At 38.9% G+C, this 576716-nt stretch overlaps 2 protein-coding genes and 1 long non-coding RNA gene across 17 annotated transcripts; 1 reads left to right on the plus strand and 2 right to left on the minus strand.

Moving 5' to 3' along the window:
- Nucleotides 1-1440: 1440 nt before the first annotated feature.
- On the minus strand, nucleotides 1441-88316 carry BOLL (boule homolog, RNA binding protein). Of its 11 annotated transcripts, none has more exons than XR_009729631.1 (12): nucleotides 88186-88302; nucleotides 83739-83882; nucleotides 80938-81029; nucleotides 78139-78193; nucleotides 76438-76513; nucleotides 72605-72732; nucleotides 62391-62462; nucleotides 51732-51779; nucleotides 49397-49525; nucleotides 42012-42110; nucleotides 28851-28987; nucleotides 1441-1668 (listed from the first exon to the last, which is right to left on the minus strand). XR_009729631.1 is itself a non-coding variant. In XM_061380762.1 (11 exons), the coding sequence occupies exons 1-11, from the start codon at nucleotides 88204-88206 to the stop codon at nucleotides 28964-28966; spliced, it is 888 nt and encodes a 295-aa protein (XP_061236746.1). In that variant the 5' UTR covers nucleotides 88207-88314; the 3' UTR covers nucleotides 28166-28963. The 11 variants fall into 11 exon arrangements, 7 of the variants coding, with proteins under 7 accessions (XP_061236746.1, XP_061236781.1, XP_061236799.1 ...); XR_009729635.1 differs by lacking the exon at nucleotides 1441-1668 and adding an exon at nucleotides 31422-31514 and having other exon boundaries at nucleotides 28166-28987; nucleotides 88186-88304; XR_009729637.1 differs by lacking the exon at nucleotides 1441-1668 and adding an exon at nucleotides 31422-31514 and having other exon boundaries at nucleotides 28166-29025; nucleotides 88186-88304.
- A 24248-nt stretch (nucleotides 88317-112564) lies between these two features.
- On the plus strand, nucleotides 112565-479194 carry PLCL1 (phospholipase C like 1 (inactive)). Of its 5 annotated transcripts, XM_061380893.1 has the most exons (7): nucleotides 354876-355630; nucleotides 387412-387457; nucleotides 401678-404152; nucleotides 409903-410106; nucleotides 428662-428737; nucleotides 431143-431252; nucleotides 477537-479194. In XM_061380893.1, coding segments are annotated over exons 1-7 (3096 nt in total). In that variant the 5' UTR covers nucleotides 354876-355628; the 3' UTR covers nucleotides 477720-479194. The 5 variants fall into 5 exon arrangements, with proteins under 5 accessions (XP_061236859.1, XP_061236877.1, XP_061236882.1 ...); XM_061380875.1 differs by lacking the exons at nucleotides 354876-355630; nucleotides 387412-387457 and adding an exon at nucleotides 112565-113074; XM_061380898.1 differs by lacking the exon at nucleotides 387412-387457 and having other exon boundaries at nucleotides 354878-355630.
- Nucleotides 367903-411281, minus strand: LOC133226879 (uncharacterized). Its single transcript, XR_009729654.1, has 3 exons — nucleotides 411141-411281; nucleotides 397148-397207; nucleotides 367903-368258 (listed from the first exon to the last, which is right to left on the minus strand). It is a non-coding gene; the product is annotated as an uncharacterized LOC133226879 (long non-coding RNA).
- Nucleotides 479195-576716: the final 97522 nt, after the last annotated feature.

A 576716-nucleotide genomic window follows, 5' to 3' on the forward strand; every position in this document is an offset into this window, starting at 1 on the left:
TATATTTTATTCCTAAACATAAATATTTTAGCATAGAAACATTTTGGTGAAATACTCCAAAAATACATACTTCAATGGTAGTTCATTATTCTTTATGAGACAGGGTTAAAAAAAGTTAACTCGTTATAACTGGGTTTTCTTTCTAATGTTGTAAGAAAGTTTTAATATATAATTTTAAAAATATGTAATTCTTACTCTTTCCTAATAGAGGTGCAAACCAACTCTAGTTATTTGAGTGGACATGAAATTAAAATAGTGAAAAAAATAAGACTCCTAGCATTGTGCAATCAAATGTAAATAAATGCTATAATAAATTTCCATGTAGTCAGTTTAAATATTGCTTATTTATGTAATGATTTCTATTTTTTATTATTAAAAAGAATATAATGTTTTTGCAGAAGAAAATTGGTATATATATTAAACAGGCAGCATTTAAAGAGAAGTTGGCACGCATGGCCATTTTATATTTTAAAAAGTTCTACTTAGTGTGTGGTGTTTTTTTAATAATAAACTTTTCTAATCTGTAAAAGCAGACAATCAAGCTTTGTATTTAAAAGGTGAAAAATAATGTTATGGTTAAGTTTTACTTAGTCCAAGTTAATGTTTTGAAAGTCCAGAAATCTTACAAACTAAGACCTGAATGAAAGACACATAGGAATATTGACAGTGTCACTGTGTTAAAAGAAGGTATTGAATTGTACATGATATATGCAGTGAATGTTTATACTTGCTAAGATGCTATAAGAACCCCTATACTTCTCATATGAATAACAAAAGAGGGCAAGAAGTAGATATGGAGATACCTTTAAGTATATTTAAGAATAGTGTCAACTTTGGCCATAGTAATTCACATAAAATACATGGTCATATGACAGACTTCCAGATATTATATATACAAATTGTCTATATATTAGTATCTGGCAAAATTCCTAATGTAAACCTAGAATTTGAAATGTTTTACCAAAAATATTTAATATAAGTAGAATATAAACAAACCTAAGTATAATGAAAACAAATATCTATAGATATTATCTCCCTAATAAGATAGTTTTTTTGAACTTATCTTATTGTAACAAATGACTTGTTCCTATGTATATTCTATATTTATGCCATGCTGTGTCTAAAAAATAGAAAACATCTGGAATAAAACTGTAAAATCCAAACACCAAAGATGTTTTTAAGTGGTTGTATATGACATCATGTGGATAAGAGCCAGATGATGATCAAACTTTTCACACTTTATCAAGATACTTGTTCTATATATATAACCTTTGTTCTGCTTGTTACAGATTATAAGTCTGTGTTATTTAAGTATGTGTGAATTAATAAAGGAAACCATGATTTTATCCTGTACTTCCAATGTTCTGGCTACTAAGATTTTTTTTACCTCCCTTAAAAAAGCAAAAACATTTAACCTTAGGCACATCAAACCCCCTCATATTTGTTACCAGACCATACATGGCTCTAGTTGTTTTCTACTATTGGATAAAATAGTTATCTGAGACTCTACTTAACAGAATCAGTGGAAGAAGGTGGAGTAAGAATTGAATCCTCTGCTCTGATATCTTTTCTAGGATGAAAGTGTGGGCTTCGAGAATATCGATCGAAGTTTCAAACCTACAGATGAAGGTTGAGAAAGCTTCTTCTCACAGAATGTAACCTTGGTTCCTATTAAGAGATTTAAAGAAAATTAGGGTTTTATGCACAGTAAATGGCTCTTATTTTATTATTACCAAAGGGAAAGATTTTAAAAATATTAACGGGGCCTGGATTCTGAGGAGAGAAAGGTGTACTTTAGGAAATTCCCACTAGAGAGAGTAGGCTACTTTATAACCTGCTTAATTGGAAGGCATCCTAGGGCTATAAAAAACTGCAAAGGACTGGAGAATAGCCATATCTAGTGACATTTCTAAATTATTATGTTATACTTTCTTCTTTGTGCCAGCCCTGAACTTTGGTAAAGATTCGTTTAAAAAAAAAAGACACTGATATACACAGTTAGAAGGCAGATCCTATGATTTAGAAAGTGACTATTAGAGAAAACCAGATATTAGTAAACTTTGGTATTAATGGAGTAACATCCTACTGTTAAGTAAAATATTCATGACTAGACTGAGTTCCAACAAATGATTTTTATTTGATCCACTGCTGAACATAGGACTACTGGAGATACTGCTTTACTCAATACACTTGAAAATATAAAAACTTTAGCTAAGGCATCTCAATGACTAAATGCCTACTTCAGAGCATTAGTGTTTAGCCCAATCCTTTTGTCTAAAAAAGCTCTTCTTTGCTTTGTATTTAGATATTGTTGTTCAGTTGCTAAGCCATGTCTGACTCTTTGTGATCCAGTGAACTGCAACACTCCAGGCTTCCCCGTCCTTCACTATCTCCTGGAGTTTGCTCAAACTCCTGTCCATTGAGTCAGTGATGTCATCCAAACATCTCATCTTCTATCTCTCCCTTCTCCTGCCCTCAATCATCTTTCCCAGCTTTAGGGTCTTTTCCAATGAGTCAGCTCTTTGCATCAGTGGCCAAGGGACTGGAGCTTCATCTTCAGCATCAGTCCTTCCAATGAATAGTCAGGGTTGATTTCCTTTAAGAATGACTGATTTGATCTTTTTGCTATCCAAGGGACTCAAAAGAGTCTTCTCCAGCACCACAATTCAAAAGTATCAATTCTTCGGCGCTCAGCCTTCGTGGTCCAATTCTCACATCTGTACATGACTACTGGAAAAACCATAGCTTTGACTATACAGTCCTTTGCCTTTAGATGATTTGAATTTAAATGTTGTGATTCAGGGCTTCCCAGGTGGCGCTAGTGGTAAAGAACCCCCCTGCCAATGCAGGAGACACGAGACACTGTTCATCCCTGGATCGGATCTCTTGGAGGAGGGCATGGCAACCTGCTCCAGTATTCTTGCTTGGAGAAATCCGATGAAAAGAGGAGCCTGATGGGTCGCAGAGTCATACATGACTTGAAGAGACTTAGCACGCATGCACATTGTGATTCAAGAAGAATGGAAGCACCAAGAGCCTAAGTTTATCTCATAAAACTGAATAAAACATTGGAAGTAGCATGTAGGCTAAATCAATTGCCCAGCTTGAATGTGACCACAGAAATTGTACAGGTGTTCTAGTAGCTCTTCTAAAAGCTCTTAATTTATCTATAGGTAGTACTCTTGCCTAGAAAACCCCATGGATGGAGGAGCCTGGTACAGGCTACAGGGTCGCAGAGTCGGACATGACTGAGTGACTTCACTTTCACTTTCAAGGGAAATTAAAGCTTCTAAGATAAAAAGCCTCATTTCTCTAAAGAGGCATGGTTGATTATTGTAATTTCCAGGATTTGGACATACATGCCATTCTATTGACTTAAGACTGAACACATCTACTGACAATGAAACAACCTGCCAATGCTAGAATAGTTAACCATCAGGAGTAAGTCATAAAAACAATGGGTATTCTATAGCATATCAGATCTAGATGCTTCTAGGGTCAAAAAATGTTTTCAATTGTGCAGTTACATAGAGAGTTTACTCATACCACTTAAGGATACTTTGTGAAGGTATAAAAGTCTTCTAATCAGAAAAGTATAAAGTATTGTAAAATAAATGAAAAGATATTCAGTTCAGTTCAGTTCAGTCAGTCGTGTCCGACTCTTTGCGACCCCGTGAATCGCAGCACCAGGCCTCCCTGTCCATCACCAACTCCCGGAGTTCACTCAGACTCACGTCCATCGAGTCAGTGATGCCATCCAGCCATCTCATCCTCTGTCGTCCCCTTCTCCTTCTGCCCCCAGTCCCTCCCAGCATCAGAGTCTTTTCCAATGAGTCAACTCTTTGCATGAGGTGGCCAAAGTACTGGAGTTTCAGCTTTAGCATCATTCCTTCCAAAGAAATCCCAGGGCTGATCTCCTTCAGAATGGACTGGTTGGATCTCCTTGCAGTCCAAGGGATTCTCAAGAGTCTTCTCCAGCACCACAGTTCAAAAGCATCAGTTCTTCGGCGTTCAGCCTTCTTCACAGTCCAACTCTCACATCCATACATGACCACAGGAAAAACCATAGCCTCGACTAGACGAACCTTTGTTGGCAAAGTAATGTCTCTGCTTTTGAACAAGCTATCTAGGTTGGTCATAACTTTCCTTCCAAGGAGTAAGCGTCTTTTAATTTCATGGTTGCAGTCACCTTCTGCAGTGATTTTTAGAGCCCCCCCCAAAAGATATTAGGTTGGTGCAAAAATAATTGCAGTTTTAGATTTGTTTAACTTTGTCATTTGATATTGTGATATATACTTAAATAAATGTGATTATGTTATACATCATTTTAATGCACATTTCTCCCTTTAGTTTTTTGCTAATGACTTATTACTTGCTGTTTATATTTATTTTAGAGTATAGAAAGGATGTTAGACAAAAAGCAAATTTGAGCGATTTTTCACTCGAGTTCAAAATGGGTGGAGACAACTCTCAACATCAACACATTTGTCCCTGGAATTGCTAACAAATGTACAGTGCAGTGGTGTTTCAAGAAGTTTTGCAAAGGAGATGAGAGCTTTGAAGATGAGGAGCATAGTGGCCTGCCATCAGAATTTGGCAATGACCAACTGAGAGGATTATTCAAGCCGATCCTCTTAACAACTACACTAGAAGTTGCTGAAGAACTCACTGTTGATCATTCCACAGTCATTTGGCATTTGAAGCAAACTAGAAAGGTGAAACACTCCGTAAGTAGGTGTCTCATGAGCTGACCAAAAATAAAAAAATCATCATATCAAAGTGTCATCTTCTCTTATTCTACACGACCAACAACAATTTCTTAATCAGATTATAACGTGTGATGGAAAGTGGATTTTATATGGCAACCTGTGATGACCAGCTTAATAGTTGGACTGAGTAGAAGCTCTACAGCACTTCCCAAAACTAAACTTGCACCAAAAAAAGGCCACGGTCACTGTTTGGTGCCAGTCTGATCCACTACAGCTTTTTTTTTAATTCTTAAATTTTTTTTTTTTATTTTTATTATTACTTTTTTTAGTTTTTTTTAAATTTTATTTTTAAACTTTACATAATTGTATTAGTTTTGCCAAATATCAAAATGAATCTGTCACAGTCAAATTTTTTTTTTTAATTGGAGGATAATTACAATATTGCAGTACAGATTTCTGAATCCTGGCAAAACCATTACATCTGAGATGTACGCTCAACAAATTGATGAGATGCACTGAAAAACCACAATGCCTGCAGTTGGCATTGGTCAACAGAATGGGCAATTCTTCTCCATGACAATGCCTGAAGACATGTTGCACAACTAACGCTTAAAAAGTTGAACAAATTGGGCTATGAAGTTTTGCCTCATCTACTATATTCACCTGACCTCTTGCCACTAGTCACCTGACTTCTTCAAGCATCTCGACAATTTTTTGGAGATATCAAAAGCACTTCTGATACCAGCTTCCAAACCAGCAAGAGTTTTGCTGTTTCCAAACCAGCTTCCAAAACCAGCAGGAGGCAGAAATGCTTTCCAAGTTTGTCAAATCCTGAAGCACAGATTTTTACACTACAGAAATAAGCAAACTTATTTCTTGTTGGCAAAAATGTGTTGATTCTAATGGTTCCTATTTTGATTAATAAAGATGTGTTTGAGTCTAGTTATAATGATTTAAAATTCATGGTCCAAAACTGCAATTATGTTTGTACTAATAGTTATCAAAATAAGTGTTGTGATTTCAGTGATATTAAGCTGTATTTAACTGTGGGCACTGTTAGAATTTTTGAGCTAAGGAGACTTCAGTAGGCAATTATGATAGTGATCCATTTATCTTGAAATAACACATTCTATCAGTATAAAAATTGGGCTTCCCTGGTGGCTCAGTGGTACAGGGTTTGCATGCTAATGCAGGAGTGGTGGGTTCAGCCTCTGGTCCAGAGGAAGGAAGGAAAGTGGAGAAGGTCCCTGGAGAAGGAAATGGCAACTCACTCCAGCAGTCTTGCCTGGAGAATCCCATGGACAGAGGAGCCTGGTGGGCTAGAGTCCATGGAATCACAAAGAGTTGGACATGACTTAGCAACTGAAAAACAACATCAGTATCAACAGTAGCATGAGTTTGGTACTTGTCATTAGGATATAAACAATGATAACTAGGAAACTGGAGCCTATTATACAGAGTGAAGTGAGTCAGAAAGAAAAACACTAATACAGTACATTAACGCATATATATGGCATTTAGAAAGATGGTAATGATGACCCTATATGCGAGACAATAAAAGAGACACAGATGTAAACAACAGACTGTTGGACTCTGTGGGAGAAGGCCAGGGTGGGATTATTTGAAAGAACAGCATTGAAACATGTATATTATCATATGTGAAATAGATCACCAGTCCAGGTTCGATGCATAAGGCAGGGTGCTCAGGTCTGGTGCACTGGGATGACCCTGAGGGATGGAATGGGGAGGGAGGATCAGGATGAGAAACACATGTACACCCATGGCTGATCCATGTGAATGTATGGCAAAAACCACCACAATACTGTAAAGTAATTAGCCTCCAATTAAAAAAAAAAAAAAGATAACTAGAATAGCTCTTATCCCCAACAGCAAACACTACATGGAGGGTCTATGCAAAGACTAGCAATTGCCTTGCTCAGCTGCTAAGTTGTGACTGACTCTGTGACCCCATGAACTGCAGCACTCCAAGGTTCCCTATCTCCTGGAGTTCACACAAACTCATGTCCATTGAGTCAGTGATGCCATCCAGCCATCTCATCCTCTGTCGTCCCCTTCTCCTCCTGCCCCCAATCTCTCCCAGCATCAGAGTCTTTTCCAATGAGTCAGCTCTTTGCATGAGGTGGCCAAAGTTTTGGAGTTTCAGCTTCAACATCAGTCCTTCCAATGAATACCCAGAACTGATCTCCTTTAGAATGGACTGGTTGGATCTCCTTGCAGTCCAAGGGACTCTCAAGAGTCTTCTCCAACACCACAATTCAAAAGCATCAATTCTTCAGCACTCAGGTTTCTTTATAGTCCAACTCTCACATCCATATATGACCACTGGAAAAATCATAACCTTGACTAGACGGACCTTTGTTGGCAAAGTAATGTCTCTGCTTTTTACTATGTTGTCCAGGTTTGTCATAGTTTTTCTTCCAAGGAGCAAGCGTCTTTTAATTTCATGGTTGCAGTCACAATCTGCAGTGATTTTGGAGCCCAAGAAAATAAAATCTGGCACTGTTTCCACTTTTCCCACATTTATTTGCCATGAAGTGATGGGAGCAGATGCCATGATGTTAGTGTTTTGAATGTTGAGTTTAAGCCAGCTTATTCTTTTTTAAAATTTTATTTTTCTTAATATATATATTTTATTGAAGTATTGTTGATGTACAATGTTTCAGGTGCACAGCAAAGTGATTCAGTTATACATACATATTATTTTTGAAATTACTTTTCATTATAGGTTATTACAAGATAGTGACTACAGTTCCCTGTGCTATAGAGTAAACCTTTGTTGCTTGTTGCACATCTATTTTTTAAAATTAGGAATCCTACATTCTATTCATAGTAAGTCAAACAAGTGGAATCAAAATGTCATAAATTTTTTAGTTAGGCAAAAATACGTAAGTTTTCTTATATATTAACATTATTTATATATATGTATATGAAAGCTTTTCTACTACACTTGATAAAGGCTTGAGAAAGAACATTAAAAAAAAAGAGATGGAGAAATTGGAAAATATAAACTAAATGAAATGGGAGCAGTGAATATGAAATAGAAAAAGTGAAACTAGATAAAAGTAAAATATCATCATATAGTCCAGTTGTTTTTAAACATGGTTGCTCATTAGAAAGATATCTGGAGTCCTGGCAAAAGAAAAAGCAATACCCGGGCATTTGTATTTTCCAAAAATTTCCAGGATAATCCTGATATGCATCTGAATTTTAAAAAGTGATTACAAGTTTTATTATTACATGGTAGTTTTGGTGATATAGAGTTCTATTACTTTTCTGTTGACCAATCATGTTACAATGGTACTGAGTAATAGTTACATAATCACAATCGTAAAAAATATCTTATCAGTTTTCACAATAGCCAGACAAAAAATTAGATAATTAGTTAATCATGGGAACATGATTAATCTAACAATATAAAATAATTACATAAACAATTTGAGGGGGTCAAGCAGACTGATGTGGTAAGTGGAAATGCATACATGCACATGTTTTCATCTGTCCAGCCTGTCTATATCTTTTGGTTAGTGCATTAAATCCATTTACATTTAAGGTAATTATCAATATATATGATCCTATTATTATTAATTGTTTTGGGTTTATTTTCTGTAGGTCTTTTCCTTCTCTTGTGTTTCCTGCCCTGGAGAAGTTCCTTTAGCATTTGTTGTAAAGCTGGCTTGGTGGGTGCTGAATTCTCCCAACTTTTGCTTGCCTGGAAAGCTTTTGATCTCCATCAAATATGAAAGAGAGTCTTGCTGGGTAGAGTATTCTTGGTTATAGGTTCTTCCCTTTCATCACTTTAAATGTATAGATATGCCATTCCCTTCTGGCTTGTAGTTTCTTTGAGAAATCAGCTATAGCCTGATGGGAGTTCACTTGTGTGTTGTCATTTTTGCCTTGTTGCTTTTAATATTTTACCTTTAATTTTTGTCAGTTTGATTATTATGTGTCTTGATGTGTTCCTCGTTGGGTTTACACTGACTGGGACTTTGTGCTTCCTGGACTTGGTTGACTATTTCCTTTCCCATGTTGGGGAAGTTTTCTGCTATTATCAATTCAAATATTTTCTCATTGTCCCTTCTCTCTCTCTTCTCCTTCTGGGACCCCAATAATGTGAATGTTGGTGCATTTAATGCTGTCACAGAGGTCTCTTAGGCTATCTTCATTTCTTTTCATTCTTTTTTCTATATTCTGTTCTGCAGCAGTGATTTCCACCATTCTGTTTTCCAGGTCATTTATCCATTCTTCTGCCTCAGTTATTCTGCTACTGACTCCTTCTAGTATATTATTCAGCTCTGTTTGTTCTTTAGTTCTTGTAGGTCTTCATCTTCTTCATTGTTTTCCTGAGATCCTAGATCATGTTCCCTATCATTATTTTGAATTCTTTTTCTGGAAGGTTGCTTATCTCCATTTCTTCGTTGTTTTTCTGGGGTTTTTATCTTCCTCTGTGATATTCTGCTTTTTCATTGTGGGTAACTTCCTTTAAGGTGGTTTTCGTTTTAGCCACTGTGAGACTGTGCTTATTCGTGCTTCTTCTGTCTGCCCTCTGATGGAGGAGGCTGAGAGGCTTGTGTAAGCTTCCCGATGGGGATTGGTGGTGGGAAAAACTGGGTCTTGCTCTGGTGGGCAGGGCCTTGATCAGTAAAGCTTTAATCTAATTATTTGCTGATAGCTGATTATCTACTATCTCTGGTACTTGATTATCTACTATCTCTGAAATCAGATTGATTATATTCTTTGCAGCCAAAGATGGAGAAGCTCTATACAGTCAGCAAAAACAAGACAGCTGACTGGCTCAGATCATGAACTCCTTATTGCCAAATTCAGACTGAAACTGAAGAAAGTACGGAAAACCACTAGACCATTCAGGTATGACCTAAATCAAATCCCTTACAATTATACAGTGGAAGTGATAAATATATTCAAGGGATTAGATCTGATAGACAGAGTGCCTGAAGAACTATGGATGGGGGTTCATGACATTGTACAGGAGGCAGGGATCAAGACCATCCCCAAGACAAAGAAATGCAAAAAGGCAAAATGGTTGTCTGAGGAGGCCTTACAAAGAGCTGTGAAAAGGAGTGAAAGGCAGAGGAAAAAAGGAAAGATATATATTTGAATGCAGAGTTCCAAAGACTATCAAGGAGAGATAGGAAAGCTTTCCTCAGTGATCAATGCAAAGACATAGAGGAAAACAATAGAATGGGAAAGATTAGAGATCTCTTCAAGGAAATTAGAGATACCAAGGGAACATTTCATGCAAAGTTGGGCTCAATAAAGGACAGAAAAGGTATGGACCTAACAGAAGTAGAAGATATTAAGAAGAGTGGCAAGAATACACAGAAGAACTCTACAAAAAAAGATCTTCATGACCCAGATAATCACGATGGTGTGATCACTCATCTAGAGACAGACATCCTGGAATGTGAAGTCAAGTGGGCCTTACAAACAAAGCTAGTGGAGGTGATGGAATTCCAGTTGAGCTATTTCAAATCCTAAAAGATGATGCTGTGAAAGTGCTGCACTCAATATGCCAGCAAACTTGGAAAACTCAGCAGTGGCCACAGGACTGGAAACGGTCAATTTTCATTCCAATCCCAAAGACAGGCAATGCCAAAGAATGCTCAAACTACCACACAATTGCACTCATCTCACACGTTAGCAAAGAAATGCTCAAAATTCTCCAAGCCAGGCTTCAACAGTACATGAACTGTGAACTTCCAGATGTTCAAGTTGGATTTAGAAAAGGCAGAGGAACTAGAAATCAAATTGCCAACATCTGTTGGGTCATCAAAAAAGCAAGAGAGTTGCAGAAAAACATCTACTTCTGCTTTATTGACTATGCCAAAGCCTTTGACTGTGTGGATCACAACAAACTGTGGAAAATTCTTCAAGAGATGGGACTACCAGACCACCTGATGTGCCTCCTGAGAAATCCATATGCAGGCCAGGAAGCAACAGTTAGAACTGGACCTGGAACAACAGACTGGTTCCAAATAGGAAAAGGAGTACGTCAAGGCTGTATATTGTCACCCTGCTTATTTAACTTAAATGCAGAATACATCATGAGAAACGCTGGGCTGGATAAAGCACAAGCTGGAATCAAGATTGCTGGGAGAAATATCAATAACCTCAGATATGCAGATGACACCACCTTTATGGCAGAAAGTGAAGAAGAACTAAAGAGCCTCTTGATGAAAGTGAAAGAGGAGAGTGAAAAAGTTGGCTTAAAGCTCAACATTCAGAAAACTAAGATCATGGCATCTGGTCCCATCACTTCATGGCAAACAGATGGGGAAACCATGGAAACAGTGACAGACTTTACTTTTTTGGGCTCCAAAATCACTGCAGATGGTGACTGAAGCCATGAAAGTAAGATGCTTGCTCCTTGAAGGAAAAATTATGACCAACCTAGACAGCATATTAAAAAGCAGAGACATTACTTTCTCAACAAAGGTCTGTCTAGTCAAAGCTATGGTTTTCCCAGTAGTCATGTATGGATGTGACAGTTGGACTATAAAGAAAGCTAAGCGCCAAAGAATTGATGCTTTTGAACTGTGGTGTTGGAGAAGACTCTTGAAGAGTCCCTTGGATTGAAAAGAGATTCAACCAGTCCATCCTAAAGGAAATCAGTCCTGAATATCCATTGGAAGGACTGATGTTGAAGCTGAAACTCCAATACTTTGGCCACCTGATACGAAGAGCTGACTCAGTTGGAAAGACCCTGATGCTGGAAAAGATTGAAGGTGGGAGCATACGGGGATGACAGAGGATGAGACGGTTGGATGGCATCACAGATTCAATGGACAGGAGTTTGAGTAAACTAAGGGAGTTGGTGATGGACAGGGGGGCCTGACATGCTGTAGTCCACACGACTGAGCAACTGTACTGAACTGGTAGTTGTTTGGCTTGAGGCGACCCAGCCCTCGTATCTCATGTTAATGGCAACATAAAAGAGGGCTTATGACAAGGGAGCCCTTCCTTGACTGCTGCTGCCAGTGCCCTTATCGCTGAGGTGAGCCCCTGCTGACCCATTTCTCCACAGGAGACCCTCTAACACTTGTAGGTAGTTTTGGTTCAGTCTCCTGTGGGGTCACTGCTCCTTTCCTCTGGGTCTTGGTGTATGCAAGATTTTGTGTGTGCACTCGAAGACTGGAGTCCTTGTTTTCCCCAGTCCTGTGGAAGTCCTATAATCAAATCCCATTGGCCTTCAAGGTCAGATTCCCTGGGGAGTCGCAGTCCCTTTGTCAGATATCCAGCTTGGCAAGCATGCCCCGACAGAACCTTCACAACAGTGCGAAAACTTCTTTGCTATTACTGTTCTCCAGTTTGTGGGTCACCCACTCAGCAGGTATGGGATTTGATTTTATTGTGATTGCACCCCTCCTACCTTCTTGTGGCTTCTTCTTTGTCTTTGGACATGGGGTATCTTTTTTTGGTGGGTTCCAGCATCCTCCTGTTGAACCAGCTGTTCAACAGCTAGTTGCGATTTTGGTGCTCTTACAGAAGGAGATAAGCACACATCCTTCTACTCTACCATCTTGAACCAGAAGCCTCTAAGCAAGCTTTTTCACTCTCTTCTTTCAGCCTCATCAAGAGGCTCTTTAGCGCCTCTTCAATTTCTGCTATTAGAGTGGTATCATCTGCATGTCTGAAGTTGTTGATATTTCTCAGTTATCTTGATTCCAGGTTGTGATTCACTCAGCTTAGCATTTCACATGTACTCTGCATATAAGTTAAATAAGCAAGGTAACAATATGTACAGCCTTAATGCACTCCCTTCTGTTGATTGTTGACCTGCATACATGTTTCTCAGGGCAGGTAAGGTGGTTTGGTACTCCCATCTTTTTAAGAATTTTCCAGTTTGTTGTGATCCACACAAAGGCTTTAGCATAATCAGTGAGGCAGAAGTAGATTTTCCTGAAACCTCCTTGCTTTCTTCATGATCCAACAAATGTTAGCAACTTGGTTTCTGGTTCCTCTGCCTTTTCTAAACACAGCTTGTACACCTGAAAGTTCTCAGTTCACATACTGCTGCTGAAGCCTAGCTTGAAGGATTTTGAGCCTTACCAGCATGCAAAACGAGCACAACTGTATGGCAGTTTGAACATTCTTTGGTATTGCCCTTCTTTGGGACTGGAATGAAAACTGACCTTTTCCAGTACTGTGGTCACTGCTGAGTTTTTCGAATTTGTTGGCATATTGAGTGCAGTACTTTAACAGCATCATCCTTTAGGATTTGAAGTGCCTCAGCTAGAATTTCAACACCTCCACTAGCTTTGTTTGTAGTGATGCTTCCTATGACCTACTTGACTTCACACTCCAAGATGTCTGGCTCTAGGTAACCACACCTTTGTGGTCATCCAGGTCATGAAGACCTTTTTTGAACAGTTCTTCTGTGTATTCTTGCCACCTCTTCTTAACATCTTCTGCTTCTGTTAGGTCCTTAATATTTCAGTCCTTTATTGTGCCCATTCTTGTATGAAACCTTCCCTTGGTATCTCTAATTTTCTTGAAGAGCTCTCTAGTCTTTCCCATTCTATTGTTTTCCTCTATTTCTTTGCTGCTGCTCCTAAGTCGCCTTAGTCGTGTCTGACTCTTCACGACCGCATGGACTGCAGCCTACCAGGCTCCTCCGTCCATGCGACTTCCCAGGCGAGAGTACTATTTCTTTGTGTTCACTTAATAAGGCTTTCTCACCTCTCCTTGATGTTTTTTTGGAACTCTGCATTTAGATTGGTATATCTTTCCCTTTCTCCTTGGCTTCTCTTCTTTTCTCAGCTATTTGTAAACCCTTCTCAGACAACCATTTTGCCTTGTTGCATTTCTTTCTCTTTGGTAGGGTTTTGGTCACCATCTCCTGTACAATGTTAGGAACCTGTGTCCATAGTTCTTCAGGCACTCTGTGAGATCTAATCCCTTGAATCTATTTGTCACTTCCACTTAAAGTCATAAGGGATTTGATTTAGATTATACCTGATGGCCTAGTGGTTTTCCCTACTTTCTTCAATTTAAGCCTGGATTTTGCGATAAGGAGCTGATGATTTGAGCCATAGTCAGCTCCATGTCTTTTCTTTGCTGACTGTACAGAGCTTCTCCATCTTTGGCTGCAAAGAATATAATCAATCTGATTTCGGTATTGACTATTTGATGATGTCCATCCCTTGTGTTGTTGGAAAAGGGTGTTTGTTATGACCTGTGCATTCTCTTGTCAAAACTCTGTTAGCCTTTGCCCTGCTTCATTTTGTACTCCAAGGCCAAACTTGCCTGTTATGTTATGTATCTCTTGACTCCTTAGTTTGCATTTCAAGCCCCTGTGATGAAAAGGCCATCTCTTCTTTTTTTGGCTATTAATTCTAGATCTTGGAGGTCTTCAAATATGAACTGTTTCAGCTTCTTTGGTGTTAGTGGTTGGGGCATAGACTTGGATTACTGTGTTGAATGGTTTGCCTTGGAAATGAACCGAGATCATTTCGTCATTTTTTGAGACTGCATCCCAGTACTGCATTTTGTACTCTTTTGTTCACTATGAGGGCTACTCCATTTCTTTTATGGGATTCTTGCCCACAGTAGTAATCTAGTGGTCATCTGAATTAAATTTGGCTATTCCCATCCATTTTAGTTCAGTGATTACTAAAATGTTGATGTTCACTTTTACCATCTCTGGCTTGACTATGTCCAACTTACCTTGATTCATGCACCTAACATTCCAGGTTCCTATGCAATACTGTTCTATACAGCATTGGACTTTACTTTCACCACCAGACCCATCTACAGCTGGGCATTATTTCCACTTTGGTCCAGCCTCTTCACTTTCTGGAGCTCTCTCTCCATTCTTCTGCAGTAGCATATTGGACACTTACTGACCTGGGGCTCATTTTCCAGTGTCATATATTTTTGTCTTTTCATACTGTTCAGGGGGTTCTCAAGGCAAGAATACTGAAATGGTTTGCCATTCACTAATTCAGTGGACCATGTTTTGTCAGAACTCTCCACCATGACCCATCCACCTTGGATGGCTGTGCATTGCAGTTATCACCAAGAATGGAAAGGAAGAAGAAAAGCAACCGAACATTTATTTTATTGGTAGCCTTTATGTTTTCAAAAACATGTAGAAATGTGTCATGTTCTCAAAATATAAAGTAGATGGCACTGCCTATAAGTATCTTTTGCTACCCCAGTGATTAAAGTTTTTCTGGGATAATTTAAAAGGCCCTTCTCTCACTTTGAGTTCCTTATATTTCCCAGTGTGCTGAACTGCAGTTTTTAAAAAAGTAATTTTAATTGGAGGATAATTACAATACTGTGATGGTTTTTCCCATACATTGACATGAATCAGCCACGGGTGCACATGTGTTGCCCACCATCCTGAACCCCCGTCCCACCTTCCTCCCCATCCCATCCCTCTGTGTTGTCCCAGAGCACCGGCTTTGAGTGCTCTTCTTCATGCATGGAACTTGCACTGGTCATCTATTTTGCATATGGTAATATACATGTATCAATGCTATTCTCTCAAATCACCCCACCCTCACTTGCTCCCAGAGCCAAAAGTCTGTTCTTTATATCTGTCTCTTCTGGTGCCTTGCATGTAAGATTGTTGTTATTGTCTTTCTAAATTCCATAGAAAGAGAAATACTGAGAATGTTTCTCTTTCTGACTTCATGCTGTATAATAGGCTCATTTCATCCACCTCATTAGAACTGACTCAAATGTGTTCCTTTTTATAGCTAAGTATTCCATTGTGTGTATATGTACCACAACTCCCTTATCCATTCATCTGCCAATGGACATCTACATTGCTTCCATGTCCTAGCAATGAACACTGGAATACATGTGTCTCTTTCAATTCTGGTTTCCCTGGTGTGTATGCCCAGCAGTGGGATTGCTGGGTTGTACGGCAGTTCTATTTCCAGTTTTAAAAGGAATCTCCACACTGTTCTCCATAATGGCTGTACCAGTTTTCATTTCCACCAACAGTGTAAGAGTGTTCCCTTTTCTCCACACCCTCTCCAGCATTTACTGTTTGTAGCTTTTTGATGGTGGCCATTCTGACCGGTGTGAGATGATACCTCACTGTGGTTTTGATTCCCATTTTTCTAATAATGAGTGATTATTTTCTTTTCTTGTGTTTATTAGCTATCTGTATGTCTTCTTTGGAGAAATGTCTGTTTAGTTCTTTGGCCCATGTTTTGATTGGGTTGTTTGTTTTTCTGTTATTGAGCTGCATGAGCTGCTTGTGTATTTTGAAGATTGTAAGTTGTTTCATTTGCTTTTATTTTCTTGTATTCTGAAGGCTGCCTTTCATCTGCTTATTGTTTCCTTCCTTGTGTAAAAGCTTTTACATTTAATCAGGTCCCATTTGTTTTTATTTCCATTACTCTGGAGGTGGGTCATGGAGGATCTTGCTGTGATTTATATCAGAGAGTGTTCTGCCTAGGTTTTCCTCTAAGAGTTTTAAAGTCTCTGGTCTTACACTTAGATCTTTAATCCATTTTGAGTTTATTTTTGCATATGGTGTTAGAACATGTTCTAGTTTCATTCTTTTATACATGGTTGACCAGTTTCCCCAGCACTAGTGAAAGTCACTCAGTCATGTCTGATTCTTTGCAACCCCATGGACTATACAGTCCATGGAATTCTCCAGGCCAGAATACTGGAGTGTATTCTGTTTACTGGAGTATTCTGTATACTCCACTGGAGTGGGTAGCCTTTCCCTTCTCTGGGGGATCTTCCCAATCCAGGGATCAAACCCAGGTCTACTGCATTGCAGGCAGATTCTTTACCACCTGTGCCACCAGGGAAGTTCCTACTTGTTAAAAAGACTGTCTTCTCTCCATTGTATATTTTTGCTTCCTTTGTCAAAGGTGTTCATAGATGCTTTATTTCTGGGCTTTCTATTTTGTTCCATTGACCTATATTTCTGTCTTTGTGCCACTACCAAATTGTCTTGATGACTGCAGCTTTGGAATATAGTTTGAAGTCAGGAAGGTTGTTTCCTCTAGTTTCATTTTTCTTTCTCAAGATTGCTTTGGATATTGCAAGTTTTTTGGTGTTTCCATACAAATTGTGAAATTGTTCTAGTTCTGTGAAAAATACCATGGGTAGCTTGATAGGGATTGCATTGAATCTATAGATTACTTTGGGCAATATACTCATTTTCACTATATTGATTCTTCCAATCCACAAACATGGTATACTTCTCCATCTATTTGTGTCATCTTTGATTTCTTTCATCAGTGTTTTATAGTTTTCTATATATAGGCCTTCTGTTTCTTTGGGTAAATTTATTCCTAAGTATTTTACTCTTTTTATTGCAATGGTGAATAGAATTGTTTCCTTGTTTCTTTCATTGTCAGTGTATAGGAATGCAAGGGATTTCTGTGTATCCTATGTATTTTATACATAGGATCCTGTGTATTTTATATCCTGAAAATTCACTATATTCATTGATTACCTCCAGTAATTTTCTGGTGGTATCTTTAGGATTTTCTATGTAGAGGATCATGTCATCTGCAGAGTTTTACTTCTTCTTTTCCAATCTGGATTCCTTTTATTTCTTTTGTCTTCTCTGATTGCTGTGGCTAGGACTTCCAAAACTATGTTGAATAGTACTGGTGACAATGGGCACCCTTGTTCCTGATTTTAGAGGATTTTTTTTTTTTTTGCCATTGAGGATAATGTTTGCTGTAGGCTTGTCATATATGGCTTTTATTATGTTGAGGGATGTTCCTTCTATGCCTGCTTTCTGGAGTTTTTTTTTTTTTTTAAATCATTAATGGGTATTGAATTTTGTCAACAGCTTTCTCTGCATCTATTGAGATAATCATATTGTTTTAATCTTTCAATTTGTTAATATGGTGTATCACACTGATTGATTTGTGAATACTGAAGAATCCTTGCATCCCAGGAATAAAGCCCACTTGGTCAGCACAACACTTTTTAGGACAAATTTTGATTAACAATCTAAAAATTAAATTCTAAGATGATTCTATTACCCCTGTTTTGGTTGGGGAACTCTTCAGACTTAGGTTACTTGACAAAAGCATGATTAAACAGTTTCAAGTTTATCAGAGTTTTTCATTTTTATTTCTGTTGTTTTTAACAACACAATCCAGAGCCAGAATCCAGAGCCCTTTGGAGCTTCCCCTCTTCCCTCCCCAACCCCAGTCAGTGGCAAAAATCCCCATCATAGTAGTAGTATTTTACCAGAGGCCTGTAAGGCCAGTGGGCCCCACCCCTGTTCCCTCATGGGGACAGGGGTGGGGGAGAAAGGAGGGCGAGGGGCCTCAGAGGGCCTCCCACTTATTCTACATGTCTCAGGTCTCTTCACCATGCCAGACTAGAGTCAAGCTCAATAGGCTCTTCTTTCCCTGCTGATTCTGTCATACCTGTTCCCTTGGCTGTGCTTTTGCTGGATAATAGGTAGGGACAATGGGAGTCTCCATCCATTCATGGATGTCACTAACTAGATGATGAGGCATCTGGCTACCTTAAGAGATATAAGTTTACTTCAGTATTGAAATATTTTTTGATTCCGACTCCCAGGTGCTTAAGGGATTAGAATAGACATTTTATTTGTATCTAAGATTTAATTTTAGTGATTCGACAACTGATGTTCTATAAACTCTTGAATAAGACAACCACTATTTCTGCAAAGTAATGTGTTCTCTAAGGATACTCCCCTCCCATTTCCCCACACAACCACTTCCCACTTGCCTCCTTACAGGTGACTATTTATTAGTAATCAGAAGTTCGAGTTTCTATCACTTAATAGTAATGTCATCTTTGGCAACTCTTTTTACCTTTCTAAGCTTCACTTCTCTTAAAGAAAGTTGCCTATGCCACAAAAATATTGAGTGGATAAAATGAGTTAATGCATGTGAAGTACTCATAAATTTTAAAGTGCTATATAAATAAGGTGTTATTTTGTCTTAGAAAAATATAGTAAGCAAAAACATATTTTAAGCATCATTTTATAGCAGATTATCATCCATCAACAAAGTTAATGCAGTTTTTATTCGCTCAGTTGTGTCTGACTCTTTGAGATCCCATGGACTGCAGTCCACCAGACTCCTTTGTCCATGGGATTCTTTAGGCAAGAATACTGGAGTGAATTGCCATTTCCTTCTTTTTTTTTTTTTTTTTTATTCTTCCAATTTTATTTTATTTTTAAACTTTACATAATTGTATTAGTTTTGCCAAATATCAAAATGAATCCGCCACAGGTATACATGTGTTCCCCATCCCGAACCCTCCTCCCTCCTCCCTCCCCATACCATCCCTCTGGGCCGTCCCAGTGCACCAGCCCCAAGCATCCAGCATCATGCATCGAACCTGGACTGGCAACTCGTTTCCTACATGATATTTTACATGTTTCATTGCCATTCTCCCACATCTTCCCACCCTCTCCCTCTCCCACAGAGTCCATAAGACTGTTCTATACATCAGTGTCTCTTTTGCTGTCTCGTACACCGGGTTATTGTTACCATCTTTCTAAATTCCATATATATGCGTTAGTATACTGTATTTATGTTTTTCCTTCTGGCTTACTTCACTCTGTATAATAGGCTCCAGTTTCATCCACCTCATTAGAACTGACTCAAATGTATTCTTTTTAATGGCTGAGTAATACTCCATTGTGTATATGTACCACAGCTTTCTTATCCATTCATCTGCTGATGGACATCTAGGTTGCTTCCACGTCTTGGCTATTATAAACAGTGCTGCGATGAACATTGGAGTACACGTGTCTCTTTCCCTTCTGGTTTCCTCAGTGTGTATGCCCAGCAGTGGGATTGCTGGGTCATAAGGCAGTTCTATTTCCAGTTTTTTAAGGAATCTCCACACTGTTCTCCATAGTGGCTGTACTAGTTTGCATTCCCACCAACAGTGTAAGAGGGTTCCCTTTTCTCCACACCCTCTCCAGCATTTATTATTTGTAGACTTTTGGATCGCAGCCATTCTGACTGGTGTGAAATGGTACCTCATAGTGGTTTTGATTTGCATTTCTCTGATAATGAGTGATGTTGAGCATCTTTTCATGTGTTTGTTAGCCATCTGTATGTCTTTTTTGGAGAAATGTCTATTTAGTTCTTTGGCCCATTTTTTGATTGGGTCGTTTATTTTTCTGGAGTTGAGCTGTAGGAGTTGCTTGTATATTTTTGAGATTAGTTGTTTGTCGGTTGCTTCATTTGCTATTATTTTCTCCCATTCTGAAGGCTGTCTTTTCACCTTGCTAATAGTTTCCTTTGATGTGCAGAAGCTTTTAAGGTTAATTAGGTCCCATTTGTTTATTTTTGCTTTAATTTCCAATATTCTGGGAGGTGGGTCATAGAGGATCCTGCTGTGATGTATGTCGGAGAGTGTTTTGCCTATGTTCTCCTCTAGGAGTTTTATAGTTTCTGGTCTTACGTTTAGATCTTTAATCCATTTTGAGTTTATTTTTGTGTATGGTGTTAGAAAGTGGTCCAGTTTCATTCTTTTACAAGTGGTTGACCAGATTTCCCAGCACCACTTGTTAAAGAGATTGTCTTTAATCCATTGTATATTCTTGCCTCCTTTGTCGAAGATAAGGTGTCCATATGTGCGTGGATTTATCTCTGGGCTTTCTATTTTATTCCATTGATCAATATTTCTGTCTTTGTGCCAGTACCATACTGTCTTGATAACTGTGGCTTTGTAGTAGAGCCTGAAGTCAGGTAAGTTGATTCCTCCAGTTCCATTCTTCTTTCTCAAGATCGCTTTGGCTATTCGAGGTTTTTTGTATTTCCATACAAATTGTGAAATTATTTGTTCTAGCTCTGTGAAGAATACTGTTGGTAGCTTGATAGGGATTGCGTTGAATCTATAAATTGCTTTGGGTAGTATACTCATTTTCACTATATTGATTCTTCCAATCCATGAACATGGTATATTTCTCCATCTATTAGTGTCCTCTTTGATTTCTTTCACCAGTGTTTTATAGTTTTCTATATATAGGTCTTTAGTTTCTTTAGGTAGGTATATTCCTAAGTATTTTATTCTTTCCGTTGCAATGGTGAATGGAATTGTTTCCTTAATTTCTCTTTCTGTTTTCTCATTATTAGTGTATAGGAATGCAAGGGATTTCTGTGTGTTGATTTTATATCCTGCAACTTTACTGTAGTCATTGATTATTTCTAGTAATTTTCTGGTGGACTCTTTAGGGTTTTCTATGTAGAGGATCATGTCATCTGCAAATAGTGAGAGTTTTACTTCTTCTTTTCCAATTTGGATTCCTTTTATTTCTTTTTCTGCTCTGATTGCTGTGGCCAAAACTTCCAAAACTATGTTGAATAGTAATGGTGAAAGTGGGCACCCTTGTCTTGTTCCTGACTTTAGAGGAAATGCTTTCAATTTTTCACCATTGAGGATAATGTTTGCAGTGGGTTTGTCATATATAGCTTTTATTATGTTGAGGTATGTTCCTTCTATTCCTGCTTTCTGGAGAGTTTTTATCATAAATGGATGTTGAATTTTGTCAAAGGCTTTCTCTGCATCTATTGAGATAATCATATGGTTTTTATTTTTCAATTTGTTAATGTGGTGTATTACATTGATTGATTTGCGGATATTGAAGAATCCTTGCATCCCTGGGATAAAGCCCACTTGATCATGGTGTATGATCTTTTTAATGTGTTGTTGGATTCTGATTGCTAGAATTTTGTTAAGGATTTTTGCATCTATGTTCATCAGTGATATTGGCCTGTAGTTTTCTTTTTTTGTGGGATCTTTGTCAGGTTTTGGTATTAGGGTGATGGTGGCCTCATAGAATGAGTTTGGAAGTTTACCTTCCTCTGCAATTTTCTGGAAGAGTTTGAGCAGGATAGGTGTTAGCTCTTCTCTAAATTTTTGGTAGAATTCAGCTGTGAAGCCGTCTGGACCGGGGCTTTTGTTTGCTGGAAGATTTTTGATTACAGTTTCAATTTCCATGCTTGTGATGGGTCTGTTAAGATTTTCTATTTCTTCCTGGTCCAGTTTTGGAAAGTTGTACTTTTCTAAGAATTTGTCCATTTCTTCCACGTTGTCCATTTTATTGGCATATAATTGTTGATAGTAGTCTCTTATGATCCTTTGTATTTCTGTGTTGTCTGTTGTGATCTCTCCATTTTCGTTTCTAATTTTGTTGATTTGATTTTTCTCCCTTTGTTTCTTGATGAGTCTGGCTAATGGTTTGTCAATTTTATTTATCCTTTCAAAGAACCAGCTTTTGGTTTTGTTGATTTTTGCTATTTCCTTCTGAAGGGGATCTTTCCGAACGAGGGCTCAAACCTGAGTCTCCTGCATTGCAGGCAGATTCTTTATCATCTGAGCCATGAGGGAATTCCCAAGGAATGTTATCATAGACTTGAAACAATCTTCAATGACTAAACGAAAGCTCTTCTTTAGAACTACCTAGAAATTATATAGCAAAGTGAGTTACCTGGGTTAAGTTACTACATTTTAAGACTAATATCAAAAGACTATTCCACAGTTGTAGACCCTATGCTGCTAAGTCGCTTCAGTCGTGTCCGACTCTGTGCGACCCCATAGACGGCAGCCCACCAGGCTTCCCCGTCGCTGGGATTCTCCTGGCAAGAACACTGGAGTAGGTTGCCATTTCCTTCTCCAATGCATGAAAGTGAAAAGTGAAAGTGAAGTCGCTGAGTCATGTCTGACTCCTAGCGACCCCATGGACTGCAGCCTACCAGGCTCCTCTGTCCATGGGATTTTCCAGGCAAGAGTACTGGAGTGGGATGTCATTGCCTTCTTCAACCCTACAGTCCCTCAGTTATGAGATTCTGCAATTTCATGTTTATAACACAGGGAAACAGGCTTATTCTACCTGAACAAAATTCAGTTTACTTATACAGCTGTATCAATGGCTGAGGCAGAAACCATAAAGCTTCAAGGGTTAAAGTAAGAGGAATTCACACCTATTTTTTATGGCTTAATGTCTTTCAGACTATACTTTTTGATCCTAATATTGCATTCATTTTTTAAAATGTATCAGTAGGATCACTTACATTTCGATTTCCCTGAGACAATCTATGTTTATGCCTTCTGTAATATCAAAATTTTATTTCTGAAAAAGTCTTTGAATAGAATTATTTTAATAGGTTTATTAATAGGATAATCTACTTTGTTGGGCCACCTGATGCAAAGAGCTGACTCATGTGAAAAGACCCTGATGCTGGGAAAGATTGAGGGCAGGAGGAGAAGGGGATGACAGAGGATGAGATGGTTGGATGGTATCACTGACTCAATGGACATGGGTTTGGGTGGACTCCGGGAATTGGTGATGGACAGGGAGGCCTGGCATACTGCCGTTCACGGGGTCACAAAGAGTCGGACACAACTGAGTAACTGAACTGAAGTACATATTTCAAAAATTATATAATAAATTACTTTTAGTGTCCACTTTCAAGTGTCCTGATTTGAATAATAAATATATAATTCCCACATATAAGAACTAGGAGCAGAGGTCAGCAAAATCAAGATCTTTCTGACTACCAGAAGGAGAGAAGTGAAAACAGAACTTAATATGATTGATAAAACATCAGAGGATCTCGTCTATAGGTAAATAGCTTTGATTTCTATAAGATAATCAAATTGTCTGTCTGCTGCTCATCAACGAAGGTGACGCTGAGATTCAAGAGGAAATAAGTACTAGAAAACAAGGACTCGTAATTCTGAACCCATACAATCATTTCGGAGAAGATTAAGCTAATGTTCATTTTGGAACATGACAAGTCTCTGATGAAACTCTGAGAAAAGATCTGAGAAAACTCTCAGAAAAGATATAGTGTCATTCTTTCACATGACCCTACTCAGACAGACCCTAATGATAAGCTTGTCTTATTAGAACTCTATTTATTATCAATAAAGATAAGAGTCTTTTGAAACTGTATGACCTGAGATTAAAATGTTAGTGCATACTATATGGTTGGCAACCTTTACCTAGGGCTTCCCTGGTGGCTCAGATGGTAAAGCACCCGCCTCCAACGTGGGAGACCCTGGTTCACTCCCTGGGTTGGGAAGATCCCCTGGAGAAGGGAATGGCAACTCACTCCAGTATTCTTGCCTGGAGAATTCCATGGATAGAGGAGCCTGGCGGACTATGGTCCATGGGGTCACAAAGAGTCAGACACAGCTGAGCGACTAATACTTTCTACCTAGAGTGTATCGAGAAGTTTGGTTTGAAAGATGTTTAATAAATAAAGTAGATCAACAGGACAACTTACATGAAGAAATGATCTTTAGAATTAATTTTGGATATTTTCCCTAACAGTCCATTTTTGAAGAAAATCAGGGAACTTGAATTCTCTGTAATGGGTACACAAAATTTAAGCAAAGGTGATGATGAGTTAGAAAGTAATTTTCAAGAAGCAGGTCAATGGATTAAAATGGTTTTAACTTCAAAAGTACAAATCTGTTAAAGTGTAACCCAAAATGTCTGTATTTCATTATCTAGAGTTATACTTATGAGATTCTTTGAGGAAACAAGATAACCTTTTTGAAATCTAGTAAGATACAGATTTACAAAAAGATGACTATTAACTAACATCCTTTCTAATTTAATCTGATCTTTAATTAGATACAAAGATAACTGTGCCTGACCATCATCTTTTAAAGTCTCCTTTTATAATATTTATAATACATTAAGCAAAAGAAAGAAAAGGATAAAACATTCCATGGTCAAGCAAAAGCTATCTGAGTTCTCTTTTTTCATACCTAGAAAATGATCACTCTGTTATAATTAGGAACCACTGTGAAAAACATGAAGCTTCAAGAGTACTAATGGGTTCAGAAATGGAAGAAGGAAAGCAGCTGTGAAAATGAAGAATGATACTCTGAAGTATCAATTAATTATGTGAGCTGGATTCCTTTAGTCAAAACATTGTTCCCCATATTGCTTGAATTTTTTCAAGTTACATTATCCTGTTGGAAATCCTCCATTGGTTGAATTTACAGGTAAGGAACCAGGGGAGAATCATGGATAAAAAATGTTGCAGATGAAGGGCTGATTAATGCATTATACGCAGGTAGGGTGTGTGTGTCAGTGTGTGTGTCAGTCAGTGCCCTTAATACCCAAGTTGTTTAAGGGTTAACTGTATTTTGAATTTTTCACTCGTAATTTTAGGGAAAATGAAAAAAGCACCAAAACATATTAAAGACAGAAATCTAGTAAGAATGTCATAAAACTTGATACTAAGTAATGGGAGGAAAATAAATGCTAAAAACTTTGAGACATTTACTTTGAAGCCTTTATACTTTACTTTCCTTAAATTTAACAAAATAAAACAAAAAAACTTACCATTTCCTGAAAAGTGTTCATTTTCCCTAGGAAAGAAAAACTCTCAGATATGTATTTCACCCTCTCTAGTCCACAGAGAAATAAACGCAGAAAAAAGTAAGAGTCTAATAAAAAAAATCTTTTTGGAAATCCTCTCTTTAAGCCTAAGAGCATAGTGGAATGTTACAGGTACATACATCTCAGGAGTGTGAAGGTCCCCCCAGTTTTTTCTGCTTAGGAACAAAAACCAACAAGTAAAAGGGCTGAAGTGAGGAAAAGACTTAGCAGGGGAGGGAGGGAAGGACTTTAGTCCCTACATATACAGAGGCAGCTTCTTATACCCCTTCTTTTCAAAGTGGGGAAAGTGCACTGAGATATTTATGACCTAGATCACTTTTAGAGAAATACTGAATGACCATTACTCACGGGTACACACTTTGACAGGAATGCAAAACTAAGGTTACCATACTAGCTTCCTTCAGAAAATTATGCGCTAAAATATTTGTAAATAATCAAGTATTAGCTTCTTTAACTAAAAAAATACATATCAAATGGGGAAAACTGACAAACCAGTAAATGGAAAATTTTAAAATTAAGCCAGAAGTCAGTATGGCTATCAGTCACCAGCCTAAGTAGAATGTCTTAATGACTTACTGTGTATCTTTACTTTGATAAATTCAGGCTTGTCATTATATTGATACTATTTTAAGCATTATGCCTAAAAAGAATGATAATATGGGAAATCCTCAATCTGTTATTTCACTAGTTTGAAATCTACACCTTCTATGTTATATTTGCTGATCCTGACAGGTCAGAAAGCAGGTAACATCAAGATAACCATGAATCTAGTATATATAATAGAGAACTAAAGAAGTTATGCCACATGGAAAGGAGAAAATAATGACAATAAAACAAGTGATCTTGAATGGCATTTGATTTCTGAGAGGAAGCAGGAGAATGCAGAAAGTAACTAGCAAATTTATGCAATACATAAAAGCAGAGACAGAAACACACATAGCAGGTCCAACGAAAGCAATAACTTTAGCTGTTAACCAGAGAGTAGTACTCAGCCTGCAAGTACAGAAGCTGACAGCCAAGTATATTTTTAGGAATTTATGTACAGGAATGAAAACACTGAATACAGTTGAAAGAAACAGTACCAATTATGAATATTACATCCATTCTTAGGGTATAATTTGGCCCCTTCCCCTTGAAGTCTACAGGGATTTCAGAGTACATTTTAGTCAAAGTGTAGGTTCACAGTCGAGCAATTTACTATTTATGACAATAAGGCATGTTGAGGCATGATATCAAAGTTGAACTGGATGTTTTCTGAAAATTTTTTCTAGTCCTTTGATTCTATATTTTAATATTATTGAAGCACTACTTCTGGGAAAAATACATATAATTTTAGTGTGACCCAAATTCATTATTCTATAGTAAAACATAGCATAAATACAGGAAACACTCCTAACATATGGGAGTTATCATCTATAAATGTGTTTGAAAATAATGTACTGCCATTATTGGCAGAAATTTATAAAACAATGTTATAAACTAAATCATATGTCTTTTTCTAAGCTATTGTGAAATCAGTTGATAGGAAATTACAAGTCTTAATTTCCCAAGATGCTTTACCTTTTGCCATGCTACCATCTTTCTATCTCTGATTGTATTAGAGATTTTCAGAAAATAGGTTGTAAAGTTATTACCTTGTGATTCTGATACAGGGACTGATATACGTATTATCCGTTTCACTCTAAAACAGAGTGAATTGCAGCTGTCTTAAGGCTGATCTTTCATAATGGTTACTAAGTAAGTAAAAACTTCAAATTTATCTATAGAAGATATACTATAGGCAATGCTGCCAGGGAATTAGGATTTGGTGCCTTCACTGTTGTGACCTGGGTTTGACACATGATCAGGGAAATAAGATCCCGCAAGCTGCACAGCACAACCAAAAAAAAAACCTACAGAAAGGAAAAAAATAAGATGAGCTTTCCTTAGTACATGTAGGGAGAAGTTTCATCCTTCCAATCTGTCTGTTTTTAGAAAAACACATTTGGGCTACCAAGCTAGGCCATGAAGAAGGTTGATGATACCCTCCATATATTTAGGTTTCAGTAATTTCCACAGTTCTGATTAGCTTCTCAAAATGAAGCTAAATTCTAAGAAAATCTATATGTGTGAATTATATGCATGTATATATATATAGAAAACGTATGTGTATATGCTTTTTATGTATATACGTGTGTGCATACATACAACCTACATTGCTCTGAAAAAACACATCTAGGTATGCATAATTATAAAAATTCCTTATCCAATAATGCATCATTAATTTTTATTAACAATCCAGGATTTGTTTAGCATCATGTTTAACATTTTGAAAGTCAAAACATTAACTTTTTTTGTTCTCAAGGACAGTACTATTAAAAGAAGACCTCTAATACCAGTAGTTAGTACTTTTTACTTACAGAACGAAAAACTTTGAAATTTCATTGTGGGACTTAAGTCTTTTTACATTTCTAAAACCTGACAGAAATTAATGTACATGGAATTCTCATATGCTAGTATATATTTCATATGGTCATGCTGTCTTCATGAAACCATTTGACTGGCAAGCATATTAATTATGGTTTCAAAAGAAACTCCCTATTTGACTCACCAGGAGAAACTTTAAGGTCCTTGTCTTATTATTTCTGCTGCTGAGCACGGAATATATTTGTAGATGGAATAAGAAAGGAAAACAGATTTATTTGGGTAATGCCAATATTTATGGCTTTACCTTCTTGTCTAAAATTAGGAGGTCAGGGAAAGAATTACAAATGGATTGAAGGTGGTTGTCTTCATACTAAAAATAAATTTTTTTCATACTAAAAATAAAAAAAAATAAAAATAAAAGCACGATTTATTCTATAACTTTTGAATAACAGCTTTTTCTCCTCACTTATTTTCCAATTATATAATAAGAATTGGCTTTATAATTATAATTTAATGTTTTTCTTTGGAGTAGGAAATAGATTTGCTTTTTATGGAAATAATTGTCCTTTTAAGAACACATATATAATTGAAAATATTGGTAAAATGTAAGAAGAGGTCAAAAGATTAAAGCATTAAAAGAGCACCAAAATACAGAAGAATATCAATGTAATAAGATGTCAGAGGTAAGCCCTTCTTTTAATCAAAACAATTCTACTAAGTGATCCATATTATATAAAGTTTGGTACCAAATGGCTTATGTTATAGGGATACTGGAGCACTATCTCAAATGTTAGGAGAAAAAATTTAATATAGTCAAATTAATCACATGAAAAGGCAAAAATACTGATCATGTTGATGGTATTTCTAACGTTTGGAAATGTTTTTAAAAATGCATATAAATACTATTAAAATTCTGAAAACCATGGTAGAAGCAAAATTAAAGAGCAGTAGTAACAAGAAATTAGACAAAAATGACAAAATTGCCAAGCAGTAGAACTGATTCATTAACTATATGATAAAAGGCATTAGAATTAGAAATGACTCTTATCCTAAATATTAAAATAAATACCAAAGAACATGAAACATAAACTTCTAAAAGATTGAGAGGAAAAGAAATAACACAAAGCAGAGAAAATGAAAGACACCTCACTATTCCCAATGTGGTTATTATTTATGGAATGGATAAAACACGTTGTAGAAAATGTCACTACAGTTAGATAAACACATTAAAAAATCAACATGCCACATTTACCTAAATAATTTTGTAGAACAGCTGAAAAAGCAAATTTCATCAAATTTAGACAGCTTATAGTGGAATAAATAAGTATGGTGAGGTATTAACTAACCCTAAGTTTCACAATGGGCAGCTTCTAGCCGGTTCATTGAAGCTGGATCTTGGCTACACAAGGATCACTGGATAAGAAATCAGTTGAGCTGGACTAGAGCTGCCCAAATTGTCTTAATAATGAATGCTCCACACTGTCTGTTAAGTAAAGAGAAGGAGAATATAGATCAGAAACCCTGAATGAGGAAAAAAAAAAAAGATAAGTTAGAACAGATACGTGTAGAACATCCATGAACATTTAATAAATACTCACAGAACATGTGGTACTAATTATACAATAGTGTTTAAGTAGAGATTAGGAGGGGTCAGAACTCAGGAAAGGCCTGCTTCCTGCTCTCTGAGAGCTTACAATCTACTTCACACAATCTTTAGTCTAGCATTATATTAATAGTATAAATGTTTCATATATGAAATGAGAAAGAGGTCAACAGAGAAACAAATGAATTACATTCCTTCTATTTTGAAAATATTATTAGGTAGTTTTAAAAACATATTTTTAAAAAAGGAAGTAGAGGTTGCCAGAAGTCTATTTAGAAAGTTGTCTAAAACCTCCAAAGTACTGTTCAAGTTAGCACTGGTAGAACAGGCACTTAAGATATCTAAGTCATATAACACAGAGTAATTCTGTGTATCTGTGTTATCCTGAGAATGTTTTTGTGTTAATATCAATTTGGGCCAAAGAAACAACCTAGTTCCTACTACCATTTTTTTTTGGCACTTTGAGCAAAAGTCTTTTCTTAATTTAGGGAACCAAGCTGTCCTATGACATATTTCTACATTGTGGATAGGCTCAAGTTTCCATATTCCAATTTCTTTAGAGCAGTACTACCTGACTGAAATTTCTATGTTGATGGAAACATTCTGTATCTACACTGTCAAATATGGTAGTCACTAACCATGTGGGGCTATTTAGCACTTTAAATGTGGTTTCAGCAAGTGGTGCTAGGAAAACTGGACAGGCACATGTAAAACAGTGAGATTAGAACATTACATCACATCACATACAAAAATAAACTCAAAATGGTTTAAAGATCTAAATGTAAAATATGAAACCCTAAAACTTCTGTTAAGAGAACACAGGTGAAACACTCTTTGACATAAATCACAGCAATATTTTCTTGGATCAGTCTTCTAAAGCAAAATCAAAGAAAAAATAAACAAATAAGGTCTAATTAAAGACTTCTGCATAGCAAAGGAAACCATAAACAAAACGAAAAGACAACCTACAGGATGGGAAGAATATATGGGAAGGATATATTTGTAAACACACAGCAGATAAGGGGTTAATATCCAAAATATACAAACAGCTCATATAATTCAACATCAAAAACAATCTAATAAAAACAAGTAGAAGACTTGAACAGACATTTTTACAAAGAAGGCATACAGATGGCTAATATGTACACGAAAAGATGCTCAGCATCACTAATTATTAGAGAAATGCAAATCAAAACCACAATGAGATATCAACTAACACTTGTCAGTGAATGGTCATTATCAACAAGTCTACAAATAAATGTTGGCAAGGGTGTGCAGAAAAGGGAACCTTCCTACACTGCTGGTGGGTTGTAAACTGGTGCAGCCACTATTGAAAACAGTATGGAAGTTCCTTAGGAAACTAAGACTAGAACTACTACATGATCCAGCAATTCTACTCCTGGGTATGTATCTGGAAAAAAAAAAAGAAGATGCTAATTTGAAAAGATAAATGTACCCCAATGTTCGTAGCAGCACTATTTACAACAGCCGAAAAACAATCCAAATGCCATTCAATAGAAAACCAGATTAATACACACAATGGAATATTATTCAGCCACAAAAAGAATGAAATATTGCCAGTTGCAGCAACATAGATTGACCTAGAGAATATTATTATGCTTAATGAGATGAGTCAAGACAGAAAAAAGACAAACACAATATAATACCTCTTATATGTGGAATCTAAAAAAAATACAAATGTATATATACAAAACAGAAACAGACCCACAGACATAGAAAACAAACTTGTGGTTACCCAAGGGGTGAGGGAAGGAATGACAAATCAGGGGTATGGAATTAACAGATATGAACTACTATATATAAAATAGATATGCAATAAGGATTTATTGTACAGCACAAGGAATTATAGCTATTATAATAAGCTATAATGGAAAATCTGCAAAAGTACTGAATCAGTACGCTGTATAACCTGAAACTAACACAATACTATAAATTAACTATACCTCAATTAAAAATAGAAATGTGGCTAGTTGCAACTGAGGAACTGAATTTTAAACTTAGTTTTAATTATTTAAGATTGAAATTAGAATCTTGTGGCTAGTGGTGACCAGGTTGGGAACAGCATGATTCTAGGGGTTCAAACCTGTCTGGTTTGCTAAACTATAGACAGGCCAGGTTTTCTCTGGCCTGTTCAATAGTGTCTAATACCACTTAATATCATTCACTGCTATATTATCAGTGTCTAGAATATTGGTTAGCACATGAAAGATGCTCAACAAATATTTGGTAAATGAATGAAATATACTGTGGTAATATATAGCTATTCATACCTAAGCTACTACTCATAGCTTACTGGTAATATGTCCTGGTTCTTTCATAAAAAATAGAGAAGTGAAGTTAAACTGTTCTCTGTATATGGAATTGCTTGATTGAAGGCTCAATATGCCTAGAGAGAACAAGAGTGGTGCTAATTCATTACAGCTCAAAGAAAAAATATAAGTAGTTATATATGAATAACATGTTGATTATTATGGGAATATTGAAGGAAGACTGCAATGGCAGGAATTTGGTAAGGATACAGATAAGAGTTGATGAGAATAAAAACAGGGAAAAAACCCACCTCAGATTAAAAAAACTAAATTCAGATTTTATGCATGCCTAAAGGATGGAAACTGAAGATAGAGAAGCCTTGAATAAATATACAGTAATCTGGTTAGGCAATAATAGAGCTTAGAAAAGGGATGTGGCAGTGGAAAGAGAAATGAGTATATCATTTTTAGCAAGTTAGTGAACTGAAAAAGGGATACATAACAGTATAAATAGATTGTGTGGCTTAAAACAGGTCAGAAAAATAACAGGTATTGTTTTGATTTCAGGGGATAAGTAAGATGGGCAAGCTAACACAAAAGAGGTGAGGATCCTGAAAATAAAATGTACGAAATTATATATTCATGATTTTCAGTTTGAGGAGGTAGTGAACATTCATCCAGGTGGTGGTGTTTTAGAGTTAAAATAGGAAAAGAATCAAAGGACTAGGATCAGAGTCACTTAAAAACTACCAAAATGCAGAATATAATTGAAAACTCCCTTAGAAGACAACTTAGAGGGCAAAGAGAATCATGCCATGATTAGTTGGTAAAAGAGGAATATATTTTTTTTTGAAAGAGACACTGAAATATCAAATACAGTGGAAAGAAAGAGAGCCACATATAAGAATGAGTAAAATCTGAGCACAGGCTAGTTGACAGTACTGAATTAGAATATAAGAGGACAAGAACTACGACAAAATCCTTGAGGTTTGGCTGCTGCTGCTGCTAAGGTGCTTCAGTCGTGTCCGACTCTGTGCATCCCCAGAGACGGCAGCCCACCAGGCTCCTCCATCCCTGGGATTCTCCAGGCAAGAACACTGGAGTGGGTTCAGCAAATCTTGACAGTATATCTTAGATGAAGTACTTTGGCTAGATCTCAGTAATGAAGGAACAGTAATCTCATGAGTGAAAAAGATACCCCTATATTCCTCCTTCATGCCTTTCCAAAACAGACACATTTAAAATATTGTTAGTGAAGTGTGGAATACAAAATCTATTGCTCATTATCCTGTGTCCTCAAAGTAGGGAAAGATGTCATCAAAAAAAGCTCAGGAAACAATTCTGTACAGTATTAAGGTTTGATAAGTTGAATCTTATGTTATGAAAAGTAAGATGCCCATGTTTTGTGCTTTTGATGCCATGTTTTACATCTTCATGTTTATCCTTTCACTGTTTAATGTAATTATAAGTTGACTTTTACAATTTTTTGTCTTTTACTCTTAGTACTAGCTTATTTAAGTGGTTACTCCACCGTGTTTAACACATATTTGCCTTTACTGGTGGACTTTTTCTTTCCGATAGATTCTTACTTCTTGTGACCCTTCCCACTTAAAAAAGACCCTTTAACATTCCTTCAAGGTTAGGTTTGCTATTGCTGAATTCTTTTAGTTTTTGGTTGTCTGGAAAATTACATATCTCTTGGCTCAGTTGGTAAAGACTCTGCCTGCAGTGCAGGAAACCTGGGTTTGATCCCTGGGTCAGGAAGATCCCCTGGAAAAGGAAATGGCAATCCACTCCAGTATTCTTGCCTGGAGAATCCCATAGACAGAGGAGCCTGGCAGGCTACAGTCCAAGGGGTCACAAGAGTGGACATGACTTAGCAACTAATCCCTCCTGCAATCCTGCTCCCCTTCTATTCTAAATGATAATCTTGCTTGGTTGAGTGTCCTAGGTTGCAGGTTTTCCCCCTTCAGTACTTTGAATGTATTATGCCACTCCCTCTGGCCTGCAAAATTTCTGCAGAGAAATCAGCTGATAGCCTTATGGGGGTTCCCTTGAACTGAATGTTTTATTACTTCCTTTGGAATCATCTCAGTATCTTTGACTTTTGCCATTTTAATTATGATATACCTTGGTGTGGGTCTGTTTAGGTTCATTTTATTTGGGATCCTCTGTGGTTCCTGTACCTGGACATCTGTTTCCTTCTTTAGATTTGTTAAGTTTCCAGCCATAATTTCATGTACTATGTTTTCAACTCCTCTCTCTCATCTCCCTATAATGTGCCCTATAATGTGAATGTTTTCATACTTGATGTTATCCTAGAAGTCCCTTAAACTGTTCTCATTTTTAAAATTTGTGTTTCTTTTTGCTGTTAAGATTGAAGGATTTCCATTATTCTACCTTCTAGATCACTTAGGCATCACCTAGTCTGCTGTTAATTCCCTCTAGTTGTTTTTCATTTGTCATATTCAGTTCTGATTCTTTTTTATATTTTCTAGTTCTTTGTTAAAACTGGCACTGTGCTAATCAACTCTTTCCTCTAATGCAGTTAGCATTCTTATTACTAATGCTCAAACTCGAATTCTGAGTTTGTCTTCTTAGTGCCAGACTCCAGGCGTGGGGAAACCCAAAATGGGGACTGAACCTCACTCTCCAGGGAGTAAGTCTGTATACTTCCTCTGAGCCTGTGTAATCCCTCTCCTTTTCCATCTTCCCCTCCCAGGTGTGCAGGTCCTGACCTGATCATTTCTCTTCTCTTCCTACCTGATTTCATCTGGATCTTGGATTTTTCTTACAAACTTAGTTGTATTAATATAGCTGTCTTTCTGCCAGATGACTTACAGTTTGTTTTCAGTGAGAACTGCTCCACACGTAGATGTATCTTTGAGGTGTTTGTGGCGGGAGGTGAGCTCCACATTTTCCTACTCCACCATTTTGATCTCTCTTTGGGCTCTTTTAATCCAGATACTCCTGTCATTAATTTCCTAGGGAATTTTCTTCTATTAATTTTTTTGCTAATTTTCTCCAAGCCATTTTCTCTTTTTCCAGAATTAATATTTGACTTCTTGAATTATCTTCTGACTTTATTCTTTTCCTATTGTTACTCGCCTCTGTCTTTAGAAAAATTTATTTACAACTTTTCTATAAATCTGAAATTATCAATATTTCAAAATACAAATCTAAAAAATTAAAAAGACTAAGAGGTTTAGAAAAAAAAAGTATTTTCTGGGATGACTATGCATGGACCACATGTCATAAATTTTTCCTTATCTCTGAGAGGATATTATTATGCTTCTTTGATTTTTTTTTTTGCTCCCTGAATTATATGTTTCTTCTGAATTCCTTTTTTCCCCCTGTCTGTTTTGGTCTCTCATTCTGAAGGCTTTCTTCTTCATTTATTTATTTTTGGCTGTGCTGGGTCTTTGTTGTTGTGTGTGGGCTTTCATAGTTGTGGCTCACCGGCTTAAGATCTGCATGTGGAATCTTTGCTGACCAGGGACTAAACTGGTATCCCCTGCATTAGCAGGCAGATTCTTATCCATTGTACTACCAGGGAAGTCCCTGAATGCTTCCTTCTAATGTGACTGCACACCCATATTTAATAAGGCAGACTAAAATCCTAATGGGAAGTTCTTTGTGAATGATGGGTTTGTCATTGAGCTTCACAGTAGGTATTTCAGAGGGCCAGTCAACTATTTCTCAGTGGTAACAAGCATGCAGTAACAAACAACTTCTAATTCTTTCCACTGTATTAACAGCTTCATATAGTGTTTATTTTTACACTGGCTAGCAGCTACTTCATTATTCCTGTTTTTTAGCTTGTAATTATTGGGAACACGGGATATATTTTTAAAAACTTAATTTCCTCTTATATAATATCCTTTATACATAATACATGTATATACTATTTATCCTTATCTTTTATTGCAGTGTCATATTCAAATAGTTTTTCAGTGTGTACTTCACTGTTTCAGTTCAGTTCAGTTCAGTCCCTCAATCATGTCCAACTCTTTGCGACCCCATGAATTGCAGCACGGCAGGCCTCCCTGTCTATCACCAACTGCCGGAGTCCACCCAAACCCATGTCCATTGAGTGGGTGATGCCATCCAACCATCTTATTCTCTGTTGTCCCCTTCTCCTCCTGCCCTCTATCGTTCCCAGCATCAGGGTCTTTTCAAAAGAGTCAGCTCTTCATATCAGGTGGCCAAATCACTGGAGTTTCAGCTTCAACATCAGTCCTTCCAATGAATACCCAGAACTGATCTCCTTTAGGATGGACTGGTTGGATCTCCTTGCAGTCCAAGGGACTCACGAGAGTCTTCTCCAGCACCACAGTTCAAAAGAATCAATTCTTTGGCGCTCAGCTTTCTTTATAGTCTAACTCACATCCATACATAACCACTGGAAAAACCATAGCCTTGACTAGATGGACCTTTGTTGACAAAATAATGTCTCTGCTTTTGAATATGCTGTCTAGGTTGGTGATAACTTTCCTTCCAAGGAGTTAAGCGTCTTTTAATTTCATGGCTGCAATCACCATCCGCAGTGATTCTGGAGCCCCCAAAAATTAAGTCTGACACTGTTTTTCCATCTATTTCCCATGAAGTGATGGGACCAGATGCCATGATCTTAGTTTCCTGAATGTTGAGCTTTAAGCCAACTTTTTCACTCTCCTCTTTCACTTTCATCAAGAGGCTCTTTAGTTCTTCACTTTCTGCCATAAGGGTGGTGTCATCTGCACATCTGAGGTTATTGATATTTCTCCTTGCAATCCTGATTCCAGCTTGTGCTTCCTCCAGCCCAGCATTTCTCAGGATGTACTCTGCATATAAGTTAAATAAGCAGGGTGACAATATACAGCCTTGACATACTCCTTTCCCTATTTGGAACCAGTCTGTTGTTCCATGTCCAGTTCTAACTGTTGCTTCCTGACCTGTGATCTCTCCATGACAATTCTAAAAATTGGCTTCATGAGTCTTTGATTCCCTTTATTGTTCTCTGTCTCCTTTGAGGCTATCTATAGTTAGACCTATGCACAGTAAACGAAAATTTTTACCCTCCTGTATGTTTGGAGGTGCAAAGCACAGGTTTTTTTATGTTTCTGTCCTCAGAATGCAATACCCCTTTACGACTGTCCTCTTCTACCCTTAGGACCAGCTGAACACGAGGGAATTTCAATCTCTAATTGCTTTATAAAATGTGTTAATGATACTGACATGAGGAAATGGTTAGGAAGAAGATAGCAGTGGAATTTTTCTATAAAGTAAAGACAGTTGTTAATGTTTAGGTGAGTGCACATTATGGGTCTCTGAGCTAGAAACAGGCAGTGGTAGTAAGTAAAATCTCTTTCCAATTTACTTTTGAATCATTTGGTCTTATCAATGGGTAAGGTGAAAGAGGTGTTTTTCATTCAAGCCCAATCAGTGCTTTAATTAGAAGAACTTCCTCATAGCCTGGCAACTGGTTAAATATCATCCTTAATATGAAATGTTTTCATGAATAGGTAGTATACTTCAGAGTTAAATGGAAAAACGTCATAAGGAAATAGAGATACTTTATAATTCTCTACTTATACCCTTATTACCAAGGGATTTGATATTCATATTAAAAGTTTTGAATGCCCAAATAGACAAAGATTTTCTTTTTGTTCCTTTTAAATTTTATTTTTAATTGAAGGATAATTACTTTACAATACTGTGATGGTTTTTGCCATACATCAACATAAATCAATCATAGATATACATATGTTCCCCTCCCTCTTGAAACTTCCTCCCACTTCACTCCCCATCCCACCCTTCTTAAGTTGTCACAGAGCACTGGCTTTGGGTTCCCTGCATCATATAGCAAATTCCCACTACGTTACCTATGGTAATGTGTATGTTTCAGTGCTACTCTCTCAAAACATTCCACCCTATCCTTCCCTCACTGTGTGCACAAGTCTGTCCTTTTGTTTGTGTCTCCTTTGCTGCCCCGAAAATAGGTTCATCAGTACCATCTCTAAATTACATATATATGCATTAATATACGGTATCTGTCTTTCTCTGACTTACTTCACTCAGTATAATAGGCTCTAGGTTCATCCACCTCACTAGAACTGATTCAAATGTGTTCTTTTTATAGCTGAGTAATATTCCGTTGTGTATATGTACCACAACTTTATCTATTCATCTGCTGATGGACATCTACATTGCTTCCATGTCCTAGCTATTGTAAATAGTGCTGCAAAGAACACTGGAGTACACTGTCTTTTTTGATTATGATTTCCTCAGGGTATGTGCCCAGTAGCAGGACTGCAGGGTCATATGGTAGTTTTATCCCTAGTTTTTAAAGGAATTTCCATACTGTTCTCCATAGTAGCTGTATCAGTTTGCATTCCTATTAACAGTGCAAGAGGGTTCCCTTTTCTCCACACCCTTTCTAGTATTTACTGTCTGTTGAGTTTTTGATGATGGCCATTCTGCCTTTTTTTCTTTTATTTTTTTCTAAATTCTGCCTTTTGTTCCTTACTATAGTCTAGTTCAGCGGGATAATTTTGACATTATATGATTTTGTTTTACTGATTTAAACAATTAATTCTGTATAAAAGATGTGACTCTGTTGAATCAGGGAATGATACCCTAATTAATGGGATTCCATGGTTGCTCAGCGGAGAAGGCAATGGCACCCCACTCCAGTACTCTTGCCTGGAAAATCCCATGGACGGAGAAGCCTGGTAGGCTGCAGTCCATGGGGTTGCTAAGAGTCGGGCACAACTGAGCGACTTCACTTTCACTGTTCACTTTCATGCATTGGAGAAGGAAATGGCAACCCACTCCAGTGTTCTTGCCTGGAGAATCCCAGGGACAGAGGAGCCTAGTGGGCTGCCGTCTATGGGGTCACACAGAGTTGGACATGACTGAAGCGATTTAGCAGTAGCAGCATGGTTGCTCAGACAGTAAACAATCTGCCGGCAATGCAGGAGACCCAGGTACAATCCCTAGGTCAGGAAGACCTCATCCCCTGCAGAAGGGAATGGCTACACACTTCAGTACTCCTGCCTGGAGAATTCCAAGGACAGAGGAGCCTGGTGGCTATAGTACTTGGGGTTGCAAAAGAGTTGGACATGACTCGGTGACCAAATAACAACAATTCTAATTAGTACCATATTAAACAACTAGTTTCTATATTGATCTGCTTTAAAATATTTTATTTAATTTGATAGAGTACAGTAACCTGTGGCTTACAGTCAATGAGTAGTTTCTGACAGTCATTTATAATGGTTAGACTTGTGCTCTGAATAAGGTCTGTATTTTATTGATTAGATTTGTTGTTTTAAGACAGCTTTGACATATGAAATTTTATTTTTGTATGTATACAATTAACATCATTAAAATTATAATAATAATTAAGAGTTTTAAAAATGACTTACACTTTTAAAAACAATACATTTAAATTCTTTCAAGGAGTATTTCTGCTTTTCTATATTTTAAGTCAACAAGATTTTTGGTACACCAGGGAAAATTTACATAGGAAGAATAAAGGTTAATCTTGCAGATATCACTATTTTAATATTAGTCTACTTTAATAAATTTTAGGATAAGACTGTCTATTGATTTAACACTTGTGGATTAATATTTCTATAATACAAGTACATTATAAAAAAATAGATAATTTTCCACACAAGTTTCCAGTAAAATTTGTACAGTGAAGTATTTCTACAAAGTTGTATAGTTTTAGAAAACTATAGAACTGGACTTTCTGTTCCTGAATGGGGCACCATTTTCTATTGAGTGCCATCAAATCACCTAAAGAAGAATACTGAGTATAAGATACATAGAACATTCAACCATGAAAGATAAAACAGGATGTACAAAACTATACAAAACCCCCTGTGTTCCAGTTTTGATTCTGAAGTTTATTTAACTGAATTTTCTCTTTTTTTTCCCTTTATCTCTAACAAAAGAGAAATTGTGAGTTTTTTTCTGCCCCTCAACTCAGGCTTCCTATGATCCTGCAGCTCTAAATGAAAAATAAAACTTGCCAGGGACTTTCCTGGTGGTCTAGTGGTTAAGATTCTGTGCTTCCAATGCGGGGGTATGAGTTTGATCCTGGTCAGGGAACTAAGATCCTATGTGTGGCACAGCGAAAGAATAAAAGTAAATAAGTAAATAAAAATAAAACATGCCAAACCTCATTGATTCTGAGATAAACATCTTTTCATATTTCAAAAACCCTGCATCAGGATACAGGGCTTTCTTCTTTCATAGTGATATATAAAATGATAATCCATGATATCTCAGATTTGAGGACATCTAATTACAATTGTGTGAGATGTGGGCTTTGGAGTAAGCTAGTTAACTATAACAGTTCGTAGCTCTTCAATTCTTACCAAGTCCTGAAATCTTAACTTTGCAGTACCAAAATCTTCCCTAGGCTGTATCCCATGTGATAACCAGAATTACTATAAGCCTTAACAAGATGGATTAAGTAAAAATAGAAACAAGTCAGTGATTTTGTTCCCCTTTAGCCTGTGATATAGTAGAGCAAAGATCTATGTCAAAATAGAAAGGGTAAAGTTCCTCTTAGCAGCATTTCTCTAGTCATGCAACAGGCAGGTTTCTGAATCCAGTTTTATGCTTATATGTAGAAAGTAAGGTATTTATTTATACCTCTGTTCTGATTTATATTCAACATTTATATAATTTTATATAATAAAGAATAAGATAACATTTTCTCTGCACAGTTTCTGCATTTCTTAGTCACACATTTAAGAAAATATAGAAAAGGATACACTCTTCAACTAGAAGAATAAAACTTTAAATCAAGAATATTTAACATTTATATTCTTTAGAAATTTCTTCTTTCTGAATACCATTCTATCCTCTATTGGAATTATTCAACAAGTACAACTTCAATCATTTGTATGTGTATATATATACACCCCCCCACATATATATATAATGTGTATGTATGTAATATATAATCTGCAACTGATTATCTAGTATGGCATAGCTATTTTAAGAGAGGTATATCTGGAGAAAGCATCAACACTGTAAGTTTGTTTTAGATAATTTTGATCCTATGATGAACTTCCTATAAATAACATTTACCAACACTTTAGGCTTTGGCATTAGGTCAAAATTATGGTTTTAATTCATGTTTGCAGTGCAGTAGCAATAGCAATCGGAGAAGGCAATGGCACCCCATTCCAGTATTCTTGCCAGGAAAATCCCATGGATGGAGGAGCCTGGAAGGCTGCAGTCCACGGGGTCGCTGAGGGTCGGACACGACTGAGTGACTTCACTTTCACTTTTTACTTTCATGCACTGGAGAAGGAAATGGCAACCCACTCCAGTGTTCTTGCCTGGAGAATCCCAGGGACGGGGGAGCCTGGTGGGCTGCCGTCTATGGGGTCCCACAGAGTCGGACATGACTGAAGTGACTTAGCAGCAACAGTAATGAAGAAATGCAGTAAAGGCGAGAGGGGATATGAAAGACTCCTTAAAGTAGACTGAGTTCCAACATATGGGATGGGTCAGAAGCAAAAATATGAGTGTGAAATAGCTAACCTCCATCATTTTATTGTAAAGAATATACTGCAAGCAAGAGTCATATTTCCATCATAACAGTTCAACAGTTCATCTCTTCTTTACTAGAGATATAGTCACATTTCCCGAAAGTGAAGATGCAAGAGTTTCACTAAGAACCTAGGTCACATGGGAAGAAGCAGGATAAGGCAGTTGAAATATACTAAATATATAATGGGATCTAACTACATTACCACTCTTGGCCTGGACTAATTTAAGATGCATGAGCACAATTCCCAAACTGGAAGAGTAGATCATTAAAATTATTTTCATTTCCCCGTAAATGTTACATGTCACTAACGTAATAAAACTCTGAATATATGGAATATCTAGGTGAATTACAGACAGTAGATTTGAAGTTAACAGGGACTGGGGAGAGAGAACACAAAGTTATTGCTTAATGGGTACAGAGTTTCTATTTGGGGTAATGACAAAGTTTGGAACTAGATATTGGTGACAATGGTTGCATAGCAATGTGGATATAATTAATACCACTTAATTGTATATTTAAAAATGGAAGATCTTAAGTCATATATATTTTACTCTACAGTAAATGAAAACTTTTGACCATGTGTGGTTTATAACTTCTTCAAAACTAACAGAAGTGAAGCGAAGTGAAAGTTGCTCAGTTATGTCCAACTCTTTGTGACCCCCATGGACTGTAGCCTGCCAGGCTCTTTTGTTCATGGAATTCTCTAGGCAAGAATACTAGAGTGGGTAGCTAGTTCCTTCTCTAGGGGATCTTCCCAACCCAGGGATTAAACTCAGACCTGTATTGCAGGTGGATTCTTTATCATCTGAGCCATCAGGGAAGCCCTCTTCATCATCCTAAATAGAAACTCTGTACTGATTAAGCATTAACTTTCTATTCTTCTCTATCCCCAAAACTAATAGAAATTATAGCCAATTTAGAACTGTATTTCCTTCATATGAAAGAATTCATTAATCCTGTACTTCAGATCACAAATGAGATATAAATATCCAAAGCTGTTTCTTTCCAGAAGAGAATTTGGAAACTGTGAAATATGACTTAAGAACAACAAAAAAAATCAAAACAAGCTTCTTACTTTAATTGGTTCAGGTTGCATCACTGGTGCAGGCATAGCAATGGCACTTGAAGCATAAACCTGGTGATATGTTGCTTGAACTCCATGATCAGAATAAGGCTAAAAGTAAAAAAAATTTAAAAATATTGCTTTTCATTAATTAAAAATATTTATTCAGTATTACAATTTTCTAGGCATTTTGCTACATAATGGAGAAACACAGATGAGAAACACATTCTCTATCTTTAATTGTAGACTAGTCTGAGACAGACTAGTCAAAATGTATGACATTTTGCATAGAGATGTATGGGGGAAAACAAAGTCCTATGACACATGAATAGGGATGCATGGGGAAAAGAAAACAATTAACATAGCTTTAGAAAGTTGGGGAGGTGGTCAGGGGACATTTTCTAGTGGAGTTTATGCTAGAATTTGAAAAATTAGGGAATGAGGTAGGAGTAGTATATGAAAAGGTAGAGGCAACTAAGAATATCTATCTGTGTATGTTGTTTGGTATGGCTGGAAGGAAGAATATACACTGACTGATAGCTGAAAGGTGAGGCAATAGAGTAATAGACAGGAAAGAGATCATGTAAAAGCAGATTAATGGCTTGTCCAACCGATGGTGGCACCATTCACTGATATATGGAATAAAAGAAAAGCAAGTTTCATGTTGATGTAATTGTGTGGCGGTTAGAAAGAAGTTAAGTTTGTAACACATAAAATCTGAGGTATTTGTAGGACTTCTATTACGGGTATATAGTCAATCAAAAGCTGATGGCTCTAAAGAAGCACTAACAAAAATGTGAACTAAATGTTAATTAAATGTTAATGTTAATTAAAATTGTTAATTAAATTTAAGTTAATTAAAATGTTAATTAAATGTTAATTAATGTTAATTAAAATTGTTAATTAAATGTTAATTAAAATTAAGATAGACAGTATAAACTTCCAGTTATAGCTAAGTAAGTACTAGGGCTGTAATGTACAACACAATAAATATAATTAACATTGCTGGATGTTATACAGGAAAGTTGTCAAGACAGTAAATCCTAAGACTTCTCATCACATACAAATTTTTTCCTATTTCTTTAATTTTGTATGTGATGATGGATATTCACAAAGCTTGTTGTGATAATCATTTAATGATATGTATGAATCAAATCATTATGCTGTACATCTTAAGCTTACACACTGCTGTATGCCAATTATATCTCAATAAAACTGAAAGAAAAGTTTCCAGTAGCCATGTTAGAAAAGTAAAAAAAAAAAAAAGTAAAACTAATTTCCAGTAATAGATTTTATTTGAACATATGAAAATATATCAGTGTACTCAACATAAAGTTAGTGATAAATTTTACACTCATTTTTCACACTATGTCATTAAAACTTGGTGTGTATTTTGCACTTAAAACACACCTCAATTCTGACTAGCCACATTTCAATAGCTGCATGTGGTAATGGCTATTGTTGTACTGAACAGTGCAGGTCTAAAATTCAGAAGTGAGGATGGGGCCAGAGACATGAGTATGGATGATAACATCAGAGTGAGTATGTAGGGTGAAAGAATGAAGAATCAAAAAAGAAATCATGGGGAGAAAAAGATCAGCTTACACAGGAAAATAAGAGGAGGTAAAAGGATTGCCAGAAGAGAGCAGGATCATGGAAGCCAAAGGTATGAAGAATTTCAAGGAGTATATCCAATGTCTCTGAGAGGTCAAGTAAGACTGAAAAGAAAAGGAAAATATTTGGCAATTAGGGAGTCACTAAGGACCTTTATCCAAGGTAGCTTCAGCAGAAAGGTAATGAAGCAGACTTTAGCAGGTAAGGGGAGAACAGGTAGTGAGGCAGTGGAAATGTTAAATGTAGACTACTTTTTTCAAGGGCTCCCCAGGTGGCTCAGTGGTAAAGAGTCTGCCTGTCAATGCAGACAACACAGAAGACCTGGGTTCAATCCCTGGGTCAGGATGATCCCTTGGAGGAGGAAATAGAAACCCACTCCAGTATTCTTGCCTAGAAAATCCCATGGACAGAGGAGCCTGGCAGGCTACAGTTCACAGGGTTGCAAAGAGTTGGACACAACTGAGCACACATTTTTCAAGCTTGGCTTTGAAAGGCAGAAGAGGATAAGGGCATTGGTGGGGGCGCGTCACAGGATAGTAACTGTCTCCTACCAGGTGTTGGGTACTACAGAAAGAACCTTGTATACAACAATTCTCATCTTTGCATGAATCCTGCAAAATAGATTTTCCTAATGTCTTTATTAATGTAGATATTATGAAAACAACACTGTGAAACAACACTGTGAAGAGTTAATTACTCAAAGTAACATACTAGTAAATACTAGGTAAAGCTCTGGACCAATGGAGAGAAAATGTCTTAAAATACATGAGAAAAGAAGAAATGAGGTGGAATGAGGAATGAGGTCCCTGAGGAAAAGGGAAGTTAAGAGTATCAAGAGTAAAGAGTAGGAATAACCTTGAACAAGACAGGTTACTAAACAAATATAAGAAGCTAAGGATGAGTTACAAGTCAGCTAAGTTTGTATGTTGGGGACTGGAAGCTGAGTTGGTTTCCACAAAATGGTTTCTACTTATTCTGTGAAGTAGAAGGCACTATATTCTAAGAGTGAAGGGGGAAATAGTCATTGAAATAAGTGAGAAATAATTTTAATTTATTTTTATATTTTAGGAGAGCTAACTATCAAACTCATAAGAACAAGTCCTGTGTTTTTTAATTTTAGAGGAAAAAAAACTTAAAATATAAACAAACCCCATTCAATTAATTTATATATTAGACATGTAGCTTTTGCCAGAAACAATATTAAAATTAAAATATGCTTAAAACATTCTGTACTGAAATATCGTAAAAATTAATGGCACAAGTTATAAGTTAACATGTAATATTTCCAGAAAAATCTTATTTGATTTCACTAAACAGTGAAACATAACTTGGTAAGTTATCTGATGTTGACATTAAGACTATGGTTCACCTCCAATTAAAATAAATAAATTTAAATTAGAAAAAAAATTTTTTAATAAATAAAAAATAAAAAATGTGGTAAAAAAAAAAAAGACTATGGTTCAGTGCCAAAAATAGATAAGTTAAAAACATAATATAAAAGCATTCTTAACTCACAGCCACCCTCCTTGAAAATCAGAAAAAAACAAAAAGAATAAAAGAATTTAAAATGTCATCATCAAGTAAACATGGATGTGCTCATGAATCCCAAATGACAAGGTGGTTTAGTTCAGTCGCTCAGTTGTGTCCGACTCTTTGCAACCCCATGAATCGCAGCATGCCAGGCCTCCTTGTCTATCACCAACTGCCGGAGGCTACCCAAACCCATGTCCATTGAGTGGGTGATGCCATCCAACCATCTCATCCTCTGTCGTTCCCTTCTCCTGCCCTCAATCTTTCCCAGCATCTGGGTCTTTTCAAATGAGTCAGCTCTTCTCATCAGGTGGCCAAAGGACTGGAGTTTCAGCTTCAACATCAGTCCTTCCAATGAATACCCAGAACTGATCTCCTTTAGGATGGACTGGTTGGATCTCCTTGCAGTCCAAGGGATTCTCAGCAGTCTTCTCCAACATCACGGTTCAAAAGCATCATTCTTCGGTGCTCAGCTTTCTTTATAGTCCATCTCTCACATCCACACATGACTACTGGAAAAACCATAGCCTTGACTAGATGGACCTCTGTTGACTAAGTAATGTCTCTGCTTTTGAATATGCTATCTAGGTTGGTCATAACTTTCCTTCCAAGGAGTAAGTGTCTTTTAATTTCATGGCTGCAGTCACCATCTGCAGTAATTTTGGAGCCCCCCAAAATTAAGTCAGCCACTGTTTTTCCATCTATTTCTCATGAAGTGATGGGACCAGATGCCATGATCTTCGTTTTCTGAATGTTGAGATTTAAGCCAACATTTTCACTCTCCTCTTTCACTTTCATCAAGAGGCTCTTTAGTTCTTCTTCCCTTTCTGCCATAAGGGTGGTGTCATCTCCATATCTGAGGTTATTGATATTTCTCCTGGCAATCCTGATTCCAGCTTGTGCTTCCTCCAGCACACTGTTTCTCATGATGTACTCTGAATATGTTAAATAAGCAGGGTGACAATATACAACCTTGATATACTCTTTTTCCTATTTGGAACCAGTCTGTTGTTCCATGTCCAGTTCTAACTTGCTTCCTGACCTGCATACAGATTTCTCAAGAGGCAGGTCAGGTGGTCTGGTATTTTCATACAGTTTATTGTGATCCACACAGTCAAAGGCTTTGGCATAGTCAGTAAAGCAGAAACAGTTTTTCTGGAACTCTCTTGCTTTTTTGATGATCCAGCAGATGTTGGCAATTTGATCTCTGGTTCCTCTGCCTTTTCTAAAACCAGCTTGAACATCTGGAAGTTCACGGTTCACGTATTGCTGAAGCCTGGCTTGGAGAATTTTGAGCATTACTTTACTAGCATGTGAGATGAGTGCTATTGTGCGGTAGTTTGAGCATTCTTTGGCATTGCCTTTCTTTGGGAAAGAAAACTGACCTTTTCCAGTCTTGTAGCCACTGCTGAGTTTTGCAAATTTGCTGACATATTGAGTTCAGCACTTTCACAGCATCATCTTTCAGGATTTGAAATAGCTCAACTGGAATTTGATCACCTCCATTAGCTTTGTTCGTAGTGCAGAATGCCTGCCAAATGCTATGCAATTTGCACCAATATAAGGGTGGATTCTGAAGCCTGAGGAAGGTTTCCCTGAAAGGCCTATTTAAAGACTCTTTAGAGTCTCAAGAGTAGGGGTGTGTCAGACCAAGGCAGAAGCAGGAAAGATCTCCTACAGAGAAGGAGAAATTATATTTTCACTATTTTGTGGTCTACTATTTTGCATTATAGCTGAGGAACATTGCTGGAGATGAAGCAGGGTGAGAGTGGAAAGTGAAGTAACACTTACTACACCTTCATACAGAAAATCTCTGAAAAAAAGAGACTTTGCCAGGAGCTAAATGAACTCCAGAATGCTAAAAACTCAGGGAAGAACATCTCAAGCAGGCAACAAAACAGACTTGGTGGTAGGATGTTTGAGTCAACAGAATGCTTCTCCCGCCTTAAATTTCAGCAAAAAGCTGGTCTCATTTAAAGATAAGATGGGAAGGAAAAGGAAGCAACCTTAGGACTCTTTTCATCCTCTCCAACTCTATCAAGGGAAAAGCAAAAAGGGGGAAAAAAGAAAAATGAGAAATCATCCCAGAAAACAGTAGAAAAGTTCAGATAAATAAAATTCCTTTGATCTTAAAGAAATTATAATAACATGATCACTAAAAAAGAGCTTCAAAAAAACATTTTAAGCCAACAGACAACATTTACAGGCAATGATGTAAGCAAAGTGGCAGTTTGGGATAAAAAGAAGATAAAAATAAAACAGCAATGAAAGCTTCATTATTATAAGAAAAAATAGACTAAAAACAATGAAAAATATTCATGATTGTCTCAAAAAAGCATATAAAACATTAAGAATTACTATGATAAAAGAAATTATCTCAGAGATGATGGATATGAAAGATAAAAAGAGATCTCAACATATGCATAAATGGTATTCCTGAAGAAGAAGTAAAAGAACTGGAATACAAGTTTTTTTTTCAAAGTTCTAACAGGAAAAAAGAAGCCCTGAAATAAAAACTAGTCTGAGAATCAAAGGAGCAAACTGTATCCCAGGAAGAATATTATAAAGACCGACAAATTTCAAGATATATCCTGGTAAAGTGAGTTCAAGTTAAGACAGATTTTTCAGACATGCAGGAAGAAAAAGCAAATTACGTATAAGAGAGAAAGTCAGGCTGGCTTCAAACTTTTTTACAACTATACTCAACACCAGAAAAGAGTAGGTTAGAAGTTATAAGAGGAAAAAGCATTGTTATGGGTTGAATTGTGTTCTCTGAAGACTTATGTATTGAAGTCCTAACCACTATGTCAGAGACTGACCTTATTTGGAGAGAGCGTCTTTACAGACGTGAGCAAATTGAAGTATGGTCATTAGGGTGGAACCTAATCCAAAATGACTGCTTTCTTTATAAAATTGGGAAACTTGGACACAGAGACAGGAAAGACAATGTGAAGACACAAGGAAAGGATGGTCATCTATAAGCCAAGAAGAAAGGCCTGGATTAGAGCCTTCCCTCAAAGGCCTCAAATGAAACCAACACTCCCAACACCTTGATTTTGGACTTCTAGACTTCAGATGGCACCCTACTCCAGTACTCTTGCTTGGAAAATCCCATGGACAGAGGAGCCTGTTAGGCTGCAATCCATGGGGTCTCTAAGAGTCGGACATGACTGAGTGACTTCACTTTCAGTTTTCACTTTCACGAATTGGAGAAGGAAATGGCAACCCACTCCAGTATTCTTGCCTGGAGAATCCCAGGGATGGGGAAGCCTGGTGGGCTGGCGTCTATGGGGTCGCACAGAGTCGGACACGACTGAAGTGACTTAGCATAGACTCCAGAACCATGAGACAATAAATTTCTCTTTTTAAGCCATCCAGTTCATTTTACTTTGTTCAGGCAGCCTTAGCAAAGTTATACAAGTATGATGCAACTGTTTTATAGTCTTAATTTCTTCCAGATTTATAGACAACAAATACGTTGAACACACAAGCATGTAAGAACTCAAAAGAGTACAGCACGTGTAAGCCTTCTTTAACAGAGTGCTTGCAGATTTAGTCAACAAAATGATAAATGAAGGGTGAGATGAAGAATGGAGAAATCATAGTAAAAGTATTGATAGTAAACATTTAAGATTCAAAATTGTGGAAGCTGCTATTTCAGAAAAATTATGTTATAAACTTTAGTAATAATAAAAATAATAATAAATATACTCAAATTGGGAGGTCGTTATTTATTTCCCAGTCTTTCACAACATATTTAAAACATACAATGTACAGTTCCTGGTACATAGATGATAAGGTTATTAGTAATGTTTTGCAAATATAAACACATGGAAGGTAATACTTACAGTTTTTAGTTATAAATTTGATTTATATCTTTGAAGGAAGAATTTTAATTCAAAGATTTTTTTCTTCTTTAATTTTTATATGCTTTTAACTGACAATGTTAGTAATAAGACAGGTAAACCAGAAGAAAGAAAAGCACTTATCTTACTCTTTCAAGGGGATTGAGTCAGGGATAGTTTAGTAAACAGCTGAGTTGAGGAATGATTCAGAAATAGTGAAGAAGTCTAAGATAAAGCATTCTTAGATATAAAAAAGGGGAAGAGATGTGAATAAATCAAAGGAAACATAAGATGTTCAACTTAAATGAGGATCTTGAACAAATATTTTTAGAAAAGGAAAAGAAATAAAATATATTACTTTGTAATATAAAATAAAATAAAATATATTACTTTGAGACTAACACATACCTCTGGAACTGAAGCTTCCATCAGAGACAGCGGAGGAGGAACACATCCACCATCTTGTGCAATTTCCACTGGTTGATAAATGACCTCAGAAGGTTGTAGGTATAAGAATGGAGCAGAAGAGGCAGGAGACTAAAACACAAAATCATGTTTCTAATTAAAATCGGATTAGTTATTTCAATTAAACCAAATGACTTAACCAACACATGAGAGAAATACTGGTTTCACATTTTCACATTTTCCTAAAGTTGTTTTTAGGGACAACACAGAAGTATCTTAACAACAAACTAGGAACTCTAGGATGCTATAAACTCCAATTATGTAGATATTATTAAATCACTTATCACTTGTGAAGTTGCTTCAGTCGTGTCCAACTCTATGCGACCCCATAGACAGCAGCCCACCAGGCTCCCCCGTCCCTGGGATTCTCCAGGCAAGAACACTGGAGTGGGTTGCCATTTCCTTCTCCAATGCATGAAAGTGAAAACTGAAAGTGAAGTCACTCAGTCATGTCCGACTCTTAGCATCACTTATAAGTACTAAAAAGTTCTTAGCACTTTAGAAGCTCATAAATAAAGATGATCATGAAGATAACTATTAACGGTTGTAACAATATAATCTATGGTATTTAAATTGGCATTAATCTCACATGCTAGCAAAGCAATACTCAAAATTCTCCAAGAAGGATCAACAGTACGTGAACCGAGAACTTCCAGATGTTTAAGTTGGATTTAGAAAAGGCAGAGGAACCAGAGATCAAATTGCTAGCATCTGTTGGATCATCGAAAAAGCAAGAGAGTTTCAGAAAAACTGTTTTGGCTTTATTGACTATGCCAAGCCTTTGACTGTGTGGATCACAATAAACTGGAAAATTCTGAAGGAGATGGGAATACCAGACCACCTGACCTGCCTCCTGTGAAATCTGTATGCAGGTCAAGAAGCAACAGTTAGAACTGTACATGGAACAACAGACTGGTTCAAAATTGGGAAAGGAGTACATCAAGGTTGTATATTGTCACCCTGCTTATGTAACATATGCAGAGAAAATCATGCAAAATGTTGGGCTGGACAAAGCACAAGCTGGAATCAAGATTGCCAATAACCTCAGATATGCAGATGACACCACCCTTATGGCAGAAAGCGAAGAGGAATGAAAGAGCCTCTTGATGAAGGTAAAAGAGAAGGGTGGAAAAGTTGGCTTAAAACTCAATATTCAGAAAACAAAGATCATGGCATCTGGTCCCATTACTTCATGGCAAATAGATGGGGAAACAATGGAAACAGTATCAGACTTTATTTTCTTGGGCTACAAAATCACTGTGAATGGTGACTGTAGCCATGAAATTAAGACACTTGCTCCTTGGAAGAAAAGCTATGACCAACCTAGATAGCATATTAAAAAGCAGAGACTTTACTTTGCCAACAGAGGTCCATCTAGTCAAATCTATGGTTTTTCTAGTAGTCATGTACGGATGAGAGTTGGACCATAAAGAAGGTTGAGCACCGAAGAATTGATGCTTTTGAACTGTGGTGCTGGAGAAGACTCTTGAGAGTCCCCTGGACTGCAAGGAGATCAAATCAGTCAATCATAAAGGAAATCAATCCTTAATATTCACTGGAGGGACTGATGCTGTAGCTGAAGCTCTACTCCTTTGGCCATCTGATGGGAAGAGCTGACTCACTGGAAAAGACCTTGATGCCAGGAAAGATTGAAGGCAGGAGGAGAACGGAATGACAGAAGATGAGATGGTTCGATGGTATCACCAACTCAATGGGCATGAGTCTAAGCAAGCTCTGGGAAATGGTGAAGGACAGGGAAGCCTGGTGTGCTGCAGTCCACAGAGTTTCAAAGACTAGGACATGACTGAGAGACTGAACAACAACAAATGTCTCTTTTCAGCTTTCTGACTTCCCATGAAGTGGGACTTGTCAAACCAACTTTATGGTGGTATACCATTTGTTATCAAAAGTTGAGAGATGGAATATTCATTTAGAAACATAAATAAAACTGAAGCAAAATCTGAAGTGAAGCTAGAAAATGCTCAGTTTTCTAATATTAATAACATATCACTTATTTATAAAATATTTTTACTTACATGGTCTCATTGTATCTTTATAAAAGTCATGTGAGAAAACTATCCAAGGTATGGTATCATTAATTCCATTTGCAAATGAAAAAGCTGAGAAATATAGTGATTAAATGAACTGCCAAATCAGTTAATAAATCAGTATCACAGTTAATAAATACTAGAGGAAGGTCTCAAATCTAGTCTTCCTGACTTAAATATTCATGTAGTCTTCACAAAAACAGTGAAAAAAGTTAAAAGTTAGTATTTACCTGAGGAACATTCCACTGCCATTGACCTGGTAGACACTGTGCAGGGGCCTAAAATGAAAAAAACAAAAAACAAAAAAAGCCCACCAGATTGTAAACAAGCATTAAAACTGAATATCTACCTGTAAAAGTATGAAGTTGAATCCCTATACTTCAAACCATATACAAAAATTAACCCAACATGGATAAAAGATAGACATGTAAGAGCTGAAACTACAAAACTCTTAGAAGAAAACATAGATGTAAATCTTAGTGACTTTGAACCAGGCAATTAAAAAAATATGACATCAAAAGCACAGGAAACAATAAAGAGAAAAAAGATAAACTGGATTTCACTAACATGAAAAACTTTTGTGGGGCAAAAGATACCATTAAGGAGGTAAAAATAAACCATAAGACTGGAAAAATATTTATAAATTATATATCTGATAAGGAACTTGTATCTAAACAAAGAACCCATATAGCTCAATAATAAAAGGCAAGTAGCCCAATATAAGGGCTTCCCTCGTGGCTTAGCTGGTAAAGAATCTGAGTGCAATGCAGGGGACCTGGGTTCGATCCCTCGGTTGGAAAGATCCCCTGGAGAAGGGAAAGGCTACCCACTCCAGTATTCTGGCCTGGAGAATTCCATGGGGGTTGCGAAGAGTCCGATACGACTGAGTGACTTTCACTTAAGAATCACTTAACCCAATATAAAAATTGGTTAAAGATATGAACAGACATTATTGCAAAGAAAATACAAAAAAACCATCAATAAGCATCTAAAAGATATTCAACATCATTTGCCTTGTAATCCTCTTCATAGATCAAAGCCTTGTTGTAGTGAAGGGGCTTGACTAATTCAATCAAACTATGAGCCATGCCGGGCAGGGCCACCCAAGACGGATGGGTCACAGCGAAGAGTTCTGACAAAATGGGATCCACTGGAGGAGGGACGGACAAACCACTCTAGTATTCTTGCTGTAAGAACCCCATGAGCAGTATGAAAAGGCAAAAAGATGTACCACCGGAAAATGAGTCCCCCATGTCTGTAGGTGTCCAATGTGCTACTAGGGAAGAGCAGGGAGATAGTTCCAGAAGAATGAAAAGGTTGGGCCAAAGCAGAAATGACGCCCAGTTGTGGATGTGTCTGGTGGTGAAAAGAAAGTCTAATGCTGTAAAAACAATATCACATAGAAACCTCTGGAATGTTAGATCCATGAATCAAGGTAAACTAGACATGGTCAAGTAGGAGATGGTAAAAGTTAACATTGACATTTTAGGTATCAGTGAACTAAAATAGATGGGAATGGGCGAATTTGATTGAGATGACTGTTGTATCTACTGCTGTGGGCAAGAATCCCTTAGAAGAAATGGAATAGCCCTCATAGCCAACAAGAGAGTCTGAAATGCACTGCTACTGCTGCTGCCAAGTCGCTTCAGTAGTGTCTGACTCTGTGCGACCCCATGGACGGCAGTCCACCAGGCTCCCCCATCCCTGGGATTCTCCAGGCAAGAACACTGGAGTGGGTTGCCATTTCCTTCTGCAATGCATGAAAGTGAAAAGTCAAAGTGAAGTCGCTCAGTCGTGTCCGACTCTTTGCGACCCCATGGACTGCAGCCCACTAGGCTCCTCCATCCATGGGGTTTTCCAGGCAAGAGTACTGGAGTGGGGTGCACACTGGGCATAGCAAATACCCCTTTCCAACAAAACAAGAGACAACTTTACATATGGGCACTGCCAGATGATCACCGAAATCAGACTGCTTGTACTCTTCGCAGCCAAAGATGGAGAAGCTCTATACAGTCAGCAAAAAAACAAGACCAGCAACAGACTATGGTTCAGATTATCAGCTCCTTACTGCAAAATTCAGGCTTAAATTGAAACAAGTAGGGAAAACCACTAGGCCATTCAGGTATGACCTAAATCCAATCTTTTATGATTATACAGTGGAGGTGATGAATAGATGAAAAGGATCAGATATGGCAGATAAGAGTGCCTGAAGAACTATGGTCAAGGTTTCTAACACTGTACAGGAGGTGGTGACCAAAACTATCCCAAAGAAAAAGAAATGCAAGAAGGCAAAGTGGTGGTCTGATCAGGCTTTTCAAATAGCTGAGGAAAGAAGAGAAGCAAAAAGCAAGAAAGGAAGAAAGGGAAAGATAAACCAAACTGAATGCAGAGTTCCAGAGAATAACAAGGAGAGATAAGAAGATAAGATGGTGATGCCATCCAGCCATCTCATCCTCTGTCATACCCTTCTCCTTCTGCCCCCAATCCCTCCCAGCATCAGAGTCTTTTCCAATGAGTCAACTCTTCGCATGAGGTGGTCAAAGTACTGGAGTTTCAGCTTTAGCATCAGTCCTTCCAATGAACACCCAGGACTGATGATCTTCAGAATGGACTGGTTGGATCTCCTTGTAGTCCAAGGGACTCTCAAGAGTCTTCTCCAACACCACAGTTCAGAAGCATCAATTCTTCGGTGCTCAGCTTTCTTCACAGTCCAATTCTCACATCCATACATGACCACAGGAAAAACCATAGCCTTGACTAGATGGACCTTTGTTGGCAAAGTACTGTCTCTGCTTTTTAATAAGCTATCTAGGTTGGTCATAACTTTCTTTCTAAGGAGTAGCGTCTTTTTAATTTCATGGCTGCAATCACCATCTGCAGTGATTTTCGAGCCCAGAAAAATAAAGTCTGACACTGTTTCCACTGTTTCCCCATCTATTTCCCATGAAGTGATGGGACCAGATGCCATGATCTTCGTTTTCTGAATTGTGAACTTTAACCCAACTTTTTCACTCTCCTCTTTCACTTTCATCAAGAGGCTTTTTAGTTCCTCTTCACTTTCTGCCATAAGGGTGGTGTCATCTGCATATCTGAGGTTATTGATATTTCTCCTGGCAATCTTGATTCCAGCTTGTGCTTCTTCCAGTCCAGTGTTTCTCATGATGTACTCTGCATAAAAGTGAAATAAACAGGGTGACAATATACAGCCTTGATGTGCTCCTTTTCCTATTTGGAACCAGTCCGTTGTTCCATGTCCAGTTCTAACTGTTGCTTCCTGACCTGCATGTAGGTTTCTCAAGAGGCAGGTCAGGTAGTCTGGTATTCCCATCTCTTTCAGAATTTTCCAGTTTATTGTGATCCACACAGTCAAAGGCTTTGGCATTGTCAATAAAGCAGAAATAGATGTTTTTCTGGAACTCTCTTGCTTTTTCTATGATCCATTGGATGTTGGCAATTTGATCTCTGGTTCCTCTGCCTTTTCTAAAACCAGCTTGAACATCTGAAAGTTCACGGTTCACGTATTGCTGAAGCTACTTCATGGCTAATAGAAGGGGGAAAAAGTGGAAGCACTAACAGATTTTACTTTCTTGGGCTTCAAAATCACTGTGAATGGTGACTGTAGCCATGAAATTAAGACGCTTGCCCCTTGGAAGAAAAGCTATGACAAACCTAGAGAGCATATGAAAAAGTAAAGACATCACTTTGCCGATAAAGTTCTGTACAGTCAAAGCTATAGTTTTTCCAATAACTGTGTATGGATGTGAGAATTGGGACATAAAGAACACTGAGCACCAAAGAATTGATGCTTTCGGATTGTGGTGCTGGGGAAGACAATTCAGAGTCCCTTGGACAGCAAGGAGATCAAACCAGCCAATCCTAAAGGAAATCAACCTTAAATATTCGTTGGAAGGACTGATTCTGAAGCTGAAGGTGCAATACTTTGGCCACCTGATGCAAAGAGCTGACTCACTAGAAAAGACCCTGACGCTGGGAAAGATTGAAGGCAAAAGGAGATGAGTGGCAGAGGATGAGATAGATAGCATCACTGACTCAATGGACACATGTTTTTGAGCAAACTCTGGGAGATGGTGAAGGACAGGGAAGCATGGAATGCTGCAGTTCATGGGGAAGCAGAGAGTTAGACATTCCTTAGTGACTGAACAGCAACAACAATGGAAATCAAAACTACACTGTGGTATCACTTCACATACACTAGTATGGCTATAGTAAAAAATGTAGATAATAAGTGTGTGCAAAGATGTGGAGAAACCCTCATAAACTGCTGGTGGGACTGTAAAATGGTGTAGCCTTTTGGAAAGTATGACACATCCTTAAAAGGTTAAATATAGAGATACCATTTGATTTAGCAATTCCATTCCTAGATACAAGACCTAAAAGAAACGAAAACATAAGTCCACAAAAAATCTGTACACAAATGTTCATAACAGCATTATCTGTAAGACAGTAAAGGTGGAAACAACCCAAAAGTCATCAACAAATGAACAGATATAAAAAATGTGGTATAGGCATATAATGTCCATAATAGGCAAATCTATAAAGAAAGAAAGTATTGATATATTACTGGTTCTTAGGACAGGGAGGAGGGGGTAAGAGGAATGACTACTAATGGGTAAAGCTCCCCCGCACCCCATGGTACGGTAGCAACTGTAAATTTAGTAAAAACTACTGTGTTGTAAACTACTCCCCTGGTGGCTCAGACGGTAGAGCGTCTGCCTACAATGCGGGAGACCCGGGTTCAATCCCTGGGTCAGGAAGATCTCCTGGAGAAGGAAATGGCAACCCACTCCAGTATTCTTGCCTGGAAAATCCCAAGGGTGGAGAAGCCTAGGAGGCTACAGTCCATGGCGTTCTCAAAGAGTCAAACACGACTGAGCGACTTTACTTTTCACTCTGTTGTACAGCTTCCCAGGTGGCGCTAGAGGTAAAGAACCCACCTGCCAATGCAGGAGACACAAGAGATGTGGGTTTGATCTCTGAGTCAGGAAGATCCCCTGGAGAAGGGCATGGAAATGCACTCCAGTATTCTTGCCTGGAGAATCCCATGGACAGAGGAACCTGGTGGGCTAGCTACAGTCCATAGGGTTGCAAAGAGTCAGACACGGCTGAAGCAACTTAGCACACATTCTGTTGTACTCTCTGAAAAGGTGAATTGTATATGGTATATGAATATCTAAATAAAGCTGTTATATAAATAAAAAAGAGAGTCAAGACTTAAGGTACTTATTGTAAGATGACAATAGTAAAGACAGTCTTTTTATTTCTTAAATCATTTGTATTATTCTTTAATAATAAATGTTTTAGCTTATTTTCCACCTTTAATAAAATTTTTTTTAATTGTTAAAGTAAAAAAGACAGTAGATAAGATTCCATGAATCTACTATTGAAATGGTTAATTTCGGGCAGACCACATCAACTGCTAGTGGATGACATCAATATGATAACCAAGTGAGGTGTGTTCTTTATACCATGTTTAAAAAGGCAAGATAATCTCTTAAGAAAATATTTTAATAAAAATCTGAAATAACATGATTAATGTACAGATTTGTTAGATAAATAAAATCACTATCTACTTCTGAAGTGAAATATACAAAAGAAATAAATACTGACTGAACCAGTCATTATCTGATTTGACTAACAGAAACTGATAAAGCTATCAATCTCAGAATTTGTAAAAAGAGCAAGGAAAGAGATTATCAAAGTGGCAGTTTTAAGGGCAGAATGATGATGAATAAATAAATAACTGGAAAGATATGCAAAGTTAAATTATTTTTTACATTGCAAAATATGTTACAAATTGGTACAAAAATCTTTCCCAAGTGTATTTAGGTAATATACTTCCAGTTTTGTAATCTGTGTCAAGTGGAAAATCAGAGCCAAAGTATAAAACTAAACTGTATTAGAAACTTTACAGAATACATCTATGTCATGCATGTACATATGTAATCAATTAATGGAGGAGCTGGACTCCACAAAGTGCAAGCAGAAAGCAACTTCAATCTTTCTCACCCCTGGCACTTTAAAAGCACTTTGTTAAAACTAGTGTTTACCAGTGGTGAGAGGGAAGGGGAGGGAAAAAAAGGGTGGGAGTTAAAAGGTACAAACTATTATGTATAAAATAAATAAGCTGTAAGGATATAATGGCAACCTAGTCCAGTATTCTTGCCTGGAAAATCCCATGGACAGAGGAGCCTGCAGGGCCGCAGTCTGTGGGGTCAGACAGAACTGAGCAACAAGGATACACAGGGTCTGCATGCAGGTTAAGTTGCTTTAGTTGTGTCCAACTCTATGACCCTATGGACTGTAGCCCGCCAAGCTCCTCTGTTCATGGGGTTCTCCAGGCAAGAATACTGGAGTGGGTTGCCATTTCCTCCTCCAAGGGATCTTCTCGAGCCAAGGATCAAACGCACATCTCTTAGCTCTCTTGCACTGGCAGTCAGATTCCTTACCACCAGTGCCACCTGAGAAGCCCACACAGGAATACAGACATTTAAAAAACAATTTTATTTATTTTTGGCTGTGCTGGGTCTTTGTTGCTATGCTCGGACTTTCTCTAGTTGAGGTGAGTGGGGGCTACTCTCTAGTTGGGGTGTGTGGGCTTCTCACTGAGGTGGCTCCTTCTGATCCTGAGCAAAGGTTCTGAGTGTCTGGGCTTCAGTAGTTGTGGCATGTGGGCTCAGCAGTTGCGGCTTCTTGGCTCTAGAGCACAGACTCAATAGTTGTAGTGCATAGGCTTAGTTGCTCCATGGCATGTGAGAACTTCCCACATGAGGGACTGAACCCGTGTCTCTTGCACTGACAGGTGAATTCTCCACCACTGAGCCACCAGGGAAGTCCTGGCCAATATTTTATAATAACTATAAAGGGAGTAAAATCAATAAAAATTTTGAATCACTATGATGTACACTGAAGCTAATGTACATCAACTATACTTTACTAAAAAACAAATTTTTCAAAGGGTAAACAGACAAATAAAAATCATTGTGTTGAGCTGGTTTTCCTAGCCTCCAGATAAAAATCAGGAAAAATTATTTTTTGGCATGTTAACAGATTTCACAGTTTATTGTGATCCACACAGTCAAAGGTTTTGGCATAGTCAATAAAGCAGAAATAGATGTTTTTCTGGAACGCTCTTGCTTTTTCGATGATTCAACAGATGTTGGCAATTTGATCTCTGGTTCCTTTGCATTTTCTAAAACCAGCTTGAACATCTGGAAGTTCACGGTTCACGTATGGCTGAAGCCTGGCTTGGAGAATTTTGAGCATTACAGGTCAGGAAGCAACAGTTAGACCTGGACATGGAACAACAGACTGGTTCCAAATAGGAAAAGGAGTACGTCAAGGCTGTATATTGTCACCCTGCTTATTTAACTTATATTCAGAGTACATCATGAGAAATGCTAGACTGGAAGAAGCACAAGCTGGAATCAAGATTGCTGGGAGAAATATCAATAACCTCAGATATGCAGATAACACCACCCTTATGGCAGAAAGTGAAGAGGAACACAAAAGCCTCTTGATGAAAGTGAAAGAGGAGAGTGAAAAAGTTGGCTTAAAGCTCAACATTCAGAAAATGAAGATCATGGCATCTGGTCCCATCACTTCATGGGAAACAGATGGAGAAACAGTGGAAACAGTGTCAGACTTTATCTTTTTGGGCTCCAAAATCACTGCACATGGTGACTGCAGCCATGAAATTAAAAGACGCTTACTCCTTGGAAGGAAAGTTATAACCAACCTAGACAGCATATTCAAAATCAGAGACATTCATTACTTGCCAACAAAGGTCCGTTTAGTCAAGGCTATGGTTTTTCCAGTGGTCATGTATGGGTGCGAGAGTTGGACTGTGAAGAAAGCTGAGCGCCAAAGAATTGATGCTTTTGAACTGTGGTGTTGGAGAAGACTCTTGAGAGTCCCTTGGACTGCAAGAAGACCCAACCAGTCCATTCTGAAGGAGATCAGCCCTGGGTGTTCTTTGGAAGGACTGATGCTAAAGCTGAAACTCCAGTACTTTGGCCACCTCATGCAAAGAGTTGACTCATTGGAAAAGACTCTGATGCTGGGAGGGATTGGGGGCAGGAGGAGAAGGGGACGACAGAGGATGAGATGGCTGGATGGCATCACTGACTCGATGGACGTGAGTCTGAGTGAACTCCGGGAGATGGTGATGGACAGGGAGGCTTGGTGTGCTGAGATTCATGGGGTCGCGAAGAGTCAGACATGACTGAGCAACTGAACTGAACTGAACAGATTCCAAATGCTGACTCTCTTGTCAGGTACTTTTTTCTTTGGTGATGTCCTTGCTGAGAACTCCTGACTACAATTTTAGACCTAGATTCTAGGGGTCTACTTCACATAGATTTTTTTCTCTCCTGGGGTCACTTTATACTTTTTTGGAAAGATTTTCTTCTATGAAGTTCTTATCTTGCTCTTGGGAAAAAAACTTTGCTTGCTGTGAGATGTTCAGCATGTTCCCCCTGTAGCCTTCTTTTCTAGCTCTGCTTCCATAGTCCACATCACCTAGAGGAAGGCATGGCAACCCATTCCAGTATTCTTGCCCGGAGAACCCCATGGATAGAGGAGCCTGGCGGGCTATAGTCCATAGCGTCACAAAGAGTTGGACGTGACTGAAGTGACTTAGCAAGCATGCATGCACAAGTCTAAAAGATTCTATCTCACAAATTCCAGGAGACAAATATTAAACTCTCTTCAGTTCAGTTCAGTTGCTCAGTCGTGTCTGACTCTTCGCAACCCCATTAATTGCAGCACGCCAGGCCTCCCTGTCCATCACCAACTCCCGGAGTTCACTCAGACTCACGTCCATCCAGTCAGTGATGCCATCCAGCCATCTCATCCTCTGTCATCCCCTTCTCCTCCTGCCCCCCAATCCCTCCAAGCATCAGGGTCTTTTCCAATGAATCAACTCTTTGCATGAGGTGGCCAAAGTACTGGAGTTTCAGTTTTAGCATCATTCCTAACAAAGAAATCCCAGGGCTGATCTCTTTCACAATGGACTGGTTGGATCTCCTTGCAGTCCAAGGGACTCTCAAGAGTGTTCTCCAACACCACAGTTCAAAGGCATCAATTCTTCGGCATTCAGCCTTCTTCACAGTCCAACTCTCACATCCATACATGACCACAGGAAAAACCATATCCTTGACTAGACAGACATTTGTTGGCAAAGTAATGTCTCTGCTTTCGAATATGCTATCTAGGTCGGTTATAACTTTCCTTCCAAGGAGTAAGAGTCTAAACTCTCTTAGTCATTCTCTAAAGTCCTCTTCACTTGGTTGAGAATGGGAAATGCCATAGCATTCTAAAACTCTCTTGTTAAAAAAGCCTCATTCGGGGATGATATGGGAGAATGGCATTAAAACATGTATAATATAAGAAAAAAAAAAGCCTCATTACCAGTCTTCTTTATTAACCTCATCCTCAAGATGTGGTTAATAATGAGCACTCCTCATGTGCTCAAAATGGGCAATAAGCTAAGGGTCCTAAAACTGGTTTCATGACTATTGGTTTGTCTTGTTAAACAGCCTATTATCTAATGTTGTCTTTGGGACCTCTCAAAATTTTGAATTAGCAATAGTCACGCTACACATGTACTTTAAATAAATGCCATCAAGTTACTTTCATTTTTACTAAGTGAATAAAATACTTTTATACTTAGCATAGTAACAGAATTAAAGAACAACTCCCCCAAACCTAGTCTAATACTAAAATAATTTCAGTAACCATAATATTTCATATGGGTCTAATAAAGTTCAAAAAGAAAAAAAACCCAGAAACAAAGTCTTCTACTATTTCAAAGGTATAAAAGAATGTGATTTTATTTGTGAATGCTATAGACCAGAAGTGAAAGTGAAGTTGCTCAGCGTGTCTGACTCTTTGTAACCCCATGGACTGTAGTCTACCAGGTTTCTCAGGCCATGGAATTTTCCAGGCAAGAGTACTGGAGTGGGTTGCCATTTCCTTCTCCAGAAGTAGGAAACCATTTTCTGTAAAGGGCTAATGGGTAAATATTTTAAGCTTGCAGGTCATATATCTCTCTTGCAACCACTCAACTCTTCTACTACAGCACAAAAGCAGCCACAAACAATTATGTAAACAAATATGGCTGTTTTCCAATTACATTTTATTTACAAGACACCAAAATGGTCTGGCATTAGAGTTTACTTACCCTCAACCTCCCATAAGAATTAATGAAAAGAAGAATGTTGATTAACTAAAAGAGGCTGTCATAAATCACATTATTTTATTATGATATGTTTATTAAATATAATAACTAGAAACTGACATAACAACAATAACATAAAAAAAATCAGCCTGTGGTCCAGTATTTTCATAATACCTTGGAAATTATTTCTATGTTAGCCATGGGAGCAAAACTGACCCTATTACATTTGATAAAAATAAGTCCTTTATTGGACAGACTGATGCTGAAGTTCCAATACTTTGGCCACCTGATGCAAAGAGCCAACTAACTGGAAAAGACCCGGATGCTGGGTAAGATTAAAGGCAAAAGAAGGAGAGGGTGGCAGAGGACAAGATGGTTAAATAGCATCACCAACTCAATGGACATGAATTTGAGCAAACTCCAGGAGATAGTGAAGGACAGGGAAGCCTGGCATGCTGCAGTCCATGGGGTGGCAAAGAGTCGGACATGACAACAGCGTAAGTAAACAATCTATCTTCTTATATGACATGTAGATCCCTCATTAAAAAAAAAAGAAAATACCACTGCTATCAAGGCTTAACTACCTCTTTTAAATTACGAGAGTATTTATTTGCAAGAGAAAGACTAAAATGAAAGATATTCAAAAAAGGACTGAAACTATCAAAGATTTGCATTGTAATTTAATGTTTACCTGGTAGTGATATGCAGGTTGTTGATAAACAGGCTGAGCTACCATCACAGGGGAACTAGATATAGAACGTGACTGTTAAGAGCAAAGAAAAGTAGCAAAAATTATTTTAGGCAAAATTCTTTAAAATTGTTTATGACAAAGTTTATCTTACACTGTTACCTAAACCCAGTCAACTTACAGTTTACGACTGGAAATATAATTTTCCCACCTCTTATTGATATTATTGCAACTCCACTTCAAGTTTATTAAAATTATCACAATATTTCTACTTCCATGTGGTTTCATTTCCACAGTAATGTTAAAACCACCCCCAGAAAAGTTGCTTTTATGAATAAATACATTTTCTAAGAGAATATTTCCCTGATGCTGGGAAATATTCTTTCCCTGATGCTGGGAAAGATTGAAGGCAGGAGGAGAAGGGGATGACAGAAAATGAGGCCGTTAGATGGCATCACCGACTCGATGGACATGAGTTTGAGCAAGCTCCAGGAGTTGGTGATAGACAGAGAAGCCTGGCATGCCGCAGTCCACTGGGTTACAAAGAGTCGGACACGACTGAGCGACTGAACTGAAGAGAATATTAGATGAAAACTAGCAGCTGGAGTTAAGGTGACATAGCTTATTTCCATTGCAGAGACAAGCAGTAGATGTTTACACAGCATTTAGAACTGAATGAATAATCATACCTTATTTGCCACTAATTTCCCACTACTTACAAATAATCAACATCCTATTCCTTTGTTATATATTTAATTAAAGCAAGTGCATTATTTATTGAAGAATATTAAACTCTATTTTAAATAAGTCATCTAATAAATTTACAAGTGATTTGTTCGATAAAAGTACATATAACACTTGATTATTCAGAGTAATAGAATAAACCTCAAAATAGATTATTTAAAGCCAGATCATTATAAAACAGGCAAACTGTATTACAAAATAGGTAAAATAGACTGTAACGACAGCAATTAAAATTCAATTTGTATCAATGTATGGCAAAACCAATATTGAAAGTAAAAAAAAAAAATTCAATTTGTAACATGGGATCTAATTTGCACATTCACCCATCCACCCAAATTGAAGAAAAGTATCATCGTTTTGCATAATTTTCAGACAATTGTGTACTAATAAAATTGTACTACAGATTAACATTTGAAAATAATAATGTAATTTATTATATTAACACATTAAAGGAGAAAAAATGATATTCTCAGCAGACACAGAAACTACACTGTTAAAATTCAATACCCTTTCAGGATAAAAAGTTAGTAAACAGAGTAAAAAAATAACTTTCTTAATTGATTTAGGTCAGTAATTCTCAACCAGGTGGGACACTGCACTCCCAGGAAATATTTGGTAGTATTTTGGTTTTCATAAATGTAGGGAGGCTAGGAATCCACTAAAAATCCTGCAATGTACAGGACAGTTTCTGCAAAAAAGAAACAACCATCTGACCCCAAATGTCAACAGTGCTAAGATGGAGAAAACTTGGTTAAAGTTTAGAGTATCTTAACATATCTATATCTATGTAGGTTTTGAAAGATACTCATATAAACCTTAATGATTAATTACTGAACTTTCATTTTTTTAAGAACAAGATTATGGTGTTAAAACATAAATAATGTGGGAGAGACATTGCCAGTTCGTTTATTCTTATAGCATAAAAATTGGTGCTTCAGGAATTGACACTCTTGGAAAGCATTTTCTGCCTCCTGCTAGTTGTGGAAGTGTTTTTCTACAATAACTTGTCAAGATGCTTGAAGAAGTGGTAGTCCACTGGGGAGAGGTAAGGTGAATATGGTGGATGAGGCAAAACTTTGTAGCCCAATTTGATCAACTTTTGAAGCATTAGTTGTGCAACATGTGGTCAGGTGATGTCATGGAGAACTGGGCTCATTCTGTTGACTACAGGCATTGCAGTTTTTGGTGCATCTCATTGATTTGTTGAGCATACTTGTCAGATGTAATGGTTTTATCAGGATTCAAAAGCTGTACTGGATCACATGAGCAGCAGACCACCAAACAGCGACCATGACCTTTTTTCATTAGATGTGTGGCTTTGGGAAGTGCTCTGGAGCTTCTTCTTAGTCCAGCCACTGAACTGGTGGTCACTGGTTGTCATATAAAATCCACTTTTCGTTGCAGGTCACAATCCGATAAAGAAATGGTTCACTGCTGTTGTGTAGAATAAGAGAAGATGACACTTAAAAACAATTTTTTTTTTAAAATTTTTGGTCAGCTCATGAGGCACCCAATTTTTTTCACCTTTCTAGTTTGCGTCAAATGCCAAATGGCCATAGAATGGTCAAAACTGAGTTCTTTAGCAACTTGTGTAGTTTAAGATGATCAGGTTCGATTTTGGCTTTCTGTTGGTCACTGTCAACTTCCAATGGCCGGCCACTACACTCATCTTCAAGGCTCTCATCTCCTCTGCAAAACTTCTTGAAACAGGACCGCACTGTATGTTCATTAGTAGTTCCTGGGACAAATGTGTTATTGATGTTGCAAGCTGTCTCTACTGCTTTAAGATGTATTTTGAACTCAAATAAGAAAACTGCTCAAATTTGTTTTTTCTCTAACATCATTTCCCTAGTCTAAGATAAACAGAAAGTAGTTAAGTCATTAGCAAAAAAACACAAAGCAAGAAATGTCATTAACATTATGTGTAACATAACCACATTTATTTAAAAATGTATTCCAATATCAAACAGCAAAGTTCAACAATGCAAGACCACAATTACTTTTCCAACAACCCAATATGTCTAAACTATTTAAAATTCGGTAAATTTCAGATTTCAGCTTAAATGAGTGAGAGTATTCCTAATTTTTCAAAAAACCTTTAGAGGATATATAAGCAAAAAATTTTGAAGACTACTGTCCTAAACTCTCACACAATATATACAAAACCTAAGTGGTTAATACAGTCCTTTAAAAAAATTTTTATACTCTATTATTTATTTACCATTATATAACTTTTCTAAATAGGGTAATGCATTATAATAAATAATTGCATTTATTGTATATTACTGTATGTGTGTGTATGCACGCTCATTCTCTTTGTGACTCCATGGACTGGAGCCCAGCAGGCTCCTAAGTCCATGGAATTTTCCAGTCAAGAGTACTGGAGTGAGTTGACATTTACTACACCAGGGGATCTTCCCAACCTAGGGATCAAATTCACATCTTCTCCATTGGCAGGTGGATTCTTTACCACTGTGCCACCTGGGAAGCCCTCCATATATTATAATCATGAGCAATATATTCATTATATTTATAGAACTTTATTCATTTATATATATTTCAATCTCAGATCTGCTAAATGTAGATTTCCAGGTACTATTTCTGTTCAGGAAAAAAAAAAAAATCCTCCACATGTGATTCTCTGAATTTGTGGAATATGATCACAAAACATACCCCAAGAAAGCTCCAAATGTATTACAGAGTTGAATATAAAGTAAAATGAAATCATGGAATAACTAGTAGAAAGTAAATCTGAGTAGTTTTCAGATCCCTAGCGGGGCAACATTGTGTAAGTGATGAAGTAAAATTAAAAAAATCAATTCATTTAGTCATAAAACTTTTAAACTTACAAAGAGTGAAAAAGATGAAAATACCATGTAAAATTTATATATAAAATAATAAAGTTTCATTCCATATTAAAGTCTTACAAATTGATTAGAATAAAAATAGGACCTTAATGGCTAAATTAAAAAAAATCACAAGCAGTTTATAAGTAGTATATGTAATTTAAAAATTGCATTGAAAATATTTCATGTAATTAAATTTTTTGTTGTTGATGTATAGTTGATTTACAATGTTGTGTTAATTTCAGGTGCATAGCAAACTGATTTAGTTACACACACGTGTGTATGCACACACACACGCATTTTTTTCAGATTCATTTCCTTATTCATTTCCTTTACAGGTTAGTACAATATATTGAGTACAGTTCCCCCAGTGTAGTCTTGATTGTAGAAAAAACTTAAAATGTCCATTGTGGGGAGCGAGCTCTGCCCCTGGCAAAGGTCATGAGGAAGGAGGCTTGGCATACGCAAAGGCGGGATCAAGCCTCAGGAGTCTCCCTGGAAATTCTCGAGCAATCTACCCCCAAAACCAGAGTCTGCCTACTTTCTGCTTTGTGCTTTCACCTACACCTCTGACTTTACGGGGGGCTGTCCCCCACTACCTCTCTGAAAAAAAAAAGTTAGCTTACAGCTCCAGTTAATAATTCCTGGGTGTGACAGTGTTTAACCTACAAACTCCTTTGGAAATCCTCTAGCCTGCCTGAATAGGTTTTTCCGGCCACATGTGATTGTTCAGAGCCTCCCAACTGTGAGAGGCAGGAGATGTTCTAAACTGTCTAAATACAGATTCCTTTGAGCAGTTAAAAGATTGATTAGAAATTGTATTGGTGAAGGAATTTTTACTTGTTGGGCCAATGTTTGCTGCTAAGTCTCCATATCCCTTACCTGCTGTGTCCCTGGCAGTGTATTGATTAATATAATTGGTGTAAGTAGTAGCTTTAATGTTTGTAACCTGGGACCCTTGAGTTAATTCTTTTTCTTGTTATAGCCCACCACACCTTTGCTCTGTAGGAATGCAACTTTATCTAATGCTTTTGGAGGGTGGCTCCTGACCAATCACCTTTAGAGAAAAATAAGTTTTCTGAAGAAAGGGTCTTAAATTGTTAACAGGCCTCCGGGCCAGAAGATGATGCAAATCACCTAACTTTTGCATATGCTAAGTTTGCAGGAAGAAAGCCTGGCTTGCTGCCTGACTACCCCTTCCCCCATTATCCTCTATGCATAACTTAAGGTATAAAAACTACTTTGGAAAATAAAGTACGGGCCTTGTTCACCGAAACTTGGTCTCACCATGTCGTTCTTTCTCTTACCTTCAGGCTGAATTATTCAGCCTCTTTTCTCCACTGAATTTTCCTACTGAGCTATCCTCATTCTATTACTCTTTATATCCTTAATTAACATTTAATTAAGCAATTGTTTCCTGATCTTCGCCGACGCCGTCCCCGCTTCGAATTCCCTGGATCAGCCGGGGCTGGTCCCCGGCAGTCCATCAATACAGAATATACACTCATACAATGGAAATTAAATAAAAAATTTAAATCAATCAACTAGATGTGCTAGGATCAACATGGTTTAATCTTAAAAAACAATACTGAATAGAAAAACCAGATTATTTATATAGCATTTAAAAGCTGCCTAAAGCAACACAATATATCTATTTCTTAAGAATACCTACATTTGTAGTATAAACATATAAAATGGATAGGAAAGATACTCTGGTTAACCTTTGAGGAGGAAAAGAGGACAAGATAGTCAAGGCAAGGAGACTTTATTTGAATTTGTCATATTTTATTTTCCCCACTACCTGCCTCCTGAGAAACCTGTATGCAGGTCAAGAAGCAAGAGCTAGAATCAGATATGGAACACCAGACTAGTTCCAAATAGGGAAAGGAGTACGTCAAAGCTGTATATTGTCACCCTGCTTATATAACTTATATGCAGAGTACATCATGTGAAATGCTGGGCTGGATGAATCACAAGCTGGAATCAAGACTGCCGGGAGAGATACCAATAACCTCAGATATGCAGATAACCAGCTGCTAAAGAATCAGACTGCAATGCAGGAGACTCAGGTTTGATTCCTGGGTCAGGAAGATCCCCTGGAGAAGCAATAGGCTACCTATTCCAGTATTCGTAGGCTTCACTGGTGGCTCAGTCAGTAAAGAATCCACCTGCAAATGGGGCAGACCTGGGTTCGATCCCTGGGCTGGGAAGATTCCATGGAGGAGGGCTTGGCAAACCAATTCAGTATTCTTGCTTGGAGAATACCCATGGACAGAGGAGCTTGGCAGGCTACAGTCCATAGGGTCACAAAGAGCTGGACATGGCTGAGAGACTAAACACAACACAGCACATGCAGATGACACCACCCTATGAGCCCCAAGAAAAAGAAATACAAAAAGGCAAAATGGTTGTCTGAGGAGATCTTACAAATAGCTGAGAAAAAAGAAAAGCGAAGGAGAAAAGGAAAGATATATTCATCTTAATGGAGAGCTCCAAAGAACAGCAAGGAAAGATAAGAAAGCCTTCCTAAGTGAACAATGCAAACAAATAGAAGAAAATAACAGAACAGGAAAGACTAGAGATCTCTTCAAGAAAATTAGAGATACCAAGGGAACATTTTATGCAAAAATAAAGGACAGAAATGGTATGGACCTAACAGAAGCAGAGGAGATTAAGAAAAGGTGGTAAGAAAACACAGAACTATACACAAAAAGATCTTAATGACCCAGATAACCACAATGGTGTGATCACTCACCTAGAGCCATACATCCTGGAGTGCGAAATCAAGTGGGCCTTAGGAAGTATCACTACAAACAAAGCTAGTGGAGGTGATCAAATTCCAGCTGAGGCACTTCAAATCCTAAAAGATGATGGTGTTAAAGTGTTGCACTGAATATGCCAGCCAATTTGGAAAACTCAGCAGTGGCCAAAGGACTGGAAAAGGTCAGTTCTCATTCCAATCACAATGAATGGCAATGCCAAAGAATGTTCAAACTACCGCACAACTGCACTCATTTCACAAGCTAGCAAGGTAATGGTCAAAATCCTTCAAGCTAGGCTTCAACAGGATGTGAACTGAGAACTTCCAGATGTACAAGCTGGATTTAGAAAATGCAGAGGAATCAGAGACCAAACTGCCAACATCCACTGAAACATAAAAAAAGCGAGAATTCCAGAAAAACATCTAATTCTGCTTCACTGACTATGCTAAAGCCTTTGACTGTGTAGATCATAAATGTGGAAAATTCTTAAAGAAATGGGAATACCAGACCACCTTATTTGCCTCCTGAGAAACCTATATGTAGGACAAGAAGCAACAGTTAGAACTGGACATGGAACAGACTGGTTCCAAATTGGGAAAGGAGTACGTCAAGGCTGTATATTGTCACTCTTCTTATCTAACATATGCAGTACATCACGCGAAATGCTGGGCTGGATGATGCACAAACTGGAATCAAGATTGCTAGGGAAAATATCAATAACCTCAGATATGCAGATGATACCACTCTTATGGCAGAAAGCAAAGAGGAACCAAAGAGTCTCTTGATGAAAGTGGATGAGGAGTCTGAAATCCTGGCTTAAAACTCAACATTCAAAAAACTATGATCATGGCATCCAGTCTCATTCAGTTCAGTTCAGTCGCTCAGTCATGTCCGACTCTTTGCAACCCCATGAATCACAGCACGCCAGGCCTCCCTGTCCATCACCATCTCCCGGAGTTCACTCAGACTCACGTCCATCGAGTCAGTGATGCCATCCAGCCATCTCATCCTGTCGTCCCTTTCTCCTCCTGCCCCCAATCCCTCCCAGCATCAGAGTCTTTTCCAATGTGTCAACTCTTTGCATGAGGTGGCCAAAGTACTGGAGTTTCAGCTTTAGCATCATTCCTTCCAAAGAAATCCCAGGGCTGATCTCCTTCAGAATGGACTGGTTGGATCTCCTTGCAGTCCAAGGGACTCTCAAAGAGTCTTCTCCAACACCACAGTTCAAAAGCATCAATTCTCCGGCGCTCAGCCTTCTTCACAGTCCAACTCTCACATCCATACATGACCACAGGAAAAACCATAGCCTTGACTAGACAGACCTTTGTTGGCAAAGTAATGTCTCTGCTTTTGAATATGCTATCTAGGTTGGTCATAACTTTCCTTCCAAGGAGTAAGCGTCTTTTAATTTCATGGCTGCAGTGGCCATCTGCAGTGATTTTGGAGCCCCAAAAATAAAGTCTGACACTGTTTCCACTGTTTCTCCATCTATTTCCCATGAAGTGATGGGACCGGATGCCATGATCTTTGTTTTCTGAATGTTGAGAGCTTTAAGCCAACCTTTTTACTCTCCACTTTCACTTTCATCAAGAGGCTTTTTAGTTCCTTTCAAGGCAAATAGATGGGAAACAATGGAAACTGGGCCAGACTTGATTTTCTTGGGCTCCAAAATCACTGTGGATGATGACTTCAGCCATTAATTTAAAAAATGCCTGATCCTTGGAAGAAAAGCTATGACAAACCTAGACAGCATATTTATCATCTGGTGACCAAAACCATCCCAAAGAAACAGAAATGCAAGAAGGCAAAATGGTTGTCTGAAGAGGCCTTACAAATAGCTGAGAAAAGAAAAAAAGAGAAAGGCAAAGGAGAAAGTGAAAGATATTTTCCAGTGAATGCAGATTTCCAGAGAGTAACAAGGAGAGATAAAAGGCCTTCTTCAATGAACAATGCAAAGAAGTAGAGAGAAACAATAGAATGGGAAAGACTAGAGATCTCTTCAAGAAATCTGGAGATATCAAAGGAACATTTCATCCAAGTATGGGCATGATAAAGGACAGAAATGATGAGGACCTAATACAAGCAGAAGGGATTAAGAAGAGATTGCAAGAATACACAGAAGAACTATATGAAAAAGGTCTTCATGATCAGGGTAACCATGGTGCTGTGGTCACTCACCTAGAGCCAGACATCCTGGAGTGCGAAATCAAGTGTGCCTTAGGAAGTATCACTGCAAACAAAGCTAGTGGAGGTGATGGAATTCCAGCTGAGCTACTTCAAATCCTAAAAGATGACGGTGTTAAAGTGCTGCACTGAATATGCCAGCAAATTTGGAAAACTCAGCAGTGGCCACAGGGTTGGAAAATGTCTGTTTTCATTCCAATCCCAAAGAAGGGCAGTGCTGAAGAATGTTCAAACTACCATACAATTATACTCATTTCACATGCTAGTAAGGATATGTTCAAAATCCTTCAAGTTAGGCCTCAACACTATGTGAATCGAGAATTTCCAGATGTACACGATGGGTTTAGAAAAGGCAGGGTAAACAGAGGTCAAATTGCCAACATTTGCTGGATCATGGAGAAAGGAAGGGAATTTCAGAAAAACATGTACTTCTGTGGATGTTTGTTTCCACAATAAACTGTAGAAAATTCTTAAAGAGATGAGAATATCAGACCACCTTACCTGTCTCCTAAGAAACATGTATGGGGGTCAAGAAACAACAGTTAGAACCGGACATGGAAATATGGACTGGTTCAAAATTGGGAAAGGAGTATGTCAAGGCTGTATATTGTCACCCTGCTTATTTAACTTATATGCAGAGTATACCATGCGAAAGCCTTGCTGGATGAATCACAAGTTGGAATCAGGACTGCTGGAAGAAATATCAACAACCTCAGATATGCAGATGATACCACTCTAATGGTAGAAAGCAAAGAGGAACTAAAGAACCTCTTGATGAGGGTGAAAGAAGAGAGTGAAAAAGTTGGTTTAAAACTCAACCTTCAAAAAACTAATTTCATGGCATCCAGTTCCATCACATCAAGGCTAACAGAAGGGGGAAAAAGTGGAAGCACTGACACATTTTACTTTCTTGGGCTCCAAAATCACTGTGAATGGTGATTGCAGTCATGAAATTTAAAGGCACTTGCTCCTTGGAAGGAAGGCTATGATAAATCTAGATAGCAAGGCTATGACAAACTTAGACAGCATATTAAAAGAGAGACATCACTTTGCCAGCTAAGGTCTGTTTGTCAAAGCTATGGTTTTTCCAGTAATGTAAGGATGTGCGAGCTGGAGTATAAAGAAGGCTGAGCACTGAAGAATTGATGCTTTTGAATTGCAGTGTTGGAGAAGACTCTTGAGAGTCCCTTGGACAAGAAGGAGATCAAACCAGTCAATCCTAAAGGAAATCAACCTTCAATATTCATTGGAAGGACTGATGCTGAAACTCCAATCCTCTGACCACCTGATGGGAAGAGCCAACTTACTGGAAAAGACCCTGGCGCTTGGAAAAATTGAGGGCAGGAAGAGAATGGGGCAACAGAAAATGATATGGTTGAATGGCACTACAGATTCAATGGACATGAGTTTGAGCAAACTCTGGGAGACAGTGAAAGACAGGGACCTGCTGCAGTTCATGGGGTGGCAAAGAGTCAGACATGACTGAACGACTGAACAACAACAAAATCTTGCCAACTAAAGAACAGAGTACGGAAAACCATCCTTAAATAGAGACTAATGAAAAAAAATGAGCGGTAGTTACATGGCTGTCACTTTATTACATTTGTCTGTGGCTGAAATATTTCAGAAATAAAAATTTAATAGCAACAGATGAAAACCCTTTTAAAATGAAATTACTTACAGGCCAAGGTGGTGGGACAGAAGTAACCTCTGGAGTATGAAAATAAGCAACACCATTATGATAAGTATAAGGATATCCAGTTGAAGTTGTTAGATACATTGTTCCAGCTGCTGGCATTATACTGGAACCTAAAACAAAAAGGAAATAGTAATAATTGAAACGTTCAGTTTAACATTTAAAAATGTAATTTCTGAACACTGAAAAATGTTTCTCTTTACACAAATATAGCTATAGTAAAAACTGAGTATTAAAAATTCTTTAAACATCCCATATATTAAAGTATCTTTGAAGCATTTATTTTCAAACTTACTACCCTTAGAGCTTTTGTAGCTTATGGTAAATAAAAAGAAACAAGTTTAATCAGATCAGGTCAGATCAGTCGCTCAGTCGTGTCCGACTCTTTGTGACCCCATGAATCGCAGCACGCCAGGCCTCCCTGTTCAACACCAACTTAATTCTGGTTTTAAAGTAGTATAATGAAATAGAGAACTTTACAATTGAGATTATTATCAGCAAAGTACTTATTTTTACAAATATAAACTACATATAATTTAGAGTTACCTGAAGACTACTGACACTGTAGCAAAGTCCCTAAGATCTCAGTAAGACCATCTATTTGTAAAAGCCCAAAGAAGATGGAGGCAGTGAAACTGGACAAAATACTTGTTCTACCTTAAAAATTCTTAGGATCTACTATCAGCAAGTACTCACTTATGCTATGACTGTATTTTACTCTCTAGTCTACCTTTGCTACAATTGCTGTTGTTGCAAACATGACCACAGACCTTCGTGTTGCTAATTCTGGGTCCTCATTTCTTTTCCCAGGTCAAGTTACATATACTCTTCCCCACAAAATAAAAAAAAAGTCCTTTTTGTCAGGAGAAGACTTTAAAAATTTTATGTGCCAAGTCAGATTTAAGTCCTTGACTAATAGGTTACATAAATCACTGAGGTGGCAATCCTCCTTCCACTATACTGCTGCTGCTGCTGCTAAGTTGCTTTAGTCGTGTCCAGCTCTGTGCGATCCCATAGACGGCAGCCCACCAGGCTCCCCCGTCCCTGGGATTCTCCAGGCAAGAACACTGGAGTGGGTTGCCATTTCCTTCTCCAATGCATGAAAGTGAAAAGTGAAAGTGAAGTCGCTCAGTCGTGTCCGACTCTTAGCGATCCCATGGACTGCAGCCTACCAGGCCCCTCCGTGCATGGGATTTTCCAGGCAAGAGTACTGGAGTGGGGTGCCATTGCCTTCTCCGTCCTAGTGTGTCTCAAAATTTTAAATTCATTATAACAAGCTAGACAGCTTGTTAAAATACAAACTTCAGGTGCCCATTTCAAGAGATTTTTGATTCAAGAGACCTGGGATGGGGCCTGAGAAACTATATTTTGACAGAGCCCAAGTTAACTATTGGTGGCTGCAAACCACACTGACAACAGCACTAGCCTTCTACTCTAAGTAGCACTACTACTCAACTCATATTTTCACGACATTTCATCCAGTATTATTACAGCATATTTTAGTGGTTCTTATTCTCTTGAGAATCTGATAAAAGCCAAAGACCCTTTTCACAAATGTATATATATATATTCAAACAAAATTTTGCATGCAATTTGGAAGGTCCGTGGAATTCCCTCCAAAGATCACCTTTTAGGTACCACAATTAAATAAAGAAATTTTTATTCTTAATTTAGGTACCACAGTTAAATAAAGAAATTTTGAGTGATTATTATTACAATGCATTGGACTAGGCCTTAGTGATACAGCCAAAAAGAAACAAGAAAAAAATTGAGCATGCTATGGTCTCTATCTTCACAGAGGTTAGGGTCTGGTAAGGAAGACAGTCATTAGCTAATTACACAACTAATTATAATTTTGATAAATACAAGAGGCAGTATAGGTAGTACAGGTTATTATATTGGGTAGTATAGGGTACTGGAGAAGGCAATGGCACCCCACTCCAGTACTCTTGGCTGGAAAATCCCATGGACGGAGGAACCTGGTAGACTACAGTCCGTGGGGTTGCGAAGAGTCGGACACGACTGAGCGACTTCACTTTCACTTTTCACTTTCATGCATTGGAGAAGGAAATGGCAACCCACTCCAGTGTTCTTGCCTGGAGAATCCCAGGGATGGGGGAGCCTGGTGGGCTGCCGTCTATGCGGTCGCACAGAGTTGGACACAACTGAAGCAACTTGGCAGCAGCAGCAGTACAGGGTACATCACCGAACATTATCTATTGTATGTCTAGTAATTGTGAGGAAATTGATATTTGGGCTGAGTTTTAAAGAATGAATGGGATGGCAAAGTCACTGTAGGTGAAGAAAACAGTGCATCAGAAATATGGTTATGTTCTGGAATGAAGGATGGCTAAATGATTAAAGCATGGAAAAGATAAGAACAGCTCAAAATAAGCAGAGAATAACATGATAAGATGGGCATGTTTGAAAGATCACTCTGGCTGCCTTATGTGTGATGGGTGGTAAAGTACTGATAGCAAAACTGGATTCAGAAAGATCAGTTAGGAGGCTTTTCAAGTAATTAAGGCAAGCAGAGTGGGTAGCTGGGACTAGAATGTTGGTAACGGAGATGGAAAATAGGTGACAGATTTGAAAAAAAAGGTAATAATCCGTGTACACGCCTAGTTTCTAAAACAATGACTTTGCCTTTATAAGCTGTATTTTCTATTTACAAAATAGAACAATACCTCACAGGTTGCTGTAAAGATTAAATGAAATAATTAAAACCCATAATGTTGACCTTTATGCTAAAGAGTTCTTAAGTAACTATTTGTTTGTTTGAAAGCATTCAGGATAGTACTGATTTATGTTCTGTTTTTAGCAACCTGTGGGTTGCATAAAACAGGTTTTTATGAACACTCCCAGTTGTTTTTACTGATAGTGATAATGGATTAAGAATTGTTATTACATGCTATAGCTTAACTCTTACAACTAACAGCAGTAGTCTGAAAATATTCAGCATTCTGACATATTTAGTGCATTTCATTTTGGAGTATCAACTTACTAAGGACACGTCAGTTATCTTATAAATTAACAAATACTAGGTCAAAATTAAATTTGATCTCTGTTAACTTCTAAGTCAAAAGCAGAACAGTCCAAATGAGCACAATCTATTAATTTGTTAACAGATGTATAATAACTACATAATGTTTTGAACATCCAAATGGACACATGGACACTAGTTACAAATTTTATGCAAAGTTTCTCCTTCTAGCCAAAGATTCTGTTAGAAATTTTAATACTATAGGTTAAAAGGTAACCATAAAGATGCCTAATTTAATAAACGGGAAGAGTGAGAAAAAAGAATAAGAGTTGAAAGTATTCTGGAAATTTGAGGAAGGCACTTAGCCAATTCCTAAAGCTTTAGGGGTTGTTTCTTCTGATAATTATGATACATATGGTTGGGTTACAGTATATACCATACAACCAGAGTTTCTGATATTTTACATTTTTACTTTTAGTAATTTTATTCTAATTTTAAATTACTGTATTAGAAAAACTTTAAAATAGTAATTACTTCTAATTTCTTTCATAATTTTAAACTATATTTTAACTATACAATTTTTCCTTTAAAGATGTAACTATTTGGAATATAGTTAAACATTATTATTTATATACATTTTCCCTAGCCTCCTCCATCCCACAAGTTAATGTATTTAATTTGTGGAAAGAAATATTCATTTGCCTACCACCTTTGCTAAAATAACTTTATTAAATCAAAGAAACGTGATACTTTAATGAAGTTCTATTAATAGTCTTACATTTTGAAAAAGAACCATGCAAAAATATTGAAAAATATATTAGTTCTCAATACATACGAGGGATCCCTACTTGTTGCTTTCTTATTGCCGGGCCAATGTTCAGTTTCTTATCCTTGTAATTAAGTTTTTCAGCCTAAAATAAGAAAAAGTACATTACTTTATTATCACACCTTGAAAACAGCAAGGCATAGTAGAAAGTGCAAAGCCTTTGGATTAAAATAGATTTGGGTGTGAATCCTGGTTCCAATGTACTGACCCTAATTCCTCATTTGGCAATTTGAGTTGTTACACATGTGGTCCCAGCTGAGGTTAAACACGGAGACATTTTGTTTTCTTTTTTCAGCTTTTATACTGTAAACAAATGTCCTTTTCATGTTCTATTTACTGTCATGTTTTTCACATTTTTGTGCCTTATGTTAGTATTTTTGCTACTTAAGATGGCTCTCAAGTGTAGTGTTGAAGTGCTGGCTAGTGTTCCCAAGTGCAAAAAGACTGTCATGTGTTTTAGCAGAGAAAGTACGTGTTAGCTGGGTTAATTCACACATGGGTTTAGTGCTGTTGATCATGAGTTCAATGTTAATGAATCAAAAATGTTACATGTAATCTTTAAACAGAAGCACACATAAAACAAAGTTATATATTGATTGGCTGATGAAAATATTGTAAACAGAAGTTCGTGAGAAACTAACCCTGTATTTTCTAGGTGCAGCACACTTCAGTATTTGCTAATTCAGTGTTTATGATGATTTTATAGAACACAACCACTATAAATAATGAGAACTGACTGCATATGACTTAATAAAATGTAATTAAAATAAAATTTTTTCCTAAAAAATTAAATGCTACACTTGCCAAACTTAAGAGTTATTATATACTGAACTGCTGGGTTTAGATTTTTTTTCTATGAATGTTCTTTGTTTATAAGTTTTTCATAGGAGGGAAGTAATCTCAGATAAGGCACCCCACTCCAGTACTCTTGCCTGGAAAATCCCATGGATGGAGGAGCCTGGTGGGCTACAGTCCATGGGGTCGCTGAGAGTCGGACATGACTGAGCGACTTCACTTTCACTTTTCACTCTTATGCATTGGAGAAGGAAATGGCAACCCACTCCAGTGTTCTTGCCTGGAGAATCCCAGGGACAGGGGAGCCTGGTGGGCTTCAGTCTATGGGGCTGCACAGAGTCGGACACGACTGAAGCGACTTAGCAGCAGCAGCAGCAATCTCATTTTAGGAATCTACATTCATAGCATTTTTTAGGAATTCAAAGTGCTATTAACACATCAGAAAAGACACATCCCTAAATTCTCAGTTTAAGAAAATAAAGTGAAAAGTTATAATTTCACAGCCAAACTTATGCAATTATTTGGCATTTGTTTTTCTGCAGATAAATTTATCTTTAATTTTTAATTCTTTTTGGAGACCAATGTTAATCTCAAGATACAAAGAAAATAAATTTTTTTAGCAATCAATTATTGTACTAGAACCCCACTATTAAATTAATACCTTAAAGCAGGGGTCCCCAACTTCTGGGATCTAATGCCTGATGATCTGGGGTGGAGCTGATGTAATAATAATAAAGTGCACAATAAATGTAACATACTTGAATCATCCCCAAACTATATGCCCCAGGTCTGTGGAACAACTGTTGCCACCAAACTAGTTTCTGGTGCCAAAAAGGTTGGGGACCACTGCCTTAAAGGATTAGTTTCAAAGAAAGAAGTTTCAAAAATGAAGTTAAATACACCAAAATATCTTACCTCTTGTAAAATTTTTTGTGCATCTTCTTGTGTTTCAAAAGTGACGAAGCCATACCTAAATAAATCCATTAATTATTATAGTAGAACATTACATTGATATTATACTAAGATTAAATATATATATTTTTAGAATGGGCCACAGTAGGAATGAACATTTTTCTATGGTGTACCAGTATGCAAAACTTAGAGGAGAATTGTTCACAGCTTAACATGGTTATCCTCTTAAAGGGAGAGGCCTAAAAAAAAAATAACAACCCAGGGATCTTAAAACAGTATCAGACCAGAGCTGTATGCAAGGCAGGAAAACATGAGAGATTTGTGTTCTGGTTTACAAATTAGGGTGCAATAAATTTCAGCCCAGAGCAGTAACCTCCTTTTAAAATGACATAAGTTTGCTTTCAATAGAAATCAAAGTATAAAAAGAATCTTTAAAAAATTAAAAATTGAACATGATAAAATATTTTATCTTGGTAAATGAGTACACATATTATTTACTATTGTTAGCATATATAAACTGAGAATGTAACTATTAGTATATTTCCCAAATAAAATAAGTTAAAAATATTATACAACCCAGGTTTTATATCTGCTTTTCATATATAATTGTTATCTTCAGAGTATAAATCATATGATCAAGATACAAATACACAGTATAAGTGAAGTGAAAGTTGCTCAGCTGTTTCCGACTCTTTGAGGCACCCACAGACTTTACAGTCCATGGAATTCTCTGGGCCAGAATATTGGAGTGGGTAGCCATTGCCTTCTCCAGGGGATCTTCCCAATCCAGGAATCGAACCCAGGTCTCCCGAAATGCAGGTGGATTCTTCACCAACTGAGTCACCAGGGAAGCCCAAGAATACTGAAGTGGGTGATCTATCCCTTCTCCAGGGTATCATCCCCACCCAGGAATCGAACCAGAGTCTCCTGCATTGCACATGGATTCTTTAACAGCTGAATTACACAATATATGCCTTGTCCAAAAAGACAAAATAGGTAGATAAAAAGGGATGAAAGAAAAAAAAAGTACATCCCCCTCCCCCAATTTAATCTCTATTTGGATAATTTTAGGAAACTGTCTTGAGTAATGCTCAACTTTATTTTCCTCAAATTGTGTATGTACGTTAAGTTCCTCAGTCGTGTCCGACTCTTTGCGACCCCATGGACTGTAGCCTGCCAGCTCTTTTGTCCATGGAATTCTCCAGGTAAGATTATTGGAGTGGGTAGCTGTTCCCTTCTCCAAGGGATTGTTTCAACTTAGGGATCGTACCCAGGTCTTCTGAATTGCAAGCAGATTCTTTACTGTCTAAACCACCAGGGAAGTGCCAATTCATAATTACTAATAAGTAATTATGTATCATGTAATTAATAAACATTTACTATTTTATTCAATTCATAATTACTGTATTGTATATGAATTTCCTTTTTCAACAAAGGAATTTCTTTATTTGCTCAAGTATTAAACAAGGGCTAAAGAAGTATTTTTACACTTTTTAGTAGAACACATATACCACCCAGTGGAAAAGGCATAAAATACAGTCTACACTGTTTGTGTTATTTTCAATGATTTAAAAATGGATATTACAAATTCCATTAAGCCAAATATAAGTGGTACAATTTCACTTCATCATATTATTTTTTGTGGGGCTCAGAAGTCTGTTTATATGCAGGATTTGTTTATATTATATGTTTATATCTGTTAATCATCTCTGCAGGATCTCATCTTTTTAGAAGTGTCCACCTATCATATTTACATGTAGTTTCCCACTAATATTTTACCCATCTTATTGGTCCTTTCTTTTATGCCTATGAATATGTATATATTGCCTCTTTTTCAAGAAAATAATCATTCATTGATTTCTTTAACTTTGCAATCAAACTTCTCAAGTGAGTACACTATGTAAACTACCTTTTTCTTCTCTGATATTTGGCTTTTGTAAATACCAATTCACTAAAACAGCTCTAATGTCACCAGACATTACTAGCCAAATCCTAGTGCTTTATTCTTTAATTTTCATTCTCCTTGATTTGGCAATTAAAAATCATTCTCGCTAAGATTATATTTCTTAGATTAGTCCCCTGGTTAGGTCTCTGAGGCACAAGCTACAGACATTCTTTTGTGTCAGCCTTTTCCAAATTAAGTTCTCTCTAGTCTAAAGCAGGTATACAATTCCAAAAGTATCAGATTCCTTTAGTTTCTGGTTCCTTGGCTACTGGACACCAGCTACTCAACATTAAGTGCTTACTACCTAACAATCAATGGTCCCTCAGCCTTTGCAAGAATAACTTTACAACAAATTAAGGAATATTAAAGCATCCTCTTTCCTCTAAAATACCCACGCCCCACTCCCCAACACATGGAGATCAAAAGGAAGGAGAAAGCAGCCATGAAACTCTCTTTTTAAAAATGGAATCAGGACTTCCCTGGTGGTCCAATGGTAAAGAATCCTCCTGCCAATTCAGGGGACATGGGTTCCATCCCTGGTCTGGGAAGATTCCACATGTGGTCAAGCAATTAAGCCTATGCACCACAACTACTGAAGCCTGTGCACCCTAGAGCCCCTGCTTGCTGCAACTAGAGAAAGCCTAGGCACAAAAATGAAGAACCAGTGCAGCCAAAAAAACCCAAAACACAACCAACGCCCCACCTCCCCACCAAAAAAACAACAAAACAGCCAAACTTCACTACAACTTCCTTCTTAAAAAAAAAAAAAAGGAACCAAAGTAAGGCAGAATACAAAATGTAGCAATCCAATAAAAACACAATTGTTAATTCTGTGTACTACCTATAGTGATACTAACCCTTTGGAAACTCCAGCTCTGTCATTTACAATCTTCACTTCTTTTACAGATCCATACTGGGAAAAAAATTTTCTTAAATCATTTTCATTTGTCTAATGGTATAAAAATAAAACACAAAAAACCCCATTTTAATTGATAAAAGATGAAATAACTTCTGCTTGTTTTGGAGACAGAAAAGGCAACACAAATTAATAGTATGGATATAAGGATGCCTGTCATCATAAAAACTGCATGAAATCACTAGGTTATTAAAATTAATACTTTGCTTTATGCAGAGTTGTTAATACTATGTTGTTAAATTATTATATAGCAATAAAATATTTTAAGCTGAGTTTTCTAGAACTACAAATAAAGCTTGTTCTCTAGTTAGCTATTTTTTGATAAAACTGTACTAGGTATGCCTATAACTATACTAAGGGCATATTATTATTGGTTCTTGTGATTCAGAGAGGCCTACAGTCATGGCAATGGAACTAGGTTATGCTGGCCTCCACCAGTCACTCTATTTTTATTTTAAAATTTATTTTTAAGGATAATTGCTTTAAAGAATTTTGCTGTTTTATGTCATACAATCACTCTATGTTAATGAGCATAGTCATCAGGAAAGTTAAGGTCTTAGAAAGGAAATATATTTACAAAAGTACCTGAACTCAATTTGTGGTAACAACAGAGAGGCTACAAAACTTTAAGTTTTTAGACATTTTATCTGTAGTCAAAATACATACAGACATTATGATGATAAACAAAAAATATTGAGTCATAACTAGACTATCATGTATAAGATGTCTACAAAGATGGTCTGGCATATCTGGCAATTAAAATAATCTCATAACAGACCCACATCACCTTTCCCTAGAGCATTCACTCTAAATTCATTGCAATTTCATTTTCTGGTTCAACTGTGTTTGCCCACAAGAAAAACTTTAAATATTCATAGAAAAAATTTTTCTTTACATATATATCTAGGAAAAGACATGCCTAATGGTAGAGCAATACCTCTTGAGTTCCACAGGTACCTCACTGCGTTTAGAAAAAAAATAAATTTTTAGTTGGTAACCTAAAGCTTGCTAAATTGGATGATGGCAAATACTGAGTTAATCTAGGTACAACAGTCTCATTTCAATAAACACAAAATGGAATCAACATCAAAGATTTCTATTAGAGACTTGAAAACAAATTAATTAAACCATTCTCTGATAGAAGAATCACTAGCTCAATTTTACATCTCCATCTCTGTTAAAAACGAGACAGAAAGTCAAGATTGTCAAATATTAAAAGGGATGGGCTCTAGGGGTCTAAAAAGAAGAATTTTATGAAGTTTGAGACTGCTTGCTACTGTGTTAAACTACTTCCTTGATGGAAATTATCTATGGTTTTGGGTAAGGTGTAACTCTAAGGGAGAACCTTACCAATTAACTTAAAGCTAAGATTGTATTGTAATGGCCCCCAAAGTTTATATTGTAGCTGACAGGCTTCAATAAAAACCGACACTAAACTAATGAGAACCCACTGTATAGCACAGGGAACTCTACTCAATGCTGTGGTGACCTAAATGGGAAAGAAATCTAAAAAACAGGGGATATATGTATATCTATAGCTGGATCACTGTGCTGTATAGTGGAAACTAAAACAACATTGTTAAGCAACTATACATCGAAAAAGATAAAAAAAAAAAACCTACACTTAACCTAGCCATACAAACTATTATATTGATGGTTTATTTAAAAATATGCTAAGCTAATATAATATAAATTCTGAATAAGAATATTTAACTTGAATATTTATGGTCAGTTATTAATATTTTCCATGGAAACAGGAAATCTTTTTAAAAGTAAGCATTTCATAAGAAATTATTTCCCTTAATTTATTATTAGTGAACCAATCACACACTTGCTTAAGACTCATAATTCTGATAAACACACTGTGACATTCATCTTGAGCAGCAAAGAAGCAATTCCATCCAAATTGTGAGACCCTGATTGTTGGAAAACAGTGAGTGATAAATACTATACCCTAATTGCACAAGCATTTTTTTTTAAGACAACTCTCCCTGAAATTTCCAATATGTAATATGGAAGCCTGGAAATCCTTCTATATATTCCCTTGGAATAAAGAATGTTCCACTTAAATTATCGATGCCTGCCTTTCCCGTAGGTGTTTACAACTGCCTCCCACATGGGGGTGCTGCAAAACATCTCACAAAACTACGCCTCTCTGAAAGAGTGAAATGGCTGATTATTTAAACATATTACTGTTAAGATGCTTTATTCTGACTAGGACACATGCCTTTTTTGGTAATCAAGTTGTAAATTCGGTTACAGAAGCAATTTGCAAAATAAAAGTCTAAGAAGTTACTCAGGAACTGAAAATAAAGTTGGGATAAAGAAACAGGACTTCATAAAACTGTTGTGTTTATTTTCTTTTTCCTTAATTGAGTCATCTTTTGAAAATTTTAATCACTCATTGTTTGGGCTATTGGATTATTATGTAAAAAAAAGTATAATTAGTGTGATATGGTGAAATAATGTGGAGCTATCAGTCAGAAAACTAGGATTCCAGTTTTCACTTTGTCTCTAAGTAGTTAGGTGACTATAGATAGGTCAATGAGCCTCAATTTCCTTGTATGTGAAATTAGACAATTATACATACTCTACTATAATAAGACAATTTGAACCCTACTAATCATTACGAAAATATTAAATAATTATTTTTATAGTTGCACAAATAAACCATTTCTGAGAAATATAATAAAATACTTCTAACAAAAAAAAATTCACTATATTGCATGCATTATTAGGTACCTTAAAGTCAATTCCTCCTACAAAGATGCGATTAGGGATCACTGTTCCATATCTTGGGGCACTCGTTGGGTTATTCAAAGGCACAGGTGACACAGGATTAGGGGATGGAGATAATGAATCTGTTTGCGTCTGATTTGATGTTTGCTGTAAAATAAAATTCTTTTAAACTCAGTACTGGGTATAAGTTTTAATGCAAGATAAAAGCATTTATCCTTCAAAAAGGTAAGTATACTGACAAAATGTAGTATTTTAGACTTTAATTTTATGCTATTATGAAGATTATAGAGCTAATAACTTTTGAAGGCAAGAAAAATACAATAAATACAGAATCTACTCCTCTACAGAGATCTTAAATCTTAAATGTATCATTTAAACATACATATATTAATTACTATTAAATGTACAATTTAAATATTTTAAGTATTAAGAAGGAATATTAAACTCAAAAAGAAGTTTAGGAAAGAGAAAAGTAGGACAGTTAGGACAGTTAGGAGCTGGCCTGGTACAACAACTAGGCCCTGGTGTTGTAAGAGGTGTCCGGGATCTCACAGGTAGGCTGTGGTGTTCTCTTGTTAACACCAACATTGAGCAAGGCTACTATTATTGTGATGAAAGAAAGTGAAAATCGCTCAGTTGTGTCTGACTCTCTGTGACCCTATGGACTATACAGTCCATGGAATTCTCCAGGCCAGAATACTGGAGTGAGTAGCCTTTCCCTTCTCCAGGGGATCTTTCCAATCCAGGGATCGAACCCAGGTCTCCCACATTGCAGGCAGATTCTTTACCAGCTGAGCCACAAGGGAAGCCCAAGAATACTGGAGTGAGTAGCCTATCCCTTCTCCAGGGGATCTTTCCAACCCAGGAACGGAACCAGGGTCTCCTGCATTGCAGGCGGATTCTTTACTAACTGAGCTATCAGGGTAGTGTTATTGTGATGGGTGAAGATAAAAACAAGACCACTCCATATCATACCTACACACTGACAGAAACAAAAGCACTGCCCAAACCATAAGAATGACCAAACATCCTTTTATCCTGCCTGACAAGACTGACTACTCCTTCTTTATCAATCACAAAACTTTAGCTTCAATCTCTTTCTTGTCTTCTAGTTAAGAATTAATGTAGCACTGGTGGTAAAGAACCTGCCTGCCAATGCAGGAGACTTAAGAGACGCTGGTTCGATCCCTGGGTGGGAAAGATCCCCTGGAGAAGGAAATGGCAAACCACTCCAGTATTCTTGCCAGGAGAAACCCATGGACAGAGAAGCCTGGCAGGCTACAGTCCATAGGGTTGCAAAGAGTCGGACATGACTAAAGCGACTTAGCACTTAGCACAATCATAGAATTACTCCCACTTTCTGACAACATGCATTTCAGAGTAAAACTTTCTTTAAACCCACTCTAAAAAGTGCTAATACAAGCCTAAATCCTATAATAAGTTCTAACATCCTCTAGTTCAGAAGGCCCCATGTTCTTCCTTGCTGTAATTCAGAAGAGCCAACTTTATTAAACTATAGGTATATTTGTGGTGGTCTTTGGCTAAAGGGCATTGACAAGTAAATACATTCTGACATTTAAGTTCACTGCTTTTCAACTCTAAAGTCAAATTTTTAAATGCACTTGGCAATTTGAAAAGTAGTCTGATTTTGAAAAAAAATTTTTTATACCCGTAACTCATAGGTATAAATTTTTATACTAAAGTTTTTAATAATATTAATTTTTACTTTATACTAAAGAACTGAGCTCATATTCATATATTCAGTGTCAGTGTATAATTCTAAGTCAGTGGATCTAATTCAGATTTTAATAAATACATATTAACAAGTAATGGAGAAGAAAATGGCAACCCATGCCAGTATTCTTGCCTGGAAAATACCACAGACAGGGGAGCTTGGTGGTTCATAGTCCATGAGGTTGCAAACCGTTGGACATGACTTAACGACTATAAAAACAATAACAACTAACATATAAGCCTTTGCACAATAGCAAAACAGTAGATAGACTCTTAAGGTACACTGGGAAAAAAACAAGACTTGGGAATAGAATTTTAAAGAGAAACAAATATAAGAACTTGCTATTTTCCTTGTAAGAACACTAAAGAGACTTCTGAGACACTAAAAGAGTTCTTCAAAAAGCTTGAAGTTCACGACTTAAATTCTCTGAAAAACAAACTCATGAAAATTAATTTCCCACTTAGATAACGGAGTTGTTCTTTTTCACACTGCTCTCCTTTCACTTCACTGGCCAATAAACCGTAATCCCTAAAAATTAATCTCTGCAAGATGTACAGAGAAATATCTAGGCCAGTGGTGACTACCGGGCCATAGGCTGGAACTTTTGGGGTCTATTGTCCATCTAGTCTTAAGAGGGAAAAACGCTCCCTAGTAAGGGAGTTTATAAAAATATCTCTTAAACCACAAACTCATCATATTTAATAATTGCTATGTTGTAGCTGCCAGTTAAAACTGGGAACCCAATCTTAACAACATCCTCTCAGGGCATTTAAAAGTTAATTTATAACTTCAGTCACCTGTAAGACATAGTGCCAGACTGGATGATTCTGGGATGTTTCGTTTTACTTTTCAACTGTGGATTTGTATTGCTATAGATAACTGAACAGCTCTGGCAGATACAATCTACTCTACCTGCCTATTTGTTTAGAGAATGCAGAAATTACTTACCTGCAAAATTAAAAAAAAAATTCATGAAATTCTCTTCTTTAAAGCAAAATGAATTCAATGGATGAACTCTTTTGCTTTCAAATTTAGTTAAATAAAACTCCACTGGTTTTTATTTTTATGAGAGAAAAATGACATGAATGGAAGAGAGCAAAGTGCTTTACTTCCAATCTTAAGAAATCCTCAACACGGAGGAAGGAAAAACACGAACTTTGTACATTCCATTCACATCATTCTTCTATTTTTAAGGTTCCTATTCTATTGTGGGTTCCAACTGTTTTTTCTCCTTACCACTAATCACTTTCCAACACACTATGTAATTTATATTACGTTTGTCATCTCTTTCCACTATATTGTAATGTTCAAGAAAAGGGCTTTGCTTGTTTTGTTCACCGCAGTATCTGAGACCATATATAGCAGGTGTTCAATAAACGTTTGTTGAATAAAGAATAAATAATTTCTTCCTGCTCATGATACACCAACCTTTAGGTTGTGGGCTGAAGAATACAACATGAATAAAACCCTAGAAAATATTTTAATCTTGGCAGTAACAAGGCTCAAGTAGAGGCAATCTTTTAAGTTCCTTAGAGACAGCGATTTATTGAGTTAATTCAGAATGCCTCAAATTCCGCCAGCAAAATTTTGCAAATGTATGAAAAGCACCTAGCTAGGTGCTGTTTGGGGCAAGCAGTAAGTAAGGGTCCTTAGCTTAGTAAAACTTCTAGTACTAAAAAGTTTATTTAAAATTTCCTCCAAAGCAATGTGCCCCCACTGCCTCCTCCCCTGGAGAATTAACCTCGAAATTTATCTACTCTGCCAATGAAGAGAAGAGGAAAGAGACGGGCTAACCGTCGCAGTGAAGGACTCGGCGCTCCTTCCCCTCCGAGGCCAGCAAGCCGAGGTGCTGGAGGAAATGGCCGCAGCAACAACTTCCTCAGGGTCTCTCAAGTCATCGTGAACTGGAGCACCGATTCGAGGATCCACCCCCTCCCCACCAAAGTGCGGGAGGGAAAAGAAGGCTAGCCAGCGAGAAATTTTGTCCCGCAAACCCGCCAGAAGCAGTGGCGGGAATCCTCAACGGCACAGACCCAGACGCTGGCCTCGTGCGTAGCAGGGCCCCGCGGGCATCTCGTGGCACTCGCTGATTGGCTGCCGGCGGGCACGGGGTGAGGCGCGACGGCACGTTGCCGCAGCCCCTCGGGCCTACTCGGTCTCCCACCCCTCCCCCACCCGGCCCAGACTGGCTTGGGCGCGAGTGTCAAGGTCCGACCTGTGCCCAGGTGCCCCATATAACCTACACTCGCCCTCCCCCAACCCCCACCCCCAGCCAGGTCTCTCAGGACTTCTGGTTTCCACTGACCGGTCGGGAAGAGGAGGGGATGGCCACCTGGTCAACTCCTCATATGGGTGGCTAGGTTGAGTCTGGCTGGAGTGAGCGTCAAAGACGCAGCCGAACCTACTTTCGGCGGGAAAGCTGGTTCTCTAGCCCGAACCCAGCCTGGTGCACAGGACCCGGTCACCCACGCTTCCCGGAACCTCCCAGCCAGTCTACACCAGTCCAGGTCAGGCGTCGCACCTGCCCGACCCCACTACACAACCCGACGGGGCCTATCTTCATGGCGGTCGATGAGGCGCCCTGTCCACGCTTCTTGCTGACCATATAGCGAGCTCTAGACTCGTCCTTCCAGCCCCTCACAGACGGCGCCCACGTTGCTCCTTCTCCCCGCTATCCCGGGGCCCAGGACTCTGGGCCCTGACCGCCGTACTCACCGCCCCGGACTCGGTCTCCATCTTCCTCTCTGCTCTTCAAAAGCTAGGGGGAAAGGCACAGAAACCTACAGTTCGTAAGCACCTTCACACCCAGGAAGCAACACCACGCTTCCCGACGGAGACTTTCTCCCCCTGGCGGCTACGGCGGCGGTGGCAGCTGCAAGGGCGCAGACTCGAACCCAGGGCCTGAACCTACCACCCGCGGGGATAGGGAGGGGCAGACGACGTAGCCTCGGGAGGCGGGTGGCGGTGCGGGCGGGCGCCGCAAGCCCGGGAGGGGCGCGGGCGGGCAGGTTTCGGTCGTGGCCCGTGGTCGCCGAGCTGGGCCGTCTCAGGGGTAGAGCGTGCAGCAGGTCGGGGCGGGCGTGAGGTGAGCGGATCGAGTGCTCTATTCTCAAGCCACTCTCGTCTGCTTTCGGACGGCTGGGGAAGAGACAGCGAACGGCTATGCAGAACTCCATGCACCACACGCCTTTCCCTCTCCTCCCCTTTGGGGAAAGTTGGCTTCTAGGACTGGTGGGTTTTCGAGAGGTGGCGGTGCGTTTAGAGGCTTTACTAAGGTGCAAGAAGCCGGTTGACGGGCGACTTCGTAAGGCTGGTGCGGGGAGAGGAGGCCAGTTTGCAGAGTTAAAGCCTGACCCCCGGGGCCTGACGCGCCAAACTCGGGGGCTCCGGAGAAGCCGCAGACGCCTCGGCGCACCTGTTGTCGCCGTCACTCATCCCCGCCGAGCGGGCGGGGCGGCGCGGGCCGCTTGGCCGGGAACCGCCGCGCCGCCCCGTCCGAGCTCCGGCGTCAACCTTAGGCCCGCGCCCGCTGAGCACAGCCCGGCCGTCGCACAGCCGGCCAGCGATGGGTCTACCTGCGCGCTTCCAGGGGTGAGGACTGTGCCACTTGGCTGGAGCGGCTCTATTTCCTTTGAAAGAAGTCTGCTTTGTAAAAAGTCTTTCTGAAAAGTAGCTGCGATTTATGCATCAATACATATGTCATCAACTTCACATACTTTACTTATGTATATAAATATATATAATCAATTTTAAACAATCACAACTCGGTAAACTTCTGTAATGATCATGGTGATTATGGCACTATGATTATGGTTAAGCAATTTGGTCAAGATCTAAAGCGATAGATTTCAGTCTCTGATCGCAGATCATGATTTAATCACATTGCCATATTTTAAAGAATGAGCAAAAACTGTTAAAAATTACATCAGTAATGACTTTTGTACTATTATAAAAGTTTGACTTTAGTTTACTTTCAAGATAAAGTGTTAAAATTATTATGTATTTAAGTTTTAATCTTTGGTGCAGCAGGAGAGCATTCTTGCCTGGAGAATCCTCATGGACAGAGGAGCTTGGTGGGCTATAGTCCATGGGGTCTCAAAGAGTGGAACACTAGTGAAGCGACTTAGCATGCACTTTGATGCCAGGCCCAGTGCTTTACAATCAGTATCATTTAATCATTTCATTCTCCAGCAGCCCTTCAGTTGGATTCACCTGTTATTTTCGTGTGTGTGTGTGTAAAGTCACTCAGTCCTGTCTGACTCTTTGTGACCCTATGGACTGTAGCTTGCTAGGCTCCTCAGTCCATGAGATTCTCCAGGCAAGAATACTGGAGTAGATTGCCATGCCCTCCTCTATCTTCATATTACTGGTGAGCAAATGGAGATTTGGAGGTTAAGCAATTTGGTCAATATCTAAAGCAATGGATTTAACTAGGGGTGTCTCTGATAGCAGGTCATAATTTAACCATATTGACATACTTTAAAGAATTAGCAAAAACTGTTAAAAATTACATCAGTAATGGCTTTTGTCGGAGAAGGCAGTGGCACCCCACTCCAGTACTCTTGCCTGGAAAATCCCATGGACAGAGGAGCCTGGTAGGCTGCAGTTCATGGGGTCGCTAAGAGTCAGACACGACTGAGTGACTTCCCTTTCACTTTTCACTTTCATGCATTGGAGAAGGAAATGGCAACCCACTCCCGTGTTCTTGCCTTGAGAATCCCAGGGACGGGGGAGCCTGGTGGGCTGCCGTCTATGGGGTCGCACAGAGTCAGACATGACTGAAGCGACTTAGCAGCAGCAATGGCTTTTGTATTGTATATGTATGAAAGCTTGACTTTTGTTTTATTTACTACAAGATAAAGTGTTAAATTATTATGGATTTAAGTTTTAATCTGTTCAGATGTTTAGCTTTTCATATTATTTACCACAAATAAGGCTTCACTGGTGGCTCAGAGGATAAAGCGTCTGCCTGCAATGCAGGAGACCCGGGTTTGATCCCTGGGTTGGGAAGATCCCCTGGAGAAGGAAATTGCAACCCACTCCAGTGTTCTTGCCTGGAGAATACCATGGACAGAGGATCCTGGTGGGCTACAGTCCATGGGGTTGCAAAGAGTCGGACACGACTGAGCGACTTCACACACACCACAAATAAAATGGGAAACAATTTTTTTTCATTGACTACAGTTCAGCTACAGCATCCTAAAAGTCATTATATGTTTGTGCATACAATTTAAGCTCATTTTTGCAGGTTTTAGTTTCTGTAGAAACAGAGATTGTAAACCTATTAAAAAGTAAAACTCATTCCAGAGCAGAATAATTTTGCTGTTCAATACTGTTAGAACTGATCTTTGGGCATTTTTTCATGGTAGTAATGATGAGTTTAAGTAGATATTACTGCCATCTCTTTTGCCCAAGTCTCTTTTGACCAACAACACATTTTTGAAGACTGTATTCACCGTAATAGGTGTTCAGTCTGTGACATACATTAGGGAACACTGTATTTCAATACCCATGTCAGGTTCTAGGAGAATATACTGAATTTGCAGTATAGTAATTCTTTGTTCTGCTTCTAAGTCGTTTAGTCCTTAGAGCAAAAAGAATATTTTAAAACTTGAATAAAACATACACAATTATACAGGTCAACTTAGTACATATTTATAGAGTTCCTGTATGTTCAAGAACATAAATGACTTAGAAGAACAACAAGATCAAACCTCTGTCCTTGACGTACTTTCAATCTAGAAAGAGAGAAAAGACTATTACTATAATTGCAAAAAATTATATCTAATACACTTATAATAAATAGGATACATACAGAATAGGATAAGTGGTATATGAATTATGATCCAAGGCCTGTGGAAACACAGAGCACAGTGTCCAGAGCTGGGAAGGGGCACCAACAAAGCTGAAATGATGGTCTGAATGGGAAGGTGAAGAAAGCCCCTGTCATGTGTGCAGCACCAGGCAAGGCACGTTATTTTTAAATCTTCTCAGTTACCATGCTTTATCTGGCAGTCTGAGCCTTAGAGAGACTCTACATTGCCAGAAAGTGGTGGATGTGGTTTTCAATTTGACTTCATTGCCCATGCACAGTGCACTTTGCCATATTTATACCATGGTATCAGGGACTTGGGCTTCCCAGGTAGCTCAGTGGTAAAGAATCTGCCTGCCAAGCAGGAGACTCAGGTTCAGTCCCTGGGTCAGAAGATCCCCCAGAGCAGGAAATGGCAACCCACTTTAGTGTTCATGCCTGGAAAATCCTGTGGACAGAGGAACCTGGTGGGCTATAGTCCATGGGTCACAAAAGAGTCAGATATGACTTAAGTGACTAAACAATAATATTGGAGGATAATTGTTTTATACTGTTGTGTTGGTTTCTGCCATACATCAACATGAATCAGCCATAGGTATACATGTGTCTCCTCCTTCTTGAACCTCCCTCCCATCTCCACCCCATCCCACCCCTCTAGATTTTCACAGAGCACTCGGTTGAGCTCCCTGTGTCACATAGCAAATTCCCACTGGCTATCTGTTTAACATATGGTGATTTATTTATTTATTTTAATTTAAAATTTATTTATTTTAATTAGAGGCTAATTACTTTACAATATTGTATTGGTTTTGCCATACATCAACATGAATCTGCCACGGGTGTACACGTGTTCCCAATCCTGAACCCCCTCCCACCTCCCACCCCATACCATCCCTCTGGGTCGTCCCAGTGCACCAGCCCCAAGCATCCTGTATCCTGCATTGAACCTGGACTGGTGATTCATTTCTTATATGATATTATGCATGTTTCAATGCCATTCTCCCCAATCATCCCCCCCCTTCTCCTACAGAGTCCAAAAGACTGTTCTATACATCTGTGTTCTATACATCTGCTGTCTCTCATACAGGGTTATTTTTACCATCTTTCTAAATTCCATATATATGTGTCAGTATACTGTATTGGTGTTTTTCTTTCTGGCTTACTTCACTCTGTATAATACGCTCCAGTTTCATCGACCTCATTAGAACTGATTCAAATGTATTCTTTTTAATGGCTGAGTAATACTCCATTGTGTATATGTACCACAGCTTTCTTATCCATTCATCTGCTGATGGACATCTAGGTTGCTTCCATGTCCTGGCTATTATAAACAGTGCTGTGATGAACATTGGGGTACACGTGTCTCTTTCAATTCTGGTTTCCTTGGTGTGTATGCTCAGCAGTGGGATTGCTGGGTCGTATGGCAGTTCTATTTCCAGTTTTTTAAGGAATCTCCACACTGTTCTCCATAGTGGCTGTACTAGTTTGCATTCCCACCAACAGTGTAAGAGGGTTCCCTTTTCTCCATATCCTCTCCAGCATTTATTGCTTGTAGACTTTTGGATAGCAGCCATTCTGACTGGCATGAAATGGTACCTCATTGTGGTTTTGATTTGCATTTCTCTGATAATGAGTGATGTTGAGCATCTTTTCATGTGTTTGTTAGCCATCTGTATGTCTTCTTTGGAGAAATATCTATTTAGTTCTTTGGCCCATTTTTTGATTGGGTCGTTTATTTTTCTGGAATTGAGCTGCAGGAGTTGCTTGTATATTTTTGAGATTAGTTGTTTGTCAGTTGCTTCATTTGCTATTATTTTCTCCCATTCTGAAGGCTGTCTTTTCATCTTGCTTATAGTTTCCTTTGTTGTGCAGAAGCTTTTAAGTTTAATTAGATCCCATTTATTTTTGCTTTTATTTCCAATATTCTAGGAGGTGGGTCATAGAGGATCCTGCTGTGATTTATGTTGGAGAGTGTTTTGCCTATGTTCTCCTCTAAGAGTTTTATAGTTTCTGGTCTTATGTTTAGATCTTTAATCCATTTTGAGTTTATTTTGGTGTATGGTGTTAGAAAGTGTTCTAGTTTCATTCTTTTACAAGTGGTTGACCAGTTTTCCCAGCACCACTTAACATATGGTGATTTAAATGTTTCAATGCTATTTTTTTGGTTCGTCCCACCCTTTCCTTCTCCCACTGTGTCGGCAAGACTGTTTTCTATGTCTGCGTCTCCACTGCTGCTCTGCAAATAGGTTAAGCAGTACCATCTTTCTAGATTCCATATATATGAGTTAATTACAATATTTATCTTTCTCTTTCTGACTTACTTCACTCTGTATAATAGGCTCTAGGGTCATCTACCTCATTAGAACTGAGTGAAATGTGTTCCTTTTTATGGCTGAGTAATATTCCTTTATGTGTATATACCACTATTTCTTTATCCATTCATCTTTCTATGGACATCTAGATTACTACCATGTGCTAGCTATTGTAAATAGTGCTGTAATGAATATTGGGATACATGTATCTTTTTCAATTATGATTTTCTCAGGGTATATGCCCAGTAGTGGGATTGTTGGTCATTTTAGTCCTAGTTTTTAAATAAATCTCCATACTATTCTCCATAGTGGGCTGTATCCAATTTACCTTCCCACCAACAGTGCAAGAGGGTTCCTTTTTCTCCACACCCTCTCCAATATTTGTTGTTGTTTTGTTGTTTAGTTGCTCAGTCGTGTCTGACTCTTTGTAATCCCATGGACTACAGCACGCCAGCCTTCCTGTCCTTCACCATCCCCCAGAGCTTGCTGAAACTCATGTCCATTGAGTTGGTGATGCCATCCAACCATCTCATCCTCTGTCGTCCCCTTCTTCTCCTGTCTTCAGTCTTTCCCAGCATGAGGGTCTTCTCCAGTGAGTCGGTTCTTTGCATCAGGTGGCCAAAGTATTGGAGCTTCAGCTTCAGCATCAGTCTTTCCAGTGAATATTCAGAGTTGATTTTCTTTAGGATTGACTAGTTTTGTCTCCCTTCAGTCCAAGGGACTCTCAAGAATCTTCTCAAATGCCACAGTCCTCCAATATTTAATTGGAAGATAATTGCTTTACAATATTGTCCCTTTATTTTACCCCCAACCTGCTCTCACTTCCTGACCAGTAACTTTGCTGGTTTTTATCCTCTTTCCATTTTTATGTTATTCTTGGATTTGAACTGTAGGGGAGGAGAAAGTTTTCCTTGACCTTCTTTAGGGTCTTTGGTTGGGTCTGAAAATTAAACTGACAAAGACAAGTTAACAGAAGAAAAACATACACATTTTATTGAATTTTCACATGTACATAGGAACCTTCAGAAGAGAATGAAGACTAGGAAGTAATGAGAACAGGAAACTTGCATACCTTTTAGACAAACAATAAATTTGTGAGGAATTTACAAGACAAAAGGGTTTGGGCTAGGGAGAGTAAATGGTGAAGAAGAAACTAGGAAGATTAGTTTAACAAAATTTGTTTGCAGATTCTTCTGGGCTGATAGGGGATTTATTTTCTTTCTTTAGGCTTTTTCTACATTTACTGGTTCTTAATTGCTTCCAAATAAAAATTGTATGTCAAAGAGACATATTTTGGGGTGATGTGTTCTGGTTTCCTTCAAATGCATGCAATATTTTCACAACTACAATAATGACACCTCTTAATGCATTTTTCTTACATCGTAAGCATCTTGGCAATATGTCATGTCATATCCCTAGTGTCCTTCTCTCCTTGACATTTCAAACATCTCTGTATTACATTGTTGAATTGTCACTGTTCTACTCTCCTTCAGCAACTACATTGGTTTGAGTAACAGGCAGCTGTTGCCTTGGTGCATACCTAAGGCAGACCACCACATACTATTGTGTAGATTCTTCAGTGCATAAGAATTCTGGCCAGAAATGTGAAGAGGCTTGATATACAGCCCTTGCTACTCCTTTAACATCATCAGTTAGCCATAGTGCCCCATCCATTCAATGGGAGAGCTTTTTCCTAATTCATAAAAAGGTGCTGAGTGGGCCAGTTGCAGCCATGCCTAAACAGAGCTCCTGTATTATAAGATAGTATCAGGAAATGCTGGTTTACGTTCATCATGTTTTACTATCACATTCTCAGACATAAGTAACTGCTTGACATTTGGTAAAATTTTCAGCTAGGTAAGTGATTCAAGTTGAGTTCCTCAGGAAACAGATTCTGAGATTTGCATGCAGATTTTTGGGGACCTGTGCTTGGGAACAGCACCTGAGAAGAGTGAAAGAAACAGAACTGGGCAAAGAAGTTGAATTGTGATGTTGAAACAGAGTCCTCAGCAATCCTAGGATGACTTTCTAAGTTGTCCCCAATGACCAGAATTCCCTCTTAACCCTGTACTCTATTGTCTATAGTCGCTGGATGCAGGCTGCTCCCAGAGTGGACCTGACTGGACATGATGGTTCTCTTCAGCTGAGAGCAGTTTCTGGACAGGGGCATAGTTGAGAACAACCCACACGCACAACACCTGGTGGAACAAAGGGCTCAGTACTGAAGTGGATTTGGCACACCACAGCATATGCTAAAGTAGCTTCATAACCACTGAGTGACTTTTTCTCCACAATGGGATTAATCAGGTTACCACTATTTGCTTTTGGTTGCAGGAACACCTGATAGAAACAGAATGCTGCTGCTGCTGCTGCTAAGTCGCTTCAGTCGTGTCCGACTCTGTGCGACCCCATAGACGGCAGCCCACCAGGCTCCTCTGTCCCTGGGATTCTCCAGGCAAGAACACTGGAGTGGGTTGCCATTTCCTTCTCCATTGGATGAAAGTGAAAAGTGAAAGTGAAGTTGCTCAGTCATGTCCGACTCTTCTCGACCCCATGGACTGTAGCCTACCAGGCTCCTCCGTCCATGGGATTTTCCAGGCAAGAGTACTGGAGTGGGTTGCCATTTCCTTCTCCAGATAGAAACAGAATAATCCCAGGAAAAATTCAAGCTTTTTTCTTAGCGCACCTCAGAGATTGCAGTGAATACCAGGAACATAGATCCAGTAAACGAAAATTGTCTGAAAATACAGGTTGCAAGTTGTATTTAATGACTGTAGGCTTGAAAATATGTTTGTCCTCTGTTGGTTCCATGTTCAAGAAAATATCTGTCTTGGTTATGATGGGGCAACATAATTAAAAAGCAAAACCTTCTTGCAACCCAGAAAACGTTTCCTCAAAGGTGAAATTTACTGAATAAGCGTGAAACTTGTGGTACCACATTGGTACCAATGTGTACCAATGGACAGACAATCCACCCATGAGAGACTGCAAAGACAGAAAGTAATCTTACCCCCTTATATAGTCAACAGGTACAACCTGTTACATCACACACAGTTCATCACAGCTTTACCCAATAATTGGAGTGACTATCTTATTGGCTTTATCCAGAAGAAAAAGAAACTGCTTATATCTTTGTAACAGGAGGTACTTTTGCAAACTACAGCAAAGCAACCATCAAACTTGGGCTCTTACCTTACTGAAACTGGGAGATAGTGGAGCTGTAACCCTTGAAATTTGAATTTCCAATTCACAGCTCAGAAATGTACTTGAGGAAACATTTCTGAGTTGTGAGACTGGCAAGAGACTTATTTAGCTATGAAACAGATTTACATATGTTTGGAAAGCATGGAGAAAGAAATTCTGAAAGAAAAAAGGAAAAAGGGAGAAGTCTCTTCCCTAATTTTCAATAAGGAGAGTTAAGCCTCATTTTTATTTTGTAATTGCTATCTCACTGTATATGTGGATGTGTTTAAGGCCGGGTCTCCTTAAAATGCTGAAAATGTTTAGAGACAACAAGAATTCAAAGCCATCTGCATATCAAAATGTCAAAAAGTTTTTTGGGCTGACTTCTTGTCAGATATATGGTCATTGTTTTTAACCTCTTACTATGAGCAATGATGTCCTTGTATTGAACAGGAGAAGGGTGTTCACCAGAATTATCTTTAAGATGCGTTCCAGGAATGTTTTAAGCCACCCATCCATTTTGGGTTAGTTGAACTTAAAACTAAACAATATTATTTTAAAATTTATTTAACTGGATTTATGTACCAGGCAATGAGTTGGCACCGTCAACGTCTCCAAGTTCTGGAACTCCCAGTCATCAGATGTCTTTCACCCACATAAGGATCAAATGATGGTGCCAGTGCAATCTGCACATTAATGTTGGCAAGGCTTGATTTACTTTGTATTTAATTTAGATAAGTATAAGTCCTAGTATTTTCTTCCTACATCCTCAGAGGACCATTGCTCTAATTCAGTAGTTTAAGAAAAATGTATTGAATGCTTGTTTTGTATCATCATAGGGTTAAGTTTGAAACATACAAAAATGAATAAGATGAATTTTGCAGTCTAAAGTAGAAGGCATACACACTTAAAGACATGTATCAATGTAGGATAGTAGGTGCCAAACATATTAATGGAGGATAAAGTGTAAGTTGTAGGTTTTGGAAAGGCTTCTTGGAAAGGATAAAGTCTGAACTGAATTTTTCAGAAAGAATAATGGTTAGTTTAGTGAAGAGAGATGGAAAAGACTTTTCATGTAACCAAAATGTGACAGTATGAAACACCATGTGGTATCTGGTGGATTTCAAGTAGTCTGATAGTCCTAGAGTATCAACAAAGAGAAGTGGAGTAGGCAGAAAGGAAGCCAGCGATATAGATAGTAGCCATGGCCACACATGCCAAAGAGCCTGGACCCTATTCAGATGGCACTGGAAAGCCAATAAAGCTTCATAGTGGGTAGTCAGGTTTGTACTTTGGGTAATTCCTTCTAGCTACAATATGGAGGGAGTATGGACATGAAAACATACCACAAAGTCATGATAATCAATTTAAACATGGTATTGGATGGCAATCAGAACAGACAACCCAGAAGTAGACTGAAGTACATGTAAGAATTTTATAAATGACAAGAAGGATAATTCAATTCAGTAAGAAAAGGATAGTTAATGAAGAAAATAAAAAGTAGACCATGTTTTATTTTTAAAACCTCATTTAGCTTTGTACACACTTATATACACATATAAACTAAATTAAAAAATACAGAAAGACTGAATACTTAAACATTAAAGAAAAGCAATAAAAATCTTAACCAAAAAATTAGGAGATTACATGTACAATCTAGGTGTTGGAAAGGTCTTCTTAACCAATGCTGAGAAGACACACATTGGTTAAATGAAAATAGCATAATGTATAAGCAAAACTACCATAAACAAAGTCAATAAATAGATAATGTAATAAGGGTAACATCTGTAATACGCTGGTTGGGTTTTCTGAGAAGCATGATGAGTTTGAGGTGCAAGAGGTTTATTGGAAAATAACACAGTAGAAGAAAAAAGGAGGATCAGGAGGTAGGTCTACCTCCTATCTGGCAGGAGGAGACCAGATATAGACCTAAAAAAATCTCAACCAGCCATGGGGCAGCTCTGGAGCAATGACTGCCTGTTGGAAGAGTTCTGTCATGGTGAAAATGTCCAGGGCCATCGGCTGGAGATGGCCCAAAGAAAAGAAGCACTTGTCCTCAGCTATCAATGCCTCACTCAGTCATTGGCAAGGGGCTTCCTCAAGAACAAGACCATGGATCAGAAGTTGGTGGACCCTGAGTAACTGGACATCTGAAGGCTATCAGTGAACCACACATTTTGTAGCTGGAAAGTGAGTCCTTTATTGAAGAAGAATCTGAGTGTGGCATCTCTGTTTGACATCTAACTTACACACTGAGAAGAAAAAGGCATTCAATCCAATAGAAAATTAGGCAAAGCACATGTATAGACAGTTCACTAAAGATTAAGTCCACATGGCCAAGAAACATTGAAATGATGTTTAAATATGAAAAGTGCAAATTAAGATAACAATGGAATATAATTTTGTACCATAAGAGGCAGAAATTAATGAGAGCTACAATACCCATTGGAATGGAATATAAAGTGCTGTTATTCTTTGGAAAATCTATCTGACATTATCTATTAACATAATAAAATACATATACCCTTAGACTCAAAATTCTACTCCTGGGAATCTATCTTATGGAAATGAAATGATTAATTCATAAAGACATGGGTACAAAAATGATTGTTACAATGTTGTTTATAGTGATGAAGAATTAGAAACAAATACCCACAAAAGGGCAATGCCTGAATTAATTATGATATATACATACCATGGACAATCTTGCATCTATTTAACAGAATGAATTTGTAGATACTGAGGAAGCAGTGGTAGGATCCTTACAAGGTATTATTGAGTGGGAAAAGGAAATTTCAAATGAGTATGTATAAAAATATCTCCCCTTGCTTTTTTGTGATCCAAAAAATGATAAAATTTATATGTGTATATCTACAAATATGAATGTAAATCCAAGCTGGAAAGATGCATACTAGATTGCCAATTTATCTTGCAAGGAGTGGGAGGATTGGGTAGGTGGAGGAGAAGAGAAATGTGCAAGACAGGTAAAAGAAGATTAAAAAATTGTACCAAAACATTCATAAGATCACATTTATGCTATTATTTCTAAATTTCTTAAGAAAGGCAAAATACAGCTTGCAGGAAAGAAATAAGAATATGTCACAGAAATGGAAATAACAATACAAATTTTATTGAAATATACAACATTTTTTAGTTTTGCAGATTTAATAGATGCCAAGAATGTTTATTTGTTACATAGATCAAACAGTATCGGCCAAATGAGCCAACAGCATGAAAAGAATAGGGCTTTGATAAACTTATGTGTCTGTATCACTCAGGAGTTTAGATTCTACTGTAGTAACAAATGGCCTCCAAATCTGAGGGACTTATGACAAAGACTGCTTTCTTGCTCATGTTTCATGTTCATTGCAGATTGACTTCAGCTCCTGCTCCATGCCAGTTTCAAGATTCAGCCTTTACTGCTGAACCGCTGGGGAACCTGTGGTAAGTACATACTAGCTATAAAACTTCTATACACAAAGTGTTCTTCTACTCGTCTTTCACTGACCTAAGCAAGTCACATGGCTGAGCCTCCTGTGAATGGGATGAGGCTGTATTAATGCTCCCACAGGGAAGGATCAGTGACCATCTCCCGAAATAGGATGATCTGCTCTATGACAAAGAGTATTAATGAAGTATTTGTATGTGATCATACTAATGAATGTTATTAATGATTGGCGAGTTAAGGGAATTAATGATGAGAAAAAAGAGAAAATATTTTTTATAATTCAGTAGGTGCTTGTTTCTCATCCACAGGTAAGAAACACATCTTTTTATTTTCATTTAGTTTCAATCACAGATCACAGACTATTTTTTATATTTTCAAAACACAAACTAAAATTCTTTTAATTTGTATTGTGCATATAGGAAGAATTAAGGTAGATGGAATGGTAAAATGCTATTTTATACACATATTTTATTTTTCTGAAGTTTAGAATTCACAGCAGTATGTTTATCAAACATTAGAAAAGTATTCCTTTCTTTAGAAACGAGAGTCTGAAAGTAATAGTGTTTCGTACTTTTTGTTCAGAGTTTAAGTATGTACTCATAAAGAATCTTCCAAATAAATTCTCTCTGCAGCTATGAATTTAGTTATTGAAAAATCATTTTGGCTAGGAGATACTTTAAAGAAAACTCTGTAACCTCTTACTACAGTAATTATAGTATTATACTATGTTTGTTGCTTGTTATCTCATTTTACAGTTTAAATTATAGTCCTTTGCTATTGCTCAATATTTCAGGTGATTCTTTTAACATGTTTTCCCCTCTAATCTTTTGAAAACAGTTGTGACATTATCTGAACAGTTTCACCAGTACATTTTATATAGAAGAGAGAATGGCAAAATTCCCAAGTGCAGTGCAACAGCTGTTGCTCCTCCACTGTGGGTTAAGGGTAGAGGTGTTGTATCCATGGTGACCTATGTGAGTCAAAGAGGGTGGGAACTATGAGATTCTCACAGGGGATAATGACAGAGCAAATGCTAGCAATTGAGCTTTCACTAGACATTTGGCTTCAAGCAAATTTTTTTCTTTATTTTTAATTGAAGGTTAATTGCAATGTTGTGTTTGATTCTGGCATATATCAACATGGATCAGCCATAGGTGTACATATATTCTCTCTTTCTCAAGTGGATTTTTAAAAAGCAATGTATTCACATTCTAAGTTCCTCATTTTTATAAAGCACATAAGCTTGTGCTAAACCAAAGAGCTATACACCTGAAAACTTAATTGAAATGAAAGTGTTTACAAAAGACAGCATACTTTTACTCTTGTTTTATATTTTAATTTAGAACATGCATTATAACTTTCTGCTTATTTAAATATTGTACTCTGCTTCTTCCTCCCAAAAGATTTGAGGTAGGATATAACAAAGACATAATAAGATTAATAAAATAAGTATAACAGTAATATATCATCAGTTCAGTTCAGTCACTCAGCGGTGTCCAACTCTTTTTGACCCATGGACTGCAGCACACCAGGCTTCCCTGTCCATCACCAACTCCTGGAGTTTACTCAAATTCATGTCCATTGAGTCTGTGATGCCATCCAACCATCTCACCCTCTGTTTTCCCCTTCTCTTCCTGCATTCAATCTTTCCCAGCATCAGGGTCTTTTCAGATGAGTCAGTTGTTCGCATCAGGTGGCTAAAGTATTGAAGCTTCAGCTTCAGCATTAGTCCTTCCAATGAATATTCAGGATTGACTTCATTTAGGACTGACTGGTTTGATTTCTTTGCAGTCCAAGGAACTGTCAAGAGTCTTCTCCAAAACCACAGTTCAAAAGCATTAATTCTTTCGCCCTCAGCTTTCTTTATGGTCCAGCTGTTACATCCATACATGACTACTGGAAAAACCATAGCTTTGGCTAAACGGACCTTTGTCGGGAAACTAATGTCTCTGATTTTAATATGGTGTCTATGTTTGTCATAGCTTTTCTTCCAAGGAGCAAATGTTTTTTAATTTCATGGCTACAGTCACCATTCACAGTGATTTTGGAGCCCAAGAAAATAAATTCTTTCACTGTTTCCATTGTTTCCCCATCTATTTGCTGTGAAGTGATGGGACCAGATGCCATGATGATCTTAGTTTTTTGAATGTTGAGTTTTAAGCCAACTTTTTCACTTTCCCCTTTCACTTTCATCAAGAGGGTCTTTAGTTCCTCTTGCTCTCTGTCATAAGGGTGGTATCATCTGCATATCTGAGGTTATTGATATTTCTCCCTGCAATCTTGATGTCAGCTTGTGCTTCATCCATCCTGGCATTTCGCACGATCTATTCTGCATATAAGTTAAATAAGCAAGGTGACAATATACAGCCTTGATGTACTCCTTTCCCAATTTGGAACCAGTCCATTGTTCCACGTTCGGTTCTAACTGTTGCTTCTTGACCTGCATGTAGATTTCTCAGGAGGCAGGTAAGGTGGTCTGGTATTCCCTTCTCTAAGAATTTTCCACAGTTTGTTGTGATTCACACAGTCAAAGGTTTTGGCATAGTCAATAAAACAGAAGTAGCTGTTTTTCTGGAACACTCTTGCTTTTTCTGTGATCCAGTGGATGTTGGCAATTTGATCTCCGCCTTTTCTAAATCCAGCTTGAACATCTGGAAATTCTCGGTTCACATACTATAGAAAATTAGCTTGGAGAATTTTGAGTGTTACTTTGCTAAGGTGTGTGAGATGAGTGCACTTGCGTGGTAGTTTGAACATTCTTTGGCATTGCCTTTCTTTGGGATTGGAATGAAAACTGACTTTTTCCAGTCCGGTGCCCACTGCTGAGTTTTCCAAATTTGCTGGCATATTGAGTGCAGCACTTTCACAGCATCATCTTTTAGGATTTGAAATAGCTCAACTGGAATTCCATCACCTCCACTAGCTTTGTTCATAGTGATTTTTCCTAAGATCCACTTGACTTCACATTCCAGGATGTCTGGCTCTAGGTGAGTGATCACACCATTGTGGTTATCTGGGTCATGATAATCTTTTTTTGTATCGTTCTTCTGTGTATTCTTGCCACCTCTTCTTAATATCTTCTGCTTCTGTTAGGTCCATACCATTTCTGTCCTTTATTGTGTCCAAAGGAAAAGAGTATAAAGAAATACGACTCTATATTTTCTTCCAGTGAGTCCTATGATACTAACAAGCTTAAATAAAGTTCACATCTTGGTGAAATTGGAGGAAGAACCCCTACCACATGCAAATAAATTAGATTTAGGTGGGAGAGAGAAGAAGCCTACCCTTTGTTCATTCCTACATGGCAAGTGTCAGACATCAGGAGTGTGTTTGATTTGAAGAGGCCTATATTATACAATCATACATAGAAAAGTCTCAAGTTGTTAAATAAAATAGATAAAAGAAGAGATACAAGTTTTCCCAGGGGCATCATTGGTGCCATTCTGGTGATAATTTCTGTAAATGCCTTTGTGGCTTCTGTATCAGTAGGGAACATAACTACAACCTGAGCTCCAACTCTAGGATCCATGTCAAAGTAAGTTAATACATAGGAAATAAATCAACACTGTCTATTTTTAAATGACCTCTGCCCTGATCATAGAGGCTGTTCCCAGATGATTGGCCTGTGGCTCCTGATAGTGTACTTTAGCCTCAGAATCTACATGGAGTGATTCCTGAGGGGGTGTGCTATTGGACAAACACCTGGGCATTCTGTTCTCCTGCAGGTAAAAAAGGTTTTCCAACACCTGGATGAAATAGCAGCCATCAGACCCTGAAGAATATTGGCTGTAATTAGTGATGTCTTAAATATTGATATTTATTGCCTTTCAGTACCTGGAAGATTTATTAAACTGGCGAATTTAGACCTATCATAAACAATTTGCAACTGATTTTTTTTTTTCCTGCTGTGAGGCTTGCAGGATCTCAGTTCTGCAACCAGGGATTGTACCGAGGACCAAGGCAGTGAAAGTGTAGAATACTAACCACTAGGCCACTAGGGAGCTCTCATTTTTGTAGTACTGTTATTATGAAATGGAGTATCCTTGTACTTAGAAATAAAATTAGTTGATTTTTATGTTTTAATTACTAAAATATAAGGGATGAAGGAATGCCTGTCAAGAAAAGGAAAATCTTGAATTTTAAGAGGTTATATTAAGTTTTGATTATCTTTTATTGACTTAGCATGTATTTTGCTGCTGTTATTTAGTTGCTCAGTCATGTCCGACTCTGTGACCCCATGCTGCTGCCGCCGCTGCTGCTGCTAAGTTGATTCAGTCGTGTCCGACTCTGTGCGACCCCATAAATGCAGCCCACCAGGCTCCCCTGTCCCTGGGATGCTCCAGGCAAGAACACGGGAGTGGGTTGCCATTTCCTTCTCCAATGCTTGAAAGTGAAAAGTGAAAGTGAAGTCGCTCAGTTGTGTCCGACTCTTAGTGACTCCATGGACTGTAGCTTACCAGGCTCCTCTGTCTATGTTACCTTCAGGCAAGAATACTGGAGTGGGTTGTCATCTCCTTCTCCAGGGGATCTTCCCAAACCAGAGATTGAACCCATATCTCCTGCATTGGCAGGCAGATTCTTTATCACTGAGCCATCTGGAAAACTAACATCTATTTGCTCTACCATAATATTTTCCCTACAAATTACCCTACAAATCGCTTTTTTTCTAACAAATCTAAATGATTAACATGTATTGGGGAATTCTGTAACTGAATATAAAGATATATGTGGCTTATTTGAAAATGTTGTACTTGTATTTCAGTGCATCTTTGTTGTTCAGTCGCTAAGTTGTGCTCGACTCTGCGACCCCATGGACTGCAACATGCCAGGCTTCCCTGTCTTTCACTATCTCCTTGACTTTGCTAAAATTCATTTTCGTTGAATCAGTGATGTCATCCAACCATCTCATCCTCTGTCATCCCCTTCTCCTTTTGCCCTCAATCTTTCCTAGCATCAGGGTCTTTTCCAATGAGTCGACTCTGGAGAAAGGAAAAGATATACCGAACTGAGTGCACTGTTCCAGAGAATAGCAAGGAGAGATAAGAAAGCTTCTTATGTGAACAAGGCAAAGAAATAGAGGAAAATAATAGAATGGGAAAGATTAGAGATTTTTCCAATAAAATTGGAGATACCAAGGGAACATTTCATGCAAAGATGGGCACAATAAAGGACAGAAACAGTAAGGACCTAACAGAAGCAGAAGAGATTAAGAAGAGGAGGCAAGAATACACAGGGGAACTGTACAAAAAAGGTCTTAATGACCCGGGTAACCATGATGCTGTGGTCACTCACCTAGAGCCAGACATCCTGGAGTGTGAAGTCAAATGGGTCTTAGGAAGCATTACTATGAACAAAGTTAGTAAAGGTGATGAAATTCTAGTTCAGCTATTTAAAATCCTAAAATGCTGATATTAAGAGAAGAGGTAATTGTGCCTAATGTGAGTGGTTCCAGATTTGAAGGAGTGGTTCTTCAGAATAGGTAAAGTCTCTAGGACCATCACGAGACTTGTATGCTAGGAGACCCTTGTGTAGTAGGAAGAACCACAAGCTTTAAAGTTGTCTGGGACTCCTATCCTGGTTCTGTCACTCTGAGCAAGTGAATTGACTCTTTTGACCCTTAGTTTCCTTATCTGTAGAGTGGAGAGAAGATTTCTTCATTGAGGATTATCTGGTCCATATTAACAGAAAGAAATTATAAGTTCTCCTTCCAAATGTGATTTCTTGGTAATGTATGGAAAGTCTTACTATTCTCACTGGATTTTTCTTAGGCCCACAGTTCTGGAGTGGCTAACCTGAACTAGAAGGACTAACTTGACATATCTGGTCTTTGATTCTGGGCTTGGTATTTTCAGGTTTGCTGGATCTGGCTAGGTTCCCATCAGTTTTTCAGTCCAATTCTCGATTTCATGTTACTCCAGTTTATTCTAATTTTGCCACTGCTTGTTTCGGATCTGCTCTGATTTTTGCCCTAGAATGGAATTCTAGGATCCTTAATGATAAGAAGTTCTTAGTGACAGAGCCATTTTTCTTTATCAGAAGCAGTTGTTTTATTCAGTGAGAGGACTGCAAAGGTGAAGATTCTGTCCACAAGTATTTACTAAACACTTTGTACCAGGCATGGTTCTGGGAGCTAGAAATACAGCGATGAGTAAAATAGGTCTTAATGCACATGAAGATTGTATTGTGGGGCAGAGACAGGAGGGCAGCGTCATAGAGAAACAATTCCCTGGACAGGACTGTTTATTTACAGTAATAAAATCTTATGAGAAAACAAAACTGAGTAATATGCATAACATAGTATGTGTGTGAGATTGAAGGGGCAACTTGAAATTTGTGGTTAGAGAAGGCTTCTCAGAGGTGGTGATGTTTGAATTGACAATTTATGATTCTTATTCACATCCCTTCCGCCATTCCCTCCCACTCAGCTTCCAATTTGCCCATCAAGTGATTGTCACATTACTTGGTGAAAGATTGGATGGCAGGAGTTGTGAGTGATAGTAAAAGTGAGTGATAGTGCAGAGTTTTCTTTTTTTAATGAAGGTGTAGGAATGTGGCTATGGTTGCTGACCTAAACGAACCTGGTTAACCTTTCTCTCAGTCTTGCCAGTGGGGCCACAGAGTAGAATCTGTGCCTGGGTAGGAGCAGGTTCAATGGAGAGTTCTTTTTAGTTTTTAACTGAAAATATGAATATCAGGAGAAGCCTTCTGAGCTTATGCTAGAGGACCACAGAGTGAAATCTGCTAGATCAAGGTCCAACTGTATTCTCACAGCATAATATATAGACAACAGTCTTTATGAACAGATGCTCAGAGCAGAGATTCAGAAGTGTGTGTATGTGCATGTTTGCCTTCACATGAGGCTAAGACAGAATGCTGTTAAGGGAGAAAAGAGATGAGAATAACTGGACATTATCTAGTTGAAACAAGAAAAATTTTGTACACTGCTTGCTGTACTTTCTAGTTTATTTTTTTTTGAAGATCACTGACTATAAAAATTAGTAGAGTGACACTAATTTTGATATCAAAAATATTATTAAGGTCATATACACAAATGATTTACATCAGAAATCCCTGGAAATATATTAATATTGTAGAACAAGATAGAGATAACCACAGTTTTACATTTCTCAGGACAACCCCAAAATGGAATTTTTATTAGGGAAACAGAAAGATGAAGCTCTGAAAGCAACTGTAAAAGACTCAAATGAAACATAATAATACTTGAATATCAAAGAAAAACAGTGATAGCTTAAAATAGGGTATATTTGTGAGTATGTCAGTGAAGTTGCTCAGTCGTGTCTGACTCTTTGCAATCCCATGGATTGTAGCCTACCAGGCTCCTCCATCCATGGAATTTTCCAGGTAAGAGTACTGGAGTGGGTTGCCATTTCCTTATTCAATTTGTGAGTATAGCAAGTAACAATATTTCTTATGAAGGCAAAGGACATGTATGGTCATTTTATGAGCTTTCCTGGTAGCTCAGTTGGTAAACAATACTGCCTGCAGTGCAGGAGACTCCGGTTCGATTTTTGGGTCAGGAAGATCCCCTGGAGAAGGAAATGGCAACTCTAGTGTTCTTGCCTGGAAAATCTTATGGCTCGAGGAGCCTGGAGGGCTATAGTCCATGGGGTCACAAGAGTTGGCTACAGCTTAGTGACTAAACCACCACCACCATGATCGTTTTAAATGTGGGTGGCCCTTTTACGTCCTTCCTTTAGTCTGTGGATTATAAGGGCAGTTCAGTTCAGTTGCTCAGTCGTGTCTGACTCTTTGCGACCCCATGGACTGCAGGACACCAGGCTTCCTTGTCCATCACCAACTCCGAGAGCTTACTCAAACTCATGTCTGTCGAGTGAGTGATGCCATCCAACCATCTCATCCTCTTTTGTTCCCTTCTCCTCCTGCCCTCAATCTTTCCCAGCATCAGGGTCTTTTCAAATGAGTCAGTTCTTCGCATCAGGTGGCCAAAGGATTGGAGTTTCAGCTTCAGCATCAGTCCTTCCAATGAATATTCAGGACTGATCTCCTTTAGGATGGACTGGTTTGATTTCCTTGCAGTCCAAGGGACTCTCAAGAGTCTTCTCCAACACCACAGTTCAAAAGCATCAATTCTTTGGTGCTCAGCTTTCTTTATAGTTCAACTCTCACATCCATACATGGGTTATAAGGGCAGATCGGTTGAAAGGAAACATTGAATTTTCTCTCCTGTATTTTTCATCTGAGAAAAAAAGGAAAAATCCATTGCTTTTATGATGCAGTTCTCAGAATCTCACTAGAGGGTGGTGTTGATCTATAACCAGAGGTTGCTAATCTGGTACATTCATTAGTAGGCTGCATTTATATTTAAAGAAAAGGTAAAATGAAGCCTTCTCAGTCTTCCCTAAAAGTTGGTAAATGTCAAGTCTGAAAACTCCCAAGGGCCTCATCCAGTTCTGGCTTCTTGCAGCCCCAGAGGAGCCAGATAAAGTAGTGAAGAGATTACTGGAGGAGTTAAGTGGCAGATTCTAATTTCAGCTCCTGCTAACTAGTAGACAAGAAATTAAAGCTTTCTGGGCCTTCTTCTCATTTGGGGGAAAAAAAAAAAAAGGCCTATGCTAGATGATCTCTACATCTCCTTGTATCTCTGAAATTCTGATATTCTAACACATTCTGAGTCTAAAGGCTGCAGAATTTCTCCTGTTCTTGGTCAAAGGAACAAGTAACATCGCAAATTATAAAATTATTAATAATTAAAAATAACAATGTTATAAATGAGATTTAACATAGATTCTAATATTCAGTTCAGTTTAGTTCAGTTGCTCAGTCGTGTCTGACTCTTTGTGACCCCATGAATTGCAGCACGCCAGGCCTCTCTGTCTAACACCAACTGCTGGAGTCCACCCAAACCCATGTCCATCGAGTCAGTGATGCCATACAGCCATCTCATCCTCTGTCATCCCCTTCTCCTCCTGCCCCCAATCTTTCCCAGCATCAGGGTCTTTTCCAGTGAGTCAGCTCTTCTCATCAGGTGGCCAAAGGATTGGAGTTTCAGCTTCAACATCAGTCCTTCCAATGAACACACAGGACTGATTTCCTTTAGGATGGACTGGTTGGATCCCCTTGCAGTCCAAGGGACTCGAAGAGTCTTCTCCAACACCACAGTGCAAAAGCATCAATTCTTCGGTGCTCAGCTTTCTTTATAGTCTAACTCTCACATCCATACATGACCACAGGAAAAACCATAGCCTTGACTAGATGGACCTTTGTTGGCAAAGTAATGTCTCTGCTTTTTAATATGCTGTCTAGGTTGGTCATAACTTTTCTTCCAAGGAGTAAGCATCTTTTAATTTCATGGCTGCAGTCACCATCTGCAGTGATCTTGGAGCCCAGAAAAATAAAGTCAGCCACTGTTTCCACTGTTTCCCCATCTATTTACCATGAAGTGATGAGACCAGATGCCATGATCTTAGTTTTCTGAGTGTTGAGTTTAAGCCAACTTTTTCACTCTCCTCTTTCACTTTCATCAAGAGGCTCTTTAGTTCTTCACTTTCTGCCATAAGGGTGGTGTCATCTTCATATCTGAGGTTATTGATATTTCTCCCGGCAATCTTGATTCCAGCTTGTGCTTCTTCCAGCCCAGTGTTTCTCCTGATGTACTCTGCATATAAGTTAAATAAGCAGGGTGACAATATATAGCCTTGACGTACTCTTTTTCCTATTTGGAACGAGTCTGTTGTTCCATGTCCAGTTCTAACTGTTGCTTCCTGACCTGCATACAGGTTCCTTAGGAGGCAGGTCAGGTGGTCTGGTATTCCCATCTCTTTCAGAATTTTCCACAGTTAATTGTGATTCACACAGTCAAAAGCTTTGGCATTGTCAATAAAGCAGAAATAGATGTTTTTCTGGAACTCTCTTGCTTTTTTGATGATCCAGCAGATGTTGGCAATTTGATCTCTGGTTCCTCTGCCTTTTCTAAAACCAGCTTGAACACCTGGAAGTTCATGGGTCACATATTGCTGAAGCCTGGCTTGGAGAATTTTGAGCATTACTTTACTAGTGTGTGAGATGAGTGCAACTGTGTGGTAGTTTGAGCATTCTTTGGCATTGTCTTTCTTTGGGATTGGAATGAAAACTGACCTTTTCCAGTCCTGTGGCCACTGCTGAGTTTTCCAAATTTGCTGGCATATTGAATGCAGCACTTCCACAGCATCATCTTTCAGGATTTGAAATAGCTCAACTGGAATTCCGTCACCTCCACTAGCTTTGTTTGTAGTGATGCAGAAAGGCTTTTTTTTTTTTTTTTAAACTTTACAATATTGTATTAGTTTTGCCAAATATTGAAATGAATCCGCCACAGGTATACCTGTGTTCCCCATCCTGAACCCTCCTCCCTCCTCCCTCCCCATACCCTCCCTCTGGGTCGTCCCAGTGTACCAGCCCCAAGCAGCCAGTATCGTGCATTGAACCTGGACTGGCGACTCGTTTCATACATGATATTATACATGTTTCAATGCCATTCTCCCAAATCTCCCCACCCTCTCCCTCTCCCACAGAGTCCATAAGACTGATCTATACATCAGTGTCTCTTTTGCTGTCTCGTACACAGGGTTATTGTTACCATCTTTCTAAATTCCATATATATGCGTTAGTATACTGTATTGGTGTTTTTCTTTCTGGCTTACTTCACTCTGTATAATACGCTCCAGTTTCATCCATCTCATTAGAACTGATTCAAATGTATTCTTTTTAATGGCTGAGTAATACTCCATTGTGTATATGTGCCACAGCTTTCTTATCCATTCATCTGCTGATGGGCATCTAGGTTGCTTCCATGTCCTGGCTATTATAAACAGTGCTGCGATGAACATTGGGGTACACGTGTCTCTTTCCCTTCTGGTTTCCTCAGTGTGTATGCCCAGCAGTGGGATTGCTGGATCATAAGGCAGTTCTATTTCCAGTTTTTTAAGGAATCTCCACACTGTTCTCCATAGTGGCTGTACTAGTTTGCATTCCCACCAACAGTGTAAGAGAGTTCCCTTTTCTCCACACCCTCTCCAGCATTTATTGCTTGTAGACTTATACCAAATCTTACTAGGGAATCTCAGAGCCATCCTTTTTTTCATCTATCGGAGAATTCTGTGGATAATTTCTGTGCCTTAATGAATCATTCAAGGATATCTCTTGCTTGCTAACTTGCTGGAAATGAGCAAAATATGTTTACATAGGATTATCTAGAGAGAGGAAGTTGAACCATTCATTATCAAGTGTTTTGGGATAGAAATTAAATCCCTTACCTCACCTTGCACTTAGCGAACATGCATCCTATATGTCTTTTCATACTGCTCATGGGGACGACAGAGGACGAGATGGTTGGGTGGCATCACTGACTCAATGGATATGAATTTGAGCAAGCTCCTGGAAAGGGTGAAGGGCAGTGAAGCTTGGTGTGCTGGAGTCCGTGGGGCCGCAAAGAGTCGGACACCTTTGAGTGACTGAACAATAACAAATCCTGTATTTGGTTTGTGAGGAGTCATTCTTTACATGGATTTAGTTGGTTCTGTTTCCTATTACCCTCATGTTATCTAATTCCCTTTCCTTTTCATTTATTAACAGTGCAGAGTGAACTGAAGATTTTTACATGGAACCTGAAGCAAATTATCCAACAACAGGGTTCCAGTAAACCCTGGTTTATCTCTGCATGGACTTAACTTCTAAAGGTGAGAGTCTGCAGTTAACCCCTGATGGTTTGAACTCACCCCCAAAGGCACTGACAGTAACACTCAATACCCCATTTCTTCCAAATTGCTTTGTTTGCAAATGAAGGTTTCTTTTCCCCTCCCCTCTCCCCCACCCCCCGATTTTGTTGCATCTCCAGGGTCGTGTCGAACATCTAAACTTCTCAAAATGTATGCACACGCGAGCGTGCTCTCACACCCCACTCGAGTACACGAGCCCGGCTGGGCCGGCTCCCAGTTAGAGAACACATTCCATTCTTCGCGCTCGGGCACACCCCTCCGCAGTGGGGATTGGTCGGGCCGACCCCCTGTCGGCGAGGCGAGGCTCCTAAGAGGCCCAGACGCCTGCCAATCCCCACGGGCTGTCAAAACAAGTCTTCCCTCCCTGTCACAACAGAGCGGAGTGGAGGTCGCCGCCGCCGCCGCCGCCGCACTTCCTGGGGCCACTGCATCGCGGTCCCTGGGCAGGTGGCGGGTGCCCCGGGCAGCGGTCGCCGGGCTCCAGCCCTTCTCAGGCCGCACGCGTCCCGGCCTCTGCGGCCGCCCGGCCAGGCGACCGGTGCCTTTTGTCTGGCGCAGAGCGGGCGTGTGCATCACATTTCGGACACCTCCCTCTCCTTGTCGTCTCTCCTCCCTCCTGCTCACATCTTCTCCGCCGTCCTCCCCTCGCCGGACTGCCGGCCTCCTGGACCAAAGCCCGCGGACGTCTCTACTCGAGAGATGCCTCCTCTCCAGAAAGTTACCGCCGCCGCCGCCGCCGCCGCAGCAACCGGGCGGTGAAACAAAGTCTGGCCGGGCCGCCTCCCGGTGCAGGAGCGCACCCGTGCCCAGCGGCTGCACTTCGCTGCCGGGCGTGCCGCCTCCCCGCGGGGAGCCCGAACCGCGCTCGGCCATGGCCGAGGGCGCAGCCAGCAGGGAGGGTTCAGCGCCGCCTGACGCGGCCGGGAGCGAAGACGACCCCCGAGTGGGCCCGGATGCCACCTCCGGGGACTGCGTGGCGGCGGCCCCTGGGGGCCGGTGGAGGGACCGTCGCAGTGGGGTCGCCCTGCCCGGAGCTGCGGGGCCCCCGGCGGACAGTGAGGCCGCCCTCCTGGAGGCTGCGCGGGCGACCCCTCGGCGCAGCAGCATCATCAAGGTAAGCGAGGCCGCGCGGCCCCGGGAGCTTGGCTGTGGGTGGGCGGTGGGTGGGTCGTGGGGCTGGGGCAGGATGTACGGTGTCCGGAGGCATCGCAGACTTAGCATTGTTTTCTCCAGTGTCCTTCATTACCAAACCTTCCTTCCTTGTCCGGAGGTTCCCAGACTCAGCTCTTGGCTGTGAGAAGCAGAAGTGACTTTTTTTTTTTTTTTTTTCTCACCGCAGAGGAAAAGTTCCATTCTGCGCCTTTGCGTTTTGATGGATGCTTTCCCTCATTTTCTATGAAAGTTTCTCTAAACCATTGATGTAAGGAGGAAGGCAGAACTCAATATAAATGCAGACCTGCGGGAAGGTCGTGCACTGCTCTCCAACGAAAAGTTAGCTTTCTCCGCACAGTTTACCCTCAAGTGGGAAAAAACCCAAAAAACAAAACATACAAATCTTCGAGGCTCAAACTGTCTTGAGATCTCACGAAGCGTGAACCTTCCTCGTAGGCAGGCTTTTTTCAGTGGACCTTGCGGCAAAGTAGGCAAAGTAAAGAGCGAAGGTGGAGCCTAGAGTTGTGCAGATAGTGTAACCGGAAAGCAGTAAATCCACCAAGCATCACCACTGGTCCTCGTGGTTACCACCACAGCCAGGAGAACGCTTCCCGACCCTTCAACTACCAGTCACGGTTTCTATTTATCCGTTTGGCTAGCCTCATCCCTCCTCTTGTCTCTTTCTGTCTTCCTTCCACTTGGGGCTTGCTTCCTGTTTGAGATTTCATCTTGGGTTCATGACATCGGTATAAGGTCTCCTGGAATTCAGAACCTTTCCACAGGCTTTGGAAGAGGGCCTTTTAGCATAAATGCGTGAGTACATAATCTTGAGTACATGACATTAAAATTGATCTTGGAAGAACATTCAGTATGAAACTGCTTCCATATAAAAATAAGCCAAAGATGAAAATGAAGGATGGACTTGGAACTATCCATACTTACTATTCAATGTGCTTGTATTAATACCTTCAAAACCCTTGTTCAGGTTGAAGCTGTGTATACATCACACAATACGTTTCTCTTTTTCAAGCTCTAAATTGGAACTCCTAGTGCCAGTGTGGGTAGACTGTTCCCACAGTCCATCCAGCTAGCTCCAAGTATGGTCTAGGCTTTTCCCCAATACTGACACATGGAAGTTTAGAGCCAAACAGGGAAATTTCTATATTAAAAGAAGAGTGGGTGGTAGTTGCAAATGACTTGTAGTAGTTTCTATTATTTTGTGACTTTTAGATTATGTGAAGAGGAGTGTTCTCTTCTGGGTATGAATTTGGAGAAAAAGGAAATGATCCCTGCCCCTGCCCCCTTTAACCCATAGATCAGAAAGCATGTTATTTTGAAACTTAAAAAAGCCCACTGTAGACAGTATACATTTTGAAGCCTAAGATGTAGACACTACATGTGTTGTGTGAAAACAATAGCCACAAGATAGTTTAAAATATACCATCATAAAAAGCATTGGGCTTTTTTTTGTTGTAAAAGAAATGAAAGTAACAGAGTGTAAGGAGTATACAAATTCTTGCAGCTAAATTGGTAAGTTTAAAATTTTTGTATGTGCTGGTTGATATTCTTGGAAGGGTCCTTGCTGAGTAATGGTGCCAGTTTAGTTTTGAAATTTCTTTTTGTGACAAAAAAGGAAGGAGGCAACGGAATAGCAACTTAATCCTTTCCCTATTTAATAGTAAAATAAACATTTAATAATTGCCATTTAAAATTAAAGATACCAGAATATGAAGTGAATTCTTATTATCAGTTAGCTTTATTGAAAAATTATTAATATATGCATATGATAAAAACAAATGTTGCAAAGGAGTTTGAAGGGAAAACTCCCAGCCACTCCCCATTCCCACTTACAAAGTCCACCGCAGTAGCTGTTAACATGTTCTTGTGTACCCTTCCAGAAATATTCCATATATAAGCATGTGTATCTGTATATATCTGTGGTGAGCTACAGATGCTACTGATTTATGTAATAAAATTTGGCTAGAGTTTTTACAGGGTTTATATATTCAGACTTGCGCCAAACATTTTGATGTCTGGAGAGTTGTCTAAGGTCATTGTGATGCATCTGTTAATCTTCAAGGATAACCTGTAGGTCATTGGTCCTTGGGGTCTATTCCCAGAGGCCTTCATTATCTTCCAGTGGGGAAAGGGACAGGTGATGGGTTCTGTTTCACTCCTCCTCTGAGATCAAGGACATCTCAGAATCTGTCATTCCATGGTTTGTGCACTTTAGCACAATAAAAACGAGAGTTTCTGAAAAAGGTCTAGATCATAAGAAGTAAGTAGTACATGCTTCTCTGTTGAGAAAAAATTGCTTTCTTTGTTGTTTTTCCAAGAGTTATTTTTATTTGGCATTGAAACATACACAAAAAGAAAGCTTTAGTACATTTTATATTAATCTAACTATTAAATGCTGTTCCAGATAGCCTTAGTACAGTGATAATTGATATTCATGGTCATAACTCTGAGCCACTGAAAGATTGTGAATCATCAAATATCAAATTCTTTTCAGCTCAGTTGAGGGTATTGTTTCTATTCTAATTTGACTGCTAATTTTCTGTAAACTTGAATAGTAGATAAATCAGAATACTGCATTCCTCTAGCATGCCAGAAAACAGACTGTCTTGTATATTAATAGAAGGAATGTTTTCAGTAAATTTGCCCTCCCTAATTTGTGAAAACATGTGTTTAGTTGAGAAAACAATTTCCTTCTGAGCTGATGAAAACAATAGTATTTATCTTTACACATTTTTTGAAAGTCTTTCTACTGAATTATGTTTCTTCCCTTATATGCCCAGTTCTAAATTTTGAAAAATTTAATGTGAGAGTTAAACTATGTTCTCTTTAACCTGTCCATTTTCCCCTGTGTTTTTCTATGTAATTTTTTGTACAGCATTGACATTTATAAATGTTGTATGTTTTTTGGTAAGTGTATTGTTGTATACCACAATATTATATAAACTCCATCTTAATTGCTTCTTTATGACATTTGGTTTAAAATGACAAGTTTAGTTAATTGCAGGGTTGAGAATATCTAGTAATTAGGTACTGTTGTACTTTCAAATATACTTCTACCTAAGAAATTAGACCAATAACTATCTGGTATTGATATAAAATTTATGTATTTAAAATATTTAGCATTCTAGATTGTAGTTTATCAGTATTACTCTATAATAGAAATTGTTTGCTCCCTATACTATTGGGTTTGCCAAAAAGTTCATTTGGGTTTGTCCATAAGCTGTAACAAAAAATCTGAACAAACTTCTGGCCACCAAATAGATGATGGGAATTGAGGTACATACATGTTTTAAAAATAGCATATTTTTAAAGCAAGACTTTTAAAATAAGTCTCTCAATAGTTGAGAGACTTCCCTGGTGGTCTAGTGGTGAAGACTCCACATTTCCAGTTCAGGGGGCTTGTATTGGATCCCTGGTCAGGGAACTAAGATCTCACAGACTGCAAAGCCAAGGAAAAAAAAAAGCAAATGATTTATCTCCCGTTATATGCAATGTATTGAAGAGTCCTACTTTTTCCCATTTCCTTCTGCTTCTACTTCAGTATGAACTCTTGAGAAGAAATTATCACTTGGATCCCATGGGCATAAGTGTGTGGGTTGAAGACAGAAGTTGGAAATGAGGTGCTGAGATGTTCACTGAAGCAGCTAAAGTAGTGACTTCCATGTTGTCCATGTTTCTTATATCATGGCTGGTCTCATTCTGTCATGTTCATTGTGATTGTGGGGCTGATGTAGTGGGTTTCTGAGCTGCAGCCTCAAAGATGCTCCTTGGGTACCTGCTGACCCATATCAAAATTATGGCTCTCCTCAGAGGAGCAAGGGAAATTTTATTCACTTTTATGAAGTACTGCCTAATGTGAGTCAGGTACTAAACTAGGAGCTTTCATACATTATAATCACTTAATCCTCACAGCAAACTCTCTGAAGTAGAGAAAGGAGGCATGGAGAGCTCCTGATACAATGTGGAGTCAGGATTCATACCCATGTCTGAAAACTTGTGGTCTCATGCTGATTCTCAGATGCAGAAAGAGCCACGATCCATGAACACATTTTAGGTTAGAAGTAACGTGAACATCTAAGAAAGTGGCAAATTCTTGGGCTCCAAGGTTTGTGGGTAAACTCTCTTTTCTCTGCTTCACCTCTCCAATTCAGAACAACTCGAAATGGATGACTCTAGAAAGCTTCCTTTGTGGCTCAGCTAGTAAAGAGTCTGCCTGCAATACAGGAGCCCTAGGTTCGATCCCTGCGTTGGGAAGATCCCCTGGAGAAGGGAAAGGCTACCTACTCCAGTATTCTGGCCTAGAGAATTCCATGGACAGTCCATGGCATCGCAAAGAGTTGGATATGACTGAGCAACTTTCAGTTGAGTTCAGTCAGAAAGAGATTGCAGACGCTCTTGTCTTTGGTCATTTTGTTAGGCCTGCACTGTGCTTTGAAAGGCAGAGAAGCTTGGCAGATGTTCTACTTGTTGTCAATATATGAAGGTCACACCTGTTCTTTTATGCCTGACCCACTTCTCCCCTTCTCACGCAGCAGTTTGTAAAGGATTGTATTCTCTTTTAGACTCATTATGGGGCATAGTAAAAGTGAAAGTGAAAGTCACTCAGTTGTGTCAGACTCTTTGCGACCCCATGGACTGTACAGTCCATGGAATTCTCCAGGCCAGAATACTGGAGTGGGTAGCTGTTCCCTTCTGCAGGGGATCTTCCCAACCCAGGGATCAAACCTAGATCTCCCGCATTGCAGGCAGATTCTTTACCAGTTGAGCCACAAGGTAAGCCCAACAATACTGGAGTGGGTAACCTATCTCTTCTCCAGAGAATCTTCCTGACCCAGGAATTGAACCAGAGTCTCCTGCATTGCATGTGGATTCTTTACCAACTGAGCTATGAGGGAAGCCTATGCTATATGGTGCATAGGAGTATGTATTACTCTAGAGGAATAATGAAATAAGGGATCTTGTGTGGGAGCTCTGAAAATATTTTTTTATAGGGACAATTATGAAGGGAATGAAGTATAATTGAGAAATAACTCAAAAATTTTAGACACACTATAAGTTAAATAGGCTTCTGTAACTTGGCATGGGAATTAATCAGCATTTATAGACTCTTTTGCCTGTAGAAATATGTTAAAAGTTCTGAAAAATCAACTTATGGGTAAATGTTAGATAAACAACCTGGCCATAAGTGTGTCCTGGTGGTTTCCATTGTGGATGCCCCTCCTGAGGTATGATTCATAAATGGCATTGAACTTCTTGCATGGATTTGTTTTGTTGTGCCAGTAACTTCAGTTAGAGTATTAATTTTCCTGAAATTTCCATAGAAATGTGGTCACATTTCACCTTAGAAGTGGTTGTTTCTCATAGTAGTGCCTTTCTGATGTGATTTCTTACAGCATCTCTCAAGAGAATTCAGAATAAAATTTAGATAAAGAACCCTGTATTGTTTTGATGAGAGACTTTTAGAAGTACCTGTTGATTAGTGCTTCCTATTATTATCAGAATTTATAAGAATTTTTTTCCTTCTTGAAAAATGTATTAAGGTTTAAAAAGTAGAAGTTAATTGCATAGCCAGTGAGAGGCTAAACATACATTGCAATTAAGACTGAAGAATTGTTTTCTCAGCCTTTCCCCCTTTACAGTAGAGTAAACAGGTAATTAAATTTTGTACAGTAAAATGTCAATTGAACATATATTTCCAAATAAGACCTTAGGTACCACAGGCTATTATGAGATGACATTGGGGACAGCTGATTTTACCTTTGGTACCACAGAACAAACACTCCATTAATGCTTCTAGGTAATGTTGGAGCAACTGGTTGGGCAGTAGGCTGGGGAGTAATTCAAAGAAAGAATTACGGCAGTAATTCCTGCTCCCCCAGTGACTGTTCAGTTTTAATAATGGTGAATGTTAAACATAATTCCATTTTCAGGATCAATATCTAAAATGAGACCTGTATAAAATTGTACATTAAAAAAATTATCAACTTAAAATGACTAAGAGGCAGGAGTAAAATTCCTTTTTGAGTTTTCCATTGGGATCTCACCACTAGTAAATGAACCATTGATTACTAGATGGAGAGAATAATTTGATTGCACTTCCAATCTAGGGTAATAATAAATCAGTAAACCTGTTGCAATGGAACCTGTCAGTTCTACATAATTTCATATTTTGATGTTTTCTAATGATGTAAAAAAAGATATATTTGTAGCTTTTTCAAATCTTATTTATCTTTGCAGGGCTTCCCAGGTGGCACTAGTGGTATAGAACCTGCCTGCCAGTACAGGAGACATAAGAGATTAGGGTTTGATCCCTGGGTCGTGAAGATCCCATGGAGGAGGGTATGACAATCCACTCCAGTATTCTTGCCTGGAGAATCCCATGGACAGAGGAGACTAGCAGATTACAGTCCATAGGGTTGCAAAGAGTCAGACATGACTGAAGCAACTTAGTATGTATGCATGCACGTTTATCTTTGCATCCCAGTTCATCTCGGTATCCTACTTACTATGAAGGTTATGATAGACAGAATTTATTGTAATTAATAAATTATAATATACAATAAAAACAATTAGAACTGAATGGTCAAGTTCTATAATGACAACATTCTGTCTTAAGTCTTGGCCAATGTATTGTGTATTTCAGCTAACATTTGATGGCAACAAAATAATAATGTGACAAAATATTGGAATAGTCCCTTGGATTTAAATTAGAATTTGATTTGTAGTTTAATCTGTAGCATTTTATGTGGATGTGTAAGAGAGATATAATCTAGTTTATTTTCCACAGTACCATTATAACTAACCTCACTAATAATTAATCTAGCATTATTTTGGAGAAGGAAATGGCAACCCACTCCAGTGTTCTTGCCTGGAGAATCCCAGGGACGGGGGAGCCTGGTGGGCTGCCGTCTATGGGGTCGCATAGAGTTGGACACGACTGAAGTGACTTAGCAGCATTATTTTGAGACAAGTAGGATTGTATGTGATGAGTAGAAAGTAATCATTATTTATATTATCATTATCACTCCGGAAAGAAAGGCAAGTTAATTTTGAAAACAATACAGTCCATCCAAAATGAAACAATATATCAACGAAACTATTTTAATAAGTGCACTTAGTTCCCCAAAATTTCTTAATTTGTGAATTTGTGAAAGTGTATGCCTTTTACTGGAGAAGGCAATGGCAACCCACTCCAGTGTTCTTGCCTGGAGAATCCCAGGGATGGGGAAGCCTGGTGGGCTGCCGTCTATGGGGTCGCACAGAGTCGGACACAACTGAAGCGACTTAGCAGCAGCGGCAGCAGCAGCATGCCTTTTACTGGCAAGGATATTATGTTTTTCCTTAACCATACAACTTTGTATTCAAAATACCTTTGAAAGATAATATCTGCTTTCTTAATTCTTTCACACTGACTTGTTCAAAAGTCTTTTAAAATGTGCTAAATCTGTACTAGACTAAGCGTGAAAAGTGAAAGTGTTAGTTGCTCAGTTGTGTCCTACTCTTTATAACTCCATGGACTGTAGCCTGCTAGGCTCCTCTGTCCCTGGAATTCTCTAGGCAAGAATACTGGAGTGGGTTGCCATTCCCTTTCCCAGGGGATCTTCCCGACCCAGGGATCGAAGCTGGGTCTCTGAGCCACCAGAGAAGCCCAGACTAAGCACCAGTGGCATATTTAATTAGGCACACTTGTATCATTGTATGGTACTATGTAATGGGTAGAAACGATGGTGGGATTATATCTCAGAGCACCTTCTCTGTGAGATGTTGAGGAAGGTAAATGCACAAGGAGGGCAAAAAGAGACCGAAAACAAACCTCCTTTACTGTTAGCTGGGACCAAGATTACAAGGCAGAACTCTAGAAAAACTGGACTTGATCATGTTATAGGTACTTCCTTTAAGGCTCAAGTGATTTCAAACCAAAGCAGGCCAAATAGCCTGTGTCCTTAAAATCCACATCTCCCATCTCAGATCTGACATGTGAGAATGAGGGTGGGCTGCCCAGAAGAGCACCCCATTGGGCGAGAGAATAAGTAGTCAGCAGGAGCAGAATGTGTTTACCCTCTATGCCTCTCTAGGCTTAGGCTGGGTTGGGATCTGAGCTCAGGAAAAGGGCAACTATGTGAGAAGAGACCGTGTAAACTGCCTTGCTCTGTTCCCTTCAGGTCAGCCTGTTGTTGGGTGAGGTGATATAGAGGAGACCACGCTGTGTGCACTCTGACCTTTATCTTTGAAAACTTCACCTCCATAAAACAGAGTCTATCAGCCCTTGAACTTGCAGTCTTGTAATCATTTACTAGTTTTTGGAGGAGATAGTAGGGGCAGAAGTGGCAGAGTGGGGTGGGGTGGGGAATGAAGGTTGGTAGTCTGTGCTCCCCCTGGAGACTGACATACACGCTTCAAAGACACCTTCAGCATTTGGTGAACTCCTTTTTTGAAATACTTTGGAATTATTGATTCCATGCTGTAATTAAATAGTATATATTTAAATATGTTATTAATAATTAAATGCTTTATTTTTATGTTTAATAGATAAAACACCCAGTACATCTTGCAGAGATTTTCCTATTGAGAAATTTTCTTATAATGACAGCAAATGCTTATTTAAGTTATGAGTCTGGCATTGTTCAGTCAATGTATATTCATTCATTAAATCCTCACAATAACCTTATGTACTTAGTGTTTTTACTTGTTATTTCCCTTTTCACAGTTGGAGAGATACTAAATGACTTGCCCAGGGTTACTTAGCTAGTAAATGGCAGAGCGAATAAATGGACTCAAATGGTTTAGCTCCATAGGTTGCTTTTAATCTTTATACTATACATCCTGCTAAATAATATTGATTTAAACCTTAGCTAGTAGTCATGAAATAGGAGACATTATATAGCTACCTTAAAAAATAAGTTTAGCTGACAAGTCAAAAAGAAGAAATTCTGAAAACAACTTTGGGAAACTCTATTAAGGACTCTTTGCGTATGATTTTTTTTAGCTTCTTAACCTTTCATGTAAAATGCCCATGACTTTACAGTAATATTGTACTCTGTTCCACTTTTGCTTGAGAGAATGGAATTTCTCTTAGTATATTTTTACTCTTTTTCAGAATAAACATGTTTACCATGAAGCAACAATTTATGATCCAACTTTGCTATAAATTATACAGGCTAAGGATGGACTGTTAATTAATGCAAACTGATATGATTTATTTTATAGTTTGATAGTTTTGTCTTCCAGCATCAATAAATCAAAAAGATGTGCCTGAGTTTTTAATCCAGGGAAGTTGCAATTTTGATAAGTGATAGTGGATATGATGCTGTATGATTCAGATTTCTCCCCAATTACATTTGAGGTAGGTGAGTTCATCACACATATGAGGAATATTTGAGGAATTCCATTAAACTGAAAGTCTGTTTAATCATTTAATTCCTTTTTGAGGGGTGGAAATTTCAAAGTCAATATGTGGGAAATTTAAATATGTGAGTATGTTGTAAAATGACTGTGCTCGTGGCTACTTTATTGTGTTGATGGTAACGAGTCCATTCTGCTATGCAGAGATACAGTACTATGGCCAAATGGTACCCAGAGGTTTATCCCCATCACTTGGAGACTGGCCAGGGTTATAGGCACAGGCTGCTCTTTGTTGAAACACTCCTCATATGTCAGCTTTAATTATCTATCTGTGGTTATGTTAAATTATTGAAAGGGCATAGGACTTTGGCTTTTTCTTTCTCTTCTCTCTCTCTCTCTCCCTCTCTCCCTGTCTTTTCTCTGTTGCAGCATTTGCACAATAAGACATTTGGTCACATTCTCTTAAAGCATTTTTTTTTTTTAAACAATGAGGCTTTCCCCAGACACCTGAAAGTTACAAGAGTTATTTTTCCTAATACCCTCTTATGTTTAATTAGTGTGGAATCAACCTCGTTTTGTGATAAATGCAGTGGTGTGTGTGTACACATTTATGCCAGACACATTGGAAGTCAGAAACCTCAACGGCAGGTGACCTTTTGATCCCCAGCTTTCTGTCCTATGGCTGAGGTGATGGTATTTATCCAATGACACATTTATTATGAAAGTAATTGCATCGGCTATGAGAAGTCAAAAGTATTAGCAGTTAAGTTACACCAGAAGTTGAGATTTCTATGGTTTGGGGAGAAGAGAAAGAGGATCAATGTATGCTAAAGAGAAAGGAATCAGAGAGGACCATGTTTATAAATGGGCACAGTAATGTTTCAATAAATAGTTCTTTACCTGGATCATTCTGCCAGAAGTTGTACATTTGGAAATACAAAGTTTGGGGATTTTGTTGGCATTTTGGTTCTGGAGAGTCTTTTAACTAACACCTCACTTCATAACAACTAATGGTGAATACTCAGCACAGGGCCCTTGAACCTAGAGATTTCTGGAAAGGATCTAGAAAGAACTGGTCTCGGTTGTTGGGAATGGTTAGCATTAAAGACAAGTTATGTCTGTTTTTTTTTTTTTTTTTTCTGTTTTCCTAGCCCTAGCCCTAGGAAGAATTCGTCAGAGTTCCTCCATCAGCATGACAGGGTCACCAATACAGAGAAATGGCTTCTGGGAAACAAGACATCGTAGAAATTGGTATAACAGAATGGAAATAGTTGTGAGCGCTGGTATTAGCTGTCACAGCTTAAAACAAAAGACTCTATGATTCACAGACGCAGGGGGACTGTGAACTGTTGTGTTCCGACACTCCTAATGGTCTTGCAGAGAGGCAGCCTTCACTGCTGCTCTTGCCCACCCCACTTTCCCAGACTGAACAAGGGGAGGACTTCCAGGGAGGAGGTGACCTTGGAAGGGAGCCTGTTCCTTCTACTTTCCTAATTTTGGGTGGAAGAGCTCATGACCCTTTTGAAGCTGAGAGAGAAAGGACTCAAGAGAATCATTAGTAAAGATTGGGCAGGTAATGGTGGTAGCATCCAACAATTCCCCTCTCCACCAAGTCTCCCTGTAAGCTGGGACTGATGCTCATCTCTTCTCTGGAATGTGCTGAATTGCCAGACCAGCAGAGCTCTTATGCTGTCCGAGTTCCTGAGTGTGGACAAAGGTGACACTGTCAAAGATGGCCAGGATGTTGCTAGTGCCCCACCCAAAGAAGGCATTTGAACAGAGGGACTCTAGTAACAAAAGACTGGGGCAGGGGCTGGGTAAGTGGTGGGAGAAAGAGGTCATGTCCAAGCCAGATCTCTAAAACCAGTATGATGAATGTATAGGAAGAAGAGCACTGTAGAGAACCAACATCTCCACACAGAGTCAGCATTTGGATGCCTGCCTTACAGAGAGAATCAATAGTTCAGTGTTAACCCGGGGAGCAGAGAAACCCAAACCAGTGGGGCCTGCAGCATCCCTATGATGCCATCTTTAGAGAGACCATGGCCTGTCCTATCCATCCTCCAGCCCAACCCTAGAAGGGAAGTATAGGGAGGAAGAGAAAGAGAGAAGTGGGTAGACTAGACCTACCCCCTACTGCAGCAACTACCACCACTGTTTTCGCTTGCTTTGGGGGTATGGAATGGAAAGAAGACCTTGAAATGAACTTGAGATTGAAGTTTTAAATGAATAGGAATGAGTTTTTTAAGGACTTAAAAAAGTGAAAGTCTCTCAGTGATGTCCAACTCTGCGACCCCATGGACTATTCAGTCAATGGAATTCTCCAGGCCAGAATACTGGAGTAGTTAGCCTTTCCCTTTCCCAGGGGATCTTCCCAACCCAGGGATTGAACCCAGGTCTCCCTCATTGCAGGCAGATTCTTTACCAGTTGAGCCACAAGGGAAGCCCAAGAATACTGGAGTGGGTAGCCTATTCCTTCTCCAGGGGATCTTCCTCACCCAGGAATCCAACCGAGGCCTCCTGCATTGTAGGTGGATTCTTTACCAACTGAGCTATATTGTGAAATCTGAGTGAGGTCAGTTATTAGTAATAACTGGAGTACCCAGGGGCAAGGGGATATGAGATGGCATAGTTGGGAGGGAGCTGTTGTGGGAAAAATAAAGCTCACTGGACTTCCTTGGCTGTCCAGTGCTTCCAATGCAGGGGGCATGGATTCGATCCCTGGTCTGGGAACTAAGACCCTACATGTTACGTGGTGCAGCAAAAACCAAACCAAACCAAACAAACTCATTTGTTTGTACTGCAGAAACTTAAGACTGCTTAATTATCCAATTACATTATTATAGAATTGGAGAGCTTGAGATCATTCTCTAATTCTACCCCTTCATTTATTAAGCATGGCTGTCCACCATCTCTCTCCTTCTTCCAGGGAGCCATTAGAGGTATTGTTTATGGCACCATGGATGGGTTATGGAGGGTTATGGAGGGTTCTTTTACAATTTCATGGTGTAGAAGCCCCAAAATTGTCAAGATCTTACATTATTTTTTTAATTCTTATAGCAGTTGGAAAAACATGGCTGTGGTTATCATTTCAACCTTACAGATAAGGAAGCCAAAGCTCTGAGAGGTAGAGAAACATGTTCCAGGTCTCCCAGATATTAAGTATGTCTGTGTTTGGTAGGGTAGAGGTGGGGGAAGGCAGAATTTTTTCCTCCCTATTTTCTTTATTCCTCAAATTTGCAACCACCAGTAACCCAGGTTTCCAAAAAACAATGATTTAAGGATATGTTAATCTGGTTGCATGGGGCCAGAATTAAAGCAAAGTTAAGGTGGTTCAACCTTTCACTATTCTGTGATTAAAGCAACCATCATCAACTGAGCTAGGGACACATATTTAAGTTGAAAGTCAGAAGGATCTAACACACAATGATAGATTTGAGGGGATTGCTTTGGCATACTTTGGAGGTTTGGGTTTCTTACTCTTCAAAAGCTACATTTTAGAAACCCTAAATATTAGTTTTCTATTGTTGCTTTAGCAAATTATCACAGTGTCTTTAAACAGTATATATTTGTTATCTTATAGTTCTAGAAGTCTGCAGCCTGAAATGTGTCTCACTGTGCTAAAATTAAGGTATTGGCAGGGCTGTGTTCCTTTTGGGGTGTCCCTGGTGGCTCAGTGGTAAAGAATCTGCCTGCAGTGCAGGAGACCTGGGTTCCGTTCCTGGTTTGGAGAGACCCCTGGAGAAGGGAATGGCAATCAACTCCAGTATTCTTGCCTGGAGAATTCCATGGACAGAGGAGTCTGGTGGGCTAGGGGAAAATCCATTTTCTTGCCCCTTTCAGCTTCTAGAGTCTGCTACATTCTTTGGATCCTGGCCCCTTCCGTTTTCAAAGACAGCAACAGCCAGTGAAGTCTTTCTCACATCATACTACCTTACCCTGCCCCATGCTAACTCTTCTCTCTCTTCCATCTTTAAGTATCTTTGTGATTACATTGGGCTCACCTGCATAATCCAAGATGATCTTCCTATTTTAAAGTCAGTTGATTAGTAATCTTAATTCCATCTGTAATCTTCTTTGTCATGGAACCTAATATGGAACCAAATGGAACCTAATGTGGAACCTGTCATGGAACCAAACCATGAAACCAAATTCTAAGGAATAGTACATAAAAATCTTTGGGGACCATTATTCTATCATATCCTGGTTTCAGAACTAGGTCATTGTTGTTGTGATGATTTTTTCCCATTCTAAATGAACTTTATTAAGATTCTTTAAATATAAATATAGTTTGTTACAATATAACAGTCTACTGGATTAAGATTTAGGATTTTAATAGTAGTTTTAATAAAATAGTTTATGGATCTTAGGAGCATTTAATTTCTAACTAAATCTGCATTTTTACTTTAATATGATATACTTTTTATACTTTAAAATATAGAGCTTTAGTAGACAATTAACTAAAAGAATCCTTACAGTTTACCTCATAATAGTTGAATCTACCTCTTAACAGGTCTGAAAATGGACTTAGAGGGATTATTGATTTCCTCAAATCATAAAGCAAATTGATGGAGAACCAACGTCTTCCAACTTCTTATGACCTGAACTTCATAAGATTTAAAAAGAAGGGGATCCAGATATCTGGATTTTATTCTTAATATATTCTTCATAAGAACTGAAGAATGACTTTCAGGTTCTCACAACATCCTTGTGCCCTTGACTTGACTCTGAGTAGAATGTACTTCTGAAAACTCTCCGGGAAAATTGATTCAACTGATCTGTCTTTGGGGCAGATGTCCTCTATTATCTTCACTGTTAAAAGTTTAAAACTTTATATAAATTATAATGAGGAAGAAGAGGTGATGTTCCAGACTGAGGAAGATTTTTTTTTGTGGTTAAAAATGTAGGTTTTTTTTTTTTTCTTTAAGAAGTTTTTTGATGAGTCCTCATGGCTAGTGTGTAAAATTAGTTATTTAATTTACCTCCTTTTAACTTAACTGAATAAGTTTCAATAAAGAAATTATATTGTAGAAGCTACTCATAAATAGCCATACATAAAACACACCCTTACCTGGGTCAGAGAAAGGGAGTTTCCAGCCTGTATGGCAATGCAAACTGTTAAAATAAGAATAAACCCAGTTTTCTCAGTGGTGCATATATTAAAGAGTAATTTCCAGGCAAGCTCACATCATAGAGAACCAATTGCTATCTGGTTTCATGGACAGTAATATCAGCTTATGCAATGTTTTCCATTGTATAAAGCCTATTAAAAAAGCCATAAGAGAAAAATAGCATTCACCACTGACATTAGGATTAACTGAGAATGGGGTGGCATTAAATAAAATGTAAAAAGATGGAATCATAATTTAAAAAATCCTGGATCTAGATATTGGATATTTATTTGAACAACATAAAAACTTTGTACTGGATATTTTTGTTGTTCTGTACTCTTTCAAGAAAAGTCTGGAGAAAACCAAACAGTGATTTAAGTCCTTTAACAACCATGTGTAATATGTCATTATCTTTTAAAAATCTGTTTTCTTATGAGGAACGAAACATTGTTCTGAGGCTTCTTATGAACATAAAAGCTCAGCTTTGTGTTTATCTGATTATGTCTTAAATCCTTCTGAACTCTTATTCATGGTTTCAGTTTTGATTTTTAGATTTTACAGTTGAAAATGACTTGAACATTTTAAAGGACAAGTGGATGACTAAGGGAGATTATTTGTCTTATTCCTATAAGGATCTTAGTGCTATGACCCTCAAGGGACTGTCTTTGTAGTTTTCTTCAAATACTCTTCTTTTGTCATTTGGATGTTTTCCTTCATTCTGTTTCATCTTCTAGAAAGTGTCATTGGTAGTACAAACAAAAGCATTGTTTGCTTTAGTGGCTGGCTTGATCTACATCAGAATTTTAAATTTCACTATTAAAAGTCTTTATTGAAAGAGGAATTTAAGTGAGAATATTTATACATGAATCTTTGAGCCTTTGTAATGAGGGAGTTCACGCTCCATATTTATAAACACTTGCATTTATTGGGAAGCTAAGTTGCTCTAGCAAACATATGTTGACTGGAACAATATTAGAAGCTATCTCTAATGAGTAACGTTCTGTAACTAGGCTGGTTCTTCTCAATTAAGTAAGTAACTCTGATCCATAAAGAAGTTCAGGGATCCAGTTTCCTTTTGTCTCCCTTTTGGTCATTCTCTAGGATGGTTTTCTCCCTTTGATTAAACCGGCCCCCCATCACATCCCCCTTCTGTACCATACGAAGAGGGAAAAAGAAAGGAGGGAAACAACTTTATTTTAAGGAAGTTATCAGTAAGTTGCACGTATCACTTCTACTTTTATTCCATTGGTGTATTGGTGATATGGCTACAACCAGCTGGGAAATGTAATCTCTACCTAGGTAGTTATGTGCTCAGCTTAAAGTTTAGGAGATTCTTATTAGTAAAATGAAGAAAAAGAGACTGTTAGTTTTGTTAAAATAATTAGTCATGAAATATATTCTTAATTGAAGAAGGAATCAAAGTGTTTTGTGATATGAGGGAATTAAACATTACTCTGATCTATTTTGGAGTTCCTATTGTTTGATCTGGTTAGGGCAACTGATAAGAACATGGCTCGTGTACTACTAGGTCTTATTCCAATACCTGTAATGAACCAGTTAACTTCACAATTATTTTTCATACACATGAACTGCACTTTGCATCCTGACTCAAAATTCATACCACATGTGAAATACAGAGAAACCCCAAACAAGATCCTGAGTAACAACTGTGTTTGTGGGAAAGAGTCTGATGGTCTGTCTCAGGTGAGCCTTTGCTGGGTGTCAGGTGCCGTAAAAGCACCAGAATAAGAACCCCTGTGGATGAGGGGATACTGGCCTCCACTCAGCAAGGGGCTCCTTCTCTTACAAAGGAGCCAATTTCATTTTCAGGTTGCTTCTGTTGTTTGAAAAACTTATGTTGAGCCCAAATCAAATTCTTCCATGATGCATTTCTTAGTCCGATTTCTGTCTCAGGAACTGGAAAGAGTAAGTTTAAGTTCTCATGTGACAACTCTTGACATACTTGAAGGGAGTTATATGGAAGTCTCCTCCCACACTCCACTGCGGTAATGACCCCTGATATTTAAGTGCTCACCAGTTTCCAGACACAGTCCTAAGCACTTGATATGTTTTAACTCATGAAATTCTCACTAGGCTTATGAAATGGGTGACGTCTAACCTATTTTCATAGATGAGATTGAGGGACAGATGGGTTAAATCATGTGCTCATATTCACACAGCAAATAAGTGGCATGTTCTGATTTGGCAGTGTTTAATTTAAAATGCCCTTTGACTACAACATTGGTTACTATACTAGGGGCACTGTGGTCCACTATAGTAGAGTGTTTTAGCTCCATTTTTCTGGAGATTATATTTCTATGACTATAATCATCACAGGAATTTTCCTTCTGGAGGTTAAAAAAAAAATAACTCAACATGTTTCATTGACAGCAGTTTAGCAAATTGTCCTTGTATTCCACACGCTATGCTTCTGAATTTGGGAGGATCTGATGGGTTGATTGAAGGCAGGCTTGCTGTGGCAGCTGCGTTAAATTTTAAATGATATATAAAGTCATTGTACTTTTCTTAAATAGGGTGATTTTAGTTGATTTAGTCAGTAGTTATTAAAAGAAACCTTCCTCTCTCTACCAGAAAAGTTCTGTAAACCAACCAGCAGAGTTTGTAATCGTTACCATTTTTGCTCCTTCTTCTCAAGACAGTTGTACAGTTTTTTTGCTAGAGGGTCAAGTGTGTGCAAAGATGGATTTCAACTTCCTCAAATTCTAGAATAAAAGAATGAGCTATTCATGAATTTAATGTAGCTCCACTTAGTTTACCAAATGATTTTTACATACTTACTCTGTTATGGTGTAGTGCTATGTGCTCGGCCTCTGCTCTAAAAATCTCATATTAATGAACTTTTTTCTTGCTTCAAGTTGATTACATTTTAGGAAAAGCTTCCATAGCCCCCACCTTGGCACTTAGCCTGAAGGGACACCTAAAACTTGGTAAAGGCATCTGTTAGAAATAGCTTCCTCATTAATTTAGCTAAATCTTTCACATTTCATTTTCACCTTACAATTCAATGAAATCTTTGCTTTTATTAAACAAAGATCTCTTACAGCTAATTCTGACTTTTTTTTCTCCTGGAATTAGGCTCATTTTGGGAAATTCTGTGAATATAAACAAAATGTGAATAAAAACTTGACTAAAAGTATTTAAAAAATCATGTCTGACTCAGACTCAGGTTTTCTGTATGTTTAAGTTTCTGTTTTCCTTGTTAGATTGTAAATTCCTTAAAAGCAAGAACTCATTCAAACTGTTCAGTTTGTGGTCTCTAAAAGAGAGGGTGTAATGCTCTGTAAAAATGCAGGCCTAAATAAATAATGACCACTCTTATAATAAATCCTTAAAATTTAGAAAAGAAGTTAACCATGAAATTGGCAGCTATTAATTTGTTGTAATAGTATAGTTAAGGGGCAGTGCTATCTATTTCTTTCTTCAGGCTTACAGTCAAGGCTGCTGACACTCTGAGGAGCTTCTTCCTGATCTTCTTTCTTAGGTGTTGTCACCTACCAGGTTCTTATGAGTGAGACGCAGGTCAGTGGGTGGAAGAGGATATAAAGGATATAACATTTTCCACCTCTCTTAATACTCCTTAGATTTAAATCTGTTATTATAATTTTTGGTATCATGTTGTTATGTTTGTTTTTTAAATTGAGATATAATTGACACATAACACTCTTCTTGTTTCAGGCTTCCTAGATGGTGCTATTGGTAAAAAATCTGCTTGCCAATGCAGGAGATGCAGGAGACGCGGGTTCTATCCCTGGGTCTCCAGGGAAGATGCCCTGGAGAAGGAATGGCAACCCACTCCAGTATTCTTGCCTGGAAAATTCCACAGACAGAAGACCTTGGTGGGCTATAGCCCATGGGGCCGCAAAGAATAGGATACGACTGAAGAGATTGAGTACACGCTCATTCTTGTTTCAGGTGTATGACATAATTCAATATGTCTGTATACTGTGAAATAATCACCACAAGAAGTTTAGTTAACATCACCATATATAGTTGCATTGTAAGAACTTCAAAGATTTATTCTCTTCAGTTCAGTTCAGTTCAGTCGCTCAGGCACGTCCGACTCTTTGCAACCCCATGAATCGCAGCACTCCAGGCCTCCCTGTCCATCACCAACTCCCGGAGTTCATTCAAACTCAAGTCCATTGAGTCGGTGATGCCATCCAGCCATCTCATCCTCTGTCATCCCCTTCTCCTCCTGCCCCCAATCCCTCCCAGCATCAGGGTCTTTTCCAGTGAGTCAACTCTTCGTATGAGGTGTCCAAAGTACTGGAGTTTATTCTCTTAGCAACTTTCAAATATACAGTGTTATTAACTATAGTTACCGTTACATCCCCTGGCTTATTTATTTTATAACTTAAAGTTTGTGCCTTTGACTACCTTCATCCATTCCCCTCATTTCACATCTTCACCCTACCCCCACCCCCATCTCTGGCAACCACCAGTCAAACCTGTTCTCTGCATCTGTGAGTTCAGGTTTTTTGTTTGTTTGTTTTATTCCACATATATGTGTGCATGCTCAGTCACTCAGTTGTGTTGGAGATTTTGCAACCCTATGGACTGTAGTCCACCAGGCTCCTCTGGCCACTGGATTCTCCAGGCAAGAATACTGGTTGCCATGTCCTCCTCCAAGGGATCTTCCTGGAGGAAGATTGAATCCAGGGTCTGCCGCATGGCAGATGGATTCTTTACTGTCTGAGCCACTAGGGAAGCCCAAGAATATTGGAATGGGTAGCCTATTCCTTCTCCAGGGGACTTTCCCAACCCAGGGATCAAAGCCTGGTGTCCTATGTCTTCTGCATTGGCAGGTGATTCTTTACCACTGAACCACCTGGGAAGCCCACATATAAATGATATCATATGGTATTTGTCTTTCTCTAACTTATTTCACTTAGCATAATACCCTCTAGGTCCATTCATGTTGTCATAAATGGCAGGAATGCCTTTTTTATGGCCAGATAGTATTCTGTGGTATATATACCACAAATTCTCTATCTGTTCCATCGATGGACACTTAGGTTGTTTCTGTATCTTAGCTACTGTAAATAATGCTGCAATGAACATGGGAGTATAGATATCTTTTTGAGATATTTTTGTTTCCTTCAGATAAAAATACCCAGATGTGGAATTGTTGGATCTGCAGCTTCCTTTATTAAGCACTCTGAAAGAATTGGAAGTTTGCCTGGAATTCTTGTGTAGACCAATCATGGATTTAATCTGAATTAAAGATAATGTATTGCTGCTGAATGACATTGGGTCCAATCCAAGCCGCCACCCCCAGTAAACTTAATTGAGTAGTCCTGTGTTGTTGGATGATGCTGTAAACCTTTTCTGTAGAACATAAAGGAAGTATTCTGCTATGTGTTATATTCTACAAGATTATATCAGCTATAACCTTGATTTCAACAAGAAGGAACTAAATTAGAAAATATGCTGGGAAATGCATCATCCTTTGTTTATTCTTTGTTAGTCTCATCTCACCAACTCTGAGAGAGAGACACCACGTATTAGACTTTACTTGTGTTCCTACTAACACTTAGTAGGAACACATAATTTGATTTATTTCTCTCCTAAAATTGAGTCAAGATGACTTTTTGTCTTACATAGTCTTGGAAGAAGCCTTTATCTGAGTTAATGCAGTCTGCCGTTGCTAGGTTTACTTTCCTTAGTAGGAACTTAAATCTTTGGGTGACAGCTTGGGCAGAGAAGGAAATGCAAACTTGAGAATTTGATCTGGGATCCTGGCATCTCATCTTTGCTGCTTACTAACTGTGTGATCATGAGCAAGTTTTAAAACTTTTCTAAGCCTCAGCTTCTTTGTTGATAAAATGGGATTTAATGGCTGTTTTGCAAATTTGCTATAAGGACTGGTGGTGAGGAATGTAATAACTATATCTATGGATATATTTGAGATATATTTCAAGATATACCTGAAAAAGAGAGGATTTGGCAATCCATTTAACTAGCAGCTCCTCTATTAAAAATTCTGACTATTGGTCAGCGGTGGAAAGTCTGTAACTACAAAAAATTTAAATACATGGTTTATATGCATTCCTGGTAGCTGTGGTCAGTATTTCCTTCTGAGTGGTTTTTCACCCAGCCTTCCAAGAGCAGTGTACTAGTGTTATAAGAAGCAGTCCTACTGGCTGCCACCATTTCTTCAGCAAACTGTGTATGACATTCATTCAGTCACATTATCTCCTTCTGTTATCTGAGAATACCTTGCCCACAGTTGTGTAGGTTAATGTGTGTGGATGTGGACCATGTGTGGCATCTGAGCTCTGACATCTATGTACAGCCTTATTCTGTGAGCTACAACTAAAATAAAAACAGTGTTAAATCTTTAGGTAATTATATATAAAGAAATTTCTTAGTTATTATAGATTTTGACTTTTTCATTCAAATGAAAACTTGAGTTGATACATAATAATACCACATATGCCAGAGCCGGGAAGGAGGTGGACATGGTATCTCATTATTCAATGTTTTTATATTATTAAATCTTTAGATATATGTTGAATGTCTCTGTTGGAGCCAAGGCCATTGAAATTTGACTCTGCTAATAGCCTTTTTGGCAATACTGATAAATTTTTTTCATGCCATGATATACTTGGCAAACTTATTTTTAATGATTGATTCATTCATCTGCTCATTGATGCTTCTGTTATTTGTGACAAGATTATATTTTGTAATACAGAAATTCAGAAGTGGCACAGACATACTTTATACCCAATGTACTAAAATTATTCCTATTTGGAACAACAGACTAGTTCCAAATAGGAAAAGGAGTACGTCAAGGCTGTATATTGTCACCCTGCTTATTTAACTTATATGCAGAGTACATCATGAGAAACGCTGGGCTGGAAGAAGCACAAGCTGGAATCAAGATTGCTGAGAGAAATATCAATAACCTCAGATATGCAGATGACACCACCCTTATGGCAGAAAGTGAAGAGGAACTAAAAAGCCTCTTGATGAAAGTGAAAGAAGAGAGTGAAAAGTTGGCTTAAAGCTCAACATTCAGAAAACGAAGATCATGGCATCTAGTCCCATCACTTCATGGCAAATAGATGGGGAAGCAGTGGAAACAGTCTCAGACTTTATTTTGGGGAGCTCCAAAATCACTGCAGATGGTGACTGCAGTCACGAAATTAAAAGACGCTTACTCCTTGGAAGGAAAGTTACGACCAACCTAGACAGCATATTCAAAAGCAGAGACATTACTTTGCCAACAAAGCTCCGTCTAGTCAAGGCTATGGTTTTTCCTATGGTCATGTATGGATGTGAGAGTTGGACTGTGAAGAAGGCTGAGCGCTGAAGAATTGATGCTTTTGAACTGTGGTGTTGGAGAAGACTCTTTGAGAGTCCCTTGGACTGCAAGGAGATCCAACCAGTCCATTCTGAAGGAGATCAGCCCTGGGATTTCTTTGGAAGGAATGATGCTAAAGCTGAAACTCCAGTACTTTGGCCACCTCATGCAAAGAGTTGACTCATTGGAAAAGACTCTGATGCTGGGAGGGATTGGGGGCAGGAGGAGAAGGGGATGACAGAGGATGAGATGGCTGGATGGCATCACCGACTCAATGGACATGAGTTTGAGTAGACTCTGGGAGTTGGTGATGGACAGGGAGGCCTGGCGTGTTGCAATTCATGGGGTCGCAAAGAGTCGGACATGACTGAGTGACTGAACTGAATTGAAATAAAATAATAATCCCCAATAGAAAGTGGTTGTTATAAGAGGGTTTAGATCTGAGCTAGATGATTAAAAATGCTTATTGGATAAATGAATGCATCCATGTCTGTATATGTGTTTGCTGAACACTGCCATACTCCCGGCTTTGTCCTTCTCTGTGTTCCTGATCTCATGAATAGCACTACCGTCCCCGTGGTTGTCATTGCTAGTGACCTGGATGTCATCTTTGCTCCCTCCTTCTCTCTCCCATCATATCTGATCTGTTACCGTGTTCTCTTGATTCTGTCTCCTGAATAGTTCTCACTGCTATTCTATTAATACTGCTGGCTACTTCTACACTTAGCTTCTATTACCCATGGCATCTTCCTCACTGACTTTCTGCCTCCCACCACTTCTTTTTCCTAATCTGTTATCCAGAATAGTAGCTAGAATCATATTTCTAAAAGGCAAATCTATTTGTATCATTTCTGTCCTTAAAACTTTGATGACTTCTCAGTGGCCCACAAGTAAAGTACAAACCCTTTCATTTAACTCAGGAAGTTCTGATACAACATAGATCTTCCCTTATCTGTCCAGTTCCATCTCCTACCATTTCCTATGCTCATATTCTGTTCTGTGGTATGCTGTTCTGTGCTTAGTCTCTCAGTCATGTCTGACTCTTTGCAACCCCACGGACTGTAGCCTGCCAGGCTCCTCTGTCCGTGGGGATTCTCCAGGCAAGAATACTGGAGTGAGTTGTGTTGCCCTCCTCATTCCGTTCTATGAGATGACACTATATACACAGCATAGGGCCCTCCTGATAGCTGATGAATATATATTAGCTATTTTTATCTCTCATATGGCTTCTCTGGAAGTGGCATAATTGGAAAAAAAAGTTTTTAGGAGCATTAAACAAGGAGGTGAGAAGGGAGAGAAACTCATATTTGACAAGAGGATATAATAAGTATGGGTAGGTGCTGACAATTAAATGGATAATGAATACCATGATACAGATTAAGAAATTATTAAATCCAGTAAATGCTTGAAAAACCTTTTTGAGGGGTGATTTTTGAAAAATAACTCAAGGTAGCATATGAAAAAGGACTCTGTTGGATCTTAAGTTTGTTGTTTCCTGAGATTATGATCTAGTTCAGAAAAGTTGCCAGATATTCACTCTTTAAGGTTTACATTGTTTTCCAAAGTTCCCCAAATGGCCATGGCACTGTTATTAAGTGTTCAGTTGGCTACAGAATTTCCTTAAATTGTGAGTTTTAGTCAATGGAATATGATGACTCACAGGGAATGTAACTGTTTTCTGTTTTAGCTTACTGATCTTTGTGTGGTCAAAAGTCTACATTTCTACTACTCTGAGATTAAAAAGTGTATATAAAGCTAACATTTTGTATCTAGCGTGATAAATATTGTTAATAATTTGAGTTTGAATCATTTAGATCATGCTATAGGGATGAAATAGTGAAAATTTTTCTGCTACTGTTTTTCTGTGGTATTGTTATAATTGTTTGAAGATTTGTTTTCATTCAGTTTAGTCGCTCAGTCATGTCTGACTCTGCGATCCCATGGACCACAGCACGCCAGGCCTCCCTGTCCACCCCCAGCTCCTGGAGCTTATTCAAACTCAACGTCCATTGAGTTGGTGATGCCATCCAACCATCTCATCCTCTGTTGTCCCCTTCTCCTCCCACCTTCAATCTTTCCCAGCATCAGGGTCTTTTCAAATGAGTCAGTTCTTCGCATCAGGTGGCCAAAGTATTGGAGTTTCAGCATCAGGATCAGCCCTTCCAATGAATATTCAGGACTGATTTCCTTTAGGATGGACTTGTTGGATCTCCTTGCTGTCCAAGGGCCTCTCAAGAATTCTTCGGCGCTCAACTTTCTTTATAGTCCAACTCTCACACCCATACATGACTACTGGAAAAACCATAGCTTTGACTAGATGGACCTTTGTTGGCAAAGTAATGTCTCTGCTTTTTAATATGCTAAAAGTTGGTCATACTTTTCTTCCAAAGAGCAAGTGTCTTTTAATTTCATGGCTGCAGTCACCATCTGCAGTGATTTTGGAGCCCCCCAAAATAAAGCCTTTCACCGTTTCCATTGTTTACCCATCTATTTACCATGAAGCGATGGGACCAGATGCCATGATCTCAGTTTTCTGAATGTTGAGTTTTAAGCCAACTTTTTCACTCTTCTCTTTTACTTTCATCAAGAGGCTCTTTAGTTCTTTTTTGCTTTCTGCCATAAATGTGGTGTCATCTGCATATCTGAGGTTATTGATATTTATCCGGGCAACCTTTATTCCAGCTTGTGCTTCATCCAGTCCAGCATTTCTCATGATGTACTCTGCATATAAGTTAAATAAACAGGGTGACAATATACAGCCTTGACGTAGTTTTTTCCCATTGTGGAACCAGTCTGTTGTTCCATGTCCGGTTCTACTGTTGCTTCTTGACCTGCATACAGATTTCTCAGGAGGCAGGTCAAGTGGTCTGGTATTCCCATCTCTTGAAGAATTTTCCATAGTTTATTGTGATCCACAGTCAAAGTCTTTGGCATAGTCAATAAAGCATAAGTAGATGTTTTTCTGGAACTCTCTCGCTTTTTTCATGATCCAACAGATGTTGGCAATTTGATCTCTAGTTCCTCTGCCTTTTCTAAATCCAGCTTGAACATCTGAAAGTTCACGGTTCACGTACTGTTGAAGTCTGGCTTGGAGGATTTTGAGCATTACTTTACTAGCGTGTGAGATGAGTGCAACTGTGCGGTAGTTTGAGCATTCTTTGGCATTGCCTATCTTTAGTTTGGAATAGATAGAGTTTTTGAAAATATCAATGTTTCAGTGATACTGTGTGAAACTTTGTGCAAGAGATTGGTTGGTTTATCTGATACCTTTTGTTGAATATCTTTGGAATAGTATAAATACTACATAAAGGATTATCTTACATTGTAGAGGTATTTTGATCGTCAAAATTACCTTTGAACTCAAAACTTAAGAAAACTGACAGTAAAAAACAAAATGTACAAAACATTTTATTTAATAGCTTTGAATTTTAAAATTGAATTCAGTGTTTTAATTTTTTCTGGTTCAATGTATGTTTGATTAAGTAGAATTGTTATTTAGCATGCTGCTGCTAAGTTGCTTCAGTCGTGTCTGACTCTGTGCGACCCCATGGACGGCAGCCCACCAGGCTCCCCGTCCCTGGGATTCTCCAGGCAAGAACACTGGAGTGGGTTGCCATTTCCTTCTCCAATGCATGAAAGTGAAAAGTGAAAAGTGAAGTCGCTCAGTCGTGTCCGACTCTTAGCGACCCCATGGACTGCAGCCTACTAGGCTCCTCCATCCATGGGATTTTCCAGGCAAGAGTACTGGAGTGGGGTGCCATTGAGGATTTAAAAATTCTAATGTCTGGGTGATTATGACTTAATAATCAAGTATGGATTTTGGAAAGACATTCAATAATGGTAATTTAGATGTTTAAAGATACATCTTTTAAATCTTCTCATGGCTTTACCATGTTAAACAAACCTTTGTAAAAGTATCCACAGGGTAATGTGAAATGCACATGTTCGGGCAAAATATTGATTGCTCTGATCACTGTTATAATTATGTACATAAGCCAATAATTGGCTATTCTAATTACTATGATTTGGGTAAAAGAACATACTAAAAGCTGTTATGTTCCTTAAGTAGCGTATCAAGAATAAATGGAAACAGAGTACCTTTACCCTTCTTAAAATAATTCTATAAATATACTGTATACCTTAAACTTATACAGTGATGTATATCAATTATTTTTCAATGAAACTGTAAAAATTCACATAAGCAGCATGTAGTTTTTCATTATAAGTATGTCCTATGCAAAGATTATTCATTGTTTATCTGAAATTCAAATTTAACTGGCATCTTGTATTTGTTAAGTTTGGCAATCCTAGCTGTAGGTGATTGGGTAAAAACATAGGTAACAGTAAGTGAAAGTGAAAGTGGCTCAGTGGTGTCTGACTTTTTGTGACCCCATGGACTGTATAGTCCATGGAATTCTCCAGGCCAGAATACTGGAGTGTGTAGCTTTTCCTTCTCCAGGGGATCTTCCCAACCCAGGGATCAAACCCACGTCTCCCACATTGCAGGCAGATTCTTTACCAGCTGAGCCACAAGGTAACAGTAAAGGAATATTTTTCTTATGAAACTAATTTTTCTGTAAAATGTCTCCAGAATCAGATAAAGAATATCTTGGTCACCAAGCTGCTAAGTCAGTCTAGAGCTTGTATCTGAACCCAGGGATTGGTCTTAAGAGCTATACTTTATCAATAATTCCCACATACTGGTGTTGGTGTTAGATAAATTAAAAGTACTGTGATTCTAGGGGGTTCCTGGTTGCCTGGTGGTTAGGGTTATGGGGTTTCACTACTGTGGCCTGGGTTCAGTCCTTGGTCAGGGAGCTGAGATCCTGAAGCTATGTAGTACAGTCAAAAAAAAAATAATTCTTATGTTTTGCATTTTCTATCCTGTAGTATATAATGAGGTTTTGCACTATTAGAGTCATTAAAATACATCTTTTATTTTACCTTTAGAATTTAACTCAGTAAATTGAATTTTTTTCATTTCTAGTTAGGTATTTTGGACTTTCAAATTTTCAAAAAACACATAGATTTTAGCTATCCGATTTTAAATGGTGTTATTAGTTTAACCAAATGTTTTTGTTTGCTGCATGATTAATAATGCTTTGCTTTTAACTTTCTTGTTAAGACTGAATTACTGTGCTTGTACCATGGAGCTGGGAGGCAGCCATGATTTGAACTGCACACTCTTCTGCTTGTTTGTTTAGCTTGGCTGGCCTTTGCCTCTTCTGCAGCAGGCATCCATCATCCAGTGCTCTTTCCATGCTATAGGACACAATTTTTCCCCCATGAATGACGGTAGTTACCCTTTATGACCTAGCCCTCATTAATAATTTGGCAGGTACCATGTATGAGATCTTCATATGATCATTCACATGAATGATCTTCATCCATTCATTCATTTATAAATATAAATGCATAAAATCTGACAGTCACAAAAAACATAAAACTAGAACTATTAAAATATGAATATGAAAAACATTGTAAGCTATACTGGTTAAAATAATTTCTTGAGAATTATTGAAATGACTTAGCTTGATTATTTTATTTTTAATATCTTTTTTGTCTTTTCTGCTCTAATAGAACCTTTCTTTAAAAGGAAACCTGATAGTAATACCAATTTAGAACATTCAAGAATAAAGATATTTTGATAAATAACAGAAACACAGACCAAGAGCTATTATTTAAAAAGATAAGGGCTTATTTACTAATTAATCAATTTAATTAAACATGTTGATGTTGGATTATATCAATAAAGGGACTAATTTTTTTCAGAGTTTTTTCCTTAGTCTACATCTTATATTTTAAAAACAAACTCTATGAAAGAATCTAATGTGATTCTAATGAGTGGTGTAAAATAGTATCAATTACAGTGATATAATATTTGTATTTAAACATGTTTATCATTATTTCAGTATACAACTTCAGATAGTATCTTGAAATCTCTCAAATGACAATCATACAATTGAAATATCCATGATTTAAAAGCCTTCTGAACTCTATATTAAAATCATAGAATTTGTAGGAAACCAACAAAATGGGTATGATGTTGAATGATATTTTCTTTTTGTTGTGGTAAAATATATGTGCTAAGCTGCTTCAGTCCTGTCCAATTCTTTGAGACCCTGTGGATTGTAGCCCGCCAGGCTCATCAGTCCATGAGATTCTCCAGGCAAGATTACTGGAGTGGGTTGCCATTCCTTCCTCCAGGGATCTTCCCAACCCAGGGATGGAACCTGTGTCTCGTACATCTCCTGCATTGGCAAGTGGGTTCTTTACCACTAGTGCCACCAGGGAAGCCCCCTCAAAACACAGATTCACGATTTTAACTATTTTTAAATATACAGTTTATTGGCATTAAGTACTTTCATGTTATTGTGCGGTCATTACCACTGTCCATCATCAGAACTTTTTCATCATTCCAAATTAAAAGTTCTTCCCCATTAAACAGTCACTCCCCATTCTTTTCTCCCTCCCACTTGTGGCAACCACCATTCTACTTTCTGTTTTTGTGAATTTGTGAAGGCTATTTTCAATAGTGCTAAAAATTGATAGTAATATGAGCAGCACAAGAAGGTGGGAAAAATCAGAAATTAGAATCAAACCGTTTCTGTCATTCTCTAACTAGTAATTTAGACCCAATTGTCTAACTTCTGTGAGCATCAATCTCCTTACCTTTAAAATGAAACTAAGCCTTTACTGTGCTTTAGGGAGGATAAGATGAGATAATGTATGTAAAGTATCTGACTTCAGACTATTATTGTATATATGGAATGTTCTGAAAATATTAACTTATTTTTTTCAGCTAGACAGTTTTTAAGTGACTTCTGCAGGAGCTAGTAAAAAATAGCTTAACATTAGGGCATTGTAAATTCAAATCTACCTATTACCCACATGGTTTACATGACATTTTTTTTAAACCCGGGAAAATGGAAATTGTAAATTGTTGCATTTTACAAACTAAAGTTTTAAACAGTTGTTTTATATATCTACAGAAATAAAAGTTTTAGCTTCTGCTGGTAGAAAACTAAATAGTGCTTAAACTCATGAATTTTATTTTTGTTTTTTTAAAAATCATTCTCTATTTCACCTATTCAAATTATACTGTTCGTAAACAATCCATGTTCATTTGTCCAACTGACTAATTGTCACTTTCATCTTAGAAAATGTAGAGGAAATAAAAAGAGGTTTAATTTAAGTTTGCCAAAATTTCATTACCTCTGGTAAGGATTTATAAAGCAAGTATGTATTATAGGAATCATAGTGTATTAAAAACAGCCACCCAAATAATCAAGGTGTGCAAATTTAGCCAAATTTTTAAGTTACATATTCAACTATTTTTCATATACCTCTTGACAAGTATTTACTGAGAAATTTCTTATTGTAAAGTATTAAAGACTAGTTTCTATGAGGGATAAAGAGTCTAAATTATGGTTTCTTCCCTCCAAAGAGTTTACAGTAAGTTCCCTTGGAAAGGGTTCCATCTGTGCATTAAGGCTGTAGTTTAGTAAATTCAGGGGCATGGGTTCTAAGAGAAAGATGACAGTTTAGGCTGCAGCCATGTTGTGGCTTCATCTTAGGATGAAGATGAGATATCCTCATTTAAATGAGGCCCTGGGACTCAGACAAAAGACAGGAGAGTTAGCTACATGAAGGGTTTTATGCACAGTAATGAAAAAAGCAGAATATTGACACAATTTGTAAACCTTGTTCCCTAAATAATAAGTATATTTTAAATGTTCAACAAAAGGTTCAAGTTTAATAATAATTTTCAGATGTTATTTCTCTCTGTAGTCTCCACTTGCTTAGCTATTTTCTTTTATTAAAGATAGAAGAACCTGTGTTTGAAGGGCATCAGAAATATATTAAGATTGCACCTCAAGCTCTGTCCACTTCAGGCCACTTATCTTCTCCACTTCTTCCATACAGATGGGCGCCAAAAATCCAATTTGGCTGCATTAGGGGTGGGAGTCAAAGGATAGGTTATGTAGAGCTAGGATTGAGTGGGGCAAATGGAAAGGCTTCTGGCAATGACAGGGGGATGAACCAGTGATGAACCTAAATGAGTGGAGCGTTTCAATACACACATTTAGAGAATAACATTGTTAGCTAAGACTAGATTTATGGAAAAAATTTTGGTACTTTCTTCCAAAAGCTGTGTTGGTCCTTAGTGATCATGTTGCAGGAAGGAGGACCCCTTCCAGGGCCTGAAACTGGGCTCTTGTCTAAAACACTCGGAAATGAATTGTCTGAGGAGACACATGTGCTGACAAAGCAAGAGATTTTATTGGGAAAGAGCATCCGGGTGGAGAGCAGCAGGGTAAGGGAACCCAGGAGAACAGCTCTGTCACATGGCTTGCAGTCTCACATTTTTATGGTGATGGGATTAGTTTCCGGATTGTCTTTAGCCAATCATTCTAACTCAAGAGTCCTTCCTGGTGGTGCACACCTTGTTCAGCCAAGATGAATGCCAGAGAGGATTCTGGGAGGTGGTTGGACATGTGGTGTCTCATTTTGACCTTTCCTGAAATCTTCCAGTTCATGGAGGCTTATTAGTTTCGTGTTCCTTACCAGGACCTACTGTCGTAAAACAACTCATGCAAATGGTGCCTGGCCAGGGTGGGCGGTTTCAATCAGTGTGCTTCCCCTAACAATCATAGGAATCATTTGGTTCATAATGAATGTGGAAGGAAACTTTCATTCTAATTAAAATACTTTGCAATTTAGCATCATCAGGGAAGGAAAACAGAAGCAGTATTTCTGTTTGAAATTGAGGGCTGCTTCTTCCAATTATATTTTTCAAAGAACAAAAAGTCATTCATAAATGGAATTTAGCTATGCATGTAATAATTCTTGTATCCCCAAATTTGTATGTGATGCTTAAGATTTTCTTTCCTCAGTGGCTGAAATTGGCCCATTAATTAAAGATGAAAATACCTAGCATCTAAACTGCTTAAAGGACCAACGTATTTCTGAAGAAGCCCACCCCAGGGGGTTGTGGATTTGTTTGAGTTATATTGCTTCTCATGATGTTGGCAAATCATCTTTCAGGGTTTGAGTTACCCTTTGGCTCTCTCAAGAGGTCAAATTGATAAGCTGGCTTTTGCTTTTCTCACTTAGAAAGGAGAACCTGTGTGATTCTACATTTGAAAAGTTTTTAGATTCTCCAAAGAAAAGTACTTAACTAACTAATGAATCATAAAAGTCCTAATACTTTTCATTGTTAGTATTTAAATTTCACTTGGTAGTGGCAGAAAAAGTCTAGACAGTGGCTATTTCCTGTTTTAGTGCTGGGAAAGGAGATTTTTCAGGAAATGAATGACTTTCTAATTTGAGAAACATTAATTACAAAGAACATGATCATGCTCTCAGTTTCTTTTAGGAAAAAACTCAAAAATTAAAAAAGTCTTTAAAAAGCCTGCTGTTTGTACTAGGTACTCTGTACCATTAGGACCTAAGTCTGGAGACAGTGTTTAAAGACAATATAAACATATGCATCACAGAATGATTGAAATTTGCCTTTAAGGGGATAGGTTGCAATGGAGATTCTGTTTGGTACCCTTCCTGTTTGGTTTTCTAGGGGATACTAGAAGTTGGCAGCAGAGGAACTGACTTGGTTTTACACGGCTGTGTCAGTAATATGAGCCAGAGTTGACCACATCCTGACCCACAGTGGTTTAGTTGTAATTGACCCATGAATGATTTTCTCCCTGATTCATCTAAAGGGACCACTTTGAGAATTCTCTTAGTAACTGAAGAAACGGAAATATGACAACTAGTAAAACTGTAAAGATAAACAGTCCGTTGTTTTGTTGCATATGCATTCAAGTGGAAGACTACTCAGTGCAAAAGGTATTGAATCCCTAATGGCTGTTGTCAATTTTTATAAAAGAAAAATTTAGTATCATATTATTTCTTCTTGTATCACTGTTTGAATAGCAGTTGTTCTTAACACTACTGTAAATACTTAAAAAGAAAAGCATTTTACTAACACAAGATTTATTAATATCTCTCTGTCAACTGTGTACAGGGTAGTTTTATAGAAAACTTTGAAAACAACCTTTAGAAATAGTCCAGACTCATAGTTCATGTCAAATAAACTTATATTCTAAATAATTCTAACAAGCCACATTAATATGAAATGCAAGAATATGGTGTAATACAAAGTAAAATGAAGTTTAAAGAAACAAGTTTTATATTTCATTACTCTAGGGAGTCCTTTAAGCCAGTTAGACTATTCAGAGAAATTGCTGATGTACTATTAAAAATCATTGCGTTAGTATGTCCCAAAACTGCATTTTCATTTCTTTTGTCATTTTAACCTTTGGAGAGTATAGCTAGAAATGCCTGTTAGAGGTGAATTCTAGGAAAATAAATGGAAAGAGAAACTCAGTTCAGTTCAGTCGCTCAGTCGTGTCCAACTCTTTGTGATCCCATGAACTGTACCATGCCAGGCCTCCCTGTCCATCACCAGCTGCCAGAGTCTACCCAAACTCATGTCCATTGAGTTGGTGATGCCATCCAACCATCTCATCCTCTGTCGTCCCCTTCTCCTCTTGCCCTCAATCTTTCCCAGCATCAGGTCTTTTCCAATGAGTCAGCTGTTCGCATCAGGTGGCCAAAGGATTGGAGTTTGTTTCAACATCAGTCCTTCCAATGAACACCGAGGACTGATTTCCTTTAGGATGGACTGGTTGGATCTCCTTGCAGTCCAAGGAACTCTCAAGAGTCTTCTCCAACACCACAGTTCAAAAGCATCAATTCTTCTGTGCTCAGCTTTCTTTATAGTCCAACTCTCACATCCATCCATGACTACTGGAAAAATCATAGCCTTGACTAGACAAACCTTTGTTGACAAAGTAATGTCTCTGCTTTTTAATATTCTATCTAGGTTGGTCATAACTTTCCTTCCAAGGAGTAAGTGTCTTTTAATTTCATGGCTGCAGTCATCATCTTCAGTGATTTTGAAGCCCCCTAAAATAAAGTCAGCCACTGTTTCCCCATCTATTTATCATGAAATGATGGGACCAGATGCCATGATCTTCGTTTTCTGAATGTTGAGCTTTAACCCAACTTTTTCACTCTCCACTTTCACTTTCATCAAGAGGCTTTTTAGTTCTTCTTCACTTTCTGCCATAAGGGTGGTGTCATCTGCATATATGAGGTTATTGATATTTCTCTCAGCAATCTTGATTCCAGCTTTTGCTTCCTCCAGCTCAGCGTTTCTAATGATGTACTCTGCATATAAGTTAAATAAGCAGGGTGACAAGAGAAACTCAGGCTGAGTTTATTTTTCTTCTCTACAAGAACTGTTTAAAACCTGGCAATCAAAGACTATTTTCTTGTCTACAAAATATTATAGTAGAAAATGCAAGGTCACCTCGAAGTACAAAATACTAAATTTCTAAGAGAAGAGCATTTTTTAAGAAGGGTCAGTGAAATAGTTAGCTAGAGGGGATGGAGATTTCCTTGTTTCACCCTGAAACTCAGTAGCATTTCTGAAGCAGCTTGAAACATTGAGGGGAATTAAAGATAGCTTGGATCACCTTCTTTGAAGGCTCTTTGCATCCAATTTATTTTCCCCTCGTGGCCTCAGTAAGGTGCTTCATCTTCAAAGATTTTGCAAAACTTTGCTGGCTGATTAAAATGCAAATAGTAACCTTTTGGTAAGAAAGTAATTTCACTTTTGTCAGTTTTGGAGATCTGTCTGCATACTCTGCAAGTAAGATAAAATATGTTCTCAAATCTGAGTTTTTATGTAGGCTTATTTATTAACTTATGTTTGCTAACTGAAATCTACTCTTTCAAGCTACTTTGTGTATTGTGGGGAGACTGAAGATGAGTAAATAAGAGATTTTGGCCGAGCTCAAGCTGCTCAATTTTTTTCTTTTCAACTTTTTACTTTGTATTGGCATATAGCCGATTAACGATATTGTGATAGTTTCAGGTGGATAGTGAAGGGACTCAGCCATGCATATACATGTGTCCATTCTCCCCCAAGCTCCCCTCCCATCCAGGCTGCCACAGAACTTTGAGCAGAGTTTCATGTGCTATGCAGTAGGGCCTTGTTGGTCATCCATATTAAATATAGCAGTGTATACCTGTCTATCCCAAACTCCCTAACTATCCCACCCCCTTAGCCTTCCCTCCCATCAACCATAAATTCAGTTTCTAAGTCTGTGAATCTCTTTGTTTTGTAAGTTAATTTGTATTTGTTTTTTAAGATTCCACATATAAAGGATATCATAGGAATGTCTCCTCCTCTGTCTGACTTATGCAATATAACAATCTTTAGGTCCATCCATGTTGCTGCAAATGGCATTGTATCATTCTTTTTAACAGCTGACTAATATTCCCTTGTATATATGTACCACATCTTTATCCATTCTTTGTTAATAGACGTTTAGGTTGCTTCTGTGTTTTGGAGAAGCTGCCCAATTAAACAAGTCCTGATGCAAAGGAAGAGTCCCACTGTCAACACCATCTTCTGTAGAAAAAGGAAAATAAACTCTTCTAAAATGTATGCAAAGTATATTCTAGAGGCCTCTGGATCCAGAGAGATATATACCTATCTCCAGATTATCTACCTACCTATTTGTCCGTTTATCTCTACAGATCTAGGTCTCTCTCTATCTGTACAATTCAGCTCAAGACAGGCTTTAAGTGGGTGAGTGTTTTGATACTGTGTTATATAGGCTATAGTAGATTAATAAGCTATCCAATCTTATTGCTGTGGTTTTAGGTTTGAATCATTTAATATTTGTAGCACTTCCATAAGATGAAAATCAAGATGTAGGGGAAAAATGAAATAAGAGCTCTGAATTCCTGCCTTTGAGGAACAACATATAATATTGTCAGGAGAATGATGAATATGAATAAAGATGGAGTCTGCTAGACCTCAAGAAGCTGACAATTAAATCTAGTAAAGAGCTGAAGATAGTTGGGATAAAAAATAAAATATTTTGTGATGGATGAGTGCCCAGCAATTTACAAAATAATTGTTTCCTAATTTGATTTGACATAGGTAAGAAAGAAGTAGTACAGATATTTAGGGTAAGCAAGTTGTACAAACGGACTGCAGTGGCAAGGCAGAGCTGTATACAGATGATAGACCCTCAAGGATGTTCTGTGGGTTTAATATATTGACAGTGAATAATAGGTCTTGCTCTTTAGGAAGGATCTAGGGAGTTGTTTAGTTGTATTGCTGGTATGAGATTTATGGCGTCTTTTCCACATTTTATAACTATGAAGTAGTGGGCTGGGCCATTGAGCAAATATGTTCTTTGGTTTGCATGAATGGTATGTACTTTGAATTCTCAAAATAGAACTCCAGTTTATTTTTTCAGTAGTCCCAGTGAAAAAAGTTATATTTCTTAAATATGGTCAGAAAGCAGTTGGGCAAGGAGTGTTTACTGTAGGAACCTGGGATTGTCTGCCAGCGCCAGCATAAATATGTTTCCATTCCTGAGCCCAGGGGGATAATTTGATTATCAAACCTGGGCAACATGCAAGTAGGTTTATTTCTTCAAGCTTGTTTTAGTATTGTAAAAGCAACATGTGAACATGGAAAGAAGTTCAACAGTAAAATAGAGTATGTAATGAATAGCAAGCCTCAGATCCCCAGCATCCCAAGGGCAACCACTATTAGCAGTTTCTAGTGGTCTTTCACACAATGGATGTTTTATTTTTGTGGTGAGAATGGTTTTTATTTTACCTCTGGAGGGCATAAAGGTAACCATAGTTCCCTAGCAATGCAGTCAGCAAATTATCTTTAACTTCTCTTTCCAAGCAACTTTGAAACATCAGTTTTGAAGTGAGATTAAGCACTCTCTCCTGAGACATAGATATTTGGATTTTTGTGAAGACATGCCCCCAGTGAATCTGACATTTAGAGCTGGAATTGGTAACATTTCTCCTGCTAAAACATGGGAATTGAAAGGTTTAACTCTAATTATGCATTTGTGTTTTATTCTGATGATGCCAGGGGAAATATTAAAACAGTTTAGACCATCAAAACACTTCTCCCACTCTCAAGGTTGTCTCCCCACTATGTGTGTGCTGAAATGACAAGCTGTGTTTAAGATGGTGGAAAAGTTGGCAGTATCTGTCTTAGAATAAGCTTTCACATGCAGCTTCTAACACCTTTGTGGTTTGGGTTGTATTTTGACAGTTGCTAGGTAGCTTGAATCAGAGAGTACAGCTGTGCAATTTAATATGATGTTTCCTATTCCAGTCTCTAAAGAGAGCTAAGTGAAATAAAAACGTAATCAGACTTCTAAAGTGTTAAATTTGGCCAAACTATTTAGAACCCGCACAATAGAACAAGATAGTTGAATTTAGACTGAAACACACACACACACACACACAAATATGTATTATTTATTTTTAATTGGAGAATAATTGCTTTACAATGTCGTGTTGGTTTCTGCTATATAACAACATGAAATAGCCATAAGTATGTATATATCCCATACTCTTGAGCCTCCCTCCCACACCACCCCCACCCCACCTGTCTAGGTCACTGTAGAGCACCTCACTGAGCTCCTTGTGTGAAACACATATATATTAAAATATACTGGTGAATTTAAGTCAGATGAAACTAGTTGGTCCTAGTGTAAACAGAGAACTTCTGAAGTTTCTGAACTGTTTTGTTGAAAGGAAAACACTGGTTTTGGGAGCAGGCAGCTTCTTGGCACAGGTGAGTGTTTGGCACTCATGAACCACTGAATTCCTACATGAGCATGCTGTTTATGATAGAGAGTCAGAGGGAGACTAAGATTTCTGAAAGGAAAGGGTAGAAGAAAATGTAGAAATTCACCTTGCCTGGTTAAGTGGGAACACCTAGGATTTCAAATTTAGAAATAGGTTCTTATAAAAGGAGGAAGTGTTTCTTGTGGGTTTTCCTGGAGACAAAGACTGGATTGAAGTATGTTTGACGTCCATATGGACAACCATTTGTTCCAGACTGTAATGGACTGCTGTCAGAGAGCAGTGTTCACAAAAGAAGCAGGGAAAGAATATTAGCTAAGAACTATGTGGAAAGCTGTGCAACGCAGATCTTGGAGAAGGGCCGATTGGGGTTAGATGGCTTTGGAGATAGACAAAGTCATGATTTTTCTGGGGCTGTGGGACAGTCAAACCAGCTACACAGTGCAGTGCTGCTGCCTGGTTTGGGCCTGATCCCTGTGATGGTGTCTGGAAACCCAGACCTTTACCTGCAGAAATATGGGGCCGTGGAGATGGGAGACGAATGGCTGCCTGTGGGGATAGAAGAGGAAATCAGAGAAGGAAAATTCCTTTCTTGAACTAGAGGGAACAGTTCCTGTAGCCAGCCTGTATACTTACAGCTCTGCATGTCTCTGTGATCTAATACATCACAGAGTATTTCTTATGCTCTAGGTGCTTGATTGAGTTGATGCTGAAGATTTGGTATTGAGGGAATTAAGTGGGCAGGGCTCTGTTCCCAAGGCCACAGTCTACCCAGTATAAGCTTCCTCCCTGCCTCCTCTAATCCCTGGATGCTGGTAACAGGCAAGAGAAAAGCAAATGCAATGAATGGTAGGTTTGCAGTACCATTGGCATTCTGCCGTACGTGTAATTTAAAAACCATAAAAAATAATCATAGAGAACAAAATAGACTTTTTAAAGGAGGGGATCGTTCTTAAGCTTTGCCTTGAATTTTAAAGGAACCCATCTGCATGATAAAACTAATTAGGAGAGGCCCAGTTGATGCAGAATGATGGAAATTTAAAAATATATCAGTGTTGCCTTTTTTAAATTAAAAAAGTAATATAGGCACAAAGCAAGAAATTTGGAGAAATTTAAAAGTAAATGAGTTGTATTTTAAAGTAAAATATTCTCTTAGAATATTCGATGGTGGGGTGGGGTGGGATGAGGGGAAGAAACTTATCAAACACTGAAGCAATCAAAAAGGCTTGGAGAGGTACAAAGGAGATAGGACACATCTACTTTAAGATGTGTGGGACTTGCCTTAAGGCAGTTGGATCAAATACAGAAATAAATATCAAAGAATGATCTCTCTGGAGAGATCATTAAAACGAGAATAGATGATCATTTGAGAGATTGATTTCAGTTCACTCAAGTGCTCCTGAAGTGGCACTGTCTGTTGAAACGTGTATTTGAAACTGCCTTCATACCCAAATTTTCATTGCTTTCATTAAACTTGAATGTGCGTGCATGCTCAGGGAAACACAAACACACACACACACACTTAGCAGCCAGAAAGCCTGGCCTGCTTACCAGGTCCTAGCATGCCCTTGGGCAAATAATTTAATCTTTGTAAGGTTTAGCAGGTCCTTCATTAGTGGCATGACAGGATAGAATCAGATTTTCTCCAAGGTTCTCTTCAGTTCTAACACTTTTGTTCTAAGGCATTGATCTTGTCCTCTCTCTGCTTCACTTCACCATTTCCTCTTGCTTTCAAGGTAATTAAACTATTCCTAGTTCAGACAGTGAGCTAAGTGCCTTTATGAGCTTATGAACTCAAGGAATGCAGGAATGGGATAAGAAAGTGTAACTCCTGCCTAGAATTCAGAAAATGTGATTGTCAAATTGTCTTAATAGACGTGTGTGTTTGTGTTAGAAAACACATACAGGAGATGTGAGCAAATGGGCCAACTTAAAATTTTTAGTAATATTTGGAATGAGAAAAATTAGGATTGTGCAGTACTTGGTAAGATTATGGGTTTCATAAAGGGAATAAACCTGAAGGCCATTACACCTTAGGAGAGTTATTGCTTATATCTTTTTCTCACTTCTGATCTTGAAGAAGACAGGCCAGATTGTCTATGTAGCAACTATACCCAGCTACTCAAGATCTTCATTTTCTGTTGCATGTGAATGTAATTTTTGTCATGTGGAGATAGGATTTCAGGAAATTTCAGACTTTGGGAGCAGTTCTGTGTCTGGAAAAACACAAAACAAATGAAATAAAAGCTCAGTACAGATGTTTTTGGTGAAGTGACTTATGAATGTCAGGGAACTACCGGCCTAGAACCCAAAGGTTTTTTTCTACTGCATAGTGATTAAAGTATTGATTAGCTAGCTGCAAAGGAAAGCAGGGCTATGCTTGACTGCAGGGGTCTTTATTTGAAGAAACATGAGGTAATTGCTGTTTCAGAGATGTCGTGATGCCTGAAATACCGTGTTTAGTGTTATTGTTCTGGGAAATGTTTTCCATGAGCCAACAGTTCTTTTGGCTCAAAAGGACGACTTTTCTAATGGTACAGAAAACCTGGGTACAAGTGAGAAGAGAGAAAAACTAGGGGAAGTGGGAAAAGCCTCAGAGACAGAAGGGGAGAAAAGACAGTGGCTCCAAGGGGAGTGAATTCACTTTTCGTACCCTCACCTACAGGTCCTGGTGCAGGAAGAGGCATGGGGAAGAGACCAGAATGTTGGGAGGGTATAGTTTTGAACCAAGTTCAAGAGGCCTTTAAACCCACACAAGGTGAAAAGGAAGGAGAACTGGCTCTGTTCACCTGACTGCCTTTCCCCCAGGCTCTGATAATTATATATTAAGATGGAATTGCTGCACTAGTGTGAGGCCACATGAAAATTCGCTCATGGCCTGGCATTTGGATTTGCCATTAGGAGTGAAAGGTGAATGTAGAATGATTTCCAAATGACATTCTTCTCATGTATAAACGAGCATAGTCGGCATTTGATTTTGCCATGTATTGGAAAGCTGCAGCAAATCCAGTGAATTAATTCAATGATAGGCTTTAGCCATGTTTTTGATGTACTGGGTGGTGATAGTTGGAGGTAGGAGGGACATAACAGCATGTAGAATGAGGTCAAAAATGTCATTCAGGGCAACGTGCCTTTCAGTTCCTGGCAACCCTTGCTGCACAGCTGCAATGTGGCAGGGTGGGGGAGGGAGCAGGGGGATGACAGGGAGATGGTACCACTATGAGCAGCAGCAGCCTGCCCTGGCCAGCCACACTGTGACAGTCAGCTGGAGAGTACCAGTCTTGGCTCTTGATTGTCGTCTGGTTACATATTACTTTACATGTTTGTAGCTGTTAGCTGTTTACTGTGGCTTTTGAATAAATCTTTATGCATGTAGTGATTAAAAGATAGGCAGCACTTAATATGCTCATTCACCTGCATTTATGGTAAGTTAAAGAGGAGATGAAAGTCTGTAACTGTCCTTTTAAATAATTCTGCATTCGGAATTAATGCATCACATTGCATCTTTACATTTAAAATTTGTCTTTGCACTGATTGAGTTTTCTTCAATATTCAGATATGTACACATATGTTAATAGGTGCCAGTCACTGATGATTAATATGATTCTAAGGTAGTGGGATTCAGTTCATATGACATTTTGAAAAAGGCAAAGCTACCTCATGTGAAGAGTTGACTCATTAGAAAAGACTCATTAGAAAAGACTCTGATGCTGGGAGGGATTGGGGGCAGGAAGAGAAGGGGACGACGGAGGATGAGATGGCTGGATGGCATCACCGAATCGATGGACGTGAGTTTGAGTGAACTCTGGGAGTTGGTGATGGACAGGGAGGCCTGGCGTGCTGGAATTCATGGGGTCGCAAAGAGTCGGACATGACTGAGTGACTGAACTGAACTGACTGAAGGTAGTGGGATTGTTGGAGTTTTGGACAAAACTCTTTAAGCCTCTCCTATTTTGGCGCTTAGAATGAAACTGTTCTCTCTAGGAAACAGAGCTGGGCTTGAATCCAATGCAGCCACTGGGACAAATATATATATATATTTTTATTGTGGTAAAATATGTATAACAGAATTTGTCATTTTTAAATGTATAATTCTGTGACATTAAGTACATTCACATTATGGTATAACCATTACCTCCTCCGTCTAACTCCAGAAATTTTTCATCTTTCCCAACTGGACCTTTATACCCATTAAACAATAGCTCTCCATTCTTCCCCATCTCCCCCCCAGTTCCTAACAACCACTTTCTAACTGTGTATCTCTATGAGTTTAACTGGACTTCCCTGGTGGCTCAGAGGGTAAAGCGTCTGCTTACAATGCTGGATACCCGGGTTCAATCCCTGGGTCGGGAAGATCTCCTGGAGAAGGAAATGGCAACCCACTTCAGTATTCTTGCCTGGAAAATCCCATGGATGAATTTAACTACTCTTTACCTCATATAGAGCTTCCTAGGAGGTGTTATGGTAAAGAGCTTGCCTGCCAATGCAGGAGACATAAGAGACGCTGGTTTGATCCCTGGGTTGGGAAGATCCCTGGAGGAAGGCATGGCGTCCACTCCAGTATTCTTGCCTGAAGAATCCCATGACCAGAGGAACCTGGCAGGTTATCGTCCATAGAATCACAAAAAGTTAGAAGTAACTGAAGTGACTTAGCACACATGCATACCTCATGTATGTGGAATCATACAATATTTGTCTTATTGTGACTGGGTCACTTCACTTAGCATAATATCTTCAGAGTTCATCCACAAACTCTTACCTATAGGACTTGCTGAGAGGCTGCCTTCCCAAGGAAATTGTCCTGCTTCTCCCCAAGGTATGTTACATGCCCCCTTTTATGCTTTTATGGCATCTCTACTTCTGCACCTACCATACTGTTTGGTGATTATCTCTTCACTTCATCTCTTATTTGTAGTTCATTCAGTACATACATACTGAAATATTGACTATATGTTCAGCATTGGGGATTCAGTGGTGACACAACACACGTAGAATCTATCTGCAGAGAACTCTATCTGGACCAGTTTCTCAGGGTGTGATCTGTAAGACCATCTGTGTCAGAATCACTTGGGAGCTTTGATGACCCACTCTAGGCTCAGGCATCTGAATTGGTAGGCTTCACCTTGGGTGGTTCTTGTGCATATTGATCTGTGAGTCCGGAGATTCCGTGAGGATGGGCAGCATCTCATTCTTAGCTCTGAGCATAATTCCTGGCACAGATAGCCATGCAGGAAATATTTACTGCAGAAGCAGGGTACTCTGAGCTGAAGTGAGTTTGGATGGCATGCTATTTATGGGTCCTCTGGTAGGCCTGGCCAGGACTAGTATGAGGTGAGGATTAACTCTACCTTTTCCCAACATGGGAAGTACAAGTCATTTCAGTGCTTCTAAACATTTATTGATTTTTTTTTTTCTAACTGGGGCTTCTCTGCCTCAACTTCATCTCTAGGAAATTTCCTAAAGGAAAAAGATGGGCCATTTTTACCTCAAATTACTTCAGATTCATGCTAGTCTTTTAAATGCTAAACGTTCTTTTAGGGGTAAAATTTTTTTGAATTAGCTTTCATTAAGGATTATAGTGCTTGAAAAGCTGTATCATGCAAGAATTTGAAATCAAGTTTTCTGGATGACATAATTTATACTTTTATATATGCCCAAAAAGTTTATATGCACATAATATAAACTTGTTTACCAGGATGACACTTGCACACCAGGATTTGTAGACTATGTTTCTTTGCTGAAGTGATGTTTATTTTTGATTATAAGTGTGAAGGAGAACAAGTAGGTAGATTTGAATTATTTAAGGGTCTTATAGTTACTAGCAGTCTTGATCTACTTGAGTTAATTATGGAGTGGCTCAATTGGGTGGCTGGTTACTTTTTTTGATATTAATAAAATGTCACACTTTCCTCCCTCTTTGGCTTTTTGGTTTAGAGCTTAAGTTAAATATCATTCTGAAGATTACTTGTGTTTAAGGTAAAGAGAGAGTTTTTGCAGTCAGTCGTGTGGTCACTGTGAATATTCTTTTGGATAGCTGAATTGGTCAGGCACTAGGATGAATATCCCTATGGTTGCTGAGGCCTCTTTCAGCTAATATTCCAGAGGCAAATAACTTAATAAAAACTCATAACTGTTCACGTCAGTAAACTCATTAAGTTCAAGGAAGATGCAGAAGTAATTTTGATAAACTGAGCATTGGGCTAACAGAATAACATCTTTCCTTGCATCAATGCTTGTGATTAGCACGTAGCATTAGTTTCTCTTTATCTGAAATGCTTACCCCTTCTTTTCCATCCTAACTAAATCCACTCTTCATTTTAGCTTTGTCCTCTTTCCCACCACTCTATTTTTTTCAAAGCTGAAACCACTTCATCTCCACACGTGGGTTCTGTCCTATTTTAGGTTTTGGTAACAATCCTTTTTTTTAATGATAGACTTTTCTCTTGTTCTTTGTGATCAGACTTCCACCTTGACTGGTATCCCAGTTATTCTGGGTCTGGGCTCCTACTTGGCCTCTGTAGTCTCCCTTGAAACAGCCTGGTTGGGTTATAATTTACCTGCTGCTATGTCTTCCTAATTCCAAGAGCTTAGTTATTCAGACTTTTATCTAATTCTACTGGTTGTCTACATATTCTCACCCACTTGATGTCCTTCATTTGTCTCAAAAATTTCCCCATTTCAGTGAGTGTATCTTTCATCTTTGTGCCTTAGTCTTCCTTAATATGGCCAATCCTGCTAGCCAAGGATTTGGAGAACCAAAGCCCAATTCAGTGGCCACATTATCAACAATTGTGCTTTTGATTGCTGAAAGATGAATGCCCTGGTTAACCTCTGTCTCAAGCAGCTGTTTAAATGTGCCATATGAGCACAGTAAAATATGATGTTTCAAAATGTTACTCAATAAGGGCATCTGTTTTAGCTTGGCTGCCTCTTTTTGACCTAAAACAAAATTCAGTCGTATATAAGCAAGGGTCATTACCAATTTTCTCCCCATTACATAAGCTTTATTTTCTAAGGTGATTCTGAACTGACCTTTAAAAGCAAAGCAGGCAATTTTGATTTGCTTGTTTAGTTGTGCTTTTCATTTTTTTTTTTGATCCTAGAGAAAACACACATATGCACAATGCTTTGTATATGAATACAGGAGTTCATGGACCCCTAGTAGGTCCACAGGCCCATAGGCCGTAGTTAACACTGTGTTGGAACTCTGCCCTTCCTCTTGTGGTGATTATGTAAACCACATAAAGATAACCTTTAAATGAGGATTAAAGGTATCTTGGGTGAAAAAAATGAGATGGAAGTTGAAATAATTTCTTTAGCATCTTAGGTTCTTAGATTTATGCTTAGATCCTATGCTTAGATGATATGTTGGCTTGCTGTTACTACAGTGATAGTTTTATAAATGTTACTTTAAAAACACAATCTATCAAAACCTGCATATGCATGGAATGAATGTGAAAATTAAGAAAAGTATTTGTTTTGAACAGAATGTTATTGTCAAAACATTTTATTGTAATTTTATTTTATTTTTAAACTTTACATAATTGTATTAGTTTTGCCAAATATAAAAATGAATCCACCATAGGTATACATGTGTTCCCCATCCTGAACCCTCCTCCCTCCTCCCTCCCCATACCATCCCTCTGGGTCATCCCAGTGCACTAGCCCCAAGCATCCAGTATCGTGCATCAAACCTGGATTGGCATCTCGTTTCATACATGATGTTTTACATGTTTCAATGCCATTCTCCCAAATCTTCCCACCCTCTCCCTCTCCCACAGAGTCCATAAGACTGTTCTATACATTATAGTCTCTTTTGCTGTCTCGTATGTATGCACAGTTACAAATGACATAAAAATAAATTTGTTAGCAACCAAATACCATGTTTTATTTGAATCATTTGAAATTTTATTAAAATTCAAACTGGATATATTTTAATTGGAATTTTAAGAATTACAACTAGTCTGATGGTTTATGTCATGCTTAGTTATTTAGTTAGTGAAGTCACTCAGTCGTGTCTGACTCTTTGCGACCCCATGGACTGTAGCCTACCCGGCTCCTCTGTCCATGGGATTTTCTGGGCAAGAGTACTGGAGTGGGTTGCCATTTCCTTCTCCAGAGGATCTTCCTGACCCAGGAATCAAACCCGGGTCTCCCACATTATAGGCAGACGCTTTACTGTCTGAGCCACCAGGGATATGAAAACCACTTTAAAGGACATTTCACTGATTTGACAAGTTTCAATAACCAATGTATAGATAAAGATGAAATGAGCCCTTATTTTGCCATTTCTTGCAATATTTGTGACATAGCATTTACCATCTACATTATTTTGTTTAAACTACTTTTTAAATACATTTTGATGGGGCTATTTGAAGTTTTTTTGAAGTGGTCGAACTTTGAGAAGATTGTATGTAGTATTTAGAATTCTCATACTTTTAAAAATATTTGTTGAGAACTGAATACTTTAAAAAAAATAACTTTGATAGGGATAAAGGATAAAGTCAGTAGATTTATAGAACTTTATAGCTGAAGGGACCAGAAAGGTCACCCAGGCCAACTGTTCAGATGGACACCCAGAGATGATATGTGGTTAGCTGAGGTCTCTGATCCCTTCTTGCATTTTTCCCACTATACCTGGTTGCCTAGTATGCTTTTAAACCACCACCAGTACAACCTCTGGAGCTTCAAGTTATTTTCCCCAGCAACTTAATTATTTCCCAAGGTTAAACCTTATACAGAAAGTTTGTTCTCTGATAGAAATAGGTACATTGAATAAGCTACTGCAGTACCCTTGATCAGGATTTATGACCTTGAAACCCAGCTGCAAAACAAATGATCAGCCAGTTGGATCAGCTCAGTGATGTGAAAAGCTAGAAATTCCTTGAACACTAACAGCCTGTGAATTGTTAAATGAGAAGAAATCTGGTTTCCATGTAGTAATGATTCACCTGTTTTTTAGTGTAGGTCATTTGAAAGGAGAGACCAGTAATGAATATAGCTGAGCATAAAAGCATTAGAAATTATTAAAATCTGACTGCTTATTCTGCATAGGCACATAGTAGATAAATATTCTGCAAGCACGAACTTAGCTATGTGCTTGTAGGAACTTGATGTAAAGACACCAGGTACAAGGAGACCAGGCCAGAGAATAAACAGAAAAATGCTATAGCAAGGAGACATGTAGGAGAGCAAGATAGCTGTACTCAGTTTTTGGAATACTATAACTTTGTCCATGAGAAAGTTGGTACGTAGAAAGTGGGATCCTGAAAGAAAGGAAGCCAAACCCTTATGTTCATTGCACCAGTATGTACAGTAACCATGACATGGAAATAATCTAAATGTCCATTGACAGATGAATGGATAAAGAATATGTGGTACATATATACAATGGAATACTATTCAGCCATAAAAAGAATGAAATAATGCCTTTTACAGCAACATGGATGGACCTAGAGATTATCATATTAATTGAAAGAGAAAGACAAATACCATATGATATCACTTATATGTGGAATCTAAAATATGACACAAAATGAACTTATCTATGAAGCAGAAACAGACTCATAGACATAGAGAACAGATTTGTGGCTGCCAAAGGGGAAGTGGGTTTGGGGAGGGATGGGATTGGGATTAGCAGATGCAAACTATTATATAGAGAATGGAAGAACGACAAGGTCCTACTGTATAGCAGAAAGAACTATGTTCAATATCCTCTGATAAACCATCCAGTTCAGTTCAGTCACTCAGTCGTGTCCAACTTTTTGCGACCCCATGAATCACAGCATGCCAGGCCTCCCTGTCCATCACCAACTCCTGGAGTTCATTCAGACTCATGTCCATCGAGTTGGTGATGCCATCCAGCCATTTCATCCTCTGTCGTCCCCTTCTCCTCCTGCCCCCAATCCCTCCCAGCATCAGGGTTTTGAAAAAGAATGTATATATATGTATAACTGAATCACTGCTGTACAGTGAAAATTAATAGAATATTATAAATAAACTATAATAAAATAAATTTTAAAAAGAAAGGAAGCTGAAAGAATCCCTGATTTAGGGCAGTCAGTTCGCACTTTCTTCATTTACTCAGAGAAATGGACAGGAAGCCAAGTCCTCTTGCTCCTGCTTCATAGGGCTATTGAGCAACATGAGAAATGTTTAGATGGCCTCTTTTTAGAGAACTCCATTTTCATGGGGATACATTTGGGGATATTGTAGTAGAGGTGTTTTCAATTAATATAAAATTTGGTATGGAGTAGATCACAAGGTAAAAATGAAAACATAAGAGCATGTGTTTTAAAAACAAAGGAATCTGAGCTCAGATTCTAGCTCTTTAGCTCACCACTCTTGTGCTTTAAGACAAGTGATAGCCACTCAGAGTTGTAGCTCCTCTTTGTAAAAAGGAGTAGTAATGTTAACTGTTGAAGTAAATTTCCTATGAAGTTAATGAAGCTTAGTTAATGAAACCTCCTGGGAAGGGCTGTAGCCATGTATTCCCATGCCATATGTTTCTATTAAGTTTTTTTCCATTCTGTTTCTTTCCTGTCACTTCCTTTGTGTGAGGTGGCACTGGAGTGGCCATGGACATTTTTTCCCTGTGCCCATTCCATATTTATTTGAATATTTGTTTGTTTAAAACAATTTTTTTTGTATTGGAGTATAGCTGATTATCAATGTTGTCATAGTTTCAGGTGGACAGCAAAGAGACTCAGCCATATATATACATGTATCCATTCTCCCCAAACTTTCCTTCTATCCAGGCTGCCATATAACATTGAGCAGAGTTCCCTGTGCTATACAATAGGTCCTTGTTGGTTGTCCATTTTAAATATAGCAGTGTGTACCTGTCTATCCCAAACTTCTTTTTTTTTTTTTTCCAGGTTTTAAAACTTTTTATTTGCATATTAAAAAAAATTTGTGCATTCCAATAATTAAAATCATTTGAACAACAACAACAAAAAATGGCACTCTGATATTCCAAACTTCTTAACTATCCCTTCCCTCTGTCCTTCCACCCAGCAGCCCATTTTTGGGTTTATTGTTATGTATTTATGCTCTTTGTAACTTTGAATTATTTTCTTATTTTTATATTATGTATACCATTTTTTCCCCCCTAAGAACTCCCCAAATTGTACAAACTTTATGCCTCACAAAAACTGGGTCTGCCCTGGTTAACTTCATAGGATTCTTACTAAGATGAAGTGAAATAACCATGTAAAATACTATCTTGGTTCTTTATTGCTAAAAACAACCCATCCTCCAAATTTAGTGGCTTCAAACAAGATTATTTCCTCACAATTCTGTTGATCAGCACTTTGGTCTGAGCTCAGTTTGTGGTTCTTCTGCTGATCTCTCCTGGGCTCCCTCTAACAGTACAGTCTGTTGGTACACTGGCAGGGACCAGATGGTCTAAGATGGCCTCATGCAAATGTGTGGTAGTTGTCAGGCTGTTGGCTCCCTCAGTGGGCCAGTTCAGATCACATGGCACAGCACCTCTAGAGGGAGAGACTGAAAGCTGCGAGGCTTACAACTTCTACAGTGCCCCTTGTGCTGCTTTCTATTTGTGAAAGCAAGTTGCAAGATTAGCTCAGATTTAAGAAGTGTGGAAATAGACTCCACTCTTGATAGAGGGAGTTGCAAAGAATTTGTGGCCATTTTTAATCTACCACAAACTTTGCCTGAAATAGAAGATGCTGATATACGTTTGCTTTCTTCTCTTCTTCCTCTTCTCACCTTGCTTCTTATTTCTGCTGAAATTAAATAAATATGGAGAGAAAAAAGGCTTCTATAGAAGAGAAAAATAAATGAGAATTCCACTGATGTGTCTGATGTTTGATTTTTTAAAATTAATTAAAAATTAATTTAAAATTGATCTTAATTGGAGGATAATTTCTTTACAATATTTTGGTGGTTTTTGCCATACATCGACATGAATCACCCATGGGTGCACATGTGTTTCCCCATCCTGAATCTCCCTCCTACCTCCCTCCCCACCCCATCTCTCTGGGTTGTCCCAGAGAACTGGCTTTGAGTGCCCTGCTTGATATTTGATCTTGTAAATTCTTTTTTCCCCCCAATTTAATGAGATAGACTTGACATACAGCACCGTGTAAGTTTAGGGTATGCAGTATTAATGATTTGACTTAAACATATTGTGAAATGATTACAACAGTAAGTTTAGTTAACATCAGTCAACTCATATAGAGTATATGTATATATTTCTTTTTTCCTAGTGATGAAAACTTTTAGGATTTGCTTTCTTAACAACTTTCATAAATATCATATAGCAATGTTAACTATAGTCATAATGTTGTACATTGTATCTATGGTACTTATTTATCTTGTAACTGAAAGTTTGTGTTTTTTCATCATCTTTATCCAGTTCCCCTCCCTGGTAAACTCTTAATCTGTAATTTTAATTAGATTGCATTTTTAATCCATTCTTACCTTTATAAAAAATAAATGCTTAGAATTTTTATGGTATTTTAATAAAATATATATAAAGCATTAAATTTCTTACCTTTATTCAGTTTATATCAGATAGAGAATTTACTGAAGACAATTTGATTTGTGATAAAAGGGAATTAATAATTTAAAATATAGAAAAATATATTTAGCAGTTTATTAATAAAGGCTGTGACACTTCTTTTACTAGTTTAGTGGAATTGTATACATGACATTTGGACAACTCAATAAAGCAGACTTATAGAATTTTCCCCTTTAAGTGATAGCTCTGTGTGTGTTAGCCGCTCAGTTGTGTCTGACTCTTTGCGACCCCATGGACTGTAGCCTGCTAGACTCCTCATCCATGGAATTCTCCAGGTAAGAATACTGGAGTGGGTTGCCATTTCCTTCTCCAGTGTATCTTCCTGACCCAGGGATTGAACCCAGGTCTCCTGCATTGCAGGCAGATTCTTTTACCACTGAGCCACCAGGAAAGCAATGGTCTGCTTATTGAGTAATTAAGTCAATCAGTCTAATGATAGGTGAGTTACATGATGTGTTTAATGATTTGCTGCTGCTGCTAAGTCACTTCAGTTGTGTCCGACTCTGTGCGATCCCATAGATGGCAGCCCACCAGGCTCCCCCGTCCCTGGGATTCTCCAGGCAAGAACACTAGAGTGGGTTGCCATTGCCGTCGCCAATGCATGAAAGTGAAAAGTGAAAGTGAAGTAGCTCGGCCGTGTCTTCACGACTCCATGGACTGCAGCCTACCAGGCTCCTCTGTCCATGGGATTTTCCAGGCAAGAGTACTGGAGTGGGTTGCCATTGCCTTCTCTGGTTTAATGATTTAGATGGCATCTAAAACTTTTAAAAGCCTGTTAAATGATAGTAAGAGTCAACCAGGTCCTCCTAGTGATGTCATGATCATAATAATCAGCATCACAACTGAAAACAATCACTTATATATTGATGTTAATAGATGTTTCTCTTATAAATACTAACTTGACTTTATGACTATTGAAGAGATAATAATGTGTGAAAAGAGTTATGGAAAATAAAAAGAAAAGGAAGCACAAGCTGTTAGTTGTCTTTAGTTTCTTTAGTTGCAAAGGCAGAAAATAAAAAATGGGAAATTGTCAGCTTATATAAAGGAATAGTGAAGAGGAAGAAGTTTAGGTACAGCTTGATGCAGGGGGCCCTAGAAGGAAATCAGGGCCCAGTTTTTTCCTCTCCATGAGCTGTGTCTCTTTTATTTGTGTTGTTGTCCTCTCAGACTTGATATGGGAACAATTTAGCTGTAATAGTTTAAATCTCCATATGCTTTTAAATTTAAGCACAATGAAAACAAGTGGCTGTTTTGGAAAAACCCTGATTAGTTGTGTGGAGTTTGGCATGAGTCATGTGTCTGTCCATTCCCAGATGGTACGACCAGGAAGATGAAGTACAAATAAAAGATGTAACTCTGTCAGTCGGTTCAGTTCAGTCGCTCATTTGTGTCCGACTCTTTGCGACCCCATGAATTGCAGCACGCCAGGCCTCCCTGCCCATCACCAACTCCTGGAGTTCACTGAGACTCACGTCCATTGAGTGAGTCTCAGTGATGCCATCCAGCCATCTCATCCTCTGTCATCCCCTTCTTCTCCTGCCCCCAATCCCTCCCAGCATCAGTCTTTTCCAATGAGTCAACTCTTCATATGAGGTGGCCAAAGTACTGGAGTTTCAGCTTTAGCATCATTCCTTCCAAAGAAATCCCAGGGCTGATCTTCTTCAGAATGGACTGGTTGGATCTCCTTGCAGTCCAAGGGACTCTCAAGAGTCTTCTCCAACACCACAGTTCAAAAGCATCAATTCTTTGGGGCTCAGCCTTCTTCACAGTCCAACTCTCACATCTGTAAACTGTGTTAAAAACTACTCAAAGTAGATAGCTGTATTTATTTTATTTACCTCAAACAACTTTTGAAGATGGTCTGTAACTATTAGTCTGAAATTATTGCAATTTCTTTGGGAAGCTTGTCATATTATGCTATTTGTAGAATTTTGGGACAATAAATATATTACTTTAAAAACCAGAATAGGTATTCTAATTTATTGGTAAAATTCAAGTCAGACAGGAATTAACTCCTGCCAACTTGCTTCTTTTGGAGAAGGCAATGGCACCCCACTCCAGTACTCTTGCCTGGAAAATCCCATGGACGGAGGAGCCTGGTAGGCTGTAGTCCATGGGGTAGCTAAGAGTAGGACAGGACTGAGTGACTTCACTTTGACTTTTCACTTTCATGCATTGGAGAAGGAAATGGCAACCCACTCTAGTATTCTTGCCTAGAGAATCCCAGGGATGGGGGAGCCTGGTGGGCTGCTGTCTCTGGGGTTGCACAGAGTCGGACACAACTAAAGTGACTAGCAGTAGCAGCAGCAGCAGCAGTAGCAGCAGCAACTTGCTTCTTTAAGAAGATTAGGGGCTTTATACCATAAGGTATTATGAAACTGCCTTTTATCGTCATAGATTACTGTATAATGGGGCTTCCCTGATAGCTCAGTTGGTAAAGAATCTGCCTGCAGTGAAGGAGACCACTGTTCAATTCCTGGGTCATGAAGATCCCCTGGAGAAGGGATAGGCTACCCACTCCAGTATTCTTGGGCTTCCCTTGTGGCTCAGCTGGTAAAGAATCACCTGAAGTGTGGGAGACCTGGGTTTGATCCCTGGGTTGGGAAGATCCCCTGGAGAAGGGAAAGGCTGCCCACTCCAGTATTCTGGCCTAGAGAATTCCATGGACTTTATAGTCTATGGGGTAGCAAAGAGTTGGGCATGACTTTCACTTTCACTGTATAAATAGGCGATCCTATAATCAATTATCCAAATCAGGACATTCTTGTGAAGGAGAGGGCATATGACAATGGGAGATCAAAAGTAATCTAGAAAAGTCAGCACTTATAGTCACCTTATATATAAATAATATAACTTTTATTACCTGCAAACATTAAATTATCTATATGAGGAACAGCAAGAGAAAAACAGCTTGTTATATACAAGGGAACCCCTATAAGGTGATCAGCAGATTTCTCACCAGAAACTTTTCAACCCAGGAGAGAGTGATACGATATATTCTATGTGCTGAAAGAAAAGAGCTGCCAACCAAGAACACTCTACCCAAAAGTTATCATTTGAAAGTGAAGGTGAGATAAAGAGTTTTCCAGATGTGGAAAAGCTAAGGGAGTTTATCACCACAAAACCAGCCTTACAACAAATGTTAGTACCCTTTATTTCCAGGTTCAAGAAAACAATGAAAAAAATGTCAATAATCACATGTGGGTGCGTGCTAAGTTGCTTCAGTCTGTCTAACTTTTTGTAACGCTATGGACTGTAGCCTGCCAGGTCCTCTGTCCCTGAGATTCTCCAGGCAAGAATACTGGAGTGGGTTGCATGTCTTCCTGCAGGGTATCTTTCTGACCCAGGGATCAAACCCATGTCTCCTGTGGCTCCTGCATTGCAGGCAGATTTATTATTGCCAAGCCACCAGGGAAGCTCCAATAATCACATACCTATCAATAAAGGGCGCTAATTAGTAACAAGAACACATAGAACAAATCTCACCGACAAGGTAAATATACAGTATAGATAGTGAATTAATCACTTATAAAGCTAGTATAAAGGTTGAAAAATAAAAAATAACTGTGATCACAATAATTAGTTAACAGATACATAAGATACAATATGTAAAATGTGATATCAAAAATATAAATGTGCAGAGGGAGAGTAATAGTGTTGAGCTTTATAATGGGGTCAAACTTAAGTTGTTATCAACTTAAAATAGACTGTTATAAATTGTTATTTATAAGCCCCATGATAATCACAAAGCAAAAACCTGTAGTAAGTATATGAGAGAGAGAGAAACGAATCTAAGCATACCTCTAAAGTCATCAAACCACAAAGGAAGAAAGAAAGAGAAGAAAGTAACAGAAAAGATTGCAAGAACAGCAAGAAAACAATGAACAAAATGCCAGTGATCGCATGTGTGTGCATGCTGAGTTGCTTCAGTCCTGTCCAACTTTTTGTGACCCTATAGACTGTAGCCTGCCAGGCTCCTCTGTCCCTGGGATTCTCCAGGCAAGAATACTGGAGTGGGTTGCCATGCCTTCCTCCAGGGGATCTTCCTGACCTAGGGATCGAACCTGTGTCTCATGTGGCTCCTGCACTGCAGGCAGATTTGTTACTGCTAAGCCACCAGGGAAGCCCCATCACATACCTGTCAATAATTGCTTTAAATGTAAATAGAATAAGTTCTCCAATCAAAAGACATAGAATGGCTGAATGGATTAAAAAAAAAAACAAAACAAAGCCCATTGACATGTTGCCTACAATAGATTCATTTTAGATCTGAGGACGTATACAATCTGAAAGTGAAGGATTGGGAAAAGATATCCCATTTAAATGGAAATACAAAGAAAGCTATAGTTATGTCAGACAAAATATACTTTAAAACAGAGACCATAATAAGACAGAGCAAGGCATTACACAATAATAAAGTGGTCAGTATAACCAGAAGATATAACATTTGTAAATATTTATGCACCTAACAGGGCTTCCCTGGTGATTCAGCAGTAAAGAATCTGCCTGCGATGCAGGAATCACAGAAGACGTAGGTTCAATGCCTGGGTCGAGAAGATCCCCTGGAGGAGGGCATGGCAACCCACTCCAGTATTCTTGCTTGGAACATCCTAAGGATAGAGGAGCCTGGTGGGCTTACAGTCCATAGGGTCCTAAAGAGTTGGACACAACTGAAGCAACTCAGCAACTTTGCACCCATGCACACACACACATGCATCCAACATAGGAACACCTAAATATATAAAGCACATGTTAACAGACCCAAAGAGTCTGTTAATAGATAGCAATACAACAATAAGAGGGGATTTTAATAGTCTACTTACAATAGTAGATAGATATCCAGACAGGAAATCAATAAGAAAACATCAACCTTAAATGATATGTGAGACCAGATGAACTTAACAGATAGGTATCTATATGTAAATATATAGATACATGTATGTATGTGTGTATGTATATATATACACACATATATATCTATATCTATATATATATATATATCTAGAATGTTTCATTCAAAAGCAACAGAATATACATTCTTCTCAAGTGCACATGGAACGTTTTCCAAGAGATCATATGTTGGTCACAAAACAAGTCTTAATAAATTTAAGAGGACTGAAGTCATATTAAACATCTATTCTGACCACAGTAGTTTGAAAATTGAAATTAATTGCATGAAGAAAACTGAAAAATTCACTAATGTGTAGAGGTTAAACAACATGCTACCAATAAGTCAAAGAAAAAAATCAAAAGAGAAATAAAAAATACCTTAAAAAAACCTAAATGCCTTTGCTCATGCTGTTTTCCCTTTAACTGAAATATTTTCTTTTCTCTTTTTGTGTTTCCAAATTCTATCCATTCTTAAAAGCCCAGTGAAAGTCTCATTTTCTCTCACTTTGCATGAGTGTAGTCCATCCTGGTCTTATTTTTCTCTGAGTCCCTGTTGCTCTTATGGTCATATCCATAGTTTTGCATGTGGTCTTTCCCTGCTTCCCCCACTCTCCCACCTTCTAGACTGTGCTATCCTTGAGAGTAGGGGGACTGAGTCTAATATTTCTTTTGTGTCTCTTTTTAAATGTCTGGTATAATATTGGGAATATTTTGGACAGATCATTTGCTATTTTAGATGGAAGCATGGGATCTGTGAATACTTCTTGAGGTTACCCCATTATATATCTTTAAAAACAGTTTTGACCAAAAAAAGCCCAAATATAGATGGAAATGCTAATTAGCACATTAAAATAAATGAAGCATGTCAATGAAATCAAACTTTATGCTTCAAATAAAGTATTTTAACATTTTAAATATTTATTATAGATTAAGATGAGCAGAAATAAATAGCTAGGCAGAAATTTATGATAGCTTTTCTTAGATTAAACACTAAAAATATCATGAATATTTGCGTTGGCTGAAAATGATCTATATATATAGCAAGAACAAAGCTTCAATTATCATTATTGTTTAAAAACTAGTTATATTTCCTAGTACTTTCACATTGAGTTAATTTGTCACTTATTCTAGTGGACAAACAAAAATGAACTAATTTACCTGAATGTTGATGTGGCAGATGCTGTCAGCAGCCACTTTTATTCCTGGAACCTTTCACTCTTCTCCAGTGGATTTCCAGCTGTCAGCATCTGCATCTCTGTGTTTGAGGGCTGCCCCTCAAAGGCCACATTGTTCATGGTCAGTGTATTAGTTCTAGAGAATTCATATTCCTGCTTCCCCATCCAGAAGACCTCATCCAACTGTGTATAAAATACCCCACCCAGCTCGCTTGCCCTCAGATGAGATAATACTGACACTGTGTTTTGCATCATTTTCAAAGGTTTCCCTAGAAAATTCAGCTTTAGGTACCCACTCTAGAAGCTGATTTGAGAGCTCATCCTTTATTAGATGCTTTTTCTTTCTTATCTCTCTTCTCCACTCTTCTACTATTGTTCTCTATACCTTTCAAATAAATAATTTGTACTTGGAGCCTTGTCTTGGGGTCTGCTTCTGGAGAATCCAAACCAAATCACAACTTTATGTATTATTATTTATTACATTTCCAAGAATTTACTCCATGGAGACTGTGTTTTAGGAATTCTAAAGTGTTATACATAAAAGGCATTGTTTTGAAGCTAAAGATGGCCCTACAGGATCAATAGTGCATACTGATGGATTGGAAGTGTTATTTAGCAAGACTGGAGACACATTAGGAAACACAGGAAGTCTGGTCTTTGGAGTAGCATCTGACCGGAGCCTGGAGAGTAAGACTCAAGTTAGAGTGATGAGCCTTCCTTAAGCTGTGTCAACATTACTTTGGATTTGCTGCAGAGCTAGCAGGCAAGAGCAAGGTTTTACTTGTGCTTTTCCTTCCTTGCCTGACTGATGCTGGCAAAAATTTCATTTTATTCTTTATTCCTAAATCCTACCCAGCACTGTACACATAGTGAATATTTGTTGATTAATGGGCCACACAGTTTGCTAAACACTATGTTGTCAGGAACTATAGAAAATTTTATTATGTCAATTACTCTTTAGCATCTATGGGTCTCTTTTGGACCATAAGGTCCTTGGTGTTTGTCACTATTTTACTTTATAGAGAATTGTCAAATATTATATTTTCTCTTCAAGGAGCTTTTGGCAAGATTTTGTTGTTGTTCAGTCACTGAGTTATGTCCGAATCTTTGAGACCCCATGGACTGCAGCATGCCAGGCTTCCCTGTCCTTCACCATTTCCTGGAGTTGCTCAAACTCATGTCCATCAAGTCAGTGATACCATTCAACTATCTTGTCCTCTGCTGTCCCCTTCTCCTCCTGCTTTCAATCTTCCCCAGCATCAAGGTCTTTTCCAATGAGTTGGCTTTTCTCATCAGGTGGCCAAAGTATTGGAGCTTCAGCTTCAGCATCAGTCCTTCCAGTGAATACTCAGGGTTGATTTCCTTTTAGGATTGACTGGTTTGATCTCCTTGCAGTCCAAGGGACTCTCAAGAGTCTTCTCCAACACCACAGTTTGAAAGCATCAGTTCTTTGGTGCTCAGCCTTCTTTTGGTCCAACTCTTACATCGGTACATGACTACTGGAAAAACCATAGCTTTGACTATACAGGCCTTTGTTGGCAAAGTAAGGTCTCTGCTACTTAAATTATTTATTTTTGAAGACCAGTGATAAAATGGTGGTGAAATAAGTACTACTTTTGACTTTTTGTTCCAAATCTCTTTGGTTCTGTGCAAGGTCTTGTGAATGGCAGCTTTCATATGCTGAGGAGATCTTCCAACCTTTACTGTCAGCACTCTGGCCACCCCACTCTGCACCTTGCTTTTCTGGCTATGGTTTGCTGGGATCCCCAGGTAAACTGAAAACTACCATCCTCTTTCTTATTTGGCTTGAGGATTTCTAGTGTGGCTGATCTTGCCCAATTAGATGTTCTTATCAGCAATTTCTTAGAGATGTCACTTTGTCATTCTGATCTTGCAGAAGTACTCATAAAAATTTGAGAATTGCTATATGCCGTGAATTGCTTTTTTCAATTTGAAATCATACCTCTTTAACTACTCTTAAAGTGACAAGTGTTATGAGTGTACTGTATGCCTTAAACATGATGAAGATCGGTCCTATATAGGTAAAATACCAAACATGAATTGTAAACAAGGGGCAAGAATTTTTATAACTGAAAAACCTATCCATCTCATTACCATTAGAAATGGGCATAACCTTAGATATTATAACTTCTTTTGGAATTCTGTGAACCTTTTGTGTCCAGTCAAAACTGCATACTCTACATATGCTTATGAATATTGCTTCAAGCTAAACAAATGTTCATATATATACATATTTTTAGTTTAAAGACATGCCAGGCATTTACTGGCAAGTGAACTGATTACCGCAGCATCATTCTTATCAGCTGTTGCTTATCTGGCAACCTAAACTAGGTGGAACCTCTCCAGGAAACAGGTAGGAGGCTGAATTTATCTCATGAATGACCTGAGAGCTATCCCAGTGTTTCTGTACTGCCTGTTTGTGTGTACTTATTCATTAAAGGGCCCCTTGAAGACCTCCATGCAACAGCTGTTCTTTTTTATTTTAAACATGATTTTAATAGATTTGGTTCAGTTCCATGATTTCTTGGTTAGGAGCAAACTAGAAGGGGGAGGAGAATGGACTACTAGAGAGAAACACTAAGAAATTATGCTTTGTTAATACTTAAACTATAAATTAGATTTGGGTAGTGGAGAAGGCAATGGCAACCCACTCCAGTACTCTTGCTTAGAGAATCCCATGGATGGAGGAGCCTGGTAGGCTGCAGTCCATGGGGTCTCTAGGAGTCGGACACGACTGAGCGACTTCACTTTGACTTTTCACTTTCATGCATTGGAGAAGGAAATGGCAACCCACTCCATTGTTCTTGCCTGGAGAATCCCAGGGACAGGGGAGCCTGGTGGGCTGCCGTCTATGGGGTCGCACAGAGTTGGACACGACTTAAGCAACTTAGCAGCAGTAGCAGCAGCAGCATTTAATTTCGGAGAAGGCAATGGCACCCCATTTCAGTACTTTTGCCTGGAAAATCCCATGGATGGAGGAGCCTGGTAGGCTGCAGTCCATGGGGTCGCTAAGAGTCAGACACGACTGAATGACTTCACTTTCACTTTTCACTTTCATGCACTGGAGAAGGAAATGGCAACCCACTCCAGTGTTCTTGCCTGGAGAATCCCAGGGACTGGGGAGCCTGGTGGGCTGCTGTCTCTGGGTAGCACAGAGTCGGACAAGACTGAAGCGACTTAGCAGCAGCAGCAGCATTTAATTTCCGAATGGAAGCTTTGAATCAAATTGTTAACCTTTCAGAGTTTAACCACCCAGGGGTGATATGGCATTAAAAATTACTTTAAAAAGCCTGTTCTTGGCAATAATTATAGTAATAAAAATACTTAAACTAGATAAACTTAGCAGACATGTGAGTTTTAGCTACATTTTAATTGAAAACTGGTAGCAATTGTATTGAAAGGCTTCAAATTGTTTATTTGGTCCTGGTTAATTTCCCAAGCAATGAAATGCACTCTTTACAATGTTTTCTCTCATCCTTACATCCTGTCTTTGAGATAGACATTAGTTATTGCCATTTTAAAAATAAGAAAACTGAGGCTCATATGAATGAAATTATTTTCTCAAAGCCAAGTTGTAAGTGACTGAACCAGAAAGCCTGTTGTGGATGAATGGATTCAGAAGGGGATCAACTGTATGGTGACAGATGAAAACTAAATTTTTGGTGGTGAGCATGCTGTAGTGTATGTTGTTGTTTACTCGATAAGTCATGTCTGACTCTTTTGCAACTCCATGGAATGTAGCCTGCCAGGCTTCTCTGTCCATTGGATTTTCCAGGCAAGAATACTGGAATGGTTTGTCATTTCTTTCTCCAGGGGATCTTCCCAACCCAGGGATCGAATCCGCATGCATCTTCTGAATTGGCAGGTGGATTCCTTACCACTGAGCCACCGTGGAAGTTTGCTGTAGGTTCCAAATAGGAAAAGGAGTATGTCAAGGTTGTATGTTGTCACCCTGCTTATTTAACTTATATGCAGAGTACATCATGAGAAATGCTGGGCTGCAAGAAGCACAAGCTGGAATCAAGATTGCCGGGAGAAATATCAATAACCTCAGATATGGAGATGACACCACCCTTATGGCAGAAAGTGAAGAGGAACTAAAAAGCCGCTTGATGAAAGTGAAAGAGGAGGGTGAAAAAGTTGGCTTAAAGCTCAACATTCAGAAAACGAAGATCATGGCATGTGGTCCCATCACTTCATGGCAAATAGATGGGGAAACAGTGGAAACAGTGTCAGACTTTATTTTTCTGGGCTCCAAAATCACTGTGGATGGTGATTGCAGCCATGAAATTAAAAGACGCTCTCTCCTTGGAAGGAAAGTCATGACCAACCTAGATAGCATATTGAAAAGCAGAGACATTACTTTGCCAACAAAGGTCCGTCTAGTCAAGGCTATGGTTTTTCCAGTGGTCATGTATGGATGTGAGAGTTGGACTGTGAAGAAGGCTGAGCGCTAAAGAATTGATGCTTTTGAACTGTGGTGTTGGAGAAGACTCTTGAGAATTCCTTGGACTGCAAGGAGATCCAACCAGTCCATCCTAAAGGAGACCAGTCCTGGGTGTTCATTGGAAGGACTGATGCTGAAGCTGAAACTCGAGTCCTTTGGCCACCTCATGTGAAGAGTTGACTCACTGGAAAAGACCCTGATGCTGGGAGGGATTGGAGGTAGGAAGAGAAGGGGATGACAGAGGATGAGATGGCTGGATGGCATCACCGACTCGATGCACATGAGTTTGGGTGAACTCCGGGAGTTGGTGATGGATAGGGAGGCCTGGCATGCTGCGATTCATGGGGTCGCAAAGAGTCAGACGTGACTGAGCGACTGAACTGAACTGATACAGAAGTAGAAATATAATGTCATACACATGAAACTTATAAATCATTATAAATCAATGTTACCTCAATAAAAAGTACATTTAAAAATTAAATTAAAAAATAAAACCCCCTGTTTTTCTATCATACCAATTCACATCCCTATAGAACATTTTGTAATGTACTTAGTGAAATTATTGTTTTAAGAGTAATATAGTTCTTAGAGGTACTTAATAATAACCTCTTTTGATGATCTTGAATTTACATTTTGTCTTTTTTGCTCCTGAAATGATATGTAGAAATCTCGATTATTTTGGTCTCTATTTATATATGTAACTTCCCACTTTGTGTAGATCAGTAACTCTAAAAGTTTTGGCTTCAGAGCTAATGCTGTTTGAATTGCACAATCGTATACTTGCACTTTGAATGTTTGTGGTGAGGGAATAGGGTGAAGAAGGGGCAGCCAGGAAAGCATCAGAACCCTTTTCAAGATAATTGTGGCAGCTGCCACTGTGGTACAGTGATTAAAAAGAGCAGGTAGTTAAATGAAAGTAATTCCTTTGCTGAACCATCTCTGACGCAGAGAGCAAAATAACAGAAACGGATATGACTGACAGAAGTTTTGATGTTACGCTACTGTTTGATTTTGATCCCTCCCCAGCCCTTAATACTATTGATCTTTATTGGTCACATAAAAATAGACAACAACCCATAGTAGAAAGTGTGCAGTAAGTTTCATGGTGAGACTTCTTATATAATTCAGGGATCACATGAAAGAAAACCACAACATTATTTTCTAGCTTCTTATCTGATTCAGTAAAATGGTTTTGAGAATACCTTTTTTCATGGGTATTATTTATCAGAAATCATAAATGATAGAAACAAAACTTTATCAAAGATGAAAGGTGATAAAAACCCCAGGCTGCCTGGGAGGCCATGAAAAACTGTGAAGTTTTTGTTTTCTGTCTGGAGTTAAATGGTTTAATACTTCTACTGAACTTTAGTTAAAATGAATGAAAAAAACTCCAACAACTAATTAGAGTTGATTTATGGCAGAATTAGAATCATTAAAGTATGAAGAAATTGGAGTAAACTCTAAGGCAATGTCTTCCTCTTCTTAGGGTGTTTTATCTTTTGTGAATGCTGATCTGGTCACTTAGTACCATCAATCCGTTTGATTCCAGTAGGATTCTGTGCAAGGAACACTCGAGCATATGCAGGCTCCAGACCCCTATCTAGTGTTATATCTTGATGAGCCAGATTGACCTTGTTTTTGATTTTAGCATAAAATGCAGACTAGAGATCTAAGTTATCTATGCTGTATTTTTTCTGGAGTGAGAGCCCCATCCTGGGCCTGTTGACTCAGATTCTCTTAGTGTAGGGCCTAGAAATGTCCATTTTAAATAGTCCCCAAATGAGTCTCATGAATGCTTGAGAACCACTCTGCAGACCTCCTAAGTATGATGTGTTAGTCACTCTGTCGTGTCTGACTCTTGTGACCCCATGGTCTGTACGGCACCTCCCAAACCTATAACACTTCTAAATCTCAGCAAGTGTTACTGTGTTTGTTGGGAAGGAGGGATAAGGGAAATGTGTCAACCTTACACAGTGGAGAACTCTGTGTGCCTCTTTACTTCCCAAACCTCCAAGCCCAAGTGCCTTGGCTTGATTATGTTTCTTTAACATTCATATTTTCCTTGAACTCTGATAGAGCCCTTTCTCCTCAGATATGGAATTGAGGTGGGGGTAAGATGAGCCAGACATCCTGGAATGTGAAGTCAAGTAGACCTTAGAAATCATCAGTACGAACAAAGCTAGTGGAAGTGACGGAATTCCAGTTGAGGTATTTCAAATCCTGAAAGATGATGCTGTGAAAGTGCTGAACTCAATATGCCAGCAAATTTGGAAAACTCAGCAGTGGCCACAGGACTGGAAAAGGTCAGTTTTCATTCCAATCCCAAAGAAAGGCAATGCCAAAGAATGCTCAACCTACTGCACAATTGCACTCATCTCACACGCTAGTAAAGTAATGCTCAAAATTCTCCAAGCCAGGCTTCAGCAATATGTGAACCGTGGACGTCCAGATGTTCAAGCTAGTTTTAGAAAAGGCAGAGGAACCAGAGATCAAATTGCCAACATCCACTGGATCATGGAAAAAGCAGGAGAGTTCCAGAAAAACATCTATTTCTGCTTTATTGACTATGCCAAAGCCTTTGACTGTGTGGATCACAATAAACTGTGGAAAATTCTGAAAGAGATGGGAATACCAGATCACCTGACCTGCCTCTTGAGAAATTTGTATGCAGGTCAGGAAGCAACAGTTAGAACTAGACATGGAACAACAGACTCGTTCCAAATAGGAAAAGGAGTACGTCAAGGCTATATATTGTCACCCTGCTTATTTAACTTATATGCAGAGTACCTCATGAGAAACGCTGGGCTGGAAGAAGCACAAGCTGGAATCAAGATTGCTGGGAAAAATATCAATAACCTCAGATATGCAGATGACACCACCCTTATGGCAGAAAGTGAAGAAGAACTAAAAAGCCTCTTGATGAAAGTGAAAGAGGAGAGTGAAAAAGTTGGCTTAAAGCTCAACATTCAGAAAACGAAGATCATGGCATCTGGTCCCATCACTTCATGGCAAATAGATGGGGAAACAGTGGAAACAGTGTCAGACTTTATTTTTCTGGGCTCCAAAATCACTGTGGATGGTGACTGCAGCCATGAAAGTAAAAGACGCTTACTCCTTGGAAGAAAAGTTATGACCAACCTAGATAGCATATTGAAAAGCAGAGACATTACTTTGCTAACAAAGGTCTGTCTAGTCAAGGCTATGGTTTTTCCAGTGGTCATGTATGGATGTGAGAGTTGGACTGTGAAGAAGGCTGAGCGCTGAAGAATTGATGCTTTTGAACTGTGGTTTGGAGAAGACTCTTGAGAATTCCTTGGACTGCAAGGAGATCCAACCAGTCCATCCTAAAGGAGACCAGTCCTGGGTGTTCATTGGAAGGACTGATGCTGAAGCTGAAACTCCAATCCTTTGGCCACCTCATGTGAAGAGTTGACTCATTGGAAAAGACCCTGATGCTGGGAGGGATTGGGGGCAGGAGGAGAAGGGGATGACAGAGGATGAGATGGCTGGATGGCATCACCGACTCGATGGACATGAGTTTGGGTGGACTCCAGGAGTTGGTGATGGACAGGGAGGCCTGGCGTGCTGCGATTCATGGGGTCTTAAAGAGTCGGACATGACTGAGCGACTGAACTGAACTGAACTGAAGATGAGAATGACACTTCTCCTAGAATAGGAATTCTTAAACAATGTTAAAGAGAAAAATAGATCAGAAAAATTGCTCTCACCTTCTCACTCAACTTTACTCATTCCTCAGTCACTTGATCAGGATTCCAAGTCTGGTGAGAGTCCTTTCTCTGATTTCCAATTGGCTGTTTTCTACCTCCACAAGACAGATAGAGAGCAAGAGAGCTCTCTGGAGTTCCTTTTCTAAGGGCACTTTTTTAAAGAGTTCCTTTTGTGAGGGTTCCTTTTTTAAGGGCACTTATGAGCGCTCCACTTGTGACTTCTTATCCTAATTATCTCCCAAAGTTCCCATCTTCTAAAATGCCATTATGTTGGTGGGCAGGGCTTCAATCTATGGATTTGGGGGAGTGGGCTCAAACATTCAGTCCGTGAAGAGCTGTTTTTCTAGAGATTAGAATGCTACCAAGAGTGACATACTGTATTTGTGTAAAATTTTCTTTGAGTTAGAGTTGGGAGCATTTCCCTGGGCCTGTCGCCAAAGAGGTATGACACTTACCCTCAAGTGGGAACAATGAGACACATGCACATTTCTAGACCCTAATTTAGACTTCTCCTGGAAAGTTGGCCTCCCAGGTGGCACAGAGGTAAAAAGTCTGCCTGCCAATGGAGGAGATATGGGTTCCATCCCTTTGGAGTAGGAAACAGCAACCCACTTCAGTATTCTTGCCTGGGAAATTCTCTGGATAGAGGAGCCTGTTAGGCTACAGTCCATGGGGTTGGAAAGAGTTGGGCATGACTGAGTGACTGAGTGTGAGCACACACACACACTTCTGGAGAGTTATTTGAAGGGTGGGAAGGGCCTGTAGAGCTGCAGACTCACTGGCTTGACTCCAAACAAATCCTGTGCTGAGGCCAAGAAGAAGTCCCTGGTCTTCTCCATAGCTTCTGATGTCTCTTGTACTCATCCTCAGAAAGAGGATCATAGAAAGAGGGGCAGTGTGGCCTTTCGGGCCAGTGGTAATAGGATAGGGCCGAGGTTAGTCAGTGCTCATGGGCACCAGAATCACCTGAGGTACTTGGAGAAGTGCACATTCTCAGACACCAACCTGCGTCTCCTGAGGGTAGTGTGGGAGTTTCCTAGGGCTGCCATAACATATTACCACAAACTCGGTGGCTTAAAACAGAAATCAATTCTCTCACAGTTTTGGAGGCTGTGACACATCAAGGTGTCAGCAGAGTTATTGCTTTCTGGAGGCTCTGAGGAGAATCCATTCAGTCCTGTCTTTCAGCTGCTGGTGGCTGCTGGCAGTCCTTGGTGTGCCTTGGCTTGTAGACACATCATTCCAATCTCTGCTTCCATCTTCATACCCTCTTCTTCTCTATGTGTCTCCTGCACGTCTGTTCTAAAGACAACCGTCATTAGATTTACCCATCCTCATCTTAGTCCAGGATGATCTCACTTTGAGATATGTAATTAATTGCATATTCTTTGGAAGGAATGATGCTAAAGCTGAAACTCCAGTACTTTGGCCACCTCATGCGAAGAGTTGACTCATTGGAAAAGACTCTGATGCTGGGGGTGATTGGGGGCAGGAGAAGAAGGGGATGACAGTGGATGAGATGGCTGGATGGCATCACTGATTCGATGGACGTGAGTCTGAGTGAACTCAGGGAGTTGGTGATGGACAGGGAGGCCTGGCGTGCATTGGGTCGCAAAGAGTTGGACACGACTGAGCGACTGAACTGAACTGAACTGAATTAATTGCATCTGCAAAATCCCTTTTCCCAGTTAAGGTCACACTCTCAGACTCTGGGCAGGCATCTTTGGCAATCATTATTCAATTCATTACTGGCAGTGTCTAGGGACCTGCTTATAAACAAATTCTGCTAGTGTTTCTGATAGAGATGGTCTTACGACCAGTGCATTTTGTAAAACACTGATGTATCAGTCTCTGGGGATGCCCAGGAAGGATTCTTTTGCACAATAAACACTTGAAAAAGCAAATCAGTGTTAGAATTTCCTGTAATAGTAGCTGCGAATTTTTGAGCATTGTGTTAAATGCTTTAGTGTATGTGATTTCATTTAAAATTTACAATACTCTGAGAAAGATATTATGGACTTATTTTAAAGGGTTAAGAGACTGCCAGTGTCACATAGTAAGTGGTGGAATTTAACCCACTTCTCTCAGTCAGACCAGAACACTGAACCACTTTGTTATGCAGTATCCAAACACTTGATCCATCTCAGGCATAACCTCCCTAGGAAACTTCTTTGAACACCCTCTTCCCCCAAAACCAGTGCAAAATAAAAAACAGCAAAATCTACAACCTAAATCAAGTTAGATTGTCCCTTCCCCAAGTGCTGTTCATGCATTTCTGATCAGTCTGTTGGTAACCATTCAGCTGATAAGACCCTAGGACTGCAATGCAGATGTGTCTGACAAGGAGATCTGTGTTTTCCCTTCTGTCCCACATTACCCACCACCCCACAGAGGCCCTGAGAAGCCCTTTAGCCAGTCAACCCCGTGACCTTTCTAAGTGATTTGCCTTCAGTAGGTGAGAAGCTGGGATGGGCACTTAGCTCCTTTGACTTCTAGTTTGCTCAGCTGTACCACAGCTTTATTGCTGTTGGTACTAAATTCCAGTCTGGGTTAAAAAGATTTTGTGAGCAACTGTTTGACTAATATTTACAATGTGGGAAGACATAAAATTAAAAAAAAAAATGTCAGTTGACCTGAAGCAGTTTGTCAGGTTTTTTTCCCTCCCCCTGGATTAATCCAAGAGCTTTCTGCTTAGTTCATCAGATCCTTTGGTGACCTTCATTTTGTTTTAGGTGGCAAACTTCCTGCTCCCTGTAAGTCGAGGAAGTTCCTTGAGTTAAATACAGCAAAATCAGCACAATACCAATCACTGATCTATTTAATTCCTTTATACTAAGTCTAGAAGGCATTTAGGATTTTGAATCTCTTTGCCTGCCTGCTTCCTCCCTCCTCCTTCATTTGTTGAATAGAGTCTCAACCTGTCTCTCTTCCTCCCCCCTCTCTCCCTCCCTCTTCCTTTGTTTCTCCCTATTTCCCCTCCTCCCCCCTTCCACCTCCTTCTCCTTCTCAGTCTCAGTTTTATCTCTTTAAACTGTTGGGAGACATCTATGCCAATCTGAAGTTTATACCAAACATATGATTGGGGCCCCTTGCTGGAGAGCATTGTGTCCTAATGGTTAAGGACCATGCTGCAGATCCAGATTTGTATTCCAGCTCTACCATTTACTAGCTTGTGACCTTGGTCGAGTTATTCAACTTCTCTAAGCTTCAGGTTTCCCATTTGAAAAATAGGAACGATGATGGTGATACCTATCTCATAGGATAATGGACAGGATTAGGTGAGGGAATCCTTATAAAGTGCTTGGTGCATAATAATTTCTCATAAGTATTAGGCAGTTTCATGATTATTGTTGTTATAATAATTATTATTTTATTATGACTGTTGTCTAAACTCTGCTTTGTCTATTCTGTTTTTTTAAATAAGTGTATATAAGAGGGACTTGAGGAAAAAAAAGTGTTGTCATAATAGAAAAGAAGCCAATGACTACAGGATGATAGGCTGAAATACAACTATTTGATAATAACATTGATTAGGCTCTTAATAGATGTTCGCACCATTCTAATGTGTTTCACATGCATGATCTCATTGAATCATCATGTATGGTAAGAGCTATCACTCATTTTTTTTTCTGATGAGAAAACTGAAGCACAGAGAGATTAAGTAATTTGTTCTCAATTTCTAGCATGCACCGTGTTAGAGTCACTGTACTGGCTTTAAGAGAATCCTGGAGGGAGCATTTCCAAATTACTTATTTTTGTTACAAGATTATTCAATATGAAGCTTATGCTTATTCAATAAAAATTATCCACTACAAAATCATTCAAAAAAACTATCCAATTAAAACACATGTCCTTTTAGATTAGGGGTAAAAAGCCTCAGCCTCTTAGCCTCCAGGTGGGAGCCTACGTAGGCACAGACTGCCCTTTTTCTCTCTGGTGGCTGCCTAGGCCACATCCTCAGTGTCAAAGTCAGAGCCTGCAGCCAGCGGAGGAACAGCATGGACCCTGCAGCAAGATCGTTCCATCAAAGTGTGATGGTCAGGTTCCTGAACTTTATGGTGGAGAGGCTTGGAGAGGCTCCTTGGGGCTGTGGCTGCCCACAACCAGGCTATAATTGGCCTTTGCAAAGTAGCAAGCTCTTGGGCTCTGCTACCCCCACCCATCTGGCTGTGAGTTTTATGAATATGCAAGTAATGGAACCCTTATTTGTGGCTATCATTGGGGCTGATGAGTCACAACTCATACATTCATATGGTTCACAATGTCACACAACTAGGGGATGCAGTAAGAGGGAAATGGAGCTTTCGGATTCAGACAGTCAGTCTTCACTCTATCTGTGTCTTGCCACTGTATCAGACCACCTTCCTTGATAAGGAAAATCTTAAAAAACAAAACAAAACAGTAAATAAAGGAGAGCTGAAATTGGTGTTTCAATCTGCTAGATTCTTGGCACGTGATAATCAAGGCTTAAATTTTGCTGAAGAACATTCTAGAAAAGACTTCAGTACATTGAGAAAATATAAACAAAACTTTGAATTCAATGGCTCTTGTAAGTTGTTTATTTATTTATTTCTTGTTGATCTCCTAGTGTAGTTCATTTCATCTTCACATTCAACCATTAAGTGACATCATCTTCTTCAAGGAAACAGTTTTTGCATTTGCTAAGGCTGACGTGAATAACACAATATTATCAATATTTCTAGAGTGGTTCTTTAACCAAAATATAAGTATAATTTCAAGCAAGCTTCTGAAATTTTACTTATAAATTTTTTTATCCCTTTCAAAGGTGGAAACAAATCAATAAGCCTATTTACTTGATGGTTTGTCCAAATATTTAACTTTATTCAGTGAGGAAAGGAAAGTAGATTATTTTTTACTATTGCAATTTGATGATGAAATAGTTTCATTAAGGAAAAAGTATCTTTGTAATAATTATAGTTTAAAAATTTTCAAATATGTAGCTAAGTAAAAATAAAAATAATTAATAATTTCTCCAGCCAGAGATAATCATTGTTAATATTTGGTTTTTATAATGGAATAACTTTTTAAAATTACTGTTTATTATAGGAAAATATATTAACAGAAAGTGAAATTTTCTGTTTAGAATAACCTTGAGAGATTTTTCAAAAGAGACTTGAGTCCTGCAAAGCATTAAAAAAAGTAGAAAAGAACCTCATCTGATTTTTAAACTGTAAAAATTCAAATTAAAAATTTTATGTTTCTTACATAGCTGTTTTAGATTTAGATTAAGTCTATGACTCAATAATTACATTTTTGTATTATGTAGCATAATTTTGTGCTTAGATAAATTTGTATGATACACTGCTGCTGCTGCTAAGTCGCTTCAGTCATGTCCGACTCTGTGCGACCCCCTAGACGGCAGCCCACCAGGCTCCCTCGTCCCTGGGATTCTCCAGGCAAGAATACTGGAGTGGGTTGCCATTTCCTTCTCCAATGCAGGAAAGTGAAAAGTGAAAGTGAAGTCGCTCAGTCTGTCTGACCCTCAGCGACCCCATGGACTGCAGCCCACCAGGCTCCTCCATCCATGGGATTTCCCAGGCAAGAGTACTGGAGTGGGGTGCCATTGCCTTCTCGTATGATACACTAGATTTCTTATATATTGTAGTATATTGCATATTTGTGCCTATTTTCAAGATTTTGAGTATTTATTAATTTAAATTTGAAACAATCAAGATAACCAAAATATTCTTCAACAGTAGAATAGATGAATAATGGTTTACATTATTATATGGAATACTGCATAGCAATGAATAAGGGAACTACAGCCATGTACAACCACAGGAATAAGTCTCACAAGCTTACTGTTGCCTGAAAGAAGCCAGACACAACCTGCTTGTGTTTATATCAAGTTCAACAATAAGTATAACTACAACTATAGTTGGGATGATCAGGATAGTTACGGAGTCAGGATACTTGCTACTTTAGGGGGAGGCAGAAGGGGTTAGTGATAGGAAAGGCAGAGAAAATATCAGAATGATCTGTATGTTCACCTGCGTGGTAGTTATATAGGTTTATTTACTTACAAAAACAATTCATTGACCTTCACTTACATTGTGTGTACTATGCCATATGTATGATATAATTCAATGTAAAATGTAAACAATTATTAAAGAAGTCATTTATTTGATATCTGCTCTTGCTGTCCATGTGACATTCAATCTTCATATCATTTTCTTAGGGAAATACAATCTGCTTTCTTGTCATTCATTCATGGTTTCCAAGAAGTCATTGGGTTTTCTTTGTTTGTTTGTTTTTAAAAGATCGTACTGCTACTCTTTGTTTTTTTTTTCTCTATTGTGAAAAATTTCCAACTTATTTAACTATTTTCTAGGTGGTTGATGAGTTTTATTCGTTCTTGTGCACAGCAGATATGTGAGACAGGCTGCTCTTGCTGTCTCTTGTTCGGATAAGGAAAGTAGACAAAGGGGAGAAAATGTTTGGCTGAACCTGGAATTGGAATGCAGTTCTTTTAACATTCCTCTGTGCTGTCAGATTATAGAGCTCTGCTACAGTCATAGATATCTTAGAATTTCAAAATGCCTTGACTCTCAGGGAAAAAAGATTTCCATGAGCACAAAGAGACTCTAACTATAAAAATATTTTGTACATTAAATTTGTGTTTGTATCGAAGAACAATGGATAAGTACATTGCAGGGGTGGAGAAGGTACTCATGGATGCAAAAATATCTCAGAACACTGGGTGTTGTGCCCCTCTTTGGGGAAAACAGATCCAGGAGCATGACTATAATATAAAATGATGAGGGTCTGTGCAAGAATTTGTAGGACCACAGAGGAGGAGCCAGTAACCAACCAGCTTCATATGACAGGGATATTTGGGGGTCTTCTGAAGGAGTGGATGCCTGAATCTAATCTTACATATTTAAGGTTGTATTTACAACTAGATAGGTCGGTTAGATTTTTTTCATTTTTCCCTTGTGATGTTTCCATCTCCCAACTTTAGGAAACTTCAGATTCTCATAGAACACATATCTTTCTGAACTGAGAATACCAGATTGAATTTCCATAGATGACAGAGGAAAGCTTCTTGAAGACAGAGTATCTTAGTAATCCTTTACCAGGCTTGTTTTGGAAGGGACTTGTTTTTTAAAGATAGTTTTTTATAGTAGTTTTAGGTCCATAGCGCAACTGAGAGGAAGGTACCAGTGTTTCCAGAATACTTCCCTCCCTCCCACCCCAGCAGATAGATAGCCTCCATCTTATAGCATACTTCTCCAGAGTAGTGCATTTGTTACAATTGATGAACCTTTGTTGACACATCATAATCTTCCAAAGTTCACAGTTTACATTAGGGTTCACTCTTGGTGTTGTATATTCTATGGATCTGGACAAACGTATAATGCCATGTATCTATCATTATGTATCAGAATATTTTTACTGCCCTAAAAATCCTCTGTGCTCTGTAAAGGGGGCTATTTTTGGTAGGAGTAATTTCTTCAGTTGTATACCACACTTATCTTGGGTGTGTGTTAGTCCCTTCAGTTCAGTTCAGTTCAGTCGCTCAGTCGTGTCCAACTCTTTGCGACCCCATGGACTGCAGCATGCCAGGATTCCCTGTCCATAACCAACTCCCCAAGCTTACTCAAACTCATGTCCATTGAGTTGGTGATGCCATCCAATCATCTCATCCTCTGTCATCCCCTTCTCCTCCCACCTTCAATCTTTCCCAGCATTAGGGTCTTGTCAAATGAGTTAGTTCTTTGCATCAGGTGGCCAAAATATTGGAGTTTCAGCGTCAGCATCAGTCCTTCCAAAGAATATTCAGGACTGATTTCCTTTAGGATGGACTGGTTAGAACTCCTTGCAGTCCAAGGGACTCTCTAGCGTCTTCTCCAGCACAGTTCAAATGCATAAATTCTTCAGCGCTCAGCTTTCCTTATAGTCCAACTCTCACATCCATACATGACTACTGGAAAAACCATAGCTTTGACTAGGCAGAGCTTTGTTGGCAAAGTAATGTCTCTGTTTTTTAATATGCTGTTTAGGTTGGTCATAGCTTTTTTTCCAAGGAGCAAGCATCTTTTTATTTCATGGATACAGTCACCATCTGCAGTGATTTTGGAGCCCAAGAAAATCAAGTCTGTCACTGTTTCCATTATTTTCCCCATCTATTTGCCATGAAGTGATGAGACCAGATGCCATGATTCACTTTTCTGAATGTTGAATTTTAAGCCAACTTTTTCACTCTCCACTTTCACTTTCATTAAGAGACTCTTTAGTTCTTCTTCACTTTCTGCTGGGTTCAATCCCTGGGTCGGGAAGATCCTCTGGAGAAGGGACTGGCATCCCACTCCAATAATCTTGCCTGGAGAATCCCATGAACAGAAGAGCCTGGTGGGCTATAGTCCATGGGATTGCAAACAGTTGGACACATCTAAGTGACTAAGAAAGTTAGAAAGTGACTAAGAAAGTTAGTCACTTAGATGTCCAAGAGGATCTTCCCGACCCAGGGATCGAACCTGCGTCTTCTGCATTGCAAGTGGCTTCTTTACTGTCTGAGCCACCTGGAAAATCCCATTTACCTTGTCAGCAAATTTAAAGTGCTGAACTCTTAAGTTCAAGGTTGTTTAGATGTTTTAGTTCAGCCAAATTCTAACACCATCAAAACATGCATATAGAAATCCAATTGCAAATAAATTTATTGAGCTACATAGAGCCTTTTGATGGTAATAATTAAAAATGTAGGTACTGTGGATTTCATTTATAGGCCAGTAAATGAACGTTAAGTTTTCAAGAAGCAAAATCTCATGTACATTACATAATGCTAACACAGGCAACCTCCCAAGGTTGACATTTTTGTTTTTCAGATCTGATGTTTGCATCATCTTACTCTTTATTTATTACTTTCAGTATATGAACTCTTGTTTGTAAGCAGGCCTAACCAAATTTCAGCAATGAGATTCAGTTACAGAAGGAGAACACAATAGCATCAAAACCTTCATTCAGAAGTAGTATTTTTCCTTTCTCAATAGACACATCCTAGTATGTCTAGTGACATTCACTAAGGTGACTCCTTAAAATATTTAAAAAATACTTCTAGAGCAGTTGCTGCTGCTGCTGCTAAGTCACTTCAGTCGTGTCCAACTCTGTGCGACCCCATAGACGGCAGCCCACCAGGCTCCCCAGTCCCTGGGATTCTCCAGGCAAGAACACTGGAGTGGGTTGCCATTTCCTTCTCCAATGCATGAAAGTGAAAAGTGAAAGTGAAGTCACTCAGTCGTGTCTGACTCTTAGCGACACCATGGACTGCAGCCTACCAGGCTCCTCCATCCATGGGATTTTCCAGGCAAGAGTACTGGAGTGGGGTGCCATTGCCTTCTCCGGTAAAAAAGGTGGTGCTTCTCAAATCTGAAAGAATATTTAAATATATGTAAATAAGACAAGAAATACTTGTAAATATACCACCTTAATTTCTTAAAGCATGTCTTGAAAAAAATGTTTTTGGGAGGCTAGCATAAATGAAACCAAATGAAATTATAGTGGTTTTGCTGTGGAGTTATTAAGTAAGTGCCCTTGGATGAATTTCTTCAGGAGGTTCATAACCCCTTAAAACTGAATACAACGTGTGGTCAATCAAAGCATTTCTTCAAGGGCAGGGTGGGTCCTTTCCTTTTATCAGGTTCTTAAAAGGATTAAAACCAATGTGATTAAACTATTGATTAAACCAATGTGACCACTGTGTTTTTATTAGAGAGAGTGAGTTAATATTTGGAAAATGTAACAAGCCTGTAAAATATGTCCATGTATATGGTAACACAGATGAAGGACACTTCTACGTCTGAGAATGCAATAAAATGCCTGTGTTATCAAAATGTTTGGATAGAGTACTTTATTCTGTTGGTCAGGATATAAAACTTTAATTTTCCTATATGCCCTGTTGCTTTGCTCTATAAACAGTGAGAAATAACATTTGCCATTATCAGAGCTGTGAGTAATCAAGAAGTTGGTTTTTTTTTTTTTTTTCCTGTTTATTCTTCTATTAGCAGTTTGCTTGTACCATATTCTAGAATGAGTGGTGAATAAAGCAAGTGTGATCTGGTAGCAGCTAGCATTTGACTTGTCACTGAGAATAATCTTATTGGATTTTGAATGGGTTGCTTCATACCACTGAGAACAATTTGCAGCTGGTAAGTACATTTTCCTTTTTGTTAAGAGCAAAGACAACTGTAATTAAGCTCAGCCTATATTTCGGTCTATAAATGTGTTTTAATGGATATCTATTTTTTCTGGTACACACAAGCAAGATATCCCTTAACTCCACGACGGAAATGCTTCAGATTTGTAATCCTGGATCTATGGAAAAATAAAATGTGTTAGTGTGTGTGTGTATATAATTCACTGAAAAAAGTATGGTGGAAAAGTAGTATCTCCCTTAAGACCAAAGTGAAGTCTCCAAAGCATCTTTGATCCTCCCTTGACTAGACTCCCACTGTGATCTTCAACACTGAATTATAAGTTGGTGGAGGGAGCATCAAGGAAATACTTTATTGCTTTCTTTCTCCATAGTTGCCCTGAGATCTCAAACATGGCAGCCAGCTGGCTGAATCTGCCCACAGACATGTTTTATTTGGCCCATGCAGTGCTTTAAAAAATTTTGTGCCAACATTTTAATAGAAAGATTTCACATAGTAATCTACATTTCTGGCTGGTCTTGAGAAATCAGAAGATAGGGAAACACTTGGCTGGAGCTGAGAGGCAGCTGTCCCCCTCCTGCTGGGCCACAGCCTTCTTCCATAGCTCGTTCAAGTGCCACCCACCCCACTGGCAGTGAATTCATACACTTATTTACCTGCTGGATTCCTGAGGGCATCAGAGTTTGTGACTAATTTAGGGCTGCCTTTGAGACTATCTTAGTTTTCTAACAACTGCATTTTGTATAACAGCTATCTTCTTGATCCTCGAGAGCCTTATTATTTATTGTTGCATCAACATCTGGCCATCAAATCCAGTAATTTTCAGTTTCAGAGGATTTAGAATTCCTGACTTGGGTTCAGGATGGGAAGGGAGTGCAGATAAAGAGAACATAAATACCTAAAATACTTATCTTTCCCAACACACATTCAGTTGTTGCTATCTACCAAAACTGGTCTGAAATGGTAACTTTAGTGGTGCTACAACTCAAATGTGCTTGCTGGTTTTGAAATTTAATCCAAAATTGTGTGTGCAAGTGTGTGCTGTGTATGGTGTGTGTGTGTGTATGTGTTAAGAAAAACAGTTGATTCATTTAAAAGGCATTGAAACATGTAGACTCCTAGGACATTATACTTTCTTTATGATTTGAAGTATAATGGGAAAAATCTTGATGAAGATTTAATAGATTTTGGATTGTCTCTTTAATTCATGAGTCTGCAACTTTCTAATTTCTAAACTTTCAATTACTTTGGTGAGGATGGTGCACTAGACAAATTCAAGCAGCTTTTCTTTACAGTTCTTTCAAATTACCCTTCCTGGTAAAGACAGAGAAATCTTGCCAGAACTCATACTCAACTTGTTGGAGGGCTAGCCTTATCTTGTTATCTAAGGTCTATGCAAACCACTTCTAATCCCAGTAAATTCTCCAGTTTTGTTAAGATAAAGAGGCTGAAACATGAGGCGTTTAGTAATGTTATGAATGTGAGGGTAATTCTTATCTAACTTTTAAAAGGAAAAATAAAAACTTTTCAAGTGTGGTAATTTGGAGCAATTATGTTTCCCTCAAAACAATTTAGTTTTCATATATTGCTAGACTAGCAAGGCAATGGAAGCATAATAGCACAAAAGCTCCAGGGATTTGAATGTGGGAATGGATAAATGTTTTATAATGAGTGAGAGAATTCGTGTCCAACTTTAGGAATAAAAGCTCTGCAAAATTATGAGTGTTTTGGCAGTGCTTATTTATGAACAGAGAAGTGATCTAATGTTTATGAAATTAGGTTTCTTCAGTTCTTTCTCTTAGAGGCAGCCAAGAGAATTTGAGTAAACCACTTTACCTTGCTAAATTTCCCTCAACAGTGAAATTTCTGGAAATATATTTGAATGTTCTGAGTACAGATTATATTGTTTCTGTGATTTTTTTAGGACTGATAGGAGACACCTATTTTTATGTGAAAAGTAAAAACAAGATACCTTAAGAAAATTGAAAAAATTGTTATTACTTTTCCACTTTTAAAGTCATATTATTTTGCTTGTCTTCAAAAGTTCTAATATACAAGGGAAAACACAAGAAAAAAATTGAATTCCTTTCCTAGGCTATTTTGGAAAAGGCAGTCTGGCTCCAAAAGAACTAGAGATGAGAATATGCCTGGTTAAGATTTTATCTAGCACACCTAGGGTTTAAGATGAAAAAGATTTATGTATAGAAAGAAAGTGGAACACATTTATAATCTCTGCAGTTTGGTCTTGCTTTGTTTCTTCACTCACAATATATTAAATACATTTATACTCTGTGCTAGTTTGTCCTAAAAGGACTAAAACATGGACTTTGTCCTTAAGGAGCTTAAATCTCCTTGAAAGACATTATTATTCTTCCCTATGGGAACATCACTGGGGAAAATATTCAAATTGTATATACATGATCAAAAGCAAACATGTACCAGGGCCTGACAGTTTTTCTGTTCTTATAGGCAGTTGCCTTTACCTCATTTGTACCTGATGATTTACTGGTTAGAGTATAACTGTATCTGTATAGAGTATAACTGTATCTGTATAGAGTATAACTGTAATTTAGAAATAAACTTTATTTATTTATGATGATTTCTTTCTTTAAAGCCTGGAAAACCCTATGGACGGAGGAGCTTGGTAGGCTGCAGTCCATGGGATCACTGAGAGTCGGACACGACTCATCGACTTCACTTTCACTTTTCACTTTCACACATTGGAGAAGGAAATGGCAACCCACTCCAGTGTTCTTGCCTGGAGAATCCCAGAGACAGGGGAGCCTGGTGGGCTGCCATCTATGGGGTCACACAGAGTCGGACACGACTGAAGTGACTTAGCAGCAGCAGCAGCATGCGTATCGGAAAATGTCTAAATGTGCAGAAGTGATCCTTTTAAAGTGAAGTCAATCTGAATCTAGAGCTGTAATAGGAAATTTAGATTGGACTACCTTGTGGTTCTCCTTCAGAATTATTTGATTTTCGTCAGCCTGGGAGCTCCCTGAAGGCAGCGACTTGGATCTCCAACTCCTAATACATTTCTTGGCCTACAGTAAATGCCCATGGTACCTTGCCTGCTGACAAATGATGGGTTTCTGTTGCGCAGGTGTGTAGGTCTCAGCACCCTGTGAGAAAATCGAGTGACTTCGGGAGAGACAGAGGCGAATGCAACAATCATGCAAATAAACAACATTCTTACCTCACTAATCAGTTTTTTCTTTTATAAGGAGGACAGCCCTCTTATTTTGTGGGCAGAGCACAATTTGTGAAATAGCCTGAGATTTTGGGTGCCAGGTGGTATCTTTTGCCTGAATTCTTGTGCACCTAGTTCAGACTAGCTTCATGGCTTTGCCAAACACCACTCTTCATTACAGCAGTCTGATTGGAAGATTAGAGCAGTGCCTCTGTGTGTGTGTATGTGTGTGAGAGAGAGACAGAGAGAGAGGGAGACAGAGAGAGAGATCTGGTTTTCCGTATCATCTCTGCTACCAGCCATGTGACCTCGGCAACTCACTTAACCTCTAGGCCTCCAAGTCATTCCTTTCTAGGTGTTGTCTTGGTTTTAAAATGCTGGAGTTGGGATTCTTAATTGATGTGGCCCATTAAATTCCAATTGGCTATTTGAAGTGCATATATTAGTTTTTCTATTAGTCTGTGTGCTCTTGGAAGTCAGAGGCTATCTGACACATATTGTGTATGCTGTTTTTGAACTTTTTATTAGAGAGAATTTTGAACACAGACAAAACAGATGGATCAGCTTAGTGAAACTCCATTACCCAGCTTCAACCATCAAACACATGGCCAGTCCTGTCTCATCATGCCCCATTTTCTTATCTTCCTTTATTTGGAAGCAAATCTTAGATACGCCATTTAATCTATAAATATTTTATATATACACTGTTTTTTGTTTTTTTTTTTAGCCTCTGAGGCATCTACCACAGAACTTTGTATGTATTATGTAATAGGGTGATAAATTTTGAATAAATGAATGAGGCTGGGCTGTGAGAGGCACTCCAACCCACACTCCATATTATACATCTTTTAAATGCTTAATAAAATTTGTTAACTTATTTTTCAGAGTGGAGGAGGAAGAGAAATCAGAGTTTTCAGCTATTGGAATCTTTATGTGGTCGGAATATTAAAAGGTGTCATTACCTATTAGATGTAATCACCTCATCACTAGGGAGCCCAGCATACTCCAGGAAGTTAAAGTACTTGCCAAAGATTAGGAAAAAGCCACCTAACTTTATGGACGCATCTTGATGAACTGTCTTAGTGGTGGTAGATGACACAACTTAAAGGCTTTGCAAACAATGATTATCTAATTCACTGAGAACTTGAAAATTTATAGGAAGGACTCAGCTACTTTTCTTTATTTTATATTTTCTATTACCTGTTTCCCAAGCTTTCTCTGTCTCCTATAAAGCAGGCTGTTTACCCTGCTTTCTTTCCTTTTCATTATTTTTCTGACAATGCTCAAGTCTTCAGGGGAATTTTCTCAGAGCACTGAATTAGGCAGAATATATTTTAGCCAAAGTACCTGTGCTTACTTTGGAGGTATTACTCCCAAACTTATAGGCAATGTTCTTTGTATAACATCATGAATAAAATAGTAAAACAAGAATAAAAAATTCAAAGTGAAAAATCTCCCTTAGTATACATGGAAAGACTTGGACAAGAGTGTTCATAGCAGCTTTATTTATAATACCTAAAACTGCAAATAATTCAAATGTCTGTTACCAGAATGGATAAATGGAATATTATGCAGAAGAATAAACTATAGCTATCTAGAAGAATATGGATGATTTTTACAGGTATAATGTTAAGTGAACACTGTATTATTCCATTTATACCAGTTTCAAAACGAGGCAACTGAATTTGTAGAATCTGAAGTCAGGACAGTAGTTAACTTTATGAGAGGATGGGTGGTGACTAGAGGGGTATGAGAAAGCATTCTAGGTGCTGAAAATGTTCTGCAACCTGACCTGGGAGTTGGTCACACAGGTGTGCTCACTTTGTAAAATTTCATTGAACTGGCTACTTAAGACCTGTGTACCTCACAATGTGCGTATTATATTTCAATGAAAAAAGAAAAAAACCCTTCCCTTTTGACTACCTAGGAACACCTAAAGTTTAAGCTAGTTGTTTACTTGACCTTGTAAGAAATAAGGCTTGCCTCAGTAATCTGATTTTTTTTCTCTTTTGAAGGACAGAACTGGTAGATTGAGGAAGGAATAATAGATGCATAATGTTTTTATTGTACAAAGCATTTGTTTCTCTGCTTAATGAGATAATCATCTAACAAACCATGAAACTGTGGTCAAGATGAACTGTTAGTAGACCTGTTGGTGTTGGAAGCTCTGGAGAGCTTATTATTATTCTATAAGGGTCATGTAAGGGAAGGCCCTGGCTCAGTGTTAGAGTATGTATTAGAAACCATAATTATTAATACCTTAGTATGGCAAGAGGGATTCAGAAAGAAGTTCAGCATTTAATTATAAGAGACCATGTAAATATAAGTAGCATTTAATTTCTTTATTGACATGTAGTTGATTTACAATATTAATTTCAAGTGTAATTAAAATTGCATTTTAATACAAGTAAACCGAAGCTGAATGGATCAAGTGAATATGTGTATATACATTCTAAGTCCTTCAGTTGTGTCCGATTCTTTGGGACCCTATGGGCTGTAGCCTGCCAATAATAGACACATGTGTATGTATAACTAAATCACTTTGCTGTACACCTGAAACTAATACAACATTGTTAATATACTCCAATATAAAATAAAATTTTGAAAAATATAAAAATATTTCTTTTTTAAAAAAGAAAAGCAAGCATGATACAATACTGACCTTTATATAAATATAAATAGTAACACTTTTATGTAGAAAAAGTTTCTTCCTTATATCAGACTGAGTAGAGCTACTTTGGGGGACCAGGTGCAAAACTGGACATGATTGTACTATTAGAAACATTTGACTCTGGTGCCTTCCTTCTGCTTTTCTTTTTTAGTACAGGGTGGCATAGTATAAAAACATGAATTTAGAAGTCAACTGCCTTTGGTTTAAATCTTTCCGCTATCTCAAGCTGACTGACTGGGCCAGTAACTTCTCTGACGTTCAGTTTTCTCATCCTTAAAATGGAGACTCTACTAACTGGAAAATTTAATGAGCATATCATGTCTCTCTTTATACCAGGATTTATCAGGCAGGATTTTGTGTGACTGTGTAATCTGTAAGTAATTATAAATAATCTACATAATCTATAAAATAATTGTAAATATACAGGAATTTATTCCATTTAAGAGAAGCCTAGAGATTAGCAGTCCAACAATGGTGTGTCTGCTTCCTGAAATCACCAGCAATTTAGGCTTCATTTAAACTCTTTAATTAGAGATTTTAACATGTGAATTCAGTTCTGAAGGTTATCACATGACTTAGATGGCTGCTGTAGGGCCAGCCATCTTCCTTATTATAGGCAGTATGAAGGAAGATCACATATAAGGCAAAAAAGATGAAACTCCCATCCAAGTTAGCTCTTTCAGTTTTTTAGAAGTCCTATAAACACTTTCGGAGAAGGCAATGGCACCCCACTCCAGTACTCTTGCCTGGAAAATCCCATGGACGGAGGAGCTTGGTAGGCTGCAGTCCGTGGGGTCGCTAAGAGTCAGACACGACTGAGCGACTTCACTTTCGATTTTCACTTTCATGCATTGGAGAAGGAAATGGCAACCCACTCCAGTGTTCTTGCCTGGAGAATCCCAGGGACGGGGAAGCCTGGTGGGCTGCCGTCTATGGGGTCACACAGAGTCGGACACGACTGAAGCGACTTAGCAGCAGCAGCAACATAAACACTTTCACTTATTTCCTATTGGCCACAATTTAGTTCTATAACCTTGCTTAGCAGTAGGAAGAGGCTGGGAATCGTAGTCTTTTAGCTGGAATAAAATTGGGGTTTGGTCACTTAGAAAGACATGGTTAGTACATTTTGGGAGGCAACTAGGAGTCTTGACCACAGTGTTCACAATAGAACATCCCTCCTGATCCTCTGCCTATCTTAATAAATGGTACCACCATCCACTAGATAGCTCAGTCTGAGAACGTGGGATTCATTCACCATTCTTTTCTTTTTCTTATACTATATCCAGATTAACACCAAGTTCCACAACTCTGAAATATATTCTTAAATTGGACCTTCTCTCTATTTCCATTATTAAATCCACAATTCAAGTCACCATTATCTCTTATCTGGATGATTTCAGTTGCTTCATGACTGGTCTTCTTATTTCTTGTCTTGCTTCTCTACAGATTGCCTGCATAGTAAACAAGATGATTTTCTAAAAAACTAAGTGAAATTCCATCACTCTCCTGCCTAAAACCATCCAGTAGCTTCCCACTGCAATAAAAATAAGTCTCACCTTCTTACCTTGTCCTACAAGGCCTTCTGTGGTTTGGCCCCTGCCTCTCTAAACTTATCATCCACAGGTCTTCCTGCTCTAATCATGAAGCATGGCCACCTTTTTGTCCCTTGAATGTACCAAGCATATGCTACTATTAGTGAGAGAGTAATAAGGAAGTGAAAAGTGAAAGTGAAGTTAGTGTCTGATTCTTTGCAACCCCATGAACTGTAGCCTGCCAGGCTCCTCCATCCATGGGATTCTCCAGGTAAGAATACTGGAGTGGGTTACCATTTCCTTCTCCAGGGGATCTTTCCGACCCAGGGATCGAACCCAAATCTCCTGCATGGCAGGCAGACCCTTTACTGTCTGAGCCACCAGGGAAGTCATAGGAAGGGATGGGGTCAAATCAGAGTCTGTCATATCTTACAGCAGTAAAATAAAAGGCAATGAGAGAAGCTGTAAGACGTGCTACACAGAAGTTTAGGCTGTGAGAATCAGATCGTGAATTTCAGAATCCCTTTGTGTTCTCTTTACTGATGATGGAGGAAAGATGAACTATGAGCTCCTCTGTCTTCACGTGGAATAAAAATAGGTTTCAATGATTAATAATTTTAAGAAGAACAAAAAATGCAGGAACAAATGACTGTTATCAGGTTAAAGAAGTAACCATACAAGAGATAATAAATCAGTCAAAAAATGTCCCAGTTCTGTTTTGAAGGTAAAGACCAGTCTGAAGCACATTCTTGAGCAATTTTGCAGGATCCAAACCCTCTCTAGCACTCAACCACCAGAATAACTGGAGCCTAAGGAATGATGATACTGACCTTTGCTGGGTCCCGTGACTTCCCTCAATGAGGTGCCTGGATTTTGTCAACCTGGAGTGACCTTTGCCTAATTTTAATGGTGAAATCTCCACCCCCGAGGGCAGAGATTGCTGCCATTTTTGCACATGCAGGGTATGAGCCTATGGTTGCACTGCACGGACACATTGAGAATGCCACGTCTGCATGGGAGATTACTCTCATCCTTTCATGAAAATGCATGCATGCTTAGCTTAAAACTTCCCTGATCTTGCTGTTCAGGGAGATAGTGCTTTGAAAGCTATCTCTTTGTCTCCTTATTTTTCATAAGGAATAAATGCTTTTGCTTTGATTAAAAGTGCTTGGCATGTTCATTGGCTATACACCCCAAGTGACTGACCATTGAGTCTGGTAACACTACCTCACACCTTTGTCCTGGAACACTCTTCTCCATTTATGTATGATTAATCCCTTCTCATAGTTTGGTTCTCAGCTCACATGTCCCTCCCTCAGATAAACCTTCACTGACTACCTAGCAAAAGAAGTTCTTTCTAACCTCATGTATAAGTTGCCCTCTGTCCCATGATGTAATTATATTTGCTTCAGTGCTTAACTTGCCCTTCAAGAAGCACTCTTGTGCAGCACCATCAGTGCAGAATTAATTGATTGATTAAAACCTCTTTGAAGGGCAAATTGACCAGTATCTATTAGAATTAAAAACTGTAACTTTATGAGGGCAAGGGAAACTGTACCTGAAGTTGCTGCTGCTGCTACCTGCAGTAGGAGTTGAGTAACTGGTTAAAAGAATAGTGATTCTGAGGATTAAATCACTAAGTGTTTGATCCCAGTTTTTTCCCTCCTGCTTTTCTATTCCATGCCTTTCATCCAATATTTAAGGTCTCATCTGCTAAGAGTAACACATACCCTTTAAAGGTCAAATTTCTCAAGTGGGTGTATCCCTGTCCTTTGGGTAAGGCCTCATGATTAATCTAGTACATCTTCCTGGAATTTCTATTTTATTAGAAGGATTGTGAGAAAAATACTTTTCTACCAAAAAGGTTTGGAGGTAGTTAAAGTTTGAGGACCTTCTAGGTTTCTTGGGGAAGGAGCTCAGTCTCTTTGACATTAGGGACAATTTAGTGGAAAGATTTGAGACGCACTGCTTAAAGGTATTGGCTCCTGGGTGGATATTTGCATTTTAAAAGAGAATTCTCCAATTCATTATGCAGTGTCTATTGAGGAATTGTGCTTACCAGTAAGCACAGTTTAGCATGAAGCCCTAGGTGCAGAGGCAACAAAAAGTCTTCCTAAACTGTACATTTGTATATTCTCTTCAGTTTGCAAAATGCTTTAACATATATTATTTTATTTAATTGAATTGTTGCATCAACCAAGTTGAATGTAAGCATGGGAGCTGCTTGCAACCCACAAATAATCACCAGGGACTGTTGTTGTTTAGTTGCTAAGTTGTGTCCGACTCTTTTTGCAACCCCATGGAATGTAGCCGGCCAGGCATGAAGAGAATAAAACTTTTCAAATAGTGTTACATGTTAAAATAATTGAAATGTAAGTCCTCCTTACATTTTAGGGGAAAGAGAGTAACTTTCCCCTAAACCAAAGTCAATTTAGCTCATGATCAATTTTTAAAGTTTTGTTAGTAAGACAGTGAGAAAACAAAGTTTATTTTTTAATTTATTTTTATTTGCAATTATTTAATTGACTAAGATTAAGCCTTTTTATTTCAAGTATTTCAAAGTTATTTGCATTGGATTCTTCATTAACTCTCTGGTTGTCTTTTTCTTCTGATTTTCTACTGAGTTTTGGTCTTTTCCTTTTTATAATTTGTAAAGATCCAAAATACATCGACATATGAAATTAACCCTTTCCTGTCTTATATGTTTCAAATATTTGTTCCCAAGTAATTGTTTAAGAACAACCATCGACTTTCAGTTAGGTGAAAATGTGCTTCATTTGAAACAAAGATTTATGAATGCGTAAAATGTCAGGGAGAGAGCAAGAGGTTCAGAGGAAAAGTTCAGGAGGTTGTGTAATGAATCTCGTGTTTTCTAGCCTTATGATCTTGGACAGTTAATGTCAGGGAGTCTCACTTTCCTCAGCTATAGTGTGGGAATGGTTACGGTACTTCCTCAGAGATCGTGGGGGATTATTAATATCACACATGTGAAAGTACTCTATAGTCAGTTCAGTTCAGTTCAGTTGCTCAGTCATTTCCGACTCTTTGCAACCCGATAAATCAGAGCACGCCAGGCCCCCTCGTCCATCACCAACTCCTGGAGTTCACTCAAACTCATGTGCATCCAGTCGGTAATGCCATCCAGCCATCTGATCCTCTGTCGTCCCCTTCTCCTCCTGCCCCCAATCCCTCCGAGCATCAGAGTCTTTTGAAATGAGTCAACACTTCGCATGAGGTGGCCAAAGGATTGGAGTTTCAGATTCAGCATCAGTCCTTTCAATGAAGACCCAGGACTGATCTCCTTTAGGATGGACTGGTTGGATCTCCTTGCAATCCAAGGGACTCTGAAGAGTCTTCTCCAACACCACAGTTCAAAAGCATCAATTCTTCGGCACTCAGCTTTCTTCACAGTCCAACTCTCACATCTATACATGACCACTGGTAAAACCATAACCTTGACTAGATGGACCTTTGTTGGCAAAGTAATATCTCTGCTTTTGAATATGCTATCTAGGTTGGTCATAACTTTTCTTCCAAGGAGTAGGCATCTTTTACTTTCATGGCTGCAATCACCATCTGCAGTGATTTTGGAGCTCCCCAAAATAAAGTCTGACACTGTTTCCACTGTTTCCCCATCTATTTCCCATGAAGTGCTGGGACCAGATGCCATGATCTTCGTTTTCTGAATGTTGAGCTTTAAGCCAACTTTTTCACTCTCCTCTTTCACTTTCATCAAGAGGCTTTTTAGTTCCTCTTCACTTTCTGCCATAAGGGTGGTGCCATCTGCATATCTGAGGTTATTGATATTTCTCCTGGCAATCTTGATTCAAACTTGTGCTTCCTCCAGCCCAGCGTTTCTCATGATGTACTCTGCATATAAATTAAATAAGCAGGGTGACAATATACAGCCTTGACATACTCCTTTTCCTATTTGGAACCAGTTGTTGTTCCATGTCCAGTTCTAACTGTTGCTTCCTGACCTGCATACAGGTTTCTCAAGAGGCAGGTCAGGTGGTCTGGTATTCCCATCTCTTGAAGAATTTTCCACAGTTTATTGTGATCCACACAGTCAAAGGCTTTGGCATAGTCAATAAAGCAGAAGTAGATGTTTTTCTGGAACTCTCTTGTTTTTTTCCCATGATCCAGCGGATGTTGGCAATTTGATCTCTGGTTCTTCTGCCTTTTCTAAAACCAGCTTGAACATTAGGAAGTTCATGGTTCACATATTGCTGAAGCCTGGCTTGGAGAATTTTTAGCATTACTTTACTAGCGTGTGCTGCTGCTAAGTCGCTTCAGTCGTGTCTGACTCTGTGTGACCCCATAGATGGCAGCCCACGAGGCTCCCCCATCCCTGGGATTCTCCAGGCAAGAACACTGGAGTGGGTTGCCATTTCTTTCTACAATGCATGAAAGTGAAAAGTGAAAGTGAAGTCGCTCTGTCGTGGCCGACTCCTATCGACTCCATGGACTGCAGCCTACCAGGCTCCTCCGTCCATTGGGATTTTTCAGGCAAGAGTACTGGAGTGGGTTGCCATTGCCTTCTCCATACTAGTGTGTGAAATGAGTGCAATTGTGCGCTAATTTGAGCATTCGTTGGCATTGCCTTTCTTTGGGATTAGAATGAAAACTGACCTTTTCCAGTCCTGTGGCCACTGCTGAGTTTTCCCAATTTGCTGGCATATTGAGTGCAGCACTTTCACAGCATCATCTTTCAGGATTTGAAATAGCTCAACTGGAATTCCATCACCTTCACTAGCTTTGTTCATAGTGATGCTTTCTAAGGCCCACTTGACTTTACATTCCAGGATGTCTGGCTCTAGGTGAGTGATCACACCATCATGATTATCTGGGTCGTGAAGCTCTTTTTGTACAGTTCTTCTGTGTATTCTTGCCACTTCTTCTTAATATCTTCAGCTTCTGTTAGGTCCATACCATTTCTGTCCTTTATCGAGCCCATCTTTGCATGAAATGTTCCCTTGGTATCTCTAATTTTCTTGAAGAGATCTCTAGTCTTTCCCATTCTGTTGTTTTCCTCTATTTCTTTGCATTGATTACTGAGGAAGGCTTTCTTATCTCTCCTTGGCTAGTCTTTGGAACTCTGCATTCAGATGCTTATATCTTTCCTTTTCTCCTTTGCTTTTCACTTCTCTTCTTTTCATAGCTATTTGTAAGGCCTCCCCAGACAACCATTTTGCTTTTTTGCATTTCTTTTCCATGGGGATGGTCCTGATCCGTGTCTCCTGTACAACGTCAAAACCCTCATCCATAGTTCATCAGGCACTCTGTCTATCAGATCTAGTCCCTTAAGTCTATTTGTCACTTCCACTGTATAATCATAAGGGATTTGATTTAGGTCATATCTGAATGGTCTAGTGGTTTTCCCCACTTTCTTCAATTTCAGTCTGAATTTGGCAATAAGGAGTTCATGATCTGAGCCACAGTCAGCTCCTGGTCTTATTTTTGCTGACTGTATAGAGTTTGTCCATCTTTGGCTGCAAAGAATATAATCAATCTGATTTTGGTGTTGACCATCTGGTGATGTCCATGTGTAGAGTCCTCTTTTGTGTTGTTGGAAGTGAGTGTTTGTTATGACCCAGTGCATTCTCTTGGCAAAACTCTATTAGCCTTTGCCCTGCTTCATTCCATACTCCAAGGCCAAATTTGCCCATTACTCCAGGTGTTTCTTGACTTCCTACTTTTGCATTCCAGTCCCGTATAATGAAAAGGACATCTTTTGTGGGTGTTAGTTCTAAAAGGTCTTGTAGGTCTTCATAGAACCGTTCAACTTCAGCTTCTTCAGCGTTACTGGTTGGGGCATAGGCTTGGATTACCAAGCCTATGGATTACCAATAGTACTAAGTGAATATTAGTTTTGACTACTGATTTGATAACTGAACTATCTTTTATGTTGGAATATAATATTTTAGGAAATTGGAATTTCTGCCTTTAGTTACTTTTTTGGAAAACAAAACTAATTATCATTATATCTTAGATATTTTTCTGCCTTTAGTTCATCTCATGATTCCTGCTGATTCAATAGTTGGTATACGGATTTCCTTATAGCTAGGGGGCTAGAGAAAAAAAAGGCATGGTTTACTAATACTAGTGAGTAATAAGGGATGATGCTAATATTTGAAAAGTGAAATAATTGTATGGTAAAATTGTATCTTTTTCCCTTTTTCAAAAATTTAGTGGGAAAGATCTGCAAAAATGAAGTTCTTTTATTTGTAGCTTTCATATATTATAAAATATGATGTGTTCAGGTTGTATGTGTGTGGAGTGTGCAGAATTAGAGCCTAAATTTTTTTGCCTGGAAAGAACCTACACATCAGCTTGCCCAGTGCCTGTTTTTACAGATAAGGAAGTCACAAAGTCTGAGAAGCAAAGGAACTAGCTTGAGTCATGTGGTCACTTCGAAACAAAAGGGAAGAGCTCATTCTGTCTCCCTCTTGCTTAGAATCCCTTTCACCTCCTGAGACATTTTGGAAGCATAGGTTGCATGTCTGCATGCTTGGAGTTTATGACAATAACTGCATTTCTTCTAAACTTGACAAATGAGCAGCCATATTTCTTGAACCTAGAGAATAGTAAGTTGTAGTCACATCTTGCTTTTTTGGAGAGGTTATTTTGAGCTAGGTGTAAAAAATAGCTTTAAAAATTCTTATATTTCAGTTTACTGAATTTTAATATTTTAGCAAATCTTTTAAAGTGTTTTCCCTCTATTTACTTTATGTTTTTTTGTAGTAAGGACATTTTATGGGAACCCAAGTAGGAAGAGTGTTCAAGTTTATTAATCTATAACAATCCATATTTTTATGTTGCTATTCTTCAAGGAGAACAGGAAAGATATACTCATTTGAATGCAGAGTTGCAAAGAATAGCAAGGAAAGGTAAGAAAGCCTTCCTCATTGATCAATGCAAAGAAAGGGAGGGAAAAAATAGAATGGGAAAGAGGATCTCTAGATCTCTTCAAGAAAATTAAAGATAAATTAGAGATACCAAGGGAACATTTCTTACAAAGATGGGTGCAATAAAGGACAGAAATGATAGGGACCTAACAGAAGCAGAAGATATTAAGAAGAGGTGACAAGAATACACAGAAGAACGATACAAAAAAGATATTCATGACCCAGATAATCATGATGGTGTGATCACTCACCTAGAGCCAGACATCCTGGAATATGAAGTCAAGTGGGCCTTAGGAAGCATCACTACGAACAAAGCTGGTGGAGGTGATGGAATTCCAGTTGAGCTATTTCAAATCCTGAAAGATGATGCTGTTGAAGTGCTGCATTCAATATGCCAGCAAATTGGGAAAACTCAGCAGTGGCCACAGGACAGGAAAAGGTCAGTTTTCCTTCCAATCCTAAAGAAAGGCAATGCCAAAGAATGTGCAAAATACTGCACAATTGCACTCATCTCATACGTTAGCAAAGTAATGCTCAAAATTCTCCAAGCCAGGCTTCAACAGTACGTGAACCAAGAGCTTCCAGATGTTCAAGCTAGATTTAGAAAAGGCAGAGGAACCAAAGATCAAATCGCCAATATCTGTTGGATCATGGAAAAAGCAAGAGAGTTCCAGAAAAACATCTATTTCTGCTTTATTGACTACACCAAAGCCTTTGACTGTGTGGGTCATAACAAACTGTGGAAAATTCTGAAAGAGATGGAAATACCAGACCACCTGACCTGCCTCTTGAGAAATTTGTATGCAGGTCAGGAAGCAACAGTTACAACTGGACATGGAACAACAGACTGGTTCCAAATTGGGAAAGGAGTATGTTAAGGTTTTATATTGTTACCTTGCTTATTTAACTTATATGCAGAGTACATCATGTGAAATGCCAAGCTGGATGAAGCACAAGCTGGAAGCAAGATTGCTGGGAGAAATATCAATAACCTCAGATATGCCGATGACATCACTCTAATGGCAGAAAGCAAAGAGGAACTAAAGAGTCTCTTGATAAAGGTGGAACAGAAGACTGAAAAATCTGACTTAAAACTCAACATTCAGAAGACTAAGATCATGGCATCCAGTCCCATCCCTTCATGGCAAATAGATAGGGAAACAATGGAAACAGTGTCAGACTTTATTTTTTTGGGGCTCCAAAATCACTGCAGATGGTGACTGCAGCCATGAAGTTAAAAGACACTTGCTCCTTGGAATAAAAGCTATGACAAACCTAGAGAACATATTAAAAATCAGAGATATTACTTTGCCAACAAAGGTTTGTCTAGTCAAAGTTATGGTTTTTCCAGTAGTCATGTATGAATGTGAGAGTTGGATCATAAATAAAGTTAAGTACTGAGGAACTGATGCTTTTGAACTGTGTGCTGGAGAAGACTCTTGAGAGTCCCTTGGACTGCAAGGAGATCCCACCAGTCCATCCTAAAGGAGATCAGTCCCGAACATTCATTGGAAGGACTGATGTTGAAGCTGAAGCTCCAATAGTTTGGCCACCTCATGGAAGAACTGACTGTTTGGAAAAGACCCTGATGCTGGGAAAGATTGAAGGCAGGAGGACAAGGGGACGACAGAGGATGAAATGGTTGGATGGCATCACCGACTTGATGGACGTTAGTTTGAGCAAACTCTGGGAGTTGGTGAAAGACATGGAAGCCTGGCATTCTGCAGTCCATGGGGTCGCAAAGAGTCAGACATGACTGAGCAACTGAACTGAACTGATTCTTCAAGCAAAATATATATTCAAAGCATTCAAATTTGATCCAAACTGTAGTAAATTCCAACTGTTGATTAATGAAATTATTTCTTTGTTTTTCTCTTTGTGTTGCTTTTAAGGTGAATGTTGAAATTAATGAAAAAATACACATTAACTGACACATTCTTCCTGCTGCTGGAGATATAATTTGTTTTAGTTATTTTTCTTCAATTCATCTTATTTCGTGTGAAATACTAATTGAAATGAATTTTGCTTGAAAGTTTTCCTTGTAGTAGAAGAAAAAATGCTGGGGGCATCTTTTCATTCTTTCTACCTATTATTCTCATGGCAGAAGCAATGCCCCAATTTGGGGATAGCAACTGAAAGTCATTGACATATGCAAGGCCATCCATTTTTGGTATCATGCTAAATCAAGTAAAACATAGTGTTTAACAAATCATTTTGGACAGAAAGCATTATGAAAAGTGAGAGAAGAGCCAACGGGGGAAGTGAGATGAGCGTGAAAGCTGAGTTTCACAACTGAAAAAAATTGACAATGATTGTTTCTTTATGCTGAGGCTAATTGATATAGTCAAAATTGTTTCCATTAGAAGCCACAGTTTTCATTAGAAAAGTATTATGTAATAAGATATTAAAGGACATTTAAATATTTTTCTAAGTCCCAGACAATAGGAGGAACATTGGTGAGAGCCAGTTGCTAAGGACTACCCATTTCCTATGTTCTTCTTTCTTAGCAACACCACCACCAGCCTTTGGATCATTGCCAACATCTGGATCATTGCCAGCTTTGGAAATCCCTGTCCTTGGAAGCTGAATAAGTGAAGCCATCATTTGCTATAAGGACACTCATTCCATAAACATTTACAATAAGACTAGCTTTAAAATATAAAAGTATAATACTTATGAAAATTCAAGTAATACATACAAAGAAGAGAATAATGTCATTTGCAATCCCATCACTCAGAAATAACCACTGTTAACATTTTTGTGTATATTCCATAAGATTATTTTATAATGTGTTTGCAATTTGCTTTTTTTCACTATAAAAAGGAAGGATTGGGGTATCCTTCTAATCAATAAATAGTATCATCATTTAATGAATACATAGCATTCCATTGGATGGTTGCACTGTAATTAATTTAGGTAGTTTTCAAATAATGGAACTTAACTTTGTTTCAATTTCTTTTTTCCTAGTATGAACAAAGATGCAATAAATCAGCAAATATTGAACACTTACCGTGCCAGATACTGTGGCAGATGTTGGAGATACAAAGATACATAATACACATTTCCCATGTTCAGAGACTCCAATGGGAAACAGGCATGGAAGCATGTAATTCTAATACGATGTGAAGTGGACAACAGACATGTATATGGGGCCAGTGTTGGCACTAAGGCACGTGCTTGGGTGCATTGGTAGGAAATTGACTGAGGATGAGAGACTTAGTCCTGAAAGGCTGGGTGATCGTTTCCCAACAATCACCTGGGAGATCTGGTTAAGATCACTCCTTCCCAGTTCTGTTCCCTAGAGAATATGATTCAAGGATGAGGCCTCAGGTGGTTCTGTTGTGGGTAGTGTTTTCTATGGTGGTGGTGGTTTAGTTGCTAAATTGTGTCCTACTCTTGTGTCTCCATGGACTGTAGCCTGCCAGGCTCTTCTTTCCATGCGATTCTCCAGGCAAGAATACTGGAGTGGGTTGCCATTTCCTTCTCCAGGGGAATCTTACACTTTGAGAATAGGCATTAGGCATGGGAAGGGGCTAGGGTGGAGCACCGAATTGGAAAGGGCGTTACTTTCAGATGACAGGGGACCTTGACAATCAAGCTAAGAACTTTAGACTGTATAGGGTAGGTGATGAGGAGTCACTGAAAATTTTGAGTGTCATTATTAGAACTGTGATTTAGGTAAACTAGTAGGAAAGGCAGAATATTATGGAAATGTTTTCCTAGTGTCTGATATGGAGGTAATTAAGTTTTCTTGGCTTGTTGGTTACTTATATGAATATTAAATCTAAATGCTAGTTGGGTGGGAAAGAGTGTTTCTCAAACTTTAATGTGCCTGTGAATCACTAGGGATCTTGTTAAAATATAGATTCCTACTCAGTATGTCTGTGAAGTTGGGACAGCTGACCTTCTGCTTTCCTAACAAGCTTCCAGGTGATGTTGATGGCTATGCTGTGTACAAGATGTGCTTATAGAGGGTTTCAGTTAAGTGAGGATTTCCATTTCATTCTTTACATTTGAATGTGCCCTGTGGTCTTAGGACTTTGGTGAGCTCACTTTGCAAATCTGTTATACAGCAAGTTATATTTGAATTGACTCCTTTCTCTTTGCAAATAACATCTGTTTACTTATGATTTACTATGTGAGAGCTTAAACGGGGAGTCATTCAATATATGTATGTAACTTGGAGCCAGTTTTTGAGTTAAATCTTAAGCCTTTTCAAAGAACAGAAAAATGCTATTGAGTTTTCATAGAATAAGAGGTTTGAAATTGGTTAAATGCTAAAGCTGAAACTCCAATACTTTGGCCACCTCGTGCAAAGAATTGACTCATTGGAAAAGACTCTGATGCTGAGAGGGATTGGGAGCAGGAGGAGAAGGGGACAGCAGAGGATGAGATGGCTGGATGGCATCACCGACTCAATGGACAGAAGTTTCGGTGAACTCCGGGAGTTGGTGATGGACAGGGAGGCCTGATGTGCTGCAATTCATGGGATCGCAAAGAGTCGGACATGACTGAGCGACTGAACTGAACTGAACTGTATTGAGTCACAAAGTCACTATTGGTTATTTCTTGGTATAGCTGTTCTTTAATTAAATTTTTAAATCAAGTACAACTAACCAACAGATGAGTTAAGCAGTAGGACTTAGAATATCTGTAACTTTACAGTACCTCTTTTGTTTGCCATGACTACACTTATCCTATGGACTTTCCAGGTGGCACAGTGGTAAAATCCCTTGCCAATGCAGGAGACACAAGAGGTGCAGATTTGATCACTGGGTCAGGAAGATACCCTGGAGGAGGAAATGGCAACCCACTCCAGTATTCTTGCCTGGGAAATCCCATGGACAGAGGATTCTAGCAGGCTATAGTCCATGGGATTGAGAAGAGTTGGACATGACTGAACAACTGAACACAGCACACATACTTATCATTTCTCTCCATTAGATTTGAACCCCTTTGGTGTATAGATTCTGTGTTGGCTAGAGAGGTAGCATAAACATCTTTTAGAAAAGAACAATTAAAAAAAAACATTCAGATCAGTTCAGTTCAGTTCAGTCGCTCAGTCGGGTCCGACTCTTTGCGACCCCATGAATCGCAGCACACCAGGTCTCCCTGTCCATCACCAACTCCTGGAGTTTACTCAAACTCATGTTCATCGAGTTGGTGATGCCATCCGGCCATCTCATCCTCTGTTGTCCCCTTCTCCTGCCCCCAATCCCTCCCAGCATCAGGGTCTTTTCCAATGAGTCAACTCTTCGAATGAGGTGGCCAAAGTATTGGAGTTTCAGCTTTAGCATCAGTCCTTCCAAGGAACACCCAGGACTGGTAGTATCTTTTTAGTGTTCTTCAGTAAACTCAGTGCCATATTTGCTGCAGGATTTGAGAGTGGGAGAGGTGGCAACTAAAGATTACAGCAGCATATAACTTTTATATTCATGATGCACTTTAAGGTTTATTCAGTCAGGTCCTTCACTTGACTTTATATCAGTCATGTGATGTAGGCAGAGCAGACATCACTTTACAAATGTGAGAAGACTGAAGCTTAGAGAGGTGAAATAACTTGCCCTAAGTCAAAGCAGTCACTGTCAATGCCTAGTTTAGAGTCCAGTGTATTATCAGTCTCAGCATGCAAAACTAAAACTCAGAGTGATTCAGGGGGTTAAGTTTTTTAAACTTAGTGGTTTAAATTTTTTAAGTGAAAGTTGCTCAGTTGTGTCTGACTCGTTATCACCCCATGGATTATACAGTCCATGGAATTCTCCAGGCTAGAATACTGGAGTGGATAGTCTTCCCCTTCTCCAGGGGATCTTCTCAACCCAGGGATCGATCCCAGGTCTCCTGCAATGCAGGTGGATTCTTTACCAGCTGAGCCACCAGGGAAGCCCAAGAATATTGGAGCAGATAGCCTATCCCTTCTCCAGGGGATCTTCCCAACCCAGGAACCGAACTGGGATCTCTTGCATTGCAGGTGGAATCTTTACCAGCTGAGCTACCAGGGAGTTTTATCTGTTAGGGAAATGTTTAGCTTCAAGCAACAGAAAGCTTGACTTAAAGTGGCTTAAACAAATAGACATCCAGTGTTTTCATACAATTAGAAAACTGGAGGTAGGCAGTTGCCAGTGCTGGTTCTGCTGCTCAGTGACCCAAGCTGTTTCTGATGTTTTGCTCTGCTGTTCTTGGACTCACTGACATTCATCCTCATGTTTGTCTCTTCATAGTTGCAAAATGATTGCTCCAGCTTTGGGCAGAAAGGGATGGAGTGTGTGTGCAATAGAGGGGCTACCAGCTTCATCTGTCCCTCTTATCATGAGAATCAAAAGCTGCCTGAAAATTTCACCAGTGGACTTCTATTTGTCATATTGGCTAGAGACTTGGGCTTCCCTTATAGCTCAGTCAGTAAAGAATCTGCCTGCAGTGCAGGAGACCCAGATTTGATTCTTAGGTCGGGAAGATCCCTGGAGAAGGAAATGGCAACCCACTTCAGTATTATTGCCTGGAGAATCTCCATGGACAGAGGAGCCTGGCAGGCTACAGTCCATGGGAGTCACAAGAGTTGGACATGACTTAGTGACTAAGCCACCACCAGAGACTTAACACACATCCCTGAGTTTCCTGTTCCTATCCGCCACCTTGTGAAAGAGTCAGGGAAAGTCAGTACTCCCTTTGTCAGCCTTAAAAGTAGAGCTAAGCAAAGGAGAAAGGTGGTTGGCACTGGGTGTTGAGTGAGCCAGTTTACAGTGTTTGTCACAGTCTTACTGTAATTCCAGATGGAGCAAACAGAACTGGATAAACACCAATTGAAAATCCCTGTGCGTTCCTACTGCTGTGTGAAGTTTGTGATTACTGGTTCTGAGTGCTAGGCAGCTTTTCCGTAATCAACTCCTAAGAAAGTAAAATTTGAATAACTCCCATATCACTTATTTTGGTATAATAACATTGGAGAGGGGATACTGTGGTTCGTTGGATTGTTTGCTTTTTGCTTAGTAGTTCTTTACTAGCATATCTATTTCATGAGACTATTTGCAAGATAGTTACACAACTACTTTATCATCCTTTGTAAACATTTGGTTTTTGCATGCTTGTAAATTAGGAAGGAGTAGGAATTAAAATGCATTTGCTGTCCTTAAGAATGGTTGTGTAGGATCAGCAGGCCCCGGACTGTGTGTGTTTGTCTAGAGTTAAGTTTTTGTGGCCAAGCACAGGCCTGTTCATGAAGCTATTTTAAGTTATAGCAGAATGATGGGACGTATTCCTTTTTTTTTCAGTTGAGTGGAGTAGGAGAAGTTTTGGAATCAGATGCACTTGTGTTATAGTCCTGGATCACCTTCTGACCCTTAGTCTCCTTGTTTTTCAGGTGAGGGTGATGACACTCACCTCACAGCTCTGAGGATTCCTGATGTGCCCTGTGACTGGAAGTACCACAAAGCTGGGGTTAGAGAAGGCGCTTGTGTTTGCAGCTCCTTTTTCTTTCTGCAGTTCCTTGCTTCCCCTACAACACCCTGGCTTGTCGAACTTGGAAGCCGTTTATCTATTTTCCTTGATAACAAACTTTGAGTTTTTGTTTCTTACAGAAAGTGGAAGTAATTTAGAAATTTTGGCCCAGTGGACTTCCCTTCTGATTAAGTATACAGCAATCCTGTGTAGTGACAGAAAGGCAAGTACCTAATTAAATTATTATTAAGTTATCATTTAAGAGAAAGGATATTGCTACTCAGGCTAAAAGTGCTCCCTCAAAATGAAATCCATTGCTGTCTTTCCCTCCCTTCTTCATCCCACCCCAGTAAGCTATCCTGAGTCAGAGAAAGTATAAAAAATGCCATTGTTAAGGTCATTTTGAAAGGAAATTCTAATTTGTGTGTGTGAATCTAAAATAAGAGTATGGGTAACTCAAAGATCATTTTAATTTTTCTTTTTGTTGTATATTTTTCATTTATATGCAACAAAATGTTCATATGTAGCAATTCATGTAATTCTTAATGAAGTCAATGAGGGCTGTTTTCTGAGATAGATAGTATTGTGATGTTTGTAAAACAGGTTGTAAAATAAAATAAAATTAAATGATACTGTCCTTTTGGTTTGCTGGTTTCAGTGAACAAATTTCATTATGTTTACTTAATCAACATATCTTGAAACATTTCTTTTTTTTTGCACAAATTTGGTTAACAACCAAGAAGCACTTCAGTAATAAGTTGGATTTCACCACACAAATGCCATTGTATTTATTTAATAGAAGCAAAGTTGGGAACTTTGCAGTTTGGTGTCAGAGAACAATCAGGAGAACCAAAATTAACATGTGAAATATGAGCTTTGGATGAGAAGACTTAAAGGAGAATGAAACACATCAGTGGACATTCCAAGACATGGTGGCTTAATGGCTGATTCATGTTGATGTTTGACAGAAACAACAAAATTCTGTAAAGCAATTATCCTTCAATTAAAAGATAAATTAATTTAAAAAAAAAGTGTATTGAAACTATACTCGACAATTCCTACTGAGAGTCCACCATCTTTTGGTGGTACTGTCACATATAATGAAGTCTTTTATTGGTCATTGCTGTTCTCATTCAAGAATTATACATCACTCTTTGCTTTACAGGACAAAATAAATTCTTAAAAGGGCTAGCTGAGACTAGAATTATACAGCTGAGGAGCAAAAGAAATCAAACTATACCTTAAAAAAATGGAACCTGTGACATCGACCCAGGCTTTCCATGAACTCAGAGAGGCAGATGATAAGCTGTACATGCTTTAGTGATGGCATCTGTATTCTGCTCATACTCTGAATTTTAAATTGTTGTCAGAGATCATTTTATCTGGTGGACAAATTATACCAACAGAAACACAAGTAGGATAATACTTTAAAAACTCTTCAACAGGTTAAAAAAAATCTTTCATTGTGGGACGTGTCAGATATATGCATAAATAACTAGAACAGTGTCAATAAAGCATAAAGACTATCATATTGTGAGACCTCTTATTTCTGTCCCCCAGCTGCAACAATTCATAGCTCCTGGCCTATTCTGTTTCTCTGCTCCTCCTTCCACTGCTTTCTTTTCCCAATATGAAGTGTTTTGAAGCAAGTCATATCACCCATAAATATTTCGGAATGTGACTCTAAAAAAATAAAGACTATTCCCAATATTAAACAGTTTGAAATGGCTTCTTTTATGTGGGAGAAGTGTAAAACGTGTGAATGGTGTTTAATATCAGGCATACATATTAAATTGCATATCCATATGACTCCACACCTCTGACTTCTTCCAAGCTCATTTTCTACAAACCACTGCTTTTACTGCTTAGTGTTTGGTGGTCTTTATTTATGTAAAATCTAGTGAAAATGTTAGAACAGCTTTGGGTTTGTTTTCCTTTCATTGGTGACTTTTTTTCTAGATAGAATTTTTGTCTCTGCAGAGTAGTTGCTCTTGTTTTATATGGAAGTATTATTGATGAGAAGTGTTCCACATGACCTCTGGTGACTCTCTAATGGTGCTCTTCAGTCTTGAAACCACTCCCTCTATTTGAGAGCAGATGGAAAGAGGATGTTGTTGTTGTTGTTAAATTGCTCAGTTGTCTGACTCTTTGAGACTCATGGACCCCAGCACACCAGGTCTCCCTGTCCTTCACCATCTCCCAGAGTTTGCTCAAATTCATGTCCTTTGAGTCAGTGATGCTATCCAACCATCTCATCCTCTTGTTGTCCCCTTCTCCTCCTGCCTTCAATCTTTGTAAGCATCACGGTCTTTTCTGATGAGTCAGCCAAAGTAGTGGAGCTTTGCTTCAGCATTAGTCCTTCTAATGAATATTCAGGGTTGATTTCCTTTAAGATTGACTGGTTTTATCTCCTTGCTGTCCAAGGGACTCTCAGGAGTCTTCTCCAGCACCACAATCCAAAAGCATCAATTCTTTGGCACTCAGCCTTCTTTACGGTCCAACTCTCACATCTATACATGACTACTAGAAAAACCATAGCTTTGATTATATAGACCTTTGTCAGCAAATTCATGTCTCTGCTTTTTAATATGCTGTCTAGATTTGTCATAGCTTTTTTTCCAAGGAGCAAGCATCTTTTAATTTCATGGCTGCAGTCATCATCTGCAGTGATTTTGGAACTCAAGAAAATAAAGTCTCTCATGTTTCCATTATTTCCCCATCTATTTTTCATGAAGTGATGGGATCAGGGCCATGACCTTAGTCTTTTACATGTTGAGTTTTAAGTCAGCTTTTTTAGTCTTCTTTTTCACCTTCATCAAGAGGCCCTTTAGTTCCTCTTTGCTTTCTGCCATTAGAGTGATGTCATTTGCATATCTGAGGTTGTTGATATTTCTCCTGGCAATCTTGGTTCCAACTTGAGCCTCATCCAGCCCAACATTTTGTATGATGTACTCTGCATAGAGGTTAACAAGTAGGGTGACAATATACAGCCTTGATGTACTCCTTTCCCAATTTTGAACCAGTCTATTGTTCCATGTCCATTTCTAACTGCTGCTGCTTGACCAGCACACAGGTTTATCAGGAGTCAGTTAAGGTGGTCTGGTTGTCCCATCTCTTTAAGGGTTTTCCTCAGTTTGTTGTGATCCCTAAATTTAAGATTTGGTATTTAAGGCACATATGCTATTTTTATTAGGAAAACTGTACACAGTACTGCTTTTAGTATTTTCTTAATAAGCTACAAAGTATAGATGAACATTTTCATAACGATGCTTTTGCGGATGGGACAGTAACTTGTTTTTATGTTTTTGCTTTTGTTTTGTTTAACCTATGTAGTATTTACTTGTGCTAGATTAGAGGATTTGATTTGACATGGATGAATATGCAGATTAATGTAAAAGGATTTGTATAATAATGATGTTTTATTTTTGTAGAAGAGAATGGATGCAATATAGAGTGTTTTTTGGTTCAGATTGTGGTTCTGGAAACAAACTGCCCAAGTTCTGAGTAGCCGTTCCACCAACTAATAGCCACGTGGTCTTGGATAAGTCACATAACTTCTCAAAATCTCAGTTTCCTTATCTGTGAAATCAGGATAATAAGAGTACTTATCCCTTGTATTTTTAAAAAATATGAATTCAGTGAAATGGAAACAACATTGTTATTAATTTTGGTTTAAATCCAGTAGGGATATTTGTTATTGAACATTTTTTGAAGATGCTGTAATCACATTAGTTTCCCAAAACTTAAGGGTTGTTGGTTTCTGGAAGTCAGGTGAATGTGAATTATAAATCAAGAAGTATTAAGAGACAAATTTGTTACTCTGAGGTCTGGTAGCTACTAAATAGTTTATATGAGAAGTTTCATGCACTTCAGGGGTGTGATCTATTAAGATATAATACTGTATATACCATATATCTTTTCAAGAAGCATTTGATGGCTGAAAACAATTTTCTTTGTCATGTTAAACTCTAGTTGACCTTGAATCCCATTTAGATTAAGAAGCTGTTAAACATCCTGGTATTTTGGTTTGTGCCATATGTTGTAGTAATGAGTCCAGCAGGCTCATCATCTCCATGCAGAGTAGCCAGGCATGCGGGCCAGAGAGGCTTGCGTCCACTTTGAGAAGGTAGAGCCTTGTACAGTGTTCTGGCACCTGCTCCTTTGGGGACTATGCCAGGCTGGGCTCTTCCTAGTCCACAGGGCTTGATAACCTGTCCTGAACCCCAAGGCTTGATCAAGTTGAATTTCTTGGCCTGCTTGGTGGGTCTTTTCCTGGCTTGGTGGGTCCTTGGGGCCTTTAGCCTTAGCTTTTCCCTGGGATAGATGACCCCATCCAAGGGCCTCAACAGATCAGGGGATGGTAGGACACACTGAAAATGGAAGCAGTACAAAAATGGAAAATGGAGAGACACCTACCTGCTTCATGGAGTTGCCAGATCCCATTCTTGGGTCTTGTGAACTTAGAGCTCGTCACTCTCTAAGTATACTTTGTTTTATTTTTGTCAGGTTGGCATTTCACACCCTAGAGATGCTTAATGTGTCATTTGCAAAATTTGAAACATCAGATTACTCAGTCTCTTCTAGTCCATTTATAAAACGTACAGCGAGGCTGATCTTGGCATCACTCCGAGAACACTCATGCTTGGCCCTTCTTGCATCTGAGAAGTACCTCTTCATCCCTAAATTTATACTCCTTTCCTGTTTCATGTTCCTAATGGAACATGTCCCATAATACCTATAATTTATTAAGATGAGATTGTGCGTGTGTTTAGTTTCCTTCCTCTTTGACTCACACATCCTGTGTTCAGATCTCAGTTCTGGCACTCACAAATTGGTTACATTCTCCTCTCTCAGCCTCTGTTTCCTCAACTGTAGCATAAGGATAATGATAGTATTTACTCTGAGAAGTTGTGCATACTGTATATTGCACCGCAGAGCACTCAGTGCAGTGCCTGCCATCTCTTCCGTCTGTCCTAAGTCACTAAGTCGTGTGTGACTCTTGCAACCCCATGGACTGTAGCCCGCCAGGTTCCTCTGTCCATGGGATTCTCCAGGCAAGTATACTGGAATGGTTGCCATTGCCTTCTCTAGGGAATCTTCCTGACCCAGGGATTGAACCCACGTCTCTTAAGTCTCCTCCACTGGCAGGCTGGGTTCTTTCCCACTAGCGCCCCTGGGAAGCCCTATCATATCTTAAGGACTCACAAAATATTACTAGTTTTGCTATTGTCATCACCACACCAACATATACTCTGACCAGAATCACAAAGCACATTTCTATCTTGTAATTGTCATATTCCTGTTTGCTCTTCAATATTTATTGAATGTGGACAGCTCAGGTACTATTTTCTAGGCCCTGGGAATAGACAGCAAAATAGAGTTGCCACTAAAATCACACTTTTGTTTTTGCTACTTTGGTATTAAATAAATTGAATTGGCAAAGATCTCCAGTGACCTTCTTGATAAATCTAAACAATTCTCAGGTCCTGCTCTTATTTGGTGCTTTGTAAAATTTGGAACTGTTACTTATTCCCTTCTTTAAACTCTGTCTTTCCTTGAATGCTCTAATACCATACTTTCTTTTGATTCTTTTCCTAACTTTCAGACTTTTTCCTCTGACCATTGATCTAATTTTTTTTTTTTGCCTGCCCTTTATTCTTTAGGTTTCTGCTCCTGATTCATTCATTTTTCCTCTTCTACTCTTCTCAGAGATTATAAACTGGTGACTTTGGAGGAACTAAATTACCCTCACACAAAGTCACATGTCACATTTAGGATGCTTTAGAGTCAAGTTTTCTTCATCTGGAACTATCTGAATACTTAGTGGTTATCAGCAATAATTATCAAGGGGGTGGTATAGTTTAGATGATTTTGCATTTTACCTGGCCATTTCTGTTGTGAAAGTAATTAAAAAAATAGTAGAAAGTTTATGAACCTTAATTAAATGAAGACTTTAGCTGGTGCAGTCTGATGAGCTGCAGAGTTTTCTAATTATCCACTGTTGTTCATTGACCAGATCAAGCAAGCTCTTGTTTCAGGGCTTTGACAGTCAGCTTTTTTTCCTCCCAGGAATGTTCCTCTTCTAGATTCTTGTAAAGTTTGTTCCCCTACTTCACCCTTCACCATGCTACTTAAAATAGTGCTCTCCCCCAGCACTTTCTAGTGCCTTACTCTGCTTCACTTATTTTTTTAATAGCACTTAATACCTCCTGACATGTATGTGTCTGTGTCATCTGTCTCTCCCACTAAAATTTAAGCTTCTTGAGAGCAGGAATTTGTGTGACTTGACCACTGCTATATTCTCAGCATCCAGAATAGTGAATAGCATATAGCAAGAGGTCAATAAATAGTCACCAAATGAAGAAGCCAATGCAAAAGAGTTTACTGACTTTGCAGAAGAAATGTTTTAGGATGTATTAACTAATATTAATTAAATTGCAAGTTTAGGTGAAGTGAAACTAAAGATCATGTTTGTTTTTCTAAGAGGAGTAAGGCAAGTCGTGATTAACAATAAGTGGACTTAGAGGAAATAAAATAAATCTTAGTTGGGGAAATAAAGCAAAGAGTTAAAAAAAAAAATCAAGGGAGGAAGCTTAATGTTATTCATTTGAGTGCACTGTCCCAAGAGTCTAAATATTCAGAAATATTTGAGTGTAGAAGTTGAGGGGCTCCCATGAGTAGTGTGAAAGAACAGAACAGTCCCTGGACCTTGGGATCATTAGCTAAGTTAGCCTTGCTACAAAATCACTAAAGAATCTGGGCAAGAAAAATCAAGTGATTGCCATTTCCTTTCAGTTTTTATTATTATCTCTTAATCACCTATTCTCTTATTGTTGATGTTTTTATTTTCTATTCAACTATTATTTATTGGAGCTTACAAAGTGAAAGGTAATTATCATAGATAACTTTTTTCCCAATCAGGAAAAAAGCTTAATTTCTGTAAACTAGTAAAACCTAAGGGCTTTTCTCTTGCTTCAAGGTGCATGAGAGGTTTGGTTGAAGTGGATATCCTGTCACCACTCGCAAAGTTTCCACACCTACAGTGATTTTTTTCTCCTAAGATTGTAAATAGTCTTTTTTTTTTTTTTTTAAGCCCATCATTGTCATCCTGTCTGTCACAACTTTACCACATGGGATTTTGAAAACATCTCTAAACTAGACAAACAAAAAAGTGGATTAGGTACATATACATTGAGAAATGATTCTTTTGAAATTGAATCTGTGACTAGCAGATAATTTGCTCAGTAATAAAGATATGCTTTTCTAAAATGTACCTCTTTCATGGTAGGGACTGCAGACAATAGTGGTTAGCTTTTACTAACCAGAATATGGAATCAGTATATGAGGAGACTTTCAATCTATTTTATTCATCATTACTCAGTACAGATTGAATGCTTATAATGTGTGAGACATTGTTAAGTATACAAAATTGAGTTAGAAATAAGTAGTTTATAATCTACCAGAAAGGACAGGGCAAGAATGCAATCACTGCAATACAAATGAGCCCCATAATAAATAAATAAAATATGAGATACACAAGACAAAGGCATTGCTCCTAGTCAAGATTCAGAAAAGGCAAGAGGCAAGAAGTGATGTTTATGGTGAATCTTGAATAAGATTTTCTGATGAATGGAATGGCAATCCATATGAGCAGAGGCACAGAGGTGAAAAAGTATAGGTCATGTTAAAGCAGCAACAATCTTCCAGAAGAGGCAGAAGGGGATGAGGTCAAGAGATAGGGTGGAAAATTTACCTGTGATAAGAAAGAAGAATACTTCTAATGGAGAGAGAGAAACACAGACCTCCAGGGAGAATATTCAGAGTAACTTGAGGTATAGGGATAAAGGAGATCATTTCATAGCTTCAGACTCATTAGATTATGGGCAAAGTGATCTGTTGAGAAGGAAGGGGATAGAAGGTATCTTCAGATCCACTTATTGCATGAATTTTACTTTAGAGATATAGGTCTTGAGAGGTTATGGCCTTGTCCAAGGTGACAGTTTAACACAAAAGAAACTAGAATCTACATCCTAGTGATTTCAACTCCAAGTGTTCTTTCTTGGTAAAAGTAAAAATTCTCCCAAAGACCTATATACCAAAAATAATTTTCTAAGTTAAGCGTTTCTTATCAAATAAGTAACTTTCATCTGTGAACAGGATAATTTAGACTATAAAAGAAATTGGATGAACCCTTATAAACCTGTCTTCTTAGAGGGTAAAAGAAAGATTTATTGCTTTCAACTGAAATACCACAACAGAAGCACTATATTGTTAGAGCAAGGGTAGTGTCCAGACTGACTGAGGAGACTACTGGGGTCCCTGAGTACTTCCTTTTCTTTACTGTCACACTGTTTTTGTGGGGCTTGTGTCCAGCTATCCTGCTACAACCAAGAAAGAGAATTCTGGGTCTGCTGCTCTTGTGGATCTACAGGCCCTGAAATGGATAGTTCTAAAAAGTGTCTTATTTCCATTTAAATTCATGGGTTTTCCATAATTTGAAGTTAGACATTTAGAATGGTTTCTGGTCATTCATGCCATTTGATCATCAAGTGATCAAATGATGATGGGGTGGCAACATCAGTAATTGTTGGATTTCAGGCAACATTGCAAGTTTGGGGTAGGCAGCTATGTCTCAAGTGTGAATGCAATACTGTATCATTGCCATTACATGAGCTTGGAGAAGAACAAAAAGTTAAGGTTAGAGACGAGAAGTTTGGGTAGACAATATAGTCCTATTTTTTTTTTTTTCTTCTTAATCTCTGGCAGAGGCAGCTCATCAATAGTTTTATAGGCTGAAGGATTGTTTGCACAGATATAGAAATGAAGAAGATCAGAATGGATTTTTCACCCTTGGCATTTAAAAATGGCAAATGCCAGCCTTTTCCATGTGCACACATATGTAAGCTAAGAGACTGATAATCTTGAGATAATCCTTTTGTTAGCATGTGGGGAAACAGTAGATCAAGTCCTGAGAATAAACCTTTCTGATTCAAAGTGAGCTGAGAACCTTCACAAGAGGATATTTTAGTTTCTGAGATTTCCCAACCTGGATTTTGCTTATAAGATTTAGTTTCAGAGGCAGATCTTAATATCCAGGGCAGGAGATTGCTGATTCTGCATTTGTGTTACTGTTGATGTAAAAGAAGCTACATTTTGCACAAAATCTGTGTCTAAAATCTGTTGATGTGGTTCATGAGATTTTATAGACTGTGGGATAGTTAACATAAGGAAACATTTATGGAACAAACAAAGAGAAAGTTTGATCCATTATTGGGCAAACTGGTGTTAGCATGCTTCAGTACATTTTTTTTTTTCTTCATTTTAGTCTTTATTAATTAGGAGAAGTTCTAGTAGTTCTTTAGCTCAGAGTTGAGAGTCTTTCCTTAAATGACCAGATAACAAATATTTTAGGATTTGTAGGTCAGATGGTCTTTATTGTAGGTACTTACGGGCTTCCCAGGTGGTGCGGTGGTAAGGAAATGGCGATAGTATTCTGTCCATGAAATCCATGGACAGAGGAGCCTGGTGGGCTACAGTCCATGGGTTGGACACATGAGCGTGCATGCGTGCCCATAGACACAGACACACATACACGGCTAGCCACTATTTTAATGCACAAGCAACTGAAAACAGTAAACAAATGAATGGGTTTGATTATGTTTCAATACATCTTTATAAAAACAGACGGTGAGCCATGGTCTGGTGACCTTTGCTCTAGTTCAATGTCTATAGTTTACTAAATCTCAGAAAAGTGTCTGGCTCAAGGTTGCACAATGGCAGGCTTGGGACAGAAATCTAGATATCTTCCTTTCTACTCCATTAAAAGATTTAAGTTATTAAATAATTATGAAAGAGCATTCATTAGGTATGTTGAAGGTATGAAAATAACAATTGAATTTTCATGTAACCATCATAAATTCAGCTTTAGAAAGGACACATTATCATTTCCTTTGAAGTTCTGTGTGTGCCCCTTGCCAATCCCTTCTCTTTTTCTTTCCACTCTACAGGTATTTACCTGCCTGAATTTTGAGCTCTTTATTCCTTTTTCTTCTTGATTTCACCCATGTATTTCTATCCTGTTTGCAGGGTTTTAAATGTTATTCTGATATGCTTTTACTTCACTTCTCTAGTAGTAGTAGAAAGTTTGGAAGAAGACAGCCAAATTCTGCTCAGTAAAGAGTTGCAGATTTCTCTTTTGTTTATTCTTGGCAGTATTCTGAGAAGGTCCAGGAAGCCAGAGTAACATGCCTACAGTATCTGCCTTTAATTCACCTCCTGCCTGTTCTTAGGTTTCTCATGCCAGAGCAGGGAAGGTCATGGGCTGACAGACAAGTGTAGGAGTTTAGTGGCTTTCTACTTCCACCCCCTTTCCTGAGGAAATTGCTGTGGTAAATCGGGGCTGTTTCTAGGAATGGCAAGGTCTATTGGTCTGACAGTGATTTTATCTGTGAACTAAACGCATGTGATAGTACCATGCTTTTCCAAGTTCTATTAATTGGAGAACTAAACGCATGTGATAGTATCATGTTTTTCCAAGTTCTATTAATTGGAGAACATTTTTTAAAGAGAAACTTTGTGGCATATAATAAACAAAAGGATCAATCTCAAGCATAATATTTGGGCAACAATCAAAAATATAAATAATGCTAACATTTGTGAATACTGGATATGTGAATATCCTATATCAGACTAATTTTAGACAAATACATTTCTTTACTTTCTAGGAACTTGAAACATTTTTAGGACCTAATTTTTAGGGCATGTTTTTGGTGACTCTGTATGAAAAACACTGTGATCTACTTACACAAATGCTCCAATTGTTTTCATACTTCTGTAGGTAATTCCCCTGGCTCACTATAGATTGTTTCCCCAGGGATGGTAAAAAGTTTGAGCTGATCCATCTACATATCTTACCTGGTCCCCTCTGTGAATTATTGCAACTGCAAAATAATTGCAATTATTTGGTCCTTTGTAATCTCTGACCATACCTGGGATGAGAAGAACTGAGGTTATGCCATGAAGATTGGCATTTTCGTGAGAGATATGTTCCAGTATCTCTCTCAGTTGTCTCAAAATGTTTTTCAAATTTCTATCCAAACTGCACCTACCCTAGTCCATAATTTAATATTTCAATTTTGATTTAATTGGCCTGGGGTACAATCTGCGCATATTAAAACCAATGCATTTTAAAAAGCTTTCCAGATGAGTCCCATAAGCAGCTAAGTTTGAGAACCACTGCTCTAGTGTAACAGGGTCATCTGTTTTAACCTGTCACCCGACGGAAGAGATTTTTGAGAGGGAGATGGATAGGACTTGGGGAATGATCACATATTTGGGGTGAGGAAAAGGGATGCATGTAAGATCTTGCCTAGGATGGTCCCATCTACTGAGATAACAAAATAGGCATGATGCTTAGGAGAGAAAACATGATTCAGTTTTGGACTGAGAAACTGAGCAACCCGTGGGACAGCCATTTGGAGATAAGAAAGAACATCTCAAATATTAGAGCTGGCCAAAACTAGGATAGGACTTTATCCTTTATTGCTAAATATATTAAAGAATGCCTGCCAGATATTTATTGACTTTTGCTTAAATATTTCTGGCAATAAAGAGTGAATTATCTGTTCTATCTTGGAATGGCTGAAATAGTTCAAAAGTTCTTCCTTATATTGACCTTGAATCTGTTTTGTTCTATCCAGTGATCCTTTCTCTGCCTTTGCAGCTATTCATAGCAAGTCTTTCTCTTCCATGCCTCAGGAGAAACTTATTCTCAAATATTTTCTTCCTTGGGATCAAGGTTACCTGTTCTGCATTTAACATGTTTGTAGTACTGATACTTTCTAAGGTGTCTTCTTACCAAGCTATCTAAAATGTAAATGTTGATTAAACTTGATTAAGGGACTATATACTTCCTGATTACGTCTTCATCTAATGACATTATCTATCATAAGTCTTTTTAAAAAGCTGTCTGTATGTTTGTAGTATGGAAGAGGTATAGTCTCTGAAACATGTTTTTCTTTCTTTGTATACTTTCTTTATATACCAGTCAGATTTAATAAATTTATGTAAAGTACATTATACTTTGTTAAAGAAAAGATCACTTACAATTATCTTAAGACTTTATCCCAACGTGGAGAAGTTTTTGACCTCTTTGTTTCAAGAGTGAAGACAGTGATCATTTGAAAGTCTGTAAAGTTGTAGAAAAGCATAGTCACAAAAAAGGCCAAACATGAGACTTACTCTAGTCCTTTTGTGGAAGATTTAATCTTCATGGATAAATGTAGCAGTCTCCCATTTCTTGTATTTCAGAAGGTATGCACCCATTTAGATAACTAATCTCTCTTTCCTTCCCTTGGAAATGGTTTTGAGCTTGGAATTAATTGTTTAGATTATCATTCATACATCAACTGTTTTGATCTTGGAATTAGTTGTTTAGATCATCATTCATACATCAGAGAAAACTGGAGAGTCTCTTTTAGGTACTTGGCCTAGCCAGGACATGTTTCCATTTATAGCTGGAAAAACCTTTGTCATCCATTCTGGTTTGAGAGAATGTTATTAAAAGTTCATTCCTGAGTTCTTTTTTTGCCAAGGAATAGCAGTGGACACTGAAAATTTATACCCGGAAGAACCACAGTTTGCTCCAACATAGAGGACTGGCTTTGTGTCCTAAGAACCGGTCCGAGGTATCCTCAGCCGCTCCCTTCATGGGGATTCCACGTGCATTTGTAGATGACTGTTACTGATTCCTTCCTGACCCACTTCCTACTCATGTCACTAGGAAGCCTCACAGACAATTTTGCAGAGATGAATCAAGGCGGTGCTTACTCTCCTGACTCATAGCCAGCAGCTTCTCAGTACTCTCTGAGGATGGGATCTGTTTACCTTAGAGTTCCCTCTCTGAGAGGGTATTTGGAATTTTGGATGGTGGCCTGGAATTTTGGAGAATGGAGTTCTCTAGGGAAAAGTTGTGTTAGAAGCAGTCAGCTTGTAAAGTTTACACTGTCTGCACTTTGATAAGGGTCATATGATGTAGTAAATGTTCTTTGGGAAAATTAAAAATCCAGTAGACCTTCAATTCTGGCTTTGCACATACTGTGTCCTCCAGGCATCAGTACAGGAAGCCAGAAGAGGGCTCTGTTTTTACCTTTCCTTCCATCCCCACCTGTTGCAGTTCTATTCTGCTTTCAGGCTTATCTTCAAGTTAGAGTGAGACAGACATGTGTTTAAAACTTGACCCTTGCTCAAAGTATGAGACTTTGGTCAAAGTTAATTTGCTTCTTTGGACTTGTTTTCCTTACTGGAGAAAGGAGGTTAACTAGCCTATTGCACAGGGTACTGGGGGGGACTAAATGAGATTAGATGGTTAATATATCTAAAGTGGTTAGCAGATCTTCTCAGGAAAGCAAGTGTTTTAAGTTGAAAAGCATGAACTTTGGAACCATTCACATTTGGATTCTATCTCATTCTGTTCTTTCCTAGCTGCATAGTCTTTAATTAAAGATGCCTAAGCATTTATGCTGTGTGATCCTCAGCTCCATCCTATGTAAAAAGGTATATTCCTATTTTAAGATATAAGTGAACCATCTTTTCCTGTTTAGGCATCAATTAGTAGGTGCCTAACAAAAGTTTGCTCCATTTCTGCAAAAGCTTTCCCCAAGTTCTACCTCTGCCCCACAACTCCTCACACTCCTCAGAAACAATTATTCCTTTTCTTACCCTTTCATAACCTTACCTCATAACTTAGTTTCTCAGTGCTTGTCTGTCTCTTCTCCACTTGTTAGCAATTACTTGGAAGCAGAGTCTTCACCTGTTTGTTCCAGTAGGTCTCAGATACTGTACCATATTTTTTTTCCCAGTGACCTGAACCCCTCCCCCGCCAAGTTCTCTTTAACTTGAACTCCAGGTTAATGAGTTAATTTCTTAATTCTTTTCTGCCCAACTCAAATATCCTGCAATAAATTACTGCTGCTGCTGCTGCTAAGCTGCTTCAGTCGTGTCCGACTCTGTGCGACACCATAGGTGGCAGCCCACCAGTCTCCCCCCGTCCCTGGGATTCTCCAGGCAAGAACACTGGAGTGGGTTGCCATTTCCTTCTCCAATGCATGAAAGTGAAAAGTGAAAGTGAAGTCACTCAGTCGTGTCCGACTCTTGGCAACCCCATGGACTGCAGCCTACCAGGCTCCTCCGTCCATGGGATTTTCCAGGCAAGAGTACTGGAGTGGGGTGCCATTGCCTTTTCTGGCAATAAATTACTAGAGAAATAAATAACTTTGTGTTCAATGTAATCTTCATTGCATTTGGTATTTACTTCAAAATTCAATAACTTGGTGTCTTTGTTTTTGCTCTGAAAAGTTCTAAGCAGGAAGTTAGAATCAATAAAGACTATCCAGAAATGAAAGCTTTGTACTTTGATATAAAATTAATGGACATGATATTCATTTAAAACAAATTAAATTTGTGCACATTGTAAAATGAATCCTAATCCTGAAAGTTGATGTTTGGGGTACAATGCATTTTATTTAAAAGCTGCAAGTGGAGGTTTGTATTTGTGATATCAATTTACTCATCTTTAATAACAGTTTAGTAATTTGGAAAAGAGACACCTTTGAGAGAATATGCAAAAATCAGATTTTCTATAGGAAAAGAAAAAAATCAGATTTCCTTCAGAGATGATAAAGATTTGAAAACAAATTAGAACTGTGTAGCATAGTATATTTGATTTGCCTTCTGAGGATCATCCATTCCTTGCTTCTATCATGAGTATTATGTTGGCAGAATTTGAGAGTTCCTGATAATGTTTATCATTTCTTTCTTTTTCTCTGGCATCCTTAGCATCCTATTTAATTTGTATGAAATGCATAATTTCCTGAGCTTGGTACTTCAGTACTTTTGGAGTATAAGGTTGTTTGGAACAACAGATCAAGCATGGTATTCAGTAAATCATTGGCCATTTGCTCAGTGACCTGTAACAGCGCCTGTGCTTCTTGTCCCAGGCCCCCATATCTGTTGCCCCTGAGTCCATGCCAGAACACACAGAGAAGCATTCCAGGCCCCCCTGAAATGCATTCTTTGCATGCATAGCAATCTCTGGAAAGTTATGCTTTTGAAGAAAATGGATAAATGTGCTTTAATGTCATACATCTTAACATGACCAAGGTTATTTCCTAATACCAGATCCTTTAGGCCTCATTAAAACTAGATTTTCATGGGTATCTTGGACACTGCTACAGGGAATATTGAAGCAATATTCACTGTCTTAACTACCGCATGAAGTCATGGTTGAGGAAGAGAGTGCTGACTGTGAACTATTAACTTGGTTTTCTGATTAGGCAAGGAATGTTAAAACCTTTCTCTTTTCTGCCAGTCTTTAGATTTTGGTTTGGAAAAGGTCCATTGACTTCAACGATATAATTTTAATTAGATAATGTAAGCTGAAATACAAAGAAGTAAAATGATGGGAGCAAAGCTGAAACTGCATTTAGCAGAAAAGAGAGGAAGTAAATAGCTTTTCCTGGGCGGTGTGACTTCATGGGTGTTCCCTACTCCTTCCTTCTGGAGACACAGGTGGCTTTTAGTTACCAGGCAAAAAATGTCCGTGTTAAAAGACTTAGGAGGTTTTCAGGTATGTGTTAATTATATTTGTTACTCCGAGTGCCACTTTGCCAAGTTAAGAGTCCCATACCCTAATGAAGTTGTTAATTCTGTTTGTCAATGATATATTCAATTGTAGAAAAGATCGCTTCATAGTTAAAGCTTTTTTAGCATAAATGCAAATAAAACAAAAGCAGCAAGAAACAGCAACCAGTTTATAGGGTGTTGCGAACTGACCTAAACCAATGTGCTATGTTATTGTAAAAAAAAAATACGTTTTTTTGGTACACATTTAGTTTTATTGTAACAAACCAACTTGTACACTTTTAACATTTAAAACTGAGCATCATCTTTCCATTCCAGTGAAACAAAAAGAAAAATTTGAAAATAAACAGGATCAAAATTACAATAGAGAATGTCAATTGCAAAAAAGATCCTACAGCTTTTGTTGATCCTCGCTTCGAGTGGCAGGGCTCAAGTCATCATTAGGAGAGAATTTTATTTTAAAAGCGTCATCTTAAACTGCAAGGATGTCTGTTAAACATCACAATTAAACATGCCAAAGGACAAGCCATGTTGTCAAAAGCCCACTTAACCCACCCAAACAGCTACCAGTAGTCAGGGCTTCCCTGGTGGCTTAGCTGGTAAAGAATCCGCCTGCAATGTGGGAGACCCTGGGTTCGATCCCTGGTTTGGGAAGATCCCCTGGAGAAGGGAATGGCTACATACTCCAGTATTCCGGCCTGGAGAATTCCATGGACTGTGTAGTCCATGGGATCGCAAAGAGTCGGATATGACTGAGCCACTTTCACTTTCACCAGTAGTTAGGGATGGGCAAAGGTTACCTTCTCCACCATACTCTCCTACCAGGCTACAGTGACATTAAAACTTGACCAAATTTCATCACACAGAGAGAAGTATTTCCGATGTGTTAAGGTAAACATTAATTAGATGACTTGGTCTGTAAACTTGATGAATCTGGAATTGGTCAGGAAAGAAATGCTTTGTCCACACATGGCAAGGCAGATTCTCTCAAGATAAGACAATATTCGTGGGACAGGATTCAGTTAATTCTTTCCCAGAATCCTCCAAATTGAAGTACAGTTAATTTGGGCTTCCCAGGTGGTATAGTGGTAAAGAATCTGCCTGCCAGTGCAGGAGATGCAAGAGATGCAGTTTTGATGCCTGGCTCAGGAAGATCCCCTGGAGTAGGAAATGGCAACCCACTCCAGTATTCTTGCCTGGAAAATTCCAGAGGAGCCTGGTGGGCTACAGTCCATTGGGTTGCAAAGAGTCGGATATGACTGAGCACACACATATGCACACACACACAGTTAATTTACAAAATTACAGTGTATAGCATTAGTGATTTAATATTTTTTTCATATTATACTCCATTAAAAGTTGTTACAAAATAGTGGCTATAATTTCCTGGCGTGCTGTAGTCCATGGGGTTGCAAAGAGTCAGACATGACTTAGCGACTGAACAACGACATGAAAACTCATTTCTAACATTCATTATGCTAATTAGTAAAGCCTCTGGTTTTGACTAGAGATAAAGAGATTCAAAGCATTTGTATTTCTGTGCAAATGCATAGATCTTATTTGGTTCGTATATATTTTTATGTTGAAATAGGTCCTCAGCATGTGAAAGAGATACTATTAGATTTATCCAATAAGAACCCCGTGTGTCTCAGTGTGGTTTATTGTCAGTTAACACAGTGTTTATTGAGTACCCACTTTGTGCAGCAGATATTGAGATAAAAGGGCACAGCTCTTGCTCTCGGCCCACTATTACTGGCACAGATGGGGTCATGACACAATGCAATGGCTATACAACTTGAGGGGGTGCCTTACAGCTGAATGGTGGGCCCATCTTAATGCCTAAAAGGGAGCAACACAGTGGCTGAGCAATGCCTATTGTTTTCTCCTAGAGTAACCTGGAACATGACTTATCTTGTTGGAATTAAGAATGGGATAAGGGAGCATAAGTTTAAAACATTGTTAGGGACATGGAGCTCTTCCCAAGGAGCCAAAATACCACTTAGAGTTCCAGCAATCCTGGATTCTTGTTTTGACCTTATTCCTTGGCTTGCAGTTTAGGTAAGAACAATCCCTTTTTCCCATAGAGATTCAAGTGATTAATAAACTTAGAGCTCAGAAAGGGTTTCAGTTCAGTTCAGTTGCTTAGTTGTGTCCAACTCTTTGCGACCCCATGGATTGCAGCACTCCAGGCTTCTCTGTCCATTACCTAATCCTGGAGCTTACTCAAACTCATGTCCATTGAGTCAGTGATGCCATCCAACCATCTCATCGTCTGTCGGCCTCTTCTCCTCCTGCCTTCAATCTTTCCCAGCATCAGGGTCTTTTCAGATGAGTCAGTTCTTCGCATTAGGTGGCCAAAGGATTGGAGTTTCAGCTTCAGCATCAGTCCTTCAGATGAATATTCAGAACTGATTTCCTTTAGGATTGACTGGTTGGATCTCTTTGCAGTCTAAGAGACTCTCAAGAGTCTTCTCCAACACACAGTTCAAAAGCATCAATTCTTCGGTGCTCAGCTATCTTTATAGTCACTCTCACATCCATACATGACTACTGGAAAAACCATAGCTTTGACTAGATGGACCTTTGTGGGCAAAGTAACGTCTCTGCTTTTTAATATGCTGTCTAGGTTGGTCATAGCTTTTCTTGAAAGGAGCAAGTGTCTTTTAATTTCATGGCTGCAGTCACTATCTGCAGTGATTTTGGAGCCCAAGGAAATAAAGTCTGTCACTGTTTCCATTGTTTCCCCATCTATTTGCCACGAAGTGATGAGACCAGATGCCATGATCTTAGTTTTCTGAATGTTGAGTTTTTTTTTTAAATTTTATTTTATTTTTAAACTTTACAATATTGTATTAGTTTTGCCAAATATCGAAATGAATCTGCCACAGGAATACCTGTGTTCCCCATCCTGAACCCTCCTCCCTTCTCCCTCCCCATACCCTCCCTCTGGGTCGTCCCAGTGCACCAGCCCCAAGCATCCAGTATCGTGCATCGAACCTGGACTGGCGACTCGTTTCATACATGATATTATACATGTTTCAATGCCATTCTCCCAAATCTCCCCACCCTCTCCCTCTCCCACAGAGTCCATAATTAAGCCAACTTTTTCACTCTCCTCTTTCACTTTCATCAAGAGGCTCTTTAGTTCTTCTTTGCTTTCTGCCATAAGGGTGGTGTCATCTGCATATCTGAGGTGATTGATATTTCTCCCGGCAGTCTTGATTCCAGCTTGTGCTTCATCCAGTCTGGCATTTCTCATATACTCTGCATATACTCTGCATGTAAGTACTCTGCATATAAGTTAAATAAGCAGGGTGACAATCTACAGCCTTGACGTACTCCTTTCCTAATTTGGGACCAGTCTGTTCCACGTACGGTTCTAACTGTTCTTGACCTGTATACAGATTTCTCTGTATACAGAGGCAGGTCAGTGATACCAACGGAACATTTAATTAGATTAGAGCTAATTAGATTAGAACATTTAATTAGAGATATCAAGGGAACATTTCATGCAAAGATGGACATAATAAAGAACAGAAATTGTATGGACCTAACAGAAGTAGAAGATATTAAGAAGAGGTGGCAAGAATACACAGAAGAACTATACAGAAAAGATCTTCATCACCCAGATAACCATGATAGTGTGATCACTCACCTAGAGCCAGACATCCTGAAATGCGAAGTCAAGTCGGCCTTAGGAAGCATCACTACGAACAAAGCTAATGGAGGTGATGGAATTCCAATTGAAATATTTCAAATCCTAAAAGATGATGCTCTTGAAGTGCTGCATTCAATATGCCAGCAAATTTGGAAAACTCAGCAATGGCCACAGGACAGGAAAAGGTCAGTTTTCCTTCCAATCCTAAAGAAAGGCAATGCCAAAGAATGCTCAAACTACTGCACAATTGCACTCATCTCACACAGTAGCCTCATAGCTCAATTGGTAAAGAATCCACCTGCAATGCAGGAGACCTGGTTTGATTCCTGGGTCGGGAAGATCCACTGGAGAAGGGATAGGCTACCCACTTCCGTGTTCTTGGGCTTCCCTTGTGGCTCAGCTGGTAAAGAATCCGCCTGCAATGCGGGAGACCTGGGTTCGATCCCTAGGGTGGGAAGATACCCTGGATAAGGGAACGGCTACCCACTCCCTGGGTAACCAGGTCTGGAGAATTCCATAGACTATACAGTCCATAGGGTCGCAAAGAGTCTCACACCGTTGAGCAACTTTCACACAGTAGCAAAGTAATGCTCAAAATTCTCCAAGCCAGGCTTCAGCGCTACGTGAACCATTAACTTCCAGATGTTCAAGCTGCATTTAGGAAAGGCAGAGGAACCAGAGATCAAATTGCCAACATACGTTGGATCATTGAAAAAGCAAAAGATTTCCAAGAAAACGTCTACTTCTGCCTTATTGACTACGCCAAAGCCTTTGGTTGTGAATCACAACAAACTGGAAAATTCTTAAAGAAAGGGTTTAATCTTCAAATCATCTGCCTTTTTTTTTTTTTAATGTTTGGAAGCAATAATGATTCTCATGATTTAAGCTGATCTCAAGGACAAGCCATTAGACGTAATGGCAACATCAACCATGCAGAATAATGTAGCAGGATTTGTATGTACACAATCCCATTTTACAGAAAGCTGGGAAGTCCACATCCTACTTCCTTCTCATATTTAAATGGAGAATGAGTTTAGGAGGGATTTTAAGTATTAAGTATGAAAGAAAGAGGTGAAATAGAAGATGTTCTTTCCAGAAACTCTGTGATAAAGGAAGGTTTTTGTCCAAATTTAAAATTTTACTTTTTAGAAGGAGATTAAAAAGAAAAAAATGTCCTAGTGACAAGAGAATATGAAATTCCCAGTTGAGTGGTGTTGAGACTTAAGCAGAGGAAGGAAGAGCATCTTAACAGCACGTACTTTCAAAGAGGTAGCTGGCTAATCCTCGGCGAGGATCAGGTGTTCTAATGATTATTTCTAGCCCATCAGCATTCACCTCCATGAGGCACTGACACCTCATTTGTATCTGATAAAGAGAGTAATTTCGTCTCTATCTTAGAGCTCAATGCATTTGGCTGGTGTGGCTTGGTGATGGGGAGCTGGGAGACACTGAGGGAGGTGATATGAAATTTTGCCAGTGACATTTCCTGAGGTGTCTTAGCTGCTCTGACTTCTAGAATTAGCATATTTTTTTCAGGGAACAATAGGATAAATGGCTAAAGTAGCATCAAACAACACAGCAGCTTTAGTTGCTATAGTTGCAGAAGCTGGTAGGCATAGTTCTGTGCTGCTTGTGGTCATATAATTTTTATGACTTGGAGGTGCTGCAACCTTCCTTTGTGCTAAGCATTACATCCCTGAGGCAAAGACTGTGCTTCTCTGTATATTACTTCTTCTCTATCTTATTAAGTAGCAGTATATTTCCAGCATTAAGATACATTATTCTGACAACTCAGCAGTTGTTTGTAGAGATGAGTGGTTGTTCCACTCCTGTTTCACAGGTGGTGATGATTTTTTTTTCATAATTTCCAAAAATGATTGATTTGGTGTCTCACAGGAAGTATTTTTAAGAATTGAGAAAGAATATTTTAAATAATTGTTTTTATCTTTTCAACCCTTAGTGTCTAGGCAGTGTGAATATTCTGTAGTGGTTAAAATCACAGGCTTTGGACTTTACCTCTCTGGATTCAAATAGTGGCTCAGTTGCTACTAACTGTAAATATGGGCAAGTTTCTTAATGTTCTCTAACTTTATGTACTCAAGTTTATGAAACAGGCATGCTGATAGCACCTACCTTTTAGGGTTGTGAAGAGTAAATGAAATAATCCATGAGGTGCACTCCGAGTATCTGGCACATGGTTAGCACTCAGAGCTTAGTAACATGATCATCACAGTCACTGTCCTCACCGTTTTACCATCATCACCAGCTGCTTCAGCTGAGAGCACAGGACGGAATAATCATTAACAGGGCAGGCAGTTAGAGAAAGCCAGTTCAAACCGAATACCAAGTGCTGCTCAAAAACTAAAGTGAAGGACAATCAAGGATGGATTCTCATATCCAGTGCTGAGGAAAATAACTTTTTATAATAAAGAGCTATCACTAAACAGACACCTCAATAAAGGAAGTGTACAGATAACAGAAAGAAAGAGGCTCAAAATCATGTCGTAAGGGAATTTCAGATTAAAACAACAATGTGATACCACTGCACATCTTTTAGATTAGCAAAAATAAAAAAAAATACCCTGATAATTTCTTGCAAGGATGTGAAGCAATAGGTATTTTCATTCATTGTTGGTGAGAGGCTGGCAGTTTTTTACAAAGTTAAAAATAATCTTACCATACAATCCAACAGTTGCACTCCTGGGCATTTACCAAACTGATGTGAAAACTTATGACCACATAAAAACTTATATGTAAATGCATATGGTAGCTTTATTAACAATAATAGAAAAAAGTCAACCAAGAGGTCCTTCAGTTGGTGAATGAGTAAACAAACTGTGGCATACCTATACAATGAAATATTATTACATTTTCTATGTGGCTATGAGTAAAGATTTCTGGTGCTGCGATACATATATTTTGAAAATGAACAATTAAATAAGTGAGTGGTAGATGGTGGGAGCCAGTTTTCCCACTGTCGGAGTGAGAGTTTATAAATAAGCCAGGGGAGGAGACTAATGTGGTAGTAGATTAAAGTTGGAAATATCAATATGAACTCAGCTTAGTGTGGATAACAATCTATACATATAGAAATATTTATAGATTTGTGTATATACATGAGTTAGTATAGACAAATATCTCCTTGCCCTGCTGACACTACCTAGCAATGACATTTCTGTAGCAACAAGCATACTTCTCGTACAGATCTTGGTTTCTAATACCATTCTCTAATGAAAGGAAGCAGGGCTCCTTAGAGAAATAGATGATTCTGGGACTGGGCAGGATGCATACAAGATGGGCCTGTAGCATCTTGTAGTACAAGAAAGTAAAGAAGTGCTCAAAACTAAAATGAGACAAAATGGCAACAGCAATAACAAACTGCAGTAAACACAAAAACAACAAAAAACCTCAGAATGATTGGTTATGTCAAAGGGATATAAGACCCAATGGAAAGACTCATAGTGGACAAATTGGAACTGTTTGAGCAACAAAATAAAGTAGTTTTGGATTATAATCTGAAATAAAATAAATACCCATGGATCCATACTGAGTACAGTGCCAGATGGAGGGAAAAAGTAACTTTTCAATGTGGAAACTGACCAGTGTTAGCCAGGTGATTGAGGTCAACGTCAGCAGTAATAAGACATTTGCTAGCATGTATTTTTTTTTATATATGATGTGATAAAATGGTACTTTACCTCTGTAATCTTCTTTCAAACCTATAACCTCAGTCTGATCATGAGAAAAGTATCAGACAAATCCAAGCTGGTGGACAATATACAAAATTTTTGACTAGTACTCCTCAAAATTATCAAAGCTGTCAAAAACAAGGAAAGTCTGAGAAAGTATCACAGTCAAGAGGAGCTTAAGGAGACATGATAATTGAATGTAAAGTATTACAAATGGGATCCTGGAACAGAAAAAAAGACACTAGATAAAAACAAGTGAGATCTGAATACATTATGGACTTTAGCTAATAATAATATATCAATAATGGTTCATTAACTATAAAAAATGTACCGTTCTAATGCAAGATGTTAATAGGGGAAATTAAACGGGGGGTATGTGGAAACTGTTTTATCTTTATAATTTTTCTAGAAATCTAAGATAGTTTTAGAAATTAAAGTTTACTATAAAAAATAACGGTTTAGTTAAAAGATAATTTTTAAAAAGACAAATTATGACTCTCATAGAGATATAAAAATAATGGTCATGTTAAAAATTTTGTTTAACTCATAATGAAAAAACAAGAAATATGCTATAATCATTTAGAGGATCTAATAAAAGATCAGACACACTTATAGATCAAGAATATTGAAATGAATGTGCAAATAGAGGCAAAACCAGCTTTTTTCACTGTGAGGGAGACAAGTCAATTTGACTTCTATTGGACAAAATGGAATTTGCAAATCTATAGGCAAAAATTATTTTGCATTGCAATCAATTACCTACAACTGATGGTGTTGTAAAATAACATCCATAGAATCAGAATCAGGTAACCCAGAGGGGTGGTAGACAGTGCAGTTTTCTACTGAAGCATGTTTTTTTTTTTTTTTTCCCTATAGGTCATTTATCCCATATACCATTTGCCATGATCATGTTTCAACATAACTAAAAAATAATTGTGGTTGTTCTTGGAAGTTCCACCTTCCTGCCAATTCTAATGTTGTTCCTTTTGTCTTTGAAAGCCCCATTCATTGACTTCCTTAATGGCTGTCATTAGTTCTAGTCTGAAATATTTTGGCTCTCTGCCTTCCTGGCAGAGAGATTGCATTTCCCACCTCCTTTTTTGGCACAGCCACATGACTTGTGATGACCAATGAAAAAAGAGAGGAAATGACATTTTTTATTTTCCTGGAAGAAGTTTTAAGAGCTAGTGTGAGATTTGTCACATTTATTTTTCTTGCCTTTGTGAGTGAGGAAATGTGTATCTAGCTTTTGTATACCTTCTGAATGCCTGATTTTTCTGAGTGGCTATGAAGAGCATAACCATTCCCCACCCCTGCCACTTGACCTGTGTAAGACTTATAGCATGTTTAGAAATAGGGCTTCCCTGATAGCTCAGTTGGTAAAGAATCCGCTTGCAAAGCACGAGACCCCAGTTTGATTCCTGGGTCAGGAAGATCCACTGCAGAAGGGAAAGGCTACCCACTCAATATTCTTGGGCTTCTCTTGTGACTCAGCTGGTAAAGAATCCACACACAATGGGTTGGATCCCTGGGTTGGGATGATCTCCTGGAGAAGGGAAAGGCTACCCATTTCAGCATTCTGGCCTGGGGAATTCCATGGACTAGTGCATGGGGTCGAAAAGAGTCTACACAGACTAGTGCATGGGGTCGCAAAGAGTCTACACAGCTGAGCGACTTTCACGTTTTATGTTAAGTAAGTGGAAGAAAAATTGCAACATCTTAAATCAGATTGCTTGAATTTGAATCTTGGCCAAACCATTTCCTAGTTTTGTGATCTTAGGCAAGCCTCTTAACTTTTCTGTTTTGATTTCCTCATGTGTTAAATGAGAATAATAATAATGCCTATGTCATAAGGTCATTGTGATGATTGAATAAGATAATATATGACTTGCCTTGACACAAAATTATTAACAACGAGGTCCTTGTTTATCATTTTGTCTATTTGGTTCTGTAACTTAAAATTCATCAGTGGTCTCTCAAATTAAACTTCTGAATATTAATATTAATATTAAGCACAATGCTGCTCAGAATAGTATAGCTTTTCCTACGGGGTTGTGTCATAGGGACAGACAGCTATTCCACAGACTGTCTCAGAATGCTCTCCTAGAGGCTCACTTGTATCATCTTTCTCTCTAGTGCTTTTGATGTTGAGTGGTTTGCAAAACATGAGGAAATTCGATACCACACTACAGTATGAGATGCTACATCAGTGACAGGCAGAGGACAGAGTGCTTGAGGAAGACAGATTTCTTTCTTGGAATTGGAAATTGTTACTATTTTTCTAGCTCCGGAAACAGTATCCTTATATTTTCTTTACTGTTAACCAAATGGCTGCTTCATTTTATTGTAACATTTCTGCTGAGTGAAATTGAGAAAACGATTGCAAAATAGATCAAGTGTATAATAAAATATGCAAAAGTACCTACTTTGGCTCACATAGTTTAATGGGTACTCAAATTATTGTGGTTATTATGGTCAGTGTATAGTGTAAAATGATAAAATGATACACTTGCCATGGTTTTTTTGCCCTCTAGAAGAATGTATATCTATCTTTCTATATGAAATGAGTTTGTGTATTTTCTGTAAATATATTGTAGCTGTTTTCCAAAAGTGGACAAATATCAAGCACTATATGTAAGCCAGTTTGATGTTCATTGCAAACCAAAGCACATAAGCCCTGTGTATATTGATTTATGAACAGTTTAATTTCCCAGCTCAATGAAAAAGGATATAGAGCTGAAACTGAAGGAATACTTATGCCTTTAGTATCTAGTGATTATATTTCTTTGAAAAGTTGGCAAGTATCCTAGTCCATGTGGGCAGCTGTAACAGAATACCATAGACAGGTGGCTTACAAAACAACAAATTTACTTCTCCTGTTTTTGGTATCTGGGAAGTCCAAGATCAAGGCCCTGGCAGATGTGATGTCTGTAAGAGCCACTTCTTGATTCATAGATGGTCATGTTCTTGCTATAACCTCACAAGGTGAAAGGGGCAAGAGAGCTTTCGGGGATTCTTTTATAAGGACAACAGTCCCATTCATGAAGACTTTGCCTTCATAACCTACCGACTTCCTAAAAAGCCATCTATAAATGCCATCACATTGGGTGTTAACTTTTAACAAATGAATTTTGCAGGGACACAAATATTCAGAATATAGCAGCAAGCCACTCAGATTATGTAAGGCATCTATAATTTGCTGTGTGTTAATTATAATGTCATGAAACCTATGAAATAGAAAAACAAGAGGCATCCATATTAATTGGAGTCCTTTTCAAAGTTTGAGGGTAAAAAGTTTTTAGCTATGGTAAAGTGCCTTGATTAAAAATACTGGCATTCAGAAATGTACTTATCTTTAATTCTGACAGATGTAAGCTTCCAATAAAGGCAATGTAATCTAATTAAACGAACCAAAGTTGGAAATAAAAATATAAATATAATTTTCATAAATAAGCATTTTTTTTAAGCTTATGTTTGGAGAAATACATCTGTCCTTACCCTCAAAGATCTTTCTGCTTTGTTGCTTAATTTCTATGCCTCTCCACTCCTGTTCCCACCTCTGTACCTTTGATCACACTGTCTCTCCACATGAAATGCACTTCTTTGAGCTAAAAGTCCAACAGAAATTGTGTATCTTTTCCAGAATATCAGCTGACTTCTGTGGTCCACAATGATCTTTCTCAGAATCTCTACAAGTCTTGTGGTTGGTATCTTACAATCTAGTAGTTATGCAATCTTGTGTTATTATCTCTGTATTTCATGTTTCTGAATTTTCTCTGCTTGCATTTGGGCTATGTTATTTAAGGAAAGCCCCCTATTTGTAGAGTTCTGGGCACTGATAAAGATAATCATTGCAGGTTGAAGGATGAATTTTTAATTGCTGGGGAATTGAAAGCAGCTATATCACAATACACAAACATTTTTTCAAGTGACTCTTCCATTGATATTAAGCATTCAGGAAGCTCTGATAGATTCACCTTTAGATTTGAGTTAATTTTAGCAAATTCTAAATAATAGTAGTGGTGGAAATTCATATAGCACTTACTCTGCCATGCATTATACAAAGCATTTTACACATATCATTCTATTTAAGCTTTACAACAACCCCATGAGCAATACTGCTATTGTCAACACTTTACAGTCAAGGAAACAGAAACACAGAGGGCCCAAGCTGTTTCCTGAAGGTCCAAAGAGTTGAGGCTGACTCCACAGTCAAAGTCTTAAGCACTATTCTGACCTGCCTGTCCACAAGAGGAAGGTGGCAGCTCAATTAAATATTTTTCTCATTTTGTTGGTCTTCAGTAGAAAAGTAAAGCATTACCTTCTGAGGACTTAAGCAGTTAACTGAAAATTCTGCACAGTGAGAGACTGAACAGTTAAGGTTTCTTAATAACTGGGGATGATCTAGAATTGAACATAGAATAAAGTGAAGGAAATATAGATTTCTAGCTCTGGATTTCCTACCAATTTGTTGAATAAATTAGGGCAGTAGACCATCCTGAGATGTAGCATGAAATGGCTCTTCTTAAGATGGAAAGAGTGGCTTATCAATCAAAAGATTAGGAATCCCTCTCGACTTTTTCTGATGGACTTTTGTGAATAGTGATATAATTATTAATAATATCCAATTTATGAATGTACTGGATAGGAGGTTACTAACAACACATACAGTTTCCCACACTGAAAACATTTAAATGTCTAGAAAAAATTTGTTTTTATTTGGGTGATAAAGGAAAAATTATAAAATAAATTCTTCAGAATTGTATAGATTTATTTATACACTATAGAACTGTATTGAGGAAGTTTGAAAAATCAGTTGGCTAAGAAAATCAGTTAGTTTGAATTTTGGGTGGGATAGTGCTGTTCTAACCAATGGATTGCTTAATCAGTCATCAGTGCTCAGCTTCTGGGAAGAAATTTCTTCTCAAGCGAATGCAAGTAGACTCTTAAGTTTTCCCAAATTTAACATTTTCAGTTTTCATTGTTTAGGAATGTACCTTAAGCTCTGCAGTGCAGTGCTTTATAATTCTGTCAAATCATAAATATGACATGGAGAATGCAAGGTTGGGTTTTTGGAGCCATTCACAACCAAGGAGAACGTCTATAGGCAATGGCACCCCACTCCAGTACGAGCCTGGTGGGCTGCAGTCCATGGGTCGCGAAGAGTTGGACACGACTGAGCGACTTCACTTTCCCTTTTCACTTTCGTGCACTGGTGAAGGAAATGGCAACCCACTCCAGTGTTCTTGCCTGGAGAATCCCAGGGACGGGGGAGCCTAGTGGGCTGCTGTCTATGGGGTCGCACAGAGTCGGACACGACTGACGCGACTTAGCAGCAGCAGTAGCAGCATATCTTCTCATGTGTGTATTTTATAGAGGACATCATGTGCCATTTTGGTAATTACAAAAGCCTGAGGACATCCATCACAAATGTTAATGGTCTATCAGTTATGCTTAAATTACATATTTTTCCATTTACTCACTGATTTACTTACTCATTTACTCACTCACTCACTGAGACCTTCTCTGTGCCTGCAGCACCTCTTACCGAATCTCATACCTTTGTTGTTAGCCTCTTCTCATTTTGATCTGTCTTTTAGCCCATGGCCTGATTTTTCTACTCACTTTCAAATACTCCAGAGTATAATATTTAAAATTGCTTCTTTATACATAGCACGTTCCTACATAGCACATTCATCTTTTTTTCTTCTGTATTCCCAACACATTCTAAATCAACTTCAATCTTAATTTGAAGGTCGTCTCTCATTGTATTTGTGCTATGTTGTCTGCCTGTTAATGGTTTTTGGTTTGTCCTTGCTTTCTCTTTCATCTTTACAAATCTTGTTTTTTCTCTCATCTTTTATGAATCCTTATTTGCTGCTCTACACCGTTTGTGAACTTCCTGTTCACAGCATGTTAGCAAATAACTTGTCAGGGTTCAGTGGACTCTTGGTGATTTCTTTTAACCTCTAAAGAGTATATAAAGTAAATAGTATCAGGACAGCAATGCTACAGAGCCTCCAAACAACACCTGTGGGAGAGATCAGAATTGCTCTTAGCTCCTGCAATTGAAATTCAGGAATAATTGGTGACATTTGAACAGAGAATATCAGAATGTATCAAGTATGGAATGAACCTTCTTGACTTTGCAGTACCATTTTACCACTCCTAAGCAAAATAACAGATTTCTGTTTCCTGATCCCAGTCTCTCCCTTTAGAACGTTTCCATGTTAACATTCTTGTTCTCTTTCTGCAAAGTTTCCCAAATGTCAGCCATTCACAAACACATTTTTTTGTTATAAGCTTTCAAACTGAAATGATAATTTCCTTGATATTAAAAATTTGTCAGCCTAAATATTCTCATGTGATGTTTCTCTTTCTAATCATTACTGTCAGTAAAAACTCACTATCAATTGCCATAAATATAAATAAGATGAAAAGACAACCATCTGTTTATACTTTCTGCTATTGGCCCGTGCACTTACTGAACTTGCACCTTTTCTCTTTTTCTTGCAAAGACAGAGCAGGAAGTGTTCAGGTTATCAGTTGCTGCAAAACAAACCACCCCAAATTTGTGGCTTAAAGTGACATTTTACAGCTGTCGCTCATGGTTTTGTGGGTTGACTTGGGTCATCTGGTGGTTCTCAGTTGGGATCTCTCCTGCGGTTTTCAGTTAGCAGCTGGAGCAGGAGTAATCTGAAGGTTCAGCTAGGCTGGATGTCATGGTGGCTGTCATGATGGATGTCTTGTTGGACAATAGATGCTGGCGGTTTGCTGAGACTTCCCTTGGGATTGTACTGTAGTGCCTACACATTGCTTCTTCATGTGGCTTGTCCTTCTCACATATGGCAGCTGGGATCTAACAGTAACTGTTCAAAGGGGTGTGGTGGACGCTATGGGGCTTCTTATGACCTAGACTCTGAAGTCTTATGATATGTTAGTTACTTTCTATTGGTTAAAAAGTTATTCAGGCCAGTACTTTCCTGGTGACTCAGAGGGTGAAGAATCTGCCTGCAGTGTGGGATACCCAGGTTTGATCCCTGGGTCTGGAAGATTCCCTGGAGAAGGGAATGGCTACCCACTCTGATATTCTTGCCTGGAGAATTCCATGGACAGAGGAGTCTGGTGGGCTATAGTTCATGGACTTCAAAAGAGTTGGACATGACTGAGAGACTAACACTTTTAGTTTCGAGGCCAGTACAGATTCAGGGAAAAGAATGGCAAAGAATCTGTGGTCATCTTTAATCTATCACAGGTTACTGTTAGAGTGGTGTTAAAAACTAGCACCAAACTTAGACATTCTCTGTGATGCAGTCAGAACCAAACCAAAAAGGGAATGACTTTCTCACGAGTAAGTCAGTATCATTTAATTCTGTCTCTGTTCACCACCTGAAACTCACCTTGGTGCTGCCAGTGGTGGTGAGCACCTCCTCAGTGTATTCACCCTCTTCTGTGCCTCTTGCCTTTGATATTTCATGTATTAATTTGGCAGGTATGTTCTTACATTTTCATTCAGAGGGTTACCTTCTGCCTTTTGCTAATGCTAGTAATACAAAGAAGAAAGGTAGAAAGCCAAGATAAGCATTGTAATAAAATAAGACTAGTTTTTTCAAGGCAAACAGCTAGGTAATAGCAATTTAGAGGGCATCTTTACAAAAATTCTGGAGAAATAGCTATACAGTTTTAGCAACTTCTCTGGCTCATTTGGAAGGACTATTTGGGAAGAGGGATTCTCAGTAGACATCTTTCTTCATGGGTCCAATGTCTCAATCAAATATGTAGGTGAGATTTTAATATTTTTCCCAGGGGTTAGATGGTGTAGTTCTGTTCCTTAGGTAAAGTAATTTGAGGATCAACATCTCTTTGCTCTAGTGCTAGTGCTAAGTTGCTTCAGTCATGTCCAACTCTTTGCGACCCTATGACCAGCAGCTTGCCAGGCTCCTCTGTCCATGGGATTCTCCAGGCAAGAATACCGGAGCAAGTTGCCATTGCCTACTCCAGGGGATCTTCCTGACACAGGGATCGAACCCGTGTCTACTGTATTGTCAGGTGGGTTTTTTTTTTACCCCTAGTGCCACCTGGGAAGTCCATCAACATCTGTTTGCATTATGGAAAATTTGAAGGTTATGCAGCTTGTTGGGAATAGTCCAAACAGATATTTATACTTAGCATTAGTGAAGTTATGCCAAGTTAGTGTAAAAATTGATAAACAAATAGGGTGTACTTTTTCTTTTCTCTTTTATGAAAAGAAAGAATAAAGATTTATTTATTTATTATTTTGGAAAAAATGCAAAAACTTAAGCTTAAATTTAAACCAAAGTCATTTTTATTGAAGTTTGACAGTGTGAAATACTTTTTGAATTGGTGTATTGCTTTATATGGCATCCCTTGTGGCTCAGCTGGTAAAGAATCCTCCTGCAATGTGGGAGACCTGGGTTCAATCCCTGGGTTGGGAAGATCCCCTGAAGAAGGGAACGGCTACCCACTCCAGTATTCTGGCCTGGAGAATTTCTTAGACTGTATAGTCTGTGGGGTCACAAAGAGTCGGACACAACTGAATGACTTTCACATTGCTTTATATTTGCATCTAGTTATTATGTGTATATATCTCAAATAAAGATATACAGTTTCAGAACCTTCTGTTCATATAAATGTCAGTATTTCCTTTAGCATTGCTGAAAACATTGTGTTGTGGATAAACATGCAGGATAATATATTAGCTTTTTATTTTGGACAAGCAGTTTCTTCTAATTTACATTATTACTCAACATAAATGGCTTAGCTGTCAAGGTTAAATCTCCTTGGCTGTGTCCTTAGTGGCATTAAGCAAGCAAATGGTGTTTATTTGCTAGTGAGTCCTAACTGCAAAGAGCTATTAGGAGTTTCCAGGCAGTTACTTATACAAAATTTCTCTCTTGACCCCATTAGATTTTTAAAGAAGGAAGATAGATACTAGCTAATGCTTGGAATATATTTTAGATAAATATTTGAGATGTTGCGAGTGGAATCCATGCTAACATTATTGTTACTGGCACAGTTTTTAGCTCTCAAAATTTCTGAAATGAATTGATTATAATTTTTTTGAAAGTGCTGTTAAACATGGTTAGGGGCCTGTATATCTCTGTCTTTCTCTTTTAAATTACACTAGATCCCACAACTTAAAAAATACTTATGAGAACAGTATGATGAAATGTTAATGTTGGCGATATATATTGAACTTTGTTTATGTGTGTGTATTAAATCACTGATGGGTCACTCTACTGATTTGTTTTTCTACTTTTGCTTAATTCAAGATTAAGTTCTATCATAAACATATTTATTGAGTTGTTAGTAACTTAGATGCAACAATAGTAAATGAAACAACAGAATCATAATTATGTATATATTTTGGCATAGCAATGTAAAAATAAATATAGCTAGAAAAATATCTGAAGAAACTATATCACTATGTAAATAATCATTGTCTTAATATGTTTGGATGATATTTTCCCCTTTGGTAATTTTTCATTATACTTTTATTTCATTTTCTTTCATTTTAACTTTCTAAATGAGAATATTTTTAGCATACTGCTGCTGCTGCTGCTGCTAAGTCTCTTCAGTCGTGTCCGACTCTGTGCGACCCCATAGATGGCAGCCCACCAGGCTCCCCTGTCCCTGGGATTCTCCAGGCAAGAACACTGGAGTGGGTTGCCATTTCCTTCTTCAATGCATGAAAGTGAAAAGTCAAAGTGAAGTCGCTCAGTTGTGTCCAACTCTTAGCGACCCCATGGACTGCAGCCTACCAGGCTCCTCCGTCCATGGGATTTTCCAGGCAAGAGTACTGGAGTGGGGTGCCATTGCCTTCTCCAATTTTTAGCATAGGCATATGTCAATTAACTAAATGAAATCACTTAATTGCTAATGTTTATGTTTCAACTGAATTGTTAGTTTTTAAATTATGTTCATAAATAAATGATTAAAGGAAAGGCTTCTAGGTCAGTCATTTTCTAGCTTCTTTTGTGTCACAGTGACATTTGGTATACACATCTCCCCTCTTTTAGTTTTATTTATTTTAGTAGTCTTATAAACACTCCCAAGTGGAAACAGCTCTGCCTTCCAGGTGATGAGGCACTATGCTCCTCTGCCTGTGAGTGAAGATGCTTCTCTTTCACTCCTGGTTCAGTGGCCAGGAAGGCTCCCATTCTTCACTTGGAAGTGACTGCAACTCTGTTATTAGCAGACCAGCTGAAGTGACCTGGCCCATTTCTATGACTTACAGTGACTCATTGTGATCCTCAGCAAAATTCCTTTCCCTTGTCTTTTCAGATATTAGGAGCTTCTGAAGGTTAGGTAGAAGGAATATGAGTGATTAAAGGATATTTTTATAGGAATAGCTGAAAGCTGGGCGTTTTATATATTTTGATCTAGGATAGAGTATAGGAATGGTTTGCATTCAGATTCTGGGCAGATACAAATTCTCATGAGTAACCATGAGAAAGATGAAAACAGTGCTAGGTAACCAGCAAAGTGAGTGATACAGAAAACTTTGTACTTCTGCTTCTTCTGCCTTTGTTTCTCAGGCTTTAACTTGTATCATCTCTTATCCTTTCTCTAACAGTGTGAGGTTGTAGAATAATGGAAAAAAAACAGAAAACAATATACTTAATGCTAATCCATTTATTTAATAAAATTTGTTGCCTGAAATTGTTCTACTACATTTTTTTTTCCTCCTGTAAGGCACACCTGTCTTTGAGTGAGAGAGAAGAGGAAGACATTCCCATGGGAAGAATCTGCATGGAAGAGTGTGCATTAATTTGTGCAAATGACTACTAGTCATAAGACTTATGGAGTAAAGAAAAATCCATTACTACTAGTCTGTATAAGTATGAACAATCAAAAAGTATTTGATGTAGTTTGAAATGGACTGTGTGCCATCTTTTAACCTGATTATGCTTTTATAAGAGAAGATGGTGATCTTTTAGCACATATTACCATATATCCCACCTTCCTATTTTAAGAAAGGTGTTTTTGAAAATATCAGTTAAGGAGAATCTCCAATTACTACATTGCTTCAAGAACCCATACTATTTTGGTCATTAGAAACACTACTCCATCAGATCTGTTCCTCACAAAATAGAATACATACAAATGATGTGACTGAACTCAACCTGTGTTGCAGTTGAGCTATTCGGTGCAGTATCTTGAGAGAAAGATGTTTGGGTTATTTTATATTTGATAACTTTGAATATGTGAAAATTAAGGGGTTAAAAGCAAAATGAAATAATTGGATATTAATTTTTCTTCTTAATAGGTTATCATGTACAGAGACCTCATTTTCCTACTAGGTCTTATTCTTTGATACTCTTCATTTTCTTGTTAAGTTTAGGAAAAGTGATACATGTTCTAAGATCTCTAGTTTATTGATTTGTATCAAACAGCTGCTTTTATCAGTGGTTGGGTTTGCTGAGCTACAAAGGACAGACATTGAAGGGAACTTTGTAATCGAGTAGGTCGTTTGCCTCCAGAATTTTCAGACAACCATTTTGCAACTGTCAGGACAGATCTTGAGGGGGCATGTTTGCAGTTTTAGTAATTGCATTTATAACTCACAGAAGTTCTTACATAAGGAGAAGGATGGGCAACTTTTTTTTTGTTTTTTTGTTTGTTTGTTTTCCTGTCTGGAAGGGGATTATTTGGTTTATTGTATCTTCTGTCAAATCTTTTCTATAAAAACATTTTACTACATGATGCAGAAAGTTATTCTTTATGATATTCATGCTTCTTTTGTTATTTGTTGTTCTTTCTCTTAAGTCATGTTTGACTCCTTGTGACCCCATGGACTGCAGCATGCCAGGCTCCTCTGTCTTCCATTACCTCCTGGAGTTTGCTCAGACTTATGTCCATTGAGTCAGTGATGCCATCCAACTGTCTCATCTGCTGTCGCCTCCTTCCCCTTCTTCTCAATCTTTGCCAGCATCAGGGTCTTTTCCAATGAGTCGGCTCTTTGCATCAGGTGGCCAAAGTACTGGAGCTTCAGCATCAGCAACAGTTCTTCCAATGAATATTCAAGGTTGATTTCCTTTAGGATGACTGGTTTGATCTCTTTGCAGTCCAAGACTCTCAAGAGTCTTCTCCAATACCGTGTTTCAGTCTATTATCAAGGGTCTGAGTGATCAGGGGCTGTGGACAGCAGAGTCCCCAAGAACAGGTTGGCTGGAGGATAGTAGGGAAGATAAGTGAGTTTGGGCCAAGTCACATTTCATGTTCACTCTTTTAAATTTTTTGTGGATAAATTACACCTCAAGTGTAAACAAGAGCCACCTTGACAGAGAAAGGAAAGTGGGAAGTGTCTCAGAAGGGAAGACAGAGTCTATGCAGAGTTCATTGCCAGCAACCAAGGTTTGCTTTGTTCCCATAAAAGTGTTTAAATCAGGCTGATGGAAGTCATTATATAATTTCATTATATACTTTCCTGTTGCCTCACCCACCTCAGAGCAGTGGTTTGGAATTGGTTCTGTGATGTATACTACTCTGAGAATATTTCTTTTTCTTTTTTAATAAAGAGGATAAAGTCATTGAACTGGATTAGAATCACAAGGGGCTTAGCTATTGCTTTGAGCAGTAACTTATATGGCTGGTCCTTACTAATTTTTCCATCCAAATTCCACCCATACTTTTCTCTTTCAGGCAGACATTACCAGTACCTTTATGCAAGTGGTCTTGATGAAGTTTCTGCCTTCCTGTCTAGAGATGGCTTTACTGAATATGATCTCAGGGACATTAGAATGGACTTTGTGTCCTCCTTCAACCAATTAGCCAAACCACTGACCAACCAGCTCACCAACCAATCTTTTTACCATGGGACAGAGCCCTTTATTTCCAGGTTTAAATTCATTGTGAAGTATAAAGGACTATGGTAAAACTCTTTCTTGAATGTTTTTGTTACTGTAAGTTCAGTTGAACATGAAAGTGAAAATGGAGAGGCTGTATATTGTCACCCTGCTTATTTAACTTATATGCAGAGTACATCATGAGAAACTCCAGGCTGGAAGAAGCACAAGCTGGAATCAAGATGGCTGGGAGAAATATCAATAACCTCAGATATGCAGATGACACCACCCTTATGGCAGAAAGTGAAGAGGAACTAAAGAGCCTCTTGATGAAAGTGAAAGAGGAGAGTGAAAAAGTTGGCTTAAAGCTCAACATTCAGAAAACGAAGATGATGGCATCTGGTCCCATCACTTCATGGCAAATAGATGGGGAAACAGTGGAAACAGTGTCAGACTTTATTTTTTTGGCTCCAAAATCACTGCAGATGGTGATTGCAGCCATGAAATTAAAAGACGCTTACTCCTTGGAACAAATGTTATGACCAACCTAGACAGCATATTCAAAAGCAGAGACATTACTTTGCCAACAAAGGTCCATCTAGTCAAAGCTATGGTTTTTCCAGTAGTCATGTATGGATGTGAGAGTTGGACTATAAGGAAAGCTAAGCGCCGAAGAATTGATGCTTTTGAACTGTGGTGCTGGAGAAGACTCTTGTGAGTCCCTTGGACTGCAAGGAGATCCAACCAGTTCATCCTAAAGGAGATCAGCCCTGGGTGTTCATTGGAAGGACTGATGCTGAGGCTGAAACTCCAATACTTTGGCCATGTCATGCGAAGAGTTGACTCATTGGAAAGGACCCTGATGCTGGGAGGGGCTGGGGGCAGGAAGAGAAGGGGATGACAGAGGATGAGATGGCTGGATGGCATCACCGACTCGATGCACATGAGTTTGAGTGAATTCCAGGAGTTGGTGATGGACAGGGAGACCTGGCATGCTGCGGTTCATGGGGTTGCAAAGAGTCGGAGACAACTGAGCAACTGAATTGAACTGAACTGAAAGGTATTTTGGGAATTTATTGAAACTGCAGGGCTGTGGTCATTCTACACACTGTATATGTGTATTTCTGGTTTTGTTTAGGTTGGAAGATCAAATATTGTTCATGTATCAGGACCTGGCTGTTTTAGAAGAAATTCTCTTGAGTGATGAATAAGTGATGAATAAGTAAGACATGATGTGACTAAAAGATTCAAACAATGACCGGTTTTTCCATTTTAAGCTTCAGTGGTCCTTCCCACAGTTTCTCTGGCCATTGCTACTTGCTACTTGCAGAACCCTTGCTACTTGGCTACCAATTCCTCAGTTACCGTCTGATGAGGTGTGGCTAGTTTCTGTGCTGATCTTGTGGAAGGAGGCTGTGTTGGGAACCTGGGTGTTTTCTTCAGCTTGTGATGGTTGAGAAACTGCCATTCTAAAATGAAAACCAAGTGGGGCACCATCGAAGTTGAGAACACCACTCACTGTGAGTTTACTTACCTGCGGGACCTCCTTATCAGGACACACATGCAGAACATCAAAGACATCACCAGCACCATCCACTTCGAAGCCTACCGCGTGAAGCGTCTGCACGAGGGCAGCAGCGCCGTGGCCAACGGCGTCGAGGAGAAAGTGCCGGAAGCCCAGGAGATGTAGACACCATCCGCCCCGGGACCCTACCCTGAGTCTTGACCGTCTCCCGCCACCTGCCCCATTTTTATTTTATATAATTTTCTCCTTGTGTCCTCGATCTCCGCCCCTTCACACCTGCCAAGTAACAAGATGATGAGTGCCCTCTGGAAAAAAAAAATAATAAATAAAAGTAAAATGTCTCTTTACTGCACTGAATACAGTTATTTCCCATTTCCACAGATTTGTGCTTTCTTGAAACGTCATGATTGTGTGTGTGTGAGTGTATAGAAGGATGGTTTCAATTTTTAAATTCAAGAACCGTCCTCAGTCATCTACTGTTAGTGAGATACTCCGCCTGGTATTGGAGGGGTTCAAGGCGACTGTTGCCTTGAGTCAATATTAAAGCCAGTGGGGAGATTTTAAGCACTCCACTCTAAGTGTTGAAAGGAAAAAGCAGTCACATCTAATAGGGAAGGCATTCTGATTTGTTCAGGTCTGCTGGTTTGGGCTTTGTTATTTTCTTCTCTTTTTTGGTGAGGCTTAGGGTCAATTCATAAAAAGTGAGAAACTAATGAAGGAAATATTTTAAAGTACCTGCTCCTAGAAACAAAGCATGTGTGAGGGTCTCTGCTTTTTCAAAGGCTTGCCCTTGACATAAAGCTATGGAAAGAGAGCTTTTAAAAATTCCAGTGAGTGGAGTAAGCACCATTTCTTAGCTGATTCTTAGTTATTTAGGAGCTCGTTATATAGTTGGAGAATTATTTAAGTTGCCCTCTTTTTTCCCTCCTTTTCTTTTTGCCTGCCTCTTATTTGATCTTTGTGTCATTTCTTTATATTTATTTCTCTATAGCTGGTAGAAAGGAAACTAACAAGATTAATTGAAAATCTTTAGAAAGATTGGCTGAGGAAAAGCTGTGATGTTTGGTCAAAAGTAATTAATAAACTGGCTATCTCTTCTGGTTCATCGTTGCCATTATGGATAATGACTGCAGAAGCCAATGGCGCTAGGCTGGCTAGTGACTGAAGATCAAGGTGTATCTTGGGCAAGAGTGGGAGGCAGGTTCTTTATTTCACATATTGTCCTGAACTATGGCTATGTTATATAACAGTTTTAAAAAATTACGTTTTTCTTCTTTTTCTGTTGATACAGTATTTAAATTTCTAATCCTAAAATAAACTTCCTGGAAGAGGAAGCTGGGTTAGAAATGGTTATAGCTGCTGGGATGCATACTGTGAGATGCTTCCAGAAATCTGTAAGGCAGATGTAAATGCATTTTGGCTTGATACACTTAACTCTAATGTACCTCATCAAATTAGGTTTTATGCCAACTGTCATTCAATATTAGCAGCTATAGTTAAAAAATGAGTACTTTAAAATGAATGTGTTTATGCTCCCTTCTCTTATCTCAGGAAACACGCTGGCTTGCCAGCAAGTGTTTTTTTTCTTTTGTGAGGATCCCTTTTAGGTTGTAAATGGACAGGAAGCTGTCTTCCAAGGGCTTTCTTTCTTCAGCTCTTTTCAAAGTAGTGTGAGCAAGGGATAATATGATAAAAACACCTAATGCATCCCCGAACCGCCTTTCACTGAGTTCACGGAAGTTATAAATGTGCTGTGGTGGGGGAATGTTCATTAGCGCTGAGAGGAGATTGCTATTCCTCCTTTGGACTTTGTGAAGGCAGCATATCCACGTCCAGGATGCCTTCCCCACAACCACAGCAGTCAGGTCAGGATGTTTCTTTTTTCTCTCATGTTGAAAAGCACTATTAGATACTTGATACTATTTGGATGAGTATATTTGGATAAGAGAGGCATAAGTTTGAATTCCTCTGAATAAAATTTTCTAAGGCCCATTTCTCTCTTTGTCTTACTTGTCTCATTGGCTGCTTCTATAGCTTACCATGTCCCAAGCTCCCTATGATGTTCTCTGCCATAATGGCTTCTAAATTTAGAGATTACCTGGGCAAAGACATTTTAGAAATAAATGTTAGCAGAAGTTTGAAAACAAACATAAGCTACACACAGTTACTATGAAAGAGTAAATAGAAGTTAATCAGATGTTTGATACAAGGATTAAAGAATTTGATGTCAATTTAATCCCAAAGAGAATTAAATGAGAATTTAATCCCAAAGAGAAAGGCTGTAAAATGAAACCAGATGTGTTAGTTGCTCAGTGATGTCCAACTCTTTGCGACTCCATGGATATAGCCTGCCACCCTCTTCTGTCCATGGAATTCTCCAGGCAAGAATATTGGAATGGGTAGCCATTCCCTTCTCCAGGGGATCTTTTTGACCCAGGGATCAAACCCAGGTCTCCTGAATTGCAGGCAGATTCTTTACACTCTGAGCCACCAAATAAAACCAAGGTAAGATTCAAAATAATTATGAATTTTCCATGTAGAGGAATGACTGATTTGAGACCTCATACTCTTCTCTGAGCATTTGACCTATACACACCATTATATATAAAATAGGTAACTAATAAGAGCCTGCTGCATAGCACAGGGTACTCTACTCAATACTCCATAATGATCTATATGGGAAGGTCATTACAGAGTCATTTCAAGAATCTGAAAAGGGGTGTATATTATCCGGGTAGCTTAAAAAAAAGTAAAGAACACCAATGCTTAGGCATCACATTCAAAAGTTTGATTTGATCTGGGTAAAAGGAGGTATTATTAGTTTAAATAAAGGCTCTCAGATGATTTAAATGTGTACCCAGGTTTGACCAGCACTGTCCTAAAATATGTTTCTTAACTATATAAACAAAAGCATATTACTTACCTTTCTCTAAGTTTTTTCTTTGAGAATTTGTTAAGAAATACAGCTTCTTTCTATGAAAGATGTATATCTACCACAGTACAATTCAGGTCTAAGAAAAGAGCTAAATGCTTCTGAGGTGATATAGTTTCAAATGTCAAGCATGGAGTTTGATATTATCTTACATGTGACTTTCAGGTTTTTTCTCCACTTAATGGAAACAAATCAAAGGAACTTGGGTGTATCACTTAGAAAGTGAGTGAAGTGAAACAACCGACACTGCAATGATTAAGTTGACTAAAATGTCATAACCTTTAGTGAAATTTCTTGATGAAAGACATGTTTTTCAGCTTTCAGGAGGCTAGATTTTATGTTCCCGATGATATAAATATCTGACAGAAGTTCATTGATTTAATCAGGCCAGTTTCTGTGTGTTGAACTAAAGCCACTTACCTGGCATTTTTCATTAAGGTTTCATGACATCTGGTTGCTTCCGAGAATGCAGTTCTGTGTCAGAGATTATTTTATAAACCCATGGATGAGCTGCCTTTGTAATTTGCTTAAATTAATTACGTATGTGGTTGTTCACTGTCCAGGCTTAGAAGAAGGCTGAACTTGGGTGAGGAAATAGTACTATTGTTTCAATTACAAAAGACCGTTTCTACTGTGCTGTGTTACACACGGGCACAGTCTTTCCCATTGTGCCTTAATACTATTTTGGGTTTCTTTCTTTTTTTTTTCTCAGAAAGTTATTTTTAAATAGTATGATTTCATTTTGACTGAATTATGTAGTTTTAATCAAGGGATTTAGAAATGGTATTCAAGATCAGAAAAAGCATCATTTAAACTTTATATAGAAGTGTACATAGAAGTGTACAGTTCTAGGAAAATAGTTGATTTTATTTGTCCTTTCTCTCTCTTGATTTCTGACACAGAGATTTGAGGACAGAAGCTTTTATCTTAAAACTATGATTGCATTTCTGCATTAAGTAAGCACTTGCTCAAAGCTCTGCAAGAATTCAACAGACTGAGATTAATCTAAACTTCAATACATCTAGAGAGTTCATTTTAAAACACTTAAGAATTCAACCTTAGAAGTTCACTAGCAAAGTACCCAAAGGTGAAACCAAATTGTGTATTTTACTTTAATTGAAACTAAGGACTGATCTGGGACATAAGTGCCCACTCGGACTAAGATAGTGATTTTCTTTATGAAGGGGGCTGCTTTTGGTTAAAAATGGATTGAATAAAAAAGAATGAGAAATGAGGTTTTTTGTTTTGATTTTTAGCTTTTTATTTTTCTTTTTTAAATCACGGAAGCAGAAGTGACATTTGGTTAGCAACTGAATGCCACTGTAATTCCCAGTTACTGTGTAGATTATTAGCCCTCATAATTCTACTTTTTTTCATTGTTGTAAGAAAATAGCAAAACCTCACATATATTCCTCATTGCAAACTGTTCACATTTTGGCCTCATGAGTTCTGTTTGGAATTCTTTTATTTGTACCTCGGGGATCCCAAGCTAGTGGCTTCCAGATTTAGCTTCTCATAGAGATCTCCTGGGGAGCCGGTTAAAAATTGGTCCCCCAGTTTCATCTTGAATCTGTCAAATGCTCTTGAGGACAGGGCTGGGGAGTCTTTCTGTTTCACTAGTTTCCTGGGCAATTCTTGATAAGATCAACCTTTCTCTGGTCCAGGGAATGAATGGTCTCTGGGGACTCCTGGTGGTTTGCTCTGCTGCTGCTAAGTCGCTTCAGTCGTGTCCGACTCTGTGACCCCATAGATGGCAGCCCACCAGGCTCCCCGTCCCTGGGACCCTCCAGGCAAGAACACTGGAGTGGGTTGCCATTTCCTTCTCCAACGCATGAAAGTGAAAAGTGAAAGAGAAGTTGCTCAGTTGTGTCTGACTCTTAACGACCCCATGGACTGTAGCCCACCAAGCTCCTCCATCCATGGGATTTTCCAGGCAAGAGTACTGGAGTGGGGTGCCATTGCCTTCTCTGGTGATTTGCTCTAGGAGAATGACTATTCTCAATTCCTTCCACTCTTGGAAATTCCCATTTCTAATTCCCCCCTTAGGAGATGACTGGTCCTTTCCTTCACTTAAAAAAACTAAAGCCATCCAGGAAATATTCCTCATATTCTCTTCTGTTTACCTCAGAAACATGTTTCTAGGTATCATCTTTCTTTGAATTACACAAAGAAGGACTTTCTGGTTGAAAGTAAACTCCTCCACTTATGCTTTTCAGTTTACCCATTTCCATCTTTAGTTTCCCTTCATACTATCATCTAACATCTAATCTTTTTTCTTTTAAAGTTAACTGAATCTTTTCCCTTTGCCTTTGAACAACCCAGATTTCCCCATCTGAAAAATTCTGTCTCTCATGACCCTTGCTACCACTGAATTTCTCAGTCTTTTCCCCGCCAAACATCCAAAAAATGATTTATTTCTTCCTTACCACTAAGATTTTTGGCTCTTCCTCCCACTCTAAACCACCCGCCTCAGTGATTTCCTCTAATTATGAAATCAGTTTTCTTTTCTAGCAGTTAGATTGGTGTTTCAGAGCAGAAAATAAAATCATGACGAGAACTATGAAAAGGTTTTTCTTCATCTTCTTTAGAAAATGAAATTAGAAATACACAAAGGATGCATAAATTTTATCTATTGTGAACATTTTTTTGACTAAGTATGGTTGCCCCAGTAAAGGTTCTGTCTTCCCCCAAAAGATAAGATCAGAAGATAAATCTGTATTGCTTTTATCCTTAGCATGTTTCTCACAGGTTCTCTTGTTTAATGTCCCATAACTTAGATTTTGATTATTGTACTTGACAATGTATACTCATATAATTTATTGTAAGAGGTTTTAACCAGATCTCTCCTGATTAGGAAAATTTCCTGTTGCTACAATAGGGGAATCCCTTTATTATGAGAATATCAGAATAATTTCCACATTCTCTGGAGTTGCCTGTAACTTATATTTTATTTTTCTCTGTATTTAACTATGTAAATTAAAAATTTTGATGAAAGTATTACATGAATATGATTGTCAAATACTTATGTAAAGCATACTTAAAACCCTCCAGTATTCTTTTCTCTTTTCTCCTACTGCCTTGGTCCACTTACTAGAAGAATCACTTCAGTATTTTTAGCTCCTTGTTCTAGTGTTTACTTCCATACTTGAAAAGAATAAGCTTCTTGATTAGTCAGTTTACTTCCTAATAGGGTATATTAGGATCTTCACTCACTTATACTTCCTCTTCAAAAGTTCAGAATCTCATCATGAACAGCTATAATTTCTAAGCATGCCTTGATCTGAAATGAGTATATTACAAAGCTGCACTGAATAATTTGGTCTATGTATCAAAGTAAAAACTTTTACTTCTTCACTGTATAGTTTATTACATCTAAATGTTTGGTTAACTTTTTTCTAGCATCTTATTATATCTATTTTAAGTGCTTCCCACAGTTGAGTAATCTATGTATGACTGCATTTCTTATTTTCATTGTGATTTTTTTACCTGGAATGAATAATTGCCTCATTTTTTCTTGTTTAATTTTCTTTGAGTGCTAATTCTTCCAACATCCTATAACAGTTCTGTAAAATGTCTCCCAGTACAGTGTTCCACATGATCAAGCAGTCAGATAATTTACCAGTTCCTTTTTTTTTTTTTTTTAATTCTTGCAGCCTCTACTTCCTGCCCCAGGATGTACTATCTTCACTTGGCCTGAGGCACAGCTGTTACTCTGGCAATGCCCGTTGCCTCTTTCCATTGGACATCCTTGTATTTCTTGGCTTATTCCTTTGTTTTGGTGAGGCATACCCTGAAGTGGCTTGTTGAGAAAGGTGCTTCGGAAAAGAATTTTTACACTTTGTGTGTCTGAATGGACTAATTCATTGTAGTCTGATCAGATAAGTTAGCTAGATTTTTCACTGAGACCCACCACCCCTTCCACCTCCCTGAAAATATCACTATTTGTAAATACTTTCTTTTGGGCAGTTTAGTTTCTCCAGAGAATGTTCAGTGTCCTGCCAGGGGAATGCAGTTTGAAGGTGAATGTTCTTGGTTGTTTTCTCTTACTTGCCCTTTATCGTGACTACTGTGCCTGAGCCAGAAACCTTCATGGTTCACTTTCTCTGGAGAATAAGTCTCAGAGTTCTAGTGAATGGTAAAGATTAAGACTTGGAAGCTATCAGTTCAGTTCAGTTGCTCAGTCCTGTTCTACTCTTTGCAATCCCATGAACTGCAGCACACCAGGCCTCCCTGCCATCATCAACTCCCGGCCGGAGTTTACCCAAACTTATGTCTATTGAGTCGGTGATGCCATCCAACCATCTCATCCTCTGTCATCCCCTTCTCCTCCTGCCCTCAATCTTTCCCAGTATCAGGGTCTTCTCAAATGAGTCAGCTCTTTGCATCAGGTGGCCAAAGTACTGGAGTTTCAGCTTCAACATCAGTCCTTCCAATGAACACCCAGGACTGATCTCCTTTAGAATGGACTGGTTGGATCTCCTTGAAGTCCAAGGGACTCGAAAGAGTCTTGTCTAACACCACAGTTCAAAAGCATCAATTCTTTGGTGCTCAGCTTTCTTTATAGTCCAACTCTCACATCCATACATGACTACTGGAAAAACCATAGCCTTGACTAGGTGGACCTTTGTTGGCAAAGTAATGTCTCTGCTTTTTAATATGCTATCTAGGTTGGTCATAACTTTCCTTCCAAGGAGTAAGCATCTTTTAATTTCATGGCTGTAATCACCATCTGCAGTGATTTTGGAGCCCCCAAAATAAAGTCAGCCACTGTTTCTACTGTTTTCCCATCTATTTGCCATGAAGTGATGGGACTGGATGCCATGATCTTAGTTTTCTGAATGTTGAGTTTTAAGCCAACTTTTTCACTCTCCTCTTTCACTTTGGTATGGTGGGCTGGTAAATGTTTAACTACTAGGTCTCTGAAAAAAAATCAAAACAAAAATTCTGATTTGTAGAATTTGCCAATTCCTATAGTGTTAATTTTCCCACTATGGTTTATTTCAAGCTACCAATGTGAGATAATGGCAGAGTTGGCTTTTGCAAGCCAGTACAACCAGCTTCAGTCCACCAAAGATTGAGAGCCTGAACATGCCTTCATTTTCAGCAACTACTCTTATTTTCTTCTTCAAAGTACCCAGTGTCTCCATTTTCAAAGCATGTACATGGGCAGATTGGCTTGCTTCTTGTAGTCATTGGCTTGATTTTTCTCCACTCTGCTGAAATGTTTCCTCCATCTGCTTTCCATCTTCAGATGTTGGATTATAGTTACTTCATTTTGTTGAAGTTGGAGTTTGTGTTTTTTTGTTGCCTGTCATCTTTGTGGCTTTAGAATTTTGAGAGAAGAAGAGTAGTGAAACTGTCTTTACTTTGCCATCATCAAACTGAAAAGTCTATTTATTTTTCTAAATAAAAGCTAGAGTTATAAAATGATACCTGTTGATTATCATATGATATCACCTATATTTGGAATCTAGAAAATTGATACACATGAGTTCATTTACAAAACATAAACAGACTCACAAACTTAAAAAAAAAACAAACAAACAAAAAAACTAAGGTTGCCATAGGGGAAGGCAGGGGGAGGGATAAATTGAAGTTTTAAATTAACAGATACACACCACACTACTATATATAAAACAGATAAACAACAAGGTCCTATTGTATAGCATGGAGAACTTTATTCAATGTCTTGTAATAACCTATAATGGAAAAGAACCTTAAAAAGGAAAAGAATACATTAAAATGATACTGGTCATTGTTAATAATATTTTGAGTAATTTTATCTACATCTTTAAAAAATCTAATTTATAATATAAAATACTGAGAAATAATTTTTGACCTTGCTGGGCCAAATTATTCAGTGCAGCTCTGTCCTATTAATATTTCAAATCAGGGCATTCCTGGAAATTATAGTAGCTTATGGTGGGATTTTGAACTTAAAAGGTGTGAAGGAATGTGGCTTAGTTGAGAAAGATATCAAATTTTGATTTACCTTGTGTTGGACCTTTATAGGTCCTTTGTCAGATATTGTAGCCAAAGGCATTATTGAGTTCTGACATAAGTGTTTTTTTTGTTTGTTTGTAGAGGTGGGGGAAGTTGGGTGAGAATGGGGATAGGGACATGAATAGAAATACAGAGTAGGAATAAAAGAATGTCCTAATGTGAACACCCTTTAGGTGGTAATAGCAAAAACACCCTGTTGTTCTATTTTGTGGTCAGCAGTGATCTTGAGACAAGATAACATAGTGGTTAAGCCATAGGATACTCAATGCTTCTGTCTCAGAGTGTGACTCTGCCAACTGCTGGTCATCAGTCCTTCTTATATCCTAGTGCTTCTGTGTTCTCATCTGTAAAGTTAAGATAGAATAGAAACTCATAGGCTTGCTTTTTGGATTAAATGAGTTAATATGTTAGCACTTGTAGTGTGTGAAGCATAAGTGCTCAGTAAACAGTGGTTATTGTTATTGTTGTTGGCATAGAGATAACAAAACTGGTATTAGTTCACACATGTCTACTTTTCTTATTAAGATTTACATTGACATACATTAATATCCAACCAGTCCATCCTAAAGGAAATCAGTCCTGAATATTCATTGGAAGGACTGATGCTGAAGCTGAAACTCTAATACTTTGGCCACCTGATGCAAAGAACTGACTCATTTGAAAAGAGCCTGATGCTGGGAAAGATTGAAGGTGGGAGGAGAAGGGGGCGACAAGAGGATGAGATGGCTGAGTGGCATCATCAACTCAATGGACATGAGTTTGAGTAAACTCCAGGAGTTGGTGATGGATAGGGAGGCCTGGCATGCTGCAGTCCATGGGGTCACAAAGAATCAGACATGACTAAATGACTGAACTGAACTGAACATTAATATCACATTAATGTCATACAAAACATACTTTCTTTGGGGGGGTTGTATTGTTGTATGTGATAATTCAATTGCTATTTTATAGCTTCATCACCCTTCTAATAATTCAGTTTAACAGACATAAATTGAATGTCAACTATATATATAATTTTCCTGGGCTAAATGCTGAGTTATAGTTTCCCAGATGAACTTGGCATTTGGAAAAAAAATACTAGAAACTTTCCTCAACCTTCACACCAAAATGAACTCCAGATAGATTAAAGATTTAATCCAAAACCCCCCCACCCAAAACCAAAAAGGGCCATTAAAGTACTGGTAGGAGACATGGCTGAAAACTTTAATGTATTTGGAGTAGCGGAAAGTTTACTATTTATTGACATTAAAATCAGAAACTTTAAAGTAAAAGACTGGCTCATTTGACTAAATAAAATTTTAACTTCTGACTGAGGGGAGGAATCAAAACAAAGTCAGGGGTGAAACGCAAGCTGGGGAAAATGATGACAGTGCATGTAAAAGGCAAGAGTAAATTTAATTGCCAATCAGTTGGAAAATGGCAAGCAGCCTAAAAGAAAACTACAGGGACAGTCCATTCACAGAGAAAACCATTACAAATGGTGAGTACAGATATGAGAAGGTCCTTACTATAATTTAGAGAAATTTAAATCAAATAAAAGATATTTTTTACTTATTGGGAAAGGTGGCATGGATTGAGGGTAGGAAGAGACACAAGTTCACCACTGTTTTCATAGTCAAAGGAAACTATCCTTTGCGGTTGGGATCACCTTGGCCTCTGAGCTGAGTACCAGCCTCCTCTGCATCTCTGCTTTCAAGACACCCTCTTAAGTGCTCTTCCTCTGTATTTTGTTTCTTTGGAAAAGCGCCCTGGTAGGTACTTGAGATGTAATGAGGCCTTCCAGCTCTGCATTTAATCACTGGGAACAATTACCTCACATTTATGTGAGCCAAACATGTTCAGCGTGTAAAGAGGCTGCCTTCTGAAGAGCCAGAGTTGGCTATTTGTGGCTATTTGATTGGATTTTGATGTTGTTTTCTGAGAACTCCTGTAGATCCCTGTGCACATGTTCTTTTCTCTCTGCATCATCCGTGCCAAGTCACTTCAGTCGTGTCCAATTCTTTGTGTCCCTATGGACTGTAGCCCGCCAGGCTCCTGAGATTCTCTGGGCAAGAATACTGGAGTGGGTTGCCATGCCCTCCTCCAAGGGATCTTCCTGACTCAGGTATCGGACTCACATCTTTTGCGTCTCCTGAATGGGCAGGCAGGTTTTTTTTTACCACTAGCGTCACCTGAGAAGCCCCTCTTTCCTTTCTAGAGGAAAGTAAAACAGAACGGAACAAAATCTTAGAGCTTCTGGGGGAGAAAGGGACCAGGTTGATTTGTTTGTAGATTAATTTATTCAATAAATATTTATTGAATACTTGTTGTGGGTCAGATACTGTTCTAATCATTGAGCATATAGCAGTGAACATAAGTTTCCATGGAGCTTGTATTTTAGGGCGGTAGGGACAGTCAATTAAAAAATTAAACAACAATTTCAGATGACTGGTAGGAAGAAGAAATATATACATATGTAAACATAGTATGTATGCATCCATATGCACACATACACACAATAGTGCTTCTCAAACTCTAATGTGTGTCAAAATCACCCTTCAACTTTAAATTTAAACAGATTGCTCTCCCAGTGTCTCTGATTCAGTAGAGGCCTGGTTGTGGGGCTCAGGAATTTATATTGTAAACAAGTTGTTGAGTGCTGTTGCTGCTGCTGCTCTAGAGACCACACTTCGAGAACCACAGGCATAGGGTATTGAGTAGCTCCAGAAAAGTTCTCCAAAGAGGTGGTATGTGGTTAGAGACCTGAATGATGGATGAGAAGGAACCAGTGTTGTGAAGCTCATCAGTGGTGGGAGTAGAGAGTGGGAATGAAGAAGAACTTTCCAAGTAAAGCAGAGAAACTGTGGGTTGAAGGAAGCAGAGGGGCTAGTGAAGTTCCTGTGTAACCAGTGGAAGAATGGAAGGGACAGTGGCAGCAGGGGAACTCAGAGAGGAAGATAGACAGGGGCAGGACATGGAGAACAGTGGTCCTCTATTCTGAAAGCATACTTTAAAAACAAGCCATGCCAAGCCCACCTCCAAATTTAATGAATCTGGGAGGCAATTAGTTATTTTTAAAAGCTTCTTAGGTGATTCTGATAAGCAGCCAAGGCTGAGAATGATGGATACAGGCTGCTTGTATTAATAGTAAGGCAAAGTTGAGATTTTATTTCAGATGTGATAAAAAGGCATTGAACAGTAGAGGACATAATTGAATTTAGTTTTCAGCTGTTAGAATGAATTTTGTAAGACATTAAAAGTAAATGAAGAGACCAGTTAGAAAATGTTACAGTTCACATGTACATCCATGGCTGATTCATGTGAATGTATGGCAAAAACCACCATAATATTGTAAAGTAATTAGCCTCCAATTAAAATAAATTTTAAAAAATTAAAAAAAAGAAAATGTTGTAGCTGTCTGGGTTAAAAGTTATATTGGCTTTAGTTTGAAGGTAGTGGTAGGGATGGTGAGAAGTGGCATGCTGGATGGTAGGTGGGATTTGAGGTAGAAGAAAAAGGATCAGTGGATCCACTTGCCAATGGATCCTTGGATAAGAGAACTGTGAGACAGAGGGAGAAGATTCAAATATGACTCCAGGGTCACTTTTCAATTGGGTGAGAGGTGATACCATTAATTGAGAACATTGGGGTAGAAACAGGTTTGAGGAGAAACAAAAAAAAATTTTAATTTTGGTTATGTTGACTCTAAGATACCTTGTAGTATCAGTCAAGAGCCATACTGTTTTTAGGGAAAAGAAGTAGGACTGAGGGTGAATCAATGCCTTGCTCTTTTGACAGGCCCATTGTGATCACTAGCTAGGATAGGGTTAATTTTTATGTAGTTTTCACGTGAATCTTAGAAAATGTAAACTCTCTTGTAATGTGTAGCTTTTTAAATGGGTAGATAGAATCATGCCAGGAGCTTTCAAAAGGCTTAAACCCATGAGCTTAATATGATGGGCATGTGGTAGGCACTCAATATGTATTTGTTGAATTAATCAATGAATGAATGAGTGAATTTACTTTTATACATGAAGTCTGTTTATCATTTTGATGGGCAAGGTGTGTTCAGATCACATTGTATAAGGCACACCAAATATCCAGTGGTTAAAGATTATGTCTTGACTAGATTGTCATAAAGTATTAAACTGAGACTTCCCTGGTGGCTCAGAGGTTAAAACGTCTGCCTGCAATGCAGGAGACCTAAGTTCAATCCCTGGGTCAGGAAGATCCCCTGGAGAAGGAAATGGCAACCCACTCCAGTATTCTTGCCTGGAGAATCCCATGGATGGAGGAGCCTAGTGGGCTACAGTCCACGGGGGTCGAAAAGAGTCAGACACGACTGAGCGAATTCACTCACTCAGTGAATCCATGGAATCCAAAGGGCAGAGGGGTTTTGGTGTAGGCAGTTTTGTGTTCCTTCAGTCAGTCAGTTCCAGAGAAGGCAACTGCACCCCACTCCAGTACTCTTGTCTGGAAAAATCCCAGGGATGGAGGAGCCTGGCGTGCTGCAATTCATGGGGTCTCCAAGAGTCGGACACGACTGAGCGACTTCACTTTCACTTTTCACTTACATGCACTGGAGAAGGAAATGGCAACCCACTCCAGTGTTCTTGCCTGGAGAATCCCAGGGGCGGTGGAGCCTGGTGGGCTGCTGTCTATGGGGTCACACAGAGTCAGACACGACTGAAGTGACTTAGCAGCAGTAGCAGTCAGTCAGTTCAGTTCAGTCGCTCAGTCGTGTCTGACTCTTTGCGACCCCATGAATTGCAGCACGCCAGGCCTCCCTGTCCATCACCAACTCCCAGAGTTCACTCAAACTCAGGTCCATCGAGTTGTTGATGCCATCCAGCCATCTCGTCCTCTGTCATCCCCTTCTCCTCTTGCCCCCAATCCCTCCCAGCATCAGAGTCTTTTCCAGTGAGTCAACTCTTCGCATGAGGTGACCAAAGTACTGGAGTTTCAGCTTTAGCATCATTCCTTCCAAAGAACACCCAGGACTGATCTCCTTTAGAATGGACTGGTTAGATCTCCTTGCAGTCCAAGGGACTCTCAAGAGTCTTCTCCAACACCACAGTTCAAAAGCATCAATTCTTCAGCGCTCAGCTTTCTTCATAGTCCAGCTCTCACATCCATACATGACTACTGGAAAAATCATAGCCTTGACTAGATGGACCTTTGTTGGCAAAGTAATGTCTCTGCTTTTGAATATGCTATCTAGGTTGGTCATAACTTTCCTTCCAAGGAGTAAGTGTCTTTTAATTTCATGGCTGTAATCACCATCTGCAGTGATTTTGGAGCCAAAAAAATAAAGTCTGACACTGTTTCCACTGTTTCCCCATCTATTTGCCATGAAGTGATGGGACCAGATGCCATGATCTTCGTTTTCTGAATGTTGAGCTTTAAGCTAACTTTTTCACTCTCCTCTTTCACTTTCCTCAAGAGGCTTTTTAGTTCCTCTTCACTTTCTGCCATAAGGGTGGTGTCATCTGCACATCTGAGGTTATTGACATTTCTCCCGGCAACCTTGATTCCAGCTTGTGCTTCTTCCAGCCCAGCGTTTCTCATGATGTACTCTGCATATAAGTTAAATAAGCGGGGTGACAATATACAGCCTTGACATACTCCTTTTCCTATTTGGAACCAGTCTGTTGTTCCATGTCCAGTTCTAACTGTTGCTTCCTGATCTTCATATAGGTTTCTCACATTACTATGATTCCCTAAAATGTGTCTGGTTTCTACTTCTGTGTCTGTTCTTTGGCTTATTTTCATGGGCTAGAGTAATCTGTGATTTCAGCAGAATTAGACCAGACTTATAAGCTGATGTTACAGAAATTTTTCTTGCTTTTGTGTATGCTAGAACCGGCCAGGCACAGCAGGGAGAGGGTTCAGGGCAATGGGTTCTACAAGCCATCTTGTTGCAGTGTGGAATGTGAAATCAGAGCTCACTTACCTGAGCTCAACACCTGCCTATAAGTGCTTCTTGTGATGAACCAAAAGGCAGAATTGTTTTCTGAAAAGGGGAGTCAGTTCCACAACTAGGGAGATCGGAGAAGCTGCTGAGAACTCTTCCCAGACTGTATTCAGGTGCCCTGACTTGTGAATGAATGGGTGGAGTCTTTCCCTACCTAGTCAGGCTGCCTTATCCCTAGATTATGGAGTGGAGCACCACCCAAGCTCATTTCTCCTCATTAGCTAATCCAGGGACCAATGATTCCAGTTCAGTGTTGTGTAATGAGAGTTAGAAGTTAAATCTATGATCTTGACAGTGGTCACTGAAGTTCTGAAAGGAGGATATCCATCTGTGAAAGCCTTGGTAATCCATGTAGATGCATGAAGCAAAATTGGAGAACCTTCTGGAGGCTAGAGCCAAAGTAGGAGGGGAGAGTAGTTAGCACCCTGACCTAAGGAGGGTATTTTGTGATGGTTCTTTGAAGGAGATATATATAGATAGGAAGGTAGAGAAACTTGCAGATGCTGCAAAGTTGGGTGAAGAGATCTCTGGAAATAATCTGGTGTTAGGGTTATCAAAAGAAATTTAAGAAGCATGCATGCATTCTTAGTCGCTCAGTTGTGTCTGACTCTTTGTGACTCCATGGACTGCAGCCTGCCGGGCTCCTCTGTCTTTGAGGATTCTCCAGGCAAGAATTATGGAGTGGGTTGCCATGCACTCCTCCAGGGGATCTTCCCAACCCAGGGATCAAACCCAGGTCTCCCGCATTGCAGGCAGATTCTTTACTGTCTGAGCCATCAAGGAAGCCTTAAGAAGAGAGATGTTCAATTTGAAATTGTTTACTTTGCTGTCATGTAAACTGCTTTTATACCTCCCTCTGAATAACTGACAAAGTCTCATATTCATGTAAGCTTTATGTGAGTGGAGAAATGGATGGGGAACTCAAGAAGGCTTGAGCTTCATGTTGGGTCTAATGGTGGAGAACAGAGATGGGGCTATGCAAGTAAGTGCTGAGCTGATGCAGAGGCACAAGTTCTGCATCTTTTCCACATTATACACACCTAAGGAATCTTCAGAAATTTTGGACAGAGCTTTGGTGGGAGACCCAAACTCCAGGTGACAGTTGGATTATAGAGTTTTGGGTAACAAAGATGATTTCTCTCAAAAAGATTGGGTTCCAGCTCATTTAAAGTGATTTGGCCCCAGTTGCTCTTCTTCAGCTTTACCAGCTGTTTCATTAAATCTGTGCTCTGACTCATAATTTCTGTACTGCTTCTCTAACTGGTGTGGGTTTCCTTTGTTTAATCTCCCTTTGATTGCATCTGGTTTTCTTCCTTTATGGGCTTCTCTGGTGGCTCAGTGTTAAAAAAATAATCCACCTGCCAGTGCAGGAGACATTGGTTCGATCCCTGTGTTGAAAAGATCCCTTGGAGAAGAAAATTGTAACCCACTCCTGATTGGCTGCCATCTATGGGGTCACACAGAGTCGGACACGACTGCAGTGACTTAGCAGCAGCAGCTAGTATTCTTGCTTGGGAAATCCCAGGGACAGAGGAGCGTAGTGGGCTACAATGCATAGGGTTGCAAAAGAGTTGGACACAACTAAGTGACTGAACAACAACAACAACTGCTTTCCTTGTTCCTGTGTCCTTGGGAGAGACTAGTTCTTTCATTCCACACCTAAGGATCTACTGTACCCAACCCAGCACCTGAACCCAGGAGACATCTGGTCACCCAGAAAGAGTGGTCAGACATGACTAATATTCTGGGAGACTGTTTTCCTGAGCATTAATATGGGTCGGGCATTTGTTTTTCAAAGGTCATATATTATAGATCACATGGATTTAAATGGGTAAGGTTTTACGACATCAAGTAAAATTAAAAAATCATTTAGCATGAGAGGAAGAAGGCAATAAAAGATTCATTCTCAGTCATTTTGTAAGTCCCAGAACTAGCAGTTTGAAAATACTCTGTATACTGTAAACCTCAAAATCAGCATACATATTTGTTGAGGAAATAATTACAAATGCTGATATAAGGTAATTAAAAATATTTTAATATTTCTGTTGTCTATTTGCTACTTTAGAATTTGCTATATCTAAGTAGGCATAATTATAAGATAGGAATATAGTTTATAGGTGGATGCTGACCTTTTGACTTCCCTCTAACAGTTGCCTAATATTCTCCTATAATGAAATTGTTTCTAGTAATGAAATTGCATTGCAAAAATTGTTTAGGTTATCTGAGGCCAAAATGAGATAGCTAGAATAACAAAGAAAATGATTTTTTTTTGCCTGAGGATTGCTCTAGACAAGAGAAACATGGTTGTGCAATCCTTGTGAATGTATCCCCTCCTGTAGATGTTTCTACTTAGGAGGTTTATTGTGTTCCAGCTAAGTAAGAGACTGGAGGTGGAAGTGGTGGGAAATAGTGAGCTGACAATACCAGCGATACAGTAGATGACCTGACTTGAATGGCTATAAAATTTATGGCCCATGGTTAAGTTTGGTGGAGGTTTATTTACAAAGTGAAAGAACACATATGTTTTCATAACATACTGATACTTGAAATAAAATTGCACATATATACCTGTAGCAGTCTGCCATTGTTGTTTCCACAACCCTCCCCTCAGCTTTTCTTCTGGGAACAGCACCTCCTTTACTTTGGGGATGGCTCAAGCTTCCAGTGGGCACTGCCTTGTGCTTTATGTGATGCTGCCCCTTCCCTGCTCCCATCTTTTCTTTTACTAGGGCCAGGAGAGGGCATCTGACTCAAGATGGTCCTTCCCTGGAAGTGTGCAAGTGAATTGGGAAAGTGTCAGTTCCTTTTGGCTGGGTAATTTATTAGATATGAAACCCAGGAGCTTATGATATGATAGTCAGGTTTGCTGCCCAGAGAAAACAAAGCCAGTCTACAGTGAGAGGATCAGAAGGTAGAGAAATGCATAATTTCCGGCAGCTTAAGTATTCAACCCTTTAAAATCATAGGATACTTTGTACTTCCTATGTATTTTCACATTGCTACAACTAATCTAAGCTGAATTTCTGTCACTTAACCAAACACATGGGCACTGTACACAGGAACAATACTCAAGGCTGGGAGACTGTGGCATCAAAGTAATCCTGAGGCTTAATAACACTGTGAACTCGTCAGTTGTTGGACATGATGGAGGAACATTGACTTGTGTCTGTAGGTAGAAATCCTATTGACTGAGTGACTAATTATCTTCTGATAAATATTTAATATTCTACAAGGCTAATCCAGAAACCTAAAGACTAATCAGTCTCTTTTGATTAGTTGGTACAGCTGTCCAAAGTCATTCTGTCTGTGTGATGAGCATTCACGATTAATACACCAAAATTGATAGGACCCTGTCACTCTGTGCCCTGGAGAATAGGTCCTTTCTGAAACCTCAGTCAGGATAGACTTGAGGCTATTTATTGGCATTATAGGCAAGTAGTGAAAGTTTATGTTCTGTCTTAAACCTCTGCGCTGAGTCAGTACTCTTCTGCTGATCAGCTAAAGAATTTGGTTAACTACTCTGCTGAAGTGAAATTCATTAACAATGGCTTATTTTGTTGCCTTCTCCAGTTATTGCTTACTTTTAAGCTCACTGGAGTGAGCTGGTTGTGGATTTAAGATACTATAATAATAAGAAGGGGGAAGTGACTTTTTGTGGAAGTGGCACCCAGTTATTCGCAGTAAAAGTCATTAAATTTATTGATGCTGAAATTCTTCCCAGGGTTGAGTCTCCCATACAGCATAACCATTCTTGGTAAATATTTTATATCATATATATATTCTGATGTGGAGCCTACATCTTTGCTCTTATATAGGTAAGTCATACCTGCATATCGAATAAAATAGGTATCATTTGTTGAAAACTGCCATGTCTAGACACTGCTGGTGCTTTCACACTTTATCTCATTGAGTTTGATCTTCAGGACAACACTATTAAGTAGATATTATCCTCGTTTTACAAGAGAGGAAAACTAAGCACAGAGAAGTTTAGTAGCTTGGCTAAAGAGAGAACAAAACTCAGAAGACGCTCATCAGTGCTGCTTCCTTCAAATTGGACTCCTTGCCTGTGTGATTTACCTCCTTCCCTGTCTTTAGGTAGCCAGTAAGGAGTGGCTGCCATGGTAATCCCAAGGGAACAGAAAGCCTCTGGCATCTTGCCATGGATCATCATCTAACCCAGCTGCAGAAGAGTTTTGATATTAATAAAAAATCCCTAAATGATACACAGACTGAGCGCAGACTGATTGTCTGCTGTTCTGTTCAGAGGGTAATTCCTTGAGAGTATTGAGAATTGTTGGGTGATAACCTTATGGTGATTGAGCCACTGATTGAGAACCTATGGGTCTTTTGATAAATTCTTATAATTCTGATTTCTAGAGGTTTGTTAGGGATAGTTCTTTCTGAAAGTTCTAAGTGGATTACAATACTACTCTTCCGTTCAGTTCAGTTCAGTCCAGTCGCTCAGTCGTGTCTGACTCTTTGCTTGTATACTATTCATAATGTGTAAATAATCAACATCTCATCATTAACTCCATTTTAGAGATACCTTCATTAATATTCTAATAACTGAGTTAGACCTATAAGGATAAAAATCATTTCTAAGTTCTTTTATTATCTTTTCTAAGTGTTTTAAACAACACCTTATATATTCCAGAGTTGTTTTTAAAATGTTCTATTTTTACTAACTTCCTGCCGTAGTGGAATAAATGTGCATGAATCTTGCCTGGCCCATAACCTGGAAACAACATACATCTTCATGGTGGGAAAAGGCTGGTGCAATCTTGCCCTATGTGTCCATGGCTGAACTTCTATTTTTCTTCCTTGACCGTGATCCATGATATAATACTGGGGCTGACACTCCATCATTTGAATACATGGATATTTAAAACTGAAGGCTTGTGAAGACAATGTGGAGGGCAGTGAAAGAAACCTTAAACTGTCAGTGAGAAGACTTATACTTTGCTGTATCAGCTGTGGGACCTTGATTCTCATTTTTCTTGGCCTTAGAAGGAAGTAACTGAGAGAAATGATCTGCAGGTTTCATTTAAACTTTAAGGCTGGAATTCTGTAATGCCAGGTAATTGGACCTTTGTTTTCTGGTATCTGATCACAAACCCTTTTGGAAACAGAAGAAAACAACACAAATTATGTCGTTCAGTGTGTTGGAATAGAAATTGAAGGCAGGAAGGCCTGCAGAGAGCCTCAGCCTAGTTTCTCCTCAGATGGCTTGCCTCCTGTTTCCTTCAAAAGGACAGGGAGAGATTTTAATCTCTATCAGTTCAGCATCTGTGGTTTCTTTCATGAGCAAGCATCACAGTGGGTGTCAAAAACTATGTGGTAATTTACAATTATTCCACTGCATCGTGTAGTTTATATTTAAGAATGATTGTTCAGAGGTGCTTGCTTGCTGAAGTATGAATATGTTCAGAAAGGAGGAGTTTTGTAAGTGGCAGAAACTCCAGACTTCTACAGATTTCACGTTTAAATTTACTGTTGACAGGCAGAGGCTGTTTTTGGAGTTCTCAGATGTGTGCTATTCCTTCCTCTACACGGCAGTGGGAAAACCTCAGACGGAGATAATGGTGAATTATCTTAACTTAGAAGCTAAAAAATATTACAAGAAAATTTCTCCTTGAGAAGAAACATTAGAGGAATGTTTTAAAGACTCCAGGCTGGTATGTTGGGAATTATACTGGAATTAGGAAGTTTCTAATTACATTGTGCATATTTATTTTCTTGGTAATGTATATGCTAATTAATATCAGAAAATTCCACATTTTAGGAGCAAGTACCACATCCATCAATCTTTCCTTTCCTATATACTAATTACCTTAATTTAGGTTTTTACTAGTCCTCTCATGGATTATCATGAGTCTTTTAGTTTTTCTCCTGACTCTCACTCTTTTCTAAATACCACCTTGTATCTCATCAGATAGATCAAACACAGCTATGATCAGGTCAAAGCCTTCAGTGGTTTCCTGCTGCTGCTGCTGCTGCTAAGTCGCTTCAGTCATGTCCAACTCTGTGCGACCCCATAGACTGCAGCCCACCAGGCTCCCCTGTCCCTGGGATTCTCCAGGCAAGAACACTGGAGTGGGTTGCCATTTCCTTCTCCAATGCATGAAAGTGAAAAGGGAAAGTGAAGTCGCTCAGTCGTGTCCGACTCTGTGCGACCCCATAGATGGCAGCCCACCAGGCTCCTCCGTCCATGGGATTTTTCCAGGCAAGAGTACTGGAGTGGGGTGCCATTGCCTTCTCCGCAGTGGTTTCCTACTATTTAGCAAATAAAACCCAAACACTGTAGCTTAGCAGTGAAGGCCTGTGACAGTCAGATGAGATTCCTGTCTTGTCCCCTGTAATTCTGCTGCCAGTCCTCTAAGATCTAGTGGATTTGAATATTTGCTTTAGTTAGTTGTTCTCTGTTCTTTCCCTTATAGACATCTGCCTGTGCCACTTTTTAATGTATTGTTCTCTTTCCATCTTATCAAGTCAAGACTGGGTGTTCAGGTCTTCTCAAAAGCCTTTAAACTCCATTCATTCATTCCAGTTCACTTCTGTTAGAATAATCTTTCTTTCCTTTCATTCTGCTGGAATACTGAAACTCACTTCAAGCATTATGATTATTCCTTTGTGTTATTATTGTTTCTTACATATATGTTCTTTATGTTATAACCTTTACCTAGATGATCACTTTTGCGGCCAGGGGCCATATCTTTTTGTAGTTTTTGTTTTTCCTTTGAACAGTAGCTTGCACAGGGTTGGTTTTGATAACTTAGGTACACAGGGCAGCGAATGAAGGGTTTTGTTGTAACTGTTTCTCTTGTAGCTTCTTTATTCTTGCTTATTTCATTGGTTTAGAAATCTCTCATTAATGTGAGGTTGGTAAGTTTTGTGTGATGCTGGGCACATGTGGATGTGTTAGTTTCCTTCTAGGCTGTGTAACCACTGGTGTTCTAGTTCAGAATCTAGTTCTTGAATTCCTGATTCTCTCACGTATCCTCAGACCATCTCCTTTACAGGGAACAGCCACCCTGCCCTTGGCCCATCTGCCTCTGCTCAACTGGGATGCTCCCTGCTGGAGAGCCCCTCATCTTGATTCAAGTTCTAAATGAAATAATGATACTTTTTATTTCTGAAGCCTTATTTTGGCCATATCCTTGTTTTTTTTTGGGGGGGGGGCATATTCCTTCTGTTCCAAGTCAAATCTTGTGGTTATTGTTGGCCTCCATTATTTATATTTTTCACCTTCAGGTTTCTTAATTGTGCCACATGTGTGTGTGCATGCTAAGTCGCTTCAGTCATGTCTAACTCTTTGCGACCCCATGGACAGTAGCTGGCCAGGCTCTTCTGTCCTTGGGATTTCCCAGGCAAGAATGCTGGAGTGGGTTGCCATTTCCTTCTCCAGGGGATCTTCCTGACCCAGGGATCGAACCTGCGTCTTCTGAATTGCAAGCGGTTACTTTACCACTGAGCCACCAAGGAAGCCAGTCTCTATATGTATGTCCAGTCTCTATATATGTGTATGTGCTTAGTCGCTCAGTTGTTTCTGACTCTTTGCTATCCTATGGACTGTAGCCCACTGGGCTCCTCTGTCCATGGGATTCTCCAGGCAAGAATACTGGAGTGGATTGCCATGCCTTCTTCTGGGGGATCTTCCCTACTCGAGGACTGAACCCTTGTCTCTTGGGTCTCCTGTGTCTCCTGCATTGACAGGCATGTTCTTTACCACAAGCACCACCTAGGAAGCACCGTGTGCCGCATGGTATCTGCAAAATCTTCTGTATGTTCTACGTTGTCCTAAAACAGATCTGCTCTGTCAAAAGACTTTCTCAAATTCAAATGCAAAGTGATCTCAGGTTTATATTTAGTGCCCAATGATCCAAAAGCCTACCATATTTCTGGTCTCACTCAATTTTGTCTCATACAGCTTCCTTTTACATCTCTTGTTAGCTCTTGTATTTGTGCAGTTTCAATTTATTAGCTGATAACTGCTCTCAGGTTAAGAGTTGGCTGAAATAAAAGTTTGAAAGATGAGTGAATTTGGCTTTCTTCTTGGTGGGGGAGACAAATATTCCATGTGTCATTATTTATAGCCTCCTTTTGTAACTTCTGTTTGTATATCCTTCTTTAGATATTATCATGAGAATTTGTTAGTGAAAGAGTGTTGGATCAAAGCCATTATGTTAGTGTGAAAATTTAACTCAAAAATTATTTATATTTGAATGCCTGTTGTGGAGGCTGTCTGAGCTAGGGACTGGAGAGCTAAGGCTTAAATAAAATAAAAAAAATAAAATATAGCCTCAATCCTTATAGGAATAAAGAAAGAAGATCAGTAAACTGCGGAAAGACCATGGTAAGAAAATCTCTCACTGTCTTCACACTACATGGTACACGCATATAGCTAACTCTGTTACATGTTATAGTCAGATGTGGTATTCAGGTTTATCAAATGTTCTAATCTCTAGAAAAAGTTACCGTTGATGTTATATGCAAATTATCAAGTTACAAAGAATTTTCATGAAATGAAGCATCTAACCACATTGATCTTTGCTTTAGCAAGTATTTCAAGATCTTAAAGTGCCACTGTGATCATCACTATAAATGTTGATTAGCATGATACTGAAAAGAACACCTGTGATGAGAGAGTTTAGTAATATCTACCATCAACTAAATTCTAATTATGCGCCAGTGTTTACAACCTTACCTTGTTCAATCCTCATGTCATCTCTGGGATGTGAGGTGTGAAGTGTACTCTAGTTTGAAGCACAGGGGTTAAGTAGTTGGGCTTCAAAGCCAGGCAGTCTGGCTCTAGAGTCTGTGCTCTTTACTGCTAATCTATTTTGCCTCTTGATTACTCCAGTGTTATCATACTTTGATGTGCACAGGAACCATGCTGGGGAGCTGCCAAGATGTAGATTCCTGGGCCCCAACTTAGAGAGTTGTATTCAGCTCATCTGGAGCTAGACCTAGGAATCTGTATATGAACAAGTATTTATATGATTCTGTAGCATTGCAGCTACACTCTGAGAAATACACATTGTATGTGCTGTCTCTGGGTATTGTAATGTATATACATGTGCTGTGTTTAGTCGCTCAGTTGTGTCTAACTCTTTGTGACCCCATGGACTGCAGCCTGCCAGGCTGCTCTGTCCATGGGGATTCTCCAGGCAAGAGTACTAGAGTGGGTTGCCATGCCCTTCTCTGGGGGATCTTCCCAACCCAGGGATTGAACCCAGGTCTCCTGCATTGCAGGTCAATTCTTTACCATCAGAGCCACCAGAGTCTGTAATGCCATTTTCTACTTTATAAGGATTCCTGCTCCAGTGTAGTAGACTGGAACATATTCTAGGGAAAGAGAACAATTCATTTAAAAATTTCCCCAAACTAGTTTTGTGACTTTGGCCAAATTGTATTGGTTTCTCCAGAAAACAGAACCAATACAATGTGCATATATTTATTATAAATGATTGGCTTATACAATTATGGAAGCTGATGAGTGCAAAATCTGTAATGTGGGCCAGGCCAGCAGGCTTGATATGCAGGAGAGCTGGTGGTGCAGATGAAGTTGGAAGGCATTCTTCTGGAGAATTCTCTCTTGTTCAGGGAGGCCACTCTTTTTGTTCTATTCAGGCCATCAAATGAGTGGGTGAGGCCCACCCACATTATGGAGAGCAATCTGCTTTACCCCAAATTCACTGATTTAAATGTTGATCTCATCCAAAAACTCCCTCCAAATTGACACATGACATTAATCATTATATCATTTATTCCCTCTGGGTCCCGTAAGTCAAAATCCCATTGGTAAAATCATAGGGGATTGGGCCAGGTGATCATAATTATATAATAGAGGGACAAAACACATGACCAGTGGGACACACCCTGACAACTAGTGGCTTTAGTTTGACTCACCCAGACTTACCCCACCCAGTGTTTTTAAACATTTGCATTACTGCTTGGTAGTTGCTAACAAATTTCACACGAGAATCTGTGTTTTAGGTTTTCTTTTTTAAAATAATTGGTGATCTGGCAACATCGTATGGCCACAGGGTAGCTGAGTCACAGATGTCACCTCTTGGCAGGGTTTGCTGTCTCCTGGATCCCCACCACTGCCTGTATGTCACTTACTTTGTTCATGACATTTATTTCTGTGAGCTGCTGAGCTGCTGTAGGCATTTGAGTTTTGACCCTTGTCTCGCTCGCTACCAAACGTCTGTGGCAGCTCCACCTCCCTGATTAAAAATGACAGAGGGAGAAGTAGGATTCCTCACATACATGAAAGCTGTTGCGTGGTCTGGAAATAGCTATTTCTTCACTGTGCACAGTGTGATTTATCACCCTTCCCAGGGTTGCCCTCTCTGGGCTCCCAATATCACTACTTTTTTTTTTTTGAATTAATAAAAGAAGTGCTTTTATATTTCTGCTTGCTTTTTTTGGGTAGGCAGTGATAGAAATTATGAACTGGGTTCTTCAGAGTCACTGAATGGGGTCACCAGATACAAAGATGGAAGAACATCTATGTAAGAAGAGAACCTGCTAATTTTGCATGGAGTCGAATTAGTTCAACAAGCAGTTTCAAATGTGAGAAATATCTTTCCAATAGCCAGGCTGGCTTTATAGGAAAATAGAATGGGCAGTTGTTTAAAGTAAGATTTCAAAGGTAAAATAGTTTTACGACTTATGCAGTTGCTCTCTGAATGCTGAAATGACTTCAACCAGGACAAAACCTTTCATTTTGTAGTGAGAAATAAAGTACAGCATTTTATTCCATCATGGGAAAGAAAGCAGACACCTCTGAGAGTAGCAAGTCACAGCCTAAATTGACACAGGAACAAAGTGGTGATATTAGATCCGTATTGCAAATATGATTTGATGGGGCACTAGGGAAAAGAAACAACCCAGGGGCCTTATAGGTCTGAAAATAGTAGAAAATAGAGAAAGTAAGGCAGAGGCATAGAAGACCAGAATTTTCTTTACTAATGGTTTAGTATGGCTAAGCCAGTCACATCCTTTATGCATGTTAACATGCCTATGGCCACTTTTTTGGGGACAAAATATATACAAATTTTCTTAAGGACCTTGAAAATTAATTCCATGGGCCTACAGTTTGCAAACATGCTGTTTTTCTGAGTTTAGAGAAATGTATTTCAGATGTATGGCATTATTATGGTTTCTCTAGAAGTCAGTCTTCATGAAAGTAATTCAGGACAGTTAGCTTCTTTGTCAGTTTTTTGGCAAACAGTGTTTGATTATATATTTACACTCCATAGGACACACAATTTTAAAAGTATTCTATAATGCTTCTAAATTTTATTTTGGAATTCAACATTTATTACTCTTTATTAATCCTAATCAATAATAGTTTCTAATAGTCCTAAATATGTTAGCTCTAAATAGCTGCTATATTCCATTTCATCAAGAATGTTTTCCTTTTTCCCAGGGTGTATATTTGAATATTAAATTTTGTATGCAGTTTTTTTTCCCTTGATACTTGAATTCTTGTGGATAATTTGTGTGAAGATCTTTCAGAGAGAGAATGCATAGGTTTTAATGTCTAATGTTAGATTTTCTGCTTGGGAGGCATATGTTTGCCTCTAGATTTTCCATTTTTTAGAACATTTCTTATTACTTTTTCTTTCTATTAATTTTGAACATATTAAGGTCATCATTAACTCTAACCAATTGCTAATTTTCATCTTGAATAGATTTGTAGCTTTCTTATTTTTAAATCTACCTAGTGGTTTATTTTTAAATCCCTTTTCCTTTAAATCATAGGAAGGGAAATATTAAACTAAGCAAAAGTTTTATGCTTCCTATGCTGTCTTTTGCAGTAATTTTAGTAAATTACTGACTATAGCTCTTGGAGGATTGCTTATTATGCTATTCTGTTAGGAACTGTAGTCTTGTTTGGCTCAGAGACAAAATAAGCTTGGGTCCTAGGGCTATGGCAGTTAACGTCTTTTCCTTCAATCAGATAATAGACTCTGTGTGAGAGGTAGTTTTGGAAATGAAACTTTAGACCTCAGGGGGTTATTTTTGAGCTGCAAGGATAAGTAATAATGATGCTTTCTCTTGGCCTGAAGGCTGAGCTACTTCCTGTTTCTACATCAGGTAAAAGGTAGAAAGTAACAAGAAATATATTGTGTTTTAGCAAAATAAATAAACGGGCTTGGAGAAATACTGTAATTCCATTATAATTAGAAACATGAATAATTTGTATTTGAATAATAGAAGTAATTAAACTATCCTTGGAATTTACATGGCATAGTATTAATATGAAGCTTTTATTTTGAAATGAGAGAAAAAATTAAACTGTAAAAGACTATGCTTTCAGAATAGCTTGCAGATTTTGTTTTTAATGGCTTTATCTTCATTCTTGTCCTCCTTCTCCCTTTAAAGAAATACAAACACAAAAGGAAAGATGGTACACGTATTGAAAGGTGTGTTGAAAGGTAATGTAGATGTCAGTGGAAAGACCTCCCTTGAGCAGACCGCTGATGTGCAGGATTGCCACATACAGTTTTGAACATTTGGTAGAACACATATGGTTTGTCTGTGTTACCATTTGGTTTAACCACAGGTGGATTATCCATGGTGGTTTTAAATCTCTGAGTTTTTTCTTTACCTCATAGCTCTTCTGACCCACCTATCTTCATGTGCCAACTAATGCCAACTAATTTCTTATACAGCCTCAGCTGTACAGTAGTGGCAGACTCAGGGGCTGAGGCAAACCTGGAAGAGGAGGTGACTGCTCCAGTTTGGAAATTACAAGGGCCGGAAGTTGAGTAGTTATTGACATTATGGAATCCCAGGGAGGATTTGTCTCCGCAGCTGTATGAAAATGTGCTATTCTTTGTGCAGGCGACTGCCATGTTATGTTAGAGGTTTTGTTCTCTTTCTGCTCACTCGTTGATAACTATCCTAAGTTTAGAAGTAATCTGGGTTTCATTACATACGTACCAGCAACCAGAATACATTCTAACCTGAGTAGTTAGACCTGAAATTATTAGTGTGCTCAGAGATGGGAAAACCGCTTTTAATTTTGTTTGTTAATTTATTTTAGGGGTTTCTTTGGTGACTCTCTGATGACTTGTATGTATTCATTATCTACTTGACAGTTAAAAAAGTTATATCTCTCCCAGGGTCCTAGATGAAAAGATAAGAAACTCAGAAGAAAAATTATATGCTTTCTCTTGGCTTATTTTTAATATGAGTAAAGTGTCAGTGCTTTTGAGATGCTGAACTTTATAATGCACATGCGGTTTGAATTCTTTTGTTCAACAGAAAATTTCTGGAAGAAAATTCTATGGTTCCTTATGTGGCTCAAAGTACTAACCCATCAAAGCTGGAAAAGTTATAGGTGTCTTGGGTGACTTTCCATTTCTCCCTTGTTCTTGTAAAGTCCACTCTCTTCCACACACTCATCTCTAATAGCTTCCCTCTACTAATGTGTGTCTGGTTAACATAGTGAACATAGCCATTATTGAGCTGAATTGTTTTTCACTTATTATTCCAGTGACATTCTATTACCTCAAAATAACTTACAAGTCTAATTTACCTATGTGGATATTGCCTTTGTGCATTACTTTATGCCTAGATTTTCAGGCATAATGATTATTTTCTTTGATTATTTTCTTATTTTTTAAGGATCCAAAAATCAAGCTGACATCCATTGTCTTTTTTAATCTTCAAAAGTAAATTGAATCAAGTTGGTTGGACCTCAGGTATTGGTAGCTCAGTTCAGTTCAGTTCAGTCACTCAGTCATGTCTGACTCTTTGTGACCCCACGGGCTGCAGCACACGAGGCCTCCCTGTCCATCACCAACTCCTGTAGTTTACTCAAACTCATGTTCATTGGGTGGGTGAACGCATCCAACCATCTCATCCTCTGTAGGTCCCTTCTCCTCCTGCCTTCAATCTTTCCCAGCATCAGGCTCTTTTCAAATGAGTCAGTTCTTCGCATCAAGTGGTCAAAGTATTGGAGTTTCAGCTTCAGCATCAGTCCTTCCAATGAATATTCAGGACTGATTTCCTTTAGGATGAACTGGTTGGATCTCCTTGCAGCCCAAGGGACTCTCAAGCATCTTCTCCAACACCACAGTTCAAAAGCATCAATTCTTCTGCGCTCAGCTTTCTTTATAGTCCAGCTCTCACATCCATACATGACTACAGGAAAAACCATAGCTTTGACTAGATGGACTTTTGTGGGCAAAGTAATGTCTCTGCTTTTTAATATATTGTCTAGGTTGGTCATAACTTTTCTTCCAAGAAGCAAATGTCTTTTAATTTCATGGCTGCAGTCACGATCTGCAGTGATTTTGGAGCCCCCCAAAACAAAGTCTGTCACTGTTTCCACTGTTTCCCCATCTATTTACCGTGAAGTGATGGGACCAGATGCCATGATCTTAGTTTTCTTTGAGTATGTCAAGGCTGTATATTGTCACCCTGCTTATTTAACTTATATGCAGGGTATATCATGAGAAATGCTGGGCTGGATGAAGCACAAGCTGGAATCAAGATTGCTGGGAGAAATCTCAATAACCTCAGATATGTAGATGACAACACCCTTATGGCAGAAAGCGAACAACTAAAGTCTCTTGTTGAAAGTGAAAGAGGAGAGTGAAAAAGTTGGCTTAAAACTCAACATTAAGAAAACTAAGATCATGGTCTTGGTAGAGGTAAGATCAAGTGGTCACATAAAATCCAGACTATGGAGGGCCTAAGAGGCCAGGCCAGAGGTCCTGGTAAAGTGAATGCACTTCTAGAATGATCAGGGACCTCCTGAAAATGATAATAAAAAGAACAGTTAGTTATCATTTTTTGGATGCTTATTAGGTTTTTGGCTCTTTATATACATATCATCCTAAAGCAATTAGCTGGAAAAGTAGGAATACAGTTCTAACTCTTTCTGTTCTCACTGAAGGGCTGCAAGCATACCACAGGGGCAACCTAGTTTTCCAGTTTTAGTTTCCATTTGTCACTATAAATTTACTTTATCTGGTCAGAATGGTCTATTTATGGTTCTCTATATTAAACACACCTTGCATATTTAAAAAAACTGTTTTATTAAGATAAATTCATATAACCATGTAATTCTCCTATTTAAAATGTACAATTCAGTGGTTTTTAGTTTATTCACAGAGTTGTTCAACCATCATGGCAATCAATTTTAGAGCATTCTTATTACCTACCATTCCCACAAAAAACCATTAACAGTCACTCCCTGTCTCCTCTCCACCCACTCTTCTGCAAGCCACTAATCTACTCTCTTATCACTATGAAAGTGAAGTCACTCAGTCATGTCCGACTCTTAGCGACCCCATGGATCCTACCAGGATCCTCCATCCATGGAATTTTCCAGGCAAGAGTACGGGAGTGGGTTGCCATTTCCTTCTCCAGGGGATCTTCCCTGACCCAGGGATCGAACCCGGGTCTCCCACATTGTAGGCAGATGCTTTACCATCTGCACCACCAGGGAAGTCATTTAGATTTGCCTATTCTGAACATTTAGGGTTTCCCTGGTAGCTCAGCTGATAAAGAATCCACCTGCAATACGGGTTTGATTCCTGAGTCGGGAGGATCTGCTGAAGAAGGGATAGGCTACCCACTCCGGTATTGTTGCCTAGAGAATTCCATGGATAGAGGAGCCTGGTAGGCTACAGTCTATGGGCTCGCAAAGAATCGGACACAGCTGAGAACTTTCACTTTCACTTTCAAATAAATGGAACCATACTGTATATGGTCTTTTGTGATTAGCTTCTTTCATTTAGAATAAAGTTTTAAAAGTTTATCCATGTTGTAGCAAGTGTCAATATTTCATTTCTTCTTATTGCCAAATAATATTTTATTGTATGACTGTGTCATATTTTTTATCTACTCATCAGTTGATGGACATTTGGGTCGTTGCTGATTTTTGGCTATTATAAATATGCTGCTGTGAACATTCACATTCAAGTTTTTGTGTGGAAACATTTATTTCTCTTGGGTATATACCTAGGAGTAGAATTGCTAAGTCATATGGTTACTCTGTGTTTTGCCTTTTGAGGAAATACTAGACTGTTTTCAAAAGCAGCCACACAATTTTACATTCTCATCAGCAGTAGTTGCTTAGGGTAGTAATTTCTCTACATCTTGCCTTCTTATTATCTATTTTTGGGTTATAGCCATGCTAGTGGATATGAAATGGTATCACATTGTGTTTTTTATTTGTATTCCCTGATAACTAATGATGTTGAGCATCTTTCCATGAGCTTATTTGTCATTTGTATATCTTCTTTGGAGAAATTTGGAGAAAATTTATTCAGATCCTTTGCCTATATTTAAAATGGATTATTTGTTTATACTGATGTGTTCTGAGAGTTCATTATGTATTCCAGATAAACATTCCTTATCAGTTATATGAGTCAGCATTTTCTCTCCTTCCATGGGTTATCAATTCACTTAATGGTGAAGCACAAAAATTTTTAATTTTGATGAGATCCAACATCTCTATCTTTTCTTTTGTTGCATGTGCTCCTGTTGCCATAATTTAAAAATCATTGTCTAATCTGAGGTCATGAGATTTACTCCTCTGTTTTATTCTAAGAATTTTATAATTTTAGCTCTTACATTTATGTCTTTTATCCATTTGAGTCAATTTTTGTAGGGAGTCAACTTCAGTCTTTTGCATATGGATATCCTTGCTTCAGCATATACCTTGCATTTTGGGGCTTTTACTTTTTTCCAGAATGTTCTTCTGTCTTTTTCTTGTCTGTAAAATCCTTTGAGTCAGCCCACCTTCTGCTTCTTATGAGATGTGTTTTGACCACCTTAACTTAAAGCAGTTTCTCTCCTTTTAGCTTTTCATGGGTATGTAATTTTCCTCTCTGCTAGTCAGGAAACTATATCTTATACTCTCTGTAAGCTATAAAGTGTTAACTGACCAGTGTCCCTTTATGCCACTGTCAAAGTCACTGAAAGACTGGAAGATCAATAGATTGTATTTGGTCCTGTAATTCTGACATTTTTTTTTTTTCCCAAGTGGGCATGCTGAGTCTTCGTTGCTGTGTGCAGGCTTTCTCTAGTTGCAGTGAGCAGGAGCTAGTCTTCACTGCAGTGTGTGGGCCTCTCATTTCAGTGGTTTCTCTTGTTGCAGCTCCTGAGCTCTAGGGCTCGGGCTCAGTAATTGTGGTGCATGAGCTTAGTTGCCCTGCACCATGGGGCATCCTCCCAGACCAGGGATGGAACTCATGTCCCCTTCATTGGCAGGCTGATTCTTAACCATTGGACCATCAGGAAAGTCCCTCTGAATTCTTAATAGTTGCAGATGTGACTATGTTTGAGATGCAAGAAGTAATCAGAGGTGTTATACCTACTTCATGGCAATATTCTGTAGATCCTTATTGAAAATTGTTAAGAAAATTAAAAATTCTATTATATACTGCATCTTTATAGAATGACAATATTGACATTTGTTTAAAGCCTTCAGTTCAGTTCAGTTCAGTCGCTCAGTCGTGTCCGAGTAATGTAATGTCTCTGCTTTTTAATGTGCTTTCTAGGTTCCTCATACTTTTTCTTCCAAGGAGGAAGCGTCTTTTAATTTCATGGCTACAGTTACCATCCTCAGTGACTTTGGAGCCCAAGAAAATAAAGTCTGTCACTGTTTCCATTGTTTCCCCATCTATTTGCCATGAAGTGATGGGACCGGATGTCAAGATCTTAGTTTTTTCAATGTTGAGTTTTAAGCCAGATTTTTCACTCTCCTCTATGCTGCTGCTGCTGCTGCTGCTGCTAAGTCGCTTCAGTCATGTCCAACTCTGTGGGACCCCATGGACTGGAGCCTACCAGGCTCCTCCATCCATGGGATATTCCAGGCAAGAGTACGGGAGTGGGGTGCCATTGCCTTCTCCGCTCTCCTCTATACTGCTTAGGAAATTGAAATTGTCTTTTTGCTACTGTGTTTGGTTTTTCTTCGCATTTCTTATTTTGCTGGACATTCCCAAAGCATGGTACAGTATTAGTCACTGCAGAGGACTTCCCTTCCTCCTCCTTTTCTGAGACATTAGAATGGTCTAGATGATCTAATGGCTGGTTCAGAGATGGCTGTTTTATAATTTCAGAGTGAGTGGTTTAAAAGGACAATTTCCACAGAATTACTCTCAAAGTGAATGTTTGAATCTAGTATATATCGTGCTGTACATTTTCACGGGTTGTATCCAGCAGCAATTTGTAATAGAGGTGAGATATCTGGTTTCTCAAGGCTAGCTTCTAGGCTAATTAGGTGGGACTGCCTTCCAGATGTGTAAGGTGGTTCCAGACAAGCCCTTACTATTTATAGCTGCTTCTCTGTTGGTGCCAGAAGTCACTTTACTCTCCCCTGAACTCCTTTGGCATTTTCTCTGTCCCACGCTGAGTCCTCTCATCACCTTCCACCACCTGGTGTAGCTTAACTCTAGCTGTCTCCCTCTTTATCTTCCTTCTTGCTCTTCCCATTGTTTGACTCTGGATGTTTGCCCAAGAGATGTGGCAATCACTGGCATTGGGCAGCAAATATTTCAGCTCTCGGTTTTCTGGGCAGGTGATAGGATTGCACTTCCCAGTGCCTTTGGCTGTGAGTTTCCTTTTGTCACAGAAATAACGCATGTCATTTTCAGGTAGGAAGCACTTGATAGCTGGTGCTCAACTCCTGCTTCTCATTCTTGTTAACTATGACTGTGTGTTGATATGGTGCCTGACTCCCCTGCTGACCTACAAAGGACATGTAGCTTGAGCGAAAAATATATTTTTGATGCTTTCAGCACCTGAGAGGTTGGGTTGTTTGTACACGGCATAATCTGGGCTCTTCTTACAGATGCACTAATCCTATGCTTCCAACGAAGTAGTTGTTCATATATGGCTGGTGTTGTTAGAGATGTGCTCTGAGCGCAAAACACACACTGGATTTTGAAGACCTAGTATGCAAAATATCTCACTAGTGATTTTTAAGTGTTGTTTATATTTTGAAATAGTATTTTGGGCATATTGGATTAAGGTATATTATTAAAATTAATTTCATGTGTTTCTTTGTACTTGAAAAAGTATCCATGTGTCTTGCATTATTTTTTGTCAAACAATGCTGCAGTGACCCATAAGCTTATTGAAGGCAGGAGCTCTGTCTGTTTTACCCTTATTTTCCCACAGCATCTAACCATGTCTAGGGTATGGGATATGGTAGAATCATAAGTTTAATGAGTAAAATATTTCCCCCTACATATTTAGCTTAAGATTAAAAATAATGCAATCTTCAACATGAATATTATTTGTATTTTGTGTTTAATAATCCCCTCTTTTATTTCCTTTAGCTAAAGAACAAAATCCTTAATCTTTTTTAAACCTTCAGAAAATTAAATGATATGTTTATATATATTTATGTTATTTAAAAAAATGTTGCATGCTGCAAATATTCTGGGATTATGATTATTAAATACTTGTCCTGATCAAATCTTTAGTGAGGTCATTCTTTAGGGCCAGCATTTTCTTATCTTTGTAAAAATAATCAAGAAGTCCTTGTTTGTTCAGTCATAATGGTGACCTTTATGTACTTGCCAGTGTCATCATCCATGTTATTTATTATACTGACTTGCCCTTTATCTGAGGCCTTGTGCTACAAATCAACAAGAAACAGAAAGGGAGAAACAGGGCAGCCCTGAAGGCCTTCTGCAACGTCAGGTGTGGAGGATCCCTCTCGTGAGGAGGCAGGGCTTTCGGTTTCTAGATGAGTGCGATAGATAGCAAAATAGGTGGTGAAAGGGGCCCCTGAGGTTAACACACATCTTTAAAAAAAAATAAAGGGTGGAGGAAATACCAAGTAACAAAGATGCTGGAGAAAATTTTAAGCGCTTAATAAATTGTAGCTCTTGGCATAAAAATATATGAACCTAGCAAGGAGATCCAACCAGTCCCTTCTGAAGGAGATCAGCCCTGGGATTTCTTTGGAAGGAATGATGCTAAAGCTGAAACTCCAGTACTTTGGCCACCTCATGCGAAGAGTTGACTCACTGGAAAAGACTCTGATGCTGGGAGGGATTGGGGGCAGGGGGAGAAGGGGACGACAGAGGATGAGATGGCTGGATGGCATCACTGACTCGATGGACAAGAGTCTGAGTGAACTCCGGGAGTTGGTGATGGACAGGGAGGCCTGGTGTGCTGCGATTCATGGGGTTGCAAAGAGTCGGACATGACTGAGTAACTGAACTGAACTGAACTGAACTGAGAGGGAATTAGGCTGTTCCATTGGCTAAGGAAGGGGCAAGAGGTGGCACAGGAGATGGGGGGTAGATGGACTGTAGACTAAGGATGAACTTATCCACAAGCCAATCTTTATATGATTTTATTTGCTTAAAAGTATATATTATGTGTTGCATGGAAAGACATACAGCATGTCGCTTACCAAAACACTAGTGATGATTCTCTCTCTGGATGGTGGCTGGATTTCAGGTGCTTTCTTTGTTATACATTGTGAATTTTTTCCCCAAATTAGCATGTATGATTTGTATAATCAGTAAATAATTTTGTTCAGAATTTTTGCTTTTAGGAGTAACATCAAGACAGAGTTTAAGTACCCAACCCAGAGGTTGCCTATATCATTTGCATTCTGTTGAAACAACTATCAAATTACTATAAATTTAAAAAAAGGAATGAGGGAGGTAGTTGGTGAGGGAAAAATTGGTGAAGGTGATTAAGAGGTGTACATCTCCAGTTATATTATAAATAATTCATGGGAATGTAATGTACACCATAAGGAATATGGTCAATAATATTTGTGTGTGGCCAGATGGTTAGGCTAATTGTGGTGATCATCTCATATATCTCATATATGCATATGTAAATAATTTTATATAATTAATACACCTATATTAATAATATAAAATATTAATTTTATATAATTAACACATATTATGAAACTAACATAATATGGTACATCAACTATAGTTCAATAAAAAAATTAGTAATGTAACAAAAAAATTTAATAAGAAATGTATTGAGTGAACACATTCATTTTGGTAATCAAGGAATTTTTAAATACTCACATTTAGGTGCGGTAGTCTCCTCCCTGAATAAGGCTCCAATTGACTTTCTCACTGACAAAGGGAAATAACTGATTCATATCATGGAAGTGTCTTATCTGAAAGTGAACATTTCTTTAGAAGGAAAGAAAATGCTTTTGTAAGATTATAGAGGATTTGGGAATTATGCCATGAGGGCACATGCTGAATAATGTCAGTTTTCAAGGCAGGCTGCCAAGTTTTGTCAAAGAAAGGCAAATATGGGGTTTGTTTTGCAATATCTGGAGAACTTGGAACTCTAATTTCTTGGAAAATCTTTCCAAGATAAATTTAGTGTGAAGACATTCTACTTCAAAAAAAAAAAAAAATTACATGTAGCAAGAAGAAAAGAAAAACGAAATGTAACAAGATGTGAGGTGAGAAAAGGTTTTTCTTCCCTTGCAAGAGACTGTGACCTTGTTGAATTCAATTATGTGTCTGACAACCTCAGAAAACATCCTCCTAAGGTTAATTTTACTGAAACCCCTGAGCAAGGGCAAAATAAAGAAATTATCCTTCACGATCAGTTCATTTTTTCCCCATCTTAAAAAATGGGCAAAATATAAGGTGTTATGTATGAAAAACATTCTGAATTGTTGGGGGATTTTGAGTCACTTAAACTTTCTGGGTTCTATTTTTCTTATTTATCGAATCTGGAGAATTTGGATTGTAAAACCTAGTATAGTCTTTCCTGGTTTTATTTTATTTTTTTAATTGACATATAGTTGATTTACAATGTTGTATTAGTTTCAGGTGTACAGCAAAGTGATTCAGTGATATATATATATGTGTGTGTGTGTATATATATGTATATACATGTGTGTGTATACACACACACACACACACATATATATATATATATATACTTTTCAGATTCTTTTCCCTCATAGGTTATTAAATATTGAGTATAGTTTTCTGAACTATACAGCATCTGATTCTTTTCAAACCCATGGACTGTAGCCCACCAGGCTCCTCTGTCGATGGGATTTCCCAGGCAAAATACTGGAGTGGGTTGCCATTTCCTCCTCCAGGGATCCTTCTGACCTGGGGAATTGAACTGGGGTCTCCTGCATGGCAGGCAGATTCTTTACCATCTGAGCCACCAGGGAAGCCCATACTATACAATATGTTGTATATTTTACATATATCGCAGTGTGTATCTGTTAATTCCAAACTCCTAATTTATTCCTGCCCCTGCTCCCCTTTGGTAACCGTAAGTTTGTTTTCTATGTCTGTGAGTCTATTTCTGTTTTATATATTAGTTGATTTGTATCATTATCTTTAGAGTCCACATACAAGTGGTATCATATTTCTCTTTGTCTGGCTTACTGGTTTTATTTTTAAAAGTAAAACACAATTTATTCTATGATATGTTATATATTCATATACCATTTGATACATATAAGCAAAAACTAAAAAAAAAACTCAAGGTCAGCTTCTTCTCTTGTGTGGAAAGCCTTGTGGGTAACTTTATAACACTGCCCAGAACTATGACCTTTCTCAGAGTCCCTTCAAGTTATCAGCACATTTTGAAAGCCTTTGCAGGATTGTCACAAGAGTCATGATGATTGACAGGAAGAATCCAACCAGTTCTGGTTCATGTCTGTGTCTGTACGATGGCTGTACAGAGAAGGAGATTTAGCAATATTCCCCACTGCAGGGGCAAACATTCCTTGTCCTCAAGTCTTTCTGGAGCTACACTGCTGCTGGTGACACTGCTGCCTGGGATGGAGGAGCTGCTCAGGTTCTTCAAGAAACACATTCTGAGTCTTTGTCCAGAGAGTCCTACCTGCTCTGAGAGGCTCTTAGCCAGAACAGTGCATGCAGGTGTGAACTATGAAGTGACACAAGGCCAAAAATGCATTTTACTCTGAGACTTTGACCTTTATTCCTTCTCATCAACTTGGGAGCTGATGGGAGTCAATCCAGCAGATTTTTGAGCAACTCTTGAGTTGAAGGTGAGTGCCAGGTGATCTTGAGATTGCATTGTTCCAAGTTAGGATGCTATTTTAAGAAAAAGTATACATGGTTTATTAACTAATTCTAGATTTATTGAGTGGCTATTATATACTATGTTGGTGACAACATATATGAAAAAATAAAACTATGTAATTCAATAGAGGGGCTTCCATGATGGCTTAGTGATAAAGAATCTGCCTACCAATGCAGGAGACATGGGTTTGATCCCTGGGTCAGGAAGATCCCTGGAGAAGGAAATGGCAACCCACTCCAGTATTCTTGCCTGGAGCATTCCATGGACAGAGGAGCATGGCGGGATATAATCCATGGGTCACAAAAGAGTCAGACATGACTTAGTGATTAAATAACAACAACAATTCAATAGAGACTTAAAGGAGATAGTCATTAAGATTGGAATAGCTTCATTGGGCTTCCCTAGTGGCTCAGATGGTAAAGAATTTGCCTGCAATGCAGGAGACCTGGGTTCAGTCCCTGGGTTGGGAAGATCTCCTGGAGAAGAGAAAGGCTGCCCACTTCAGTACTCTGGCCTGGAGATTTCCATGGACTATATACAGTTCATGGTGTCGCAAAGAGTCAGAAATGACTGAGCAACTTTCACTTTTTCAGCTTCATTGAAGGGCAAATATTTCCTTCTTGATGAAAAGGAGAAAGGTCTGGTGTTGGGATATTCCAGGCAGAGGAAATAGCAAGAGAAAGATGAGGATGAACTCCACATGTTTGAGAAGAAGCAAGGCCAGTAAGGTCAGAGTGCATTGTGTGCAGGGGAGAATGGCAGGAGTTGAGGTCAGGGACCTGGGTAGGCATGCAGTCAGGTGTACCTTGTAGGGAAAGTTTGGATTTTATTGTAAAAGCAATGAACCATTGGAAGGTGTAAACTAGAGAACAACACTTTCTGATTTGTACTTTTTAAAAATGGTTTCTCTTGCTGTTTGGTGGAGAATGGATGGTGGAACAGTAGGAAGAGTGATTGAGAGTGAAAGTCCCTCAGTTGTGTCCGACTCTTTGCGACCCCATGGGCTATACAGTTCATGGAATTCTCTATGCCAAAATGGTGGAGTGAGTGGCCTTTCCCTTCTCCAGGGGATCTTCCCAACCCAGGGATCAAACCCAGGTCTCCCGCATTGCAGGCAGATACTTCACCAGCTGAGCCACAAGGGAAGCCCAACAATACTGGAGTGGGTAGCCTATCCCTTCTCCAGCGGATCTTCCCAACCCAGGAATTAAAATGGGGTCTCCTGTACTGCAGGTGGATTCTTTACCAACTGAACTATCAGGAAGCCCTAGGGAGAGTGATACAGAGAAGGCGATGGCACCCCACTCCAGTACCCTTGCCTGGAAAATCCCATGGACGGAGGAGCCTGGTAGGCTGCAGTCCATGGGGTTGTGATCAGTCGAACACGACTGAGTGACTTCACTTTCACTTTTCACTTTCATGCATTGGAGAAGGAAATGGCAACCCACTCCAGCATTCTTGCCTGGAGAATCCCAGGGACGGGGAGCCTGGTGGGCTGCCGTCTATGGGGTCGCACAGAGTCGGACCTGACCGAAGTGACTTAGCAGCAGCAGCAGCAGCAGCAGGGAGAGTGATAAGGGAGTTCAGTTCACTTCAGTCTCTCAGTTGTGTCCGACTCATTGTGACCCCGTGGACTGCAGCACACCAGGCTTCCCTATTTCATCACCAACTCCCGAAGTTTACTCAAACTCATGTCCATTGAGTCGGTGATGCCATCCAACCATCTCATCCTCTATCATCCCCTTCTCCTCCCACCTTCAATCTTTCCAAGAAGCAGGGTCTTTACAAATGAGTCAGTTCTTCGCATCAGTTGGCCAAAGTATTGGAGCTTCAGCTTCAGCATCAGTCCTTCCAATGAACACCCAGGACTGATCTCCTTTAGGATGGACTGGTTGGACCTCCTTGCAGTCCAAGGGACTCTCAAGAGTCTTCTCCAACACCACGGTTCAAAGGTATCAATTCTTCAGTGCTCAGCTTTCTTTATAGTACAACTCTCACATCCATACATGACCACTGGGAAAACCATAGCCTTGACTAGATGGATCTTTGTTGGCAAATTAATGTCTCTGCTTTTTAATATGCTATCTGGGTTGGTCATAACTTTCCTTCCAAGGAGTAAGCGTCTTTTAATTTCATGGCTGCAATCACCATCTGCAGTGATTTTGGAGCCCAGAAAAATAAAGTCAGCCACTGTTTCCCCATCTATTTGCCATGAAATGATGGGACCGGATGCCATGATCTTAGTTTTCTGAATGTTGAGCTTTAAGCCAACTTTTTCACTCTCCTCTTTCACTTTTATTTAGTTCTTCTTCACTTTGTTTTTCTTTGTGAAAAAGGCTCTTTTTCTTCTTCACCCTTTGCCGTAAGAGTGGTGTCATCTGCATATCTGAGGTTATTGATATTTCTCCCAGCAATCTTGATTCCAGCTCATGTTTCTTCCAGTCCAGCATTTCTCATGATGTACTCTGCATATAAGTTAAATAAGCAGGGTGACAATATACAGCCTTGACGTACTCCTTTTCCTCTTTGGAACCAGTCTGTTGTTCCATGTCCAGTTCTAACTGTTGCTTCCTGACCTGCATATAGGTTTCTCAAGAGGCAGGTCAGGTGGTCTGGTATTCCCATGTCTTTCAGAATTTTCCACAGTTTATTGTGATCCACACAGTCAAGGCTTTGGCATAGTCAATAAAGCATAATTAGATGTTTTTCTGGAACTCTTTTGCTTTTTCCATGATCCAGCGGATGTTGGCAATTTGATCTCTGGTTCCTCTGCCTTTTCTAAAACCAGCTTGAACATCAGGAAGTTCACGGTTCACATATTGCTGAAGCCTGGCTTGGAGAATTTTGAGCATTACTTTACTAGCGTATGAGATGAGTGCAATTGTGCGGTAGTTTGAGCATTCTTTGGCATTACCTTTCTTTGGGATTGGAATGAAAACTGACCTTTTCCAGTCCTGTGACCACTGCTGAGTTTTCCAAATTCGCTGGCATATTGAGTGCAGCACTTTCACAGCATCATCCTTCAGGATTTGAAACAGCTCAACTGGAATTCCATCACCTCTACTAGCTTTGTTCGCAGTGATGCTTCCTAAGGCCCACTTGACTTCACATTCCAGGATGTCTGGCTTTAGGTGAGTGATCACACTATCATGATTATCAGGGTCGTGAAGATCTTTTTTGTACAGTTCTGCTGTGTATTATTGACACCTCTTCTTAATATTTTCTGCTTCTGTTAGGTCCCTACCATTTCTGTCCTTTATTGAGCCCACAAAGGCTTTAGCATAGTCAATACAGCAGTAGATATTTTTCTGGAACTCTCTTGCTTTTTTGATGATCCAATGGATATTAGCAATTTGATCTCTGGGAGTTAGTATTCCAGTAATCCAAGTGAGAGGTGATTGTGACTCAGGCAGAATTAGTAGTGATTGAGAAAGAGAGAACCATGTGTGGCTTTAAGACATATTTTAGAGAGGAGCCCACAGGGCTTGTTATTGGATGCTTGTAGGACACTAAACAAAAGTATGACCCAAGGATGAGTCCTGTGTTTGGGGCTTGAATAACTTGGTAAATGGTGGTGGTATTTATTGAGGAAGGGGAGACTTGGGGAGGGACTGGTTGGGAGGCATACCAAGAGTTGTGTTTTTACCATTCTAAGCTGGGGCTGCTTATTTGGTATTGAAGGTGAGATGTCAGAGAGGTCTCTTGGGCCTCAATGAAAAGGCCTGGACAGGAGGTTTAAATTTGGGAATCACTGGCCTGAACCTAGTATGAATTGTGAAAGGCTAAATAAAATTGTAAACCAGTCCCTGGGGACTTCCCTGGTTAAGACTGTGCTTCCAATGCAGGGGAGCACAGGTTTGATTTCTGGTCAGGGATCTCAGATCCTACATGCCTCGCAGTGGGACCAAATATAAAATAAATTAAAAAAAAAATTGTGACCTGTCCCAGTGTGTCTATAAACCACATACAATCTTGAGTGTGTCCTAGTTTCAAAAAAAAAAAAAAGGAAAGATCTTCTTTATCAAATGATATAGTAATTATTACTCATTAGTTAGGCTTTTTGTAGTAGTTGATTATCAAGCAATTAGAATAACTACTTTTATCTGATAATTAGAGTTAATTTGCAAGTGCTAATAATAGGCTGACTCACTGAATAAACAAAATGCACAGCACAAAGTGCCTCTGCCACCATGTGTACAAAATTCCTTTTCAGGTCTTTTTAGGTTTGGCTGCTGAATTATTGAGTTTAATTCAGAATTTTCGTTCTTTTTCACTGTTGAGCCAATAGCTCAGTGGTATTTATCTTTATCTTTATCTTCAGTGGTATTGTAGTCTTCCCAAGTGTCTCAGTGATCAAGAGTCAGCCTGCCAATGCACAAAACACGGGTTTGATCCCTGGGCTGGGAAGATCCCCTAGAGAAGGAAATGGCAACCCACTCCAGTACTCTTGCCTGGAAAATCCCATGGACAGAGGAGCCTGATGGGCTACAGTCCATAGAGTCGCAAAGAGTTGGACAGTGCTGAGCATGGACGTGTACCAGTGGCCTTGTGTACTCTGTGGGGAATGCTATTGGTGAAAGTGCTTAAGCCTCCTTCCCCGTGGCATGTCCTAGAAGCTGACTGGCAGGCCAGCAGCCAAGAAGCTAGCTGTAGTCAGAGTGATGCTTCTCCTGAGCCAGTGACCATGAAATGTTACATAAATTATTTTGAAATTGTATTCAAACCTCAGCAAAGTCTGAGTTTTTAATTTCCATTTTAATGATGAGGAAACAGAAGCTTGAGGTCACATGGCTAGTAAATAGCAGTCAGGACTCAGATCAGGTCTGTCTAGTTCTAAATTTATTTGCATTTTTTAATTTGCCAGACTGTTAAGCTACCAAAATCTGCCTTCATTTATCCCCTCTGTCTTGTTTTCCCCTGTCAACCCTTGTCTTGCTAGCCAAATACCCAATTAGATGCCACCACATTTCTGTCTTTAAAAATGCTCTCCCAAGGTACATGTGCCCATCTCTCATGCTTCTGCTCTCTGCCTGTAGATTTTAAACCCCAGCCCCCATTCCATACCTGCCCTCTCCCCTCCCATGCCTTTCTACTACACTCTGGCACTTTACCTATTAAACAAAGTTCACATTCTTTAACCTTTCCCTTCCACATATCTTGCACTTTTGCTGAAACTCAATCTTGGCTTTATTCTAAGTTCCTGAGCCAAATTTATCACTAGTGGTCACTTCTACTTTCTGTGTCTCTCAGAGTAAGGAACAGGGGTCAGCTAATTTCCTGCTTCCCACTGTCACATCCAGACTAGTATTATTTGTTCACTACCTCTCAAGAACTGTGTTTTAAGCACCACTCTATCCTTGTATACCAAACTTCTTTCATCTTATATTCAATTCACATGTTGTGCTTGCATCTTACTCCATTAAAAGTCTACTTTTGCTGGCTTCCTCTCTTTCTTCTCTCATCTTGAGGACACAGAACACTTATCTGCTGTGCCAATCCCGGTCCTCAGAGAGCTTCAGTTTCTGAAACTTAAGTTTATTTCTATGATATCTTGTTCCTGTAGGCACAGGCATAACTCCTCATGTGAAATGATCTTCTCAGGCCATATAGGTTATGGTTCTACCTATTCTTAATCTTTTCTTGTATTAAATCTTGGCTTTCTTCCAGTGGAACAGCTCCTTGCCCCATTCATTGCCTTGACATGTCACATTGGCCTCATCTGCCTCCCTATCCATAGGACCTTTTTGCTTGCTATTTAAACTTGGTTCTTGCTAGCTTTATGGACTTCAGGCTTTGTTCCCTGTGTCCTATTTTATTTGCTTTGTAAATCACCAATTCGGACTAGATTCCACCATCTGATTTCTCTATTCTTGCTCTCACATTACTGAGCTTAAAAAAAAAAGTCTTATGACTGATTTTACTTTAACATTTTAGCATATAGCTCCAAATCCCATGGTTAGTTATCAGTGACTCAGTAACATCATTAAAGAACTGGGATCTTTCCATCCTCCCTCCACCGGATTGATCCTATTAGGTCAGTTTCAGTATGACTAGTTATCGACCTGATTGCATGACAGCTGCTGCAGTTCCAGGGGCCATCCAGAGATAAGACAGCAGAAAAATTGGCCTGATTGATCTTGCCATGAATATCACCTCCTCAATTAGACCTTTGGTTCCATTGCTTTCTCATTGCTAATTAGCTCCCAACTGATTTCCCCAGTGGGACTAGTCTGAGTCTTTTCCAATCCAAATCATGGTAAGCCCTGTCTACTTTTTTTATTTTTTGCCTCAAATTTTTCTCTCATATGTGTTCCAATTGCTCCTTTGCTATTGTCCCACCCATTCACCCCATTTTGCCTACCTTGATAAGTGACTTCCTGAAACCTGGTGTGGAGCATGCTACATTTTGTTCAACCCATTTTTAGAGGCCTTCAAGTTCAGACTCCTTCGTGTGTGGCATTCAAGGTCTATCATGACCTGGCCCCATCCTACACTTTCAGTCTTAATTTCCACTATTTCTGTTTATGTTCCCAGTGAGCAAATCAAATTGCAAATCTCCGGCCATTCCTTCAGTGCTACCCAGATTTTCCCACTTCTGTCATTGTTTCCTTTACTGAAGAGGACTTGCCCTCAGCTCCGCAAATGAAATTACTACACACTTTAAAGTATAACTCCAGTGTCGCTTATTGTAAAAGCTTTCTTCATTTCCCAAGAGGAAATGGTTTTTATGAATTTTGAAGTCAATTATCTTAGGTCATTTTTAATTTTGGATGATTATTTATATTCCTCCTCTATTAATTGCTCTTTTGCCTTAGTTTTCAATGTTTTCCACTCATATCATTTGAACAATTCTTCAAGTACTTGGTATTTGGTTATTTTAGTTGTTATTTAGACTTTTATCAGGCCCCTGATCCTTCCTAAGTTAAAAGTATCTGTTATGTGCTTAGAGGACATCCGGCTTTGTGGCCCTTTGGGACTGCACATAATTTTTCCTGGAAAAAACCCAAACGCTGTAGTGAAAATTGTTTCCCTGGGTATTTAGTTCTATCGATATGTGTTTTCAATTTTAATATAGTGTTTTAGTTAAGGAACAGCAAAAAAGATTTAAACAAGTTATCACCAAGTTAACATTGAGGTACTGTTTTTTCTAATGTCACCTAACTTTATTGATTCTACCTTTAAAATAACTGTGATATCCCTCTCCTTCTCTCCATTCCCATCGCTGATGCCTCATTTCTGACCCTCATCACCTCTCTCTGCCACCAGTTTCTTCCCACTGCTATCTGTCCCCAGCAGAGTTGTCTCCACCCAAAACAAAGTGGTGATACCACTCCTCTGCTTATAAACATTTTCTGATTCTCTGTTGCTTCTAGAAGTTCAATCCAAATTCACCTGTGGGATCCAAAGATCCCTTTAAGTTCCCAGTTGCCTTCTCCAGGTTCACCTTTAACCACTTATTCGGCTATCTCTCCTGTCCTGGTGATGCTGAGAATTTCACTGCTCCCAGAAAAGCCCATGATCTTCTGAGGCCTGAAATATCCTGCTTACTTCTTACCTTGGCCAGTTCCCACTGATCATTTAAAACAAGCTCAAATAGTGCCTTGTCTGTGAGGCTTTTCCTGACATCATCAGAGTTGCTCCTTTTCTGTTTTCCTATACCATTTGCTCATTCATTTATTCATCCTCATATTGAAATCCAGGCTGTGAAAAATGCTAGGAAATGACACGTAAGTCCTTCCATATGGTTTGTAAGAGGTTGTGCAGGGAAATGTACAATACACAGGGAAATGACAATACACAGGGAATAGAAGGGATGAAATTTGAGAAATCTCCATGAACTAGATAAGAAATACTTGGAAAGAAATACTAAGACTGATTAGATGTGGTGAAATGCACAAAGTGGAAGACAATAAAATAGCCCCTAGATTTCTGTCTTGAGACACAAGAGATATGTGAACACCAATGGAGATAGAAGTAAAAGGGAAAAGCAGTCCAGGTGAGAAATATTAGCTCAATTTTAAGATGCCTCTAGGATATCTGAGTGGTCCTGTCTAGCACACAATGGGGTATATGGATCTCATCCATCCCAGAGTTCAGATGGAATATATTTTGTGGAGATTCCAACACATAAAATGGCAGCTGATGGCTGGAAGCCTTCTGAACATACAGGTACTTGATTTATACCTTTCTTGTGTTTCCATACCATATTGTAACATAATTATCTATTGATGCCTTGGTTCTGCTGTAAGGACACAGACTCACTTATTAATTTGTCTTGTATGTATCTTGTCACTTTTTATGCTTTGTGCGTAAAATTTCAATTGAGGAAATGACTATATGAGTTCATTCAGCTGTGCCGTAATGATGAGTGAGAGAAGAATGTAACAATTTATTTAATAAATAATTTATTGAGCACCTTTTATGTATTGGCAGTGTCCTAGACACTGGAAAGATAGCAAAGAAAATAACAGTGAGGGGACAATAAGAGAGAAAATTAACAAAATAATGTCTGATAATAGCTAATACTATGGAGTTTTAAGTGTTAGGCTTTATTTAACATGGATTTAAAATGTTAATCCTCACAAAATCCTGTAATGTAGGTGGTATTAAATCCTATGAGGGGGATTAAGCAGGCTGATATGGTGGCAAGTGACTTGGTTTGGTTAGAATGGTCAGAGAGGGTTCTCTGAGATTATATTGAGCTAAACTGTGAAGGAGCCAGCCATCAGGGGATCTGGAGGAGGGATGTTCTAGTTTAAGCAAAATTAAACATTTTCTTTTTTTTCTTTTAATGTTAAAAGACTAAAGACTTTTCTTATGCATTGAAGTTGCATTTGCTCACCTTCAAATACACTACACCTCAAGCCAACTACAATCAATCAAACCAACAGTTGTTCTTCTTATACAATGTAAGGTTAGGGCAAAGGAACCTCTGGATGGGGAGTAGGGAATTACACCTCTTTTCTAACTGTAATATGTAATGAAGTTTATCAGAGAATTTATATGAAAACAAATGTAAAGAGTTGCCAGTCCAGGTTCGATGCAGGATACTGGATGCTTGGGGCTAGTGCACTGGGATGACCCAGAGGGATGGTATGGGGAGGGAGGAGGGAGGAGGGTTCAGGATGGGGAAAACATGTATACCTGTGGCAGATTCATTTTGATATTTGGCAAAACTAATACAATTATGTAAAGTTTAAAAATAAAAAAAATAAAAAAGAAATGATTCTGATTTCAAAGTAGACTAGGTTTTGAAAACACTAGGTTTTCTCTCTCTGAAAAGAGAAAAATCATAGAGGCATGCCTGCTTTGCCTGCTCACCTGCTCAGACTAAATTATTAATGAGAAAGTTCTCAATAACAAGCAATTTTAAGTCATCCATTTTTAATTCATTTTCCCCTCTTCTACATAGGTATTTTGCAAATAAATCACATTGACACATAGCTGTTACTTTTTGTCCACCATTTAGGGGAACCCTGAAGACAAGTAGCTAGAATTCTACCTTTATTTTCCTTCCTATTCTCATATGGAGTTTTTAATGAGACTGTGATGGCTAAAGGGAGAAATTCTTTAAAGGCTTGATATGTGTGTTCTTGAAAGAAGCCTCTACTTTCAAAAATGAGTTTATCCATAATAATCAATTAAATAAATCCATGTAGAAAGACCTTTCAAACCATGGGCATGATGGAGAAATTAGTTCCATAGTATACGAAAGAGGTTGAGTAAGGATCTTCTGATTCAGTTGCCCTACTTTACAAATGAAGAAAGGCCGAGTGTCTTTCCAAAGTCATAGCCTTGAAGTGATTGTATTCTGGGTAGCATTTCTTGTCAGACTTGTGCATTTGCCTAGAACCTTGCATTTATAATCTTACCTATAGATTTTAATAATTTTAGATTAAAAAGTCTGTAATATAGTTGTAAATTTTGGGTTTAATTGTAGTCTTTTGTCTCAAGGAATAATAGATTAATTTATATGAGCAGTTTGTACTTAACCACTAGAAAGTAAAAACTCATATCCTATTTGACATTAATTAATGAAGCAACTAATTTCTGCTTGAATTTTTATTAAAAATGATATCCTTTGACCAGTGGAATTGGCACATATATTGTATTAGTCAGCTTGGACTGCCTTAAAAAAATACCATAAACTGGGTGACCTAAATGATAGAATTATTTTCTTACAGTTTCAGAAACTGAAAGTCCAAGATTAAGGTGCTAGCAGAATTGGTTTCTGGTGAGCTCTCTCTCTGTGAATTACAGATGGCTGCCTTCTCTCTGTGTGCCCACATGGTCTTTCCTTGGTGTGCATGCAGAGGGCTAGCAACTGAGCTCTCTGGTGTCTTTATTATGACTGATCCTCTGGGATCAGGAGCCCCCACCTCATGACCACATTTATCTTTAATTACTTCCTTTAGAGGCCCCATCTCCAAATATAGCCACACTGGAGTTAGGGCTTCAAAATATGAATTTAGGGATGCGGGTGTACAAATATTCAGTCCATAACATATAAAGAGATCTAAAACTGACAAAATAAAATGACAATGAACATTAAGTGGCCCTGTATATTTCTTCCATCTTTCACATTATTTCCACTTCCATTGATGCCCAAACACTTTGCAAATTTAAGTGCATGATCCCAGAGAATAGTTAGGAATTTGCTGAAGAACATAGAGAAAGCTTTACTTTATTTTTTTAATAACTTAGGCAAAACATTTATTAGTTATGCTGTTCTGTAGTTTCCCTGGGCTCAGCTGCATTGTTTGCACTGGGTCTCATATACAATGCTAGTCATATAGCAGATGGTGCTAGAATTAATCATCTGAGGCTTGATTGGTATGGATGATCCAAGTTCATTTCTTTACTAAAATGTATGGTGCCTCCACTCTTACATGTGGTGATTTCTCTTTCTCTCCCTCATCTCAACATATAAGGTGCTGGGATAGCCTGGACTTCTCACTTGTAGAAATCTGAAATATCAAGGAGATATAATTTTGTGTTATCTGATTTTAATTTTCATTGTCTTTGAACTGTTGTTCCATTGCTAAATTGTGTCCAACCCTTTGTAACCCCATGGACTGCAGCATGCCAGGCTTCCCTGTCCTTCACTGTCTCCTGGGGTTTGCTCAAACTCATGTTCATTGAGTCTGTCATGCCATCCAACCATCTCATCCTCTGTCAATCCCTTCTCCTCTGCCCTTAATCCTTCCCAGCATCAGGATCTTTTCCAGTGAGTCAGCTCTTCGCATCAGGTGGCCAAAGTATTGGAGCTTCAGATTTAGAATCAATCCTTCCAATGAATATTCAGGGTCTATTTTCTTTAGTATTGACTGGTTTGATCTCCTTGCTGTCCAAGGGACTCTCAAGAGTCTTCCAGCACAAAAATTCAAAAGCATCAATTCTTTGGCACTCAGCCTTCTTTATGGTCGAGCTCTCACATCCATATATGACTACTGGAAAAATCATAGTTTTGACTATACAGACCTTTGTCAGAAAAGAAATGTCTTTGCTTTTTAATAGGCTGTCTAGGTTTGTCATAGCTTTTCTTCCAAGGAGCAAGCGTCTTAATTTCATGTCTGCAATCACCTTCTGCAGTGATTTTGGAGTCCAAGAAAATAAAATCTGTCACTGTTTCCACTTTTTCCTCATTTATTTGTCATGAAGTGATGGGACCGGATGTCATGATCTTTTTTTTTTTAATATAAATTTATGTATTTTAATTGGAGGCTAATTACTTTACAATATTGTATTGGTTTTGCCATACATCAACATGAATCCATGATCTTAGTTTTTTGAATGTTGAGTTTCAAGCCAGCTTTTACACTCTCCTCTTTCACCTTCATCAAGAGGCTCTTTAGTTCCTCTCTCCCTGGTTGCTCAGCTGGTAAAGAATCCACTTACAATGCAGGAAACTCTGGTTTGAATCCTGGGTTGGGAGGATCCCCTGGATAAGGGATAAGCTACCCACTCCAGTATTCTTGGACTTTCCTGGTGGCTCAGCTGGTAAAGAATCTGCCTGCAATGCAGGAGATCTGGATTTGATTCCCGAGTTGGGAAGATCCCCTGGAGAAGGGAATGGCTACCCACTCCAGTATTCTGGCCTGGAGAATTCCATGGACTTATAGTCCATGGGGTCTCAAGGAGTTGGATACGATTGAGCAACTTTCACTTTCACTTTTCTGCCATTAGTGATATCAACTGCATATCACTACAATCTGAGATTTTTGCTATTTCTCCCAGAAATCTAGATTCCAGCTTGTGCTTCATCCAGCCTGACATTTCACATGAGGTACTCTGTGTATACGTTAAATAAGCAGGGTGACAATATACAGCCTTGACGTACTCCTTTCCCAATTTTGAACCAGTCTGTTGTTCCTGTCTGGTTCTAACTGTTGTTTCTTAACTCACATTCAGGTTTCTCACAACACAGGTAAGCTGGTCTGGTATTCCCGTCACTTTAAGAATTTCCTACACTTTGTTGTGATCCACAGTCAAAGGCTTTAGCATAGTCAGTGAAGCAGAAGTAGATGTTTTTCTGGAATTCTTTAAACTATTTTACACTCTGTAAGTTGCAGTAACTGATAGCAATGTAAAATAATTCTTGTTTATAGACACTTAAAACTGGCATAGGATTATTTTTGTTGTTACTCTACTAAACAAAGCAGTCTCAGGGCCTGTCTACATTCAAAGAGCTGGAGAAATAAACTCCTCCTCTTGATGGGATTATCAAAGTCACATTTGAAAATAGCATGTGGAATTGAAGGTAATTTTATAGGCATCCTTTGGAAAACAGTCTGCTGCAATGTATTTCAGCAACCCTCTGACTTAGACACTATTCGTTAGTATTTTACTGATCCTATTTGTTATTATTTTATTGATCCTGCGGTATAGAATTTACTAGATTTTTTAAGAGTAGTCATATAAATTCATTAAAGAAAATAGAGCATTATTGGCTTTAAATTCTCAAAGAAAGCCACAGTCAAAGAAAGCTTTACTTTTAACTGTCTCTAAACTTCCCCCGTGGAAACAAACAAAATATCCTTCAATGGATGAATGGATAAAGAAAATGAAGTATGTACATATATACACACACACACACATACAATGGATTATTGTTCAGCCTTAAAAAAGAAAGAAGTACTGGCATATGTGACAACATGGATGAACCTAAAAGACATTATGCTAAGTGAAATAAACTAGTTACAGAAGGACAAGTACTGTACGATTTCACGTATGTGAGGCATCGAAAACATTAATAGTTAAGTTGGTAGAAGCAGAGAGTAGAAAGGCCATTCCCAGGGGTTGGGTGAGGGAGAAAGGGGAGGTTGCTCTTCGATGTTATACAAGTTTCAGTTATACAAAATGAGTAAATTCTAGAGATCCATTGTTGTGCAATGTTGTGCGCCCATAGTTAATGATACTGTATTATGCACTTAAAAATTATTAAGGGCAGGTTTTGTGTTAAGTTCTTATCACAATGATAATCTGGTCTATAGCTTTTTAGATGACAAGCAACCATCTAATCTTTGCTTGAATACTTCCAGCAACAGGAAACTCGCTACTCAAAAATAAATAAATAAATAAATAAAACACCTTTCCCATGCCCTCATGCTTTCTAAGAAATCTTTTTTTCAACTTTTTGATGTCTTTGTTTGTTTCATCTGATACTTGGCCAACTCTTGCCAATGTCCTGTGGTTTAATCCAAATTATGTTTCTAGAATTTTATAGGTCTCCCAAATTTGAAAACTACTGACTATTCTGAATCATGATTAGCTATTGGCTTCCCTGGTGGCTCAGAGGTTAAAGCATCTGCCTGCAATGCGGGAGACCTGGGTCCGATTCCTGGTTCGGGAAGATCCTCTAGAGAAGGAAATGGCAACCCGGAGAATCCCATGGATGGAGGAGCCTGGTGGGCTACAGTCCACGGGGTCGCAAAGAACCGTATATGACTGAGCGACTTCACTTTGACTTTCATGGGACTCTCACAAGTATAGACTTTAATGTACACATCATATTTTAAGTGGGCCTTACCACTGTTTTGGTTCCTTTTGTGACGTGAATATGAGGTAGCCTGAGCTGTTGAGACAGTAGCTGTGATCCAAAGACGTGAGCTGAGTGACTTGACCAGGATAATACAAGCCAGAATTGGAACCTTGAGTGAACTAGCTTCTGTCCTTAGCTACAAGTCAACCAGCTTCTCTTAAGAAAAGGAGAGCCTTAACAATTTGTTGATTCAATCCTTTTAAATATTAATATTTTTCCACTAATTGTTTAACTTGTCTATTTTTTAAAGTATGATCTTTCTCTTAGCTAAATGATGGAGTAATTTTAAAGAAAAAGTATTAAAAAATTGACTTACAAATTAACCATTTTAATAAAATAGATTTTGGTTCATCAGTTCAGTCGCTCAATCGTGTCCAACTCTTTGTGACCCCATGGACTGTAGCATGCCAGGCTTCCCTGTCCATCACCAACTCTTGGAGCTTGCTCAAACTCATGTCCATCGAGTTGGTGGTTCATAATTTATAAAATATTTTTCTTCCCTATTCAAGTGAGGAGGTACGGAGGGCAGTGACTATTTGCATTGTACTTATAAAATGGACTTGCCCAGGAGCTCCTTGTAAGAACAAACTCCTTATTTTATTTAAATTACAGTTACAGATATATGGTGGCACTAGTGGTAAAGAACTTGCCTGCCAGTGCAGGAGATGTAAGAAACTCAGGTTCAGTCCCTGGGCTGGGAAGATCCCCTGGAGGAGGGCATGGTAACCCATTCCAATATTCTTGGCTGGAGAATCCTATGGACACAGGACACTGGCAGGCTATAGTTTATTGAGTCACAAAGACTTGGACACAACTGAAGCAACTTAGCATGCACAGATACTTAAGTGAATATATTTGTTCATTTATTTAAAATTTACTTAGCAGTTAGTAAAATTGGGTTTTGAGGCTTACACAAGAATTTTCTGTGAAAGACTTAACTGGCACAGAACTTGCCGTATGGAAAGGATAGAATTTCTGTTAGTCGTTGCTTTTACCATTATTGCTGGACCTTGCGCTAAACACTGAAGATAGAAAGAGGATGAAAAGACACTATTTCAAAGGGATCAAAGGCTGGTGAGAGACCTGGAGGGATGTGGTTAGAATTACCATTGTTCTCTGAAAATAGAAGTTCTGCTATTTTGTAGGTTGGATTGAAAGCCATCTGCCAGTTTACCCTCCAGGTCTGTGTAATTAGTCTTTAAAGTAATATGCAGATCTACAAAATGCATAAAAGATTACAGAAGGATGAATAGAGTGTAATATTTTCATCATGAAGTACCATTAAATCCCAGAATCTTCTAGTTAAAAAGGTTAACTATGCTTCCCAGGTTTTTCATTTTATCAGTTGCATCTTTTATATCCCTTCAAGGGAAGCATAACTGGAACACAACTACCAGTTGTATTTATATTAAGCTTCAACTAGTTGGTTATCAAAGTACAAATCTTGCTTTGCTGAGGAACTTTTTGGATTTGTTTTTATTAGTGTAGTGATTAAGCAGATCTGTGGAAAATGGGTACTTTCCAACTTCTTGAAATATAACATGTTTTAATGGTTTGTTTCAACATGTTTTACTTCCTGTGTTTCAGTAGTTAAAGGCATATTACTGATTCAAAGACAAAGAAGCTCTTTTAAATTACTGGATTAATTTTATGTTTATCCCTTATAGTAATTTGTAATTAGAAAACTTTGGTTATCTTAAAAACATTTGAAACTAATTTTTCTTAGCAACTAAAATAGCAATGTTCAAATATGTTACAAATCCTTCAATGGTGACTGGCTCTGGTTTTCAAGAAAGTTAAAGCACATTACTACCTTAAAAGTCAGAGACAGTAGGTTGGACTTCACAAATGAACTAAGATCCACTGAAAACATTTTCACTATTAAGGAAATGCATTTAAAAACCCATTTAAATATGGTTTATTTATCAGATCCTCAATAAAAAGAGTATCATGTTCATAATTTCTTCGTGATAAATATTCGATTTTTTTTTAAAATAATGGAGTTCTTTCCTTTTAATGATTGTCTCCTGGGTGGTCCATAACACTGACTATTAAGTTTGCAAAATAGATTTGTATTTCAAATTTAAGCCCAAGAGAAGGTAAAACGTGTTTCTGGTGATATTGTTTGTAGTGAGAGAGTAGGAAGTCCCAGCGAAAATGCCAGAAAAAAAATGATTTATCTGTTCTACAAAAGTCTACTGTATTAGAAAGGGGCCTGTGATTAGTTCATTGGCTTCTTCTACCTAAGGCTTTACACATAAAATTTATAGGCTCAATCGAAAGCAAAAGGATAGTGAATGGAATTTAATCTTATGCTTCCTGTTGCATGATTCATTCAAGCTAAATTTTTTCATACTCACTTTCATTATGAACATTTTTTAATGAAAGTTTAATGAGTTTCTATATCTCAGATTAGCTCAGGAATTTTTGGAGACATTCAGAAATTCCTGAGTATACCACATGAGCAGCCGAATGCTTTGGTGGAAAGACAAGGTAGGGTCAGAGAAACCTAGGAGAAATCCTGGCTGTCATTCACTAGCTGTGTAACTGAGCTGGTTTATTAAAGGTTGCAGAATCTCAATTTCTTCACTTGTAAAGTGGGAAGCACAATAAACCCCTCGTAGGGTTGCCTTGAGAAGAAAGCAAACTCCATTGTGTAAAGCATCTTGCAGTATTTCCTTAGTTTCCTTGGCATCCTTTATCATAAAAATAATTCTTCAACAATTCAGTATCAGATGATATTGACTATAGCTCACAGAATGAAGTGAATAGATAGCCCAACGCAGGGGTTGGTAAACTGTGGCCTTCTACCTTTTCAGTAAATTACAGTTTGATCACAGCACAGTGTGCTCACTCAATTAGGTGTAGCCTGCGGCTGCAACATAGTTGTGACAGAGAGCCCTGTGGTCCACAAAACCTGTAATATTTGCCACCTGACCTTCTACAGAAATAATTTGCCAACCCCTGATTGCTTAATCGAGATTATGGAAAGCTCACTTTCAGTGAGGCGCCATGGGCGTGGACCACAGGATTACTTAGCTATTCTTGAGGTTAACTAGAGAAGTCTAAGGGTTCTCTGTAATTAAATGGCAACCCACTCCAGTATTCTTGCCTGGGAAATCCCATGGATAGAGGAGTCTGGCAGCCTACAGTCCATGGGGTAGCAAAGAGTTGGACATGACTGGGTGACTAAAACCATAAAACCATCCCTGGAATAGTTGAGAATAAGAAATCTAGGAACTCCAGAAGTGGACTTGGATAGGGCTGAAACTCTTCTTGTGGTTCAGTTTCAGAGCAAGGACTGATCAGATCCTAGTCTATGGACAGATACAGCATCCCCTCTGTATCCTTTATCTATGGACAGATACAGCATCCCCTCTGTATCCTTTATCAGCCTATAGCTATGGAAATTGCTCAGAGCTTTCGTCACAGTGTGTATTCTGTCATTCTTAACAGGTCCTTGTGTATCATTCTGAGTCCTGAGTTTCAAGATTCCCACCAAGCACCTATCTAGAGACCCTGAACTGAGTAAATTTTGCCTGTTTATTTGAGTGGATGCTTCAGGGGCCAGAAGAGATTAAACTCTGTGTATGTGCTACAAATTACCTGAAGGTTTGATACCACATTTCACTTACTTTAGTATAATAATGTTTGTAGATGTAGCATTTAACATCAGAACAAATTGTTGGCCTCTGAGAAGTCTTTTTTCATTATTATTATTTTACCATAAGTGATATTCAGTTAATCTCAAAGTCTGATTTTTTTCCTGAATTGGTCTTTGGGGAGTTAGACAATATAATATCACCCCTGAGGGCTGTTTAGTGCTTTAGAGTTTACAAAGTGCTTCCATTTATACACTTTCATTCAAATATCGGCATCAGCCTACAACTTAGAACTGTTGGAATTATCCATATTTTACTGATGATGAAACTTAGTTTCCCAAAAGGTAAGCTGCTTGCCTAAAGCCATATAGCGCTGAAGAATGAAACAGAGACTTGAATTGGTCTTCTGACTTTACATCCTGTGTTTCCTCTGCTATGTCATTTTGTCTGGTGTTCCCTTTCAGCCAGATTTCTTAAAAAATGGGTAAAATATAAAATCTTATTAGTTTATAAAACAAGCATACAGAGAACACGTAGAGAAATTTGTATAAGAAAGCAAGAAAGGAAGATCATTTAAACCTGAGGTTGCAAACTGTTGGGCCATAGGTTTCATCTGGCCCACAGATGTGTGTGTCTTCTCCAACACCGCAGTTCAAAAGCACCAATTTTTTGGCACTCAGCTTTCTTTATAGTCCAACTCTCACATCCATACATGACTACCGGAAAAACCATAGATAGCCTTGACCAGATGGACCTTTGTTGGGAAAGTAATGTCTCTGCTTTTTAATATGCTGTCTAGATTGGTCATAACTTTCCTTCTAAGGAGTAAGCGTCTTTTAATTTCCTTACTACTGAAGAATAACAGAACAGCAAGAGCGTAGGGATAAGTCAAGAAAGCATGCACAGGTTTTTAAAAAACTTTATTTTTGTTTTTGGTTGTGCTCGGTCTTCACTGCTGCAGGAGGGCTTTCTCTAGTTGCAGTGAGTCGGGGCTACTCTCTGGTTATCGTGTTGGGCTTCTCATTGCACTGGCTTCTGTTGTTGCAGAGCTTGGGCTCTAGATAGCTGCAGTACGTGGGCTTCAGTAGTTGCGGCTTGTTGGCTGTAGAGTGAGGGCTCAGTAGTTGTGGCACATGAACTTAGTTGCTCCATGGCATGTGGAATCTTCCCAGACCAGGGATTGAACCCACATCCCCTGCATTGGCAGGCGGATTCCTATCCACTGTATCACGAGGGACTTCCTGGATGCACAGTTTTTAAATAAATTGATAATGTTTCAGGTCTGCTATATATATATTTTCTATTTATGCCACACGAGTCATGTGTCAAATATTTCATTATCAGACTATGGTTTGTAGGTTTCAGTTCAGAAAACATCATGTAAATTGAACAAATGGGTTTGTTTTCCATATTGGAGAAATTGGTTGGAGGGTGCATTTTTGAATGGATTTCAACACAGAGACTGAGTTTCAGTTTTAGGAACAGAAATTTGTTTTAATGGAAACATCATCAGGCATGTGATAAGTGTCTCCTTTATGGAAGACTTCCTGCTACATAATACTGTATGTTAAAGAGGAAAGAGAGTCTGAGAGACCAGGGAGAGGAGTGTAGACTGGGGTCGACTGGCAGTCTGTCAGAAGGAGGAATAGGCAGAGGCCAGTGAGCGTGGGTGGTTTAAAGGAACTGATGGCTGGGACCTACTCAGAGGTAGGAAAGGGTGTCAGTTATACAAATGGGCTGAGTGAAGCAGAGCGCTTATCACTTATTTTTCCTGAAATGTAATTTCTAGGATGGATTATATAGTGCAACCCCAAAGGGATAAATTATATCCTATCAAATAAAGCAACTAACAGGGGGACTTTTAGAAAATTACTGTAATAAACAAAGACTCGGCATTCTTTTTTGAATGAATCTTTAAAATGCATAAAACAAAACGTTAGATGAATACATTTCCAGACAGTTATGATTGCTGTTCTTGTTATTATTCAATAATTATTTGTGACAGTTTGCTATGTGTAAGATACATACTCAGCAGTGTGAATACTAAGCAGTGGAACATCCAATAATAGAATCACTAGTCCCCGTCTTTGGATTGCTTTCAACCCAGTTGGGCAGTTAAGACAGGAAGGTTGGAAAATTCTATACAAAACAAGCCCATGTGAGGCAATGTTTTGGCAGTTTAGGGAAAGAGTCAGTACTTCTCTTGGCTTGATCTGGAGAAGGACTTTCTGAAGGATGAGAACTAGGGATTTGCACTAGACCTTGAAGGATGAGTAGGATTTGAAATACCAAAGGAATGGTAGAAATTTCTTTAGAGTGAGCTAATGGCAGATCAAAGGCCCAGCAGCAGTGAGCTTATAAGACGAATGTGACTGTGGTTCATGAATTTCCTGGCAGAGTGGAAGAGAGAGCTGACCCATTAGAGGGTACCAAATTGTGAAGGGCCTTGACTGCCTGGCTAGAGAATTTGTTGATCAAGGGAGCTTGGCGCCATGATTAAGGTGTTCATTTAAAAGTGTCTGGGAAAGGGTAACTCTCAGTGGAACTTGTAAAATGCCTTTGTTAATAGTTGTAATTTAGAAGACTGTTTGCTCAGGAGAGAATCCAAACCTTTCTAAATAGAAATAACTCTGAGACTCTCACTTGGAGTTTACTCGGAGACTCCCCAAGGCATAACATACGATGTGCAGAGACTAGTGTACCACATGAAGGACAAATGTGCAGGGCAATGCCTACCAGGAAAAGAATACAGTTGGAGAATCTTAGTTTGTTAAAGATAGTGTGGGTCTGGATTGGTATTTTATTGTCAGTCTCTGTATGTGCCTGTGGGAGTTACCTTATATTGGAATCCTGATAAAGTCTCTCACATTACAGGGCACTCATTCAACTACTTTATTTTGAACAGCAAAGTACTATTTGGGGAAGACACATTAGACTGAAATGACCTCAGTCAGTGCTATTTTTATTTGCCCACAGAGGTGTGCTGACATGATGAGTAAAAAAGGAGGCAAAGAAATGCAATACAGTTTCTGTTATTATTCCTGGAGGTATGAGTTTGCAATGGCAGGTGCTGCATATAATTTTAACCATGCCTTTTAAAGCAGTATGGTAGGTATTTATATTGTGGGTACCATAAATGTGTACCTCAAGACAGAAGGAAATAGCTTTCTAACTTAATATGACTGGAAAGTCATGACTTGTAGTAAAATTTCCAGTGAGGGTAGATTCAGAAAATGTTGTTAACAATTTAGACATATGTGAAGATGTGATTTTTAGAAAGCTGTTTGATTACTTAAAGTTTGCACAGAACTGGAGAGTCCAGATATAACTGTTCCATAAGAATTGCAATATTCAAAAATTAATACATAATTCTGTAGGATGTGCATTTTAAAACATAGGCAATTAAATAACTCATATAACTATTAGGTTTGAACAAGTATTTATCATGGAGGGTCATCATAAAGCAACTTAATTTTTGTCACTTGCGTTTATTCTGTGCTTCTACTGATTCTTCTTGTTCTTGTTTGAAATTTAGATATAGCCTCATGCCTCTCCTTGTCACTTCCGCTTCCTCTGGAAGGTCATGAGACACAGTCTTTGTTAGTAGTTCCTGATTTATCTCAAACTTTCCTGTTACCCCAGGGCAGGGCTGTTGGAAGCTGGCCATCTATAGTGGGGGGAAGCTAGGATGCTTCTCTCTTTCCCACTCAGTGCTTCAGTTTCTCCTTTGCAGCATGCTTGCTAACCTTGAAGCATGGTGGTTTGTGTCATCAGAGAGAAGAGAGGTTGGGCAGGAAAGTACTCACTATTTTCCGTGGGTTCTGGAAATCTCTCTGTCACTGGAGATGACTCAATTTTACTTTCTTTTGTGGGTAACAGCACTTCTCCCGGCCTATGCCTTAAGATGTTTTGCTGGCTCCTAGGCTTCTGGCTGTACACATCAGGGTCCTTTTGTTGAGGTCTTTCACTTGGTTATCAGCATTCTTTTTAAAAAAAAAATGTGGTAAATATATATATATATGTAACATAAAACTTACCACTTTAACCATTTTTAAGTGTACGATTCTGTGGCATTAAGTACATTCCCATTGCAGTGTTGCTATCATCATCATCCATCTCCAGAAGTTTTTAGTCTTTCCAAACTGACTGTGTACCCATTAAACACTAACTCCTTGTTTCCCCTTTCCCTGGTCCCTGGTAAGCACTATTTTACTTTCTGTTTCTATGAATTTGATTATTCTGGATGCCTCATATCAGCAGAGCCAAATACTGTTTGTCCTTTCATGACTGGCTTATTTCACTGCGCATAATGTCCTCAAGGTTCTTCTATGTTGCAGAAAGTGTCAGAATTTCTTTCCTTTTTAAGGCTGAATAATATACCATTGTATGAATATACCACATTTTGTTTATCCATTCATCTATTGATGGACACCAGAGTGCCTCCACCTTTGTCTGTCGTGAATAATGCTGCTATGTACATGAGTATAAAAGTATCTGTTCAAGTGTTTGCTTTCAGTTTTTTTTTTTCTTTTTAAATGTGCTCAGAAGTAGTTTGTGGGTTGTATGGTAATTTTAATGGTAAAACTTAAATGTTTAAGTTTTTGAGGAATCATTATACTGAACTCCATAGTGGCTACACCAATTGATGTTGTGTACCAGTGGTGTACAAGAGTTCCCCACCAACACTTGTTATTCATCACTTATTTTTAACAATAAAAAATCCCAGTGGGTGTGAAGTGGTGTCACATCAGGTGGTTTTGATTTTTGATTTGCATTTTCCTAGTGACTAGTATTGCTGAGCAGCAATTTATGTGGTTATTTGCCATTTTTATTTCTTCTTTGGAAAAATGTCTATTCAAGTCCTTTGCCCATTTTTTAATTTATTTTTTTAATTTTAAAACATTTTATTGCAAAAAAATGCTAACCATCATCTGAAACTTTAGTGAGTTGTGATCATTTTGCTGGTGAAGGATCTTATCTCCATGTTGCTGCCTGTTGACTGATCAGAGTAGTGGTCACTGAAGATTAGGGTAGCTGTGATAATTTCCTAATATAATGCAACAGTGAACTTTGCCACATAGATTGGATCTTTCTTTAATGAATAATTTCTTTGTAGCATGCAACACTGTTTGATAGCATCTTATCCACAGTAGAACTTCTTTCAAAAAATTAGAGTCAGTATTCTCAAACTCTGTCCCTGCTCTATCAACTAAGTTTATGTAATATTCTAAATCCATTGTTGTCATTTCAACAATCCTTATAGCATCTTCACCAGGAGTAGATTCCATTTCAAGAAACCACTTTCTTTGCTCATCTGTGAGAAACAATTTCTCATCCATTCAAGTTCTGTTATGAAATTGCAGCAGTTCAACCACATATTCAGGCTCCACTTCTAATTTTAGTTCTTTTGCTATTTCCACCATGTTTGCAGTAGCTTCCCCTACTGAAGTACCGAATCCCTCAAAAATCTTCCTTGAGGGTTAGAATCAATTTCTTCCAAACTGTTGTTAATACTGACATTTTGACCTCTTCTCATGAATCCTGAATTTTCTTAATGCCCTCTAGAATGGTGAATCCTTTACAGAAGCAACCTAGATGTCCATCAGCAGATGAATGGATAAGAAAGCTGTGGTACATATACACAATGGAGTATTACTCAGCCATTAAAAAGAATACATTTGAATCAGTTCTAATGAAGTGGATGAAACTGGAGCCTATTATACAGAGTGAAGTAAGCCAGAAAGAAAAACACCAATACAGTATACTAACGCATATATATGGAATTTAGAAAGATGGTAACAATAACCCTGTATACGAGACAGCAAAAGAGACACTGATGTATAGATCAGTCTTTTGGACTCTGTGGGAGAGGGAGAGGTGGGGAGATTTGGGAGAATGGCATTGAAACATGTATAATATCATATATGAAATGAATCACCAGTCCAAGTTCGATGCATGATACCAGGTGCTTGGGGCTGGTGCACTGGGATGACCCAGAGAGATGGTACGGGGAGGGAGGAAGGAGGGGTGTTCAGGATGGGGAACACATGTACACCCGTGGTAGACTCATGTTGATGTATGGCAAGACCAATAAAATATTGTAAAGTAATTAACCTCCAATTAAAATAAATAAATTTATATTTAAAAAAAAAGAAAACCTTCTGTAAAGGATTCACCATTCTAGATGCCCATTTTTTAAATTGGGATGTTTGTGTTGTTAAGGATCAGCATTCATCAGCATTCTTGGTTAGAATCTAAGGAGACCTCATGCTGGTACCTGTGTGCTCTGTCACTGGGTCAGGAGTGGGGCACAGATGGCACATTCCAGTAGAGGAATTGAGAGTTCAGTGAAGGGACTCTTCACAGAAATGTGGGCAGGGTTAAGGGACACAAGAAAGGGATGTGAAACACCTATTAACAGCATAGAGCCATTATGGCCCCTGGGCTTGGGAGACCAGGGAAGGGTGTTGACAGAGAGAGTAGAGAGACCTATATCTGCAGGAGAGGACTGTCCAGCAGAAACAGTGGACTTCCCAGGAGCCTCTGTTGACTTTCAGCCAGCAGGTGGGGACTAGGGAGAAGAAAAATCCCATCTTCTCTCTCCTCCCTTGCTCTTCTGGTACCTCCCATTGGGCAAACCTAGCAGCAAGTTTGGTAGATACAGTCTGTAGAGGTCAGCTTCCAGGACACAGAACAGCATGGTAAAAGGTAGAAGCTGGATCTGGGCTGGTAAATCAGACTTCCAGTGCATGTGCGGAGCTCCCTTTGAGTCCACAGGACCTTCCACCCGTCATAGGAGTGCAACTAAACCCCAGCTACTCCTTTGCTGCCCCAGGCTGCTTCCACCAGCCTCTTGCCCTTTAGAGCTCTCGGGCGTGTAAATCAGTTGCCATTCTGCTGCATCCAGGAAACACAAGTTACTCTCGGTGACTCTGTTGAGGTTCCTCACCCTAGGCTTGAGGTGAGGGGCAAGTCCTTTCCTGGCTCCTCCCCCTTGTGGGGAGGATGAGACACACAGCACACCAGTAGCTTTCTCCAATATTCTCCTTCGCTTTCTAACTTACCTACACTCAAGAAAGGTGAGGAGAAGGGGTAATAGCCACAAAACTGTAGGTTTTGAACAGTGTCTCACTCCTCATTCTGGAATATATCACCTCTGCCCTAGGGACTTCAGCAGAACCGCGAATGAATTAGTTCAATTTTCACCATATGCAATTTGTATCCCCAAAAGTTTGTGTATTTGGATTAATCGTGAATACACGTTTTTCCCTAATCATCTCAATGGGAAATTGGGAAGATTGATTTATACTTGAGATCCCTTTATATTAAGGAACATACAATATGCTTTTGGAAACTTTTCTGATATTGAAACACAAGTCAATTACAATAGCTCATGATCCCATGAGATTACTTAGATATTATCTTTACAAGCTTAAAGATAAATTAGGAGAATAAAAATATTTCAAATTGGTAAGGTGTGACCAAATTAAAGTTTCTACTAGAAATATTCTTGTTCAGTTATTGGTAAGTTTAATAGAGTATCTTCCCGGGAATAAACAAGTTCACATCTGATTTGTTTATTCTCTTAATTTTTTTCTAATCATGTAGGCCTGACTTTTGAGTTTATTTTAGAATGAGCTTTAAGCCATTTTCTTCTTCATGTGTATGATCATTCCAAGCAGATGTGTTTTAGGAACCTATTTCCTTATGTTTTCAGAGTAGCAGTGGAGAAAAGAGAATGCTGTCATCTGCATTCAGAAATAAGATATTAGGCTGTTATTTCTCAAGGCATTCTCCTAATACTTGTCCCATAATTTTCAGGTTTTAGGTAGATTTAGTGGAACTCCGAAGCTTTAACTTGTGACACATATCCATGACTAAAAAATTACAAATACTAAATTTTGTTCTTTCTAGTACAGCTAGTTGTTGTCATTTTGTTCTGTTTTCACTTATAACTTCAGCCTTCCATATCTCTTATAGCTTCAGCCTTTTTTCTGAAGTTTCATGTACTGCCATTTTAGGTAAAGCCTTTCCTGTTCTCTCTTGTGAATCTCTTAAGAATGAACCCATTTTGAGAACCAGAGGTTCCTGGAGAATGGGAGTGGGGAAAGCTGTCAGGATGGGGAGGTGAAAGAGCATTTTTTGGGTAGTGAAGCTATCCTTTATGATATTGTAATGGTAGATAGATGACATTATGCATTTGTCAAAATCTATAGAACTATACAGCACAGTGAACCATAATGTAAACTATGGATTTTAGTTAGTCATCATGTATCAATATTGGTTCACATACCACACACTGATAAATGTTCCACATTAATGCAAAATGTTAATAACAGGGGAAACTGCAGCGGGGGAAGGGAAGTATATGGGAACTCTGTGGACTTCCTGCACAATTTTTCTGTAAATCTAAAACTGCTTTTAAAAATAAAGTCTGATAATTAAAATAAACTTTTGCCTGTGAAGATCAGTTCTGTGCATAGCAACTTTACTTTTGCAGAATCTCTTTGACAATATTCAGGCTTATATAATACAGTTAAAAGAAAAAAAAAATAGCACCCCTCTCAAAGAGAAATAATCAGTTGAACAAATCGGTAGTTATCAGAATGTAGGCTGTAGCACATCCTGTTTTTCTAACTCCTCTAATTTACTAGTAAAGCAACCCAAATTTCATGGAGGAAAGAAGGACATTGCTTGCTTTTAAAGCTTTATAAATGGTGTTAGGGCCCATTAGAACACTGGAAGAGAATCTTCAGTACACCAGATTCTAGCATTTTGAAAGAGTCTTATATAGGGGGTTGGGAAGAGGAGAGGGGGGAGGGGAGAGGAAGAGAGAGAGAGTGAGCCTGTGCTTTGTTCCATTACCTGAAGGAAACTCAGCTGTAAAATAATTTTAGTGTCTTTTTTGTGCTCACTGAATACCAAGTAACCATTCTGTGCCTGGACACTCCTACTTCCTTTTTTCTCTTCTTGGTGTTGAAGCTCAAATGGCAGCTGGGTGGTTTCTTCTGGTTTACTGAGGTCAGCTTCTAATGGTCAGAAGTGATAGGTGATGACTTTCTCTTCTTAACTTGCAACAGAGCTGCGTCTGCACACACTGCACCGTTCCAGTTCTAAACAATGGATAATAGCAGTGGTGCTTTGTTAAAGAAGCTTGTTCTTAGCCCTGGATAATCTTCCTGATTCACACAGAGACCTTTTCGTGACCCTGCATCTGCCGATGTCTGTTCCAGATAGACAATTTCAGGGGCCAGGAACTTGAATCTCTTTAGTTCTACTTGGATTCTGAAACTGAACTAGGTTAGATAGAATAGGGTGCATTATAGGTTTGAGGGAGCATGCTGTTCCCAATCTCCATCTTCCATTCCCGTGGAATATTGTCATCAGAGGGGGAAAAAAAACAAAACAAAAAAAACACAAGAAAAAAGGCCTTGCATTAGCCTGATGAAGTTGTACCCCATGCAGTGAAATTGCAGGAGCTGCATGAAAGGTCCCTTTGCCTCTGCCCCCATCCCCTCCCCAAAACTATACTGAGAACTGGTTCCTTTAACTCTGTAATTAATAATGTGTTTAGTGGCCACAGGACTGGAAAAGGTGAGTTTTCATTCCAATCCCAAAGAAAGGTAATGCCAAAGAATGCTCAAACTACTGCACAATTGCACTCATCTCACACGCTAGTAAAGTAATGCTCAAAATTCTCCAAGCCAGGCTTTGGCAATATGTGAACTGTGAACTTCCTGATGTTCAAGCTGGTTTTAGAAAAGGCAGAGGAACCAGAGATCAAATTGCCAACATCCACTGGATCATGGAAAAAGCAAGAGAGTTCCAGAAAAGCATCTATTTCTGCTTTATTGACTATGCCAAAGCCTTGACTGTATGGATCACAATAAACTGTGGAAAATTCTGAAAGAGATGGGAATACCAGACCACCTGATCTGCCTCTTGAGAAATTTGTATGCAGGTCAGGAAGCAACAGTTAGAACTGGACATGGAACAATAGACTGGTTCCAAATAGGAAAAGGAGTAAGTCAAGGCTGTATATTGTCACCCTGCTTATTTAACTTATATGTAGAGTACATCATGAGAAACGCTGGACTGGAAGAAACACAAGCTGGAATCAAGATTGCCGGGAGAAATATCAATAACCTCAGATATGCCGATGACACCACTCTTATGGCAGAAAGTGAAGAGGAACTAAAAAGCCTCTTGATGAAGGTGAAAGTGGAGAGTGAAAAAGTTGGCTTAAAGCTCAACATTCAGAAAACGAAGATCATGGCATCTGGTCCCATCACTTCATGGGAAATAGATGGGGAAGCAGTGGAAACAGTGCCAGACTTTATTTTTCTGGGCTCCAAAATCACTACAGATGGTGACTACAGCCATGAAATTAAAAGACGCTTACTCCTTGGAAGGAAAGTTATGACCAACCTAGATAGCATATTCAAAAGCAGAGACATTACCTTGCCAACAAAGGTTTGTCTAATCAAGGCTATGGTTTTTCCTGTGGTCGTGTATGGATGTGAGAGTTGGACTGTGAAGAAGTCTGAGCCCCGAAGAATTGATGCTTTTGAACTGTGGTGTTGGAGAAGACTCCTGAGGGTCCCTTGGACTGCAAGGAGATCCAACCAGTCCATTCTGAAGGAGATCAGCCCTGGGATTTCTTTGGAAGGAATGATGTTAAAGCTGAAACTCCAGTACTTTGGCCACCTCACGTGAAGAGTTGACTCATTGGAAAAGACTCTGATGCTGGGAGGGATTGAGGGCAGGAGGAGAAGGGGACGACAGAGGATGAGATGGCTGGATGGCATCACTGACTCGATGGACGTGAGTCTGAGTGAACTCCGGGAGTTGGTGATGGACAGGGAGGCCTGGCGTGCTGCGATTCATGGGGTCGCAAAGAGTCGGACACAACTGAGCGACTAATCTGATCTGATTTGATCTTAGTGACATTTGAATCAAGGATGGTCTTATGTTAAAGTATAAATGTCTCAAGAGTATTACTCTTTTCAGTCATACTCTTAATGGTGAATGATTTGCTGAGCTCAGATACTGATAAGGCAAATGGTGAAGAAAGTCTCGTATGGGTGAGGGTGGTGGAGACTGATTCTAAGGGACATAGGAAATGAAAACTCAGGCCAATAGAAGATAAATTGTATTTGTTTATACAGTTTTCCCTGAGAGTTTCCTTGAGAAGGGTTGAGCAGGATGTATGTGAATTGAGTGTGTGTGAGTCTATGTGAGATGTGTATGTGTTAAAGGGTACTGTGAGAAGGTTGGGAAGAGCCGGACATCTAGTCTATTCTTTGTAACTAACATACATCTTCTTAGAATAATGCTAGGTTCCCTGAACATTTTATGATCATGAATGCAGAGTCTGTGGGCCGTGTGTGTGTGCGTGTGTGTGTGTGTGTGTGTGTGTGTGCGCGTGCATGTGTGTGTGCTTGTGTGTGTATAGGGAAGCAGGCAGTATACAGTGATGCTTTCATGAATATCCAGCATACCACCTTTGTAAAATCACCATTTGTCTTGGTATCTAGCCTGTCACATAGCCATGTATTTATTGCACACTCAAACCACTTCCTCCTTTCCTGGTGGCCTCTGTTTCTGTGGTAACATAGAAAATCAGGACTGTGGGAGATATTGCATCAGGAAAGCTTTGATCTCCACTTGGCTTACACTTGACCAAGAAGTTGGCTGTAGAGCACCTCCACAGACAGCTGATCCAGAGACTTAAAATGAACCTGCCTCTATACCCTAACTCTCCATGATTATTATCTGCTCGTTCACCTGTCCAACCAATTTAAAGTGTACAACTCCTTTACGTCTATCCCTTTACCCTCTTAGAACATTAACAAACAGATGACACACTCAAAGTGCTAATGAAGAAGAGTTTACAAAGATGTTGGGAAAGGAACCAACAAAGGATGGTGAATCACTCAGGGACTGGCAACAGAAGGAAACATTGCCACCCTTAAGTCTAAAGGGGCCAGAAGAGAGAGAGTTTGTTTTTGAAACTTTGGGTGAGGGACCTCCCAGCAGGAGCTGTGGCCATGGGCAGAACTCAAGCATTTCAAGACCTTGGCCTGGCTGGGACAGAGGAGGGGAGGAATCAACATCCTGCTGTTTCTCTCTTCAGCTGATCCCTTCATTAGCAGAATTCCAAGAGCAGCATGAGGATAAGGGTCCATATGGGTGGGCTTCCTGGGGTACAAAGCAGGGTAGGGAAGGGTGAAGGATGGTTTAGGAGGGGCAAATAGAAAATAGTACCATCCCAGTTTTCCCATCTATAATATGAAGATATAGATTGCCAGGATTAAATATAATGATCTATATAAGCACTTATTATGCACTTGCAACATAATAAAGTGTGTCAAAGTGTTAGTCACGCAGTTGTGTTTGACTCTTTGTGACCCCATGGACTGTAGCCTGCCAGGCTCCTCTGTCCATGGGATTATCCAGGTAAGAACACAGAAGTGGGTAGCCATTCCCTTCTTTAGGGGATCTTCCTGACCCAGGGATCTAACCCATATCTCCTGCATTGTAGGCAGACTCTTGACTCTCTGAGTCACCAGGGAAGCTCCACAGCATAATAGGTACCCTGTAAATGTAGGCTAGTAGTAGTAAGAGTAGGATATTTTTACTATATTTTAGCTATATCATCCATAGCTGGCTCTACTTATACCTTAATAATTAACTTCCCTTTCATATCCCAGTGTTACTGTAGAATAGAATTAAGTAAAAACTATTTATTTTATCACAGTCATGTCTGTAGATGTGAATATATAGCTTGTTGTTATTTAACTGCTAACTTGTGTCTGACTGTTTTGTGACCCCATGGACTGTAGCCTGCCAGGCTTCTCTGTGCATGAGATTTCACAGGCAAGAATACTGGAGTGGGCTGCCATTTCCTTCTCCAGGGGATCTTCCCGACCAGGGATCGAACCCATGTCTCCAGTATTGGCAGGCGAATTCTTTACCACAGAGCCATCAGGGAAGCTCAAATGTATAGCTACATACCTCTTGAATTTTGACAGATGGAAATGTGCATACTTATAATTTACTTATTATTTCAACTGTATGGAATTCTGTAGATTAGAGGCATAGGGTATTGAAGCCCTAATGGATATCTATAGGAAGAAATGCCCAGTCTATTCCTTTCTTAATTTATACCACAATGCAGATTTTGGAAAGGAGAGGATGGAACATGTACTTTGCGTTGGATGAATAGATGTGGTTATGGAAGTTATATAGAATCAACTTTCCTTTTTTTCTCCCCTCTATTCTATCTTATGTGGCTGTGTGTGTATGCATGTGTATCTACAGAGTATGAGTTTGAGAAAGAAAACAGAGCTTTAGATGCCTAAGGCAGTGCAGTTGCAAATAGCTAGAAGATCTATTGAGTTGTTAATTATATTTTTGTTTGGAGCAAATTATTAAATGTTGAAATTTCCATTTGTATTGTTAAATTACCTAAAATGTTATCTCCAATAACCTTTGACCTCCCAGAGTTGATGACAATTTTATGCTGAAAGTAGAATCTTTTTTGAGCACCCCATGGTGTATCTTAGATTATCTATAAGAAAGATGATGCCAGAATGGTTAAGGGGTGTGGTTTCAACTTTTTCCCAGTTTAGTCAATTATAATTGCAGTACTTTGTACCCCATAGATAGCTAGTACAGAGATGTCTGCTTAATTTGGAGTTGGGTTTGATCCCTGGGTTGGGAAGATCCCTTGGAGAAGGAAATGGCAACCTACTCAAGTATTCTTGCTGGGAAAATCTCACGGACAAAGGAGCCTGGCAGGCTACAGTCCGTGGGGTCGCAAAGAGTCAGACATGACTGAGAGACTAACATACACACATGCAGAAGAAGAAACTGAGATTCTTCTTAATGAGAATTAAGAAGAATTCATTAAACTTCTTAATGAGTTTAACATTAGAGATATTCCCTTCTCTTTCAGGCCAGTATAGTGAGCCCAAAGTTGACAATATAATGAGTAGCATTATGCTCTTGTCAAAGTTACTTTGACATTTAATATTCATGTGTGGGGTCTTCTATGTGGTCATGGATGTCTAATGTAACACATGTTGAAGAAATCAGAGAAGTCATATGGTTTAAACCTTCATTTTATGAACAGGTAAACTGATGTTCACAGAGGCCAAGTGACTTATTCAAGGTCACAGCATTGATGAACTACAGAACAACCAGAAATCATTTAACTTACTTTCAGTTTCTTTTTTGGAGACTTTTACTAAAAAGAACCATTTGAATTTTCTTTTAAGCCTATATTTATGAAGACTAAGTGTCCTAATTTACTTATTTAATCAAAACTATTTATCAGTCTTCTATTATGTGACTATATGGGCTTCCCTGGTAGCTCAGCTGGTAAAGAATCTGCCTGCAGTGCAGGAGACCTGGGTTTGATCCCTGGGTGGGGAAGATCTGCTGGAGAAGGGATAGGCTACCCACTCCAGAATTCTTGGACTTCCCTTGTGGCTCAGCTGGTAAAGAATCCTCCTGCAATGAGGAAGACCTAGGTTCAATCCCTGGATTGGGAAGATCCCCTGGAGAAGGGAAAGGCTGCCCACTCCAGTATTCTGGCCTGGAGAATTCCATGGACTGTATAGTCATGGGATCACAAAGAGTCGGACATGACTGAGCAACTGTCACTCACTCACCTATGTGCCTATATGCCAGGCACTGTGTTATGGAAATGTAAAAGCAAGAACTGAGTCCTGTATATGTTCTCTCATTTATTTAATGGCAGGAGAACCCCGTAATAAAGACAACTCTAACAGCAACAAGGGGTACTTGAGATCAGACTCGAGAGGCACAATGACTAGTACATGAGAACTGCATCAATTTTGCTCTCCAAATACCGCTGGACTGAGAGTTAGAAGACTAGGCTAGTGACAGTTTAGCTAGTAAGCCAATTATTAACTTAGTTAAACTAATTAACTTTTTGGACCCTTGAGTTTCTTATAGACTCAGCAAACTCTGTTAGTAAGAACTTGGGGTTTGAAGGCAGAGAGGTCTAGTGTGGTTTTTCTGTTTTCTAGCTGTGTTACCAACTCACAGAGAAATAATAGCTCTTACATGGAGTTGTTTAAAGGATACAATGAGCTAACCTATCTAAAGTATGTATTGTTTATTCCCTTCCTACTGCATCTATTGATACAAGTTGGGGATAATATTGCCTGTCTGGCACACACGATTTTGATGCCATGGAAACAATGGATGGGAAAGGGCACTGTAAACAATGAAACATTAGTCATACCACTTACAGAGGGATTTTTAAAAGTTTATTTTGTTATTTTAATGTAAGTTTTCCATTAAAGTTTCACATGCATACATTCAAAAAGTACACACATCGTTAGGGCACATCTCCACGAATGTTCACAAAGTAAACATATCTAGGTAACCAGAACCCAGATCATAAAATGGAACATTCCAGAAGGCCCTGTGGCACCCTTTCCCTCTTGTTGCCTCATCACAAAGATGATCATCGTAACTTCTAAAAGCATAGCTGCAGATCAGTTCAGTTCAGTTCAGTCACTCAGTCGTGTCCGACTCTATGCGACCCCATGAATTGCAGCATGCCAGGACTCCCTGTCCATCACCAACTCCCAGAGTTTACCCAAACTCATGTCCATCAAGTCAGTGATGCTGTCCAGCCATCTCATCCTCTGTCATCCCCTTCTCCTCCTGCTCCCAATCCCTCCCAGCAACAGGGTCTTTTCCATTGGGTCATCTCTTCACATGAGATGGCCAAAGTATTGGAGTTTCAGCTTCAACATCAGTCCTTCCAATGAACACCCAGGACTGATCTCCTTTAGGATGGACTGGTTGGATCTCTTTGCAGTCCAAGGGACTCTCAAGAGTCTTCTCCAACACCACAGTTCAAAAGCATCAATTCTTCAGCACTCAGCTTTCTTCACAGTCCAACTCTCACATCCATACATGACCACTGGAAAAACCATAGCCTTGACTAGATGGACCTTTGTTGGCAAAGTAATGTCTCTGCTTTTGAATATGCTATCTAGGTTGGTCATAACTTTCCTTCCAAGGAGTAAGCGTCTTTTAATTTCATGGCTGTAATCACCATCTGCAGTGATTTTGGAGCCCCCAAAAATAAAGTCTGACACTGTTTCCACTGTTTCCCCATCTATTTCCCATGAAGTGATGGGACCAGATTCCATGATCTGCATTTTCTGAATGTTGAGCTTTAAGCCAACTTTTTCACTCTCCTCTTTCGCTTTCATCTAGAGGCTCTTTAGTTCCTCTTCACTTTCTGCCATAAGAGTGGTGTCATCTGCGTATCTGAGGTTATTGATATTTCTCCCAGCAATCTTAATCCCAGCTTGTGCTTCTTCCAGCCCAGCATTTCTCATGATGTACTCTGCATATAATTTAAATAAGCAGGGTGACAATATACAGCCTTGACATACTCCTTTTCCTATTTGGAACCAGTCTGTTGTTCCATGTCCAGTTCTAACTGTTGCTTCCTGACCTGCATATAGGTTTCTCAAGAGGCAGGTCAGGTGGTCTGGTATTCCCATCTCTTTCAGAATTTTCCACAGTTTATTGTGATCCACAGAGTCAAAGGCTTTGGCATAGTCAATAAAGCAGAAATAGATGTTTTTCTGGGACTCTCTTGCTTTTTTGAAGATCCAACGGATGTTGGCAATTTGATCTCTGGTTCCTCTGCCTTTTCTAAAACCAGCTTGAACATCTGAAAGTTCACGGTTCACGTTAGTTTTGTCTATTTTGGAAATTTTTATAAATGGAATGATCACTTTCATTTCTGGCTGTCTAGCTCCCATTATGTTTGAGAAGTTGATCCATTTTGTTCCATGTAGTTGTAGTTCATTAATTCTCATGGCTTTAGAGTGTTATGTTGTATAAATATACCACAATTTATATATTCATTCTTTAGGTGATGGACATGTGAATTTTATAAATAGTCCTGCCATGATCATTCTTATACATGTCTTTTGAACGTATCTGTGCATTTTTGTTGAATATGTATCTTGGAGAGAAATTTCTGGATGACAGTGTATACATATATTTGATTTTAATAGATGTGGACACATTATTTTCCAAAGTGATTGTACCAATTTATACTTCCACAAAAAAATATTCTTTAACATCAGTAAAATTCTGTAAATCCATAGTAGAATTTTACAGAAATACAGTTGGAATTGTGTGAAAAATGGGGATATGATTTTCTCTTTTGTTGAAATCCTATGCTCTTAAATTGCATGGAATAGAGCCTCATTTCTATTAACTTAGCTTGCAGTGAGGGGGTTGCTATTGTAGTCTTATACACATTAAATTAGGAAAAGCTGAACTGTGTAGTTTTAGAAAGGCCATAAAAATGCAGAGTCTCTGGGCTGTGTGATCTTGAGTGTTCTGCTGTTTAGTCTCATTTCTTCCTGTAAGATATCCTGGTGTCCTAAGGGGCAGTCCATCCTCCCTGGGCCCGTTTTCAGCAGGCAGCTACCACAAGTACTCCTGTGAGCCAGCATCCATTCTGCCTGTTCCTATTGGTTACTCCCTTGCCATATGCTTTATTAAACGTTTGATTATCACCTCTACTTAACAGGAACTATTCTTTGCAATCAATTGGAAGGATTTCCAGCCTTCCGTCTAAACTATGCACCATTCCTAAGCCAGTTAGCCTTTGGAAGCTGCATGTTCCAGTCAGTTCCCAAGGAGTAGATGCGTGCCAGCTGGCCTTCTAGATTCAGGGGCCTATAGATATTTGTTTATAACGGGTGCCAGGTGAATTATACAGAATCATAAGAAAGTCATAAGAAAATATTAGTAATCATTATTTTGAACTAACAGAACATTTTTTTACAGCAGATATTTAATGCAGACCTCTACTAAGACTTAACAATTTTTTTTTTTTTTATTCTTTATAGTTTAAAAAACCAGGGGTAGGGTTTGCCATTTTGTGCTAACTTAGTCTATGCTGGTTCAACTAGTATTGGTCAAGGGAGGAACCCATTACTGGAGGCAAGGAAGACAGGTCTAAACAGTTCTGCACTTCATGGTCAAATGAGTATATTTTGCAAGGTGTTTCTTATGGCACCCAAGCTATGAAACCCATTCCTGAAACTACCATATCTTGGAGTAACTTTCGGATTCCTTTATTAGTTCAATGGGTTTAGTTGTAATGTGGAGTGATAGAAAGTTACACTCTTGCTTCTAGCTTTTAGTCTCTCTATTCAAGATAGAGGACCTGTTTATTTCACCTCATCTACCTTCTGCTATTAGAGATAATTTGCCCTGGGCACCTTCTTGGCCCAACTTACACTTAATATTTTAAGCTAATGCCCACTTTGTCATATCTAGGTGGTTTGTAGAAGAACATGTGGCCTATGAGCATAATTTCTTACTTTGCATTCTTTATACAGACCTTACAAATATTAATATTTCCACAGCACTTCTGACCTGGAGGTGGAGCCATTACTAAGTGTTGTGGTTGGACAACATTGGCCTTCTAATGAGTTCAGGTTGTCCTTCAAGACCTCTTTCCACCACAGGCACACAACTGAAGATCCTAATTAGGGAATCTATTAAAAAGGACTTGACCTACTCTGTGGCTAAATTTATACATGTGATGCCTTTTGAAAGGGAAGTGATTAATATTAGTCAATGCCTGCATAGGATCAGAAAGTCTTATTCCAATATTATTAAACTAACAGTAATTAAAATTTGGGACTAAAATGTCATTTCACTGCTGTATTCCTATAAATTAAATTAAACTTTACACATTATTTAAGGCTTCAATGTAACACATTTAGCATTTTTTTAAAGCAAGTCTTGAAGCCAGGCCTATTTCTATAAATATTCCCAGTAGCTAGCCTTTTGTGGGAACAGTAGATTTTAAACACTTGGTTTATTTAAATTACTCTTATCACTTTCAAGAAAGTTTGAGAAGCGTTACAAGAAATTGAGTGAATTAGTCATTCAGTTCCTTGATGGATCATTCACAAATGTACCAATGCCAGGAAACATTTAATTGACTAAAATATTCTGAATGAATTTGTCATTTGAGTGTGCTCTTTGAATGAATATCTTTGTTATATTGAATGTATTCTACTGATATTATTTAGGCTTGCTTCCAATATTAATTCATAAGAGACTTTGGCTGTCTTATCCATAGAACGTGTGTCCAAGTTAAGACTATGCTGTATTTGGGTAGAGTATGTGTGTTCTTGAAAGAAATACAGGAATTTAACAGTCAGTTTTGTCTATAAAACCTAGGGTGGTCATGTTTAAATGATAAATTTAATGAGATGATTAATTTTACAACCATGTTTATGTAACAAACCTTAAATATTGGGAAATGTAGGTTCTTTAAAAAATCTTATTATTTAAAACCCAAGTATTTAAACATGTATCAGTCTCAGTCTTATATATAAAAAATTCTTAACTTCTAACATTGTTTATCAGCATTAGCACCTCCTGAATCCTTCTGTTTAAGAGGTATCTTAAGAGGGAATAGATTTGCCATGTCAGACTGATTATTTGAAATCTAAGCTCTGTTTCCAATTTCAGATACTTAAAAAGGTCTGGCTTGGCTGGTGAACATGAAAGTGCTTACTGCAAAATTAGCTGTTGCTGCAGAACATGAAAGGAAATCACGGGGCCATTAACACATCTAGAAATAGTCCTTTCTAGCCTTTGGTTCCTAAAATAGCTTAGTGAAAATACAATTTTCAGATAAGGTAGAAAGGTGAGTTTTTAAATTACTTTCCTTTTAAGCTTTCCTTCTTTCCCATCCTTCCTCATTTCCACCCCTCCTTCATTTCCCCTTCCTTGGAGGAAAAGTTATGACCAACCTAGACAAAATATTAAAAAGCAGAGACATTATTTTGCCAACAAAGGTCTATCTAGTCAAAGCTATGGTTTTTCCAGTAGTCATGTATGGATGTGAGAGTTGGACTTTAAAGAAAGCTGAGTGCAGAAAAATTGATGCTTTTGAACTGTGATGTTGGAGAAGACTCTTGAGAGTCCCTTGGACTGCAAGGAGATCCAACCAGTCCATCCTAAAGGAAATCAGTCCTGAATATTCATTGGAAGAACTGATGCTGAAGCTGAACTCCAATACTTTGGCCACCTGATGCAAAGAGCTGACTCATTTGAAAAGAGCCTGATGCTGGGAAAGATTGAAGGCAGGAGGAGAAGGGGATGACAGAGAATGAGATGGTTGGATGGCATCACCGACTCAATGGACATGAGTTTGAGTAAACTCCAGGAGTTGGTGATGGACAGGGAAGCCTGGTGTGCTGCAGTCCCTGGGGTCGCAAAGGGTCGGACACAACTGAGCAACTGAACTGAACTGAATTGAACTTATGTGTGTTAACTTAAAACTTCACATTCTAGATCTTCTTGAGGCTGAGTGACGGGAGCAGAAAGTACACCCTTTATCCCTGTATATGCAGTGAGTCAAAAAGAAGGGAAATTATAGGAAATTCACCATCAGATTTCAGATGTTAAAATTAAGTTAATGATGTTATGATTCAGAAGTAAGTTACTACTTTGAGTGATAATTGGATTGATTTTATGAAGATGGGCTGTTTTTTTCCCCATTGTGTGTGTGTGTGTGTGTGAACATGTGTATGTATCTGTATATGCTTGCGTGCTCAGTCACTTCAATTGTGTCCGACTCTTGTCACCCTATGGACTGTAGCCCCCCAGGCTCCTCTGTCCTTGGGATTCTCCAGGCAAGAATACTGGAGTGGGTTGCCATGCCCTCCTCCAGGGGATCTTTACAATCCAGGGATTTAACGCATGTCTCGTGTGTTGTCTTAGTTGCAGGCAGGTTCTTTACTGCTGAGCCAACAGGGAAGCCTGTATATATGCATGAAGTGAAGTGAAGTGAAGTCCCTCAGTCATGTCCGACTCTTTGCGACCCCATGGACTGTAGCCCACCAGGCTCCTCCATCCGTGGAATTTTCTAGGCAAAAGTACTGGAGTGGGTTGCCATTTCCTTCTCCAATATATGTGCATACTTGAGACCAAATTAAATTTTGGTAATAAATGACGGTAGGGTTACCAGATTTTCTACATAAGATAAAAGATGTACCAATAAAAAAAAAAAGATGCCTAAAATTGAATTTCAGATAAACAAAGAATAATAGTTTGTATACAAAGGTCCCAAATATCCTACCAGAGGCTCATTTTCCTCTAAGAACTTCAGGGGTAAGTTGTCCAGTTTCCCAGACTTTAAGCCATTGCTTATACACTGTGTATATTTGTATTTATTTCTTCTCAGTTCATTCCTGCTGCATATATTTTTAGAATCTGAATTTTCTCAACAGTCTGGAACCTCTATTGAGTGTGCTGTTACATGGTTGGAGGATCCCATTCCAGATAACTTATAGCTGAGGCTCTGCCTTCTGGCTCTGGGCTTCTGTATCTCCAAGTGTTAATATTCCAAGAATGAGGCTGGAGCATTTTGCTGACTGTGGTGCTCTTTGGAGCACTGATTCAGAGGGAAGCCTTTGCTACAAAAGCCACATAGAGTGATTGTTGATCTGTTTTCTAAAAACTGAGCTATGCCCTTAAGCCTCTAATCAGTTTCACAAGGCCTGTATCTGCTTCTTCTGATGGAAAGGTCTTTCAGGTGAACAATGGGGACCTCTGTAGCTTTGCAATGCTAAGTACACAGCTCACTATGTGTACATACCATGAAATAGAAATAGATCTATAAAGTTTAAAAAGTAATCATTACAAATGGTATCTTTTGCTTTAGATAACAGAATTTTAAAATGTTCCTCAATATTGATGATGATGTTGATGAATTAAAAAATAGAATCAGATTAGGACACATGAAAGAAACAATAGTGTATATAATGGTCTGTTTTTCTAAAGAGGAAAGTAGAAATTTAAAAACTGGGATGTTTCTATGAGGATTGTTATGTCAGATGAAACACAGTCTATAAAAATGTTTTGTAAACCATGAAGTAAACCATACCCGAATAGTTTAAAGATAACACATTATTAGAGTCAATAAATGCCCTAAAATGAGTAAAATTTTGTGCTTTAAGTCAAGACATTTTGAATGAATACTGTAGATCATCAAAAGCTGGTAAGTGGCATTAAAGATAAGCTGGGCTCCTACTTCACTGATGTGGTTTCAGTTCAGTTCAGTCGCTCTGTCGTGTCCGACTCTTTATGACCCCCATGGACTGCAGTACGCCAGGCTTCCCTGTCCATCACCAACTCCCGGAGCTTGCTCAAACTCCTGCCCATCGAGTCGGTGATGCCATCCAATCATCGTTTAGAAAAGAGAAATGATTTGTTTTAGGGTCATCTGGCAGATTACAACCTAGTAGAGAAACCTGATATCCAGGTGAACTCTCTAGCGCTCTTCCTACTTCACTTGGCTACATTAGTTTTGAAGTTTCCACTATTGGGCTCAAATCTGTGTTGTTGAAACTTTCATACAAGGCACTGGTTATTTGGCATATTTCACACATAGCACAGCTTACAGCCCAAAGGGATTGCATGGTGTATTAGTTTCCTGAGGCTGCTATAACAGATTATTACAGACTTGGTGACCTAATGACAAAAATTTATTTTCTCAAAGCTCTCGGAGCTAGACGTCTGCAATCAAGGTCTCAGCAGGGCTACACTGCCTCCAGAGTCTCTGGGGGGAGAATCTGTTCCTTGCTTCTCCCAGCTGTTGCCAGGTGGCTGTTGGCATTCCTTGCCTTGGGGCCACGTCACTTCAATCTCCACCTGTCTTCGCATTGCCTCCTCCTCTGTGGCCTGAGTATCTTATTCTTTCCCCCTTTCTCTTATCAGGCTACATGTGATGATATTTAGTGCCCACCAGATAATCCAGAATAATCTCCTCATCTCAAAATCTTTAATTTATTCACACCTGGAAACATTCACACCTGGGTCACCATTCAGCCCACTACACACAGGAAATAAAATTCCTTCAGTTCAGTTCAGTCACTCAGTCGTGTCTGACTCTTTGCGACCCCATGAATTGCAGCACGCCAGGCCTCCCTGTCCATCACCAACTCCTGGAGTTCACTCAGACTCACGTCCATTGAGTCAGTGATGCCATCCAGCCATCTCATCCTCTGTTGTCCCCTTCTCTTCCTGCTCCCAATCCCTCCCAGCATCAGTCTTTTCCAATGAGTCAACTCTTCGCATGAGGTGGCCAAAGTACTGGAGTTTCAGCTTTAGCATCATTCCTTCCAAAGAAATCCCAGGGCTGATCTCCTTCAGAATGGACTGGTTGGATCTCCTTGCAGTCCAAGGGACTCTCAAGAGTCTTCTCCAACACGACCGTTCAAAGGCATCAATTCTTCAGCGCTCAGCTTTCTTCACAGTCCAACTCTCACATCCATACATGACCACTGGAAAAACCATAGCCTTGACTAGATGGACCTTTGTTGGCAAAGTAATGTCTCTGCTTTTGAATATGCTATCTAGGTTGGTCATAACTTTCCTTCCAAGGAGTAAGCATCTTTTAATTTCGTGGCTGCAGTCACCATCTGCAGTGATTTTGGAGCCAAAAAAATAAAGTCTGACACTGTTTCCACTGTTTCCCTATCTATTTCCCATGAAGTGATGGGACCAGATGCCATGATCTTCGTTTTCTGAATGTTGAGCTTTAAGCCAACTTTTTCACTCTCCTCTTTCACTTTCACCAAGAGGCTTTTTAGTTCCTCTTCACTTTCTGCCATAAGGGTGGTGTCATCTGCATATCTGAGGTTACTGATATTTCTCCCAGCAATCTTGATTCCAGCTTGTGTTTCTTCCAGTCCAGTGTTTCTCATGATGTACTCTGCATATAAGTTAAAGAAGCAGGGTGACAATATACAGCCTTGACGTACTCCTTTTCCTATTTGGAACCAGGAAATTCCTTAGAAACCTAGAAATTGAACCCAAAAGTGTCCTACTTCCTATATTTGTCTGTATTCTTTTCTGATAGTCTACTAGTGTTAGTTATATTATAAGGTGGTTTTGGAGGTCAAGAACCCATACAGAATAGCAGGAATTACCAGTTTTAACAGAGACAACTAACATATATGTGTGTGTTTCAATACATGTATTAAAAATGGCATGTATTGCACCAACAAAAGAACCTACTGATGTGAAGTTTCACTGAAATGGTTCAAGAAAAAGATGTTAATTAAATATCACTTTGTTAAAGTAAAAGAAACCATTATATGAATGGAATGTTGGCCCTCTCTTTATGAGTCAGTTATGCTAATTTCATCAAAACCTCCAAAAATACGTTTGGCGCCTGGTTGTACTAAAGATTTCTGTAACTGTTTTCATCAGGAAGCTGTTTAAAGTTCTGATTCCACTTCTCATTCTCCACAACCATTGATACATCCTAATTTATTTGCAGTTTATACCCTGACTACCTCTACAAAATATAAAGTGGCTTATAAAAAAAGGTATATGCAATTAGAAATAAAATTTCAAATAATTATTGAGGGAGAGGAAACAAAGGACCCTCCGAGACCTAGGCTACTATATTCATTCAGAATGAGTATTAATACTTTTTTCTAAGCTCCCGGACAGCCAAGGCAAAAGAGGTCTCCAGTAGCAAAATTAATGCTCATTGTTTCAATGTTTACTTTTACTGTTTCCCCCTTCCCAAGAAGAGATCATTATAGAAGTGTTAGTAATCACATCCAGTTTTAGTTATTAACTCCAGGAACAAATTTAAAATTTGATTTTCCATAGCAATAACCTCCTTCCCAATTTTTATGCACTCTGTTACCCATTTATTCTATTACATTTACTTGAATAATTTCTTGGGCCTTGTTTGAATTTTATACAGAGATATTGAAAATCAATCTGTGATAGTAAGTGCTATGACTCAGTGAGACTGTTGTCATTCTCCTTTATGAGAATTTTATTAAGATGGGTGCTTTCCCCTCTGGGTTATTTTTTTTGTTTCCAGCTGAATCCCATTAGTTGACTCAAGGCACCTTTTGAATAAATCTTACCTGGAGACTCTGTGTACCATGTTTATAAATATTTATAAATATTACACTGGGAAGTGGTTTGCTGTTTTATCCAATCATAACTGAAAATCTTTATGACTTTCACTAAGAAAACCTGGGAAAGCATGCCATAGGTAATCTGAACTGAAGGCAACTATATGCAGTGATTAGAACGATTATAGATAAAAAGGTAAGGAAGCTATGAGAATATGTATCAGATGAATCATTATCAAACACCAGTAAACCAGTACCACTGGGGATTTAGACATCTATGTGGGTTTAATGCATCATTTTATATAGCCAAACCAAATTAAAATGATATTTTGTGTGAACATTAAACTTTTCTTTCCTGAGACTGAATACTGTGGGAGATTTGGCATAATAGAATTACTAATTTTTGGTCCAAGTAGTTCACCTCTTTTGATATTTTAATGTGACTTGTGGCCCAGTGAGCCCATGGAGTTGTGAAGCAGTAAACTCTTTCTTTTGTGGCCACAGCTTTTGCCCCTAATTCCTGTGGCCTGTTTCAACCTGTGTATTACTATTTCCAGGCTGAATCAAGAAAAAGAATGTTGAAAACTGGTGTGCTATCTATGAGGTTATGCTCTGGTTTAGAGATTCTCTGGCTATCTTAGGTAGAAAAGTTTGGATTAGAAAGAAAAGTGACATGTTTCAAAGGAATGGAAATTCTTAGGGATTAAATATAGTCTATTAACTAAGAGCTTAGCTCTGGCTCAAGTTTCAGACTTGAGTTCAAATTCACATTGCTTCGTTTATCATCTCTGTGACCTTGGTCAAAGTATTTTTCCAGTCATTGGTTTCCTCAACCAAAAAAGGGACACTCTGAAAGGACCACAAGTTAGTGGATTCTGATTAGAATTAAATGTACTAATCAGTGTAAAGCTGTGATAAGTACAGTGGTGCATAACAAGGTCTGAAAAGCATTAGCTCTTTTTTTTTGTTTGTTTTAGTTGTAGTTATCTTCATTATTATCATGCGGGAATGTTTGTGCTGAATAGTAAATGACACTGGATTTTTCTTTTTAGAGAGAATATGTGATAGCATCTATAATGAATGCATAAACAATTCTTGCATTTCCCCAAGTGCCTAATTTATTTTGAATGAAAGATTCATGACTCAGTTCAAATGTACAAGGAGATTAGCCTTTGCAAGTAATTCATTTAATACCAGCTATAATATGTGGCAAGTGATCTCTGGGAGATGTGCAGAGGAGGGCTATATGTGCAGACTGCTTTCCTTTTTGTTTCAACTCTGAAAACATTACTTGATTGAAGGAATTTTTTCTCCCTCAATTTTTGAACCTTATGCAATCGGTTCTAGCCAGTAAAGTTTATTGCTTTCTCTGGCAAAGTCATTGAGTCATTTTGTCTTAATGTTGCAGAATTTACTATCTGCTTTGCTCTTTGCACTTACATGTTCAGAGCCTCAGAAGAAAATAAAATGAAGGAGTTCTTTGATTTTCATCCTGATAGAAACAAGTTGGCAAAAAAAGGGGCAAGATATATATTATATATATATCATGTTTTCTTTTTATTTCGTAAAATCTGAAGCCTTGAGGAGATTATGGCTATCTGTTTGGTATCTTGCTGTTCTTGCCTCAGTATTGATCTATCTATCCATCAATCTATCTACTTACCTAATCTATATCACTTGTTTTAGGAACACAAATGAGTTTAGCAGGATTATAAAAGCTGAGTAAAGTGTCATTGGAAGATGTTTATACAAGAGTGGGAAATGGTAATTACTTAGCTAAAGAAGTATAAAAATTTCCTAAAGTATAATTTTTCACACATTCTTCACAATTTAAATAATCATTTGAAAAATCAGAAAGCAAAAATGTATGTGGTTTGTAGAAAATCTTGGTTTCAGTGAGCAACCAATTAATAACTGTTAAGAAATCACTAAGTAAGAGATATATTGACCGTGTTTTTTGGTATGAAAATGATTAATTTCTTCCACAAATATTTATTGAGTAGGTTAGATACTGTTTTAAACACTGGTAATACAAATGGTGAATAAAATGATCTCCAGTCCAGTGGGGAGATTGGCAATTCCAAGTTAAATAAAGTACAATCACGTGTGTAATGCAGGTAGTGCAATACGGTGAGGAGTGGTGACTGTGGTGGTGGTCGTGGTGATGGTAACCTACCTTAACTAGTGTGCTCAGAGTATTGTGCTTGACAAATGATGTTGTCACAGCATGTTTAAAACATTGGACCCAAAATTTTGAGCACCTGTCTGAAGTCACTTTTTATGGGCAAGGAGTTGCACTTAGGATGGTGTATTTAAGAAATGTATATGTTAGTGTCAATATATGACTCTCTCTCCGAAGGTAAATAAATATATCTTACAACTTCACCTGACAAGATCTTTTCAAGATTACAATGGATTGGAAAACATTCAGGTGAAGTGTACAATGAGCCTAACATGAGGATTAAAAACAATTTTTTTCTTTTCTACTTTCAAAATTGCTACTGTGCCCTGTCTAATATCTTGTGAAATAGCGACACTAATGCCTTGCTCAGCAGGGAGGCAGATGCTGTTGGGGTGGGACAGATGAATGGTTCCAGTTGGTAGCAGCACATTTGAAGTTCTGCCTGATCAATAGAGTCTTTCACTTTTAGGGTCAAGGTGGTAACAGCTAATTAACAGGAGAGCAGGCTGGAAAAAGAATAAAAGATCTGCACGTTAATGTTTCTGTGCTGTTCACAAAAAGAAAACCAGTTTTCTGTGAGAAAACTGTTTTCCTCTAACTTGAAAGCATTAAGAATTTGTTCACCCTGGAGCTTTCTTTGATGTGCCTCCCTTCAAGTCCCATGGCTCTCTCCCTTCTAAGAAAGCCTTTATAAACTGCAAACTCTAATGCCGCTGTAAGCACCAGAGGCAGTGGCCTACTGGAAATGTTTGGGGGTCAAAAGTAGTTCTGAATTCAAATCCTGGCCATGACTCTTTCCTGCTGTGTGACTGGAGCAAGTCATTTAACTTCCTTGATTGACAGTTTCCTTGACTCTTAAATGGGGGGAGTATGAAACCTCCCTTATAAGGCTGTGTGAGGCTTAGTGCAGTAGTCATAGGGAAGCCTTATAGTGTTGGGTGCTTAGTTCTACTTAATACTGAAGGCTCAACTCTGAAAGCACTTGAGGTTACAAAGCTCAGTGTCAGGTTATTTTCATGTTGTCTCATCTGAAAGCCTCATTTCCCCCACAGTGTGGTGAGAATCTTGAGGGCAGGAAACATTTTTCATGCTTCTTTTCTGCCTTCCATTGCACCTTGCAGAGTCCTTAGTGCCACATCAGCACTTAATAAATGTTTGTATTACCACTTCTGGTCTGTGTTTTGAAAAATTTCTTAAAATTAGAGACCGTGAGAAGCATAGATTGTGGTGCTTTTCACTCCGAGCTCCCACAAATTTTGGTGGGGGGTGATCATATGGGAAAGAAGGTGGCACCGTAAGATATCAACTCTTAAAATCATGATGATGAGTAGGAAAATAAAGTATGCCATATTGCTTGATAATCTCTATGAATAGCCAGACTGCATGATGTGTTATGACTAAAACGACAGTGAAATATCTGATGGTCACTGAGCCTGCTCCAAAACATAATGGGAATTCACCTTGATAAAGAACAATAGTCTTGGGGCCAAGACCTTGGATTCTGGCCAGTTTTAAACATCTGCTTCCTCCCGAGACAATCTAGAATTGTGACTCAAGACTTAGAACTGGGCTGGGGAGCAGAGGGCATGATTTAGATTAAATCTGAGGAGACCTAGGTTGGATGACCATGTAGGGTGGCAATGCCCTTGTCCCACTAAATCTGCAGAGGTTACATTCTGTCCTATGGTGCAATTTTCCTGGAATTTCTGTCAGCACCTGTGTTAGCTATTATAATAAAGGAACTTGGGAAAAATCTTCCACATAGCAGGCTCTCAATGTTACAATGAAAGGAGGGAAAACAAAGAGATGTTCTCTTTGTGTATCTCTGTGTGCTCAGTCGCTTCAGTCATGTCCAATTCCTTGAGACCCCATGGACTGTAGCCCACCAGGCTCCTCTGTCCATGAGATTCTCCAGGCAACAGTACCAGAGTGGGTTGCCATGCCCTCCTCCAGGGGATCTTCCTGACCCAGGGACTGAACCTGCGTCTCTTATGTCTCCTGCATTTGCAGGTGAGTTCTTTACCACTAGTGCCAGCTGGGAAGCCCATATATATCTCTCTATGTAACCCTAAGATTTCCAAGTTGATTTTTGCTGTTACTCTAACATAATATAAAGATATGGACAGGCCCATGTAGTATGTTGTAATGACATTGGCTTGTTGATTTCTCAGCTCTAAGGAAGTCTTTGCTTCTGGCAATAGGGACAGATAATACATAGTGTTTTTCTCTTTAATACTTTGGGAATAACATAGTTGTCCAAAATGTTAAACTTTATTCTGCAAAGTTACTACCTGAAACAAATTTTTAAAGTAAGTTTGTTTTCCTTGAGCTGCTGCTGCTGCTGCTAAGTCGCTTCAGTTGTGTCTGACTCTGTGTGACCCCATAGACGGCAGCCCACCAGGCTCCCCCGTCCCTGGGATTCTCCAGGCAAGAACACTGGAGTGGGTTGCCATTTCCTTCTCTAATGCATGAAAGTGAAAAGGGAAAGTGAAGTTGCTCAGTTGTGTCTGACTCTTCGCGACCCCATGGACTGCAGCCTGCCAGGCTCCTCTGTCCATGGGATTTTCCAGGCAAGAGTACTGGAGTGGGGTGCCATTGCCTTGAGCAATACTGGTCAAATATTCATTCATTCAAAAGTAATTGTTTATTGAAGTGCATACTACATCCTGTTGCAGGTTGTGTGGGAGTTTCAAAGATAAATGAGGTTCTGTCTTTGCCATTTAAGATATTACAGTTATTTATTTTAGATACACCAAAACAGACCCCTTGAAGCAATTGATGGTTAAGAATTACTGCAATGAAAGGTATATGTTTGTATAATAATATCTCCGTTATGTGACATTATGAGAAATTCCAAATAGATGAATTTCTCTAATTAATTTAATTTCATTTTTCCTAGAAACTAACATAATTTCTAATGATAATACCATTAAATAATAGGATACTGAATTTAGTTCTCAAGATTTCTTTGTTGTTCTTTTGATTTCCTATTGGTTGTTAATCAGTATTTGGTATCTTAAAGTTACCTTCATATACAATTAGGTTCATTTATTTAAATTTGTTTTTATTTTTAACTTTTTCCCTTTTAATTTAACTTTGTTTTTTAATGATCTAAAACTGAAATCAAAACTATAAGGAACTTTGGAGAAATCATTCCTGTTCACTTTATACCCATATTTAAAAACTAATTTTTAGTTCATCTTATTTGCTTGCTTAGTCTCTTTGTTTCTTTTTGATAATATAAGCAAGTTTATACACATATAAACATAAAAGACAACTATGTGAATATTTATACATATATTTATTCATAAATCCTTTTCCATTCTTATAAAAATATCGTATAATAGATACACTCTTTTAAACTTTGCTTTTTCTGTCTAATAATAGAATCTGAAGATCACTCCATTGCTTTGCACAATACCTCAGTACCATATTACATGGTTACATAAGGTTTTATTCATTAGGTTGCCTGTTGAAAGACATATGGCTTCTCGTATCAGACTTTGAATGATGTTTCCCAAGTGGGAAAGGAAATGGGTTGATCTTACTGTCTACCTCATTGGTGGTTATATTTCTCATTGCAGATTAATATTTAATATAAATCAGTTTTTTATGTGTGTGTGAATTTGAATATCATTTTTTTTAGTTTTGGCACAACCCTGAGAAAAACACTGGAGTCCTAGACTTTTGCAGCCAGTATAACTAAAACTGCTGAGACACAATCCCTCACGAAGGACATATCATGGATGGTCTGGGAAAACTCCTATGTAAATGTAAAGAGTCAGTAAAGGAAGTGTTTGAGGGTAGTAATTATCCCTTAGGACTTCTGAAAGTCTGAAAAATATTTAATTGTGAATTTTCAAAATTGTGGTAAATAACCAATATTTAGATGACATTGGAGCACAAGTTTTGTTCAAACTGAAAATAAGGTAGAATTGGTTATATTTGTGATTGGGATCATTTGTTGTCTCTTAATAGGCTTGGTTTTTAAGGCTGCCATTAGAATCTTTATAAAAAATACTGTCTGAGATCTTGGTAGAAGTGATCAGGTGGGTGGTGGTGTATTTATTGGTTTCATGGACTCATGCAGTATCTGCCAGTGTCCTCTTGGGAACACAGTACACGCCTGGGAACAGAGTTCCATGAGCAAATAAATCTAAAATCTTATGGCTTAGACAAGTTTCTTTACAGCAAGATTTCTTAGAGCCTTTAATAACTAATCTATACATGACTTCTGGGGACAGGAATGTAAAATCCTGCTTTTCATAGACGTGTTTCTTCATGGAGCCTATTAGTACATTTTAGGAAGGCTGGGTATAATGGGTAAGCTTTTTATACTTATGAATGACTTAGAGAATGAGTTGGAGGGAGAGAGGATGAATTGAACAGAGTACTATCATTCCTATGTTGCGGGGTTAAGACTGGCTCAGGTGTCAGTGACATGCCTATCCTGGATTGAAGGCAGATCTTCAGGCTCTTTATCACATGAAAAGATTTGAAGTCATAAGAAATCTGAAAAGAATTTAGTAAAAATATCAGTTTCTATGTCTAATGCAAGATTTTCCTAGCCTCACTGCTGCTGCTGCTGCTAAGTCGCTTCGGTTGTGTCCGACTCTGTGCGATCCCGTAGAGGGCAGCCCACCAGGCTCCCCCGTCCCTGGGATTCGCCAGGCAAGAACACTGGAGTGGGTTGCCATTTCCTTCTCCAATGCATGACAGTGAAAAGTGAAAGTGAAGTCGCTTAGTTGTGTCCGACTCTTAGTGACCCCATGGACTGCAGCCTACCAGGCTCCTCCGTCCATGGGATTTTCCAGGCAAGAGTACTGGAGTGGGGTGCCATTGCCTTCTCCGCCTAGCCTCACTAGGACTTTTTTTATTGTAAAACATTTTCTAGGCCATGTATACTTTCAGTAGGAACGGGATTGAGATTGTCACTGCATTTCCTCTTTCTGTACAGAATTTTAGATGTATGTCACAGAGTTGGACACGACTGAATCGACTTAGTAGTAGTAGTAGTAGTAGTAGTAGTAGTATAGACATCAGATGGTGGTTCCTTTGCTTCCAAAGCCTTGTAATCAAAATCCTGATAGGCAGGTATATCCTGTTTTCGATTTAGCGGAAATAAGGAATTACTTTGATCCTTCAGTTACTTTTTTCACTCTGATGTTTCTCATTTCCTTATTTTTTCTCCTGACCAGAGTAAAACGAGTTATCCTTCATGTGACAGTGGAAGAGAAGCCACAGTTATTTTTTGTATACAACCTTCTGTACATCACATCACTGTTGACCTTTTTCTGTTTAGGGGGAATGGTATTAATTGCCTGCTGCCTTCTTACCAAGTTCCTTAACTTCTGATGTTGAGTTGTTACAGAAGCAAATTTGAAATTTTGTTGAATTGTTTTCCTTGATTTAGGTGACAGAGTTTTAATGTGGCTTCTATCTGGCCTATTCATGCCAACTATTCCATCTTGGAATTTTCTTTTCATAGAATACACATTTAAGTCTATTTAAAGAGGTTCCATTATTTTGTATAACTGAATCACTTTGCTGCACAGCAGAAATTAACACAATGCTGTAAATCAATTGCACTTCAATAAAGAATATATATTTAAAAAGAGATTTCAAAAAAACATTCAATGATTAGATGCAGTTGGATTTAGATGAATTGAATAATAAATGAATGACAATTCTTACCTTGATATATTTACAGCATATCAATGAAGGAGTCACTGGCTTTGTTTTGTCATTCAGAGCATGGTCATGAATTTTAGCTGGTGTTTGAGAACTTTCTGATGCTGAGACCAAGAGTAATTCGTCTTCCTAAAGACCTACTGTCTTTAGGAAGGTGATAGTCCTGTCTGACTTCTCTGATGGTTCCTACAGCTTAATTATATTTGGCATGTCCCATTGCTTACTTCATTGTATAGGTCCAAACTAGAAAGTCAGATTGATTTTTGTCTGTCTTATCAAACTTAGAAAACATAATTGTTTTAGAGTGTAATTTAAAGATTTTCATAAACACAGTAATTTTCTACTAGATAGCATCATTAGAAATTATATTTTTCTTGCAGCATGGTTGAGCATTGCATTCTGTGTGGGATCTAAATTGCTTTGGCAGCAGGCATTTTTGTATATTGTCATCACTGTACCTTTGGGGAGCAACCAGAGCACAGGAAAAGCAGTATTTTAGGCAGCTGATAGAGGGTTGTACCACTTGGAATGATGGGTACCCATGGCATCACCAATGGAAACCAAAAGGTCTCTACACCAAAAGGTGTATAGGCTGCATATAGGCAGCAGCCAGTGCTGGAGTGGCTGATCATTCTTCATGTCCCTTTCTCACTTGCTTTGACTGAGCTGAGGAGTAGCGAATACTTCCTGGTGCTAGTTCTGTCCTTTCATTCTGTCCTCCAAAGTTTTGGATCCCAGAAATACTAGTAACTAAAAGACTTTCCTCAAGTTGAAGGGAGGAAGGTGAAAGACATTTAGGAGGCAGAGAAGGTGATCAGAGAGTTTTAATAGCCTTCCACTCTTTGTTTGGTTATTGAATGTGTATGTACAAATGCAACATTCTGCAATCATATGATGATGATAATAGTAGTAATTATCATTTACTGGGCACTTCTCATGTGCCTGACACAGTGTGACTCCTTTATATCATTATTGCAGTGAATTTCCTTAACTGTTCTATAAAATAAGTGCATTGTTATTGTCTGTACAGCTTAGAGAGTTTAGTGGAGCAACTTTGCCACATTTACACAATTAGTGCACTGAAGAGGCAAAATTCTAAACAGCATTTTCTATTCTTTTTTTTTCTGCATTGACCTAGAAGGGAGGGTAGGTACCTTTACATGAGTTAGTGAATGTGGTAACGAAGAACACATGCTTCCCCTGTTCACAGGGCACATGGATTTGCCAGGTTTCTTTATTTGGCTACATTTCACATTTTATTCATAATTGGTAAGCCTCATAAAAACATCAGTTTCTTAAAAATGTATCCAAAATGTTTAAACAATCCCATATATCAGACCTTTGTTGCTTTAGTCATGTAATGTTAAATATTTTCTAATTTTTGTGATTGCATTATTATTAAATTTTTAAAATTATAATTTGGTTTTAACATGGTGAACCAAGAGAATGATTTTGAACTTGGCTCATCTCATATGTTGGGGGTATCAGAATCTTTTGAATAAGTGTACATTTAGTTTAAAACAACATTTTCAGTATTAAAATTGGTTGTTTTTAAATTATGATGTCTACTTTATTTAGAAATATCAGTAACATTAAAGGAAGGGGTGAGGTTTTCTATTTATTAACTATAAGGATTAACCATCCAGTGATTCTTTTCATCTCCTCTTGGACATCATTTTTGGTTTTCCGTTTTTGTTATTCATATATATGTCTTGTTTCTGCCTATTGAATTGGAGGCTCTTTGAAGTTTTGTTTTGTTTTCATTTCATCAGTTCAGTTCAGTTGCTCAGTCATGTCTAACTCTTTGCAATCCCATGGACTGCAGCACACCATGGTCACTTCCCTGTCCATCACCAACTCCCGGAGCTTACTCAAACTCCTGATCATCGAGTCAGTGATGCCATCCAACCATCTCAACCTCTGTCAGCCCCTTCCCTCCTGCCTTCAATCTTTCCCAGCATCACGGTCTTTTCTAGTGAGGCAGTTCTTCTCATCAGGTGGCCAAAGTTTTGGAGTTTCAGCTTCAACATCATTCCTTCCAATGAATATTCAGGACTGATTTCCTTTAGGATAGAGTGATTGGATCTCCTTGCAGTCCAAGGGACTCTCAAAAATCTTCTCCAACACCACAGTTCAAAAGCATCAATTCTTCAGTGCTCAGCTTTCTTTATAGTCCAACTCTCACATCCATACATGACTACTGGAAAAACCATAGCTTTGACTAGCTGGACCTTTGTTGGCAAAGTAATGTCTCTGCTTTTTAATATGCTATCTAGGTTGATCATAGCTTTCCTTCCAAGGAGCAGTGTCTTTTAATTTCATGTCTGTAGTCACTATGTGCAGTGATTTTGGAGCCCAGAAAAAATAAAGTCTGTAACTGTTTTCATTGTTTCCCCATCTATTTGCCATAAAGTGATTAGACCAGATGCCATGATCTTAGTTTTCTGAATGTTGAATTTTAAGTCAACTTTTTCACTCTCCTCTTTCACTTTCATCAAGAGGCTTTTGAGTTCCTCTTCACTTTCTGCCATAAAAGTGGTGTCATCTGCATATCTGAGGTTATTGATATTTCTCCCAGCAATCTTGATTCCAGCTTGTGCTTCATCCAGCCCAGCATTTCTCATGATGTACTCTGCATAGAAGTTAAATAAGCAGGGTGACAGTATACAGCCTTGATGTACTCCTTTTCCTACTTGGAACCAGTCTGTTGTTCCATGTCCAGTTCTAACTGTTGCTTCTTGACCTGATTTCTCAAGAGGCAGGTCAGGTGGTCTGGTATTCCCATCTCTTTAAGAATTTTTCACGGTTTTTTGAGATTTCATAGGCCCTCAATAAATGTTTATGTCACAAATGATTGAATATTTAACTTATTATTAATTTTTTGCCTCTCAATATGCTGGGTGATAATCAGAAACTGATAATTACTGTCTCAGGAATAATTTGAGAGCACAAATCCCGTAGCACTGTTATGTAAAGACATTACCTATACATGTAGGTTATCTTTCATGTTGGGGGCATGTAGGATGAATCTGTTAAATTCAGGGGAGTGAAGCTTATTTCTGCATGTGTATTTAGAGAGACATGAAATATTGATTCTCTTCCTTGGGAAAAAAGGAGAGTTAATGACTAAAAATTTCTTTGTGATCTCTATGACAGTTTTATCACATATGTCTCCAAAAAACTAATCATTTTCTAAGAACAAATCTGTCTGTGTGCTAACAGATTGTGAAAATCTATCAGTTGCTTTTCTTTTCTGTTTTTCTTTAAACCAAAAGCCAAAAGAAGTCAGCCTTTAAATATTTGGACGTTTTTCTCTGAGAAGCAAACACACTGGCATTAACATTTCTAAAGCAAGCTCAAAGTAAATGAGATTGAAAAAATTCAGACTCCTTCCAATCCCTATGTTAATTGTTTTAATTAAAGCTTCTGTATGTCATCAGTGGCAGAAGATTGCCACTGATGGCAGAAGATAAAGTAGGACCATGTCTAGCTTTGGCTTTTATGAAGGCAAAGGAGTAGGCAAGAAACCAAATAACCAGATAAGTTTGCTATTATATTAAAATAAATAATTTGCTAGGCATCAGGTGAATCACATTATTAGTTGATTAACATCCTTTTCTTTAGATTATTGCATTTCCTAATCTAACTTATTGGATTTCCTGGTTTGGGGGCTTAAACGAGTATGCTAGCTTCTTCCAACACCAACTGTTTTTTGGAGATAAAGGAATTTGGAAGTGAAAAACACTTTTTTTTCCCCCAATGGCTTTTGATTTGAAAAATTATTTATTCAAGTCACTACAAGTTTGTGAGATCAAATAAGAACATACTTGAAAGAGCTTTATAAAATGCAAAATATTACTCGTTATCATCAACTATTATTATTAGGACAACAAAGTAAAGTGCCTGTGTTTATTCAAACCCTCTTTCCAACCTACACCACTCTGTTGGGAAACTGGGAATTGTCTTTGGAATATCTGCTTAAATGCTAAGAACTGGGTCTTGGGATTTTGCTGCTCAAGGATCCTTGCCCAAGTGTCCTAAACTTTACAAAATCAAATGAATTATAGAGCCATCAGGCAGCACGCAAAGAACAGTGTCATCATTCCTCTCAACTGGGCCACACTTAAAATGTATTTTATTGTAAAATAGGTAAAATTGGATTCTCACTAATGGAGAACAAAAGAAAAATTATAACGATGAAGACAAATCTAGAATCTGAACCTCAAAGATAAAATATAATCAGAGAAGCACTGAAAACTGTTCAGTGCACTTAGTACGCAAAAGTACCAGGAGAAGGTCTTATCTTAATTAAACCTGTTCTAAGTGTTAAGTTACTTCAGTCATGTCCGACTCTGTGACGCTATGCACTGTAGCCTGACGGGCTTGTCTGTCCATGGGATTCTCCAGGCAAGAATACTGGAGTGGGTTGCCATTTACTCCTCCGGGGAATCTTCCCCACGTAGGGATCAAACTGGTGTCTCTTAAGTCTCCTGCATTGGCAGGCAGCTTCTTTTCCACTAGTGCCACCTGGGAACCTGATTAAACCTACTCATCTGAAACAACTTTGGTGAGTGCAGGATCTCCCCACAAAAGCTCTCATTCCCTGTTGCAAGGAGAGTCACAGTTTCCAAAGAATTGTCCATTCACCTGATGGAACCCAGATAGAGGGACCTGGGACTAACTGGCTTCAAGAAGGCTCCACTGGAGATGGAGATTTGGAGATATCAGATGTTCTCAAGTGAGATAGATTTTACTTGTACTGTTTTTGATTGGAGCCAGTACAATGTAAGCCCCTTGATGTCAGCATCTGAGTTTCTATATTTCCATGATGCATACCCACCCTTCATATACTTACAACATCCGTGTGGTTGAATGAGTACCCTTATGCCCAAACTGCTAAAGCCTATGTCTTTTTTTTTTAATTTACTTTTTTAAAAAATATGCATGTGTGCTAAGTTGCTTCAGTTGTGTCTGACTCTCTGTGACGCTATGGACTGAAGCCCACCAGGTTCCTCTGTCCTTGAGATTCTCCAGGCAAGAATACTGAAGCCGGTTGCCATGCCCTCCTCCAGGGGATCTTCCTGACCCAGGGATCGAACCCACATCTCTTATGTCTCCTGCACTGGCAGGTGGGTTCTTTTACCACTAATACGACCTAGAAAGCCCTATTGAAGTTTAGTTGAATAAGAATATTGCGTTAATCACTTCTGTACAGCAAAGTGAATCAGTTATACATATGTATTATTTTTCATGGGGCTTCCCTGGTGGCTCAGAGGTTAAAGCGTCTGCCTGGAATGCGGGAGACCTGGGTTCGATCCCTGGGTCAGGAAGATCCCCTGGAGAAGGAAATGGCAACCCACTCCAGTACTCTTGCCTGGAGAATCCCATGGAGGGAGGAGCCTGGTGGGCTACAGTCCATGGGGTCGCAAAGAGTCGGACACGACTGAGCAACTTCACTCACTCACTCATTATTTTTCATATTTTTTTCTGTTATGGTTTATCACAGATATTGAATATAGTTCCCTGGCTATCTGTAAGACCTTGTTGTTTATCCATTCTATATATACCAGTTTGAATCTGCCTAATCCCAAACTCCCACTCTGTGTCTGCCTTTGTAGCTAACCACCAGTTTATTCTCTATGTTGCTGATTTTGTTTCAGTTTCATAGACAAGTACCCTTGTATCATATTTTGTTGTTGTTGTTGTTCAGTCCCCAAGTCATTTCTGATTCTTTGCCACCCCGTGAACTGTAGCACACTAGGCTCCTCTGTCCTCCATTGTCTCCTGGAGTTTGCTCAAATATATGTTCATTGAGTCAGTGATGCCATCCAACCACCTCATTCTCTGTTGCCGCCTTCTCTTCCTGCCTTCAATCTTTCCCAACATTAGGGTCTTTTCCAATGGGTTAACTTCTTTGCATCAGGTGGCCAAAGTATTGGAGCTTCAGCTTCAGCATCAGTCCTTCTAATGAATATTCAGGGTTGATTTCCTTTCAGATTGACTGGTTTGATCTCCTTGCAGTCCAAGAAACTCTTAAGAGTCTTCTCCAACTCCACAGTTCAAAAGCATCAATTCTTTGGTGTTCAGCCTTCCTGTGATCCAACTCTCACACCTGTACATGACTATTGGAAAAATCATGGCTTTGACTATATGGACCTTTATTGGCAAAGTGATGTCTCTGCTTTTTAATACACTGTCTAGGTGTGTCATAGCTTTTCTTCCAATGAGCAAGCTTCTTTTAATTTCATGGGTGCAGTCACCATCCACATTCAGTCACAGTGATTTTGGAGCCCAATAAAATAGAATCTGTCACTTTCTACTTTGCCCTTCTATTTGCCATGAAGTGATGGAACCAGATGACATGATCTTAGTTTTTCTTAATGCTGAGTTTCAAACTAACTTTTTCACTCTCCTCTTTCACCTTCATCAAGAGATTCTTTAGGTCCTCTTTGTTTTCTGCCATAAAGGTAATATCATCTGCATTCTTAGGTTATCGATGTTTCTCCTGGCAATCTTGATTCCAGTTTGTGCTTCATCCAGCCCAGCATTTTGTATGATGTACTCTGCATATAAGTTACATAAGCAGAGTGACAATATATAGCCTTGAAGTACTCTTTTCCCAATTTTGTACCAGTCTGTTGTTTCATATCTGGTCATGTTTTAGATTCCACCAAAACCTATTGCTGTTTATCCAACCTCATCTTATTTACCTTTGTGCAACACTAAAAAATCACCCGTCTCTCCTCCTGTTTGACTGTCTTTTTTTTAACCTTTCTGATTCTCCTTTAATATGATTTATTGCTACTTCTTTTATATTTCTAAGTCCCAGACTCCACCCACTCAAGCTTCCTATGGTTCTGTCCTCAGCCCTCTTCTTTATATTCTTTGTCTGGCTGGCCATACATCAGAATCACCTGGGAGCCTCTACTCCACACTCCCCCCAATCCCATAATGACACATATGTGGAATATGCTTTCCTGAAATGTTCCCAAGTAAGTTACAGACTTACTGTCCTTTTATATCTCCGTGTATATTTCTAAAAACAAGAACGTTCTCTTATATAACCACAAGACAATTATCAAAATAAAAATTAACATTAATAATACTATTATCTAACTGAAAAACTTCATTCAGATTTTGCCAATTGTTCCACTAATAACCATTATAACAAAGGGAAAAAAGAAAACAATTTTTGTAGTCTAGGAGTTCAATCCAGGATCACAAGTTGCCTTTTGCTCTCATTTTCTGTAGTCTCTTTTAATTTGGAGCAGTTTTTCATGATTTCTTTGTTTTTCATGACCTTGACATTTTTGAAGTGTACAGGCCAGTTATTTTGGGTTCTCTGATGTTTCCTAATGATTAGATTTAGATTATATATTTTTGGCAGGAATACCACAGAAATGATGTTATGCCCTATTTAATGTCTCACAGCAGGGGCACAAGATAACTTGTGCTATTATTTGTGGTCACATAGTTAATGAGGTGTCTGTCATACTTCTGTGCTGAAAAATTATTTTTTCCTCTGATAATAACTATTTTATGGGGAGATACTTTGAGATTTATGAAAATAAATACATCTGTTATGGATGAGGGTCAGGTTTCTCATTGTTGGAGAAAGGATTTATAAATATGGAAATGAGCCTAAAATGAACCCATGTGTAATGGATTGGGGGTGGAGATATTAATGTGAACTCATGGTTTTTATAACTATATATACATAGACATCTGTCTATCTTTTATCTGTGTTTTATCTACCCATCCTCCTAGCTCTATCCATTTTGATGATAAGGAAACAATGATAATAGTAACAGTGAGCACAATTAGTGTCATATCTTGTTTTCTAAACACCATTCTTCAATAAGAATCAGTCAAATCTTACTGGCTGGGGTAGAAAAAGAACATGATGAGCCTGGAACAGCTTGTTTTGCCAGAAAATAAGGAAGTGAGCAAAGAATGGTGGAGACATGTCAAAAGGACTCAGGGCCAGCTTGAAGGGCTAAATTCCCACTGAACATAGAAATAAACAGTAGTAACAGACAGAGTAAGAATCAAACCCAGGTCTCCTGCATTGTAGGTGGACTCTTCATCAGCTGAGCCACAAGGGAAGCCTAAGAATACTGGAGTAGGTAGCCTATCCCTTCTCCAGGGGATCTTCCCAACACAGGAATCTAACCAGGGTCTCCTGCATTGCAGGTGGATTCTTTACCAACTGAGCTATGAGGGAAGCCTGACTGAGTAAGAATCTGAATTCAAATAAATAAGGTTGGAAAGTTATTATTTATAATAGAATTCCAACAAATAAATGTAAAAGGAATGATTGAATGAAAACCAGCATTTGTCAACTGCTATAGAAATGGTTGTTTAAGAAAAGAACCACTGATGGATTGTTTTCACTGTTAATATTGTTAGATTTGCTCTTCCTGATTCCTCCCCACACCGTCAATCAGTCCATAGCTTTCAGCACATAATTATTGCAAATCTGTTCTTAAGCTGGTTTTCCTTGTGCCCATCCTGCCATGTGCCTGAGTACCTAAGATCAGGAAATACCCTCCTAGTATTGGATTAATGTCTCATCCCATCCGTTTAGATTCTCCAGACTTTTCAAGGAAACATTTAGCTTATTTTATATCAGTTTATATCAAGATGAGAGCTAGAGAAATTCCCTGGAAGCCTCTTTCCCCGTCAGATACTGTGAGTGCCTTTTTTAAATTGCTGTTTTTAAAATCCAGGTAGGTAAGAAGGGGCTGTCTGTCTGGGAAACAGGTAAAAGGGAATCTGTTGAGGGTTAATAAGACTTTGGGGCCTCCTCTTGTATCATAGGACAGATTGGTAGGTAACTTCTTCTGCCTTGAAGAGAAGTGTTGAGAATTGGTGTAAGCTGATAGTCGTGCTACCCATGTCCAAGGAGCCGTGGCTGCGTGGGCGCAGGACGGCCTAGAGGAGCTATCCCACGTTGAAGGCCAGGAAGGGCGGCGGTGAGGAGATACCCCTCGTCCAAGGTAAGGAGCAATGGCTGCACTTTGCTGGAGCAGCTGTGAAGAGATACCCCACGCCCAAGGTAAGAGAAACCCAAGTAAGACGGTAGGTGTTGCAAGAGGGCATCAAAGGGCAAACACACTGAAACCATACTCACAGAAAACTAGTCAATCTAATCACACTAGGACCACAGCCTTGTCTAACTCAATGAAACTAAGCCATGCCCGTGGGGCAACCCAAGACGGGCGGGTCATGGTGGAGAGATCTGACAGAATGTGGTCCACTGGAGAAGGGAATGGCAAACCACTTCAGTATTCTTGCCTTGAGAACCCCATGAACAGTATGAAAAGGCAAAATGATAGGATACTGAAAGAGAAACTCCCCAGGTCAGTAGGTGCCCAATATGCTACTGAAGATCAGTGGAGAAATAACTCCAGAAAGAATGAAGGGATGGAGCCAAAGCAAAAAGAATACCCAGCTGTGGATGTGACTGGTGATAGAAGCAAGGTCCGATGCTGTAAAGAGCAATATTGCATAGGAACCTGGAATGTCAGGTCCATGAATCAAGGCAAATTGGAAGTGGTCAAACAGGATACGGCAAGAGTGAATGTCGACATTCTAGGAATCAGCGAACTGAAATGGACTGGAATGGGTGAATTTAATTCAGATGACCATTATATCTACTACTGCGGGCAGGAATCCCTCAGAAGAAATGGAGTAGCCATCATGGTCAACAAAAGAGTCTGAAATGCAGTACTTGGATGCAATCTCAAAAAAGACAGAATGATCTCTGTTCGTTTCCAAGGCAAACTATTCAATATCACAGTAATCCAAGTCTATGCCCCAACCAGTAACGCTGAAGAAGCTGAAGTTGAACAGTTCTATGAAGACCTACAAGACCTTTTAGAACTAACACCCAAAAAAGATGTCCTCTTCATTATAGGGGATTGGAATGCAGAAGTAAGAAGTCAAGAAATACCTGGAGTAACAGGCAAATTTGGCCCTGGAATACGGAATGAAGCAGGGCAAAGACTAATAGAGTTTTGCCAAGAAAATGCACTAGTCATAACAAACACCCTCTTCCAACAACACAAGAGAAGACTCTATACATGGACATCACCAGATGGTCAACACCAAAATCAGATTGATTATATTCTTTGCAGCCAAAGATGGAGAAGCTCTATACAGTCAGCAAAAACAAGACCGGGAGCTGACTGTGGCTCAGACCATGAACTCCTTATTGCCAAATTCAGACTGAAATTGAAGAAAGTGGGGAAAACCACTAGACCATTCAGGTATGACCTAAATCAAATCCCTTATGATTATACAGTGGAAGTGAGAAATAGATTTAAGGGCCTAGATCTGATAGATAGAGTGCCTGATGAACTATGGAATGAGGTTCGTGACATTGTACAGGAGACAGGGATCAAGACCATTCCCATGGAAAAGAAATGCAAACAAGCAAAATGGCCGTCTGGGGAGGCCTTACAAATAGCTGTGAAAAGAAGAGAAGCAAAAAGCAAAGGAGAAAAGGAAAGATATAAACATCTGAATGCAGAGTTCCAAAGAATAGCCAGAAGAGATAAGAAAGCCTTCTTCAGCGATCAATGCAAAGAAATAGAGGAAAACAACAGAATGGGAAAGACTAGAGATCTCTTCAAGAAAATCAGAGATACAAAAAGAACATTTCATGCAAAGATGGGCTTGATAAAGGGCAGAAATGATATGGACCTAACAGAAGCAGAAATATTAAGAAGAGATGGCAAGAATACACAGAAGAACTGTACAAAAAGATCTTCACGACCCAGATAATCACGATGGTGTGATCACTGACCTAGAGCCAGACATCCTGGAATGTGACGTCAAGTGGGCCTTAGAAAGCATCACTACGAACAAAGCTAGTGGAGGTGATAGAATTCCAGTTGAGCTATTCCAAATCCTGAAAGATGATGCTGTGAAAGTGCTTCACTCAATATGCCAGCAAATTTGGAAAACTCAGCAGTGGCCACAGGACTGGAAAAGGTCAGTTTTCATTCCAATCCCAAAGAAAGGCAATGCCAAAGAATGCTCAAACTACCGCACAATTGCACTCATCTCACACACTAGTAAAGTAATGCTCAAAATTCTCCAAGCCAGGCTTCAACAATATGTGAACCGTGAACTTGCTGATGTTCAAGCTGGTTTTAGAAAAGGCAGAGGAACCAGAGATCAAATTGCCAACATCCACTGGATCGTGGAAAAAGCAAGAGAATTCCAGAAAAGCATCTATTTCTGCTTTATTGACTATGCCAAAGCCTTTGACTGTGTGGATCACAATAAACTGTGGAAAATTCTGAAAGAGATGGGAATACCAGACCACCTGACCTGCCTCTTGAGAAACCTATATGCAGGTCAGGAAGCAACAGTTAGAACTGGACATGGAACAACAGACTGGTTCCAAATAGGAAAAGGAGTACGTCAAGGCTGTGTATTGTCACCCTGTTTATTTAATTTATATGCAGAGTACATCATGAGAAACGCTGGACTGGAAGAAACACAAGCTGGAATCAAGATTGCCAATAACCTCAGATATGCAGATGACACCACCCTTATGGCAGAAAGTGAAGAAGAACTAAAAAGCCTCTTGATGAAAGTGAAAGTGGAGAGTGAAAAAGTTGGCTTAAAGCTCAACATTCAGAAAACGAAGATCATGGCATCCGGTCCCATCACTTCATGGGAAATAGATGGGGAAACAGTGGAAACAGTGTCAGACTTTATTTTTCTGGGCTCCAAAATCACTACAGATGGTGACTGCAGCCATGAAATTAAAAAAGACACTTACTCCTTGGAAGGAAAGTTATGTCCAACCTAGATAGCTAATTCAAAAGCAGAGACATTACTTTGCCAACAAAGGTCCATCTAGTCAAGGTTATGGTTTTTCCTGTGGTCATGTATGGATGTGAGAGTTGGACTGTGAAGAAGGCTGAGCGCCGAAGAATGGATGCTTTTGAACTGTGATGTTGGAGAAGACTCTTGAGAGTCCCTTGGAGTGCAAGGAGATCCAACCGGTCCATTCTGAAGGAGACCAGCCCTGGGATTTCTTTGAAAGGAATAATGTTAAAGCTGAAACTCCAGTACTTTGACCACCTCATGCGAAGAGTTGACTCATTGGAAAAGACTCTGATGCTGGGAGGGATTGGGGGCAGGAGGAGAAGGGGATGACAGAGGATGAGATGGCTGGGTGGTATCACCAACTCGATGGACGTGAGTCTGAGTGAACTCCGGGAGTTGGTAATGGACAGGGAGGCCTGGCATGCTGCGATTCATGGGGTCGCAAAGAGTCGGATACAACTGAGTGACTGATCTGATCTGATCTGATCTGATAGTCGTGCACAGCGTTTAGGTATTTTTTTGTTTCCGTTTGTTTTGCTGTTTGCTCCCTCCCACCTTGGTTCATAATTTGGAAGAGGTTTGAAATAAGTGAGTATTATCTACTACCCCAAACTTTGCTTCTCTGGTGGCTCAGACAGTAAAGAATCTATCTGCAGTGCAGGAGACCCAAGTTCGATCCCTGGTTTGGGAAGATCCCCTGGAGCGGGAAATTGAAACCCTCTCCAGTATTCTTGCCTGGAGACTTTCATGGACAGAAAGAGCCTGAGGGGCTACTGTCCATGGGGTTGCAAAGAGTTGGACACGACTGAGTGACTAACCCTTTCCCTTTTCATGTTAGCAAGTAAGCAGGAAAAGTTTATGTACCTTGTTTTTAGAACTTGTTAAAAAGCCTCAGTTCTTTGACCTTGCTTAATCGTTCCTTCAAGGCAGACAGGGCAGCATTCAGAGGTTGAGTTCTGTTACCTTTTCCATAATTATCAGGTAACTACAAATCCTTTTAAACGAACAGATGTATTCAGGGCCATTTAGAGATCAAACATCAAGTTCACCTTCATGGGGAGAGCCTTTCTGGATTCTTATATTTGGTTCATACTACAGGGGAAAATGTCTCTAAGGTATGTTTGCTACTCTGCCGGGAGCCAGCGTGAGGAACTCCGCCTGTGGCAAAGGTCATGAGGAAGGAGGCTCGGCATACGCAAAGGTGGGATCGAGCCTCAGGAGTCCCCCAGGAAATTCTCGAGCACTTACCCCCAAAACCAGAGTCTGCCTACTTTACTGCTTTGTGCTCTCACCTACACCTCTGACTTTACAGGGCACTGTCCGCCACCACCTCTCTCTGAAAAAGAGTTAACTTATAGCTCCAGTTAATAAAGTTCCTGGGTGTGACAAGAGTGTTTTAGTTCACAACCGTGAGAGGCATGAGATGTTCTAAACTGTCTGAAAGAGATTCCTTTGAGCAGTTAAAAGATTGATTAGAAATTGTATTGGTGAAGGGTTTTTCACTTGTTGGGCCAATGTTTGCTGCTAAGTTTCCATATCCCTTACTTGCTGTGTCCCTGGCAGTGTATTGATTAATGTAATTGGTGTAAGTAGTAGCTTTAATGTTTGTAACCTTGGACCCTTGAGTTAATTCTTTTTCTTGTTATAGCCCACCACACCTTTGCCCTATAGGAATGCAACTTTATCTAATACTTTTGGAGGGTGGCGCCTGACTAATCACCTTTAGAGAAAAGTAAGTTTTCTGAAGAAAGGGTCTTAAAATGTTAACAGGCCTCCGGGCCAGAAGATTATGCAAATCACCTAAACTTTTGATAAATGATAAATTTGCAGGAAGAAAGCCTGGCTTACTGCATGACTCTACCCCTTCCCCCATTATCCTCTATGCATAACTTAAGGTATAAAAACTACTTTGGAAAATAAAGTGCAGGACTTGTTTACCGAAACTTGGTCTCCCCATGTCATTCTTTCTCTTTGGAATTTTATTGGCTTTCCACGTAAACCAAGTTATTCAGTCTTTTCTCCACTAAATTTTCTCACTGAGCTATCCTTATTTAACCACTTTTTATATCCTTCATTAACGTTTAATTAAGCAATTGTTGCCTGATCCTCGCCTTCGCCGTCCCTGCTTCGAATTCCCTGGATCCACCGGGGCTGGACCCCGGCACTACTCCACATATCCTTGACTATTTTTAATTTTGCGTATGAGTGCCCTTTTCTAGATTATTCACATTAATTAGTAAGCCTCTAGTTTCACCAATTAAAATACTTGCTAACATTTGTTATACTGATGATCAAAGTCTTAGGTGTTAATATGAATAACGCGGGTACTTATATTACGTATTGTAATGAGAATAGGGAGAATGGAAGTGCTTGTGATGGTTGCTTCTGGAGCATCACCTTTTGGATAAGATGTGGGCTGAATGTGGAGTTGTTTTTAGGGCAACCTCCTGCCTTTAGAGTTAAAAACTGAACCAACTAGTATGCAAACAATATCACACTGCCCATGCTGAAGTATTAAAAAGTAAATTATAAAAGTTGCATTGATATGGGGGGAAGAGGAGGTGGTCTATAATATCAGGCCGTGCCCAGGAATTCCAATCCCAAGAGGTTCTTGACGAAAACAAAGTATGTGATCAAATGCACTGGGAAAACATTGCATTCTATAGTGCCATTTTGGAAACTAAAAATGCACGTTAACTATTTAGAGATCAATATCCTACAATATAGGGACCTGCTTAGCTTTGTTTAACTCTGCGTATCCCAAACTTAGTTGACCACAGAGTCCTTTCTTTTTCCATCACACTCTTGAAATTAAGTTTCCTTAGGACACACTTTAAAAATCACTTCTTTAGAGATTATAGAAGAAGTTTTCTTAACCAACATCCACTTAACTGACACTCAGCATTCCCTTCGTAAAACTTGGGATTGATTGTTCTTTGTCTAACATTCTCTCCTGTCACTGATTCACATGCTTACAAAGAATCAATTGAGTTTTTTTCCCCAAACCTGTTTATTCCATTTGTACTTGTAATTAAAATTGCATAACTTAATTAAATATTACATAATCCTGTGACTTGTGAGTACAAATTATAAAGAGCTATTGTTTCTTTGAAAAATAAACCGAATGCTTTGGAAAGACACAATCAAGGAGAATTTCTGAAAGTGTTGTTAAATTAGGTGAGATCAGGCAAACTATTAAATATTTGGGAAAAAATAATAAAGTATTTCTTATGTAGATTGCTTTGCAAATTTCTTTTTGCCATTGATTCAATTTAGAGAAACTGCAGTGTATCATTATTCAAGAAAGATTAACTGTATAACTTGAATTAGTGGATTCATTCTCAAAGTCTTACATACATTTAAATAAAATATCTAAGGTCCATATGTACCAATTTGTATTATTTCTTGCTTTTACTCTACTTACAGGCCCTGTGGGTGTTAGATAAAAGGGCTTGTGTTCTAGTGAGAAAGAATTGAAGAGGAGACGTCACAAAGAGAAGTGTATATATTCCCTGTGGCACGTTTTTTAAATATTCAGCACAGATTTTGTCTGTGTCTCTTAAGCCAGGCTATATTGTCTTTAGAACCTTTGCCCCCCTTGACTTGCTGCCTTCATGTTTCATTACAAATCTATGGAATTGCTTAGTGCCCATAATGCTATTAAACTTTTCCTTTTTCTTTGGGAGCAATCCATCTATATACACATATATATCCTTTTGAATCTAGTCCTCTGTTTTTGGTTTTGTGGCTGGGAACAAATTTTATTTATTACTAAGGTATCTTTTTCTATGTTATTTTTTAGTAAAAATTCTTAAAGACTATGCAGTACATAACATTTGATTTATGTTTAGGTTCTCTTATGTCATGGTAGTCTACAATGTAAGGTTATGTTGCTATTTAAGAATTTTTAGAATCTGTACACATATGTGCTGTGTAAACAAAACAGCTACCTTGTTGTGGACCAGTTTTTTCATTTGAAATGAATAATGCAGCAATAATTTCTCAGATTTTATTTAAGGCTGTATTTGTACAGAGATCTGTGGTTTATAAAAGCGGCGAAGCAAGGAACTGCTTTTGTTATGTATAAAGCAGAACAAAAAGCGAAAATATTGCCTGATTCTTTCATTTAAGAAAAAAAAAGAGCAAAATTTGGAATTCACTCAATTTTTACCTTGTTTTTTTTCCCCCACAAATGCCAGAAGCAGAGCCATAAGACAGCAATTTGTCAAACAATTAAGCTGGTATTTGAATATGAAAAGGATATTTCCACCCAGTGCTATATTGCTTTTTTTGAAATGTTGAAAACCCTTCTATTAGAGTAGTAATTGAGTGAATGCTTAAAAAACAGCGTGGTTCATTTTGACAGATCCTTTGTACGCTTTTTGTAGGGTAGAATGTAGTGGGATGTAGGGGAAAGGTTTTATTCATTTCAATTTTTCAATTCTGAGGTCAGAATGTAGTGGGATGAAGGGAGAAGGTTTATCACTGTCAAGAAGAGGAGTAGATGGTGTGGCTGTTTTAGAGGATCTGCCTGTAGTTGTTTTAGATTCAACATGAAAACATTATTCTAGATTCTAGTGACCTGTCTGCCCAATGCTTTATGCTAAGCAGCGTGGATTGTTTGCTGTCAATGCCCATGGAAATTTTAGGGAGACTTCTTGATGTTATGTTGACATCTTATTCCTCTAGTTAGTGAAATTATTTTCTATCACACCCCTTGTGGAATTGATGCATGGTTACCTTAACAGGATTTGTTTATTATAGCAGTAATGAAATCTTTTCTTGTTTCTTGGTATATCTGCATGGACTGTTTTACTTTCTTTTTTAAAAAATAAACTTATTTACTTTTACCTGGAGGATAATTGTTTTACAGTATTGTGTTGGCTTCTGCCATACATCAACATGAATCAGCCATGGGTATACATATATCCCCTCTCTCTTGAAACTTCTTCCCACTTCCCACCCCATCCTATCCCTCTAGGTTGTCATAGAGCACTGGATTTGTGTTCCCTACCTCTTAACAGCACATTCCCATTGGGTATCTATTTAACATATGGTAATGTATATGTTAAAAGATGCTTACTCCTTGGAAGGAAAGTTATGACCAACCTAGATAGCGTATTCAAAAGCAGAGACATTACTTTGCCAACAAAGGTCCATCTAGTCAAGGCTATGGTTTTTCCAGTGGTCATGTATGGATGTGAGAGTTGGACTGTGAAGAAGGCTGAGTGCCGAAGAATGGATGCTTTTGAACTGTGATGTTGGAGAAGACTCTTGAGAGTCCCTTGGAGTGCAAGGAGATCCAACCAGTCCATTCTGAAGGAGATCAGCCCTGGGATTTCTTTGGAAGGAATGATGCTAAAGCTGGAACTCCAGTACTTTGGCCACCTCATGCGAAGAGTTGACTCATTGGAAAAGACCCTGATGCTGGGAGGAGTTGGGGGCAGGAGGAGAAGGGGACGACAGAGGATGAGATGGCTGGATGGCATCACCGACTCGATGGACAAGAGTCTGAGTGAACTCCGGGAGTTGGTGATGGACAGGGAGGCCTGGCGTGCTGCGATTCATGGGGTTGCAAAGAGTCGGACATGACTGAGCGACTGAACTGAACTGAACTGAATGTATATGTTTCAATGCTACTCTCCCAATTCATCCCATCCTCTCCTTCTCCCACTGTGTCCACAAGTCTGTTCACTATGTGTATGTTTCCATTGCTGCCCCACATACAGGTTCATCAGTACCATCTTTCTAGATTCCATATATTTGTTAGTATATGATATTCACTTTTCTCTTCCTGACTTACTTCACTGTGTATAATAGGCTCTAGGTTCATCTACCTCAGAACTGACTCAAATGTGTTCTTTTTTATGGCTGAGTAATATACCAGTGTGTATATGTATCACAACTTTTTTATCCTTTCACCTGTCAGTGGACATCTAGGCTGCTCCCATGTCCTAGCTATTGTAAACAGTGCTGCAATGAACACTGGGGTACATGTGTTTTTTTCAGTTATGGTTTCCTCAGTATATATGCCTGACAGTAGAACTCCTGGGTCATATGGTAGTTTTATTTCTAGTTTTTAAAGGAATTTCCATACTGTTGTCCATAGTAGCTGTATCAATTTACATTCCTACCAGCAGTGCAAGAGGGTTCCCTTTTTTCCATACCTTCTCCAGCATTTATTGATCATGGCATCTGGTCCTATCACTTCATGACAAATAATAGATAAGGGAACAATGGAAACAGTGACAGACTGTATTTTGGGGGGCTCTAAAATCACTGTAGATGGTGACTGCATCCATGAAATTAAAAGATGCTTGCTCCTTGGAAGGAAAGTTATGGACAAACTCGACAGCATATTAAAAAGCAGAGACATTATTTTGCCAACAAAGGTCCATCTAGTCAAAGCTATGGTTTTTCCAGTGGTCATGTATGGGTGTGAGTTGGACTATAAAGAAAGCTGAGCACTGAAGAATTGATGCTTTTGAACTGTGGTTTGGAGAAGATTCTTGAGAGTCCCTTGGACTGCAAGGAGATTCAACCAGTCCATCCTAAAGGAAATCAGTTCTGAACGTTCATTGGAAGGACTGATGCTGAAGCTGAAACTCCAATACTTTGGCCACCTGATGTGAAGAACTGACTCATTGGAAAAGACCCGGATGCTGGGAAAGATTGAAGGCGGGAGGAGAAGGGGATGACAGAGGATGAGATGGTTGGATGGCATCACCGACTCGATGGACATGAGTTTGAGTAAGCTCCGGGAGTTGGTAATAGACAGAGAAGTCTGGCATGCTGCAGTCCATGGTGTTTCAAAGAATTGGACATGACTGATCAACTGAACTGAACTGAAGTCTCATGAAGGCAGTATGACTTCTATTTTTGTTTTATTGTAATTGAATTCTTAAACATCTTTCTTAGGGGCTTTTCATGTTTCTGATTGTTTTTCATGTTTCTGATTGTTTCTGATTCTTTTTTGCTTCTTTAGGATCAATTTTTAGGATCTCAATATAGCACTTTCAAGGTGCTATATTGTGGGAACTTCTGTTATTTAGTAAGAATAGATGTTTTAAATGTGCAATCACATCACTCACTTAGTAAACATCTATGGGTCAGATAACTGCTAAGAAATACAGATATTAAGATAAATGAGAGAATTTTTTGAAAGTTTTTTCAGTATTCCTTTTTGAGTTACTACTTGAAAATGTATAGTATACTATAAAACTTGTAATTGAAATGGAGAACCTATGTTATTTGTTAGAATGGGCAAACATATCTCTTGGTCCACATGAAAAGCATTAGGGTGACATTTAAATTGGAGTTAGGAACAGGGAATGGATCAGACATGAACAGTGTCCTAAATAGGACAAAATTGTGTCTTAAATAGTACTCAGTATCCAAATTCAAGAGTAATATTTGCAATAGTATTTCTTGCTGGTGTACTTACTTTTTTGAGTCTTATTTCATAGTAGAAGTCACAAAGCATCCTGATGTTCCCAGCATAGGTAGCTAGTTGAGGAATTTAGGGGAAAAATACAGGCAAAATGTGACAGAATTTTATCAGGTGAGCATGGGCTCATTTGAAAAATTAGCTTTGGGCTTCACATTTTGGGCAATCAGCATGGTGGTCCCTTTAGTGATTATTTCACAGAAGTTAATATTTGCAGCTTTTGCTCCCTTTGAGAATGCAACCACTGTAATACTATCATATGTTGTTGAGAGCAAAGGAATTAGGGAAAAGAGGCCTCTTTTTAGCTTTGCACTTAATCCCATCATTGGTCTTCTTTGTCCTGGTGGAGACAGAGCAGATGCAGAGAGAAACCTAGCGCCCAGCAATAGTGCAGTGCGTCCAGGCTACTGCTCCCTGGGAATGGGATTTCAGCTTCTGGCAAGGACCTGGGGAAGTTTATGAGCTTTCCTACAAGCTATTTTCTCTTCTCTGAGAGGCTGTCCTCTTCAGGTCCAAAAATAGTGAGGCTGCACTGCTGTCTATTCTGCGGACTCCATAATAAGTTGTGAGAAAACATGTCCCCATATATTTTAAGTTATCTACGTGGCCAATTGGACAATGAAAGGGCAATAAGCAAATTGTAAGGACTGTTTACAAACCTGGTCAGTGTGAAGTTGGGGAGTTAAGTCTCTTGCTTAAGTTGCTCCCAGTTTGAAATCTTCTTAGTACGCTGGCTGACAGCAGTGTTAGTTGGAGATCTCTTAATCCCTGTATAGATCAACATCTCTCTAAAATGAATCACTTGACCTTTTTTTCTGTCTAACATTGCAGGGGATGGCTTAGGAGACTAACCTTTAGATCTGAAAAGTCTGCAAATGGCTTCTGTACTTGATAATTTTGAATTTTATTTAGCTTTGTTGGTCTTTTGAGCTTTCCAAAGGAAATAAATTCACCATTGAAATGCAAATATAATCATTATTTTCTTGTCTTGTGGAGTATATTTTTGTTGAAATAAGTAATGTACTGTTTTTAAAATCCCAACTACAGTGTTTTTATTTTTATTTTTTTTACATTTAGTAATTCATGTATTATTCTTTCTAGGTAATTATAGAATTTTTCAGTCAGTAATTTACTAAGCATATATCATATTTTCAGTGTTGTGTAAAGATTGGGAGCATACAAAAGAAATCTGAGGCACAGTTCATGTTTTTATGTTGGATATAATATTGTAGAGAAGTTAAGCCAAGTCAGAGGAAATGTTCTAAAGAACAAGAATTAAATGTTCAACTGTGTAGTACTCACATGTAAGTCAGTAGTGAATATGGATGAATGAATGAGTGAATGAATGAGTAAAAGTGTTCTTTCAAGAAAGAAATCATTGTGAATTCTGTGTGTCGTGGAATAGATGGAATATGAGCAGAACCATGAAGAATGAATAGGATTTGGCAAGTAGACAGAAATGGAAGAAAAATGGTCCCACTACAGGGAGCAAAGGTGAAAAGGTAAAGGTGAGCGTGCCATGTTTGGGACCCTGAGAGAAGAGGCCAAGGTGATCAGAGGACAGGCTTAGTATGCAGGAGGAATGAAAAAATAAAGTTGGGCAGCCCCCCTTCTTCTTTGATGTTGTTCAGTTGCCAAGTTGTATCTGACTCTTTGAGACCCCGTGGATTGTAGAACACCAGGCTTCCCTGTCCTTTACTATCTCCCGGAGTTTGCTCAAATGCATGTCTACTGAGTTGGTGATGCTATCTAACTAACTCATCCTCTGCTGCCCCCTTCTCATTTTGCCTTCAATCTTTTCCAGCATCAGGGTCTTTTCTAGGGCGTTGGCTCTTCTCATCAGGTGGCCACCTTATGATGATTCAGCTTCAGTATCCAGTCTTCTTTGATAAGTGAATCTCAGTTCTTGGCCTGTCCTCAAATGATGGCTCATGATTGGTTTAATCCACTCATGACAGTCTATTTCCCAGCCTCCTTTGCAAATAGAACAGCCCTGTGACCTCATTCTGGCCAACGTGAAGACAGTTGATGGCACTTATGGAAAAGCTTTTTAAATTTGATAACATGTTTATGATAACATGCAGGAACTTCCCTTTCCCCTTTGCCTTGCCTTGAATGAAAAGGTAAAGCCTAGAGCCATATGGCAACTTTGCTACCACTAGGAAAAGGCTAAGAGGTGTTGTCTCTAACAACACAGAACTGCTTTACCTATACCAAGAGAAGCCTGGACTTCCTGTTATGTGAGAAAAATCAAACTGTTTATATTTTATGTTATATAGCACTCTAAGTCACAGTTTTTAAAAGTTACTTGTGTTTTGACATTATTTTAAGATGACTAACCTGCAATAGTGTGCAAGGTGAATTGAAAGGGGTAAAAATTAAGGTGGTTGTCATAGCAAAATAGGCCTGGGATGAAGAGGTTTTTGTACAAGACTTATGGCAAGGGGAATAGGAGGGAAGTAGACATCTCTGGAAGTTGGGAGCTCCCCAGGTGGCAGTAGTGGTAAAGAACCCACCTGCCAATGAAGGAGATGGAAGAGATGAAGTTTCAAGCCCTGGGTCGGAAATATCCCCCGGAAGAGGAAATGGCAACCCACTCCAGTATTCTTGCCTGGAGAATCCCATGGACAGAGGAGTCTCCTCTACAGTCTGTGGGGTCACAAAGAGTCAGACGCAACTGAAGAGACAACACGCAGGCATTTCTAAGAGAAAGCCACATAACTTCAGGGTTTCTAAACAAGAAAATTAGTGGGATAGCCATACCACTTTAACAATATGCAGATATGATAAAAATTAATTCTCTTTTAAGGCATATTGAGGCTTGGATGATGATGGGACATCCAGGTAGAAATGTTCAGTAAACAGTTTAGAAACAGAGCATTTAAATTCAGATGGTCTGTAGGTTGCTTATGACCTTGGATGTGGACAGAGAGAAAAGTATTAAATAATATCTCTGGTTATGAGTTGAGAGGAAGAACAGAGGTCGGTAGTATAAACATGGAGACAGAGAAAGAAGATAAGACAGGGTTGAAGATTAAATAGGGTTCAATGCCATCGAAGCAAAAGGCATTGGTAGGGTGCTTAAGAAAGGCATGTTGCCAGGATGAATGTGGTCATCATCAGTATCCAATGCTCTAGAGAAATCAAGGAAAATGAAGACTGAGGAGAGAAGTGAATCTGGTAAAAGCAGAATGATTTCCAGGAAAGGAATCTCTACCGACTTGAGAGCCACACACATCAGCTGCCCAGATTTGGGAAGAAGATGGAGGGTTGTGAGTGGGAAGGGAAGGGAGTAGAAACTGAGGGTGGTAGAGAAAGATCATTCATTGAGAATATTGGAGATTGAGAAGGCTGATTCTTACAGAGGTGGTAGACTTACCAAAAGATGGTTTTAAAAAGATTAAAAACCAGGAAGGAAGTAGTAGAAAGTTTCAAACCCAGCAAAATAAGGTTATTGGTGATGTTGGAGAAATATTTTATTTCTTTATTATTATTTTTTTTAATTAATTTATTTTTAATTGAAGGATAATTGCTTCACAGAATTTTGCTGTTTTCCATCAAACCTCAACATGAGTCAGCCATAAGTATACATATATCCTCTCCCTTTTGAAACTCCCATCTCCCTCCCCATCCCACCCCTCTAGGTTGATACAGAGCCTCTGTTTGAGTTTCTTGAGCCATACAGCAAATTCCTGTTGGCCATCTATTTTTACATATGGTAATGTAAGTTTCCATGTTACTCTTTCCATACATCTCACCCTCTCCTCCCCTTTCCCCATGTCCATAAGTCTATTCTGTCTGTTTCTCCATTGCTGCCCTTGAATAAATTCTTCAGTACCATTTTTCTAGATTCTATATATATGCGTTAGAATATGATATTTATCTTTCTGTTTTTGACTTACTTCACTCTGTATAATAGGTTCTAGGTTCATCCACCTTATTAGAATTGACTCAAAGGCATTCCTTTTTATGGCTGAGTAATATTCCAGTGTGCTGTCTACAAGAAAGCCACTTCAGACCTAAAGACACATATAGACTGAAAGTGAGGGGATGGAAAAATATATTCCATGCAAATGGGAAGCAAAAGAAAGCTGGAGTAGCAATCCTCGTATCAGACAAAATAGACATTAAAGAAGATTATAAGAGATAAGGAAGGACACTACATAATGATCAAGGGATCAATCCAAGAGGAAGACATAACAATTGTAAATATCTTTTCACCCAATATAGGAGCTCCTCAATACATGAGACAAACACTAACAGACATAACAAGAGAAATTGACAGTAATGCAATAATAGTAGGAGACTTTAACACCCCACTCACACCAATGGACTGATCATCAAAACAGAAGTATTTTGTTTTTAGGGAGATTCAGACACTCCTCTGAAGTTGGAGGCCAGGACAACCATGGAGTTGTAGAAACTAGTGTTAATAGCTGTAAGCAAATATACTTGGTTATGTCTGTCTCCGCAGGGTAGGTGACATCAGGTGTTGGGAGCTGGGATGGTGGTGAGGAGAAGTGATGAGGGAACTTGGGAGGGACTAACTCTGAAGTAGCTATTATGAGGATGTGTGTGAATGAGGCATCTGTTCAAAGATCAGCAGGCCTACCCTAAGTGAGACGGCAGCCATCCTTGTCAAGGGCAAGGCTGCCTGATACTGTGTCTTCTTTCTCAGGTGGGTCCTTAGCAGAGAACTGGAAACTGAGAAGGAGACCCAGCACTGGGTGGAGATTTCATGCAGAGTAGCAAAGGTGAGAGAGTCTAGAGCAATGTTCCTGGGGAGGGAAGACGGTGAGAAGTCCTGTGTGCCAGGAAGAGGGAAGACCTTCCAGAGGTCAAAGAACAGATGTGGAGGGTGTGATGGGGGGAAGTGGCCAAGAAAGGACCTGAGGAGAATAAATGTGGATCTCGAATGCCAAGCGGGACTGCCAGGTGGCTAGGGGTAAATATTGCCTTTAGTACTTGGACACAGTAGCTTGTTAGGAATAGAAGTTTAATTTTTTTTTTTTTCCCAAAGAAAAAAAGTCACTTGGATGAAATTACGTGTTTCAAAATGTACTGGTGTATTATTTACTTAGAAATACAATTTAGGCTGAGTATAAGTTAGGCACAAATCTAATAAGCTTTATGTCACTTAGGTTAGACATCTTAAATATGAAATAAGAAGCATTGACATGCCAATTCCAGCAGTATTTTACCTTTCCATGTATTCAACTATACCCTTGGTGGACTCAGCCTGGGGTTTCTGACAGTGTGGCTGAAACCTGCCATCCTTTCCAGTGTGTCTTCTACTAATCTCTATGAAGCACAATTTTTAATAAGGTTCTTAAAAAGCACACTAAGGAATTAGCAGATGGCATATGGCATGAGTTCCTGGTGTTACCTCCACACTGTAACTGAACTATATAAGGACCTTTGCTTTCAGCTCAGGAGAAATCCTGTGAAATTCAAGTTTATATTAATTTATTAAGGGATCATTTCTGTATATTGGGACTGATTTTCATGTATGTGTTATGCATGCGTGTTCAGTTGTTCAGTCATGTCTGACTCTTTGCAACCCCTCGGACTGCAGCCTGCTAGGCTTCTCTGTCCATGGGATTCTCCAGGCAAGATGGAGTGGGTTGCCATTTCTTCATCTAGATATGTATTAGAGCACCAGTTTTATTATATAAAAATTGTATGTAAAAACTATATATACACAGTAAGGAATAGAAATGATAGATGCAACTCATGAGGACCTTAGTAGGTCCTTAGACTCTTATTTTCTTCTGATTTGTGGAAGTGAAGCATTATCATGGCAGAAAATTTGAAAAATAGAGAAAAAATAAAAATTGCTCCAGCTTCCTGGAGAATACCACAGTTTGCTTATTTTTTGGTAGGTGAAGGGTTTTTGAAACTGAAATCATGTTAAACATATCTTTGTTTCCTACATCAGTCGGTCAGTTCACTTCTAATATGTAGTTTCATTTTCTGAAAACTCTAAAATCAGCAAGAAAGGGTGTTAGAAGAAAGAGTACGCAACATAAGAGGTGGCAGAAAGCTGAATTTCTGTGTTACATGGAAAGGCTGACTAGCTCGCAACCCCTACTGTCTACTCGGAAAAAAGTGATTGCAGTGAGTATAGTCCCCGTTGCCCCCAACCTTTGGATGCTGATTTAACTCCATTATGATTTATACTAAGTTCCTTTTAGGATTAACTCTATGTATAGATAAGATTTAGTTTTCTACCCTGGTTATACTTACAGCCTCTTTACTTTCTACCCTGTATACTTTCTACCCTGTTTACTTACAGCCCAAAATATAGGAATTAATTTTGGGTAATGAGTTCTTTCATGTTGTCAGATTATTTTCCTTTGTGTCTGTTTTTTTTGCAATATGTTTTCTAGTGCAAATCAAAGGTCTGTTAAAGTGAATCAACTGACTATTCAAGTCAGATTTGGTTTAATTTACTAGATTTTACTGAGTCTTATGTAGTATTCCAGTTTTTTGAGGGCTAGGAATACTAGGCAGTAGAGAATATGAAACATACTGTATTATTTTAGGTGGAAATTTGGGGTATTTTGTTTTAATTAGTATTACATAGGATATTTTCACTGTTGTTTTAACTCTGGAAATATTTTGTCTGTCAGTTCATTTTGCCTTATAGAATTTCCATTTTGAAATTGAGGATGAAAAGGAATATCATTTTGCATTGACTTGTATTTAATATAAGCACTTGAGAAGTAACTAGGAGGGGAGAGAAAGGGGAATGTAGTCATGGCTGTGCATTCTGGAGTGATGAATTCTAGTCAGAAACCAATGAGTCTGCCAAAGATGCAAATTTAATTTTTAATACATAGACATTTGCTTAGGAATTGATTTATTTGGACTCAAGTGAAACATAAAAACAGATTAAACATTGTCAGTAATAGTACATAACTGCCTAATTGAGTTTAGTTACAATTATTTCTGGAATAAAATACTCAGGGATGAAGTGGGATGTAAGGAAGTGAGCACCAATGTATCAGGGCACAAATGTACCACTTAATTTGATAGAGAGCTTCCCTGAGGTATATATGTATATGTTACTACTCTTAATTTCAGTTTAATTAGAAACTTCTTGTGGAGTTGAGTTTGAATTACAGTGTTTACTGGTGGAGTGCTAGTATATATCATTTGTCTTTAGCGATGTTTTCACAAGTTTCGGTTTGAGGTTGACAAACTGTGGCTTGCAGACCTAGTGTGATCTACCCTGTTTTTATAAAGTTTTATTGGGACACAGCCACATTCATTTATTTATGTATTATTTATGGTTGCTTTCATACTACAATGGCAGAGTTAAATAGTTTCAACAGAAGTTATATGTACCAAAAGCTTAAAATACTGACTAGCTTTTTTCTGAAAAAGTTTGTCAACTCCAAGTTTAAGTCAAACTAAGACCTTCCCTTCTGGCATTCTTTAAACCTGACAGCATACAATTTCTTTAGAATCAGATTACCAAGATGCTAAGAAAGACAGAAAAGAAGTGAAAAGCCTGTTCATTTCCTTGGAGAATTCTGCAGACAAAATATATATAAATGAAATAACCAGAGAAAAATAAAACACTTTATAACCAAGTGTGATAGTAGCAAAAAAAAAAAAAAAAAACCCCAAAACAAAAACCAACCCTTCTATATTCTGTATCATAAATGTATGTGAATTGAAAATTATTTCAATCTGGTCAGAGCCAGAGTTCTCAAAAGTACAATGTGAGCACACTAATATACTAGAAACTTTTTTGACTTTATGGCTTAGAAATGGGAGCAACAGCCTTTTGCACATAGTTATATGATTAGATACAGGTTAGCCCGAGTTCTAAATGAGTCTGGGACTTTTCCAGAAGTTGTAGAGTCAGAGAGTGTGATTAACTAGGTTTTCTTGACTCTGAGCTTGGAAAGGGCAGTTAGGATATTTTGTGATTGATATATAGGGATGCCCCCACAACTGCTCCTAGGAGCCTAATTTGAATAACACAGATAAGGAGACTTGGGCTCAAAACCTAGTGAATTTCTATCTTCAAGGACTAAATGGAGTTAAGAAAAATAACCATACATGGGGAAAAGGGTGAACTTGGAAGGAACACCAGAAGCAATTATAAAGTTACATGCAAGCATGAGCAACACAAGATGTTGTATCTGTAATTTGTGACATTTGCATTTAGTTTTGTACCTTAACTTTCTTGCATTATAATAAAATGGGTTCCAGCTTTAAACAGTGGGGATCTTTCTATTCTATATCAAAAGGTCTGTTACAGAGCAGGGAGGTGGAAATCAGAGAGTGAAGTACCCGTTCACTTTACATAAGTTTTTCATGAGCATATTAGTAGATTAAGAACCTTGTAGAGTAGAAGCATTTTGTCACACTGTACCATCTACCAATGCCATAGGAATCAAAAGTGGTGACCTGGATTAACTGGGAAAAACTTTGTGGAGAACATTATATTTTGTCTCAGTTTCTGAGAAGAGTATGCATTTGGTTTGATGGCGAAATAAGAGGGCAACTCTGGGACTTGAATAAGCGTGGTTCATGTGGAAGAAGAGCCTGGATGGAGTGAATGGCTTACTTATGTGTGCAGTTGGTACATTAGCTGAGCAGCGAGAAGCATGGGGAAAGGGAGCAGGTGGGTGGGTGGCAGAACAGAAAGGAACTAAGGCAGCCTTCTGGTCAGCTTGGCTTCTGTGATTCCATTTCTTTACCTGAGGTGGTATGAGCAGATCTGCATGGTTTGGGAGTCTTCAGGATTGTTTCGTTTGCTCCTAGTTGTGACTGGTGACAAATCACATTCTTGGAGGGAAGGAACATCAAGTGCCTAAAATACAACAGCATAAATCTTCTCTCTAAACAAACAGCACCTGTCGCTTTCTGGCTCTTTCCTCTAAACTTTTTGTAGAAGAAGATAGGATATAAAATTACCTCCTGATTTTACTTCACTGTAAGGCTAGTTGGGAATCTGTTGAGAGCAGTCATAGAGCAAAAGAGAAAAAGCAAAGATAGGACTCTTTCTCTTGTTTCCCCAAATGGACTTTCCCGAAGAGTGTTGTCTTTTTAAGAAAAGTGGATGGCACACAGGAAGGCTTCCAGTGTAGTTTAACCATAAATTCTCCTAAGGGGGAAGGGAGTGCTGTCCAATAGCCCAGGATGTGGCAGTAGACTTGGCAGACGCTGTGGAAGCAGCAGGTGCTCACGGGTCCAGAAATCTCCAACTCATTAGGATGGCTGTAAATCACAGCATCTTTCACGCTTTTTGAGTGAAACTTGGCACCTCCAGTTTACTACTGTGTGGTGGTCACACCATCCCAGACGTCAACAATATTAATAGATGGCACCTTCTATTGAACAATGAAAGTGGGTGAGGCTGTGCCAGTAATGATGGATTGGGAGCCTAAAAGATTCTGCAGAGAAGAGAGTAAGAGGATGCCAAGAAAGCCTGTCTTTTTGTAACTGAAAACTAGTAAATATGAAGAGTTGCTGGGCACATCTATCACCCAGTGTCACTGTGTCCTGGAAGAGCTTGTAAGAAAACTGTAAGACTATCTTTGACAAGGATGAATACCCCAGCACCTGGGTGGGTGCGGGCCTCACAGGCTGGGCCATTTAGGGAGGGGTGAGGAGGTGAGGTTTGTGATTTGAGAATTGCCTCCTGTCATGTTCAGTCCGATGCGGAAAGGCTTCTGGTTCACACTTGCCTCATCAGGCCATGTAAATGGCTTCAGCTTAATATTCAGGCCTTCTGTCTGCCAAGGCGTGTGTTTTTCTCCTCTTTTTTTTTTTCATGGTTATTATCATATGTAGACAATGGTAGGTGAGATTTGGAAGAAATTAAAGACTTGTGGAAAAACAGACTTTACCAGAAAAGGAAAAATAACTCTTTTCATTAGCCAGTAACATGACTAATATGTGGATGCTTAAAGATCCTTTATGTCTCTAGCATCTCTGGGAGGTGCTGGGTTGTAGGGAGCAGGGAGTGCGGAGAAAAGAAAAAAGAGTTATCTTCTGTTTAAGTGTATAAAATGAATATCTAAGCAAAGGTACTATTTTGGGAACCTTAGGAGTAATAAAAAGACAAGAAGAAAATAGTTGATAGAACTCTCTTAGTTTAAAGCAGAGTGTTAAAAGATTGTTTTGTCTGGTGTGTGCCATGAGAATATTTTAAAATATAGGCCTCATAATATTCCTTTGACTTAGATGGTGGTATTTAAGACTTAACATCTACCAGGTATTATTCATTTGGCAGTTTGGCTTATATGAAATGAACTGGCATTAAAAATTCTTTTCTAGCCTTCCTCCTTCCAAAGTCTTTGTCTTCTTAATATCATTTTGCTCTCCTCGCCTCTCCTTTTCTAATTCTTCCTTGATTTTCTCTCATATGCTAAAGAACATCTGGAAACTCTCTTTAGAGGCTTCATGATCCTAGATTAAGCAATTGTTACAAAGGTGTGCCAACACCTTTGTGGGCTATTTTTGATTTTCTAAAATTGGTTTTCTTCAAGTAGTTATATTTGAAAGTGCTATGTGGTATAATTATTTGAAAGGGAAACATTTTAATATGATACAACCATAGAGAGTGGGAACTAAACTAAGTGAGATCTGTCTCTTCCAAATTCAAATTGCAAAGTTTCCTGGCTTGAACATAAAATGAAGTCAATTGAGGGATTAGGGATGACAAGAAAGTTATGAACAATGAACAAAGTCATTGGAAAGGAAATTGAAAAATGGATAACAAGAGGAACAAACAAATGGATCTTCCATATCAATGGAGATATTAAACATTCAGTGGGTCTTAACAAATAAACTTTTTATTTTGCAATAATTTTTATAGAAAAATTGTAAAGATAGTATAGATAGAGCCTGTATACCCTTTACCCAGCTCTTGCTAATGTTAACATTTTATAGTTTTATATTTTAAGTGTTTATGAGTCTATGGTTTAGATGTTACTACTTTCTTATTTAATTAGGAAAAATCATAAATAATGAATTTTCTGTTCAAAACTTCACATGCTTGTTTACACTTTAAGACTATATCCCATTATGGTGTAAATATTATAGCTGAAGAGTTACTGGCAAGAGAAAGCAGTCAAGAGAGGGGGGAAAGGAAAAGGATTTTAGAGTTGGGGAGATTGAGGTTCAAATCTTGATTGCCCCATTTGACTCCCAGTGTGTTACTTACCCTCTTGAGACTAAATTCTCTAGAATATAGAGTGAGGATGGCTTCCCTGGTGGCTCAGGTTGTAAGGAATCTACCTCCAATACAGGAGACGTGAGTTTGATCCCTGGGTTGGGAAGATTCCCTGGAGAAGGAAATGGCAACCCACTCCAGTATTGTTGCCTGGGAAGTCCCAAGGACAGAGGAGCCCAGCAGGCTACAGTCTAAGGGGTTACAAGAGTTGGACATGCCTTAGTGACTAAACCACCACCAGAATGAGGGTTCAGTTCAGTTCAGTTGCTCATTCATGTCCGACTTTTTGCAACCCGATGAATTGCAGCATGCCAGACCACCCTGTCCATCACCAACTCCCAGAGTTCACTCAAACTCATGTCCATCCAGTAGGTGATGCCATCCAGCCTTCTCATCCTCTGTTGTCCCCTTCTCCTCCTGCCCCTAATCCCTCCCAGCATCAGAGTCTTTTCCAATGAGTCAACTCTTCGCATGAGGTGGCCAAAGTAGTGGAGTTTCAGCTTTAGCATCAGTCCTTGCAAAGAACACCCAGGACTGATCTCCTTTAGAATGGACTGGTTGGATCTCCTTGCAATCCAAGGGACTCTCAAGAGTCTTCTCCAACACCACAGTTCAAAAGCATCAATTCTTCAGTGCTCAGCTTTCTTCACAGTCCAACTCTCACATCCATACATGACCACTGGAAAAACCATAACCTTGACTAGATGGACCTTTGTTGGCAAAGTAATGTCTCTGCTTTTGAATATGCTATCTAGGTTGGTCATAACTTTCCTTCCAAGGAGTAAGTGTCTTTTAATTTCATGGCTGCAATCACCATCTGCAGTGATTTTGGAGCCCCCCAAAATAAAGTCTGCCACTGTTTCCACTGTTTCCCCATCTATTTCCCAAGATGTGAGGGTATCAGTTATTAATTGTGGGAACTAAATAGAGTTTATTTAACTTATGAGTTGGTTCTTGGCCTTTTTGCTATCAGATCTGCTCTTTGTCTCCCACTCCCCTTCTCTGCATGGCTGAGGATTCAACCCCTGCTGGCTGATTTGACAGCTCCCATTCTGGCCAGTGGGAGGCACTGTTAGGAGAGTCTACAGCTATGTTGTTTGCTTTGTGGCTCCAGCTTCTGTAAGATGAGCCCTCTATGGTTCTAGCTCTTCTGTGACTCTGGCCCTTGGGTTCTGGTAACACCACTTCCTCCTTTTCTGGGAGTGGAATAACTGCCTACTGTGCTAATCTCTGTGTTGCCTCATTGTTCGCCCTTGGTTTCTCAGCTCTTCCAGCACTTGTATATATGAAGTCCCGTGTTAAATTCCCTCTCTTTTGGACACTTGAAGTCTTTCCTATTTTTCCCCTCAGTGGACTTTTATTGATTCAATCCATTTCAACAATCTAACTGTGAACAACAATCAACTTCAACTAAGTTGAAGAACAATGGTCAGGAGAAATCAGGCAGTTCAACTAGTGGTAACTGCTACTGATTGAGATAGGCCTTGAAAGAGGAGCTGGCTTTTGGGAAAAAGCTATAGGTTTGGTGTAGAGCATGTCAAAGAAGCAACTTCATAATTTCACTCATAGGAATATGAGGGAGAAAGGGAAAGGGAAGAAGTTCAGAGGGAAGAGAGGAGAGCAGTGAATGGCTCAGAAGGGAAAGAACTCTGGTGCCTTGAGCACCCTGGACCCATCTCTCCAACTTCATTGACTCCAGCCCTGTCGCTCTAACCTTTCTGGGGAGTAGAACAGGAGGGTGGCTGCTCAGAACCCATTCTTTGCCAGTTGGGCTGCAGCTCCTCACCAAAGGGACTGAGATAAGCAGGCTGTTCGTTTTGCTTGTGTAGCATTTGTGAGAAGAGTGCTGTGGGAGGAGATAAAAATTGACTTCCAAATGGCCTGCAGGAATTAAGAGGCATTTTTGGGACCAGCTTTTACATCCAGACTTAATAAACAAAAAACAACAGACACTTGAAGTTTTAATTTCCTCATGGGTTAAGATAGTTCACGGTGGGGATGGTCAGCATTGCTACAGCAGGCTGGAATCCACTTCCTCACTGTGTTGGGACACTATGGAAAATGGTCTCTGAGGGACAGAAACAAGCTCGTGTCTTCAGCAACAACGTCTAGATATAGTAAGAAATGACCTCAGATGGAAAACAAACATAAAATCATCCTGGCAAATCAGAGTCAGCACATTATGTGGCATTCATGATGTGTTTTATTTGTGTGTGTTGGAAAAGAGAAGAGTCTAATAAATGAAGACAAACAGGAAGTCCTTCCCGAACTGTCTTCCCAGCTACTTTTCAGTCACGTTGTGTAGGTCGAAGGTTCTGGGAAGAAACAGTTAGTGCTCTGACCTGCCTTCTGCAACTATAATGTTTCCTGTTTTATAGGAACTAGGGACTGAAAAATGCACAAACCAGTGAATTTAAACTCTTAAACTCATAACATTCATGAACCTCAAGAACTACTGGTTGAAGCCTCTGTGTGTGTGTGTGTGTGTGTGTGTGTGTGAGAGAGAGAGAGAGAGAGAGAGAGAGGAAGAGAGAGATTCCAGATGTCCTTGGAATGTCATATTATATGTAACTTCCAGATAACCTCCAATTAATTAAATAATTGATTCCATTGAATTGAATGTTAAATGCATCAATATTCTGTAATTTCCCAAACTAATCTTTTGTTTTCTATGGTCTTTTCCAATTCTGAGTGAATTAGATTTGGCTGGAGAAAACTATTTATGATATGTCCTCTAAAATATAGTAAGATGGAGCATGGTTTTCCAAGTTTTTTATTCACAACATAAATAATATAAAATTTAGTCAACTGCCGACCTCAGGGAGCAAGCAGATTTCTTGATAAGAGTTGTATAGCCACTTTTACATTTCTTCCTTTCCATTTTAATAAATGATGAAAGCTCCAGTGTTGTCATAAGATCACATTTATTTATAGTGATAAGGATGAAGCTAATACTTGTTTCATTACTGTGATCAGCAGTCACACAAACACAATGGAACCTGACATGCTGTCAGCCTCTGCTCATTACAGCTTTCCAACCAACCTCCAAGCTCATGGCTGGAAGTCAAATGGGATGCGCTAATTCCAAGTAGGAAAGAAAAATAATTGGCTTTGGAGAGAAAGGGACTATTAAAATTTCCATATGAAATTTCCACCACTTCTTGGCTCTGGATGGAGTGGTAGTTACACTAAGATGTCTCTGCTGAAATTTTAAAATTAGAAGTGTTCACAGAAATGGAGAAAACTATTACAGACAATACCACTTCAATAACATTTTCCTGTCTTCATGTTGCTTATCTCATTACTAATTAAAAACAAAATAACTAGAAAAATTCTACAACAAAACTTTTCATCAGAGAAGTCTTTGGGTTAAGGCAGTTTTTCCTATCCTTACAAAATCGAAGTGTTTTTCCCACCCTCAAAGGGATGGATTCATTTTTTTTTTAATTGCTGTAGACATCAGGCAGAGTGTAACACTTTGTATGAAAAATCAAGGTGGACAGAGGCAACTTTTTTGGCCATCTGGCTTTTAGAGACAAAAACTTTGGAGTCCAACAGACCCAGGCTTAAATGCTCAATAGTCTCTGCTTGGCCTTGGCTTGATCTCCTGTCATCTCTGCTGTGTGATCTTGGACAGGTAACTTCATCTGTCTAAGCCTCCATTTTTCCACCTGCAAAAGAGAGATAAGGAAACCTCTGCAAAGACCTGCTGTGAGGGAAAAATAAAGTGATAGTGTGCAAAGAACTTACATGACAGAGAGCCTGGCACATAGTAAGATTCAAACCTTAGTAGCTGTTAATGTTTTTAAAAGCTTTTATGCTGTCTGTCTGCTTTTGTGACTATGAGCATTTGGCAGTCTGCTTTCTGCATTACTAAATGTTGTCATCGCAGAGTAGACCCTGAGTGATGGTTGAAGCCTCACAGATAAGACAGAATGGTGTAATTGTTGGGTGTTGCTCTCATCTGGACTTGAGTACACTGCATTCAACCTTGTACTGCTTTAGCAGCAACAGCAAAAAATAAGCTCAGTTTCATTCATTGCTACCCACTATCCTTAATTTTGACTTTTTGAATAAAACAACATTTTGTGCTTGAGAATATGACACACTCAGATCTACTGAGTAAGGCTGCACCTGGCTTGTGTGGGTGCCTTGGTGAAACCCAGGGTGCTTTGCTTTTCATTATATTTTTAATAATACTTAGCAAGTAGCAGAATTAAACTTGAGAGTCATTCTAACAACTACTTTTCTTAATGGAGATGAGCTTCTTTATCTCCTACTGGTTAATACCTTGTGGTGCTAAATTAGGATCCTTGATGTGATTGTATTCCTCACGAACATTATTAAGAACTCATTTTGCAATGGAGAGACTTGTAATTCAAGCAGTCAGGAGAGCAAGGTGTTCCAGGCTTTTGATGGCTTTAGGTTAAAGGAGAGAATGAGCTGGTTGGGAATATGGCTGAAACATGCTTCCTAGCTTGGGGAGAGATAGGGAGGAAACTGTCATTTATTTACTGAGTACTAGAAGCTTTGTATACATATTGCCTAGTGTACATTTGTATGCATTTAGTATCTTTAAGGCAGGTATCATCATGCCCCATTTAGGCTCAGACAGATGATTTCTTCAAGATTACGTGGTGAATAGAAAAGCAGTTTTAAAAGGAGAAGAAAATAACAGTTTTGACTGCATAGAGTATTCTGTGAAAATCCATCAAGATGTATATTTAGAATTCATGCACTTTTCTGTGTATATGCTATACTGCAATAAAAGTTACTTATCAAACAAAAAAAAAAAATAGGTCTGCCTGGCTCAAAGTCTATGCCTGTTTCTCTCTATTGTGCTGCCTCCCAAGAAGCATATGATGGATGGAACTCGATGGAATTTCCTCCATCAGTCACAGCCGGTATAATCAGGAATAGTGCTACTTTTATTAACCAGACCTGGCTTTGAAAGACTTGGACATTTCCAAGGAAAAAGGCGCTCAGCGCAGTGCAGTTTCTTAACACTGAGGATGTATATTTGCATATGACAAGAATTCTGAAATGCTGTTCTGAAAATGCATTGAGCTTGTTGCAGTGTTATTCATAATCATGAAAAATCAAGGGAAAAAAACCCCAAAATACCTGTCAAAGAGGTATTTAAATAAATATTATGTGGTTTAAAAAACTGCTTATTTTGAATGATTTTTATGGTATGTTGTGGAAAGAAAAATGGTAATGAAACCACATATATAGTAGGGTGGCATTTTTGTGATTTTTTTTTGTTTACATGTTTGCATAAATATGTGTCTAGAAAGATAGTTGCTAAAATATTAATAGTGATATCTTTATAATTTGTGATATTCATTGAATTTTACTTTCTTTTCTATGCCTTTCCATAGTTTGACATTGTTTTCCTGTAATTCTACTAACAAATTTTGCTTTATTATTAATTTAAAAAATGCCTTTAGGCAGAGACTGCATCCTGAATTAAGTATATTCCTTTTCAAGCTATCTAGTGTGAAGGAGGAAACACTCATTTTACCATATGAGTTCTGACACATTTAAGCAATGTAATCTTGTAGTCAAACCACAGGGGAGCACTTCAGAAATAAAATGAACCATTTTGTAAACTTAAGCACATTCAGTTACCAAATTGGCCTCTTTAAGTATTTAAAAAATTATTTTAAGGAAATAGTTTAAAATATTAAAAGTTAAATATCTTAATTATACTCTGTATAAGCGGATGGTCTACATTTCTGTACCAGATGTCCTAACAATCTGAAAAAATGGTTGTTTTACTACCCCAATATATTTTTTTGTATGGCTCACTTAAAAAAATTCTCTATTCTCTTTAGTTTTAGTATGTAACATGAAAATATCTCCTACCATATTAATAAAAAAGAAATGTCACCACCATCAGTGATTCCTAGCCTCCAAATGTGAATGAGGGCTCCCAATACTGTGATCCAGTGGCTGCTGCCACCCGCCACAGTGACTGCTGAGGAGCTGGGGGCATGCGAGAAGCAAGGTGAACAAGGAAACAAGATTGGCCCAGATAGCTGAGGTGCATATGAAAGGAATAAATTCAGTGAGCCCAGAGGCTTGCATCTTCCCGTACAGAGAACGCTAAATTCCTTAACTTGATACCTGATCTTTGATGTTCAGACTGCCTGCTCTCTTTGTTGCAAACTTGTATAAAGCCCAACTTCCCCTTCTGCCTCCTTGGAACAGTTTTCTCAGAGCTACTGAGATGCTGTTTCCTGGGCTCAGAGTCCTAAACTCAGAGTCCCACCAAATAAAATAACTGTACTTTCAGGTTGTGACTATATTTTTCAGTTGACAAATTCAATGACTGAGACATGTGATTGCTTTATTTTGCTTTATTCCATTCAATTTCATTCTAGTAACTTTATTCCTTCTATCAGGCTAACTAAAGACAGGATTAAAATCATACGAATTACATACTCATGCAAAAACAGATGATAGAGCAGGACATGACTTTAAAAAATCTTTTTCTTGAAGATTTTCGAGGACTAATATAACAGAATCCTGAGTATATTAATATGTACATTTCATCACCTGTAACCTCCAACACCAATTAATTGTGAGCTCTAGCTCAGTTCTTCTAATTACTACTACTGAACAATCTGAACAGCATTTCTCCCTTTTGGATAAGCAGGTCTCCGATTTGGAATGCTGTCCCTGACAGTTACCTGAATTTAGCCAGCTCAAACCTGAGACCAGCTCAAGCCTTCTGGGCACAGCAAGGTCTCTCCTTTGAATATATTAACTATGAAAATGGACAATGTAGCCTAACAAAATTTTTTTCTGTTGAGAATTGATATGTATGAAAAGACAGAATGTGTGAAAAGAAAACCAGAAGTTTGTATTTAACAAATCTCATTTGTTAAAAAGAATGTATGAAGAATCAAGATTTTTTTCTGGAAAACCTAGCTGTTTATTTTGTGTATAATACCAGTAAAATTGATTTTTATTTGTATGTTTTACGTATTATGAGGTGGGAAAGGTCTTTAGATTAACCATTTCTGACAGATATATGTTCTTTTCCAAAGCAAGGCACTGTGTTTGGGAAGAAAGGTGTAGTTTGCTTACCAGAGAAAGAAAAGACCCAAAGGGCCTGGGTACATAGTTGGAAGAAAGTTTTAGCTTTGAGAGAGGAAACATTGAGAGAGGACATGGAGAACGGGGTTGGAGCCAGTGAAATGTCTTTCAGTGACTATCCCTGCCTTTTTGGCCCAGCATGTATACACTCAGGATCTAAAGTAAGTCGCAAAGTTTATTTATGTGTGATTTTGGAGGAAATTGGGACTGGTTATGTTTTGCATGCAGAGACCTTCCGCAATAGATAAAACTCAGGCAGGATAAAAAGAGGTGTAAGGGTATTCATGTTGCAAGAGCTCCAAAAATGTGTATGGTCAGGGGAGCTGTGGTCTGTTATAATCTGTAGAAATGGTTTGGGCCATGCTAAAGGCTAAAGAGTTTTGCCAAGAGAATGCACTGGTCATAGCAAACACCCTCTTCCTACAACATAAGAGAAGACTCTACACATGGACATCACCAGATGGTCAACACCGAAATCAGACTGATTATATTCTTTAGAGCCAAAGATGGAGAAGCTCTATACAGTCAGCAAAAACAAGACCAAGAGCTGACTGTGGCTCAGATAATGAACTCCTTATTGCCAAATTCAGACTTAAATTGAAGAAAATAGGAAAAACCACTAGACCATTCAGGCATGACCTAAATCAAATCACTTATGATTATACAGTAGAAGTGAGAAATAGATTTAAGGGCCTAGATCTGATAGAGTGCCTGATGAACTATGGACGGAGGTTCGTGACATTGTACATGAGACAGAGATCAAGACCATCCCCATGGAAAAGAAATGCAAACAAGCAAAATGGCTGTCTGGGGAGGCCTTACACATAGCTGTGAAAAGAAGAGAAGTGAAAAGCAAAGGAGAAAAGGAAAGATATAAGCATCTGAATTCAGAGTTCCAAAGAATAGCAAGAAGAGATAAGAAAGCCTTCCTCAGCGATCAATGCAAAGAAATAGAGGAAAACTACAGAATGGGAAAGACTAGAGATCGCTTCAAGAAAATTAGAGATACCAAGGGACCATTTCATGCAAAGATGGGCTTGATAAAGGACAGAAATGGTATGGACCTAACAGAAGCAGAAGATATTAAGAGGTGGCAAGAATACACAGAAGAACTATACAAAAAAGATCTTCGTGATCAAGATAATCATGATGGTGTGATCACTCACCTAGATCCAGACATCCTGGAATGTGAAGTCAAGGGGCCTTAGAAAGCATCACTACAAACAAGCTAGAGGAGGTGATGGAATTCCAGTTGAGCTGTTTCAAATTCTGAAAGATGACGTTGTGAAAGTGCTGCACTCAATATGCCAGCAAATATGGAAAACTCAGCAGTGGCCACAGGACTGGAAAAGGTCAGTTTTCATTCCAATCCCAAAGAAAGGCAATGCCAAAGAATGCTCAAACTACTGCACAATGGCACTCATCTCACACGCTAGTAAAGTAATGCTCAAAATTCTCCAAGCCAGGCTTCAGCAATACGTGAACTGTGAACTTGCTGATGTTCAAGCTGGTTTTAGAAAAGGTAGAGGAACTAGAGATCAAATTGCCAACATCCGCTGGATCATGGAAAAAGCAAGAGAGTTCCAGAAAAACATCTATTTCTGCTTTACTGACTATGCCAAAGCCTTTGACTGTGTGGATCACAATAAACTGGAAAATTCTGAAAGAGATGGGAATACCAGACCACTTGATCTGCCTTTTGAGAAACCTATATGCAGGTCAGGAAGCAACAGTTAGAACTGGACATGGAACAACGGACTGGTTCCAAATAGGAAAAGGAGTACGTCAAGGCTGTATATTGTCACCCTGCTTATTTAACTTATATGCAGAGTACATCATGAGAAACACTGGACTGGAAGGAGCACAAGCTGGAATCAAGATTGCTGGGAAAAATATCAATAACCTCAGATATGCAGATGACACCACCCTTGTGGCAGAAAGTGAAGAGGAACTAAAAAGCCTCTTGAGGAAAGTGAAAGAGGAGATTGAAAATGTTGGCTTAAAGCTCAACATTCAGAAAACTAAGATCATGGCATCCAGTTCCATCACTTCATGGCAAATAGATGGGGGAACAGTGGAAACAGTGGCAGACTTTATTTTTTTGGGCTCCAAAATCACTGCAGATGGTGACTGCAGCCATGAAATTAAAAGACGCTTACTCCTTGGAAGGAAAGTTATGACCAACCTAGATAGCATATTCAAAAGCAGAGACATTACTTTGCCAACAAAGGTCCAGCTAGTCAAGGCTATGGTTTTTCCAGTGGTCATGTATGGATGAGAGAGTTGGACTGTGAAGAAAGCTGAGCGCTGAAGAACTGATGCTTTTGAACTGTGGTGTTGGAGAAGACTCTTGAGAGTCCCTTGGACTACAAGGAGATCCAACCAGTCCATTCTAAAGGAGATCAGTCCTGGGTGTTCATTAGAAGGACTGATGCTAAAGCTGAAACTCCAATACTTTGGCCACCTCATGCAAAGAGTTGACTCACTGGAAAAGACTCTGATACTGAGAGGGATTGGGGGCAGGAGGAGAAGGGGACGACAGAGGATGAGTTGGCTGGATGGCGTCACTGACTCGATAGATGTGAGTTTGAGTGAACTCCGGGAGTTGGTGATGGACAGGGATGCCTGGCGTGCTGCGCTTCATAGGGTCGCAAATAGTCAGACACGACTGAGCGGCTGAACTGAACTGAACCCCAATATGTGAAAGTTTAGCAGGACTGGGCAAGGGTGTCTGGCTACATGTAACATCACCAGCAGGAGATGTGGCCTCTCCACGTACAAGTGCAGGAGTGATTTGCAGCTGACAGCTGACAGCTCACATGCTTCTAATACCCTACTGGATTTGAGTCCTTTAAAAAAAGACCATTAGTCAGCTTTTCTCACCTCTGTTTCCTTAAAAGTAAAGAAATCAGAAGTTACCTTTCCACTTAAAATGCATAGAAGTAAAGCCTTTGATGGTCTGTCTATTCATGTCTTCACAACAGAAAAATTTAGTTACTTTGAACAACTAAGGTAAGGGCAATCACCATACTTTGGGAACCAAGGATGTAGTAGAAAGAATGCAAATTTGAAACCAGATACACCTGGGTTCTAATCCTATTTGTTATCTGGGAAGCTTTGTTGTTCAGTTGCTAAGTCTTGTCCGACTTAGTCGCCATGCTTAGTCGCTCAGTTATGTCTGACTCTTTGTGACCCCATGGACTGTAGGCTGCGAGGCTCCTCTGTCCATGGGGATTCTCCAGGCAAGCATACAGCAGTGGGTTGCCATGCCCTCCTGCAGGGGATCTTCCCAACCCAGGGATAGAACCCGGACCTCCCACATTGCAGGTGGATTCTTTACCATCTGAGGTACCAGGGAAGCCCATGAATGCTGGAGTGGGTAGCCTATCCCTTCTCCAGGGAAACTTCCTAACCCAGGAATCGAAGCAGGATCTCCTGCATTGGAGGCAGATTCTTTACTGGCTTAGATACTAGGGAAGCCCATTTGTTATCTGGGAAGCTTTGTTATTGTTCAGTTGCTAAGTCATGTCCAATTCTTTGTGACCCCATGGACTGCAGCATGCCAGTTTCTCTGTCCTTCACCATCTCCTAGAGTTTGCTAAAACTCATGTCCATTGAGTCAATGGTGCTATTCAACCATCTCATTCTGTCACTCCCTTCTCCTCCTGTCTTCAATCTTTCCTAGCATGAAAGTCTTTTCCAATGAGTTGGCTGTTTGCATCAGGTGGCCAAAGTATTGGAGCTTCAGCTTGGCATCAGTCCTTCCAGTGAATATTCAGAGTTGATTTCCTTTAGGACTGACTTGTTTGATCTCCTTGCTCTCCAAGGAGACTCTCAGGAGTCTTCTCCAACACCACAACTTGAAAGCATCAGTGCTTCAGTGCTCAGCATTCTTTATAGTTTTTAGTAGCCCTTAGCTGTATTCTCTTCTTTCTCTTTTTATAATTTTCTTGTGCATACTAAAATAAGTTTTTGCATACATTATGCATAAATATATGTATATGTATTTTGCTTGTACAGTATAAGCTACCATGTTTAAACATGTAATACAGATGGAAACTGAGAAGGAGACAGCAGAAACAAAAGGAAGAGAGTAGGCCGATAAGAGGGTAGGGAGGGGTGAGCAGTCAGCAAAGTAATAACTTGGCTGGAATAGCCGCATCTTAGTAAAACACATCATCTGAATTCAACTCAAGAATACAAAGTGAATCTATTAAAACAAGCTGTTAACTGTGTGAGAAGAGAAAGGTCACTTGGATGCATGAGTTTGATAGCATTGATTAATCTGCATGCTTTGTCTGAATCATTACTGTCAAGATTCTGTAAGTTTAGATACTGAAGAGAAGCAAATAACGTTGAAATGGAGAAACCAATCATCTGAGAGCTGTTTCCCATGTCAGTTGAGGATAAAATCACTGCTACCTGCTCTCCTTACATACGTGACTAATGTGATAATTGTAAATTGAGTTGAGTCCCAAGAAAGAAATATGGTCATCTCATTAAACATGGGTACTTTTTTCCATAGCCTTCTCTGGTGGCTCAGATTGTAAAGCATCTGCCTACAATGCATGAGACCCGGGTTCAATCCCTGGGTCGGAAAGATCTCCAGAAGGAGGAAAGGCAACCCACTCCAGTGTTCTTGCCTGGAAAAATCCCATGGACAGAGGAGCCTGGTAGGCTACAGTCCGTGGTGTCACAAAGAGTCAGACACGACTTCACTTTCACTTTGTTCCATAGTTTCTCATGAAGTAGTATTTTTTTTTCCTCATGATATGAGAAAAAAAGAAAAGCCAGTTTGAATGCAAAAATTCAATGATTATGTAGAAAGTATATATTATATGGAGATAGTAGTCCCATGGAATTGAACTCCAGGAATAGCTGTTAAAGAGAAAGAACCCCAGGCATCAAATGCCTGGATTCAAATCTTGCTTCTACCTCTTAGGCAGGGCCCTTAGTACAGTGCCTGCAGTATAGTAAATGCCTAGTAAGCTAATAATAATAATCATAGCATACAGCTATGGCTTCCCTGGTGGTCCACTGATAAACCGTCCACCTGCCAATGCAGGAGATGTGAGTTCGGTCCCTGGGTGAGGACGATCCCTTGGAGAAGGAAATGGCAACCTACCCAAATATTCTAACCTGGAAAATCCCATGGACAGAGGAGCCTGGTGGACTACAGTCCGTGGGGTCACAAAAGAGTTGGAGATGACTTAGCAACTAAACAACAACAAAGGAACTTCTACAAGCTTTTATTTAGTATTTATTGTGTGACTACAACATGCCAGGCATGGTCCTAGGTACGAGGGACATCTACTCTCAGGGAGCTCTGGGAGACAGGCAATGAACTTGAGAATAAGGAAGTTACTATAATAATATTAGATACTAAAGACAGAGCAATGAGCAAAACAAAAACAAAAGCCTTATCTTTGTGAGCTCCCATTACAGTACCTTATATTTGTTTGTTCATGTTATTCTGGCTCATTACAGCTAGTTTGTAATTTAGATTTCCTGACTAGAGTTTTCTGCTTTAACCAGCAGACTGAATTCCTTAATTCAATGATTTAGAGGTTAGTTTGCAACTTAAAATTTGTCCATTTTATCCTCTTTTGGATGTTAATAGATTTTGTCCATATTACAATGTAAATAACAATGAACTTTCTGTGTGTTTACTCTCTATTTGATGACTTAGCCACAATTTAAGACATAGCTACAATTAAAATATTGTAGCTATAATTTTGACTACCAAATCTAGGAAGCTGTTGATTCCTGCTAACCCCATTGCTTTCATAGTCTTATGGTTGAAAATTTAAGCAAAATTTGCTTCCTGCCCACAGGGAGACTACTATCTTAGTCTTGCCAAAATATACCAAAGTTGTATTGTTACTGGTGACTCATTTAAGATGGTACTTCCTTCTGTAAGATTGTAACTAATTTAAAGCAAAGACTAATGAAAGTCTTTATGTTTTGCAGACAAAAGAGCACCCATTTGTCCTCAGGTGTGTGAACTGTTGGAACAAATGACTGCAGGGGACTGTGTGGCATGGGGAAGGTTATGGAGGTAGAATCATTAATAGGCTGGGCAGATATCTTTCTGGCCCAGGAACCAACACCAGTTTCTCTATGACACCTAGAAGATACTGCAGCATTGTTTCTGCTCTAGTCTGCCTGTTCTCATTGTATGCTCAGTCACTCAGTTGTGTCCAACTAGTTTACCCACCCGGAGAATATTTGGCATGACCAGTAACATATGTTAGATGGATAGATTTGCTTATGGCTGTGAATATTGAAAATTCACAGAGCCCCACAGAAGTCCCCATATCAGGGAGCAAACCAGCATAGTGACAGCAAGAAGACATAAGACTAGAAACTACAAATGCAAAATAAAAGACTAGGGAGGCAGCAAAGATTTCTTTTTTAAGAATGCAGATGCATATATTATGTATACCCTGCCTCTGTGGGACTAGTGGAATACTCAAAATCCTCTAAGATTAGTACAGAGTGAAGTACTCTTTCATCATTTGAAGGAATGAGGGACAATTTTTAGGATGTAACACTAGTATGGATAGAAATTTTGCTTCTTCTGAGATGGTCTTCTCTGGACTGGTTTAGCTATCACCTTGCCAGAAAGCCTTTATAAAAGGAAAGTTCTCTAGGAAACTTCATTTTTCAGTTTAGAAAATGTCTTTAGTCTGAGCATATTCTCAACCCAGGATTGGTAACACTAGTCACTTTTCCAGTCCACATGATTAAGAAAGTCAGAAAAAGCTATTTCAAATCTTTTTCTCACAGAGTTCTGTCCAATGATTTCTTGATAAATGTCAATTCAATGAAGTGAGTTTTACATTTAGAATCTTAGTAAAAATTTCCCCATCTTCTTCAGATTGATTCTTTAAAAAACCTCTTCAAATATCCGGAGAATAATGACTCATTATTTTGTCACCCTATTTATGTATGTTTCGTTTGTCATTCATAAAGGAGTTGTATTGCTTGGTTTTATGCAAAGATGCTGATGGAGCACCTGTGAATGTTTGCTTTCTTGGCACCAAGAGAGAAGAGAGAAAATGATTTGATTCACTGACAATGAATTATTGCATCTGTTTGTGGCTGTTAAATAATTTAATAGAATTTATAGGGATTGTTTTCCCTTGGTTAAACTACAGACAAATATCAGTCTCTGCCTCATGTTGGACACAATCGTAGAAGAAAACCATTTCCTTCATTTACCTTTTGCCGGTTAGATGGTATTAAGACACTGAGTGATCTCATATTATATCCTTTTTACATTTAAGTTGAATTTCTTTAAACTTTAGACAAGGGAAATACTGTTAAAATTAAACAGCAAATTAAAAGGAATATTCAGTGATTTCCCATATACAGTGTAGTGTTTTCACATTGACTTCTTTCACTTAGCAATATGCATTTTAGAGGTTAAGAATCTGCCTGCAAATGCAGGATACATAAGAGATTCGGGTTTGATCTCTGGGTAGGAAAGATCCCCTGGAGAAGGAAATGGCAGCTCATTCCAGTAGTTTTGCCTGGAGAATCCCATGGACAGAGGAGCTTGGAGTCCATGGGATTGCAAAGAGTTAGATTTGACTGAGCAACTGAACACACACACACATGTCTTTTCATGGCTTGATAGCACATGTCTTTTCATTCCTTTTTAGCACTGAATAATATTTCATTGTCTGGATGTATCATAGTTTATTCAACTATTTACCAAGGACATCTTGGTCAGTTCCCAGTTTGGGCAACCATGAGTAAAGCTAATATAAATATTCTTGTGTAGGTTTTAGTGTAGACAGAAGTTTTCAGGTCCTTTGGATAAGTACCAAAGATGCGATTGCTGGACCATATGGTAAGGCTTGCGCTTCCCTGATAGCTCAGTTGGTAAAGAATCCGCCTGCAATGCAGGAAACGATTCCTGGGTTGGGAAGATCCACTGGAGAAGGGATAGGCTATCCACCCCAGTACTCTTGGGCTTACCTTGTGGCTTAGCTGGTAAAGAATCCACCTGCAAGGTGGGATACCTGGGTTTGACCCCTGGATTGGGAAGATCCCCTGGAAAAGGGAAAGGCTACCCACTCCAGGCCAGCCTGGAGAATTCCATGGACTGTATAGTCCATGGGTTTGCAAAGAGTTGGACATGACTGAGTGACTTTCCCTGTCATGGTAATACTATGTTTAGTTTTTTAAGAAACCACCAGTCTTCCAAAGTGGTTGTACCATTTTGCATTCCACCATCAATGAGTGAGAGTTTCTGTTGCTCCATATCCTTGCTAGCATTTCATGTTGTCAGTGTTCTGCACTTTGACCATTCTGATAGGTGTGTTATCTCATTGTTTTTTAATTTGCATTTCTCTGATGATATATGATGTGGAACATCTTATTTTTCATCTGTATATCTTCTCTAATGAGATGTCTGTGAAGGTCTTTGGCCCATTTTTTAATTGAGTTTTTGTTTTCTTATTATTGACTTTAAAGTGTTTCTTTAAACATTTTGTTTAACAGTCCTTTATCGAACATGTCATGCAAATATTTTCTCCCAATCTTACCTTTTCATTCTCTTATATTACTTTTGTTTTTAAATAGCTTATTTGTTTTTAGTATAAAATGGTCATGATCATATAAAATTGCTAATTGTATTAAGTATCAGTGGGTTGGTATTATGATAAAAAATTTCAAGAAATTTGATTTATCTAGTGGAAATCCTTTCCCACATGGGTCTAGTGGTAAAGAACCCACCTGCCAATGCAGGGGACATAAGAGATATGGGTTTGATCCCTGGATCAGGAAGATCCCCTGGAAGAGGGCACGGCAACCCATTCCAGTATGCTTACTTGGAGAGTCCCATGGACAGAGGAGACTAGTGGGCTATACAGTCCATGGGGTCACAAAGAGTCAGACACAATGGAAATGACTTAGCATGTAGTGGGAATCCTAAGGTTACTGATATCACCACAAATTCATGATAACCAGAAGCCAAATGGAACCTCAGCAATGCCTGACAATCATTTTTCTCGTAGGTTACTCTCTCACTCACCACAGGAATTAATATCACTCTGTATCAATTGGGATGCCTTTGCTTGCACATGTCAACAATTCAAACCATATATGCATATTCTGTCAAGCAGGGAGGGATATTGGCTCAGATACTGATGTCTGGGAGTATCTAGCTCTTTTTCTCTCTCTTTTTAGTTCTCTGTTCCTCAGGTTTGCTTCCCAGATGGGATAAAGATGGTTGTCAAACTTGCATCCCACTGTGTTAGAAGCCCCAAAGGAAAAAGTGTGCTTCTTTCCTAGTGATCTCATCAAAAGTTCTGCAGTTGGGCTTCACTGGGTTGAGACAATGAATAATGCAAGAGTGTTGAATGCGTCAGTTGAACAGACCTGGTCAAGCCCACCTTAGGATCTAGGTTGAAAGGGAGGGGAGTGAAATGTCAGTTCCCTCTCTAGACCATAGATTGCAAATGGGGAAAGGTGATTTGTCCCACTCCAGTGTTCTAGCCTGGAGAATCTCAGGGACGGGGGAGCCTGGTGGGCTGCCGTCTATGGGGTCGTACAGAGTCGGACACGACTGAAGCGACTTAGCAGCAGCAGCAGCAGCAGGAAGGTGAATGGAGGATGAGCAAGCAAAAATAACCCAAGACTGTATCCACTCTTGTCAAATCTCTGATTTTCCCTACCTCCTAATCACCATCCTCAGTGAGTGACTTTGCCTTATTCTTTAGAGATAAACTGGGAGGCACCAAGTGGGACATCTCATATTTTGCCACCACTCATTTCTTTCCCCTACTTATTTCAGCACTCATCTTTTTCTTTCCTGTTATAATTTCTGCTATTAAAGCTATTTCCTCCACTTGAGCTCTGGATCTCTTTCTGCCCCTCTACTCATTTATCTTCCGCACACCTCATTGTACATATCTTCTATTTTACTCTTTTCCCCCCTGGTACAAGAGCAAAAACAAATTAAAAACCTCTTTGATTCCTATCTCTCTTCCAGCCATTGCTCTTTCTCTCAACACCTTTCCTCAGGCAAACTTTGTGTTCTCTACACATTAATTCTTCAATCTACTCCTTTCTATTCTCTGTATCCACTGGTCCACCACTCTGCTGACACTGCCCACTCTAAGACCACCAAGAGCATTCATGTTATCAAATCCAGTGGACAGCTCTTTCCATCTTACTGTTAGGGGAAGCACACTGATTGAAACCGCCCACCCTGGCCAGGCACCATAGTAACCATTTGCATGAGTTGTTTTATGACAGGAGATCCTGATAAGGAATACGGAACTAATAAGCCACCACCAACCGGAAGAGTTCGGGAAGGATTGAAAGGAGACACTGCGTGTCTGTCCACTTCCCAGAATCCCTCTCTGTAGCATCCATCTTGGCTGAGCGATGCGTGCACTACCAGGAAAGACTCTGAATCATAATGATTCATCAAAGACCACCTGGAAAATAAGCCCATCACCATAAAACCTGAGACTCCAAGCCCTGCGGCAGAGCAGTTCTCCTGGGTTCCCTTACCCTACTGCTCTCCACCCGGGTGCCCTTTCCCAATAAAATCTCTTGCTTTGTCAGCACATGTGTCTCCTCGGACAATTCATTTCTAAGTGTTAGATAAAAACCCAGTTTTGGGCCCTGGAAGTGGTCCCCCTTCCTGCAACATTACTAGACGTCTTACTAGCATTCACCACAGCTGACCACGCCTTCCTTCTTAGAATGTCCTCTTTTCTTGGCTGTCATGACAACATACTCTTCTGGCTTCCTCCTACTGCTTTGGCTTTCATTATCCATCTCCTTTGTAAGTGATCTCAAAATATACTTTCCCAAAGGTCAGTGCTAGATATGCTTCTCTTTTTATTTTGCCCTTTTCCCCTTAAAGTTATTTCACCCAGTCCTATGGCTTCAGATACCACAAATAACCTGACAGTTCCCAAATTTATGTTGAACCCATATGTCTGTCCTGAGGTCTAGTCCTCTTTTTGCAACTTTATTCTCAGCACCTCCAGAACCACTCACAAATCTCCTCCTTCTCTAGTCTTAACTACTCCAACCTCCCCATTGCTCAAACCAGAGATCTGGGGGTCACCTGTGGTAGCCCCTTCTTCCTTTTCTCATTCTCCATTCCAGTTCCAGTAAATCCTCAATAACCCCACTTCTCTCTCATTCCCACCCCACTTAGTATACTTGGATCTCCTGCAATCACCATCTAAGGGATTGCTTCCTTGATAGTTCTATATCCCCAAATTCATTATCCAGCAGTTAGAGATATTTTTAATGTATGAACTTTCACCTTTCTGACTTAAAATCTACATGGCATGAACTCCAGATTTTTCAGAAATGGCTTTCACAGCCTCATCTGACTTGCCTTCTGCCTGATCCTCCAGCTTTATTTTTTTCCCCTTCTCTCACCACACATTTGCTACACTGGTCTGCAGTACTTTAGTTACTTTAGGATCTTCCCATGTTGTTTCTTCTGCATAGAATACTCTTCCCACACTATTTGTCTGGCCGGTTGCCTAGTTTAAATGTCAGTTCCTCAGGGGAATGGTAGGAACCCACTCCAATCTAAATTAGCCCCTGTACCTAAATTACTTTCTTTCAGGCATTTAAAAAATAATTTTGATTATATGTTTGTTTGATTATTTTTAACATATCTTTCTACTACAAGTAGCATTACAGTACACCTATTTCCAAGCTGAGTGCCTACCTATTCACTTGAATGAGTCCCTGACACCAAGCTGAATGTGTGCGTGCTCAGCCATGTCTGACTCTTTGTGACCGCCAGGCTCTTCTGTCCACGGGATTTTCCAGGCACGAATGCTGGAGTGGGTTGCTATTTCCTTCTCCAGGGAATCTTCCTGACCCAGGAATTGAACCCGAGTTTCCTATGTCTCCTGCAGAGGCCCCATAAATTTATCTTGAAAGGATTAAAAATACTGCAAAATTACTTTCCATACATATCCTTTTTTTGTGGTCCTTCTTCTTGAGGGACATTTTTACCAAGTAAAATAGCACAGTTAGGAGGAGATAACTAGTTAAAATGACAGTCAGTTCCCATTATTTAGCATTGGGTGAGAGAAAATAGCTGGAGTTGTAAATTTTGCATTCCTTACCAAGGTGAAGGGATGAGAAAATACACTGGGAACTAGAAAAGTAGAGCAGTAAAATGCAGAGGTAACGTGAGCTTATAGGAAAAAATTCAGTCAGGAATAGGAATACCTGGGTTTAGCATTCACTCTGCCAGCTGCAAGTCATTCAGTCTTTTTGTGTCTTGGATTTTCTCACCTTTAAAATCTTGTGGCGATTTCATAAGCAGACAAATGTGGAAGCCCTTTGCAAAGTATAAAACTTCTTAAAAATGTGAGATGCCCTTATACTCTTTATTTTGATTTACATTTATAAACAAAGTGGTTTTACTTGGAGAATAATGAACTTAGTCACTCTCATAGGTAGGGCTAGCTGTTACTGTCATTCAATATATAAAATTACTATTAAGAAATCACCTAGAGATAATATTATGAAAGTAAATGTAGTGAATTCATTGTGGATTTACTTTTTAATTCTTTACAAGCTTTCCTGATAGCAATACTAATTAACTTTAAATATGCTGTGCGTCAAGTCCCTTTTTCTAAAGAGATTAGAGATTAATCTCTAAGCTATTTGTAAATTACTATGCCTTTTCATTGTGAAGTGTTTAGTTGAAATGCTGTTTTAAGAAAAGGGTTATAGATTATAAATGGCTTCAGTAATTATTTTATTTCCCTGTCATTCTACCAGTTTTATAGTAATACGTGACTTTAATTTTCTTTTTACTGGCAATATAAATGAGATCTAAGAGATGAAGCATTATTTTGAAACAAGTTTAATTTAACTGACCCAGCATGACTTGGAATCCATGCTGCCCATGATCCTTTTATGATTAGGTACTAAAGAAGAATCTGTAATGTGAATATTTTTCTTTTATTTCTTCACCATGGGATTCACTCTCCTTGTGATAAAATCTCATCTGGTGTGCCAGTCAGTTTCATCAACAAATGGGAATGCAAAGCTTTTTAGTAAAACTAATGACCTTATATAACAACAACAAAAACCCCACACAATTCAAATTGTATTTTAATATCTTTGTGTTCAGAGAAATTGATAGCCTAGAGATCAGTATGTGCTAATTTACAGTCCTGTAAAAGGCTGTGATGTTCATCCCATTTTTAAAACTGCTAAGATGAACAAGTCTAACTATTTCAAATTTCATAGGGTTTTGTAAACTTCTCTCAGTGCCAAGAAAGCAAGCCACCTGGCAGTTTCTTAAAACAGTGAGACAATGCTTAGGAATATGCACCATAATTGACTGTTTGTATTTCAACTGAAACTGGCTCACATTTACATGAGATGAGAGCATTTTTATCCTAGTTACATTGCTCGCTGTTTCTTATGATTATATTCTCATACTGCAGATTATATTCTTATGCGGCAACCATCCTGGTGGTTATTGAGCAGATGTAGTGTATTTTAACATATTGACAAATACTATTTTTCTTGAAAGTGTAAAAATGATTCAGAGAAATATTTGCTATTTTAGGTAGCATTCAAGTTAGACTATTAGGTTCATTAGCTGAATTTCCTAAGATTCACAAGTTAAATGTAGGAAGTTAAGTGTAGTTACAGTAGAGTGTTTTAAGTGGCAAAGATGTACAGAAACAACTTTGTGAATTTGGGTCAGTTGAGTTTAGATAAGAAACCTATATTAAAGAAGGGACTCTTGCTATAATTAAAGCAATAAAGAAATATGGATTCAGTTCAGTCGGTCACTCATGTCTGACTCTTTGCGACCCCATGGACTGCAGCATGCCAGGCTTCCCTGTCCATCACCAACTCCCGGAGCTTACTCAACTCATGTCCATGAAGTCGGTGACACCATCCAGCCATCTCATCCTCTGTCATCCCCTTCTCCTCCTGCCTTCAATCTTTCCCAGCAGCAGGGTCTTTTCCAATGAATCAGTTCTTCACATCAGGTGGCCAAAGTATTGGAGTTTCATCTTCAGCATCAGTCCTTCCAATGAACATTCAAGACTGATTTCCTTTAGGATGGACTGGTTTGATCTCTTTGCAGTCCAAGAGACTCTTAAGAGTCTTCTCCAACACCACAGTTCAAAAGCATCAATTCTTTGGCGCTCAGCTCTCTTTATAGTCTAACTCTCACATCCATACATGATTACTGGAAGTATGGATTAGGAAACAATAAAAGATACTTTTGTGTACTATGTCTTCCAAAGAAGAAAAAAAAAGGAGAGCGAATGCGTTGAGTATAAAACACAAAGGCAAGTTTGAAAAGCATATCTAGATGTGAAAATAGAGGATTAGGTCAAAGCTACAAGAGAACTTGTAGGGCTACAGTTTGTATTTAATGAAAATTATTGAAAAGGATGTGTTCTCTGAAAGATTAAACTTCTTGTAACCTACATGGAATTCTTACTGATTCCAGTTTCTCTGAAGCATATTTAATTCCTAATTTAATACAGCAGATTTGAATCTCATTATCAGTGGAGTGCATTTAATTGAAATCAATTGATTTAAACAACTAGTCAGGAAATCTCAGTTTAATCTCCTTTTCTTCCTCTGGGAACATTCATCTACTTATATTTATTCTCAAAGGTAGCAAAAGTCTGATTCAAAAGGAGATATACTACACATTTTCATTAAATTGATTGTTTAAGTACTAATGAGGTTAATTTTACAGATACGCTGTAAAATTGCATTGTGCTTTGAACACTGCTTTCACCAAGGCTAGTTAAAGTCAGTTCAGTCACTTAGACGTGTCTGACTCTTTGCGATCCCATGGACTGCAGCACACCAGGCCTCCCTGTCCATCACCAATTCCCAGAGTTTGCTCAAACTCATGTTCATCGAGTCAGTGATGCCATCCAACCATCTCATCTTCTGTCATCCCCTTTTCCTTCTGCTTTCAATCTCCCAGCAACAGGGTCATTTCCAATAAGTCAGTTCTTCGCATCAGGTGGCCAAAGTATTGGAGCTTCAGCTTCAGCATCCGTCCTTCCAGTGAATATTTAGGACTGATTTCCTTCAAGATTGTCTGGTTTGAGCTCTTTGCAGTCCAAGGGACTTTCAAGAATCTTCTCCAACACCACAGTTCCAAAGCATCACTTCTTCGGTGCTCAGCTTTCTTTATGGTTCAACTCCACATTCATACATGAATTAAAGTCAGTAGTTCTAAACTGTAAGATTCTAAAATAATTTCCAAATCAAAGATTTATCATATTTAGGGGATATTTTGTCATACTGTAATAGAAACACATTGGCCAGTCCTAAGAATAATAAATATATAAAGTTTTATATTTAACTAAAATAATATTGGTATAATTATTTTCATAAATGTAAGGTGTGTGTGTGTGTGTCTGTGTGTGTGTCCTTAGTCGCTCAGTTATCTCTGACTCTTTGTGACCCCATGGGCTGTAGCCCGGCAGGCTCCTTTGTCCATGGGGATTCTCCAGGCAAGAATACTTGAGTGTGTTGCCATGCCCTCCTGCAGGGGATCTTCCCAACCCAGGGATCAAACCCAGGTCTCCTGCATTGCAGGCAGATTCTTTACCATCTGAGCCACACAGGGAGACCCAAGAATACTGAAGTGGGTAGTCTATTGCTTCTCCAGGGGGACTTTCTGACCCAGAAATCAAACTGGGTTCTCCTGTATTGCAGGCGGATTCTTTACCAGCTGAGCTACCAGGGAAGTCCTAAAAATAAGGTAATGCACTTTATTATGCCTCAAGTTAACTCTTTATAGATATATATCATTATCTCTACAAAGTACAACTTTCTGATAATTAATGAGGTAATTATAGGACTATGTGTGCTTAGTCGCTCAGTCATGTCTTTATGTGACCCTGTGGACTGTAGCCCCACAGCCTGCTCTGTCTGGCCATGTGGATTCTCCATGCAAGAATATTGGAGTGGGTTGTCATGCCCTCCTCCAGGGGATCTTCCCAACCCAGGGATCAAACCCAGGTCTCCCGCACTGCAGGTAGATTCTTTACCAGCTGAGCTACCAGGGAACCCAATGCTATGGAAACATCTTTAATATTTTTTTTAATACTGTATGCTAATATATGTTAATTGTGAATAATTTGAACAAAACAGAGAAAACTATTTTCATAATTCTCCTTCATTTCCCCTAGAGATAACCAATATTACCACTTGGAATAGAGCCTTTCAGATTTGTTATATATTAGTGATGTGATCTCATAATATATGTACTGTTTTATATTATTTATTTTTTAAGGACACATACACACACATCCACACACAGATTATCCCTTTTAAGATTTATGGATCTATGTCACCTTTATAAGAACTACATAGAATCTTTTTGCATGAATGTGTTATAATTTATTTTGCCAGTCCTTACTAGGAATGAGTGTTCAGTTTATTAGTTTATTTCTAATTTCCTTAATATTATTCACAGAGTAGCATTGAATTTCCATGTACTTAAATCTTTGCCTCTTTGTTCAAATATTTCCTTAAGATAAAGTCTCAAAAGTGATATTGCTAGATCAAAGTAGACACATCTTTAACATTTTAAAACATTTATCACATTGCCTTCTGGAAAAATTGGTCCATTTTATACTAATCTAACATTATACAAAAATTCCCTTTTCTCTATAACCTGACATCTTTTTTAACCTATAATAATCTGGTATGCAAATTAATAAATTTATTTGTGTATCAAGTATTTGTGTTTGAGCATCTTTTCCTTAATTTTGAAACAGTTGTATAATTTTGTGAATTTATCTTTTCCAAAATTAGTTTGTGAGCAAATTTTATAAATTAAGAAACATATATCAAATATTTTTCAGTTTGAGAATTAAAAAAAAACTGGATACAGTTTTAAGCTTTTTTGTGCTCATACCTACCAGTCTTTTCTTCTGTGTCTTGTGTGGCCTTGATTTATTTAAGAAGAGATCTTCCCCACCCCAAACTATAGAAATATACGATTACATCTTTTCTAGTACTTCTAAACCCTATTGTATCTTTAATCCATCTAAAATAATTATTAGGTCTGGCATGAAAGAGAAATTAACTTATATTTTTGTTCAAATGAATAGTGAATTTTTCAACACTAATACTTGACTAATATATTATTTCCTTTGTTATTTTAAATGCCACTTCCACCCTACCCCTTGAAACAATTCCACTGGACTTTTCATTAGAATTTTATTGTATTTATCTACTAATTAGTATAGCACTTGAATTTTACCAACATTATCTTTCCAGTAATTTTTTAATGTTTTCATTTATTTGATCCTCTTTTTCAACTTTATATGAAATAAAATTTTATGCATAATTTTTACATGTATCTCGTTAAATTTATTCTTGGCTTGTTTACAATATCTGTTGTTAATTTGAATGGGTTTCTCTCACTTCTACTCATCCCTGCCATTACATTTAGAAGCAAATTGTTGTTTAAGAAAGCTATTAATTTTTTATATTTATACTTTATTTTGCCACCATCTCTTTTATTATTTCTAATAATTTTCAGTTGATTCTTTTGAATTTTCTAGGTAAATAATTATCACCTCTGTGACTAGTAATGATCTTTCACTTCATTTATCATATATTATGCTTAATTTCTTATGCTTGTTTTATGCTTTGATCGAAGTACCCAGAGTCATGTTAAAATGTAGAATAAATATTAGCCTTTTATTTTGTTACTTTTAAAATTTTAATGAGAATTCTTCTAAATCTTTACCAGTTGGTATGACCTTTCCTTTAGGATTCTGAAATAGGATTTTGATCATGTAAAGGAAGTTACCTTCTTTTTCAGTTTACTGAGTGTTTTCTTTGGAATTAATATTGTATTACCTTGGAGGAATTTATAGGTAGGATCATATTGTTTTTCTCTTTTAGCTTATTTATTTACTGGGTTACATTGATGGCTTTCTTAGTGCTGATACATTCTTATATTTCTGTAATAAACCTGATTTTTTAAAAACTTGATTACTTTTTAAAATATTGCTATATTTTACTTTATTCATAAGTAAGATGGATCTATAATTCACTCCTTTGGAGTTTTATGTTTTTCAGAGGAATTTAGCATGCTTTATTTCCTTTGATCCTTGAGATAACTCTATGAGTTAGACCAGAAATTATTACATTATTCTAATAAATAAAAACAACAGATATCGAACTTTTTGCCTGTCATAAAGTCATGAAAGTAGGTGGTGATGGTAACTAAAATCAGTTAGTCCCCAATCCAATGCTTTGGGGAGAATACAGTAATTTCTATAAGTAAGGTATTTGAATTTTTAGGACTTTGAATTTTATTATCTCAAATAAAAACTGTCCCTATATAGTTTCTTTTTACATTTTTCTAAATTAAGACAATAGATTTGTTTTTGTTTTGACTATGGAGCCTTCACTGGGTATCAGGGAGCCTTCACCCTAAAGGAGTCTCTGTGCTGAAAATATACATTCTCTGAGATCTGCCATCTGTGTGTTGCACATGGACAGATGCTAATGTTCAGTTAAACCAAGGTAATACAATAAGGATTAAAGTATTAGATGCTACTAACCCATTCAGAAGTTATGGATAAAACTTGAAACCTTTAATCAGATTCATCTTGATGTTCAAGTCAAGTTCACATATTTCATTATTATCATAAGAGAAAAATATTAAGGATGCATTTTTACATTGCATTAGGTCTATTTTATATGTGGTTCAGGAATCTGCCTTATAGAAAGTTTAGAGATTGCACTTCAGAATCTATTACAGAAGAAATATTCAACTAGGAAATTTTAAAATAACTTAAGTATAAATTTTAGAACCTATAAAACTTAATGCAAATGCAAGAATGGCCCATTTGTTGATATACATTTATTTATTAAATGAAGGCTAGACTTCTCCACGTGTAGAGAAAAATGGATTTAGACTATAAATGAATTGTATTTTAGCTTTGAATAGAATTATGCTGTTATATTGACATTTAATCTTTATGTTCAGAGTCACACACATTTAGAAAATGTTTCATAAAGTAAATTTATTGTTTTTAAATCTCTTGTAAGATATTTTTCTCTTAATGAGAAACCTAAACATGTTAATTTCTATATAGTCCAATGGCACTTATCTACCTCTAAAACATGCCACTAGTAGCTATGTATTGTATATTTAGCCCAATTGAAATTTATAAATGATGTATAAAGTCTTAAATCTGTTCTTATCAAATGTTGCACAGAAAAATCATGAATTCTTGGAATATGATCATTTTTCAAATTCTATTTCATCAATTCAACTTTATGCTCTGAAGCAAGGCTGACTATAACCTTATTTCCACTTAAGCTAATATAGCTCTGAATGAGATTCTGTTTTAAATTGAGATTTAATTGATAAATTCATTGTATTGGTTTTGGATGTGCAACATAATGATTTGATGTATGTATATGTTGTGAAATGATTACCAGAATAAGTTTAGTTAACATCTATCACTGTGCATATTTAAAATTTGTTTTTCTTGTGATGAGAACTGTTAAGATCTACTCTCCTAGCAAATTTCAAGTTTTACATGATTTTATTTTTAAAAATCACATCTGTTTCTGAAACTCAGCTCCAATAACACCCTATGGTAACAAATGGTAGAACTCACATAGTATTGAAACATATTGGGTATTTCCTTTTCAGTTTTAAATTTGTTTTATTCAGATTTGGATGACTGGAGACTATGTTTAAATTCCACATTGACTGAAATCAATGTAAATAATATAATAGTGTCTCATATTTGATGGTAAATATTACCATTAAAAATTGAAAAGTCAAAATGAAGCAGAAACTATTCTGTGAGCTGGTTGTTTAGCACACAAAGGAAAATGGGAATTTTTTTCAGCAACATTTTTGAAATGAACTTAATAATGTTCCATTCCTATTGAATTTTAATTTTTCAGAAAATTTAGTTTAAGTATATGCAACATTAGTTTGGAATGAAAAAACAAAATTATGCATAGATTTTAATGCCTCTCCTGGAAGAAGCACAAGCTGGAATCAAGATTGCTGGGAGAAATATCAATAACCTCAGATATGCAGATGACACCACCCTTATGGCAGAAAGTGAAGAGGAACTAAAAAGCCTCTTGGTGAAAGTGAAAGAGGAGTGAAAAAGTTGGCTTAAAGCTCAACATTCAGAAAACGAAGATCATGACATCAGGTCCCATCACTTCATGGGAAATAGATGGGGAAACAGTGGAAACAGTGTCAGACTTTATTTTTGGGGGCTCCAAAATCACTACAGATGGTGACTGCAGCCATGAAAGTAAAAGACGCTTACTCCTTGGAAGAAAAGTTATGACCAACCTAGATAGCATATTGAAAAGCAGATATATTACTTTGCCAACAAAGGTCCTTCTAGTCAAGGCTATGGTTTTTCCAGTGGTCATGTATGGATGTGAGAGTTGGATTGTGAAGAAAGCTGAGCGCCAAAGAATTGATGCTTTTGAACTGTGGTGCTGGAGAAGACTCTTGAGAGTCCCTTGGACTGTAAGGAGATCCAACCAGTCCATTCTAAAGGAGATCAGCCCTGGATGTTCTTTGGTAGGAATGATGCTAAAGCTGAAACTCCGGTACTTTGGCCACCTCATGGGAAGAGTTGACTCATTGGAAAAGACTCAGATGCTGGGAGGGATTGGGGGCAGGAGGAGAAGGGGATGACAGAGGATGAGATGGCTGGATGGCGTCACCGACTTGATGGACGTGAGTTTGAGTGAACTCTGGGAGATGGTGATGGACAGGGAGGCCTGGCGTGCTGCAATTCATGGGGTTGCAAAGAGTTGGACACAACCGAGCGACTGAACTGAACTGAATTAAATATCAATTTCTTGATGGATGCCCGAATTAAGCATCAATATATGGTTATACCTATGAAATAATTAGGGCATTCTTTTGGGTTGGTGAAAAGGTTCATTTGGGTTTTTCTGTAAGATGTTACAGAAAAACCTGAACGAGCCTTTTGGCCAACCCAATATTTGATCCCTGCAATAGGACCCTGAAAGAGATGTGTTAGCAATATAGTTGTTAAAACCATATTTTACATATTCTTCATTACAGACTTTCTTATTATAGGGACCATGACATGCTGCCTTCTCTAAAGAGCATCTGATTAATCCTCATACCAGAAACAATGGAGTTGGCTCTGGCATAAGTTCAGCCAGGATTCCTGGGCCTGCTGTGTAGGGAGTCTCGTGAGGAAGGACAGAATCCTATCTCGGTCTCCAGGCCCACTTGGTTCTTGGCACCTCTGTTGAGAGTTGCACAGGCTACCAATGAATTTTAAATGTAGTGTTTGAGTGTGAGGTGGACATCTGTCTTAGAGATATAGGATTGGTAGCAGCATGTCCTTCTTCAGAAGCCATTGAATAATTGTCAGATGACCTTTATTGGTGTCCCCTTCATTTCATTCTTATGGGTGCTGCCAAGACACAGTAGGGTAACAAAGTCCCCTGGTACTTATAATAAGCAAAAACATATACTTCATGTAGCAGTTGGATTAGTTCAAAACAGTCAAGTTTTTTTTTTTTTTTTAATCATTTTGAGGGCAAGACACCCTGCCCGCCCCCCCAACTCCTGATAGAGGTTATGTGAAAACAGTCATGTTTTTTACTAGAAAAATGGGATCATTGATGTACCTTGTAACTATATATGAAGTAGTGGATTGTAAAGGATGCAAGAGGAGATTGGCAAGATTTAAGTGAGAAACAAGGCCTTTCCCATGAAGGCAGTTTACACTATACAGGAACATCTATACTTGTGTCCTTGCAGGGAAATAAGAGTTGAAAATAGAAAGTCCATCAGGTAGTGAGGTTTGATAATAAATAGTCACAGGGTTTGTGCCCTTATTCTGTGGGGGAAACAGAGATGACAGGAATCAATGGAATAATAGAATGATCGGACATCTAGAGACATAGGCTTCCAGCCTTTATTGACCTGCAGCCATATCTCCTCACCCATATGGGTTTAATTTCTGTACAAGTGAAAAAATAATTCCAAACAGGTGAATAATCTTTGATTTTATCTATGTGCATTGATCTATGTGCAATGAAAAGTCAGAGATTTTTAATTAGGTTTATAATTTTGCCTCTTGAATGAATCACAGAGATGAAGGTATATAGAATAAAGTTCAAGAAGAGGTAATTCATCTTTAGTCCACTGTTGTTGAACAAACATCATACATAATATTTAAAATATATAAATCAGGTTATAGTGTTCTTGAAGTTGTGATCTGGAAAGGATTGTTGTTGTTCAGTTACTAAATCATGTGTGACTCTTTGTGGCACCATGGACTATAGTGCTTGGGTTTCCCAAGTGACGCAGTGGTAAAGAATCTGCCTGCTAATGTAGGACATGCAAGAGACGCAGGTTTGATCCCTGGTTTGGGAAGATCTCCTGCATGGCAACCCACTCCAGTATTCTTGCCTGGAGAATCCCATGGACAGAGGAATGGCGGGCTATCATCTACAGGGTCACAGAGTTGGACACGACTGAACACGCAGCACACATGGACTGGACAGCGTACCAGGTTTCTCTGTCCTTCACTGTCTCCCGGAGTTTCTCAGACTCATATCCATTGAGTCGGCTGAAAAGGATATTTTGGTATTATTTACTGTTATTCTTACCATTTCTTTGAGTTGGTTTCTTCCTAATTTTGTTGAAAATTTCAAACCAAAGCATTTTTAGTCTAGAGATGGTCTACAGAATGGTCTAGAGAGTAAGGAAGCCTCTTTTCTCAAAATGAAACTAATAGAATATGACTCTATAATCTTGCTTCTGCTGCTCCAGTTATTTTAGGAGGCATTATAAAAATGTTAGCCTATTAAAAATCTAGTACTATTGCGGTTGATAAAGTGCTTTGCAGTCTATTAGCAGTTACTATGAGAACATGGCAACAGGGCTTTGGTGTGACTAAACCCACCGATGCCATCTTCTGGGTTCCTGCAGCAAAATCTTACAAGCCGCACAGTTAGTGGCCAGGTCTTTCTCAGAATAATGGAGTCACAGGTAGGGTTGTGTTATTTAAGACTTTCCCCATGGCATGAAGTTATAGTGTAGCTCCATGTGAAAGTTGTATTTGTTTTCTTGTAAAATGGCAGTGATTTTAAAAACTATTTTACCTAAGACTTTTATAGATTTTGAACAATTTAAAGCTTAGTTTTTTTCTTGTCCAGTTTTAAATATCTCAATAAATGCCCTAGTGATAAAGATATAATTTAAGTATACTTAATTACTGGTACTTCCTTTTAAATACTGCCTCATCAGCTCTTATGCCGCTTTATGGTCTTGGTTCTCAAACATCCTCAATGTTGTTTAAAGCTGTTTTTATTTATTTAAAAGCATTTGTTACATGTTTTGTTTGACTTGTTACATTTGATGATTTTGTCATTATTCTACTTACAAATTTCATCAGTTATAAAAGCTATACTTTAAAAGTATGATGGAAAGAGAGCATTTATTCAAGGTGCCATTAGTGTTGGGATTAATAAATTTTAAAGAACTAATCACTGGGATGGTGCTAGCACATAGTAAGTAGGTGCTCAGTTAATCTTTGCAAAAATGAGTACTGTATTTTCAACTAATTCATGGAACATGTATAATGAGCATCATATCTATAGAAAAGCCCTAACTGGGTAGAAACCTTGCCATCAGTAGAGCCTGAGATAATCACTTTTACTTAGAGTCATGTCATAATGAATTCTAATGAGTGAATGATGGCAGTGAGATATAGCACAACAGAAAGCTTCCTCTGTTCAACAAAACAAATAAAAGGTACTAAGAACCCACACTGAAATGGACTCTTTCTACATTTTATTCCATCTTTGCCTTTAGAAAATCAACATTTTTGCTTTCAGATTAGGAGAGTCATTTAAGATGTGTCATTAAAAAAATGTATAGAGGATCACTGCCTTCCTATAACTCAGTGCATTTCTTAACACCACCACCACATATACACAGTGGAGTAGTCTTCTTAAAGGGGATGACTTCAGTGCATTTTGTTAAAGGAATCACCTTTTACAAATGAAATGTAACATTAAATACAGACATAAAACTTAATTTGGTGATAGATATGTGCATGCATAACTTCGCATTGCCTTTAGTTGATTCTCTTGAATTATAAGATGGTGTAGAGAATGAACACTTTCTTAATGGATACTAAAATTCAGCTTCTTAGCAACGAGGCTTAGTGAGAACCACGAGGCTGAGCCCGTGGTTCACAGACCTTGGGTCAGACTTCAACCGCTTCTCAGCAGTGTGTCTCAGGACCTCATTGTCCCACACAGTGACATTAGGTGGGTCACAGGGTGCTCATCATAAGGAAGTGATGTCACCTGTTTGTGACTTTGCATTAAGTAGTTTGAGTTTACTGTGAGAAAATAGCTTTGGATATGTTAATGTGAAAAGAATGATGTGATTCTACAGTTGCAATCTTCCTTTATTTGAAACTTGAAGGCAACAGACGTAGCGAGGACACCAGCTTTGCCTCTCGAGTTCTGTGTGAAGAGTTAGGCCTGGCGTAGGGGGCTGGATTTTTTTCTAGACTACTTAACTGCCCGGCATGATTGTGCATTTGGGCATAGGCCCATTGGACAGGACACTCTAGATATAAGTATACATTACATACAATACGTACATCGAATGCATACACTACCCTTGGAATCCATTTCTTAAACTGTCACCAATATAAGCCAATAAAACCAGTAATATGAGGGTAGCCTTCTCTTGACTTATTACTCTCAATCTCTGCCTGCTTTTTCATTCTCATCTGTGGCCACACTGCCCCTCACTTATTGTACTATAGTTATCCTGATCCTCTTTCCCACCGATGGAACTTTGCATCTGCTCTTCTTTCCTGGAACTCTTTGCTTCCAACTGTTTTCAGGTTGCAGTTTGGTTGTCACCCCTGTCAGCATCCTCACCATTTTGAAGACAACATGAACCATTCTCTTATTAAAGTTACCAGCGAATATCTTAATGACTGAATCCAGTAAGCCATTTTAACATCTTATTTTCCAGACCTGCTCCTTCAAATCTGTTGCTTGCTTTTCTGTGAGACTCATGCTCCTGGTTCTTTTACCCCTTAGCCTGTTTTTTTTTTTTTTTGCTTTAGGTCTTCTCCTCTTCCCAGCCTCTTGACCTAGGTGGCCTGTGGTCATCTGAAATCCACCATAACACAAAGTAAACTTACTTCCTCTTCAACTTTACCTCTCCTTGTATTTCCTATGTGTTAACAGTATTTCCATTCACCTTTCATTCAAGCCAGAAACCTAGGAGTCATCCTAGATTGAGTCAAGAACTTCTGATTTTACCTCCTGTTTCTCGATACTTCTCACTTCCCTCCATTCCTTTTGTTAGTGATCTATGTCAGGACATCACATCTCTTTCCTTTAATGCTGTAGTACTCACCTACTGTACCATCTTCAGTTTCGTCTGTATCAAATCCTTCAAGTGCACATCTAAAGTGATCTGTGTAAGATAAAGATGAGACTTTATCGGTTGCTCCAAAAAACTCTTAAATGTGTTGATCCTTAGCATGAAGGATTGTTTGTTGAATGAATAAATGAAGAATGGGACCAGCGTCCATTGTTGGGGCTTATTTGGGTCCTAGATTATATTGTCTGCAATCCCTTGAAGGTTTCATGTATCAACTAAACCTTTTCTGAATTTTGCTTGGAAGTTCGTAAAACTGGGATGAATATCATTAGTATGGGATTATAGTTCATAGGTTATCTGTAAGAACAAGAGAGGCTTCCTGTGGTGAAAATAAGGTTTATGTGCCTATATTTTTCTTTGTCTTTTAGTTATAGTCTATTAAATTTTTATTTGGAGACTTTCTTAGGAGAACTATTCAGAAATAAATGTTTTTCCCCCTCTTTTACTAAAAAAGAAAAGTGAATGTCACTTTAGTGTATCTGCATTTATGTAGCTGAATTTCTGTATTATGAAACAAGATTCGAATAACAGTTTGACAACTGGTGTTTTGATTGCTATTCTTAAAGGTTTTGTAAATTTGTTTTATTTTAATGAAGAACCATCATTCTCTTAACAGCTTACCAAAAAAAATGGAAAGAATATATTGCATTACAATTAGTTGCTTAAATATGCTAATCAGGTCAGAGGTAGGAAAACATGGGTATTTTCCTTTACTCTTAAATTTTTGTACAGTGCTTCAATATGCTCTTTTTTTGTGATAAAATAAACATAACATGTTTACCATTTTAAAATGTACAGTTCTATGGCATTGTGTGCATTCACATTTTTGTACTGCTTTAGTATACTTTTTAAAAATTATTATATGGAAATAATTCATTATTGAGACCCAAAACTGTACTTACATTAAATAAGCAAAGTTCCCTGTGGGGCTTAGCAATGTGTTCTGATGAAAAATGATTTTGTTTGCTGAGTTTTGTTAAGGAACTTGCAGCATATCTGGCCTTACTGGATTCAGAGAGCAAATGCCAATGGGAATTTATGGAAACAGGTTTATTAATTTGATTTATTTAAACATTTTCCCCCCATTTCAGTGTAATAAAACACATTTAAAGAGCTATAAATAATTTATTCTTTTCTGTAATATATGTAATATATATATGTATTTATTTGCTCATTTGGAGGCTTGTAATAACTTTGCATTTTGTCCTTTGTGAGATGACAACCTAAGATCATATCTTTTCCACTAGTTCTAAGTTTTAAGCCATTTTAGGTTAAGTTTTATAATTATGTAAAAGTTACAGGTCAAGGCAAGAAATAAGCATTATGAGGCAGATGGATTCTTTTATAGGGTAGATATAAAACATTTATTTCTTGAAGACTTACCTTCCTAGGAGAGAAAATTTTGATATAAGAAGATATCACCATAAAGAAGAGAGGCTTATACGAGAAAGCTTTTCTGATAGCAGTAGTTTTGTTCTCATAAACAAATAATGGCTGAAGCCAAGAGTGGTGCTTAGACTATTGGGAAGAATGGTATAATACCATGTATAGGGTACAGGACCTATAGATGTACATTCAGAGGAACACTGATTTCCCATTTAGGCTTTGTTACAAACTATTATAGGTTTTATAACTCTGTTGACAATCATCTTATTTGGAACATGATATGCTTATATAAAAATAATTTTTAATGTGAAATCTCTCATTACTTAAAGGTCTAGTGAAATGGTAGTTTTGAAAGCTGAGTCACAGTTTAACTTACCATCACAATTCACAGCTTCTCTCAGTATTTTACTTGGTAGCTTAATCCCATCTCAGCAGTACCATTAGGTTCCTGCCTTGAAAGTGAGGGAAAATACAAACATCTGATTTTTCTGAGCATGTGGGCTGTGATGAATTTAAATGTGTTCAAATGTGTTTTAATAGTGCATCTGCGTATAAGCAGCTGAAAATTTATGGTTGTTTTTTATTATAAAAATGAGGAAATTGACCACTGTGGGGTAATTAAAAATAACAACTCTATAGAGAAATAGGAGTAAGTTTTTAAATGCCAGAGCACCAAGAGACAATATCTTCTAATCTAAATTGACTAATATATCTTTGTCACTTAAAGATCAGATATATATTTGAGTTAATGAATCATCCTCCCAACATCCCATAACTAAAGCAAATTCTGTTTCCTTTTTCCAGGCAAAGTTTTAGTCAAATGAATAATAAACCATCCTGCCTTTTTCTGAATCACAAGATAGGGAGACTCTTACAGGCAAAAGTGCAATTAAAAGAGATCCTAGAGAAGAGATTCTATCATGTTTTAAAAGAATGCCAGTGAAGGAAATAGCCTAGACTACTTTGGCTACACTTTTCAATGTTTAAAATAGTAATATCATATGGTTGTTTTTAAACATTTTCATTTTATCATTGAAGATTTGTTTTAAATGCTCATAGATCAGGAGTGAATCAACTTCCGGATAACCACCAATATCCTGGTTGGTGCATAATGACAGTCCTACGGAGACCAGATATATGAGGAAATGTTCCTCTCCCTTCAAAAAGGTTAACTTTACAAAAAATATTCATGAACATTTTCTCTTTTGAGTCTTACAATAATGCTTTATCATACTTAATGATCATTAGTTCCTACTTAAAAGCAGAAATTAAGATTCAGAGAGCCTAAGTCAGTTACCCAAGGTCACTAGTGAATGGAATAAAACCAACTTGAGACTAGTCATTTTTGCCCTAAGGACTGTACCTTTGGCTCTCTATACTTCACTGCCTCTTTGATATGCTTTATAAAATTGGCCACTATAAACATGCACGAAGGTCCTTTTGGGAAATTTGTTCCTGGGAAAATTGTCTGAATTGATAATGTGATTGGGAGCATTATTAATTTGAGTCTTTGGTCGGAACAGAAGAACCTCAAAAATTAGTGAAGTCATTCATATTTCTGTTTGGTTCTAAGCAGTATCTGTTAACAGCCTTATACTGAAATGTAGGTCTGAATCTCATAATGTTCATTTATTTTTATTTCTTTTTGAAGTATAGTTGATTTATAATGTTGTCTTAGTTTCTGGTGTACAGCAAATGATTCAGATACATATATAAACACATAATATATATTCTTTTTCATAGTGATTTATTATAGGAGTTTGAATATAGTTCCCTATGCTATACAGTAGGATCTTTTTGTTTATCTATTTTATATATAGTAGTTTGTATCTTCTAATCCCCAAATTCTAATTTATCCCTCCCCATCCCCTTAATCCTTTGGTAACCGGAAGTTGGTTTTCTGTCTGTGAGTCTGTTTCTGTTTTGTAAGTAAGTTCATTTGTATTGGGCTTCCCTTGTGGCTCAACTGGTAAAGTATCCACCTACAATGCAGGAGACCTGGGTTCGATCCCTGGGTTGGGATGATCCCCTGGAGAAGGGAATGGCTACCCACTCCAGTATTCTGGCCTGGAGAATTCCATGGACTATATAGTCCATGGGGTCACAAAGAGTCAGACATGACTGAGCCACTTTCACTTCACACTTCATTTGTATCATATTTTAGATTTCACATATAAGTGATATCATATGGTATTTGTCTTTTCTTTCTGACTTAACTTCACTTAGTATGATAATCTCTAGGTCTACGCATGTTGCTACAAATGGCATTATTTTATTAATACTGAGTAGTATTCCAGTGTATATATTTATATATACCAACTCTTCTTTATCCATTCCTCTGTCTATGGACACGTGGGTTACTACTCTATCTTGGCTGTTGTAAATAGTGGTACTCTGACCATTGGGGTGCATGTATCATTTTGAATTATAGTTTTCTTTGGATATATACCCAGGAGTGGGATTGCCAAATCATAAAGCAATTCTATCATAATGTTCATTTAAATCATTTACTCTATTGTAATGTTATTGAAAGATTGCTCAAGTGAGAGTTATTGTTTACTGTTCATTCTGAATCTGACTTTCAAGATGCCTTTATTCTTTAAAATAGTTTGAGGAAAAAAAAGTGATTTTTTTTGTTGTTGTTAAGCTATATTGTAAGGACTTTTTGATGTAATGTATGGTAAGGTAAAAAATTTTTTATTTGAACTAATTTTAAGTATAAAAATTAAACTGTAACAAAGTATAAATGAAGACAACTTTTTAAGGAAATTTAGCTTTATTTGTTTCATATATCTATAGGGACTGAGCAAGGTTATTTAAGTACAAACAGGTAGAGGATCTTAGGAAATCTGCTTTAACTAACAAATAAGAGTGATTTGTAGTTAATTTCATTTCAAAGAACACACAGACATTGAAAAAATGGGTTTTTCCTGAACCTAATATACACAATTTTGGGGAAAATTTCTTCTTTCTGAAACAATACAAAAGTAAAGTTTAGGCTAGCTTTTGTCCAAATAATCATAATATCTGAATGGAATCTGAGGCGTTCATAGAGTGTTACCGAATTTGTTTATTTTGTAAAGTAAATTGATTCATTATTTTCAAATTGTTTTACAGGATCCTGCAAACCAAAAATGTGGTGGAAGAAAGAAAACCGTGTCTTTCAGCAGCATGCCGTCGGAAAAGAAAATCAGCAGCGCAAGCGACTGCATCACTTTCATGCAGGCTGGCTGTGAACTGAAGAAAGTGCGGCCGAATTCGCGCATTTACAACCGGTTCTTCACTCTGGACACAGACCTGCAGGCTCTTCGCTGGGAACCTTCCAAGAAAGACCTCGAGAAAGCTAAGCTTGATATTTCTGCCATAAAAGAGATCCGACTGGGGAAAAACACGGAAACATTTAGAAACAATGGCCTTGCTGACCAGATTTGTGAGGATTGTGCCTTTTCCATACTCCACGGGGAAAACTACGAGTCTCTGGACTTAGTGGCCAATTCAGCGGACGTAGCAAACATCTGGGTGTCAGGATTGCGGTATCTGGTTTCTCGAAGTAAGCAACCCCTCGATTTTATGGAGGGCAACCAGAACACACCAAGGTTCATGTGGTTGAAGACAGTGTTTGAAGCAGCAGATATCGATGGGAATGGGATTATGTTGGAAGACACCTCTGTAGAGTTAATAAAACAACTCAACCCTACCCTGAAGGAGTCCAAGATTAGGCTAAAATTTAAAGAAATCCAGAAGAGCAAAGAAAAACTGACAACTCGAGTGACGGAAGAGGAGTTTTGCGAAGCTTTTTGTGAACTTTGCACCAGGCCGGAAGTGTATTTCTTACTTGTGCAGATATCAAAAAACAAAGAATATTTGGATGCCAATGATCTCATGCTTTTTTTGGAAGCTGAGCAAGGAGTCACCCATATCACTGAGGACATGTGCTTAGACATTATTCGGAGATATGAACTTTCTGAAGAAGGACGTCAGAAAGGGTTTCTTGCAATTGATGGCTTTACCCAGTATTTGTTGTCATCAGAATGTAACATTTTTGATCCTGAACAAAGTAAGGTTGCCCAAGACATGACCCAGCCTTTATCTCACTATTACATCAATGCCTCTCACAACACCTATCTCATTGAAGACCAGTTCAGAGGACCAGCTGATATTAATGGGTATGTTAGAGCTTTGAAAATGGGCTGTCGCAGCATTGAACTTGATGTAAATGATGGCTCAGACAACGAACCGATCCTTTGTAATCGAAACAACATGACAACACACCTTTCCTTTCGAAGTGTCATAGAGGTGATAAATAAATTTGCCTTTGTGGCTTCTGAATACCCACTCATTCTTTGTTTGGGGAATCACTGCTCCCTACCACAGCAGAAGGTAATGGTCCAACAGATGAAAAAGGTCTTTGGCAGTAAACTCTATACTGAAGCACCTTTGCTGTCAGAATCCTACCTCCCATCACCAGAAAAATTAAAAAGAATGATCATTGTGAAAGGAAAGAAATTGCCTTCTGATACAGATGTTTTAGAAGGAGAAGTTACAGATGAAGATGAAGAAGCCGAAATGTCTCGAAGGATGTCAGTAGATTACAATGGTGAGCAGAAACAGATCTTGCTGTGTAGGGAGCTCTCTGACTTGGTATCTATCTGTAAATCTGTTCAGTACAGGGATTTTGAATTATCTATGAAAAGCCAAAACTATTGGGAAATTTGTTCATTTAGTGAAACAGAGGCCAGCCGAATTGCAAATGAATACCCAGAGGATTTTGTAAATTATAATAAGAAGTTCTTATCACGAATCTATCCAAGCGCCATGAGAATTGATTCCAGTAACCTGAATCCACAGGACTTTTGGAATTGTGGCTGTCAGATTGTGGCAATGAATTTTCAGACTCCAGGTCCAATGATGGACCTCCACACTGGCTGGTTTCTTCAGAATGGAGGCTGTGGTTACGTTCTAAGGCCGTCCATCATGCGAGATGAAGTTTCTTACTTCAGTGCGAACACAAAGGGCATTGTACCTGGGGTGTCTCCTCTAGTGCTTCATATTAAGATTATCAGTGGTCAGAACTTCCCAAAGCCCAAGGGAGCTTGTGCCAAAGGGGATGTCATAGATCCCTATGTGTGTATAGAGATACATGGAATTCCAGCGGACTGTTCAGAACAAAGAACTAAAACTGTACAACAAAACAGTGATAATCCTATTTTTGATGAGACATTTGAGTTTCAAGTGAACCTGCCTGAACTGGCCATGATCCGTTTTGTGGTTCTGGATGATGACTACATTGGGGATGAGTTTATAGGGCAATATACAATACCGTTTGAATGCTTGCAGCCTGGATATCGGCATGTTCCCCTCCGTTCCTTTGTGGGTGACATCATGGAGCATGTAACTCTTTTTGTCCACATAGCAATAACTAATAGAAGTGGAGGAGGAAAACCACAGAAGCGCAGCCTTTCAGTGAGAATGGGGAAGAAAGTTCGGGAGTGTACCATGCTCAGGAATATTGGTCTTAAAAACATAGATGACATCTTTAAGGTAGCTGTTCATCCCTTACGAGAAGCCATAGATATGAGAGAAAATATGCAGGTAGGAAATGTCCCATACTGTTCTTCCCTACCCCTCCTTCTTCTGATCTTTCTCTCACCAGTGAACGTTGAACATTGTGTTTTTACTAATGATCTGATTCCTCAAAAAATTATCACAGAGGGTGTATAAACCCATGTACTCTGAATTAAGTTCAGTATTGCCTGTGATAAAACATATATTTTAAAAAAACTTTTCTTGGAGTATAGTTGATTTACAATGTTGTTTTAGATTCAGATGTATAGCAAAGTGAATCAGTTATAAATATATGTATATCTATTCTTTTTTAGATCCTTTTTGTACATAGGCCGTCGAAGAGTATCGAGTAGAGTTCCCTGTGCTATTTAGTAGGTTGTTATTAGTTATCTATTTTATATATAGTAGTATGTAGTCAATTCCAATCTTCCAATTTAGCTCTCCCCTCTTACTCCACCCTGTAACCATAAGTTTTTTTTCCTACATTTGTAACTCTGCAAAACAGATATGTTTTATGTTTCTAATTGTGAATGCTTTGTTAAACCTGGTCTGAACTAAATCAACTAATAGAGAATCAATGTAGCAAAATGTTTTATATATACACTAAATGTCCTTGCTGCTGCTACTAAGTGGCTTCAGTGGTATCCAACTCTGTGCAACCCCATAGACGGCAGCCCACCAGGCTCCCCTGTCCCTGGGATTCTCCAGGCAACAACACTGGAGTGGGTTGCCATTTCCTCCTCCAATGGATGAAAGTGGAAAGTGAAAGTGAAGTCGCTCAGTCGTGTCCAACTCTTAGCAACCCAATGGACTGCAGCCCACCAGGCTCCTCTGTCCATGGGACTCTCCAGGCAAGAGTACTGGAGTGGGGTGCCATTGCCTTCTCCACTAAATGTCCTTAGTACACAGTAAATTGATATATGGGAATATGTATTTGAAACAATGAAAAAAATATATAAAATAGTATATGTGCATGTAATATACAAAATTTTATATATACAGACACATGCATACTAATTATAAGTATATATAAAAATATTTACAGATAAGAACATAGAAGGTATTTAAAGCCATATAAAACATGTAATGCCTGTTATTATTTTTTAGTTGTTTAAGTGTACAATAATAATAAATTATCTTCCATGAAACAAGTAAAAAACTAATAAAATTCAACAACACTAGTCGTCTCTTAGTGTTGTGCTTTAATTGAAAGGACATGGATTCTGGATTAAATTCTATCATTGTGTGATTTTTGAGCAAATTATTTAGGATATATGGTCGTCAGTTTTTTCCTCATAAGATGAGAAAAATAGTAATAATTACATCATAGGATTATTATGAGAATTAAATTAGAGAGAATGTAAATTACCCAGTCTCATCATATAGAAATTCAATTAAGTTTTCTTGCCTTCATTAATACTTATAATCAGAGATGGGTGAAAACTTTTTCTTTAATACTATTTAGTATACTTATTCTAGGCTCATGTTACTGAGAAACAATCAAACAACAAATGCTTAATAAGTTCCTACAAGGTACAAGGAGGTCTTGTTTGGCAGAAGCGGCAGCAGTCTGTGTATGAGAACAAAAAAGGAGAGGAATATTTTTCAATGCAGTTTATTTTATCCTTTAGTTAACATTTTAATAGTAACCACCAGAAATCCCTACATTCAAAATAGAAAACAAGCTTGAAGAGGTTAAGTAATTTTCCCAATATTGCATTTAATAAATGGGAATGTTGAGCTTTAAATACATAATTAGCCACCCCCAAAACCCAATAATCATTCATGATTCTCAGTCACCTAATGTGGAACAGCACACCATGACTTGGTGAAAACTTTATTTTTATATTATTTCACAGAGAAATTCTGGAATGGGCTTAAAATCAATTTTAAATTGCTATAATGGAAAATACTATATTACATACAAATACTTAGATTGTAAACTTATGATTGGCAGTGGGTTGCCTTAACCACTATTATAAAAGTAGGTTCCAAATATTAACGTTATCTATTGCATAGGAACCTGGAATGTCAGGTCCATGAATCAAGGCAAATTGGAAGTGGTCAAACAAGAGATGGCAAGAGTGAATGTCGACATTCTAGGAATCAGCAAACTGAAATGGACTGGAATGGGTGAATTTAACTCAGATGACCATTATATCTACTATGGCAGGCAGGAATCCCTCAGAAGAAATGGAGTGGCCATCATGGTCAACAAAAGAGTCTGAAATGCAGTACTTGGATGCAATCTCAAAAACGACAGAATGATCTCGGTTCGTTTCCAAGGCAAACCATTCAATATCACAGTAATCCAAGTCTATGCCCCAACCAGTAACGCTGAAGAAGCTGAAGTTGAATGGTTCTATGAAGACCTACAAGACCTTTTAGAACTAACACCCAAAAAAGATGTCCTCTTCATTATAGGGGACTGGAATGCAGAAGTAGGAAGTCAAGAAATACCTGGAGTAACAGGCAAATTTGGCCCTGGAATACGGAATGAAGCAGGGCAAAGACTAATAGAGTTTTGCCAAGAAAATGCACTGGTCATAACAAACACCCTCTTCCAACAACATAAGAGAAGACTCTATACATGGACATCACCAGATGGTCAACACCAAAATCAGATTGATTATATTCTTTGCAGCCAAAGATGGAGAAGTGCTATACAGTCAGCAAAAACAAGAGCAGGAGCTGACTGTGGCTCAGACCATGAACTCCTTATTGCCAAATTCAGACTTAAATTGAAGAAAGTGGGGAAAACCACTAGACCATTCAGGTATGATCTAAATCAAATCCCTTATGATTATACAGTGGAAGTGAGAAATAGATTTAAGGGCCTAGATCTGATAGATAGAGTGCCTGATGAACTATGGAATGAGGTTCATGACATTGTACAGGAGACAGGGATCAAGACCATTCCCATGGAAAAGAAATGCAAAAAGCAAAATGGCTGTCTGGGGAGGCCTTACTTACAAATAGCTGTGAAAAGAAGAGAAGCAAAAAGCAAAGGAGAAAAGGAAAGATATGAACATCTGAATGCAATTTCCAAAGAATAGCCAGAAGAGATAAGAAAGCCTTCTTCAGCGATCAATGCAAAGAAATAGAGGAAAACAACAGAATGGGAAAGACTAGAGATCTCTTCAAGAAAATTAGAGATACCAAAGGAACATTCCATGCAAAGATGAGCTCGATAAAGGACAGAAATGGTATGGACCTAACAGAAGCAGAAGATATTAAGAAGAGGTGGCAAGAATACACAGAAGAACTGTACAAAAAAGATCTTCATGACCCAGATAATCACGATGGTGTGGTCACTGACCTAGAGCCAGACATCCTGGAATGTGAAGTCAAGTGGGCCTTAGAAAGCATCACTACAAACAAAGCTAGTGGAGGTGATGGAATTCGAGAAGAGCTATTCCAAATCCTAAAAGATGATGCTGTGAAAGTGCTGCACTCCATATGCCAGCAAATGTGGAAAACTCAGCAGTGGCCACAGGACTGGAAAAGGTCAGTTTTCATTCCAATCCCAAAGAAAGGCAATGCCAAAGAATGCTCAAACTCCCGCACAATTGCACTCATCTCACACGCTAGTAAAGTAATGCTCAAATTCTCTAAGCCAGGCTTCAGCAATATGTGAACCGTGAACTTCCTGATGTTCAAGCTGGTTTTAGAAAAGGCAGAGGAACCAGAGACCAAATTGCCAACATCCGCTGGATCACGGAAAAAGCAAGAGAGTTCCAGAAAAGCATCTATTTCTCTTTATTGACTATGCCAAAGCCTTTGACTGTGTGGATCACAATAATCTGGAAAATTCTGAAAGAGATGGGGATACCAGACCACCTGATCTGCCTCTTGAGAAATGTATATGCAGGTCAGGAAGTAACAGTTAGAACTGGACCTGGAACAACAGACTGTTTCCAAATAGGAAAAGGAGTTCGTCAAGGCTGTATATTGTCACCCTGTTTATTTAACTTATATGTAGAGTACGTCATGAGAAACGCTGGACTGGAAGAAACACAAGCTGGAATCAAGATTGCCGGGAGAAATACCAATAACCTCAGATATGCAGATGACACCACCCTTATGGCAGAAAGTGAAGAGGAACTAAAAAGCCTCTTGATGAAGGTGAAAGTGGAGAGTGAAAAAGTTGGTTTAAACCTCAGCATTCAGAAAATGAAGATCATGGAATCCGGTCCCATCACTTCATGGGACATAGATGGGGAAACAGTGGAAACAGTGTCAGACTTTATTTTTCTGGGCTCCAAAATCAGTACAGATGGTGACTGCAGCCATGAAATTAAAAGACGCCTACTCCTTGGAAGGAAAGTTATGACCAACCTAGATAGCATATTGTAAAGCAGAGACATTACTTTGCCAACAAAGGTTCGTCTAGTCAAGGCTATGGTTTTTCCTGTGGTCATGTGTGGATGTGAGAGTTGGACTGTGAAGAAGGCTGAGTGCCGAAGAATTGATGCTTTTGAACTGTGGTATTGGAGAAGACTCTTGAGAGTCCCTTGGACTGCAAGGAGATCCAACCAGTCCATTCTGAAGGAGATAAGCCCTGGGATTTCTTGGGAAGGAATGATGCTGAAGGTGAAACTCCAGTACTTTGGCCACCTCATGCGAAGAGTTGACTCATTGGAAAAGACTCTGATGCTGGGAGGGATTGGGGGCAAGAGGAGAAGGGGACGATAGAGGATGAGATGGCTGGATGGCATCACTGACTGGATGGACTTGAGTCTGAGTGAACTCCGGGAGTTGGGTGATGGACAGGGAGGCCTGGCGTGATGCGATTCATGGGGTCGCAAAGAGTCGGATACGACTGAGCGACTGATGATCTAGCTTTTTCTGACATAATTCTGCAACCGTTATAACCCCCTGTGTTAGATTAGTTATAAGTCATTTCTACACTTAACTTTATATATTTGAAGTAGATTTTATACAGTTCCATATAATTCTTGAAATATCTCCTTTACATGTATTATATGTTTAAAATACATATTAAGAAGATTTGGCTATGGATAAATTTTTTTCTGTTAGCATAACTTATCTCATTTCAACATAAGGGATTATTTAGAGCCTAATTAGTATAAAAATGAATGCCATCATTGTCACTAAATTCATGAGGCATGCTAGGTTAGGTATTGTTCATTGTTAATAGGCATAGTTGCTATTTCAAATATTCTTTGAAAAGCCTGTCACATGGACAATTGTAGCTTTACATAAAGTGTGTTTTATGCACGTCTGTCAGGTGCGTTTCTGATGGAGTGACAAAGGGATACCATTGATGGTTATGTGAAAAGAGGATGATGAGCAGCAGCAGCCTGCTACCTTGTGGGTAAAATCTCAAAGGAGATGCACTCCAGTGTACAATCAGTAACATGCTTTTGTGATCATCATGATGTGGATTTAATAATATATTCATGATCAGTCAGTGTTAACTTGTATGCATTGTCCAGAATATTTCAGATATTCCAGAATATTCCAAAGCCCTGCTTTGAGAGGTACTGTGTAACCTTAGGTCATAATCTCCCTTGCTTTGTGGCATATTTGTAGCAGTTGTTAAAAGTTGGTTAAAGATGAAATGTAATTGTTAATTAGCTCTACGTGTTATCTCCATGTATATTATAGTATTTTGGGTTGGTTATAATCCGGTTTGCTTCAAATTACATATGTATTTAAGGGTATACTTCTAATGAATGTACTTTTGTGTACTGGAAGTGCTCAGGGTGGTGTCCTATGGTCAGAAGTGTAATTATATGTTTTCTCCCACACAGAATGCCATAGTGTCTGTTAAGGAATTGTGTGGACTTCCTCCAATTGCCAGTCTGAAGCAGTGCCTGTTGACCCTGTCTTCTCGGCTCATCACCAGTGACAATACTCCCTCCGTCTCTCTTGTGATGAAAGACAACTTTCCTTATCTAGAGCCTCTGGGGGCAATTCCAGATATGCAGAAAAAGATGCTAGCTGCTTATGATCTGGTAGGAAATTGTTACTCTCTGTTTCTTGTCTGTGTGGGAGGAAATCATATTGCAGGACCTCTTTTATGAAACTTCAGTAAGTAACACAGAATGACTGCCTTTAAAACCTTGACTGGGGGTGCCAGGCAGAAGTGGCCCACTCAGCTCCACCTAAGCCCTAGTGGAGACCTCTGAGACAAAGCTTTGAACCCAGAGCTCCACGGATTAAAACTGGAAAATCTCTGCTTTAGCAAAGAATACATTTTGACTAAGACCTCAAAAGTATACACAATTTCTCATTATCTAAATAACTTTAGCCTGCAATATAACCATTTAATCACATGCCTAGAGGAAGTAAAATTATGCCTCAGTACTGCCTTATGATGGTTGAGACAAAATAATTCTCTGGAATTTATATTTCTAGGCTAATACTATTATCTGATTTTTCTGAATATATAATGGAATTTAAATATCAAGTAAATTTAAGAATAATGATATTTTTGCAAATCCTAACTCCATAATAAAATTAAGACCAAATGAAGAGTTGGGAAAATTTGTCACATGTGCACCAGATGAAGTGTAAATAATCTTAAAATAGAAAGAGCATTTAAAAATCAATAAGAAAAAAAAATGAGAAAAAAAATCTTGTATCAGCCCAGGTTAAGTTCAGCTTCTCGAAACTAAAAATGCAAACCAATCATGCTTTAACAGTATAGTCTCTCACATAAAAATCTCACAGCCATTCATGGTGACACTTCTATAAAATTCTTAGGAATCTAGGCTCCCTCTAGTTTTCTGTTCCACCATCTCTAGACCATCCTCAGGGTCCAAATGGCTGTTGAAGCTCCAGCCATAATACCTGCATTCCAACCATCAGGAATGATGAAGAGGAAAAAGAGGGCACTATTCTTTCCCTTTAAGGACATGAAAAAATGTGCATCACATTTTATTTTATCAACCTGGAGTTGGCACATAGACACATATACCTGCAAAGAAGAATGGGAAATAACTTTATTTTGTGTATTTTTTAATTTTTAAAAAAATTATTTAATTACCTTATTTATGACTAGACCGGGTCTTCATTGCAGGGTGTGCTTTTCTCTAGTTCCAGCGTGCAGGGGCTACTCTCTAGTTGCACTGTGTAGGCTACTCATTGTGATGGCTTTTCTTGTTGCATAGCGACAAGGGTGCATGGGCTTCAGTAGTTGCGGCACTTGGGCTTAGTAGTTGTGGCTCCTCGGCTCTAGAGCATAGGTTCAATAGGTGTGGTGCCTGGGCTCAATTGCTCTGCAGCATGTGGGATCTTCTTGAATCAGGGATTGAACCTGATGTCTCCTGAATTGGCAGGAGATTTTTTTTTTACCAGTGAGCCACCAGGGAAGCCCAGAAATATTTCTATTTTAAAGGGCTATGTGCTCAACTAAAAATCATTTCTTCTGTTACTAAAAAATAGAGAATGGATGTTAGGGGACAACAAGTAGTCTTTGCTTCAGAGGTGAACAGGCAATTTATATATCTCCTCTCCCTCAAAAATAATGAAAATTTAAAAACATGCTATGCTGTGTGCTAAGTTGTGTCCGACTCTGCGACCTTATGGATTGTAGCCCACCAGGCTCCTCTGTCTATGGGGAGAATAGGCAAGAATATTCCAGGCAAGAATATTGGAGTGAGTTGCCATGCCCTCCTCCAGGGGATCTCCCCTGCCAGGGATCGAACTGAAGCTCTTATGTCTCCTGCATTGGCAGGCAGATTCATTACCACTAGTGCCACCTGGGAAGCCCCCAAAACATGTTTAACCTTAAAACAAGTTTTAAATTTAAGATATTAAAGAAATGTAATGAGATACTTCCCCTTTCCATCAAATTGACAACTTTTTTCTTTTTAAAATAGTACCTCTTAAGTACATGAATACTGTCATCCATCTACCTCTAGTGGGAAAATAAATTGGTAAATTTGGAGGGGATTTGGCAATATAATTTAAAATGATTATCCTATTTGATCCATATATTTCATATCCAGGGATTTACTCTAAACCAATAGACGTGTACATAAACATCTGTGGTTAATAATGTCAACATAGAGGGATAAGTGGGGCTTCCCTTGCGGCTCAGCTGATAAAGAATCTGCCTGCAATGAGGGAGACCTGGGTTCAATCCCTGGGTTGGGAAGATCCCCTGGAGAAGGAAGAGGCTACCCACTCCAGTATTCTGGCCTGGAGAATTCCATGGACCATATAGTCCATGGGGTCGCAAAGAGTCGGACGTGATTGAATGACTTTCACTTCACTTCAGAGGGATAAGTTAACTAAAATATAGTAAGCCGTATTATGGACTTCCTTAAAACCATTAAAATTGTGTTAGAAGAATATTTGATGATGTGAAGAACTCCTCATAGTATGTTTTGTGAGAGAGTCTGGTTGCAAAAAAAATATACACTATAGCATTTAAATTGTATTTGTATGTATATGCATCTAAAATGTTAGCAGGGTATTAATATATTTAGCAAAACCAATACAATTATGTAAAGTTTAAAAATAAAATAAAATTTTAAAAAAAGATACAAAAAAATAGTGATTATTTTTAAATAAGGAGAGTGAGTTTTATTTTCTTGCACATGCTTTTCTGTGTTTTTTCTGTATTTACCAAACTCTTAACGATGAACCTGACTAATTTTCATAATTGAATAAAAATAGGTGTTAAGAAAATGATACTATTTTATCATTCAAAAACAACTAGAAGAGTGATATTGGGAATAAATACCCTACACTTGAAAAAGAAAAGCCCACAGAGTATATTCTGCTTATGAACGATCATACCTCTTACAAATTGTACTTCATGGTTGAAGAAGTTTGCTTGTTACCTAAATCTCGTTTTTCACGAAATAAATTTTTTTATCATAATAGTAGGGACTGAAAGCTATTCAGTGAATAGCTATAGTTGCCATCTAAGAAGTGACATTAGGGTACCTACTGCCATAGAGACAGACAGTGGAAGCACTTATTGCTCCAGTCCCCTTTGTAAGCTAAGAAAGAAAAATCACTCACTGAGAGGGGAGCCTGGTTCCCTGGAGCTGGGCCTGCAATAAGCAGGAAAGCACCTGGACTGTGGTTAGCCAGTTTTCATTTCATATCCCCAAGTATCCCGTGGTATTGGAACCACACCTGCTGGCCAAATCGCATTCATATTTTTAAAATGTAATTTCTAATTGCAGGTACACCATGGTTTTCCAAAGTTTAAAATAAAAGACTTTAGTGGAAAGCAGAAATACTTTTTAATTTAATTTTATTTTTTGGCTGTGCTATGCAGCTTGTGGGTTCTTAGTTCCCTGACTGAGGATTGAACCCCGGCCCTGAACAGTGAAAGTGTCGTGTCCTAATCACTGGAACCACCAGAGAATTCCCATGGAAAGCAGAACTACTTCTAATGATATGTTCATTTATAGTTCCCTTTGGAAAAGATTTTTAATTTTGGTAGGGAGTTGAGAGTAAATATCCCTATAGCTAGCATAGGCTGTCCATAACATGTAAGCGTTAGTCGCTCAGTCGTATCCGACTCTTTGTGACCCCATGGATTGTAGCCTGCCAGGCTCCTCTGTCCATTGAACTCTCCAGGCAAGAAGTGGATAGCCATTCCCTTCTTCAGAGGATCTTTCTGACTCAGGGATTGAACCTGGGTCTTCTCCATTGAAGGCAGATTCTTTACCATCTGACCTTACCAAGTGTTAAACTTGGCCAATTGTGGACATGACCAAAAATACTGCTGATGTCTCAGTTGGTTATTTCTTTAAGGAGGTGCTGTAGATATGGGCCAGACACATGCCATGATGATGTCAAAAACCCTTTTTACTTTAGGATTTGCATTGTATAGGTTGACATCTTTAGTGCTCTTGTTTATTCATGTTAGTATTTATTTTAAGATAAATGTCTTTTAAGATACTCTGCAGATCCAGTGATCATTTGAAAACATAGATCATATCACTTTCTTGCCTCCAGGGGCTTCCTATGAAAACAGAACTAAAACTCCTCTCTGTGGCTTACAGGGCTATTTATGACCTGGCCTTGCCTTCCCATCTCACTTGCTGCTCCCAGCCTCACCTCCATACACTCTCTTCTGTGCACTTCACTCAGCCCTGTGGGCTTGCTTTCTTCAGTCAGACTCAGCTTGCTTCTATATCCAGGCCATTTTACTTGCAGTTCTCTCTGCCTGGAATGTTCTTCTCTTCGGTTGCTTATCTCTTAATTCTTAGCTCAAGTGTCATATCCTCAGAGAAAAGCGAAAGTGAAAGTTGTTCAGTCATGTCCAACTCTTTGCGACCCCATGGACTATACAGTCCTTGGAATTCTCCAGATGGGAACACTGGAGTGGGTAGCCTTTCCCTTCTCCAGGGGATCATCCTAACCCAGGGATCAAACCCAGGTCTCCCGCTTCCCTAACCGCTGTCTCCAGCTGTCACTCTATCACATAACCCTATTTGATTTCCATTATCTTATTCAGCAGCATTGAAAAATGCCTGACTTTTGTCCTTTTCCTTTTACTTCAATTTGATTATATATTCCAGGAGGCCAGAGACTGTCTGCCTTGCTTATTGTTGGTAACTCTAGCATCTAAAACACTGCTGACACATAGTATGTTATCAATTAATGTCAGTTGGATAAAATGAAAATGAATTCATCTATATAGTTGGTGAAATAATGTAGTTCCCATACTATCTCTGAATGTGTTTTATGGAAAACCTTTAGATCCCCTGTGTTTTATCTCTATGATACTACCCTAGCCAAATTGTTCCCTGCCTTACACATATAGTTGGAAACCTATAGACTAAGGCAAAGGGCTTTGCAGGTGGCCCAGTGGTAAAGAATCCACTTGCAAGGTAGGAGATACAGGTTTGATTCCTGGGTCAGGAAGATCCCCTGGAGAAGGACATGGCAACCCACTCCAATATGCTTGCCTGGAAAATTCCATAGTATCCTGGTAGGCTACAGTCCATGGGATTGAAAACAGTCAAGACACTCTGAGCACACACACACACACACACACACACACACACATACACACACACACACACACACACACATTCTAAGGCAAAACTATGAAGACAGGAAAAAGAGCAGTAGCTTCAAGGCCGGGGACAGGATAGGGTGAATGAGGGATGAACAGGAAAATCACAGGGCTTTTGTAGGGCAGTTTAACTATTCCACATAATAATATAATAGTGGATTGCACCATTATACATTAGTCAAAACCCATAGAATGTAAAACACAAAGAGTTAATCCTAATGTGAACTATGAACTTTAGTTGATAATAAAGTGTCAATACTGGCACATCAATTGTAATAAATGTACCACACTAATGCAAGATGTTAAGTGGGGAAAACGGGGTGAGGTGGAGTGAGAGAGTTCATGGGAATTCTCTGTACTTTTTGCTCAACTTTGATGCAAGCCTAAAACTTCTAAAAATAAAGCCTAAAAAGCCCCACACAGACTATTAATAAAAACTTATTTGGATGACTAACACAAAAGACAAATCTAGAGTTTATTGCCTAGTAGTGGTGGTGGTTCGGTTCAGTTCAGCTCAGTCGCTCAGTCGTGTCCGACTCTTTGCGACCCCATGAATCGCAGCATGCCAGGCCTCCCTGTCCATCACCAACTCCCGGAGTTCACTCAGACTCACGTCCATCCAGTCAGTGATGCCTTCCAGCCATCTCATCCTCTGTCGTCCCCTTCTCCTCCTGCCCCCAATCCCTCCCAGCATCAGAGTCTTTTCCAATGAGTCAACTCTTCCCATGAGGTGGCCAAAGTACTGGAGTTTCAGCTTTAGCATCATTCCCTCCAAAGAAATCCCAGGGCTGATCTCCTTCAGAATGGACTGGTTGGATCTCCTTGCAGTCCACGGGACTCTCAAGAGTCTTCTCCAACACCACAGTTCAAAAGCATCAATTCTTTAGCGCTCAGCCTTCTTCACAGTCCAACTCTCACCATACATGACCACAGGAAAAACCATAGCCTCAGGGGGCAGGTATTCCAAAATGAACAGCTTGTGTGTTCAACTTGGACTTAAGTTGCTTAGAAATGTCTCAAAAGTGGTAATAAACTGTATGTACTCAGTCAGTCATGTCTGTCTCTTTGCAACCTCATGGACTGTAGCCCACCAGGCTCTTCTGTCTGTGGGATTCTCCAAGCAAGAATACTGGAGTGGGTTGCCATTTCCTCCTCCAGGGGATCTTCCTGACCCAGGGATTGAACCTGAGTCTCCTGTATTGGCAGGTGGATTCTTTACCACTAGTGCTACCTGGGAAGCCCAGCTGTATAGATGCCATCTAAGAAGAAATGCTGTAACCACTAAAAAAATACAGATTATATTTAGAATAGAAAAACAACCTGAAATCATTTCTGAACAGATATAAATGTTTGGCTTATTTCAGTATCAAAAGAAACAAATCAGGCAGCCGGGTACCCTACATTTATTGAAAGTCAACCCAAATGCATCAAACTTTACTACTTATCATCAGGAAGTAAAGTCAAATACTCTCAAAAACATTGACCTTGAGCTCATCTGCACAATTTTTTTTCCCCTAAATTTGGCTTTTCCCTAATGACCTGAGGTGGTCTTATTCCTTACTGAACATTGATTAATTTAATATTTGGAAATATTTCCCCTTGAGGGTTTTAGAAATTCAGCCTTAAAAGTCATCTTATATTGCTATTAAAATTATATTATAGCATATGTATTGGTATCAAGGAATCAAAAGCCAAATATATCCATAATAGAATGGGTTTATTTGCATGGCACAATTTCAGAAGACACCCCATCCCCATTTCATATCTTATTTAAGACATATGTTTTCTACCTGCTCACTGGTACTTAAAATTTCAAAATTATAGCCAATTCTTTGATTAAAGGTTAAGACTTTAATCTCTTAAAATGCAAGTAAGTAGTAACACATCGAGTTATCAGTAATTTGTACCTTTGGATGAATTTAACATATCCTGTCCTACAGGCAGTTTTTCACTTGGAGAAAGGAAGAGAGCCTAATGACAGAGTGTTCCCCAAGTCTGCGTAAGGTAGGGGTGAGATTGCTCAAACAATTGCAATTTTACTTAAGAGCAGCTCTGTCTACAATCTCCCTCAGTGCTGTGAATAGGCATGTAGCTATGTAAATTCCTGGCTGATATTTAGGGCAACAAAAGTAGAGGTGACTTTCCTGATATCAAACACATGTCACAGCCAGAGGTGAGAAGTGACAGCCTCTGAAAAGCACTAAAGCAAACTGGCAACATTATTCATCAATAACTCAAGCAAGTAGAAGAGGCCCTAAACACTGAAGGTGGAACTGACGTCTCCTTCCCAGGCTAATGACACACGGAGACGACTTGTGATGTCAGACTCCTTGCTGCATTGCCATTTTTGTGGCTCTGTATCATCATGACAAGTTTTCAGAAACTCCCAGAGCCTTAATTTAAAATCAGAATGTCATTTCTAACCGACTTGTCCCTTTATTGTACTGATCTATGGGAGATTGGATCCACATAGTCCAAGGCTTTGGCATAGTCAATAAAGCAGAAATAGATGTTTTTCTGGAACTCTCTTGCTTTTTCCATAATCCAGCGGATGTTGGCAATTTGGTCTCTGGTTCCTCTACCTTTTCTAAAACCAGCTTGAACATCTGGAAGTTCACGGTTCACATATTGCTGAAGCCTGGCTTGGAGAATTTTGAGCATTACTTTACTAGTGTGTGAGATGAGTGCAATTGTGAGGTAGTTTGAGCATTCTTTGGCATTGCCTTTCTTTGGGATTGGAATGAAAACTGACCTTTTCCAGTCCTGTGGCCACTGCTGAGTTTTCCAAATTTGCTGACATATTGAGTGCAGCACTTTCACAGCATCATCTTTTAGGATTTGTAATAGGTCTTCTCGAATTCCATCACCTCCACTACCTTTGTTCATAGTGATGCTTCCTAAGGCCCACTTGACTTCACATTCCAGGATGTCTGGCTCTAGGTGAGTGTGAGTGATCACACCATTGTGATTATCTGCATCATGAAGATCTTTTTTATACAGTTCTTCTATGTATTCTTGCCACCTTTTCTTAATATCTTCTGCTTCTGTTAGGTCCATACCATTTCTGACCTTTATTGAGCCCATCTATGTATGAAATGTTCCCTTGGTATCTCTAATTTTCTTGAAGAGATCCCTAGGCTTTCCCATTCTATTGTTTTCCTCTATTTCTTTGCATTGATCACTGAGGAAGACTTTCTTATTGCTCCTTGTTATTCTTTGGAACTCTGCATTCAAGTGGGTATATCTTTCCTTTTCTCCTTTGCTTTTCGCTTCTCTTCTTTTCACAGCTATTTGTAAGGCCTCCTCAGGCAGCCATTTTGCTTTTTTGTATAACTTTTTCTTGGGGATGGTCTTGATCTCTGTCTCCTGTACAATGTCACAAACCTCCGTCCATAGTTCATCAGGCACTCTATCAGATCTAGTTCCTTAGATCTATTTCTCACTTCCACTGTATAGTCATAAGGGATATGACATAGATCACATGTGAATGGTCTAGTGGTTTTCCCACTTTCTTCAATTTAAGTCTGAATTTGGCAATAAGGAGCTCATGATCTGAGCCACAGTCAGCTCCCAGTCTTGTTTTTGCTGACTGTATAGAGCTTCTCCATCTTTGCCTGCAAAGAATATAATCAATCTGATTTCAGTGTTGGCCATCTGGTGAGATCCACGTGTAGAGTTTTCTCTTGTGTTGTTGGAAGAGCAATGGGAATAATCATCCTCAAATTCTATTTCCGATAGGCTTGAGAAGCTTTCATCCACCTGTGCTGCCTGTTTTGCCACCCTAATCCCCCATTTCCTTCTGTTTGAACCCTCTCCTTCAGTCAAGCTATTTGGTTTGCCAGGTATTTTTCATTTTCCATCCTTTGTTTTTCTGTTGTAGTCTACCTCAGATGACTTCCTAGCCTTAATTCCTTCTGCATCATTCTAAGGCCAGCCCTTTGTCCTAATCTCTTGCAAAACTGACTTTAAGAAAAAGTTCATTTATTGATTTTATTCATGACATTCAACACATGTAAACTTTAAAGAACTTTAGTAGATTGTGTGCAAAATAGAGGTGAATAAATAGAGACATAGTTTTCAGAACAAATAGCCATAGTATGAAGCATGACAGCTCTTTGAGTCAAGAGAAATATAAGTAAAATGAGATAAGTGTGTATATTTGCCAGTTGTAACAACACTTCTTTCGATGTATCATTTTGTCTATGTGTTTAGTCTTTTGATTTGTTAATTTAACAAAAAAACTGCACACATGTTACTATGCAAGTTGCTGGGGGAAAGAAATGGTATGAAGCAAAATTTCTGTCCTTGAGGAATGGGAAATACTGATAAGAAGGCAAGATTTACACCTGAAAAGGGGGAGGAGCAGAAACACACAGTGTCCCGGCAGTGAAGCAGATGATATTTTATGTCCCGAGATGGACGGGGTCTAAGGATCTTGAGTGCTTATGGTGGGTTTTTTATACTGACTTGTAATATACCCCCTCTATGACTTTTACCCTGTCTCACCCCATGCTCAGCAGAAAATAATTTGCAAATGGTTTTGATAGAAAAATACTATCTAACCTTTGTAAATTGTTTTCTTTAGATACCTGAATTTTTACTTTTCTATTGTTCTTACCTGTCTAATTTTCCATGCATAGTCAAGAAGTATTGCCTAACATATTTTGTTTTTTTTAAAATGTTTTAAATTAATCTGAACACTTCTGAGTAGTGTTTTAAATATAGAAATCAGAGGTGGAAGAGTTGCAGGGAATTACAAGTATAAAAAATGCAACCAAAGTATTCTCCAAAGGTGACTTCTGTGCTCAATAACATTAACATAAAAGTTGAAACTTTGCTATGAATACAGCAACAGATTTTGTGAACATAAAATCAAAACAATCGAGAACAAAAGTCAAGAATTATTTAATCTTTTTCATAGTCATGTGATTTGGAGAGCAGTTGATTGTGTTAACATAGCTAGGAATCTAGCAAAGAGAGCCAATCACTATCTTTTATCACTCTTGGGGTAGAATCAATGTACGGGCTGGTATCACGCTGAAGCCAAACAATGGATTCAATTGAATACATTTTCTGCTCTCAGTATTATCAGTATACGTTGAGCTGAAGAATGGGAAAAAGTTGTAAGTATGTCAACAGCCCTCCGATGCAGCTTTAGTTTTAGTTATTGAAATCAATTTAAATTGAAATTAAGTCAAAAGTATTCTCCATCCATTGCTCTCTCTTGTTGTGAAGTTTGTATAGAACTTTATATTAGTTTGCATTTTAAAAAGCATATTGGGTTGTGTAGTAATGAAACCCAGGAAAAAAAAAAAAAAAACCCATTGGCATGTATTTAACCAGAGCTGGTTATTTAAAAACAAAATGTGTAGTCAGTGCGTTGAAGCTGCTTACTCTTGGGTGTGGCAATGTTTTCTATACATTTTCTATATATATTGTGGGAATTGTCAGCATATGAGGGTTAGCAGCATTTTCACTTGGTACAAGGGTCCCAAGAACACAGGGTATCAGAGATGTATCAATAAGCAAGTATTTTGGGGAGCTTCTTTGTGAAATATTGTGCGTGAATCCTCGGGATTTGCTTTGCATTCCTGAATACTCAAGTTCTTGCAACAGTTGTAATTTAAGAGAGTGTAAGACTGTCAAATTGGTCTGAAAAATTCTGGAGAAGGTTCATGAAGTTTCAGTTCAGTTCAGTTCAGTCTCTCAATCAGGTCCGACTCTTTGCCACCCCATGAATCGCAGCATGCCATTCATGGCCTCCTTGTCCATCACCAACTCCCGGAATTCATGCAAACTCACGTCCATCGAGTCGGTGATGCCTTCCAGCCATCTCATCCTCTGTCGTCCCCTTCTCCTCTTGCCCCCAATCCCTCCCAGCATCAGAGTCTTTTCCAATGAGTCAACTTTTCACATAAGGTGGCCGAAGAACTGGAGTTTCACCTTTAGCATCAGACCTTCCAATGAACACCCAGGACTGATCTCCTATAGAATGGTTTAGTCACTAGAAAATAGTATGAATGAAGTAAATTTTAATCATAGTGATATAAAAACAAACATTTCTAATGATTACTCAAGGTATAGCTGACAATTATATCTTAGAATCAGAACAACTAGAGAAAAGAAAAGGTAAAATTATCCATTTATGCAGAAAGCTGCTCATGTGGTATTGATAGATTCTGTTGCTACCATGAATGTGGAGACAGAGGTCCTTTGACCTGCTCTGTGTGAGTTCCCCTTTCCTGTTCCATTGTAATTCAGACTAGGAAACATCATTCAGAGCTGGCTCCAGGACAGAGAATACTAACTTCATCACATACACCAAAGGCAGTAGACTTCCAGTAAGCTGGTAAATGTTAGATGTGTTCCTGTATCACTGAAAATTAGCAGTCTTATAATATTGAATTTGCTTAAAACCAAAAGATGCCCATCTATCAAGAGTGCTTTTTATCCATCTGATTTTAAATGTTTAAGTAAATTAAAAATTAAAGAAAATTATATTAATTCTAGTTAGCAAATGTATGTGTAACAACAATCAGATATTAAAGTGTACCAACTTTAATAAAATTCAAGTCTTATTTTAAACAATCTGAATAGATGAGCCACTATTGAACTAAAAACTAAAGCCCAGTGTTTTGATTAGAAAGAGGATAAGAGATAGATTATTTTGGTCTTCTTAGAAGGTCTAGAGAACAGATTGGCTTTTTATAGATTCACATATTCTTAAGCGATTGCCTTTTCAAATTTGATAACTCCTTCCTGAAAAAACAATGGACACAAGTAAGTATATTTCTTCCTAGATTTCATAGGAAGAATATCTATATCGGTTCATGTGTGCTGCTTGACTTAAAGGGGGAAGCAGTCGTAGAAAAAAGGTATTTTCATGTTCCTTTGCTTGGTGAATTCTAATTTATAAAATGCTAATCACCAACTTGCCTTTGCAGTAGAAATTCTACACTCTAATATAATATTAGCATTGCAGAACAGTTTATAAGGTCTACACCTCAGAAATGCTAGAGTTCTAGTGTAAAGTTTTTTACCAACTAGCAGTATGGCTTAAGGCAAGTTAGTTTGGGACTGAATTTTTTTATCTGTGAAATGGGGTTGTCCGTGATAGATGGTCATTAAGGTTACTTCTAGATATAAACTTCTGTGGTTCTAAGAATGTAGATGTAATTCAGGATAAAATTGTAATCTATGGACGGTTATGAGTAATATTTTGATGAAATCTCATCTTTCCAGTACCATTAAATAGTTACATTTAATGACTCTGCAGTGATCCTAGGCAATTAGTCAAATCCCTACTGAGCTGGGAAGACAGTTTTTTTCACACAGATTAGACAATTTAATCCATCTTTGAGTAAAAGCGTTACTGTCCCCTTCAGTAAAGTTTTTGTTTTAAATAAATGATTTTGATCTTAACTGACAACTTTACACACCCCTGTTCAGGTCACGTGTAATGCTTAAAGTGACACCAACCTTTATCTGGGTAAGTCCTCTGTTCTTTTAGATTGAAAGCCATGGCAAGGAATTAAGACCTTTTTGGAGATATTCATGTAACAGAACCAAAGAAAAGCCCTTTGTATCACTCCAACGGCAAAGGCAACTGGGAGCTGAGGCTGAGACATCAGATATGTAAATCAGGCTGCTGCCAGATTCTATCTGAGTTCAACCCAGCTTTGGCTGTCTAAGTCTACCTACTGCCCTGCTGGGGGATTATCTGAGGACATGCATCTCACCTTCACTCCTTGGCTTTGTATTTCATTTCCATCAGGATCTGTAGAGACATAGGAAGGAGATGAAACTCAAGTCAACCATTTTTCCTTTCTCACAACTTACATCAATTACTTATCTAAGCTGGGGGGAAAGGTTTGAAATTGTTGATTTAAGTATTGTTTGGCTTTGTTGGTACATTTCAGTTATCTAGTTTTATTTGTTTTCTCTACAACTGCTAATAATTGAAAGTTGACTGCAGAAAACAGAATAAAATAATTTTTATAAATACAATGGAAGCTGTTATCTTAGAAAAGAGGATCAAAATGCTTTTATAAAGAAGTTTGTATAAACAATGATTTTAAGTTCTGAGAATATTAATAACAAGGTGTTTTAGAGTAAAAGTTCTGACTTTTATGACTAGAGTCTTTCAAATTATCCTCAGGGATACTCTTCTATGTTGAAGGTTAAATCACACTTGACTATCTCTTTATGAAGTGATCTATTCAGGTCTTCCCTGTAGCTCAAAGGGTTAAGAGTTCTCCTGCAATGCAGGAGACCACGGTTCTATTCCTGGATCAGGAAGATCCTCTGGAGAAGGGAATGGCAATCCACTCCAGTATTCTTGCCCGGAAAATCCCATGGACAGAGGAGACTGGCGGGGTCTGTGGGGTCTCAAAGAGTCGGATATGACTGAGCAACTACTACTACTACTATTCAGTTCAGTTCAGTTCAGTCGCCCAGTCATGTCCGACTTTGTGACCCCATGAACTGCAGCATGCCAGGCCTCCCTGTCTATCACCAACTCCCGGAGTTTACCCAAACTCATGTCCATCGAGTCGGTGATGCCATCCAGCCATCTCATCCTCTGCCATCCCCTTCTACTCTGCCACCAATCCCTCCCAGCATCAGGGTCTTTTCCAATGAGTCAACTCTTCGCATGAGGTGGCCAAAGTACTGGAGTTTCAGCTTCAGCATCAGTCCTTCCAATGAATACCCAGGACTGATCTCCTTTAGGATGGACTGGTTGGATCTCCTTGCAGTTCAAGGGACTCTCAAGAGTCTTCTCCAACACCACAGTTCAAAAGCATCAATTCTTCGGTGCTCAGCTTTCTTTATAGTCCAACTCTCACATCCATACATGACCACTGGAAAAACCATAGCCTTGACTAGACAGACCTTTGTTGGCAAAGTAATGTCTCTGCTTTTGAATATGCTATCTAGGTTGGTCATAACGTTCCTTCCAAGGAGTAAGCGTCTTTTAATTTCATGGCTGCAATCACCATCTGCAGTGATTTTGGAGCCCCCCAAAATAAAGTCTGACACTGTTTCCATTGTTTCCCCATCTATTTCCCATGTGGGAAAAACAAATTTCTTATACTATGGGATTAACAAATATTTACTTGGGAGATTTTGAAGAGAACTTGGATCATAGGGTTTATTGTATGTTTTGGTCCTGAATTTATTTTGCCTCAAACAAGTAATATAGTTTTAAGATTTATTTTCTGATACTTGAGTATTACATTTTCTATAGGTATAATCCTACTAAAAACTTTATTTTTCAGTACTCAATTTAAAAGAGAATTAAGAACATGTAAGATTATAGAAAAATGGAGAACCTAGGAAAAAGACTAGAGACCAAAAGAGATTATATTTCAAAAAATACAATCATAAGTTTGAAGTGATCAATAATAAATAAAATGCATATTGTCTACATGTGTGGGTAATTAATATGTAGAAGAAATCAGTATCACAAGTAAGATAAGGAAAAGGTGATGTAAATGGATAGATACATAAATGGATCCCCAACCCAGGGATCAAACCCAGGTCTCCTGCACTGCAGACAGATTCATTACCGACTGAGCTACAAGGGAAGCCTGTAGGGTAATAAAGTGGTGTCAACTGTTGAACTGACAAGAATGAGATCTGGGGATAGGCCAAGGGGTACTCTGTGATGAGACGACACTTTGGGGGTCTCAATGGAATCTTTGCAGTCAAGAGTCAAAGCATTGGGATAGTTTTTTAAGGAAAGGTTGACGAGGACAAACACTCAAAGGCCAATCGAGTATTTTGTTACTGATTTTACTTGCTTACTTTAAGATAGGAGATACTGTATGGAAAAGGGAAAAGCCAGGGAAGGAGCAGAAATTGTAGATGAAAAAATGATTCGTTAGGAATGAATTCCTGAAAGAAGCAGGGAAAGGTGAGATTGGAAGTCGGGGTTGGAAGAGTTAGCCTTGGCAGAGAGGGCACTTCCTTCTCAGGTTGTCACAAAGAGGCTGTGACATCTTTGGAGGTAGGAAGTATAGTCTTTTTGTACTCAACACTGAGGAGATACTTACTTGCAGTACAGTACTGTGAAGAAAACCGGCCACATGCCAATAAAGAGTTTCTTTTTCGTTTAGTCAGAGAATATATTTTCCACTGAGAGCAAAACCAAGAGAAATGAATGTCAGTCAAGATTTTGTCAAAGGAAATTACCAATCTTGTCCCTTTTGAAGTGTTTCTTTAAAAGGAAACATTTGAACATGGTTGCAGTAGTTCAGTTATGGGCATGGCCTCATGTTTTTACTGATGGGCTGAATCTGATAACTTTGGAAAGCTACATTTCAGGTTCAAAACGTGGCATGTGTGAAGGCCAGACAAATCAGAGGGAGTCTGAAATTTTAATTCCAGTTTAATCATTAATTAGTTCTATTTTTTTAGATGAGAATCTTAATTATTATAAGCCCTTAGTTTCCTTTTTTCACAAAATTAAGGGAATGGTCCTGATAGTTAAGATTCTTTTAGCCTTAAAATGATTCTAAAAATGTAGAGTATATTAGGTCTTGCTCACGGTAAAGTCAACTGAATGTACTTTTCTCTTTATGAATGTTTGCCTTGCTTGAATTTCATGAAAACACTTTGGATGCTATTTAACTAATTGGAACATCTGATAACTTTGAAAAATCCTAAAAATTCAGTTGATGTTGCATGTGTAGATGCTAAGCTTAGAAAAGACTAAATCAAATTGCCTTCATATTAAATTTTTCTTTGATGGTGAGTTTCACTCACTTGTAACCTGCTATAAACTAGGCTACTCTTAGCCATTTGATAAATTGTTGTTCAGAAGCATTCCACTTCCTCTTGGCAGTTAAAAGAGTTAATGCAGTTAAAAAGTTTGACGCAGCTTAGACCTTCTTGAGTGTCTAGTTTATGGTTTTAATAGTCAATTTAGCCCTCCAAATAAGTCACTTCAAGTGAAAAGTGAAAGTGAAGTAGCTCATTCATGTCCAACTCTTTGTGACCCCATGGACTGTAGCTTACCAGGCTTCTCAGTCCATGGGATTTTCCAGGCAAGAGTACTGGAGTGGGTTGCTATTCCCTTCTCCAGGGGATCTTCCCGACCCAGGGATCAAACCTGGGTCTCCTGCATTATAGGCAGACACTTTACCCTCTGAGCCACCAGGGAAGCCCAAGTCATTTCAGACTATTATCTTATGCAGCAATATAAGTAATTGAAGTTTGATTGAATTACATCGGAGAAGGCAATGGCACCCCACTCCAGTACTCTTGCCTGGAAAATCCCATGGACGGAGGAGCCTGGTAGGCTGCAGTCCATGGGGTCACAAAGAGTCAGACACGAATGAGCTACTTCACTTTCACTTTTCACTTTCATCCATTGGAGAAGGAAATGGCAACCCACTCCAGTGTTCTTGCCTGGAGAATCCCAGGGATGGAGGAGCCTGGTGGGCTGCCATCTATGGGGTCGCACAGAGTCTGACACGACTGAAGTGACTTAGCATGAATTACATATCATATTTCATTCATTCATTTGAGCAGACTTCCCTACTAGACCATGGAGCCCCATGGAGATAGAAATGTGTCTGTTTCTGCTCCTCAGTGTATCATACCCCTTGTAGTTACTACAGTGCTTACACATAAAAGCTGCTGAGTAGATATTTTTTAAATGAATGAATGGTATGATTTTACTCTTGTGGAGTTGTTAGGCACTAAACATTTGTGATTCAAATATCCTTTTCCATTTGAAGATTTGTAGTAATAAACCACTTCATATTTGAAAGTGATTGTATAAAATTGCAATCTGTTCAACAACATTTCATTATGTGTCTTAAGACCTATTATGTCCACTTTGGATTCTGCCTTGAGCTCTCTTTAGATCATTGAGCCAGACAGAGAAATCATGGAATAGCTAGATTAAAAGGGACATTTATTAGGAGTAGAAATGAAGAGGAACTGAAGAGCCTCTTGATGAAAGTGAAAGAGGAGAGTGAAAAAGTTGGCTTAAAACTCAGCATTCAGAAAATTAAGATCATGGGATCTGGTCCCATCACTTCATGGCAAATAGATGGGGAAACAGTGGAAACTGTGAGAGACTTTATTTTCTTGGGCTCCAAAATCACTGCAGATGGTGACTGCAGCCACGAAATTAAAAGACACTTACTCCTTGGAAGAAAAGCTATGACCAACCTAGACAGCAGAGACATTACCTTGCTGACAAAGGTCCGTCTAGTCAAAGCTGTGGTTTTTCTAGTGGTCATGTATGGATGTGAGAGTTAGACTATAAAGAAAGCTGAACACCGAAGAATTGATGCTTTTTGAACTATGGTGTTGGAGAAGACTTTTGAGAGTCCCTTGGACTGCAAGGAGATCAAACCAGTCAATCCTAAAGGAGATCAATCCTGGATATTCATTGGAAGGACTGATGCTGAAGCTGAAACTCCAATACTTTGGCCACCTGATGTGAAGAACTGACTCATTGGAAAAGACCCTGATGCTGGGAAAGATTGAAGGCGGGAGGAGAAGGGGACAACAGAGGATGAGATGGATGGTATCATCCACTTGATGGACATGAATTTGAGCAAGCTTCAGGAGTTGGTGATGAACAGGGAAGCCTGGGATGCTGCCATCCACAGGGTCTCAAAGAGTCAGACAGGACTGAGTGACTGAACTGAATTCAACTGAACTGATTAGGAATAGAAGAGTGGCTGGACATTCAGGGAGTGTTCATTTGCTTATTGGTGCCTTTCTTTGGCTATTTCTTTAGAAGAGTCCCAATTCCTTGTGTTTCTGATCACAACTTCTGTACCTATTTCTCTCTTCCCCTTCTTCACATACATATTTTTCTTTTCTCTTTCTCTCCAACAGCTGTCCTATTTCCCCTACTTCACTCAGTATATTAATCACCTCTTGGTCTTTTTCCTTTCTGCCGAAATGTGAAGGGCAGGGACGCCATTTCAATGTTGCCTACAAGCTGTGTGGAATCAGTGGTGATTATGACTCACAGCGCATTCTTGCCAATGGAGCCGTAGCCCTTCTCGAGGAAGGATCAGACCTCTGCCATCCTTGTGCCACTCAGATCCAAGTTTCCAACTTCACCGATACATTCAGTAGTTTTTTAAGCTCATCAATGGGTGATTACTTGTTCTAATTCTCATTACTATTGTCCCAGTACCGTTAGTCTTGATGTTGCAGTAACTTGGGGTGAGGGAATTAAAAGAGGAGGCGTTCATGAATGTGACCTGGGACTTAAAGTGTGTATGCATGTATTCAACAGTTGTTGATTTGGCACTCATGGTGTGCAGGCATGTTACATAACTGGAGCAGCCATAAGGTAAGTGGCTCTAGATGACGTGAGAGTGGATGGGGGTTGGAACAGAGATCATCCTTCCCTCTCTCATTTCCTATGGTTACTCCATGGTGCCCCGTTACCGGCAGTATCATGTGGGTCTTTTTGAATATCTCTTTACAGTGTGCCAGTTTAAGGATTCCTGACAAACACCTTCTAATGTTTGTTTTGTGACAGATGATCCAAGAGAGCCGATTTCTCATAGAAATGGCAGACACGGTCCAGGAAAAGATTGTGCAGTGTCAAAAAGCAGGTAATCTTCCCGCTTGCCCCTATTTTGCTTGGAAAGCATAATGATGATTCTTGCAGACTTTACTTTTTACTCTTAAAATTAAAAGATTTTATGTGATAGTTTAATGATACTTTGAGTTGCACTGAAGCCTTTGTTTAGTACAGAAGAGATCTAGATGATAGTAAGTGGGTTGTCTGTGTGTATGTAGAGATGGTATCTGAAGATATCTAGAGAGGTGAGGGTTTCTGAACTTACTGTTGTGATTTGGGAACCTATCACATTTGTTTACTACTGATATGGAAACTGTGGTTTTACATTGCCTCTTAAGAACCACTTTAGTTTTACAATTTGAACCATAATCCTGTTAACCTTCTAGGCTTTTGCCCCATTTACTAGTCCTCTTTTAGGTCTGTTCTTTCTTCAAGGGTGTGATGGGTCCCATGTCTCTTACATCTCATTGTTTGTTTATTTTCACCTTCATCCATGCCCCTGTACTTTTCCTCTCTCTTGGATCCATGTTCTCCCTAATCTATACACACACTAGTGATTATAATAAGGAAGGTGACACTGACAATTGCTTGATGTATATGCATATGATATATATATTTAGTAAATACATACTAAACATATATATCATATGTATATACATCATATGCTATGTTATTTTGGAGAAGGCAACACTCCAGTACTCCAATACTCTTGCTTGGAAAATCCCATGGGTGGAGGAGCCTGGTGGGCTGCAGTCCATGGGGTCGCTAAGAGTCAGACACGACTGAGAGACTTCACTTTCACCTTTCACTTTCATACATTGGAGAAGGAAATGGCAACCCACTCCAGTGTTCTTGCCTGGAGAATCACAGGGACTGGGGAGCCTGGTGGGCTGCCGTCCATGGGGTCACACAGAATCGGATACGACTGAAGCGACTTAGCAGCAGCAGCAGCAGCATGCTATGTTATTTAGTCCTCATAACAATTCTGCAAGGTAATCATCATTATGTCCAATCTACAGATAAGGCATTTTAGATTCTGAGAGATTGAATGAATTATCCCAAATACCATATCAACATATGGCAGAGGTGACCTTTGAACCTAGACCAAAATTTGAAAATGGTGCTCTTCACTACTGATCTGGAAGCTTAAATGTTTCTGTTGAAAGGAAGCATGAAGATAATAACAATACCAAATACTTACATTGTGTTCCTATGTACCAGGCATTACTTTGAGAGCTTTGTATTTGTAGACTTATTTAATCTTCACCCAATTCCATGAGGTCAATACTCTTTGTTAGTGCCATTGCACCGCTGAGACTGAATGGCAGAGAGTTTCAGGGATTCATTCATGCTCACGGAGCTTGTCAGTGGTAGGGCCAGGGGATAGATCTAGCCTCTGCAGCCATGCTTTTACTATGTATTGTGCTTATGATGTTAACACCAGGCAAGTTAATGTGGTTTAGCTGCATTAATACAAACCTAGTCGGTAGAACAAGGAAGTGGTGGTAAAACCCTACCTCATGTGGGCTACTTCAATCCTATTTTAAGTACAGTGTTCCTGGATGTCATCCTTAAAGAGAGACATTATAATAAGCTGAAACATGTTAGAATGTTTAATCTGGAGAAGGGAAAGTTCTGGTAGACTTTAATCCAATATCTTCAAATATTTAAAGGGCTGCACTGTGGAACAGAGATTAGACCTTGTTGCTGAGTCTAGCTAGAACCAAGGGGTAGAAGTTCCAGGGAGAAAGACTGGCTTGATATCAATCATAGCTTTCCAAAGATGGAATGAGCTTACCAGAAAAAAGTGTGATTCCCAATTTTGAGGTGCTAAGACAAAGGCTAGAGAAACAGATGATGGTGATGTTTTTCATAGTATTCAAGCTCAGGAGAATGGTTTAGCTGTAAATAACAAGGGCCATTCCCAAATCTGAAACATTTGGGTGTTTCCAGGAATGCTATTTTTTTTAAACCTTTTTAGTTTTACTCAACATTTAGTAATTACCATTGTTATGTTTGTAGGCTCCAGGCCTACTGTCAAGCCATATGGATGATTCATAAGAAAAAGTAAGATATGTGCATCCTTCACATATGGTAGCCATTCACACATTACACCATTTTATATAAAAACCAAGCAGAAGACAGGCAAGATGGATGCAACCTGTTGGAAAAATTTGCTTCTTAACTTCTCATGTCTTTGTCTATGTATTCTTGCTGTTTAAAATTTAATCTAATGCATTGATTATTTTTAGTTTTCCCTTAAGAATAGCCATTGGGTGGTGATGAACAGAATGAGAAGAGAATTCAATTTGGGGATTTATAAATTATGAGAGGACAGAAATGAGAAATTATATTTTTACTGATAATATTTTCACTATAAAATGCCTTAATTTCTGAAATTTATACAGAGAATTCTCTTATGTTCTCTTTTCAAAGGCATGGAGTTCCATGAGGAGCTTCATAATCTGGGGGCAAAAGAAGGCTTGAAAGGGAGAAAACTCAACAAAGCAACTGAGAGCTTTGCTTGGAACATTACAGTATTGAAGGTGAGTGAAGTACTCAGGTGCCCATTTGTCTTTATTTTTCTCTTCATTTCTCTAATTGGGCTTCTCATCAGTGGTTGAAAACAGTGACTTAAAGTTTTTACTAAAGCTTGCTCTAATTAATTCATACTCTAAGAGATGGGGAGATGCATACACGGATTGACGCACTTCTGTCCATAATAAGGCAATGAGTTTTGTGGTGGAGGCAGAAGACAGCAAGACCTAATTCCATTACCTGGGGTGAGTGTGTGTGTGTGTGTGTGTGTGGCTTACTCATACGTCTACTCAAGTCAGTATGGCTATTCTTGTTTGTGGAAGGAATAACAAAATGTTACTGGAGAAGGATCCAACACAAGTTATTTGGGAAAGCCTTAAACTACAGACGATTTGGAGCCATTTAGGATTATTTTATTATAGGGACAGTCTCTATAAATAGGTTTATTTTTGCAGAAATTTTGGAAGTCAGCTTTTTGAGATTACGATTTGCTCTGCTGAAAATTAATTTTAGGACTTTGATGTAAAGACATCACTTTTCATATTTTGTTACATGAATGGAAAAGTGATTTACGCAGTTGGAATGATTTATTCTTAACATTGTGATGGAGAAAAACAGCTACAAGCAAAATTAATAATTACTGACATTTAAATAACACTCGTGAGCCAGGCACTGTTTTATAAGGTTTATATGAATTAACATTGTAATACTTCCATTAACCCAATACTGTTATTATTCTCATTTTACAAGTGAGAAAACCAAGGCATTGAAAACTTATGTCTATTACCCAAGATCACTCAGCTAGTGAATGGTGGTGCTGGAGTCTGAACTCATGCAATGTAGTTCCAGACCAGAGCCTGGTCTACAGAGAGATACTACACGTATTTATGTGAATGTGCTAAATGAATCATAATACATATCACAAATGCTTATTAAAAATTAATCCCACAAATATTTGGTAAGCTCGTATTATGTATTGAGCTCTCTGCTGTGCATTGGGGACCTATAAAGAACAAAATCTTTTTTTTAAAATTTTTCTTCAACATACAAATATTTTATTAACAAAATTTATGGCATTTATTTTACATTTAATTATGCATGACAATATTGTGTGTTCTAGAGACCATGGTTTTAAAAACACTTTTTTAAAATTATTATTATTATTTTTTTTTACTTTACAATATTGTATTGGTTTTGCCATACATCAACATGTATCCACCACGGGTGTACACGTGTTCCCCATCCTGAAACCCCCTCCTACCTCCCTCCCCATACCATCCCTCTGGGTCATCCCAGTGCACCAGCCCCAAGCTTCCAGTATCCTGCATCAAACCTGGACTGGCGATTTGCTTCTTATATGATATTATACATGTTTTAATGCCATTCTCCCAAATCATCCCCCCACTCCCTGTCCCACAGAGTCCAAAAGACTGTTCTATACATCTGTGTCTCTTTTGCTGTCTCGCATACAGGGTTGTCGTTACCATCTTTCTAAATTCCACGTATATGCATTAGTATACTGTATTGGTATTTTTTTTTTCTGGCTTACTTCAATCTGTATAATAGGCTCCAGTTTCATCCACCTCATTAGAACTGATTCAAATGTATTCTTTTTAATGGCTGAGTAATACTCGATCGTATGTACCACAGCTTTCTTATCCATTCATCTGCTGATGGACATCTAGGTTGCTTCCATGTCTTGGCTATTATAAACAGTGCTGCGATGAACATTGGGGTACACGTGTCTCTTTCAATTCTGGTTTCCTTGGTGTGTATGCCCAGCAGTGGGATTGCTGGGTCGTATGGCAGTTCTGTGTCCAGTTTTTTAAGGAATCTCCACACTGTTCACCATAGTGGCTGTACTAGTTTCCATTCCCACCAACAGTGTAAGAGGGTTCCCTTTTCTCCACATCCTGTCCAGCATTTATTGCTTGTAGACTTTTGGATTGCAGCCATTCTGACTGGCATGAAATGGTACCTCATTGTGGTTCTGATTTGCATTTCTCTGATGATGAGTGATATTGAGCATCTTTTCATGTGTTTATTAGCCATCTGTATGTCTTCTTTGGAGAAATGTCTATTTAGTTCTTTGGCCCATTTTTTGATTGGGTCGTTTTTTTTTTCTGGAATAGAGCTGTAGGAGTTGCTTGTATATTTTTGAGATTAGTTGTTTGTCAGTTGCTTCATTTGCTATTATTTTCTCCCATTCTGAAGGCTGTCTTTTCACCTTGCTTATAGTTTCTTTTGTTGTGCAGAAGCTTTTAATTTTTGACCCCTATATATGTTGTCTACAAGAGACCCACCTTAAAACTGGGGACACATATAGACTGAAAATGAAGGGCTGGAAAAAGATATTCCATGCAAATACAGATCAAAAGAAAACAGGAGTAGCAATACTCATATCAGATAAAATAGACTTTAAAACAAAGGCTGTAAAAAGAGACAAAGAAGGACACTACATAATGATCAAAGGATCAATCCAAGAAGAAGATATAACAATTATAAATATATATGCATCCAACATAGGAGCACTGCTATATGTAAGACAAATGCTAACATGTGTGAAAGGGGAAATTAACAAAAACACAGTAATAGTGGGAGACTTCAATACCCCACTCACACCTATGGATAGATCAACTAAACAGAAAATTAACAAAGAAACACAAACTTTAAATGATACAATAGACCAGTGAGACCTAATTGATATCTATAGGACATTTCACCCCGAAACAGTGAATTTCACCTTTTTCTCAAGCGCACATGGAACCTTCTCCAGGATAGATCACATCCTGGGCCATAAATCTAGCCTTGGTAAATTCAAGAAAATTGAAATCATTCCAAGCATCTTTTCTGACCACAATACAGTAAGATTAGATCTCAATTACAGGAGAAAAAATATTAAAAATTCCAACATATGGAGGTTGAACAACACGCTGCTGAATAACCAACAAATCACAGAAGAACAAAAGCTATATAGACCCTAACCTCATGAGTTGACAGTCAGGGGGCAGGAGGTGAGGTGGAGGGAAATAGGCATCACTTGCTTAAGAGGCAGGAACTATAGTGTTACTATAAAGAGGAACTTATTTTATAATACTTGAGTACAATGTGGCAGTAACAGCCCTGAAACATGCTTTCTGTTCATCATATATTTATGTGGGCTTGTTAATGCACTGGTCACCGAGAAAAGAGCTATGGACACAGGTATCAAAAAGTAGTACCTGGGTCTCTAAGATTAGTGCACCAGGAGAGACAGACATATGACTAATAGCAGCCATTGGTTATTCAACAATTCATATGTGATTAAGCATTCATGACTAAATAGTTTATACGTGTTTCCTCCTTTCCACTTTGCAACAGCTGTGTGACATTCAGCAACTCATGCTGACCCACATATGACCCTCTCCATCTCACAGATGAGTAAATTGAGGCTCAGGGAGGTTTCAGTTTCTTCCCTGCAGCTGGTAGATGGCAGAGCTGAGATTTTAACTCATGTTCATGGTTCTTCCCACAATCTGTCCTCCTGTGTCCTGTGAGATTTCATCCATGGAGCTGAGTCCAAGCAGCCTAGTACAGGGTTGAGGGCACAGCCTCCGGGTATAGGCTGCCTGGTATCTGTGAGGCTTTAGCCAAATTATGTAATCTCTCTGAGGGTGGCAACATTAATAATACCTCCGCCCTGGGTTTTGTGAGAATGAAATGAGATAAAGTATACAAAATACCTAAGTCACAGTGATGAAACTTGACACTGTATAATACATCTCTACCTATACTATTATCGTATAGATGTGCTATTACTTTTGCTAGAGTGAGGATGACTATTGGAATATAAGGCTTTTGGTTTTTTTTAATTAAAAAAATTGAGATATAATTGTTCGTTTCTTTGTTAAGGCTCACTGTTTTCTGAGGTTTGTGTATCTGGTTTAGTGACAGGAGCTGATTGCTAGATGCATGCATGCTTAGTTGCTTTAGTTGTGTCTGAATCTTTGTCACTCTGTGGATGGTAGACTGCCAGTCCATTGGGTTCTTCAGGTAAGAATACTGGAGTGGGTTGCCTTGCCCTTCTCCAGGGGATCTTCCCAACTCAGGGATCGAACCCGAGTCTCCTGCATTGCAGACAGATTCTTTACTGTCTGAGCCACCAGGGAAACCCTTGATGGCTAGATGAGGCCTATCAAATGCTGTACAAATCATTGTAAGAGAGCTGTTTTGAAATAGAATCAATCTTCTATTATTTTAGCTCATGTACCAGCTACTAGTATTTCAGCTTGAGCACTAGGAACTTAAACAAGGATAGTGAACTTTTCCAAACTTCTGACATTTCTTTGGCCTCCCCATTGTGTTTAGTGGACCTGTTAATCACCTACCCTTTCCTCAAGGGCTAAACAAATGACTTCCTTGGAATTTGACTTTTTAGGTGAGGGACAAAGAGCCCAGACATGTTTTTTTGGAGACTGTGTCCTCTACTGGTGACTTTCTGAGAAGAACCTCCTCTTTTTGATTTCTTGCATCTTGGGTCTGAAGTTCTTAGTTTCAGCTTTTTTCTCCAGTCTTCCTACTGATTTTCCAAGCGCCTAAAAATGCTTTTCTTAAGTTTACTAGAGTCAATTTTCATTGCATACAACTGTTTGAATTAGTAATAGCCACACTGCTAAGACACAATCACTAAAATAGTAGGATCTGTCAAAGCTCATCTAAAAATTCTGCATTTTTTACTGAAAAGTTTTCTGTACACATAGTTTTTATGAGTATTTATTGATATCTAGGGGAAGGGAATCATTGAGTAATGTTTGTTGAATGTGTGGATTCAAGTAGTTAAAATATTTAATTTCAGTGGAATGTCCAATAAGTAAGAGATGATCTGGGGAAAAACAAAGATATGTGCTCTCAGATAGATTGTGGGTTGGCAGCTTGGAGTGGTGTAAAGGGGCATTAATAAAGCAAATTGAGCTGAGACTAAAAACTAACTTCTTTAGTTTGTGTTTTATGCAATTCAATATTAATATGTGACAGAGAAGATGCAGAAAAATTTGTAGAAAATAAGATGAATAGCTTTACAATATAACAAACATGAATTACACTTACAGAGTCCAATTTTTCCAAGCTATAAATGAGGACTTAGAATCCAGCAAGGAGGCTGACTCACGATGCTCTGGAAGCTTCCTTACATGTGTTTTACTTTCATTCGTATTCCCTGGTGGCTCAGATGGTAAAGCATCTGCCTATAAGGCAGGAGACCCAGGTTTGATCCCTGGGTCGGAAAGATCCCCTGGAGAAGGAAATGGGAACCCACTCCGGTACTCTTGCCTGGAAGATTCTATGGACTGAGGAGCCTGGTAGGCTACAGTCCGTAGGGTCGCAAAGAGTCGGACACAACTGAGCGACTTCACTTTCACTTTCTTTTTCACTTTCATATTTTATTTATTTATTTTTTAAAAATTTATATATTTTAATTGGAGGTTAATTACTTTACAATATTGTATTGGTTTTGCCATACATCAACATGAATCCGCCACGGCTATACACGTGTTCCCCGTCACTTTCATATTTTAGTGGGGATTTGCTTAGTAGAACTTTCACATTTCCTCATACTTTTGTCACATGCCATCAGGCAACTATTACAGTTGTTTTCCTCCCTGTCTTTCTTTCACTTCTGAGCATAAAATTGAACTCTCTAAATAGCTTCTGTCTTCATTTGGGATGATATGATGATGCAGGTCTTCATGACTCAGTCTGAAGTATCTTTTCCAGATAATCATTGGACTGAGATAGCGTCCTCTCATCCCACCCACACACTCCAACCATTCTTTCCATATGTCTTTTGTGCATGCTGTCCTTCAGAAAAGAGTTCTGTTTGATTATTAGCATAATATTAAAATCTTACAGTGAAACTCTTTCCTGTTCTTTTTGTCTTCCAGAAAGAGATACTACATCACTTGCACAGCCAGCTTATTGTCCTAAATAGTTTTCCATTTTGGAAGGATTTTGTTTATGAGAATTATGAAGGTTTCTTAGAAAGAGATAGGACTTTATACTACTCACAGATAAAACATAATGTATTATGAAGTGGAATTCATTTAAAATTTTGGACTCTACCCAAAATGATTTGATTTTTTAAGTACAAAAAGAACTTCGTTGAAAGGTGGTCACACCTACAAAACTGAAATTAGTAAGAACCTGAGAGTAACATTTTAGTGAGTTTCCCAATTATTTATTTTTCTGACTTGCCCTGTCTTTTTGAAGGAATTTCCCAATTATTTATTTTTCTGACTTGCCCTGTCTTTTTGAAGGAAATAAATTCCATTATCTTTACAATTTTAGTAGTTTGATAAAAAAATCAGTTTTATCAGATTGGAGAAGTGTCAAGTAGAGATACATGAAAATATTGAAATAAAATTAGTAAGCATTTTATTATAAAAGAAAAGTTATGAAGTATAGATCCCTAGAGTTTATAAATAAAACATTTAAGAAGTAGCTGACTTATTACTTGTTCATGAATTTCATTGCTTACTAGTTGAATGCCATGTGTCAAATAAATTATGAATAAATGATTATTTCATCAATGAGCATTTCTATTACTTGATACATATCTATACTTTCCCTAGATAGACTTTCAGTTTATAATTTAAAGCTTTACATTGTATATCATAAAAAAACTGAGTCTCTTTTATAGATTAATGTTTAGTAGATATGACTAATCTTTTTCCACTTAACTTTTTGGTTTTCTGTCACTGCTTAAGCTTTGCTCCTTCTGTTTTTATCTTGATAACATTTTAATTGTCTTTGGGAAGAGCAGAGGCTTAAACTTCTCACCTTACCTCTCCTTGAGTACTTGGGTCTCCAAATTTCAGGCTCTCAATCTCTGGGAAATTTTGCTACATAAGGGAAATTCCATGGATGTCACTAATATGCTTTCTAATAGAGCACATTTGAAGTCTTTGCTCATTGTTCGGAGACAGGAAAAGAAGGGAAACAGGATGATGGGTGAATGGGAAGAGAAGTATGAAAAGAGGCATCCATCTGTGAAAGACTGAGTAACAGAAGGAATGGGGTCACCCTGAACAGAATGACCATAGATACTTTAAATCTTTCTCTGAGATCTTGTGTGTTGAGGGGATTCAACCAGGCCCTATTGGCAGCCATAGTTATTGTGCCCCTGGGTGCTGCTCTGAGGTTATATAAAGAAGGAACATGTCCAGGGTCCTCCATGTTGCCCATTGAGAAATTCTCTAATGGTGTTCTGTCAGCTGCTGGCTGTTTTTGTAATAGAGGCTTGAGAAAGGCTAGGTTTCCTCCTGAGCCAACTCATTCAGAAAAGAACAGCTATTTATGAAGTCTAGAAAGAGCCCTCCACTGATAACAATGCATTAATAATACACTATTCTTCTTGTTGATATTACCATCAATTATTAAGAAATATAAAGTGGCAAGAGTATAGACTCGAGCCAGATCCTTTCTAGCTGTGTCATCTTGGGAAAATTTCCTTTTGTCTCTATGCTTCTGAATCAATTGGAATATACCAGATTGTATGATCATAACAAAAATGAACATCTCAGTGGCTTAAAAAACAATAGCTTATTTCTTGCTCACACTGTTTGTCCATCAGGGTCAGCAAGGGTCACTTAGAAACTCAGGCTAATGGAGTGGGGGGGAGCTCTACCTCAACTAATCCATCTGTAATCTTAGAGGTAGGAAAGCACAAATTGGTTTTAAAATTTTCTGCCGAGTAGTTTAAATGTTTACGTGTCCCTTCTATTTAAATTTGACTGGCCAAAGAAAGTCAGATGGTCATATCTGACTTCAGGGAGTTGGGAAAGTATATATATATATACACACACACACTTCCTTGAGGAAAGGGGGCAGATATTGGTGAATATAATCTACCAGTGACAGGTTCCTCAGCCATATTCACCTCATAGGGTCATGATGAGGACTAAATGAATTAATGTATATATAAAGCAATATCTGAGATATAAAAATGCTATCTAAGTTTGAAAGCATTCAGTGCTTACAGTGAGCAGTTAAGTGATTGTCATACAACATATTAAGTAATTTTAAAGGTCACTCTGTAAAGTTATTATTATTATACTCCTTTTTACAGATAGGAGAAGTGAGACTTGAAAGGTTAAGTACCTTCCTTTGGGCATATAGGTAGTGAGTGATGGAGTAGGGATCTAATTCCACAGTGCATGCTGTTAGCCCATTATGCTAAACTGCCAGACAATATATAGCCCCATAATATTGATGGCTTGTATAAACTGAAAACTTTATGTATATCAGATATTTTACTAAGTGCTTTATTATCTTCTTCCTAGAGAGTGAGTGTCCTGTTTAGCTGACATGAATATTCTAGACATCTTGATAGTGTATTCCTACTATTCAGAGCGGTACATTGAGATAGTGTAGCTTGGCACCACCAATTCTCCTTATTCTGACATTCCATTCACCAAGCAACTCTGTTCTCAACTTGGCTTCCCAAGTATACTTTTCTAGTGGAGATGGAATAAGTTGATCCAGTGACATAACTAGTCCCATCTGCCTGGCTGTCTCTGTGTATGAGTCAGTTAACTTCCTTTTTTTTTTTTTTTTTTTTTAATCAGTCCATCTCTGATGAGCTTGGTCAGCATGAATCAGCTCCCAGGGCCTGGCCGCTGCTGAATGATTGGATGCAGTTGAGCCCCTGGACAGATACCATTGAGATTAAGAAAGCAAAACAAAATAACAACAAAAATACCAAAGCAGAAGCTGGACCCTAGACCCACCCTAAGAATCCAGCCAGCCCCCTGTTTCTCTTTACTCTTCATAGGCTTTTAGTTTAGCCATTGCCGTCTCCACATCCTGAGACAGAGGAAGCTTAAGAGCCATGCCTCCAGCAGAAACTTTGCAGAGACCATCAGTTCAGTTCAGTCGCTCAGTCGTGTCTGACTCTTTGTGACCCCATGAATCGCAGCACGCCAGGTCTCCCTGTCCATCACCAACTCCCGGAGTTCACTCAGACTCACGTCCATCGAGTCAGTGATGCCATCCAGCCATCTCATCCTCTGTCATCCCCTTCTCCTCCTGCCCCCAATCCCTCCCAGCATCAGAGTCTTTTCTAATGAGTCAACTCTTCCCATGAGGTGGCCAAAGTACTGGAGTTTCAGCTTCAGCATTATTCCTTCCAAAGAAATCCCAGGGCTGATCTCCTTCAGAATGGACTGGTTGGATCTCCTTGCAGTCCAAGGGACTCTCAAGAGTCTTCTCCAACACCACAGTTCAAAAGCATCAATTCTTTGGCGCTCAGCCTTCTTCACAGTCCAACTCTCACATCCATATGTGACCACTGGAAAAACCATAGCCTTGACTAGACAAACCTTTGTTGGCAAAGTAATGTCTCTGCTTTTGAATATGCTATCTAGGTTGGTCATAACGTTCCTTCCAAGGAGTAAGCGTCTTTTAATTTCATGGCTGCAGTCACCATCTGCAGTGAGTTTGGAGCCCCAAAAAATAAAGCCTGACACTGTTTCCACTGTTTGCCCATCTATTTCCCATGAAGTGATGGGACCAGATGCCATGATCTTTGTTTTCTGAATGTTGAGCTTTAAGCCAACTTTTTCACTCTCCTCTTTCACTTTCATCAAGAGGCTTTTGAGTTCCTCTTCACTTTCTGCCATAAGGGTAGTGTCATCTGCATATCTGAGGTTATTGATATTTCTCCTGGCAATCTTGATTCCATGCTCCCATTCGTATTTCTTCCTTCCTACACAGCTTTAGTTCTGCCTTTCACATCCTCTTTCTTTTATCATTTAAGCTGTTAGATCAGAAATTCTGGAATATTTTTCCTTTGAATAATGAACCTGAGTTGATTTAGAAATGAGGTAAAGTCCTCAGGCTTCACTAAGAGGAAGGGAGCCTTCTGTGAGGTGAAATTGAGGAGCCTCTGAGTCATCAATCTGGAGAAGCAAGGTTCCAAGGGTTTGAGCAAAGCTTTAAATTCTGTTACATGTAAGGAAAATACTTTCCAGTAGTACATACAAAATAACAAACTCTTGGGCTGTGAATTCCTGTTTGTGTTTTCTTAGAATTATGTAAGTGTTTAACATAGAAAGTTGGACTAGGAGTCTAGAAATCTGTAACTAATTAATATAATTTAAAAAATTATCTTATCTTCTCTGAGGCTAGATTTCCTCAATTAAAAATATGATCCAGTCCAGGTTCGATACAGGATGCTTGGGGCTGGTGCACAGGGATGACCTGGATGGAGGGTAAGGGGAGGGAGGTGGGAGGGAGGGTTCAGGATGGGGAACACGTGTGCGCCCATGGCGGATTCATGTTGATGTGTGGCAGAACCAATACAATATTATAAAGTAATTAGCCTCCAATTAAAGTAAATAAGTTTAAATTAAAAAATAAAAGAAAAAAAATATGATCAGACTTTATATCTGGAATCCTTATAGGTCTTTACATTTTTTGATTATATGTTATTTTCAATTTTTTCTGTGACTTAACTACATTATTTTACTTAAATACATAGATCCCTTTGTCACTAAACTTATCAATAGCATATATCTCTCTGTTATGTCTTGCTCCCCCCACCTTTTGTTTAAACCCCTGATACTATAAACCCAAATTATACTCAGTTTCTATCCTTACTTCCCACAGTCTCCCATTGTGATCCCTCCTACTGTTACCCAACTCAGGTTTGGCTGCTTGTTGCTCAAAAGCCAAGAATTTGAGAGGCAAGTGTCAATGAGAAGGAAATGTGCTTTAATCAGAAAAGCCAGCATTCTGGGGAGAAGGTGGGCTCCTGTCCTGAGACCAAAGATTCCTCTGGGCCATGGCAGTTTTTAAAGACAAAAATGGATGGGAGAAGAATCTCAGTGAATCTTTGAAACTGGAGGTTGGGTCATCATTCTTCATTGTGTGCAAACTGACTGACTCTTCAAATGTTATCTTGGCTGCAGGATTGCGTAACAGGACCACTAGGGGTTGAGAGCTAACCACTCTTTAACTACTTAATTCTTCATTCTTACTTCTTTTTATCTACGAAAGGGTCAACAGGTTAGGCAGGGGATGGTATGCATTCAGGAAAGCATAAGTCAGGAGCTAGTTTCAATTGCTTAATGATTTCATTCCTATAATTAGCTTCTATTACAGTTAGAAGGGAAAAGAAATGGGCAAACAGGAAAGGGGCAAAAGAGCTGCTTTTTAACCCCCCACCCTCAAACATCATTTCATTTCTGTGGGATTGGGGTGAAGGTCCAGCTATTGTAACTTCTTTGACATAGGGTGATGTATTCTCCAAATGAAAAATGTCAACATGGGTTTGAGCATCTCTTTGCTGACAATTTTTTTGCCTGCTTACATATACAGGCAGAACAAGCTACAATTTTTTTGATGCCCACAAAGATATAGGTTATTATGAGCAATAATGTTAATTCTATTCTCTTGAGGCTAGTTCTTGGAATTGTGCTAGCCATAGATTCAGTATTGCTCAAGATGGAGCAGCTTATGTCATGCCCTCTGGTGGAAGTTACAATATCTGTAAAATAACTCAGGAATGTGCATCAGACACTAAGTCCATGACTCTATTATCCTAATCACTAACTGTTCAAACCTGCTATTTTGTGACTCTGGGAGACTTCAGCTTTTCTACCACCAAGAGGCAGGGGACATAGTGGGGCTTCTGTACTTGGTGGTGGTGGGGAGCCTGCAGGGTTCTACTTGTTTCCACAGTTGCTATTGTCTCCTTTCCTGACCACTTTTCCAGATAAGATGGTCTCTACTTACCATCTTGCTAGGAATTTTTTTTTCTGATTTTTTTTTATTGTGGTAAAATACATAAAACATAAAATTTGCCATCTTAACAATTTTTTAAGTTCATGGTATATTAATAATGTTGTACAACCGTCACCACCATCCATCTTCAGAACTCTTCCTCATCTTGTAAAGCTGAAACTCTGTACTCATTAAACTATAACTCCCCATTCCCCCCTCCCCTAGCCCCTGGAATCCACCATTCTACTATCTGTCTGTATGATTTTTGACTATTTTAAGTATATAAGTTCAATAGTGTAGTACTTGTCCTTTTGTGACTGCCTCATTTCACTTAGTGTAATGTCTTGAATGTTCATCCATGTTGTGATATGTCAGAATTCCCTTCCTTTTTAAGGCTGGATAATATTCCTTTGTACACATATTTTGCTTATCCATTCATCTGTTGACAAGCACTTGGACACTTCTACATTTTAGCTTTTGTAAGTAATGCTGCTATGAATGTGGGTGTACAAATATCTCTTTGAGGCCCTGATTGCTGAAGAATTGATGCTTTTGAACTGTGGTGTTGGAGAAGACTCTTGAAAGTCCCTTGGACTGCAAGGAGATCCAAGCAGTCCATCCTAAAGGAGATCAGTCCTGGGTGTTCATTGGAAGGACTGATGCTAAAGCTGAAACTCCAATACTTTGGCCACCTGATGAGAAGAGCTGACTCATTTGAAAAGACCCTGATGCTTTGAAAGATTGGGGGCAGGAGGAGAAGGGGACTACAGAGGATGAGATGGTTGGATGGCATCACCGACTCAATGGACATGGGTTTAGGTGGACTCCAGGAGTTGGTGATGGACAGGGAGGCCTGGCGTGCTGCGGTTCATGGGGTTTCAAAGAGTCGGACACGACTGAGTGACTGAACTGAACTGTGATACTTACAGATATATACCCAGAAGTGAAGTTGTTGGAACATGTGGTAATTCTATGTTGAATTTTTTTTGAGGAACCATTATACTCTTTTTCACATCAGTGGTCCCATTTTATGTTCCTGTGAACAGTACACAAGGGTTTCAATTTCTCCACATTCTCACCAACAATTATCTTCTGGTTTTTTGATGGTGGCCACTCTAAAGGGTATGAGGTGGTATCTCACTGTAGTTTAGATTTGCATTTCTCTTATGATTAGCGATGTTAAACATCTTTTCAAGTGCTTATTGGCCATTTGTATATCTTCTTTGGAGAAATGTCTATTCAAGTTCTTTGCCCGGTTTTGAATTGGGTTATTTGGGGTTTTTTGTTATTGAGTTGTATAAGTTCTCTATATATTCTGGATTCTCATCTATCTGGATCCTTTACCAGATATATGATTGGCAAATATTTTATCCTGTTCTGTGGTTTTCCTTTTTACTCTGATGATACTGTCTTTTGATGCACAAAGTTTAAAGTTTTCGTGAAGCCTAATTTGTCTATTGTTTTCTTTTGTTACCTGTGCCTTTGGCGTCTTATCCGAGAAACTGTCTCTAAATCCAGTGTCATGAAGTTTGCCCTATGTTATCTTGTACAAAGTTTACAGTTCTAAGTCTTATATCTTTGGTCTATTTTGAGTCAATTGTTATATATTTTATTAGGTAATGATCCAACTTCATTCTTTCGCTTGTAGATATCCAGTTTTCTCGGCACCATTTGTTGAAAAGACTGTTCTTTCCCCATCGAATGGTCTAGGAACCCTTGTCAAAAATCATTTGACCATATTTATATAACAGTTTGTTTCTGGGTTATCTATTTTATTAATATTCTATTCAGCTCGATGTATCTAAGTTTATGCTGGCATCACACTTTTTTGATTACTGTAGCTATTTAAGTTTTAAAATCATGAAGTATGCATCTTCTAGCTTTGTTCTTCTGCTTTCAAGATTGTTTTGGCTATTCAGGGTCTCTTGGGATTCCAAGTGAATTTTAGGATGGGTTTTTCTATTTCTGCAAAAATATCATGGGGATTTTGATAGCGTTTGCACTGGATATATAAATTGCTTTTGGTAATATTGGCATCTTAAACAATATTGCCTTCCTGTTGTAAATTTTTGCAAACAGAGTGATCTTTTATTCTTTCTTTTGTTCTTCAAGGCCTCCCAGAAGTGAAATACTTAAAAAACTGTATAGAAGTTCTGATAATTAAATTCAGTTTATAATGCACAGAAGTTCTTCTACTCTAGAAATACAGATTATAGTCTGTCAAACTCTGTAGATTAAGTGCTCTATAGTAAAAAGAAAATTGTACAGAGTGGACCATATAAGTAGTCACTGCTTAAGACATTCTCATCTGTTCACCTACCTAGCCAGCTATCTACTAAAAGACTTACCTACCAACCTAAAGAATTTCCTATATTTTTAGGTTAGTGTGTCTAATAGCTAGTGGACAGAGTGTTGTCTGTTGACCTAGTATATATCTTCTCTAGGTTACATTTATTTTAAAATGTATTTTCATTCTTTGACCTATTAAATGTTTTAAAAATAATATTTGAATTTTGGTGAGCAATTATGGTACTTGTCGTGCCAGAAATGTTTGGTAACTGAAATTGGGAAAAGCAAAACAGTGATGATACCAAAATTGAAGATGTGATTCTAGTGGCAGCCGGTTTAGTCTCGCTCAATCTAGCAAGCCTAGACTCACCTGTAATATCAGCCAGCTGCCTTACATTGCATGTCATTTATCACCAGGAAGAAGGTGGCAGATGAGAGAGAATGGATGGATAAGAATTAGAAAAACAACTCTGATCTCATGTGTCCGTACCATTCATTATCTTACACACAAAAGAAAATATTATTAGGCTTTATGAAGTAAAGAGTATACATTTAGAAGACAGAGCATCCACTCCAGAGTTTTATAAGCTGTTTGATGTATTTATACTCAGACTAGGTGTTTGAAAGGGTACTCCTAAACATATTTTTAGAAACTTGTTATTGGTTTGACTTAGTATAGAATAAATATCGCTCCATTTCAAGAAGTTGATTTAACTTATTTGCACTTTAACATTTATAAATAAGAAGGTGCACAACATAAGAGAGGTTTCTAAACCACAAATTAGCAAATAATAATTTACTTTTTTTTGCAAAACCACATTCATCCATTCAGTAAATACTTATAAGCCCCATGCTGAGTTCTAGGTTCCATGCCTAAGAATGTACTGGTGAATAAAAACATGGTCTCATGGGGCTGACACTCTGGTGGGAGAGGTAGTTACTAATAATCACACACCGTATTAAGTTTGTCTCTGTGATGAGTGCTGTGAAAGAGAAGTGTGAGAATGTGCAGTGGGATTTGATCTAATGAGAGATCAGGAAAGTCTTCCTTGAGGAGGTACCAGTTGAGCAGAGAGCAAATATTTTAGCCTTTTATTGATTTTAAAACCCTGCTTTGTATCTTGATACTTGAGTATGGTTGCCAAAACAATCTGAAAATAATGGTGAAAAGAAAACAAATCAAAATAAAGATGTGCTAGACATCCTCAACTTGATCTGGGGAGTTTTAAAATGTCTGCCTTACTCATTTAATTATCACCATTAGCATTATAGATAATTTGTTATTATATTGGATCCAGTCACGAGTCATATTGTTAATTACATGTGAATTTAATAATGTCTTCTAAAAAACAATCTGTAGCAACATTCTTTGTCCATATGCATCCATAAAATTCATTTGACAGCTTGTAGTTGTAGAGAAGGATGTTAAAAGTTTTGCTTTGGAGAGATTTCTGGAATTTAAAGCTGAAAAAATGCAGAGAGAGAATTATAGGATATACAATATGAACTGTATTAGTGTTAGAAAAAGTAAATTATTTTTTTAAAAGAGTATAATTAATGCACATATAAAAATAAAAATGTCACAAATCTGAAGTGTTATTCCAAATAGCCCTTGTCCAACAACATAGGATGGTTCAGATGGAATGTTAATGCTTCTTAAGCAATAAGCAGCCTGGTTACATGGTATCCAGGTTTCTGCCTAGGGTGGCTGCATCCCAGCTGTGCTGCCCAGGAGTTTAGAAGAGATAAAAGCCAGGCTGTTGACATGATGATGGAAGCATAGACTACTTTACTTTATCTTCAGTAGAACTAGGTACATTTGCTTTTTCAGATGAAAACTGCATTTTATAATGGTCTTGAATAATTCAAAAGGGGCAGAGTCTAAATGAATAGACACATCATAGACTAGAGAACCTGGCTGTAACTTGTGAGGTTATGGAAGGTCTTGCTTTTCTTACAAGAAAACTTTCTTTAGAGAAAATATGTTTCTTACATGGAGTCTTAGTCTAAGGTAAGTTTAATGCCCTTACTCTGTTAACTATTCTTCAATGATATGTGGAAACAAAACATTGATAGCAAAAGTATTTTGTTCTAATTTGTTATAGCCTTTTAGGTTATAACAGGCTCCTCTTCTTTCCTTGTTCTCTAAGGAAAAGATGGGATATATCTATCTAACTTCCTTACTCTTAACCCAAATCAGAGCAACATGAGCTCACTATTCTGAATGTGTATGTAAGTGTGGTGTGTACACTGTCACATAAAAACAAACCCATATTTAGGTAAAGAAAGATTTTATTCAAAAGAGTTATTGCATTGTGGGGAAGGGGACCATTGCGATAAATAAGGAGAATGATCCTTTCATAAAATCTGTTACCTTCTTAAAAGTCAAGTAGAAACAATTTATCTTTTACTAGAAGGATCTTTGGAGAAGGCAATGGCACCCCACTCCAGTACTTTTGCCTGGAAAATCCCATGGACAGAGGAGCCTGGTAGGCTGCAGTCCATGGGGTTGCTGAGGGTCGGACATGACTGAGAGACTTCACTTTCACTTTTCACTTTCATGCATTGGAAAAGGAAATGGCAACCCACTCCAGTGTTCTTGCCTGGAGAATCCCAGGGACGGGGAAGCCTGGTGGGCTGCCATCTTTGGGGTTGCACAGAGTCGGACACGACTGAAGCGACTTAGCAGCAGCAGCAGCAGAAGGATCTTTTACTACAAGGCTAGAAGAGCCAGGTATGGGGAGCAGGTGGCTGGGTGGTATGATACTGAGAGGACATTAAGGGGCTGAATGCTGGCCCAGGCTGGGGAGTGGTCACAGTTCAGGTCTTAAAGAAAGAAGAGAAGCTTAAGTTTGGCTGAGTCAACAGTTCAGCCAGTCATTTCTGCAAGGTAACTTGGGGTGTCTCTGTCCAGAATCAGTTAACGAGGAGGGCACCTGTGAGTCTTATCTAGGTCATATGGTGAAGGATGGCTCTTGACTGTGAGCTGTTTCCTGGAATGCAAAAAGTTGGGGTTTCCTAAACATCCCTGTCTTCCAGGAGCACCGGGCTTAGGTAAAGTTTAACATTGTCAACATACACGCATACATATATAAATATGAATGTAAACAATGTTATATATGTGTGTGCATATATATATTTGTGTATACATGTGTGTATATGTATACATGTGTGTATACATACGTAAATATAAATGTTTAAAGAACATTTTAAGTTAAGAATAATAAAATTAGATGTTGCTCTTTTAAAACCATATTGAAAAGATCATAATTTTCCTCAATCCGGAAGTGGTTATCTTCCAATTTAGTTAGAGTTCTCTTATTTTAAGTCGATCCATTGTGCTCAAATATACAGTGTGTATGAGATTACATACTCATGATAACAGACCAGGGTTGGAGGTGGGGGGATTTTTTTTCCCCTTATTTCCCGCTTCTTGTAGGATGTTTTAGTGTTGTTAATCACTGCCCATATATCAGTGATACTTCAAGCATCTGTAATAAGATAAAGTACCTGTTCACCAATGCAGAATAAGTAGGAACTGAATTTCCCATTTAAGGAAAAATCTATGGCTTTATGAGAAGATTAATTATAGATATTTTGAAAAAGAAATCTCTTTGGATTTTTAAAAGTAAGTTTCATTTATTTAGGTTCATAAAAAATTTACACACAACTATTCAGAAAAGTGTTGGAATAAGAAAGAAACATCATCATTATTGTCATTATGACCATCATATTAATGTTTTGAAAGAAGGTAATTTCAGACGGGAAAAGACTCCCTGTCACAGAACTATGACTTAGAATGGAGTCTTAAACTTTTGAATTATCATATGATTTTATGGAAAGGTTATCAAATTATTAGGTAGAAGCCATTTGCTTTCAGAGACAAAGAAAAATCTAGGTTTCTTTCTAGCTAAAGAGAATCATTCAGTCTGCTACAAAATAGACTAACCCCTTCTGATTTGGTTTGTAAATGTGCCAGAAGGAAGCTATGTGTTCTAAAAATAGCCAAACTCTTTGAGTGTTTATTTAAAAAATAGTATTCTCAATGGAGTCTTAAGTCAATGGATTCAGAGATGGAAAGTTCTTAAATTACTTCACAATGTATTCCAGGATAAAAAGATGGTTCTTTACACTTCTTAAAATATTGAAGGAGACAGGCTTGTTTATTGTGGATTTGATATCAACTGAGAAACCAATACCCAGGAGTGCTAATATATGAAGCTAGCATGTAAATGCTCATGTATGAAAGGTGTGTTTAATAGTAGCTACACCTTAATATTAAATCTGAATAAATGAGACTAATGATTCTTAACAATGTATACTGTGTATCCTCTGAGTCAGTTCATAAAGTCTTTTCATGTAATCTGAAACCAGAGAGGGAAAAAAACCAGCAACTTCCTTCCTCTTCTATCTATAATACATTTTTGTCTGGGAGAGGAAGAATAGCATGGAAAGAAACAATGATGTGTATATATAGTGTGTGCTTCTTGTGTGTATGTATGTGTGTTATAATATGGCCCTCTGAGTACTTTCTTAGCTACTAAATTACAGTTATATCACCCAGATTGAATCATTTCTGTCACCCTTCACTTAAGAACCACTGCCTTACTGATTATTGAGTTGTCTCAGAAGCAGTTTGTTCTTGAACTTCCTCTCTGGTCAGAGGAAAAGGGAGCAAATAGTAAAGTGGTTACCCCTGTTTTTACTCCTTAAATAACTGCTCCTGGGAAGGTCATTTCCTTTAGCTCCTTTGTCAAGGATACCCAGGAAGACTTTTCACAGAGACCCTGAACTATAGCTGGCCTTGATAATTAATCACATGAGACTTTATGAATTACATTGAAGTTAAATATCAGTGCAACCAAAACTAGCTTCCTGGTGCTCTTGATTAGACATTTCTATACCAGTGTAATTTCCTTTTTGCAACCTGAAGTTTAAAAATCTGATCCTTGAATGGGTCAGAGCTGCTATGCAGTAATATTACCCTGTAAATTGTGTACTACACAGCTGTAGGGGATGCCATTCCCTTTGAGTCTATGTGAATGGTGCCCTCTGGATCTGTCATATAGCTACCTTTAAATGGTCAATCTAATCATTTTTCTGTTTTCCATAAAGTTGTCCTTTATTGAAAACATATAGCAAAGTCTTCTGTTTTCCATAAAGTTTTAGGGGAGTGTCTTTTCTTATTGCTTATATTAATTTTAATTATTGCCTACCACAGTGATTTTTCCTCCTAAGATTTACATTTAGGAAAAGTAATTTCAAAGTATCCATGTGCAATATGTGTCTTTTTATGAACCTGCCACTTCTTATCTGTCTATTGAAGTGCATTAGAGAAGTTCAGTAATCTAGAGTATTGTATACATCAGATGAGGAAATTTCATTTGTAGCTTAGCTAGATCTTAGCTTTAATTGGTTTTGACAGTCAAACTTGGCTGTTCCATTTGTAACTCCAGATGACAGAAACAAGAGGCACTGGAAAAATAATATCTGATTCTCTTTTCAAGTCTAATATGAGCTTGTGAGAGAACATTTAATTAATATTTTTTTAATCTTCAGGGGAAAAAAGTTCTAAATTCATTTAAGAGGATTGAAAAACAACTTTTTTTTTTTTTTTAACAGCCCAATTAAACTTGAGTAGGAGGAATGTGTTTTGATGTTTGTCTGTCAGCCATAGGAAAGAATTCCAAGTTCTTGGCTGGATAGAAGGTGCTGTGTGATGGGGCCTTTGCATCTCTTTGCACCTCTACTTCATGCTTCAACTTTCCCATAGTTTTGTGGTTCCTGGGCCTACCGGGCAGTTTCAGGACTCTGTGGCTTCACACTTGCTGTTCCAGCCCATTGTAGCATTGTTTCTGTCCTCAGTCACCTGACCAGCTCCTCCTCATTGCTCAGTCCAGCTCAGGGTCAACTGTTACTTTTCTAGGGAAGCTTTCCCTGCTCTTTGCTCTCTATGCCCCCATTCTTTGATTTCCATCAAAACCACCTAATCTTCCTGTTAGTGCTATATCTGTAGCTTGTATATGATTTCACTCCTATATTGCAAGGATTTGTTCCCATGTCTTTTCTCGTGCGAGGTTGTACTCCTTCAGGGTTGGGGCTGTGCCTCACCACGGTGCTGAGTTTAAGCTGGGAACACAGGATTCCAGAAGCTAAGAAGCTTGTTCAAGAGAACATAACTGACGTGGAAGCAGCAGCGCTCGACACGGACCTCTATCTGTGTGACTCCAAAGCTTGTTCTTCATGTTCACAGTCATGGTGTCCAAGGTGACCACTCAGTGCCTGCGTGCCCGTTGGGGAGACAGGTGTTTCTGCAGTTCTTGGCAGCTCCATTTCCTCATGGGGCTGGCATTTTGTTCTCTTCCTTCCTCCTCCTACCACTGGGAGGTGTCATTTTCCCTGGCCTATTCCTCCCCAGGCTCATCTTTTCTAACCAGGGCATTCTGTCTTCACAGAACACAGGCACACGGCAATGGGCATTAGATTGATAATTTGGCATTAGCTTTTTCTTTCTGGAAGCTCACAGTCCACTTTTATTTTTCTCATCCTCCAGATACTTGTCTTCTATCTGTCTGGCAACTAGTGACTATTCTCAGGTTGTTTGTAGAGTTGCACAGTTTTCCAGATCATTCTTTCAGCTCCTTTGAGCCATTTCCCTCAGTTCATGCCCTGTAAATGCAGTGTGCACACACATACAAAATAGTTTAAGTATACAAAACAGACAGTTTTTGGTGGCCCTATTCTACATTTTACAACTAGTTCCTGCATTCAATTTTTTGTTATAGCAATAGAAGCAGCAGATGGTATGTGCTCAAGATATGTTTGTTGAATGGAATTATTTGAATATAAACCCAAAATGATATTAAAAATTGCCCTAGTGCAATAAGACTTTAGTCACTATTGCCTGTAGTTGCTCATAAGAGGATTAAAAAAGATACTTTAATTATCTTTGAATTTTTTTTGTCTTTTTCCAGCATGGTTCAGATACGATTAACAATCTAACTGAGAATTTTTTATATGATCTTTTTTAAAATCTGGGTAACTTATCTTTTGAGTTCCTTCTTCCCTTTGTGAATCATCACCCTCTTCATCACTGTCACTCTTTAAATATTTATCAGGAGTTCATCATATACCTGGTGCTATAAATATATGAAAATGCCTTGAGAGTTTGCTCTCCTTCTTGGATTTACTTATACCTCAAATAGGCAGACCTTCTCCCTCTGGTCTTTGTTATACCTGTGGGAAAGTCCTCTAATCTTGAGACCATCATTATTTTTATTCAGCAACTTAGAGGTTTATTGGAGAACAGCCCTTGTGTACACCAGAAAGAAATGGGACATTTTCGGGAATACTCACTGTAAAACTGGAATCAAGCTTATGACTGGCTGAAATTGATGAATTTGATTCTCTTAGAAATATTTTTTTAATACAGAATGCACTTTAGCAACAACAACAAATCGTAATAATGGTTAATGGTTATAAAATGATTATTCTCTGTTCGGGAATACTCACTGTAAAACTGGAATCAAGCTTATGACTGGCTGAAATTGATGAATTTGATTCTCTTAGAAATATTTTTTTAATACAGAATGCACTTTAGCAACAACAACAAATCGTAATAATGGTTAATGGTTATAAAATGATTATTCTCTGCTCGACAGTGTTCCAAGTGCTTCATATTTATTAAACCATTCAATTCCAAAACAACCAGATGATGTAGGTACTACTAATATTTATGACTTACACATGAGGAAACTTAAGAGAGAAGTTAGGTGGTGGCTAGGTCAACTAGTTAATGAGTGGCAGAGCCAGAATTGAAATCCAGGCTGTCTTCTTGTCTGTCTACGACAAGACTGTCCCACCGGTTTCTTGTCTGTTTCACATATAACACATGAAAAAACATATCAACAATAGTAAAGCCATACTTTATAATAATAATTAAACCCTAAACTAGCAAATCTATAACTGCAGAGGGAGTCTTCAGATGGGCAGAGAAGGGCTCTTTGTTCATAGTACAATAGGCGAACTATCCCCCCAATTTTTTAAACATGGGTTTCCAGTGTGATTGGATGTATATAGGAAGTCATCTTTTTTTTTTTAATTTTATTTTATTTAACTTTACAATATTGTATTGGTTTTTCCATATATCAAAATGAATCTGCCACAGGTATACATGTGTTCCCCATCCTGAACCTTGAGTCACAGAATGCATATGTTAAAGTCTTAATGCGCATAACCTCAGAATGTGACCTTATTTGGAGATAGTGCCTTTAAAGAGGTAGCTAAGTTAAAATGAAAAGTCACTGGGGAGGGGTGTCCCTAATCCCATATGATTGGCGTCCTTATAGGAAGGTGATATTAAACATAGACACCCAGAAGAAAGACCTGTGAGGACCCAGGGAGAGGTGGCCATCAATAAGCTAAGGAAAGAGGCCTCAGAAGAAACCAGCCCTGCTCACACATTGGTATCTGACTTCCAGCCTCCAGAACTGTGAGAAAATAAATTTCTGTTGTTTAATCCAGCCACTCAGTCTGTGTTTCTTTTTTTTTTTTTTAATTTTTTAAATATTTGATTTTATTTATTTATTTGGCTGCACTGGGCATTAGTTGCGGCTTGTGAACTCTTAATTGCAACATGTGGAATCTAGTTCTCCCACCAGGGACCGAACATGGGCCTCCTGCACTGGGAGTGTGGAGTTTAGCCACTAGACCAGCAGGGAAGTCCCTGGTCTGTGTTTCTTTGTTTTGGTAGCCCTAGGAAACTAATACAGTAGTTGTCTTTATCAGTTTGGGCTGCTATTACAAGAATACTGGGTGGCTTAAACAGCAGATATTTATTTCTCATGGTTCTGGAGGCTGGGAAGTCTGAGATGAGTGTCAGCAGGTCTATTTCTGGTGAGAACCCTCTTTCTGGTTTCCTCACATGGTGGAGAGAGAGAGAGTTTAAATTTTTTATTCAGTTGATAAGTTGTGTCTGACTCTTCACCCTTTTATAAGGACACCAGTCTCATCATGAGGACTAATTATTTCATTCAAACCTATTTACCTCCCCAAAGTTTCACCTCCAAATACCATCATGTTGGGGATTAAGGCTTCAACAGATGAAAGTCCATAGCAGTAACCCAGGAAGAAAAAGATTGTAAAATTTAAGGAGTTTTCTAATATAAAACCCAGTAGGAAAAAACATGTCACAATTTTTTATTGATCATTGGGCCAAACTATAATTTACTTAGAATGCATTTTAATGTGATATGGAGGTATGTGTAGTCAAATGACTTGTTCTGGATATGGGTAGATAGGACAATCTTCTTGGTGGTGATTAGAAGAATTCCACTGGCTTATGTCTCCCACCAAATATATAAATATATCTGTTATTATTCCATTGGCTCCTGCCTCCCTGGAGAGGTGGAGTGATAATAGGTATATACAGGGCTTCCGTGGTTGCTCAGATGGAATCTGCCTGCAATGTGGGAGACCTGGGTTCGATCCCTGGGTTGGGAAGATACCCTGGAGGAGGGCATGGCAACCTACTCCAGTACTTTTGCCTGGAGAATCCCCATGGACAGAGGAGCCTGGTGAGCTACAGTCCATGGGACTGCCACGAGTTGGACACAACTGAGTGAATAAGCATAGCACAGGTATTAATGTATCACTGATATACCTATTACTGCCGGCAAAGTTCAGTCTAGTCAAAGCTGTGGTTTTTCCTGTAGTCATGTATGGATGTGAAAGTTGGACCATAAAGAAAGCTGAGGGCCAAAGAATTGATGCTTTTGAACTGTGGTGTTGGAGAACACTCTTGAGAGTCCCTTGGATTGCAAGGAGATCAAACCAGTTAATCCTAAAGGAAATCGGTTCTGAATATTCATTGGAAGGACTGATGCTGAAGCTGAAACTCCAATACTTTGGCCACCTGATGTTAAGAACTGACTCACTGGAAAAGACCCTGATGCTGGGAAAGATTGAAGGCAGGAGGAGAAGAGGCCGACAGAGGATGAGATGGTTGGATTGCATCACCTACTCAATGGACATGAGTTTGAGCAAATTTCAGAAGTTGGTGATGGACAGGGAAGCCTGGCGTGCTGCAGTCCATGGGACTGCAAAGAGTTGGACATGACTAAGCACCTGAACTGAACTGAACTGATCACCTATTATCACTCCACCTGACCTTGAAATTGCTATTGGTATCATGGTCATCCTCTAGAAAATTCTTGTTAAAAAGGGGCTGAGTAAAAGGTAGGGGACAATATATTTGTTATGAAAGGATGGGCTAGTTTTTGGGTGAACTGATTATTCCTTGCTAGAATTAAGAAGTTGGGAAATGAGATTTTGTGGGAGGTGGATGTCAACAGTCCTGGAAAATACTAAGTTGAGATGAATGTGTAGTCAATGGCACCCAATCTATTCCTTCATTTGAGAAATACTTTGGAGGCTTGCTTTGAGCAAGGCTCTGTGCTGCCTGCTGAGGATACAGCTGTGCGCATGACAGAGGCAGCCACTGCACTCAGAAAGTGTGCATTCTCATCATTGATGCAAATGCTAAAAAGTGCAAGCCATGGAAGTGAAAGTCGCTCAGTCGTTTCCATGGAATTCTCCAGGCCAGAATACTGGAGTGGGTAGTGCCCATGACAGAGGCAGCCACTGCACTCAGAAAGTGTGCATTCTCATCATTGATGCAAATGCTAAAAAGTGCAAACCATGAAAGTGAAAGTCGCTCAGTCATTTCCATGGAATTCTCCAGGCCAGAATACTGGAGTGGGTAGCCTTTCCCATCTCCAGGGGTTCTTCCAAACCCAGATCTCCCATATTGCAAGTGGATTCTTTACCAGCTGAACCACAAGGGAAGCCCGTGCAAGCCATAGTTGGTTATTTAATTCTAACTGTGGCCAGTCCTATGTCAGGAAAGAGGCTGGAGAGAGTGAAAAATAATTTTACTTAATTCATTGTATTGCTGAAGGTTGGGATGATCTTTTAGCTCATGTTGTCCAGTGTGAAAAACATTAGCCACAGATATCTATTGAAGTGAAAATAAATAAAATTAAAGAAAATTATGTATTCTATCTTTATGGCACTAGTCACATTTCAGTTGCTCAGTAGCCACATGTGCTTTGTAACTGTTATATTAGACAATAGAGATATAGAATATTTCCATCATTGCAGAAAGGTTCTTTAACAAACATTGTCTGGGCTACAGAGTTATACCAGTATTACAAAGTAAAGTAACAGAGTCCTTCACTGTTAATTCCTTAGAGAATAGAAGATATCTGTATCTATTTCTTCACATATATATGGACAAAAGATATCTATCTGGAACAAAATAGCCCACTTTTGGCTTCAGGGCAAGGTACAAATTTCAGGTTAGTCTGGTCTTCAAAATGAGGAATGGGGCTTGGTTTTAAACTAGAGATAGATTTCCTTTTCCTTTAGTATTATGAATGTTGAGGTTTAGCATTCTTAGAGTTTTCATTTTTATATTTATGAGCAATTTGTAGTAACTACAGGCTTTTGATATTTTTTCCTTTTTATTTAAAAAAACCTGACTATATAATATAAACCTTCTGTGGTTTATAGAGATGAGAAATGTTGGAAACTATTCCTTTAAAATAATCTAGCAGTGCTTGGACCCTCCACAGCTGGGAGAACTAATGTCAACTTCACTGCAGCCAAGCTCCACTTTTCCAAGTAGAAGGGAAAAAAGAAGAAACTGAAATGTGGGTAGAGAGGAAGGAAGTCCGCTGTGATGGTTCAGTACCCTTGAAGTTGACATTAGGGGAAGACTTTATTAAAGACTATGCAACCTGAAACTGAGGATTAAAAAAAATAATATGTCATGGTGGAGGATATGGTTCTGTTGCCCCTCCTAAAGGTCACCCTTTAAAGGGAGCCGAGACGGCTGCCAGGACCCATTGATTTCTCTCAGTGCTGAAACATCGTCTGGCAGGTGTCAGCCTGGCTGCTCTAACACGTAAATATGGAAAGTTGAAGGACAAGGAAGAATGGCTAAGGGGATAGCGCTAGGAGAGGGCTAGAATGTGTTGGTGTTTGTTCTGAATAGATATGACGTACATTTTTACATAAGCAGAACAATGAACATGCCTCTGTGAAATAAACAAATATTTTCCTTAGAGGAATGCAGCTTCTCAAGTCTCCAGGGTAACAAAGTTTTAAAGCCCTGACTAGGTATATACAGTTCCTTTAATTTGTCTCTGATGAGGTTGTTTTGCCTTGTTAAGTAGGTCATTTCCTTAATGACCATAACACTGCTTTTATTTTTCTTGTATTCATCTTCACTTTCCCCTGTACTCCAGCCATGAACAACCTTCTGCAATTCTCCAAATATCCTATGGTGGTTCCTGCTTCCTGAGGGTGATTTTGCTCAGAGGCTAACCTTTATGATTTTTTTCAAGTTACTCAGAAAACAAAGAAAGAGGGGTAAAGAAGGAGTAACACGATGTGTTGTCCCCAGGGACAGTCATGGGGATTTTCCAAGGCGCCGTGTGGAGGGAGCCATCCCTATGTTGGTGCTTCTCTCATTTCCATTTGGGTTCCAAATCTGAGGTGCTAACATTCATGCTGCACTATTAACAAGTTAAAAATGATAAACTGTTTCCTAAAAAGATAGGCAACTGAGGAAAACTGGTTTTAGCTAGTATGGTGTGTGTGTGTATGTGTGTGTGTGGTGGTGTGTTCTTAACCCCTTTGTACCCTGGTAGTTGTAAAACTAACATTTGCCCTCCCCTCTCCCGTGTTATTTCTAGTGTTGGTGTTTCAGTCACAGCAGGATGGGAGAAGGGCAACGAGGAGCGTCCATGGGGTTGTTGTTCAGTCACTAAGTCTTGTCCGACTGTTTGTGACCCCATGAACTGTAGCATGCCAGGCTTCCCTGTCCTTCACTATCTCCCGGAGTTTGCTCAAACTCATGTCCATTGAGCCAGTGATACCATCCAACTATCTCATCCTCTGTTGCCCGCTTCTCCTCTTGCCCTCATTTTTTCCCCTGGCATCAGAGTCTTTTCCAATGAGTCAGCTCTTCTCATCAGGTGGCCAAACTATTGGAGTTTCAGCATCAGTCCTTCCAATGAGTATTCTGGGTTGATTTCCTTTAGGATCGACTGGTTTGATCTCCTTCAACCCACATCGTAAATGCATAATGATAATATGTCCTGAATGCTAAATCATGCTAATAACTCCTTTCAAGTAGAGGAAAAATCTTTACGTCTTAGAGCTATCAACAAATTATTTAAACTTGAGAGCTTTACATCATATTAGGTTAAGTTATGCATGTTAAAATCCAAACAGCAAGTATAAAGTTACTGCCTTATACATGAAAGAGACATTTATATTTTAACCTATTTATTGTTATGTGAAACAAATTTATTGAACATTTTACAATTAGTTTTTTCTCCTTTCGCCAAATTGATAAAGCTGATAGCTTTTTTTTTTTTTTTTTGCTTTGAAGAGCCATAACTGTTATGACATTGTAAGTTCTCAGAATTTATTTGAGGTCACTCTTACATACTTAGAATGATTGAGGTCCGAATCCTCATGGAAGCAGAGGAATTAACCAAATGGTGTTAGAAGGCCGTTACTAACCATTGAAACAGACTTTGTGGACAGACAGAAGCTTCCTACCTAAGCCTCAAACAGGGGAGCCACCTGGTGGACAATGTGAGAACACTTCATTTTTCAGGAGTAGTTGAATGCATAGGCCATATGCAATCCCTGCTTTTTTAAGTTTTTAGGTAGATTTATTGATATATTTAAATTAGTATGCTTTACAAGTTTAATTGATGAGTAACTTTTTCACTTCATACAAATAACAGGCTCTGAAATAAGGACAAGGAACATTAGGACACTATGAAAATCAAATGAGAACAACAATCAGTCCAAGAAGGAGAGGCTTTTAGTTATTCCATTTCATGTTTTGTCTTTGTTCTCTCACAGTTCATTGTTCAGTTTGACTGTGTTTATGCATAAAAAATGGCTTCTATACATACTTTCAGCTCCCCTCTGGCTACTTGACTTCCTATCTCTCTCTTCGCCTACACTGCCAAACTTCTTAACAAGGTTGTTTATACTTGCTATATGCACTTCCTTACCTCCCACGCACCCCTTAGTCAACTTTAATCTGTCTTCTCCCCCTGACACTCCATTAAATTGTTCTCACCAGAGTCACCAGTCACCTTCTTGTCACGAGATCTTGTGGATGTGTGTCAGCTTTTATCTCCCTTCACTACTTGGGAACATTCTGAGGGCTGATCACTCCCTCCTTCTTGCATCACTGCTTTCCTTGATCTAGGGGATATCCTCTGCACATTCCTGGCCTTCCTCTTACATCTCTGGCTTTTCATCTCAGGATTTTTGCAGGTTACCTTTCCTCTACTCTTCTATTAAATTCTGGTGTTTCTTAGGGTTCTAGGCTAGGCTCTCTCACTCCATCCCCTCTTTCTGGGTCATACTGTCCATGCAAATGGTTTCTATTGCCCCCTCTATGCTATTGAATCCAAAGTGTATATCTTTGGTCCAAGTGTCTCTTCCTACCCTTTTAGATGACCGCCACTCCCCACCCATCCCTCCCAACTACCTATCAGGTATTGTACTCTGGAGGTCTCTCAGCCATGAAGAGGTCAGCTCAAACTGTGCTCATCTCCACCCACATCTCCTGCCTGCCCTCCATGACACCTCTGCTATTCCTACTTGAATGAGTGAATGACAACTCTCAGCAAGCCAAATAAAGTCCTGGGGTAATCCTTGATCTTTTCCCCAAACCTCCACTTCTAAGCAGTTACCAAGCATCACTGGTCAGCCTCCTAAATATCTCCCTAAGAGGTCTCCATTCCCATAGCTGTTGCCTTAGTTATTTATCACTCTGGTTAGTGAAGAACCTTTCCTTCCCCATCTACCCTTGTCCTACTCCAGAACACAACACCTGGGAGACCTTTCTAAAGGTCTGGTCATGGCCATTCTGCCTTCTTAAAGCCCCACCATGGTTTTCCATGGCTCCTCCTGCAAACTTCTTACCTTCCCCTGTGGAGCTGTTTGTGACCTCCTCCGTTCCAGCTTTGCCTCTCATCACCTTCCTCTTCTGAGCGCTACCCCAGCCACACTGGACTTTCCCCTTGGAGGTACCAGTTACACTGTCCTGCTGAGCAGTTATAAGGCCGTCCCTCTGCTGTCATTACTGCCCCCTGGGAGCCTTTGTTCACACACTTGCACTGGGCCCTTCACCCGCGCCCCTGCTGTGAGCTCAGGTGCCAAGTCTTCAGGAGACATTTTCTGATGCGGTGACTTCACCCCCCGCTGCCCCCCTGCCATCAGGGTTAGGATCTTTGTCACGTGTTTTCCACAGTCCTCTGTTCTTTCCCTAACAGAGCACTTTTATTGCTTCCTTATTTCTTTCCCACTGAACAGTCTGTCTTATTTAAAATAATGAGGTAGTGAATTTTAACACAGTGATTTTGAATCGAGCCCTAATTAGTAAATGATAGACACTGGGTATATAAGGTGAACTCGGAGAACATCTCATCCCATTCAATGTTTAATAGAGCAGGAACCGGCCCCTCACAGGAGTGAATGATATTCCCAAGGTCACACAGCTGATTCACGATGTGTTGATCATCTTTGCACTGCACTGCACCGCATCACCGGAGAAGGCAATGGCACCCCACTCCAGTACTTTTGCCTGGAAAATCGCATGAACGGAGGAGCCTGGTAGGCTGCAGTCCATGGTGTCGCTAGAGTCAGACATGACTCAGCATCTTCACTTTTCACTTTCATGCATTGGAGAAGGAAATGGCAACCCACTCCAGTGTTCTTGTCTGGAGAATCCCAGGGACGGGGAAGCTGGTGGGCTGCCGTCTATGGGGTCGCACAGAGTCGGACACGACTGAAGCGACTTAGCAGCAGCAGCACTGCATCAGCTATAATCCCTGTCCTTTCTTTTTGACGATTCTGGTTTTCTCTACAAGAAGCTTAAGAAAGCCTTAGCTTGGGCAGAAGTGTGCTTTTAACTTTGTTTCAGTAGTTTTTTTTTTTTTTTGGCTTGAGTTACAGGGAACCAGGGACTCATTCAGGCTTTTTCAGGTGAGACTGTGACAATGTGGGCAACTCATGTCCTGGGAAGACAGGGAGCCACAGAATGGGCAGCCTCACCGAACTGTGGCTAGAAGATCATGACAGTGTGAGCAGGCTTTAGGGCATTGTGTTATCTTTTCCTCTCTTAGGAATAAGAATTTAGGAATTTTCACTCTAGTTCTGTGGCCTTAGGTTCAGCTCTCTCCTCTCTTTCTTTCCTCTCTTTTCTAGCACCTCTTTTTGTTAGCAACTAACTAAGGCTCACAAAAGTCATACCTTTGACTATACAATGAAGGTCCGTATAGTCAAAGTTATGGTTTTTCCAGTAGTCATGTATGGATGTGAGAGTTGGACCATAAAGAAGGCTGAGTGTCAAAGAATTGATGCTTTTGAACTGTGGTGTTGGAGAAGACTCTTGAGAGTTCCTTGGACTGCAAGGAGATCAAAACCAGTCAATCCTAAAGGAAATCAGTCCAGAATATTCATTGAAAGGACTGATGCTGAAGTTGAAGCTCCAATACTTTGGTCATCTGATGCAAAAAGCCGACTCATTGGAAAAGACCCTGATGCTGGGAAAGACTGAAGGCAGGAAGAGAAGGGGAAGACAGAGGACGAGATGGTTGGATGGCATCACTGACTCAAAGGACATGAGTTTGAGCAAGCTTTGGGTTGATGGTGAAGGACGATGATGCCTGGTGTGCTGCAGTCCTTGAGGTCGCAGAGAGTCAGACACGACTCACTGAATGAACAACAACAACAACAGCTAAGGCTTTTCCAGTTTTCCAGGCTCAATTTCTGGGAGAGTTCATCTAATTGGTTTGACTAATTATTGTCACTGCTGCCTGGAGTCAGGCCAGTTCATCAGCCACTGATCCCCTGTTGATGGGCCACTCTTGGCCCAGTGTGATGCTTGGTTTAACCAGTCACGGCTGGGAAGTGGGCTTTTTCTTTTTCCAATCTTTTTCTAAATTTATTTTTAATTGAAGGATAATTACAATATTGTGTTGGTTTCTGCCATACATCAACATGGATCAGTCATAGGTATATATATGTCTCGTCCCTCTTAAGCCTCCCTTCCACCTCCCACCCCATCACACCCCTCTAGGTTATCACAGAGCCCCAGTTTGAATTCCCTGAGTTATACAGCAAATTGCCACTGGCTATCTGTTTTACATATGTTAGTGTATATGTTTCCATGCTACTCTTGGGAGATGGGTTTTAAAGCACAGAGCAAAGCCATCCAGCTCAAGGTCAGCCTGGTGCTGTTTTTTTAGAAGGAGTCTGTGGTCTTGGATAAGGTCATGCAAGGCTTGTCAAATGGAGTTCTGGATCCTTAATTTGGGGATAATTTAAAGTTCCTCTAAAAATGTGGAAGACTTTTTTGGTTTGTATAGCTAAGGCCTAAAAATATACCAGCTACTGAAATATTGAAATTGAAGTTTCTGATAGTTTGATTTTCAGAGTCATCTATTCTGGGAAGAAATCTGAGGCTTGCCTAGGAAGAACAGCATGACATTCATAAAACTGAATGGGCTTAGTGAATGTACAGTGAACTTTTCCAGGCGTCTGTATTTATAAAGTTGATTTAAAAATAAGAATATAAGAGTGATGGTATTTGACATTCGGAAGAAATGTTTTGACAAGTGTATGTGATGATTTAGTGGTGCATATTCTGGGGAGTGGACAGGAGTGAAGCTGTGGAGATAAATGTATGTCTTTAAGGAAGTAGTACTTATTGCTGTGAACTTGCCCGTTAAGTTTCCCCAGGCACTCTCCTGTCATTCATGCTTTTGCTCTCACTCACATAGCTGGATCATTATTTTCAAGATGCTAAGAATGTGAAACTTGAATGGATTCTGGATTTTTTAAAACATCTGTAAAAGATGTTTTGGTACATTTGAGCAAATTTAAGTGCACCGCTTTCAAATTAAATGACTGAATGAATGCCAGCTTTGTTGGGGGCTGTGATAGTATTGTGGTTATATAGAATCCTTATTTTCATGACATGCCTACTGAGGTATACAGGATGAAGTATACACAGATAGATGGATAGCAATAGATAAGTTGATTACGCCAACATGACATAATATGAACAACTGAGAAATTTAGATGCTATTATGTTAACTTGCGAGTAGCATGATTTTTGAAATAAACATTAAAAAGCATGAAGAAAATGTGTTGCTAATAGTTTGGTATTGTGGATGGCTTGAGTTTGAGATCTGAAACTTGAGAAGGTCTCAGATGAGCAAACGCAGGTCTTGACATTTTCTTGGAGTAACAGTAATCTGGTCTTTAACCAAATGTGCTACTGGATTTGGGCCATCAACAGTGAATACTTCATTAATGACTAAATCTCTATAAACAGTCACTGTGGAGGGAGCTGAGTTGGCTGCAGCTCGATTTAACTGTTAATAAAAAGTAGCCCAATTCATTTAATAAAGAAATGGGTGGAGCGTACAAGGTGGTTGACCTTTGACAGTGTCTTGCTGATAGCTCTTTGGCCGCTGTAACCAACACCAAACCTAGAAGTCATGCCCATGTAAATGGGTGCCCATAGAGCCACTGGATAGGCCAGTTCGGCCCATGCCATGATGCACTCCTAAAGGGGACTAGTTTCAGCCTTTGTAAAAGCATTATGGTTTGGCAGAGAATAAAGAATAAGTGTCCTTGGTAGAGGGCAGGTCTAGACCAGATGTAGTACGTCTGTCATTGGGCTGCAGGGGATGCTGTTCACACAAACAGTGTGAAAGGTGCCCCTGGAGTGGTGCAACGCAGGGCCAGATGTCACAAGAAGCCACTTACTGAACGTCTCAGCACTGTGACCGCTAGGCAGTTGAAACCATTTTGTGATCTGATGTTCACTCTTTTATTAATGTAGCTACACTCTTATTCTGGCATTTTTGAGATTTATCTTTTGGGTGAATAAAAAAGCCAATACTTTAAGCAATGCTATCACTAATTTCTTAAACTAAAACGTTACCAAGTGAACTCCAGAATGAATTTTAAAAAATATCCTTCTAATATTAGTAACTACCTTTCTAGGCTTTGTCTGTTCTGAGGTTTGAGGCATCCTACATCTTTCAGGCCATTGTAGATAATCTTTTTAAAGTGAAAATTGCATGAATTGGCAAAACAGAGGTTTTTATATTAAGAGAAGCTCACGCTGTGTTTGGCTTGCAGCACTCAAGATAGTCATTCATTATACAAGGAAAGTTAATTTGAGATATTATGATATATTTTTTGTGATGATGACCATCTATTACTAAAGTTTCATTTAAAGTACAATTAATAGCCTTTGTCACCTTGCTAAAGGTTGATGTTACTCTTTTGTCCTTTCTAACTAGAGCTGTTGACAAAAGGCAGATGATCACAATAATGGGAAGCAAAGAGCAGGGAAATCAACAGGCAGTGGCTTCTTATTGTTTTATTGAATGGTTCTTTGTCAAAATGCCTGCAAGAGAATTCTCAGGATATCAGTATCACCGCACAAACATAAATTCATAAAGCTTTCTGCAATGGAATCATACTTTTAAGGTTTAGCTTAGGGTTTTCTATTATTCAGCTCGGTGGTGTTGAAGCAATTTTGTTGACATTTTCTGTAAGTGGATTAGGCTCACAGTCATTTGCCCAAAGCAGACAGATGGCTTCTTAAACAGAGTACCCGTGCAGAAATCTATCTTCTGGTATCTTCAGAAATATAACAGGTTTGTCACAAAAGATAATGCTTGCCATTAATTTTTTTTCGGTGACAGATGACTTCAGTTCATTTTAAATTTCTCATCTGGCTTAAATGAAACAGCTGTTTTTTTAATCTCAGTAGTGAGCAGCGCTTCCACATTTTACACTGAACAATGTTGTAACTTCTAAACTACAAAAAATAAACTTTCAGAGTGGGGAGGATTATAGGGTCTGGGATTCTCCAAGGTAAGTTCCCACATGAATGCAATTGTTACTCTTTTTATTTTAAACATTATGAGATTTTTCATGGGGCTAAGGGTGATCAATCCTGAATTTTATTCTCAATAATGGTTTATTCCCCCTGACTTTACCAACTTGCTTTTTTTAAGCTTCAAATTACTTTATGTTTCCTTATATTTTAGAAGGTAAAATACAGTATACATCTATAACATCTATAGATGTTTATAATGGTACTGATAGTGAAACATTGCATTTACGGAAAGCTTTAAATTTTCAGTTTATGGACTAATAGTAAATAGCTAACAACCTTTAGTGTTTACCATGTATGCCAGGCATTGTTCTAAACGATTCACATGTATTATCTCTCTTAATCTTGCTTTTAACCCTGGAGATGGGTACAATTATCATAGTCATTTTATGGATGAGAAAACTGAGGCCTCAAATGACCTTGCTAATACTTGGTGGGTTTTTGTTCAAGGAGTCTAACAGGTGGCACAGTGTTCTCTAAAATGAAAACCAATCATCTTCTCCACACTTTCCCTACTCATGAATCTTCTATCATTGCTTCTGTATTGCAAATTTCTGAAAATTTGGCTCAGATTAAAATTATTATATTATTCCAAACTTTGTACCCATATTGAAAGAAAAGGTCAGATATCAAAGTATGAGCACCAATGTAGTATTTATGCTAAGGACATTCACAAGTTTTCTCAAAGGACTTTTTATTCTTTTTTAAATCAAAAAGTCTTAAGCTATTTTCTCCTTCTCTACATTTCTAAAATCTATTAGATGACATGTGCAGCATAGCATGTAATGTACCTAAATACAAAGAAAAATAATGCAGTGAAGAAAAACCATCTGTTATCCTGGGAAGCAGACATTATTAGTTATTTCCCTCATGCTTGTTTTTGTGCGAACCTGGGAAATATATTTATTTAGCTATCTTGAGTCCATTTCTTCATCCATGTAGTTATGAAAACATTATAGCTATTCTTCAAAAATTTTAAATACTGACTGAGAGCTCTTACTTGGTGGAACAAAATGATGCTGTCACTAAATTAAACTTTATTGAGTATTTTCCACTTTCAATGTTTTTTTCCCAGTTTAAATTTCAAGGAAACAAATAAATTCTAAGTAATGAAATATAAGGAAAAATGGGATGTGTCAGACAATTTTGGTGCTGTGTCATAGAGGCAGTATACTTCTAGACCAATCACCTCCCATGCTATCTGTATCTGTAAGACTGTAGGAGGATTAAAGATTCAAGGTGAGCATCAAAAGACCTTCACATCGTATCTCACTGATTGTAAGATGCCAGGAAAGAAATGAAGATGCCGCTCCATCTTTCAAGCTGTTGTTCAGTTGTCACTTTCACAGGGAAGCCTTGGCTAATACCCTAGACTACCTGTTCCTGCAGCATCCAGTTCCTTTAAGCACGTAGCTCAACTTGCAATTAGGCATAAATTTGTTTTTGTGACTTTTTGATTTATGCCTATATCCCTTACTAGAGTTAAGATTTATGTGGCTGGGGGTCATCTGTGCTCAACATGGTATCCCCAGATTCTAGCCTGATGGTTCTTAATAGGCACAGTACTGCCCCCTAGAGGGTATTTAAGAACATTGTAGAGGTGACTTTCGGAGGGAGGGGGATTCTCCTGCCATTTAGTGGGAGAGGCCAGGAATGTTGGCTTTCCTACACTGTGCAGGATGGTGCAAAACAATGAAGAATTGCTCCATGTCCTTCAAGACTTTCTTGAGTCTTGCCTGACTGCACATTCTAAAATACAAATCAGAGGACTTTTGTAAATGATTGTTTAACAAGAAGTTATGTGAAAGGCCCAGTACATGAGAAGGAGTTACTGAGAGGTAAGCTGAAATGAATAAAGATATTGTTTCCAAATCACTGAATAACGTATTCACTCTGGGCATTCTGTCTACCTGATTGTATAATTTCTATAATTGTAATATTGGAACAACCTGAAGTGAGATATTGGTTTTGATTTGATACTTTGTTATTATTGATAATCCATGATAAGCCTTCCACAGTATCCTGTGAAGTAGAAGCTGATATTATCAACCACAAGGAAAATGTCCTTTGAGGTTCTTTTGAAGATTTGGCAAATTTGATGAGATGTGCTGGTGCTGCTGCTGCTAAGTCACTTCAGTCGTGTCTGACTCTGTGCAACCCCATAGACGGCAGCTCACCAGGCTCCCCCGTCCCTGGGATTCTCCAGGCAAGAACACTGGAGTGGGCTGCCATTTCCTTCTCCAGTGCATGAAAGTGAAAAGTGAAAGTGAAGTCGCTCAGTCGTGTCCAACTCTCCGCGACCCCATGGACTGCAGCCCACCAGGCTCCTCCGTCCATGGGATTTTCCAGGCTAGATGTGGAGTGGGTTGCCATTACCTTCTCTGTGATGAGCTGTATGGAACATTATTTACTTCTTAACTTGTGGGATTATCACATTTTTCTCCATGGTGAGATTCTGTACTTGTCTTGACATATTATCCCTATCTTAATTAAGATTATTTCCTTCCTTCTTTTATTATATGTAAGCAAGTCTGGTCTGTTGCCATTATTTGTTTATATACTGGTATCTATGTGGTACATCAGCATTGTCATTTCCTGTATCTTATGTGTGTAGAAAGGCATCTGGTCCTGTTATCTCTCTTTTAAATATTAATGAATCATATTAAGTAAGTACAAGTATCTATCTACCTCATTATGGTTTCCTGAATGCCTGCTTGGGTGTTTACATGTTGAAATACAAATTATTTTATTTTAAATGACCATTCTTATTTCGGGCGGTGTGTGTAGCTCAGTTGGTAAAGAATCCGCCTGCAATGCCGGAGACCCCGGTTCAGTTCCTGGGTTGGGAATATCCTCTGGAGAAGGGATAGGCTACCCACTCCAGTACTCTTAGGCTTTCCTGTGGCTCAGCTGGTAAAGAATCCGCCTGCACTGTGGGAAACCTGGGTCTATGGAGTCGTAAAAAAGAGTTGGACATGACTGAGCGACTGAACAACAGTAATATATTATTAGTCTTTTATTTGGAGGAGGGCACAGCAACCCACTCCAGTATTCTTGCCTGGAGAATTCCCATGGACAGAGGCTCTTGGTGGATTTCAGTCCATGGGGTCACACAGAGTCGGACACAACTGAGCGACTAAGCAGACAAGCACAGTCTTTTATTTCTAGACTCTCAGTTTCGTTCCATTGGTCTATGTGTCTTTTTATGACAGAATCATACTGTTTTGATTAGCTTTGTAACATAGTTTGAAATCAGATGTATGATGCCTCCAACTTGTTCTCTCTCAGGATTGCTTTGGTTATTTCGGATCTTTTTTGTTCTGTATGAATTTTCGTGTTATTTTTCTCTTCTTGTGAAAAATGCCACTGGAATTTTGGTAGGGATCACATTGAATCTATGGATGGTTTTGGGTAATATGACCATCTTAATTGTAATTATGATCCATGATCATGGGATAGCTTCCCATTTATTTGTATTATCTTCAGTTTCTTTTATCAGTGCCTTTAGTTTTCAGTGTACAGATCTTTCACCTCCTATGTTAAATTTATTCCTAAGTATTTTATTATTTTTGATGCTATTGTAAATGGAATTATTTTATTTCTTTCGCTTTCTGATAGTTTGTTGTAGGTGTATAGAAATACAACTGATTATATTTTTATGTTGATTTTGTATCCTGCACCTTTACTGAATTCACTAATCAGTTCTAACAGTATTTTTATGGAGTCTTTAGGAGTTTCTATATAAAACATCAGGTCATCATTTTACTTCTTCCTTTCCAATCTGGATATCTTTTATTCCTTTTTCTTGCCTAATTGTTCTGGTGAAGTCTTCCAATACTATGCTGAATAGAAATAGTGAGAGTGGGCACTCTTGTCTTGTTCCTGATCTTAGAAGAAAAGCTTTCAACCTTTTACTATTGACAGTTAGAACCAGACATGGAACAATGGACTGGTTCCAAAATGGGAAAGGATTATGTCAAGATTGTATACTGTCACTCTGCTTATTTAACTTATATGCAGAGTGCATCATACAAAACGCTGGGCTGAATGTAGCACAAACTGGAACCAAGATTTCAGGGAGAAATATCAATAACCTAGATATACAGATGACACCACGCTTATGGCAGAAAGCGAAGAGGAACTGAAAAGCCTCTTGATGAAAATGAAAGAGGAGAGTGAAAAAGCTGGCTAAAAACTCAACATTCAAAAAACTAAGATCATGGCATCTGGTCCCATCACTTCATGGAAAGTAGATGGGGAATCAGTGACAGACTTTATTTTCTTGGGCTCCAAAATTACTGCAGATGGTGACAGTAGCCATGAAATTAAAAGACACTTGCTCCTTGGAAGAAAAGCTATGACCAACCTAGACAGCATATTAAAAAGCAGAGACATTAGTTTGCTGACAAAGGTTTGTCTAGTCAAAGCTATGGTTTTTCCAGTAGTCAGGTATGGATGTGAGAGTTGGACCATAAAGAAAGCTGAGTGTCAAAGAATTGATGCTTTTGAACTGTAGTGTTGAAGAACACTCTTGAGAGTCCCTTGGACTGCAAGGAGATCCTATCAGTCAATCCTAAAGGAAATCAGCCCTGAATATTCATTGGAAGGACTGATGCTGAAGCTGAAGCTCCAATGCTTTGGTCACCTGATGTGAAGAACTGACTCATTGGAAAAGACCCTGATGCTTGGAAAGATTGAAGGCAGGAGAAGGGGACGACAGAGGATAAGATGGTTGGATGGCATCATCGACTGGATGGACATGAGTTCGAGCAAGTCCCGGGAGCTGGTGATGGACAGGGAAGCCTTGTGTGCTGCAGCCCATGGGGTAACAAAGAGTCGGACATGATTGAGCGACTGAACTGAACTGAACTGATGGTGTTACCTGTGGGCTTGTCACATATGTCCTTTTGTATATTGAAGTACATTCCATATATACTCAATTTATTGAGAGTTTTTTCATGAAATGATATAGAATTTTGTCAAATGATTTTTAGGCATCTGTTGAAACGATCATATAATTTTTATATTTCATTCTGTTAAAGTGATGCAATTATGTTATTATTAGTGAGTAGTATTTAAATAATGTTAAACTACTTCATTTACATATAGGACTGTATATGTTTAAGTGTATTAGTCAACTCAGTTGTGTCTGACTCTGTGACCCCATGGAGCCCACCAGCTCCTCCATCCATGGAATTCTCCAGGCAAGAATACTGGAGTGAGTAAGCCATTCCTTTCCCTAGGGGATCTTCCTGACCCAAGGCTCAAACCCAGGTCTTTTGCACCGCAAACAGATTCTTTACTGCCTGAGCCACCAGGGAAGCCCAGTACTCTCTCTCTATATATATATATGGATACTCACACAATGACACAATAGTTGTCTACTCTATATTGAAAACTAATTTAAAAAAACATGGTTAATACAAAGATTCTTATTTGAGAAAGATGTGTGGAAAAAGAAAATCTTATTTACCAGGTCTTAAAAGATATGTCATCAAATTTAACTTTCAAACATAATTTTTATTATGTTGAATATTAATAGAGTATGACTTCATATTTTTTAGAATCTTTTGTATGGTTGTTATTAAACAAGTCTTTCTGTTTTATTCTTTAATGTTTTGTGGCATTGAATTATTCTAAAAGTTTTTTTGAAATATCTTCTACATTTTGTAAATTATTCTTCTTTCAGATCTAGGTTCTCAGATACTAAAAATACTTACTTAGGTTCTGTTTCCATAATCTTCAGAGATATTTGATTAATTGGAGTTCTGAAAAATACTAAAATGTGTCATGAGGATAATTTAAAAAACTGAACTGTATAAAAATTATAAAATCTAATGGCTCAGGTAAACATGTCCATTGTAGTTCACTTTTTTCTTCCTATAAAAAGGAAATAGTTTAATGCTTTATGTGATAAAGATTTGAAAAGCAGTGTTTTTTCTTTTTTTCTTTTTTAAGTTAAGAGTTTCAGGAGAAGAATAACACAAAAAGTTCCATTAAGTCAATACTCTTAGACCAGAACTACTCTTCAACTACTCATCTATATTTCTTGAATGTTCATAGGGTAAAAATTCCCATTTTTAAGAGGCAAGTATAATGCCTCTTGGTTGACAAGGTCTTGAAAAATAATAAATCTGAGTATTGATAACTTTCTGCAATGAGAACTTCTATTTTTGTGCAGTTGAGGTATTTTGTACGTAATTTCCCCATGGCTACATCTCTGTGCCTGTTACTCTTGCTAACATGTTGTATACATTCTCTACATAACTAGGCTTTCATTCTGGAGAGCAAGAATCCCAGGCCATCTTTGCACAGTTTTACCCAATATTTCAGTAATGTAACATCAAGAGAAATATATCTGTTTTGACACCAACACATTTTTAATTTGCTATTTTGATTTCTCAAATAAAGGACACTGTAATGGTTGTGTGTATCTCTTTGGAGCAAAACACTTACACCTTTTAGATGATACAAAGATTCCTCAAAAGCATGCTTTTTGAACAGTTATTAACTGTGCACAGCCCACTACAATATGGTCATGTCCAGCAAATGGAGCTGGAATAAATAAAGAGGTACTAACACCATCATACTGTCTGTGGCTGATTTTTGCCACAGTATTATCCAGAGGTGACTCTAGCTGTGGGTGTTGACACTCATGTGGGTAGAATTTCAGGGGAATCTGTCTGCCACTGAGTGTGTGATGACACATAGCCACACAAGCCTGCCTGGTGACAGTGTTGCATTTGTTTATGGGTGTCATTGTGAATACGTGAGGGCCTCTCTATTCCCAGAGTCTTGATTAACTGCTTTAAATATTTGTGGTGTACTCTGAGGCAACCCAGACATTTCCTTCACACATGACAAGGACACTAGTTATAATGTTTGACTGCTCTTTCATGCACTGATATCACAAGGAATTGTGCAGTTCATGGGAAAAATGGATATTAAAGACCATGGATGTCTTTTGTAAGTTACTCTGCCAGAATGTAGCCAAAACTATTTTAGACTGTTTTCAAACACTGGAGGGAAACTGCCTTTCTTAGTATGAATAGGAATAACACAAATTCTAAACGTCTTTTGATAGATGATAAAATGTATTGTTATATAGCTAAGAGCTGACTTGCATTTAGAATTCTAGCCTCTTTTATGGTTTTGAGACAATGGGTACAAATTGGTTTATGTTTAGTATATTGTGCTCAATAAGTATTAGCTTCTGTTTAGTATCGCAATAGCATTTTAAAGTTTAAAAAAATTTTTTATTGTGGTAAATGTCACATAAAACATACTATTTTAACCATATTTAACTGTACAGTTCAGCAGCTGTAAGTACATTCACATTGTTTTGCACCTCTCACCATCATCCATCTCCCGAATTTTTCACTTCCCTAAACTGAAACTCTGTCCCTGTTAAACACTAACTCCCCATCCCCCTCTCCACTCACCCTACCTCCTGGGCCCTGACATCTACCAATGTACTTTCTGACTCTATGAATTTGTCTATTCTAGGTACCTTGTGTAAGTGGAATCAAACAGTATTTTCACCTATTGAATATTGGAATGCATTTTTAAGGTTAGCTTAATATGTGTCCTACAAATAGAGTGTGCCTTCTTCCCCCCCGCCCACCCCCCATGCTATACAGTAGGTTCTCATTAGTTATCTCTCTTATGCTAAGTTGCTTCAGTTGTGTCTGACTCTTTGTGACACTATGAACCGTAGCCTGCCAGGCTCCTCTGTCCCTGGGATTCTCCAGGCATGAATATTGGACTGGATTGTCATGCCCTCCTCCAGAGGATCTTCCAAACCCAGGAATCGAAGCCTGGTCTCTTACTTACAGCTCTGGCATTGACAGGTGGGTTCTTTACCACTATCACCACCTGGGAAGCCCATAGTAATGTATAATCATTCCCAATCTGCCAATTCATCCCATCCTCTTTTCCCCCCCTTGGTGTCCATACATTTGTTCTCTACATCTGTGTGTATATTTCTGCTTTTTATTGTCAGTAATAATTTATTAGTAGTAATAAAAATTGTGGTGGCATGGTAGTATATCAGTCCCATTTGCAATCTAAATGCATCACATATTTCTTGATTTCTAGATAATGTATTTTAACTGCAATTTAATGATGTTGGAAAGATTTGATTATGAATGCTTAATGTATCTTTTTTTAAAAAAAAGTCATTAATCATTACTAATTTTTAGATTCAAATTTCTGTAGTGATTTATGGTTTTCTATGATTCTAAGTGTTACTCTTTAAGTGTGTTGGGATTTGCATGGGCTCTGACATTTGGAAGCCAAATAACCGTGGAGGTCATTGTTGGGGCTTTTGGTAGCCCTCTTGTCTCAGCATCAGTCATCAGCATCAGTCTGCCTGAGATGCCCTTTATTACTTTTACTTTTCTTCAGCTTGAAGCAGTCCTCATGTTTTCCCCTAAAGTGTCCCTAGTACTAGAGGAGAGATGCTAAACATTCCCTTGAGATCGCTCATATATTGAAATGTTGGCAACAGCTTGACATTTCTTTCAAGTTGAGTATTCAATGGTCAGATTGTCCATTAATTGTTCATTCCAGGCCATTACAATCTCAGATTTATTTTCCCAAGAGATGTTACGCTTTATATACCATCAAGTAAAATGAATTCTCTTGGGCTTCTCTCCTTTCTGCCTTTCTCCCAAGACCTCTGTTGGAGGAGAATTTCTAAGTATACTCTTTAGAAATGCCCAGTTATAATACTCCTTAAATGAATACTACACACTAGTATCTTTAATTGGCTTAGCTCAGTGATCTAAATACCTAATATACCTTGTGGGAAATGATACACAGGACAGAGCTATTTCAAGGGAAGAGATATGGTCTAAGCTGCCTAGTTAGGGAGTTTGAGAGGAAGTGTGATGGAGTAGAGAAAGGGTGCTGGTTGGTCAATAGAAATCACTGCACATATAGTGGGAAGAAGTCAGCCCTGGAAAGGAATGGCAAGATGGGGGTTGTTAACAGTAAACTTCACCCTCTTCACAGTTTTGCCTAGAATGAGTCTTTTCTGCTTCTGCTTATTTAATCAAGAGGACTCAAGGAGTTTAGTCACAGAACAGAAAGATGACCTCTCTGCTTTCTTCTTAAAAAGAAAATTGAAAACAGCATTTTTACATCAGTATTTAAGTGTAAATCTTAATAATGTAGTCTTTCAGTTTTTCTTGTTCTATTAGTTAATAGATTAATTTTTCTTCTAACATTTTTTACCTGCCTATATCACGTACCCAGGACGTGTTGTCTCTTAGTCATCCAGAGATGATGTCCTTGTGTTTTTGTGTACTGGCACAAGCTGTCTTCTCCAATTGACCTTTGTTTTCTAGAGAGAGTGACTTCTGTTTACCAAAACTGGCACAGTCCGGCTTTTAGGCCTGGATGACGCTTCTCAGAACCGATGAGATGACATTCTGGCTGATTAATTAGATGTGTTTCATAACCTGCTGCCAGAAAAGAGACATGAGAGCATCATGCATTAGTAGTATCAAGCTTGATATTTTTGTGTATTTCACTGCTCTCTTGCAATTAGGAAAGATGCCAGCTTTGCTTTTGTCATGCTTTAAAAATGCTTGATGAAAATTTCAACACTAAGAGCAAAGGGAGCACTTAAAACTAATACTCTGAAAATGAGTGTGGGTATAATCTGTTTATTAATACAGTTTGTTTTTTTAAAGGGATGTTTGCATTTGTAAAACCAGTAGCAGTATACCTATCTCAGTAAAAACAAACCCTTATGGATGCATTTTAAATAAGTTGGTAAATTTTATATTAAAATGTGCACAACATCAAGACATTTATTTAGCAGTGGTGGTGGTGGTTTAGTCACTAAGTCATGTCCAACTCTTGCGACCCCACGGACAGAGGAGCCTGACAGGCTACAGTCCGTGGGATTCTCCAGGCAAGAATACTGGAGTGGGTTGCCATTTCCCACTATTTAGTAGTTGACTATGTCAATTGCTTTTTATATCACCTAATAGCATATTTACTTGTGATTATTTAAATCACAAACAGCTTTTCAACATATTTTCTTTAACCTTTAAAAGTATGAGGAAGGCAGAAGAATGTTTTCATCATTTTTACAAGAGATAAAATGGCACAGGGAGAAATTGTTGGAGCTAAAAGCACAACGAAGATCCTCTGACTTTTGTCCCTGCCAACATATCTTGGTGCATCTTATCTTCCTGACTGTAGATCCCATCTCTAAGTTCTGTGCCACCTGGGCAATGATTGTCTTTTTATCTGTCTTGTTTCCAAGGGTAACGATGACTGGGAGGCTTTAATGTGCTTTGTAGAGTGCACAACTTGCCTTGAAGAGATGCCATATCAGGTCGTGGTTAAGACTACAGACTCTGGAGTCAACTGCAAGACTTTATTTCAACCCCAGCTCTACCACTTAGCAGCTGTGTGACTCTGGGAATGAGGACCATTCTGGGCCTCTATTTGTTTTTTTACTCTAAACTTAAAATAAGAAAAATGCCTATTTTGTGGGGATGTTGTGACAATTGAATAATGAACATGTATAAAGCATGAAGAAGGATGACCACAGAGAGCAAGCACTTTGTATGTTAAATTATTATTATTGCTTAAGGACTGCATTTTCAAGATGGATATGACCTTCTTTTTAACTTTCAAAGGGAGCTTATTATTGTCTATACTCCCCAAATTCTGTTGGTGTAGTGCATATTTTTCCCTTTGAAAGTCCCTCTATATCCTAGAGTGTTCAGTCTCTAGTCTAGTCTTAGTCTAAATTCTAAGTGTGGTGTATGAAATACGGTAGGCTTCCCAGGTGGTGCTAGTGGTAAAGAACCTGCCTGCCAATGCAGGAGACGTAAGAGATGCAGGTTTGATCCCTGGGCTGGAAAGATCCCCTGGAGGAGGGTATGACAACCCACTCCATATTCTTGCCTGGAGAATCCCATGGACAGAGGAGCCTGGCAGGCTACAGTCCATTGGGTCACACAAAGTCAGACACGACTGAATTTACTTAGCACACGGGCACACCATAACAAAAATATTAGACAAAGCCTTACTCATCCTGTGTTTAAAAGTGTTGTTTGAAGGACTGAGCTATTATGACATAAGATGGAACTGGCAAGTGCTTGTACAGATTTTGAGGAAATATTCCAAAGCATTTTAAATACAAGCTTTCTCATATACCCTGAGGTGAAAGCCTTCATCAAATTAAAGAGAGCAAACAGCATATCGTGCATAAAATAGATGACTTATCTTTTCTTGGAGTCTCTGCTTTATACAGAAACTCTCCAGCAGCTCGTGTAACCTCCAGTTTCAAGGTCATACTCTCATGCAGTGTCGTGAGAATGAAGCTAGGAGACAGAACTGCTTCCTCTTTTGTCTGTACCCTGTGGAGACATGTTCTGGCTTCCCCATACTTACTTCTTCCACCCCCTGGGCCAGTGTCAGCATACATTCTTGATCATCACAACAATGAACTAAAATAAGAAAAAAGATAATGGAAAAAGATCCCTCAGGCTCTGATATAACTGACAATGGATGATATTCTGTGATCCTTGTTTGCTTTTTTGTTTTGATTGACACACTAAGCCTCCAGAGCCTCTCCTCCATCAACGAGATGGAAACATTGTTTTGAGGATAATGGAAGAGATAGAAGGAATGTGGGTAACCTGGAACTTATCAGACTGCAAACTGCAGTGATGATGCAGTGTATTAAAAAAAAAATAAAACAAAATAGCAGCTCACCAAGCATAAGGGTGTGTGATTTACTTTATGGAAGATATTTTGTTTAATAAGACCTTGTACACCAAGGAGCTGATTTAATTTTTGGTTTTTTGAGGAAGAGCTTCTTTCCTTGTTTTCTCCCAAGCTTAGGAATGCTGGGCTGGGTGGGACAGGAGTTGTAGCAATGTGCAAAGTCTCAAACCCTGGTGATGGAAGGGCTGAGTGTCCTCCATACATTCAGAGGAGGGTGTTTCCTCCCACAGGAATCTCAAGGGGGCTGCCGGCAATCACAGAACCAACGGTGAAAGCTCAGGTTGAGGTCCTTGAGTTAAATTACAAAGACCCTCAATAATGCAAGATGTGGCCTAAACCTGGCAAAAGTGGGCTCTCGAGTCCGAGTCTGTTTCCTCGCTGAGCAATAGCAGGAAGCATATAGAATGATGTCACTTAGGATCTTCCTGGCCTGTAACTTTTTTCTTTGATGTTTATTTCTGCTTGTTTGTAGGGCCAGGGAGACCTGTTGAAGAACGCCAAGAATGAAGCCATAGAAAACATGAAGCAGATCCAGCTGGCGTGCTTGTCGTGTGGCCTCAGTAAAGCCCCCAGCAGTGGTGCTGAGGTGAAGAGTAAGCGCAGCCTGGAGGCCATAGAGGAGAAGGAGAGCTGTGAGGACAATGGGAAGCTGTGACCCCGAGCCACAGCAATGCCTTCACCTAGCCTTCCTGCCAAGGACTCTGGTTTTCCCTTCTGATTTGCTTTCTTTAATAAGATTTTTAGAAGTTCACAAGAAGATGCCCTCTATGGGATATTGGACATAAACAGATATTTTCACAGCGTCAGTATTTTAATGTAGTTAATTTATCTAAGTTAAAACCTCTAGAAGCAGTGTTTTAAAATTCTGAGATGTGTGTACACACTCATGTATGGATGTGGGTGGAAGTGTGTGTATGTGTGTGTGTGTGTGAGAGAGTGAGAGACAGAGAGAGATAGAGAGCAAAAAAGAAAGATTGAGAGAGATAAATGGGAAGGGGAGAGAGAGGTTGAGATTCTGTTAAAATCTATTCTGTGTTGCATTATTCATTTGGTAAGTTATTACTTATCATTTTGGGACAAATTTGTTAATCTGAAATTCTAAAGAGCACTTACTATAACCTGTTGCTGTGTTTAATTTTATTTCTCTACCTTTGTCATTTAATTTAGAGATCTTAACATAGCTTATTGTGGAAGGAAGCCAAAGTTACCAATGCATAGATATTTTAATAGATTAAATATAGATTAGACAAATTCCTAAGAATCACAGTAGAAATAAAAGTGAATGAAAGCTAAACAGTTGATCAGAATTTCTGGAGGATCAGTTAGTGAACTCTTTAAAATATTTATTAAATAAAAGCAATTTTTAGAAAGCTTTTTGTAGTTTACTAAACAAATGTGATGTCATTGGGAAAGCTGATCATAAGTGAATTTATACCCACCCACTCTGAAACACAGTGAAAACTCTGTTGAGATTAGAATTTTGATGTGACAACAATATTCAGTTATGAAATTTCAAGGTTGAGATTTGTAAGAATGTCTCATTCTTCCAAACTGGGGATCTAGAGTTCATTTTCTCTAACAAACATGGGCAGAGAGGAGGTCTTGGCTTTCATTGCATTTAATTTATAGTACTAAATTTAAAGACGTCGTCCAAACAATATCATATCATCATCTTGAGATGATATAAATTCTGTGCATCAGATAACATTGTGATGATTTAAGGACTAACTGATTACAAAAATCTATTATATAATTTTGACACATGCAGAAAAACAAACACGCCAAAAAAGCAAATGACTAATTCGGGTACATTTATAATTGCATCCAGATAATTTTTATCCTAATATCTTCATAAAGTACTGGAGTATAATATGTTTGTTACCTCCAACAGAACTTAATGTTCTATGGTTATGAAAATTTATTTATTTAAAACATTGCTTTTATTTTGAAAAGCTTCTTAATTAATTTGGTTAACAAATATGCTAATTTGGGGGAAGCTAGGGAAGATCATTGTTGAACTTTTGCAAATACAAACATCTTCTATGGCTACTGTGTTAAGTTATTTCTGACTTCTTAACACTATTATGCTTATGTTGCACATTACTGAGACAGTAAAGATATAAAACAACACTTTTATCGTTCTCTTTTATTGGAAATTAATGGAAAAAGGAGCGATAATGAAAATAAGTTTTTATATCAAAAATATCTTACAGAATATACATCCACGGACCAGATATGATGATATTTCTCCCTAGGTTTAAAACTGGGTGCTTAGAAAGCACACAAGCTCATTTGAAGGTAGGTTTCCAATGGTATACAGTAACCAGAAAATGTCCTTACCCTCCATTGTAAAAAATACTTCCCCTGCACGGTAGTTACAAGGAATAGTGGAACATGGATATCTAAGTCCTTTATGATGAAAAAGAGGCGATATAAATAGAAACAAAACCTTCCTGATATCAACCAATTGGTTGGTTTCACCTGTGGACTGCTTCACCTCCCTGAATTCCTTGTGGAAAAATCCATGCCTTTACCAGAGAGACAAGAAGACAAGCTAAAGCGTGGCAGACTTTCAAAGGATATTTATTCATGTATTTATTTTAGGGTCAAATCCAATCTTCAGAGTGGCTTCTCTGGTTTATTCTGTTAGCAAAAATGAGATCATATTATAGAAGCTGTTTTGTAACAGGCTTTTTACAGCAATAAAAGCAGTACATCCTGAATATCTTTCTGTGTCAACAATATGCATGTACATTGGTACTGTCAGCCTTTGAATTGAAAATAGTCCATACATGACATATTTTATTTGGTCACTGAATCTTTTTCAAAAAATTTTTAAACAATAGGCAACTTTTAAACATGAGGAGATTTCACATAAAATTTCAATTTTTTACTTCACTTAAAATATTGGCTATACTGACAACACTAGACCCTCCCCCACTTCTTACTTGGCATCAATTAATTGGAGTTGCCCTCTTCAAAAGGGGCACATGCTGTCTAAGTCTGCCAAAGAGTCTCTTCACTCATTTATGTTACATCTTGCCCCTGTGGTCATCTTAAGTGGTGATCCTTGATCCACATCATTATTTATAATGAAGACATAGTGTCTTTGTATGTGGATTACCATGACATATTTTACCAATATCCTATTGGTAGACTTTTATCTCCTAATTTCTTATTATATAAGCATTGCAGTGATGAAAATCTATTTTTGCAAAGTTGTTCAGCTTTTTCTCTAGGATAAATTTCTAAAGTGGAATTCTTGGTTAAAGAATAGATATATTTTTAGGGATTTTGTGATAATTGGCAGTTTCTGGAAAACCTATGCAATTTAATTTCCTACATAAGTTTATGAAAGTGTACAAATCTTGGCTAATATAAAATTTAATTTTTCTCATTTTCATCTTTACCAATCTACTATGTTAAAAATCTTACTTCTCTTTATCTTTATTCTCTAGTCAGATTGAACACACTTTAATATGTTCATTGACTATAAATAATCTCATAGAGATTGTCTTTGTGGACTGTTAAATTTTTATCTTTTATTATTTATTTTTAAGAGGCATTTACTTAATAAGAATCTTTAACCCTGAGTTTGTTGTGTGTGTTGCTAATGTTTTTTGATGTATAGATCCCTAATTTAATCCATGTTAGATTTTTTTTTCTTCATGTTTAGTGTTAAAGACATTTTTGCCCCAGATGTTCATGAAGATATTCTTTAACCTGCTGGTAGCTTTTTTGATTTACTTTTCACATTTAAATTTACAAGTCCCCTAAAATTGACTTCTGTGTAGAGCATAAGGTAGAGGCCCAATTCCATCTTTTCCCAACATGGATAATCAATTGATTGGGTCCATTTATTGTAAAGACTGTCCTTTGCCCATGACTCTATAGTGCCACCCTCATGAAAAGTGTAGCACTCAACTATGTGTGTGTGCCTCTTTACAGAATCTCTATTCAGTTCCATTGGTCTATGCTGGTCCTGGCAACATTATTTTAATGTCTTCATTACTATAGTTTTACCATGTTTTGATATCAGAGAGTGTAGGCTCCTTACTTGTCTTCTTCACCATTTTCTTGGCTATTTTTGCTCTTTTCTTTTCCATATAAATTGTAGAATCAGCTTATTAATTTCCACCAGACACTTCATGGAATTTTGGTTAGTATTTTATTGAATGTATGGGTAGTCGCGACATATTTACATTATTGATTAATCCAGTCCATTCTCATGGTGTATTTCTCCATTTTTAAGGTCTTATTTACTTTCTCTTAATACTGTGTTGCCGGAGAAGGCAATGGCACCCCACTCCAGTGCTCTTGCCTGGAAAATCCCATGGACGGAGGAGCCTGGTAGGCTCCAGTCCATGGGGTCGCTAAGAGTTGGAGACGACTGAGCGACTTCACTTTCACTTTTCACTTGCATGCATTGGAGAAGGAAATGGCAACCCACTCCTTGCCTGGAGAATCCCAGGGACGGGGGAGCCTGGTGGGCTGCCGTCTATGGGGTCGCACAGGGTCGGATACAACTTAGCAGCGGCAGCAGCAGTACTACATTGCTGTGTAAGGCTTTGGACTTCTTTAATTAGATTTATTCCTAGGCATTTAATGTTTCTCTTGCTGTTAGAAATAGTAACATCTTAAAATTCCAAATTGCTTATTTATGGCATATAGAAAATACAATAGATTGTTTTGTGATAGCCACATGTAGAGTGAGTTTACTAAATGCATTTGTTAGTTGTAATTACCTCTTTATTATTTTGGTTTTCATCTGTACACAGTCATGTCATCTGAAAATAATGACAGTTTTATTTTTTTGTTTCTGATTCTTTTATATGTGTTTTATTTGTTTTTCTTGCTTTATTGAACTGGCTAAAACCTTCAGGATAATATTCAGCAGAAGTGATACCAGTGAACATACTTTCTCATTCCCAGTCTCAGGGGAAAGTTTCTAATATCTCATCATTGTGTATGATACATACTCTAAATTTTGGTAGATTTTATTGGAAATTAAAGTTTTTAAATGTAACTTTTGCCATTTATATAGAGATAAAAATATAGAAGTAAATTTTATGATCTTGGGTTAAGTTCATGAATTTTAGGTGTGACACCCACCTATAAGTGGACAAAAGGAGAAATAAGATTGGACTTCATCAAAATTAAAACTTCTGTACTTAAAAGGACACCATCAATAAACTGAAGAGACAGTTCAAGAGTGATTTTGCAAATTACATATCTGATAAAGACTGGAATTAGAATATATAAAGAACTGCTGCTGCTCCTGCTAAGTCGCTTTAGTCGTGTCCGACTCTGTGTGACTCCAGAGACGGCAGCCCACCAGGCTCCCCCGTCCCTGGGATTCTCCAGGTAAGAACACTGGAGTGGGTTGCCATTTCCTTCTCCAATGCATGAAAGTGAAAAGTGAAAGTGAAGTCGCTCAGTCGTGTCTGACTCCTAGCGACCCCATGGACTGCAGCCCACCAGGCTCCTCTGTCCATGGGATTTTCCAGGCAAGAGTACTGGAGTGGGATGCCATCGCCTTCTCCAATATAAAGAACTAATACAACATAATAAAAAGACAAACTAATTTTTAAAATGGATGAAGGATCTGAACAGACATTTTTTCAAAGAAGATGAAGATATTCAGCGTCATTAACCATCACAAAAATTTAAATAAAAACCCACAATGTGTTACCATTTTATATCTACTGCTGCTGCTACTGTTTGGTTGCTAAGTTGCTAGGATTATATAACAAATGCATTATAACACATTTTAGTGAGGAGGTAGTAAAAGTTAGAACCATCATACACTGCTGGTGGAAATGTTAAATGGTAGGGCTGCTTGGGACAACAGCTTGACATTTCATCGGAAGGTTAAACATAGTTACCACAGATCAGCAATTCTGTTCCTAGGTATACACCTAAGAGAAATGAAAACATATGTTCACAAACAAAAGCTTGTACACAAATGTTCATAGTAGCATTCAGTTCAGTTCAGTTTAGTTCAGTCGCTCAGTCGTGTCCGACTCCTTGCGACCCCATGAATCACAGCATGCCAGGCCTCCCTGTCCATCACCAACTCCCGGAGTCCACCCAGACCCACGTCCATTACTCATAATAAAAAATGGAAACAATTCAAATGTCCATTAACTGATGAAAGGATAAGCAAAAAAATATATCCATTCAATGGATTCAGTTCAGTTCAGTCAGTCATGTCCAACTCTTTTCAATCCCATGGACTGCAGCACACCAGGCTTCCTTGTCCATCATCAACTCCCAGAGCTTGCTCAAACTCATGTCCATGGAGTCGGTGATGCCATCCAACTATCTCATCCTGTGTCGTCCCATTTTTTATTTAAATTGTTAAATACAATGGATCACAGTAATAATAAGTACCAATAAAGGCTACAACATGAATGAGTCTTAAAAACATTCTAAGCAAAGAAGGCCAGATATAAAGGCCACTTAATGTATGTTTCCATTTATGTAAAATGTCTGTATTAGGCAAATCCATGGAAACAGAGGAGACAGGGATCAAGACCATTCCCATAGAAAAGAAATGCAAACAAGCAAAATGGCTGTCTGGGGAGGCCTTACAAATAGCTGTGAAAAGAAGAGAAGCAAAAAGCAAAGGAGAAAAGGAAAGATATAAACATCTGAATGCAGAGTTCCAAACAATAGCAAGAAGAGATAAGAAAGCCTTCTTCAGCGATCAATGCAAAGAAATAGAGGAAAACAGCAGAATGGGAAAGACTAGGGATCTCTTCAAGAAAATCAGAGATACCAAAGGAACATTTCATGCAAAGATGGGCTCGATAAAGGACAGAAATGGTATGGACCTAACAGAAGCAGAAGATATTAAGAAGAGATGGCAAGAATACACAGAAGAACTGTACAAAAAAAGATGTTCACGACCCAGATAATCACAACGGAGTGATCACTGACCTAGAGCCAGACATCCTGGAATGTGAAGTCAAGTGGGCCTTAGAAAGCATCACTATGAACAAAGCTAGTGGAGGTGATGGAATTCCAGTTGAACTATTCCAAATCCTGAAAGATGATGCTGTGAAAGTACTGCACTCAATATGCCAGCAAATATGGAAAACTCAGCAGTGGCCACAGGACTGGAAAAGGTCAGTTTTCATTCCAATCCCAAAGAAAGGCAATGCCAAAGAATGCTCAAACTACCGCACAATTGCACTCATCTCACACACTAGTAAAGTAATGCTCAAAATTCTCCAAGCCAGGCTTCAGCAATATGTGAACCGTGAACTTCCTGATGTTCAAGCTGGTTTTAGAAAAGGCAGAGGAACCAGAGATCAAATTGCCAACATCCGCTGGATCATCGAAAAAGCAAGAGAGTTCCAGAAAAACATCTATTTCTGCTTTATTGACTATGCCAAAGCCTTTGACTGTGTGGATCACAATAAACTGTGGAAAATTCTTCAAGAGATGGGAATACCAGACCACCTGATCTGCCTCTTGAGAAACCTGTATGCAGGTCAGGAAGTAACAGTTAGAACTGGACATGGAACAACAGACTGGTTCCAAATAGGAAAAGGAGTTCGTCAAGGCTGTATATTGTCACCCTGTTTATTTAACTTATATGCAGAGTGCATCATGAGAAACACTGGCCTGGAAGAAACACAAGCTGGAATCAAGATTGCTGGGAGAAATATCAATAACCTCAGATATGCAGATGACACCACCCTTATGGCAGAAAGTGAAGAAGAACTAAAAAGCCTCTTGATGAAAGTGAAAGAGGAGAGTGAAAAAGTTGGCTTAATGCTCAACATTCAGAAAATGAAGATCATGGCATCCAGTCCCACCACTTCATGGGAAATAGATGAGGAAACAGTGTCAGACTTTATTTTTCTGGGCTCCAAAATCACTACAGATGGTGATTGCAGCCATGAAATTAAAAGATGCTTACTCCTTGGAAGGAAAGTTATGACCAACCTAGATAGCATATTCAAAAGCAGAGACATTACTTTGCCAACAAAGGTTCATCTAGTCAAGGCTATGGTTTTTCCAGTGGTCATGTATGGATGTGAGAGTTGGACTGTGAAGAAGGCTGAGCGCCAAAGAATTGATGCTTTTGAACTGTGGTGTTGGAGAAGACTCTTGAGAGTCCCTTGGACTGCAAGGAGATCCAACCAGTCCATTCTGAAGGAGATCAGCCCTGGGATTTCTTGGGAAGGAATGATGCTAAAGCTGAAACTCCAGTACTTTGGCCACCTCATGCGAAGAGTTGACTCATTGGAAAAGACTCTGATGCTGGGAGGGATTGGGGGTGGGAGGAAAAGGGGACGACAGAGGATGAGATGGCTGGATGGCATCACTGACTCGATGGACGTGGGTCTGGGTGAACTCCCGGAGTTGGTGATGGACAGGGAGGCCTGGCGTGCTGCGATTCATGGGGTCGCAAAGAGTCGGACACAACTTAGCGACTGAGCTGACCTGATCTGATCTGATCTGATGGAAACAGAAAGTACACTAGTGTTTGGCATGGGCGGGGACAGGGTGGAGTGGAGAATGATTACTAAAGGATATGGTTTCTTTTTGGGGTGATAAAAATGTCTGAAATTAGATAGTAGTGATGTTTGCACAGCTTTGTGAATGTACTGAAAACTATCGTGCAGTTTAAAAGAACGAATTTTATGGTATGTAAATTATGAGTAAAATGATTATAAAAAAAGAAACATAAAAGAACTTATATACTGAACCAAGCTAGTGCAATAACTCTAAGAAGTCTAATATATCTGAAATTGGCGAGAAGCAGGGGGACAAAGAAAAGTGAGAAAGTAATGACTCAAAAACCCCTCATTTTTGTTGAAAACTATAATGCCCCAGATCCAAGAATCTTAAAAACACCCCAAGGACCAGAGACAAAAAAACAAAAAAGGCTCATTATAGTCATCAAATTGGTCAAAAGTAGTGATAAGGAGAAAAGTTTGAAAGTAGACAATAAAATAAGGCATGTATGTATGTTTGTCTACTCTTACTTGTGGTCAAGTGTGGTCCCAAAATATGGAGAATTTCAGAAATAAAAATTCATGAGTTCTTTATTGTATGTTTCTGAGTAGTGTGATGGAATCTCACATGGTCCTGCTTCATCCTGCCCGGATTCCCCAACCATTGACATTGTACTGTCAGAAGGTTAGTAGTTGCCTACTGCTATGTCACAGTGCCTGTGTCATTCATTCACTTCATCTTACTATGTAGGCCTTCTGTCGTTGCATGTCATCACAAGAAGGGTGAGTACAGTACAATGAAGTATTTTGAGACAGAGCTCATATTCACATAACTTAAACTATAATTGCTCTATTTTATTATTAGTTATTATTGTTAATCTCTTACTGTGTCTAATTTATGAATTAAACTTTATCATAGGTATGTATGTATAGGGGAAAGCAGGGCTGGGCATGTAGCTCAGTGATAGAGCATATGCTTTGCATGCGTAAGGCCCTGAGTTCGATCCCTGACATCTCCTTGTCTTTCAGTCAACGGTGTTGGTTTGTTGGGCTTCCCAGGTGATGCTCGTGGTAAAAGTACCCGCCTGCCAATGCGCAGGAGACGTAAGAGGTGCAGGTTTGATCTCTGGGTCAGGAAGATCCCCTTGAGTAGGAAAGGACAACTCACTCCAGTATTCTTGCCTGGAGAAGTCCATGGAGAGGAGCCTGGCGGGCAATAGTCCAAAGGGTTGCGAAGAGTCGGACATGACTTTAGTGACTTAGCAAGTGTGCACACATTGTTGTTAATCTCTTAGTGCGTCTAATTTATAAATTAAACTTTATCATATGTATGTGTGTATAAGAAAAAACCTGGCATATATAGAGTTTGGTACTGTCTGTGATTTCAGGCATCCACTAGGGGTCTTAAAACATACCAGTCATACTTATGAGGAATGTTTTATCTTGATAGTGGTGATCAACTAATGTCATACATATGTCAAAACTTAATCAAATTGTATGCCTTAAGTGTGTGCAGTTTATTTCATGGAATTATACTTCTGCATAAACTGTGGAAAATTCTGAAAGAGATGGGAATACCAGACCACCTGACCTGCCTCTTGAGAAACCTATATGCAGGTCAGGAAGCAACAGTTAGAACTGGACATGGAACAACAGACTGGTTCCAAATAGGAAAAGGGGTACGTCAAGGCTGTATATTGTCACCCTGCTTATTTAACTTATATGCAGAGTATATCATGAGAAACACTGGGCTGGAAGAAACACAAGCTGGAATCAAGATTGCTGGGAGAAATATCAATAACCTCAGATATGCAGATGACACCACCCTTATGGCAGAAAGTGAAGAGGAACTATAAAACCTCTTGTTGAAAGTGAAAGAGGAGAGTGGAAAAGTTGGCTTAAAGCTCAACATTCAGAAAACGAAGATCATGGCATCTGGTCCCATCACTTCATGGGAAATAGATGGGGAAACAGTGGAAACAGTGTCAGACTTTATTTTTCTGGGCTCCAAAATCATTGCAGATGGTGATTGCAGCCATGAAATTAAAAGACGTTTACTCCTTGGAAGGAAAGTTATGACCAGCCTAGATAGCATATTCAAAAGCAGAGACATTACTTTGCCAACAAAGGTTCATCTAGTCAAGGCTATGGTTTTTCCAGTGGTCATGTATGGATGTGAGAGTTGGACTGTGAAGAAAGCTGAGCACTGAAGAATTGATGCTTTTGAACTGTGGTGTTGGAGAAGACTCTTGAGAGTCCCTTGGACTGCGAGGAGATCCACCCAGTCCATTCTAAAGGAGATTAGTCCTGGGTGTTCATTGGAAGGACTGATGTTGAAGCTGAAACTCCAATCCTTTAGCCACCCCATGTGAAGAGTTGACCCATTGGAAAAGACCCTGATGCTGGGAGGAATTGGGGGCAGGAGGAGAAGGGGACGATAGAGGATGAGATGGTTGGAAGGCATCACCGACTCGATGGACATGAGTTTGGGTAGACTCTGGGAGTTGGTGATGGACAGGGAGGCCTGGCGTGCTGCGATTCACGGGGTGGCAAAGAGTTGGACACGACTGAGCCACTGAACTGAACTGAACTGAACTGAAGGACTTCCCAGGTGGCACAGTGGAGGAGATGCAGGAGACATGGGTTTGATCCCTGGGTCAGGAAGATTCCGTGGAGTAGGAAGTAACAACCCACTCCAGTATTCTTGCCTGGAGAATTCCATGGACAGAGGAGCCTGGCGGGTTACAGTGCATGAGTGGCAAAGAGTTGGACATGACTGAGTGACTGAACATACACACATACCTCAGTAAAGCTTTTAAAATACTCAGTAGTTTCCCTGTATTAACAATATTTTTGAAGCAGGTTTATTTTTTCACTTATAAGTAAACATTTTCTCTCCCTGAAAGTTTCTGGTTTTTCTTTTTCTCTGATGTACATGATATCACCTCTGTATATTTTCAAACAGTTAAGTTTTACTTTTATTTGGGGAATTGTGAGTTTATAGAGTTGGAGTTTTTTAGCTGAAAAAGCTTTTGTTTTGTATTTTTCCTGTGTGTGTGTGTTTAGGGACATATTTGCTTTCATGTATCTGCTTTAGTCTTTTCAGGATCAGTAGTTGGCTATACCGTCATTTTATCCTTTCCTTTATCTTCTCTGTAATCATGTTATTTTTCTGCATTTTCCTTTGTATTCTGGGAGATTTTTTGTGTGTGTGTGTGACTTTACAACAAACATTCCATTTTATATGTTGTCAGTTTTGTTGTTTCAGTATTTCACCACGTTTTTCATTGTAAATATTTCTTCATTTTATCGGGCTATTCGTTTAAGTTCCCGCCTGCTTCTCAGATGGCTTTTCTCCTTATGATCTATTTTCTGATCCTATCATTAAAGTTAATAGTTACTGTGTCTTCTGTGTGTCAAATACCATGCTATATGCTTATATGCATAATCTCATTTAGTTCTCAAAACATTCTTAGAGATCAGTGTTATCACTTTGGAGATAGGGAAAGGGAAACTGAGGCTTAGAGAATGTGTACTGCTACAAACAGATCACCCAAAATCTATTGGATTAAAAAATCAAGCCTGTTTATTTTGTTGACAGATTTGCAGTTTAGGTAGGGTTTAACAGAGGTACCCAGCTCTGTTCCATTCAGTGTCAGTTGGGATGATTTGAAGGCTTGGGGCCAAAATCATTTGAAGACTTTTTCCTGCCCATGGCTGGTCATGGATGCTGGCTATTGACTGAGACTTTAACTGGATATATACAGGTAGTCTCTGCACTGGGCCTGGTCTTCCTCACAGAATGGTGGCTGGGTCTGAAGAGTAAGTGTTCCTCAAGAGAGCGAGGCGGGGGAAAGCTGTGTCACCTCATATGACTTAGTGTTGGAAGGCACATAATGCCACTTCTATTAAGTTACATCCACTGAAGCAGCACAAAGGCACACCCAGTATCAAGGAGGGGTGGGTGGATTTCTACTCTTGCTGAGTGCATGCATGTTCACCATGATGAAAACAATGTGAAGAAAGTAGCTTCATTCACATGTGACTCTTTGTGACCCTATGTACTGTAGCACGCCAAGCTCTTGTGTTCATGGGTTTTTCCAGGCAAGAATACTGAAGTGGGCGCACATTTCCTCCTTCAGGGAATTGTCCCGACCCAGGCATTGAACGCTTGTCTCCTGCCATTGCAGGCGATTCTTTACTGCTGAGCCATTGGGGAAGCCCATATTGAAATGTGGTAAGGCTCTAAAAGACCATGTGAAACCAGAAATGTTACTCTTGTCAGTTTTGGAAACTTTAATCTTCCACAGCAAAATTATGTAATTTTCCCAAAGTCACTTGATAATAATGAAGCAAGTTTTCTTTTTTCATAAAAATCATTTCTTCTTACAGTTATACTGAGTATAAAAGAGATGCTATCTCAAATTTTCTTTAAAATTTTTAAGTATGACTTTCCATAACTCTTGTGCTATGGTCATGTTCCTTTATGGTGTAGGAGCTTTTATTAGCATCTTTTATGTTACAAAATATTTTTTTTTTATAAATTCATGCTTTGTAATATTTTAAGAAAATTTTCTTTCTTGAGAAATTACATGAGTTTGTTTTTGCTTTATTTCCTCTGTTTAGCTAGGATGTTTTTAAAACCCTTAAAATTTAAATGAAGAACTGAATCTTTGATTATAAGCCACAGAATCTGATGTTACTTATTTAGTGATCTAGTTATCTCAGGGTTAGGGACTTGTGACTGAGCAAAGACTCAAGTGTTCCAATTCCTAATAAAAAGACAACCTTGTAATGAAAGGGAATGATTTTACATGCTTTATTAATTCTATTCCCAAATGATGTAGTGTTTTGTTTTGTAACATTGTCACATTTTAAGACAGGTTTTATAATTCTCATTCATCTGATGAAGACACCAAGGAATCTTTCTTTACCCAGCGGTCCCTAGAAGTCACACTTACTGGCTTCCAATTTGGTGACTTTTCATTTCATAGCTATTTTTAGTACGATTTTGTCAACAAGGTAGAGGAAACCAGAATAGTAGATCATCCAAAGTATGTTTAGGTTATAGTTTATTTAAGCTTAAACTCCCCAAAATTCCAAGGGTACAATACTGAAAATTTCTTTCTTCATGTTTTTTCATCATGGTGAACATGTTGCTGACATCCTGGTGGCATTAGCATAAATGTACTTCTAGGCTCCAAAGTCTTTCTAAATTGTTTAAATTTATCTGGGCCTTATTTGGAATATATATTAAAATTAGAATATACGTGAATATATATATATATATATATATTTGTTTATTTGTAAAGTGGTAGATTGCTGCTGCTAAACTACTCCTGAGTCTGCATTTTCCCATTTCCAAATATGCCATATAAATATCATCCTCTCTTCTGTAAAATCTTCCCAGAAATATAATGCATAAATGTTTAGATTTTAGGATTGCTAAAACAAATACATGACAGCTCCTGGAACACTGCTTAATAATACTTTTTATCTGTCTGTTATTTATGTAACCACAGATTTCAGCATTTCTCAACAAGGAATTCACAATTGCTTGATGGGTAAAATAAACCATTGACATAGGAAAGGATAACAATAGCTTTTATAAGAACCCTTTATAGCACTTCTTATCTCTGAAGAAAGCAATGAGACAGCAGAATGGAAAAGAATGCTATTCAAATAAAATCTCGAGGGCATTGTAACTCTTCAGTGATTAAAATTTTGCTCAGTAGCTAATATTAATGTACTGTATTCTTAAATTTCTCTTTATCTGCTTTGCTTCAAAGATGTAGCTATTACTAGCACATGTAGCATAAGCAATTTGACTTTGCAAGCCAGAGAGTCCAGATTTTAGATTTTCCGCAGTGTCCTTCATCGTGTAGTCATATCTGGGTCACTATGTATTCTGATTTTTATTCATAAAATACAATCCTGCCAGGCATGTGGGGCTAGGAGAGTGCTGAAATCCCTTTGGTAAGCATTTTGATGTAGAAGGCCTACATATTAATATACTGGACTTGCAATATTCTAACTTCCTTGCCATCATATTTAGATCAGGTTTCAGTGCATAGGACCTATAAAGGCCTTTGTTCCTTTTGACAGAGCAGCAGAGGGACAGGTGAAAAATTGTCAAGGTTTATCATTATCGCTGCACTTTCCGAATTTCTTCTATCTCCTTTCATGGCAGTTTTCCTGAGGCTTTCTCACCACACTCTGTGTGTTTTCTGTTTCCATAATCTGTTCATTGATTCCCTCCTGTGCGTAAAATTTCACTTAGCCTTTTAAGTGAGAAAAATGCTGAGACTTCTAGAAAAAAATTTAAAAAATCACTCAGAGGCCATCATGCAAAGAGAAATCAATGAATACTCTGAGTCTGCTTCTCCACCAAATCAAATCCACTTTTACCCTTGTGCCATCTTCATTCGATTTTGACTCCTATATACTATTTCCTTTCTAACTGGTTAATTCTTCTATTTACTCAGGGAAGGGGTGTTTCTGAGCCTATTCTCATGGGCCAAATGTCCCTCACAGACTACCCTCCATTGTGAAAACAAAGAAAGGGCTTTGGCATTGAAAGTGTATTTTAGGAGTCATCAAATTAGGAAGTTTTCTTTTTCTGCTTCTTTTAAAAAGTGGACTTCTTTGCTATCAATTTCTCATGCCATCAGTTCAATTTAGTTGTGAGGAGGAATTTAACACAATTCAAAGGTTTGTAATTTTTCTATTTAAAATATCAAGTTGTAAGAGAACATGCTTTTAAAATTGGTTTCTATGTTCATTTGTTAATAGTGTCAGATTTTACATTATTAAAAAATAATGTCATTAAAAATACTGTCATTTTTTGGTAGAGAACATTTTGGCATCTCTGAGTTTTAAAATAAATCTCTGAGTAAAAAATATTGTTCACTAATTCTTTTCTTCTTGAAGAGTTGCTAAATAATCATGAAAAATATATGCCACAGATGGAATAAAGCTGTATGGATTATGAGCTCATTTTCCAGTCAGTGATGAATAGATTGTATTCTTTCATTTGGTATGTGCAAGGAATCATAATATGGCAATTACTCTTTGTTGCAACTTATAAAATAATGCTTTATATCCTTTTATACTCATAAACATGCCCACATTATTCCTTGCCATTATCACTACAAGAGGCTTAAAGTCAAATTATCATGTTTTTACATCTTGATTTCTCAGCCTCCCATCCCCCTTACCACCTGTTCTTCCCTAGTCTTTTTCTCTCCTACTGAACAGTAACACCATCTTCCCAAGAGCTTAGGCTCAAATCCCGGAGGGCCATGTCTGTTCCACTCTTTCTTACACTCCTATAATCAAGTCCTGTTAGCATCTTCACCCAAACAGATCTGGAATCTTCTTGCTTCCTTCTATCTATAATTCTACCGCCTATGTCTGTCGCTGACTGTCCACCATTGCTTTGCCAGGATGGTTGAAGTGGTTTCTAACTAGACACTTTAGTCTGTCTTTGCCCTATAGTAGTAAGAATGAATGAAAAAAAATGTGTACGTGTATGTGTGCATAACTGTGTCATTGTGTCAATGCTTCTACTTATACCCTTAGATAGCTTCTGATTACAGCCAGTTCAGTTCGGTCGCTCAGTCGTGTCTGACTTTTTGTGACCCCATGAATTGCAGCACGCCAGGCCTCCCTGTCCATCACCATCTCCCGGAGTTCACTCAAACTCAGGTCCATTGAGTTGGTGATGCCATCCAGCCATCTCATCCTCTGTCGTCCCCTTCTCCTCCTGCCCCCAATCCCTCCCAGCATCAGAGTCTTTTCCAATGAGTCAACTCTTCGCATGAGGTGGCCAAAGTACTGGAGTTTCAGCTTTAGCATCATTCCTTTCAAAGAAATTCCAGGGCTGATCTCCTTCATAATGGACTGATTGGATCTCCTTGTAGTCCAAGGGACTCTCAAGAGTCTTCTCCAGCACCACAGTTCAAAAGCATCAATTCTTCAGCGCTGAGCCTTCTTCACAGTCCAAATCTCACATCCATACATGACCACAGGAAAAACCATAGCCTTGATTAGATGGACATTTGTTGGCAAAGTAATGTCTCTGCTTTTGAATATGCTATCTAGGTTGGTCATAACTTTCCTTCCAAGGAGTAAGTGTCTTTTAATTTCATGGCCGCAATCACCATCTGCAGTTATTTGGAGCCCCCCAAAATAAAGTCTGACACTGTTTCCACTGTTTCCCCATCTATTTCCCATGTTCTGATTACACTTAAACCTCAAATTCCCAGATATGATCCTCATGATTTGTGAGCACTGGCCCCTATCTGTTACTGTTCTCAAAATTCATACGCATTGAAACCCTAACCTCCAATAGGATGTAGGAGGTGGATCTTTGGGAGGTAATTAGGTTTAGATGAAGTTCTTGTGCTGGAGCCCTCACGATGGCATTGGTGCCTTTATATGAAGAGAAAGAGACTAGAGCTCGCTCTTTTCCACCATGTAAGGACATAAAGAGATGTCTGCAAACTAAGAAGAGGGCCTTCACCAGGGACAGAATAAGTAGGCACCTTGGTCTTGGACTTCCAAGCATCCAGAACTGAAAGAAATAAGCTATTGTTTAAGCCACCTAGTCCCTTGTATCTGTTATTGCAGATGGAGCTGACTAAGGTCCTGCCCTTATCTACTGCCAGCTCTCTCTCATGGTGTTCCAGCCACAAATCCATCAAGCTCGCTCTCCCCTTGTTCTCCATCTTCTCTTCCAGTGACTGTGGGGTGTGTGTGTGTGTGATTCTGATTTCACATGTCAGCTTTTCAGAAAGATCTCCTCTAATATGAAGTAGTGTCTCCAAATATTCTCTATCCCCTCCCTATTTCCTTTGGAGCATTGTATTTGTTTGTCGATTTTTGTTGTTGTTGTTGCTTTTGATTATCAGCCTTCTCCAAGTAAAATATAAACACTATAAAAGGAGGAACTCATCCTCCTCCATCTTATTCACCATGATACCATGACTTCTATCACAGTGCCCAGAACATCAGATGTACCCTCTACATATCTGTTCATGAATAGTGTAAAGCAACTGGCACAACAATAAATTAGCTAACAAAATTGCATAAGGAAGATTATGCATACTTTACTTCAGGAAAATCTTTGACTTTTACTAAAGAATTTATTTTGGAATTCTTTCATCTTCCTTGGGATATCTTTTCAGGTCCCCAAATTCACCATTTTAAAATGCAACTTCCTCCCAAACACATCTGCTGTTACTGTATATCCTATTTCCATCAACAGAGCACTGATCTCTTATGATCTAAGTTCAATAAGGTAGGTTACTCCTTCTATAGCTAGGGTAGCTGGTATTTTTTATGTTTATTTAATAAAAATAATATGATCTCCTTTTCCTTTTCTCCAATCTTGATACCTTGGAATAATGGCTAACATTATCAAGTTCATTTCCTATACTTGGCTGTAAGAATTAGCTCTGGGCTTCCAGATAACTTGGGCAAAAAGTGTGAGGGGGAAATAATACAATTCCCACATAAAGAAAGGAAAAATAATAGTTCATTGGTAGAGAAAATTTTCTCATCTTTGTTCCAAAAAAAGTCTTAATTCAATCCTGTATTCAAAAAATATTAGTTGAATACTTATTATGTACTAGGCACAATTATTGAAAATGTATTATTGACCAGCTATACTCTACTACCAGGTACTGGACTTCATTGATCTACAGCATCATGAATTATAAGATGTACCATTATTTTATTTGAAGTTGTGAAACAAATACCAGGCTATATATTGTTATCCTGCTTATTTAACGTCTATGTAGAGTTCAGTTCAGTTCAGTCACTCAGTTGTGTCCAATTCTTTGTGACCCTATAAACTGCAGCACACCAGGCCTTCCTTTCCATCATCAACTGCCAGAGTCTACCCAAACCCATGTCCATTGAGTCAGTGATGCCATCCCACCATCTCATCCTCTGTCGTCCCCTTCTCCTCCTGCCCTCAATCTTTCCCAGCATCAGGGTCTTTTCAAACGAGTCAGCTCTTCACATCAGGTGGCCAAAGTATTGGAGTTTCAGCTTCAACATCAGTCCTTCCAATGAACACCCAGGACTGATCTCCTTTAGGATGGACTGCTTGGATCTCCTTGCAGTCCAAGGGACTCTCAAGAGGCTTTTCCAACACCACAGTTCAAAAGCATCAATTCTTCAGTAATCAGCTTTCTTTATAGTCCAACTCTCACATCCATACATGACCACTGGAAAAACCATATCCTTGAATAGACGGACCTTTGTTGGCAAAGTAATGCCTCTGCTTTTGAATATGCTATCTAGGTTGGTCATAACTTTCCTTCCAAGGAGTAAGCGTCTTTTAATTTCATGGCTACAATCACCATCTGCAGTGATTTTGGAGCCTCCCAAAATAAAGTCAGCCACTGTTTCCACTGTTTCCCCATCTATTTGCCATGAAGTGATGGGACCGGATGCCATGATCTTCGTTTTCTGAATGTTGAGCTTTAAGCTAACTTTTTCACTCTCCACTTTCACTTTCATCAAGAGGCTCTTTAGTTCCTCTTCACTTTGTGCCGTAAGGGTGGTGTCATCTTCATATCTGAGGTTATTGATATTTCTCCCGGCAAACTTGATTCCAGTTTGTGCTGGATGATGTACTCTGCATATAAGTTAAATAAGCAGGGTGACAATATACGGCCTTGACGTACTCCTTTTCCTATTTAGAACCAGTCTGTTATTCTATGTCCAGTTCTAACTATTGCTTACTGACCTGCATATAGGTTTCTCAAGAGGCAGGTCAGACGGTCTGGTATTCCCATCTCCTTCAGAATTTTCCTCAGTTTATTGTGATCCACACAGTCAAAGGCTTTGGCATAGTCAATAAAGCAGAAATAGATGTTTTTCTGGGACTCTCTTGCTTTTTCGATGATCCAGCGGATGTTCGCAATTTGATCTCTGGTTCCTCAGCCTTTTCTAAAACCAAATTGAATATCTGTAAGTTCATGGTTCATGTATTGCTAAAGCCTGGCTTGGAGAATTTTAAGCATTACTTTACCAGCATGTGAGATGAGTGCAATTGTGCAGTAGTTTGAGCATTCTTTGGCATTGCCTTTCTTTGGGATTGGAATGAAAACTGACCTTTTCCAGTCCTGTGGCCAGTGATGGACTGGATGAATCATAAGCTGGAATCAAGACTACCAGATATATCAACAACCTCAGATATGCAGGTAATACCACTCTGATGGCAGAAAGTGAGGAGGAATTAAAAAGACTCTTAATGAGGTTGAAAGATGAGAGTGAAAAAGCTGGCTTGAAACTCAAAATTAAAAAATCTAAGATTATGGCATCTGATCCCCTCAGTTCATGGCAAATAGAAGGGGTAAAAGTGGAAGCAGTGACAGATTTTATTTTCTTGGGCTCCAAAATCACCGTGGACGGTGACTGCAGCCATGATATTAAAAGACGCTTGCTCCTTGGAAGAAAAGCTATGACAATCCTAGACAGCATATTAAAAAGCAGAGATGTCACATTGCCAACAAAGGTTTATATAGTCCAAGCTACTGTTTTTCCAGCATCATGTATGGATGTGAGAGTTGGACCATAAAGAAGGCTGAGCACTGAAGAATTTATGCCTTCAAACTGTAGTGCTGGAGAAGACTCTTGAGAGTCCGTTGGACAGCAAGAAGATCAAACCAACCAATCCTAAAGGAAATCAGTCCTGAATATTCATTGCAAGCACTGATGCTAAAGCTGAAGCTCCAATACTTTGGCCACCTGATGTTAAGAACTGCTCACTGGAAAAGACCCTGATGCTGGGAAAGATTGAGGGCAGGAGGAGAAGGGGATGACAGAGGATAAGATAGTTGGATGGCATCACCGACTCAGTGGACATAAGTTTGACCAAGTTCTGGGAATTGGTGAGGGACGTGGAAGCCTGGTGTGCTGCAGTGGGCTTGCAATAGGACATGACTGAGCGACTGAACTGAACTGAACAAACACATGGAAAGATGCTCGATGTAACTAGCTATCAAGGAAATGCAAATCAAAACCACAATTAAATATGCAATTATGAAGTTGAAATGTTGGGAATAGGAGATATGGAAGAATGTGGAGCCTGAGAAGAGCTCCAAATATGGAATTCTAGCAAATCTAGTGACCAGAGTCCAAGGAAGTGCTGAGTGATGTTCTGGACCAGTCTGCACGATGTTGATAACTCGTGAATGACTGCTTCTGCCTCTAGTCCTTCCAAGGGACAATTTGGGGAGGTACTTTCTTTGTTGCTCAGGAGGTAGGTCCTGTGAAACTGAGACTTTGTTGTTCACAATGACAATATCAATAGCATATATATGTATTTATTTCCCCTTCCTCATTCTTCCTGGTGATTCACTTCTCTTCACTGGAATTGGCAACTAAATAAACTACTATAGAGAAGTAGTTATTTTAGGCACTGATTTGGGGGGAACTCTAAATAGTGATCTGGCATAAGGAGTAGCTTTAGAAAGAAGACATGTGGGGTAATATTCTGGAGCAATCTCTTATCAAATAGCAACAAGGACCAATTGCTGGTAGTAAATGAGTAATTCCTGATGATAATCTGTAGCATAGTGAAACATCACAATAAAAAAGGCTCATCTGAGGTAGGTTGGGAAGTGGTACGTGTGCAAGGTAAAGTAGTTGCTGAAGCACCTGAAGACTGTGAGGGTATTGATGACTTAAGTGATTGCAGCACTGGCTGTGGAAATTCCCAAGAACAAAAACAACTAGCTCAGTTCAGCTATCTGTCTGCTTGGAGTGAGGCATAAAAGCCAAAGGTCCTTCATGGCAGCATTTAAAGAGATTCTTCTCTTGTAAGGTCATAGGGAAGATTTTCAAGTATGTTGAAAGTCAGTCTTATATGATAGAGCTAAATAAAATGGGACTGAGTGCACAGGTGTGATAAGTTTCTACTGAAAAACAAGGACCCTGATTAAAAAAAAAAAAAGACCTGGGATGGGAAAATTTGGATGGATAAAAACTTGAAATTCTAGAGTCTTCTGAGTTCTGGGCCAGCAGCAGCTGCTGCTTCTCTGGGTCGGAGGGTGAAGGAAAGCAGATTTTCTTTCCTTGGAGCCCTTTCAAAGACCTAGCCTGAGGAAGAAGCCTTGAAAGATGATGCTTTTTCTCCTCAAGATCCACCCTCACCTTGTCTCATACCCCCAGACCAGTGGGTAAAATAAGAGGGAAGGTGAGTTCTCCAGAATAACATAGTTTACTTGCTGAAACAAATTGGGTGAAGCCAAAAGGACCCATGTGGGTTGGATCTTGAAAATATTGGGTGAGAACATCAGGTCTGACAGGATGGCATGCACTCGCATGGGAGCATTTTTTGTAACCCAGGTTCCCTGGAGAGGGTAAAGACTTGGAACTGGTATAATATGCTGCTCGATGGAACCTTGCAGCTTGGACAAATCAATAATCTGTAATTTTAAAAAAAGTAGGAAATGCCTGTGGGGTCAGAAGTCTCAGGACATCCCCTCCTTTCTCTTAGTCCTCTTAGTTCTTTAAATAAAATTTAAAACCATGTAGGATTTTTCATATTAGAATATTTAATATGTGCATTCTAAGTAGAGCCTTGAAGAATGATGACATTAGGTTGGCCAGAAGAACTTGCCATTTTTATATGTTTAAGCATGATTGGAGATTAGTAATTTTATTTGTTTCTATATGATATCTGGAAAAAAGAAATTTTTAGAAAGGGATTGTTGACTGAAAGTATTTACAGCCTAAAAATAGAGAGTTATTTCATTTGGTGGGAAAAATTTTGGGACTTCAAGCCCAGGAGGGAGCATCTCAGGTAGCCCTGAGAGACCGCTCTGAGAAGGCAGGAGTCAGAGTGTATATAAGTTTATAACAAAGGAGAATGGCATCTACTGGGGTGCAGGCTTTGTTTTCCCTTTTGGGAGCCTTCATTTACATTTGGAGGCCTGAAATCATTGATGTTTGTTACATCCTTGTTTATTGACATGGTAGGAGATATTCTCTTTCACAGGATGAACCTTTGTTAGATGCAGGCTAACGGGGGGTTGGGGGGGAATTGGCCGGTGATGCCCCACTCTTTGAGGAACAAAGCTGTAGCTTGGTGATGGTCTTTCACGCAGTGTCCATGGGTTGCTAATCAAGGCCACTTTTACCTTGACTTCTGAAAGTGGGTTCCATGATAAAGAACAGAATCAAAGCAAGAAAGTCAGAATGGCTTCCTGGTCCTGTTTCTGTTGCAACAGAACCAGTCAGCTAAGTCCTTGGGAGCCTTATTTGAAAGCCAGATGATGACAAAAGGTGCATGAGACAATGGTGTTGGTTGCTACACTCCTACCTGCAGATCCTGTGATTGTGTGAACAGTAAAGCTTAGTGTTACTTGTTTTGGGGTAGAGTTGGAGACACGAAAATGAGAACTTTATTGTTATCCCACACATTATACTTTAGGATTTAATGGTATTGGATGATCTGTTGTTTTCTCTTATTTTGTGTACCTGCAAAAGACAACCAATTTCAGATAGCAAGCTTGTAATGCCTGAACCACATAAATACTTTTATCTTGAGCTTTTTCTTCCCCATAGTTTCCCAGGTAAGTGTATAAACATGGGGCTGATGTCTAAAAAGCATCCTTTCCTCTTAGCTCATGTGGTCCCAGGAAATGTCATAGAATCTTTAGATTCATTCCCATGGCAACAGGCAGCTCTATTACCAAGAACACTTATAGCTTTTCTCTTTGAGAAAATTTGCTCTATATTTGAGATTCAAAGCTATCTTTATTAATATTATTTTTGGATGCATTGTGAGGCACTGTGCCTTGTTACATACAGTTGAGATGGGAAGGCAATCAATGCCTCTTATCTAATGAAGCAAAATACAGACTATGTTAAAGGGCTTTGCAATGCTGTGTGATTAGAAGTTTTTGTATGATTAGGCTGAGGAGAAGCAAAAGAATGGAGATAGAAAATAATAAACTATGCACTGCTAACTGAAATTACACACATGTACACAATCCTAACATATGTGCTCATATACACACATGAACAACAAAATAGAGTGGAGATTGTGGTATAACAAACTGCTACTCCACGAACTGAGTGGAAAGGTTTATTTTCAGCCATCTGGACTGGAATTTGTAATAGAGATTAAAGTAGTAGTCAGTGGTGATGTTACCAACCTGGGCCCTTGGGCTCTTAGAATCAATAGAAATTTGTAAGAGGCCAGATGAGAAATTCAGCCAAGGCTTTACTGGGACTCACACTGCAGCAGAAGGGAGAGATAACAAGAAACAGGTGCCCTTGCTCCCTCTTGGTGAGCCGGTTCCTTAAATGGGGTGAGGGTAGGGGTGGATTTGCGAGTTGGGTCTTAGCTAGTCTGCCCGCCCCCTTGGTGGTGCTTTATACAGGGATGACATGGAATAGTTACCCTGCTTTAGTTTCTGTCACCTCAGAAGCAATGGTTTCTGCCCTTTTTGTGTCTTATTGCTCCAACAGTGCATGCAGTTACTTTCAGTCCCTAATAATAATTTCATTGCATTCGTTGCTGGAGGCCACAATTTGTCCTGGTTTAAGCCCTCCAGCAAAGCCTCCCAGGCCCTGTTATGTCTCTTTTTCCCTGAGTATCTGGACTATTAGGGATGTTTGCAGGGGGTTGCTATTTGGGCTATGGTGGATTTTTCAAGTCTGGACCCTCATTATTTTGTCACATTTTCTATGCTGTGACATGAGGAAAGCAAATTATTGGAGACATTACTAGATAAAATCTATTAAGGTTCTATTTCATGTTTTATGAAATGGAAACAAATGTGAAAGTCTGCACAAATGAGGGCCCTGTTAAACCAAAACTAACCAACCACCACCATCAACAATAAACCCAATGCCTCTCCCAGCCTCAGAGGCTAGTTTAGGGTGGGGTTCAAATTAAAAAAAAAAAAAAATCTCCAGGTGATATCAATGTTTGACCAAGACTTATTAGCTTAATTACTTTGGAAATTATTAACATTTTGTTAAAGAAACATTTCATTTTGTGTCATATCACTTTGACGTATAGGATAGACCTGCCTTCCAGTTTTCATCAAGCTACACCACCTGTTTTTAAGTATTTCAAGCTATATAAATATATAATTGAATTAAATGCTAGAATCATCTTATTAATAGGGAAGATACTAGTCCCCCTTAACAGAAAAGGAGACTGAAGCTTCATGCAACTGAATAACTAACAAACTGATTCTAAAGCTGATGTTCTTTTTTCAGTTTCATATCATCTTCATCATTAGTCAGGGAGATTATAGTCTAGGAACCTGGTATCAAAAGGTAAAGGGAGGTCATGAAATGTAAAGGCAGGTTTGGGCATGTTAAGTCTGATTGTATCTCTGTGTATTCATTTGCCAAGAATGTTGTAACAAAGTGCCACAAACTGGGTGGTTTAAAACAGAAAGTTATTCTCTGGCAGTTATAGAGCTAGAAGTTTAAAGTCTATGCTATGCTATGCTAAGTCACCTCAGTCGTGTCCGACTCTGTGCGACCCCATAGACGGCAGTCCACCAGGCTCCCCGTCCCTGGGATTCTCCAGGCAAGAACACTGGAGTGGGTTGCCATTTCCTTCTCCAGTGCATGAAAGTGAAAAGTGAAAGTGAAGTCACTCAGTCGTGTCCAACTCTTAGCAGCCCCATGGACTGCAGCCCACCAGGCTCCTCCGTCCATGCGATTTTCCAGGCAAGAGTATTGGAGTGGGATGCCATTGCCTTCTCCAGTGCATGAAAGGGAAAAGTGGAAGTGAAGTCGCTCAGTTGTGTCTGACCCTCAGCAACCCCATGGCTCCTCCGTCCATGGGATTTTCCAGGCAAGAGTACTGGAGTGGGGTGCCATTGCCTTAGGCTTCTAGTCGTCTCTGGCATTTCTTGGCTTGGTGCCACATCACTCTAATCTTTGCCTCTGTTTTTATGCGGCTGCATCTTTGTGCTTGTCCTGTGTCTCTATTCCAAATTTCCTTTTTTCTCTGACAAAGACACGAGTCATGGGTTTTAGGATCCATTATAAATCTGGGATGATATCATTTTGAGATCTCTACCTAATTACATATGTAAAGACCCTATTTTCAAGAAGGGTCACATTCTGAGGTCCTAGGTGAGTATGAATTTTGGATGGGCCCTATTCAACCCACTACACTCTACAAGTGACATTTGGAATTGCCAGTCATTTCTCAGTGAGAAAACTAGTACTCCTGTTTCTTGTGAGAAGATTTGCCCAGAATGAAAGGAGTAGATGAAATTAGGTGACTGAGAGGAAGCTTTTCTGGCAGCCCTGGAAGAACACAGGCAGGTCCTAAGGAGAGTTTCTAGGAAACTTCTGTAGAATTCCAAGTCAGAAAGACACGTTACAGATGTCTTTTGCTCTCAGAGTAATTGGCAATTGTGTATAGTAGTATAAGAACACTTGTCTTCCTTCTGGTGCAAGCTGCTTCAATAGGAATTTATTGGTCATTTGTTCTTTGCAGCTCCCTGATTGAAGGAGCTGGCTATCTGAAGATGTTCTAAATGTTGACTATGAAAGGCAGGAGTACTTTGATCAGTATTTTGTTTCTTTGCATTCTAATTCAGTGGAATGCCTATAGATGTTGGGATGTTTCTCCAAGCTTCCTCAACTTGTGGATACAAATGCGTGTCGCAGTGAGCAAAAGAATACTTTCTCTTTCCCTCTCAGCTGACATAGGATCTGCGGTCCTACTCTGATGAAATCCTCACCAGTTATTTCTGAGAGTCCACAGGGAATTTTACACATTGCTCAGAAACATCTATCTCATACAGTCTCCCATTCTGACCCCTGTCCAAGAATTTGTTCTTTGGGAGCACCATGTGACATGGTTATTGGAACAAACAACAGCACTGTCACAATAGTACATACAGCAGGGGTTGTATCCATGTTGTGAGTTTCCATCTGGAAACCAAAACTTAGTTTGAGTGATACAAGCTATAGTATAAGCTCAGATTTCCTCATCCAAAAGTATTTTGGCTAATTGAAGAGATAAGTGATGTATGTTTTAAGGTGCTAGGTGCATGTATGAATTTCTAGACCTCAGTAATTGATTCAATATTTGATACTTTTACCTTTAAAATATTAAAGACTTATTTGCCTTCCTTAAATTTAAAATGCAAAGAATAAGCTTGATCTTTTAATGTTGATAGTATCTGAAGCCAGTTTGAGTTTTGTATCAGCAGGAACATCATACTGTTAATTCATGTCCCTATATTTCTTGGCTTTCCTCCTGAAGTTCAGTTAATAATATTTTCCTTTATTCTCCTCAAGGGATTTCTAGGACTGTGATGTGACTATATAATTTATTGTTATGAAGCATTTTACTTATCAGTTCAGTTCAGTTCAGTTGCTCAGTCGTGTCTGACTTTTTGTGACCTCATGAATTGCAGCATGCGAGGCTTCCTTGTCCATCACCAACTCCTGGAGTTCACTCAAACTCATGTCCTTCGAGTCTGTGATGCCTTCCAGCCATCTCATCCTCTGTCATCTCCTTCTCTGCCTGCCCCCAATCCCTCCCAGCATCAGAGTCTTTTCCAATGAGTCAACTCTTCGCATGAGGTGGCCAAAGTACTGGAGTTTCAGCTTTAGCATCAGCCCTTCCAATGAACACCCTGGTCTGATCTCTTTTAGAATGGACTGTTATATCTCCTTGCAGTCCAAGGGACTCTCAAGAGTCTTCTCCAACACCACAGTTCAAAAGCATCAATTCTTTGGCGCTCAGCTTTCTTCACAGTCCAACTCTCACATCCATACATGACTACTGGAAAAACCATAGCCTTGACTAGACGGACCTTTGTTGGCAAAGTAATGTCTCTGCTTTTCAATATGCTATCTAGGTTGGTCATAATTGTCCTTCCAAGGAGTAAGTGTCTTTTAATTTCATGGCTGCAGTCACCATCTGCAGTGATTTTGGAGCCCAAAAATAAAGTCTGACACTGTTTCCCCGTCTATTTGCCATGAAGTGATGGGACCAGATGCCATGATCTTCGTTTTCTGAATGTTGAGCTTCAAGCCAACTTTTTCACTCTCCACTTTCACTTTCATCAAGAGGCTCTTTAGTTCCTCTTCACTTTCTTCCATAAGAGTGGTGTCATCTGCATATCTAAGGTGATTGATATTTCTCCTGGCAATCTTGATTCCACCTGTGCTTCTTTCAGCCCAGCTTTTCTCATGATGTGCTCTGCATAGACGTTAAATAAACAGGGTGACAATATACAGCCTTGATGTATGTGGAACCAATCTGTTGCTCCATGTCCAGTTCTAACTGGTGCTTCCTGACCTGCATATAGGTTTCTCAAGAGGCAGGTCAGGTGGTCTGGTATTCTCATCTCTTTCAGAATTTTCCACAGTTTATTGTGATCCACACAGTCAAAGGCTTTTGCATAGTCAATAAAGCAGAAATAGGTATTTTTCTGGAACTCTGTTGCTTTTTCCATGATCCAGCGGATGTTGGCAATTTGATCTCTGGTTCCTCTGCCTTTTCTAAGACCAGCTTGAACATCTGGAAGTTCACAGTTCATGTATTGCTGAAGCTTGGCTTGGAGAATTTTGAGCATTACTTTACTAGCATGTGAGATGAGTGCAATTGTGCGGTAGTTTGAGCCTTCTTTGGTATTGCCTTTCTTTGGGATTGGAATGAAAACTGATCTTTTCCAGTCCTGTGGCCACTGCTGAGTTTTCCAAATTTGCTGGCATATTGAGTTTATTTATATTTGATCCTTATTATGTTTCTCTGGAATGGAGAGAACAAGGGGTGTGGGTGTTACTTCCTTTTACACTTGAAGACCCTGAGGCTCAGAAAGGCAACTGGGTGTCCAAGATCATGCAATTTGCATGTGGCAAAGTCAAGCTTTGTAGCCAGGTCTCCTGGCTTTGTATCTGGCAGTCTCCCCTAGGTGGCCTTGTGTGGTGAAAACAAGTGCCCTTTTCCCTTTGTACTCAATATCTGGGCATTCTTTCCATGGAGATGGTGAGATCTGGTTGGTCTCGACAAGGCTGCCATACAAATGAGAGCATACAGCAGTCTTAGATATCTGGAAGATGAGCCTCAAGCTGCCAGGGCCCTGAGGTCCCTCTCTAGACTGTGGGAGAGACAAATGGAGGAGAGGAGATATGAGGGACCCATTCTTGCCTGTTTTACCACTTATTCCACTGCCAGCACTACTGACACTTGTCCCCTGATTTAATTTTCATGGAAATTATAGAAGTTTTGTCATGATTAAAAGTGACACATTTTATTTTCATAGACCAGCATTTCAAAGGTTCAGTGAATTCTGATTCATTATTTTTCCATAGTCTGCAAACCGTATCACCCAACAACAAAACAGTATTACTTGATTAATAAAAGCTTGCTCCTGACAGTTCATTTTTGAGAAATACCAACTCACATTCACTTATTTCTATTCTTGATGTCCTAGCCTACTAACTTTTTGTATTGGTATTTGGCAGAATCTTACTACTGCAGCAACTGTTCCCTGAAATTCTCCCGTTGTTAATCCCAGAGCTGGCATCCCACGCTCCTCCTGCTACTTCTGCCGACACTCATTTTAAGCTCAGAGCACCAGAAATAGAATCCTGCTGGCTGTATCATTATTGCTTTCCTTTCCCATTTCTTATGGCATCACACCTATCTGCCTTCTTGCAATCAGTCAAGCATACCCATAATTAATGTATAGTTTCTATCTCTGTATATAACATGAAGTTTCTTCCTGGTATGGCAGGTATGTGGTTTTGCTTTTTAATTCTTAGCTAGCTCTTAAATTTGCCACCCAGCATCATCTCAGTGTGACAAATCTTGGGAAATTTGGGCAACACGTGAAAGACACAAAAGATAAATTAATGAAGCTGATCAGTTTGTTATTAATTAGGGGACTCAATTTCTTTTCCCATGCCTTGTGTTTACTGCCTAGCAAACTGGTGAAAGAGACCATATTTATTACTTGTATAAAGATCTTTTTCATAATAGTTTTATTTTTTTTAAAGAAGTGAGCATATGTTACAATTTTGTCACCCTGACTCTACAAGGCATCCAGCCATTAGCTCCCTCAGGCTCAGCCTCAGCTGCAGAGAAAGGCTCAGCCAATGTCACATACTTTTCTGGTCAGCCTACATCGCATGACTGAATGAGGCAGTCCTGAATGAGGATGTAAATTCCCAAGCATTTGGACCTTACTCAGGACATCCCTATTGGGTGTGGGAGGTACTCCAGAGCTCGCCTCCAAGCTGGCCCAGGCTTTGCCAGACTTGTCTGTTTGATTATCCCTCTGCCCAATCCTGCTGGTTTCCCTTTGTTTTCATAGGTATTGATCCTGGATAAACATCTTGCATTCATGCATAGTCTACATATCTGCCTCCAGAAACCCCAACCTGTGACAGACACTGTTTATTTTAAATTAATCGACACACCTCTGGCTTCTCAGAGCCTCAAAAATAGAGATGCTGAGGCTTCTCTCCAGATGTCTGAGGGACTCCACCTGAGCCAGGTGAGGCTGTAAAAGCCCGATGGGGCAGGTTGAAGCCCAATGTGGCGGTAAGGGCTTTAGGCTGGTTCGTGGGGAGGCTTGTGGCCCTGGCTCTGATGACCGCAGAAATGTTCTGTTAAGAGGCAGCTCCTGTCTTCCTAACCAGCCCCATGCCCAGGATCAGAGCCTTGGAGATTAAAGGACCACAGGGTGTTATGATAGCCTGGTGTTGGAGCATGGGACTTTTCATGAGAAAAGAAGATAGAGCATTGTGGTTAAATGTATGGACATTGAACTCGAGCAGGTCTGTGTTTTCAATAGCTTTATTGAGACATATTTACATACAATAAGTTGCCACTTAAATTGTTTGACTAGATGCACACTAGTGAAACTGTCACCACAATTTCAATATCCATCATCCCTAAAGTTTCTGCTTGTCCATTTGTGATTCCTTCCTCTCACTCTTCCTGGCCCCATCCCCCCGTTTCCAGGCAACAACTGTTTTCTACTTTGTTTTGATAGTTTCCTATTTTCTATAGCTTTATTCAGTTGGAATCATTCAATATGTATTCTTTTTTTTCCTCTGGCTTCTTTCACTCAGCATAATTAGTTTGAGTCATTTATGTCATCGTGTCTGTATGTCAATTATTCATTTCTTTGCATTGTTGAGTAAAATCCCATTGTATGGATTTACCAGAGTTTATCTAGTCACATCAAAGGATATTAGAGTTGTTTCCAGTTTTTGTGTGTATGTGTTTGTTTTTTGGCCAGGGTAAATATAGTTGCCATAGACATTTGTGAGCAAGTTTTTGTGTGAGCCTTGGGACTCATTTTTTTCTGGGGAGAGTTCAGCAAACTTTTTTTGTAAAAGGACAACTAAAAAATGTTTTAGGTTTTGCTGGCCATGTAACCTGGTATAGCTCCTCAATTCTATCACTAAAGTATGAAAAAGCCATGCTTATTACATAAATAAGGATGGCTGTATTCCAACAAAACTCCATTTATGAAAAAGTGTGACACTTGATCGTAGATAAATATTAAAAGTGGGATTGACGGGTCACATGAAAAGTGCATGTTTATAAGAAATTGCCAAAGCTGTTTTCAAGAGCGGTTGCACTAGCTTGTAATATCACTAGGAACATATGAAAGATCAGTTGCTCTTAGTCCTTTTGACCCTTCAGAGGGAAATTTCTTATATTAAACAGTTTTAGTCACTCTTACGTTCACTAGTCTTCCATTGTAGCTTTTAATTTACATTTTCTATTGGCTAATGTTTTATATGTTATTTACCATCAGTATATCTTCTTTGGTTAAATGTTCAAAGTTTTGGTCAGTTTTTACGAAATGGACTATTTTCTATTTGAAGCTTGAGAGTTCTTCACTCTGAATACAAGTCCTTTTTCAGAGATATAATTTACAAATACTTTCTTGCACTCACTAGCTTGACTTTTAATTTCCTACCATTTCTTTGTTGTGCTAAAATTCTAAATTTTCATGAAGTATACTCAATTTTTCTATGACAGACTATGCTTTTGTAGTGTCCAAGAATGTTTTTCCTCAAAGTTCATGAAGATTTAAAATTTTTTATAGATTTACATTTTGTACTTAGATTTATGATCAACTGAGTTAATTTTTGTATACATTATGAGGTATGGGCCAAGGATCCAGCACCATTTGTTGAAAAGACTTTCCTTTCTCCACTGAATTGTCTTTGCATCTTGGCCAATTCCCATGTCTCTACGTAACATGTTTAACCTTTTCTCTAATTAACTGAATGTATGGACTATAGTTATAATAACAGTTACAATGATAAAACAATATAATAATAACTGTTTTACTATCCTTGTCTACTTTTATCATCCATATAATTTCTGGGTCAAATTTGGTTGATTGATTTTTCTTATTCTTATGGGTTGTAATTTTTTCCCCCTTGCTTCCTTGCCTGCCTGGCAACTTCTGATGGGATGCCAGGCATTTTACCTTATACCTTTGTGGATTCTGGATATTTTGTATCCTTTTTAAATATTCTGCAGTATTTATTCTACAATATTATACAGTGCAGGTAAGTTATTTAAAATTGTTTGACTTTTTTGTGCCTTGCCTTTAAAGTTCATTAGATATTTCAGTTCAGTTCAGAAGCTCAGTCCTGTCCAACTCTTTGCAACCCAAAATTCCCTGTTCATCACCAACTCATGAAGCTTGCTCAAACTCGTGTCCATTGAGTCAGTGATGCCATCCAACCATCTCATCCTCTATTTCCCCCTTCTCCTCCTGCCTTCGATCTTTCCCAGCATCATGGTCTTTTCAAATGACTCAGCTCTTCACATCAGGTGGCCAAAAAAATTGGAGTTTCAGCTTCAACATCAGTCCTCCCAGTGAATATTCAGGACTGACCTCCTTTAGGATGGACTGGTTTGATCTCTTTGCAGTCCAAGGGACTCTCAAGAGTCTTCTCCAACACCACAGTATAGAAAAGCATCGATTTTTTGGTGCTTAGCTTTCTTTATAGTCCAACTCTCACATCCATACATGACTACTGGAAAAACCATAGCTTTGACTAGATGGACCTTTGTTGGCAAAGTAATGTCTCTGCTTTTGAATATGCTGTCTAGGTTTGTATAGCTTTTCTTCCAAGGAGCAAGCATATTTTAATTTCATGGCTGCAATCACCATCTACAGTGATTTTGGAGCCCCAAAATATAAAGTCTGCCACTATTTCCAGTGTTTCTCCATCTATTTGCCATGAAGTGATGGGACTGGATGCCATGATCTTAATTTTCGAATGTTGAGTTTTAAGCCAACTTTTTCACTCTCCTCTTTTATTTTCATCAAGAGGCTCTTTAGTTCTTCTTCAGTTCAGTTCAGTTCAGTCGCTCAGTCGTGTCCGACTCCTTGCGACCCCATGAATCGCAGCACACCAGGCCTCCCTGTCCATCACCAACTCCCGGAGTACACTCAGACTCACGTCCATCGAGTCAGTGATGCCAATCAAGCCATCTCATCCTCTATTTCCCCCTTCTCCTCCTGCCCCCAATCCCTCCCAGCATCAAAGTCTTTTCCAACGAGTCAACTCTTCGCATGAGGTGGCCAAAGTACTGGAGTTTCAGCTTTAGCATCATTCCTTCCAAAGAAATCCCAGGGCTGATCTCCTTCAGAATGGACTGGTTGGATCTCCTTGCAGTCCAAGGGACTCTCAAGAGTCTTCTCCAACACGACAGTTCAAAAGTATCAATTCTTCAGCACTCAGCTTTCTTCACAGTCCAACTCTCCCATCCATACATGACCACAGGAAAAACCATAGCCTTGACTAGACGGACCTTTGTGGGCAAAATAATGTCTCTGCCTTTGAATATGCTATCTAGGTTGGTCATAACTTTCCTTCCAAGGAGTAAGTGTCTTTTAATTTCATGGCTGCAGTCACCATCTGCAGTGATTTTGGAGCCCAGAAAAATAAAGTCTGACACTGTTTCCACTGTTTCCCCATCGATTTCCCATGAAATGATGGGACCAGATGCCATGATCTTCGTTTTCTGAATGTTGAGCTTTAAGCCAACTTTTTCACTCTCCACTTTCACTTTCATCAAGAGGCTTTTGAGTTCCTCTTTACTTTCTGCCATAAGGGTGGTGTCATCTGCATATCTGAGGTTATTGAAATTTCTCCCAGCAATCTTGATTTCAGCTGTGCTTTATCTGGTCTGGCATTTCACATGATATACTCTGCATAAAACTTAAATAAGCAGGGTGACAATACACAGCCTTGATGTACTCCTTTTCCTATTTGGAACCAGTCTGTTGTTCCATGTCAAGTTCTAACTGTTGCTTCTTGACCTGCATACAGATTTCTTAAGAGGCAGATCAGGTGGTCTGGTATTCCCATCTCTTTCAGAATTTTCCACAGTTTGTTGTGATCCACACAGTCAAAAGTTTTGGCATAGCCAATAATGCAGAAATAGATGTTTTTCTGGAACTCTCTTGCTTTTTTGATGATCCAGCAGATGTTGGCAATTTGATCTCTGGTTCCTCTGCCTTTTCTAAACCCAGCTTGAACGTCTGGAAATTCATGGTTCACATACTGTTTAAGCCTAGCTTGGAGAATTTTGAGCATTACTTTGCTAGGGTGAGAGATGAGTGCACTTGTGTGGTAGTTTGAGCATTCTTTGGCATTGCCTTTCTTTGGGATTGGAATGAAAACTGATCTTTTCCAGTCCTGTGGCCACTGTTGAGTTTTCCAAATTTGCTGACATATTGAGTGCAGCACCTTAACAGCTTCATTTCTTTTAGGATTTGAAATAGCTTAACTGGGATTCCATCACCTCCACTAGCTTTGTTCATAGAGATGCTTTCTAAGGTCCTTTGACTTCACATTCCAGGATGTCTGGCTCTAGGTGAGTAATCATATCATAGTGGTTGTCTGGGTCATGAAGATCTTTTTTACATAGTTTTTCTGTGTATTCTTGCCACTTCTTAATATCTTATGCTTCTGTTAGGTCCATACCATTTCTGTCCTTTATTGAGCCCGTCTTTGCATGAAGTGTTCCCTTGGTATCTCTAATTTTCTTGAAGAGATCTTTAGTCTTTCACATTCTATTGTTTTCCTCTATTTCTTTGCATTGATCGCTGAGGAAGGCTTTCTTATCTCTCCTGCTATTATTTGGAACTCTGCATTCAGATAGGTATATCTTTCCTTTTCTCCTTTGCCTTCCACTTCTCTTCTTTTCTCAGCTATTTGTAAGACTTTCTCAGACAACCATTTTGCCTTTTTGCATTTCTTTTTCTTGGGGATGGTCTTGATCCCTTTTTCCTGTACAATATCATGAACCTCTGTCCATAGTCCATCAGGCACTCTATCAGATCTAGTCCCTTAAATCTATTTCTCATTTACTCTATAATTGTAGGGTTTTGGTTTAGTTCATACCTGAATAGTCTCGTAGTTTCCCTACTTTCTTCAGTTTAAGTCTGAATTTGGCAATAAGGAGTTCATGATCTGAGCTACAGTCAACTCCCAGTCTTGTTTTTTGCTGACTGTATAGTTTCTCCATCTTTGACTGCAAAGAATATAATCAATCTGATTTTGTTATTGACCATCTGGTGATGTACATGTGTAGAGTCTTCTCTTGTGTTGTTGGAAGAAGGTGTTTGCCATGACCAGTGCATTCTCTTGGCAAAACTCTGTTAGCCTTTGACCTGCTTCATTTTGTACTCCAAGGCCAAATTTGCCTGTTACTCCAGGTATCTCTTGACTTCCTACTTTTGCATTCCAGTGCCCTATAATGAAAAGTACATCTTTTGGGGGTGTTAGTTCTAGAAATCTTGTAGGTCTTCATAGGACCATTCAACTTCAACTTCTTCATTACTGGTTGGGGCATAGACTTGGATTACCATGATATTGAATGGTTTGCCTTGGAAACGAACAGAGACCATTCTGTCATTCTGTCATTTTTGAGATTGCATCCAAGTAACTGTATTTTGGACTCTTTTGTTGACTATGATGACTTTTTTTTTTTTTCTCAGTGTAGCTATCACCTTTTCAGTACTCTGTTTTGTGAACTCAAGCTACCTTTTGTGTCTTAGATTCCCAGCTTTATATCCTCAACTCCGGAGGACTACTGAGCTTTGCTTGGGTTCCTCATCCCTGCAGCATGGCCTAGAAACTTTCTCTAGGCAGTAAACTCAGGTATGCATAGGGTTTATCTCATTTATTTCCCATATTCCAGAGGTCACTGTTCTTTTTTTCTAATACACAATGTTATGGGAGGTTTTGTTTCATATATTTTGTTTGTTCTTTTTTTTTTTTTTTGTTCTTGTTGTCATTGTGTGTTGGAGGATAAATATGGTCCCTGCTCTTTTATATTAGTCTAAGATACAAGTTGAAGATCTGGACTCCATTCCTCTCCTATTTCTTTATCTTTTTTCAGCTTACAAGTCTTGAATCCTTCCATATCCCTAGATGTGGAATTGAAAGGACTTTATGGAAACAGCCTTTGGTCCATAACCTCCTGGGAATGTGTGTTTGCCTGAGTTTACCAGGGGCCAAACCTCCTGCTTTTGATACCTGTCTAGTTAGGCCTGACACTCTGGGTTCTAACATGGAGCTTTAGATCTGTGGAATGGCTACCAGGTAATATTCCCATCCAAGAGGGCTAACATAAGCCTGTTTCTGTCGCTGACAGCCCTGTACATGAGCTATCTCTATCATCAAGCAAATTTTATTTTTTATTGAAATATAAGGCTCTATTTTTAATTTTTGCATAAATATTTAATAATAATTCCTAATCAGAGTAGTCCGAGGATGACTTTACTGTAGTATGTCTCTAAATTTGCAAGAATAAATTTTTCAAAAATTGGCCTATGGTATAAAGAGAATTTGAAGTAGAAAATATGGTGGTGCTGCCCTTGGTCTAAGGGACCCCAAACCCTGCCCTTTATAGGAACATAAGTGACCACATTTCCTTCCTTCTCTTGGTACCAACCTCAAGGTCTCCTATAATAAACACTGGCTGTTCCTGGCTCTGGGGCCCAGGATGACAACTGTTCTCCTGGAGCATGTCTTTAACCATTGCTTCAGGAGAGCACATGGTGCCCATGAGCTAAACAGTGATATTTTAACCAGTGCCAAATTGACTAAAGAACTCTAACAAAGTAAAAGTAGGGTAATAGAAATAGAAGAAACCAAGATAGCAGCGTATTATTGTGGTAGGGTCGTCATAGTAGAGTACCACAGGCTAAGTGACTTGAACCATGGCAACATATTTTCTCACACTTCTGGAGGCTGGAAGTCCAAGATCAAGGTGCTGGCAGGGTTGGTTTCCCCTGAGGCCCCTCTCCTTGATTTGCAAGTGGCTGTCTCTGTCTGTGCTTTCACATGTTCTTCCTCTGTGTGAGGGAATCCCTGGAGTCTTTCCCTGTGTCCTAAACTCTTTTTATAAAGACCCAAGCCAGATTAGATTGGTACACAGCCCGCTATTTTACCTTAATCACCCCTTTAAAGGACCTGACTCCAAATATATTCATATTCTGAGGTACTAGAGCTTAGGGCTTCAACATATGAATTTTGGAGAAGCAATTCAGTCCCTTACAAGCAGAATATTGCTCACTGTCATTCTGTATGGTGGGTACATGTGTTGCAGAGAAGAAGCCGATTCTGACTCCATGTTGGAACTGCTTCTTTGACTTTTTTGTTTGTTTGTTTTTGTTGCTTTTGTTATTATAATCATACAGAAAGGCCTGCCTCAGAGAATCCTGCCACTCTGCCAGACTCAGAGTACCTTTGCTCAGAACCCTGTCCACCTACAGATAGCAGGAAGGAAGAAATGAACACATCCCTTGCCTGAGGCTTCTAGGAGATGTTTACAAGATAAATGGCCTTTTTACTTTTCTTCTTCATCTCCCCCCGATCTCTGATCTATAAAAGAACATGGTATCCAGACCCCAGTGAGACAGTTATTTTGAGGTGCTAGCCTGTCATCTCAGTCCGCCGACTCCCCGATTCAAGTCTCTTTCTTCCCTCAATCCCTTGTCCCTCAGATTCGTTGACCTGTTTTGTGGTGAGCAGAGCAAGCTTGGATTTGGTTTGGGATTTCATTATATATTTCTCTCCACTTTTGTGTTATATTGAGAATTTTCTCAAAACAATGTTTGAAAAATTACTACTGAAGGTAAAGATACTTGAGCTAACCTGGGGAAAAAATGCTGCCCAACAAATATTTCTTTGTATAGTACTCCTTGAAGGCATTGTTTTCTATTTATTGTCCTCTTGTGAAATTGACACATGTGTGAACATACACACACTCCCCCTTTGTAACCTTAGGCACTGTAAATTCTTAGGACACAACCTGTCCTGTCTAGAACTGCATCTCAGCCACTGCAACATAACTTTGACAGTAAGAAATAGCAGTGGGAATTGACAGGCTTTTGAAAAAGTATAGTGCATATTTTTTCATACATTTCCTGAGTCTCCAGGAGGCAGGCAGTAGGAGTGATACTGTCCCAAGGTGGGAGTGAGGAGAGGACCTTTGGGCCCCTGACTCACCAGATCATGCAGGGTGGAGTTTGTAGTACCAGGTCAAGTCTGATTCTAGCCTCAGCGACTTCCCTGTGGATATATTTCCTTTGTGATTAAACAAGGAGCTATAGCTCCCACAGTATTTTGTTCTCTCTGTGTTGCAAGAAACTGGTTGAATAATGATACCTCTGGAAATGACCCTTTTTCAATTGCTGCCAGTTTTTCTCAAATGTTACTGTTTCAAACTGGCACTTTAATCCATCAGTACCCAAACCTACTTTCATGTTTAGCTGATCATGTTTAATTTCTGAAGTGCTGAGCTTTAAGATGTTTTTATCTTTCTGGAAAGATTGAATTTATGAAATGGACACAGAGGACAGTTTTATGCTATGTTGTATATTTTGCTTTTTAATGCAATAGGCACTTTTAAGTATCACTTTTCTTAGGAATATTGCTTTCTCAGGTCTATTAATTATCCTGATATGAACTGAATTACTGTTCATTTCAAGGGAAGTCTGGGCTATAAATAAGGAAAATCTCTTTCATGAACTTTTCACCTTCACATCTTTGCTCTGATATATCCTTTCATCATTTTACTTCAAGAAACAATTTTATATGTATTGCAAGAATTCAGAGTTTTCCCCCCATGGACTAAAATACCAATTCTTCTATCTCAAACAACCATGTGCTATAGAGTGAACTATTAGAAAAAGGAAGATGAAAACTGTTTTCCTCCTTTCTGTGGACTTATTCTCTCCTCTCACTCCCCATCTCAGGAAGGAGACACCAACCTTGGTCCCTGGAGGCTAAGCTCTGTCCCTTTCTCCTGTTCCCTATCCCCACCCTGCCCTCAGTCTGCTGGGTGGAGTAAACAGCTGAAAGGTTTTTAGGTCATCAAGATGATTAGCCTGGCTTTCCCAGAGGCAAATGGACTTATGGGTTAGATAAGATAGAAATGGACAGGCTTAAGGGATAGAGGACAGTGGCACCCCACTCCAGTACTCTTGCCTAGAAAATCCCATAGATGGAGGAGCCTGGTAGGCTGCGGTCCATGGGGTCGCTAAGAGTCGGACAGGACTGAGCGGCTTCACTTTCACTTTTCACTTTCATGCATTGGAGAAGGAAATGGCAACCCACTCCAGTGTTCTTGCCTGGAGAATCCCAGGGACAGGGGAGCCTGGTGGGCTGCCATCTCTGGGGTCACACAGAGTCGGACACGACTGAAGTGACTTAGCAGCAGTAGCAGCAGCAAGGGATAGAAAGTTGCCATCAGAAAATGGGGGAATACTGGGCCTAGAGGGTTCCATGAATTGCAGCCCCACATCCAACTTGAGTGACAGCTAGGCATGGGCTATGGCACTGGGTGCTGAATGCTGAGGCCATCAGAGCAGTGATGAGGGACTGACTCTATGACCGTGGGAAGTGGCTCCTATATGAGGCAGAGCAGAGCTTGAGGGACAACAACAGGCCAGACACAACACAGTAGTGCTGGGACCAGAGAGAATGAGACCAATAAGGACAACCCACACGGATGGCTGAGTCCCTGTCTGTTTACATCATGTTCATTCCATCATTCATTGTCTTCTTCTCTCTCCTGATAAACTTCTCCTTAAGTATTTATTGAATGTATAAGAAGTGATTCAATGAGTTTTTTGGGAGCCATTAAAGCCCCCAGATCCTTAGATGATACTAGGGAGAACCCTCAGGCATGTTTAGTTCCCATGTATTGCCACCGTGAGGTTTCTGTGTGTGTCTCAAGCCTTAGCAACAGCATCTCTCCTGTTACATCAGTACACACCCTTGGAGCCGCCCTGGCCCTCTCTCCACTATGCCACCTCAACACATTTCTTCAGAAGACACATGTGTAAAAGACATTTGTTCACAGCTTCTAGATCTTTGTATCATCTGGAATGCTTTTGGCTGTGTTCTGGTTTTACATTGCTGCTTAACAAAAACCCAGAAAACTGTTCTAAGACAACTTGTCATTAGCTCTTATGGTTTTCTTAGTTGACAGAGCTCACCTGGGTGGCTCTTAGGATATTTCATATGGTTGTTGGGAGATGAGTATAATTTACATGTAGTTCAAAGTCCTTTCCACTTCTGTTGTCTCATACAGCAATAAGTTAACTATAACATGAGATATAATTAGACAAGTAGGCAAATCTAGAAGGTGGCTAGTTTAAGAAAGACATTTACAGTAGGGGCTATTAGAGCACAGTCTTAAAGGAAGAATATGATTTTCATGAATGTAAAAAGTGGGAGATAGGACTCTCTACACTGGAGGAACAGCATAGACAGAGATTTTGGAACATTCAAGCACCCAGTAAGGGGAAAATGGTCTAGGAGCTAGAGAAAGGGATGAGGAAGATAGACTGGATGAAGGAGATAGTTTATGAAGCTGAAGTGAAATTTTCAGACTTACTAAGTGGAAAGAGAAATAAATTGGAGAAATTTCTTCACAATTAGAAAGTCCTGGCTAAATCTGATATGTTCAGAGATACAGATCTGACTGCAAACCATGTATGTCTTCATACACATGACTTTTATCACATTAATAAGTTGGAAAATTTACTTCTTATTCAAAATGGCAGCACCTATACTCTGACTAGAAAAGGTTCCTTTGTGTCGGTTCATCAGGAACAGGTCTCTATAACAATGTCACACATTACTAGTGATGTGGGGTACATACTAAGCCCAGCACAGGAGGTAAAAATTATGAAGCATGAAACAACCTTTGCAAATCCCTTAGGAAATTGTCGTGGTGGAGATCAACATACTGTTTCTAACAGGTCCCATGGAGCTTTGCAACAGATTTCTGTTTCTATAATTGAGTATAAGATAAAGAACTTGGGTATATATGCCTTGCATACAAAAAGTTAAATATTTGAATGTGGGTACCAAGTGGCTAAGGGAACAAGGGACTCATACCTCCCACTTGGAGACACTTACTTCAAGGAAATCTATGTGGTTATTTCTTATTTATTCATTCATATGCTCTACCTCTCCCCTAACCTCGTCCCCCCTCCCCTCCCCCTCTCCGTCTTTCATCTCTTCTAGCCACTGCTCAGTTCAGTTCAGTCGCTCGGTTATGTATGACACTTTGCAACCCCATGGACTGCAGCATGCCAGGCCTCCCTGTCCATCACCAACTCCTGGAGTTTACTCAAACTCCTCTCCATTGAATGGGTGATGCTATGCAACCATCTCATCCTCTGTCATCCCCTTCTCCTCTTGCCCTCAATCTTTCCCAGCATCAGGGTCTTTTCAAATGAGTCATTTCTTCACATCAGGTGGCTGAAGTATTGGAGTTTCAGCTTCAGCATCAGTTCTTCCAATGAACACTTAGGACTGATCTCCTTTAGGATGGACTAGTTGGATCTCCTTGCAGTCCAAGAGACTCTCAAGAGTCTTCTCCAACACTATAGTTCAAAAGCATCAATTCTTCAGTGCTCAGCTTTCTTTGTAGTCCAACTCTCACATCCATACATGCTACTGCTGCTGCTAAGTCACTTCAGTCGTGTCCAACTCTGTGCGAGCCCATAGACGGCAGCCCACCAGGCTCCCCCATCCCTGGAATTCTCCAGGCAAGAACACAGGAGTGGGTTGCCATTTCCTTCTCCAACACATGAAAGTGAAAAGTGAAAGTGAAGTCGCTCAGTCGTATCCGACTCCTTGTGACCCCATGGACTGCAGCCTACCAGGCTCCTCCATCCATGGGATTTTCCAGGCAAGAGTACTGGAGTGGGGTGCCATTGGAGTACACGACTACTGGAAAAACCATAGCCTTGACGAGATGGACGTTTGTTGGCAAAGTAATGTCTCTGCTTTTGAATATGCTATCTAGGTTGGTCATAACTTTCCTTCCAAGGAGTAAGTGTCTTTTAATTTCATGGCTGCAATCACCATCTGCAGTGATTTTGGAGCCCAAAAATATAAAGTCTGCCACTGTTTCCACTGTTTCCCCATCTATTTGCCATGAAGTGATGGGACTGGATGCCATGATCTAAATTTTCTGAATGTTGAGCTTTAAGCCAACTTTTTCACTCTCCTCTTTCACTTTCATCAAGAGGCTCTTTAGTTCCTCTTTACTTTTTGCCATAAGGGTGGTATCATCTGCATATCTAAGGTTATTGATATTTCTCCCGGCAAACTTGATTCCAGCTTGTGCTTCATCCAGTCCAGGGTTTCTCATGATGTACTCTGCATATGTTAAATAAGCAGGGTGAGAATATACAGCCTTGATGTACTCCTTTTCCTATTTGGAACCAGTCTGTTATTCCATGTCCAGTTCTAATGTTGCTTTCTGACATGCATACAGATTTCTCAAGAGGCAGGTTAGGTGGTCTGGTATTCCCATCTCTTTCAGAATTTTCCACAGTTTATTGTGATCCACTCGAAAAGGCTTTGGCATAGTCAATAAAGCAGAAATAGATGTTTTTCTGGAACATTTCTTCCTTTTTTGATGATCCAGCAGATGTTGGCAATTTGATCTCTGGTTCCTCTGCCTTTTCTAAAACCAGCTTGAACTACTGGAAATTCACAGTTCACGTATTGCTGAAGCCTGGCTTGGAGAATTTTGAGCATTACTTTACTAGTGTGTGAGATGAGTGCAATTGTGCATATTTGAGCATTCTTTGGCATTGCCTTTCTTTGGGATTGGAATGAAAACTGACCTTTTCCAGTCCTGCAGCCACTGCTGAGTTTTCCAAATTTGCTGACATATTGAGTGCAGTACTTTCACAGCATCATCTTTCAGGATTTGAAAAAGCTCAACTGGAATTCCATCACCTCCACTAGCTTTGTTCATAGTGATGCTTCCTAAGGCCCACTTGACTTCACATTCCAGGATGTCTGGCTGTAGGTGAGTGATCCCACCATTGTGATTATCTGGGTCGTGAATATCTTTTTTGTACAGTTTTTCTGTGTATTCTTGCCACCTCTTCTTAATATTTTCTGCTTCTGTTAGGTCCCTACCATTTCTGTCCTTTATTGAGCCCATCTTTGTATGACATATTCCCTTTGTATCTCTAATTTTCTTGAAGAGATCTCTAGTCTTTCCCATTCTGCTGTTTTCCTCTATTTCTTTGCATTGATTGCTGAGGAAGGCTTTCTTATCTCTCCTTGTTATTATTTGGAACTCTGCATTCAAATGGGTATATCTTTCCTTTTCTCCTTTGCTTTTCACTTCCCTTCTTTTCACAGCTATTTGTAAGGCCTCCCTAGACAGCCATTTTGCTTGTTTGCATTTCTTTTCCATGGGGATGGTCTTGATCCCTGTCTCCTGTACAATGTCATGAACCTCCATCCATAGTTTAACAGGCACTCTGTCTATCAGATCTAGTCCCTTAAATCTATTTCTCACTTCCACTGTATTGTCATAAGGGATTTGATTTTGGTCATACCTGAATGATCTAGTGGTTTTCTCCACTTTCTTCAAGTTCAGTCTGAATTTGGCAATAAGGAGTTCATGATCCTAGCCACAGTAAGCTCCCAGTCTTCTTTTTGCTGACTGTATAGAGCTTCTCCATCTTTGGCTGCAAAGAATATAATCAATCTGACTTCAGTGTCGACCATCTAGTGACGTCCATGTGTAGAGTTTTCTCTTGTGTTGTTGGAAGAGGGTGTTTGCTATGACCAGTGCATTCCCTTGGCAGAACTCTATTAGCCTTTGCCCTGCTTCATTCTGTACTCTAAGGCCAAATTTGCCTGTTACTCCAAGTGTTTCTTGAATTCCTACTTTTGCATTCCAGTCCCCTATAATGAAAAGGACACATTTTTGGGGTGTTAGTTCTATAAGGTCTTGTAGGTCTTGATAGAACCGTTCAACTTCAGCTTCTTCAGTGTTACTGTTTGGGGCATAGACTTGGATTACCATGATATTGAATGGTTTGCCTTGGAAACAAACAGAGATCATTCTATTGTTTTTGAGATTGCATCCAAGTACTGGATTTCAGATTCTTGTTAACTATGATGGCTACTCCATTTCTTCTAAGGGATTCTTGTCCACAGTAGTAGATATAATGGTCATCTGAGTTAAATTCGCCCATTCCAGTCCATCTTATTTCACTGATTCCTAGAATGTCGATGTTCAGTCTTGCCATCTCCTGTTTGATCACTTCTAATTTACCTTGTTGATTCATGGACCTGACATTCCAGGTTCCAATGCAGTATTGCTGTTTACAGCATCGGACCTTGCTTCCATCACCAGTCACATCCACAGCTGGGTGTTGTTTTTGCTTTGGCTCCATCTCTTCATTCTTTCTGGAGTTATTTTTCCTTCTTCCCCAGTAGCATATTGGGTAACTAATGACCTGGGGAGTTCATCTTTCAGTGTCCTTTTTTCCTTTTCATACTGTTCATGGGGTTCTCAAGGCAAGAATACTGAAGTAGTTTGCCATTCCCTTCTCTAGTGGACCGCATTTTATCAGAACTCTCTACCATGACCCGTCCGTCTTGGGTGGCTCTACACAGCATGGCTTAGTTTCATTGAGTTAGACAAGGCTGTGGTCCATGTGATTAGATTGGTTAGTTTTCTGTGATTGTGGTTTCAGTCTGTCTGCCCTCTGAAGCCCTCTCTCAGCACCTACCATTTTACTGGGGTTTCTCTTACCTTGGACTTGAGGTATCTCTTCCTGGCTCTCTAGCAAAGCTCAGCCACTGTTCCTAACCTTGGACGTAGGGTATCTCCTCTAGGCCTCTCACCACTCCAGTGCTGTGCAGCCGCTGCTCCTCCCTACCTCTCAATTCCTGCTCCCTCTCACTCTCTGTTGTGTGGTAGAAACGTGTGAATGTGTAGAAGTTGAGCATGTGTATGATGTTTGTCTCATGATTGTAGGCTCCTGCCAGACATCTTTCTTCTCTGGAGAGCCTGGGCTGAATATGCTCAAGGAAAATTTTGGAAGCTTCTTTTTCTCTCTACTTGTCAGTCTGACAAGCAGCCAGCTTCTCCCTCTCTGCCCTGCTCCACTTCCTCTTAGCCATCCAGAACCAAAAACAACTCACACGCTGAAGGTGTCTCCAGCCCCTAAATGCACCTCCAGCTGCCAAAATGGGCACTGGAGGTGCCAAAACAGCTTTGTGGGGCTCTTAAATCAGCTTCCCCACCTGACAAGCATTTATTGAACTCTACATGGTGCCAAGCTCTAATAATGTGGCAAGGACACTGTGGGAAACAAGACTTAGTCACAGACCATGGTGTCTAAAAAGTAAGTCTGACTTCATGCTATCAGCCTTGATATCATATTTTATATCGGATTGTTCTGTGTATCCCTTAACTGCGTGTTGCGGGTATAGATGGTATGACTACTTTTGTCTTTTAACCCCCTACCAGTTTTGTGTGTGGACAATTTCCCACCTTTCCTTTATGTTGCCTTTACCAGTGAGTTTTTCATTTCGTGATTTTCTTGTTTCTAGGGGTGGCTTTTTCTTTTTCTTTCAGTTATTGTATTCTTCCTCTGAATTTCTTCTCCTGAGGTTTTTTTCTTGTTTCTTTTTTGTCTTTTGGCTGTGCTGGGTCTTCTTTGCTTTTGCATGGAGTTTCTCTAGTGGCAAGTGGGGGCTGCTCTTCTTTGTTGCAGGGCGCAAGCTTCTCATTGCAGTGGCTTCTGTTGTTGTGGAGCATGATCTCTAGGCACACAGGCTTCAGTGGTTGCACAGGCAGGCTCCATAGTCGTGGCACATGGGCTTAGCTGCTCTGTGGCATGTGGAATCTTCCTAGACCAGGGATTGAACTGGTGTCCCCTGCACTGGCAGGTGGATTCCTATCCACTGTACCACAAGGGTAATCCTCTCCTGAGTTTTAAAATCATCTTTACCATCTTTAGTCTGAACTTTTTATTGGTTAGATTGCCTATCTCCTCTTAGATTTTCTTTAGGGTTTTATCGTGCTGCTCCATCTGGGGCATGTTCCTCTGCTGCCTCATTTTATCTGTAGTTGCTATTCGTATGTATATGGTAGATTAGTTATGTTTCTCAACCCTGGAGAAGTGGCCCTCTGTAGGGGATGTTCTACACACCCCAGCAGTGCACCCTATTGAGTTCACCCAAGCTATACACTCTAAGGATTCCCTCTAAAAGGGCTGCATGGGTCCTTCTGTCGTGACAGGCTGACCATGCAGGTGGTCTGGAGGTATAGTTGGCCCCTAGTTCAGTTGGTTGCCAGGCTCTGCAACCAAACTTGTGTGGCTACTGCTGGCTGCCAGTTAGCAGGACCTGTCATAAGGTGGCTGGCTGCAGAACCCTAGGGTTCTCTTGGGCTTGGGCCAGCTCACTGGTGAGCAGGGTCAGGGTCCAGAAGACTCTGGGGCTATTGTGGGTGAAGCCAGGTCCTAGGGCTGGAGCTGGACTACCGGCAGGCAGAGCCAAGCCCTGTTTCAGGGTGCAGGGATCCCGTACATGTTTAGTTGCTCAGGTGTGTCGAACTCTTTATGACACCATGGACTGGAGCTTGCCAGGCGCCTCTGTCCATGGAATTCTCCAGGCAACAATACTGGGGTGGGCTGCCATTTCTTCCTCCAGTGGATCTTCTCAACCCAGGAATTGAACCTGGGTCTCCAGCATTGCAGGCAGGTTCTTTACTGAGGGGAACGACACAGTTGGGTATGCACTCTGGGGTGTCCTGAAGCTTGCATTGGCTTCTAGTGAGAAGGGTCAGGGACCAACTGGTCCCAGGTAGGGTCTGGCCTGCTATGTGATTGTGGTTTCCTTGTATCTGTTGTCTGCCCCTTGGTAGATGAGGTTGTGTCTAGGGACTTGTGCAGGGCAGGTTTCCTGGCAGAAGGGCCCATGCCTACCTATAAGTGGGCTGAGGTGGATCCTGGGCCACTGGTGTATAAGGCTGCACTAGAGGTGTGCAGCCTCTTTGCTGGAGGGTGGGCCTGTGTTCCTGTCCAGTTAGTTATTTGGCCTGAGATGTCCCAGCACTGGCCCCACAGGCCGAGTCTTGGTGAACCTGCGATGGCGTTGCTGGTACTGCAAAGCTCCCACATGTGGCTGCCGCCAGTTTCTCTTTCCTCAGGGTGAGCTGAGGCCACCCTCACCTCCACTGGAGATCCTCCATGACCAACAGGTGGGTCTGGCCCAGGTTTCTATCAGATGACTGCTTTTGTCCTGCATCTAGATTTGCATCAAGTTTTGTTTGTGCCCTTTAAAAGTGAAGTCTCTATCTCCCAGGCTCCTGAAATTAGGACCCACTGGCCTTCAAAGACAATACTCTGGAGGCTCATCTTCCTGGCACAGGACCCCTGGGCTGAGAAGCCTGTTATGCACTCAGAGCTCCCATTTGTGTGGGAGAATTTCTGAACTATAATTATTCTCCAGTTTGTGGATTGTCCACCCTGAGGGGCATAGGATTTGATTATATCGCGAGTCTCCCTCTTCTACTCTCCTGACCTGAGGGAGTTCCTTCAAGGTGGTTCCTTCTTTGTCTTTAGTTTTAGAAGATCTTTCCTGCTAGGTTCCCATCTTCTTCATTGATGGTTGCTCTGCAGACAGTTGTGACTCTGGTGTAATGGTGAGAGCTGTTGAGCCCAGGGTCTTTCTGCTGCACCATCTTGGCCCAGCTCCCTGTATGCCAGCAGTCTTGTACTCGAAGGCACATGTAGCAAGAAACACATTTGTATCACACCCCTGCAGGGCTGTATGGTAGCTTTCTGTGGACTGCTCTCCTTACATCCTTGCGAAGACCAGTCTTGTGAAGTTTAGGGAAGGAGGGAGAAAGAAGATTCATGCTAACTCAGCTTTCAGGCTGGGCCTTGTCCCGAAGCCCCTTGTTGCCCATCTCAATGATGGTCTTTGGTGTTTGTTTTCATTATAAGTAAGTTGTTTACTTTTTGTTCTTTTAATCCTCTAACAGTGGGGCCAATGCAATCAGCTTAGAAACACCCAAGTCCCTTTCTCCTGCCTGCCTACACCTCCACTTCTGTCTCTTCCTCACTGCAGGGTGCCCACCCTTTCCTGTCTCGCAGGACCAGTGACCCTCATGGGCGGAACACATGCATGCTGGTGGGGAATCGAACAAACATGGGTGGGCTAATGTCTGTGGCAGTTGGAAGGAATTAGGAACAGTCGGAATCTATTATCTCCTATTTTCTTCCATGGTGGTAGAGACATTGGGCATTACCACGGTTCCAAGCTAAGACTACTTCAAGGTTTTCTTCCTCCTCTCTTGTAGTACTTGTTTTTGAAAGTGAAAAAATGGTCCACATTCTCTTTTCAGCCATTCACACCCATTTCCATGGATGCTGTAGGATGAGCAATAAATAACTCTCTGGTTTTCTCTTTGTCAGCTTCCCAATACCCTCTGGCTTTTAGCATGTCTACAATTACCTCTGGTCCAAGTTACTAAAAAGAGATTTTTCTCAGCATTCTAGGTTCCCCTCTGAGCTCATTATTATTTTAAAATTATATACCCACTGCTGCTGCTGTAGTTGAGTTTATCATATTTTATCATTTGGATTATTGCAATATTTTTCTAAGTGGTCTACTTCTCATGAGTCATAACTGCCACTCCCAGCACTAAATCATCAGCTAAAACTAACTCTCAGAAAAGGAAATCTGATCAAGTTGCATCCCTACTGATAATCTGTCAGGAACTTTTCCTGCTTGTGAGAGCAAGTCTTCCCTCCTCTAAGTTTCTGTGTAAATAAATGCCTGATCAGAAATGTCTTCCCTTACTAGCCTGTTTCAAATAGCACTCACCTCCTGACTCTATGTCTCCTTATATTGGTTTATTTTCCCTCTTAGCACTTACCATCATATGCTACATTTTATATGCATTTCTTGCCTGTCGCCCTTCTCTAGGATGTAAGCTCCATAAAGAGCTTTTGCCTCTTTTAGTCACGGCTGTGTGCTGCATGTACTGGATGTTCAATACCCAGTGGTTGAATGAAAATTAAAAATATTTTTCAGTCAGTTTACCACTCACCTTGAGAGTCTCTAACCCTGCTATAGACTGCCCCTACCCCCCTTACTACCTTCTGCACATACAGAATATACCATGTACATCCAGATAGCTATAATTTGGGACAAATGTTTATCTTTGCCTGGACTTGTCTTTGCTTCCTCAACATCCCCAATCCCCAACCGAACACTTATATGGAAAATCCCTTCCCACCACTCAAGGAGAAACCCAATGTCACCTCTTCTCTAAACACCATTTGCCACCTACTCCTTAGTCCCACCCACACACCTTCACTTCTCCCACCTGGGCAGAATATTCCTTCCATTCTGGTCCTTTGGCATTTGGAACAGAGTTTTCCTTTCCCAGGGAACACTGTGGTTATCTTGCTGTTTGGAAGACAGCAGAGAGCATTGGTTATATGTGGAATCTACACTTGTATTACTAAGATCTAAATGATGGCTATACCATTTCTTGTGACTTTGGGCTTATTATGTCATCTGTTTCTCAGTGTGCTCATCTATTCGGATGAGAGAAAGAATGGTAATGATATGGAGAGGAAAGCCTGGCTAATAGTAAGTGCTCAATTAATGTTTAGTGATAATGATGCTGTTATTCTGTTCTATGACTATGAGTGCATCTTGGGCAAAATGCACTTGGGTCTACCAAAATTTCTGTCCTCAAGGAAACCAATCAATACTCTTTCTATTTTATTTTTTTCTCTCTCCCTTTTCCTTCCCATCTCTCTTTTCTAACACAAACTATGACTGAGTATGTCCCCCTGGTATACAGGGTAACAAGTAAGATGCTACTTGCATATTTATTAAAAAGAGTTCCATTGTAGGCAAAAATATGTTAATAGAGGCAGAAACAAAGTATTGTCTTTGGAAATTAGAAACCATCATTATGAATGAGATACTACATGAGATAAAATTTGAAAGACAACTAGAATAGAGACTGAAGTTATTTAGAAAGTGAAAGTTATTATTTTGTAATAATAGTTTAAAGGACATATTTAATATGAGGGGATAAAAGCACTATACACAAATAAAATTTCATTTTTAGTGTCTTCGGTCTCTAAAGAAATCTCACATGATTATAATTTAAGACCTACTGATTCTGAGCATATGTTGGAATTTAGTTTTGATTCTAGGTTAAGGCTACTTTCAGGCAACATTTCAGTAGCCAATAGATAAAATGGAACATCTGGTTCTCTTTCTTCTTCCTCTTCTTTGGCCTACACCCATTCTTACTCCCTATACTAGCTTTCAACTTAATCTATCCAAGTAGTTTCAGGACCTTTAGAAATTGTGTTCTGCAATCAGTCTCCTTGTTATTAAAATCTTTAACAGTTCAGTCTTTATTTCTCACACCTTTAATGAGTGGGAATATTTAAATCTACTGTACACTTTTCCATTTAGCTCAGGATCTTGTGTGTGTGTGTGTATGTTAGAAAAAACACAGACATGGTAGTGTGTCTGTTACATACTAGCAGCTTGCTCTTGGACAAATTCATCAACTTCTCTAAACACTGATTTCCTTATTTGAAAATTGGGGCTAATCATATTTACCTCACAGAATTAGCTTTTTGCAGAGGTAAATCTACTGATAAACAAAGTGCTTTACACAGTTCCTGACTTGAAATGCAAGCAGTTTAGGAAAGCTTGAATCCTCTGACAGTGGGAAACTTAATTTTACAGCTCAAAATTGTGGTATCAATTGTTTATTCTCCCTAGAATAGATGACTGTTTTATTAACTTTCTTATCTAGCCTCTTTCCAACCTTCCTTCTTGCCAGCTGGCTTCAGTAATATTGTCAGACAAATCTAGAGACAGACCTGGAACGGAGGAGGAGAGCATGTTCATGAAAGCCCAAGGTTCTTTGCATAAGGGACAAGCCCTAATCTTGTTCTGCCCTCATCCATGATGTCGCTTATTGTAAATTTTTGGAGAACAGTCACCAAATCCTATTTGGATTCCTCATTAACTTCACCTCATTTTTGCTCCGGGACATGCATTAGAATAGTAACTACAGTGTGCACATACACACAATGTTTTAGGGACCCTGTCATGATAAGAGTGCACCAATAGGGTATCTCACTAGCCTGGGAATCCCTTAAGCCTCTTAATCTTAGCAATGTTGGGAATGTGGAGAAATCAGGACTGGAGGGAGGGCAAAGCAATACCATTGAAGGCTGTTTCCTGCTTCTTCCTTCCTTGCTTACCAACAGATTTTATGAAGAGTGAGAATAAGAAGGAAACAAACTGAGAGATGCCAGCAGAAAATTTCTTATTCTGGGCATTTCTACAGATTCAAAAAGAGCAAATGAATAAAATTAAATATAGCTGCTAAGAGGACAGAAACGTGTCTTTCTCCCATTACTAGTTCTGGCACTGTATCCCATACTTGGATGCACACCAAAAGTAGGAAGCTTGCTCTTACATGGTCAAATCTCTTTGGTTAAAATAACCAAAATATTTTAGTATATTATACTCTCTTAGTTAGCTAATTGCTAGAATCGCAAGTTCTTAACAGTTTTAATCTAATGTTAGTGGTAGAATATCAGTGATATTATACTGACTCTGATTTAGCAAGGTTATAAATGATGGAAGTTTGCTGCAGCAATTACCAAAGTTTGATCACAAACCTATATCCTTACTGTAAAAAGAGCAGCTGGGCAAGCAATGCCAAGGAGATAAGCTGGTGTGATCTGCTGTGTACATAAGCTGATCTATATCAGCAGTGCTTTCAGATCCCTAGGTATTAGTAAGACTTTATTTGGAAGGAGTAAAATGCATTCCCAGTTCTGATGCGCCTAAGTATTGACACATACTTTCTCAAAATTGATCATTGCTGTGGTGGAGATGACTAATTATCCACTAAAACTGCTTTTTGCTTTTATACTGAGCACATGGCTGGACTATATTTCCCAGACTTCCTTTCAGTTAAGTGCAGCCCCATGCCAACGATCTCATCATGGAATGTGACTTGAAGTGAATTTGCCCACTTCACCTGGGACCCAAGGCAATGGATGGTACTCCTTTACGTGCTCTTCTCTTCTCTTCTCTGTTGTCCTTTCTTCTGAAATGGTGTCAGGTCTGTGTGTCGACCTGGCTAGGCTATAGCCCTCAGTTAGCAATACTAATCTAGGTGTTGCTCTAAAGCTATTTTGTAGATATGATTGATATCTGAGTTAACTTTAAAAGAGAGTATCCTCAGGATGGGACTGATCCAAACAGTTGAAAGGCTGTAAGAAGAATTGAGATTTCCTTGAGGAAGAAGAAATTCTACCTGGGAACTGAAACTTCAGTTTCTGCCTGCGAATTTCCAGCCCTCCCTTGTGGGGAGACTGTGCTATGGATTTTAGACTTGCCTAGCCAGCCCACATAATCTCATAGACAGGTTCCTTGCAATAAATCTCTTGATATATATTTTACTGGTTCTGGTTTTATGGTGGAATCCTTCCTGATACATCCTATAGGTTCTTTTCTTCTCTATGTACCTTCTCTCCCATATTCTCTTCTCATTTCCCACTGGCTTGAACCCATGGTGATCCCTGTAGATAGTGAAGCTATCCCCAAGAGTGAAGGAACACTACGAGGGGAGGTACTTGGGTCCCCAAATGCCCATATGGAGGAAGACTGCCCAGGCAACCTGGACCACTGACATCAGAACTATTATATGAGTGGGAAATAAATGTTTTTGTTCCTTAAGCTACTCTCCTTATGAGTCTCTTTGTTATAGCTACCTACCTTTTCCCTCAACTAATATGATTACCATTTCAAAAGTACTGTTGCTTTTGGTGTTCTGTGTACGGATATTAACATGGCTGAGACTCTAATATTGGTCTTTATATAGAATATTTACATAGGTTTTGTCTGTGGTCAAATCAGTGTCAGACACTCATCAACACTTGGGTGCTGATGAGTCTGGAAACAGTCTGGAAATACAGCATACAAGTTAGATGGTATCACTGCCATCACTGAGCTCACTAGTCATAAGCAGTAGCAGATAGAGTGCATAACTTGTTCAAGAAACGGGAAGATGTACATCTTGGTAGAGGACTGAGTACCATACATGATAGGCCTAGAGAGATATGCAAAGAACAGATACTATAGGGCCTTTTAAGCCATGGGAGGGTAGTTGGGCTCTATCTTCAGAATAATAAGGAGTTATTTGTATTTTTCCAAGATCAGTCTGGTTGCACTGTGGAGAATGGGCTAGAGAAAAGCAAGGGTATAAGGAAGGGAAGCAATTAGGAGGCCATGGCAGTAATCCAGCCAGATGATGACACCTGGCATTCAAGTAGTAGCAGTGGGCATAGAGAAAAGCGATTTGATTCTAGAGATCACTGATGATTGGCCCTGCCTGGAATTAGGAGGAAGGACCCAGGATTGGCAAATTTCCCTTTGAGGTAATTAAGCCAGTGAGGTAATCAGTAAGAGATCAGAGCTGAAGAAGGAGGTTAGGTGGTGAGGGGGAGGGAGAGAAGATAGTGCTTTGTGTCTGGTTGGGTTTGACAAAGCTGTGGAAGCAGTTAGGTAAATGGGTCGATATGAGTTTAGGTAGATAATATAGCTGCTGAAACAGACAACCTCTTACTAGTTTAACACAATGAAATTTTGTTTCTCACTCAAAAGTACAATGTGGGTTGGAGGGGTGAGATGTAATCTGCTCCATAAAATAATTCAGACTCTTTCTTTCTAGGTCTTCTGTCTAGATAACCGACATTCTTTCATTTACCTGACAGAATAAGTATTGCACATGAGGGTTTTATGGGCTAACCCTAGAAGTGGAGAATATCAATTCTTCTTATTACTGTCTGCAACCCATGACATAATCACTCTGAACTGCAAAGGTGGCTGAAAAATACATTTTAGGCCCGTGCCCATAAAGAACAGGTGAATTCAGATATTGGTAAACATCAATAGTCTCTGACAAGGTTTCTGAACCTGAGAAAGAATGAGGCAGAAATATACAGTTAATTGCTGTGGGTCTAGGTTTGCATCTAGTTATTTGGTTTATAAATAGTATTTGAAGTAATGAATGCAGAAAAAATTATCAATGTAAACTCTACAAGAGTGGGCTTAGGATAAAAATATTGAAGAATATTAACTTAAGGAATGAACAAAGAAAGAACTTTGAAAAAAAAAATTGAAAAAGAAAATTGAAAAGCAGAGCCAGAGATGTCAGAGTACAGTGTCACAGAATCTCCAAGAAGAGGGTATTTCTAGGAGGAAATGGTCATCAATGTTAAAGGATTATCTAAAGTGTAGGGTATGGGTTAGGGGAGGACATTCCTGCCCTTGGCCACAGGTATCAGAGTGGAAACAATATTTTACAAAGTAGCAGAACACTTGGGAGATTATAAGGCAGAAGCAGTGAAGGTAGTTGATCTGTCAACTCTTTCTAGAAAATAGAAATAGCAAACTCATAGAAAATAATTTTTAAAAAAGATATCTATGATATTGTGATTTATAATAAGAAATATGTATTTGGTCTTTGTTCCCTGACACAGAGCTCCTAAAACCTCTGGAATTTCCTAAGTGAGTGGAGCCAAAAGATGTAATGCCAGTGAGGCACTGTAATGCCAATGAGGTGACTTTGGGACCCCTAACTAAGGATAGGAGCTTGTTGCCATGTGAGAACCAACCATGTGATTAGAGGAATGTAACTTTCAGTCCCAGCCTCCTGACCTGTAGGGAAGAGAGGAGTTAGAGGTTCAAATCATGCCTGTATGATGAAGCCATCAGAAAACCCCAAAGGAGAGTGTTTGGAGAGCTTCCGGGTTGGAGAGCACATGGAAAATTGGGGAGAGCAGCATGTCCAAAGAGGGCATGGATGCTCCCTATCCTTTCCCCACACCTTGGTCTATGCACATCTTCCATTTAGCTGTTCCTGAGTTTTATTTATCCTTCTATAATACACTGGCAATCTAGTAAGCAAAATGTGCTTCTGAGTTCTATGAGCAGTTCTGGTGAATAAATTGAACTCAAGGAGGGGAGTCATTGGAATTTCCAGTCTATAGGTGCTTGGTAAGAAGTACAGGTGGCAACCTGGACTTTGATTGACATCTGAAGTGTTGAGGGTGGGGAGCAGCTTTGGAGGACTGAACCCTTAACCTATGGGCTGATGCTATCTCCAGATAGTGTCAGAACTGAGTTGAATTGTTGGAGAATTGGGCTTCCCCGATAGCTCATTTGGTAAAGAATCTGCCCGCGAGGCAGGAGACCCCAGTTCAATTCCTGGATCATAACATCTTCTGGAGAAGGGATAGGCTACACCACTCTAGTATTCTTGGGCTTCCCCTTTGGCTCAGCTGGTAAAGAATCTGCCTGCAATGCGGGAGACCTGGGTTCAATCCCTAGATTGGGAAGATCCCCTGGAGAAGGGAAAGGCTACTCACTCCAGTATTCTGGCCTGGAGAATATGGAGAATTGCTTGGTGTGTGGAAAAAACCCACATGTTGCAATTGGTGCTTAGATTGTAATGCCATTTATAGTAGCATCAAACACTTAGTAACACATATAGCAAAGACTGCTCAGCCCTCTCTTTTTATTCTTCATTTACAGTATCCCATATAGGTCTAGAGGCTTTTGATTTATAGAAGGGCATACTGTGGAAAATTCTGAAAGAGATGAGAATACCAGACCACCTGATCTGCCTCTTGAGAAACCTATATGCAGGTCAGGAAGCAACAATTAGAACTGGACATGGAACAACAGACTGGTTCCAAATAGGAAAAGGAGAACGTCAAGGCTGTGTATTGTCACCCTGCTTATTTCACTTCTATGCAGAGTACATCATGAGAAACGCTGGGCTGGAAGAAGCACAAGCTGGAATCAAGATTGCCGGGAGAAATATCAATAACCTCAGATATGCAGATGACACCACTCTTATGGTAGAAAGTGAAGAGGAACTAAAAAGCCCCTTGATGAAAGTGAAAGAGGAGAGTGAAAAAGTTGACTTAAAGCTCAGCATTCAGAAAACTAAGATCATGGCACCCGGTCCCCTTACTGCATGGCAAATAGATGGGGAAACAGTGAAAACAGTGTCAGACTTTATATTTTTGGGCTCCAAAATCACTGCAGATGGTGACTGCAGCCATGAAATTAAAAGATGCTTACTCCTTGGAAGGAAAGTTATGACCAATCTAGATAGCATATTCAAAAGCAGAGACATTATTTTGCCAACAAAGGTCCGTCTAGTCAAGGCTATGGTTTTCCCAGTGGTCATGTATGGGTGTGAGAGTTTGACTGTGAAGAAGGCTGAGAGCCAAAGAATTGATGCTTTTGAGCTATGGTGTTGGACAAGACTCCTGAGAATCTCTTGGACTGCAAGGAGATCCAATCAGTCCATCCTAAAGGAGATCAGTCCTGGGATTTCTTTGGAAGGACTGATGCTAAAGCTGAAAATCCAATACTTTGGCCACCTCATGCAAAGAGTTGACTCATTGGAAAAGACCCTGATGCTGGTAGGGATTGGGGGCAGGAGGAGAAGGGGACGACAGAGAATGAGATGGCTAGATGGCATCACTGACTCGATGGATGTGAGTCTAAGTGAACTCCGGGAGTTGGTGATGGACAGGGAGGCCTGGTGTGCTGTGATTCATGGGGTCACAAAGAGTCAGACACAACTGAGAGACTGAACTGAACTGAACTGACTGATACAAATTAAGTTAGTTTAATCAGAAGCAAACTGGAAATTTCATGGAGTTTTTGGAAAAGAGTGGCTCTTACTTGGGGCATAACAGAGACTGTTGGATATATGCTTGGAGCTTCACACTGTGAATAGAAGACCAGCCTTGGGATAAAGTCAATATAGAGGAAGCTGAGAGATGGGCAGGGACCTGATATTTGAGGTCCTGGGTTCATCCAGTTTAAAAATCTATTCTTGACCTGTTCAGTACTGAAGTCAGTATGTTCCATGTTATTTCCCCTTAAACTAATTTGAGTTGAACTTATGCTTTTTGCAATAAAAAGATCTTCATTTCCAAATGCATCAGTAAGATTTGGCTGATATAAATAGAGGACATAGGTGGAAAGGAATATCCTGCTTCTGAAAGAGAATTACAACTTGATTGTCAGACAGCTTGCTCTGTGTATCACTAGTGTAGGTTGATTTAAAAGAGCAATGAGAGTTGCCATTTCTTTTCAAATTATCTCTATACCAGCCTGTTTTGTGTATATGACATCCTGTGATTAGGAATCTATTAAGATATTCCTTTCCTAGTATATTTTATTCCCTTATATTTTATTTCATTTCATGATTTTATTTTGTCAGGCTGTATTATTGCTTGTGGTTTCCATCTTATTCACTATTTATGTTTTAACATTGGGTCGCAGTCTATGGGGCTGCAAAGAGTTGGACATGACTGAGCGACTGAACAGCAACACACAATGTTTTAACAGAAGTATCTTGAAATTAACCTGCATGGAGTCCCAGTGTACATACTGAAAAATGGGAACAGAGATATTTTGGTGGCTGGGAACCTAAAACACCTCAATTTAGACCTGGAACCCATAATATATAGTTTGGAAACCCGGGTTTGATCCCTAGATTGCAAAGATCCCCTGGAGAATGGAATGGCTACCCACTCCAGTATTCTTGCCTGGAGAATCCCATGGACAGAGGAGCCTGGCAGGCTACAGTCCATGGGGTTGTAGAGAGTCAGACATGACTGAATGACTAACACTACTGCTACTAAGGTGCAGAAGTCTTTTAGGTCTGTTTGTTTTTCTTTCTTGTCAAATAAGCATATGTTTTTAAAAGTCTTATGGAATTTAAAGAAACATAATAAAAGTAAATTAAAAGTCAGTGAGAAAATGACTTATTTTTGCTATCTTCCCCAGAAGACATTCCTTAAGCCTCTCATGCACACTCCCGGTCCCAGTCCTCAGTGAGGAAACCACTTTCAATATTTTTAGCTATTGCTACGGATATTAATTCCACATTTTAAGTGAAATGCTTGAATTGCCACTTCCTTTAGTTCTTAACTCTAGACATCATCTGTTGAGTTTCGCTAGTGGACTAGTTAGCTTCTATATAACCATTGTTTCCAATCCTTTTTCACCCATCTTCCCAGTATAGTCACAACAGAGTAATTTAATAGCTAGTATTTGTTTGAATTATTTTGGTTATTTAATATTACTCTGTGCTAGTCAGATGCTCTACTGTTTTTATATGTTTCATAACTCCTTGCATTTCCTGGACTTAATAACTGCTTCAATTTTTCCATTAACTTAGTTTTCAAAATAAATGAGCCTATTATTAATTAGATCCCAAATTCAAATAGCTCTGTTAACTCCTGTCAGTATAATTTTCCAAATGGTCAACTAAAGAAAATCTTCCATTTCTTCTTGTGTTTCACCTGCAGAGCCATCTCTTCTTTTTTCTGTCTATAGTGGATACTATTATGACCCACTGCATTGTTTTCTGGGGACGTCTTTCACCATCCTTTTAGAGTTTCTCTCTACTGATAGCCTGTGTTGTGGAATCTCCTATATACAGGACTCATATCATTTGCTTTCTAAATTCATTTGATTTACTGTATAGCTTCTTAGTAGTTTTATGTAGGATGCTCACAGAAATTAAAATCTGTGCATGTTTGGGAATGTTTTTATTCTGTCTGGTACTCGGTTGATAACTTGGCTGAGTATAGAATTTTAAGTTGAAAATTATTTCCCTCAGTCTTCTGGTATTACTGTATCGTCTTTTAACTGCTAATTAAAAGTCTGAATAGATTAGTTCTCCCCTGTGTAAACATTTAAAATCCTCTCTTTATTTTTACTTATTTCTCATTTTGGGGAGCCAGTTCTCCCTGGGTCTCTGGCATTTCTACAAATTTTATGAGCTGAGGCACTGATAGCCTGAACAATCTTTTTAAAGACATTTGTATAGAAAATAGCCTTGGAAGATATGTTTCTTCAATGGAGGGCATATTTGGTTGTCATCCAGAATATTAAGGCAGGGTTTTGCTCCTGTGCAAAGTTTGGGCAGGTTTGCTTGAAGCCCATTATGAAAGAATCAACTTTCCCAAGCTCAGGGTTTCTCAGCTGTGACACAAACCCACAACATGTGCAGCATCCACCTGGATTGCTCTGTGTTGCCTCCATGGGACTTAGGGAGCACAGAGAACCATATGAATATGAAATTCATCCTGCTTGTTGTTTGGTAATAAAGTCCTTTGTCTCTAATTGAGAAATATTTAATCTTCTGCCAGACATATGAAACTCTGGCAGGCTTGTTTGCTTAAAAATTGGATAAAATTTCAGACCTTTCTAGTTATTGATGGCAGTGATTGGTTATGAAACTTTTTCATTTATTTTAGGGGCCCTCAGTGAGGTCTTCTGTGTTAGTGTTCTCCAGAAATACAGAGCCAATAAGATAAACATATGCATATACATGTGTGAGTGTGATATAATGAATTGGCTCATGCTATTATAGAGGCTACAAAGTCCCAAGATCTGTAGTCAGCAAGCTGGAGACCCAGTAGAGCTGATGTATAGTTCTAGTCTACTTTCGAAGGTCTGAGAACCAAGAGGGCTGATCATGTATATTCCAGTCCAAAGGCATTGGGCTAAAGACCTATGACCCTTTAGATTAGGGTCTTTTTTGACAATCGCAGCCTTTTTGTTCTATTCAAGTCTCCAATTGATTGGATGAGGTCCATTCACATTAAGGAGAATCATCTGCTGTACTTGGTCTACTGATTGAAATGTTAATTTCATCCAGAAACATCTTCATAGACACACCCAGAATAATATTTAGCCAAAAGTCTGAGCACCCTGTAACACAATCAAGTTAACATAAAATTAACTGCCACAAATCCAACCCTTGTCAACTTGGCACCCAATGTGTCTTCTTAAATCATATTAATTCCCAAATAAAGATAATCATATGTTCATAATTCCATCTAACCCCTTCTTCAGAAGAGAGGGCAAGTCCATGAATAATGTTCATTTTTTGATGTTCTGTAAATTGAATACTATGATATAAAGGAAGTACATTTTATATTACATGTTAAGGGAATAAGAGGAGGAAAACAAAGTTATTTGCTTAACATACACATGCATATCCATAACAAAATAAGGAGAAAATACCCATGACAGTTAGCAGTGCCCATTTCTATACCTGGTCATGTGGTTGTAGCTGGTAGTAGACGAGCCAGCCTTCTTCTACCATCCATTCTACAGTCCTTTAGCAAGCACCTCAGTTACTCGTGGTTCTTTTTCTTGTGGGGTGACATGAATCTTCATTCCTGAAGGATCTGGGTCATTAGTAGTCCTGCCTAGATTGAGTTATTATAGTTTTCCATTAACATTAATCACAGGGCATGGTGATACCAAGAGAGGTCTTAATGGGCCTCCTGTACTCCATACATAATGGACATTACCTCCATTACTCTATTAGGGAATAGTAGCTCATTTCCCCTGTGGTAGTCCAGATTAATCACACCAGCTAGCCCTGTAACTCCCTTCTCTGCCTCTTGATTCGGAGACATGAGGAGCCCAAAGTGGGCAAGTGGCAGTCTTAGCTCCCAGTTCAATGGAATAATTCTTATGTCTCCTGAAGGCATCCTTCCTTTTGGAACTAAGCCCTCTAAGTCAGCAGAGGATAAGTCATGGTAACAGGAAGCAAAAGTTTTATAAGTAGTAGTACCCCTATAACTAGGGGCAATACTGAGTGGTACCACTTCATTTCCACCCCTTGATTCCTGACTAGAAGAGAAATAGAATTATGTTTGGATACTGATTTAGAGCATCCAGCCTTCTAGAGAACCTTGCACCAACCCTGCAAGATATTGCCACCTAGCCGGTGCTGAAAGCAAGTCTTTGAGAGGCTACTCCGATAGTTCTATCAGGCCAGCTACTTCAAGATGGTGAGAAACATGGTAAGACCAGGGAATTCCATGAGTGTGGGCTCATTGCTACACTTCTTTGCTGTGAAGTGAGTTCCTCAGCCAGATGAAATGCTGTGTGGAATACCATGACAGTAAATAGACATTCCGTAAGTCCATGGAAGATAGTTATGTGTTACTTGCAGGGAAGGCAAATTCATATTCACAGTCAATGTATATTTCAGCAAGAATAAAATATTACCTCTTCCAAGATGGAAGTGGTCCTATATGACCAACCTGCTACCATATAGCTGATTGATCAGTCCAAGGAATAGTGTCGTATTGAAGACTCGGTGTTGGTCTCTGCTGCTGGAAGATTGGGCACTTAGTGTTGGCCATAGCCAGGTCTGCCTTGGTGAATAGAAGTCCATGTTGGTGAGCCCGTGCATAATCTTCAGCCTTGCTACCATGGCCACTTTGTTGTGAGCCCACTGGGTGATGACAAGGTGGCCGGGGAAAGAGAGTCTGCCTGGTGTCCAAAGTATGGTGATCCTACCATCTTGATTGTTAAAATCATCCTCTGCTGATGGCATGCTTTGATGAGCATTTACCAAATGCTTTATGGGATACCCACATTTTCAAGTCTTCTGCCCATTTTTAGAGGTCTATCCACATACCTCTTCCCAAAATTTCATTGTCACCATTTTTTTTTCCCTCAGGAAGCCTCTAGTGACTCAGATGGCAAAGAATCTGCTTGCAATGCAGGAGACCTGGATTTGATCCCTGGGTCAGGAAGATCCCTTGGAGAAGGGAATGGCAACCCACTCTGGTGTTCTTGCCTGAGAAATCCCATGGACAGAGAAACCTGGTGGGCTACAGTCCATGGGGTTGCAAAGAGTCAGACATGACTGAGCGACTAACAGAGACACATTTTTTTCCCAATCATATTGTTTTCAAATCCCTGACCATCAAGCCAAACCATTGGCCAAAGCCCACAAACGGTATGTAATTGCATATTTGACCTTTTCTCCTTCCAAGCAAAGTGAACAGTGAGGTGCATTGTCCCAGGTTCTGCCCACTGAGAGGATTTCTCCTTCTCCTTCTTCTCCAGGGATGTTCCAGAAAGGGGCTTTAGTGCTGCAGCTATTTGCTTATAAGTGCATGCGTGCTCAGTCGCTTTAGTCATGTCTGATTCTTTGCGACCACATGGACTATAGCCAGCCAGGCTCCTCTGTACATGGAATTGTCCAGGCAAGAATACTGGAGTGGGTTGCCATGTCCTCCTCCAGGAGATCTTCCCACACCCAGAGATCAAACCCATGTCTCCTGTATCTCCTGCATTGCAGGCAGATTCTTTACCTACTGAGTCACCTGGGAATCTCTTGATTTTGAATGGTGCCTGTCTATTGTGCATACCTGCCTACCTTTAAACCAGGTTCCAGTCTTCTCTTCTTCTGTTGAGTGATCATAAGGAACTGCCCATGAAGCCATAAGTGCAGGCTGGGAGAGAAAAGTCATTGGAGCAGGAATGTGGACCATTTGGTCTATTTGATCAGAGGCATTTGGTCCATTTCTTTATGTAAATTATTAATACTTGTACCTTCAGGGCCTGTTTGGACCTTACTGGTTCTCCAATTTTTTTTTTTAAATCTATTGTATCCTTTTCAAATGTCTTTATGTCCTATTTTCTAGATATCCTTGAAATGATCTTCCAGTGCTTCTTTATTTTCTAAATTAAACTTTTTATTTTGAGACAATTGTAGACTCATATGCAGTTGTAAAAATATAATACAGGAAGATCCTGAATACCCTTTTTCTAGTGTCCCTCAATGATAATAGTTTGCAAACCTGTATTACAGTGTCATGACCAGGATACTGAAACAGTCAAGCAGAGACTATTTCCATCACTACAAGCATCCCTCATCTGAGCCTTTTAGATACATATAGCTACACCCACGGTCCTTCCCATTCCCATTCCTAGTTCCTTACAACCACTACTCTATTCTCCATTAGTATAATTTTGCCATTTTAAGACTGCTATACGGAATCATACATTATATAACCTTTTGGAACTGGATTTTTTCACTTAGTATAATTCCCTCCAGATTCATGTAATTTGTTTATCAACTGCCTGCTCTATTTTATAGCTGAGTAGTATTCCATAACATATTTGTTTATCATTCAGCTGTTGAAGAACATCTGGGTTTTGTTTCTAGTTTTTGGCTATTAAAACTGAGCACCTTTGAAAATCCATGTACAGATTTTTTTTGAACATAACTTTTTCATATTTCTGGGATAAATGCACAAGAATACAATTGCTAGATTACATGTATGGTTGTTGTACATTTAATTTTATAAGAAATTATTAAACTGTTTTCCATAATGATGTGTCATTTTACTTTCCTGTGAGTGACCTAGTTTTTCTATATCCTCATTAGCATTTGATATTGTGACTATCTTTTATTTAATGCATTCTTATAGGTATACGGTGATATCTCTTTGTGGCTTTAATTTGTATTTACCTGATGTTGAATGATGAGCTATCAAATGATGTCAAATATCTTCTCATGTGCTTTTTTGTCATCTGTATATCTTCTTTGGTGAAATGTTCATTCATATTTTTTCCCATGCCCTAATTGAATTTTTTTAATGTTAAGTTTTTAACCAATGTATATTTATACTTTTTATTTTTGCTTTCTCTACTTCCAAGAGATGCTGGGGTCCAGCCCTGGTGGATCCAGGGAGTTCGAAGGGGGGACAGCATCGGCGATCAGGAGACAATAGCTTGATTAAGTATTAATTAGAAATATAAAGGGTGGTTAAGTAGGGATAGCTCAGCAAAGAAATTCAGTGAAGAAAAGAGGCTGAATAACTTGGTTTACGTGGAAAATCAATAAAATTCCAAGACAAGGAATTTGCATCACCTACGTAGGCCACAGGTGTCCTCCCGTTCTCCCGAAGGAGAGGAGACACTAAGGCCTCCCCGGTCAGATCTTAAAAGCCCAGGCAAAATTAGTAGGCTTGGCGAGCCTCCATGCTCCAGATGGGAATTCAGACAGAAGGTGAGAGAAAAAATGACATGGGGAGACCAAGCTTCAGTGAGCAAGGCCCACACTTTATTTTTCAAAGTAGCTTTTATACCTTAAGTTGTGCATAGAGGATAATGGGGAAAGGGGTAGAGTCATGCAAGGTCAGCAGTCCTTGATCCTTATTGAAGCCAGGCTTTCTTCCTGCAAACTTATCATATGCAAAAGTTTAGGTGATTTACATCATCTTCTGGCCAGGGGGCCTATTAACATTTTATGACCCTTTCTTCAGAAAACTTATTTTTCTCTAAAGGTGATTAATCTAAAGTCAGGCGCCACCCTCCGAAAGCATTAGATAAAGTTGCATTCCTATAGGGCAAAGGTGTGGTGGGCTATAACAAGAAAAGAATTAACTCAAGTGTCCAAGGTTACAAACATTAAAGCTAGTACTTACATTCCTATACACCAACTATATTAATCAATACACTCCCAGGGACACAGTAGGTAAGGGATATGGAAACTTAGCAGCAAACATTGGCCCAATAAATGAAAACCCTTCACCAATATAATTTCTAATCAACCCACTATACTATACTAATAATCTTTTTTTTTTTTATTTTATTTTTAAACTTTAAAATATTGTATTAGTTTTGCCAAATATCGAAATGAATCTGCCACAGGTATACCCGCGTTCCCCATCCTGAACCCTCCTCCCTCCTCCCTCCCCTACCCTCCCTCTGGGTCGTCCCAGTGCACCAGCCCCAAGCATCCAGTACCGTGCATCGAACCTGGACTGGCGATTCGTTTCATACATGATATTATACATGTTTCAATGCTATTCTCCCAAATCTCCCCACCCTCTCCCTCTCCCACAGAGTCCATAAGACTGATCTATACATCGGTGTCTCTTTTGCTGTCTCGTACACAGGGTTATTGTTACCATCTTTATAAATTCCCTATATATACGTTAGTATACTGTATTGGCTAATAATCTTCTAACTGCTCAAAGGAATCTGTATTTAGAAAGTTTAGAACATCTCATGCCTCTCACCGTTGGAAGGCTGTGAACAATCACATGTGGCCGGAAGAACCTGTTCAGGCAGGCTAGAGAACTTCCTAAGGAGTTTGTGACTAAAACACTCTTGTCACGCCCAGGAACTTTATTAACTGGAGCTGTAAGTTAACTCTTTTTCAGAGAGAGAGATGGTGGTGGGGGACAGTCCCCCGTAATGTCAGAGGTGTAGGTGAGAGCACAAAGCAGTAAAGTAGGTAGACTCTGGTTTTGGGGGTAGATGCTCGAGAATTTCCAGGGGGACTCCTGAGGCTCGATCCTGCCTTTGCATATGCCAAGCCTCCTTCCTCATGACCTTTGCCATGGGTGGATTTCCTCACGCTGGCTCCCGGCAAAGAGATCCTTCCTATTGAATTCCAATAATAAGAAAGATCCTGATCCATTTTTAAGGAATATGTGGCTTCTTTTATCTTTCAATGATTATTAATCATTTTAGTTTTTTAAAGAAAGTTTTGGCATCTGCATTGTTTTGTTTCTTTCAGCTTTTATCCACAGAGATTTCTTTGTTTCACTTGCTATACTCTTTCTTTATTTCCCTATTGAGGCTTTCCTCAAGCAGTGAGTGATCAGGTCTGCCCCTAATGTTGTGGGGCCTAGCACAAGACTACAAATGGAAGCCTGTATACCATATATCTAAATATCTAGAAATTATACTTCAAGCTAACAAACTGTTCAATTTTCCTACTCCTACAGGTATACTTTCAAAACAATGTCTATAATAATTTTTAAAAATTGTATAAAGCTGGTTTTCTTATGAATGGAAATCATTAAAGCATCAAAGGCAATTTAATTGAATTATTATAGCTCATGTCTAAGTCTTCTATAGAGCTATGGATGTCCGGACAAGCAATAAAAGAAAAAATATAATTTATTAATTGTTGTACATTCTCTAAATTATTTTCCTTGCCTTTATTTCAGCAAACATACTAATTATGTAATAAGCAAGATTTTTACATGATTGCCATTATTGATAGTAATGATAAGAATTAAAAATAGCCATAATTATATTCACGGTGTATACAACTTGAGCATACTTTATAAGAAAATGTAAGTTGAAATGTAAGCATTTAAAATGTATACATCTTATTTCTGTGAGTATTGTCAAAAATTTGTTTTTATTCAAGATATTTAGAATGTGCTCTTAAGTCACTGCAGCAGCTCTGTGCTAAGTATGGAGTGAGATGTATCATGTATTCTCTAATGCAGTGTGTTTTTGTGCTTATGACAAGTGGGGATCTTAAATGGACAGTTGGGCAAGAGGCCAAAGAGAGGTTCTGCTCTGGTTTTCCATTCATACATGAGCAGGGCACCAAAAGGACATTTTCCTGTGGTAGTAGTCGGACCTGTACCTTCTTCTCTTTAACGAACATACATAAATCTGGCTTTTTGTTGTATTCCCAATCATCAGTACTTGGACATTTTCTCTCTGGGTGTACCGTTTTCTCCAGAGGATAATTCTCCAGTCCCCTCTGGCTACTGGAATCTGCAGATAGAGTGGATAAAAGGGTGGGAATGGTGGGGTGTGGGTGGGGAAAGATTAGGGCCTCTTAATCAGATTGCCACATAATCCCCTTGAGTTCCATACTTTACATACCCATCCTTCACTATTTCTGGTTACATTTCTTGGGAGCAATATCTGGGAAGTTGGCGAGGAGCCCTGGAGTTTCAGTAACTTCATATACAGGTTCTCAACAAATCCTCCAGGTTAGGACAATTCTCCACCCCCACCCTTTCCCTGGTCCTTCTTAGTCTTTGCTGTTGAGGCTGTGGATGGGGGAAATTAGCTTAGTGCCTCTTGACAGTGAGAGTACAGCCTCTTGACAGCCTTGCCCCTCTGCTGGGCTGCTTTCCTGTGCTGTGTCATCATTTGGTCATTACACCTCCACCCACATAGCATCTCCTACATTTCACTCTCATCTCTAGTTCACTATTGCTTTCTCTCTCTTTCTGTTCCTTTTTTGCACTAGTTGCTTCTGTTCAGTCACTAAGTCATGTCTTTGCACTATGGCAGGCTCCTCTGTCTTTCACTACTTCCTGGAGTTTGCTCAAACACATGCCCATTGAGCCGATGATGCCATCCAACCATCTCATCCTCTGTCACCCCCTTCTCCTCTTGCCCTACATCTTTCCCAGTATCACAGTTTTTTTCAATGAGTCGGCTCTTTGCATCAGGTGGCCGAAATATTTGAGCTTCATCTTTAGCATCAGTCCTTTCAGTGCGTATTTAGGGTTGATTTCCTTTAGTATTGACTGGTTTGATCTCCTTGCAGTCCAAGGGACTCTCAAGAGTCTTCTCCAGCACCACAATTTGAAAGCATCAGCACTTCGGCGCTCAGCCTTCTTTATGGTCTAACTCTCACATCTACACATGATTACTGGAAAAACCATAGCTTTGACTATATGGACCTTTGTTAGTAAAGTAATATCTCTGCTTTTTAAGACGCCCAAGAAAATAAAACCTGTGCCTTTTGAATATTTTCATTCTGCTATTCAGTGGAATTTTTGAAGGAACAGAGATAAATCTACCATGTTTACCTGAAAGTGATGTCAGCTTTTCAAACTTTGATTGCACCTCTAAAAGTTAGCATATTTTGGTTAAAACATGTTTGTGTGCATGTGCTGCAGTTCAATCACCACCCACTTAAACAAATACTACTATTTCACTAGTAATAGGAACGTTTATTGAAAGGTGTCAGTTAAGTTTTCAGCAAGAAGTAGAATTCACCCAAATGGTTCAAATGAACATTAATGAAAGAGATGACTACAGCATGGTAGTAATGCTGTAGGCATGGTTAAAGAAATAAACAAGGGGTGATGAGGTACCTAGAAATCAGAAACAGTAGAAAACAGATACCACTTCTAGTGCTAAAGATAGAAGGGAGATGATAGTGTTTCTAGAGCCTGGTGATAGTTGAAACTTTAAGGGAGGGATAGCCTGGTAGAAGTTATAGTCATGGTGGGTGTGGGGGTGTTGCAGTTACTAACAGAGAAGCCCCTGAAGTCTGGAGGAAGGGGGTGGAGAAGAAATACTCTGGCTTCTCTCTTGTCCATCCTCTGATGACCTGCAGGTGTTTCCATTGACCACCTCCAGTGGAAGCCAGGCAGCAGGGGAACCAGGGTGATGCAGTGTGCTTTGCTGAGCTGCTGGAGCCCAGAGAAGAGCAAGGAAGAGTAGGGAGGGAAGACCTGGGGAAAATGGGGGCACGGAAAGTACAACCAGTACTGAAAAAGAATAGACTAACTTGTAGAATCAGTGAAAGCTACGACTTCAGAAAGGGTGGGAACCTGGCTAGTTTGTGGAGACATAACAGTTTATTGAACTTCATTGTTAATATTTTGCATTGAGATGATTCAAATCTCAATATTTAATCTTTATATCTCTTAGTTCAAATTCAGATTTTTATTGGCCATCAGTTAGCCAGTCTAGCCCCTTTTGTCATTCTCAGGCGCCACCAATGATGCAATTAGCAGTGCCTAGGGGCTTATATCGTGTAGTATAGAGATGGCTGTAGTGGTTCACTCTGTTGGGTAAGAAGGCCTTTTAGAGAGAGGACCATAAATGGGAAGGCACCCCAAATGGTATCAGCTACTCAGATGTAGGAGTAGTTATCCTACATTGCATGAAGTCATTAGCATGCTAGCAGAGATCTGTCCTCAGGACAGAGGATAAAGTAGTTAATTTTAGTCACTGTAACTAAGGGTCAGGAACAAAAATACAAAATGTGTACAGAAATGGTAGAAATACCGTGTTTACACAACCAGAGTTATCATTACGGGCAGGCAGGCTGTGTACAGTGCAACTCCAGGCACCAGCATCTGCAACAATGTGGATGGTGCACCTCTGGAATTTTGAAAAGTGGTAACCTTATCCTCCACTTGGCATAAAGACTTATTCTACCATGAAATCACTTGTGTGGTATTTATAAATTTTCTACCACAAGGCTAGAAGGATCGTGAACCAGGTTTTACCTTTTCCCATGTCTGTGCATGTGTGCTAAGTTGCTGCAGTTGTGTCAACTCTGCAACCGTATGGACCATAACCTGCCAGGCTCCTCTGTCCATGGGATTCTCCAGGCAAGAATACTGGAGGGGGCTGCTATGCCCTCCTCCAGGGGACCTTCCAGATCAAGGGTTAAAACCTACATCTCTTAGGTCTCCTGTATTGGCAGGCAGGTTCTTTACTACTAGTGCCAGCTGGGAAGCCCTTTCCCACGTCTACCACCCATAAATGTGATGAAGCCACAAACAGAGCCTTAGGTAACTTAACAGGGAGAATGTCTTTAAGAGACACCAAAATTCAATAGAACATAGACAAAAGGGTTCAAGACCTAGTCATTTGGAGAAAGCACAATACATTTAAAATATCATTTCTTAGCTTTCCTATGGCACGATAAAATGCCTGTCTGCTCACTACATAGTGTCTCTGTGAAAGGAAGAAAATTCACAAAGATTTTTCAATGACTGATAATTTTAGTAAAATTATTAACACTTGGGGAGGTCTGTTTTAGCTTGTCAGACAAGCAGAGGGTAAGACCTTTTATAGACCCTGGGAGGGGGCTACAGGCAGGAACAGCACAGTCAGCTCAGACAGTCATCTTGAAATTTGTCATGGGGTGGTCTGATCAGCATCATCTTGATTGTTTTAGGTACAGTTAATCTTCAGTCACAGAGTTGGTTTGTTTCCATTTCCTTGAGGCCAGTTCTTGGATTTGTGGCAGCTTATGTCATGGCTACAATCTGGGCATTGTGTAGTTAACTTCTTCTTCCATATAACAGGAATCTATTTCCCACAGTTCTGGAAGCTGGAAGTCCAAGATGAAGGCATCAGCAAGGTAGATTTCATTCTAAGGCCTCTTCTCTTTGCTTTCAGGCAGCCGCCATCCAGCTCTGTGCTCACATACCATCTTCTTTATGTAAGTGTAAATAGTGATGGTCTTTATCTTTTGGTCCCCTGGATCAGTTAGCATCAGCATCACCTGGGAACTTAGATAACCAGATTCTCAGACTGGCAAACGTTTGAGAAATGCTGCATCAGAATCACCTGATGGACTGTTAAAACACAGCTTCTCCCCATCCCCCATTCACCCTCTCTACTCCAGACCTGATTTAGCAGGTCTGGAGTGAGGCTTGGGAATGTGCTATTATTGGAGAGAAAGTTTTCTTTAAAAATAGTTTCCACCCCAAGATTGGTAAATGTATTAGGAAAAGTTTTTTTGGACTAGTGAAACAGCATATGTTTCATATAATCCCTAAGAGGACAATTTCCAGACAGTTGGATTGTCTACATCAAAATACAAAGTTCTAAATTTGGCAAGGTTTCCCATTTCTAATGTTATTTGCTTTGGGACTGTGAAGTCTTCAGAAATCTTTTATAAAACATTAACACAGAAAAACTTCAAGAGCTCACAGAGTTTGTTTCAAATTTAGCAGAAAAATCAAATAAGACCCTGTGTATCACTTATGTAAATAGTCACTATTAACTGAATTTGAAAAGTGGTTTCTAATGAGTATAAAATAAGCAACCAAGTTCATATTTCAGTGTCATTTGAGAATCTTCTGCCAGTATCCTAGAAAAAGAGGAAGTTAAAGAATGCTCCACACACTTCTTACAAATTTTTTTTTCTCATTCTTTGATAGTATAATACTGTTCCTAGGCCCAGCAATGGCTATCTGTATGCATTAGAGGACTGTGTGGTTACCAGCACAGATGTACCAAGCCAGTGAAATGACTTTGGAAAAACAGTTAATCTGTTAGGAAACTGGGTATCACCACCCCATCCATTAGGTAGGCTTCCCTTGTAGCTCAGTTGGTAAAGAATCTGTCTGCAATACAACAGAATTGGGTTCGAATCCTGCGTTGGGAAGATCCCCTGGACAAGGAAATGGCAACCCACTCTAGTACTTGCCTGGAGACTCCCATGGACAGAGGAGCCTGGCAGGCTGCTGTCAATGGGTTTGTAAGAGTTGGACATGACTTAGCAACTAAACCACCACCACCACTAATATCATAGTAGATACAAGAGTTGTGTTTTGTTGTCTATGAGAGCAACCATGATAGACTGGTTCCAAATTGGGAAAGGAGTACGTCAAGGCTGTATATTGTCATCCTGCTTATTTAACTTATATGCAGAGTACATCATGAGAAACGCTGGACTTGAAGAAGCACAAGCTGGAATCAAGTTTGCCGGGAGAAATATCAATAACCTCAAATATGCAGATGACAACACACTTAGGGAAGAAAGTAAAGAAGAACTAAAGAGCCTCTTGATGAAAGTGAAAGAGGAGAGTGAAACAGTTGGCTTAAAGCTCAACATTCAGAAAACTAAGATAATGGTATCTCGTCCCATCACTGGGAAATAGATGGGGAAACAGTGAGAGACTTTATTTCATGGGCTCCAAAATCACTGCAGATGGTGACTGCAGCCACAAAATTAAAAGATGCTTGTTACTTGGAAGGAAAGTTATGACCAACCTAGACAGCATATTAAAAAGCAAAGACATTACTTTTCTGACAAAGGTCATTCTAGTCAAAGCTATAGTTTTTCTTGTAGTCATTTATGAATGTGAGAGTTGGACTATAAAGAAAGCTGAGCACCGAAGAATTGATGCTTTTAAATTGTGATGATGGAGAAGACTCTTGAGAGTCCCTTGGGCTGCAAGGAGATCCAACCAGTCCATCCTAAAGGAGATCAGTCCTGAATATTCATTGGAAGGACTGATGTTGAAGCTGAAACTCCAATACTTTGGGCACCTGATGCGAAGTACTGACTCATTTGAAAAGACCCTGATGCTGGGAAAGATTGAAGGCGGGAGGAGAAGGGGATGACAGAGGATGAGATGGTTGGGTGGCATCACTGACTCAAGCGACCTGAGTTTGAGTAAACTCCAGGAGTTTGTGATGGACAGGGAGGCCTGGTGTGCTGCAGTGCATGGGGTCACAAAGAGTCAGACATGACTGAGTGACAGAACTGAACTGAACTGATGATAGACATTTCCCTCCCTTTCATAACTTACTGTCACTGCACATTATTATCAGCCATTATCATAGATTCCAGAATGTGGAAAGTCATTGAAGCTGGAGCAAAGGAGCCAAGTGAAACACCTGTAAGGGATTTCAAAAGTGATACAGTTTAGTTGCAGATGATGACACAAAGAAGCATTGGTTCTTTCCTCTGGCTCAGTGCAGTGCTGTGCCGGGCATTTGCCTTGTGACATCCATCAGCTCCGTTCCCTCAGAGCATGCTGTACTCATTCACACATATGGTCATTCAACAAACACTCATGCCTGATAAATATTTACTAAAGAAAAATGATCAATGTCTGTTAGCAACAGTTTTTGGAGCAGATGCTGTTTTCGGAACTTGGTAGTCATCACACAGATGACAAGAGTATAACACATTTCTGGGCTAACACCTGTCAATTGTATGGTTTTTCTCAAATTCTGAAGGAGATTTCTTATATAATATTTATATTATCCTATCCCCAAGCCTGGGATTAGACCAGAAAGCAATGATTCCCCCCACCCCCCCCCCCCCAGGGAAGAAACAGAAACCTGTGCTAAGTGACTTGACCAAGGTCTCAGGGCTAATAAGTAGTGGGGTGGGCACATATATGTAGGTTTTTCATTCTCAAGTTCAGCAATTAATTTAAAGCACATAACAAGTCAATGCTGTTAGCGTTCATCTTCCCTTTCTAGAATACTAAGGCAAGCATTTCCCTTTTTCATCTGGCAAATGAGAACAGATTATTTTTAATCAATTCCTTTCTCAAGATACAACTGGCTGCAGAATTAAGGACAGAGGTGGAAAAGTGGTACCTTGATTCCCAAAGTTCAGGTACATTCCAGGTTTTGGGGTCCCTGGTGTTTGGTGCAATGGCTAGGGAACTGTAACTATTCAATGGAGGTTTCTCTCACTGTCCTATCTGCCTTCTTTTCTAGTCTCAGCTGCTCCTACCCTGGCCAGGGCAACCTACCAAGAAGGTGTAATTTCTATAAAACAATGTGTCCTTTTGTAAAACTAGCTTTAAAGGCTTCTCCTCCTTCTGTATATGCTGAAAATTTTCTGTTTCTAGCTGGAAAGGGACTGCATAAAATGCCTTATAAAAAGAGGGGCACAGTATACATCCTATCTGTGGTACAGCTGTTGGTTTTGCTGCAGGGGAATCTGAGAAGTTTCCTTAAGATTCCTCAAATTCCATAGTTGGTTTTATATAAGCTAAAGTAAAGTTAGACAAACAGAGAAAGTGTATTCAATTTTAGCTCAGACTATAAAATAAAACAAAAATAAACAGAACATGATTCAAGCTTTCCCTTGAGGTGCCTACAAGTCTTGAACAAAGTATATTGGTATAAATAAAGTCATATTTGTGCCTGGTGATGTAGCTAGGTTATATTTCTAAACATTTTGTGTATACAGCTAGTAGGAGATACTACATGCTTACTTTTAAGAAGCTTTATTTTTAACATCATATTTACTGGTCATGAAGCATGCTAGACATTAAAGTCTTGTTTTTAGCAATAAATAAATAAAAATAAATCCCCTAACTGTTTACTCTGGCACAGAAGTACAGATCACTCTTCACATATCCCGAACAGCTCTATGCAAGGCACTCCTTTCAAGGCAGACAGTGCTCTGGTGTTTTTGGTCAGGGCCAGGAACATAAATTTCTCTGCTTAGTTTAAGCACAAATGGGCTGTTACAGGGCTATACACAGTTTACAGAATTGTTAGGAAGATTTAAAAGTGAGCCCCAAAGAATTGCCTGAAAAGCCCAAAGGCTGATGAGAAATTACAGAATTGATAGGCACCTAGTGCCAAAACCAAGGGTCCCTGTCACAAGCAGAAGGTCCCTGTGATCAGGAAGCCCCAGAAGCAAAACAGACATGTTCAGGAACTGCTTGCCAGCAGAACCAGCTGAAACAGCAGAATGTCAGCCTCTACCTCTTGTTGTTGTTGATGTTCAGTCGTTAAGTCATGTCTGACTCTTTGTGACCCCATGGACTGCAGCCTTCAAGGCTCCTCTGTCCTCCACTCTTGCCCAGAGTTTGTTCAAACTCATGTCTATTGAGTCAGTGATGCTATCCAATCATCTCATCCTCTGCTGCCTTCTTCTTCTTTTGCCCTCCATCTTTCCTAGCATCTGGGTCTTTTCTAATGAGTCAGCTCTTATATCAGGTGCCTAAAGTATTAGAGCTTCATCTTTAGCATCAGTCCTTCCAATGAATATTCAGGGTTGATTTCCTTTAGGGTAGACAGGTTTGACCTCCTTGCTGTCCAAGGGACTCTCAAGAGTCTTCTGTAGCACCACAATTCAAAAGCATCAATTCTTCAGCACCCAGCCTTCTTTATGGTCCAACTTTCACATGACTACTGGAAAAACCATAGCTCTGACTATATGGACCTTTGTCTTTTGTGGCTTCAGTCACTGTCCGCAGTGATTTTGGAGACCAAGAAAATAAAATATGCCACTGTTTCCATTTTTTCCTATCTATTTGCCATGAAGTGAGGGGACTGGGTGCCATGATCTTAGTTTTTTGAATGTTGAGTTTCAAGCCAGCTTTTCTTACTTCCTTCCAAGTGTCATGAAATTCCATCTGACAGAGTTGCCTCTATCAGTTCCAGAGCCCAAGATGCAAAGGAGTCTAGGGAAATGTGATTTTTGCCTTTAAGCTTTCTAGCATTGAACTCAGTATTATCCATCACACTTTCCCTCTCTGCTTGCTTAGTATGAGCATATGAGATTGTTTGCTTTCTGCAACCACAAAACTGCAGTGAAGGTTCTTGTGGACTGTGTGATATTCTTTCTGGGATATACCCAGGAGCAGGATTGCATGGTTAAAGTGTATATGCACACTTTAGTATTTTTGGCTAAGTACTACCAGAATGTCACTCTAGAATGGTTCTACTAGTCTAACTTTCAAGTTTAACATACAAATAACTACATTTATATGTATTATCATCATAAGATGTGAATAGTTTCTACTTTCAAGGAGAGCCTATTTACATTTAAAAGCAGAAAGCAGATTTTTAAGTATTAGGTCTGTAACAGTATAAATAGAAGATATTAAATCAGTAGGCTAACAATAGTTTCTTGAAATTTTATTTTCTTTCATAAAAATGGGCAGTAGAGAGAGCACCAGAGGCTCTTGTGTCTGAAGAATCTTAGAACCTCAGCTCAAAGCCTGCTTGTGAGACATTAGGTAAGCTCATTAACTTTCTTTAAGCCTAACTTCTTTGAATATCAGTAAAATGGTGGTAATGATACTAAGGATGTTGTTGAAGGATTGAAGTTCATGGATAAAAAGCAGTCAAGACAATGCCTGGCACGTAGGCCTTGTGCAAGAAATGTCAGTTATTCTTATTCTGATGATCACCCACAGGCTTATCCCTACAGTAGCTCATTTACATTTTCCCCATGAATGAATTTCAGAGCAGAGACCTAGACTGTTGACTGCAATAGCTGTTTCTTCTGGCTGGGCCCTTCTCAGGGCTGGAAGAGTTACAGATATAAAGATACGGTCTTCCTTGTTGCTCTTTTGAGGGACTCAGAATGTAAAGGAGATGGAACACAAATACCTCCATGCCTTTATGGATGATGGGTGACAGTGCAGAAACACTTGAAAAGGAGAGCAAAGGGTGACAGCAACCCTGGAGTGCAGGCTTCCGCTCTCTGAGTGGGAGGTTCTGGGTTGCAAGTAGTGGCAGCCTTCCCATCACACTGTTCCACTCACAGATCTGATAAGGTATTATTATCTGGTAATACCTTATTACCAGATAAGGTAACTACTGTCTAGGTTAGGGGCTGATCTCTATCCTCCATAACAACCTACATTTCTTTTCCTTTGAAACATAGCTTATCATATTGTACTCTACTCTTTCACTTATGAGAGACTGAATAGATTTATTCAGTTATTTGGCCATGCCCGTGTTTGTTCTTCCTTTCTGGAAGGTTCTAGAACTTCAGATGACATTTTATTTGAATGATGTCTGTGTCAGTCCAAGGGCAGTCAGCAGGTAGACATAGATCAGTTATTTGAAAAGAGTGAATTTAATATAGAGAATCATGAACCAGTTATAGTGTATAGTTGCTAACTGCTGCTGCTGCTAAGTCGCTTCAGTCGTGTCCGATTCTGTGCGACCCCATAGACGGCAGCCCACCAGGCTCCCCCGTCCCTGGGATTCTCCAGGCAAGAACACTGGAGTGGGTTGCCATTTCCTTCTCCAATGCAAGAAAGTGAAAAGTGAAAGTGAAGTCGCTCAGTCGTGTCCGACTCTAGCGACCCCATGGACTGCAGCCTACCAGGCTCCTCCATCCATGGGATTTTCCAGGCAAGAGTATTGGAGTGGGGTGCCATTGCCTTCTCTGATAGTTGCTAACTAGGTAACTGAAAAGGCAGAAAGAGACTAATGATATAGCTCAGAGGTAGCAAATCTGGGGAGCAACAGCTCTCATCCTTAACTAAAGCTGAGGGTAAAAGGCCAGGCTAGAAATTACTAAAAGGCAGAGGTACAGAGGTGTCATTCAGGCCCTGGAAGGGGCTGCACAGGTGGTACTAAAGCCAGGTGCAGTGAGGCTGGCTCTGCCGGCATCAGAAAAACTGCAAACCATGTTCAGCTGCTGGGGTAGTGCTGGGAGGAATTGCCAGGCCAGGCGAGGAGTGCTGCTGGGGTTACAGTGGAACTGCAAGTATACCGAAAGCTATGGAGAGCCAGGAGGAGCAAGCACTACCTCCTCCTCCGGCTGGGTGCTCCATCTAATGCCTCCTACTGACAGGGTCTAATGGTGTGTGTGTCTGTGTGTGAGTCACTTAGTTGTAACCGACTCTTTGTGACCCCAGGACCCCATCAAGCTCCTCTGGATTCTGTCCATGAGATTCTGGGAGGCCCTTAAGTCTAACAGAGCCAGCAGGAAAAGAAGAAATTGGATTTACAGAGTCTCAGTCCCCATTGGCCTCAAACAGAATATAAAAGGGTGAATTTGAAGCCGAGAGACAATAGCATAGTAACTGACACATTTCTTAAAATGCTTTGTGTTACATTTAAAAAATTAGGGCACATATCCAATGTCCATTCACAGAGGAAAGAATAAACAAAATGTGGTATATATATTCACGAGAACATTATTCAGCCCTTTATTGAAAAAAGGAAATCCTGCCACATGCTACAACATGTTGTTGTTGTTTTATTTGTAAGTCACATTTGACTCTTTTGCAGCTCTAAGGGCTGTAGCCCACCAGGCTCTTCTGTTCATGGAATTCTTCAGGCAAGGGTATTGGAGTAGGTTGCCATTTCCTTCTCCTAGGGATCTTCCCGACCCAAGGATTGAACTGTGTCTCCTGCATTGCAGGCAGTTTCTTTACTGCTGAGCCACTAGGGACGCCCAACCTGGATGTTACAACTTGGATGATGCTAAATGAAAGGAGTTGGTCACAAGAGGACAAACACTGTGTGATTCCACTTATACGAAGTATCTGAAGTAGTCAAGCATAGAAACAGAAAGAATGATGGTTGCTGGGAATTGGGTTGGGGTGGGGAGGGGACTTGGGAGCTGCTGTTTAATGGATATAGAGTTTCAGTTTTATAAAGATGAAAGGTTCTGGAGATCAGTAATGGGAATACCCTTAACATTGTGTACATGCTAAGTCGCTTCAGTTGTGTCCAACTGTGCAACCCTATGGACTGTAGTCTGCTGGGCTCCTCTGTCCATAGAATTCTCCAAGCAAGAATACTGGAGTGGATTGTCATGCTCTCTTACAGGTGATCTTCCCAACCCAGGGATCAACCCTGCATCCCCTCCAGCTCCTGCTTCGGCTGGTGGGTTCTTTAGTGCCACCGGGGAAGCCCACCCTTAACACTACCAAACACTTAAAAATGGTTTAGATGACACAGTTTCTGTTATTTTTTTTTAACCACAAATAAAAAATTCAGATATAAAGACATTAGGACTCATAAGTACTGGTTATTTGTAAGCCATTTTAGGTCTCTTTATTAATTGCTAGGCCTGATTTCTGCATTGCTCTCTGGAGAATTCTTGATCCTCTTCCCATAATGCTATGGGATTGATCTCCATTGCTTCTTTACTTGGAGAAGGCAATGGCAACCTACTCCAGTACTCTTGCCTGGAAAATCCCATGGATGGAGGAGCCTGGTAGGCTGCAGTCCATGGGGTTGCTAAGAGTCGAACAAGACTGAGCGACTTCACTTTCACTTTTCACTTTCATGCATTGGAGAAAGAAATGGCAATCCACTCCAGTGTTCTTGCCTGGAGAATCCCAGGGACGGGGGAGCCTCGTGGGCTGCAGTCTGTGGGGTTGCACAGGGTTAGACACGACTGAAGCAACTTAGCAGCAGCAGCTACTTTACTAACAATCATAGACACAAATGGTAAAAGCAACTATTTATGAAATACAGTTACACAATAAGACACAGTCATCTTGCAAAAAGGCTCTGCTTCACAACAGCTTTTAAGATGTAATATCAATAGAATGGTCCAAAGTAAAACAAATTGATTAGGAAACCATCAAAAACATTTTAATTGGCTTTACAAGACACAATGAAATTTCTTTGTTGAAGTCGTGTGTAGTGGAGCCAGGTTTCTGCTGTTCCATGGTCCACTCTCCGTTAAATTGCCTGCTGGAGCCAATCTTAGCCATGCTACCTCATAAACTTGTACAGTAAATATTCCATTATTAGACACTGGGGTGGAGAGTGATGGAAGGGAATGTAATTGTTTTAGCTTTAAATTTACCCTTGTCCAAATCTGTCTTAGACATACAGCACAAGACGAGCCTGTAAGTCATGAAGGCGTTCACCTCTCTCAAGGCCGGATTGCATTTAAGCCATTCCAGGCAGATGAGGGAAGTGCCCCTGAGGAGAAGGGAGAAGTAATCCTACAACCTCCCTTAGTAACTCATCCTCGTGTTTGACAAATCTTGCCTCCAGGATCTTTGTAGTTAGCCCATGTCTCATCTGCTGCAATTTCCTCCCCCCTTTCCCCCTTCTGGTTACATCATTAATGGAGATTGGAACCAGCTGGCCTCTTTCTTCTGTATAAGAGGTTTTATAGATGTGAAAATGATTATTCAGTTTCTCTCCAACTACTTCACTAAACAATGCTTTCCTCTAAATTTGTCCCATATATTTTATTTTTCATATCCTTCAGTGACCTTTTTGATACTTCTCCAAACCCTTTGAACTTTTACCATACTGCTCTAAAATTGTGGGATTCCAGTTTTTAATGGAATTCTAATACATTTCTAAACATTTTTTAGATAAATGGAAGGATTACTCATTCCTATACAATATTCATTTACAAATAAATATCATTATTAAATCACCTCCTAAATCTTCATGGTTTTTCTGACAAACAAGGAGAAAATGTCACTCTCACCATCTTCTGCAAAGCTGCAAGCCCTTGTAAACTCGGGCAGAAAATTTAGCTTCTCCTTGAGAGATTTTTAATCTACATAAAAAGTAAGACAGAGACAATGGAAAATATATAAATATATATTGGTAGAAGTGAAGATCAGTTCAGATGAAAATAACTGTAAGAGACTTCGCTCATATCTCAAAAATATTTTGTCATTCTCTTATTTTCTTAAGAAGTATGTTATAGGGACTTCCCTGGTGGCCCAGTGGCTAAGACTCTGTGCTCCCAATGCAGGAAGAGTGGGTTCAATCCCTGGTTAGACAACTAGATCCCACATGTCCCAACTGAGACCTGGGGCAAATAAATAAATAAATATAATAAAAATATGAACAAAGAAGGAAGTTAAAATACCTAAATTCATACCATTTTGAGGTATCAGGATTTAACATTTTAGTGACCACCATTTTGTTTCTCTTTATTTTCACATATTTATAATTATCTTGAATGTGATCATGTTATTTTATTGGTCATGTTTTAAAAACATTTTTCTGTACATATTCTTATTTCTTATCTTCATATGATCTTCCTTTTTCTCATATGATCTCCCTCTTCCTCATATGATCTCCCTCTTCCTCATATGATCTCAAATAACTGATGTATCCTTCCATTTCTTTTTCATAGATATGTAATATCATATTCTAATATGCATTTAAAGGCTTGTCAATGTCTGTTTTAGAAAAAATTACGGTCTTGTTTATATCTTTCTTTTTTCATTAGGCAAATACTTATAGAAATTTCTGCCAGGTAGTCTATATAAATTTAACTCATTAATTTTCATGGCTGCGTAGTGGTATGAATATAACTCAGTTCAGCCAGCCCCCATAAATGTTTGTAATATTCATATTAGCTATATCAGGTTCGGAGAAGGCAGTGGCACCCAGCTCCAGTACTCTTGCCTGGAAAATCCCATGGATGGAGGAGCCTGGTAGGCTGCGGTCCATGGGGTCGCTAAGAGTCGGACACGACTGAGTGACTTCACTTTCACTTTTCACTTTCATGCATTGGAGAAGGAAATGGCAACCCACTCCAGTGTTCTTGCCTGGAGAATCCCAGGGATGGGGGGCCTGGTGGGCTGCTGTCTATGAGGTCTCACAGAGTAGGACACGACTGAAGCAACTTAGCTGTAGTAGCAGCATATCAGTTTAGATCTTCAGAATATGGTTCAATAGCTTTTACTATATCAGGAGTACAAAGGGTATTAAATAGCAATGGCAATAAAATAAATGCAAACAAATTATATACCTTATACAAAAATCTACAGTTACAAAGGAAATAGAAAAGCAGAAGGAATGAATTAATAAAGATAAAAATATAAAATAATGAATTAAAACACAAAATAAGACAGAAAGAGTGAACCAATGAATATGTAAAAAAAAAATCAACAAAATAGAAAACCCACTGGTCAAACTAACAAATAAAAGAGGAAACCTAGATTTACAAAATTAAAAATCACAAGATAGAAGTTTAGAAGAGAGAAACCTTTAAAAATTATAAAAGACTACTTTGTACAACTCTGCAAATAAATTTAAATTAAATAATTTCCTGGTATAATAAATTCACCAGTAGATATGGAATCTATAAATAGATCAATTTTCTTAGAAGAAACAGAAAAATCAAACAGCACTCCAATCTAAAGGCCAGATGGCTTCACATAGGAATTTATTAATATTAAACTTTAAAGATCAGTTAATCGTAATTGTATTTAAACTATTACAGAGCACGGTCTAAGGGAAAAAAATTCTAAATTCTTTATGTAAAGTAAACTGATTCCAAAATCTGACCAAATTTGTGCCAAAAAATAAAACTACCAGTCAATCTCATTATGAGCATCAGTTAAAATGTTCTAAATAAAATGTTAGGGAAAAGAGCATAACAGCCCATTAAGAAAATAATACATTATGACCATATAAAGTTTTCTTGCAATGTAAAGTCTCAACATTAGAAAACCAGCTAATGTAATCTATTATTTTAATAGAAATAAGGATAAAAATCATACGATCATCTCTATATATGCAGAAAAATAATTTGACAAGATTTAACACTTGTTTATTAAAACAGAAAATGATAAATACTTTCTAAACAATATTATATACATATATACATTAGAGAATTTCTTGCTAACATGACAGGGAAGGCAAACATTTCCACACCATTTTGGAAGCACTAGGCAATGAATTTAGATAAGATAAAGTAATTAGAACTATAAGAATTAAAATGAAGAAATAGAACTATATCTATTTGCAGATGTTGTTATTATACAGCTTGATTCCCAAAAGAATCAATGGAAAAACTAAACAAAAAGAATTTAGTAAACTAGCAGTTAATGAAATCATCATGCAAAAATTAAACAAAAATCAATTCCATAGGTAGATATCTAGTTTTTTTGATATAAATTTATTTATTTTAATTGGAGGTTAATTACTTTACAATATTGTATTGGTTTTGCCATACATCAACATGAATCCACCACGGATATACACTATTTAATGCTCAACAACATTCTTTTTGCCAGTGCCTCTCCAGTTTCTAGAAAAGCTCATTTTCTAGAAAGGCTCTCAGAAAGTGCTGATGGGAACAGTATTTATAATATTCTTACATGTTCACAACAGTTTTTCCTTTGTTGTATTTATACTTAAAGGTCAGTTTGAGTGAATATAAAATCCTTGGCTCACATTTTCTTTTCTTAAGCAATCTCAATACATTACTCAGTTGTCTTCTGGTATAATCACTTCTGTTGAAAAGTGTGATATCATTGTTTTTTTTTCCCACTTTGTAAGTGACTTGATCTGTTTGCCCTCCTTTTTCTTTTTAAAATGCCCAATAGTTTTACTAGGCAAACTTTTGATGTTGACTGCATGATTTGATTTTTTTCCCCCCAAGTATACAAAATGCCCTTTAAATATGAAGAGTCAAGTATTCTTCTATTTTAGGAAAGTTTCATTGAATTATAGATTGTTTGGTCACTCCCACTGCATGTATGATGAAACTTCTTTGCTTATCTACTACATCTATTGTTTCTCTCAAATTTTTACAATTTTTTTTCTTCTTTTCTGTTTCCTTTTAATTTTTTTCTTCCAATTAATCTCTTATTTCTTTTATGGCATAATTATTTGTTCTTATGTTCCTTCTGTGCTGTGCTTAGTTGCTCAGTCATGTCCGACTCTTTGCAACCCTATGGACTGTAGTTCGCCAGCCTTCTCTGTCTATGGGGATTCTCCAGGCAAGAATTACTGGAGTATGTTGCCCATGCCCTTCTCCCGGGAATCTTCTTAACCTAGAGATCAAACCCAGGTTTCCCCGCACTGCAGATGGATTCTTTACCGTCTGAGCCACCAGGGAAACCCATGAATACTGGAATGGGTAGCCTATTCCTTCTTCAGGGGATCTTCCTGACCCAGGAATCAAACTGGGGTTTCCTGCATTGCAGGTAGATTTTTTTACCAGCTGAGCTACCAGGGAAGGTCCTGTGTCCCTTCTAGTTGGTCTTAAGTCCTGACATGCTTCTTATAAGTTCTAATCTTTCTCTTCTGTTGGCTCTTTTTTGCCCAATCATCTCATTTATGAGATTTTTAAAATTTTGATTTATGCTATTCTTTTATTGCTTCTATACTTTTCTTATCTTCTTTTAGCTTTCTTTAAAATGTAATAAATACATTTGTATCCATCCACAAATTTACAAATGTCTTTCCTATTTGCACCAATATTATTCTGATCTTTATTCACTTTCTGCTTATCATAACTACAGGAAATTCACTTGTGATTGTCTTTTGTTGCTAGTGTGTAAGTGAGATGTGGTTTCCTGAGTTTCTCAGGAGAGAAGGATGAAGAGTCTGTATAGTTTGACTAACCTTGTCACTCTGGGTCTCTCTTTTGTCCTTATCATGAGGTGTTTAAAATATGACACCTTTTTGTACTCCCAGAGATCTGCCTACTGCCCCTTTCCCTCCCTCCCACCACTCTGCTCTTGCTGTGTCCACTGTTGGAGTGTCCACCACTGATGTAACTCATTCTTTTTTTTTTTTTTTAATGTTTATTTGCCTGCATCAGGTTTTAGTTTTGCACACAGGATATTTTTTGTCACTCGAGATCTTTCACTGTGACATATAGGCTCAGTAGTTCCTGGGCAGCATATGGGATCTTAGTTTCCCGACTAGGGATCAAACCCACATCTCCTGCACTGCAAGGTAGATTCTTAACCATATGGCCACCAGGGAAGTCCCCTAATTCACTTCTTCTTTTAGCATAGCCCATAGCTGAGGTCTCACCCTGCTGACTCTTACATCCCAGACTAAGGAGGAGCTGCAGCTTTCTCCAAGATTTAGGTGTGACTCTCACTGAAACCTCTGAAATTACATTGCATCTACTATCTTTATTAATAGCAGTGCTTCCTAAAGCACACTTGACTTTGTTCTCCAGAATGTCTGGTTCTGGGTGGCTGACCACACCATTGTAGTCATCTGGATATTTTTTATCCAGTTCTTCCATGTATTCTTTCCATCTCTTCTTGATCTCTTCAACATCTACTAGGTCTCATTCCAGTAGAACTATTCAAAACCCTAAAGGACAATACCATCAAGGTGTTGCATTTAATATGTCAGCAAATCTGGAAGACCCAGCAGTGGCCATAGGACTAGAAAAGGTCAGTCCTCATCCCAATTCACAGGAAGGGTAGTACTAAAGAATGTGCTAACCATCAAACAATTGCATTCATCTCGCATGCTAGTAAGGTCATGCTTAAATTTTTGCATACTAGGACTCAGCATTATGCAAATCAAGAACTTTCAGATGACCAAGCTGGATTTAGAAAAGGAAGAGGAACTGAGATCAGATTGACAACATTTGATGGATCACAGAGAAAGTGAGGGAATTCCAAAAAAAAAAAAATCTACCTCTGTTTCATCAGTTACACCAAAGCCTTTGACTGTGTGGATCATAATAAACTGTGGAAAGCAGTTAAAGAGTTGGGAATACCAGACCATCTTACCTGTCTTCTGAGAAACCTGTATGAGGGTCAAGAAGCAACAGTTAGAACTCCGTATGGAACAACTGATTGGTTCAAATTGAGAAAGGAGTATGACAGGGCTGTTTGCTGTCACACTGTTTGTTCAGTCTATACGCTGAGCACATGAGAAATGTCAGTTTATATGAGCTACAAACTGGAATCAAGATAAGTGGGAGAAACATCAACAACCTCAGATATGCAGATGATACCACTCTAAAGGCAGAAAGTGAAGAGGAACTAAAGATCCTCTTGATGAGGGTGAAGGAAGAGAGTGAAAGAGCTAGCTTAAAACTAAAATTAAGATCATGGCATCCAGCCCCATTACTTCACAGCAAATAGAGGGAGAAAATGTGGAAATAGTGAAAGATTTCCTCTTCTTGTGCTCTAAAATCACTGAGGTTGGTGACTGCATCCATGAAATCAGATGTTTGCTTCTTGGCAGGAATGTTGAAAAGCAGAGACATTACTCTGCCAACAAAGGTCTGTACAATCAAGGCTATGGTCTTCCCAGTGGTCACGTATGTTTGTGAGAGCTTGTAAAGAAGGTGGAGCACTGAAAAATTGATGCCTTTGAAGTATGGTGCTGGAGAAGACTCCTGAGAGTCCCTTGGACTGCAAGGATTTCAAACCAGTCAATCTTAAGGGAAATCAACCCTGAATACTCACTGGAAGGACTGATGCTGAAGTTGAAACTCCAGGATTTTGGTCATCTGATACAAACAACTGACTCATAGAAAAATCCCTGGTTCTGGGAAAGATTGAGGGCAGGAGGAGAAGAGGGTGTCAGAGGATGAGATGGCTGGATGACATCACTGATGCAATTGACATGAACTTAGGCAAACTTCAGGAGATGGTGAGGGACAGGGAGGCCTGGCATGCTGTAATCCATGGGTCACACAGAGTCAGACACAACAGGACAACTGAACAACAACTCACTGAAACTTCATTTTTGGTGGTCAGTTCTCTAGTTCTCTGTTAGGTCATTTTGTCTCTGTCCAGTGACACCTCCCCTCTCTACAATTTGGCCACTGGCGTTCTCAGCTTTCTTTAGTGCCTACCTGCCCCATGCTACTGGGGAGCTGAGGGAGGCAGATTGGGGTGGAAGTGGTGCAAGGCAATTTCCTTAGACCTTTGGTATTTGTTTATACCTGTCCTCATCACTCTCAGGCTATAAGTGTTTCTCTTGATGCACCACTCATTCTTCAACATCTGTGTTTTCACTCTGATTGGGGTCAGCAATAGAGCCCTGTAAGACGATTCCCTGTCCTCTCTTTTCTGACATTTATTTTCTCTGTGTGTGAATACTATTTTTTGTGTGTGCGTTTATCCTTCTTCTTTTTTTTTTTTCCTATTCTGAATGCTCCAAATTCTCAAACCTTGAGCTCAACACATGTTTGATCTTTCAAAAATCCTCGTTTTTGCAATGGAAAATCTGGCTTTTGTTCCTTAAGTTTCCTGTGATTGCTCTTACTAGGCATTTAATAGTAATATTTAGAAATGTGTCTACCTGATTTTTTCTTGCTGTATCTCACTTCTCTCAAGAACAGCATGTATAAAAATCTGTCGTTTTTGCTTAAATGCTTGGGAAGAGGGTGATGAATGTTAAGTGTGTCCTAGAGGTTGTAACAGAAAATCGTCCCAAATCGGATCTGATCTGGGACAGAATGTTTTTGTGATGTAATTCACAATCTCCAGGGGGGGGGGAAACATCACTGATAAAAATGTTGAAGCCATTTATTTCCCGAGGAACTTTAATGGGATTAAAAATCTAAGAGGCCAGTCACCTATGTACCCAACTGATAGCTGTCAAGGGTTTGGTAAATTTAGTAACTTTTAAAAAACCATTCTTGTAGATTTAAGTTTAGTGGTAATCCAACCCCTTCCACGGGGCTTTCCTGGTAGCTCAGCTGGTAAAGAGTCCACCTGCAACACAGGAGACCCTGGTTTGATTCCTGGGTTGGGAAGATCCCCTGAAGAAGGGATAGGCTACCCACTCCAATATTCTTGGGTTTCCCTGGTGATTCAGATGATAAATAATCTGCCTGCAATGCAGGAGACCTGGGTTTGATCCCGGGCCAGGAAGATCCCCTGGAGGAGGGCATGGCATCCCACTCCAGTGTTCTTGCCTAGAGAATCCCCATGGTCAGAGGAGCCTGGTGGGCTACAGTCCGTGGGGTCACAAAGAGTCAGATACAGCTGAGCAACTTAGCATAGCAGAGCAACCTCTTGCATCGCTACCACAGGTAATTTTTTCCCTAGGGAACATTTGGCAATGTCTGGGGATGTTTTTGTTTGTCTTACCCTGGTGAAAAGAGTGGGAGTTTCTACTGGTGTCAAGTGTGTAGAGGCCAGCAATGCTGCTAAACATCCTATAATGCACAGGACAACCCCCAACCCCCCAAATAAAGAATTATCAGGTACAAAGTGTCCATAGTACTGAGCATGAGAAACACTGATCTAGCTATTCTCTCTTCTGTAAATTCTCTATTGAATCTTTGAATCGATCTGCTATAGGCTTTTTCCCTTGAAACAAGACTTAGTAAAATTTTTATATATTCTTCTCACTAATGAGTTTAAAATTTTTTGTTATTTTAAATTGAGGGATAGGTTTCAGTTACTTCCTAAAAATATTATCCTGCTATGCTGAGAATCAGGCAGCTAAGAACAGATCTAGGGCTCATGAGAACACTGTTTCCAGGTCAGGCAGAAAATCTTGGTCTTTCACTTTAAACAAGGACTTCTGGTGTCCTTGCAGAAGGGAAAGGCTATCCACTCCAGTATTCTTGCCTGGAGAATTCCATGGACTTTATAGTCCATGGGGTCACAAAAAGTCAGACACTACTGAGTGACTTTCACCTCTGGTGTCAGAGCTGATCATAACCTTGCAAACAGTCAAACACAGCTGAGTGACTTTCTTTTTTCTTTCCTATCACCAAGACGATGCTACTCTGTGAAAACTGCCTTTTTTTCCCCTAACCACACATTGTACTTCTAGAAACTAGTCTTCTTACCCTCTCCCATCACCAGAAAGGCCAAACAGGAAGACGAGCTGGTGAGATGCAGAGCAGGGCAGTAGGAAATACAAAATACTCTTCCATCCTGCCTGTGGGAGAATGCAGAGAGCATGCAAGATGCCTTGTGAAAAAGACAATCACAGCCGCCTCTCTGAGTTTGGCCAGATGCTTAGGAGAAGAGTGAATGTACCTGATCTTCATTTTTGCAAGGCAGATGGAGGCACTGGTAGTAACACATAGGTTTACAAGATGAGGAAAGCACGCTTGTGCTCAGTGGCTTCAGTTGTGTCCGACTCTTTGTGACCATAAGCACTGTAGCTCACCAGGCTCCTCTGTCCATGGGATTCTCCAGGCAAGAATACTGGAGTGGGTTGCCATGCCCTCCTCCAGGGGATCTTCCCAAAAAAGTTTGACAAGATGAGGAAAGCAAGGAAGGAAAAAATATTCTACAGAATTGTTTGAAAAGACACACTTGGTAGGGTCTTTTTCTTTTATATTTTCGTGTACGAAAAGAAGTTTTTGGGTTTTTCCTGTGGTCATGTATGGATGTGAGAGTTGGACTGTGAAGAAGGCTGAGCGCCAAAGAATTGATGCTTTTGAACTGTGGTGTTGGAGAAGACTCTTGAGAGTCCCTTGGACTGCAAGGAGATCCAACCAGTCCATTCTGAAGGAGATCAGCCCTGGGATTTCTTTGGAGGGAATGATGCTAAAGCTGAAACTCCAGTACTTTGGCCACCTCATGCGAAGAGTTGACTCATTGGAAAAGACCCTGATGCTGGGAGGGCTGGGGGCAGGAGGAGAAGGGGACAACAGAGGATGAGATGGCTGGATGGCATCACTGACTTGATGGACGTGAGTCTGAGTGAATTCTGGGAGGTGGTGATGGACAGGGAGGCCTGGCGTGCTGAGATTCATGGAGTTGCAAAGAGTTGGACATGACTGAGCGACTGATCTGATCTGATCACCTAGCAGAGACCCTGTGTTTAAAGCAAATCAGTATAGCAGTCTTTCTAAAAGAAAGATGAGAAAATAAAAGCCAAATATTCAAGCATTCAAGGGTATAGAGAGTTGATGTGGAAGCTGGGAAAGAATATATTATTTTAATAAGGAAATGCTTTTTTTTTTGAAGTGGAAGGAAAAGTGACAGCATTTTTAAAAGTTTGAAATTCTGAAAAAATATATTTTATTAGACATCTTCTGCCACTATATTCTCTCAACCAAAAAATTAGGCAGATTTCTAGATATTTGAGATTGGTGCCTTGTCCTGTTGGCTTACATTTTGTAGCTTTACTTTTTTAGAAGATCAAGCTCTTGATTTCCTTCCAAGCACTCTCAAACCAGTAAGTGTGCAAATCCCAGCCAAAACTGCATGTCATCATCTAAAAATTCTCCTGTGTCCTGGCCAGCGGGCGCCCCTTCAATTCATCTCTGATGCCTGTGTTCACTTCTCAACTCACTTCTCACATGCCATATTTTCTTTCTAGAAATAAAAACCTTCATAATTCTTCCTGACACAATTTAAGCTACATTCTTAAATTTTACTCTGTTATCTGTCAGAATTTTTTAAAAATTATTTGACCTGGCCCAAAGCTCCAACTCAGTTCTGAAGGTGGTGTTGTGTATAATGATGGTGACATGGCTTTGAAGGAATGCATGTTCCTGTCGTCTTCCTTAAGATGGAATATGTTCTTGTAAAAGAGAAATTAAGATATTTGACTCCATGCATACCCCAAATGGCATTCACTTGATGAAAATGAAAGAAGAGCTCTTGTCTCCCCTGAAATGTGATGATGTACCTGGCGCTAGGGTACTATCCCTTGTACATCAGGACACTGATGAACAAGACGGCAGTCACTTTTTTCAGGGACTTGAATGTGAGGGGTGATCCAGACCATTTAAGATGTTTGCAGTGTGTTCTAATAGGGAAGCAGAGGGGGTGACGGGACTACAGAACAAGGGCTTTCTTGTAACTTAGGGGGAAACTGGGACTCTTTCTTGCGAGAAGAGACATTTAAGTTGAAAACCAAAGGGACACCTTTCCCAATTCCCCCATTAGTAAAGCAAGGGAAGTGATACAGTTAAGGGTCCATTATTCAAAGCAGGACATGAGCTAAGCCCAGAGGGTCTATCCGTGGGTGTGGGTGTGCATGCATATTAATTTTCATATGGACATGTCTTATCTGAGAACTAGAAATGAATAAATCTATGACATGCCAAACCACCTGTGGAGAGCGGGGTAAATGGTTTACCCTTCTTGAAACTTCACTCTACTCTGGGATCTTTGGTCCCAGGCAGCAGGCTAAGTGGACCTGGTTTCTTCAGTTCTTTTGAGTGAGGCTGACAGTGGGCAAATGGCATTTTTAAAGTGTCTAAAGTTAACGACTGGAAAATTCCATTTAGCCTTTTCCTCGAGGAAGAGGGACAGAGACCCTGCAATGCTGTTCCAGTGGGAGATTCATGTTTCTTATTAAGAAGCACTTTCTGAAGTAACTCTTGGTAGATCCACACTTGATTCTGAGTCATGACCCTCAACCCTGGCTGTACCTGACAAGTATTTAGAACTGTGGATGCTCCAGGTCCATATAAGACTCATTCACTCACAATTTCTAGACATGGTGTTGGCATTTAAAAAAGCTTCCCTGGTGATTTTAACGGGCAGCCAAGATTGATGTGTGTTATACTGGGGGCAGCAAGGAGGGTATAATACGCCAGGCAAATATCAATATTTAGTTCACTCAGTTTCTTAACCTACCTGGGGGCATTTGGGAATGTATTAGGCTTGTTCTTAGTTACTTATGTATACTGGACACGTGAACAGGTGGCTAGACTCTGCAAACAGTAGGCAGGGTCAGAGGATTATAAAAACTCCGTGAGAATGACACAGGAAAACACACTGGCTTCCACCTCATGTCCCCTCGTGCCCTCAGTATCTGGGGTGTTACTGGGATTTGAAAGCTCAGGCATGCTGCTATGTAACTCTCTCTGTCTTCCTGTGTACTGAGCTGTCACCTTTAAGCACATTAAACTTAAAACTTCGTCCATTGGCATCTTACGATTGCTTACTGCCAGCCCTGTGATAATCCTGAAATTAATACTATACTCTTACAGGAAAAGAAAATATTTGAACCATTAAAACTGTGGCAGAATGAGATTATCTTCCCTTTAACTATTTCTTTACTTCCACTCCTTATATCTGGAGGAGACAGGAACTTTGCTAAGAGTAAGGAGTCCATCTGTTAGGACAGTAATATATTCATGTTTTATTATGAGAGGTAGCTAATAGCAGCAAAAAGAAGACTTATTTGTTTTTGTAAATATTCCACTCTGAGGATTGTGACTATTCCTCATGATGGATTATACCTACAGGCCCTGTAGACAATGTGGGCATGAATAATAATATAGATTTTTTTAAAGCACCAGTGATTTGTTGACTAAATGTTTGCAATAGCAGCTTGCTGTTTTAGTACTTAATTTCTGAAGGCAATTTGTAATTAAAAAAATAACTTTAGGAATATATAGTCATTGAATAAAAATCAGAAAATATGAGCAATAGAAAAAAAAAGCTATTATAACCTAGAAAAAACTTACATTCTTCCATATAGATGGATTTTCAGAATCATCCTTATAAATGTACCTTTATATGTATTAACACATTCACTGAAAGGTTCTCTGTACCAGGCTTTATACTATTTGTAATCAGATATATCCCTTCCTATACTCCCTCTATAAAGGGTGGGATGACTATGGCAGACAGCATTTCCTGTTTTCTCTCTTTACCTCATCAACTGGGATTCCTTAAGGTTTGGCCAATGGAAGGCCCTGATGAGAGATTAGAGGGCAGGAGGAAGGGAGAAGCCAGGGTATTTTCATTTCCCTCTCTCTGCCTTAAGGAACATCTCCTCGAGCTTCTGTGAGACAGGGTGAGCGAGGTTCTAGTTGCCGTCAGTTAGCATAGCTTTGGGGCTCTACTTCCACCACCTTTCCCTTTGTCCCGCCAGTCTAGGAACTAGGTAGTGGCTTCCTGTTCTTACTCATCGGTCATCTCATCTTCTGATTTCTCAACTCTTTGATCTCCTGTGTATCCAACTCTCTGATTTCACTTACTTCTGTTTTACTTATTTATTTATTGGCTGCAGCATGCAGCATACAAGATCTTAGTTCCCTGACCAGGGATGGATTGAACCTGGGGACCCCAGCAGTGAAAGTGTGGAGACCTAACCACTGGACAGCCAGGGAATTTCTATAAATCTCCTCTATTTTAAATAGTAGTGTGGTTCTTGTCTACCTGGCTGGATGCTGATTGATACAGGTGGATAGTGATATAAAAATATTTTTTGCTCTTATCTGGGAGATACCAAAATTAAATGCTGAATTTTATCACAACTTGTTTTAAATAATTAAATTGATTAAAGGCTATGAACTTTTACCCTTACTGGAACTAATTGTAGACACCTATCAATAAGCGGTGGGGCTTGTTGTTACCAACTGTTTACAGAATGATGAAGTTGTTCCATCATTTCCCAGAGGTTAATTTTCAATGCTTGATATGTATGCTGCTGCTAAGTTGCTTCAGTCGTGTCCAACTCTGTGCGACCCCACAGATGGCAGCCCACCAGGCTCTGCTGTCCCTGGGATTCTCCAGGCAAGAACACTGGAGTGGGTTGCCATTTCCTTCTCCAATGCATGAAAGTGAAAGTGAAGTCGCTCAGTCCTGCTCGACTCTTCTCGACCCCATGGACTGTAGCCTACCAGGCTCCTCCACCCATGGGATTTTCCAGGCAAGAGTACTGGAGTGGGGTGCCATTGCCTTCTCCCTTGATATGTATAATTACCACTAATGCCTACAATCCCTCCTGAGCAAACTACTCAGTGACTTCTTCACTGACTTGGGTTCCCCTGCCTGCCAAGAGAGTGGACACACTTGGACTTTCTTCTGGGGGTGTTTGTTTTATTATTAGAGTTTAAAATACTATTTTACAACATGCTTTTCCCTCTATATACTATTTCATGAAAATCTTACTGTGTCAAATGTATTTATAACATTTCAGTAACATAATTTCCACAATAATTGTTAAACATTTAATTTGTTTCTAAGTTTTTTGCTTGCTTTGATTAACACCCTAATAGTTAAATATCTGAATCTGTTTTTAATTATTTTCTTCAAATTGCAAACTTTTTGAGAAACTCTTCACTAAAGGTTTCAGTTGAGATGCAAGCTGCAGAGAAAGAGCTGACAGAAGAATTAAATAAAAAATAAACAATAAGTGGGATATCTCCAGAGATCTTTTTCTTATTCATTTTCCCCTTCCTCCCTTCTGTTTAGGTGTCCATCCTTGCACAGTTCAGTCCTTGTGTCTCAGGAGAACCTTATCCTGCCCACGTTCCAGTGTGTGCCTATGGTTAAGCCTATCTTCCTTGCCTAGGATCGTTTCAGAAACTGTCATATGACCCTGACTGTGCCAATAAGCATGAAGGAGCAGCTTGCTATGGATTATGGGAAAAGTATCTCCTCCCTCTTCTGGGAGTTTTCTCCTGTTCGTTTGCATGTTGTCATGCGGCCCAGAAATCCTGCAGTCATTTCACAGCCAGCCTAAGTAGGAAGCCACAAACACCAGAGGGCAGAACAGCAAGCAGCCAGAGCCAAAGATGATATCAACCCTGAAATCTGCTCAATTTTCTAGATGTACGTCTTATGTAAGCCAAGAAACTTTCTTATATTTGAAGACAGGTTGAATTAAGGTTTCTGTTACCTCTGGCTCAAAGCATCCTAGTTTGTACAACAAATTAGTAAAATAATTACTAGAAGTAACTGTTCCAAGCCCTAATATTTAAAAGTGAGAAAAGAAGAAGAGGTAAAGAAGAAGATAAAAAATCTAAGGGACTATGTGTCAACCAATACAAAAATATCATTTCTACATCTGACCAAAAAATTGAGACACCTATATTATTTCAGAATAAATACATATATTTTTTAAAAAATGTGACTTCAATGTAAATATCTGTTGATAATTTTATTTATGTTGGCAAGTAAGACAAAAGTGAAATAGCTGTAATGTATGTTAGAAGTTCATTGGCTCATCAAAGAGATGAGAAACTTTTTGTTGAATTGAATGATATTTAATAGTTTAAGAATACTAGAAGAATAGTTCCTCAATTTTTTGTGTGTTCTGTACAATTTAATGACATTATGTTATGACATTCTTTTAAATTTGATATATGTTATTTTATCTATCATTTTGTTAAGTCTAGACCATGGGTTGACAAGCTACAGCCTGTGGGCACAATCTGGCTGCCCCTGTTTTGTAAATAGTTATATTGAAACATCTGGAGGAGGAAATGGCAGCCCACTCTAGTATTCTTGCCGGGAAAATCCCATAGACAGAGGAGCCTGGTGGGCTACAGTCTATGGGGTTGCAAAGAGTCAGACATGACTTAGCGACTGAGCTTCATGCGTATTGAAACATAGGTGTATTATTCACTCACATTTTGTCTATGGGTACTTTGTCTCTACCACAATAGCATTGAGTAGTTGTGACAGAGAGGGTATGGCCTGCAAAGCCTAAAAGAACTGTCTGACCTTTTATAGAAAGTGTTTGGTGAATCTCAGTCTGAATGATCAACAGAACAGTAAATCAAGCTCTATTTTGTATCATTTTTCTGGTTCCTGTGGTGTAAATCAGAGAAGGCAATAGCACCCCACTCCAGTAGTCCTGCCTGAAAAGTCCCACGGACGGAGGAGCCTGGAAGGCTGCAGTCCATGGGGTCACTGAGGGTTGGACACGACTGAGCGAACTTCACTTTCACTTTTCACTTTCATGCATTTGAGAAGGAAATGGCAACCCACTCCAGTGTTCTTGCCTGGAGAATCCCAGGGACGGGGGAGCCTGGTGGGCTGCCGTCTATGGGGTCACACAGAGTCGGACACAACTGAAGTGATTTAGCAGCAGCAGTGGTGTAAATATTCCCATCATGGCTGATTTCAAGTTACCAATGTGATGTTACTGAATGAGAAGTTGGAAAGAGATGTGCACTAATTTGTGGTATTTTCATCATACAGATATCCTAGACATAACCTCAGGAATATGAAGAATATGTGTGTGTGCATGTGTGCAAAGTCACTTCGGTTGTGTCTGACTCTTTGAGACCCCATGGACTGTAGCCCGCCAGGTTCCTCTATCCATGGAATTCTCCAGGCAAGAATACTGGAGTGGGTAGCCAATCCCTTCTCCAGGGGATCTTCCCAACCCAGGGATTGAACCTGCATCTCCTGCAGCTCCTGCATTGCAGGTAGATTCTTTACTATTGAGCCACCAGGGAAGCCCAACCTCAAGACTATAGTAAAATGTAGTAGAATCATTATGGAGTGATGAGCTTTGATCATATATATCCATTATTTGTAATATAACTTAAATATAAGTTTATGCAATTTTTAATTATGGTTGTATTTAACACCCAGGTTGCAAAATTCCTGAAAATTTAATTGGATCTTGCAAGCCAATATGACTCATCTCCAGCACCCAACTGTTTAAGCTATATATGTAGTATTAAATTAGTCCTAAAGTGTCATCAGCAACTTGGGTGAATTAACTGGATGCTACTGGTCACTTATTTGCATCCATTTCTCCCCAGTCAGAGATCAAAGATTGTAGGAGGTTGACCCTCCTGTGGCATCTGTAGCACAGAGACTTGCAGATGGTACTTACTGAATGAGTATTTACAGAACAGCTCTGGTAATTCTGGTACTTGGAATACTTGTCTGTATGTCTCAGGGGTTCTGTAAACTGACCCTTATCTTCTAATTTGTTATGTGTGTTACTATGACCATTATCATTTGTAAGCCTAGGTATCAGATGCTTTCTCATTAATGAAAATTGTAACAACTGAATTTAATTTTCCTCCAAAAAATTGAGGAAAATGACTGAATTCATTTCAGATTCATTCTTGATTAGAAACAAGTTAAGTAAATTTGGAAGGGAATTGAGGGCGGAAAATCCCAACAGATTTTTTTACATCTTGAACTGTGTTCAAAAGAACCTCTACTGGGATCATGCTTTAAGAATCAACATAATGAGGAAGTAACATCAGCAACATGGCCTAATAAAGCATCCCTCAGTTGTATCTCCCCCTTAACAGTAACAACTTGGCATCCATCCATGAAAAATGCCATTGTGGGAACTGTGGGATGCAGCACCATTTACCTAGGGGCCTGGGAAAAGACTCACTCACTTGTGCCTTGGACAATAGACATATAGACCTCAGTTCTGGCTGTGGACCCTGCAGTGACCCATGAACCCACTCCAGCCCCTCTTAGTTGCAGTTCAGGAGCCCCTAGAGAACACTGTTGTAGACAATCAATCCACAGACAAGGAAACCTTTGTGGAAGTCTAGGTTTCCAGCATACCATGGGAGGAAAGAAAAGATTCCACTGGACACAATGGAGAGGGTAAGAATAGTCTGACTTTCCCTAAATCGTATCTTCTCCAAAGTGGCACAGCTCAATGCCAAAAGAGACCTTGATTTGTTGTTTTTCCTGCAGGCGAAAGTCAGAGAACTTGAGTGCATGTCTGGCTTTCCCAGCTGTGTGTGGTGCTGCTGAAGCCCAATTCTCTCTCATTCCATCCAGAGTACTGGGTTGTGAGTTGCATGACTTAGAGGGAAATTGAGAAGAAACTGCAAGAGGGGCAGAGAGGACTATCAGAGGACACTGAAAGGATGTGAATGCTACTAGTGGTGTTAGGGACTCTGTCAAAAAGCCCACCCACTAGCTGCCAGAAATGCCTTGCCTGCAGATCTTCCTGAATGCCCAACTACCTGAGCATTCTGCAGCTTCATCCATACACTTATTGAACTTGTGGCTGGATCCTGGTTGTAGCAAGAATGAACTCTGGCAGACAGATAGTGAATAAACACAGAAAGTCAGCCTGAATCTGTGGGCCAGGGAAGACCACAAACTTGAGGTTTAACTCCATCCTTGGGAAAGAAAAAACGAGGCTTTCAGTACCCACCCTGGCACACTTCAGGGTCAAGAGAAGGCACACAATTTTAAACATTCTGCCATGAGAAGGAGAAGTGTGGAGCAGGAATATCTCTAGGTCTGAGAAGGCCTCAGAAACCCTCGCAGGACTTGGCAGTAGGTATTTCTCTTCCGAAGGCAGTTAGTAAAGACTGGAGTAGGGACTGCTACTTCAAATGCAAAGACAGCAAGACAAGACTTCAAGGAAATGAAAAATTAAGAGCATAAGACATCACCAAAGGGTCACAATAATATTTCAGTAACTGATTCCTGGCCACCTGATGTGAAGAACCGACTCACTGGAAAAAACCCTGATGCTGGGAAAGATTGAAGGCAGAAAGAGAAGGAGATGACAGGATGAGATGGTTGGATGGCATCACCAATTCAATGGACATGAGTTTGAGCCAGCTTTGGGGGTTGGCGATGGACAGGGAAGCCTGGTGTGCTGCAGTCCATGGGATGGCAAAGAGTCAGACATGACTGAGTGACTGAACTGAACTGATTCCAAGAGCTTTCTTGCCAAGTGGCTCAGTGGTAAAGAATATATCTGCTCACAGCACTGTTTATAATAGCCAGGACATAGAAGCAACCTAGATGTCCATCAGCAGATGAATGGATAAGAAAGCCGTGGTACAATGGAATATTAATTACTCAGCCATTAAAAAGAATGCATTTGAATCAGTTTTAATGAGGTGGATGAAACTGGAGCCTATTATACAGAGTAAAGTAAGCCAGAAAGAAAAACACCGATACAGTATACTAATGCATATATATGGAATTTAGAAAGATAGCAACAATAACCCTGTATGCGAGACAGCAAAAGAGACACAAATGTATAGAATAGTCTTTTGGACTCTGTGGGAGAGGGCGAGGGTGGGATGATATGGGAGAATGGCATTGAAACATGTAAATTATCGCATGTGAAACGAATCACCAGTCCAGATTCAATGCATGATACAGGGTGCTCCGGGCTGGTACACTGGGATGAACCAGAGGGATGGGATGGGGAGGGAGGTGGGAGGGGGCTTCAGGATGGGGAACACATGTACACTCATGGCAGATTCAAGTCAATGTATGGCAAAGCCAATACAATATTGTAAAGTGAAAAAAAAAGAATACACCTGCTAATGTAGGATATGTGGGTTGAGTCTCTGCATCAGGAAGATTCCCTGAAGGAGAAAAGGGCAACCCAGTCCAGGATTCTTGCCTGGGAAATCCTATGGACAGAGGAGCTAGTGGGCTACAGTCCCTGGGGAGACAAAAGAGGTAGACATAACTTAGTGAGTAAACAACGACAACTGATTTCAAAGACATGGAGATCTGCGATTTACCTGATAAAAATTCACACCTGTTTTAAGGAAGAACACTGAGCCACAAGAAAACACAGAGAGACACTTCAACAAAATTAGGAAAACAATACACAAATAAAACGATAAGTTTAGCAAAGAGATGATCATAAAATAGAAAGCAGAAAATCTGGAGTTAAAGTATAGAAAAAAGAAAATGAAAAATGAAGTAGAGGCCATCAATAGAACAGGTCAGGAAAAATAGAGTCTGTGAATTACAAGACAGGATCTTTGAAATTATCCAATCAGAAGGGAACAAAGGAAAGAGGAAGAAAAAGAATGAAGAAGGAAGCACGTGAACTATGGGAAATCATCAAAAGAAACATCCTACAAGTTTAAATCTGTGGATCAAAAGAAACAATCAGGAATTCCAGAAGAAGTCAGAGTAAAGGGAAAGAAAGCTTATTTAAAGAAATAATGGCCAAGAACTTCCCAAATCTGGGGATAGGTTTGGATATCCAAGTTGAGGAAACTCATAGGTGCCCCCCAAAACTCAAAGAAGTCTTCTCCATGAAGAAACAAAACTATCACAATAATTTGAAAAATAAAATAAGCTATCAAAAATCAAGACACAGAATCTTGAAAGCAACAAGAATACTCTATCTGGCAATTTTTGTCTTTCAGAAATGAAGGAGAGAAAAATTTTCCAACAAACAAAAGCTAAGGGAGTTCCTTACCACATACCCTGCTGTACAAAAAATGCAGAAATGAGTCTTTTCAGCTAAAATGAAAGAATGCTTGAGACTTGCCCTTAAGTATCTCAGTATGTCTCTCCTGCATGAGTCACTGGGGGTGACTTGTTAAAATGCAGATTTCTCAGCCTGAGCCAGGCTCACTGGATCAGAAATTGTGAGCATAGGGCTTGTGAACTTCCAGCAAGTATGTTTGATCAAATATTAAGAAATCAGTTGACATTGAACCAAGTCTTTAGGCCTTGTTTGTAAAAGGAGGGGCTTGAGTGCTATAATTTTATGTAACACATTAAGATTGGTTGTTTTCTCACAGTACAGGAGGCTCCAGTGTGAAGGAAGCAAGAGCAATCATTCTGCCTTTAATTCTGTTGTTTGTTTAAAAATATATGTAAGCATCCCTTTGCACCGTAAGCATTCTAAAACATGCTCTTCTCTTGCCATGTGTTTTTGGCAATGGCAGGCATTCATGGCAGGACTACTGTTTATACACAGCCTCTTTGGCATCAAATGGAGCATCATTAAATCCAGACATGCTCTAGATGAGTGCAGCCACACTGCACCTGCTGCACTAGTGGGGAGGCTTCACAGGGCAAGTCAAGGATGGAGTGAATTACTTGATGGGTGCTGCAGCGGTTGCTCTCAAGGCAGTCACTGTGGACCAGGCAGGTGGCTTGCTTCAACTGAGTGCACCAGGTCTAGAATCTGACCACTGGCTTCTGCTGCCAATGACGAGTCCTGTTGGCGACATGGGGCATACATACCACCAAGACTCTCCCTCAGCTTGCATTTACAGATCCATTTTTATTCTTTTTTCTTTCCTTATAAGAACTTCAAAAATTGCTTGGAGGCCAAACATTTGTTAGTTTCTATAAACATTTTAAGATCAGAGTAGAAAGGTACCTACAAATTAATGTGGTAACTCAGAAGCAAGAATTGGACTGCACAAGGACACGACATTCTATTCCTGTTGTAACATTTCCAAATAGATGACATTTTTTCTGTAATGACTTTTGTAATAGAATGTGGGTCATCCTGCCAAGCCATCCTTCATGGAGTACTTCATTTTCATGTTTCACTTCTTATTTGCGTAAGGCTGTACAATCTCTCCTTCTGCTTTTGCTGGTTTCCTGGGTGTTTTCACCCGAACACCTTAATTTAAAAATGACAAAAACCTCTTTGCCTGCCTGCCAGTGGAAAATCATTTGCCACAAGGAAGACACGTGTTAGAGGCAGGCCAGACAGGACTTGGACTCCTGGGTTGCTCTTACATTACTGCCAGCTTGCACTCAGACTTTTCCAGGCACAGGCTGTGGAAAAGACTCGGTGTGTGTCCTTGCTGAGATTTCACAACA

The sequence above is a fragment of the Bos javanicus genome, chromosome 2 (genome assembly GCF_032452875.1).
Source record: "Bos javanicus breed banteng chromosome 2, ARS-OSU_banteng_1.0, whole genome shotgun sequence".
Lineage (NCBI taxonomy): Eukaryota > Metazoa > Chordata > Mammalia > Artiodactyla > Bovidae > Bos > Bos javanicus.

Excerpts from the sequence above, each read along its gene's own strand:
- BOLL (XM_061380744.1), bottom strand. The coding sequence starts at position 88,206 with ATGGAGACCGAGTCCGGGGCG. Across the intron at positions 83,883-88,185 it reads TGGAGACCGAGTCCGGGGCG|CAAACATCAAATCAGACGCA; the intron begins GTGAGTACGGCG and ends TTTATTTTACAG. Across the intron at positions 76,514-78,138 it reads CACAAAAAATTTTACAAGAG|GCTGAAAAACTTAATTACAA; the intron begins GTAAGATATTTT and ends TTCTTATTTTAG.
- PLCL1 (XM_061380875.1), top strand. The coding sequence starts at position 112,832 with ATGGCCGAGGGCGCAGCCAGCAGGGAGGGTTCAGCGCCGCCTGACGCG. Across the intron at positions 410,107-428,661 it reads TGCTAGCTGCTTATGATCTG|ATGATCCAAGAGAGCCGATT; the intron begins GTAGGAAATTGT and ends GTTTTGTGACAG. Across the intron at positions 431,253-477,536 it reads GGAACATTACAGTATTGAAG|GGCCAGGGAGACCTGTTGAA; the intron begins GTGAGTGAAGTA and ends GCTTGTTTGTAG.